Genomic DNA, 576,716 nt, shown 5'->3' with positions numbered 1-576,716 from the left:
ATTTTCTTTCTCTTGGCTTTCATATCTTTGAAAGGCATGGGAGGAGGTGTGTGTGTGTGTGTCTATGTGTGTGCGTGAGAGAGAGAGAGAGAGAGAGAGAGAGAGAGAGAATAGACTCTACACTAGTCTCCACCATTCATTATATCTCCTGGAATTAACCAGTTAAAACATCCCAATTCCTAATCTTACCCTGGGTCAGGGTCATGCGTTAGGAAGAACTTTGACTTTGGAGATGGAAAATATACATTCTGGGCAGCCCAGGTGGCTCAGCGGTTTAGTGCCGCCTTCAGCCTGGGGTGTGATCCTGGGGTCCCGGGATTGAGTCCCACGTTGGGCCCCCTGCATGGGGCCTGCTTTTCCCTCTGCCTATGTCTCTGCCTCTCTGTCTGTGTGTCTTTCATGAATGAATAAATAAAATCTTTAAAAAAAAAGAAGAAAATATACATTCTAATACTGACATCAATATACATTAACTTTGTGGCTTTGGGAAAATTATTTACCGTTTCTAAACCTCAGTTTCCCTAAAATTAGAATAACAATATGAGGTATATCATATACTTGTTACGAGTTGTAAACAAGAGTTTATATTTAAAAATCTTAACAACGTAATGAATACCCATAAGATCTGCATGAAAGTTTGTGCCTTTCTCCTTTATTTAGATTCTATTTTCCCTTTTTGTTATTTTATCCACAGTACATGTTAGGGTTGCTTATTGCTTAGGCATTGTTATATTTACTCAAGCAATAAATATTTCATTTTCACCCACCACTTTTTCATATCTCATAAACCAAGTTTGGGCTACTGGTATTAGGCATTATTTTAAGTTTTTCATTCCTTGATCCAGTCCTTCTGATAATCCACAAGGGTGGAAGTAGGAGCTGTCTGTGGTTGTGCTTTTTTTTTCTAGTTATAACTCTAACTGAATTTTAAAAAGAATTATAGAGTCTTAAAATTTGGAAGGAAAAAAAAACTTAGAGGTCATTGGTTGCAAAAGCCAACTGAATAAAACCTGCCTGGGAGCTTGGCAAAAATACAAATATTACAACCTACCAGTATACATTCCAATTTAGCAGATATGGAAAAATACCCAGAAATTAGTAATTTTATGATGCTCCCCCTGGATTCTGATGCACAGCCAAATTTGGGAAGCAATGAAATATAGACTAGCAGTTTTCAAATATTGTTAACTCTGTAAAAGACTTTTTTTTCATTTCTTCACTTGGAACCTTAAGATGTAAAATTAATCAAGAGCTGTCCTGATTGAAGGCAAGAGGATGGAAACCTTGGCTGCTCCCTTCCTCCATGGTTCCTGAGGCCCACTGAGGAACTCCAATGAGGACTATAGTTTGAAAATTACTAATCTAGACCAAGTCGTCAGAAATATCACTGGTCTATGGTCATTCAGCTCCAGTTTGGATGCTCTTAGTCATGTAAAACCTTCATTTTATAAATAGCTTCTACAATTGAGATATAAAGTTATTTCTTATTTGCTAGTCATATCTTGCTGCCCCAGACTTCTGCAGGTTTGTGCACTGACATAATTCAATAGCTCAACTAAGCATAAAACTAAAATTCTCCCTGGGGTGAAGATAATGCTTTCTTCTCATTCCTGCCTCCTGGTATTCTAACCATCCTCTTTTCTGTTTCCTTTTCTTTCTTTCTCTTTTCTTTCTTTCTTTCTTTCTTTTTTTCTTTCTTTCTTTCTTTCTTTCTTTTTCTTTCTTTCTTTCTCTTTCTTTTTTTTATTTCCTGTCTCCTTCTTAATTCTTCCCTAAATTTCTCTCCTTTTTCCCAGATAGCCATACTATAACAGAGAAATTACATACACAGGGCAAAATGTTCTTAAAAGTCCCTTTAAATTATAAATGGAAAAATCTATCATTGCTTTGACAAAGAAAAAAGTAAATTAGCTTATTTGTGTCACCTCTTGATATAGTTTGTACATATATAACGATTTCAAATTTTCTGCTTATTCTACAAGCACATAGTCACAAAAATATTTTTGAGCATTGACTCTGTATGCAGCCATGTGCTAACATTCGCAAAGTGGAAGAGGGGACAAATATATAAACAGTTATAATATAGATAATGAGATAAGTCCCAAAAAGACATCATAAGAGCAAAAAGAGGAAAGTGACAGCTACAGGAGGAGGAGCTACTTGAATTGGGTCAAGAAGAAGAGTTCATAAGAGAACGAGAAGAAGCAGAGAGGGAAAAGAAAGAAAGATTGGTAAAATTACAAGAAACATTTTTTCTCAAGATTAAACAATGAAAAAAATGAAATACTTGGAATTTCTACAAAACTGTCATGAGGAATGCAAAATCTCTAGGAACTCTCTGTGATTCCCAATTGTGAGTTTTAAATAAGTCTGAGTTCTGAAGGAAAAACAATATGATTTCATCTGCATCGTAACTCAAAAGAAATGTACTAAGTTAACATCAGTAGCATGAACTTTTTTTCATTAAAAAAAAATCTAGTGATCAGATGTGTTGTGATGGGGTAAAAAAGTACTATATTTCATTATTAACCTTACTGATCTATTTGACTTTTTAAACTATGTATATAAAGCAATTATAGAAAGAGAATTATATCAACATAACAGAAATTTAATTTTACTTTAGAGGGGATAGTGCTATGGCTCAGCATGCTTGTATGTTGTCAAATCAGCGCTAATGCCATCTCCTTCTGACATCCCTCTACTGTAGAAGAGAAGCTGCAGAACTATATTTCCCAGCATCCCTTCCCTGTATAGTTCTAGAACGCAGTTCGCTAATGCAGGGAGGGAAACGCTGAAGAAAAGAAACCATCCTTTCTCAAAGTTGTAGCCAAATGCCTGGGTAGAAAGCAGACTTGAAGTTTAAAGGAGCAGAGGATTTTAAGAATCATCTAGGACAGCGCTACAGGCAGAAAGCATTGATGGGAACTGCCCTGAGGTTCTTGGGGTGTGCAGCTATTTCCAGGTGAGCCCTTGAAAACCACAAGTGTCCATGCTTACAAGCAGAGACAAGTGTGTGATGGCCTCATTGACCTTTGCCTGAACTTGCAAATGGTTCCGTAAGCCTCCAATTTCCTATATTACAGCACTTTATACCCAGAATACATAGACCAGCTTCTTGCCTGGATCTAACTGGTACGATCAGAAGGAAATTCTTCTTTAACTTTCTTATTATATCTGTTTCATTATAAATAACATTGCAGTGATGACATGTGTTGTACTACTTATTAGAATTAGAGAGATTGAATAGAGGATGGTGGGTAAGAGTATACGCTGTAGAACCAGGTTCCTGGGGGTCACATCTCAGCTCAGTAGGTTTCAGGCTAGGTCATTTTGGGAAGATATTTAATCCTAGTGAGCTTCATTGTTCCTCACCTGTAAAATAGGGATAATAATAGTACCTTTCTTAGAGGATCACTTGGGAATTAAATATCAATACAGGGAAGTTTTATAAAAATCTTTGGCACAGAGTAAACATTCTATAAATTTTAACTGTCATTCTTGGTATTTATTATTTAAATTTTCTCTGCTCTCTCTTAAGAGCACCCATCCGGTAACTAGTGATGGAGAATCTCTCCTTGACTAAACTTTAGTTAGACTCCTTTGAGCCCTGTTCTCGCTAGGCCCTGTCATTAGGCTGCTGAACCCAGTTTTAGCAAAGAATCCCACAAGCCAGTTTAATCAAGAATCCCCCACTCTGAATATCTAATTGAGTTCCTCTGCCTCCATCTTTGATAGCTAGCCAAGTAGTGCTTTCCCTAAAACCTCAATGTCTAACCAAATTCCTCTTGTGATTTTCCATCTACTTTCTCACCCTGCCAGTTGACTATGAATCCTCTCTTATCCATATCATATTTAGTGTTCAGTCTCTCCCCTATTGTGATAGTCTTGAATAAAACCTTCCATACTATTTGGGACAAGTGTCCAGATTTTTTTTCTTTGATAGTGGCAGAGAGAAAAAGGTCTAATTTCAGTCAACTACTTACATACATAATTTGATAATTTAAATATTCTCTTTAAATTTGGCCTACTCTTTTCCCCCTTCTTTTCTATGTTTCTATTTAAAATATAATCTGGGTATGCAAGAGGGCTTTACTTAACCTGATGTTGGTCTTTATGTGTGTGTCATTCAAGTGCACTAGTGTTTAAGTGGCTTGATCTTACATTTGCTGGTTGGGATCCTCCCTTTGACTGAAGAAGTGTGGTCTTCTATTTTTCAACTAGATCAAGATATGGGGGCCCCTCTCTGCTGACTAAGCCATTGCTGGGCTCTCAGTGGTGCCGAAGACCACTCTGAGTCTCCATTATATTCCATCTGGCACCTGACTCAGCTGTTTCTCCCATTCCCATCTCTGTACCACCAAAGGCTTTGCTATGATGGCTCTTTTCCTTCCATGGCCCCATGGCATTCTTACTGGTGCTCAAATCCATGTCCATGCCACACAGGGTCCAAGGAAGCTCCTCAAGTACAAAATAGAGTCTCTGTGGTTGACCATGATTCCATGTTGTCCTGGGCTTGTTCTGCAAAGTGATCTCTTCAGCTCACAGGAATAGGACAAGAGTCCTCCCCATTTGGATTTCAGAGCTGACAAACAAGATCCTATGGACCCAAGATTTCATCCAATAGCTCTTCATTCTCATTTTCTTTCAGTTGTCTCTACCCATAATCTTGTCAGGATCAAAAAGAAGTAAAGTTCCCTTTTAATTTTTCTATGTCATATCTTGAGATAACTTTATCTCACCATGGAAAAAACTCTGTCATGTGACATTTAAGCCCAGGGCTTTGTATTTTATGTGGGAGGTAAAAAAACTTTAAAAATTTTTCTCTTGGGACGCCTGGGTGACTCAGCGGTTGACTGTCTGCTGTCAGCTCAGGTCATGATCCTGGAGTCCCAGGATCCAGTCCCACGTCGAGCTCCCTGCATGGAGCCTGCTTCTCCCTCTGCCTGTGTCTCTGCCTCTCTGTCTCTGTATCCCTCATGGATAAATAAATCAAATCTTTAAAAAAATTTTTTTCTCTTTTAAAAATATTCAATTAACTTGCTCTAATATTCTACTAAGTTTTTATTTCTCTGAGTTCCTTTTGTAACAATCCTAATTTCCATTCTAAGATCCTCAAACATACAAAAAAATAGTAAAAATAAATAACTAAAAAGAGATAAAATACTCTAGTAACAGAGCTACTGAGATAAAGCAGAAAATTGGTAAAGAAGATAAATGGACACCTGGGTGGCTCAGCGGTTGAGGGTCTGCCTTCAGCTCAGGGCATGATCCCGGGGTCCAGGATCGAGTCTCACATTGCGATCCCTGCGTGGAGCCTGCTTCTCCTTCTGCCTGTGTCTCTGCCTCTCTCTGGGTGTCTCTCATGAATAAATAAATAAAACCTTTTTGGGATCCCTGGGTGGCGCAGTGGTTTGGCGCTTGCCTTTGGCCCAGGGCGCGATCCTGGAGACCCGGGATCGAATCCCACGTCGGGCTCCCGGTGCATGGAGCCTGCTTCTCCCTCTGCCTGTGTCTCTGCCTCTCTCTCTCTCTCTCTGTGACTATCATAAATAAATAAAAATTAAAAAAAAAATTTAAAATAAATAAATAAATAAATAAATAAAACCTTTTTAAAAAGAGGATAAATACAAGATATAATATAAAAATCAATAACTTTCTATACTAGCAGTACTGCTTGAAATTGGAATGGTACAAAATAATTCATTTACAATAGCAAAAAAACTATTACATACCAAAGCATTAATTTAACAAGGAAGTTTATGATTTGTGTGAAGAACATTATAGGAAACTTTCTTTAAAAAAAAATTTATTTATTTATTTGTTTGTTTGTTTGAGAGAGACAGAGAGAGTCCATAACTCTCTCTGGGGGAGGAGCAGAGGGAGAATCTTTGAGCAGACTCCCCCCTGAGGAGGAAGTTCTATGCAGGGCTTGATTTTCAGGATCCATGAGATCATGACCTGAGCCAATACCAAGAGTCAGACACTTAGCCCGCTGAGCCACCCAGGCACCACCTCTAGGAAACTTTCTGATTAAAAGAACAAAAAATGAAAAAAAAAAAAAATAAAAAATAAAAAATAAAAAAAAAAAAAAAAAAAAAAAAAAAAAAAAAAGAACAAAAAATGAGGAGCACCTGAGGGGTTCAGTGGTTGACTGTCTGCCTTTGGCTCAGGTCGTGAACCCAGGGTCCCAGGATGGAGTCTCACATTGGCCTCCCCATGGGAAGCCTGCATCTTCTTCTACCTATGTCTCTGCCTCTCTCTCTCTCTCTGTGTCTTATGAATAAGTAAAAATCTTTTAAAAAATAAAGAACAAAAAATGAAAACATATAATTTTGGATGGGAAGATTCAATATCAGTAAAATGTGAATTTCCTCCATCTTAATACATACTTTTAATTCTAATACTAAAGCTTTTTTTTTTTTTAAGGGATCAGGGAAGTGGATAAAATTATCTTAAAGTTAATGTGGCAGCATTAGAGGAAACTGTAAAGAAATAGTGTAATGAAAAAGGATTTATCCTAGGTGGTATTAAGAATTATTATAAATTTTGTGTAGTTCAACAGTGTCATGATATAAAGAAAGAATGAACTTATGGAACAAAATAGTCTAGAAATAGTATATCAGACCCTATGCAAAGATCTGCTATTTGACAAAGATGGTATAAATTAATCAGAAGAAATGTAGTTTATTTAGTAAGTGTTTGTTGCAATTGGCTACCCATATAGCAGAAAATAAAGTTGAACTGGTACCTCACACTCAGGAGACACAAAAATAAATTCACATGGCGAGGGTGCCTGGGTGGCACAGTTGATTAAGCATCTGAGTCTTGGTTTCGGCTCAGGTCATAAGCCATGCTGGGCTCTGCACTCAGCATGGAGTCTGCTTAGGATTCTATCTCCCTCTGGCCCTACACACGCCTTCTAAAATAAATTAATACATCTTTAGAAAAAATCAGATTAAGAGCTTAAATATTTTTAAAAGTACTTAGAGAAAAATAGATGCATAAGTATAACTTTGGGCAGGAGAATCTTCTTAACCAAAATGGAAAATTCAGATTATCTAAGAAATAAAAAAGATATTTTGGACCAAGTAGAAATTAAATATTTAGGTGCAGATAGTAGTATCATAAATGAAGTAAAAAAAAAGTTAGGAAAAATATTTGCAACATATTGGACAGAAAAGAAAATGCTGCATATAGCATACAAAGTAATCATTTTCAAATGAGTAAGAAAAAGGTAAACTACCAAACAGGGAAATGGTCAAATGACACATTTAGGTAAGTAACTGAGAAACTAATTAAAATGTGATAGATAATATAATCACTGCACGTGCAACCTCATTAGTGGTTAAGGAAACATGAAATTATCCCTGAGATAGCTGTGATCATTATCAGATTGGCAAAATTAAAGTTTAAAAGAGAGATAATCTCCGGTGAGAATGAATATTGGAAAAAATATAAAAAATAGCATTTTAGCCTTTGGTAAGAACAATCTCTCAATACATAATAAAAATAAAAATACAAATACCTTTGTACCAGTTGGAATTCATGGCTAAAATAAGAGAAATATGCCCTAGCTCATTTAAATAGAAAAGAAATTACTTGCAAAGAGATTAATCACTGACAAAATTCACAGAAGGGTTAAAGAATGAGGTAAAGAAAATGGACAAGGATCACTGAAATCTGAACAACTGGACCCAAGGGCAAGCCCAGGAACATCCCAGGAACAGCCCATTTATGACATCCCTATTTCTTCTAGTGCACACTGGACACTGTTGTTGGTACACAACTCAATTTTCAAGAAAAAGAATTTAAACTCTCTATTTTAAAAATTGGATTTTCTTTTTCTAACTGAAAAGTTGCTTAAAAATAATGGCTCTTTAGGTGAAAGCCTACTTAAAAAATTTTGGAATTCCTTCAGTTTCAGTTCAATTTCTATTTTTCAGTAAACACAAGAAAAAAGTTAAATAGAACAATTTTAGTAAATACAAGTTTGTATATATATCAGCATAACATATATGAATGATGTTCATCAATTTTTAATAATCATTTTAGGGAACTGGTATATTTTGGTAAATTTTTATATATTTTAATGATTGCTAATTTTTTTTATAATTAGGAATGTCACTAGGGACTCCTGGGTGGCTCAGCAGTTGAGTGGTCTGCCTTTGGCTCAGGGTGTGATCCCAGAGTCCCATGTCGTGCTCCCTGCATGGAGCCTGCTTCTCCCTCTCCCTGTGTCTCTGTCTCTCTCTGTCTCTCTCTCTCTCTCCCTGTGTCTCTCATGAATAAATAAATAGAACCTTAAAAAAAAGGAATATCAGCTCTATCAAAACAATAATGTCATTATTTGATTAAAAGTAGGCTGAGTCATTGACTTATTTTGAAAAAAAGAACTGTATTGCTTTAAATACTTTACTACTATAAATAGTGAATTATTATTTTTTTCCATAACAAGGAGACTGGAAGAAGTCATTTCCAGATTTGGTTCCAAAGTTGAATACAGTCAGGGGCCTAGGTGAGATTTTCTGTAATTTTCAAGGTGCTGCCACCTTGGTTTCCAGAAGGCTGCAGCAGCTTCAAGCATCTTGGGCCACATGACTTTCTTCAAAGTTAGAAAGTGCAAGACATTGCCTTTCTCTTCTCAGGGATACTACTCACCAGTTTTCTCTTTTATATTTCATGTCTACTCTATTTTTTGCCTGGCTCTCCTGAGATTATGTGGAGATCTCTTCATGATAGAATAAAGTTGGGATCCTTTAGCCAGGAAAGGGGAAGAAAGAAGTGATAGCTTTTGAAGAAGCAATGTACCCTGACTGCTACACTCATTCTGTTACTTCCCTGTGCAGGGACCTGGGTGGGAGGGAGCACAAGAGGGAGAGAAGGGGAAGGAAAGGAAGAGAGAACTTCATAAACAGCTCCAAATTTATGTCTGTATTTATTTTTATATCACATATAATTAGAAATTCCAGATCTCAATTAGTCATCCAGGAAAGAAATTTGGCACTTTCACGAGATTGTTCCTTATTTTATTCTTCATTAATCCTTAAGTGCAGACTTTGTATGGTAACAACTGTTTCTCTTTCCAATATATTCCCTTGGATTTTGCTGCTAAGCAATGAAATTTGTGGCAGAAACTAGGTTTAAAAAGCTCAAACAACTGGTGAATTTATAATTCGATGTCTCTAAAATAATGAGAATAAGCAATATTGAAATTAGCATTTAATGTGTACTTTATATTTTCCATAATCTTTTTGAAATTCATTGTTAATACATCCAAAACTTGAAGGAACGTAAACTTTTTTTCCTCAAAAATGTGATTTTTTTCCATTATAGATTTTAGCTTTGTAGTTTTGTAATAGATTTCAAATTTGTAATAAATTTGAAAATAAATTTGTAGAGCAGTAAAGAACAAGTCCCATTCAACAGAAACTGGAAGGTAACAATTGAAGAACTTCATGTAGCAATGACTATAATTTTTTCCTTCTCTGCTTTTGAAGAAAGTGCTGGTTAAATGGCTGATTGAGAGTACTAGCAAAGCAAATAAAGGCCTTAGTGAAAGAGGAAAGTAAGTTATAAAATTCTCATCCTAGGACACAAAATCAAGCAAGTTGAGGGAAGCTAGTTTTAATTTCTGTGCACATTTCCATGATCCAGAAAGGCTTATTTTGCCCCTACATTAAAAGAAATTGGTGAGTTTCAAAGGAACATTCTCATTAGAGTCTAATAAGATTAGATTTGGACTAAGTAGGTAACAATTACAGATAATGAAAAAGGTATCTAATTGCACCTAGATGTTTGTTTTCTTCAAAATCTTCATCTCTTTGTATAATCTTTTAAAGATAGTGTTTAGGAATCTTCTTTAACATTTTGCTATTTTAATAAAGAGTTCTATTTTTGTATTAAATTACAAGTCTTAGAGTCTCTATTTGTTAACTCAATCTACTCTATGAAATCCAGTATGTGGAACACATGTTCAAAACCATTACTGAATCATTGGCAACTCAATGAGCTTCAAGCAAAATATCTGAATAGATTCCAGGACCTACAAATCAAAGGAAAATGTGGCAGGACTTTCTTTTCCTTCATGGAGAATTGGACCATATACCTAAGAGCACTAAAGAAAGAGAGAGGAGAAAAAGAAAGAATAATTGAGACTTCTGACAGTAAACACAGCACCAACAACTAAAAAATTAAGCCATATAATAGGACCAAAGTACATGGAGACTTGTATTTTGCTCAATGAACGTGCAATGAATTTCATTCTTCAACTTTCATCTCCTACCCTTGGTAAGTTGCTCAAGGCAAATATAACATTTGAGCAGGGATTTGGAACAAAGATATGGAATGCCACTTAAGGTCCAGTGTGAAAACAACTTCATCTGTCTCAAATATGGTTTGAATTTGAACCAGTTATTTAGATGTCTTATTATTTTTTGTAATTTGTTTATCCTTAATCAAATAATCTTGTTATTTTCTGTCATTTCTGGAATCCTTCCATTTTAAATTGTACAGGCTACAGCAGGGGTTTTATTTATTTTCAACTAGGCATTACAGAATTCTCTTGTTTATGTGGCTGGGAGAGTGGAAATTTGGGATGGAAGGTTTAATTAAGACAAGAGTCATTTTATAAAAAGATTTGGCAATGTTCTTTCCCTGAATGATGCTTCAGTAGAACTGCTTCACAAGCAATGAACATAGCAGACTGATTTGATTGTTGAAAAATGAACAAAATCTGCATCAAATCACTCCAAACCAATTCTGAGTTTGAGTCATTTTGCTTTCCTATAGAATTCTAATATTTAAAGATCAGTAAATTATAACTTGAGAGACTGAGATTTCTTTTTAAAGGAAACAAAAAAAAGGCAGCATATTTTTCAGGTGTTTAAGTGAAATTTTCATTTGTGGGGCATTAGAGAAAGAGCAAAAGTCCTATCTGAGATTCTTTCCTCCAATAGGTTTGCCACTTGAAACCCATTTTAGGACATGGAAATAAAGTTTACAAAGGAAAGTAGCAGGCAGCCTCAAGGGAATTTTGTTTAGCTTCTCTTTCCTGCATTGTATACATAAGAAGTCAGAAGGAAAAATGTTTCTGTCATTGCTTTTGTTATTCTCTCCCTCTCTCTCTTCTCTGTCTCCCTCTTAATCTCAAAAAGCCTCTGGAGTAATCGTGTCTTTAAGTGGTAACACAGCACTCAGAATTCAATTTCTAGACCACAGTTTTATGCAGAAGCTATAGGCAGAAGTAGGAAAACCAAATCTCAGTGAGGAAGTCTCCAGTCAAGGGTTAAAGTAGTCGCCTTAGCTCCTTTTTTGTTCTTTGTTCTGCATCTCATATGGACACAGAGGTCTGCCAATAGGAATTAATTACTTAATCATAGATAGTACATGAAAGTAGTCAATCACCACTTGTCAACAAATTTTCATTAAAGAAGTGCATTCGCCAGGGAGAATGGAACTTGGAAATCCTGGGGAACCAAAAGACAATCAACAAGGATGAATACAAATTGATTAATGAAAGCCGCCACAATCGGTAATAACCTCAGTTTTAGAAGAATTTTTAAAAAGCTTTAAAATCTGACTTTTTGAATTTTGTTTTCTTTTGTCTGACTTTAACTCAATTCACAAAATCCCTCATGTCTTACTAACCTGTTAGGGACTTTTATCCCCCCAACTGAAACACTTCTTAGACTGAAAAATGAAAGATGTCTTTTTAAAGAATAAAGCCTTTAAAAGTACCTACATATAACTTAAGTCCATGCTTGCAGATCAAAGCAAAATGTTAATACCCTAATCATGGTGTTATGGAGTGAATATTTGTGTCTCTCAAAATTCATAGGTTGAATCCTTAATCCTCCACGTGATTGTATTTGAAGATGTAGCCTTTGGTAGGTAATGAGAGTTAGATGAGGTCATGAGGTTGAGGCTTTCCTGATAGGATTAGTGCCCTTATAGGAATAGACCTCTTGCAGAGCCTGGTATGTCTCCACTATGTAAGGGCACAAAGAGAAGGTGGCTATCCACAAGCCAGGAAGAGAGCCCTCATCAAGAACTGAATCAGACAGAAACTTGATCTGGCACTTCCCAGCCTCCAAAACTGTAAGAAAATTAATTCATTAATTTCATTAATTAATTCATTAATTTCTGTAGCCACCCAATCTGTTGTATTTTGCTGTAGAGTCCAAGCAGACTTACACACATGGTCTATAGGAAACTGACATTATGTAAAGACTTACTTAATGCAAAGGTCAGCCTGACCTTAGCTCTGTGTGACCTTGAGCAAGTCATTAACCTGTCTTATTTATTCACTCAAAAGATGGGGGTAAAATAATACTTGCCTTATTCAGTTGGATGAAAATACAAACGTGGTGAGATAAGTGGCTTCACAGAGTGTCTGGCAGGTAGCATCCCCATCACTTCTGTAGGAAGTCATAGCTCCTTTCAGTTGAAAGCACAGAATGTGACCTGATGAATCTCCTGCTATTTTTATAAAACCCCTGCCGATTCCATTCCTTATATCCACCAGTACTTCACTGCACATTAATAAATATTTCGCATTTCTTTTTTATGATGCCAACAAGTATTTCACCAAACAGCTCTTCCAAAGTGTATTATCACTTTGTGGGAATATGATGTTACCCTCTAAAATCTGGTTGTTTTCCAAAAGCCTTAAAACAAAATTCTAAACCCATCTGAATAATGTACCAATAATTCAATATAGTAAATATTTTTGAACACTTGATATACACTGGAAAAAGCATTGTCTTGGGAGCTGTAGAGCAAGCACACAGAGTGGCTAAGACAGGGCCCTGTCCACAAAAAGCCCAGAATAGTGAAGGAAACAGATAAAGAAATAAATGTCCTACAGTGTGATAAGTGCTATCCTATGCACAACAATAAGACATGGTGAAGGCACCAAGGTTAGTTTTTCTTAGGGCAGACAGTAAAGCCTTCTTACAGATGGTAATGCAATCAAGCAGGTAGCTTTTTCAGTATTGCTTGAACTTCGTACCTTACTTCAAAGTCAAATGAATGAAGTGAACTTATGAGAAACCATTATTTGCAATGTGCATTCTTGATAAATCCACTTGTGTTTTTTTTTTTACCTATTCCAGGACCCAACACAAGATACCACATTTCCTTGAACAATACTGAACAATCACATTAGCAAATTATGACTATTATTACTACAACTGCTATTACGATTACCACCATCACCACCACCACCACCACTACAACTAACCTCTTCCATTTGTATAGTTCTCTTTCTTTGAGATTTTATTTGTTTATTCATGAGAGAGACAGAGAGAAAGGCAGAGATATCTGCAGAGAGAGAAGCAATCTCCCTGCAGGGACCCCGATGTGGGACTCGATCCTAAGACCCCGGGATCACAACCCAGGCCAAAGGTAGATGCTCAACCACTGAGCCACCCAAGTGCCCCATTTAAAGTACTCTTTACAAAATACTTAACACATTTAATTCCAGTCCTTCTCTTTAGGGCTTAATTTAGTCCCAAATAAGGAAACTGGGGTGCAGACAAACTCAACATTTTGCAAAGTTAGGTTTTTTAGGTTTTAGGTTTTTAGGTTTAGGTTTTTTAATGAAGAATCGAAATAAACCACCAATAGCACTGGCACATCTTTCCCCAAAGTGAGGAAGCTAGAAAACAGGAAGCGAGTCTATACCCTCCAGATGCTCTACCCAACTAACGTCCAAGCTTCCACTATACTGCTTCTTAGCTACTTGAAAAAATTAGTTAACATTCTCATTTGCATCAATTAACATTCCGAGAATGCTAACAAATGCTGTTCATAAGCTGTGTTTATACTACATTGCTTTTCCTTTTTTCACATTTTTAATTATGAAAGTAAAATATGCTCATTATAGGCAATTGAAAACTATAGACAAATATTAAGGGGAGAAAGAATTAATCCATAACCTCAAACCCGGAGATATCCACAGTTCGTATTTAACGATATATTTCCTTCCAGCCTGTTTTCCTTTGTTTTTGTGTTTGGGCGTGTATTCTTACTAGGGATTATACTATGTAGATAAATATGTTCTCCTATTTTATTATTTCCATAACATTTTTTGAATAATTTGGGATTTACAGAATAGTCACAAAAATAGTACAGAGAGTTCCAGTAAACCCCTCACCCAGATTTCCCATTTTTTAAAAATGAAGAAATTAACTTAATCATTAACTAACCTACATACTTTCTTCTCTTTTCACTGGTTTTTCTGCCAGCATCTCTTTTCTGTTCTAAGGTGCAGTTCAGAGTATCGCACTGCTTTTGGTTGTCATGTCACGCCTCCTTGGTGTCCTCTGGTCTGTGACAGGTTCTCAGGCTTTCCTTATTTTTCATGGCCTTGACACTTTGAAGACTGCTGTCAGGTAGTCCATCGAACATCCCTCAATTTGGATTTTTAAATATGTTTTCTCATGATCAGTGCCCTTCTCATCACCTCATATCAGGAAGTACATGACATCAACATTATTTATCATTGGCGAAGTGAAACTTGATCTCCTGGTTAATGTGATGTCTGTCGGGTGTCTTCACTGTAAGGTTATCATTTTTCCCTTTCCAAACTCTGTTCGTTGGAAGTGAGTCACTAAGTGCCGCTCACCCTAAAGCCATGGGAGATGAAGTTAAACCTCCTAGAGGAGTAGTTATATAGTTATATAGATTATTTTTTCTGAGAGCGATTTACCGGTTCTTCATTTATTTATCCCATTGTTTATTTATAGCAGGATGGACTCATGAATATTTATTTTATGCTTTGAGTTATACTATGTTATTTATTTTGTTGCTCAAATTGATCCCTATTTGGCCAGTAGGAGTTCTTTCAAGTTGGGTTTCATTCCTTTGAAATTCCTCAGTGGTACTTTGTGTTGCTTTTTGTTTTTCAGCATTTTCTTACCTTCTGGCACTACAAAATACTCCAGGCTTATCTTGTACATATCCTACCTCAGCCCTAGAGTCAGCTATTTCTCTAAGGAGTCCTGAATCCTTTTACTGAAGAATGGTGTTAAAAAACCAAGATCTGGATTCTAGGTGTTACCATTTAAGTGGAAACACATTATTCACCAAGTACATTATAATACAAGTGAATATGAAATAAAACAATCTATTATTTTATTTGACCTGCAGCTGATGCATCTCTAGTTTTCCTTCACCAAAATTATATTCTGCATAAGTAATATACTGGTTAAGAACCTGGCACCAAAATACCTAGGTTTATATGCTGGCTCTACCACCTACTTGCTGTGTGACCATGGGCAAATTACTTAACTTTTCTGTTTCTTAATTCTTGCAGCACAGTTCTAACATGCAACTAGCAATAATACCTACCTCACAGGTTAATTGTAAGGCTTTAATTATATAAATTGATATTTACAAAGCACATGGATGCCTGGCATCATTAATCCTATCCATAAAGTATATCCTACTTCTAAATAACATATTTTCTTATTATTAATTATTAACTTAAATTTGCTTCAATGGGTATATTCTAAATAACATATTTTCTTATTATTAATTATTAACTTAAATTTGCTTCAATGGATATATTTTAATCCATATTTTATTCTGTAAGTGTTTTTATTCAATTTCTCATAAAAACTTTACCTGATAGAGCATCCGTAAGATGGCCTCTATTAATTCCTTCCCTTATTGTAAATACATGCTACTGCTCACATCGTGAAGTAGAATCTAGCCCTCCTCACTTGAATTTAGGACTTTCTTGGTGACTCATTTAACCAATCAAATACAGCCAAAGTAATATTTTTGAACTTTTGAAACAAAGTCTTATAAATTTTGACACCTCATCTGGGTCTCTCGAAACTCTTATTTCAGGAATTGCCTATCTCAGAACAAAGCTGCCACAAGGGAAAAGCGTAAGCTGCATGGAGAGGCCAAATGTAAGCCCTCGGGTTGACAACTCCAGCAGAGTTAGAAGCTGACAGCGAGCATCCCCTGCCAGTTATCTTGGATACTCAGCTTAGTCAAATTGCAAATGACTATAGAGCCAGTTGACAATTGATGCCACTTTGTGTACGATGTACAGTCAGTACACAGAACTGTGAGCAGTAATAATAAATTATGGCTTTAAGCTTTATTAACAAATTAATAAAATTTTGGAGTGTTTTGCTATGTAGAAATAAGTAATGAAAACAGATGACCTCTTCATTTGTTTATGAACAACCATTGATGAGAAACTTTATTCACATAAGTAAAGGCAGCAAATGTTGGAAGATTGCTAATAGCTTTTTGACTCCTGGATGGAATTTTCCCCATTGCCAGAACTTAGATCGTTTACTTTCTCTAACTTTTATGTCATGACATTGAATAGCTCTTTTTTTTCCCATCCATTGACCAATGTAATTTTGAAAAACTTTGTGATAATATGCTTGGATTTCAAACCCAATATAACTTTTTCATATTAAGTATTCCAAATAATGATAAGGCTTTTCCTTACATACAGCCAAGTATTGATCTACTGGATATTAATAATTCTTCATTAAGATTAAAATTTAACATCCACTAAATAGCATTATTAAAGTGTTTTTTGCTCCGTGTTTTTAAGATTTCATTTTCATTTTGAATCTGTAAACTCTGTGCATGCTAATGTTTTTATGGAATCCTTAGAGTTTTCAGAAAGTTCCTCTAGTGGCTGAATAATGTAAAGTTTAGCAAGCCACTAACTATGCTTCAAAAATATTCAACAGGGAATCATTCAGGAAAAAATGTTTTTGATTCTTACAGCTTATTAATTTTTGACAGAAGTTTTTCTTTGGATGAGCAACACAATTCAGTATGAAACAGCAAAGACTGGCATCTGATCCCATTTCTTCACATAAAGCTGAAAATAGGATGGAGCTGCGTAGATTTTATTAGATTCACCATTTTGATAACATCATTTAATGTGGAATTCTGATCGATAGCAAATGTCTACATCTGAAAGCCTCGCTGTGAAGAAAATAATGTGTTTCTTAAATCTTAAGGTTTATAATATGAGCTGTACGTGAAAGCCTTTACAACTTTCTGCCATTGTTCCCGCACTATCAGGGCAAATTTATGTAGGGTTTCTATCTGGTGTGTATCAAAGCATTCACTTACCAATTTAAACATTTCATCTCCTGTAGGCTCTTTTGGTATTTTACAGAACAAATAAAGTTCTTCAAAGAGTTTCTCTTTAGAGCTTCTCACTAGCACTATTATTAAAGTACTATCCAATCTGTAATGAAACTTCTTTAATCTAAAAGTATTCTGGATTAGTGTGATCTCTGTTATCCAAAATGTCCTCAATGTGTCTACAAATTGCATTAATCAAGAAGTGGTACACTTCCTATTTCCTTTGCATCACTGATCCCATGTATTGCATTAGCAGTTTCAAGGCAGGCTATTAAAACAAAAACTCTACAGTTGATGGAGCCATTCTCTATTTGGGCATTAAAGAGCCTTGTAATTAGTTCTTAGAACATAAATTAATATTGTAAAAATGATCTCATGGAGCAAATTTGTTTCTTGGTCATTTATTTAGTAATCATTTATCTAAACCTTATTATATGACAAGCATGTATCTTTGTCAATGAACAAAATATGCAAAGATTCCTGCCCTTGAGATGATTACATTCCAACAAAGCAAGACACAGTAAACTATATAAAACTTAAATTCCCTAATATGTTAAAATATTTGTTTGCTGGGTCTCCATAACAAGGTACCATAAGTAAGGTGGCTTACACAACAAAAATTTATCGTCTGTTAAAGTCTGAATGCTAAAAATCTCTGATCAAGATGTAGGCCAGTGTTTTTCTCTCTTGAGGTCTGTGAGGAAAAATCTGTTTCATGCCTCTGTTCCAGCTTTTGCCAGAAATCTTTGGCATTCCTTGTTTGAAGACTCATCACCTTGATTTTTGACTCCATATTCACATGACATTCTTCTTGTCCATATCCTAATTTCTCCTCTTTATAAGGACACTAGTCATATTTGATTAGGGGTCCACTCTACTCAAATTTGACCTCATCTTAACTAATTATAACTGCAATGTCATATTCAGAGGTAGTAGGAGTTAGAACTTCAGCATGTGAATTTTCTTGGAGGGACACAATTCAATCCAAATGAATTGTGCTATATACCACTTTCGATAAAAGAAAGTGTAGATCAGAGTGAAGGAACGGAGGAGGGGGCCAGATTGGAATATGAAACAGGTTATACCTTTCCAAGACGGTTTAAGAGAGAATTGGAATAGTAGAGAAAGTTAGCCAAGCAGATATCTAGGGAAGACTCTTCTAGACAAATGAGAGAGCTATAGAAATGGCCCTTGGACCAGAAAGTCGGTGTGGTTGTAGTTGGAGCATGTGATGGAAGAGAGAGACAAAGAATAAAGAGCCAACTCATGTAGAGCTTCACAAGCCATTGTAAATTTTGGCTTCTACTCTGAGTGAAATGGAAAACCAAGGCAGATTTTGAACAGAGTAATGTGATTTGATTTCTATTTTATGGAGTCACTCTTGCTGCCATATAGAGAATAAAATTATGGTGAGTAAGAGTAAAAGTGGAATCACCTGTTAGGAAGCTCTTTCAGTAATCTAAACAAAGATGGTGGTATCTAGAGCTAAGATAATAGTAGTGGAGGTTTGTAGTTATTTTTGAAATAGAACTGACAAGCTTTCCTCACAGAATGGAGTGGCATTCAAGGATGACTCTGAGGTTTGGGATTGAACAACTAGAAAGAAGTGGTTGCTATCAACTGAGCAAAGGAAGAGTGTTGGTGAAGTGGGTTTTTGGCATACTCTGTTATAAAGTAGCCTCTAAACAGCAACTAATTACCCCTACTTCTTAGTATTCATGTTCTTGTATGACTCTTCCCTTCAGTGGATTTGTTTGAATAAATATATTACAGCAAAAGTATTGGAATGTCAATTTCTACATTAAGTTAAAGAAAAAAAGTGACTTCAGTCTTAGATACTTTCTTTCTCTTGTTCTCTCGCTCACTCACCCCTCTCAGGGCAGCCAGTTGTCATGATGTGAGCTGTCTTGTGGAGCATTCATTTGGTAAAGAATCGAGGGAGGCCTCTACCCAAGAGCCAGTGAGGAACTAACACCTTAGTCCAATAGCCTACAAGGAGTAGAACCTTCCAACAACCATAGGGATGGATTTAGTAGTGAATCTTTCTCCTGTCAAGCCTGCAGATGAGACCATAACCCTGTCCAAAAATTTGACTTCAAAGAAGCTCATGACTGACTTTAAGCCATAGCACCCAGCAAAGCCATGCCTGAATTTCTGACCCATAGAGATTTTGAGATAATAAATGTTAATTATTTTAAGCTATTAAGTACTGGGATAATTTCTTATATAGCAATAGATAAGTAAAACATTCTTTTAAGAAGTTCAGCACTTTTTGAGAAAAAGGTTCAAAATGTTTTGAGGTAAGATTTGTTTATAATGATTCATTGGTTCACTGGCTAATATTTTATGCAATATATATATTATATATATTTAAAGTGAAGAAGAAAAGAATTTTAAGGACTTTCAAATGTATACTTAGGAAATTCTCACTCAACTGCTTAATAAGGGCTTAGTATTTCACATCATTGGAATGGTCCTGGGAGTATGATAGCTTTCCAGCTTTAATCAAAAGTTTATCCATTAAGATGGGAAAACATGCCTGTAAAAACCATTTAAATAGAAAGTACTTTAAGGGATCATAGGCTATGAAACATTAAAAAAATGCATTTTGCAAAATATAAGTCTATATTCTCTGCATCCTTAAGAGAATTTAAAGACATATTTTCTTAAATATAAAGGATTAAATATGCATTATGCAAAGAATAAAATGTCAATTTACATTAATGTTTAAAATTCTGAAAATAATATATTACAAATGTTCTTTTTACAAATATTCAGTATTATTTGTTTTGAGGAAATAATTTTACTTTGAGAAAAAATAATTCATTACAAAACTTAAGCAGCATACTTTGATTCATTGTTCATATAAAAATAATAAAAGTAGTTATATAAGAAAAAACACATTTAGAAAAAATATTTAAATTAATTAGGTTTTTATGTATACCTGATAATAATCATAATTATCATCATAATCATGATCTCTCCTATTTCCTGAGAATAAGGAATGACATGAATGTGTGAATGTGTCATGTGTGAATGACATGAATGTGTGTGTGTCAAGCATTGCTTTATCCACTTACGTGGTTTATTTAATCCTCACAATAACCACCTGAAGTAGGTATCAGCATTATCTCCATTTTATAAATGAGAAATCTGAGTAATAATTTTTATAATTTTGCCCACAGTCAGACAACACGTAATTAGTAAAGCAAAAGTTTGAAGTGAATTGGTATGGTTTCTGGACCCTGCTCTTAAAAAAAACAACACACACACTGAAAAATTAAACCAAAGGGAAGTGATTCAACAAAAAGGTATGAAGAAGGTGATATGGTGAGTATCTCTAGAGTCCTAAGGACTAACACCACAATTACTCTATTCAGCAACCTACCAGAGTTAGTTTCTGAATAATACTCAAATGTTCATAATAATTTTAAATGTTTTTATAATCTTTAATATATATTTTTAATGGTTTCAATGTTCTTTATTATAAAAGCTTTACCTTCACTGCTAATTTGCAGGATTTATGACACACCCATTGGGAAATTCAGGATAGGAAATATCCATTTCATGAAGCTGTGTTTCATAACAAGAACCATTTTGGACTAGATTTTAAACATTATTTTTATTTTTGTTTAAAACACTAATAGGGATTATAGGGCAGGGGTGGGGAAGTTATAGCTAATTCCCAATTCCACTCCTTGGTGACACAGCCACTAACTAGTGCAAGGATAAAGAAGTGAGAAAAAGTGGGAAGAATATATATATATATATATATATGTATATATATATATATATATGTATATATATCTGTGTTGTGTTTTGTTTCGTTTCGTTTTGTTTTTTATGTTTTTTTTTATTCCGGTAAAGAGCTATCTCTCCAAACTATCAGCTCTTTAACTCTTTGCTTGTATTCTATTGAAGACATGATTCATGAGGCCTAGGAATCTGTCTTAGTTCAAGATGCTATGATGATATACCATATCCAGAGTGGCTTAGCAACAAACATTTATTTCTCATGATTCTGGAGGCTAGAAGATGAGGATCATGGTCAGATGCATGGTCAGGGTCTTGGTGAAGGCCCTACTCCTGGTTATGTACTTACATAGCCTTTACTTGGTCCATGCACAGAGACAGAGATCTCGTGTCTCTTCCTTTTTCTAGGGCATTAATCCCATCATGGGGATCTCACCTCATGGTCTTATCTAAACCTAATCACTCCCACCTTCAAATGTCACTCCACTGGAAACTAAGAACTTCAATTTGTGAATTTTGAGGAGATACATTTATTCCATAGTAGAATCCAAAAATAATCAACATGGAAGAAGGAGGTAGAAACCTTTCAGTCTGAAGAATTATAGGAGATTATATTGATTATATGGCAACTATTAGGCCTGGGAAATAAAGAATGTTACCATATAAGTCTGTACTCAGAGAAAGAAAACAACAAAAGTAAGCCCCATTTCACAGCCGCATAACTATTCTGTTTCCACCAAAATTTGCACTCCAGAGTGGCTGGATTTTTCTCAGACAGATGCATGAAAACTGGAATAATCAAAACAGTTGCCAGAAAGAAAAAGGGATGAAAAGTCAGGAAAAGAGGTAGAAGTGTCTGGATTTGGGAGGAAAGAGGGATTCCCCTGAGAGTGTGAGCAACATAGAAGATCCAAACATCTTTTTGTTCAGTTTTGAACATCCTAATTCCTATGAATGTTAATTTTGTGTGCTATTACTGTTAAATTTTCCCTGACCCCTTACCTTGCTGAACCTCTCCTCAAAAGAAAGTCCTGGAAAAAATAGTCCTAACTTAAATGTTGAGGACTTGAAAATAGAATGTTGTACAGATCAAGAACAATAACTACAATGAGTGCATAAAAGAGAAGGAAGTAAAGAATAGATAAAAGTAGAACAATTCTAGACTGAAAGGAACGACTACACTTAAAGGTTCTGAACATTTTATTTTTAAAGAAAAATAAAATTAGTACAACATAATACTGTGCTTAAGAGATCAGAAAGGATAAACTTGAGAAGGGGTCATTGGATTTGAGATTAGAAGGAATGGGGAAAGTGGTAGGATTTTGAGAGTTATGGTGAAAGATACCCAAATTCATCAACCCTTGCAGTCAGCGTATTTGACAACAAACATTTTTTAAGATTTTATTTATTTATTCATGAGAGACACACACACACAGAGAGAGAGAGAGAGAGAGAGAGAGAAAGAGGCAGAGACACAGGCAGAGGGAGAAGCAGGCTCCCTGCGGGGAGCTTGATGCAGGACTCCATCCCAGAACTCCAGGATCATGACCTGAACCAAAGGCAGATGTTCAACCACTGAGCCACCCACGTGTCCCCGACAGCAAACTTTGATCGGGCTTTTTAAAGAAGAGACGCAGATTGAGAGAGTTTTCACCCAAAAAAAAAAATAATAATAATAATAAAGAAAAAGAATTTAAAAAAGAAAGTCTTCACAATCAGGTAACCTTTGCTATTTATTATCTGGTTTCCATGGCACCAGCAGGATGGAGGAACAAAAGTCATGACATGGCTACTCAGTGCCACTTCCCAGCTTCTGCAGACAGTTTTTGGTTTTTAATTGTTCAACATGTTTTCATTCTAGGCCCAAGAAAAAAATCACTTACAAAGTACTCTCAGAAGGCTCATCACTTCAAGAGGGATGCGGCTCTATCTGGAAGGGAGAAAAGAAACGTATGGGAATGATTAAGAACTCTCAGGTGGTGTTTAGGATAGAGAGACAACAAGGAGGTGCAGTTCCCAGAATGTCAAGCACTCCCCACCCCTCCCCGGATGTGAGCTATTTGAAATAAATGATATGTCAGTAATTAGGGTTCCCAAAAACATCATTTGCATCTCCACCTCTAACACAATTCCTCTGCTCATAGCTGTAAGACTCCGACCCATGATTTTGGTATCACTTAGTACAGGTGATATAGAAAAAAATAACCACTATTCAGTCATCATTGAGGAGTTACTGTTAAAATATTTTAAACAATATTTTTCATATAATGAGTGGGTGGAATGGTAGAAGGAAATTGTGTATTGTGATGGGAAAAAGTCTTTTCATAAGGGACAGGAAATATTCTAATTCATTGTTGAAGTTAAAAGCAGTTCACATTGTATCACTGCAAGTAGCAAATTCATGCAGCCTTGGAGCTTTGTATACCCACTCCCTTCTACAATCATTAATAACTTTGCCTAAAGATAAAAACTGATAAAAACTAATACATTGACCATGAGCACTGTTGTAATATTTATTAAATAACAGTTCGTAGAGGGAAACTTATCACTCTTCAATTAGTAATTTTTAAGTACTATTTTTATGTTAATCCGTGATTTTATCAAGTCAACTGGCTAGATAGACCCTTATCAGTGAAGGTATCGATATCTTAGGTAATGAAGTAATGAAATTTGAAGTTTTCAAATTTAAAATTACCTTTTAGCAAAGGCTTTATTTGTGTAGTAGCACACCATATTGTATTTTTGAGGATATGGTGTCAGGGTGTACAGAGCATAAAAGGTGATTTATTTGTCCCAATACTTATTGTCACCTCAAAGTGCATTTAATGGAGACATGCAACATTAGCTGTTTCCCAGATTTCAATTCAAACAATTCAAACATTTCCTGAGTGACTTCAAAGGATAAGTCTTTATGCAAGGTACAGCACAATGCAAAAGTGAGTGAAATCCTTTCCCTAGCATTTCGGATTCCAGAGAGGAGCTAAGATGCATGCGCAAAGAACAATAATAAAAATAGAGTACAGGAATTGCTAAAAAGAAATATATGAACAGTTGTTATGGGATCATAGAAAGAATAGAGATTAATGGCTGCTAACCCCAGAGGAACATGATGGTGAGCCTAGTTGAGGAAGGAGAGGGCTCAGAACAGCTTTATTGAAAACAATGGATTTAAGTTGCAGGGGTGCATTTTCTAAGTCATACATCATTCTTCTTTAAATATAGTTGCATTGCGCCTGTATCTAATATTTATCTCACAGGTTTGGGATTCAAGGAGTTTTGCAAAGCCTAAATCATTACGAAGTCATAAAAGAGTAAAATTATTATTACATTATATTATTGCTATATCCACAGCGCTATGCCAGTCACTGTAAAGATTGCAAAAGCCCTGCAAATGCTGCTTTCAAGCATTCAGACAATGTAGGTAAAGACAATATACCCCATGACACACAAGGCAGACAATGTGAGACAACAGGTAATTGACTCCTCGTCATGATTTTCTGCACTGCCCAGAGACTGGCCAGCAACCAGGGCCCCAGCCAGACTTCTGCATCAGAAGGCCCAGAATGCCAGCCAGGGGCCTCCATTTGTACTCTGGCTCCAGGTAGAAACAACAGCTATTAAGAATGGACCTGTCACCTGTTATGATGACCACGGGGTGTTGTATATAAATGATGAACCAGTGACTTCTACCCCTGAAACCAATATTGCACTGTATGTTAGCTAACTAGAATTTTAACAAAATTTTGAAAAAAAAGAAATGGGCTTGTTATCAATCTAAGGCTCATAAAATACTTGGAAGATTTCTTGTGACCCATCTTAAGAAGCAGGATTCCCAATATGCTCTGCTGTGCGGGGTATTTTGAGGGAGGCTAGAAAAACACCAGCAAAATACCAGATTTTGATATCTGGTTCATTTGATGCTCTCTAACAACATCACCAGCTACTGCTTACCTGATAATTGTTAAATAAAGCATTTTACTTATATAAAACATCATCGACAGTAAGGAGTCACCTCCACCTTCTTCCACAGCGTATTTGAAAATTCAAAAGCCCGGGTTGGACACCTATCATGGGCCATGTTACATGCCACATTAAACCTTTCTGTTCTTTCTTCCTGGGGCTTAGGATATCCTGGGAGGGCAACTCTGCTCCTCACTGACTTCTTTAAAAATGAAAACAGGCACTGAGAAGATTATCACCTACTCCCTGAAGCTACCTGTGTTGCCTCAAGACTAGAGGAGTGCTGGGGGAACGTGATGGCCTGGGAGGGGAAGCAAATGGAGTGAATACACCCAAATCACAAGCCCTAGTCATTTCCATGGTCTGCTTCCCTTTGACTAGCTGGAATTACACACAGTCATGCTCCAAAGAAGCAGAGTTCCCATAGCCAAGTCTACGGGGGAGATCTGCAGGATTTGTCTAAAAAACAAAACAAAACAAAACTTTAACAAAACTTCGCCACTTCCTGAAAGGACTCCAGGGAGCTGTGTCAATTCAGGTGGCTGTGGTCACTCCCAGAGTATGAAAATAAGCAATCATAAAGTGGTAGCCGAAGGGCTAGAAAGGGTTAATGTAGCTTCCTCAAGTGCCAGACTCTTCCCAGAAAATATCCCAGGTACTCCCAACAGTGGGCCTCATGTGCAGGATTATATTCAGAAAACAAAGTGGGGGAAATTTTTTAAAAAGGAAAAAAAAGAATACCAGAAGATACACTTGAGTGAAATAATGTTTAACTTAATAAATAATGCACATCATAAAATATGTATTTATTTAGTAAACACCTCGTATACCACAGCATCAGTCATCACAACTGAATAATAAATATAGCACCTTAAAATATCTGGCTGCCAAGATGGATAAAAGAGGGAAGAAGCCAGCACATCCTGACCTCAGACTCCACAGCCTCCCCCTGCCTCTGGGGGAGAAGATACAGCGGCCACTGAGTGATTAGGCCATGGAGGTAGCAGCAGGCCCAGAGGCACTGAATAATGGATATCCTTGGAAGCCCTTGGTGGAGGCTGCAAGCTGCCATGGGAGGAGGGGAGAGTGTCGAAGAACCTCAAGGGTCTTGCAGAGACCAGAGGGAAACCAGGAGAGAAGAGCCTGGCAATAAATCTTTTAATACCCAAGCAAACAGGCCACCGGATAAAGGATTTTACCCATTTTAGTTGAAGAGCATTTGCTCCCTTGCTGTAATAGTCCCTCCTGTGAAATGAATGTATTAATGCCAGTAGGTCCAGGCTGAGACTGGCTGACCAAGATCACCCATTCGAAACCATTAGTTGTTTAACCCTGGCTTGCAGATTAGCACAGATTAATTGACAGGGCATACTTTGCCGGGAATTTTCAGAATGCTTTCCAAATGGTTAAACGGAGACACTTTCTTGACCATAAAGGGTTCCTAGTGCAAACGAAGGAGTGCTGAGGTGGCACAACTGTCCACGATGGGTTGCAGTTTCCAGGGATAAACCTGCCGTCTCCTATCAAGCCTTCAGGCTGCCGTTGGCTGTGCAGCCGTTATCTTCACATGCTGACACATGTAATCTAGCATCCTCACTTTGCCACAGTCGGAGCAATTGCTTGACAATTTGATTACAGTTTCCTGTCAGCTCATGCACGGAATATTTCTGTGAGCTTTCAGCAATCGCAAAATATTTTGATTTTGCAATGATAGTAATCCATGGAGGAAAATGTCTTCAAAATATTGATTTCTGATAACAAATCAAGATCTGCATAAAGGAAATTGCTTTAAGTGTCTATGAATAAGGACAAGTTGAAGTATGGAGCCCACGAGGGTGCAGGCTGTGATAACGCCACCAGACAGAGAAGGACTTGGATTGTGGGACTTGGATTGAAGGAGGCAGAGCTTGTGACAGAAGAGCCACTGTTGGTGTTCGGTGACCTGGTAGAGATAATTGAATCACCACTCTGCTGGACCAATATATAGTGGGGGTTTGTCAATGTCTTTTCAAAAACACCCTTTGTCCTTCAAACAACTAAAGGTTGTTGGGCACGTATATTGGTAGAAATTCCATAAGACAGGGAAATAAAGAAGGAAACGTTGTCATTTAGAAGGCAAAATACCGGTTTAATAAATAATTTGCAGGTGAACATGTATTTAAATGAACTAATATTGAATGTTAAAGGTCATAGCTGTCTGTAAGGATTTTTGTCCCTTGTCATAAAATGGAGAGAGGTCTTTTTCAATATATGAGTATGACTGGCTCTTTGTGACCCCTTACTAGAGGTATGAAATAGGATTTGTCTTGAATTACTTATCTTTCCCCTGCAAAGAGAATGTGCCAAGAAAGACCTCCATATTCTTTTTTGCTCCCTCAGAAATCAGTTATTCAAAACAGTTACTTCCAGCATTTTAGGCACTTCGACACAATGATAGTTGTCTACAGAGTAGGATAAAACTGAGCTTAGTTCCACAAATGAACAAGATAAAAATGGGCATATGATCAGATTGAAAAAAATCATGGAATTTTAAGTGGAGGAAAATGCTCTGAAATGAAAACCTATTACGGTAGCCCTGGAGCTAAAGGTAATTTATAGGTAGACCAGTAAAACATGTGTTCCTCGATAATGCAATCAATCATTTTACCTGGAATCCAGCCACTCAGCAATGTAAGGCTCTAGCATGAAGCTAGAGTTTTTTCAAGCTGCTATTAGTCAAATAGCTTTAATGACTTTTACTTTCAGACAACAGTTAAGGCTATTTAAATCTATAATTTGTCCTACATTTCTTCTTAAACAGGCATGCAACCGTACATGCCGACATTGCTTATATTCAGAACAGCGAAAGCAAATGGTGGTAACACATGGACTTTGAAAGCATAAATTACACAGAAAGTCTCTGTCACTGACATTTCATTTTTGTGATAAGGCATAATTTACATAGAATAAAATTCATCCTTGTAGTGTACCACTTTGTGAGTTTTGACAAACACATATAGCCATGTAGCCACTATCACAATCAGGATGTAGAACAGTAGAACAGTTTGATAACCCTCCCAAATTTCCTCCTGCCCTTTGCAATCCACCCCTCCTACACCCCAGGCCCCTGGCACCCATGGTTCTATTTTCCATTCCTATATTTTTATGTTTTTCATAATATTATATCAATGGAATCATGCAGTTTATGATTTTTGCTTTTAAGTCTGGCGCCTTTATCCAGAAAAATGCAATTGTGACCCATTCCTGTTATCGTGATACCAGCATTTCATTCTTTTTATTGCCAGGTACGGATGTACCTCAGTTTGGACTGATTCCAGTTTTTAGTGATTACTAATAAGGCCTCTATTAATATTAACATACATGCTTTTCTGTGAACGTAAAATTGTATTTAGCTTGGGTAAATACTTAGGAATACAGTTGTTAGGTCATTTGGTAAGTATGTTTAACTTTACAAAAACGGCCCAACTGTTTTAAAAAGTGACTGCACTATTTTGAATTGCCAGAAGCAATATATGGGAGCTTCCGTTGCTCCACATCCTTGCCAGCCCTTGGTATTTTCAGTTATTTTGTGTGCTTGTTTAAGCTATTTTAATAGATGTGCTATGCTGTCATATTGTAGTTTTTATTTGCATTTTCTTAATAACTAATGATGTTAAGCATCTTTTCATGTGCTTATTTGCCATTCCTATAATTTCAAGTGTCTTTGTAAATCTTGTGCTCATTTCTCTTTTCACTGGGCTGATGGTTTTCTCATTACTGCCTTTTGAGGATTCTTATGTAAACTGGATTCAAGTCATTTTTCAAATATGTGATTTCAAATATTTCTCCTAGTCTGTGTCTTTTTATTTTCTTAATAATTCCATACATAGGCAAAAGTCTTCATTTTAATGCAATCCAGTTTATCAATCTTTTTTCTTTTATGGGTTGTGCTTTTGGTAATGTATCTAAGAAACCTCTGCTTAATCCAGGATTGCAAAAATTTTCTTTTATGTTTTCTTCTAGTCTATAAATCATTCACAACATAGTTTAAAATAGACCCAATATTAATGGAAAAAATGGGATAATTTTTTCTAATTCAGAAGAATCCAAACAGCCTTCAGTATTTTGTAGATTTAGAAATTTTGAAATCACAGTCTGTTCCCTAAAACATAACAAATCACACCAGTAATTCATTCATTCATTCATTCATTCATTCACTAAGTATTCATTAATGCCCCTACTATTTTCAACTTATTTTGCTAGATAGTGTTTCAAACATGGTTGGTCTCTTCCCTCAAGAATTTCACATGCTAATATAAGACAGATAGTAGAGAGAAAATTGTAGCACAGTGTGATAAGAGGAAGGATTAAGGTGGTCGCCAGCCACAATAGGAGTGAAAAGCAGGATACAACACAAAATGATAGTACAGCAACCCTGTGTAAGATAGGAGATAAAACTTGTGGCCCTCAGGAGCACATGTTTTTATGGAGGAGATGAAAATATAAATACATAAATAAGTATTTAATTACCAACATCCTAAGTGCTATGAAAGAAAGTTATAGGAAGTGAAGAGAATATATAAGAAGATATAATTTAGCCTAGGAGCCCCAGTGGAAGACATCCTTAAGAAACCAACATGTAAATTGGAAGGTTAGCATAATTAAAAATTCATCTCAGAACAAGAGTGAAAAATCCAACATTCCAGCCTGAGAAAATTGCACATTTAAAGACTTCAAAATAGAAATTAAGTGAACATATTTGAGAAACAGAGAAAAGGCTAGGCTAATAGGGAGTTGTGTAGTGATTTTCTAATTTAAGTTTAATGAGAATCATCCATGAAGCTTGCTTAAAATTAAGATTACCAGGCCCCACATATAAAGTGTTTACTCAATAGTTCTAAAATAACAAGGTGATTATGATGTGATGTATCAACCACCATACTTTGATAAATTCTAGACTAGAAGGAGAGGGAGAGAGTGGTAGGTAAGGAGACAGGGAATAAAAACCAAGTTATTCAGAGTCAGGATTGTTGAGCCAAGCTTTATCCTAAAAACCTTGAAAAGCCTTTAAAGGATATAAAATGGGAATAAGTCATGATCCAGTTTGCATTTTAAAAACATTTTAAAATGACATAATAGAAATAGTGATGTGTATCATACTTAATTTCTGTCCATCTCACAAAAAGACCACCTAGGAATTATCCATAAACAAGACACCATTACGGAGGTCTCGGAAAAATGAAGTGAAGTTGAAGGCCTCCCTTGGGCAGCAGAGACTGAGAAGAGCCCACTAGAAGAAGAAGGGGGAGAGCTTCACTCTGACCACGTCAACCACTCTCAGACTGGTACTTTGCCACCCCAAGAAGGCCCCCCAGGGCCTCCAGTTTCTCTAGTGATAAAAAGAGAAGCCAAGTGGACATTCGGCTTCCCCAGAGTTGCAAGATGCTTCCCAGGAGGACTACTCAGCTCTCACCTCACAAGGATCACTGCAAGACTCTGACAAGCTCAACTGCTTTTAAACCCCTGGTTTCCCGCAACCAATGTTCAGTTCTTAGCAGCCTGCATCCCTGCTGACAGTGGCACCTGAGGCTCTGCCAACCATGGAAGCCCAACAGGTCACCTCATTGGGCCGGGGAGTCCAGTTGGCAGTTCTGCCTGGCTTGAATTATAAGCCACAGGGCCATACCAGCGGTGGAGCAGACCCCCCAGCACCCCCTGGCAGGGGAGCAGGTTTACTGCTCCAGCCTCCCCAGCTGCTGAACCTCATATCTGGTCCCACCACTCTGTAAAGCATAGCCACAACACCCAGCAGCCAGAGAACACATCCTACAACTTGCCCAGACAGGGAACCAAGCCAACAGTCCTTCCCATCTGCTGAGCATCACCTCTGGCCCTTCATGACCAGGAAGCTCAGATAGTGATCCTGAGGAGCTTTGGCATCCAGCCTATGGTATTGCCTAGAAGTGGAGCCGGCCTACAACCCCATTCAGTATGGAGTCCTTGTAAGATCCTGCCCCATAACTGAATAGCCTGTGGCCTCTCCTATACAGGGATCTCAGACCAATTGTGGAACAGGGCCTGCAGCCCCCCGCCACTCTCTGCCAACTAAGAATCAGAGTAGTGACCTTGCCCAACTGAGGAGCATGGTCATCAGTCCTGGTTTCAACAGTGGATAGGAGAGAGAAAGAAAGAAAGAAAGAAAGAAAGAAAGAAAGAAAGAGAAAAAAGAAAGAAGAAAGAAAAAGAAAGAAGAAGAAAGAAAGAAGAAGAAAGAAAGAAAGAAAGAAAGAAAGAAAGAAAGAAAGAAAGAAAGAGTAGAGCAGGCTTGAACAACTACATACAAACCAAATATAACATATATAAAACATTTCATTCAATATAGCAGCAAAATATGCATTCTTTTGAAATATACACTGAACATTTTCTAGAATAGATCATATGTTAGGCCACAAAATAATTCTCAATGAATTCAAGAAGACAGAAATATCAAGTATCTTTTCTGAAAACAATGGTATGAAACTAAAAATCAATAAAAGGAGGAAAGCTGGGAGGGAGGTTCACAAAAACGTGAAAATTAAATAACACACTCATGAACAACTAATGTATTAAAGAGGAAATCCTAAGTTAAATTAAAAAATATCTTGAGACAGTGGAAATACGACATATCCAAACTCATGAGACACAGCAAAAAGCAGTTCTAAGAGGAGTTTATAGCTACAAATGCATATATCAGAGAAAAAAAAAAAGAAAGATCTCAAATAAACAACCTAACATTCTACCTCAAGAATGAGAATAAAAAAGAACAAACTAAAACCAAAGTTACCAAGAGGGAAATAATAAACATTAGAACAGAAAAAAAGGAAACTGAGAACAGAAAACAATAGTAAAAATTAGCAAAACTAAGAATTGGTTCTTTGTAAAGATAAGCAAAGTACACAAACCATTAGATATGCCAACAGAAAAAAAAAGAGAGGACTCAAATAAATTCATAAGTGAAAGAGGAGACATTACAACTGATACTGCAGAAATACAAAGTGATTAAACAATTGTATGACAAGAAATTGGAAATTGCGATTTATCAATGCCTAGAAACATACAAACTACCAAGAAATCACGAAGAAATAAAAAAATCTGAACAGACCAATAACAAGAAGAAAATTAAATCACTAATGAAAAAAATCTCCCAACAAAGTAAATCCCAAGGACAGAAGCTTCACAGGTGGATTTTACCAAACATTTAAAGAAGAATTAGTACCAATCCTTCTCAAAGTGTTCCAAAAAAATTAGAGGAAGGAACACTTCCAAACTCATTTTATGTGGCCACATTACCTGATAGCAAAGCCAGGCAAGGACCTTACAAGTAAAGAAAACTACAGAACAATATCTCTGATGAATATCCTTACAAAAATTCTCAATAAATTCTAGCAAATTGAATTCAGAGGCACATTAAAAGAATTATACACCATGAGCATTTGGGTTTAATTGCTGGGATACAACGATGGATCAAGAAATGCAAATTAATTAATGTGATACATCACATTAACAGAAAGGTAAAAATTATATAATCATCTCAATAGATTCAGAAAAAACATCTTCAAAAAAAGAGTAAAATTCAATACCCTTTAAGGATAAAAACTCTCAACTATTTGGGTATAGAAAGAACTCACCTCAGAATAATAAAGACCATAGATGACAAGCCCATAGCTAACACCATACTCAGTGGTGAAATGTTGAAAGCTTTTCCTCTAAGGCCAGGAATAAAGTTAGGGTGATTGTTCTCACTATTCCGATTCAACATGGCACTGTAAGTCCTAGACAGAAGAATTAGACTAAATAAATAACATCCAAATTAAAAAGCAGAAAGCAAAATTTTCTCTGTTTACAGATAATATGATCTTATATATAAAAAACCCTAGAGAATCTACCAGAAAACTGTTAGAATTTTAAAAAAAAAGATTCAGTAAAGTTATAAGATACAAAATCAATAGGCAAAAATTGTGTTTCTACACACCACAGGGAATTACCTTGAAAATAAAGAAAACAGTCCCATTCAAAATAGAATAAAAAAATAAGTTTAGGAATAAATTTAACTGAGGTTGTAAAAGATCTAAATACAATAACACATTGATGAAAGAAATTGAAGAAAAAATTTCATATCCATGAATTAGAAGAATTAGTAGTATTTAAATGTCCATACTACCCCCAAGCCATCCATAGATTCAATGCAATCCCCGTCATCAGAATTCTAAAGGTATTTTTCACAGAAGTGAAAAACAATTCCAAAATTCGTATAGAACCACAAAAGACACTAAATAGCCAAAGCAATCTTGATAAAGAAGAACGAGGCTGGAGGCATCACACTTCCTGATTTCAAACTTTACTATAAAGCTATGATATATAGTCACCAGAACAGTATAGTAGTGGCATAAAGACAGACACATAGACCAATGAAAACAAAATCAGGAGCCCAGAAATAAACCCACACACATACAGTCAACTAATGTTGGTCAAGGGAGTCAAGAATCCCCAATGCAGAAAAGACTATCTCTTCGGTAAGTGGTATTGGGAAAACTGAATATCCTATTGAAAAGAATGGAAGAGACTCCTAGCTTACATCAGACACAACAATGAGCTCAAAATGGATTAAAGACTTACATTTAAGACCTGAAACAAAACTCCTAGAAGAAAACAAATAAAAAGTTCCTTGATATTGGTTTTGGCAATGGTTTTGGCATTGGTTTGGCAATTGGGTTTGATACCAAAAGCACAGACAACAAAAGCAAAAATAAACAAGTATGACTATATCAAACTAAAAATCTCTGCACAGCCAAAGAAATGATTACGAAATGAAAAGGCAACCTAAAGAATGGAGAAAATATTTGTAAATCATATGTATGATAAGGGGTTCATAACCATAATACATAGGTAACTATACATAATATCACTTAGTAGCAAAAACAAATTAATCCACTTTAAAAATGGGCAAAGGGACTTGAATAGATATTTATCCAAAACAGATACGTAAATGAGCAACAGGTCCATGAACAGGTGTTCAACATCACTAATCCTTAGGGAAATGCAAGTAAAACCACAAAGAAAAATCACATCACAAAAGTTAGGATGGCTTATATATATATATATATATATATATATAATATATATATAATATATATTATATATATATTATATATAATTTTATTTTTATATTATAATATAATTATTTTATAATTTTATTTTATATTATATATAATTTTATATTTATTTAATATATATATTAAAAAAAACAAGACAAGAATTAACACTTGTAAGGATGTGGAGTAAAAGGAACCCCTGTTTACTGTTGGTGGGTATGTAGACCGTTAGAGCCACTATGGAAAAATACTATGGAGGTTCCTCAAAAAATTAAAAATAAAACTACTATATGATACAGCAATCCTTCTTCTGGGTATATATCCAAGGGGAATGAAATCATTATCTCCAAGAGACATCTGCTCCCCCCATGACCACAACAAAGTTCTTTACAATAGCCAAGGCATGGAAACAACCTTAGTTTCCATCAATGGATAAATGGATAAAGAAAATGGGACATATCGGGGATCCATGGGTGGCTCAGCAGTTTGGTGCCTGCCTTTGGCCCGGGGCGTGATCCCGTGGTCCTGGGATCAAGTCCCATATTGGGCTCCCGGCATGGGGCCTGCTTTGCCTATGTCTCTACCTCTGTGTGTGTGTGTGTGTCTTTCATGAATAAATAAATAAAATCTTTTTAAAAATTAAAAAAAAAAAGAAAATGGGACATATATTTACAATGGAATAGTATTCAGATGTAAAAAATAAGGAAATCCTGCCATTTGACAACATGGATGAACCTTGAGGGCACTATACTAAGTGAAATAAATCAGATGGAGAAAGACAAACACCAAATGATCTTACTTACATGCGGAGTCAAAAGAAAAGAAAAAAGAACTCCTGGGAGCAGAAGAGAGTAGATTGGTGGTTGTCAGGGACCAGAAGTGGGATAAGTGGATGAAGGTGGTCGAAGGGTACAAACTTAACAATTATAACATGAATAAGTTCTGAAAATCTAGAGTACAACATGGTGACTATAGTTAACAATATTGTATAACATACTTGAAAGGGGCTAAGACAGTAAATCTTAAAAGTCCTCACCTCACACACACACACACAAAAATGGCAACTATTTCAGGTAATGGATGGTTAACCTTATTGTGAGTAATCATTTTGCCATATGTACATATATCAACCATCACACTGTACACCTTAAACTTACTCAATATATGTCAATAAATCTGGAAAAATACTTAAACAAAAATTACTTTGGGGGCCAGGCAGAGAGAAGATCAAAGGGCCACCAAGAGAAGATTGGAAAATCCATTAGGAGCTTGGACCTGACTCACCCAAGTGAGTTCTTGGACAACAGTGGCATGCAGAGATAAAAAGAAATTGACAAAATCCATGAGGCAACTAGTCACTAACTCATCCAGATACCGTGATCTGCTTCTCTTATCGTAGTGATACCAGCAGTCTAAGGAAAGGTAATGGCAAGCCCGAAACTTTTAGTCATTTATTAGCACGTTCCCGAGTCTCTGATCCTTGTCATTCCTGTCACACACGAGAGTGGTTAACCAAACATATTCAAAAGGCTTTTTCTCTGCTCTTCTCTATTTTCAAATTCAGAATTTCCTTTTAAAAAGAATACATCGGGCATGCTCAAAAACAATAGCCTTCTTAAGAAACTTGATTTTAGAAAAAGATCTCTCAAGTCCTCTGACCTTCTTCATAAAGTGATAATACTAAGGTTTACCTGAAGCTCTTTCTACTGATACATAAGTACTGACACTTAGAATCCAGCCCTGAGCTTCTTCTCTCCTACTACCACGTATTCTTTCCTCACATCGACCCCCTTGCCCCAAATATCTTTGTCTGGTGACATTGCCTGAGAGTCATCAAAAAACATAAGCCCAACCGATATCCATTTTCCCTAATTGTAGAATTGTCTATGTGAGCATAGCTATGAAACAAAGCCATGATAGTGAAGCAGTTTGGGTAGTAAATGCATTTTTGTTTGTTTCTCTGCAGGCTATTTTACCTGACTATTCCATGTCCATGACTCTAGGACCTCTAAACATGCAATGCATAATTACTAAGTTTTGAATTCACTTTATTCTTAGGTCTCTGCTATTTGGAGACAAAAAGAGGAGTTGAAGAGGAAGGACACAAACCCTCTGCTGGATCCTTTCTTCTAATATTTCAAACATTATTACACTTGTGATCTTATCATTGCTCTAGTCTTTCCTCCTTGCCCTGGTCACCTCTCCAAATTATCAATTTCTTTTTTTTAAGATTTTATTTATTTATTCATGAAAGACACACACACAGAGAGAGAGAGAGAGAGAGGCAGAGACCCAGGCAGAGGGAGATGCAGGTTCCATGCAGGGAGCCCAATGTGGGACTCGATCCCAGGACCTCAGGATCACGACCCGAGCCGAAGGCAGACACTCAACCACTAAGCCACCCAGGCTTCCCAATTTATTTCTTGAGGCCAGCTCAAATCTTACAACTTCTCTGAAGACTTCATAAATGAATCCATCCCAATTTCATCCATACATCCATTCGGTCAATCAGCAGATGTGTAGGAGGCAGGTGTTTATGTATTAATTGGAATGTCTAAATCCTTTCTTTAACCTCCAGTGCTTGGACATTTTCCTTTTGGCTTATAAAAACCTCATTTACCCTACTCATCTGACTCTTTCACTTGTTGAGGTCATTAACTTTTTAAAATGCACATACAGTATCTCTACATTTAAGTTGATGGCTCCTTGATGACCTTTCACAGGCAAAGATATGAGGCAGTACTGATCTTCATAATGCTATTTGATCAACCTAAAGGACCATACTTGATTATGAGATTACCTCCCTCTTGCATTTTTGTGTTCATATATATTTCTGTTTTAAATACACTCAATGGCTGAAATCAAACAGCAACTCTCTGGCACTGCCAAATTTTCTTAAACCTCTAAGTTGTAAAATGTATGAGACTTTAGAACACTTTTGGTAAAGATAGTCACATTGTACCACTCTTCATCCCAAACAGCTCCTGTCAGAGCACTTCACACACACAGGACACTTACCAAATATCTTAACTGGTATGGTCATTTTTCTATGAATTGTTCTCATCAGAAATCAAAACACTATTCTTCACTTCCTTTGTCCTATGTTCGTTGTTTTTTTGTTTTTTTTTTTGACCTGAAGTAATTAATTACATTTATTTATTTTGTATGTGTGGATATTTTCATATTTTTGTATATTTTTTTATTGGAGTTCGATTTGCCAACATATAGCATAACACCCAGTGCTCATCCCGTCAAGTGCCCCCCTCAGTGCTGTCTTATGTTCTAATAACTGAGTAAGTGATCAAGCATGTGCTAGGTGATCCTATAGGTGAATCAGTTTATTTCTACCACAGGCACAAACTCAAATTTAGTCAAATAAGTACATGTGCTCATAAAAGGATGAGAGAGAGAGAAGGAAGGAAAGAGAGAGCCCGAGAGACAAAAAATTACATAGCATATGAACATTTCAATTGCTATTCCACTCAGTGAGCATATGCCCCAGAGTGAGTGCGAGGTGCAAAATGGAAATCTGCCTTTTTCTTTGGTGAATTCACATCCCTCATGTCCCTCTCTCAGTGACTACCTTGCTGCAGTTCTGAGTACCCTAGTTTTCAAAGATATTTATTACATTTAATATAATTCCTGAATTCAATGCAATTACTTCATCTGGGGCTCAACCAAAAGAGAAAAAAAAAAAGTCTATCTGTTCCAAAGCTAGAGAGAAAATTTGGCTGTACTGGATTTACTGAGAGACAGTATATCTGTTTCCAACTTGGCACCGTCCGAAGGGATGTTCAAGGGCGTGCTTGCCTATACTTAACTTTTGCCTCACCTGTCGACTCTAGACGTCACCTTTACTCACGGTGCCACTCCAACGATATGGCACCCACTCTACCCTGGAAGGACTCTTTCTGACTTTGACATTTGATGTATTTTATGCAAGATGTTCTCTGTTCCTAACTGATTATTCAAAACATCGAAATCACCTGCATCAGTTTAAGCCTTTTAGAAGTACTATTCTAGATCACAAACAAATGTATGAAGAAAATCACACACACACACACACACACACACACACACACACACAAAAGAAGAAAGCTTTAATACAAAGGTCACATACACAGGTTCCCACAGGGGCCTGACAGGTAAGGAAGCAAGTGGAGAATCCTGGATTTTAGACACTGTAAGAGAAACAAGAGTCAGGAGAGCAGAACAGCAGGGGATACCCCGCCTGCTGTTTCAAGGCAGAAATGTGGGACCAGTGTTGCTGATTTTTCTTTTTTTCTTTTTTTTTAAGAGAAGTTGAAAATCCGGATTTATATGTGAAAGGCTACCAAGGAACTTTGAAAAGGAGAATCCTCTGGGTCAAGACCACGGGGCCTAACAAACAATATCAACAGGCCTGATGTAACACAGTGAGCATCCATTTCCAATCTCTGCACTACCATGTCTTTATCAAAATATAGGTGGCTTCTTTAAAGTAAAAATGCAACCATCTGAACCCGTCCAGTGCTTAATTAACATTCTGCAAATGGTGTGATGTGTAGGTTTTTTTCCTATGGAATTTTGCTGAGTCAGGGAAAAAACTGCACTTTTTAATTTGCTTGGAAAAAATGTTTAGTACCTCCCAACATATAAGGACATTATAGCATGTTGCCAAGTCTGTGCCTGGAGGTCTTTCTTTTGATTAATGAGAAGCCCTTGCAGTCACTGTTTACTGAGAAGTTAAGAAATAAAATAAATAGTTTCCTACCCCTGTAAGACAACTTGGTTTTATTCTTCATGGGATCACAGTACTAGATTATCAGCATACACAACCATAAACACAATTTGCTGGTTTCTCTGTCTTAAAAAAAAATCCTATAGCCCCCAAATCAAGCCTTCAATATGAATCAAGGAATTCTCATTATAGGATGCATTTCTGACAGGGCAAGTCAGTACTTTACAATATAGTTGTTGGCAGAGAATTGTCTGACTTTGTGATATACACAGCATCTGAAGTCATAGCTTGGAGGTTGAACCCTCACATCATTACTCCACACATACCAAACCTCTTTGCTCATTTCTGTAATCGCTCACAGAGCACAGAAACCATCAGAGGGGAATAAGTCCAGGAAGGCAAATTGTGCTTCTTATGGCTATAAGGGATGTAGTGCTCAGTAGAGTGGAATTACTTTTCTGGCAAAATAAATCAGAGGGCTTCCAAAAATTTTTAAACCTCAAATCATGAGTGATGTTTACATTCCTTGTTGGTTTCTAGTTTTACATCCAACATATGGTGAGCAAAATATATCCAAACCCATTCCAGAAATGAAAGGCAAAAACGTCTTACAATTCGATGTGCCCCAAGTAATCTGGTTTCAGAGATTGTAAATCTGCCTCTTATTGTATCAGTCTTTCTGATGAGCATTTTTTAAAAGGCATGTTAAATAGTTCAATCAAAACTATCACTTGGTAATTACTGTCGAGTACTGTAAACTACCTATTGTGGAATGAATGTGAAAACTAATATAGGTTTAAATATAGGAAACTTCTCTTATAGAACTGGAATGAACGCTCACCTTATAGATAAAGGGATACCTGACTTCACATTAATCAAGCTGGGGCAATTCAATGAGTGGCAGGAAATATCTACCTATCATGGTCCTCCCCAAAATAATGCAGCAGAAATGCCCTATTTTTGCTTACCTAAAATGCAAGGGGAATTGACTGCCAATTGACTGGCCATGAGTTTCAAGATGATTGTTAACTCTGTGTTAGTGTCAAGGTCATGGGAAGAGTGATGTACACATACATGCCCAGTAACTTTATAGGAAACACTCTCTATCCCCAATCTTTAGGAGCAGCCATCTCTAACAAAGAAATGCTTAATATCTGCTCTATATTATATCTATTTTATTTTTAAAAAGATTTTCAAATGATTATTTATAGCTCAATGCAAGAGCTATTTGAACAAATGCCTGCATTTTAATTACACAAGTTCAGAGTTCTATGTTGTATTTTTTTAATCTTCAGAGATATATGATGCTGGTGGGTTTCAAAGGTACAAACTAATCCGCACAGTTGGGTGCTATGTGGCATCCAAAGATCATGAAATTAATGAGGTCAACTTTAAAGGGGCCAAATTTTCTTGAACTGGTTTGATTCGAGCAAAAGGACTCATTTTCATGTAGTCTTAAAACGTTTTTATTAGAGCTATTTAATTTTATGACACTGGCCCAAAGAGTTTTCTGAAAGTCGGGGAAATCTCCTATATTTATCTATATTTCACACTCTCTCTCTCTCCTGTTCTCTTTATATTGAAATTTAGGATCTGACTTATTTATAATTTGCCGACAATCCCATTTCTATTAGAACATTCAGATTTGAACATTCAGATATTTAAAGATTTAGGGTACATTTTGAATCTTCATATCAGCATGAAAACCCATGCAAACTCTGTATACATCTCTACAGGTTCATCTGCTTCCAAAACCTATTTTAGAAGCTCTTACTAAGTACGTATAAAATTTTCACCTCTCAATATTAAAGAACAACAAAAACAAAAACAAACTATTATTCTGACTTAGATATCAAGATACAGGTTTTATTTTATTTTATTTATTTTATTTTATTTTATTTATTTTATGATTTTATTTGTTCATGAGAGATACACACACAGAGAGAGTCAGAGACACAGGCAGAGGGAGAAGCAGGCTCCACGCAGGGAGCCCGACATGGGACTCGATTCCAGCTCTCCAGGATCAGGCCCTGGGCTGAAGGCAGGCACTAAACCACTGAGCCACTCAGGGATCCCAAGATACAGGTTTTAAATTCATTTCCATGCACTGGGAGAGAAGATCGATTAAGTTCTCTTATTATTGATGTTGAGTTAGTCCTCCATGGAGGTTTAATGAAATTATTCATTAGAATACCATTTGAAACAGTACAAAAGACAGATACATTTGTTACAAATATTTTAATTGTTACTACAAATAGAGATAGTAGAAGGGCACACCATCATAATCATGGCCTTTCACTTGCCTCTGTCCCTTGCTGGTTAAGATTCTACTGTTAAAATCAATACTTTATTCTTAGGTCTCCGCTATTTGGAAACAAAAGGAAGAGCTGAAGAAGAAAGACACAAACACTCTGCTGGATCCTACTGTAATTGTGGGCACTGGGAAATAAAGTAGTTGACATTGTTCTTACCCTGAGGTAACTTAAAATCTAGTTGGCAAGCTGCAACAACACACACACACACACACACACACTTTTAAAAAATCCCATTTGTCCTGAGGTCACCCTGGACAGATATGTTTCAGACATTATAACTCACTACATTCAAGTCATGAAACAGACCCTTCCACTCTTGTCTACAGAAGCCATAGGTATATCTATCTATACATATAACACTCTGGAAGTACAGACTAGGGCAGGACAGATGTGGAGTGACATTAGGACCAGGTATGTCTACAGAGAGACACATACAATAGGCCTATGCAAATGGGTGCAGACAGAGGAGGAGGTACAGATATGTTTGTGTACATATCTAAGTGACAAATATCAGAATTTTTCATCACTTGCAAACTTTGAACACATGGGTGTTGAAAATATGGGCCTCAAACTGAAGAAATTTAAAATCTGTCATCTCCCAGGATACACCAGAAATATTTGGGGAGAGAATTAAAAAACCAAGGAAATAAGCCACTGGCACCCAAAAAACAAATAACATACATGTGATTAAAAATCATAACTGATATAATATCTTGTATTGTGTGGAACAAACACTGTGTCACATGAGGAAGAGAATATTTTTAGCCAAGGATTGACGAAAATTTCACAGCTTCATGGCATGGCCCTGATGTTTGGTAGAATGTTATTTTTTTTTTTTTGGTAGAATGTTATTAAGTGTGGAATAGTACCTGCATATATACTGTGGAGGTGGGAGAGGGGGACTTACATTTCAGAAAGAGGAACCATGGCATCAAAAATACTAGACCGTACAAACCATTTTAAAAGGACAATGAGCAGATAGCTTGGCTGTGTCAGAAAGTCTGGAGCTAGGCCAAAGCTAAGAGATGTGGATTTTTATTTAGTGATTAATTAGAAATGTTGAAGAGTTTTTGTATGAGAGAATAGAAGGTACAAAGCTTAATTCTTGTATGTTTAATCTCTCTGTGTTAGAGAGGATATATTGGAGGACAGGGACCAAATTTTCACTTGCAATAGATTAAATATAAGGTGATTAAGAACTGAACCAGAATGGTAGGAATAGAAACAGGAAGAAGAGGAGTAGGAAAGGTGCTTTTATTTCAAAGGCATTTAATAATGATTGGATAGATAGGGTGAGGCTAAAGGAAAACACAGTGATGTCATGACTTAAAGGCTAGATACCATAGAGAATGCTCTGCTACTTATTAATTTATTCAAAAAGTGTATTATTTTAACAAATATTTATTGAGGGCACACTATTTGCCAAATTTTGTACAAATCCATGGGGATTCAGTAGAGTTCATAATCTTTAGAAGATAGAGAGATGGCCAGATATCAAATAACCAATATTTAAGTACAGTAATTATATGCACTTATGGAACAAATATTCTAAATGTTTGAACACATATACATATACTATATATTATATATTTGTTATTTAATAAATATTAAATATATATGTATTACATTATATATATAATCTTATATATACATATACACCCATACTCTTCTTCATGAGGTGAAGATTCATGTTATTCAAATAACCAATATATTAATCATAACCAAATAACAAATACATAATTACAAACTCTGATAGGGCTTATAAAGGAAAACAGAGGCAGCTATGAGTTCATGCAACAAGAGCACCTGGGTGAGGTGAGGTGGTATAAGGATGCTGTTCTGAGACAGTGATGTTAACTAGGAAAATGATGGAAAGAAAAAAAAAGAAAATGATGGAAAGAGTATTCCTGGGGACAGGAACAGTGTAGACCCAGGTTTGGAAGGGGAAATCATGAGTTTATTCCTAGAAAAATTGAGTTTGATATGTCTTTGAGACATCCCATTGGAAATGTTGAGTCAGAAGATAGAAACATGTGTCTGACACTCAGCAGAGCAGTCTAGGCTGCAGATCTAAATGTAGAAGTCCCCAGCAAACAGATGAGTCATAGGTATGGATAATATCCACTGTAAAGAAAGTTTACAGTGAGAGACTTAACAGAGCTTAGAGCAACCCTTGGAAATCTGCTGTATCTAGAAGTCGAATAGGGAGGATGCGCTGGCACAAGAGACTAGAGAGTTGAGTGTTAGAGTTAAAAATGAGGAAGATGTGCTGTGAGAAAATTAAGAAGGGGACTGCTTCTTACTGGAAGTGCTTAACAGTATGGAAGGCTGTTTAATGGACACAAAGGTTGAAGCCTAAAACACACCTGCTATTGGATCTAGTTATGTGAAGGGTATTGGTGGCCTTGCTAAGAGTGGTTTAGACTGAGGGGAAGGGATAAAATCCAAATTATTGTCAGATAAGTATTGAGTGGGAGGTGAGGAACTAGAATGTTAACATAGACAGCTCCATCTGAAACATTTGGCAGTTAACAGACTTTAATAAACTTCCTTTTTGAAAGGAAGAATAAGGTTTTGTTGTTGTTCTCATTAGTTTGATGTGTGCGTGTCTGCGTGTGTTGTTTTTAAGAAAACTGATAAATCAGTTTTAACCAACTTGAGCTTGGGGAGATGGCAGTAACTTAAAATGAAAAGTTTCATGCACCTACACAGAAAAAACTATATAGAGCTCAGGAGAGAGGATGGATGGAGGAATGGATGAGATGACCATCTTCTTAGAGATAAAAGGATACTCTCTGTGGGCTTCAGTAGAAAGCGGGAACAGAGAAGAGCTAAAACCCAGGACTAACTAGTCTTGATGAAATTCTACTTGTAGGAAAAAGGAGCTAGAGAAGCAGATGGAATCTGGAAATGACAAAGAATAGCAGTCCATGAAGGAGACAGAATAATGAGGTTAAAACCCAAGGAGGGATGAATTTTAGGAAGTGAAACTTCTAAAGCAACATGTAGAAATTTTCAGATTGTGCTATTTGGCAGTCACCACAACTCAATAACTATTCATTCAAATCAAATAAAAGATTTTCTTATGTGAATGTTTGACAAATGAGAAAGACACCCTTTCAAAATCAGTGTGGGTTTTGAAAAACAAAAATCAGGATAAAAGTAAAAGGTCAATGTTGAAAAGATACAAAGTAAAATATTGTTCCAACTCTCCTCACCCAGAAATTAACTTTAGTTAAAATTTATTTCAGCCATCTCTTTATGTCTTTACATAGGCAGAAGGTAATAAGTAAGGATATATAAAATTAGAACTAGATGCCAGAGAATTTTTATCTAAAGAGACCTAGATGGCCAGATTCTTAGGCAACTAGGTATAGAAATATATAAGGCTTTTAGTAATAATTTTGGAGTAATGAAATCACATCATACAAACCGCTTGAATACAAATATGTAATTAAAATTTTTATTTGAGGGGTACCTGGGTGACTCAGTGGTTGGGCATCTGCCTTTGGCTCAGGTCATGACCCTGGCATCCTGGGATCAAGACCCCCATCAGGCTGCCTGTGTGGAGCCTGATTCTCCCCCTGCCTATGTCTCTGCCTCTCTCTGTGTGTCTCTTGTGAATAAATAATAAAATATTTTAATTTTTTTTATTTTATTTGAATTTAAGAGAGGAAAAAAATCAAGTGGAAATAAAATTCTAGAATTCACATAAATGTTTCTTCAGCAGAGAGATATTAGTTCCTTAACTAGCTTTCTTATTAAAATGTCTAAAAGGTTGTAATCCAGTATTTTTAACTATAAGCTTCAAATACAGACAAATTCATTGAATGTCCATGTGATAGATGAATAAATTAGTCTTGGACTTTTTCCCATTTCCTTTCCTATACTATACATCCAGGATTTCCCTTTATTTTTTTCCATTTTATACTTGATACCACTTAAATTCCATCCTTTAGCTAAGTCACACTCTAGTTACAATTTTATATCAACAGATTCAGAGCTTACTGTTTCTTTCTTTCTTTCTTTCTTTCTTTCTTTCTTTCTTTTTACATTATTTCTCTATTTTTCAGGTTCATTTTGATTTATCTTCTGGTTGGCAAGATGCAGCCAGTAGTTTTCCTAAACATTTTTTTGTTTCATTGTTGTTGAATTCCCTAAGTTCCTCCACATATGAGATGGTCGGTCTATTGCCTTTTACACCTAAAGGACAGCTGGACTGGGTATAAAATCTTGGGCCACAGTAGCTTTCTCTCAAAACTTTTATCATTCTATATATTGTCTTCTGGCCTTGAGTTCTCTTATAAAAGTTTAGGGCAGTCTGATTGTTAATCTATTTTCTTCCAGTTTGTTTATATGATTATTTATTTGATATTGAAATTTAGCAATTTTACTGAGTTTGGCATTGATAATTCTGTATCATCTTTTCCCATGACACAAATGTCTTTTAGAACTGTAAATAAAAGTCTTTTTTTTTTGCAGGGACTTTTTCTTAATATATATATTCAAAAGCTTTTATCATTATTCCATCTGGTTTCTTCAGGAGCACTAAATATGCATGAGTGAGATTTCTTTTGCATTTTCTGTCATCTTATTGATTACTATTTTTGTATCTTTGTTATTTTCCATTTAATTTTGTGTGTTTTTCCCCATTCCACTGACCATATCTTTGGCTTTCAATCACTTTCATTATATTTTAAATTGCCTTATTATATGGTTTTATTTCCAGCATATTTTATTTGTTCCTTACTTTTTTTTTCCTGAGGACCAAAAGCTTACTTTTAACTTTTCTTCTATTACATAGAGTCTCCTATTTGGGCCCTTAAATTTGTCTTTTGACTTCTTTGAGAATAGAAGAAGCTATTTATTTAAATTCTCCCTATGTGTTTTTAAGTAAGAATTCTTATGATAGATTTTACTACCACTTGCTTCTGTCTTCTTCCTCCATTAGGCCCACAGTTTATCTGTTGGTTTCTAAGTTTTACTCAAGTTTGGATGAAGTTAACTATCTGCCAAAAATAATGTAGAGGACTGAGAAGAATGAGTTCTAAGATAGGGAGATCCTGGGACACCTGGGTGGCTCAACGGTTGAGTGTCTGCCCTTGCTCAGGGCATGATCCCAGAGTCCCAGGATTGAGTCCCACATCAGGCTTCCTACATGGAGCCTGCTTCTCCCTCTGCCTATGTCTCTGCCTCTCTTTCTCTCTCTCTCTTTCTCTCTCTCTCTCTCTCTCTCTCTCTCTCTCTATATATATATATATATATATATATATATATATATATATATATATATAATGAGTAAATAAATAAAATTAAAAGAAAAAAAGATAGGGAGGTCCAGAGACTAGGCTGAAATTTAATGTCTCAAACATTTTCACACCGCACCAGTCTTTCCCATTGTCCTGAATGCATGACTCTTTTCAGTGTGCAAGTAGTAATTGTTGACTCATAGAAAATCCTTTTATGTCAGATGTTCCCTGTGCTGCTGCTTCCACACCCTGCTTCACCCCTGGCATTCTTACAAAGAGTGTGAGGCTTTCTCAAGAGTAATAGTGAGTGCCAGTTGGGTTTCTACTTTAGTGCCACCTCCCCTGCCATTCTATGCTATTAAATTTCTATTCCACAGGGAAGTCCTGTAGTTTTCTGCACCACTATACCCCCTGGATGTTGTCATCTTTAATCAAAGAACCATTGGCGATGCCTTTCTGGATTATAACATTTACTTTTGAAAAATAAATATTCATCCATGTTCAAAAAGGAGTGCATTGGCTCTTAGCATTCGGCCCTCCTCTGGCCCAGATTTTATATCATTTGATAGGCATAGCATTACTTTGTCATTTGAGATTTTTGCCATTTCTTTTTTCATTTTAGCTAGTATTTTTTTCTTCTTAACCTCAACTCATTATTTTCAATAGATTTGAGAAAGAAGGAACAAAATTGTTGCAACTCTGCCATCTGAAACCTGAAGTTAGTGTGCATTAATTTTGCTTTTAGCATGCATTAATTTAAAAGTCCTGGGACAATGCACTTTGATAGTCATGTGGAGAGACATGACTCTTTTTCTTTTTCACTTCTCCAATAGACTTATTTGGAAAGGAATGGATTTTGAGGAGAAAAAACATGGGGCAGAAGTATGGAATAGAAAATAAATACAAATGTAAGCTGTTTGCTAATTGTTTTATAACCACAACAAATTTGTACAGAGAATGCCCTGTACAAAACAGCACAATAAAGGTTCAAAGATTGAGGTGTTCCCCTAGGCAAGGCCGAAGATTTCAGTCTCTGATGTTTGGAATTTATTTTTATTTTTTAAATAACTTTTATTTTATTTTATTTTATTTTATTTATTCATGAGAGACACACACAGAGAGTGGCAGAGACACAGGCAGAGGGAGAAGCAGGCTCCATGCAGGGAGCCCGACGTGGGACTTGATCCCCGGTCTCCAGGATCATGCCCTGGGCTGAAGGTGGCGCCAAACCGCTGAGCCACCTGGGCTGCCCTGGTGTTTGGAATTTAGGCTGCAGTCCTTGGTTTGGATGGATCACTGGATGTGTGACACAGTTCATGCTTTTAACCAGATTTGAACAGCAGAATGGCCACTTGCTCCAGGTAGAAGTAAATGAAGTGTTTGGTTTCATGTGACATATAACTACCGAAGTTCCTCCCCACAATGCAGTGCCAGGGGGGGTTGTACTTCTTGTCAAACTCCTTCTTAATATGGGCCACAGTGTCCTTCTCTTCCTCAAAGAGCTTAATAGGTTCAAAAAAACTACAAACGCCAAAAAGGACACTCTTCCCTATGAAACCAGGACCTGTAAGGTACATGCAGAAAAACAAAGAGATTGACTTGGACATAGAAGGAAAAAGTTATTTATCCTGGCGTCATTAAAACTAGAAGAACTTCAGATGGGATTATTTCTAACATGATACCTGTGAACATAAAGTCTTGTACCCTTTGTCTACTTGATTTTAAGTGCTTATCCTAAGCCTATTTCTTATTATGGGAAGAAAGTTTCCACCTGGAAGATTTTATCCCTTACAACCCATTCTCTTCCCCCAACCTGGCCCTGCAGTGAAGTCAAAATGACAGATTTGTGACATCATAATAATTTTTTTCTTCTCCAGGAACAAACTATGAAGCCATTAACACAGGATGGTGACTTCACTGTAGGATCAAACGGAGCAGCTGGCTAGAAAGGAAAGACGGAGCATTCTTATTCAAACACACATATATCTTCAATAATAACCAGGGAAATTGAGAAAATTACTGTCAAAGTAAATTGCATTTTGTATAAATGCCATCTCCTTTCAAGTTTGTCCCAGCATGATCATCCTTCTTTATTTAGTGGTGTTGCCCTTTTCTCCTTAGAGACCTTTAACAAAATCTCCTTTTTTATTTCATGTATCATTAAAATGACTTAAATGAGTAGGAATGGGGCATGCCTGGCATTTATTTTTAATTATTTACATAAATAAAGATATGTTCTTATTTTACATCTACTGCAGTTCTGAAAATATATTTTTGCTAAGTGGATTTAATGCTCATGTTAGGATAAAGCACTGAACAGGTAATATCTATTCAGTAGTTAGTTCACCAGGCCAACAGTGTATATTTTGATCCAAAAGAAATCCCACAAGTTGATAATGACACTTCAGTAATTATTGTTCATATCTCTATTCAGATCTTTTCTCTGCATTTAAGAGACAAGGTTAATACATATGACAAATTAAACGATCATGCAAGGAAATATGACTAATGCTAAATGAGCAATGCAGACCCCATGCCAGGAGCTCAGAGGAGAATGTCATGACTGTGAAGGCTATGGGAACTGAGAATCCAGGCTCTGGAGTCAGACTATTTAAGGCTCAAATCTGAGCTCCATAATTTAACTGCTAGGTGACTTAATTTCTCCAAGCCATGATGGCCTCAGTTATTGAGGAGGAGAATTAAGCCTACTTCACAGGGTGATTGTGAAATGTAAATGCCTATCTATGGAAAGCACATAGCAAAGTGAAAGCTTGGGAAAAATGTAAACGAATACAAGCTGCCATTTTCAGATGGAAGTGATGAAGGAAGTCAGACTTTAGAATTTTAAGTAAAGACAAGATTAGAAGACAAATATAGGAAGAGAAAACCATTTAGACAGTTCTTGAAATGGAATTATTGAAGGGATGTACACAATATATTTGGGGACTAACTATAACTTATGATTCACAGAAAGGAATAAAGAAAGATAGGTTTAAAGAAGTAAATTGGGGTCAAATTGTGGAAAACATTAAATTCAAACTGCATTTAAAAAAAGATTCTACATTATTCATTCAACAGTTTTATTGAAATCTACTATTTACTAGTTACCTAATAACTGAGAATATAATAATAAGATGGATAAAGTCTCTATCTTTGTGGAGCTTACACTGAGCAAAGGAAAGATACTGCAGAAGGATAACAAATGAGGGCATGATGTGATATACTTTATATTTTGGAATATTAATTAGATGGACATAACCAGAGAAATGAAAGAATGCAGGGATCACAGTTTTCTTGTGGAATGTTATTACAATGACTCAAAAATGATAGGAAGAGATTCAGGATTAGATTAGAAGTAGTGAGGCTAGAAAGAAACACTTGGCAAAGACTGCAAAAGAAAAAAAAATCCTAAGACTCTGAGATTAACTGAACATGAAAATGCTGAAGTTCAGAGATGAGCCTGTTATTCTAAATGCAGTCAAACATTCAAGTGAAAATTCACCAGATAAATTTCATGGGAGGTTAATGATTTTCTTTGTTTCTTTCTTTCTTTTTTGGAAGCTATTTTCTTAGCAATGATCGTTGGAGATGTGAGTCAATAAAATACTGAAAGGAGATGTTAAAAGATAAGAAGGAAAGGTGGAGAAAGCTATCACATCCTTAGATCTTCTAGAGAAGGAAGAAAATAAAGCCCAACAGGAAAGAGAAAAGACGTAAGAATATATACTTCAAAACATAGTATTGTCATAGACATCAGGGGCAAATGACAGAAGTGGTCAAATGCGTTAAATGTACCAAAACATCAATAAAATAAGGACAAAGAAAAGACTGTTGAAATTGACAAATGAAGACGTTGTCAGAAACCATTTCAGTGAGCAGACTCACCAGGTGGTGAAAGAAATCTTTAGGTTGCAGGAAATAGAGGCAATAAATACACCCCACTCATTTGGTAAGTTTGGCATTAAAAGATAAAAAGAAGTGTCTCAAGTGTCAGGCAGATGTTATTCACTCCTCTTTCCTATTCCAGATGTTAACCATAATCCCAAACAACCATTTCAGAAGTGCCTGTTTTGGATTCCTGGGAAAACTGAGTAAACAAGTGTAAATGGCTTGATGCAGATTCACCAACGTTGCAGAAGAATGCATTCTGCTGATGTCCAGTGATTGCATTATCTTCACAATTGCAGCATGTGGCTGATTTTTAAAATACTACACAAAATTCTGAAGCCCTTAGAAGACAGGAACTATTTTTAAGAGAAAGTCAAAAGGAGAACTGCTGCTTCCTATGTCCCAAAATGCTCCCATCCGTACTGAATTCTAACAGAACGTCTCCTCTATCATAGACAGATTTATGGATGAGTTCCTTTATTACCACACATCTTTCCTTCTTGAAGATGACAGAAACCTACAGCTGTCAATCGCTAATAAGCGTAGTTTTCTTGCATTACAATCCACTCTACAATGTGTTTTCCTTGTAAAATCCCAAGGGTAAAAAAAAAAAAAAAAAAAAGATATATCTGCAGTCTTCAGCTGACTGCAGTCAAGCTGTCAAATATTTAAACTGATTTGTCTATCTCATGTCTGAATTAGCACATACGGTTCTGGGGTATTTATGTCTGCTAAGGTGAAACCAAAAAAGCACACCACTCTATCATTTCTTTCAACCCATATTATGACAAAAGTTACATCATAATGAAAAACGTAGGGATGTTTCAGATGTGGGAGAAGGCAAATTCTCAAAAAATATTGCATTATGGTAGTGTGATAAATGCCACATAGAATTGGTCCATTATGGCCATGGGTACACAAAAAGAACATTGTTAGGGAGACAGTCTGGGTAGAAAGGCAATCTGCTGTATAAAGAGTCTGAAGATGATTTAGAGTTCACTTGATAAAAATGCTTAATGTTTTTTAGAGAATTATCCAATTTACCACTTCTGAAGACTTTTTTTTTTTTATGATTTCCTTCAATAATATCACTATTCCTCAATCTCGTTGCACATTAGAATCACTTGGGGAGATTTAAATACTATCAGTATCTTGGGTACAGAAATCGATACTTTTTAGACTTTTTTGTGGTATTCATTGTGTGCAGCCAAACTTGATTGCACTGTACCTACTGATGAACAAGAGAGGTGGGTATAGCGGGTACTATCTACTAACCATATCTATTTACATAAGAAAAATAAAGTCAAAAAGTTAATAATTTTATGGTTGAAATAAATTTGCTTAGCTATATCATGGCAGAGCCTGACAGGGAATCTCTGTGGTTGTAGAAGGGATTTATACTGCTTTCTAACATTACAAACATCTTGAGTGTCAGGCCAACTTGTGAAAATAGTCTTTGATGAATCTAGTCCATGTGGGTAGTGCTAAGCAAGAAACACCTGTGAGCAGGAGTATCAGGTGGGAATCTACTAGATTATTCTGGGCACATAGGGGATGCTGTAGATCTACACAGGATGATTAACTCATAAGTAAGGACATAGACTGACTAGACAGCAATGTGAATTCATGGTAACATCTCCAAATTTCTAAGAAAAAAAATCTTAGAAAACAAAAAAAAAAAAACCCTACTATATTACTAGACTATTTAGCAATCTTTAGATATGTAATTCTTTTAATTAGTGGCCAGCTTCAATTTGCTGGTGATGACTACAGAAATCAATCCTGAAAGCATTACTGTAGGTCAATGAGTTGTAATTAAATTTGAAATATCTCTGCCTTGTGATGAAAACACAATATCTCTGGTTGATTAGATACCTGAAAATGTCTGTTAGATAAAAATTCTGTCTCATAAATCACTAAGAAAAGAATGAGTCACACTTGCATGCATAAATATTGTTTAATCTCAGCACTTAACTGCATGTGCATTATTAATTAATAACATGTGTTGCTCATAAACTACTTTTAGTGCTTGTTACCAAGTATAATAGTTGACCTTGAACAGATCCCTCTTTTATAAAGTTTCAAATGGCATCATGCTTCTGAATGTAAATGAATTTGACAGATAAAAGGGTTGTATGTGTGTGTGTGTGTGTACATACTCTTAAAATTCTGAAAAACACAAAGATTTATATTAAGATTTTATCAAAAAATTCTTTATTCTGGTGGAAACTGAATTTGTATAATATTAAAATGCCATCCTTGGTCAGAGATTTAATCCTTTCATCTCAGAATTTAGTCCCTGATAGAAATAACAAAGAATGTCTTATGAAAGAGAACTGGTTGACCTTCTTGTCATTCACTTGAAATCATCCATAGCTTCTTTTAGAAAATTGTCATGAATCTCTGAGCTATGATTTAAAATCTGAGGATCTGAAATATATAATTGTATTTGCCAGTGTGCAGCTATTTTTTATTATTATTTTGAATCTGTGTAAGTCTTCAGGGTAATGAGTTTTATTATTTCACCTAAGCTTGCTGCCTGCTGTGTCAAGCAGTGCTCCTATTTATTTAAAATGTTTGAAATGCTCTCAGTAATAATAGTTAATCATTTGATACATAAGGACAGATATCCAACTGAAACACCCAAAGTAAAGCAAGCTTAGAAAGCGATGTTGAACAAAACATGCAAGGGACAAAAAGAGCTGAACATCTTCACTCTCTGGAATCTTGAAGGAATTAGTTATTATGAGCAGCTGAGTTTTCCAGGGAGCTAACATGTACTCCTTTAAGCAATAAAATAGTCTTAAGAGTTACAAGCCTAATACCCACAGGAGCCATGCAGATGGAGTATGGTATGGCTAAAGAAGATGGCAGCTATTCAGCTCCAGTTATTTGAGTTTGTTTTGCTCATTTTTATGCTGATAGTATGTGTTGGCACAAAAGGGATATACAGTAAAATACATGGCAGATGAGTATATGGTGTAATGTCAGCAAATGTATATAACCATCACCAAGATCAAAATAAATAATATTTCCCTTTCCAGTCAATTCCAGTTGCAATTCCTCTGCAATTCCCCCAAAGACAATCACTATTCTGATTCCTAGCATTGTAAGATCATTTTTCTTACTCTTAAACTTCATTATATATGAAGTCACACAGGGTGTACTTTTTTATGCCTGGCTATTTTTCTCCATATAATGGTTTTGAGATTCATCCATGTTGCTGTGTATCACTTACATGTTTTTGTTTTTAGGTTCCTTTTGGGTAGCATTCCAGTCAATGGCTGTACCACAACTTTTTAACACATTCTCCTATTGACAGCATTTGGGTTGTTTCCAGTTTGAAGCTATTATGACTAAAGTTGTTATGATCATTCTTATATTAAGTCTTTTTTGTGGATATATGCACTCATTTATCTAGGTTAAATGAGGAGTAGAATTTCTGGACCTACATGGTTAACTTTATGATAAATTTTCAAAATTTTCCAAAGTGGTGACTATGTTTTAATCTCATTGGCAATATATGAGTATTCCCATACTGTTGATTGTTGAGAAGTAAGTACATGGGTTCATTATCACCATATCTTCTAATTTTTCCAAGAATTTGGGAGATGCCAATGTTTAGGTGAAAGTTTCTGATTTTTAAACATTGGCCAGTAAGTAATTCAATTGTTTTAAAGAAACTAACCTATTATATTCACCAAACCAGATTCTTCTTGTAGGCCACCAATTTGACAATTCTGGTATATTACTTACTTTTCTAACTTCTTAAGCAGAGTAATGTAAACAGCTCCAAATATTTTTGATGACTTAGATTATATATAAATATCAATTATTAATCTGTATTATTACAATCTTGGATAATATCAGAATCTACTGAGGTACAAAAGAAGATCTGTCTCAGTACAAAATAGCCCCTGAAGGTTCTAGGATTTATTCTTTTAATTCTTTTACATCACTTCTGCCTTTTGAAATTTTCTTCTTTGTTGTCATCAGCCATTTGCTAAACTCTCAATGATATAGATATGATCACTCTTCCCATTTCTAATTTATTGCTTCCTAATCTCCTTCTCAGGAATCCAGATAATCACTTTTTCATAAAGAACTATGTGTAAAATGAGGACAGATAAAATTTGAGTGAATGTCTGAAAACTACCCCCTGTAAGGGAGTGTATAAAGAGTAAGAATATGCGGCATAGATTTCATGACATCTATTTTTTTTTTTTTTTGGCCTAGAATGGCCTGTTTATTTCCTAGTGCTGAGCCATCTTCTAGAGAGGGTTTTCCAGAGAGCTGAATTTTTAGATAGCTAAAGTATTAGTCTTATGTTAATAAGGGTTTTCACCCAAGGAAGGACAAAGACCTGAATAAGGAACTAGTAGGCAAAAATATAAGATGTTCTCATTAACAAATTTCTTCAGGAAAAGAAAGTGCATCTCCAAATGCATTGGCCTTCCTTTAGACAACAGAGTAAGGTTTTATGGTATTTACTGTGAATATTTTTATAAAGGCTGGTATCAACAATCGGTTCTCAAGTAATGAGTTAATTACTACATATTTTTTGGCAATGCAGAAAGTATTCCCAATTTCTAGTTTAAGTTTGAAACAATAATAGCTAACAATAATTTATTGTTTATGTGGTTAGTACCATCTAAGCCATTTACATACATTGTTGTGTCTGATTCTCACACCATGCAATGAGAGCAGTTATTATCAGACCCTTATGCCAGCAGAGGAACCTGTAACCCAGACACATTAGTAAGAAGACTAAATTGACTCAGCTAATAGATGGTGGGAGCAGAAATTGAATCCAGAAAGTTTTCTTACAGAGCCCATGATGTTATCCACAATTTCTGTGTATCCACACATTTCTGTGTCTACATCTTTTTTTTCTTCTAGGTTGAAATTTGAAGAAAATAATTTAATTAATGTCACATTTGCAATTACTTTAATAACTTGCAATAAATCATTGTCACAGTTCCCTACATTCTAACTGAAACTATCAGAAATCACTACTGAATGAGCAACATATTCTGAATAGCTACTTTTAACAAGCCTCTGTATTAAAGGAGAAATTGTTCAGCCGCAGTGCTTGCCTACATGATAGATGCCTTTGAGGTATTATAAAGAAGGCTATAAATGGTCTATTCCATTTACTTTCACAGCCGCATTTTCAATATATTCACAAGTAGGCACTGCCTATGTAAGTTAGTTTGACATACCACTTAGAAAATCAAGTGATTTGTATCCTAGGTGCTTAAAAAGAACAATTAGCATTCTATTAGAAAGAAAAGAATCTGTGCAATTGTACATAGACACAGTACAAGCTGCAGAGTGTTTCCTTGTGCTAAATAATTAATTACATATCTCTAAAAATGTTTCACTTTATTGATTTACTAGGAAGGCTTTTCCATGTTTGCTACTTAGTTCACAAAGGCCTGCCATTCTGACAGCTATAATTAGGAATGAGTAGGATTTCTAAATTTGAAATATTATTTGCTTGGCAATTAACATAACTTTTAATATAAATGTGTGAGTGGGTTTGAATAGGTTCTTAAAAGAAAAAACTCCTACAAGAATACAAAGCATGAGATCCTTGAATGTAGACATTCCCCACAATCTCACTGATCCTCACCCTTCTCCCACTTCTACTGGTATTGAAAAGGTCAGCCTGAGGGATGATCCTGGTTTGGAAAGGCAGCCTCTGCTCTTGGGCTTTCCACACTTATCTCAGGTCTACCAGGCCTTGACAGGAATGAGCTCATGGAGCAGCTGGGATCCCATTACTCATTCAGCTCTTCAGTAGGTCACTGCAAAGTGCCGAGGCATTGTTCTGGCTTCTTCAAATGCAAATATAAATAAAGAAAACATTTACTTTTTCCTAATGACTTAGCAACCTCTTCTCCCAACAGGAACTATTGTTTCTTCCAGATTGCTAAAAATACTAAACATTCTCTCGCTCTCTTTTTTTTAACTTAAAAAATGAAACTACGAATAATAATGCAAGTGGAAGACTTTGAGTTTAGATATCAATTTTAAGCACGTTGTTTAAAACTTGCCCTGATAGTTCGGAGTAATAATCATTTTTATTTGGTTTTCCGTATAAGCTTTCAAGTTATTGTTACACGGTGGAAGATTGAGTAGGGCTAAAAGATTCTAATAATAGCATCAGATGTTTCACAAAGAAGTAAATTTTACAAACGGATAAAATATTTAATGCAGGAGGACATCAGGCTCGAGTCCCGACCAACTTAGAAAAACCCCAATTCAGCTTCTGAATACTTCTCTTTCCGCCAAGATGGACGTATATAGGAACACAGAAGCCTTGACAGGTTCAGCTCATTCATTATCCAAAGCAACTGCCATTATTAGGAACAGCCTTTGAGGTTGTTCACTATATGACATTATGTTTTGACTAAGCGTTCAGTTTTAGGGATAATTAAGCAAATTTAAGCATATCAAAAGCTTTCAGAGCCACCAGGAGTTCCTTTAGTGTTTTAAAGACATCCCACTGAGAAAAGACAAGGCCCTCTTTTACTGTCTCAAACAGGTGCCATCAAATCCCCTTAGCAAAAATCCTGAGAAAATTGTATGTGAGCGATATTATAAGAACATGTTGGTACCATTTCGCTGGGAGATTAATAAGTTCTCTGTGGGGCGGCTCAAGTTTTTAAATGCATTGCATTTTTATGCAGATCATGGATGGCAGTCATCATTCTTCTCCTTAAGGACAAAACAAAAAGAAAATAGGAAAAGAATTAACACATAATGGTTGTATAACATATATAAAGAATAACTTCCTCAGAGAAGCAACTGATAATTATTGGAATATATTGCAGGAATCTGTTTCTCAAGAGGCAGCCAACTAGCAATCTGTGGACTGAATCTGGCCGTCAGACACATTCCTCTACCGGCACTGTATTTTTTAAAACATTAAGAGATGCCATGTGAAAATTCAGGTTTCGTGCTTCTATCAAATGATCAGGGAACACTGTGTTCCTATAACCTTCTGACTGTAATCAGGTGGAGCTGAGCAGGGGCTGTCTTTTACACACTGGACATGCTCTCTCCCATTTATCTTGGTCCTCTCGACTCCCCATTGCCTGCTTCTCTACCTACTTCATACAATGATTTTGCAAGTGTGACTCCCATAGGTAGGCAGCTGTTTTCAACCCCTGTTTCATTCAAGCACACTAGTCACCATGTACTATATTTATGCTCCTAATTTTCAAAAATATACTAGTTCCCTTTCCTCCTCAATCTTGACTAAAGTCAGAGAATGAAGTAGCAATGCATTCAAAAGTTTCAGTCTCCAAAGAGATTAGAAGAGAGGCAACCCAAAGCAAACAGCTCCATATAGTCCAAAATCTCTGGGAACCCATAAGGGTTAAAATATTCAGGTTAAGAGCATTCAGTAAGCATCTCCTAAGAACAGCATATGGATAAGAAAATGCTTTCTCTATTTTCACCCTTATGTTAAGTGCTGGATGCAAATCAACACAGGGTGAAATCTCAGCATCTCTCAAGGTCAGATCTTCCTAAGTTCATGTCACTCTTGGGATGTAGTTAGAAAATGTCTTGTTTGAAAAAGGCAAGACATGAAATACTTCCGATAAATAATCCTTTCCAGGAACAATCGTAGGTCTACACATGGTAAATTCTAGACCTTTCTAGCAGTCAAGTTCAGTTGGCCAAACTACCATCAGGAATAGAAAAGTGAATCACTATATTACACACCTGAAACTAATATATCACTGATATGTTAACTATGCTGGAATTTAAAATAAAATAATAAAATAAAATAAAATAAAATAAAATAAAATAATAAAGTATCTGGTACCAACTCAGCTTCTGAAGTATTCAAGGCATCTCTTAGAACTCTACTTTTCAAGCTTTATTTTGCAAATGAATTGTCTAGCGATTCTTATTCAATAGGTTCAGGACAGGGCCTAGGATTTGCATTTCTAACAAATTGTCAGATGATGCTGATATTTCTCACCCCAGAACGCATAGTGAATATCCTTGGTCTAGAGCAATCTCATCTAATTTACATTTTCCTTGATTCTTTCAGTACATCCAAAGGGCCTTGGATAATGTCACTGAATCATGATGGATTTGACCTGTTATCCCCTTCATCCGTTTGGACAGCTATAACAAAATACCATAAACTGGGTGGCTTATAAACAACAGAAACTTATTTCTCACAGTTCTGGAGGCAAGACATCCAAGATAAGGGAGGCAGCATGGGCAGGTTCCAGCTGCAAACTGTCACCTTCTTGTTGTGTCTTCACATGGTGGGAGTGGGTAGAGAGCTCTGGGGCTCTCTTTTATAATATCAAAAATCTCGTTTATGAGGACCTCACTCTTGTAACTTAAGCACATCCCAAAGGCCCCATCCCCTAATAATCATCATTTTAGGCTTTAGGATTTCAACATACAAACTTTGAGGAGTCGTAAACATTTAGACATTTAGACCAAAGCAGCAGGTAAAGTGCCAGAGAGAAAGAAAGTGAAAAAGTGGGTGGTGGGATAAGCATAAGTCTGAGAAACCATTCATGCAATGGTTTAGGTTGTTTAGGTTGAACTTTCAAACATCACAATAGTTTATCACTAAGTATGGTTACCAATACCTGATAATAATATTTCAGTTTCAAATTTATCTTTTTGATTAAAGGTCATTTGTTTTAATTCCTAGTGATTGTCATAAATAAAAATCAGGTGATGCTAATAATTTCACAAGACTAGTCTGTGTTATTCTGATTGTGAATTAATTTTAATGATCATTGTAAGTGATTGTTAGTAAATCGCTTTTAGGTAATTGCTAATTTTAGATCATCCCAATGCTTTAAAAGTTCAAATTAATTTGCAGTTTATCAATATTTATATTTTAATAAAAATGCTAATTTTTCATACAATTGACATAGCACTTAAATAGATTCTTGACACTCCTCCAAGTTTTATAGGTTAAAACAACTGATCGGTTCTAGATTTTTTGTGTGTGATAAATTCCATCTGGCTAATGCAATGGAGAGATTTCAAAGTCATTTTTTTGGTCCAGATTTAAGAATCAATCCTTTAGTATTCTTATGTCTTCCTTCCCTGCGAGGTAACCAATTTAAGTGAAATAAAGCGATTTTTAATGGAATAGACTGTTCAAATGACCCTATTTCCTGAAGAGGGCATTTTCATGAATATTTATTTAATCTCTTTTACTTTTCTCAGGTTTTATTTTAAATTATGTTCACCAGTATAACCTCGGGAGTTGAAAAATCTATTTTTTCATGAAGGCATTGAATAATAAACATATACCTGTTGCATAAGTTTCTAAGAGATTTCTATAACTTGCTTTTAAAATATTCATGTAATGCCATCCAGCTACAAATAACAGATATACCTCCTATTTCCTTTAGATTTTTAAAAAGTAGGCTGAAAAAAGGGCACGTAGTACTGATATAACTGAAAGGTAAAACAAAATAATTATATTAGTTAGAAAGCTATTACAAATATGAAATATTGATATATTTGCAATGAAATGGAGAGATGTGCATATATACTGAATGCAAAATTTTATTTCTCTGAAATATATAAACAACACAAATAACTTACATTAAAAGTTTGCAGACTGATCGTCCCACAGAAGTTTGTGAAATTTTTTACACTAGTTTCTGCAAGAATACCTCATTATAAGTCTTCCTTACGTCTGCTTTAATCAGAGTCATTAAAATCTTTATTTAAATTCTAATTTGGAAGTGTTTTGAGTAACAGAAAGTAATTAGTAAGTAAATTTGTTCCACAAAGATTCTTTACCCAAAAAGATCACCATCATTTGAGTTAGTGGGAGAGAAAACATATATATATTCTTTCCAAAAGATATTCTATTACAATTCCGGCAAGTCCCAACAAAGAAAATAAAACACATGTAGCACTGGACTTGAGGAGACAGATTTTTTTAGTTACCTTTAGGTACACATGACTCTGGCCAAAGCCACTTTATCGTGCCCCTACAATTGCTGCCAGGGAAATAGCTTTCTATGCATCCTGGGTTTAAAATCATTACCGCTCACCTTTCACAGAACCAGTGTTAAAAATGCTATTTAATCAGAGAACTTGGCCTGACAATTTTGAACCTCTTTGAGCTGCTCTTAATCATCACTGCATGCTTTTAACACTGGAAGTGCTCTGAGCTTTAAACAAGCTTAAAAAATTAGCACATAGGCTGTACACAGTTTGGAGACTCCTAAGTTAGTTAGCTTCTCCTCTTCTCAGTTTCTGTACTTTCTATGTTTTGGACAATGTGAAATGATGAATGAACAGTGTATAGCATCATGCCTAATATATAGCAATTGGCCCATAAAGTAAATGTTTAATAAAACCGCCTTTTTGCATGTCTCAGGTATTCCTAGAATAGGTTGTTGGGGAGAACAATGAGAAAGGAAGAAAAGAAATGTTTACTTTAAAGCATGAGGACAGGACCTTAGGCAGAAATAGCTGCCCTGGGGTCATGAGGAGGGGCCCATTATATACTTCCAAGTTTGGAGGGTTTAGGGAGAGCTTAAGCCTCCCAGGGATTTTTGGAAGCAGGATTTCCAGGACCTGGAGAAGACTAGCTATTGTTTGGAAAAGGTCATTTATTACTGTCTAATAAAATCTGAGTCATGAGACCCTTCAGATGTCTCTCGGTGGGTTATATGCTTGGGGGATGACTGCTAACACATATTTTGGGGTGTGGAGATAAAGGAAGTTTCTAAAGGAATTTTTATATGTTAAAGTAGACTTACAGGATACTGGGGGTCAGGCCTTTTGCCTTTTGCCCTTAGCAAAGTGTTAACCTTGAGGCAGCTGTGTTCCTAAAGGAATGTTACCCTACCTGTTTCAAGGACTTGTCAGTGGGCCAAAGGTAGTAAAGAAATATGATTTTTCTTGTTGCCGTTGTTTCCCATATCAGTATATCTTTATATTAAATAGTTCACCTTTTAAATACAGATTTTAGAGCCAGAAAACCCAAATGTGAATCTTAAGGCTGACACTATCTGTGTGACTCACAAATGTGCTGAGTGTAAAATAAGTAAAATAATAATCTCTACTCCGTGAAGCTGTTGTAAAAAATCAAATGAGGTAATGTATGCGAATGCGCTTTGAGCCAGTTCAGTTAACAATTATCATGAAAGCAAGCAAAAAGTTCATTCTAAATTGAAAAGTGGATAGCAACTTAAGCCCTCCTAGAATATCCAGTAATGTCAAAATAATAATAAAATAAAATTAAAATAAAATAAAAATAAAATAAAATAAAATACAAAAGTAGCTCCTAAGCAAATTTCTGTCTTCATACATTTCTTTCTCCAGAAAACCAAATGCTGAGTGGAAAGGCAGCTCCAGCGCTATATAAAAAGCAGCACAGTGCCAGATCCATTTCAATGCAAAACCAAGAGTCAAATTGCTATTTCTCACCTTGATATTCCTTTCTCAGGGCTGTGGATAAAGGCCACAGGCATTAAGTCTGTTCACCTTGGAATTTCCCATCAACCTTCAAAAGGAACCAAAGCACAGCAAGGTCTGAGCTTATTTTGATTGTAGGTATGAGATCGCAAAGGAAGTGCCTTAACAGCTCTTCATGTGAAAACATCCTGGGGCTTTTAGTTGACTGTAAATTCAATATAATCTTACGCTGTGAGACATCTGAAAATAATACTAATAAAAGAATAACAATAATAATGATAATAGTTAATATTTGTTGAGAACTTAGAGTATACCTATTGTTCCAAGAGTTTCCCATCCACTAAGTTAGTCCTCCTTAGTATACTATGAGGTAGGTATGTATTATCTTTAGCACCATTTTCCAGATAAGCAATTGACAATAACAGCTACCACTGACTGCAAGCTAGCCTAGATACTTTATACACCTAATTTCATCAAATTCTCAGTACAATTATGTGGCCAGTATATAAGAAATGAAAGTCAATATTTCCTATTCTTCCTATCATACAATAAAACTCAAATGTCATAAGTGTTTTTCAACAGACAGGGACATTCAGAGTACTTCAGGATATTTACTATCCCTGGTCCTAACTGTTAAACGTCAGTAATGACCCTTCCCTAGACATTTGGACAACCTAAACATTTCTACCCACATGTCAGTCCTTTGTAGGGGACTATCATAGCCTTTTTTGAGAATGAAATTATAAGAAGAATGGCAAAATAGTTCCTTGGTTTTAACCAGGAATAGATTTTAAGTATTTGTTCATTCATCCAATAAATGTTTATCAGGCCTATTGTGTTTGGAAGGCAACTGACTAGATATCACCATGTCAGGAAGAAGGAACACGTATAATCCATGTCCTGGCTACAGCATAAAAGGGAAATAAAATAGGAATAGGAATAACTATTTAAAAGAAATAAAGTGACATGAAATATGAGCAAATGAAAATGTTGTTGCATCTTAGGAAAGAACAGTCATTGTTAGCAGGGAAGATACATAGAAGGTTCCATGGAGAAGATATGCCTGGGACCTTGGCTTTTAAGGAAGGCAGGCTCAAGTAGAGCATGAAATGAAGAGCATTCTGAGCAAAAGAGCACACTGATCAAGGTATAGATGTGACACAGTGTAGGACATTTGAGAGACTGTGATGATACCATCATGACTTAAGTAGCCTGAGAAGGGAAAGACAGGTAGGGGGAGGATAATAGGAGAAAAGGATGAGAAGATCAGAAGGAATATCACGAGGGTCAGACTAGAATGGTGAGGGAGAGTCACTGAGTAGAGAACCTTAACAACTGTCTTTTGGAAATATTTATCTGGAAGTTGAATTAAATGTGTTGAAGAGGGCACTGCATGGAGATATGAGTAGAATATGTCCACAAAAAAAAAATCCAATCCGAACCAACAAGCAAACAAGGAACTAGCAATAGAGGAAAAAAGAAGTGGATTCAGGAAATGTTGCAAAGGTAAGCTCAACTCCTTGGCCACTAATTTGATGTAAGTAGGGCAGCTTCATTTACAGTGAGGTTTGAGCTTACGTGAATTCATGGAGCTATTTATTCAACCCAAAATTATGGAATACTTATGCACAGCTGGGTGAAGTACTGTGCTAGGTACCGGATATACAGAGGTAAATGTTTCCCAGACTTCAATAGATGGAAGATTTTATCAGGTCCAGAAGAAAAAAACAAAGTCAGGAAGTGAAGTAGATTTTAATGACAAAGATAGATACAGTTATGGAAATACTGAGTTTGAAAACCTGGCAAAATTTCCAGGTAGATGTAGCTAATAAGTAGATAAAACCTGTCACAATCCAGCTTTACCATCTCTTTTATAAAGTACTTTCCTGACTCATTTAACAAAATTTTTTTTTGAGTGCAGTCTATGTGCATATCACTGCACAAGGCTCTGAGGATACAAAAATCTAAGTACTATGGACTCTACTGGATTCATCTCTCTCTGATCTGCCCAACTTTCTTTATCACGCCGGTTACCTTAATTCAGGCCTCCATGTCGTCTCAACTCAGTTATTCTAATCAGCCCTCTTGCCTGCAGTTTTAGCCATCTACAAATCTATTCTCTGTACTGGAGCTTGAGTGGTTTTCAAAAACATAAATCTGATCATGACCCTCCCTTGCAAAACACCTTCCAAAACACATATTCCAGCTTGAAAAATAAAGTTCAAATTGGTCAACATGACCCACAACTCCTGACTCTTGCTCACCTCTCCAGAATTTTCTCTCATGATTCTCCCCTTTTGCTTGACTTTAGTCACACATTCAGATTTTCGACTATGCTGTTCTCTCTCTCACTGCCAAGTCTCCGAGAGTGCAGGTCCTTCTGTAGGCACTACCCTAGTTCCCTCTTCATCTGCCTGACCACATTTTATCTTTCAGTTCTCAGCTGAGACACCTCTCCCTATACCCTAGGTATAGATCAGATGTTCACATAAAGCACTTCCATAACAGTATATTTCTCCAATCATAGCTCCTATCACACCACATTTTAATTCCCTGTTAATTCTTAAGTGCCTGTCACCTACTAGTTAATATATCATGAACTCTTCAAAGATTATATTTTATAATTTCTGTAGATTCCAAGCTGACTTTAACATGGTAGGAGTTCAGTACGTTTTTGCCAAGCGAAAGAGTGAATAAAAGCCAGTGCTTTACATATGCTGTCACATCTAATTTTCCCAGCAACCTTGTTATATTAATAGATGATGTGTGTGATACTTTCTGCAGCTTATTAGAAAAGCCAAGTTTCTAAAATTCTACATAGATATAACAAATTCACGATAGCTTATATCATATACCTCCCCAAGATATTCACTTCCACCAATTCTTTCCCATGTTATTCTGATAGCTTAAAACAATTCCCCTTGGGCAGGACATAGGCCACCTTCCTGAGGGTGCTAGTTAAACATACAGATTTCTGAGCTCTACCCAGAACCCTTTAACCAAAATCTCTTAACTACCAAAGTCTGAGAAGTACTAGAATAAAAGAACTCTCATTTGAGCTGACCTGAAAGATTCATTTCCTGTAATGTAACAAAAATCCAAACTGTTGGCCTTGACAAAATTATAATCACATCTGTTCTCAGGAACCTCTATTTTAGGATTGAGGCATATTTCAATTACCAGTTAAAGAACAGAAAATTTAAAAACAACAACAACAACAACAACTGTATTTCTTGAGCACTTCTTACATAAACATTGTTCTGCCTTTATTCTCTAAGGCAATCAGGTTTTTGACATTATTTAGTAATGCATTGCCCCCTTGAAGGAGCATAATTGATCCTTTGATAGGACACAAAGCTTGTGCTGGGAAGAGGATGTATTTACTGTGTAAGTACATCCATATTTAGAAAGACGCAGCTGATGAAGCAAGTGCTGCCCAGATTAATAGTCACCAAAAAACAAGAAAACTTAGCTTATTCAGAGTTCTCTTAAGAAAGACCTTTGGATTTTTATTTTAAGCCCATCATTAAAAATGTAGTTAGTGCTACTGAATGATCAAATTCTCATGTTTTTATTAGTGTATATGTTTATAACAAAATATGACTATGGAACTGAGAAATTCTTTCATCATTAACAGGAGCTTCCCTATGTGAGAATATATCGTTTTGTTCTCTGAACAGCTTCTGAAGGAAACATATCATGGTGGTTGGAAATTCACAGATCACAAAGGCTTGCTGGACTACATTACAAACTTTAGTTCTGGTGACGCCATTTTGTCATTCCAGTTGTCTCACCTTTGGTATTAGTGAAGGTTCTTTTAACTACAAGCAATAAAAAGTAATTTATTGCTTGTAGTTATCTCAACAAAAAAAGAGTTTATTGAAAAGATATTAAGGTATCTCACAGATTTCAAGGAAGAGTTCAAAATTTTAAAAAGGCCTCTAAAGTTAAAGGATGGGAACAATTCATGGAATTTCAATAGCAGCTCATGCTGTCATCAATGTATCTCAAAAATCAACTTAGTCTTTTTGTCCCTATGTTCAACATTTTAAAATCTAGAGAAGCAGAGTAGTTTATTGGCACATTCCTCTTCCAGCATGATTGCTCTGAAGTGAATGATTTCTGGTCAACAAGAATACTCTATACAAAGTCAAGAAAGAAATGATAGAATGGGAAAAGATATTTTCAATGCCCAAAACTGATGAGATATTTATGATCAGAATACACAAGAAACTCTTAAAAACTAGTCAAGAAAAAAAAATAGAGAAAAAGATACAGGAAATGCAAAACAGAAAATCCAAAAGTTTATGAAGCACATGAAGAGATGCTAAAAGATTCTAGTAATCAAACTTGCAAATCAAAGTCAATCTAAACCTATTAGTTCAGCACAAATTAGAAAGGTGGTAATGCCAAGTGTTGGCAGTAACATGGGGCTGTAGGGACCTTCAGCATTATTGTTGGGAGTGTGAACCAGAACAGCTATTCTGGAGAACAATCTGGCTCTGCACAGTCAAAATAGTATGTGTACAACTTACCATTTCCAATTCTATTTTGGATGTATATCCCCAAGAAGCTTGTACAGAAGTCCAAAAGGGGACATGTACAAAGATATTCCCTGGAGTGTTATCAGTGGAAGCAAACTTGAGTGTCCATTACTGGAAGAGCCATAGGTAAAATGTTTTAAATAAATATCATGGGGTTTAATGCACAGTTAAAAGCAACAACTTTGATGTAATCATACCAACATGGATAGATTTAAAGACAGCCTCAGGGTGAAAAGCAGAGGCCGAATAAAGTATGTCATACAGTGCTATGTATGCTAATTAAAATTGCATACTAACAAAACAAAAATACGCATTTTGCAAGAATACATACAAACCAAAAGATACAGGTTGTGTACACTTGAAAATTTCCCTAATGCTGGAGAAAAGGAGGAAGGCAGGCGTTGGAACTGGAGATACACTGAAACCATTAAATAAATGAAACAAGGGAGGGATGTGTATAGACCAAAGATGATAATAAACCTTGAGATATGTTATTAACCAGACTACTCATCACTGGCCTATGTATTTACATATGTTTCATTACTGAAAATCTGGTTAAAGAAATACAAGCAGAAGTCCTTTTAAACATATTATCCTGTTATCTAAAGAAAAATCTAGGTTGAGGGGTAAAGAAGCTAGATATGAACAGAGATTAAAAGTGCCTTCTGTCAGCTTTTGGAAGATCCACAGTTCCTTTTACTATTCCAGCACATTTTACACTATTCTTACCTTATTACCACAATTTCCTAAAACCCCACAGAACCTAATTTAAATTGTACAAACTGTATAAGCATTTTCTTTTCGGCCTGATCTTTCCTTACATTTGTATTGACTTTTACGTCCCCATCATGGCACATTCAACTTTCAATGTCACTTTGTGGCACCTCCATGACTCAGCCAACAGCCTTCTCTACCCTGTAGCATTCACCCACAGGCTTTGCCATTTCTTAGACCTCATTGTCTCATGATTTTCTTCTTCATAGGTCTCTAATAACTTCTTTACAATGTATCCTGCCACCTCCCATTCATCAATCCAGCTACTTTCCACTGCCACTGGTACTTCAAAATCACAGGCATAAATTATTAAGAAAACTGATTACTATTGACACTTTTTATATCATAATCACCAAATTCTTTAATGTCTAAAATCTCACCACTTCTCTCTTAGCAGGTGGCCTCATTTCAGACTCTAGTAAGCATACTGAGCCCACTAGCCACTCTGCCGCTCAGTTTCCCAAATACTGATCATAATTTCTATTTACTCTTCCTATCTTTTTATCTACCTTCTCCACTTCAGTAATAAATTTCAAACCTTTCAATTCCTGAGAAGCTTTGCTCTGATTTTATCTCCTCTCCTGGTAGCTTCAGTTTCTCTGTCTTCATTGGGCCCTCTGTTTTTCTTGAAGTCTTCTCTCACCTTGAAAAAAATCTTTGTGCCGAAATTACCCTTCTATCCTAAACCTTTCCTTCCCTGATCCTATAGGATTGGCTATATTTCTTAAATGAGGCACTTAGACACATAGCATCTTGCATTGTAGCTTAATATCTTTTTTATTTTGGTATTTGTTTCACTGTACCCACCTCTCCCACCCACACATGAAGCCCAAGCATCCACATACAGGGGGACACATACAATTGATTTCTTAGACAGGATGTGAACTCTTCGTTGCAATGTTAAGAACATTGCTCACTCTGTAGACACATTTTTCAATAGCAAAGACCTGGAAATATAAATTATTTACAACTCTTGCCTGGATAATTTTCACTGTTTCCCAACTGACTTCTTTGTTTCTGCTTCTCCCCACTCCAACTTTCTCTCTTTTTACAGTGCAAATATCTGTATTCCTCTATTGCCTGGAAAAAGATTGCCTTTATGCAATCCTCTAGCATAGCATATAATCGGTTTCAAAAGTGTACCCCAACTCTTCTCTCCACTTTCATCTTCTATCAGAACCCTATTTTTCTATGTGTTTCATGTAGTTCCTATATCAAACTAAGCATTTAGTAAAAACCAATCCTGCTACCTTTTTTTATTATTATTTTCAAGCTTTCTAGATTCTGGTCTACTGACCTGCAATATCTGTTCTCATCTCTACCTAGTAAACTTGTATTCAGTCTTTAAGATCCCTCTCTAATATCATCTTCCTTGTGATTTGCACAAGCATTAGATGAAGAGTCACATTGTTTCTGCCCCCATGGTCTTCTGTAGCACCCTGCAGTTCTGCTATCACAACACGCATCATATGTTATAATAATGACCTAAAGAATATCTGACTTAACTACCAGAGTGCAAGCAGAGACAACCTATCTTATTAATCACTGTATCATAGCATGTAAGTGATTGTCTATTATATAATAGATAATGTGTAAAAAGTCGTTGGATGATTAGGAGAAGGAATGAATAAATTAGTCATATTTACCTTTGCATGTCTTCCACTCCACCCACTGCCCACAGAATTATTCCAAGAGTAAGAGTTAGTGCTCAATTAAAAAGTTGTTAGGTGGATAAATAGATAAATGAATGAGTTTATTCCATTTTTATTTGCATAGACTTTATGAAACCACTCCCCTTCCCATCTGAAATTGTTATTAACCATTAAAATTCATAAGAAACTGATCTGTCTTAGTTTTATGGGTCCCTGATACATTAAAAATCTGTTAAATATTATATAAAATATATTTATGAATCTATTTTTGGAAGAGTTTACTTTTCATTGTTATTATATCAGGGGCAGAGGAATGGATTAATCATAATCCTTGGACATTATCATTATTGGTTATTAATGCCCTTTTGGATTTTGTTTATCTGTTTGCTTATTTACTGAATCAGTTCTAATAAACTCATCAAACCATCTAAGAATACAATATTGCCAGTGACTTATATCTATCTCTGTATTACTTCTTATTCCACACCTCCCCTTCCTGACTGCGCCAGAGTAACCTCCATATTGAATTTTCTTTTATAGTTCCCTTGTTGTTGTTTTTTTCTTTTCTCCTTTCTCACATATAGATGTACACTTAGCTATGGAACTGTATAAAAAGCATATCACATTGCATATATTCTTCAGGGAATTTCTTTATTTCCTGAGCATTACACTATGAAGAATGAGTCAATTTCTGTTTTTCCTACAGCAATATTTTTTCTTTGGAATGATTAAAATCTATTGCATTATAATTACATTATTAGTTACAGGAGAGCAATGTCTCCTTTCTGAGAAGTCTGAGTCCTCTCAGACATGTGATTTCCAAGCACTTATACAGTGATAAAATTAGTATATTTTTAGATTGAGATTTAAAGGTTATATCTAAACTCTAAGCACATTGCTCATTGATTTATTTTTTAAATAAGACATAAAGTTTTAAGCATATGAGTCTGAAGCTAACTACCCAAATACATCTGGGATTACTCTAGGCTCACTAACAAGAACACAATCTCTTCTTGTCTAATTTGTACATTCAAGAAGTGTATTTTTAGCCTGCCTACTGTGCACCTGGCACTGATTATAATGCCAGGTATTCTTTTGTTTGGTCATTTTCCTGACTTATCTTTTACCAACCTCCCACATAAAGGATGAACTCTACTTATCAGTAACCCCATGTGCAGTGGTTGATATATAATTCTTACCAGCCAGTAGAAAATGATTTTAGCATGAGACAAAAGCAATAAAAGCAACAGAAAATTCTAATGTAGTACCATGAGATTGACTCTAAAGAAATAGAAGGAAGCAGCACTTGGCTCTACCATTTTTTTACTGAATATTCTTGAGTGAATTACTTAACTTCTCTGTACCTCAGTTTGTTCATCTGAGACTAATGACAGGGTTGTCACAAATATGAGATGATTTAATATTTATGAAGTTCTTAGAAAAATGTCTGTTACATAATACAACCCAATAAGTATGTGATAGGTAAATAAATGATTTTACTGATATTTAATACTTGCTTGCTTCTAACTATCTGCATTTGGATTCCTTATAAAAGAATAATAATAGCAGTCTGTTGGCATTGTATGAGGATCTTTTCTTTTGGAAACAATGATTCTTATCCAACATAACAACTCTGATAGAAGATCTTGTCCTTGATAATTATGGGTTGGAATTTAATTTTGCATATATGCAAATTTCAGGTAAGGCCACTGTGTTGACCTAACTCATTCATGCAGTTATGCAATGAATATTTATTGAGTTCTTAGTTTATGCAGAGAACTGTGCAAGTGCTTCAGTGAATATAAAGATAAATCATATATGGGACTTGACTTTGAGCTGCTTACAATCTAGTAGCACAGATGACATGTAGAGTCATATAAGAAGTAAAGATCAATTGTTATGGGACTCAGGAAAGGGAGATCTTTTACCCAGATAGAAGCACTAAGGATTTCTAAGGAGAATGCAATTCAGGAAGACCCTGAAGGGTGAGCAGAACATGCATAGGGAAAGTGTTTCCAGTGTGAGAGAATACAGGATTGTGTAGTTGGGCAGCAAGTCAGCCAAGTTTGGCTATAGAGGTAGTAAGAATAAACTAGGTTAAAAAGGTAAACTAAGGTTAGATTTTAATAGCTAACAATTATTAAGCATATATCATATCCCAGGCACTGTGCTAACTACTCTGAATATATTCTTGCATATAATTCTCGCAGTAACCTTGTGAGTAGGTACTAATATCATCCCATTTTATAAATGAGGATGCTTCAGGTCAAAGAGGTCAAGAAGATCTCTAATGTCTCAGACTAGCAAGTAGGAAATTTGGGTCTTGATTTAAGTGACTCAGAGACTGGTCTCAGCTGAAACAAATAAACATACTGCCTGAAATTAATTTTGAATTAATTTGTTTTTCATTTTTCATTTATGTTGTATTTCAACCCTTAAAAAAGGAAATATTTCTGTTCTAAATAAGTATTAAAATCTTTGCAGTACAAAGATGTACTATTTAGTAAAAGATGCCAAACCCATATAAAAGAATGTGTATCTGGGATGTTTTTATAGCCTTTAATTCCTTGCACTCCTGATGGAGATTGCCATGCAGGACATTCCTATAAAGGGAATATTCTGGGTATCAATACTTGTGGAAGGAAGAGGGAAAAAGCAGGATTGGGTGGAAGAAATTGTTCTATACAGATTCTCAACAAAGTCCTCAGCCCACCCTATAGAGTGCTTTGCTGTCAAAAATAGCTTTCAGTTTTATCCCTAGTTGAGTTTAGGGCACCATGAGTCTTTGCATCCACTGTTCACCAGTCATTGGATGGAATCCAGTCCTAGAAAAGAGTATGCCTTTGAACACACAAAACTCTTCAGTTCAGGTATTCTCAAGAGTGGCTGACAACTGGGGACTGTGTGCCAGTAGCACTCCCTAGAAATAAGTCCTTCATTACTAAAGAAGAATCTTCTTGAAGAAGACTCATCAGAGATTCCACCACTGGTAACAGATTAACCCCCAAATCTCAAAGACTTAATCCAAAAGTTAATTTCTTGCTCATATAAAGTCCTATTGGCATTAGGAGTTGGGGGTTGCTCTGGTCATGCCATCATTCAAGAACCTAGGGTCATTCTATCTGCTGTTTCTCTCACCTTTAAGCCTTCAGACCTTTTATATTCTTCCAGAAGAAGGGGAAGAAAAGAAAAGAGAATCACTAGGAGATTTCCATAAGCCAAGCCTGGAAGTGACATACTTCACTCTTGCCCATATTCCAAAGGGTGGAATGGAATTCAGTCACATGACCATACTTACTGAAAGTAAACTAGGAAATGTAGTTAATCTGTACACTCAGAAAGAAAGAGAAATATGTCCCGACACAACTAGCCAGTCTTTGCCAAAAGGACTTTCTCAATAATACTAATTTTTCTGTCCTTTTATTGTTCTAAGCAACATGCTTTCCAGGTCATACATCATGGAAGTTGGTGTCAATGGAATACCTTAGTAGTGAACGGCATCTTTGAGGTTAGGCAGACCTAGCAGCTGACCTAGACTTGGACAGAACTTAGAAAACCTGCAGGTGTATGAAATAAGGGTCAAAATGATTGGTCAGAAGTTCACCTTTGTTGTGCTTGTTTATCTCAAGTCTGGTTACCTTCCTCAATGTTCTCCCACCAAAAAATTATAATACAAAACACCTGGTTTATTTACACTGGTATTTTCTTGCAAAAATAATCATGTTTTTCTTCTTTTGGTTAGATTCTTTGTTTTTCTTTATTTCATTTTTTTTAGAATATTTTATTTATTTATTCATGAGAGACACACAGAGACAGGCAGAGGCACAGGCAGAGGGAGAAGCAGACTCGCTGAGCCTGATTAGGGATGCAGTCTCAGGACCCCAGGATCACATTCTGAGCCAAAGGCGGACGCTCAACCACTGAGCCACCCAGGCGTCCCATGGTTAGACTCTTTAGAGTTCGGGTCCAGGAGTCAAGAGGAAATCACCAGTAGTGCTTACTGTTGGAAGCACTAAAATATACACTAGTGAAATTCTTCAGTAAGTAAAGGGCAAGTGGCAAGAACATAGTAAATACCACAATTCTGCATTCATAAAATTCCAAGTTTTTAATAAACATTTAGCCTAAACCTAGCAGGAAAAGGAACACATTCCTTACTTTTTGGACTTATCTCAAGCTCAGATGGGCTGGCATACAATAATATACCATGCTGGCATGCTTATTTCCTTGAGCTGTACTATACAGCCACTTCTCTCATTCACTTACATTGCTATATTTCTAAAATAACATCCTGTCACTTTTTATCCTCCATTTGTATCATTCCAGCACTTTCCTCTTCCAACTGTAGCATGAAATGTGTATTAACAAGTATAAGACATCCAGGGATTTTTTCATTCATGGGCACCAGCACTGCATTAAAAGCAACTTGAAAGACTCAGACTTGTTATCCTCCTCTTCCTGCCTGAAAAAGCTCGAGGGTCAGACTCTTTAGGTCCATCTGCTGCTACCTTCTAAATCGTATATGTAGTGGTAAGTCTTTTACCTTTACACTCTACAGTCTTCTCATCTTTAGGATGGGGGGGGGGGTAATGATAACATGATATCATGATTTATAATAAGAAATATATATTTGGCCCTTGTCTGTATTTCTGGCACAGAGCTCATAAAACAATTGGAATTTCTAAAGTGCTAGGAGTTATAAGGGTGTCTTTTTTTTAATATTTTATTTATTTATTCATGAGAGATACACAGAGAGAGGCAGAGAAAGGAGAAGCAGGCTCCATGCAAGGGGCCTGATGTGGGACTCGATCCTAGGACTCCAGGATCATGCCCTGAGCTGAAGACAGATGCTCAACCACTGAGCCACCCAGGCATCTCGGCAAGAGTGTCTTTTGGTTGGTTAATGAAGTGACTTTTGGAAAGCACCTAAGGATGGAGGCTAGTTACCAGGGGAGGGACCCAGCCTGTGATGAAAGGGTTGAGACTTTCAGTCACTCCCGCTGAACTCCTGAAAGGATACAGGGCCACAAGGTTGAATCAATTGCCAATGGCCAATGGTTTAATCATGCTTATGTGATGAAGCCTCCTAAAAATTCAAGAGTTCAGAGAACCTCCAGGTTGGTGGAACATGTGGAGATGCAGGGAGATGCTCTTGGTGCATGGAAATATACCCTTTCCCTATACCTTGCCCTCTACGTCTCTTCCATCTTGGTTGTTCCTGAGTTATATCTTTTTATAATAAACCAGTGATTTCCCAAGTAAAATTTTTCTGAGTTCTCTGATGTACTCTAACAAATTAATCAAGCCCAAAGAGGGAGTTTTTGGAACTTTGGATCAGAAGCACAGGTGGCAACGTGGGGTGGGGTGGAGGACTGACCCTTCAACCTGTGGAATCTGATGCTATCTCTGGGTAGATAGTGTCAGAATTGAGTTGAATTGTAGGACATCTGTTGGCTCCAAGAATGCTAGTTGGTGTGGGGAAAAAAATTCTCCCATATATTGGATCGGGTGACCAGAACCTTTTAGTCCACCATCATACAGAGCTATTGGGGATCATTGGGAATTAACACTCATTTTGTGCCTTCTACTGTTCCTAGTGGTTTGCTTGTTTAATTCTTACATACTGCGAAAGCAGTTATCCTCCTGTCTCTTGTTTTATAGATAAGAAGAATGAGGCATAGAAAATTTAAGAAACTTCCAAAGGTCTTACTGATTCTGGCAGGGCCACAATCCAAGTCCAGCCAGTCTGACTCCAGAAATTATACTTTCAACCAACACACTATATACTGAGAATTGAAGCTAATTGATTCGGGGTCACTTAAAATATCCTTGTTGGGCAAAAAAGCACTCTGTATTACAGAACGGGGACCTAAGTAACATCTATGACTTACTGGCTTCAGACCTCCGCTGTTGCTTGCTTCTCCAAGTTAATTCAGAAGTGGAGAATGTAAGTGTTCAAAATCCTTTGAATTCTCCAATGATAATAATGATAATAATCCATACAATTAGAAGTTTACCAGAAGACTCCGTTTACCCTCCTAGCAATTATTCTGTATGAATTCAACAGTTTTAAGATCGCTTTCTTTAAAATAGAAATAACTACAGTGGAAACTATATAGATATTAACATTATAGGGATAACAAGTGAAATCAATCATGGGTCTTGACATGAGAAAATCTTCCAAGAACTAAAGTTTTGAGTGAGGGAATTATATTTTTCCAAGTACAATTTCATTTTCAATGTGTTCTTTCTTTGTGGCTCCTAGGAAGTGAAAGTCCAATTCTCCATTTAAAATTGTCACTTTTTAAAACAAGAAACTGGAAGTGTCTTCTATTTTTGTTACTAAGTAAATCTTTCTTAAAAATAACTTCTCATATTTACATAGTTCACTTCTCTGAGAAACTCAAACTAAAGCACTCATTGTAACAAATTACCCATGAAATAAAACTTGAAAATGTAACATGACAAAGCATTTAAATTTAGAATTGCATTGGTAAAATACCTCAAAGACTCTAAAGGACTCCTGATTTGATGCTGGTTCTGAGAAAAACTGAAATGGAGTATTATACAATAGTGATGTGGAGGAAAGAAGCTATGGTTCTACTTGTTTTGAAGTCCTATATGCTACTTGGAACCCACTGCTCCGACCCCTAGGATTGGGACCAGGAATTTTAAGGGAGAATATCTAATCCTTTTGGGTGAGGTATAGTGACTCACCACAAACCGTAACTACTGCTGTAAATGTTGGCCACAACGAAGTTATTTTCCTGTCTTTAGATATCCTATAGCGTTTTCATTCTTCATATGAAAATTCTTAATGCATTCTACACTCTATCATTGTTCGTGAGCCTGTATCTTCCCTACTGGATTAGACATTCCTGAAGAATCACGCCTTATTTTGTTTTGTCTACACAATACTATGTAGATACCAAGTATTGGATAAATGAATGAATGTGAATAAGTGAATATGGATGGAAGGTCTGTGCATTCCTGTAGAATAATAGTTCCTAGAATTCTACACCCGTCATGTTACACATTCCTATATGTATGGAGATAACATATGCAGGAGCTGGGGACTGTGAGCCTATACCTGATAACCTATCACTAGCTATCATTTACTGAGTAGCCACATGTGTCAGGCAATGTTTGGATAATCATCACATTTTTTAATCCTCACAAAAATCTTTCAAAATAAGAATATTATCCTCATTTTCCTAATGGAAAACAGATACAGAGAGGTTATGTACCTTGCTCAGTACAACTAGTAAACAACAAACCCTGGCCTAAATTCAAAGCCTGTGGTCTTAAAAAGGCACTTGAAAGGAAGTTTTTTTTCCTCAGAGTACATTATTAGTATTATCCTAATTTATAATGTAATAGACATAATGTGTGAAGGTTAATGCAGTGTCAGTGAACTACTTGCAGACAATAGGAAGATAAGTGTTGTATCTTCAAACCGTTCTTTCCTTGTTGGCAATTTTTTGTTCTTTGTTTCTTTAAAACCTTTATTTCTCAGAATTCAGGGTATCACTCACCACTCCTCCTTTCCAGAAATATAGGCAGAATTTTTACTAGTCACAGGGGAAATAAAGTTCTAGCTTATCAAACTGTGTTGTATAAAGTCTTCTACAACTTGATAAGCTACGATGCATAAGAAGGCATGTAGGCCTGAGCCTGAAGTGGGATTTCCTGTTCCTCCCCCTTAATGGAAAGTGGCAGGACTTAGCAGATAGGCCCAACCTGACTTACCTGCCACCTCCAACAGAGGCTGACACGCAGAGGGAATTGGAGGGAGGACTCTGGTGAGATGTACTCTTTCCAACCAACCTAGAAAGGCTGCCATCCTCAGGCTCAGGTGGTGAGAGGGGTCTTGTGGAATCAATTTCCTGCCTTTAGGGACCACTCGCGATTGCTCCTACAAGTAAATTTTAGTCCAGTGAAATCCTTAATTCTTAGATCATGAGGAATCCAATAAATCACTCCTCTCCACTGCAGAGAGAAGAAAGTAGGGAACAGAGAGGGAGGTTGTAGGTTCTAGTTTCGGTTCTCTCCCTATGCATAAAGCAATGAGGGAAAGAGAGAGAGAGAGAGAGAGAGAGAGAGAGAGAGAGATTTCCTTCCCATCCACCCCTCATTGCTGTAATACTAACATATAGTGTCTGTTTTACAAAGCTGATCTCATTTATTTAGATGTCACCTGTTCTGTGTGGCCTTTCCTGAATACAAACTCTAAACCAGTTCTCCCTCCAGATCACTATCACATTGACCCATTTTATTTCCTTCATAGCGTTTTTTACTGACCAGAATTATTTTATTTTTTGCCCTGCCTACTATCTGATTTTTGCCATTAAAACATAACTTACAAAAGGAAGAATTTTTCTTCAGGGACTTAAACAGTGTCTGGCACCTAATGAGTATTCAGTAATTAATTTTTAAATGAAAAAAATGCAGCCTTAGTCGTATGCAAATACATTTGAGCTTATGACTGAGATTGCTTGTTGTTTTATGGGTAAGAGCCACGTCTTGTACTTCTGTTAACATACCCATAGAATTTGCCACTTGGTGAGAAGTTAATAAACATTTGCTCTTGTTGATATATTTGTTCAAGATTTTCTGACAATTTCTTTGATGGGCTCACAGTCTTTTTCCATTAACTACTAACCACTTTTCTCAATAAGAGAAATGTCTGATAATTTTCACTCAAACTGACAAGTGTGCAGTTAAATAATAAATTACTGGTAATAAATGGCTTTCACCAGGCCACACAAGTCTTCTGGGAAGAGGGACACTAATGAGCTTCTCTTAAGAGAATAAATAATACTTCATGACTCATCCTCACCTGTTATTATGAGACCATAGCCCTATGAGTTATCTCCCCCAACAAATGCAAATGATTCTAGAATGATAGAATCTAGGTGAATTTTTTTAATTAATAAACTTTATTTTTTAGAGCAGTTTTAGATTTATAGAAGAATTGGGAATGGAGAGTACAGAGTTTCCATATATTCCCTAGCCCCATCTTCCTGTACAGTTTGTCCTATTTGTCCTATTATGACACCTTGCATTGGTGTGCTGCATTTGTCACAATCGATGAACCAATGTTGACACCGTTATTATTAACAAGACCCACAGTTTACATTAAGGTGCATTCTCTATGCTGTATTGTTCGATGGGTTTCAGAAAATGCATACTATCATCTGTCCACTCTTACAGTGTCATACAGAATAGTTTCACTGCCCTAAAAATCCCCTGTGTTCCACTTATTCATCGCTCTCTCCTGGATAGAAGCAAGTTTTAAGGAATATTTGTTCATAAAAATCTATTGTAGGCTGCCATGTGACGGCTTCTTTTTTATTCTCCTGTTTCATCTTCTCTCAGGCAGGTCTGCGGTCACAAGCTGCCTCGTTTCAGAAAGATCTAGTGCCAACATGTGGCATCACCCTGCACCACAGAAGCTCCGCAGCCTGCCGCCTGCTGCATGCTGGAACTCAACAAAGTCCCAGTAATCTTTAGGAGAGAAAAGCCACCGCATTTCAGGCCTCTGTCCTTTTCTTGTGCTATATTTGGTCGCATGTGGACAAAAGTGGTAGTCTTATCCTGCAGTATCTCAAGGAATCTTCAGTGAGATCACTTTTTTCAAGTATTATTCGCCACAGTTTCCCTCCCTACTACTGAAAGGCCAATTCCATGGGGCAGCTGATCCAGCGATGGTCCTTCAGGCCTTGGCCTGCTGAGTGGCCATGGGCTTGGTGCTGTGAGCCAGCTCAGCAGAAGTTTTCTATAAAGGGCCAGGTAGTAAATGCATCGGGCTTTGCACACCTCACGTGGCTGCTGTCACATAGTCTTTGTTTTCCTTTTGGTTTCTCTACAAAACCAAAAATGTATAAACATCCAAAATTTGAGGGTTATGTAAAAACAGACCACAGGCCAGATTTGGCCTGTAAGTGACCAAACCCTGCTCTAGAGTCAGAACATCCCAGGTGTGGTTCCATCTCTGCCACTCACTAAATATGTGACAGACATGCTTGATCTCCCTCAGTTCCCCTATTTCTAAAAGATGGATAAGGGTTACCACCTTAATAGGGCAAAATGGAGATTAAGCAAGATAATGCTTACAAAGAAGCTCTTAGTACCATGCCTGACATTTGGTAAGCACTCAATAAATGTTACCTCTCGATATTATCATTTGTCAGAAGGACATCTCCCTGACCGCTGGGTCTTTTTACTGAGCAACCTTGACTGACTTCATCTGCCTTTAGGATAAATTCTCTTCCAGGACTTGCCTTGTTCCCCTATGCAAATTGAATCTTTACGGACCTTCCCATCCATCTGCCAGATATGTCCAGATGTGTTTCCTTCCACTATGGAGTGTGCTTGGACCTCGGCGAAGACTCCTCCTCCAAGACTGAAAGTAGATAGTAATAGATAAGATGGATATCGCCAATTAATACTTGTGTGGCAAATTACCCAATAACGAGCGGGCCGGGTCAGTTCCAAATGCCCCCTATGACACCTGAATGAACCAATTAGCATAAAAATCAGGATGAGTTAGAGCTAAATCTCATTATGTAATTTCTTGCAGAATTTAGCTACTACCCTGATCAGTTTCCAGTGATAAAAAGGCACATTTTTCTCATTGGCACAAACTGCAGTTTTTCAATTCAACGAACATTTACTGGCCATCTATTTTGTGAGAAGCATTGATCTGGGCCTTGTAGGGGAAACAAAGATGAACAAGATACAGCTCTACCTTTCGGGAAGAAGGAAAAAGAAGGTGGGTGCACAGTCATGACAAAAAAAAATGTTTAAAGGGGGGACATCCCGGGTGGCCCAGCGGTTTAGCGCTGCCTTAGGCCGGGGACGTGATCCTAGAGACCCGGGATCGAGGCCCACGTCGGGCTCCCTGCACGGAGCCTGCTTCTCCCTCTGCCTGTGTGTGTGTGTGTGTGTGTGTGTGTCTGTGTGTCTGTGTCTGTGTCTGTGTCTCTCATGAATAAATAAATGCAATCTTTAAAAAAAAAAAGATGTTGAAGGAGAAAATGAGGTGCACAGTGAGGCGTTTGCCTAGCGACTGTGAGCAGCGAGAAGGGCTCCGAGCAGCCTGTGGCCGTGTCTTAAACGACGGGTAGGATTTCAACAGGATAAATTCAGGGCGCAGGGACGGTGCAGGGTGGACGCCAGCGAGAGGTGCGGTTGGCCAAGCGCGGCCATCAGGCGCAGGTCGCTGATGCCGAGGCTGGGACGAGAACGACCTGAGAGCATGTGTGTGTTCTTTGAGTCCTAAATTCTTCGCTTGCACACGAGGAAACCGGATGGCAGAGGGATTAAGGGCCTTTGCGGTGCGGCACAGCTGGTGGCTGAGCCCCGGGGCCCCGCGGCCACGCAGCTTCCCAGGCCGCTTCAGGGCCCATGACTGACGGTGGGGGACAGACAGCAGCCGGCATGGACTGGCGGACGCTGCTTCCCGGCCTCCCCTCGGTTGGAGGGATTGACCCTGGAAGCCTTGGAGCCGCGGGGTGGGTGGGCGGCAGGGTGCGCCCGGGTCCAGCAGGGCGGCCAAGGGGAGCCCGAGCGGGAGAGTGTGGCGGCAGGGACGCGGGCAAAACGTGGGGCGCTCCCCGGAGGCCTGGCCGGTGCTGGCCCGGGTGCTGGCGGGTGCTGGCCCGGGTGCTGGCCCGGGTGCTGGTCCGGGTGCTGGCCCGGGTGCTGGTCCGGGTGCTGGCCCGGGTGCTGGCGAGTGCTGATCCGGGTGCTGGTCCGGGTGCTGGCCCGGGTGCTGGCCCGGGTGCTGGCGGGTGCTGGTCCGGGTGCTGGCCCGGGTGCTGGCGGGTGCTGGTCCGGGTGCTGGCCCGGGTGCTGGCGGGTGCTGGTCCGGGTGCTGGCCCGGGTGCTGGCCCGGGTGCTGGTCCGGGTGCTGGTGCGGGTGCTGGCCCGGGTGCTGGCCCGGGTGCTGGCGGGTGCTGGCCCGGGTGCTGGCGGGTGCTGGTCCGGGTGCTGGCCCGGGTGCTGGCCCAGGTGCTGGTCCGGGTGCTGGTCCGGGTGCTGGCCCGGGTGCTGGCGGGTGCTGGTCCGGGTGCTGGCCCGGGTGCTGGCCGGTGCTGGTCCGGGTGCTGGCCCGGGTGCTGGCTGGTGCTGGTCCGGGTGTTGGCCCGGGTGCTGGCCCGGGTGCTGGTCCGGGTGCTGGTCCGGGTGCTGGCCCGGGTGCTGGCGGGTGCTGGTCCGGGTGCTGGCCCGGGTGCTGGCCGGTGCTGGTCCGGGTGCTGACCCGGGTGCTGGCCCGGGTGCTGGCCCGGGTGCTGGTCCGGGTGCTGGCCCAGGTGCTGGCCCAGGGAAAGCGGGTGGAAGAGGCGCGCGCCGGGAGCCGGAGCACCTGGGAGGAGAGTGGCGCCGTCAGACGGGCCGTACCTGGCCGCAGACTGCACCTGTGGGGCCTCCGGTGCGTGAGCTCGGCCTCCCTCCGCGCCGATGGTGGGGCCTCACCCATCGCCCTTTTTTTATTTTTAAGATTTAATTTATTTATTCATGAGAAAGAGAGACACAGAGAGAGAGAGAGAGAGAGAGAGAGAGGCGGGGGCCCAGGCAGAGGAGAAGCGGGCCCCACGCACGGAGCCCGACGCGGGACTCGATCCGGGCCCAGGGTCACCCCGGGCCGACGGCAGCGCCCAGCCCGAGCCCCGGGGCCTAGTCGCCCCTCCCCCAGGGGACACAGGCGCAGTGGGCGGGACTCCGGGCGCCGCTGGCCCTGCTGGCGGCCCCGCACCGCTCGGGGAAAGCCCCTGCTCCGCCCTTTGCACGTGGACCCCGTCGGGCGCCCCTCCGGCGGGCGGGAGGCTCCGAGCGCGGGAAGGAAGGAGCGCGGGAAGGAGCTGCCAGCAGTGCCCCCAGGGCCCCCCACGCTGAGGCCAGCAGCCAAGCCCGGAGGCGGCGGCCCGGCGGGCAGGGGGCCCGGCTCGGCTGCCCAGGGGTCACCTGGCGCGGCCGCCCGGCTGGGGAGCCCGCCCCGACAGGAGGCTCTCGGGCCACCGCAGGGAAGAGCTCGGGGTCAGGGACCCGCGGCCTCAGCGCTGCCCCCCCCCCCCCCCGCACCTGCAGGCACCTGCACGCACCTGCACGCACCTGCACACACCTGCACGCACCTGCACACACCTGCACGCACCTGCACGCACCTGCACGCACCTGCACCTGGGGAGCGAGCTCGCCTCGGGCCGGAGGGGATCCGGGAGCCAGGCCACTCGGCTTACAAGAACCCCCGGGGTCAACAGGGGGGCGTGGAAGCGGGGCTCCTTCGCGCTTGAAGTCCTGACCACCCCCCCCCCCCCACTGCCCTTGTCAAGAGATATCCAGGAACAGATTCATCAGGAATAATGGCCAGATGTTTGCTTGTTAATGATAGTTCCATAATCAGAAATGCGATGACCATGGGACACTTAATCTTGTCAATTTTTGTGACAGAAAACACGCTTAATTTATCATCAGCTCTGAAGAAAACAGAGCTTTTGTTCATCTAAACCCAACCGGGAAACAAAACGACCGGACTTCAGCCTCATTTGCACGAGAAGCCGACCACAACCTCGCGTAGGCTGCTCAAACTGCTCGTCCTCCTCGCAAACCCCATAAAGTTCGTGTCCGCGCCCTGGCCAGGCGGCTCTGGGACGGCTCCCAGGTGGTGAGCGCCGCGGAGCTGAGCTGCCAACGCCGCACTCTCAGTCTGGCCTGGGGACTGCATCGGCGCCTGTCTCACACCCGCACAGGAGGGCAGCCCCTCACCAGCTTCTGTCCTCTCCCCTCTCCTCTGGCACCCCCCTAAATGTGTGTGCGCATGGGGGCGGGGGTGTGCTCCTGCACAGCCATTGCCACCATAGTGCACTTCTCTTCTCCAACTATGAACGTGCCCATAGTCTACACTCGACCTGGTCGTGCATGCAGGGTGGTCTGGCTATTTGATGTCCTGGGAAGCCAGCGGAACCAGGCAGGCCCTGAGTGAAAAGCTTTCTCATAAATCCCACACTTGATGAATTGGGTGGAAATGCAAAAATCCTCACAGAGGCCATAAGAGAAATATAAACAAGGACTTGGAATCAGAACTTGGAAATTAGAATTCAGTCTTCCACCAGTTGATACCATCCACCAGTTGTATATCTGTGGGCAAATTATTTAACCTCTCTGAGCCCCAGGTTCATCACATATAAAACAAAGTTCTTGCAAGGCCCAAGGAAAACATGTAAAAAGCCTGGCAGAGTAAAGACTCAATAAATGTCTATTCCCATTTCCTTTTTGAAAGATCCAGTGAAAAGACCAGAACCTAGAATCTCAGTGTCTCTCGCTTGGCCTCTGTCTAATTGGCCCACACAACCATGGTCACACGTGCTCCCGTGCTCAGTCTCCCACAAACACAATGCTCAGCAGTCAGGGCCTGTAGAAGAATAATCTGAAGGATAAAGAAACAACAGTGTTGAAACCAACAGCAAGGTAAAAAGGTCATGTTGGGTTTTTTTAATTGTATTTTTTGCTTGTTTGTTTGTTTTTAATTTGAGAGAGAGCAAGAGCACAAGCAGAGGGGGAGGGAGAAGCAGGCTCCCCACTGGGCAGGGAGCCGGACGCGAGGCTTGGTCCCAGGACCCAGGGATCATGACCTGAGCCCATGGCAGACGCCTAACTGGCTGAGCCACCCAGGCGCCCCTAAAAGGTCTTGTTTTAATAACCCTTCAATCCTCTCAGTTTAAAAGTAAGCAAATACACAAAAGTACTAGAGCCATGCTGACTTAGACTATTCAGGCTGCTGTAACAAAACACCACGGACTGGGAAACTTAGACAGCAAACGTTTATTTCTCCAAAGTTCTGGAGGCTGGAAGTTCGCAATCAGAGTGCCAGCATGTTGGGTTCTGCCTAGAGCCCACTTTCTGGCTTGTAGATAGCCACCTTGCAGTATCCTCACGTGGCCGAGAGAAAGATTCATGTCTCCTCCTCTTTTTATAAAGGCATTAATCCCATCGTGAGGGCCCCAATCAAATGACCTAATCCTACTCCAATTATCTCCCAAAGGACCTGTCTCCAAATACTGTCATATTGGGAATTAGTTCTTCAACATGTGGATTCTGGGGGGACACATTCAATCCATTGCAAATGCCATGGAAGTATTGCTCATAAAACTGCAAAATGTAGCCACCTCCTCAGGTTTCATGACCCTGAAAGTGTTACATGATTATTTTTAACAGTAAAATGTGGCTTCATTGGATTATTATTTATTAACATTATTAATAATATTTTATCATCAATAATTTAAAACAGAAATTATCTCTCCAACTCTTCATTTATAAACTAATATCGAGAGCTTTCTTTGTAGAGTCAAACAAGAGGTTGCCCTAATTTAGTTTTTAACTGAATTTGTGTTCCAAAAATAATAGATACACAACAGATAGAACAAAACAGCTTGAAATAGTAATGCAGCTCCATATCCCCCATTACCTTGGGTAATGATGTCAAAATACTTCAAAATGCTATAGTCACCACCAGGACAGCTCGAGTGAAGCAGCAGAAAAATACCATTTTACTCGATATTTGTTACTCTTGAGTATGAGATTATAGCAATGTCAGATGTCCTAGGGCTCTCTGACTTCTGGAACTGAGAGTCTCCTTTACTGTTCCCATTCAACTAACCCAGCAAGCTGTTGAGAAAGTCTCTTCTTCTCTTACCCACATTTAAGTGGCTGCTGTCTACACTTAACGGTAGACACCCTTTCTTATAGCATGGGTTTTATCCATCTTATTATTGTCTCACTTCAGACAGCTTTCCTGAAGATAAGCACCCATGATAAAGGACTACCTGCTGTGAGAGAGAAAGCGGGCAGAGAAGGAGGATAAGAAGAGGAATACAGAGGAATCCCTAAAAACCAAAAAATATTTGTATGTGTAAAATCCAGCAAAAACACCAGAAGTGCAGCAGGGCATACAAAAAAAAAAAAAAAAAAGGAAAGGGCTTTTGCACTGGAAATCTATATATTGGCAACTTATTACAAAATGTCATTAGGGAATATTTGATTATGCCTTCCCAAATTTAAGATGACAATGCTTGCACCAAATGACACTAATGTACTTATGTAATAAAACAGCCAATCCTTAATGGCAATCTCTGAACCTTATCAACAGCAACGTTATTAAGTGAATGAACTAGTCCATCAGGAATTGACATGTACATCTAACCACTTGCTTGAACCACGGCATCAGTGAGTCGTCCTTGAGCCTGCTCTCTTTCACCCCCATCACTCCAATGCACCACTGACTCCTCTCACTCTAACTCTCCAAACACGTCTCTAATCCAATCAATGTCCCTGTGTCTACACTCTTACCACCCTCTTCATTGCCCTTTACTGGGACATCTCCAGTGAAGGACTACCTTCTTTCTGTACATCCATTCTTTCCTTGCCCTATCCATTCTCAAACAGTAGCCAGAATGATCTCTATAAAACACAAGTCTAATTTTGTCACTTTCTATGCTCCAATCCCTTTAACTGCCTCATGACATTTTATTAGGAAAAAAAAAAAGTCAGAATGCCAATAAGAGCCTAGAAGTTTCTGCATGACCCGGCCGCTACTTGCCTCGGCAGCTTTCTCTCTTCACTCTCCCATCCCCTCTCTCACTCTCCTTCTTCTCATCGGCCTACTCTCTTTTCCTCAAATAGGCCAAGTTCATTACTGCATCAGCCCTTTGGTACACACTGTTCCCTCTATTTGAAGCACACACTACCAGCTCCAATCTCTTTTATCTGGCTAACTCCTACTGATCCTTCAAGTTTTGCTTTGAATGTTACCTTCTCAGGACGATCTTTCCTGACACCGGAGTCTGGTTTAGGGTCCCTATTATATTCTCTGTGGCATTAGTTATATTTTCTTTGAGTCACTTAGTATAATTGTACAGAACTGTTTGTGTGATTATTGATTGAATGACTGTCTCTCCCACTCTACCCGAAGCACCATGATAGCAGAGACTGGTTCTTTTGTTTGCCGTTACATCTCCAAGCCTAAACAGCATCTACATAGAGCAGCAGTACTTTGTTGAATTAATCCATTAATAAATTCCATTTACTTCTCCAAAACCCAGCAGCTGCATTTCCACATTTCTGTGCTGATCAATGGCTGACGCAGTTTGAGTGCTTGTGTGTGAGGCACTGGGCTAAGCAGGTCACATGCCTTACCTTTTTTTTTTTTAATTGAAGTATAGTTGAAAGTATAGTTGATACACAACGTTACGTGAGTTCTGCGGTCACCACATCGTGATTTGACAACTCTATGCATTTTGCTGTATGCACCACGCATGCCTCATCTTTATGGCAACTGTATAATGTGATGCGGTTATCATCCCTGTTCTATATATAGGAACCTGAATCATTTAAGGTCACAGATTAATAAAGCTGAGATTCAAAGAAAAGCCTTTGAAGGCCTAAAGGCCTGAAGGCTCCTCTGGCCCATATTCTTAAACGACTCTCTATACTGTTTGTTCCCTTGCAAGAGGAGGTCAGTCACACTTTGGGGGGTGGAAGAGCATCGGGAAGAGTGTGATTTGTTAGAGGTGGGTCTATCCATTGCTACTGTTTCACGCTGACCCAAGTACATTGTTTTTCTCTGTATTTGTAATTTCCGTTGACAATTCCCCCCACCATGCCATCCTGAAAGGGGAAAATGTGTTTCTAGTTTCTGCAGGACCCTGGGCGACAGACAGAAATAAATTGCAGCGTGTCTCTTTCATCTCTTCCAGCTGTTTCAGCTTGTTTGTTTGTTTTAAATAGGAATACGTAGGATTGCTCCTATACTGCCCTCTGCACTGGTTTCCCTGCTTGACATTCCCGCTGGTCAAAATTGTGGAGGACAGAAAGAGCAGCGTGCATGCAGCAGAATCCACACCAGAGTGAAGGAGGTAGGGGATATTTCCAAGGGAAATTTAATACACCCTGGTTTGGCTTTAATTAGAATGATGTTGTTTAATTACTTTTTTTAAGGGCTAACCAACACTCTTATCATCGGATTATTGCAACCAGAAAACGTATCCATTAAAAAATCCTGGAAATAGCCAAATCCTCTGTCTTATAAATACCCCTTCAGCCTTTGCTCCTCCAAAACTGTTCCCTTGGTGACAAGTGTGTTCCCTGGGTGATAACTGATGGATTCCTTCCTCATGTCACTCAGACAATGACTTTAATCTGAAGAAAGACCTCAGCTCCTTCCGAGGCATTACAAACAGGACGTAATCATGGCTCTCCGGAGGATGAAAAATGGAACTTTCCTGTAAGCAAGGAAAAGGCCCAATCTGCTAAAACTTCAGGAAAATGCCAATAGAGATGCTTGAGAGAAACCCTTTCACGCTCTTGTCCATGTCGGCTGGTTCTGCCCTGTGTCTGGACTCTGAGCAAGAAGGAGTGAGATGTCTGCATTGCCCAGAAATGTCACTAGTGAGTACACTTTACTTAGCCTCCTCTCATCACTGAAGTGACAGACTTTTGCAATCCTGGAGGATCCTTAAGATAGCACATCCTGTTAAGCCAATTTATGGAAGAGGGTCTTATTTTTTCCATTAATCTATTTTGGTGGGAGGCTTCAACTGCAGTCAATAATACTCCTTGGCGCTTATTGTTTATTTATAAAAATGTTTATTCTCCATGTACTTTTTTCTGCCTATTAAATATCAGGTGTTTCAAAGGGAAAAATAAAGCAATTAAAAACTCTGAAGCCAGCCAAAATCATTTTTATAATACAATTATTTTTCTCTGATTTCCTGCAGATGATAAAATAGCCTAGTCCACAGGGGCGGGAAAGCAAAATTGATGTCCATCTAAGACTGCTTTATGTTTTTTTTTTTTTACAGAAATTATTAGGAGACAAACAAAATATGCTAGTGCTAAATGTCCCTTTTGGTCCTCGTTCTGAGAATCCTGTATTATTTTTAGAGTGTTTTAGGTAGGACCGCACCTGGTACATATGTTAGCTTTCTAAATTAATTCCTTCAGATCACAGTTGAAGTTTTATTTTAACAGCCTCCTTTAGCTGCCTTGATATAACTTCACTTCGGTCATTGCTGCCATTAAAAACAGGATTTTGAGAGCTGACGTGTGACATGTTAAAATGCTAAATTTTGGTCATTACAAAACGGATAATGTTAAAGTCACAGATGGATATACCAATAGGCTACCAGATAGAGGTTTGAATATTCCTGTCCCATTACATTTTAACACCCTTGACTCTCCCAGTTCCTTTTCAAAACTTTACTATTAGTAATCACCTGCCAACTTTCTCTTACTATCTTCTAAATGAATAGTCCAGGGGGACAAGAAAATACAGAGACTGCCACATTAGTGGCAAGGGAAGTAGAACTGTAAATCCAGAGATGAAAAAGAGAAAAATCTAAATTCCAACCCAAATTCTGTTTCTCATTTCTTTGGTTGTTTTACTCTGAGCTCTCAGGTTGACTTTTCTCAGATTATGCTCTGATGTCCATAGCACTTTTTATTTTTAACCTTCTTAGTACTCGGAATATCCATGATGATAGAGTACTATGACTCTCTAATTGTGAAGACAGGGAATTAGAAGCAGCATTTTGCTAATCCCACATTATGAAGGGAGAATGTTTTCTCTCAGTTTTCATTCTTATTGCTATTTCCCCAAGACACAACAGTTATTAAGAGACAAAAATGGTAAAGATGACCCAAGTAAGCCCTTCAGAGGCAGACGTTCTTTATCAGTTTTGCTTACCATTACTAGGCATATAATAGGTATTTAATAAAAACTTTATGAATGAGCATACAGTGGGTGACAGGAGGGAGAATGTGACATGAAACTCTAACCATACTACAGGAGTTTCTGCCTCCCAAGAGAGTGGCATAAATTCTGGAACACAGCAAAACACATTGATGAGCCATTTGGTTGTGGGAGAAAAATAAAGCTAGAAGGTAGAGGAGAGAAATGAGACTCAGAACTAAATTATTTCTCTGCATAATTAGCTGCAAATTTGGGTGTTTCCAGGAGGATTGGGAGAGTAGAGAGAGGTCTGCAGAGAGGAAGAGAAGTAAAGTACAGAGTGAAAATCAAGCCCTCTCTAGATGAGCCACGAAGAATGGCTGAAGGACTTTTTAGAATATGGTAAAATCTCAATTTTAAATGGTATATGGGTTGCAATGGAATCTGCTGCCCACAGGCTTCAGTGGATTACTGTTAATTACATAGCCTCGGGTCACTGATGCCTGGCATGAGAAGGATCAGACTGTCATCCAGTTGTGGGGAGCCATTAGAAATCAGTCGCACAACATATTTGCGGAATGAATCCAATGGTAACAGAAACCCAAAGCCAAGAGATGACCCACAGACGTAGAGAAAGACATCTCAAAAGTCAGGATACCCTCGCATATACCTCTGTTACCATGAGTGCAAATATTATTAACTTTTCACTGAAATAAGTTTCCAGACTTCCAGATATTGATAACACGAGTGATACGTAAACAAAAAACATGAGAAGTAAGCCTATCCTACACAACATTTTGTCGGCTCTATCTATCTAATTCTGAGGGTTTGGGTGGTTGTTCAAAGTTTTTTTGTTTTCTTTTTTTTGGGGGGTAGATCTCATATATATCTTGAATTACATAAAAATAGCATTACGATCACATTTAATGCTCACATGAAGTATATATAGTAGATATCTATATCTCCATTTCACCAAAGAGAAAATTTAGGCTCAAAAGTTAAGTAAATTGTTCAAAGAGTCAGGGATTTAACTCATGCCTGGCTCAATGAGCCTGAACTCATCTAGCTGCAAGGCCTATGGGTATCCTATTTTTTTTTTAAAATAAGCTCAAAAGAGAGGAGATGTGTAATTCTGAAAAGAAAAACAAGGAAATCACCCACCCCCAAATCAACCCCCCTCCCAAATCAATCTCTGGTTCTGAGAAGAAGTTGGTCAATGAGAGGCCTTTGATTAGACCTGTCTTATGGGGAAAACTGTGAGTCCCAATAGGCTCAGAGATAAAGAAGAGAACTGAGTCTTTCTTGTAACACACAGGATACCCCAAACAAGTTGGGGTAGCCTTAATAGTGCAGGATAAGAAGGAATTTAGCAATGTCATTAAGATCACCTTGAGGTGCACAGTGAAGGCCTAGGTTCAGATCTCTCTGCAATATATACTTCTCTGTGCTTCTATTTCCTCATCTGAAAAATGGGTATTGTAATAATGTCTACACCCCCACAGTGGTTGTGTGGATTAAATGAGATAAAGCAGCTAGGTACTTGGCATATTCACATAATATAAGGCTATTGATAAAGATGATGATGTACAGCATCACCACTCCAGCTAAGATAAATAAAAGTATCTGAGTATTTGGGTTTTTTCTTTCTTTTAATTAAAATTCCTCCTGCTATACTGGATCAGGATTTTTTTTAAGTTTTTTTATTTATTTATGATGGACACAGAGAGAGAGAGAGAATGGCAGAGACACAGGCAGAGGCAGAAGCAGGCTCCATGCAGGGAGCCCAACATGGGACTCGATTGCAGGTCTCCAGGATTAGGCCCTGGGCTGAAGGAGGCGCCAAACCACTGAGCCACCCAGGCTGCCCTCTTTTTTTTTTTTTTATCTTTTTTTTTTTATTTAATTTTATTTTATTCATGAGAGACACAGAGAGGCAGAGACACAGGCAGAGGGAGAAGCAGGCTCCATGCAGGAAGCCCGACATGGGACTCAATCCCCGGTCTCCAGGACCACACCCCGGACTGAAGGCGGTGCTAAACCACTAGGCCACTGGGGCTGCCCTGGATCAGGAGTTTTTATAAGGGGATCAAAGTCTTTCAAGTCAGACCTTTGTCTCAGTATTTTTGATGAGGGCTGGAGGCAAGAAAACTTAATATATAGATAAACTGAGTCCCTCATCTTATGTAGGTGTTGATGGCAAAAGAAGCAGGTTACTATAGCAGGCTATTTTCATTACATGGTAATTGGTTTGAATTGTAAAACAATTTGAACCATAATGCATTCTAAATATGGTAGACCCCGGAGGACCAAGGATATAGGAAGACATGTTTCCTGGGTGAGTAGCTTTGCTTTTGAGAGTTCTCCTTTGCTAACAGGAAAACCATAGCAAAATCCAAGCTAGTTAATATAAAATAAATAAATGAAAATCCTTATATAGGTCAGAAAGAAGATGAGAAAAATGACACCTATTCCCAATCTCACTGACAAAAACACTTTAAAAAAGAAACAAGCAGACACACTGCTGGCTTCTAGGTGTGTTTAACTAATTGGAAAAACACTGAATTTTGAACAGATCCCTCCGTCTGCCAAAGGCCACGTTTTGCCACCCAGTAAAATAGCTGCTAATGTGAATTCAAGCAGTGTGCTCAGAACCAGCTCAGTACCTTACAGAAAAGACACAGAACCATAGAAAGATGATGTGGCCTGTCTCTGACCAACGGATTCTCAGTTAGCCATCACATCGCCAAAGGGTTGACCACAGTGACATGTGGAAGGGGAAAACAAGCACTTGGGAAATAATCAATTTTCACTGCTGTATGGTACTTCTAAAAGGTTGCTACAGTAATAAAATTAGGATGCCACTTTATTATTGCAGTTAAAGTAATTTTATTTACTTTTTCAGTCAAAACATACACACACGGTGGTGAGAGCAATCAGCTGCTGCAGTTGTTAGCTTACTGATTAAATATGTTGTCACTGAACTCTGAACTAATTAAGGAAATTGAAGCTGCTTGTGCATTAGCCAACATGGTATTAACATTGTTAACTGAGGTTTCTGAGCTTGCTTACTCTTTGCTACGGTGTTTTAAATCACTTTTCTTTGTCACTAGCAATTTCACCTAGTTCCCAAAACTCATTAGAGCTCTCTTTGAATCTTTAAGGTATATTATTGATAATGGCTATTCACATCTCTTGCCATTTGATTATGAAAGAAGCTCCAGATAAGAAGCACTAGAGAACTATAGAAGCCAAAAATGTCAAATTAATTTTTATAAGTTGTAACTATTTTTTTCCCTTACAGAATGACTCTTATTTGTGGGCGGATCTACAAATTTCATTAGAAGTAAGCCAATGAATGGGCTCAAGGAAGAGCATCAAGCAGCTGATCCTATGAAACCAACCTGAATCTTGAGAACTCTGGGACTCCACTCCCCAGGGCTTCTTTTAGCTGTCTGAAAGTATCCTGGCCAGTTGTATTGCCCCTGTCTAGGCCTTTATTTTTGATAACCCCCTAACCCAGCCATCCCAATACCCTAAAGTTGATTTGTCTATTTCCAAAAGCAGAAAGATGTCAGTAGGTTGTTTTTTCCTGAAATGCTAGCTGTGAAATATTTATTCATTGCTTTGCTTATTCCTTATGCTAGCAGAAAAGCAACTTCAAGGCTTCAGGGATCCGAAAGGGAAAACTCTTGAAGTGCTTCAAAGGAAATGAAGGAAAGAAAGAAAGATCTAGAACAAAAGTTGAACTCTGTACTGTACCAAACCTGCTTCACCAAGGTTACTTTCCCAAATAAGAAAATACCAGTACTTTGTATTTGTATGATGCTTTTAACTTTTTCAAAGCACTTTTACCTACATTATCCTGTGGAAACCAGAAGCTGACTTTTATAAATGGAAAGGACACACATAAGTGATCCTAGGGTGCTTCTAGAAGTTCCAAGCCAAAATAGCTATCGGGTTTAATGAAAAGAAAAGTGCCCGGAAGCGAATCAAACCAGTGCTAATCAAGCAGCATGCAGGTTATCAGCAGAAGACAAAGGCTGTCCGTTTAAATGGTTGAGAATTCAACAGTTTAAACAATGTAATAGCAAGTCTAAGCAGGACTAAATGTACAAGGATCAGCTGGAACCACTTTTAGCCAAGATTGATTGATTTGGTTTTTACAACACCAGTCAGCCAAACAAGTAAACAAAGGTTTTTCAACTCCAACTGATTATATTGACTTTAAACTCATTGTCTGTATTTTACTAGATTTTGAAAATTATGAACCCAGGAGATAGAAGATCTGGGACCACACTGGGGGATGGTGGTGGTAGATGCTTGTGGATTTTAAAACACACACACAAAAATAGGCTTCATACACAGCATGAAACAGCAGAAAATAAAATGAGTACAGACAGTGAGCAACACACACACCCAATATATTAGATTCATTATTTTAAGAATTGCAAGTCTATGATTTAGAAGAAAGAGCTTGGGCAAGTCAGTGGACAGAGTTTTCCTCTAAGATCCCTTGCAGCATGAATAGATTATCACTTGGTGAAGAACACCTTGAAAACATGGTTCATCAGCATGTCTATCTCCATCCAGAGTAGCACGGAGTTGTTTACTTTCTCAGTTAATGGAATGATCATTTATGAAAGAAAGGAAGGAAGAAAAGAAGGAAAAAAGGGAGGGAGAAGGGAGGGAGGGAGAAAAAGAAAAGAAAGGAGGGAAGGGAAACTTCCTAGAGGCCATCAAATCTATTTCTATACTTTGTTTGGATATAAACTCTCTCAGAATGTTCTATGAGCTTCCAGACACAGTCCCAATACACTCTGGTGGCTGGCCCTTGTTAGCTGCCAACTTAATCCATCAACTGCTTTAACGGAAAGCCCTGGAGAGCTGAGGCAGCCAAAAGTATTGGCCTCTCCCAGCACAGCTGAGGAGACATCCCCTCAATAGCTACGGAGACATGGCCCAGGATTGCTTTTTCACTAAAAGGATGTAATTGCTAATGTAGTTATTGACTTGATGGATCTGTCCCAGCTTAGCTTATTTCATTAGGACTGTTTCCTCAGCCATTTTAGGATGAAATTTCCTAGGTATCTTACTACAAATAAGATGTCTGTCTTCCTTTCCTCCGTTTTTTCCAACATGTCATAATTGATTCATGTTTTCTAAGGCCTCACAATGTACTCAACACAATATAATACATGGTTGTGATCCCTTAGCAGTTTATATTCTAAATGTGAATACAAAAAAAAAAAAAAAAAAAACCCACAACAAAAAAACAGCCTCCATATTTGAAATCCCTGAGATGCCTGCGAAAAGCTTTGCTGCTTTCATGAGTCAGTTATTTTAGGGCCACTTATGGTTCATTGATCTTCTTAAACAGTTGCTTGATCATTTCCTTGTTCATCAAAATATGGGCAACGTTGCCAAAGAAACAGTTGTAGTCAAAGCCTTGGATTTTTCTTTTGTAGGGCATGAGTTTTTGAAGTCATTTCTCAGTTGCAAGTTAGAAGACCAAATACCTTATTCTTCATCTGTTAGCCAAAGAAAGATCCCAGTGATAATAATCCAAAAACAGCTCATAAATCCCAGTCTGATGTTCGCTACAACAGCCTAGGAAGGTTGGTTAATTCAGAGATGGCAGATTGCTTTGATCCAAATCTGAGGAATGAAACCATTCATTATAACTCTAAAGATAGTATTTCTTGGAAGGGGCAAAGAAACCAAAATAAAATGGACCCCACGACTTCAAAATACACATTTTCATGATCGAATCACAAAGTCCACCTGTGTCTGAAGGAGAGTGTAATGTAAGTGAAGGAGTTAATGCAAGGCTTCTCACCCAGGCCCTTGCCACACTGTAATTAAAGTGGTGTCAGCCTTCCACTATAAACTAGCGGTATGATTTTCAGAGGTTTATGACTCAACCATAAAAATTCACTCTGGGCTGAAAACTGACACAAGGCAATGAAACTTGAGAACACAATTTTTGTAGAGAAAATTATTTCCACTCTTTTAAGGTTATAGAAACTTTTTTTAGTCTCCATTCTCACCTAATGAAAATAAATCTGCTTTATATATACAAATTTTCTATGGGTTTATTGAATTTCAATAATCTATGATGTTGGAAGCTCTAAAATATTTATTTTCATGCTCTTCATGGCCCTGAATAAAAGTTTCTGATGCAAGCAAGTATTGGGACTTTGCAGAATTTAAGTCAGGAGAAAGCATAGGAGGGCATCAGATCCAAACCCTCTTATCCATGCGGGCAATTTCCCTGACGGTGCTTCTTTTCTTCCCCTTATTTTCTTCTGCGCATTATTGATATGTTAAGACCAATTTCTTCCTTGGGTTTCTCAAAAATTCCTTTTTTAAAAATATGTAACACTTCTAGGGAGATGGCAGTAGGCATCCTAGTTGGAAATAAAAAGGAATTCTACTATTTTTATAAACTGTCACTGGAAGAATCTATGGTTAGGAGGGTAATGTGATTGGTGCTTCAAAGGTCATTAATTAAAATAGCTGTTTGGGTTGTTCTGGATGGTAAAAGAAATATTCTCCCTTTGGGAGGAAAGGATCCACCCTAAAGCAATGGAATCAGAGGATTGATGTATTTTTCAGGTATAGGATATATACAAACCTATTGTTACAGAAGTTTTGTAAGATAAAACCCTTATAGTCACCAATCATTAGTGCATTTGCATTATACAAGTTTTCACTTTAAGAAGATCTTAAAATCTATGAAGGTCCATTTATAAATTCAAGATTTTTCCCTTGAAAACAGCAAACAAGGATGATTAACCACAAAAAGAGAAATTCATTATTTAAGCATGTTGGTTTCTCTATTCCCGTAAAAACTGTAAACAAAGAAATTCAGATCTAAATCTGTTCTCTGATGAACTGTACATCTTTCTATATTAAACATGCTACTTTAATTCCACTGATATAAAACATTTTGAAAGGTGAAGGATATATTACAGAGATCCTTTGGAGAAAAAAAATTATTATTTTGATTATTTTAAAATATGGGCAAATTAGAAGAAATGAAATAAAGTTACTAGTTAATCAGCATCCATTATGTGTCAGGCAGTTTGCTAGGCATTTTACATTTACATATTACATCTGTTTACACAATGAAGGCAAAAAAAAAAAAAATCCAGTTGAAGCTGATGCTTTCTCAAAGGGATTAAAAGAGTCTAAATCTAGACAACAGGGGGAAAGCACCAGATCAAAGTAAATTTCAACATTGCCATTGAAGAATGTTTTTACATTCTTGTGCATACCCTAACATAGGCACCAAGTCCAAGGCATAGATTGTCCTCAGAAAGCACATGGAAAAAATTAACCCCTACTCCAAATCCATCAAGCTGTAGATTTGCAGAGACTTAAACTCTCCAGATATTGTGAGGGCAATGAAGAAAAGTGATCTCACAATCTGGGTCCCTTTGCAAAAGCCCTGTCTCCAAATGGCGGAGTTCCACCCTGACTCATTTTTTAAAAGTTGAGCTTCTGCTCCCAAGAAAAGAATGGAATACTCCAAGGGATCGGGAGAATAACTAGAGGGAACTGAAGGAGATTTGGCTTGTGTGCAGCAGGCAAGAGAAATGTTTCCAATGACCCAATTTAAAGGACTATAACCTTGTAGGGCACAGAGAAGACACAGGAGCCTGCAGGACAAGTAGGAGTTCCTTGATCAGAGGTGAAACAATTCAGTTTGACATCACTCTCACTTTGAGGCCAAGACCACCAACAGAGCGCTCTTGGCAAGCTGCACTTAGAATCCTTGCTCAAAGGACAGGCTGGACTGGAAACTGGAGTGTGCAAAAATTGCTGATTGGCCGCTGGGATTTTCAGCCACATCAGCACACATAGGAAGGAAGGAACACTGTCAACTTGGCCCTCTCTAAATGCAACGGGCAGGGATGGAAAATGAACATTGCTTTAAAAAATAGGGAAAAATCCTTCTGAGCAGATGGTTTTTGAATACCAAAATATTTTTCTCCTAAGTAGGACTTGGGCTTTTCTCTGTTGTTGTTGTTTAGGGTGCTCACATTAATTTGCCAAATGTGAATACAGACTTTACATTTTCCCTCTAATATTTTCTTTTCTAAAACAAAAAGGTACTTGATCAAAGGTTGTATTATGAGCACTTTTCAGCATTCCTTCCAATCTGAAAGTTTGGACAAAGAAGGATTGAGGTTACAGATATGACCTCCTTACATTCTGAACTTTCTCATCATGCCTGAACTTATAGTTTCAAGTAAATTATTTGTGAGATGATTATGCACAAATGGATCAAAAACACTTTGATATCTCTTAAGGCCTTTTTTTAAAAAGATTTTATTTATTTATTCATGAGAAATACAGAGAGGGAGAGAGAAGCAGAGACACAGGCAGAGGGAGAAGCTGGCTCCATGCAGGGAGCCTGACGTGGGACTCGATCCGGGACTCCAGGATCACGCTCTGGGCCAAAGGCAGGCGCTAAACTGCTGAGCCACCCAGGGATCCCTCTTAAGGCCTTTTCATTCATTAATCAATTTAGCTTTTGGACCATGCTTTATATTTTGATGTTTGAGTATTAGGACAGTTGTAGATTTGTGGATGAGCTCTGAACAGATTTTTTATAGATACAAGCAAAAAGAAATTATCATTTAATTATTTGTCCCTGAAACTGTTCAGTTCTCCTCAGCTGAAAAAGCTGCCCAAACTCTTAAACTATCAACTAACCCAATTTTCCCGAGGCTAATTCCTCCTCACCATTAATACTCACAATGTCTTGGAAGCTGGAAAGGAAAAGTGTGAAGTTATGAGCATGATACTTCCCTCTGCTCTCAGTGATATATACAGCGTCCAACCATTGGCTATGCTGAGCATCAGACTTGTGTACTTCCCCTTTCCCATCATGGATAACATACCCCCACAAGTCATTGCTCTGAATCCCTGGCATCAGATGGCTCATCTCAGTTTCCTTTTCTTGATTTTTCCTTCTAATCCTAATAAAAATTATTTTTTCTGGAAGCTGTGACCTTGGCAAAGACCAGATCAAGTAAATCATCATCTATCTAACATTCGCCCTTCAGGTCTCTAATGAGATTCCATTCCAGAAGCCTTCCCTAAAATTTCAGATTGGATGAGCTCTTACTATTATATGCTTTAAAAACCTTGTCCTTTGCAGGACTCACCTCAACCATGATCCTATAAATATTTGTGTAATGTCTATCTTTCCTACTGTCCTATAAGCTGCCTAAGACAGGGAACGTGGCCTCCCTTGTTTTCTGCTTTGCCCTCAGCACCAGGCACACTGCCCAGAATAGTAGGCCCATGTGAAATACTCATTACTGCTGTTAATAGTCACTGGTAATTTCATATATTATTCTTCACATGGAATATTTGTCCTTTAAAAGGAGAGAGGGGAGGCATGTTTATTGGGTTCTTCAAGTGCCAGCACTATGATAGAATTGAGAGTCTTACCTCATTGGTCCACTCAATAACCCTGTGAGGAATGGATTTTTCCTTATTCAGAGTCACATAGTTAAGCTACTGTTTAAACCCAAGTCTGCCTGACTCCTAAATATTTTCACTACATCTTACTTCTTTTGTTCCCAAAGGAAATAATCACTATGATAGAATGCAAGAGGTTCCTTTTTGACTCTTCATTCACATTACAGAGGTGATCATTTATATTATTTATGGGCTTTTAACTGGTGTCTCATTGTACACCCTTCTGCCTTCTAAAATCCTTTGTCTATACAACAGCCGGAGTAATCTTCTTAAAACATAAATCAAGCATGTCACTCTCCTGCCTTAAATCTTCCAGGTTTTTCAATGTACCTAAAATAAAGTTCAAATTTCTTGCAATAGCCAATAAAGCCCTCTGTGATCTGGCCTCTGCCTACTTCTCAGATCTCAACTCCTACCACAAACCTTTTTAGTCACTATACCTCGGTCATGCTCATATCCTTAATTCTCTTAGGCTCCACCAAGCTGTCTTTTGCACTCTTCTCTCCTTCTGAAATTCTGCTGTCCTTGCTTCATATATCTGGCTCCATCCTTTTTGCCAGTCAGGTCTCAACTCAAGTTTTACCCCATCAGGGAAACTCTTCTGACCCCCAATCTAAAACAGCACACCTACCTTGATCCCTGTCACTCACACCATTCTACCCTGAGATGTTTTCTCACCTAGACAGATCAAATCCTCCCTTGGCTAATTCTTACTACCCAGGCTTCAGACTAATTATTACTTCCTTAGAGAAGTCATCCCTAAAACTCCAGAGAGGAGAGGTCTTCCAGGTGTAGGTTTTGTAGAATGGACCTTTTCCATGAAATTTTGAATGTAAGAAATAGATTTTAAGTAGTTACTTAAAGTAATTATAATTTTAAGTAATTATTTAAGTATTATTATTATTATATAAATGTATAATTTTTGTTTATTATGACTATAATTATTTCAAGTATTTAAAATTTAAAGCAATACTTTTTAAAATAATTATTAAAATGTTCCAAATAAGTAATTTAAAGTGTGATGAGTATTACAAAAGGAAAGTCACAAAATTGAGAAATTACAAAAGAGACCTCTGGAGCATTAGAATATAAAGGCACCTATTCTAGTTTGGATAAAGGAGAGCTCAAGGAAAGCCTTCTAATCAAGGTTTTCTAATTAACCTGAGACCTGAAATATGAGTAGGACTTAGTCAGGCATAGGGTAGAAAGTGTGATGGGACAGTGAGGGAAAAATGTAAGAATATTCCAGAAACACATATATATGTTCCAGGCATCCAGAAACACATATATATGCTACCCTCCACCCCAGACATCCACTCACTTTCTGTCCCATTGCCCTGCTCTCATAGAACTCACAACTACCTGAAAATACATCGCTTTCTTTGATTATGGTCTGTCCCTCTAAACTATTAAAAGAAAAATTTCCTGAGAGCAGGAACTTAGTCTGGCTTACCACCCTACTTGAGTGCCTAGAACGGTGGCTATCATTTAGGAAGTAAATGTTTAGAACGCAGTGTTCTAAACAAATGCGTGAAGGGCCTGAAGCAGTAAAGGCAAAAGCGAAGCACTACAAGAAAGGCACTATGGCTGTGCCATAAGATGGGAAGAGATGATGTCATAAGGTAATTTGGGGTTGGGGCAAATGGCTAAACATGGAGCAGAACTGGTTAAGGAAGTTGGACTTTACTGAAAAGTAATGAAAAGATGTAAATTTTAAGTAGCTGTGTTATATGACCAAATATGTGATTTTAAAGCATTGCTCTAGCTAAAGTATAGAGATTGGAAAGAAGAGGAGCAAACCTCAAAGAAGAGCAGCCAGTACTGGAAAAAGTTACAGCTGTCCACATGAGAAATGATAGCCTCTTGGACTAGGGCAATAGAGAAGAGCAGTAGGATTTAAAAAGTATTTGAGTGATAGGATTGAATTGACGTAATAGATAAGTGGATGTAGCAAGTAAAGGCAGAGAGGACTACGTTGATACCTAGCTCTGAGCCATAGATGAATGATGGAACCATTGCCTAAGGAGGAAAATCCCTGGAGATTGAGCACATTTGGTGCACAGGGTAAAGGTTCAGTGATTCTGTGGTTGGGGGGTGGAGGGGTGGACTCGGACTTTCTAGCGGATAAGTCTAGTGGGAAAGTGTACATCCATGCTTAGATTCAGGCTAACGATAAACACATTTAGGAATGATCTGTATTATTGTTGGTTAGTTGGTTGGACTTGTTGTCGCTGTATATTGATAAGGGTCTGGAATCAAACTATCTGAATTGGAATCCTAGGTCCACACCACTTTGTTGAGTGGTCTCGGCTGAGCTATTTGTTACCTGCAAGCCTCAGGTTTCTCATCTGCAAAATAAAGTTAGTAGAAGGATTCACCTCACAGGATTGTTTTGAAGGTGAAATGACATAAAGAGGTAATGTGCAAAAAACATAGCCTGGTATAATAGAGTGAGCTCTTAATAAACGTTAACGACTCTTAGCCATTATTAGTCATCTGGCATTATAAAGGCTACCAGATTCGTGGTTTTTTGTTAGATGTTACAGAGACAATGTAAAAGCAACAGAATCTCAAGGGTTAAATTTGTGTAGACCTCATCCAAATACAAAATCACATAGTTCAAATCTTCAACAATAGTGATACTTAAATTCCTACTTACAAGCTGATGCCTTTAGCTGATGCTTTTAATTCTCATGGCATGTACCGACACCATTTTTGACACAATCTATTCCATATTTATTCTGTTCTTCAGACTGTAATTTTGTCAGTTTTAGTAATCGCTTACTGGAATATGAATGTATATTTCTTTATTAAAGAAGCATCCATAGGAATTAAAGTTATATATCCTAAATTCTGGTTATATAATTATTTTTCCTGACCAATCAATAAAAACACATTCAAAATGTAATATTATGCTTCCCAGAGGTGCACAGTGAAATCTGCCACTGAATAAGTGGTTCCCTTTTTATCTATTATAGAGAATATATGTCTAAAAGTATAAGTAGCTTTATCAGCTTCCATGAGCTTGCTCCTTTCCTTCATCAAAAGATACTATGGATTGGAACAAAACACTAAGAGTAAATATAGGGATGGAGGTGTGAGTATGGATGTGTATACACACACACACACACACACACGTATTGTCATACACATACCTATACACATATGTATGAAGTAGATTAAAATGGACTGTGAATCATAAAAACTGAGTAGTTTTTCAAAGGTAATGAATCTTCACCCTGGAAGGGTCCCTAAAAGTCACATAGTCCAGTGGCCTTGTAACACACATACAGTATCTGAAGTCCACAGGACGGGGTACATTGCTTGAGTTCATGCAATAATCCATGGCAGGGTCACAATTGAGGGCTGGTCTCTTAGCTCCCAAGCTCAGGGCTTCTCCACTATACTGTGATTAACAGATTTACTGTTACATCTTACTTAACAATGATTCTGATGGAACCATAAATATATTTGTTGTGTTCAACATTCCATAGCTCTACTCTAGTAGCTAACCAGATTTAAAAGTTAACCAAAGGTAAATTGATTATCTATATCTCCTTTATTTAACCACGTATTACAATGTTAAAAATAAATAACCCAAGATACACAATTAAAAGATTCACACAGCAAGTCATTGTCTACAAAAGATTTGAAAATAAGGTTGACATCTGTTACAAAAAAGGATTAATTAGGTACTACTTTAAATGATGAATTCTGGCTCCATTTCCCATGAGAACAGTTGGTAAATGTACTATTCTAATTAGGGATTTGGATCAAAATATCATTTTATTCTAATCATGAAGCCTATTAAGATTTTTATTAATACTATCAGTTTTACTAACTATGTACATCACACATGTTTATATGACAAGCACAAATACTTTTTGTCTGGTGAAAAAAACAATCTTATAAATGGTGTAACATTTACAGTTGAGGGTTATTATTTTAGGGCTAAATTGCTAAATTATAATGGCCTTTCATCATAGCATGTTTTCTTCATGATTATGTTATTAAAGATATTATGCCCTTAAAATCTCATAAGATCCTATAAAATGAGTGATAGACAAAGCAAAGCTATACCAAGAGATTTAAATCATGGGTTTGTTTTCTGGGGGAAGGACTAGTTAGTTCCTCCAAAAAGTATTTTTAGAAGACACACGCCAGAGACTCTCATCTACTGTCTTCCCATTGCATCCAAATCCAGTCACGTGACTCACCCCAGCTCCTACCATGCAGCATTTGGAAGCACAGTGCAGATACTAAAAAGAACATAAAAATTTGAATGTGGAGTCCTGGGCTTAATTTGGGCCCTTTCACTTACTAGCTCTGTCACTGTAGGCTGGTTACTCAAGCCCCTCACCTCTTCCTATCTTTATTTGATGATAATATACCCATTTCTCAGGGGTTACTGTGAGAATTACATGAGATAATATATGGGTACAGCATACGGTGTTACTCATTTATTCAATATTTATCAAGTACCTCTCCTAGAATTTGTGAATAGCTGTTATACATTTTCCAAAAGTGAACTAAGCTACCAATAGGTTGGGAGCTTGGGAAGAATGGAGGAAGTTAAAATATAAATATGTGTATGTGTATAAATAAATATTAAACTGCTTGCTGATTTCTACTGATAACATGCTTATTTTTTAATGAATGTTTGATTATTTATTTATGGAGAAGAATTATCCTAATCTTACTTAGAACAATCACAGAAAATTACCTCTCTTTTTACATTTTTCATTATACTGGGCAGGTGGGTAAAACACCAAATCACACCATTAAATAATAGGCATTTGGAAATACTAGTTGCATGAGGAGGCCTGCTCTGTTGTAAATGCATCCTACTGCCACCACTGCATGCTGTCACTTCAAAGGACAAGGAGGTAATGGTGGCCAAGACAGAGGTCACAGTCAGGGCTTAGCTGGGAGAGAGGGTATCTGCTGGATGGATTTTCATAGACAGAAAGGAAGGAGCCTCAAAGAAGGAACATGTGTGTAGGAGGATAATTAGGTAGTGCATCTTTTAAAAAAATCTATCGAAAGTAATTGTTAAGGGAGAGTAGATTGTAAACAGGGAAATCTTATCCAAAAATGTTAAAAATTAGTTCCTTTACATGTGCACTCTAATCTAACTTACATTCATATTTAGACTCATATTTTTAAATTTCTTAAAGCTAATTTCACCCAGTAGGTCAAGTAATCATTTGTGATACCCAGTGATTAGGAAGTTTCCAGAAGCAACACTTTTAGAAATGTGTTCTAAGTGAAAGTGGCTGCCCCAAAGTCATTGCCCACTCACTCATCCCCTGAGCCTGTGGTTGTTCTTCACAGCCACCATGCCCTCAGTCTTAGTAATGAGCTAAGTCTTTGCGTGAAGACCAACTTGGAATAAAATTTTGAAAAGGTGTTTACAAGACCCATTTTTAGAATTCAAAATGAAAATAATGTTTATAGAGATCCATAAAAATGCTTATTCTTACTTACTTACTTACTTGGCCGAAGAATGCCGAATGAGAAAAATTGGCACTACATTTTAGCTACTAAAATGTTCATGCCTAGATGTATTTCAGAAGTAGCAATAAAGAAACAGGTATTAGCCTTCAAATTGAATATACATCGCAGGACACATCTTGAAAGTAGTTAGGCCACATGCTGCTTACTGCTACAAATACCAAGTCTGCATCAGTCTATTATCAAAAGTCCCATGCCCAACCTGCTATAAGCACCCCCTTGTAAATTGCCATTGTTGATCTCTCAATCTCATGAACTGCTCTGGCAAAACTCCACAGGGGATCAACCCAATTACCTGCCTCTAGGCTGCATCTTTGAAGCTGGGCATCAATGAAGAGATTCATGCAGCTGAGTAAATTTGTATCACCACATCTTTAGGATCAGTAACCACTTCTCCTAACAAAGAGGCCCTCTGCTTCTTTTCTGAATCCTGGGCTCTCTCACCTTCTCAAGGAATTTACTTCTTCAGTTGTTCTTTCTCTCCCCTTCATCTTAAACCTCTGCTCCAATTGGATTGTTTCATTAACATATAAGCGTTTTCTACTACTTCTGGTCTTTAAAAAAGTTGTGTGTTTGTTTATTTGTTTGTTTTAAGCATCTCATCTTCCCACACTTACTGCTCTGTATTTCTTTCTGTTCGTATTTAAATCCTTTTTAAAAACTTTCCTCTGGCCTTGGCTCTATTTCTGAACCTTCTGTTTGCCTTTCCACTCGCTTGAATCTGGCATCTGCCTCCAACACTCCATCTAACTCATTGTTGCTAAAGTTGACACTGACCTCTATAACGGACTTTGAAGATTTGACCCAAGTGGCCACTATTTGTCAAAACCATGGGCTTCATTGATGCCTTGACACCACAGTTCCTCTTATATTTTTGGCAATTCTTTCTTAGTCTCCTTTGCTCGTTACTCTTTTTTTTTTCTTTTTAAAGATTTTATTTATTTATTCATGAGAATACACAGAGAGGAGAGAGAGAGGCAAAGACACAGGCAGAGGGAGAAGCAGGCTCCCTGCAGGGAGCCTGACGTGGGACTGGATCCTGGAACTCCAGGATCACGCCCTGGGCTGAAGGCAGCACTAACCTACTGAGCCACCTGGGCTGCCCTCGTTACTCTTTTTATCAACATCTCAATGTTGAAGTTCTTTGGGTTCTTTTCTTAGACTCTCAACCTAGTGGTCTCATTCATTCTCATGATTTTAAAAATACTGTCTGTGCTAATGATGTCCAAATTAATATTGCCAATCCTAACCCCCAGAATGACAGACTAATATCCAGTTAACTACTTGACTCAGCCACTTAAATGCCTCAGGGTCATTGCAAATAAATTTGTCCAATATGAAAAGGTTCCCTCTCCTATCCCTTTCAATGGCTTTGCTTTCTATTTCAGATAAAACCCAATCTCTTTAGCATGGCCCCAAACGATCTGCAGGATTTGGCTTCTGTCTAGATCTTAAAACTCCGTCTCATGTTTGCACATGACAACATCACTGAACGAGTTTCAAAAAGGTTCCTAGAGAACACGAACCTTGTGCCTGCCTCAGGTTTTACATGTTATTTTCTCCACTGATACAGCTCCTTCACATCTTCTCACCCATCCGTTAACAGTCTTCACTTAGCTAAAAGCAACTCATCTATTAAGATTCAGTTCAAATATTATACCCACCAATTCTCCAGTCCAACTTAGCTCCCACTCCCCAGCTGTTATTCTGTCTCTTAGGAGCCAGTTAATTTACTTCATAGAAGTTATCACAACATTTAATTATATAATTAAGTGAGTGTTTATGTCCAACTTTTCTAGTAGATGGTAAATGCCATGAAGCAGAGACATTTTCTGTTTTATTTACCATTGCAACATACTGTCTGGCTCAATATCCGTGAGTTCCTGAACGAAACAAATAAAAGTTCATTATTAGCTACTTGAGCAGATTAAGCCATCTAATCTTTGTAACAATTATACATATAATGTTCTTGTGTATTAAAAATATAAAACATTTAGTATTTTTGTCTCATATAATATCCAAACAAGGTGTGTGACATGGCGTAACTACCTCCAAAGTTCTCCAGTTTACAGCATCTCTATTTTGTATTATTGCATTTGAAGTCCCAAACATCATTTCTGTTAGCAGATAATGCACCTGAGGTGTAGAAACCTAAGAGATTAGTAAAATTCATATTTCTAGTAAGATGGCAGATCTTTAGATTGTCATGCCAAATGTTCCTTACCTTGCATTACGTTGCTTCAAGAATGTAATTGTATAACATTGCTTCTGGAATAAATTTTAGGGGCACCTGGGTGCTTGGTCGGTTAAGCATCTGACTCTTGATTTTGGCTCAGGTTGTGGTCTTATGGTTGTGAGATAGAGCCCCATGTCAGGCTCTGTGCTCAGAGGGGAGTCTGCTTGAGATTCTCTCCATCTCTCTTTGCCCCTGGCCCTGCTCACCCACACTATTTCTCTCTCACGTAAATAAATAAATCTTTAAAAAATGTACTTTTTAAGCCCTTAGAGAAGTGGGGCAGAAAAACAACTTTGACATTTTTTACCTTGAAAGACAATCACAAGAAACATAAACTTTGATGCCAATAATAAAATCGTATTACCAAATTCACTGCCTATACCCCTCCCACCAAGGATAATGCTAAATAATCTTGGCAGCAGAATAAAAGTGTTTAAAATGATTCTATCTAGGGACAAGCTATATCATTTTGATTTCCTGGTTCCATTCACTCATTAAGATAGGATAATGTGCTATGGGAGGAATCCCCCTAATTTTTAGGAGAGGAATATGATAAAAATTATAACTGGTTTGGCCTATTAAAACATTGTCATTGGAGGTGCCTGGATGGCTCAGTTAGTTAAGCAGCTGACTATTGATTTTGGTTCAGGTCAAGAACTTAGAGTCCTGGGATCGAGCCTCATGTCTGGCTCCACTTTTAGCCGGGAATCTGCTCCTTCTCCCTCTGCCCTCTCTTCTTCTCTCAAATAAATAAACAAATAAACAAATCTTTAAAAAATATGCTATCTCCCACATCCTATCCACTCATCAGGTAACCCACATATTTATTTGATAGTTATTTTCCAAGGTAAACATATAGGCAACGAAGTACAATTCGTAAGGTGACGCAGGCAGTTTCTGTGGCATTAGCAAGCAGACTCACATGAGCCATTTCTCAAAGAAGGATTGCTTTACATTGTTGTTAATATGAACAATAATAACAATAGATAACATTTGTTCAATACTAGTAATGGTCGAAGCACTATTCTAAGTTTGTTTTTAAGTGCTCCTTCACTTTATTCTCTAAACCCTACTTTACTTTATTCTCAACCCACTCTATAAGATAGACATTTTTTTTTTTTTTGCCATTTTGTTTATAGACTGAAGCTCATGGATCATGAAACTAGGCTTCATGATTGCTCAGCTGGTAGGTTATAGAGTTGGAATGTTAACTTAGGCTTATTTACTTAAAATTCATTTTCTTTACATGCTGGGAATAGTAGTCTTCCCGCATCCATGCGGGATAGTTTCCGAGACCCTCAGTGGATGCCTGAAACTGCAGATAATATCAAACCCAATGTACTCTGTTTTTTCCTCTACAGACACACCTATGATAAAGTTTATTTTATTTTTTTTTTAATTTTTTTTTTATGATAGTCACAGAGAGAGAGAGAGGCAGAGACATAGGCAGAGGGAGAAGCAGGCTCCATGCACCGGGAGCCCGATGTGGGATTCGATCCCGGGTCTCCAAGATCGCGCCCTGGGCCAAAGGCAGGCGCCAAACCGCTGCGCCACCCAGGGATCCCTATGATAAAGTTTAATGTATTAAACTTACTGGGTCTAATTAGCAGAGCAAGAGATCAATGATAATGATAATAAAATAGAACAAGTAGCTCAATATACTGTAAATAAAAGTTATGTGAAGATGGTCTCGCTCTCAAAATAATTTTGTACTATTCTCACCCTTGTTCTTGTGATGATGTGAGATGATTAAATGCCTAGAAGATGCGATGAAGAGAAGTGAGTGGCACAGGCATTGTGACATAGCATTAGGCTATACTACTGACCTGCTAACCATGCATCTCGAAGATCGCGTGCTTCTGGACCCCATTGACTGTGAGTGACTGCAACCACAGAAAGTGAAGCCACAGGTAATGGGAGACAGTCAACCATGTTGACCATTCTTTGTCCTTTTTGATTAGCTAACCTTGGAACCTGGGAATCTTTACTTAATTAGGTACCTTGGTCCCTTTACTTTCAAAGTAATGATTATGGTTCCTTTTCTGTGTATCTCATGTTTTCCCAGGAATTGTTTAAAACTTCCATTAAGAATGGGTCTGAATAACAATAACAAGCTGGCAATTATGTGAGGTACAGGATGCGCTAACTTTATTTTGGTAAATGTTATGCATTACATATATATATCAAATCATCACATTGTACGACTTAAAATTCCACAATATTATATGTCAATTATATCTCAATAAATCTGCAGAAGGAAAAGAAAAAGAAATGGGTAAGAGATATGAGCTTGTGGTCAGACAGAAGGAAATCCAGTTTTTTCACTTACCAGCTGTAGATCTTGGCCACATTATCTTACTTCAGTAAGCCTCAATTTCCTTGACTATAAAAATAAGAATAAAAAATAATTATAATCTGCTTTACAGCTTCTCTTGAGAAATAAAGAGTATATGTCATGCACCAAATATGCTCTTCAGTCCATAGGAGATGCCCAATAGGTAACAGTTTATTATTACATTAAAAATTTTTTTCTTTCAATATCACTTTAGCACTTGTTAGCTGTGTAACTTTGAGAAGGTTACTTTACCTCCCTGGGCTCCATTTCTGTTTATCTAAAGTAGCAATTATATTATTATTACCTGCCCAATCATTCTGTCCAAAATCAATTTTTGTTCAAATGTATACTTTTGAGAATGAAAAAAGACATCAAAATAATTTAAGTAATATGACTTATGAAATAGTCACTAACATTGATTTTGTTTATACTGGTAGGCCTAGAAACTAGTTTTGTACAGAAATAGTTATAAAATGAAATTATTTCTAAAAAGCTAAATAATGTATATGTGCGTTCTTAAAGCAAAGTAAAATGGTTTTATCATAATATTACCTAGATGCATCCTCACAATGGCATCTTTTGGTCAATAGATTTGAAATTCTTGATACCCCTAATTGCTCTATGTAGAACATAATATTTGAGAAAATATTCTGTTTATAGCACTGAGGGCCATAGTCTGTTCAGAGCAAATTCTGCTAAGTGCAAGATAGCCTGAACTTTATTTTTTCATATTTAAATGGAAATATTTCATCTCAAATATCCTTTTGCTCCAAAGTAACAATGTTCAACAGTTTTACAGTTGGATCTTGTCAATGAGTTGACACTTTTTATTATTCTTTCGAATGTTTTGCCAAATTTGAATCCTCGAAAATCACTGATCCTCTCAATTTCATTTTACTGTGATACAGAAAATAAATGTATACAAATAAAAACCAGAGGCTCCATCAAAAGATTTTCTACCAGATGAGATGTTCCAAAATACAATTATAGGATTTTAAAACTAAATCATGTACAACATTTACATTCTTATTTAATTTGCTCAATTGCTTCCTTTGTAGGAATAAATTTTGATGACTACTTGTTTTCATGCTTTGTCTTCAGTAATTGTAGTTCCTTTCAAAGCTTCAAAAATTGAAATTCCACTCTAACACAGTTATTAAATACTTCTAATTGTTTTTTAACAACATGAAATATTAAGGAACTTGGCTACAAAAGAAATCAATATAACTGTAGGACAATTAGAATGACTTACCAAATTGGTCAGTTTAAGCTCAAACATATCTAAAATCGATGTTGTGATGTGTCATAAGAAGAGAAAATATATATTGCCATGATAATGTGTGTGTGTTCGGTACTAGCTCTTTCAAAGAAATTTTGTAGCTGAGTTCTCTGTGTATGTACAGAATATTTGTAAATTTGGATAATGATAGCTTATATTTCAAAGGATAGAATACTATAGCTGGTTTGAATTTAAATTATGAGTGTACCTTAACAAATTTCCTGTACATGGCTCCTCCATAAATTTCTTAATTTATTAGGAAACCATTATTTTTAACCATAAATTATGCTACACAAAACTTGTAATCATATTATCTCCATGAAAACAGATACATCTTTAGTGTTCACTTTTACAAATAAGTTAACAAAGATGTTCCAAATAATGATATATCACTTTCAATAAAATGAACTCCCAGGGCAGCCCAGGTGGCTCACTGGTTTAGCGCCGCCTTTGGCCTTGAACCTGGAGACCTGGGATCAAGTCCCACATTGGGCCCCCTGCATGGAGCCTGCTTCTCCCTCTCCCTGTGTCTCTGCCTCTCTCTCTCTGTGTCTCTCATGAATAAATAAATAAATAAAATCTTTAAAGATTAAAAAAAAAAAACTCCCAAAAGTTTTACTTAAATTCTGTCAATTGGATTTAAAAGAAATCAAATCATTGCAAGAACATAACAATTTTTCAATTTGAAATTTGATAACTGATATAAATGCATATGAGCTTCTTCTACTATAGAAGTGACATATGTGTATGTTTAATGTGAATGAAATTCTTCTGTTATGAAAGCAACATGTGAATAGCTACCACTGCACACTTTATATATATATACAGGAAATCTTAGAATATCCACAGCAAAAATAATTTACAAAAATCATGGGATCTAGATGAAAACTCATGCTTCATAAAGTGATACATAAGTGCATCTTTTGTAGCTAAATATATTAAATCATATTTTGGTCCAGAGTTTGTAAATGAATATTAATTTGGGAGGTTATTTTTGTTGTCACATAATGTGTGTAACACAGGATTTACCATTTTAACTATTTCTAGGTATATGGTTTAGTGACATTAAGTACATTCATAATGTTCTGCAAACGTAGCTGCTATCCAATACTTTTTGATCATCCTAAACAGAAATTCTGTGCCCATTGAACAATAACTCCCATTTTCCCTCCTCTGGGCCCCTGATACCTTCTATTCTACTCTTTGTTACTATGAATTTGCTTATTCTAGGTACCTCACATAAGTGGAATCACACAATATTTGTCTTTTGTATCTGGTTTATATCACTTAGATAATAAACTTAGAGTTTGTCCATGTTGTTGAATGTATCCAAATTCCATTTCATTTTAAGGCAGAATAATAATTACTAATACTAATTTTTGAAGTAACTACTGTTATTTCTGGTTTGTACATTTTTCTTATTGTCAATGACATCATCCACAGTGGCTGAAAAGTGACAGCAAATACTTGTGCAAGTTACATTTTCATCACCAACTTGAGAAATGGGAATTCAGGACTCAGTTTTTCACAATACGTGTTCGTTCATCTTCCAGGAAGTAAGTGTGTATATGTATATATGTGTTGATGCCAGAATATTCTATCGTCAAAAAGTTACCAAAAATAAAATATGTAAAAATTTGTGAATTCCAACTATTCTGTGAATAAAAAATACATTATGATAGGCAGACCAGGCCACTCTCTAATAATGTTTCCAAGTACCCAAATGATATTAACCTTTGGGATTAAGGAACTAGAAATAGGAATTCACAGTAATTTTCACAAAAATCTTAAATTTTCTGTATTTTTCATGAGATGTTATTTTTGTTTTCATTTATTTATTTATTTATTTATTTAAATTCAACAGTTTTCTATTTTATTCTCAGAAATATGCAACCATTATCACAGAGAGTTTAAGAGTTTCACCACCCCCCATCCTTTAGTTATCACTCTTTTATCCCTCTATTTCCCCTATCCCTGTCCCCAGACCTAAGCAACCAGGAACCTGCTCTTTATTTCTATAGAGTTGTCCATTATGGATATGCCAAATAAATGAAATAATATAATATGTGACTGGCTTCTTTCACATTGCATAATCTTTCCAATATTCATTCATGTTGTAGCATGATCAGTAGTTTATTTTTCATGGCCAAATATTTTCTTGTATGAATAAGCCACATTTTGTTTATCCATTTGTCAGTTTTTGGGCATTGGGATGTTTTCAATTATTTGAGTGTACACTTAGGAGTAGAATTTCTGAGTTACATGGTAATTCTATCTCTAACCATATGAGGAACTGCCAGATACTACTTTATAAAGTAGCTGTATCATCTTGCATTCCCAATAGTGGGGTGTGAGATTCTAATTTCTCTACATCTTTGCTAGCACTAAGATTTTCCTTAAAAAAAAAAAAAACAAAAGAAAACACAATAAAAAACCTAGTAGATGTAAAGTGTTATCCTATGGTTTTGATTTGCATTTCCTTAATGATTAGTAACATTGAAAATCTTTTTATTTGCTTTTTGGTCATTTGAATATCTTCTTTCAAAGAATGTCTTTGGGTTTTTTAAAAAGATATATATTTTTATTATTGAAGTTTGATTTGCCAACATATGGTATAATATCCAGTGCCCATCCGTCAAGTCCCCTCCTCATAACCCATCACCCAGTCATCCCAACCTCCTACCCACCTCCCCTTCCACTACCCCTTGTTCGTTTCCCAGGGTTAGGAGTCTTTCATGGTTTGTCTCCCTCTCTAATTTTTCTCATTCAGTTCCCCTCCTTCCCTTATAATTCCTTTCACTATTTCTTATATTCCCCATATGAATGAAAACATATGACGATTGTCCTACTCCTATTGACTTACTTCACTCAGCATAATACCCTCCAGTTCCATCCATGTCAAAGCAAATGGTGGGTATTCGCCATTTCTAGTGGCTGAGTAATATTCCATTGTATACATAGACCACATCTTCTTTATCCATCATCTGTCGATGGACACGGAGGCCCCTTCCACAGTATGGCTATTGTGGACATTGCTGCTATAAACATTGGGGCGCAGGTGTCCCGGCATTTCCCTGCATCTGTATCTTTGGGGTAAATCCCCAGCAGTGCAATTGCTGGGTCATAGGGCAGATCTATTTTTAACTCTTTGAGGAGCCTCCACACAGTTTTCCAGAGTGGCTGAACCAGTTCACATTTCCATCAACAGTGCAGGAGGTTTCCCCTTTCTCCACCTCCTCTCCAACATTTGTTGTTTCCTGTCTTGTTAATTTTCACCATTCTCACTGGTATGAGGTGGTATCTCATTGTGGTTTTGATTTGTATTTCCCTGATGGCCAGTGATGCGGAGCATTTTATCATGTGCTTATTGGCCATGTCTATGTCTTCCTCTGTGAGATTTCTGTTCTGTCTGTGCCCATTTCATGATTGGATTATTTGTTTCTTTGCTGTTGAGTTTGATAAGTTCTTTATAGATCTTGGATACTAGCCCTTTATCTGATATGCCATTTGCAAATATCTTCTCCCATTCTGTACATTGTCTTTTAGTTTTGTTGAGTGTTTCTTTTGCTGTGTAGAAATTTCTATTTGATGAAGTCCCAATAATTCATTTTTGCTTTTGTTTCTCTTGCCTCCATGGATGTATCTTGCAAGAAGTGGCTGTGGTCAAGTTCAGGAAGGGTGTTGCCTGTGTTCTCCTCTAGGATTTTGATGGATTCTTGTCTCACATTTAGATCTTTCAGCCATTTTGAATTTATCTTTGTGTCTGGTGTAAGACAATGGTCTAACTTCATTCTTCTGCACGTGCGCCATTTTCCCAGCACCATTTATTGAAGAGACTCCTTTTCCCAGTGGATATTCTTTCTTGCTTTGTCGAATATTAGTTGATCATAGAGTTGAGGGCCCATTTCTAGGTTCTCCATTCTGTTCCATTGATTTATGTGTCTCTTTTTGTGCCAGTACCACACTGTCTTGATGATCATAGCTTTGTAGTACTTGAATTCAGCATTGTGATGCCCCCAGTTTTGGTTTTCTTTTTCAATATTCCCCTGGCTTTTCGGGGTCTTTTCCAACTCCACACACATCTTAAGATGATTTGTTCCAACTCTCTGAAGAAAGTCCATGGTATTTTGATAGGGATTGCATTGAACATGTACATTGCCCTGGGTAGCATAGACATTTTCACAATATTAATTCTTCCAATCCATGAGCATGGAATATTTTTCCATCTCTTTGTGTTTTCCTCAATTTCTTTCAGAAGTGTTCTGTAGTTTTTAGGGTATAAATCATTTACCTCTTTGGTTAGGTTTATTCCTAGGTATCTTATGCTTTTGGGTGCAATTGTAAATGGGATTGACTCCTTACTTTCTCTTTCTTCCATCTCGTTGTTAGTGTATAGAAACGCCACTGATTTCTGTGCATTGATTTTGTATCCTGCCACACTGCCGAATTGCTGTATGAGTTCTAGCAATCTTGAGGTAGAGTCTTTGGGTTTTCTATGTACAGTATCATGTCATCTGTAAAGATGGAGAGTTTGACTTCTTCTTTGCCAATTTGAATGCTTTTTATTTCCTTTTGTTACCTGATTGCTGAGGCCAGGACTTCTAGTACTATATGTTGAATAGCAGTGGTGAGAGTGGGCATCCCTTTCATGTTCCTGATCTTAGGGGAAGGGCTCTCAGTTTTTCCCCATTGAGAATTATATTTACTGTAGGATTTTCATAGATGGCTTTTAAAATACTGAGGAATGTTCCCTATATCCCTACACTCTGAAGAGTTTTGATCAGGAATGGATGCTGTATTTTGTCAAATGCTTTCTCTGCATCTAAATAGAGAGGATCATATGGTTCTTGTTTTTTCTCTTGTTGATGTGATCTATCACACTGATTGCTTTATATGAGTGTTGAACCAACCTTGCATCCTGGAGATAAATCCCACTTGGTCATGGTGAATAATCTTCTTAATGTATTGTTGGATCCTATTGGCTAGTATCTTGTTGAGAATTTTTGTATCTGTGTTCATCAGGGATATTGGTCTCTAATTCTCCTTTTTGGTGGGGTCTTTGTCTGGTTTTGGAATTAAGGTAATACTGGCCTCATAGAACAAGTTTGTAAGTATTCCATCTCTTTCTATCTTTTGGAACAGCTTTAGTAAAATAGGTATTATTTCTTCTTTAAACGTTTGATAGAATTCCCCTGGGAAGCCATCTGGCCCTGGACTTTTGTGTCTTGGGAGGTTTTGATGTCTGCATCAATTTACTCACTGGTTATTGACGTGTTCAGGTTTTCTATTTCTTCCTGTTCCAGTTTTGGTAGTTTGTGGTTTTCCAGAAATGCATCCATTTCTTCCAGCTGCTCATAATATGTTTTTAAAAATCATTTGTATTTCCTTGGTATTGATTGTGATCTCTCCTCTTTCATTCATGACTTTATCAATTTGAGTCTTTTTTCTTTTTAATAAGACTGGCTAATGGTTTATCTATCTTATTCTTTCAAAGAACCAACTCCTGGTTTTGTTGATCTGTTCTACAGTTCTTCTGGTCTCTATTTCATTGAGTTCTGTTCGAATCTTTATTATCTCTCTTCTTCTGTTTGGTGTATGTTTTACTTGCTGTTCTTTCTCCAGTTCCTTTAGGCGCAAGGTTAGCTTGTGTATTTGAGTTTTTTCCAATTTTTTGAGGGAGGCTTGTATTATGATGTATTTCGCTCTTAGAACCACTTTTGCTGTATCCCAAAGATTTTGAACAGTTGTATCTTCATCTTCATTAGTTTCCATTACTCTTTTTAATTCTTCTCTAGTTTCCTGGTTGACCCTTCCATCTTTTAGCAGGATGGTCTTTCACCTCCACATGTTTGAGTTTCTTCCAAATTTCTTCTTGTTATTATGTTCTAGTTTCAAAGCATTGTGGTCTGAAAATATGCAGGGGACAATTCCAATCATTTGGTATCAGTTGAGACCTGATTTGTGACCCAGTATGTGGTTTATTCTGGAGAAAGTTCCATGTGCACTTGAAAAGAATGTGTATTCAGTTGCATTTGGATGGAAAGCTCTATATATGTCTGTGAAATCCATCTGGTCCAGTGCATCATTTAAAGCTCTTGTTTCTTTGGAGATGTTCTGCTTAGAAGATCTGTCATTTGCAGAAAGTACCGTGTTGAAGTCTCCTACTATTAATGTATTATTATCTAATATGTCTTTACTTTGGTTATTAATTGATTGATATACTTGGCAGCTCCCACATTCGGGACATAAATATTGATGATTGTTAGGTCCTCTTGTAGGATAGATCCTTTAAGTATGATTTAGTGTCCCTCTTCATCTCTTACTACAGTCTTTGGGATAAACTTTAATTTATCTGATATGAGGATTGCTACCCAAGCTTTCTTTTGAGGACCATTTGAATGGTAAATGGTTCTCCACCCTTTCGTTTTCAGGCTGGAGGTGTCCTTAGGTCTAAAATGAGTCTCTTGTAGACAGCAAATAGATGGGTCTTGTTTTTATTATCCAGTCTGAAATCCTGCATCTCTTGATGGGATCATTTAGCCCATTCATGTTCAGAGTACCTATTGAAAGATATGAATTTCGTGTCATTGTAATACCTATTCTTTCCCTATTTTTGTGGATTATTTCTTTGGGCTTCCTCTTTCTTTTACAGAGTCCCCCTTAATATTTATTGTAGAGCCAGGTTGGTGGTCACATATTCTTTCCAGTTTCTGTCTATCTTGGAAGCTCTTTATCTCTCCTTCTATTCTGAATGACAGCCTTGCTGGATAAAGTATTCTTGGCTGCATGTTCTTCTCATTTAGGACCCTAAATATATCCTGCCAGCCCTTTCTGGTCTTCCAGGTCTCTGTGGAGAGGTCTGCTGTTAATATGATATTTCTCCCCATATAAGTTAGGGATCTCTTATCTCTCACTGCTTTAAAGGTTTTCTCTTTATCTTTGGAATTTGCAAGTTTCCCTATTAAATGTAGAGATGTTGAATGGCTTTTATTGATTTGGGGGGCACCTTTCTATCTCCTGGGTCTGAATGCCTGTTTCCCTCTCCAAATTAAGGAAGTTATCATCTATGGTTTGTTCAGATATACTTTGTGGCCCTCTCTCCTTCTTGGCATCTTCTGGAATCCCAATTATACATAGATTCTTCCTTCTTTTTTTAAAAAAATATTTTATTTATTTATTTATTTATTTATTTATTTATTTATTTATTTATGAGATACACAGAGGGAGAGAGAGGCAGAGACACAGGCAGAGGGAGAAGCAGACTCCCTGCAAGGAGCCCGATATAGGACACAATCCTGGATCCCAGGATCACGCCCTGAGCCCAAGGCAGATGCTCAACCACTGAGCCACCCAGGTGTTCCTAGATTCTTCCTTCTGAGGCTGTCATTTATTTCCCTTAACTTTTCCTTGTGGTCTCTTGTTTTTCTCTTTTTTCCTAAGCTTCCTTCCTTACCATCAACTTGTCTTCTATGTTGCTCACTCTTTCTTCCACCTCATTAACCCTAGCTGTTATGACATCTACTTTGGATTGCATCTCACTAGTTTATTTTTAATTTCGGCCTGATTAGACCTCCATTTTGCAGTAACAAAGTCTCTAGAGTCCTTTATGCTTTTTTCCAGAGTCACCAATAGCTTTATAATTGTGCTTCTAAATTGGCTTTCTGATATCGAAATGAAAGCTCCAATACTGACCACCAAAACATATACAAGATAAAAGAAGGGGGCAGAATGGGAAGGAAGAGAGAATATAATCTCACAGAATGAACCAGCATGGTATTTCACTTGGTTCTGAGTGTATGTTAGTTATGTTTTAGACTGTGGGTCTAAACTGGGTATTAACTTCCACCATTGTAGAACAAAGAGAAATCAAAAAACACAAAACAAAAACACATACCTTGTATATTTCCCCAAATTAATTTGAATATGTTGAAGGGAATACAGAAGTGAAAAATATATCTAAGACATGTAATTGTAGAAATTTGAAAGTCAAAAAGGAAGAAACTTAAAAATGAAGAGTTGGTAAAATATTGTAGTTAAGGTGGGTAAAGGCAAAAAATATTGGAGATTTTTAGTCTGATATAAAAATGAGTTGTACAGAAAAAGGGGAAAAATTTTTAAAAAGAAAAGAAAGGAGGGGTACCCTCTAGTTCTATATACTATGTTCTCTCGATTTTCCCCTTGGTCCTGGAGCTTTCCAGCACTGCTGGGTCTAGAACTTGCTCTTCCCCTGTCCTTCCAGCGGGTCTTCTGGGGGAGGGGCTGCTGTGCTGATTCTCAGGGGTGTGCATCTGAGGGACCTGCCCCCCCACCCCTCCCCCGCCGGGTGCTGGGCTCAGTGGGAGCTGTTGACCCCATGAGCCCCATGTTCTCTGGCGCCCCCCCCCTCCCAGGCACAGGGTGACACCAGGAGAAACAACACCACTGGGGGCGGCCAGCTCTCCAGACCTGGAGTCAGCTCCTCCAGTAACTACCACGGTCTCCCTGTCCGCACTGGCCTAGGCGCAGGGCGGGGGAGGGTGCTTACCTGCACAGCTCAGGGGTGCGGGGGGTGGGCAGGAGCCTCCGCCGTCCTGTGCTCTCCCCTCCTCCACCCGGCCTGGGGGGCAGCGCAGGATCCTGGGCCGTGTCCCCCCTCCCTGCCCTGGGATCCGGGCCTGCGGCTAGAATCGCGCTCCTGGACGCAGATCCTGGAGGCCGCAGGCAGAGCGCCCCCTCCCGGAGCCCCCCGACCCCCGGCTGCTCCCCAGGCCCCGCCCGCTCCAGCCCGTTACCGAGCTCGCCGGTGTGGGTGCGCTCTCCCAGTGGCCCCGGGAGGCTGGAGGCGCCCCTGCCCCCTGCGATCCTGCCCGGTTTCCCTGCTGAGTGCCTTTCCGTCGGGGAAGAATCGCGGATTTTGAAGGTTCCTGCTTCTCCGGCGGGGCTCTCCGGTCCCCGAGCCTCTGCCCCCTTAGCCCGGCTCCTCACGGCCCCTCCCACACTGGATTAGTTTTTATTTATTTTTTTCCTCCTTCCTACCTTGTTAGAAGCGAAAACCCTTCTCTCTGTAGCATCCGGCTATCCTCTCTTTACATCTCAGGTCGGATTCATAGGTTTTCAGGGTGGTTTGAAAGTTATCCAGGTGAGTTGGGGGGACCAGGTGAGGTGAGGACCCTGCTCCTCCGCCTTCTTGCCCCGCTTCTGGATTTTTGTTTTAAAATAATAATGAGTGTCCATAATAGAAAATTATTTTTCTGTGATAGGATTACACTAAAATTTTCAAAGATTTTCCGTGTTAAGAAACAATAAAAAATACATGGTTTTTATTATTACTATAATGCAATATATTATGATAAGACTATATAATTCAATACCATGTAAAAATGACCTCTACCATATAGACATTTGTGAACAGAAACCTTAAATTAATATTAATTTTAACTATTATTTAGAAATTGAAAGATATGTGCTAGAAATATTTAAAATTTAAATTTATTATTTTTCCAACTCTTCTTAGATATAACTGATACATAACATTGAGTAAGTTTAAGATGTACAAGCTGATTTGGTATGCACAAATGTTGTGAAATGATTACTACAATAAGGTTACATCTCAGTTATATTTTTGTGTGCAGTGAGAACTTTAAAAACTTTAAAAATGTTTAAATTTCTTAGCAATTACAGGTATATAATACATGATTATTAAATATAGTCACCATGCTGTATATCAAATTCCCAGAATTTATTCATCTGATAATAGGAGTTTCATACTTTGACCACATTCACTCATCTCCCACACGCCCTTGCTCCAGTGACCACCGATCTACAATCTGTCTTTATGAGTTTCATTTTTTTAATATCCATATACAAGAGTATATAATATTTACCTCTCTCTATTTGACTTATTTCAGTTAGCACAATAACCTGGAAGTTTTGTCCATATTGTTACAAATGACAAAGTTCCTTCTTTTTTATGGTCTAGTAACACACACACACACACACACACACACACACACATATCACATATTTATCCATTCATTGACAGACACTTTGGTTGTTCCGTGTCTTGGCTATTGTAAATAATGCCACAGTGAACATGAGGGTGCAGTCATTTCATTTCCTCCATATTGTTTTCATAGTAGCTACATCATTTTACAAGCCCACCAGCAATGCACAAGGATCCTAATTTCTGTATCTCCTGGTCAACAGTGGTTCTTTTCTCTTTTATTTGTTTACCTTGTAAGAAAACAAGTCATCCTAATGAGTGTGAAATATTAGCTCATTATGGTTTTCATTTGCATTTCTGAATAATGACTGATGAGTTAGTTATCTTTTCTTTACATCTTTCTACATATAAGATCATATCAGCTGCAAACAGAGCCAATTTTACTTCTTCCTTTTCAATTTGGATGTTGTTTATTTCTCTTTCTTGCCTCACTGCTCTGGCTAGGGCTTCCAGTAATAGGCTGGATGAGAGAGTGGTGATAGTAGGGCCCCTTTGTCTTAGCCTGGATCTTAGAAGGAAAGCTTTCAACTATTCACCACTGAATATGATGTTAGCTGTGGGTTTGTAACACAGGGCCCTCACTATGTTGAAGTGCACTCCATCTATACTCAATTTGTTGAGAATTTTTATCATCAAAGGATGTTGAATTTTGTCAAATGCTTTTCTGTATTTATTGAGATGATCATATGAGTTTTACCTTTTTTTCCATTAATGTGATCTATCACATTTGTTGATCTGTTGTTGATATGTTGAACCATCATTGTATCCTAGTGATGAAGTTCACTTGATCATGATGTATGATTCTTTTAATGTGCTGCTGAATTCAGTTTGCTGGTATTTTCTTGAGAATTTTTGCAAGGGTATTCATCAGAGATATTGCTCTGTAGTTTTCCTGTGTCTTCATCTGGCTTTAGTATCTGGGTAATTTCACCACAGAAAATGAGTTTGGAAGAGTTTCCTCCTCTTCAATTTCAATGTTTTGGAGGAGTTTGGGAAGAATTGACATTAATTCTTCTTTAAATGTTTGGTAAAATCTACCTGTGAAGCCATCTGGTCCTGGGATTTTCTTTGTTGGGAGGTTTTTGATTAGTGACTTGATCTCCTTACTCGCTATTAGTCTGTTCAGATTTTCTATTTCTTCATGATGTACTCTAGATACATTGTGTGCTTTTAGAAGTTTATCCATTTATTCTAGGCTGTCCAATTTGTGGTGTCAAATTTCTCATATTAGCTGCTTATGATCCTTTCTATTTATGTGGTATCAGTTGTATTGTCTCCTCTTTCATTCATAATAGCTAAAGAATTGTTAATTTTGTTTATCTTTTCAAGGAGCCAAACTTGGGGGTTTTTTTTCTACATTTTCTATTGCTTTCATATTCTCCATTTCATTTATTTCTGCTCTGATTTTTATTTTCTTCCTTCTGTTAACATTGTGCTTAAGTTACTTTTCTTTTAGTTCCCTGAGGTGTAATGCTAGACTGTTTGCTTGAAACTTTTCTTTTTTCTTCATATATACATTTATAGCTATACTTTCTTCTAAGAACTGCTTTTGCTTTATCTCTGAAGTTTTGGTATGTTGTGTTTCCATGTTCATTTCCCTTAAGTTAATCTTTGTTCCTCTTTTCTTTTTTGATCTGTTGGTTGTTCAAGGGTGTGATGCTTATTTTCCATCTATTCAAGAATTGTCCGACTTTCTCCCCGTGATTGTTTTCCATTTTCATACCACGATGATCAGAAAAGATACCTAATATAATTTCAATCTTATTAAATGAACTGAGTCATTTTTGTGGCCTAACACACAATCTATCTTAGAAAATGTTCCAACTCTCCTTGGAAGCATGTGTAATCTGCTGCTCTTGGATGGAATGTTCTGTAAATATCTGTTAAATTTTATTTGGTCCATAGCATTGTTCAAATCCACTATTTTCTTATTGATTCTCTGTCTGAATGATCTATCCTTGTTGACAGTGTGTTATTAAAGTCACCAACTATTATTGTATTGATGTTTATTTCTCCTTTTAACTATGTTAGCATTTGTTTTATATATTTAGGTGCTTCTATATTAGGAGCATAAATACTTATAATCATTATATCTTCTTGAAGCATTGACCACCTTTGCATTATATAATGGTCTTCTTTATCACTTGTGATCATTTCAAGCTTAAAATCTATTTTGTCTGATATAAGTATTTATTACCCCTGCCTTCTTTTGGTTATCATTGGCTTAAAAGACTTTTCTCCACCTTTTTACTCTAAGCTTGTCTGCATCCTTAAAGCTAAACTGAGTTGCTTGTAGGCAGCATATTGATGGATCTTTTTTTTTTCCTCCATTCTTCCATTCATTGTCTTTTAACTGGAGATTTAATCTGTTTATATTTAAGGTAATTATTGGTGGGTAACAACTTACTATTGCCATTGTGATCATTGTTTTCTGACTGCTTTGTAGATCCTTTATTACTTTCTTCCTTTCTTGTTCTCTTCCTTTATGAAATGATGACTTTTTGTGTTGTTATGCTTTAACTTGACTCTCTTGTCCTGATTTTTGTGTATCCTTTTTTTTAAGATTTTATTTATTTGTTCATTAGAGACACAGAGAGAGGCAGAGACATAGAGGAGAAAGCAGGCTCCTCGCAGGGAGCCGGATACAGGATTCGATCCCCCAAACCGGGATCATGTGCTGAGCCTAAGGCAGATGCTTAACTGCTGAGCCATCCAGGTGTCCCTGACTTTTGTGTATCTATTACAGGTTTTTCTTTTATGATTACCATGAGGTTTCATTAAAAATCTTACTGTTATAACATCCCACTTTAACCTGATAACAACTTAATTTCTATAGCATACAGAAAACATATACTTTTACTTCTTTCTTTCCCATCACATTGTAGGCTACTGATGTTACAATTTACATCCTTTGTATATTGTGTATGCAATAATAAATTATTGCAGTTACAACTGTAACTGCATTTTTAGTATGTTTATTCTTTTAACTTTCAAACTATAATTGTAAATGATTTACATACTATTACCAGTTAGAGAATCTGATTTAACGACATATTTACCTTTACTGATAACTTTTATATGTTTGTTTTTCCAATGCTAATTAGCATCAATTCAATTTAACTAGTAGAACACTGTTCAATATTTCTTATTTGGCAGACCTAATGATGATAAACTCCCTCAGTTTTATTTGTCTGGAAAAGAATTTTTCTCTCATTTCTGAAGGACAAGTTGGCTGGGTATACCATTCTTGGTTGATAGGACTTTTTTTCTTTTAATATTTTGAATAAATCATGTCACCTTCCCTGGCCTACAAAGTTTCTGTTGTTAAATTATCTGAAGGTGTATCTGTGTATGTTATCAGTTGTTTTTCTATTGTTTTTCTATTGCTTTCAATTTTTCTCTTTTTATTTGACTTTTGACAATTGACTTACAATATGTCTCAGTTTAGGCCTTTTAGGATTGAAACTTTTGGGAGTGTTTGTGCCTCATAAATCTGGATGTGAAATTCTTTTCCAAAGTTTCAGAGTTTTTCCATTGAAAACTTAGTTTTCAATAGTTGAAATAGGTTCATTTCTCCTTTCCCCTTCTCTTCTCCCTCCAGGATTCCTATAATGCATAAATTTATTTTATTTTGCTGATGTCCCATAAGTTCTTTAGGCTCTCTTCACAGTGTTTCATTCTTTTTTTTTCCCTTTGCTCTCCTGACTGGATAATTTCCAATAGGAATTGGAAATTGAATTTTCTTCTGCTTTTTGAAATCTGCTATTGAAGCTTTCTATTGAATTTTTCAGTTCAGTCATTGTGTTCCTAAGCTTTGGTATTTCCACTTAGCTTGTCTGATGATTTCTATTTCTTTGTTAAAGTTCTCATTTTGTTCATGAATCTTTTTCCTAATTTCATTTAGTTGTCTGTATATTCTTGTAGTTCACTGAATTTCCTTGAGACAATTTTCCTAAAGTTTTTTTTTAAGAGTTGCTTTATTTTTTTTTAAAGACTTTATTTATTTATTCATGAGAGACACAGAGAGAGAGTCAGGCAAAGACATAGGCAGAGGGAGAAGCAGATTCCCTCTGGGGAACCCAATGCAGGACTCGTCCCAGGACCTCGGGACCATGACCTGAGCCAACGGCAGACACTCAACTATTGAGCTACCCAGGTGCCCCTCTAAAATTTTTGTTAGACAGTTCAGTGGTTACATTTTAGGCTAAGTTATGGGAGCTTTATTTGATTCCATTGTAGTGTCATATGTACTTGATGCTTTGTGATCCTTCTATTCTTGGGTTGGCATCTGCCTTTGAGTAAACAGTCTCCTTGTTCAGATTCTGCAGTTTTTGTTTCAGCACAGAAAGACCTTCACCAGCCAGCTCAGCTTAGGGTACTCAGTCAGCTGGTAGCATCTGTGAGCAGATGGAGCTTGCCACTGGAGTCTCTAATTAGATTGGGCCACTGTCCCTGCTCTTGGGGAGGGGGTGGAGTTTGTCACTGGTTGAGTTGGCCTTCTGGCTGGACTCTGTGTTCAAGTAGTGCTGCTATGTGCACTACCTAGTTGGGCAAGTTTTCCATGTTTAGATGGTGCCATTCTCTGGGCTCTGCAGTCACCTCTGGTTGGGTAGGATTGCAGGCTATACTCCCCACAGGGCAATGCCACTGATGAAATATTGCAATAGGATAGGGTTTGGGGCTATACTCTGCAATCCTTCCTCTTCAGGTTTGGCCTCAGGTTGTCCCCACCAACTTGGGTGTTATCCCTGGCTTGACTCTCCATTTGGGCTGTGGGCTGGAATTCATGGTCAGATGGGACCTTAGTCTGTGCTCTGCAATTAGGGCAGCAGACCATGCCTCAAATTTGGGCAGGGCTACAGGCTGGCTTCACAATTCAGTAAGCTACTGGCCATGCTCCTCTGTTGGGAGAGGTTGCTGGCTGGGCTCTCTGATCAAGTGGGGCCTCTAACTATACCCCATGGCTAAGTGAGGCTGGTGACCATGCTCTGAAGCTGAGTAGGCTCACTGTCCTTGCTTCTCAGTCAGGTAGGGCTGCAGGATATGCTCTGTGATTGAGCAAGGTCACTGGATAAGCTCCGTGCTTGGGTCAGGACACAAGCTGTTTAGCCATCCGTTAAGGCCATATCATCTGCTTTACTACTGAGTAAGGTTATAGGCTGGGCTTGGCAGCTGGGTCATTACCAGAGGTTGGGCTCCAAAGCTCCTCAGGAAGCTTGAGCCTCCCTGGCTATGTGGAGTAAGAGACTATGCTCAACAGATGGGCAAGGCTGCTGGCTTGGCTCCCTGCCAGGCAGAACCATGAGATATCTTCCACAGCTTCAGGGTTTTGTGGCCACTATTCCTGAAGAGTGGGTCTGGATGCTGTGCTTAGTAGTTGGGCAGAACTGTGAATTTCCTCTCCTGCTCAGGCAAGGCCAGAATATGTGCTTTACAGCTAATGTGGCCCTCTTGCTAGAGAACTAAATAAGGCTGAAATGCCAACCAAGCTTTCTGGCCTGACAGAGTCACTGGCTTCAGTCTGCTGATCTACAGAGATGCTGGCTGGGATCTCTGCTCAGGTGCCACTGCAAGCAGGAATAGGATCTGCCAAGATGTAAATACTAGTTCCTTTAAGCCCTGTCCCCCTTATCCGTCTCTATCTTAACCCCAGTAGTTGAACTCCACAGATTCTCCCCATGATCCCTGTGAGGGATGACCCAAGTAAGTCTCCTGGGAAGTATCCTACAATGCTGGGGAAATTGGATGTCGACCAGGAGGTGTGTGTGTGTGTGTGTGTGTGTGTGTGTGTCCTCTTTTTCTCATGGGAAAAAATCCTAGAGCCAGGAAGGCTCTCCTAGTAAGGTACAGTGCCCTCTCAGAAAGGGGGGATATGATTAAAGTGAAAGCACTTCTCTTACCTTTCAAATGCAGTCCTGCTCAGTCTCTGTTGTCCAGGGGAGGCCTACAGCCTCCTCCCTGGACTCTGCAGTTTCATAATGGTGTCCTGTCTGCATAGTGGCTAGTTGGTCTTCATATTAGGAAGATTGAAGTTAGGAACCAGGAACAATCTATGTCACCATCTTGATGATGTCATCTGGTCCTTTAGGCTATTATGCTTAAAATCAACTTTTTAAAATACATAAGGTAGTAATTCCTTGATAACTGTGACCTTTGTTTTGTAAAAAATATTCCAGATATAGAACACCTTTATTTTGCATTTTTCATGACTGGATTTTTAAGAGTGGTTCCAAAAGTATCTTTAAGTTAGGCATTAGAATATATGCTGTTTCATATAAGTTCATTTCCTTTTTTAGAGGTGAAAATATCTTTTCTCCTTGCTCTGATTTTGGTTTTGCCATTGAAGTTAATATCGCTTTTGCTAATTTAGAGTTGTTGTTTTTTTTTTAATTCAGAGTTTAAATCAATTTCTGATTTCATTTAGAGTATTCCACACAACGTTCATATCTTTCTCTCTTCACATCCCCTCCTTTAAAGTATTTGCAAGAACTGTGGCCTACCACAAACAGTCAAACATTGGGAAATGACAGTGAAAATTATTGAGTTGTATTCGAGTACTGGATTATTCAAATAACCTAGCAAAGCAACAGCACACATAGAAACACACGTCACAATTGCTGATTTAATAACTTACTTTGTTTTCAGAATTTGTTGTTTCTTAGAATGCCATTTACCTGTCTGGGAACACCACTCATAAGTTTTTGTATACTGTATTTTTTAAGTATAGATTTATGCTTTGGGATGTGCCTGGGTGGCTCAGGGGTTGAGCGTCTGCCTTTGAGTCAGGGCATGATCCCGGGGTCCGGGATCGAGTCCCACATCAGGCTTCTGCGGAGAGCCTGCTTCTCCCTCTGCCTATGTCTGCCTCTCTCTCTCTCTCTCTCTCTCTCTCTCTCTCTCTGTTTCTCATGAATAAATAAATAAAATCTTTAAAAATAAATAAATAAACTTATGCCTTTTTTTTTTCAAGAATGACTCACCATTAACAGCAGACAAGGTCAAGACCATACACTTATAAAATGGCAGTAACTACAAGCATGACTGCCTGATGAGATCATGACTACTTCTTTCCATCATGTTCCTGTCCCTCTTCCCTTGGGCTGGGTGGCTGCCTTTCAAGTGTCCAGAATAGCTGATCTCTAACTTCCCTGGTTCTCAGGCTCTATGCTTGTCCATGACCCATGCCAGTTATCACATTACACAAATGCAAAAAAAAAAAAAAAAAAAGTAGGCATGTGCTAACTTACCATCCTTCCTGAAACAGAGGATAAAATTATACATTTAATTATATATTTATTCCACTTTCAGAGTAGTTGAACCCTAGAAAAAAATTGTCTAGAGAGAATATTAGTCTATCTTGGAGGTTTGAAATATTGGATTAGGCCACCATTTGAATGTTTAAATATCACGTCAGGAAAAGTAAATCAGATGACCTTGAAGACACTTAGAGCTTTAAAATACTGCTAAGGTTTTGATGCCAGGGATTAGCCCATTAAGCCATTGCCACCGGCTATAAGCATTATGATATTCTGAGGCTGGTGTGAGCCTCTGTACTGCTCAGGGCTTAGTTACTATGGAAAAAAGAAAAATCAGATTAAGCTGTCAGATCCCCAAATTAACATGTGCACCTAATTGGCTTAGTTTGTTATTATTATTATTCATACAATTACAATTTGTGTCTATAGAAAATGTGATCATTATTTTTAAATTGCTATTTCAGAAAGGCAAGTTATCAATATTAACATTGTGACAGAATTAAAGAAAATTCATAAAATGTACAGAAATACAGCTAAATCCAAAATGGGCATATCAGTACATAAGTAGGAACACATTTTCAAGTTCTTGATATGCTTGGCCTCTATCCCATACCACTAATTACTTCTCAGCTCAAATGGGCAAAATCGTTAGCAATTTGCTTGGCAATAGGTGAAAAGATATGTTTCTTTTTTTCTTTCCCTGTGGAAAATTGTCTGCATTGTACTGCAATGCTGAGCAAGTTATTCTTAGCAGCACGTCTCCTCAGACATTTTATGGCAGCTTGGGGAATATTAAATGTATGATGTATGATTAATAAATAATTTCAACTGTGTGTCCAATCTTTAACTCCATATTCAAAAGGAGTTTTGACTGTGTGAAACATTTGCAAGGAGTTCTGAAAACAATATATTTATACATTTTAATTTAGATTTATTCCTGTGTTAAAGTACAAATATTTACATATTCCGTGCATATTTTACATATAGAATTATTTTAACCATTATCAGTATACAACTACCTCCAGGGAGAAATGCAGCAAGGAATTTAGCAGCAGGAAAACATAGTAAACAACAATTTAGGACAGAAGGTAAAGAGCATCGTAAACATGGAGAATCTGAAATTAGAGAAAGAATTTTTAATTAGGTGGAATGTAATCACTCAGCTGGAATTTGTCTACGTTACCAGAACAGGAGCGTTTTGTTATTGTTGTGGAAAGTGCTTTCAAGATATTTCATTAACAAACCAAGCAGAAAATCCCATTTCAGTCTTATTCACTGTTTCACTCTCTCTCTCTCTCTCTCTCTCTCTTTAAGAATACAGTGCAATATGAGCTTAGCTTATCTGTTATTGTGCAGTGATATGATATTGGAATGATTACGTCATTTGCAGCATGGTATAATCTTGGTGGGCTTAGGTCCTGAATTTTCTAGTAAAATCCCAAATTCCTACTTGATCAATTCTATGTGTCATCTTTAGATTCCAAAGTTATGGGCATTTGACTATGAAATAAAAAGCTGTAGCTGGTCAAAAGAACACTTCTAATTCCCACTAGACCACACAGTTTGTGCTCAAAAATGTTTCTTAAGCAATTTGTGTTGCAGTCCCTTCCCTTCCCCCCTCTTATGCAAAGGCATGAATGCTAGAATATCAAACAGCCTCATTCCACAGCTGAACTAGCTATTAGGCAGCATGGCTTAGCAGGTAAAAACAGTTCGGTATTTGTGTGCTTGAATTTGAATCCCAGCTTTGCTAATCCTAGCTCTGTGTGATGCTGGGCAAATGATTTAACCACTCTGTGCTTCAGCTTCCTCTCTTAAATAGACTTCACGATAATGACAATTTCTCATGGAGTTGTTATAGGAGGCTTTGACCAGTTGGCATGCATGATCATTTGGTATACATGACCAGTTGGTATATACAAAACACCCAATAAAGTACAGAATAGTAAATGTGATGTATGTATTGATGAAATAAACACAGGTGAGAAAGGGGAGCATATGAGTTCAAATTCTCTATTAACTCGTTATTCAGCTTCAGTGCTCTCTTTGTAGTCCAGCTCATAAACCCTAAAAAATGGATTTTGTTCTGTATAAATATGAGAAAGCAAAGTATTGAAGTTGAGAAACTCGCCCATCGTCTCAGCTAGTGACTCCCAATCTTTAAATCTGGATTTCACATCTGTGCTATCTTAACTCTGCTTCCCTAAGGTACCCAGAGATTTTGCAAGCTGATTATTGTCCTATTATATCATGCCTTGACCCTAATTTCATTGTTTGCGAAACTATGTAGCAGGCATAATTTTTAGACATAGGTTGATTGAAAAGCAATGTTTGCCTTCTCACAATAAAGACTAGTGGCTACAGAACCAGATTCTAGAGCAGAAGAGCCTATGTTCATAATATCAGCTCCACCATTGCCTGAGTGACTGTGGGCTAAATCTCTGTGCCTCAGGGTCCTCTTTTGCTATGTGGGCATAATAGTACTTAATTCAGGTTATTTAAATTTTAAATTAATTAATAAAAATAAAGCACTAGAATAATGGCTGGCACATAGGAAGCACTACAGAAATGTTTCTTGTTAATACATTTATCATAACTACTACTGCTCAGGAGGCCTGGGAAGGGTTAGAGAAGAGACATTTAATGGTACTTCATTGATGTAACCATGGTCCCACAGAAATAAGTAAATGTATTCCCAGCTTTCATTCAAATAGAAAGTCATTTTTCTTGTCAAAAGGGATTTAATCCTCCTTCCTCACAAACCCTTGCTTTAGTGTTAAGAAGGACATTGATCCACAAAGAAGAGACATTTAGAGATACAGCTCAGCTTAGAGATACAGACAGCTGGGGATTATACAGGCCCAACTAATAATAAACAAAAATGTTGAAAGGAGGCAAAGCTCTCCATAAAAACTGCTAAAGAGCCAGTGTCTAATAACTAGTCTTTGGTCAAGCACATAAACAAGAAAGTAAAAGGGAGTGGAAGGGGTCCAACTGACCTGGATGAATGAGAACAATGTCACGTGCAGGAGGTGGAGACTGGAAAAGAGGCATCCCCTTGGTCAAAGCCTATGGAAAGCAATGAGTGAAGAAGAAAAGAAAATTGATTTCAGAAATCTTGTATAGCCTTGAAAGTTGGTCATAGGTATGTACACAGTACATAGCTCTTAGTACAGAATGTAGTTTTAGTTGTTTTCTGTATTTGCAGAATTCTAAGTATAAAAGTCCTTTCAGGTCCTTTCAGTCCTTTTACAAAGAAAAGTTGCCTGAAGAGGCTGAACCCCACTCAGCTGTTTACTTGAGATTCTAGGGTTCATAGTGTACAAAATAAATAGCACTTACAATATTCTCTCTTAATAAGGCTTATTTCTGAGTGGGCTTTTCTTAGGCTTGCCTTGGTAGAGTTTTAGTTTCCCATTTGCTTTGTCTTTTGTTTTCGGGAGAGGAGAAAACTTGAACAGATTTGTTGAGAGACTCAGTGAATGGGTCACTAAGAGGATTGTAGATTTTAATAGACTCTTCTCTTGCCTTCCCACGCAGCTAGCTATTTCCTAAAATCCTAAGTTTGAAGGATTTGAAATAGAACTTTAAATATTATACAGCTGAATCATCAAAGGGTTTTAAACCTGCCACTGGATGAAGGGCAGAAAAAGGACCACCTGATCTAATGCTGTGAATTCTTAGCACTGAGGATGGTTCCCTGGAGCAGAACAGAGAAAAACAGGAAAGGAAATGCTTAATTGAACCAAAATAGGCTACTATGATATACATGGAAAGCAAAGCTTTAAAATGATAAATTAAAATAAAAGGTAAAGACAGTAAAGATGATGTTAACTTTCTTTCCTGGAAGCTGCTAACTTATCTAGGGCAATGGCTCTCAGAGGCTAGAAAAAGCACTGGTCCATAGTGATGTTTTCAATGACCCCCGACAAAGTGAGGACAAAATGGTAAGTTTTTTCATTCTGTGTTTTTTTAAATTATTATTTAAAGGATTATTCCTTATTCTGGGAGTGTGTTTATTAGCATTTTTGTATTAAATATCCTTTAATTGGAAGAGATGGTGATAACATAAGGTAGTTTATTTTTTCATTTCAAAGCCTTTACTAATCAAAATTAAAGGTCAACACTATAAACCCCTCAATCAAAAAAAATCTGATTTGTGAAAAACAAAATCTGAGACCCAGTAATCTAAGTCAGTTCTTTTCCAGAGAATGAATTAGAATTACCTTAGAAGCAGTTTCAAAATAGACACATCCACTCCCCTCTGCTGTGAGCTCTCAGAAGGAAAGTGGAAAGAGGAGGAAGAGAGATATGTATTTTTATTTAAGATTCTGATACAGACCCTAATTGACATCCACAGTTCTCAAGAGACAATGATCAACTATCATCCCTGGAAGATTCATATCTTCTTTACATTTGTATTTTTTTTTTGAATTTATTCACCTCTGTGGACAGGAGACAAATAGTTTTCAATGAAGTTTCCTAAATGAGAAGAATAATATTTCGGGAAACAAGTTTCTCTGCTCCACATAAAAAAGATCTTTGAAGGGGAAGCTTCAAGCAAACGACAATTCTTTTCATAAAGAAATCATAATACAAAAACTCTAGGGATATAACAAATATATTCTTGACTGTGGTGGCAGGCTAAATAAAGTCCTTGAGCTAATTTTAATGGAAAAAGTTTCCACATACAAACTGAGTAAGTAGATATACTCTATAAATATATATTTCTTGTGCTCTAAAAAGCTACATGGGGGAATGCTAGAACAAATATTCAAATTGTGTAAGATGGGTGGAAGTGGAAAAGTAAACCCAGGTTCTTTAACACTGTGAAGCAAAATAAGATGTTTAAGATACTGAGTTCTTCTCTGTCCTTGAATAGATTAGTATCATTTTTTGGCTCCAATTTGGTTGATTTCTTCACTGGCCAAATATATCTATATATATTTATTTATATGTGTCCTTATTTATTAATTGATTTCCATGATGGGCTATGCTTCCTTTCACGTAATATTGCAACTGAAGCTGTATACCCTATTCCCTTCCCCCATCCCACCCTAACACTAGCATAAACTGTTTAAACTCCTATGCAAATCCTACTAATTCTCTGGTGCCTCTTCTGTTTACACAAACAGTGAACACTTAGTATGTGACCAGGCACTTGCAAGGCCCTAAATGGCAATAAAGGGCAATAATAACTTTTAAGCAAATTATGGTTTAGGTGTGAAATATGGCTTAGAAGTCTTGAATAGAAACAGGGAGTTTCATTAGGAGGCTAAGGCAATAGTCTAGGACAATGATTGTCAAAGTGTGGTCTTCAAATTGGCAAAAACAAAATCACCCAGCAACTTGTTAGACATGTAACAAGTTATAAATTTTTATCCCTCATTCCAGACCTACCACATCACAACTTATAGGCTGTGCCCCAGCAGTCTGCACTGTGGCAAGCCTTCCAGGAGATGTTGATGTACACCAAAGTTTGTGAACCACTGACTTAGCAGAAGAGTGTTAGCAGACAAGATTACTGGCTGTGGATTGGAAAATAGAAAATACCTTCTACAGATGTTACTGAACTGAAAACATGATGACTGATAGGTGACAAGGAAGAAATGGAATAGCATTTGAAGTTTATGATTTGTGTGATTGGTGCCTAGTGGAGCCTTTCAGAGATAGAGAAATATAGGAAAATATCAGGTTTGAGGTGGTCAGTGTATAAAATAAATGCTTATATCATGTTGGGATGTGTCAAATATGAAATATTGGACATTCAAGTGCAGATATCCAGAATGGTAGGATAATAGAGAGATCTAAACAAAGGTAAAGGGATTAAGGGTTTAAGGTGAAGGGATTAAGATAAAGGTGATATTAGGAGTGATTAAAGTTAAATAGCTAATAAAAAAAAACAGGAGGAAGATATGATTTTACTTATACATAGAATATTAAAAAGCTAAACAAATGGACAAATAAAAACTACAAATGAGATATCATCTCCCACCTACAGAATAGCTAAAATCAAAAGCACAAGAAATAACAAGTATTTCAAGGATGTGGACAAAAAGATACATTTGTGTTGGTGAAAATGTAAATTGGTGCAGCCACTGCGGAAAAGAGTAGGAGGTTCCTCAAAAAATTAAAAACAGAAATTCCATATGATGCAATAATTCCACTACTGAGTACTTACCTAAGAAAAACCAAAAACAGTATTTCAAAAAGATATGTGCATCCCTGTGCTTATTGCAGCATTTACAATTGCCAGATATGGAAACCACTTATGTACCCATTGATAGATAAAGATAAAAATGGATAAAGAAGTAGGGTATAGATATACGATGGAATATTATACATCCATAAAAAGGATGAGATCTTGCCATTTGTGACAATATGGATGGACCTAGAGGGTATGATTCAAAGCGAAATAAGTCAGACTTAGAAAGAAAAATATCATATGATTTCACTCATATGTGAAATCTGAAAAACTAAATGAATGAATAAACAAGTAAAAGGAAGACTCAAACCCATAAACAGAGAACAAACCCATTGTTGTCAAAGGGAAGGAGGATGGACAGAATGGATGAAGGGTAATGGGAGATATAGGCTTCCAATTATGGAATGAACATGTCATGGGAATAAAAGGTACAGCATTGAGAACATAGTCAATGGTATTGTAATAGTGATAAACAGTAACATATGGTAGCTACCCTTGTGGTGAGCATAGCATAACACATGGAGATCTTGAAATGCTAATAAAATAACATTGTATGTCAACTAAACTAAAATAAACATTTGTTTTATAAAACCAGACTCAAAAATGTAGAGAACAAACTGGTGGTTGCCAGAGAAAAGGTGGATAGGGGGAATGGGAAAAATAGATAAAGGGGATTAAGAGCCACAAACTTCCAGTTATGAATTAAATAAGTAACAGGGATGAAAAGTGAATCATAGGGAATGTAGTTAATAATATTATAATGATGTTGTATGATGACAAATGGTAACTACATTTATTGTAGTGAGCTTTCTGTAATGTATGGAACTGCCAAATCACTATGTTGTACACTCATAACTAATATAACATTCTATATTAATACTTCAATTTTTAAAAAGGTGGAAGTAACTCAAGGAGAATATGAGAAGTGACAGAAACTGAAGATGGAGCCTGGAAAACACGACATTTAAAGACTAGATAATAGCAGAACCTAGGAGAGGAAAAATATGGAATTTTAGAAATTCAATAGTTTCAAGAAGGAAGAATTAGTCCACAGTTATAAATGTCACAAAAAGAGGCACCTGGCTGGCTCAGTTGGAAGAATACATAACTCCATACTGAGTATAGAGAATACTTAAGTAAATAAAAACTTTAAAAAATAATAAATGTCACAAGAAGATTAGAATAAGGAGAGAAGGATACCTGGGTGGCTCAGCGGTTGAGCGTCTGCCTTTGGCTCAGAAAGTGATCCCGGGATCCGGGATCAAGTCCCGCATCGGGGTCTCTGCGGAGAGCCTGCTTCTCCCTCTGCCTGTGTGTGTGTCTCTCTCTCTCTTTCTCTGTGTCTCTCATGGATAAATGAATAAATCTTTAAAAAAAAAAAAAGAATAAGGAGATATCCATCACATTTAGAAATGAAGATAGTTGTGACTTTGCTAAGAGAAATTTCAGTAATAAAGAAATGAGAATATAGTAGGAGAAAAAAGGAATGAATCAGGACTTTTGGTTTCAACCCCAACATGTAAAAAGCTTAGAATTCATAACTTTTATCCTTACAACAAAAAAAGTTGGACAAACTAAAAATAAATGACTTTTGTTGGATTCATCAGAGAACTGAGGTTTCAGGGAAAATCATTACCTCAAAATTGGACAGAAGGGGAATCATTCAGGAAGAAAGGGATCAGATATATTTATCTGAAGTAGAAGCCATTGTTAGTCATAAACTGATAGGAACACTTAAAAAGTAATTTTGGAAAATTGCTGGAGGATGACAATGGACTAGAATAAGTGTGAGAAACCCCTGGGAACCTTCATAATATCATAGACACTTCTTCCAGGTGATGGTCTCAATAAAGTTTCTCCCAGAATGAAAAGACAAAGCAACCATCAGAACCAGGCTTGCTACAACACAGATGTTAGAATTGTCACATGGGGAATTTAAAAAAATGAGTAATATGTTAAGGGTTCTAGTGGTAAAGTAAACAAACATCTGATAATATGAGAAATGAAAACTCTTAAGAAAGAACCAAAAGAAAATGTTAGAAATCAACAACATTGTAACAAAAAAGAAAGATTATTTTGATTGGCTCCTCAATAGATGCAACACAGGTGAGAAAATAACCAGCAACTGTGATGATAATTCATCAGAAACTTCCCAAACTGAAATACAAAGAAAATAAAAGAATTTAAAAAAATAAAACAGGCATCTAAGAAATACCAGAAAATTTCTAAAAGCGTAATGTGTGTAATTGGTATATCAGAAGAAGAAGAAAATAAAACAGTAATGGATTGCAACCCAGAGTATAAAATAAATACTCATGGGTCTATCATGATATAAATAGATGATTAAATAAATTACTAATGGGGGAAATGGATAAGATGTCCAGGCAGAAAAATTCCAAATAATTATATAGGTGCTTTACCCTAAAAAAAAAAAAGCATAATTTCTCCTTAAGAATTGGCTGTGCATTGGAACTTCCTTCCATTGCACAGGTGTCAGGAGGAAAATACAGACTTTTCTATGAATTATTTCAAATTGGATAATCATATGCATTAAAATAAATTTTGGTCCATGCCTTACACCATATAAAAATAATTCAAAATGGGTCATATACTTGAATGCAAAGTCTAAAACTAGAAAACTTTTAGAAGAAAACAAAGAAGAAAATCTTTGTGACATTCGACCAGGTAAGTTTTCTTAAATGTGACACCAATATCATAATCTTTAAAGTAAAAATTTAATAATTTTACATAAATCCAAATTAAGAACTAGTTTTTATAAAAATAGTGTTGAAAAATGGAAAAATAAGTCATTGATGGGGAGAAAGTACGTGCAAATCACAGAAATGTTAAGTTACTTGTGTTCATAATATATAAAAACTTACAACTCAAGGTAAGAAAACAAACCAGTAGTGAAAACTGACAAAAGATCTGAATAATTTCTTTACCAAATTGGATATACAAATGACATGAAATAATGCTCAACATTATTAGTAATTAGGAAAATGCATCAAAACCACAAAAATACCCAAACACTCACTAGAATGAATATAATCAAAAAGGCATTCTAAATGTTAGAAAGAATGTAGAGACACTGGAATTCTCATACACTACAGGTAGGAATGTAAAAATGTATAAGCCTTTGGAAAAAGTTTGTTAGTTTCTTTAAAAAGTTAAGCATACACTTAGCATACAACACAAAAAATTTCACTCCCAGGTATCTCCCGAAGTAAATGAAAATATATGATCAGATAAAGACTTCTACATGAATTATTATAGAAGTATTATTTGTGATAGCCAAAACTTGGAAACCATCCAATTGTCTAAAAATAAATGAACCAACTCTGGTATATTTGCGTAATAAAATTCCACTCAGCAATAAAAAGAAACACACACACACATATAAATGTAAAACACAAAGAACCTCACACTATGCCATATGAGAAAACTTATATACAAAAACTACATATTGTACAAATCCAAATGTTTGAAATTTCTAGAAAAAATAAAACTATGAAGACAGAATCAAATCAGTGGTTGTCTGGTGCTGGGAGTGAGAATGGGGTTAATTCTAAAGGGCATGAAGGAAATTTTGGGGGTGATGGAAGTGTTCTAAAACCAGAATGTGATGACGGCTGCATACCTCAATATATTTACTAAGACTCATACAACTATATACTTAAAATAGGTAAAATTTCTGGCCTGTAAACTATATCTCAATAAAGATATTCTAAAACACAGTGAGTATTTGCTATAGGATACAGAGATTTTACTTACTTGAAAACTTGATTTTACTTACTTTTTTTTTATCTTAAGTAATTTTACTAAAAGTTATGATTCCTTTTGAACTGGCTGAAAGGTCATAAAGGAATTAACCACAAAAACAATTGTGAACATTTTAGAAAAAAATATATTAAGCCCTTCTACTTCCAAATAACCTGAATTCTTGAAATCTAAATAGGCTTCCTAAGATAAACCTAAAGGCTCAGATAGACAATAAATATTTAATGAGCAAATATTTGGACTCCTTTGAACTTGGTGTCAGCCATTGTTCAGTCTCTTTGGTGGGTTTTCTAAAAGTTCTTATTCTTACTCTCCAAATTTTAAGGAACTATATCTCTAGAGTACTTTAACCTCAGTCCATGCAAGGATCATATACTCAACTTCTTTTGCAGTCATGCTTCAATATCAAAGTCAGTACAGGGTGGTCTTTCAAAGTGTCCTGGGTGGGAGTTCGAGGAGAAAAAGGCAAAGCTCTCTAAGGAAGCAGCTGGGTGGCATCCTCAGGGTCAGTTTTCCTTGAAAGGAAAGACATAAGCTCAGATAGAAAGTAAATAGACTTGATGGAGATTTATTTTCCCCTATAAAACTGAGAAACCATTGAGCAAATGTAGTACAAAGAAACCAGTAAAGAATAAGAGGTTAAAAACATGGCAAAGAGAGAAAATCATTAATAGATCTGGATCCTTGAAGAAACTTTCAAAAGCAAGTAGATTCACTTTAGGCAAAAAGGATTACTTCATCCTCTGCAATGGAGAGGAGTAGAAAAGACAGATGAAATTAAAGAAAACAAATGGTGGTGATGGGGCAAAAAGGCAGCAAGAGCTCTATCCTGGTGGTGTCACTTACTTAGAATTAAACGGAAAGAAAAATATATTTCTTAGTCATTCAGATTCTTCCTAATGGTTACAGACTCTTCAATTAGCTAGTGTGAATGCAGAGTGGTGTTCTTTCTAGCTGAAGTGAATTTATACCTGTAGTTATAACAATCCAACCTGGCAAAAATAATCTTCAGCATCAATCAAGGAGGAGAGGTGTGTACAGTTGGGGGTCTGAGTGCAGAAGAGTTTAGAAAAGCACCTGATTGCAACTGAAGAAAAAGCTGATTGGAATCTATAGGATTCCTGAGAACTTGACCTACAGCTGAGCTTGGAGGTAAGGAGTAAATAATTACCTCATTTCTCCTGTTGGGCATTTTCCTTCAGCTCTTCTCCATAGCACAGGGTGGATGAAAAAAAAGGCTGGTGGTTAGATGAATCCATTAATGCTCCAAGTATTTCCCAGAGGTTTCTCTAGCAACTGCTTTAACTCAACTTGATTGCTCTAGCATCCTATCTTTCTCTGCAACTAGTCCCTACATCAACCTACCACCTTCTAGTTCCATCTGCCACCATATTTTACCTCAAAGTCCTCTATAATTATTTCACTTGTGCATATCTCTTCTCTGTTAAGAGCATTATGTGCAGGGAAAACATTTCTTAGGATTTCTTGGAGTCCCACTTTAGTTCTGAGCAATTAGTAGCACTCAAGATTTGTTAAATTGAAAATAATTTAAAATTATCATGAAATAGCTACAAATAAGCTATTTGGAAACAAAATCTTTTCTAAAATATTAGTGATAATTATGTGTGTCCAATCTAATTTCTAATTTATGTTCTGCCACCAAAGAGCTTGATGGCATTGGGCAAGTAATATAACTTCTGTGAACCTCCTTTTCTTAATCTTGGGTTGGCTTAGATAACTTAATGGGTTGGATTAGATAACTTAAAAAATTAGCAATGATTTGTTTTTCCAACTCTAAGTGAGCAAGGGGACTGATGCTAATTGTTTAAAAACCAAAAATAGGTAGATGACTGTAAGAAAGAAGAGAATCAGATTTGTTTATCCCTAGATTTACTATTATAATTTCATGGCACAGAGTATAAGACATATAACATTATTCTGTATTTAAATATTTGTCAAGAAATTAATTTGTTTGCAAATATTCACAGAAAATTTATTTATAATAGTCAAGAACTGGAAGCAATCCAAATGTCTAGTTACTTGTTAGTGGATAAACAAATTGTGGTGTATACGATGGAATACCTTTCAGCACTAACAAGGAATTAGTCACTGCTGCATACAATAATATGAATGAATCTCAAAATTTGTGCTGAGTAAATGAAGCTATGCACAAAGGCTATATTCCATGTATATGAAATTGTAAAGAATTTTAAATAGAAAAAGGAATATATGATATTTTACAGAACAGAAAGCAGATTCTTAGGTGTCAGTTATGGATGACAGAGATTGTCCAGAAAGGAGCCTAAAGGAATATTGTAAGTAATGGTATTTTCTTGTGTTGCATTGTAGTGGTAGATTTGTGCACGTAAATAATGTCAAATGAATGACTGGCAACTGACAGTTTTCAATGTCATATCCCACTCCTCCTGGGTAGGAAATAAAGCATATGAAGGAATGAAGGAATGATACGTCCTTCATCTCAGTGGTGAGATTGAAGGTAACAACATGAGTTCATATTGCCCTCAAAAAAACCCCAAAACCCTAATTTGTCTGACTATATGAGATTGGGCGTAAAGAAAATGAATGTGGGGTTTATCTTCCATAGGAAAGCTCTGAAGTAGATAGTTGAGGGGATTAGAATACATCTACTATGGCTGATCATGGAATTCAGATAGTACAGACCAAAATAAAAACAGAGTATATTAGATGCAATGAAAATGAAAGGTCCAATGGAAAAGAAGGACTAGGTGAGCTATAGGTGCAGTAGAAAGGTACAGAAATACTGCCAAGTGATGACAGGGTTCCAAGTTTGTAGAAATGAAATTGAGATGTTCAGAGTAAGGACATTGACTACAGAATTTTGGAAGATACAAAAAGTGGAAGTTGAAGCTGCTAACATGTATTATAAAGAATGTGTGGGAAATGAACCTTTAAGTCAAATAATTACATATTTGAAAAAAGATTAAAGAATAGGTTGGTGAGTCTCCTCCACCCAACCTATAGCTCCATCTTGCTTTTTTATCCATTCAGTCACTCTATGTCTTGGGATTAGAGCATTTAGTTCATTTACATTTAAAGTAATTATTGATAGGTATGTACTTATTGCCATTTTGTTACTTGTTTTATGGTTGTTTTTGTGGCTTTTCTGTGTTCATTTCTCCTTCTCTTGCTCTCTTGTCTGTGGTTAGATGGCTTTCTTTAGTGTTATGCTTGGATTCCTTTCCTTTTACTTTTTCTGTATCTATTATAAGTTTTTGATTTGTGGTTACCATTAGGTTCCTATATAACATCTTATGTGTATAGTAAGAATTGATTTTTAATGAAAATTTTTGTTTTACTATTTAATGTTATCAAAAGAGAAAATAATTTCTAAGAAATGAAAGTTGGTTTTAAAAATAGATGTAGTGATAAAATATAGCACTGTGGAATTGAAAATGACTATTCAAAAATACAAATACATCAATATTAAGTAATTATGCCCATGATAAATATCTATTTCACATACATGAAGAAAACATAATTTTAATATAATGTCTTTTTATTGCTCAATTTTGAGTCTTTTGGAGCTAGATTTAAGTTTGCTGTAATTTTCACTTGATGATGAAGCTAAAACCTATCTATGAAGTTAGGTTTTTTCTCTGAGAAAAGTTGACCCAGGATGGTAGTAAAAAAAAGGAAATCTTATCCATATTAAAAAAGGATTAAGTAAATCTAATGAATTGCTTGAAGAATGGATACTAAGCTATAGTGTAGATAAAAGTTGAGGTTATTGATTTGTTCAAAGTGGAATCTAAAGGCTGAAGTAGAAATCATGGATACATAGCATGAGCAATATTGCTTTCTAATCTGCCCTGCCCCACAATGAAGCACACCATTTCAAGAAGGCATTCAGCTTTGGTTCTCAGATGAGCTTGGGGAAAACAGCTGCAAGAGATACTTAAAAGGGATTCTCACTATAGAAAAGGAGTTCCAATTTCCCTTATAGAAGTCTTTGATTCATGATAAAGTCTATGACTAGGAGGTTAAGTAAAATCTAAGCATTTCATAAGGTTGTAATATATACTTTCCTTTTTGTAGCACTAAAAGCTAATCAACTGCTTCATCAAATAAATATTTAGTAATTATTTCCCAAAGAAAAGTGAATTCTTTATAAAGGTGTTACAAAGGGCAGACAATAACAGTATCTATTAAATCTTAACTCTTCACTGCTTGCCAAATAGTGTTCCAAGTGCTATGCATTTAGAACATCTAATTGACAAAAAACAAAAATTAAAATCTAAAAACCATTTAAGCTATTATGCTATTCCCATTTTATAGAAATAAAAATTGAGACACAAAGATATATAAGAAGTTGACATGACTAATAAATGAAAAGGCCAGAATTTGAATACCAATGGTGTGATCATAGATCATAACTCCATTCATTATAGATACACTAGCCTTTTCATATGTATTTTTTACTGAAGTCATCTTTTTTCCACTGATGTATTTATTCTAACATGGTGAAAGTAGAAAAGGGAGCAGGACAAATTATCTCAGCATCTGGATCACTGTCTGCTTGCTCCTTTGACAACCTTCATCAATCTTTCAAAATCTTCCTCCTGGTTATAGGATTTTTCAATTAACTAGCATGAATACAGAGAACTGTCTTGACTAAATGAAGTTTATTTATACCTATAGTGTTACCATGCAGTATGGCAAAATGATCTTTAGCATCAATCAACTCCAATCCCACAAGATAAAATATTCCACCTACTAGGAGAGGCAGAAATAACTTTTACAAACAAAAGTTATCAGTTTCCTTTGTTTCTAACAAAGACTGAACTGGTAATTATCTACCTAAAAATCTGTTTTAAAGAAATAATCAGAATTGTGGACAAAAAATTTATGTAAAAATGTTATTTATAGTAGCGAAATTTCAAAACTATCTAAATGCCCCTACAGAAAAATAATGGTTAAATAAAGAATTGTGGATCTATAAATAGATTTTCATCCACCCACTGAAAATTATGCTTTGAAAAATAGTTAATGTCACCAAAAAATTATCATTATATAGTTATGAAGGGAAAGGATCTAAATACATACAAAAAATAAATTAGAAACATACATTCCAAAATATTACCAGTGATTATATCTTGGTGGTGTGATTATAGGTGCTTTTAATATTCTTTTTTTGTGCTTCTATTTCCCAAATAACCTACAATATTCATTTTGTGGCTTTTATAATAAAAAAAATCTATATTAAAATAGAATTTCATAATTGATTTTTGAACAATATGATATCTATACTTCATACATTGTCCTATAAATAATGCAGAGAGCTCTACATGCAAACATTTTAACATGCTATTTCATTTAATTATTAAAAGAAATCTATGACACTTCTGCTTCCAGTGAAGTTCACACAACATATTGGATTTAGCATCCTGCCTGAAGCAATAAAACAACTGGATAAAATACATGAAACAATGGTTTTAAAGATGCCAGACAACAGACATTGAAGGATATAATTCCTGAGAAATAGAACTTAAATGAGATGATCCTTAAGATTGTCCCAGCTTACTGATTTGAGAAATTTCTAAGACATGACACAGAGGGGTGAGGAGGAGCCCACACAGAAGATAATGATTCCCTGAGGCAAAAACAAGGATTTATGAGTCCAGGGCATCAAAAAAGCCACAATTCACAGGACAGAACACAAAGAAGAGCTACACAGATCAGGAACTCTGAAGATCCACAATATGCAAGGAAACTGAGGACCTAAAATCTAAGAAAGAGCCAGCCTAGACGGAATAATACCAAAGCTTGCACAAGACTGGGAATAGTGCCTGTTCCCACAGTCAAACTGGAAAACATTACACTTAACAGGGCATTGGATGGAATCCTGGACTAAATGCTGGTCTGTTTCCATATGACAAATCTTAAAAACAAGATGAAATAGAAAGAAAAAAAAAAGAAAGAAGAAAGAAAGAAAGAGAGAGAGAGAGAGAAAGAAAAAGAAAGAAAGAAAGAAGAAAGAAAGAAAGAAAGAAAGAAAGAAAGAAAGAAAGAAAGAAAGAAAGAAAGAAACTGTTTCAAGCAATTTTATTGCATTCCAGAACACACCTCAAAAATATTTATAGCAATACAAAAATACCCAGCACACAGTGAGATAAGATCTACAATGTCGGGAATCAAATTAAAAAAAAAAAAATAATAGGCTTGCAAAGAAGCCAGAGAAAATAGCTTACATTGAGGAGAAAATCGAAACTGATCTAGAACTGACACAAATGTTAGAATTAGGGGACAAGGGCATTAAAACAGTTATAATAATGGTAGTCCATTTGTTCAAAAAATTAAGTAGGGAATTAGGAAACATTTAAATGAATCAAAATAAACTTTTGGAGATGAAAACTACTCTACTGAGAAGAAAAATACCAGAAGTGTTAATTAGCAGATTAGAACATGGAGAAATAGCAATAAGGTACCCAAAATGAAACACACAGAGGAACAAAAGAACTAAAACGAATAAGCATGTGTTAACTAAATTGTGAAGATAGTTCACATAATGTAATATACCTATAACAGGAGTCCAAAAGCATAGGACAGAGAGGGAAAGTTATAAAAAAAAATCACCCCCAAAAGCCCAAATTTTATAAATATTGTGAAACTGTAAACCCGCACATGTATATCAAGCACCAGAAATACGGACAAAACTACACAAGGCACCAACTCTAAACACAGCTTGAGAAAATAAAACATAATAATATATAAAAAGAAATACATCATGATGAAGTAGAGTAATCCCAGGAATGTAAGGTTAATTTCACTTTGAAAGCAGTCAGTGTAATTAATCAGCAATTGATTTAAAAAAAAAACATCCATATGACCATTGTGATGAGCAGACTCTAGGATGGTCCCCATGATCCTGACCAGAAGATACTTCACACCTGTGTGTAATTCCCTACCTTTGAGTGTGAGAAGAATCTGGAGACTCGATTCTAATGGATAGAATACCACAAAAATGAAAGATATGTGACAATGTGTATGTGATTAAATCACATAAAATCAGTATTGTTAAAAACACCCTCCTGGCTGGCTTTAAAGAAGCAAAGTGCCACGTTGTTTGTTGCCATATGGAGAGGGTCACTCAGAGAGGTGTTTATGGTAGCTTTTAGCTAACAGCCAACAAGAACGTGAGGGCCTCAGTCTCCAATCTACAGGCAAATGAATACTTCCAGCAAACATTTGAATTTGGATCTGAGTTTGAATGCAATCCTTTCTGATTAAAGCCTCACATCAGACTGCAGCCCAGGCCAATACCTTGACTGTAGTCTTTTGAGATCCTGAAGTAGGAGACTAAGCTAAGTAAGCACCGTCCATACTCCTGATTCTCCAAAAGTGTGAGATAATAAATATGTATTGTTCTAAGCTGCTAAGTTTGTGAAGTTATTGTTAGATAGCAATAGATAAATAAAATGTCATCTCAACAGATGCAGAAAAAGCATTTGACAAAAATCCAAAATCTATTTCTGATTTTTAAAATCTCAGAAAATTGAGAATAGAAGAGAACTTCCTCAGCATCTACAAAACACCTACAAACAACATCAGAGTTAATGGTGAAACACTGAAAGGCAAGAATGTCCACTCTAATTACTTCTATTCAAGATTGTACTGAGGTTCTATCCACTGCTATAAGACAAGAAAAAAAATAATAAATGGCATTATGTAAGAAAAAAAAAGTAAAACTATCTTTGTTAACAATCAACATGATCATCAACATAGAGACAATATTCTTTACATTAGCAATGCCAAATAAAATAGATTTCATTATAAACCTAACAAAATATGTACAAAATCCATATGAGGAAAACTATAAAACTCTGATTAAAAAAATCAATGAAAAACTAAGTAAATGAAGAGATAATTCACATTACAGATAAGAAGCCACAATACTGGGGGATCCCTGGGTGGCTCGGTGGTTTAGCGCCTGCCTTTGGCCCAGGGCACGATCCTGGAGTCCTGGGATCGAGTCCCGCGTCAGGCTCCCTGCATGGAGCGTGCTTCTCCCTCCTCCTGTGTCTCTGCCTCTCTCTCTCTCTCTCTCTCTCTCTCTCTCTCCCTCTCTCTATGTCTATCTAAATAAGTAAATAAATAAATCTTTAAAAAATAGAAGACACAATACTGTCAAGATGTCAGTTATTCCTACATACTCTATAAATTAAATGTAATCCCAGTCAGAATCATGGCAAGTTATTTTGTAGAGATCAACAACAGGTTTCCATTCAAAGTTTATATGGAGAGGCAAAAGAGCCAGAATAGCCAACACAATTTTGAAAGAAAAGAACAAAGCTGGAAGACTGACACTACTCAGCTTCAATATTTACTATAAAACCCAGTGATCAATATATAAGATTGTATTGACAAAAGAATTGACAAAATAGTTCCATGGAACAGATTAGAGGGCCTAGAAATAGACCCACACAAATACTGTCTTAATATCTGTCAGCTTTGACGAAGGAACAAAGGCAATATATTAGAGAAAAGACAGTTTTTTCAGTAAATGGTGCTTGAACAACTGGATACCCATATGCAAAAAAGAAAGAAAGAAAGAAAGAAAGAAAGAAAGAAAGAAAGAAAGAAAGAAAGAAAAAAGAAAGAAAGAAAAAGAAAGAAAAAAGAAAAAAACAATGAGTTTAGACACAGAACTTACACTCTGTAAAAATTAAGTCAAAATGGATCTTATGCTCAAATGTGAAATACAAAACTATGAAACTTCAAAAAGATAAGAAATGACTTATAGGATGTCAGTAAGTTCAAAACAACAATATTGAATGTCAATAAGTTCAACAATATTGTATGTTAAAAGTATGATAATGATGTTTTAGAAACTGAAAGAAAAAATTTTAGATGCATGAAAGAAAAAAATTAATAAGCTGAACGCCATTAACATTAAAAACTTCTGCTATGCAAAACATATTGTCAGAAGAATGAGAAGACAAGCTACATATTGGGAGAAAATATTTGTTCAAGATACATCTGATAAAGGACTCCTCTCCAAAATAGAGAAAGAACTCTTAAAACTTAACAATAAAAAAATAGGGTAACTGGGATGATTCAGTCAGTTGAGCATCTGACTCTTGATTTCAGCTCAGGTCAAGATTTCAAAGTCCTGGGATCAAGCCCTGCATCAGACTCTGTACTTAGCAGGGAGTCTGCTTGGGACTGTCTCCCTTTCCCTTCCAGAGACCTCTCTCTGTCTTTCAAATAAATAAGTCTTTTTTTAAAAAAGGCAAATAAACAACCCAACTAAAAAATGGGCAAATGTTTTAAACAGACATCTCACCAATGAAGAAGGCATATAGTATATGAAAACATATTCAACATAATAGATTCTTAGGGAATTAGAAATTACAATAACAGTAACATACCCCTGTACACCTATTAGAATAGCCCAAATCAAAAACACTGACAGCACCAATACTGTTGAGGATGTGCAGGAATAGGAGTTCTCATTCACTGCTGTTGGTAATGCCAAAAGGTCCAGCCACTTTGAAAGGCAGCTTGACAATTTCTTACAAAACTAAACATACTCTTACTATCCAACAAGTGTGCTTCTTGGCATTTATCTAGAGGAGTTAAAAACTTATCCATAAAAACTTGCAGTGGATGTTTATATCAGCTTTATTCATAATCGCCAAAACTTGGAAGCAACCAAGATGTGCATTAATAGGTGAGAAGATAATTGTGGTACATCCAAACAATGAAATATTATTTAGTGATAAGAATGAAATGAACTATTATTATTCTTTTATTCTATGTGAAGACCTAGAGGAATCTTAAGGGTATATTACTAAGTGAAATAAGCCAATCTGAGAAGTCTATATATGATTGTATGATTCCAACTACATGACATCCTGGAAAAGGCAAAAATATGGAAAGAGTTTAGAGGTTAGTGGTTGCCAGGAGGCGGGTGGTGAGTAGGAAAGAATAGGCATCATGGCAGAACACAGATGATGTTTAGGGTGGGAAAATTAGTGTAAACAGTACTATAATAGCATACATGTGTCATTAGACATTTGCCAAAGCCCATAGAACATACACTATGAAGAGTGAACTGTAAATGTAAACTAGGGGCTTTGGGTGATAAAGACATTTCAATATAGATCTGTCACTTAAAAAATACACCACTCTGGTGGGGGATGTTGATAATGGGGGAGGCTGTGCATTTGTCTGGGGAGGGAGTATACGGGAAATCTCTGTACCTTATGTTCAATTGTGCTGTGAACCTAAATTACTCTAAAAAATAAAATAAAAAATCCTCTTGCCCCAAATATAAAAGCATACTGATTGGCTTTTGTGTCTTTATAACATAGGTTCTGAGTTAATTTTAACATATGATGAATGTACAAATTGGAAAACCTTCATCCCTTAATTTATACTAGGATACACTTATACTTGGGATCCCACTAAATTTCAATAATGTATACCCTCTACAATCAGAGTAGTCACCATGGACAAACAGGTAAGATTCACCAGAACTACTGCCATGCCTAAATTCTCTATAGCCACAGCATCCATTGCTCTAAAATATTCCACGATGGGCATAAGCACTCTGATCCAACAAGTAATAAATTTAAATAAAATTAATCTTTAGCACTAATGATTAGCTCAATAAAATGGGATTCCATGTACCCCCTGGTCAAAAATAATTAATATGGACCAACATAAATTAAAGCAGGGCCTTTAAGGATTAAAATTTGTTATGCAAGACCTATTTAGAAAAGAGGGAAAAGCACTCCTTTCACTTCTCATAATATACAATATTGAATAAGGCATTCAATAAAAATTTCACCTCTCTTACCAGCCTCAGGTTTCAGGCCTCATAAATGCCATACTGGCTTAAATAAGCTCATAATTAAATAAAATATTGCATATTTCAAATTTCAGTCAAATATCAAAGGTGGTTATATTAAGAGTTTGACTCTATTCTTTTATTTCTGGTTATTGAGAGCTTTCAAGTCCTACTCCACTCCCCCACCCACCCACCCACATACCTTCTCCTATTGTCCCATTTCTGGGCAAGCCCAGGTGCTCCCTCCTACAGTGCTTATTAAACCAGTCAAGCCTCAGTCTTTTGCAGGAGCCCTCACTCCAGCCCCACTCCCTAACCATAATAGAACTCAAAGCCCATTACCCCCTCCTTGCTCTCTAAAGCTATTTTCAGACTTGCTTGAGAGCTTGCTCTGCTTTCCTCAGAAAGAGCATGTAAATAACAAATCTCTTCATACCCTCTTGACACAATTGTGGCATTATTAGTCTCGACATTAAATCAAATTATGAGTAAGGAGTTGAGCCCATTTCCTATGGGAGGACCATAACATGCATCAAGCCAATATTCTTAAAATCAGTAAAAAGAAAGAATCAAACATTCATGCTGTCTTTTCTGTATCAACTGCATTCCAGAATAACAAAATGCAGAAGAAATAAAAGGATGAGAAATATCATACTGCAACTCTAATGGAATACAGGGTTTAGACAACAATCAACAATCATCTGTGAAAACCATTAGATAAAAGGTTGATGGGGAAGTTTGTAATAGATTAGGCTGGAACCATCTGAACTGAACTGATAACCTTAAGCTCTGAGATTCAACCAGTTATTATATGTATCCTGATGAATGCAATAGGAAGTATGCAGCACAATCTGTTCAGTATTCTTACTAAAATTATAAGAATATAATTAAGCTTTTAGATTTGATTATTAGCTAATAGAAAATGTAGTGAGTAGAAAAACTTGTTTAAATTTCACAAGACTGAAATTAGTGAAATATATGAAAATTCCATCAGAAAAATCAGCGTGTTTCTTACCAAAAAATGGCATTAAAAATAAGAAAGGGAACTATTATAGATGAGATAAACTAACCTATTGCAATGTGTGGACCTTGTTTGGCTCTGATTCAAGCAAGTCAACTTTACACTGTTTTGAGTTAATCAAAGAAATTTGTATACAGACCAGACATTAGATGATATTGAGAAATAATTATTAACTATGGTAGATATGATAATGGTATGATGATTATTTTTAAAGGGCTTATCTATTATACTCCAGACTATAGAGAAGGGAAAGTGATGTGAGGAAGACTGTTAGGGATACATGTTACTGGAAATTATTAATGTCTTACTTGAGACCTAATAAGTGGGTAGGAAGGGAAAGGAAAGGTACTCCACATGAAACAAATAGCACATGAGGAGCTGTGAATATCAGAAAAACCATAGTGTATCCAAGAAACTAAAAGGCACAGTATGGTTGTATTGTAGAGCTTGAAAGCAAAGAGGTAAGTGGAAACACTGAAAGGCAATTGGAATCTATGTCATAAAGGGCCTTGAATATTATGATTAGAAGCAATAAGAAACCATGGAGGATTTTAAGCAGGAGGATGACATAATGATTCTTTTTCTTTAGAAATATCACTTTAACTGTGTTATGAGGAGTGGATAGGTAGTGTGAAATTTAAGTCAAGGGGACAAAGAAGGCTTTTCAGTAGTACATATGTGGGAAAATGACTCTAGAGTTGATGAGAAATTTTTTAACAATATGAAGTAGAAAAAATTGGCGAGACTTAGTGATTGCATGTGAGGGATCTGAGGTTAAGGAAACAATATAGGGACGGATGATCTCAGATTTCTAGTTTGTGGAAATAAAAAGTGGCATTTTCTTTAAATAGAGATAGGGAACACAGAATAAAGAGCTGATTTTTGGAAGAAAGATCATTTGCAGCCTCATGGAATTTGAAATGTCTTCAACACACATAAGTAGAGAGCTATCCAGTAGTTGGTGGGACATATGAGTTGGAAACTCAGAGATAGATCTTTGACAATCATCAACACAATGTACTTAAAACCATAGGAGTTCATGAGAAGGCCTGGAATAGTGTACTTGGGAAGAAGAAAGCTGGTAAGCTAACCTCAAGAATATTATATAACTAAGAACTAAGGAGGAGGGAGCTTATTTTTAATCACCTGGTTCCAAGGTCTTGCACTTAAAAATGGCCACTGTTTTGTTAAGGTAACCAAGGGCAGATATTATGTTTTGTGTATTTGTGTTTGGTTGTTATTTTTAATTTATTATAAAATATGCAAAAAATTGCAAGATTATACTACTTTTTTATCTATTTTCTTGTCAGGTACCATTTGATATTATAAACCATGCCACTATAAACATTCTTCCTCATGTCTCCTTGGGCACATACGCAATCGTTTCCTTATCTAGAAGTTGAGTACATGCACAAGTTTCCTTAGGGTATGTATATAGATATGGAATTCATAGGTTGGAAGTGTTTTGGTCAGTGTTCAATCGTAGAAACAGAACAATTCAAATTATTTTAAGGAGAGAAGTATGTGATATAGAGTATTAAATGATTGCAAAAGGAATAACTCAGAACCATGCCACCAAATGAGTCTAGCCAAAGAATTTTACCATGGCTACAACCAGGAAAATAGGAAGTCAGTAGGCCACTACTGGAACCATTAAACTGAAAAACAAACAACTACCACTGGGATCCCAGGAACAGGAAACCATAGCCTCAGAACTACAGTTATCTTTTAACTCTAATGAAACTAGTCACTTGCCATTCACTGCTGCAACAAAACAAAAAAAACAAAAACAGAACCAATGTCTGCATGACTTTGCCTGCCAACCAAAACAATACTTCAAAATTTGCCCCGTATCACCTCTACTCTCTAAATATTGCTCAACTATATCAGTTTACAAAACCTAGTGTGTTTCCAGAGCTCCAACTTGATAAGAGTCTGAGAAATGTTGATTTTAGCTCTCAAGCTTTACAGAACAGAATAGCACAGTCACCAACATGGAAATGAAATGTTATGGTATCTTCACTATATCCACCACATAGTATCTGTGCACCTTAAACAGGACCATACATTGTGAAATAGATCTCTGTCTAATAGTCAGTGTGAACTATCATAACAAAATACAATAGATTGGGCAATTTTACAGCAGGAATTTATTTCTCACCATTCTGGAGGCTAGCAAGTCAAAGATGAAGGTGCCAACCTATTTGGCTCTTGGTGAGAGTTCTCTTCCTGTCTTGCAGATGTCCACCTTCTTGTTGTGACCTCATATGAGCAGAGCCCTTATATCTCTTACTCTTCTTTTTTTTCTCTTCCTCCTCTTACAAGAACTTTAATCCTATAGGGTGGGGAGGGGAGGGCATTTGCAGCATCTCATCTAGACCTAATTATTTCCCAAAAGGCCCCACTTCCAAATGCCACAGCTCTGGGGATTAGAGCTGCAACATATGAATTTGGAGGAAAACATTCAGTCCATAACAATCTCCTAAGTGGTTTATCAATAGGTATTCCTACTACTAGAACTGCTCCTGTTGTACAACATCCTCTCCAACACTTGGTATCTTCAAGGGTTTTTGTTTGTTTTTACCCATCTAATAAGTGCAAAATTGTATCTTATTCTGGTTTTAATTTGCATTTTTTGATTACTGGTTAGGCTGAACATATTTTCACGTTTGTTGGACATTTTAATTTCTTCTTAAGTTTAGATAACTTGTCATGTTTTTGTATTGAGTTGTTAATCTTTATTTTAATGATTTATAGACAGCCTTTGTAAATTCTGCTTCCTAATTCTCTTCTGATCATATGCATTGAAATTATCTTCTAGTGTATGGCTTACGTTTTTACTTCTGTTGTTATTATGGCATCTTTTCATGATGTACTTTTTAAAATTTTAATTTGTAATACTTGTTTTCTTTATAGCGTATTCTTTTGGGGTCCTATTTATTATATTCCACTCCTAGATTTATTAGACTATATTTTCTACTAGAGAAGTTCTTCATACCTTCTAAAAGATCTAAAGATTTAATTTGTACAGTAGGTTTTACTAATCTTCTCATATTAACCCTTGGTATGATGGGAGGTATGAATTCTATATATATTTTATTTCTTATGGGTGAATCATTCTTTGAGCACCTTTTTTTCTAACTAGGTCAACCTTTCCCTATTGTTAGGAAATGCCACCTCTGTCATATGCCAGGTTTCTGAGTCTGATTCTGAAATCTCTATTCCATCTGTCTCTTCCAGTACCACACATAAATGTCTTAATAGCTTGATAACGTTTTACCTTAAAATCAGTTTTGTCTGAGTTTAACATACCATCCTCATTTTGCTTAATATTTGTCTGTTGTACCCTTTTTATTGTTTCAGTTGCAATTTTTCTGTTTAAGTATATTTTTTTAAAAAAACATAACTAGATTTTTTTCAAATTTGGCCATTTCTTCTTTAACTGGCAAGTTAATCTAGTCACATTTATTGTGCTTACAGATATCTTTCTAGATATATGTCTCATTTTGTTCTTATTTCTATACTTTGGTATTTGTCATTTTCTGCCTTCTTTTGGATTCATCAATTTTATTTTTTCATTATAACTTAGTTATTATTATTCCATTTCCCTCTGCCTCTCGTTTAAGAGTTACTCCCTTGGGGCAGCCCTGGTGGTGCAGCGGTTTAGCGCCGCCTGCAGCCCAGGGTGTGACCCTGGAGACCCAGGACCGAGTCCCATGTTGGGCTCCCTGCATGGAGCCTGAGCCTGCTTCTCCCTCTGCCTGTGTCACTGCCTCTCTCTCTCTCTCTCTCTCTCTCTCTCTCTCTCTCTCTCTGTCGTTCATGAATAAATAAATAAAATCTTCAAAAAAAAAAAAAAGAGTTATTCCCTCCACTTCTATCATTCAGTGTTTAAAATCTCTTTTAAGCAGTTTCCCATGTGTAACCAATGGTTAAAATGAGACTTTCTCTCTTTAGTTTCAGCTTAAAAAATCTCAAGACCACAGCCAATAAATATGTTTTTCCATAATAAATTCTGTACATTTCTCAGTGCTCATCAAGATCCCCTTTTAATCCCCTTTTATCTATTTCACCTATACTCTCAACCACTTTCCCACTGGCAACCATCAATTCATCTTTATAGTCTGGGTTGTTTTTTGGTCTCTTTTTTTGCTTTGTTTCTTAAAGCCCACATATAAGTGTAACTATGTGGTATTTGTCTTTCTTCAACTATTTCATTTAGTTTTGTATCCCCTAGGCCCATCCATGTTGTTGCAAATAACAAGATTTCATTCTTTTTCATTGGTAATATACCATGTATACCACATCTTCTTTAGCCATCTATTATGGACCCTTGGGTTGCATCCATATCTTGATTACTGTAACTAATGCTGCAATAAACATAGGGATGCATACATCTCTTTCAATTAGTGTTTTCATTTTTCTTGGGTAAATACCCAGTAGTGGAGTTACTAGACCATATGATAATTCTATTTTTAATTTTTTGAGGCATCTCCATACTGTTTTCCACAGTGGCTGTACCATTTTGTATTCCCACCAACAGTGCACAAATGCAATAGATGCTAGTACCTCAATATTTAAAAACAAGTATGTTAGAAAATTTATGAAGAATTTGCAAACCTTTTCTGCTATATCTATAGGCTACCAACAAGCCATATGAGAGAAGGCTGGGGATTCATTAGCAGTAGATTAGAATTGGAAAGTTCATTGGAAGATGTTGTCTTTGCTGTGCTGTTCACTTTCCTTTTGCTCCATCTCCACCAAGCCAAGTGAGATGGAACTAGGGGCCACTTACAGAAATACTTGGAAAACTAACTTGTACTACTTGGAGTTTGTGGATCACAAAGCTGCTATAACCTGACTCTCCCTCTTGGAGAAGTCTGAAGTTGAGTGCTGCATGGAGCCACCCTGATAGCAGGGCATGTAGACTGGGCTATGGTGCAACAGGCTGCCATTTGGACTAACAGATCTGTGGAGAGCCAGACTTCCATGGCTTTTACATGAACTCTTCTTACCCACAAGGCCCAAGAGAGGTAAAGCAACCCAACAGAGAAAAATCCTTGTGTAGGATGAACTACCAGAAGACAGAGCCTGAAGAGAGATACAACACCTCTCTTGTGGTGGAAGGCACATTTCCCACATTAAGGCATGAGGAAGAGGAGTTCTGCTCTGAGGAAAAGTCTCTGAAAAACCACAAAACAGCCGCATGAAAGAAAGGGCCAATATTTGTGTGTCTGCTAAACACATGACTAAACATTGGAACCTAAAAAATACTGGAACTAAAACTTAACTGTAATATTAAATGTTTATTACACTGAAGAGCAGCAATTCAATCTAGTCAACATAAACAATGTGGAACATCCATTGGAGTCTAATACTCCAACTATTTCTTACATTTTTCCCCTGTCCTCATAACCTTCCTCGGGATGTACCTTATAAGCTACAAACATCAAATGTTTGACAGATGATAAACAGGAAGTTGTCTGTTTGCCAGTGTATTTTTTTAAAGGCTCTGCCAAGACATGTTAAATCTGAAAGTTTGCACCCTCTTAAAAACTTTGTTCCCTTTCTCAGCAGAGGATCTGCTTGCCAGCCTGCCCTTGGACATTTCCTTGCTACTCCTACTTTTCAATTCCCAAGTTCTTGGATTTAACACCTGTGCCTATTGCCCAGAAATAAGTCCTTAAATGGTCAAGTTACCCTATTACGATAAGGCTATTATAGTGAAAGATTGTTATAGCTGATGATCAAGAGTTGACTGAATCTTTAGTTATTTATGTGATTGTGGATTGCAAGATATTTGAATAAAATAAATGGATAACTAAAGAGATGCTCTTTAAAAAAAATTTTTTTAAGTAGATGCTTTTTAAGAAGCCCTCAATTTCCTCTATATTTCTTAAATCATTAATGAAGTCTTTGATATTCAACATGAAGACCAACCAAAGAGCTCAGAACACATGATGTTCTCTAGCACTACAAATTTTCACAAATTAAACATGTACGCTTGCATGATTAGACTGACACAGTGATGAAGGATAATGCAATTTGTGTAGCCATCACTTAGCAGCTGGCATTACCAGCCAGTCACCATCATTGCCAATGCTCTGTTTCTTCTTTTAAGCTCTTTTCTGAAATCTGAAACTCAATTGACATTTGCTAAAGTGTGAAGCTTCCAATAAGCCTTGGCTCATTTTGGTGTGAAATTAAACTCTTCAAATTGTGTGTGGATCTAGGCTAGATTCCAGCTTCTTATATTCCCTATCTCTATCCATCCTCAAGAATCCTCTTCACTACCACTGTCTCCTTTTGGGGAAATCCCTTTGGCTTGACTTACTCCTTCTTGCCTAATGTACAAAAGCCAGGTGGCCTTCTTCCCAGACTTAATTCATTTGCCAATTCTTTCCATCAACTTCTGAGGAGGACAAAATAGGGGAATCCTTTCCTCTTGTAACTTTGGAAATGTAAGATTTTGTTTTAAAGAACATTAAAGTGAAAATATCTGGGATCTCTAAATTTTCTGTCAATCTTCTGATTGTCTCTATAATTAGTTGAAATCAACTGCTAAAATAGAAGTAAATCCTCTTACAAAACTTTTTAAAAACTAACAATGTAGCTTGTCTTTGATGTTTCACATATGTATAAGATAAAACAATAAACTTAAAAAGAAAGAGCCCCAATTAAGTATAAACTAAAAAAGTTTTAAACAAAATTTTCCTAACGTGTGATTTGCAATAAGAGTGAAGATTGATTTGAATTTTAAAAGAGTAAGAAAATCATTGCTTTAAGTTCCTAGCACACAGGAACAGGATTATAACAAAATAGACACAAAAGGTCATCATTGATTATGAGACTGTGATTGTTTGGGGACTCTTTCACACAGATATGTTAAACAAAAAAAATTAATTAAAGAAATTTAAACAGAAGCATTAAATACCAACACAGTGAAGCTCTTCTCTGAGAAATTTGCTGGGAAAATTGATTTCCATCTACAAACCAAAGGTTCAGACAAAATCTATCTTGCTTCCAAGGAAAACAATTTTTGCCTATAATGTTTCTGTAATACTCTGGGCACCTGGGTGGCTCAGTCCATTGAGCTTCTGACTCTTGGTTTTAGCTCAGGTCATGATCTTATGGGATTGAGCCCCCCTGTAGGGTTCCACACTTGGTGGGAATCTGCTTGAAGATTCTTTCCCTCTGCCCTCCTCCCCACACTCTGTTTCTCTCTCTCTCTCTCTCTCTCTCTCTCAAATAAATAAAGTCCTTAAATGATCTATCTCTATTTAAAAAATAAAATAAAATATTTCTGTAATTCTCAAACTGAGCTCATTTCTACTCCATTCTACATCATTTATTTGGATGTGTCTGAATCAACACTTCTTCATTTTCATTTTCCAAACCCTTTAATGTTGACTGACATCTTATGCTAGGAGAGGCCATGCTGCAGTTACAAATAACTTCTTATTCTGGTATAAGATCAAGATTGGCACAGTTCTCTTCCAAGCGATAACTCCGAGATCTAGGTTGCTCCCATTTTATAACCACGTAATTCAGAACATGCAACCTCTGAGGTCACCATAATAGGAAAACATAAGACTGAAGTGGCTCATTGGCTCTTCTTCATCCTGCAAGGGGTACACTCACCTTTCATTGGCGAGAATCATATGTGCAAGAGAGGCTGGGAAGGAGAGAGGAGCACACGGTTAGCATGAGAGCTAATCATTTCTGATATAAGACTGAACTTCTGGAGATATGTTCTTGCTTTCTCTCTTTACCTGAGATTTCCTAATTGTACACCTTTCCTCACCATGAAGAACACTGTGTGTGTATGTGTGTGTGTGTGTACATGTGTGTGGTTTTATTCCAGTCTTAGCATCTCTTGCTCTTAGAGTACATTGAATTTCTCAGTAACAATTTCTCTGTTCTCGGTAACAGAGTTTTTAGTAGAGTTTACTCTTTCCAAATAATTTGAGTTAGGCTGAAGATAGGGTGGGGGTGAGTGAGTAGCTTGTCAATAGAAACCTGGCTGCCAGACAGCCCAGGTGGCTCAGTAGTTTAGTGCCACCTTCAGCCCAGGGCATGATCCTAGAGACCCAGGAAAGAGTCCCACATCAGGCTCCCTGCATGGAGCCTGCTTCTCCCTGTGCCTGTGTCTCTGCCTCTCTCTCTGTCTCTCATGAATAAATAAATAAAATCTTAAAAAAAAAAAAAAAGAAAAGAAAAGAAAGAAAGAAACCTGGCTGCCTCTCTTTACATGGACAAAGGAAATGAAATGTAGAGCTCAGGCATGGAGTGGTTCTTTTAATTTATCTAAAGAATTTATCAAGTAAGTCTAGTTCTATGGATACCAGAGAGTTAAAAAAGACAAAGTCCTGATGTATCCATTTAGAATGCACCACTGTAAATCTACTGCATGTTATTACTTGCCAACATATATTTTTCATGTTTTAATAAATCACAAGACAGCATTCACAGTCTGACTCACTTGGAAAAAGTAGAAAATAGTTATCATGTTCTTTCAGAGAATGAATTCTCATCAACTAGCCTAGAGACCAGCTTAAGCAAAAATGAATATGAAATTGCCAATACCGTAGAGGAGGAAATGTGTGCTGCTATATTAAAAACATCTTCATTTCATATGGTCAGCACACAGAACCACCAATGGATGATATTCAGCCTGAGTTAAAATGGATGCTAGCCCAGAATGGAGAGAATATGGTAAGAAAAAGAAAAACAATACCAGGAGTACCTGGGTGGCTCAGTCAATTAAGTATCCGACTCTAAATCTCGGCTCAGGTCTTGATCTCAGGGTCATGTTTTCAAGCCTCAGGTTGGGCTCCAGACTAGGCAAAGACCTACTTAAAAAAAAAAAAAACCCATAAGCTTTGGAGTGCCTGGGTGGCTCAGTCAGTTAAGTGTCTACCTCTTGATTTTAGTTCAGGTCATGATCTCAGGGTCAGGGATCGAGCCAGCATCAGGTTCCTCACTCAGCACAGAATCTGCTTGTTTCTTCCCTCATCTGAAAAGAAAGAAAAGAAAAGAAAGAAGAAAGAAGAAAAGAAAAGAAAAGAAAAGAAAAGAAAAGAAAAGAAAAGAAAAGAAAAGAAAAGAAAAGAAAAGCAATAGCAATACAACAACTAAATGACTATAGTATGAAACTATAATGTTCCCCCAGCAGATTAGGACAGATATTTTAACTATGCAGATCATCATCCTTGCAGACTTTGGTTCACATCTTAAAGATGAGCAAATTGATAAAGAATAAACCATAGTGGGATGTCTGGGTGGCTCAGTGGTTGAGCTTCTGCCTTCGGCTCAGGTCGTGATCCCGGGGTCTTGGGATCAAGTCCAGCATCAGGCTTCCATCAGGGAGCCTGCTTCTCTCTCTGCCTCTCTCTCTGTGCCTCTCATGAATAAATAAATAAAATCTGAATGAAAGAAAGAGAAAGAAGAAAGAAAAAGAAAGAAAGAAGAAAGAAAGAAAGAAAGAAAGAAAGAAAGAAAGAAAGAAAGAAAGAAAGAAAGAAAGAAAGAAATAGTAAGGCCCTCCTGCTACATATGTAAAAGAATGAATGTAATTTGCTGAGCCCCAGGGGTCATATTAAATCACAACCCTGAACAATGTTTCAAAATATACTATGGCATCTAGATAGTCTAGTTTGGTTAAACACTGGAATTCTTGATGCCAGCCACATATACACACGTACACATACACACAGCAACACACAAATCCTGGGTCTCCAGGATCACGCCCTGGGCCGAAGGCAGGCATTAAACCACTGAGCCACCCAGGGATCCCCCAATTTTTTTCAATGCTGAATTTCCTATTTATCATTCTACAGTGAGCCCACAGTGTGGAAAGAATTCAAACATCAGGTGATAACTTGCTTGATCAGAAACTGGGAAAGACAATTCCTCGTTATCCTGAGCTATCCTAAATATTGTAGGATTCCTATCATCTCTGTTCCCTGCTTGCTTAATCCCAGTAGGGCCCCTTCCATTCAGTCAAATTAACAATGAAAAATGCCCCAATACATTTTTAAATAACCCTGGCAGAGAACCACTTGACCAGGTGGTTTCTGGTAGTTTATTCTTATCTTTTGAGAGATCTCCCACATACCAAATTAAAAACAACAACAACAAAACAAGCAAACAAACAACTTTTCCTGATTCTTCCATTTCAATAAGACAGGTTTTCTTAAAATAGAATCATCAATATTCCCAGACTTTTCTGTTGAAAAGATGTCATTTTATAGATATACTTGGGTTTTGATCAATTACACCAAAGTAAATTGAAGAGACAAAACAATAGACCATAACTAAAGTTCTAAGTGCAGTCAGTGGAACTGAATGTTTGTTAATAAATGTTGACATAGTGTGATTGGTAAGAGCATTTTCATAAATTTGACGTTTCTCTCTACTGTTATTATCTTGACTTTCTGCCTGATTGCCTCTAATTTCCAAGTCCTAAAGTAATTGCTATAAATAGCCAAAATTTCCTAATCTCCATGACATATTTTCTTACATTTGGTCAGGTGCATTATTGCCTAAAAAGTTACTTTTAGCAATACTGCTACAAGATATCATAACTACATTTTTTCACTATTCTGAGTAAAATACTGCATCAAAAAAATTTCATATTTTAAGGATTCAAATTTTATAGAATAGTAAAATAAAATTTTATTCCATGAAGAAGACATATTTTTCTTAGACAAATTGTAACCACATAGATTATTAGTGACCTTTAATTTATTTGATTAAGGTACAGTAAAATCCTTTCTAAGCTCATCATGTTGGTTACCATGGAAGGGAAGCCATTAATGGCAAAAAAATTCAAGCACCTAAATTGGGGTAATAGAATTATATTGGGCTGAGATGAAGAAGAGACTACCTTAAGTTAGCTACTAGCAAAAGAGAAAGAAATGGTTTTTACAAAAATGAACTGTAACCAACTAAGTATCTACTTAAGCCTATAACAGTAGCACATGACTAACAGAAAGTTAATTTGATTTTAAGTCCAAAAAGACTTGGGATATTTTGAAGTCCACAGCTTTCCAGAGAAACAAGTTTGAATTCTTTTGAATATATAACACATCTAGCAGGTAAAATTAAAGGAAAAAACTACTTGATTCTTAGATTTAGAAACAATTTTACTGAGGACGGAACCATAGCTTTCTTTTAAAACCTTTTCTTATGGGAAATTTTAAATAGATAAAATAGTAAAGAGTATGTACATTGAACCCACAAGTATGTATTATCCAATTTCAACCATGGTTATCACAAACCCAATCTTGCTCTTTAAGTATGTTTTAATTTTGAGTAATGTCTATCTGAGTGGATGGATTTACAAAGAGCTTCCCAAGAAAGCCTGAACATAGCCTGGATAATCTCTGGATTTCCAGCTTCAGTCTCTAAAGAATAACTGCATAAAGATTAAGATCCCCAATAAAACATCAAGTTGCACACACCCAACTACTTTTTATTCCTTCAAAAACTCCACCCAAACAGCAATAACTAGATTTTTTTCCCTGACATTTTCCCATAGTAACTAGGAATACGAATAAAATCCTAGAAGTTTCCATAGAGGGGGCAGAAAAAGAAAGAGTTCTTATACAAAGGAACAGGCACCTGAGTAGCCTTGGATTCTCAACAGCAGTGTTCCTTAGCAGGTTGGGAGTGAAGGTGGGGGTGGGGGAGAGAGAGAGACAGAGAGTTATGTGTGTTTGTGTGATGGGAGCAAGAGAAGACACAACTAAATCTTTGCTTTGAATAGCTGGGAGTCCATATATAATGTCTAAAATTTAAAAATCAAAAAGTAACAATATAAGCATTTAGAAACAGCAGGTAAATACCTCATCTATTCACATACACACTCTCCAAGATAGACAGGATAGTTGGTAGATATAGATGATAGATAGATAGATAGATAGATAGATAGATAGATAGATAGATAGATAGACAGACTTTTGCAAGTAATGGGAGTGATTTCTCTGTAAAGGGGGAAATGGACAAGAGAAAGAAGAGAAAGACTAATGCTTTCTATGTCAAATCTTATTCACTGAATTAGTTTATTTGACTCTTAGAATGATTCAATTAGATTAACACAAGGCTTATAATTTTGCTTACAATTTTAAAACTGCAACATTGACTTAAAAAAGAAAGCCTTGTTCAATGTCTTTGTGTTACTCGTATATTGATATGTGTTAATTTTATTTGGAGAGACTCCTCATATTATCCAATCCCCCATTTTCTAACACTGCTGAGTAGCCAGCAGTTTTCTGTGTACATGAGAAAGCTGCTACAGACTGACTTCAGAATGAGCTTTGACGAAAGTTATGAAAGTGAAACAAAAAACAACTGACCCACATAGTGTTTAATATGTCCACTGGGCACACGACATTTAATTAGCTGAAATGTGTTGACAAAGGAAGACCTTCTTGTTGGCTCGACAATTTTACATCAAAAGAAGATCCTACAAAACACTGACTGAGATAGTAAATTGCTGGATTGCTTACAAGCAGGTTCTGTCTACATGTGCTCTATGTTGGGAGGAGCTTAAAGAGCAATACGGAGCTCTAAAAACCACTCGCAGGCATTCAGGAGATGATGATTTTCAGCCACTGGAGACTTAACATGAAAGGACAGGACTGAGTTGGCTGCAGCCCTACTCTGAGTTATGTGCTGATAAGAAGCAGATCTCTGAACCCTTGGTGGCTAAATTAATTTCCTCTATCTCATTTTTTAAATTACTGACAATTACCAATGGCTCTAACCAGCTCCATCTGCACCAGTACCCATGCTCTCATTCTTCCACCACTACCAGAAGATACTAAAAATACAGACATTTAAAATACAATAAGGGATGCCTAGGTGGCTCAGCCGTTGAGCACCTGCCTTCGGCTCAGGGCGTGATCCTGGAGTCTCGGGATCGAGTCCCACTTCAGGGTCCCTGCATGGAGCCTGCTTTTCCCTCTGCATATGTCTCTGCCTCTGTGTGTGTGTGTGTGTGTGTGTGTGTGATGAATAAATAAAATCTTAAAAAAAAAAGCTTAAAATGAAATAAAAATACAGACATTTAGAGATGAGTAAACTGTGATATAAGTCATAGGGAAATAATGTAGCAATGTGAAGCATAGCTGTTTGTACTCCTTGCATCCCCTATTTTGGAATATGTCTGACAAGATGTGAGAACAGTATGTTCTTTTAAGTAGATTAATATTTAATATGTATAGAGGGCTCATAATAAATCATAAATATGCACGCAGAAACTTCCTTGCAAATAGTTCAAAAGAAATGCAAAGATGTCTAAACTAAATGAATTAAAAACCAGGGCACAGAAGTAACAGAAGGATACCATTACTTATGATTTCTGTCACCAGTCATTCCAATCCTTAATATTACACTGGAATTAATCATCATCCTAAATTGTATCTTTATACTAATACTTACTGAAGTTAATACAATGAGAATCACTTCAAACAGTTTTATAATTATTGTAGTTCTCTTACTGCTGGTTGATTTCCTTTGGTCTTTTAGGGTATAGCAAGTTCTGAGCCATCAGCAGGAGGAAAAATGAAATAAAGTTCCAAAATGCACTCCTTTCAATTCTTTCGAGGCTTGTTTTTTTTTAAAAGGTAAGTTACTTATGTCCATCTAGTAATACTCCGGTATTACTAAAAGTAATACTCTTTTAACCACCATCTTTCTGTGAGGTCAGCGGCATGTCTGTGGTTTGATACATGTTTCTAATTCTCTCATCACTTAAAAACTGTAACAGAGTGATAATTAGTATTACCAAATTGTCTGACACTGGGTGGGTAGAGTGCTGGGCCCTTATACTCCTTATAGATCCAGGTAAAATAGGAATTGTCAAATAATCCACATAGGCTCCAAATGATTACAAGCTTATTTGACATATGCTCACAAAGTATTCTTTTCATAATTCATTTTAGAATCCTGTCCAGAGGCAGTAGGGGTAATAGAGTTGATCAATAAAATATCTTTACACTTACTTAAAATATAGATTATTTTTACATAGTTTTCATGATTCTTCTAAGATTTCTGACAGAGGGTCAGCAATATCATCTTCAAGTTTCCTGTTTCATGCAGAATAATTTGTCTGGATTTAGACTGCTGAAGCCCTCAGAGGCTGTACACAGGACATTTCAGAGATGCAGGGAAGCACGGCCATCATGCACAAACTCTTCCATCATTAGGCGAAGGCTTTCCCCGTGGAGATCAACTCAAACATGTCTGGAATGCCCCTTCCAGACTGAAAAGTCTCTAACTCTCCAAGGAATTTGGGTTTCAATCCCTGTCATTGATATTTGTTCTACACTTTTTATTAAAAATAAAGGTAGAGCAGCCCGGGTGGCTCAGCGGTTTAGTGCCGCCTTCAGCCCAGGGTGTGATCCTGGAGTCCTGAGATCGAGTCCCACGGGGGGCTCCCTGCATGGAGCCTGCCTCTCCCTCTGCCTGCATCTCTGCCTCTCTCTCTCTCTCTGTGTCTGTCATGAATAAATAAATAAAATCTTAAAAAATAAAATAAAGGTAATTTTTCTTAGACAATAGAAGCAATATTAGCTGTTTCTTTGACATTGGAACTAATATTTCTCAGTTCTTTAATCATTCTGCCTTTAGGTTATAAGACAGTCATTTCAGTCATCTATAGCAATTTTCCTAAGCCTTAGTTCATTCTAGATTTTACAGTTCTTTGGTTTTTTCATATCCATTCTTACCTGGCTGTCCCTTATTTCTTATCTTACCATGATTTTTTCCAAATCCCACCCAACCTGAGAAACACCCATCTTAGGTTGGGTCAGAATGCCAAGGAAGCTGACATGCTATACACACTCTTGTCAACTACCAGTGAAGCCTTCTACCAAAGAAATCAATTCTAAAAACATGTCTAGGCTGCCTCTTGTAGGCTGAGAACTCTCCATATTCCTAAGAAAAGTCTCAAGCAAAGAGTTGCAGGGGTTTATGATAGAAAGCTCTTGGGTCAGGTCTGTAAGCACAGGAACTGTATGTGTTCAGTGGATATGAACCAGGATACTGACAGCATTTGCTACAACATGCTAAAATGGATTAATATGTCTTAGAAAGCAGCCATTATTTTTTTAAGATTTATTTTATTTATTTTAGAGAGAGAGCAGAGGGGAGGAGCAGAATGAGAGGAAGAGAGAATCTTAAGCAGATTCCACACTCTGCACAGAGCCCACCAGGGCTCCATTTCACCCCCTGAGCTGAAACCAACAGTCAGCCTGCTTACCTAACTGGGCCACCCAACCTTGAAAACAGCCACTCTTTAGTTCAATGAGATCATTTTCTTTTTTTTTTTTTTTTTTAATTTTTTTTTTTAATTTTATTTATTTATGATAGTCATACAGAGAGAAAGAGAGAGGCAGAGACACAGGCGGAGGGAGAAGCAGGCTCCATGCACCGGGAGCCCGATGTGGGATTCGATCCCGGTTCTCCAGGATCGCGCCCTGGGCCAAAGGCAGGCGCTAAACCGCTGCGCCACCCAGGGATCCCATGAGATCATTTTCTAAATCATTGTTAGAATGTGTTTTTTGAGACTCCGAATGCTATAAGACATCCCCTGTTACAGCATCAGATCATAGAATCCACCACCTTTTCTTCCATTTTCTGAAAGTCATATCTCTAGTGTCTAGGGTAAACATTTGGGTGATTCAATTCTTCTTTTCCCATTACTCTAGCATAGTAAAGCCACCCCCTCCTAGTTTCAGGTAGCAGGTAAGAGTTTCAGTGTTCTCAACCATAACATGAGCATAATAGGAATATTTATTTACTAGGTTGCAAAGATTAAAGAGATTAATATAAGATATATATCATAGTTCCTATAAAATAGTAAACACACTAGCATTAGCTATTATATTATTACTATTATTAATTACTGCTTTCTCTAAAGATTTTTAAACTTCTACTTCTTTTCTGGGGCACCTCAGGAGATTGAGCATCAGGCTCTTGATTTCTGTCCAGGTCATGATCTAAGGGTCCTGGGATTGGGGCTACCTTGGGCTCTGAATTCAGCGGGGAGCCTGTTTGGGATTCTCTCTCTGCCTCTGCCCCTCAACCCCATGCATACACTCTCTCTCTCTCAAATAAATATTTAAAAATAAATTGTAAAAAAAATAAAATAAACTTCTACTTTTCTCCTTCTTAGTCAAAATTATGCCTGAAAAGTAGTTCCCTTTATCTCTAAAACATTCTAGGACAGGTCTTCTCAGCTTGAGCACTATTGACACTTGGGGTTGGATCAATTTTTTGTCGTGGGGAACCATCCTGTACATTACAGGTCACTTAGCAAGACACTTGCCTTCTACCTACTATATTCCAATAGCACCCTTGCCCCAAGTTCTGACAACTAAAAAATGTCTTCAGATGTCATCAAATGTCCACTGGGGGTGGGGCTCAAAAATGTGAGGACAAAAATAATACATGACACACAAATAAGCAGTCAATAAGTATTTGTTGAAAGAAAGGAAATAAAGAGAAGTAATAAAAAGAGTGAAAAAGGAGGGAAAAGAGGGAAGAGTTAAAATAAGAGAAAAGATGGAAAGAGAGAGGCAGAGACAGAGAGATTCCTTGTGTATGGCAAGAGTTTATCTTATGTTTGCACTTAGCTAGTGAGAGTATCAGAAGATGATCTGATGGCTAAAGTCCCTAGTGCTGCTGCCATATACCGCCTCTGTGCCAGTCTCATGATCAGATTCAGGGATATACAATCTACATACTTGACCTGGGAATTCAGTCTTCTGTTACTTACACTCAATTTCCCCTTTACTCTGTACCCAGATACCCTCCAATCCACCTCAACTTTCAGGTTTATGAGCTCTAGGTAATGTTGTCCTAACAAATGACAATACTTGATCTCTTTTGCTTAGAGCTCTATTATTTTTGATCAATCATCTATAACTGCCTGGTCCAACATGGTAGCTCATAGTCAATATACTTAGTATTGTATATATGCTGGTTAGTATTTTTTGTTTGATTACCTATTGAAATGATAATATTTTGGGCATATGGACTTTTTTTTTTACATTTTACTTCATTAATACGTACCCAGAATTAGCAAACTGTAAAGCTGAAGGCACAATCCTCCAGACTGACAAATGTGCCCAAGACTTCTGACACCAATTGCAAGGAGTTACAGTCAAACTAAACGTTAGGGAGAAAAGAGCCTTCACTTCAGGCATCAACTGCAAGTTTGTAGGGATTTCCTAAACCACTCTCAGTTTTGGTGGTTCACTACAAGAGTTTGCAGAACTCCCTGAAAGCTATCATACTCATAGTTATGGTTTATTATATGGAAAAGATACAAAGTAAAATCAGTGAAGGAAAGAGGCTCATAGGGCAAAATCTAGGAAGTTTCACTGGTGTCAACATGCGCCACCATCTCTTGGCATCAGCGTATAAACAATCACACAGGGTACTGCCAACCAGGAGAGCTCACCCAAACTTTCGTATCCAGTTTTTATTGTGCCTTTTTTACAAAGACAAGATTGATTGATTGACTTCCTACATGGTTGAACTAAGCCTCCAGGTAAACTGATACCCTATGACCCAAAGACTTCACCATAAATCACCTAGTTGATTTCTTCTGGCCTGGCCTGCCCCCACTCTCAGACTACTGGGTATGGCTGGTCCCACCTTATATCTGCTGTGGCTGGCTCCCACTCTAAACAAAGACACTCCTCTCAGGTATGACATAAATTGACCCAAGAAGCAAGGACAAAAGCATCTCTTGGATAGAGGCCAAATTCTTTACTACACAATTTGGCTACTAGAAAATGTTAAATTTGATTGTGATTCACATTATAGTTCTATTAAATACTTATCTATACCTTTCTATAGCTAAAATTCTTGTAGTCAATCCTATCATACTAAATCTCAGTAATATCGTTAGATTCATATCACCAAATTGTGTCATTTTCTGTCACCCTAAATATTTATCTTTTTTTTTTTTTCCATTTCCAGTATGACCTATTCAGAAGTTTCTCCATGTTATTCCCTTCGAGATCAGTTTAGGGTAACAATATATTCACATATTTTAGAATCCCTTGTCTATTTTCAGCTGGTCCAGCTGGCAGATCTCTTAGCAAATGAATTTTCTCCATCCTTAGAGCTCCACTTTTCCAGTATGAGCTCATCATTTTGATAATCTTAAACCATTCCCTAGAAATGACATCATCTAGCAACCAAGTTCTTAATTGGACATATCCTTCTTTTCTGTAGTCCATAGCTTTCTAGGTCTTCTCAAGTTTTATTAATCCTTTAAAAGTTATAAAATTAGAATAATCTACAACTTTCACCATGTCCCTTGTGTGAATACTCCAAAGCCACAGCCCTCTTCCCAGTTAGCTGTTTCAGGATGACAGAGGACACTCTCTTGTTCAATACATTGACTATTCATCAGTCTGACATAAAGTTGTTTGATTCATGCACCATGAATACCTTCTTCAATACCTGTGGTATGATATTAAGCAAGAGTGCTAAAACGATGAAATAGAAGGTTTCTGCTTTCAGTGCCTTCTCTTCTTAGTCTGCAGTGGAAACTTAGCAAAAAAGCCTTACCTTACTTACCTGGTCAGTGCATTTTCAGGTTATGAACTCTATGGGATAGGCAATTTGAAGACAGACCAAAGCTGAACTGAGACTACAGACTCCCTGAGGAATTTATTTTATACTATTAATAATCTGCACTTTGTCATAAGAATTTTTTTCAAAAAAGTTGTTAGGTTTAATAAGACCTCAGTTAAGAAATATCCACGCTTGAGGAATGTGTGCTGCAGCAACTGGGTAAAAGCAACTCCATTAGCTGTGTCTTTGCAATTGGGATTCCTAAGTTCTGGGTCTTATGAAGCCAAAACAGTCCATTAATTGTGGGTAGTCCAGGTTTGTCTTCCTCTATCACTTTATTCTGTCGTGGGGCATACCAATTAAAATGTACACACATAGTTTTTATGAACACATTAAATATTCCACATTAAATGGAAATAACAATCACTAATGCAAAACTAAAACCACTAAGTTGTTCTGCTGTGATTAGCTGTGGAGGTGAGCATTGTCTGAGCCTCTGCAGCCTCGAGCAGATCTGTTGATGGCTTCCATTCCCTGGCAAAACCATGGAGGAGGACTCTAATAGATATTACATCAGCACATATGCTGCTGGTTGTCCTTCCTTCACGCTTATTCTGCCCTAAGTGACTTTGAACATCTGCTGTCATTTGGTGAATAATAATAATTATCCTTCTGCTATGTGTGATGCTTCAAGGCACAAACAAATAAAAAATCATTTAGGCAACTGAGATTGCAGAAATAATCACATGGTATCAAGGACCATCTCACCGTAACCATCTTGTGCCCGACCAGGAGTTTGGAAACCCAAGCCTTGATCTAATATTTCTCCTCCCGGGGCACCTGGGTGGCTCAGTGGTTGAGCCACTGCCTTTGGCTCAGGGCGTGATCCTGGGGTTCCAGGATGGAGTCCCACCTCGGGCTCCCTGTGGGAAGCCTGCTTCTCCCTCTGCCTGTGTCTCTGTCTCTCTCTCTGTGTTTCTCATGAATAAATAAATAAAATCTTTAAAAATAATAATATTTCTCTTCCCTTACTGAAAGCTCTTAGGGAAAGATATCTCTTAACTTTTCTGCCTCAAGCATTCATCTAAAGAGTGGGGATAGTTATATCCCCTGTCTTATTGCTTGAGAGTGGCTATAAACATTAACTGAGATTCTCTCTTTTTTTTAAGTACTTAAAAAGTCTCTCACAAGCCTTTAGGGACAGCATTTTCTAAGGTTTTGTTGACCACTGCCTCATTTTTTATATTCCTTAAATGACATGGTTTTCCAGAGCCCCACACAATTATTAGTGCCTTTCAAAGAACAGGTTTAAAATTCCTATTACTAGTTCATAAGCTTGAAGCTGTCTTCTGAAACAGAGATCATAATGTTTTGATCACTCATCAAAAGCTATTAAGGCAGCAGTTAGGAATCTTCTGAATGTGCACGCTAGTCGGAGAAACCTCAGAGCTTTGGCTGCAACTAAAGACCAGTTTCCGGAAACTCTTTATATTTCTTCTTCCTTGTTAACAGGTGGTTGTAGTTGTCTCTTCATTACTAAAGCATTGCCTGACAAAGCTGTATTGTCACTGAGTGGTAAAATAACTACCTTCTACCATTATTCTATGCCCATAGAAATGTCTTCTGCTGTTGACTCATTGCAAATCAACACAGTGGTGCTGAAATTGATCACTCACACTCTATTTAGAAAAAATAGGAACGTCATGGCTTTTTGGCATAGGTACCATGAGGAGCGCAACATAACTTTTGCATCACTAATAGTGCTCTATAATTGCCTTAATAGGTCTAATTAGTATATGGATTTTGTTTTCCAAGAGCTTGCATATTTTTAATGGGTTTCCTCTCTTGTTAAATGGTCTAAATGACTTTCTCTGAAGACCAACTTCCAACAGAGGCAGACTGCCTGTCAATAAAAAGACAACAAATCTTAGAATGTTTTTCCCAATGAATCTAAGTTCAAATACTTAGAATATATCACCAATAACAAGCAAATAAACTACAATAGTGAAATTTCAAATCTTTTAAGAACACTTTTCACGATTTTAAGGTTAAATATTTAGAAGTGAGCTTTCAGCAATATAAGTAAAAGTGCTCTGTTAAAAATAGAGCTAAAATGCTAATATAGGTTCAAGATATTTTATAAATTACTATCATCAAAATGTTAAACAATATCTTATAACTGAAAAGAACTTGACTGCTTTCATAAGCATTATTCATACTAATGAATCTCAAATGTTTCAATAAATGGTGGAATACCGATGCTTTAAAGATTTTTTTGATGCTTTAAAGATTCTTATGCAGAGATAAATATTCTCTTTGTTTCTTTTCAATGAACATTTTTACAATTCTTTACACATTGAGTAGAGTACAAAGATTGGTAGAAATTCTGACAATTTATTTCAGGAAATTATTGATTCCATATGTTGCTGCAGAAGAACCACCTAAGGAAAATACAATCAATGTATGAGTACTCTATTTCAAAGAAAGAAAGAAAAAATCAAGAGCTGCTTCTCTCATAGATCATGGATATTCTCTCACAGATATTTGGAACATGGCAAAGTGAAGGAAGAGAACTCACAAGCATTCGAACATTAAAAACTCAACACAATTAACAAATGTTTTTGGAGTGTCCATTAGGTGCCAGACTGCCTTAGGTTCTATCAATGCATTAGTAAACAAAAATAATCTGTAATAAAATGTAATTTATATTCAAATGGAAGGGCATCAATAAACAAATACACAATGTACTGTATGAGATGGTCCTACATTCACAAAGAAGAGCAAGATCTAGGGTTACAGAGTGAAGGAGACACTCTTGTAGAAAGTCCTGTGAAAAAGACTCCAGATAGTAAGAGATGAAAGAAATCCTGACCAAGGGGAGGAGAGTTGTGGCTATCTGAGCTCCTTGGGTTCCTGGACAAGGAAACTAATGTAGATGCCCTAAAGCAGGAGAGTCATTAGCATATTCAAGGCAAGGAATTGAGGTAATTATAGCTGGAACACAATGGGAAATCCGTCTTTTATTAGAATTCTTGTTACTGTGACTTTTAGTTTGCACCACAGAGTTAAAACCCCATACCCCCCAACACTGTGCAAAAAGAAAAAATAAAAAAAACTTGAACAAAAATGCATTAGCATACTGAGTAAAAATCAATAATCTGAACAATATGTAGAACACATTCATGTCAATGAAAAAAACACTATTGTATGAGGGACGTGTGGGTGGTTCAGTGGTTGGGTGCCTGCCTTCTGTGCAGGGTGTGATGCCAGAGTTCTGGGATCAAGTCCGCATCAGGCTCCTTGTGTGGAGCCTGCTTCTCCCTCTGCCTATGTCTCTGTTTCTCTCTCTCTCTCTCTCATAAATAAATAAATAAATAAATAAATAAATAAATAAATAAATAAAATATTTCATGGGCACCCCGGGGGGCTCAGCAGTTTAGCGCCTTCTGCCCAGGGCCTGATCCTGGAGACCTCCATGGAGTCCCACGTCCGGCTCCCTGCATGGGGCCTGCTTCTCCCTCTGCCTGCCTCTCTGACTCTCTCTCTGTGTCTCTCATGAATAAATAAATGAAATATTTAAAAATAATAAAAATAGAAATAAAAAATATATAAGTATTTTTTAAAAATAAAAAATAAAAATCTTAAAAAAACTTAAAAAATAAAACAAAAATGAAGGCACTGGTTTTTCTTTTTCTGATGCCTTAGACTACTATTTAATTACATTTTCTCTGAAAAATTAAAATCCAAGTTATGTTTTATGTGAAAATGAAAACGAAATGCTTAAAAATTCACTCATTACTTGTGGGAAATCAGAATACAGACCTCACAATCTGATAAAACTGAACTTTTATCCTTAAATTCCCTTAAGCATTACTAATAAAGATGCTGTCTCTTGAGGTGTGTGTTTTATAAAAACCAGGTAAAAGGCACTCGATTATAGATTTTGTCATTGGGGCTTCCATAGTCCTGGATTTTATAAGGTTAAAGCATATACCTTTAAAAATAATTTTTAATATATATATTTTTTATAATATTTTATTTATTTATTCATGAGAGATAGAGAGAGAAAGAGAGGCAGAGACACAGGCAGAGGGAGAAGCAGGCTCCATGCAGAGAGCGGGAGGTGGGACTTGATCCGGTGTCTCCAGGATCACACTCTGGGCTGAAGGTGGCGCTAAAGCGCTGAGCCACCCGGGCTGCCCAATATATTTTACTTTATGTCTTTGCTATCTTTATAATAATGTATGTGAATTGATTCTACCATAGATGATAGATGGATGGAGGGAGGGAGGGATGGTTGGATAGATGATAGATAAATGGATTACAGATGGATTAAAGTATGTGTGCATTAAACACATTGAATGATAATGATAATTACTTATGCAAAATTAAAATAAGGTGTTATGTTATTTGCTTGGAAAGTTAGTCTTTTAGTGAGATTTTCTCTATCAATTATCTAAACTGGACATTATTTAGTAGTAAAGTGAGAAGAGAGAAAACAATTCTACTTCAGAGTAGACTTGTAGACACTATGTAGCCCTGGCTCTCCCATTTACCAGTGATGTGATTTCAGCAAGTGATTTCCATGAGCCTTACTATACTCTTCTGTAAAACCAAAATAATAATTTCTTACTGTTTTCAACATACACTATCAACATCTATGGCACAGTAACAAGCATCTAATAAGGCACTCGAAAACTGACACCTATTTAATTAGTAGTAGTAGTAGTGGTGGTATTTTGTTTTTACTATCACTGTCACTACTACTAATCAACTGTAGTCTCACTCTGTTGATGGCAGCACAAAAAGACAATGGCCCAGGTAAAATTATAATACTGGACCCTGCCAGGATCTACTGGTTACTTCAGAGAAAGACTTGCTCACCTTGCATTATTCACTTACTTTATAGCAGATGGCAATTTGTGATAAGATTATTCCTGGGAGTTACTGGGAGTTACACTGTGTTGATATATCATTGTTTGTTGGTGAAGGCCATGCTAGCACAAAAGCAAACAGTGACCAACATCTGCAGGATTACAAGCTCAGTGAAGGAAAATAATGAAGAAGGTTGTTCTCATAACATTTTGGTAAACAATTTCTTTTAGAAAAAAAGAAATTTTAATGACTTAGCATTCCTCTCCAGCAAATAATAGTTGCATATTTTTAACACATCCCTTTTGAGAAAATCACATTAAGAAAAGGGTTCTATAACTTAAATAATACTTCTTGAAGGACACTTATTTCATTAATCACAACTGTGAATCCAACAATACACATATACACAAAATCCAGGATATATATGGGAACTTATGTCAGAGTGCCTCTCACATCTGTGGGGGAAGATAGATAAAACTATCCAAGAAATGGTTTTGAACCAAGTTGGTAACTGTCTAGAACAAAATTTAAGTTGGTTCAACATTTCACACATTAAAATAGGATAAAATTTCCAAATAATCAAAAGTGAAGCAGCCAATTTATTTATTTATTTATTTATTTATTTATTTATTTATTTATTTATGATAGTCACAGAGAGAGAGAGAGAGAGAGAGAGAGAGGCAGAGACACAGGCAGAAGGAGAAGCAGGCTCCATGCACCGGGAGCCCGACGTGGGATTCGATCTCGGGTCTCCAGGATCGCGCCCTGGGCCAAAGGCAGGCTCTAAACCACTGCGCCATCCAGGGATCCCTGAAGCAGCCAATATATTTAGTGTGACATTCTACTTCCCTAGTAGCCCCCAAGGCTATCAACATGGAGTCAAGATATAGCACATTCTGAATATAAGACCACCTTCACTCCATTTGAAGTCAAGAGCCTAACATCATACCTCTCAGGGCATCTATCCCTTTGATCAGAAACCCATCCACCCTATTCTCCAATCTAAACTCTTAAGTCCTGAGGGGGCCCCCTGCCTTAAATACTCTCAACTTACTCCATGATGTCCTGCATCTATATTTATGACTCTGACCACACCCAGAACCCCTCACTCTAGTCACAATAAGAATCCCCACATCCTCTTCTCAGTCTCATTCTCCCAGGCTATCTAATGGTGAAAACTCTTCTATTCAATCCTTTGAAATTCCTTGCTCCATTAGCAGCAAAATCCTCTTCCCTTCATCTTCTTCACTCAACTGAAACCTAGCTCTACCCAGTGAACCTGCTTTCCCTGCAGCTCTCTCAAGTGGTGGCTGTTTCTTAACCATAACTCCAGCACCCCTGGGCTGTAAGTAACCCAGTGATAGATGTCATCCTCAGTCCTTATTGCTGCTTTCAGACCATTCCTTCCCTAAAATACCCAGCTTTGAATCTATTGCCATCACACTAAATCACTAATTCCTCCCTATTTTTGCTGACATATATCATATGAACTGGGTCATTTTCCCCAATTTCTCAACAATTATTTTCCCTGATGTGATCCTTTTAAAATATGTCCTATATGTCATTCTGCTCAAAACTCTGCACTGATTCCTCATTTCACTCAAAGTAAAATTTTAAGTCTTTAGAAGAGTCTAGAAAGCTGTGGTTTCCTCTCCAACTATTTCTCCCTATTCATCATACTCTAGTCCCACTTGTTGGTTCGCAGGCATACTCTTGACTTAGGGCCTCAATCTGGCACTTTTTTCACCCAGAGATTTGCATGGAAGTTATTCACTTCCCTTCCTCACTTTGCTCAGATGATACCTTCTCAATGAGGTCTGCACCAATTACTTTATTATTTATTTATTTATTTATTTAGGACTGTAGGGTTTTTATCTGATTTTATCTATCCATTTGATAGAGAGAGAGCAAGCATGAGGACGGGGCAGGGAGGGAGGCAAAAAGAAGGAGAAGCAGTATCCCAGCTGAGGAGGGAGCCCAACATGGGCCTTGATCCGGGATGCAAGACCTGGGATCATGACCTGAGCCGAAGGCAGATGCTTAACCAATTGAGCCACCCAGGCGCCCCTCAATTACTTTATTTTAAATTGCAACTTATATCCGGCACTTGATATTCCAGTTCCTCTTAACAGATTATATCTATTTTAATTTTAATAGCATTCATCACTTTCTGACATACTATATAATTTACTTCTTTTGTTGTAATCAACCTCCTTCCACTGGAATGCAAACTCTGCAAAGGCAAGGATATTTGTCTGTTTTGATCACTGATACATCCCAAGTACTTAAAGTAGATCCTAGTACATGAGAGACACTCGGTAAATATTTGATCAATGAATGGAGAACCAATGAAATAAAAATTTAAATGTTAAAAAACTGAAATTATAAAATACTAGAAGAAAATTTTGCATTAGGCTGAGGATGGAAGGACAAGGGTTGCGTATGAAAGGACTACTTTCTATTGTATCTCAAAACCCTAAATCCACAAAAGGTAAATACATTTGAATGAATTAAAATGTAAAAAATAAGCAAACAAAACAAAACAACCTTTTGCACGCAAAAGGCCATAAGCCAAGAAAAATCTCAAACCACCAAAAAAACTACTTTACTTTTATATTACAGATAAATGTTAATCCTTGTCTAACAAATATGACAACCCAACAGAAAATACATAAAGGTTATGAACATACAGGTCACACATAAATGGAAATAATCATGGTTTTAACCATAGGAAAAGTCCAACTACTCTCCTAATGCAAATTAAATCAGTCCTGGGATACTACACTTACCCAACAAACTGATAAAATCCAAAAGCTTGATAAAGCTTTCTATAGGTGAGCGTTATAATAGCATTCTCTCACACTGTTGCTGAAAGCATAAATTGGTACAGCTCTGGAGGCAACTGCCCAGTATCTGACAAAATCACAAATGCACAGACCTTTGGACCTAGTTATTACCACTTCGGGGAATTTATCCTATAGAAATCTATTTGCATACGTGTGACATGAGGTGTGTAAGAGGGTTTTTTTTTTTTTTGTAATATGATGTGTCCTAGTAAAATCCTAGAAACAAAACAAATGTTTATCAGTAAGACTTTACTTAAGTAAATGACTTAAGTTATTTGCATCAAGTGGAGATGCATCACTTGCATCTCCATCAAATGAAATACTATTCAACCGTATAAAACAATATGGTAGGTTTACATTTCAATATGACAAAAGCTCCAAGATGTAATGTTAGGTGAAATGTGAAAGAAGTAGAACAATGGTATCCTATGTTTAAAAAACAGAGAAAGGAGACTATTAGTATTTGTATTTACTTTCATGTATATAAACAAAAACTGGAAGAATACATCAAAAATTAATAAAAGTTTTACCTATGGAGTTGGAAGGTAGGGATTGGGCAAAGGAAAGGAAAAGGTAGCAGTAAAACTTTTCCTGTGTATCTTTTTGCATTTTTTATGTTATTTTTGAGCCACAAAAACATATTACCTAAAAATCAAGTGATGAAACATAGTTGCAGCTCATAGAAATAGCTCATAAGAAAATCATACCAGTACTACATCATTGAAATGCCAACTAACTTCATTTTGTAAACACCTTGATTGAACACTTTGTAGATATCAAATATGAAACCAGAGAGAAAAAACATTTCTCCATTTTGACTCCAGGAAGATTGTGGTGAGGGAGGAACAAGAACCTGTAAAGAATTCATTATTGTTATTTACTAGCTATTGTAGGCCAGCAAACATGTCAGGACTCTAAATAAAACAAGGCAAGAAGCAGTATTAGCATCAAAAACAACCACTGACAATGAGCAATACCACTTGCAGAATGAATAAACAGGTGTATAGCCACTTAAAGCTTAATTTCTCCATAATAGGAACAAATAGATAAATAAAAGAGAAGCCTTCCCACTGAGAGCAAGAGAAATTGGACCACAGAGCAGTAACACAGCACTACTGTTGAAATATCAATCAAGATAGTAGGTGATGAAAATAGAAGGAAAATGTAGAATTGGGGGAAAAAAAACATCCTTATATTTAGCATCTCTTGATTCCTTTCTATATACAATTTAAGGCCCTCATGTGAAAATAAGTCTCAATGCCAATGCTCCCACCTTTGGGTCCAAAAGTTGATCGTCAAAAAGTGGTCCATTATGGCTCCACTAAAATCAATTTTACCAAAATCTGAGAAATCAAAGGATAATCAAATTAATTTCTTAAAAAAGTTATTTAAAAAGAATGGAGGAATGAATGTAATTGGGAATGTTTTGCCTAAAGAGGAGAGGGATCAGGGATCCCTGGGTGGCGCAGCAGTCTGGCGCCTGCCTTTGGCCCAGGGCGCGATCCTGGAGACCCGGGATCGAATCCCACGTCGGGCTCCCAGTGCATGGAGCCTGCTTCTCCCTCTGCCTGTGTCTCTGCCTCTCTCTCTCTCTCTCTGTGTGTGTGACTATCATAAATAAATAAAAATTAAAAAAGAAAAAAGAGGAGAGGGATCAGAGAAAGAGCAAGTAGATTCAGCATCAACAAGAACATTTGATTACCAATCATTTTCAACCCTAGGAATCAGAGAATAAAAATAAGACATCATACCCTTCAAGGAGTTTAGGACATAAGATATATATATATATATATAAACAAAATTTATAAATTTGCTGTTTGTGAGTAGACTGGCTTAGAAATATATTATAGAATGCTATATCAATATTAGAAGTATTAGGCAATTAAAAAAAAAGTCCTATGCAATTTCATATAAAAATCTGGATTTCCAACCTTTCTTTCAAATTTGGGACATAGAGGGTTACCAGGTGTTGAGAGGAGCAAGTTTTTCAGGTTCCATGGGGTATATTTTACACTGAGAACATAGGAATCTTAGAACAAGACAGAAAGCAAAGTTGAGGGGTCTATTGGCCAGTTCGGGCTGTCATAATAGAGTACCATGGACTGGATGACTTAAATACAGTAATTTTTCTTCATAGTTCTGGCAGCTGAGAGGCTGAGATCAGGGTAACCAGCATGGTCAGATTCTGGTTAGAGTTCTTGTCTTCACTTGCAAATCACCACATTCTGGCTGTAACCTCACATGAGGGAGAGATAGCCATCTGTCTGTCTCTGTCTCTCTTTCTTCTTGCAAGGCCACTAAGCCCATCATGAGATCTTCCCCAACCTAATTAATTAATGTAACCCTAATACTTCCAGAAGGCCCCATCTCCAAATACCTTTGCATCAGGGGTTAGGGCTTCAACAGGTAAACTTTGGAGGAGGACAAAAATCTTCTTTTCACATAAGCCAAGGTGAACTGCTTGCTGGATAAGAAGTTTGCATGGAAATTATGGAAGCCCTGTAGGAAGAGATATGATTTTTCAATTATCTCTTTTTATTCTTTGTATTTTTTAAAATGTTTTTAGAGAGAGAGAAAGAAAGAGCACAAAAGGGGGAGAGGCAGATGGATAGGGAAGGCAGGCTCCCCACTGACCAGAGGGCCTGACATGGGCTCAATCCCAGGACCCTGAGGATCGAGCTGAAGGAAGATGCCCAAACATCTGAGCCAGCCAGGCACCCCTAGTCTTTCATATTTTAAATTTGGTGTACAGAGCTTCCTCAACTTACAATGGGGTTGCATTCTGATAAGTTCTTCATAAGTCAAAAAAATCATATGTCAAAAGTGCATTTAATACACCTAACCTACCAAACATCACAGCTTAACCTAGCCTACCTTAAATGTGCTTGGAATATTTTTACATTGACCTACAGTTAAGCAAAATCACTTTACACAAAGCCTATTTGATAATAAAGTGATGAATATGTAATGTAATTTATTGAATGCTGTACTGAAAGTGAGAAATAGAATAACCATTCTGTGTGTGGCAACATGATCTTGTTTACCCTTATGATCACGTGGCTGGCTGGAAGCTGTGGCTGCTGCTGCCCACCATCACAAGAGTATTATAGAGCATATTGCTAGCCTGGGAAAAGATCAAAATTCAAAATTTGAAGTGTGATTTCTACTGAATGCCTACCACTTTTGCACCATTGTAAAGTGAAAACTCATAAGTTCAACCATCATAAGTTGAGGACCATCTATACATAAAAATGTTTTCTATTCCAAACTTCAACCTCCAATGTACAAATATTATATCCCCCAAAATCTCATTTTATAACTCTTCTTATTCCTGATCATCACTTACAGAAAAAGTAATGTATAATCCCTTCCATACCAGTTATATATATAAAACTATAAGATCGCTTCACAAACTACCTAAGAAAATTCGGCTTCTTGGGGTGCCTGGGTATATTAGTCAATTAAGCATCCGACTCTTGATTTTAGCTCAGGTCATAATGTCAGGGTCATGGGACTGAGCCCTGCATGGGGCCCCCCACTCAGTGGGGAGTCTGCTTGAGTTTCTCTCCTCCTACTACCTCCCTCCCCAACAAGCACAGATGTACTTGCTCTCTTTCAAATCAATCAATCAATCTCTTAAAAAAAAAAAAAAAAAGAAAGAAAGAAAACTGGTCTTGTAAATTTATATTCACTTTCATTTAAAAATTTGGTTTTAGTGAGCAGGGGTTTAGAATCTAGACAATAATTTGACAGATGAGATTAGTTTTTAATTTAGTGATGCTAATACAGTCAAATGAGGCCACAAGTATTACTTTAAAATTAATTACCTGTGCATATTCTTCAGCAGTACGGAAGCATTTCACTTATTTTCCAAAACAGCTGTTAAATTTCTAATTTTTTAAAACATGCTGCTAAAAAATCTGCTTTTGCCCATAAAAGGCACCATATTTACATCTCTATTATTCTCCATTCCAGCGCCTTCTTTTGAAAGCAGGTGGCCTGCATTTCATAATTAGCAAAATACTAAAATAGACCATCAAAATGCAAACTTTGTCAAACTCCTAAAAGAATTTATGTCAGAAAACAGTCCGATCCATAGTGATGAAAGAGCTGATAAAAGCTCTCTACAGAACAGGGCCTCTCTAATGGCATTCCATGTTCAACCTTCCCTTCAGGGGTCCTGACTGTCATAATCCCCAGAGTGGGTTTGGGATCAGGGTTAACCCTGATAAGTGGCAGAAGGACCTTGTCCGTGATAGCAGTGCCTCAAAGCTATCCTATAATCCCATGTGAACCACTCCACAGATCTGAGAGCCACTTGGCCGACAGAGCTCTACTATTTGTTAGGTCTTTGGCCACTTAATCGCTCAGAAATTTAGTTCCCTCATCTGTGAAAGTAATACAATAATAATACTTGTTTCCTAGAATTGTTATTAGCTAAATTCTTAGCATAGGATCCTACAAAAGCAAGGCATTTAGGTGCAGGTCAAAGGGCAGACAGACCACAGGAATTTACTTTCTCCCCAGTCTGAAACCACATCATAATGGTGCTGTTTTGGGTTTTTTTTTTTTAAGATTTTATTTATTTATTCACGAGAAACAGAGAGAGAGGCAGACACACAGGCAGAAGCAGGTTCCCTGCAAAGAGCCCAATGCGGGACTCGACCCCAGGTCTCCAGGATCACACTCTGAGCCAAAGGCAGACACTGCTGAGCCACCCAGGCGTCCCATAATGGTGCTGTTTTATTCGTTTTAAGACACAAGGTTACAAAGACAAAGAGAACAGAAGAGTTAGAGAAAAGTAACAAACATTTTGAAGCCAGAAAGTAACTACCTGACTGATGGTAACTGAAGCCGACCAAGGAAGGCAAATTGCAAAGTAGGTAATGGGGCAAGTGGGAAGTGACCCTATGTATACCCTGCAACTTCACCCCTGCCCTCCCACCCCACCGCTGCCCCTGCCTGAGGTATAGGAGAAAATAAAGCCAAAATATGAACATTGATGAACCAGTTATCCCACCATTATCGAACCAGGTTAGCTGGGAGACCATTTCTCTCCAGTAAATGTTGACATGGTGACTCCTGAGACACCAGTGTTCTTACCCCTGCACTTCACAGAAGTTGAAAGTCGCATCTCTGTATCTCCATCCAGAAGGAGATTGCAAGAGCTTTCTTAGAACGATCTGATCTCTACCTTGAAAGAGAGGGACCAAAACAAACAACAATAAAAATGCTTCTCTGAAGAAACAGAAACTACACAGGGAAAAGAAATATTCAAAATATTGCTAAGAGCCTGGAAATACAGTAAAAGATAATGCATCTATGAGAAAGAAAGCAAAATACTACCAAAAAAGAAAAAAAAAAAGAACATCAGAGATCAAAGAGCTTCATGGTCTCCTCTCCAGGCAATAGAGTTAAGTAAAGACATCCATACCCCTTGATAAAGATTTCCAAAGTCAGCAAATGGCCATAGATGAGTGTCTTCTTGCTCTGATGCCCTGTTTTCATATCCCTTCTTTATACTCATCCTGACTCTCCATTCTGATTTAGATATCCCTTATCCCATATCCCTTATCCCTAAACATAACCTATACTCACATCTTTCATAGCAAATAAACAATATACCATAATATTTGTCTGTTTGTGTCTATATCCCATACTAGAGTGTGAAGTTTCTCCAGGGAAGGGACTGAACATCACTAACACATAGCTGAGTGTCAGGGATATGAGTAGGTGCTCGATAAATGTTTGTTAAATGGATAAATTAATGGATGAATAAACCACCATCACCTGTGTTGCTATGTCCCCAGAACTGGTAATTCTAAAAGTCCATTATTAGCTTTGGCTAAACTCATATATGCAAATTCCTTGAGGGGGGGAACAGAAAAATATTTGGGTAGAAGAAGAAAGGATGTAAGAGATCCTTCCTTCAGTAGAAAACACTGATTTGAACAAATAATACCTAATACACAAGAGAAACAACTCTGTGGAGCACCCTTGGATTTTTGCTTCAATTGCAAAGTCAAATACTCTAGTACTAGAATTAAACTTTCAATGTCCATTTGATGCTTTAGAATATTAAAAGTGGTCATATTTGAAGTTATTTTATTCCTTTTGCTTTTGCATTTTCTTATGTTTACACAGTGTACAGGTAGACTTGGATAATAAAAATTAATCATACGATAAAATATATAAAATAATATAAAGTCAAATGAATGTTCAAGCATATTTAACTTTTTAAATTCTCACTTCTTTACAAAATGTACTTTGAACCAAAAATGGTGAGGATTCTCAATTCTGTTCATGTATCATAAACCATTTTGTCGTGGCTCCTCCCAGATTTATAGACTCAAAATCTATGGGAGACCCAGGCATGTGTATTTCTCACAAGTTGTGAGAACCAGGTGATCCTGGTTCTCAGGCAGGTCTGAGAATCACCATTCATAGTACATGAAGCCTCATTAGAGATCCATGATCTTAATCCAAGGACTCCACCCAATAATTGCTTTCAGTGACTTCATTCATAATTTGTAACTGAGAAGATAATTATTAGTTCTGTAAGAAGACAGGAGAAGGAAAATATATAAAGAATAGGATTTCTCAGAGTGACTACTGAGAGCACAGTTTAATCCAGATCGAAAGTACCTATTAAATGAAGACAATGAGTAAGATAGGATTTATCAGGCTTATTTTAAGTTTATCTTGCTTTTCTGTATTTCTAATTGCTAAGGAGTAATTTCTTAGAGGATTACCTCCATTAAAACCCACCCTCTTATCCTTTTTTGCTAGTAATTCTTTCCAAAGTATATAAAAGCTTATTTCAGTTTTTAAGAAGCTAGAAATCAAATGGATATTCAAGTTCATTTGCCTGGTGTCCTCTGTTAAGAGTTGATATTGAAATAAGAGCTTATAGCCTGTGCATTTGAGCTATTAACCAGGTCTGCTAGCCATTTATCTTTTTTTTTTTTTTCTAAACGCAAAAACTGAAATTCTGTTAGTCTGCCACTTTATTATTCTGCACCATATTACATTCAAATAGCATCACTATTATATTAATGTAACAGATCATCTCGGTAATTGAGTATGAATACTATCACTTTGCACCCTTCTAGAGCTATTAATTTCAGTGTATTCATTGTATTTTTGAATGTAGCTGCACAGTAAATAATGCAACACAAAGAGGCTTTAACCTATTCCCAAAGCCTGCAACAAGGATATAAAGCCAGTGGTGTATTAGCTTAAAAAATAGATCAATCTTATCTTGTAAAAAGAAGATAAAAGGTAGTTCTGTCAGAAAGGACAACCATGCTTGAGGCTGTAAACCATACTTGATAATATAAAGAGAAGCCTAGAAGCCTGTGTTAAATTTTGCTTCCTGTCCTTGGAAAAAGTCTTCAAGTCAATGGGCATTTTAAAAACAAGCAATGGATTCAATTATCCAAGTATTTCCTCATGTTGACTATGCTGAGAAAGCATAAGCTCAACAGTAACAACAGTAACAATTATATTGTCATTTCATAGCACTTTACAAAGGGCTTTAATATACATGAAAGTGAAAATTAAATGAATTCTTAAGTATGGTCATTACACTATCCAATGATAACCTGAGGCATGTAACACTAAGCAGGGAACATAACAGTTAATCATCAGAAGAGTAACAATAGTTCCTCAAAACATCAGCAAAGTACAGTGAAAATTAAATATCTGCAGAGCCAGGTAGGAAAGATATTGGGATAATGCAAGAATTATCCTCATGTTTTTGAGAAAGGCACTCAGCATCATTTGCAAACCGTAGATAAGCCTGGGTTAAAGGACTGCAAAGTGGATTATGAGCTCTTTGTATTGTTGTTGGTTTGCACCCTTGGGAGCTTTTCAGGTGAAATCTGAAATCGGCCCAAATCTGAAATCGGCCCTCGTTCGTGGAGGGCTAAGAGACCGAAGAAATAGGCTGGCCACTCCAGATGGGTGGCAGGTGTAACAAGCAAGGGAACTTACAAAGCTTGTCTTGCACTCCCGGAAAATGAGTACATCTCCTCACCTGCTAGCCAAAATGTTGAAAGTTTCTATAGAGGCCTTAACCTAGTTACCCTCCAGATGCTCTCAACAACATATTGCTCAAGGATCTATCCTTTCAAAATGGCTCCAACTATGGGATCGGGTGGGTGAAATGGAGCATTCCAAAGACAGGAAGAGGTAGGAGACTCCCATTGTCAAGGTCCAGCTCCCTGGTCAATCAGCAGTCATCTCCTCTCAATGACCTTCTCCCATACTCCACTCCTCTAGAATGGCTCTTAGAATCTCATATGCCTCCATCTTCCATCTTCTGCAGTGTCCGGAGCAGGGAGGAAGGGGTTTCATTAGCATGGAGGTGGCTCCTTCGGTACCCATCTGGCTGCACAGAGGCAGATCCCACAGCAGCAGTACAGTCACACACAAGAGAAAACACAGATTAAGAGGACAATGATCTCCCAAATCAGGGACAACTTTTTCCATCAAGAGCCCCATGATCTGAACCATTGATTTACTAAGTCTCCTAGACTGGGGATAGGATCACTCAGGGTGTTCACTGTATCCACATATGTTTTAACAAAGATGACACATTAGCAGACTCATCAGATATGAACCCACAACCTTCTTCTTAGATAATGGTATTTATCCATGCACCTGTGGTGCTTCTTTGCAAGGCAGTAGTAACGTCCAAAACCATCCTATTTTGGAAGACAGCTTTTCTCACTAAAGACATTTCAGCGTTCAGGGCACCTGAGTGGCTCAGTTGGTTAAGCATTTGCCTTCAGCTCAGGTCATGATCTCTTGAGTCATGGGATTGATCCCCACATTGGGCTCCTTACTCAGTAGGGAACCTGCTTCTCCCTCTTCCTCTGGCCTCCTACTCATGATCTCTCTCTGTCCCAGTCTCTGTCTCTGTCTCTCTCTCTCTCAAATAAGTAAAATCTTAAAAAAAAAAAAAAAAAGACATTTCAGTGTTCAGGAAATACAGGCTTTGTTGGGTGAATGTGATAACGGCTTCTGTGTATTGGTCTTCCGGGTCATTAGAGGGGACAAAGATGGCAGCCAAATGATTATACCAGAATATGGTATAATCTGGAAAACAGAACATGCTCTTCTGGCCTTGAGAGGAAAGTTGGCAATTTTCACTACCATGGGGCAGATTCTCCTCTGTGCTCAGGGAAAACCTAGGTTGCAGTGACCAACCAGCCAGGTGGAAACCATGGCCAAAGATTTGTGTCACACATCCATGGGGTCACAGTCAAGGCTACCCAATAAATACCCAGACAGTGTGACCAATCAGTGCCAAACTCATCACTACTCTTTAATGTAACAGAATGACTACAAAGTTCCAGTGATATCCATCCCCATATTCCTGGTACAATTAGGTTAGTTATATTTAGAATGATTCTTCTGTTTCCAACATAGTGGGGTCCAGGTGCTCCAAGGCCCATAATCAAGGTAAGCCATGCTAACTCATTCCAAATATGACTAGCTACCCATGGCTCCACTGGTGGTATTTTTAGGACTCTCCTTAGCAATTTGATGGGCTGCCTGTAAAGTAGGAGTGACAGAAAAAAGAATGCCTACACCGTGTTACTGATAGCCACAGGCCAGGATTCTGCATCAGTATTGGTGGTATCAGCTGGATTAAGAGTACTAGATCTAGTTTATTCTTCCTTAATGTACTGATTCAGGATTCTCTAATCCCTTCCATCGAGTGGTGATACCCACCATGGCAATCCCAAAAAACTAGAGAGGAGCGTCTTTTCCACATATCCAACAGTTGTATGGATTCCTTTGCCAGGCATGAGTGGGCCCACTGCAGAAAAGTATTTCCATTGGTACCCAGCTCATGCCCAGATACCACAAGGGCAAAAGAAGTCAAAAGTCAAAAAGACAGATATTTAGTAGGAAATAGTATGGGAAGGTCTTCATCTTCCCTAAGAATTATACTTGTGGCCTGATATTTTTAGATTTTCATACGGCTGCAGCTTTAGGAGTTTGATCTAGTTGTACATACCATACACATGGTGGCTGGAGAAGGCAGCACTGGCAGTCATGAGAAGACAGAGTGGGGGTGGGATTTGCCAGACCAGGACCCCCACTTTCTCCCCTCTTTCAATGGTGCATGTCCCATCTAGCTTGCAGCCAGACAGCAGGATTGGAAATTGAATAGTTCCGCCTCACCCAAGGATACAAAGTATCTCATCCATCCTGGTGGGATATACCACTGAAAATTCCAGTAGACAATGCCTTTCCTAGGCATCATAGGGTGTGTTGTTCCCAGCAGCATAGCATGTTGATCGATGGTGAGGGTCTGGGCAATGGATGTTTCTTGAGACTTCCATACCTTTACATTGTTGGATGCCTTGGCAGGGGTCCACATTCTGGCACATGAGGCAACAGGCCCTTTTGGTTAAGCATTCAAATGTATTGTAGCTTGGAGCAGTACTTTAATCCACCCAGCTAATGTGGTTTTACCTGTTAGTAATTTACTCTGCTGCTCTAATATTCCATTTGTCCTTTCTACCATTCCTACTGTTTACAGGTTAGAGGGGAGATGGAACCTCCATTCAATGTCTTTTGCCCAGTATTACATACTATGACCTTTGAAATGTGACCCTCAGTCATGGTCTATTTGATGAGGATATCCACAAATGGTACTTGGGCTGTATAATCCCTTAATGGGAACAGCCTGGTTTGCATGGGGAGAGGAGAAGCTTGGGTTCGGCCAAACAGTGTCCACACAAACCAAAGCGTGTTTGGAAGCCTCACTCAGAGTAAGGGCACCAATATATTCCATTTGCCAATCCCTCACCAGCTGAAAACTTCAGTAGGTAACCCCAGACTCATTGGCAGTTGTCTTGGGCACTGTTTAGAACACACGGGATGTGCTGTTACTGCGTTTACCAAGTCACTGTATTTTAAGGGCAATCCAGCATCCCTAGCAATATGTCATTTCACCCAGGCACTACAGTAGCCACTCTTTCTCTGCACCCAACCTGCTGTCTATTGAAAGATCAGTTGCTAGAACTTGTACTGAGCTGGGGCATCAGCATCCTGATTGCTAGGGGAAGTCAGCACTTTATGAGTCAGGATATAAGAAAATTTTGAGGACTGCTTCAGGTTCTAAGAACCTGGGTCAGGCAGACCCAAATCTTTCCATACAAGCTGATGCCCCAAGGGCTTATTCATGGTCATCTATCCTTTAGCTTCCCACTATCTAAGCCATAGAGTTAGAATAGCCTGTCTGTGCAAAGGGTTAATGGCGAGGGCTTATGAGTGATCAACAGCCAAATGGCTCTGACTTGAGCCCAAAGGCTGCTGTGGTCTGCTCCTGTTTCTATCCAGATGCCTGACTAGATCCATCTGTATCAATCAGTCAGAATTTCCCCTCCTCCTTTCTATGGCTACACAGGCCCACCAGAGGTAATTCGTGGGACATGTGGAGGATCTACACACTCTATGGAGCCCAGTATCACCCGAGTGTCTAGTCACAGTGGTGCACAAAGTGCTCCTCTTCTGTAAATGGGCTTGTCATTTAGTCTACATGGAAGTTTGAGCCATGACAGAGATGGGTTGACAGAATATATTTTTAATCCACCCCTTGATAGGAAGGAAGTTCTCACCATGATATGCTGTTACTTTGTGAGAGGATCTACCTGGAGGAATGCTGTGTACACCACCAGGAGCTGCTGCTCTATGGGAGTGTATCAGTTTTCTGCCCCTTTTCAGAGCTGGGACTAAAATCCTAGGAGTACTCTCTCCTTCGATTGCCTCTGTCATGGTGCCAAGCCCATGTCTTCCAGAGTCACAGACATAACTAACTCAAATGGTAGCCCTACTTGGGAGATGCTCAGAGCTTTAATCTGTTTTATCAGTATTTTTGTCTTCCCAAAGCCTGCTTGCTGCTCTGACCACCAGTCCCACATATACTTCTTCTTTACCAAGTGGTATGAGGGATGGCGACACTATACCAGGTGGAAAATAAAAGTCCCCCCAAACCTCCAAATCCCTTCAAAGGCTTGGATATCTTTTGTGCTCACAGGGGTTAGGTAGGTGTGCATGTCATCAATCACAGTTTCCAGACGATGCATATCTTACCTGATCATATGATTCCTAAAAACTTTATGGTGGTGCCTTAGCCTTGAACTTTTTGGATTTCATGGCCTATCTTCTCCCTCCCAGATGTTCCAGCAGAGTCTGCACAATGTCCTATGGCAAAGCTAAGTCTTCATGTGTTAACACTATATCATCAGTGCAATGGTCCTATTTTATTGATGTGGAGAAAGAGAACAGGGATATTTCTCATGACATTATGAGGCTCTATAGGTTGACCTGGGAAAGCATCTGAAAGGTCCACTGTTAGGGCGCTTGGGTGGTGCAGTGGGTTAGGTGTCTGACTCTTGGTTTCAGCTCAGGTCCTGATCTTGGTGTCGTGAATTCAAGCCTCGCATGTGGCTCTGCACTCAGCCAGTGCATACAGGGCTGCTTGACATTCTCTCTCCTTCTCCCTCTACTCCTCCTCCTTGTGAACACATTCTCTCTCTCTCAAATAAATAAATAAATCTTAAACAAAAAAAAAAAGGAAAAGGAAAAAGAAAAGTCCATTGTTGTCCTTCCCATGTGAAGGCAAACTGATCTTGTGATTCATCAGCCAGGGGTATCATGAACATAGTATTTAAGTCCAGTACAACATGGTGTACTCCTAGGACCACAGCCGAGTACCTCTGATGGTGGCAATGTTGGGCGCAACTTCATGGATGGGAGGCACTAGCTTGTTCAGTTCTCAGTAGTCCATAGTCCGACTTTTCATTGGCCATACGGGGCTATTGAAAGTCCTATAGGCAGAGTGCAGAGTACCCACTTGGGGTACAGTTTTTTGATAGTTTCTCCTATTTCCTTAGGCCCTGGGGCAATGTATATCATTTGATAGTTACCATTCTTCCCAGGGGCAGTAGACTGATGAGTCCCTAGTTGGTTTTTCTCTTCAGCACTGGCTTAATGACTCTAACCCAGAGGTAGATTTCACTGATAGAGGTTTGCAGATCTTGTGGAATACTATTGCCCAACATGTTCTCTAGTATTTGAGACATTATAGCCTCATATTTGGTCGGGGAGGGAATGCCTAATTTTGCTTTGTTAAAGGGAACTTCCTGACATAACCATTTATCTCTGTAACCACAGGAAGGGGCCAGAAAACTTCAAAGAATTACCATGTATTAGAGTACATTTGGTTGCAGTGTCAACCAGAGCCCTCACCTTTTGTTTATTTCTGGGGGATCAGTGAATGGTGAACCCAATATGAGGCCTCTGATCACCACCGCCCCGCCCCGCAATGGCCCTCACCTAGAGGCAATATTGGACTGCATCTTATATTTGGGGTGAGAGGCACCCATCCCAAAGAGGACTATAGCCCTAAGGCCTCTTCTGGAGCAGATGGGGGCATTGAGGATGGTAGGGGAGGAACAGGTTTGAACTGTTCAGGTTTTAAGGTTTTTTACAGGCTGACCAACACAGCATTGGGTTGTCAGTCTACCTTTTCAGGTGGAGTCCCAGCAGCCAGGAGGTCAAACCACATTTGCTTCCAGTTTACTTTTATAGGATCTTTACAGCTGACTGGGATACCTTTGGTTTTTCAAGTTCCATCTCTGTCTCAAGTCTTTCCCCTAGCTGGTACTTTCCTGAGATTTGTCGGCACCCTCCAGATCAGCAGTGGATTGCCTAACATCATAAATATTCTATCCCATGACAGGATAGCATGGATATCAGCATCCCATCCCAGGTCCTGGGTTCAGACTGGACTATATCGGCTTCCATTCCTGCAGCAAATGTGGTCCGATCAGATACTTCAAAGGCAGATGGCCTGTCTCATTCCTGACTTCCTAAAACTTTGTTGCACCTCCTCTAAAGATGTCTAGCATTCCATTTGCCCAGAGACATCCCCCTTAATGGGTCAGGTCTCTTGCAGACTAGAACAACCCAATCTATAACAGACTGAGGACCTTGAACACCTGAGCACCATGCAAGTGCTGCCAGAAGGCAGCTGTGTGGTGATGTTGCTCATTTTCTGTGCCTCCTACCTGGTCAGAGAACTGTCATCACCCCCGCACACACACATCCCATAGCCACACTAACTACGCTGGAACACTTGCCCTGGCCTTTTGCTGGGACTTGGCAGCTAAATCAATAAACTCAGTGGGAGTATATTCTTTCATCATGATTGTATCCTAAATTGGGGGCTGCCCTGCTGGCTGGGGTTGTTTTGGCTGTGCTGTGCTATTGTGTTTGTATTAGGGGTCAGATGGCATGGAACATTCTGTCTGTTTTACTGTCAATCACATCCTCTTCTTCCCTCTCCTTAGTTTCTCAGGGATTCCACCTCTTAGTGTCCCAATCAGGCTTTGTCACAAGAGCTTAGACCTTAATTCACAGCAGCCCACACCCTCCTTGCTTTGGTAAATAGCACACTAAGTTCTCCAACTTATTATCCTGCTCTCCCACCTTGTCTGCCAGCCCTGAAGCTGAGTAACGGACACTCACATGTCCTTTTTTAATCTCAGCTCTTTGTTCAGATTTCTAACTTGGCTTCTGTCTCGAGTTTGTCATTGCTAGCCAGCCAAACTGCCCACAGGAGAGGCCAGTCCACTGCAGCAACCACTCTCTTCCCGTCTTGGCACAGTGCACTATCTGTAGTTCCTCAGACAGGCGCATCAAACCAGCAGGCATTTTGAAGGCATCCCTGTGCTCATATGGAGGTCCAGAAGCATCTAACATACACACCACCACGTGATGGTGTGTATGAGATTGAGATTTCTCTTGCCCAAGATTCACTTCTCTGGTTTCTTGGCTGGCTTGCATTTGTTGGTTCAAAAATTTGGAAGCTTCTTGGGTAAAATCTGAAACTGGCCCCCATTCACAGAGGCTTTAAGGAGAGATTGAAGAAAGAAGCAGACTGCTCCAGGCTGGTTGTTGACAGGTTTGATAAGCAAGGGAACCTCTGAGCAAGGCTAGTGGACAATCACAAGACTAGTACACCTCTGTACTCACCCGCCAGGATCTTCTGAGTTTATAGAGGTCTTAACTGAGTTCAGTTGCATGTAGTCCAGATGGTCTCAGCCACTCATTATTCTCTCAAGACTGCATTCAGAAGTAGCTCCAGCTTTGGGGATTGTGGGCTGAATACACATTCTAAGGACAAGAAGGGGTAAGAAGCCTCTGATTACCCTAATGCAGCTCAAGTGTCACCTGAGCTTCATAAATAATGTGAAATGTCTGCAAATAAGTGAATACTCTGAGAATGAAGCCAAGCAGAGCTGAGCCTAAGCGAACCCAGGAGAACCTACTAGATTGCAAGTCCCATCTCGTGGAAACAAGGAACAAAAAACTTTTGTTTGTGACAAAAAACTTTTTTGTGGTGAGCTACTGAGATATTGGGGTTGTTGCTACAGCAAAACCGAACTGACATATACAGATATACTTCCAGAATGAATTGTCATTATAGGACCACTACCCACGTCAAGACTAAAACACAACCAGTGCCAGAGGTGTCCCTGTGTCCCTCCCATCCTATACTTTTCCTCTTTCCTGAAGGTGTGTACCCTGATAATGCCATAAGAAGATTCAGTGACCTGGTTTGTGAGCTTCAGAAACATGTGATCATGCGGTAAGTGTTCCCTCATGTCTATTTCTTTTGCTCACCATCATGGTTGTGAGATTCATCCAAGTGACTATATGTAGTAGTATTTTCCTCATTTTCATTGTTTTATAGTATTTCATCGTAGGAATATACCATAATTTGTTTAACCAGGTTTCTGCTGCTGTACAGATCCTCTGAGATGGAGATAATCATTCCTACTGGGAATTTTGTAGTGTTATTTTTTCCTGTAAAGCTCTTTTGACTCTTACTATTTTCTACTTTATATAAATTATTTTATTTTCATGTTATGTATTAAGTACCTAATAATAGCTAAAACATATTGTGTTTAGCATGTGGTAGGCATTGCCAAAATGTTTTATATGTATTATTAATTAATTAATACAACAAATATTTACTGAACACCTGATAGTCTGTATCATAAATGTAGGGGTAAACAAAACAGATAAAAATTTCTGTTTTGATGGCGTTTAGATTTTAGAGAATAATTTCTAATTCTCAAAATCTATAGGATGTGTATTATTACCTGTATTTTCACAATTTGGGAAACCAAGGCACATAGCTGCTATATTCATTTCTTATTTCTTTTCTACTGGATTATAAACTACTTATAGTCAGGAACCAGTTCCCCGTATACCCCCAAAGTGTCTAGTTGAGCAACATACATGTAATCATATTAATTATTTGATGATGATTAACATTTATTTCGTGCTTTCTATATGCCAGAGACAATTCAGTTTTCACAAAACCTATGCGGTTGGCCTTATCATTAACCCCATTTAGAAATCAGAAAATAAAAAAAAAAAAAAAAATCAGAAAATAGGCAAAAAAAAAAAAAAAAAAGCTATATAGCCTTGTTTTGGGTCTAGATTCTTTTGCTCTACATTATGTGTGTTGAAATGGATCCATGTGTTGCATGTAACTGTCACTCCTTCATTTCGATTGCTGTATAGGATTCGATTCTGTTACCTCTAAAGCCACTACGGTATATGATATGCTCTTCCTATGAATGACTTCACATAGCGAAGGTAACTGAGCTCATTTCTTCCATCTGGGTTCTGCAGCTACTCTATTTCTATACACCAAAGGAAGAAAGCATGATACATTTTACCTAATCTCTACATGTGTTTTATTGAGAAGACTTGTGATGTGGGGATTGTTATGCTATAGATTGACTATATTTAAGAATCTTGGGGATCCCTGGGTGGCGCAGTGGTTTGGCGCCTGCCATTGGCCCAGGGCGCGATCCTGGAGACCCGGGATCGAATCCCACATCGGGCTCCTGGTGCATGGAGCCTGCTTCTCCCTCTGCCTGTGTCTCTGTCTCTCTCTCTCTCTGTGACGATCATAAAAAAAAAAAAAAAAAAAAAAAAAAAAAAAATCTTGGTTTACTCACTTAACATTACTGTGCTTCTTCCACATACTTTGCACTGTGCTGGGCTCTAGGAAAGGAAAGAGAAAACAGTCTGTTTCCACCCTCAGGAGCTCCCAATTGTTGGAGGGGGGGGTCATAGAACGTGAACCCTGGTTGACTGGAACTCCTGGGTTCACTTAGGCTCAGCTCTGCATGGCTTCATTCTCAGAGTATTCACTTCTTGGACCCAGACTAGCAAAGTAGCCACTATTTGGAGTGTGTTGCTTCACATAGCAGGGTTCAGAAACTCAAACTTGACAGGTAACCTGTGCAGCTAGCTGCGTTAAAATTTTCTGCTCAGATAGGGTCACAGCTTGTTCAGAACTCTGTTTCTGATCTATTTGGGGCAGTCATCTCCACATGCCAGGAGCCACACCCCTAGTTCTCTGAGACATAGGCTTATTTGCAGACATTTCACAATATTCATGAAGCTTCAGTAGGAACACACCCACTGTCTCTTTATGCTGACTCATTTTCTCCAGCTGAAAGTATTTGTTTCCCTGATTGAAGTCCCCAATCGGTTGATTTTTGGTCAAAGGAAGATGGGGGGTGGGAATAAGAGAATGATTTGGACTAGGGCCCTCCCCAAGGTCAGAAAGCTTCCTCCGCTGGCCTCGAAGAAGTAAGCTGTCAGGTTGTGAGAGAGCCGGGGCCAGAAGCCTCCCCAAGCTGAAAGTAGTCCCTACATGAGAATCAGGAAGAGGAGGAAAACCTCAGTCCTACCTCAGCAAGAACTGCCTTCTGCCAACCATGTGAGCTTGGTAGAAAACCCCAGGCTCCAAAAAAGGAATGCGGCCAGGCTGAATATTGTGATTACAGCCTTGCAGAGGACCCAGGGAAGCCATCCCTCAACTCCTGACCTATGGACATTAAGAGATTAAAAAAAAAAAAAAAAGAAAGAAAGAAAGAAAGAAAAGAAAGTAAGTTTGGCGCTTTAAGCTGCTAAATTTGTAGTCATTTGTTACACAGCAATAGGAAAAAATGAACAAAAAAATAATAGGCCTTCCAGCCCATAAACTCCACCTGGCCTCACCCTGGTTCTGATACACTTCAAATTGTCTGATGTGATCCTTCACAAATTTCAGCATGCACCAGAATTACCTGAAGGGCCGTTGGAACAAGGAAGACAGACCCCCTAGCCCAGGAGTTTCTAAATCGTTACATAGAGAGTGAGGTTCATGCTTGTTTGATTCTAACAATTTCCCAGGTGATGCTAACACTGTGGATCTAGAAACCACACTTTGGGAATCACAGGTCTATGGTGACTACATTTACGTCTCTGCACTTGAAATGTCCTCAGTAGCAAAATGCTATGAGATCATAAGCATCTGGTTGAAGCAACTGGCTGACTTTCTTTCATATTAAAGGTTTTCTTTAAAGAAAAAAGAGAGAGAGGAAGATCTTATTAAATGTTCATTAAGCTTAATACCTAATTTTCATTAAGCTATTCTCATTATTCCTGTGGCACTTGAGCAAATGCTAATCTCACAGATGTACTAATATGTTACTTCTCCCATATTATAATTTACATTCCCAGGATTTTAGTACTGTTTCCATTATAGTGGCATGATTTATAGTAGAAGTTGTTAAAATGTCATAACCAATATTTGTACTGGAATCTGTTAAGGTACCGCATTCTGTATTTTAAGAGGGCTCAATAAGTTTAAACCAAATTAATAATTATGGATTAAGTTCATAGTATCTTTGTTGTGACTACCTAAACAATTCAATACAAACGTTTTTAAAAAGAATTAGACTTCTCACAATAACATCATCAGGGAGCTGTAAATTTGCTATTTGTCTGTTTTAGTAGTAGGTTGAATAGCTGGGCCAATACACCATGGAAAGACACTATACATCAAGAGAATAACATATATGTAGGCTTTTTATGTTTGATGTTCCAATTTGTTTAAATATAAAAACCACCACCTTTTGCCTTCATTTTCTACAAAGGATTTCTTTTTCTTTCTTTCTTTTTTTTTTTTTTTTTAGGTAGAAGTGCTCCTTTCTACGCTGACAGCTTCCAAGTAACTACAGAATGGTAAGAACTACATCACTTAATGAATATTCATATCAAAGAGATATTTATAACGTTTTTCATGTCATTGCTCCCTTACCCTTCCCCAACACACACTTTGAGAATTACAATGACTTCTTGAAATCCTGAAGGAACTACCTTCAACTTTAATACAAAGCTTTAAAATACATTTTTAAACAGGCCTTCACATTAAAGAAGAAAGGAATTTGAAACAAGCATTTGTGGGAGGCAATTGCATCAGCAAACTCAAGATAAAATAATACAGGGGAGAGAGCTGAGAATTAAAAGTGATCTAATAATTCGCTTAAATAAGGCAACATAGAAATGATAAATAATATCATAATAACAAAAACTAAAGCTCTGTGAAGGTAGAGATTTTTTTGTTTGTTTATATCCTCTGTTTCTACAGTGTTTAGTGCAGAGTAGAAGCCCAGAATATTTATTGAATAAATACATAAATGTGTGTGATGTAGAAAATCATGGTTCTCCCAGTCATACAAAACGCATCTATGATCCCTTGTGCACTCAGGACCAACAATCAGGAATGTGGGAATGGTGCTGATTCCACCACAATGCAGTAGATTCTCAATATAAAAGTGAAAAATCCAAGATCTTGGTTTTCAAATATCCACCACCTGGCATGGAAAGGCCAGATGTGTAAGTGGCTGTGGTACAAAGGGGATAAGTGAAAAAAAGAATTACATGTAAGTGTTGTCAGTCACAGACTGGTTGAAAAAGCTACAAATAAATAGTAACATTTGAGCATTATCCAAAAATACAAGCCAGCGAGAGGACAAACCCCGAACAAAGTTACAGAAACGTACAAATTCACAGCAAGCTGTGGATGTCAAACTTTGGAACCATAACCTAGAGTAAGCAAGAAAAACATATGCAGTATACTTGACTGAAACCAGTGAGTATGGAAATAATACTCACCTTTTACTCATTTTATATATTTGATATTTTCTATTTCCTTTTGCTTAATGCTGGTGAAGATGTATTAAGTCAATTTCAAGATACAGTTGTTTGAAAAACATGGAGTTTGAGCATCAAATGGATGTGGTGAGTAGACTACTGAAATGGAAACACAAAGAATACCCTGACAGCTGAGCTCCAATTCTTCTCCCATCCACGTGGTTTGCTGGAGCTACACTCCTTAGAGGACTATGATTTAAAGTCCTTTCCTACTTAAAGCAACTCAGTGCGGCAGAAAAGATGAGTAAAGAAATCTCTCTATATACCAAGCCAAGGCGCAGGAAGGGAAAGTGCCACAGGGCATTTCTTCTTTACTTTGGGCATAATGTCTAGTACTTACCATTATTCTGTCTAGAAAGGTTAAGAGTGTTTGAAAATAAAACAACTCTCACATCTAGGAGCATCCTAAAATCAATCTGTATCTGGATTTCTCTCAGAGTTTACGAGAGTCAAATTGTTATACTGAACTGCAAAAAAACAAGACTCTTCTTCTTCCCCTGTGAATAGCTATTTCAGTGTTTCCACAACAGTCTTCCTTGAAGACTATTTACCGATCACTCTGTGTGTCAGGATCTGTTCTAGGCTAGGAAACTACAATAGTAGGGAAACAAAAGTCCAAGCTTCTTGGAGTTTATATTTTACAAAACAATAGATACACAAGTAAACACAGAAATTGTAAAAGCTATGAAAGAAATAAACAGTATCAGAAAACAATATATTTAAAGTAGCGAAGGAGAGCCCTTCTCAGAAGGTAATATTTATGCTGAGACCTAATGGATGAAAGAAAGCCCCTAAAGTCAAGTACTAAGGAAAAAAAAAAAAAAAAAAACAATGTTCCAGGCCCTGAGCCAGAAAGGCCAGTATATCTTGAGCCTGAGGAGCTGGGAAGAGTAGCATGAGATGAGATGGGAAGCTACTTGACGCTACGAGATTGTTTCAGTACCTAGAATGGGAAGTTAGTGGGGAATGGCTTGGTCTAACTTGGGTTTTTTAAAGCTCATTCTTATAGCTATGTGGACAACAGAATAGATAGAGGTAGGATTAGAAGCTAAGCCATGTCTTAGGGACTGATTTCCAGGCAAGCAAAGATGGAAGGTCAGACTAGGGTGCTGGCAGTGGAGGAGAAAAGGAGATGGACTCAAGATACATCTTGGAAGTAGAACCAACAAAACATATTCAGAATTCTCTTAAAAGAGACCATAAGTAAAGTGAGGTGAAAACTGGTTGGAGGAGTGAGTGCATTTAAAAGGGGAAGGAAAAGATTTTGAGGAAGGAAAGAATGGGAGAGGAGTGCACTGAGTAGCAGCTTAGAGGTGATGTATTAAAGCGATCGCATTTACTTGCGACTCCAATCTCATAGCCTGCTCTGCACCTCTGTTTTCTTAAAACAAGGAATCAAACTGGGCAGAAAGACAAACTGTTTTGAAAACTTTTAGCCTTAAATGGTTGAGCCCAGGCCCCTGGGGGGGGGGGGGGGAGAGATAATTTACCCGATGAAAATAATGAAGCAAGATTTAACTAAGATCATTTTAGGGGGAAACAGTGGTTCTTACTCTGGCCGCACATTCAAATTCCCCAGGGAGCTTTTATTTTTTATTTTTTTTTTTTTCCCCAGGGAGCTTTTAAAACTTTATGCGCGGGCTCCCCGTGAAGTGGTTCTGACTTAATTAGTTTGAGGGGAGACCGAGGCATAGGTAATTTTTAAGAGCTACACAGCTGACTGTGCTGAGGAGCAAGAAGAGAGCCCTCGAAGTACAGCTGAGGGTGACGGGTCAATAAACGAGAGATTAATAGGGGGAAGAAAGGGGTGAAGGAACTTTAGTCCCCAGATACAGAACAGGCCCGTCGGTTAAATGGACATAATCCGAGACTACGAGAAAATAAAGTCAGTTTTTTTCAATGTCTTTTTTTTTTTTTTTTTTTAAGCTGGGAGAGAATTTTATTCGCACAGTGCTGGGAACAGACACTCCCACGGACACAGCACATACTTCAAAGTGTATTTTATTTGTATCGTGAACAACAGGGAGGGAAGAAATGAACCCCTGACAGTTGATGAAAGGGAAACAGAAGAGGAAAAATACCTCGTCCACGCAAGCGATCACGCGGGGAACAGGGCTGCCGTGGGGAAGCAACCGCGAGGGGCTCCGCGGCCCAGCGCCGCCTTCGGCCCGGGCGCGACCCCGAGTCCCGGGTCGAGCCCCGCGTGGGGCTCCCGCTGGGGCCTGCCGCTCCCTCTGCCGGGTCTCTCGCGAGTGGATAAACAGGGTCTTTAAAAAAGAAAAACCAAACGAGGCAGGAAGGGCTGAGCCGTGGAGTTCCAGCGGCGCCCGCCCCGTCACCTCGCGTCCCCGTCACCTCGCGTCCCCGCGCTGCGGCCTCAGGGAGCGGCGGCGTCGCCCGGCTGGGCGCGACCCGACTGCAGGGGGCTGCCGCCGCCTGGGGCTGGTCGCGGGGCCGCGCTCCTCGGCCGGCCCCGCCGCCCTTCCGTGGCCCGGGGTCTCCTCGCGGCCCAGGGCCGGTTCCCACCCGCAGGGCTTTCTCCGTGGCGCTCACACCGTGCGCACCGCCCCTCACCTCGGGGCGCGGCGGGAGCGGGCGGCGGGCAGCAGAGCGGGCGGAGGCAGAGGGCAACGGAGGGGCAGAGGGAGAGGCTCGCGGAACTCGGGCGCGCGGCGCCGACGCGACCCCCCGGGCTCCGCGGCGCGGCGGGGGCCGCGAGGCTGCCGGCGCGGGGCCGCGCTCCGGGCTTCTCCCCCGGAAGTGGGCGGTGCCAGCCGGCACTACAAGTCCCAGAAGCCCCCGCTGCCCGGAGCCCGCGCGGAGCCACGCAAGGGCCGCCGGGAGTCAGCCGGGGCCGCCAAGATGTCGCAGCCCAAGAAAAGAAAGCTTGAGTCGGGGGGCGGCGGCGGAGGAGGGGAGGGAAGTGAGGAGGAAGATGGCGGAGCGCCGGAGGCGGCCCCGCCGCGACCCCGGAGGGCGCGGCGGGAGCGGGACCAGCTGTACTACGAGTGCTACGCGGACATCTCGGTGCACGAGGAGATGATCGCGGACCGCGTCCGCACCGACGCCTACCGCCTGGGCATCCTGCGGAACTGGGCCGGGCTGCGGGGCAAGACGGTGCTGGACGTGGGCGCGGGCACCGGCATCCTCAGCCTCTTCTGCGTGCAGGCGGGCGCCCGGCGCGTGTACGCCGTGGAGGCCAGCGCCATCTGGCAGCAGGCCCGCGACGTGGTGCGGCTCAACGGGCTGGAGGACCGCGTGCACGTGCTGCCGGGGCCGGTGGAGACGGTGGAGCTGCCCGAGCAGGTGGACGCCATCGTGAGCGAGTGGATGGGCTACGGGCTCCTGCACGAGTCCATGCTGCGCTCCGTGCTGCACGCGCGGGCCCGCTGGCTCAAGGAGGGCGGCCTGCTGCTGCCGGCGTCCGCCGAGCTCTTCGTGGCGCCCGTCAGCGACCAGATGCTGGAGCTGCGCCTGGGCTTCTGGAGCCAGGTGAAGCAGCTCTACGGCGTGGACATGAGCTGCCTGGAGAGCTTCGCCACGCGCTGCCTCATGGGCCACTCGGAGATCGTGGTGCAGGGCCTGTCCGGGGAGGACGTGCTGGCGCGGCCGCACTGCTTCGCGCGGCTGGAGCTGGCCCGCAGCGGCCTGGAGCAGGAGCTGGAGGCCGGCGTGGGCGGCCGCTTCCGCTTCAGCTGCTACGGCTCGGCGCCCATGCACGGCTTCGCCGTCTGGTTCCAGGTGACCTTCCCCGGCGGGGACGCGGAGAAGCCCCTGGTGCTGTCCACCTCGCCCTTCCACCCGGTCACGCACTGGAAGCAAGCGCTGCTCTACCTGAACGAGCCGGTGCCGGTGGAGCAGGACACGGACATTTCCGGAGAGATCACGCTGCTGCCCTCCCGGGACAACCACCGCCTCCTGCGCGTGCTGCTGCGCTACAAAGTGGGCGACCAGGAGGAAAAGACCAAAGACTTTGCCATGGAGGACTGAGCGCGGCCTCCTACTCCTCCGCCCCCCGCCCCCCCCGGCGGCCCGGCCCGCGGGGCGGGGGCGCAGGGGGCCGGGGCAGCGGCGGAGCCCGGCGCGCAGGTGGGCGCAGCGCCTCCCCGCGCCCTCCCCGCGCCCGGTTCCCGGGAGGCAGGCCGACTGGAGTCTCCTCTTCCCAGGAGGTTCTCCCGGCGATATTTATTTAAAAAGTGAACCCCGAGGCCCCCAACGATGGAAACAGCTTGTTTATTACTGGGCCTCAAAAAGCATGTGGTACCAAGCACTTGTATTTCTGTTTCTTTTGTTTCGCGGGAAGGAAGCCAAACACAGAGGAAGGCTCCGTGCACATCCCTGAGGTCTCCCACCCAAACCTGAAGCCAGGGAGAAGGCTAACGGGGTTTACCTAGACTCCATAAATTTCCACTATGACTTAAATATTATCTCTCCAGAGCCATATTCTTTCATTCTCGAAATTCCCTCCTTTCCTAGGTGCCTCTAGGCTTCAGTGCTTCTTCCTCCTTGTTTTTTTAAATAAACTTTTGCTTCTGGTAATGAGAGGGAGGAGAGTGAGGAAGCAGTTTGAATTATCCTGTTCTTACACTTAACTACTTCCATAGGGTGCTAAAGTCGAACACATTTCTCCTTTTTGAGTAAAATAGGCCATATATAATTGTGCAGCATACCCCCCCAACATCAACAAGGTACATTTAGGAGAGAAACATCTGAAAGACAGTGAAGTAGTATGGGTTTTTTTTATTCTTGATTTTACTATTAAAATTTAACCAAGGCAGTGTTTCGTGTATGTTACATAATAAAGTTTTGTGTGACTTTTATTAAACCAGTTGGCAGAAGGCTTTCTGAACCTGACCCAAGGGGTTTGTTCATCATATTGGGTAAATTCTTTAGGCTCTTTAAATTAAGGAAAATCTTTTCCCAGCTAGAGAAATGCACTCACTTAAACTCTCATCACTTGGGGAGATCATGTGATCCGGCCTACTTACATCAATTGAAATTTCCTTTTTTAGTGTTGTTGAGTTGTTTTTTTTTTCTTTTTAGCTCAGCCAAATGTGAAAGTTGTGAATTTCGGAAAATCATTTGTAATGAAGTGTGAGTCATGTTATCAAATTTATTTCACGGATGTTTCCCTCCTTATCCCTGTGGCAAATAAAACATTGGCATTCTATTTTTATAGATGAAGTAAAAAGTCTTGTGTACTGCGACTTAATAATGCTTTTGCCTTCTTAATATCGTCAGTTCTTAAGTGTTACAACCCTTTCGGAATATAGCTTCAGGGTAGTTTATGCTTAATGTATGTTTTTTCTTCATACTGGTGGCTTTTGTATGCTGATAGAAAACAGGTGTGAAAAGTGGTCTTTGAAGTAATTCAGCATAGTTTTGTTTATTGTAAATGAGTTTTCTCCTTTATTCATCGCATATTAAAGTACTGAAGTATTATAACCAATTTGCTAAAATGTGGTGTTAACACATGAGATCTTCCATTAGGAGGGGAAACATACAAAATCAATGACTTGACGAGATCCAAGCAATGACAGTGATAGTTGTCACCATTTTGATAGTTAACAGTCTGTGTAAATGGTGCATAGTAAAGTAGGCCTGATTTAAGCTGGAGGTATGAAATAAGTCCTTTTTATTTTTTAGAGTCAACTATATAAGATGAACGTTTATTTAGAATACTAATGTATGATTTTGGGTAGATTTCTGATACTTTTTTTGACTTCCTATAACAATCCATTTGCTATGTGGGCAAACAAAAACATTCTGAATTCCAGTTTTTGAAATCCCTTTTATAAATGTGCAGATACTATGGAGTTCTCATCACCAGTATAAGCATGTAAAGAGAACGCCAGTTAAAACCCAGTAATTATAGAAGCAAAAAGTTGTTATTTCATAATGAGGCAAGTAAGCTTTAATATCCTTGTTAGTGTTTCCCAAAAGAAAAATGAATTCTCATAAAAATATAGCTATAAGAGCAATTAGTCAAGAGGCACCATAGCATATCGTTAAAAGCCAGACAGATCCTGGTGGAGCCTAGGCTTCACCACTGGAACCGTGTGACCTTGGGCAAAATACTTAACCTCTGTTTGTCTCCAGTGCTCTCGTGCAAAGGGTTTAACGATCACACCTGCTCCATAGAAATGTGATACGTGTGATACAGGGAATAGAGTAAATACATGTAGTTGATACACACAAGCACATAGTGCCTGGTACACAGTAAGATCTCAGTGATTCCTAGCTGTTGTAATTACAGAAAACTATGCAAACCTGAAGCATTTGGGCATGTGTAAAATGTGCTACAGAATAAATATTCAACATGTTGATTTTCTTACAGGTCTTGCTTGGCAGTATCAGCATGGCTGTGTACGATGAGCAGTGTATAACGATACCAGGTGATCCAAAGGAACCCCAAGCCCTTTGGAGTGACAACACCTCCAGAAGGACGGGAGTGTGACATGCTCCAATATCCAGGCACTGTCCCTTCTCTGTGAACTGGCTCTGCCTAGGGTCATTGGACCACGGGAAGAGCTGTCACCCCAAGGAGGGAAAAACATGGTGAAGTTCTGCTTGCTTTCTTCAGACAGCTTACATTTGTTTAGCACTGTGAAACTTTCCAAATACTTGCAATTCACTGGACCAATGGACATTTTATTGAGTATGCCAGGAAATAGTCATTGTGATAAGCACTTAGGATACAAACCAGTAAAACAGTTTTTGCTTCCAAGTGGGTATGTTCATAGGATAAACCAAAAAGGAAAATACATAAATAATAATGGGCTCCTGGGGATGCTGTAGGTGTTAGGAACGGCAGGTAATTTAATTACCCTTGCTTTACACACTTGGAAAAAAACACAGATATTGAAAGATTTGCCTAAGGTTACATAGCTAATTCTTAACAGTTGAACACAAGTATATCAGTTCCTACTCCCAAACAACCTCTTCGTTTCAGCAAGTTCCATTGGAGATATAGGCCTCAAACAACCACCTTCAGTATATAGGATCTCAAGTTTGGCATTACTAGGCACTCATGAAATAGACCCTGAACCCATTTCCCTAACAGGGCTAGCCAAGCATGGCATTCTTTCTGAGGCCCCCTGGAAACAATGCTCAGTGTAGTAGCAATGAAATAGATGAACTTTTGCCATTCTGGCTATAGGTCCTAGCATCCAATAAAGTGTTCACTCTAATGATTTAATAAACAACTATCTAACAAGTAAGTTCTATGATAAATAATGAAATGTAACCCGCAACTGAGATATAGTAGGAGAATAAAATTACCTACATCAGTAGTTTGCATACATTCTTTAGCCTGGAAAGTAGATGTCAGTCCAACTAAATCTCACCTCTGCTAGAGCAAGGACAAGAAGCCAGCCCTTTAGTCAATTCTAACCTTAAAATTCCTCTCAAGCACAAAAGTGTTACTTATCACATAGATTATGAGATCCCCGGAGAGAAATGTGATGGTAAGGTGGAAGAAGATATAATGAGACTATTTCTCGAGATACTATATTTGCTTCTAGGATAAGACATTTGAAAACAAAACAAAAATCTGGATCTAACTAAACACAATTTTTTTTTTTTTTTTAAAGTAAGACATGACCAGTAACATTGGAATTGTGCTCCTTTGGGAGCTTTGATGATCACAGTCATTATTTCTGATAATACCTTGAAATGAAGACTGAAGATTTCAGTTGATTGGCTAGCCACCTTTTTAACTCTAAAAGCAATCACTTATAACACACATTTAGAATACAGAGAGCTGTGAGAAAGGAAAATAGTCCTCCTTTCTCCAGTCTGTCCCCTGCACAAAAAGGAAGATGGGATGGAATTAAGTCCTTAAAGTGCTTTACAGGCATCCTTGCAATCACATGATGTACGTATTTGTGAAAATTCTATCACATTCTGCAATATGGTGCACTAAAAGTAAATGGGGGAACATTGGCTGGGTGGACAATCAAAACTTTGTAGCCAGGAATACTAAGAATACCAGTAAAAGTAGCAATTAAAGAAAGATGTTAATCCTAATAAACACTGTGGTAAATAAGGTAGTTTGATGGAAGAGCAAAAGGAAGAGTTACTGAGATAAAGCAAAATGCACCAAAATGGAGAGGAGGTGTAATAAACATTTCAAGATCCAGAGCCTAAAAAAAAAAAAAAATAAAATAAAAAAGATCCAGAGCCTATGGCCAAATAGTGCCAGGAAGAAAAATGTAGGGTGTGAAACATTTCTTTTTGACGATTGCATTCAACTGTGTCAGTATACTTTCTGTTCAGTAGTCGTTGCCTGGTAGTATGGATAAACCAACCAACAAATAACCAATGTCAGACCTGTTCTGACATTGTCCCTCTACTTATCAATATCATTTGAGTTTATTCATTTACAGAAACATGCATGGCAGGAGAGCATTCTGTCCTTTGTTCCATAAATTAAAGGAATTCAAAAATTCCAATGGGTTTACAGATCTTTTCTTTTTTTTCAGATATTTTCTTTCTAATGCAGGTTTTCTTAAAAGGAAAGTGAGACGAAGGTGGGGCGGGTTACAGGTGGGCCAAAACCATCCTTCAGTATGATTCTATTTATCATATTCTTTTGATCACTGGAAAAGATCGACAGGAAAAGGGAATAGAAATCCTGACATGGGGAGTGAAAGGAAAATAGCTGAGTGTTCAGAAGACTTTCGGACAATGGGATTGAGGACAATAGATATTTCTCCAGAGTCCAAGGTACAGCAGAAAAAATATCTTGAGGTCAAAGAAAACTGAAGTTAGAGAAGAACATGAAGATTAAGATCCCTATGCATGCATTTTGCCCACATCACCATATCTTTGGGCACATTTTTTTCTGAGGTACTGGGCTCAGAACATAACTAAGAGTATTTTGATTGATTACAAATTACTGCTTATTTTGGTATTTATCCTTAACCTCTCATTTCAGCTTAATTTCTAGATTCATTCAAGGACTGTTCTATTTAAGAACTCTTTAATCCTTTCAAATTTGTGAACAAAACCTCCAACCTCCATTATCTCAAGCTATGTGCAGTTTAGTAATGGGTGGTATGGAATGGGATGACATTAGGCCTTTAAAAACAAGCCCTGCAGCCCCAGTGGCGCAGCGGTTTAGCACCGCCTGCAGCCCAGGGCATGATCCTGGAGACCCTGGATCGAGTCCCACGTTGGGCTCCCTGCATGGAGCCTGCTTCTCCCTCTGCCTGTGTCTCTGCCTCTCTCTCTCTGTCTCTATGAATAAATAAATAAAATCTTTAAAAAAAATAAAAATAAAAAAATAAAAACAAGCCCTGGGATGCCTAGGTGGCTCAGCAGTTTGGCGCCTGCCTTTGGCCCAGGACGTGATCCTGGAGTGCCGGGATCGAGTCCCGCGTGGGGCTCCCAGCATGGAGCCTGCTTCTCCCTCCTCCTGTGTCTCTGCCTCTCTCTCTCTCTATGTTTATCATAAACAAATAAATAAATCTTTTTAAAAAATAAAAACAAGCCCCAAAACAAACAAAAAACCTTGCAGCTTTGTTCTTGATAAAATTATCATATTTAAGAACAAAACATAGAATTCTAACTATCAATGATGGTGGAGAATAGATTAAGATCCACAAATGGTTAAAACTTTCATTTTATGCATTCATTGGAATCAATCTTTTACTAGGAATTTCTATAAAAATAACAAACTGCTTATTTTAATGTGAGCTTCTCACTCTATCACTTATCATCTGGTGAATTATAAAAATAGGAAATATTTAAATGGTTACGAGTGTACAGTAAAAGACAATTAAAAAGAGAGGATTTGGAAAATCTACAGATTACACAGTCCTTGAATAATTGAGAATTTACTCTAGTTAGAATAATTAGAGGAAAACATAAAGAGAATGACAGCAATTACAAGGAGATTTTAACACAAAATGAAATTTAAAACTACCAGGAAATGTGCTCTTTGTAATAAATACAATTTAATATCAGCCAGCTTTGCTTGAACCCCAATCAGGGGGATTTTATAGAGCCCAGACATTATTATAAAATTGGTTTGCATATAAAGTAATTCCATGGTATTGGGCCCAAGAAAAATTGGCTTTAGGATAGTAAGTTCTTAAATCGATAAGAGAACAGTTGAGTTACTCTAAGCAATCACTTAAGGTTCTTTAAAGGAAAACCAGACCAATAAAGGATGTGGTCATTGCACCATCCCCATAGTGGTATTAATGAAGACACCAAGGTGATATATTGTTCAGTACAAAAATATGAGATATAGTTGTAGGAAGATATCATTTTTCTTTTTTTGATTCATTATCTGATATATTTTATACCAGATGATAATGCATGCATAGAGACATATAGTGAAAATAGCATATGCTGAAACTTTATACCAAATGATATTCAAATGCAGCAGCTACTACTCCTCAGCACGTAGAATGTTTCTATGCAATAATGGCATATTAATCAAACTGTGCAAAGTCCCATTAAAATCAATGATGTATTAACTTTGTTTACTTCACATCAGTTATACATAATAAAATACTGTTCTTTCTCCTAAGGAAATCTCCATATCCATTATAAATTTTCGTTTAAAGGAAACTCCTCCTTTTGTTAGACATGCCACAGCATATATATAAAGCACCCTCATTAATTTTTGAATCATTATTGAGTGCCTTATGTGCTAGATGCATTTTAAGTACATTATCTTATTTATTGTTTGAAATAGCTCTATGAAGTAGTTCTATTATCAATCCCATCTTGCAGATGAGAAGACAAAGGCATGGACTTCGATGAATTTCCCAAGACCATATGGAAAGTAAGTGATAGAGTCTAGGACTCATCTCCTAAAATCTGAGCATCTAACCTACTACACTATCCTATCTATGATGCCTGAGTTCTCAGGAGTTAAGGCTTATCTACAGTCACTTAAAATACGCAGGTCATTGTCTTAGGCCAGGATCCCCATAAGCAGATCTTGAGACAAGGATACATATAGAAGTGTTCATCAAGAAGTGTTCCCAGAAAATGCTAGAATGGTAGTTGGAAAGCAGAACCAGAAGGGAAAGAGATGAGACTAGAGTATGATATTAAACCAAATCCTAAGAAAGGGAATTTTGGCTCAGTCCTGCAGAGATGCTCTGAAGACAGCACAAATCACATCTCAGAACCCAGTTAGGCAGTAAGGCAGCTAGAGCATTCATACCTTCTCACCCATCAGACATTGGTTAATGTCTACCCCTGGGGAGACACTTCTAGGCACTTCCTACCTCTCCTGGGTGGACACAGCAGTTTTCATGAACTAAGGACAGTCCCCCAGCTAAGGATTACCAGCGAAGGAATTTAAAAGTACAAGGGGAGGAGGGCACGTAGGTGGCTCAGTGTGTTAAGCATCTGCTTTCACCTCGGTCATGATCCTGGGAGTCCTGGGATGGAGCCCCACATCGGGCTCCCTGCTCAGCAGGGAGTCTGCTTCTCCCTCTCCCTCTGTGTGTCTCACCGTCTCAAATAAATAAATGAAATCTTGAAATGAAAAAAAAAAATAAGGGGATCCCTGGGTGGCGCAGCGGTTTGGCGCCTGCCTTTGGCCCGGGGCGCGATCCTGGAGACCCCGGATCGAATCCCACGTCGGGCTCCCGGTGCACGGAGCCTGCTTCTCCCTCTGCCTGTGTCTCTGCCTCTCTCTCTCTCTCTCTTTCTCTCTCTCTGTGACTATCGTAAATAAATAATAAAAAAAAAAAATTAAAAAAAAAAAATAAGTACAGCCGTGAACAGATAAACAAGAAAAAAAAAAAAAAGGTGAGGGATACCCAGTGACACATGAGGAATAAATGGAGCACTGGTAGGATATGGCTACTATCATAAATATACTTTCTGAGACTCCTTTACATCTTAAATAGTTAAATAGTTACAGACACTTTGTTTCATTTACATCCCTCTTTCACTAGTCTTTTAAAAGCTGCATGAATAAAGTATAAATATAATAAATGCGTAGAAGGAAAAAGTTAATCTTCCATTTCTCACAGTTTAGAATGTATCTTTCTACTACATCTACTTATATACACGTTTATGTAGGGTTTTTTTTTAATAACTATGTGAACATATTATCCATGTTACTCTGAAAACTATTTTGGGGGTGTTAAATACATATACTAAATGTCCCATGAAGTCAATATCTGTATCCATAATTTATTCTTGTTAATAGCAATATGAAAATGTATGGTATGCATAATCCATAATTTATCTAACCAATTTTCTATTAATAGTTGTTTGCAATTCTTTGCTACTACAAATTTTATTTACTTTTCTCTTTTTCAATTCTCCCCCCAACTAAGCTCAGCTTATCCAGTCCCATAACTTTAAGTAGTATACCAGCCATATGCCAATGACTCCCAAATTTATATTGTTAGCCTGGACATCTTTCCTGCATTTCAGATTCATATATATAACTGCTTAATTGTCATCTACACTTGAACCAAATAGCCATCTCAAACCTAACATAACCAAACTGGTTTATATAAATAATGTTATGCATATAATTATATACATAATTTTACCTTATATGTATATATCTCTAAACAGCATATTTTAAAGTTTTACTTGTTTTTTTCAAAACTAATATATATTTATTAAATATATTTTTAAATAGCCAGAATCTCAACCTTATACCCAACTCTATCTTTAGTCAAGAGTTAATACGCTTCTTGAAAATTTGACATCAGATTATGATCATGGGTGTTTATTGATTGTTTGTTGCATGAGACTACTGTTTGGTATTGGCATATCAAGAAGTATAGGACAAAGTCCTGGGCTGACTGAGTCTTAAGCAGAGAGCAAGCATCTCAACTTTTCAAAGGTAACTAGTGTTATAACACAACATATGTTCACTTCCAAATGAATCACAGACAAGTATGATTTTAAGGGTTTGGTCATTGCAAGGTGGGAAAATCAGAGCTGCTCATTGAAAATGGAGGAATGGAACTGAATCTTTCTGGTTCTCAATCATGACAATGTTCTCCACTGGGAACATCCTTTTCTTAGACTATTTCATTCTTTCTCTCTTTTCTTAAAGTTCTCTGTTTAAATGCCACCTCAGAGTGACATTTCCTTGACTACCATAATGAAAATAGTCCTCTTTCCCACAAGATACCATTTTCTCCTTGTTATCTGAAATTTAATTGTTTACTTGTTTAGTATCTTTCTCATAATATAAACCTTGTGAGAATAGGAATCTTGTCTCTGTTGTTCAACACTATCCATTGCCTAGAACATTACCTGGCACAAATTAGGTATTCTGTAGATATTTATTAAGTAGTTGGGCCTTGTAAACCAAATGGAACCTATGTAAGAGGGCAGGGTAGGTATTCTAGGCAAGGACAATGTTTTGAAAAACAAGTGCTTAGCTTTTTTCAACCACACTCTATGAATGGAAATTTCAGCAATACCTGGCATACCAAAAATATCACAGACGGACAGTGCAAATGATTGGGCTTCCCAGCACTAAAATAATCCCTAGTGAGTTTATAGCCTCACTATAAGTGAGTCTTCTCCTAGGTCTACCAATATTCCCTGAGCATACTGAATAAGTAGTCTTGTCAAAAAGGACTTGGTTGGATCTTTAGAAATAAAATTTTGGAAGGCATAAGAAAAATAAAGGTGTTGATAAGACTTTCAAAATGATTGCTTTGTTTTGGGGGATTTCCATGAACAAAAGAGAAAGATCAAAAACTATGACAAAGGTAAAAATTAAATCAAGGTATAATTTATTAAGGTCGATGAAATCTTTTTTCCGAATTATATTTTAACAACTGGTTTACTCAGATTTGTCCCCAGTTACTCTTTGGAAGTAGGTGTCTCCAGTCTTCTCGACAAGGCCTGACTGGATGATAATCCACAAAATTTCCCAAAAGCCACTGAAGGAATTACAGATCTGTGTGTTCTTCATTCGTTGTCAGCCTCAGTGCTTAATTTATCCCTAAATGCTATGGACAAACACATTCTATGGACTTTTTCTGCACAGATACAGGTTTCCTTCAATGAGATTATAACCATGCATGAAATTCTCCAAACAAAAAGAGACAAATATCTTATATATACCGAGACATTTGGCTTGTGTTTGCAATGCCAATTTAAAAAATATATTGACATGGGGCACCTGGGTGGCTCAGTTGGTTCAGTGTCCAACTTCTGATTTCAGCTCAGGTCATGATGTCAGGGTCCTGAGATTAAGCCCCATGTCAGGCTTCATGCTGAGCATAGATCCTGCTTAAGATTCTCTATCTTCTTCCCTCTCTCTTTGCCTCTACTCCCTCACCTGTTGCTCTCTCTCTAAATAAATAAATAAAAATAACTAAATATATATATTTAGACTATATAAACACATTTTAAATACAGGCAATTTGTTGTGTGTTAAACAATAAACTATTTTAAGAATCTTGAGAGATGCCTGGGTATTCAGTGTTTGAGCATCTGTCTTTGGCTCAGGTCATGATCCTGGGGTCCCAGGATGGAGTCCCACATTGGGCTCCCTGCATGGAGCCTGCTTCTCCCTCTGTCTATGTCTCTGCCTCTCTCTCTCTCTCTCTCTCTCTCTCATGAATAAATAAATAAAATCTTTAAGAAAAACAAGAATCTTAAAAAAAAAAAACAAGAATCTTGAAAAATTGTGTTTTTATGGTATCAGTGTTCTCTATATTAGACTGAAATAATTCTGCCCCAACAAGAAATAATCCATGAGCAAACTTCCCCCAAAATGATCATTGCTTTCTAGGATTCAATTTGGTCATCAAGGAATTTACCTTGTGGAGTCCATTTTGCATTTTTCTAATTTACCCTGTTAGTCAAATATGCACATGAGCGCACACATGTGCGTGCACACATGCATGCATGCACACACACTTTTTAGAAATTCTTGAAATAGACCAAGAGGCACAATCTGTTGTGCAAATGTGATTCAATCCCTGAGAAACGTGGTGGTATCATCCCAGTAAACATCATGCAATTCTCTAGCTCCCTTCCTCCATTCATGCTGCCACCCTTGCCTGTGTAGAATGCACATCTCTCTTTTCCTTCCTTGTCCAGCTTTTAAGATCTGCTTAAATTCCACCCTCATACTAAGTATTTCCTCATCTCCCCTGGTGGAAGGAATTTCTTCACAACCTCACGTTATATTTTTCGTGCTTTACTCTTCGGGGCCTTATGGGATCTACTTGAGATCACTTGTACTGTCCTGTGAGGGCCGGGCACATCCCTTACTCATCTTCACATGCTCTATCTTACCCAACATATAGTATTTGATTGCTTTTATTCTGTAATACTCAGTGTGTATCTTCCTGTTCCTCATAAGGAAAGAGAGTGTTTTTGTAGTTTAAGGCAGAATTAATTCCTGGCTTAACTGATTTTACAAAAGGCCTTAGATGAACTTGGCATCCATATGTTAGAAAATTCTATTACTAAAAAAAAATCAAAATGCTGCATCCCAAACAAAAGATGGCATATTTTTAATTGAACAATAACTTTCAGGCTAAGTTTTGTCTAATAAAATACCTATTTATAAAATAAAATTGAACATGTTATTATTCCTAAAAAAAACTTAACCAATCTACAATTTCTGGTGGGAAGAAATTCATCTAAAACAATGCATATGCCAGTTTCTGCTATAATTAAAATAAATTATAATTAAAATTGCTTCAGTATAATGTTTACAGTCCATCCATATCTAATCAATACATATGAAACGTGACATTACTATATAGTGTCATTATTTCCAGAAACCTTAAAATAAAAGTGTCTTTAATTGAACATTTGTCTCACAATATATTAACTGTAATTCACTTTATCTCAGAAAAAAATAAGCAATATTTTAACTGAATCTTGACAAAAATGCATTAAATCTATTTTTTAAAATATTTTATTACTTGCAAGTTTCAGCCTGATGTGATTTTAAAATAGCCATGTTATAAACCGCTGAAAATTGGAGTTTCTAATGGAAATACTGACAGACCCTTAACTTTCAGAAGGACGAATGCCTTGCTGTAATAACATATGCTGATGCCGCCTCAGTCAGTGCAGCAACATGACCAGCTGCTAGATATGGGATTTCAAATAAAAAACTGGGTGAATACTTGCCGAACGATTTTCCTGTCTCTAAGATTTTAGAAAAGTAATTTCTTGTCTTGGGAACTCCTTTTCTCTAAAAAACTGTTGTAACAAACAAGTACAAAGGGCCCCCCTTTTGCTTTTCTCAACAATGTCTCCTTACTTATCATGTCCTCTCCCATTGCTGGTTTCTGCAAAGCGTTCCCATTTCAGTACACTGCATCGCCATCCACCAGTTGGTTATTTAAGCCAAAAAATTAAAGGTCAGTTGTAACTCATGTTACTTCTTCACCACATCTGATTAGTTGCAACTACTGAAGGTTTTACTGCCAAAATATATTTTGAAACCAGTTATTCTTTATCATCACTGCCATCACCTTAGTCCATGCCAATGAAAACTCAGGCCAAGCCCATCACAGTCGTCCCAGCCTCCTAACTTGCATCTCAGGATAACCAACAGTCAATGACGGGAAGTTCTTACTTATAGAATCCCAGCAAATGAAGTGGTAGGAATAATAGCATGAGAAAATCACCATTTCACAACCCATAATTAAATAATCTTTGCAATGATCGATCATTCATAGTTGCTAAAATCAGGAGGGGAGTGGTTAATGGAGAATTTTTCCTTTTAAAAAAAAAAAAAAAGCTGGGTGGTGCAGCGGTTTAGCGCCTGCCTTTGGCCCAGGGCGTGATCCTGGAGACTCAGGATCGAATCCCACGTCGGGCTCCCGGTGCATGGAGCCTGCTTCTCCCTCTGCCTGTGTCTCTGCCTCTCTCTCACTGTGTGCCTATCATAAAAAATTAAAAAAAAAAAAAAGCTTTATTTATTTATTTTAGAGAGAAAGAAAGAGAGAGAATAAGAGGAGGGGCAGAGGGAAAGGAAGAGAGAGAGAAGCAAACTCCCTGCTGAGGGAGGAGTCTGACAGGGCTCCATCTCAAGACCCTGAAATCCTGGCCTGAGCCAAAACCAAGAGCTGGTCTCTTAACCAAATGAGCCACCCAGGTGCCCCAATGGAGAATTTTCTAATGAAGAATCAAACTTCCATGCTCAGAACCCAACTGTGCTAATCACCGAAGTGGGAAAACCTGTTATTATGTCTTAAAACATGATGAATGCAACAGGAAGCATACTTGCCTAAAATATTGAACCTGAATCTAGTCAGGCCTCGAGATTTATGGGAAATATAGGGAATGAAGGAAAAAGTTAAACAATACCATGATGAAGCAATCAGCCAAATCCAGAATGTGAGAATTCTAAAGAAAAACAATAGCCTGATTCCTCCAACAAATCGGTGTTGTATAAAAGGTGGAGATGATGGGGGTGGTTTGTTATAACAATGAAATGCAACATGAGTACCTAATTGAGTCTAATATAAACAAACCATTTGTAAAACTCACACCTGAGGCAGTGAAGGAAATTCAAATATGGACTATATCAAAAATAAAGAAATTATTGTTAATTCTTTAGGTTTGAAAATGGCAATGAAATTGTTTTTAAAAATGTTTGTATCAGAGATACCTAATAAAATACTTGTGTATGAAATTACATGATAAAAAAAAAAGAAATTACATGATATTTGGGATTTTCTTTTTAAAAAAAAGTCCAGGAAAAAGAAGGAGAAGTGAAGAAGGAAGAAGAGCAACATATGTCAATAACTGTTATTAGAGCAGTTCATTGAACTATTTTATTTTTTGTGTATATGAGAAGTTTTCTCAGAGAAATCATTATTAGAAGATCATTTAAGTTCTTTAGAAAAGAAATGAAAATGACCTTCCAAGGGTGTTCACAGTGGAGAGGGAGAGAAATATACACAATTGAGATATATTTTAAGTTAATAGGAATTGTTAATGATTGAAGGAGAAGGTGAAGGAAAAAGGAGGATTCAATGATGGTTCCTTGGTTGCTGATTTGAGCAACTGCCTAGATAATGGTGCAGTTTACTGAGTGCATTTAGACTGCAGAGGAATAGGTTGGGGATGGATTAAAAACCCAGTTTCAGATGTTGAGACCTGTTTTCCATTGATGCTGCAGGTAATTGCGACATCCTCAGTGGCATAAAGCAACACACATTTATTATTTTATAGTTCTGGAGTACAGAAGTCCAAAATCAGTCTCACTGAGCTAATGTCAAAATGTCGGCATGGCTGGTTCCTTCTGGAGCCTCCAAGGGACAATCTGTTTCCTTTCCTTCTCCAGTTTCAAGAGGCTGTTCTCATTCCTTGGCTTCTGACCTCACATCCCATACCTTCTTTTCTGCCTGTGTTTCCTTGGTCACATCACCTTCTCTGGCTTTGACCTTCCTGACTATCTCTTATCCTTTTGATTATATTGGGCATATCAGGATAATAATCCAGGGTAAACTTCTTAAGTTAATCACACCTGCAAAGTCTCTTTTGCCATGTAAGGTCACATATTCACAGTTCTGAGGACTAGGACATAAACATCTTTGGTGGATTATTATTTACCTTGTCTCAAAGTCTAATATGTTTGAAGTGTTATCAGGTATCATAGTGAAGATGTCAGACAGTTAGAATGTCGAGGTTAGAAGAGAGAACTGAGTGACTAAGTTTGAGATCATTGGCATGCAGATAGGACCTAAAATCAAGTAATTGTTCAATCTGAGGACTTCCAAATTTAGAGGATGGGGCATCCCAGGTGACTTGAGAATGACAAGTCCAGAAAGCTAAGCAAGTGCTGCACCTGGAAAGCCAGGAAGACACAAAGGATGAACTGTGTTGAATGTGACTAAGGGATCAAACAAGAGAAAAAATATGCATTGTTTTTGGTCTCAAAAAAAAGTCAGTGGGGCACCTGGGCAGCTCAGTTGGTTAAGCATCCAACTCATGATTTTGGCTCGGGTCATGATCTCATGGTCCTGAGATCAAGCGCCCTTGGGGTTCCAGGCTCAGCAGGGAGTCTGTTTGAAATTCATTCCCTCTCCCTCTGCTCCTCTCCCCACTCATGCTCACTCTCTCTGTCTCTAATAAGTAAATAAATCTTTAAAAAATAAAAATAAAGTTAGTAATATTTATTTAGTTTTTATTTTATGCATCTGTTCAAGAAAGGGAGTGAACATAGAAGGGAAAGGCAGAGGGAGAGAGAATCCCAAGCTGACTCTGCACTGAACCCAGAGCCTACGCTGGGCTTAATTTCATGACCCTGAGATCAGACCTCAGCAGAAACCAAGAGTTGTCGCTCAACGAACTGTGCCACCCCGGCACCCCAAAGCTAGTAATTTTTATAAAAGCAGTTCTAACCTAACTGCCATGTCCTGAGGAATGAAATGGATCCAGCGAATGAAGGCAACGCATTTACAGAGCTTCACCGTGAAGAGCAGGGAATTCATGCAAAAGCAAGAGGACAATGTGGGTCAAGGTAGAGGTTATTTTCCTTTTCTCAGGACAGGAGATAATATATGTCTGCTTGGTGACAGAAATGATCTAGTGGAAAGAGAAGGATTAATAATGAAAGAGAAAGAAGGGGTAAACAAAGGAAGGACATCCTGGGCAGGATAACAGAGAGGTTCCACAGCAAAAGAGGAGGACTTTCATGGCAGCACAGCACTTCTCTGGACATGGAGAAGGGAAAACAGAAAAGATGGGCACCAGCGGAGGCTGGCAGGTCAGCTTGCAGAGCTATCATGAAGCATACCTGCTTTAAAAGCTCTATTTCCTTAGTTCTAAGAGCTGCAAGTAGACTTAGGGACTCAGCTGGTGAGGGAAGGTTTGAGAATTGTTCCACCAAGGGAAATACTGGGAAATTCCTTTCATTTTTTACTTTTACTTATTTTTTTAGCTGGGGGGCAGGGGGCAGAGGGAGAGAGAGAGCATACAGCCTGACAGGGGCTCGATCTCACAACCCTGAAATCATGCCCTGAGCCTACACCAAGAGTCAGACACTTAACTGACTGAACCACCCAGGCGCCCCAATATGAAATTCCTTTTAAAGGGCCAATCTGCCTGCTACCAAAAAGCAGGCGGGGCAGGGTGCAAAAAAGCCTTCCCCTTGTGATGAGAGGGATTGGGAGGCCAGTGTCATACATCTGATATTCATAGACACATTATTTTGGAGTGATAATTCAATTAGAGTCAAATATAACAAGTGAATTGATTGGAAGAAAATGTTTCCTTTGCGGTGATGCAATGGGAGTTATGCTGGCTGCTTGACATTCATTGCGCAGTAAGGATTTAAATGTTCAACATCTTTTAATAAGTTGTGAAGGAGTAGACTTCAAAGTATGTAAAAACGATAGACTCTTTCTATTGCCCTAGATGAGCATTTGTCCCTAAGCAGTGACATCAGTTAACACCCCAGAGCCTCATAAAAGTAGCTGCTTTATTCCAATTAAAACAGAACAGTCATTTCAACAGTCTTGCTTTACAGACAGAATAATATTTCGCCCATCATCTCCCAGGCCATAAGCACATGATATAGTGGCTGAAAGCTCAAGACTGCTTAGATTCACATTCTCACACAAACAGCAGAAGAGCAAAAATGTATTATCCCTTGACTAAAATCCTCCACCCCTCCCTTGAGGTTTAGGACTTAGGGTTGTAAGTAGCAGCAATGAAGAGTTGGTGTGCTTGAATTCTGTTTTGAGAGGAATGAGCCTTTAGGAGTATCTTTCAATGCAGAACCACAGTTTTATCGTAGACGTGGATATGTCTCAGTCTATTCCTTTCAGAAGGAAGGGGAGGTATGAAATAGTTATCTGGAGGGAAAATGACTTTACTGGGAAAGCATGATAGCACTGTTTATTAAAATACTATCAGTTAAAAAAAAATACTATCAGTTAGGTTGCATTTTTCAAGAAATATTTTGGGGACTTTGATTAGATTCACAGAAGTAATCTGGGTTTTTTTTATTTGATCCAGAAAATAATTTGATTCAAGATTATCCCTTAAGGGGGAGGGAAGACTATTTCTAAAGGTAGTTAATATCAACTACATGTTGATTATTTTTTTTTACTAATTGTGTTTTGATAAGATAACACCTGATTATATCTCTAAATTGTGGGTGTGGTCTACTATGGTTGCCTGTGTACTGCAAATAATAACATTATTTTGCCTCTGAATAATGCAAAGCTCATGGATTTTTAAAAATTTATTCTTACAACCTTTCCTTTAGAAGAGACAAAGTTTACTATCCCCATTTTTCTGAAAAAGAGAATAAAGACAGATATTAAAAAGCATTATCCTCAGATCTATCAGGTTTCTTTGTCTTGCAGTTTAATTCTTATGCCACAAAATTTGTATGGGTAAGCATAAAAATGCAAGCTAAATGGAGCATTTAGGAGATCATTGAAAGGAGGTTCCAACAGCACCTACTGTCTTCTGAATTCATTTCCAGCAAGATTCACTTCAATTCAACAAGCATGGACTGAAGACCTACCATGTTTAAGGTATCCAGCACTTTATTAAAAGGCAAAAATGTCAATTAATGATCATGTGAAATAGAAACTTGGGCCCCAACCATACTAACTTTATTTAGTAGGTCTTATTTTTTAAAATTAAAAATGACAGATTGCTACCTATGTTGGTACCATTGGACTTGATAGTTTTATTCCTGCTGTTGTTTTGTTAATGAAAATTATAAATTTCTAACTCACTGATTTTTCAGTGCAACAGATAAGATTGTTCAAAATTCTTGTCCCATTCAAAGAAAACAAAACAAAACTGTAACTATGTGTTTCATACTTGACTCTAAATTGAGTAATCAGCTGTCATTCCCTTCCCAGTAGGAGGCCTCCGTCCTATACTTCTTGATATAGCTGGTTCTCCACTGATCCATGCAACTACATGGTTGCTAATTGAAATTTGATGCTTGTTCTGATTTTATTTTAGTACATCCCTAATTAGTTACTCCAGTTTCTCAGATATACTAGGGACTCAATAAATACTGATTACTTTTTGATTATCTAATTCTAACATTTCTGAATTATAGGAATGTTATATAAGAGCCTACACAATGTCTTATAATGTTATAATATTATGTTATATATAAGAGTTTGAATGTTTGAGTAGGCAATTAAGCCAGTTAAGGACCCAAGAGAGATTGGAAGGGATTTTTTGAACAAGATAGTTGAAGAGTTAAAAAAAATGAAAGAAAAGAATACCTGGTCACTTTAAGAAAAATAACTGGATTACAATTCCTCTTGTATTATCAGAGAGGGTTATGCCTTTGGCGGAAAATAGGCTTACAGTACTTTTTAGAAATCCAAAACATCGAGGTCATTGGCTGAGTAAACAGAAAGGTAAGGCTAGTGACATTGGAGAGGAAACATATTTGTATCTCTATCTCTGTCTATCTATCTACTTACCTATCTTTCTGTTTGTCTATCTATCTCTGGAGAGAGGGAGAGGTAAGGGAACTTATTTTAAGGAGTTGGCTCATGCAATTATGGAGGCTTGGAGAGTCCAAAATCTGAAGGAGTAAGCTGGCAGGTTGGAGACTCAGGGAAGAGGTGCAGTTCAAGTCCAAAGTCAGTTTGCTGGCAGAAATCCTTCTTGCTGGGGGTCAGTCAGTCTTGTTCTATTAAGGGCTTAACTGATTGGATGAGGCCCACTTACATTATAGAAGGTAATCTCATCCAAACAACACCTTCATGGGAAACATCCAAAATAATATTCAACCAAATATCAGGCCACTGTGGCCCAGCCAGGTTGACACACAAAAATAACCATCACAGGAAATAATTTTTATAGGTGTTCATATTTATAAAAGTAGGCTAAGTGGCAAATTTGGGTTATTGAAAGAGAAGATCCATCTTTTGGTGAGCCGTCTGTTTGTTTACTGTTAATGTGAACTGACTGGAATCATAGCTATTTTAAACCAGCATTATTACAACAAATTACAGGAACTGCATATGCTGAAAAAAAAAAACTGGCCAGTAAAACATATTGATGAATAGCTATTGACAGCTTTTATACAGACGTGCATTTGCAGAAGCAAGTCTATATTTTTGCAACAGGCATCCTTTTCACAAAATTGCGCAGGCCATAGTATGCATTTAGGCCAATCTTAGGGAAAACATGAACCAAATATGCAAGAATTGCTCCAATGTTCACAGAGAGCATCTGGAAAATTGGATCCATATTTTGATACAAGTATATAGTACAGAAAGAGGGATGCACACTTTTGTGGAAAGCATTTGCTTGGGGTGCTATAATGTTATTTGTTGAAATGCTTAATTAATATAATGGTTTTTTCCCTAAAAGGAATTTAAAAATCATTTTTTCTTCTAGAAATATTTACTTCACATCCCTGCTTTTATTATTAATTTTTTTCTGTTTTATTTTCAGTTTGGGGAGTAACTCCACAGATACAGAATATTGGCTAACTGCATAACGTTCTGCATTTAGCAATGTCTTGAAACATCCTAAAGTTATTTCATCACTTTCCACTCAGGGGCCTCCAATGCCAAAACTTGGCATTACAGAAGTTATTAATTTCCTCTCTATGTAAGAGAAGTATCCCTTAATTGACTGAAATAACTTTCTAGTTACTGCCAATAGGATCACTACTGGTTCTGATTTATTCACCTCTTTTATTTATTTATTTATTTATTTATTTATTTATTTATTTAGCAAAATAACCACCATTAAAAAAAAAATCTATATTTGTTCTCATGCCACTTTTTGTCCCAGAAAAGTTTTTGCTTCTCAAGCCCTGCTTAAAAACATCCCTTAAAAAAAAAAAATCTGGAAATGACTTTGCCTCCAATGGTTCCAGCTCAGGACCTCTGTCTTTGGGCCCACAGGCGTTCTCTGACGTTGTGTGTGTGTGCACAGAGGGTAGCAGGACCAAATAGATATTTGTGTCATGAATGACCATTGCCTTTGCTGGGCACTCAAAGGGAAAATGGATGTGCCATAAAAGATTTTCTTTAGGGCTTCAGGAGTAGGGTTTCAGAACTATATTCAGTCCATATAGTCCCTGGGCTCTAGCTCCAAGATGCTCTTCTTGATTGACAGATGACTGTCATGATGAACTGAAACCAAGCCCCAGGGAGGTTCTTCAACATCTGGTTCAGTGGTTCTCTGCTATGTCCACCCATCAAGTTCTTCCTTCTCTTGTCACCTTTTGAAAATTTTACTGGACTTCCTTTCTAAGCTTTAAGCACCTCATCTGTCAACTACTCCATTTCTGAAAACACAAACTTGTTTCTCTTCTCCAAAGTATGGTTCATGCCCCAGGTATTCTGTTCCTATCATCAGAATGGCTGTTCAAATAATCTTCTTCTTTACTAAAAGACATTGATGGTCCATTAAAATAAGACCTACAGTATGATAAAATAAGACCTGAAATCATTAGGAAGATGAATACAAGCTTATCTGAAACAGTCCCAGGATAGCAAAAAAAAAAAAAAAAAAAAGAGGAAAAATGAAAGTGTTAACTTCCCACATTAACAGATTGAATGTTCTTATTCTGCTCTATCTATGCAGGAAAATCAAGAGACTCAATAAATGACATTTTCTTTGGAACTTTTGTAAATAAACATTTCTTTTCAAGTGGTTTCTCAGAATGCACCCTGCAGTACTTTTCTGTTAGCAGCTTCCTCTGTGTCCTCTCTAGCAGAAGCAATTTATCTTCCCATCTCCATCGATTGCTATGTGGCCAGGTTATGACACTCTGGCAGCACTGCCTGAGCTCTGGATGGGACTCTTGGGTTCTGAGAAGGCTAGAGCAAGGCAAAAGGATGGCATATTTCCCTACCTTTCAAGGGTTGAAAGAGAGAGAGTGAGATGCTGTTGGCTCTCAAATCCTACTGGACTTATTATGGAAGAAAGAGGTAAATGAGAGAAGAAGAGGGTAGGGAAGATGAACAATAAGAAAGAAAGGAAAAAAGAAAGAGAAAAAAGAAAAGATGGAGAGAGGGAAGGAAAGAAAGAAAGAAAGAAAGAAAGAAAGAAAGAAAGAAAGAAAGAAAAGAAAGAGAAAGAAAGAAGAAAGAAAGAAGAAAGAAAGAAAGAAAGAAAGAAAGAAAGAAAGAAAGAAAGAAGGAAGGAAGGAAGGAAGGAAGGAAGGAAGGAAGGAAGGAAGGAAGAAGGAAAGAAGGAAAGAGGGAAGGAAGAAGGAAGGAGGGAGGGAAGAAGGAAGGAGGGAGGGAAGGGAGGTTTCTCAGTCTTGGCACTATTCATATACCCTTGGCTGGACAATTCTTTGTTGTGGGGGCTGTCCTACATATTGTAGGGTATTTAGCACCATTTCTGGTTTGTACCCTATAGGTTCCAGAGGTATAATACCCTCAATCAAATTCTGACACCCCAAATTGTCTCTACACATTGCCAATGTCCCCTAGGGGCAAAAATGCCTCCAGTTTGAGACCCACTGACTTAGAGAAAACATATTTGACATATTCTCTAAAAGGAATTCAGAGTGAAGGTCATATACACATTTCTCTAAAACTGATAATTAAGAATTTTAAGAATACATTCCATACAAAAAAAAAATCATGCATTGTATTACAAATAGAATAAGATGTTTTGTAGAATATACATATTAATAAATGAGATACTTACTACATGGAACAAAACCAGTGAAGAGTATGATGCTCCAAAAACTGTGCAGTGGTAAACCACATGTGCCATATTAACCATATGACTGTCTTTCTCGAGCTTATAGAAGAGATTTATACCTCCTTCCTTTTTATAGAATAATCTAGCTGTATATCCAGAGTGTTGAAGGCTTTTTATTTAGAAGATTGTTTTTATTAGCTATTAAAATTCTTGTGGCATTTTTATTACCATAGTCAATGTTTGTTTATTGTAAGGCTAGTGAATGTTTTTGAGTTTGGTTGAGCTTTTCCAGTAGGATGGTTCAAGGATGATTTTGACAATTGAAGTTTACAAAGGGATTGTCATCATGTTGTCCAATTTTTCTGGGTATTTTGAATAACCGTCTTTAAAATTGCTGAGATATTATGCTCTAGAAAATGGGCTTGAGTGGTCTGCAATAACAGCTTTTTATTTGCGTTATGAGTCTTAATACTCACAGCATCAACTCTAGTAGCTTCAGAAATGCGATTATGAGCCATTTGGAATTTTAAAAGCATTCATAAATAAATGCATTCTAAAATAGTTCCAATTGGCTAGATAAGTAATGTACATTTAAAAAATTAAAATAAAATAATATCAAAATGCATACACACTTTGGTTAAATAGAGTAAGTGTCCTTTGAGTCATTCAAATACATTCTTTATCATATTGAGTGAGCCGTTCAGATATGTTGCTTTTGCATTTTATAGCAAATAGCAAATAGTACACTAGAACCAGGAAATGCCAGGAATAGGAGTAAAGATTTCAAATAAAAAGAGATAATTACTTGACTATTTTCATGAAGAGTAAAAATCTCACACCGGTTGCTAGTTGGTTTTTAAGAAGCCTAATTTATGAAGGACTTTGAGGCAAAAAATACACAAAGCAAACAGAAACTTTTTTTATTATTTGTGTTCAGCATGGTGGTATTTGGAAAGAACTGAATTAGATGACATAGACTGAAAATTGAGTAATCGTTATTTCTTTTCGTTTCTTATATATTCAGAAACTTTATAACAGAAGAAGTAGCAAATGCCCTTATTTTCTGAAATCAAAAAATTTTAATTCCCATCCCCTCCTCCCACAATTCAAGAATCCTGAAGTTTGTGCGAACCATTCTGCCACTGCTTGCCCAGGTCTTTGTGGTCCTTTCCACGGCATGCACATGCTTTACTTCTGTGCCAGAGGGGATCATAGGAATAATCCACGTTGAGAATTCTAATTTCTGTTGGTACACAGGCAGCCTTCACTATCTGAGGTCCTACCTGGCCCTAGTGTGTTGGTCCAAATGGAAAACAAAACTCCTTTACTGATCTAGCAATACTTGTGTCCTCTTAGGCTCAGAGTCTGGCCAACCTCTGTTATCCTCTCAGATGCTCACTTCCATTCCTCCCCATCCTGAGCAGTCCCATCTTCTTCTCCAATAAACATCTTAAGATGGATCTTAAAGTAGCTGTCAATCGCAGTGGGGCAAGCTGAGGCAAGAACCAAGAGGTTTAGCTTCTCTTTCATTCTTTCTATTCTCTCCTAACAGTGAGAATAAATCAATATTTTAATATATAAATCTTATATATTGCCTCTACCCATATTTCCTTATTCCTCACAAAACTCTCACAATGCACATTGCCAGTCTACAGACACAGAATGATGCCAAGAAGTCTTGTCTTGCTCAAGGTCACCACACTGGAAGAGCTGGGACGGAAACCCAACTCTGTGACTCAAGCTTCTCTGATTCAGTATAAGTGTTAGACTGAGTGAAAGAGCCAATGAAGGACAAGGTGCTATTGAATTTAACCATTGATGTCCACAGAACAAGAATTTCATTCTCAGTATTTAGTGTTTATACTAGGTAGAATAATGACACCACAAAGATGCCCACATCCTAATTCCCTGACCTGTCAATATGTTAGATGACAAGGTAAAAAGGAATTAAGGTTTCAGATGGAATTAAGGTTGCTAATCAGCTGACCCTGAGATGCGGAGATTATCCCAAATTACGCTGGCACATCCACATAATCACAAGAGTCCTTAACTGTGGATTGAGAAAGCAGAAAAGTGAGTGTTAGTATGATGTGATATGAGAAGGACTCACTCAGCCATTGCCGGCTGTGAAGATGGAAGGGGCAACAAACCAAAGGTGTACTCAGCTTTTAGAAAAGGCAAGAAAGGGGATTCCTGGGTGGCTCAGCAGTTGAGTGCCTGCCTTTGGCCCAAGGTATGATCCTGGAGTCCCAGGGTTGAGTCCCACATTAGGCTCCCTGCATGGAGCCTGCTAGCCTGCTTCTCCCTCTGCCTGTGTCTTTGCCCCTCTCTCTTAAAAAAAAAAAAAAAAAAGAAAGAAAGAAAGAAAGAAAGAAAGAAAGAAAGAAAGAAAGAAAGAAAAGATAAAGGAAAGGCAAGAAAATGGAGGCTTCCCTAGAGTTTCTAGAACAGCATGACACTGCTGATACCTCAGTTTGGAGGTGAAATCTACTCTACACTTTGCAACTCCAGAACTATCAGATGATAACTTTGTGTTGTCTTTAACCACTAAGTTTATAATAATTTGTTATAGCAGCCATAGAAAACTGTTACAGAGTCCATATCAATTTTGTTTTTAAGTATTATAACCCAAATTAGCAAATAATAAGAAAATACTCAAAGAGGTTAGTATTCTGTTATCATTAAGAAATTTTCAGCCCAAAGGCTATGCTAAAAATATACAAAGTTTCCAAAGTTTTCTTTTTTATATTTATTTAGGCATATAATTATTTATGGAACACCTGTTATTAACATGGTGTTGAGGAGACGGTGGGGGGCAAAATAGACAAAGTTTCCATTCTTCATAGATTTATGATCAGAAAAGCCTCAAAATTTAGTTCATTGAGTGTTATTTGATTAAAAAAATTGGTCAAGTAGGATGAGAGTTCCAAAAGAAATTCACAGTAAAGTGAACTATGGATCAAAAGATGAGGGGGCACCTGGGTGGCTCAGTGGCTGAGCTTCTGCTTTCGGCTCAGGTCATGACTCGGGATCGAAGTCCCACGTCGGGCTCCCTGGGGGGAGCCTGCTTCTCCCTCTGCCTATGTCTCTGCCTTTCTCTCATGAATAAATAAAATAAATAAAAAAAAATTTTTAAATGAGGTGCTGGGGGGACGCCTGGGTGGCTCAGCGGTTAAGCATCTGCCTTTGGCTCAGGGCTTGATCCTGGGGTCCCGGGATTGAGTCCCACGTCAGGATCCCTGCATAGAACCTGCTTTTCCCTCTGCCTGTGTCTCTGCTTCTCTCTCTCTCTCTCTCCATGAATAAATAAATAAAATATTTTTTAAAAAATGAGGTGCTGGAGAGGTGGGATCCACCCCAGAGCCTCTCTTCAGGTTCACCCTTCCAGCAGCAGAGCACAGCAATTCTTCTGTTTTCTCTTTTCCAGACTCATCATGCAATCTCTTCCTCATTCCTCAAGGTGAGTCATACAGTGGATTTGGTCTTGACAGGCTTTCTTCTTCCTTGCTGCTTCAATGATCTTTTAATATTTTCACTGCTAACCACTGAATTACAATAGCATCAACAACAAAGCCAAGAGGTAAAATTTAAAAGCCTACAATGTTCTTACAACATAGGCTTTGACTCATTTTCTAGAACTAAAGGCATTCCCCTGCTACTCTGAGAGGGGTTCAGATAGTAACTGTCGATATAATTAAGACCTAAATGTGGATTCAAGGTAGAACAAAAGCTACCCTTTTGACCTCAAATGGGCAATTGTGTTTCTGTGGCTCTCCCAAGAGAGGACACTCCGATTCACTAGGGGGCTCAATAATTATGCCCTTTGGGCATTTTCTTTGTAGGACATCAATTAAAGGGCAATTCTAGGAGACTTAAGTCAAGAAGGTGTTTTCAAACTTATTTTGACCAGAACCCAGAGGAAAAAGTAGATTTTAATTTGTGATCTATCATGCACTCATAAATTGAAACAAAAGTTTCAAAAACAATACTTATCCCTTATACCAAACGATGTACTTTAATTTTCTAAATTCTATTTTATTTTAATAATGCTGGCTGATCACAACTTATAATTTTCAAAACACTGCAGCGAGCTAGTGTAGGGGCTGGTTACACAACGTAACAAACACAATCATCACCATCAGTAACTCTAGGTATGAGTCCTGGCCTCAACACCTTCTTAGGTGTGCAAGTTTGTTCAAGCTATTTAACATCTCTGATTGTCTTTCCTGTGATCCAATTTGTGAAGATTAATATTTCAGAGGGGAGTGGCAGGGTCCCCAGGTTAAACAGCGTAATGTACAATGTTAGCTTCATGAGGTCATGATTTTCGTGTATTTCGTTCACTGGTGTATTGAGGGGTGTGCTGTAGTCAGGTCGCACAAGTTCACAAGAGATGATTCTGTACGTCTTCTCCCAACTCTTCACTCATGGACATTCTGTTGATAACTTGAAATCAGCCATCATGAGAGTATTCTCATGGTGTAAACCAGAGAAAACAGCAATTGCTACCAGTCAAGCCCCGCCACCCCAACCCCGGCCATTATTAAGCATTTGTTTGGACACACTTGCCTGTATCCAAGCACCTGTGACAGTGCTTGACCTAGTAGCTCTTAATAAGTAGTCACCAAATGGATAAATGGAAAAATGAATATAAAACACTTAAAACAACAAGTGATATCACCATCAGGAAATACACGTTAATAGAAATGGCCTTGGGGACTGCTTTGTTGAAAAAAGAACCACGTAAGAAATTGCCTTAAGGAAGTCTTTCCAATAAAATAAATGGTGTCAAATGACCTCATTTCCTGTCCTGTCACTGTAGAACTAGTGAGTTAAATGGTGATTTTAAAAAAAAAAAGCCATTATGAGTTTCTTCAGTAGCTTCCCCCTCCATTCCCACCTTTGTCTCAGCTGCAAGTCACTGACTTCTAAAATGTCAAAAATCAATCATGTTGCACAGCAGATAAACCCCATATATAATTTGTTCACATTTTCTTCCAATGGTGATGAGGAAATGGGAAGTTTGCAGACTAGGACTAACTCTTTAGGTGAGAAAAATGGAGAGATAAACACCATTACCATTCAGCAATACATATTAAAGGATTAAAAATAAAGTAGAAAATAACATCAAAACATTTTCTGATCCTTCCTTGTATCCCCTAAGACTTCCTTCTCACATATTATCACCTTCTCCAAGAAGATTTCTTTTTTTCCAGAGAAAGAATGAGTGTCCCTCTCCTGTGGGCTTCCATGGTATAATATATGGACTTGGGTGTATATACTATATATTTATTACCTAAAGCACAATATAGTTGCCTGTAATTAGCTGCTTGCCCCACACAACCAACTGAAGTTTAATGACTTTATAAAAAATTATAAACAAAAGAGTTTATAATTTGACACTCAGAGTAATGATTCTACCTTCTAAAGTGCCTGGCACATAATAGAAGTTCAGTAATGTTCACTGAATTTGTGATCAAATTATACATTCATCAGTTAGAATAGTGCTTTACACATTAAAGATAAACTTAAGACTTTGGGAAAACTAGACAACTAAAAAAGAAAGAAAGAAGGAAAGAAAAGAAAGAAGGAAAGAGAAAGGGAGAGAGGGAGGGAGGGAGAGAAGGTGGGAGGAAGGATAAGGAAAGGAGATTATCTTTTTGAGCCCAAACCAATGCCCATTTCTCTTCAGACTTAATGAGGAGATGTATGATAGCCACAAGCTGTTGGGTGCTTGTTCCAAGGCAAGAGGAAGGACAAAGATTCTTTGCATAAACTAACCCTGGGGGAAAGTTCAATGGCAAAGGAGCAGAAATAGGTATGTCTTCCAATATCCACTGCATAGTCAAAGAGTTCTACTGAACAGATACCTGGTTGAGTTTCTTTAGAATCTCTACTGAAAAGTTATGTCCACCTGCTTAAATCTGGAGGACTCAGTAATGCTTGACTAAATCTCACTCGGAATCTGGTTACATCCATTTGCAATGTTTGAATACATTCACTCAGGATTGTTTAGACTCATTTATATTTAAACACAATTAGATACAATGAACAAGAAGGTCAAACAAATATGTTTTCACCAATATTTAGTTTAAATGATACATGCCGAGATTAAATGGCAAAACAAGGAGTTAAGCAAAACACATCATTAAATTTCACACAGCAGAGCTGATTTGCTTTCCTTTGCACTTGCTTGAGTTTATGTTAAAGAAGTATAATTTTCTGTGCCCCTTGGATTCTGTTAAACCATAGCAGCCAATAGTCACATTAAATCAATGCATATTCTTCGTCTAAGTCCCTTAGGTGCTGTTGAATTGTAATAAATGCAACTCTCTACTTCAGTGAGCTGGGCTGCGGTCCAGGAGAAAGGAAAATCTTGAATTTAGAGTCTTGGCTTATCCACTGCTTGGGAAGACATTCCAAGTTTTAAAGAAGATGCAACTAACCAGTGCATGTAAATAACGAGACTGGAGTTTGTTTTCACGGGGCACGAGACACCATACTCAATTTGGGAAATAATTCTTTTTTTGTCTTGTTACATTTCAGGTTGTTGTGCCATTACTTGGTTGTGCCTTTTATCATGTATCTTTGGACCAGTATTTTCTATTGAAGCTGCTGTGATTTTTACAAAAACTTACTTTCAAAGCCAATAATCTTTTGTATAATAACTATGAGCTTAGAAAATAAAATATACTCTCTGGTAGTAAAATTATTAGCTGAATGTTCATCACAAAGTGGAGCCTGAAAAAACTCACTTGGGCACATGGGCAGGGGGATTCCGTGAATGGACACAGGATTTTTTTGTTCTAAGGGTTTTTGTTTAGCACCAACAATTTGATCAGAGACTTTTAGATCAATGAGTCCTAGTTTTCATTCATTTAAAAATATAATTTTGGACTTCTGAAACATTTTATGATACAAGTTTAATTAGTTATTATCTTAAAATTATAGTTCACATTCATAGAGATAATTAAATAGTAAATGCTTTATCATAAAACTTCCTATAATTTTCCCTGTTACAGAAAAAGACTACCTCTTTGTGTTAACTAGTAAGACAACTGATACAAAACTTCATTAAATTTGAAAACACAATGGACACAGGAGAGGACAGTGAACATTTGAGGTCAGCCCATGAAAAAAAGCTGTTTCATTTCCAATTTCAAAACATTATACACTGAGATTTATTTTAGAAGTGAAAAAGAAGAATGGAGCCCATATCTTTAGCTTCACACAGACCAAGACTGTGATTGTCTCTTCTCAGCAGCTAGTGAGGACAGAGTTAAAATATCCTAAAGAGCAAGGATTGAATTCTACTTTTTTTTTTCCTCCCCCTAGCATCTCTTATTTATCCATTCTTCAAATATTGATTGGGTGTCTGGCTCTCTGCTAACCACTGATAATACTGGGGTGGACTGTATCTTCCAAAAATGGCAGCAGCACTATCTCCCTCCCCTGTGCTCTTCTGCAGTTTGACCTGGCTTCTACTCTGCCTGAAGGTGGAGTCTGATTCCTCAATTGGGAATCAATTGGGCTCTTCAATTGGTCTAGCCTAGAACTTGCTCATAACTAATAGAAGGTAATAGAAATGAAGGTGAATGAACTTTGAGACCAGTCAAAGATGACAATGTATTTTCTCCCTTGTTCTCTGGAAACATTTGCTCCTTGGGAAACCAGCCAACATGTTAAGAAATCCAACTACCCTGAGGCTACCTGATGTAGAAACGCCCTGTAGGCAGGCATTCCAGTCAACTGTTTTTGCTGAGCACCGTCTTCCTGCCATGCTCACGAAAACATCAGATGTTCACTGAAACTGTCTGGGCCCCTCCAGACCAACTGGTTTTAGTCAGTGCTACAAGGAGTATGAAATTGTCCAGATCCTGCTTAGAATTCTGACCTACATAATTATGACACAATGAAATGGTGTAAACTTGGTGTAAACTACTAGGGTTTGGGATGGCTATGCTCCAAGAGGTAACTCTAACAACTGCTATTAATAATAGCTAGCATCTATTCAGCTCTTCTTATTTCTTAAGCAATTTTCAGATAAGCACTAACATTATCCCCATTTTCTAGAGAGGCCAAAGTAAACTTGCACAAGATCACAGAGCCTGGAAGAGAGGAAGCTAGAACTAAATTGCAAGACCTGCATTCTGAACTTCTATGCTTTGCAAAATCCCTGCCCTCAAGGAGCTCCTAATCTAGTAGAGAAATGGGTCCATAAATAATTATAATAAAATGTGATAAGTATCATAATTTGGGCTTCATAAGATGTCATGAGAATTTGGAAGAGAGAGAATATAATTCTCTGTTGAGTGGGAAGGAGATGGGGTAGAGGAGAAAAGACTCAGACTTGGAAAAGGAAGGAGAATTTGATCATGTAGAGATCAGGTGCTTGAGTGAAAGAACATTGGGTTTCTTCTCTCTCTCTCTCTCTCTCTCTTTCTTGCTCCCTTCCTCTCTCCCTCCATCCCTTTAATGGCAGATAAATATGGCTGAAGCAAGAGAGACTGACAAGATAGAAAAAAAATTGTTGAAGAGGCAAATGAGGAAAGGTTAGCATGGACCATTTCATTCCAAGCTGAAACTTTTGTATTTGTTTTATAAGTGCTAAGGAATCGCAGGACAAATTTTGATAAAGGAAGCAGCAAAAGAAACCTTGCATTTTTACAATATAATTCTGGTTGCAGTGTAGAAGATGAATTGGACTGAATTTAGAAATAGGTACTCAAATACATATTTTATATGAAAGAATAAATGGATTAATTTAAATTGTAATTTGGTTTCTCTCTCTCTTTTCACTGCCTTAAGCAATTTGCCTTATCACTCACAGCAAAACAATGCAGAACACACAAAGTAATACACAGCATTAGTAATAATGGAACTTTTATTGAACACTTATTATGTGTGCTGTCATTTAATCCTAACAACAAACTACAATGTAAGAATTATCACTATCTCCCTTTTTTTGTGGAGGGCGAAACTGAGGAAGACTGTAGCCAAGATTGTATAGCTATTTGGTAGCAGAACTGGCATTCAAGCCAAGGCAGTTGGGTTCTAACTGATGTTACAGATTCTGGGACAGAGTTTAGTAATTGCAGACACCAAAGCAGATATTTTCACCCTAATTTAGTAATGGTTAACATAGTCTCACAGATAGGCTGATGCTACTGTAATGGGCAGGGGCCCAGCTAAAATAGAAAGTTAAAGAAAGGCTGTCTTGGGGAGACTGTACATGAGTGAATTTCAAAGGATGAGTTTGTCCTTCAAACATTCATTCATTAACTCATCAAATATTTTTGAGCAGCTTGGTACCAGGCACTGTACCAAGAGACTAAGAGAATTAGTTTATTTACTTGCAGCATGTAGAGTCAACAGGCAAATAATTACATGTTAAAGCATGTTGTGAAGAAGTGTGATGTTCTGTATAAGCCCCTCAAAAAGGAATCCTTGCCTAATCTGAAAAGGCAAAGTCTAAACCAAGTGCTAAGGGATGAGTAAGAGTTATTCAGGTAAAGTGGGAGAATGTGATATAGCAAGGCTATTCCGGGCAGAGAGGTGGAAGAGCCTGAGGAACTGCATTATGTCAAGTCTGACGACAGCAAAGAGAGTGCTGAGCTGAATTCTGAGCGACAGCCAGGACTTAATACATGAAGAGTTTCATGATATCATATGGTCTATGCAACCATCTGAAGGTATTTTTTTTTTAGATTGTATTTATTTGAGAGAGAGAGAAAATGAGCATGAGAGAGAGAGAGAGAGAGAGATCACAAGCAGGGAGGAGGGGTAGAGGGAGAAGCAGACTCCCCACTTAGCAGAGAGAGCCCAATATGGGGCTCCATCCCAAGACCCTGGGATCATGACTGAGGCTAAGGCAGACTCTTAACTGACTGAACCACCCAGGCACTCTGAAAGTATTTTAAAATCTGGTTAAATTCACTCTGGCCACTGTGTAGGGAGGACACAAGAATGGCAGGGGGGCAACAGTGGGAAAACATTAATATATTTTAAATGTATTTTGGAAATATCATTGATGAGATTTGGTCATTGATTACATTTCAAGATTTTTAAAAGAAAGGGCATTTTAAAGGGCAACTCACCCAGTTACAGATTGTATGACTGGAGAGATGGTTGTACCGAATAGAGCACATGTCAGAAAACTGGACAAGGAACAGGGAGGATGCTGGGAGGACTGGAGGACATGAGTGGGGGATAGGAGAGATCCTGAGTTCAGTTTGGGCAAGCTTAGCTGGAATTACCGAAGGTGAGAATTAATATAGACATTTGGATTTAGGAATGATGTCTGGATTAAACATACAGATTTGAAAATTCTATATTGAAAAATAGACATATGGTAAATGAGGTTATGAAATTGCCCAGGAAAGGAGAGTAGAGTGACTAGAGGAGCTCCTCGGACAGAGAGCTAAAGAACGTTTCTGAGCTGAAGGTGTTAGGAGACAAAGGAAACAGGATTTCCTAGAGAGTTGGCAATTAAAACTGAACAAGAGAGTGTTTCAGAGAGAGCTTTGAGGTAGAAGTGGTTCATAATGTCAGTTAGCTGACATGGAAAAATGTAGAGAAAAGAATCAAGTGTTAAATTCAACCCCTAGGGTGACATTTGTTTTTAGTGGAATGTCAAGGATAGGCCACAGGGAGAAGGGAAGACAGCTCTGAAGAAATTTGGCTGTGAAGAAAATACGACAGTAACTAGGGTGAGATATGTGACCAAGCAAGATATTTTATTGTTTATTGTTTGGTTTTCTTTTCCTTTTTCCTTCTTTCTTTCTTTCTTTTTTTCTAGTGGAGGACTGACTCTAGGCAGTGTTGGAACGTTCTAGTCAGAGTTCACCAAGCAGAGAAAGATGAGCGCTTGTACGTCACTTCTGTTCCTTCCACCAAGAAAAAGGAGTTGTTTCAAAGTATGAGATCAAAGACATAAAAGAGATCACAAAGATCAAAATTTGCTTGGAAGGTGAGAACATGACCAGAAAGTATATTGCTGCAATAATTTTGAGAAATCTTTCCCAGAGTCATTTTTTTTCTCATTACTTCAAATAAATCTGTGGTCATTTCTACAGCCACTCATTCTTCCCCATGAGGATTGTGGTTCTTACTGTGGTTAATAGTGCTAATGTTTATTCAGAGTAGATATACATGTTAAATGTGCCCAATGAAAGTATATTTATTTTCAAGTCTGTATCTCCCAAATATCTAAACCCATTCCTACATTATAAACAAGAATTTGTCTTCTCAAAGTATTGATGAATTTCTAAGAAACACTAAGAACAGGCTGCTAGCTCCCTGTATTGAAATCCCACACTTGATGTGCCACAGAAGTAAGATGAAATTTCTCACTGAAAAACTAACAGCAAAAAAGAATCCCTAGGTACATCGTTGTTGGCCCCTTCCCCACTGTGAAACAGGGAAAAGCATCTCTGGCCAGCACCTTAATAGAGGCAAAACAGAGTGGCATTCAAAGCCATGTAGGTTTAGCGGACCTGAGAAAGAGTACAGGCAGATTGTCCAGGTCCTGGACATTTCCTCCACCACAATTATTTCCTATCTCCTCCTGTCAACCCCCAGAGGGCCATGGTGAGGTTGGTACAAACATAAGCAACCTGGTTGTCCATTGCTGGGAGAATGGATAATTAATTATGATGGACACACACTATGAAATACCACACCACAGTTAGAAGCAATGGATTAAATGTACATTCACAGACATGGACAGATGGTAACAGGCACCTGAGTTTTCATAAGTGTAAGAAACAGGAAGAGAACTATAATCTATAGTACAATACCATCTACCTATTAAAAAAAAGATTCAAGACAACATCAATTTGTATTTCCCACAAAGATAGGATATACAAATGAACAATATCTTAAACAGAGCAGCATCTTTAGTGCATAGAGGGGGCAGGAGAGGAAAGACTAGTGGCTGTAGAAGGAAGGGATCATTAATTACAATTTCAAAAAATAAGTACTGATGATGCTAGTGTGCCATGAACCCAGACCGGTGATTAAAAGAAGTCTCTGTACAGCCATCCAGAAAAGCTAAAAGCCATATAAGCCAGAAACAAATCTGAAACACTGTATAATGAACAGGCAAGGAGGTTTATTACTAACAGGCAAGTTAGTATGATTTGCAGAAGATTGAAACCGGCCCAAATGTAAACAGAGAGGGGCGTAGGCTTTCTGTTCCTGAGCCATTTCAGATGAAGAAGAAATTCAGTTCCTCCAGGCTACTATTGATTCGTCAGACTCTCCCTAGTTCCAAAAGGCACACAGTGAAAAGGGTCATAGAGGTACAAAATAAGATTTTGAATGAAGTGACCATCTGGTGAAAGAATAGGAAATGTGGGAGAAGGGTTAAAAAAATCTCAGTAGGCTACTAAAAAACCTCAAGAGATTGATCAATTTTGTTAAGCTAGTTTTGAGATTGCCTTCGTATATTATAAAATATTTTTGAGAGACAGGCCTAAAGGCATTCACAATTAGTAAATACAGAAAATCTATATGCTGGAAAATTTTATTAAATTAATATTTTATACTTGTGTTGAATGTCAATCTTGACCCAAATGATGCCATGACTTTGAGTAGAACAAAAGAGGTTAAAAATGCCCTTCACATGAAAGTTTTATGTTCTGACAGCACAAAGGAATGAAATACTTTCTCATCTGAAATAGCAGTTGTCTGGGAGGTTCTTTTATTCTTTCATTGGCACATAGTAAATTGAGTCTTTTCAACAGTAATGCAATTGGGAACTTTAAAGATAATTAAGAAACATAAAATATGTCAGTCTTCTCAAACAGTTGGAATATGAGTTTTAATCTCTCTCCTTCAAGAGCATTAGTATAAATTGAAGCCTATACTCTCATAATTTTTTAAAAAACTGTATCATTTTAAAGATATACCAAGAAAAATGTCTAATAACTGTGTACAGAAAAATAAAATGTGTTTTTTATAAATATCTAATGAGAGCTGTACTCGAAATATATTGCTTATACATGATCAGAAATATTTCTTAAATTTGTTGATATAATGTAGCAAAAAATACAAAAGAAGAGAAAGGAGATCTTCTAATACAAATTAGGTTTGATGACTGGCTCTGATACAAATGTAGGGATTCAGCTCTCTCCTTAATGTCTTGGAGGTCACAGGCAACATGAAAGGATAAGCATGGCTATCTGTCTCCTTCTTACAATCTCAGCAGCTACACTGATGGCAGTAGAGTGTGACTGTGACACGTAGTCCTTGTAGTATTTGAGTCCCCATAAGACTTCCAAGAGTCATACCTGGTTTATGCAATTTAATAAAAAAAAAAAAACTCTGTGCTTCACAAACAACTTGGGAATAGATGATGCATGTCTCAACTCCACTTCAAAAGAATAAATTTTTTGGAAGTTCATAGAGGTAAATCTGTATGTGTTGCAATCTCATTTATAAACCACTCTCAGAGTAGCCTTTACTTATTTTCTCTATAATCAGTAACCACATATTACAATATTTGGTCTGTAATCATGGAAACTATTACTCTCAATTCAGAGGTATAGATCCTCATAAGTATATTTATTTCTCCCTTAAAGGATCTTGATACATTAGGGATATAGACCTTCAAGCAATCAACAGTTGACAATCTCCACTTGGACCAGTGTGCTATCAACCTTTTATTGTCAGAGTTCCTGTTCGGTTGCCATAGTGTTCTCCTCCTCAGTATCCATCATCAGTACAAAAGTTGAACACCAAGATTACATGGGTCCTACATAGGACACATGGAAATTAAGAGTTCACTTATTGCGAAGCGTCTGGCTGGCTCAGTAGGTTGTGTCTGACTCTTGGTTTTGGCTCTGGTACTGATTGCAGGGTCTTGAGATCGAGCACTGCATCAGGCTCTGCAATCAGTGGGGAGTCGGCTTGAGATTTTTTCCTTCTCCCTCTGCCCCTTCCCACCTCTGCTTGCACACTCTATTTCTCTCTCAAATAAATAAATAAATCTTTTTTTTAAAAGAGCATACTTATTATGATAAATATCTTATTTTTAAACGTTTCCAACACAGGAATTTTTTGGTATGCCAATTTAAATATTTCAAGCATGAAATAGAGAGCATGTCACTAGATGTCACATACTCAGAATACTATTCACCCTTCAGACTTACAAAGCCAAGGCAGTTCTCACCATTGACACATTAAGAGAAAGAATGAGTTTTCATTTTGTAGAACTCTATGGAGGATGAGGAGGGCCCCCCTTCTTGGGCATTTGAGCTCTCTTTTCTCTCAAACCAGAAATGTATCATACAGGGTCTCATTTGAGAAAACACCTCCTTGGAGCCATAGCCCGGCATAGCTGAATGGAGAGCTGTATTTTAATTCTACCTTTGCCAATAATTGGTTATGTGAAGTCAGAAGAAAATCTTTAACTCTGTAGTCCTCAGTTTGCAAATTTATAAACTAAGAAGTTTATATTAGATTATTTCTTCATATCTCTCATTTTTACCTATTTCCTTATCCTAAATTAAATTTAATGATTTTTTTCATTTATGTAATAAATGTATCTTAAATATCTAGAGAATGCTAAGTATATGCTAAATATTAAAATACAAAGCCAAAAATTGATAACATACATTTTATAAACCTATCAAAATACCTATATAATATGAGAGACACTATGTTGGCAGCATAGAAAAAATATTTTAAAGATAAGAGCAAGAATGAACTCAATCTTTGTGGGATGTAAAGAAAAAAATCTCAGTGAAAGTATCGAGTTAGACCTTTTTACAGATTTGGGTGGTCAAGGATGCCCTCTCCAAGCCCCTTCACATACTATGATTTAAAAAAAAAAAATCACCAAGATCTTGACCATCAAATATACTGAACAAAGCAATATTACCTTTACTAAAAATAATGAAAATCTTAATGTGCAGCTATTTTGTAGTTACAAACTTGCAACTCTGAAGTTACTAGATTACCACAAATAGTCAAAGGTGAGGCATTTAACGTTTAAGCTCCTTTTTTTTTCATGTGCATTTGTTCAGAACTTTTGGTGGCAAGTGACAGAAACCCAATTTGAAATACGTTATGTAATAGCAGGAATGCAGCTACACTCCAGGGGCAGTGGAAGCCTAGCCTTAGACAATAGAGTCTCCCTACACTCCCTAAATCACTGATCATGGTTTCATTCTCGTAGTCTGGCTTCCTTCATTTGATGGAAAACATGGCCACCAGTAGCACCTAAGACTCTCGAGTATCCTCTACGTCCTCCTTCTGTTCCTCCACTCCTCCCCACCTCCTCATTCCTGTAATTCTTCCTTAGTTCCAGTTTGGAAAAGACATTCCTGGCTTGGGTCATGTGGATCCCTTGAGGACAGTCAGTTGAGGTTTGGGGTATGATAATATCATTGGGCCAGTCTGTGCTGGTAACCACCACAGAAGAAGCCCTGGCACCAGGAGGAGATGGTGATATAACAACATGTTGGGGCCCCACTGTTTACTGACTGTGCATGTTGGAAGACTAACTTAACCTCTCTACGTCTCCATTTCCTCATCTGAAATGCGGAGGAAATACTAGTAATTAATGTACCCAAAGCAATTAGCACAGTATCTGGTACATATTAAAGGCTCAATAAAATAGTAAATACTTACCTTAAAATTCTCATCACCACCACCACCATCATTGTCATCATCATAGAGGTTCCCATTAGAATTACATCATCGGAAAGAAAAAAGGTACATTCCTCAGAAGAACAGAAAGTATTGAATGAGCCAAATAATATTTGTTATTTGCACTGCTACTAGAACATCTTATTCTGAAAATCATTTTGGAACAAGAACATAAAAATAGTTAAATGGAAAAATAAAAGGACTAAACATATGTTTAAAGGAGGAAAGAAGAACAGGGCAATTAGAACAAACTTACAGATAACTAAGAAGAAAACACTTAAGTCTTTTTCATACCATAGCAGTTGAAGAAACCTCTATCCTGTATTTTTCCTTTGGTAATTTAAATGCATTGGAGCTGTAGATTTGCTCACAGTACACTTCAAATGCCTTCCTCTGGGGCCACAGCCACAGATGTGGAATAGGTGAAGGATGGAGGAAAATAAACCAAATGAACCAAATGTGCATATCCGTTTAAAGTTTTGCCCAATTATAGAATCCATATATAATTTATATAAATTACATAATCTAGTATATGGAATGTTTGGCTAGGGTCCAGCTTCTCTTGGGTAAAAATAATCAGGGATTCAGAACCCTCTCCTTGTTTCTCTCCCTTAAATATTGTGGGGACGTGGTTGGAGTTGGAAGAGGGAATGTCCTTGTGGAATTGGCAGGGAAAGTAAGGTGTCTGCATGCAAGTCTAGCTCTGGACCTGCCAACAAGGGATATGCCGGCCCCATTGACATTTGGGGATTCAGTTTCTGCCTGTATTGTCCATGATTTAGTCTCTCTGGTTTGGTCATACCCTGGTAGCCCTGCCTGATTTCTCAATTTCACTGTGATTTCCCAACAACTGAAGACACTTTGGTGTCCCCCAGACCCTTCATCCAGCCCGGGCTAGTGGTTGTCCTGCAGCCCCTGACTTAGTGGGTCTCGGAGCAAGCCGGTGGGCTCTCAGATCAGCTCTCACATCCCTCGGGAACGCCACCTTTCAGAAATCCATGTGTTGTGTTCCCTCATCTCCTTTGGGTTATTACTCAAGCGTCGCTTTTTAGTGAGGCCCATATAAAATTGCATCCCCCACAACACTTCTTATTCCTCTTTCTGTCTAGCACTCACGTCATCTCACATGTAATATATTTTATTTTTGTTAAGTATCTGTCTTTCTCCCATTAGAATATAATTTCCACGGGGGTAGAGATTTTCGTCTTTGGTTAATACCATATAATCAGTGTCTAGAACATAGCCTAGCACAAAATAAGTGATCAGCACACATTTGTGGAGTGAATAAATGAATAAATAGAAACTGAGAAATGCTTCCGAGTTCCAACTCTCACGTTCTCTGTGCATGTACTGTTTTATTCTCCTAATTCGTCGGGATCCTGCACACAGCAGGCGAGTGAATAGCATAGGCTTGCCATTAGTCTGCCCCTCACTCTTTGCTGTGGCTCAGCTGCTGTGGTTATCAGCTCGCCCTTTGGTCCATTTCTAGGGTTTGCTTTTATTCCTCAACTATTACTTGATATTTTTTCTTCCATGCTTTTGATTCCAATTTACTTGTCTGCGATCTGATGCAGCATCCTCCTTATAATGTGTCCTTGAAGATTCTGTATCTTTCATCCCTGCTCCATCCCAATCTGTCTAACCTTGTGCCTGCTCATAAGAAAAATTCCTGCCTTGATAGCTCTTCACTCTCCCTACCTGGCTTCAGGCTGTTAGATTATCAGCTTATTAGCTTTATGCTTAACTCTGGATGTCCCTGTTCATCTCATTTGGACCTTCAGGCAACCATGAACTCATTTGACCCAATCTGAAGTTTCTTTACGTCATCATACTGTATCTAAAAATTGTGGGTCCTTGCTCCATTAAAAGACCAAACTATTATGGATCTACATTCTATAAGCATACTTTGAATATTGCAAGGTTATATAAGCTTGCAACTTTAAAAATAGCAGACATTTATTGAGCTTTTATTATGTGCCAGACACTATGCTAAGCATTTTCTAGATCTTACTGCGTCTTGTTTTCACATAACTTCAAGAATAGAGACTATTGTTTTAGCCCCATTTTATAGACAAAGAAACTAAGATCCAGACAGCCTAAGAAATTTGCCCACGATCACACATTTAGTAGGTAGCAGAGTTGAAGTTCACAGCCAGTTGCGTTTGTCATCAAGGCTTCTATTCTGCAGGACCACACCAAATAGCCTTTATTATTCGTGGCTACCAAAGAGGAATTTTACCACAATTCATTTATCAAATAAGTGAACTGTGTAAATTCAGAAGCAAGCATTCTTTTAATTTATAACAGAGACCAGAAAAGAGCATTTTTTTTTTTTGTCATCAGAAATATCTTATGATTTGGTAAATTCCCAGATGAGTACTAAGATCGGAAACAAATAAATGGATTTCAATGAGGCAGAAATATCTCCCCCCCCCCCCTTTTTTTTTTACCAATATCATCTTTCCTTTACTCATTTTTCATGCTGTATTGCATTCATTCATATCTCACTGATTAGAAAAGACAGCACAGAACTATTTCTCTAACACTCTCTCATAGCCCTTTACATAATGACTTTGGCTTTTAAGCCACCAGGCTGTATGTGTTTTATTTGGCAATGGTTACAGTCCTAATTAGTAGCTTAAATAAATGCAATGGCAACTGACAATAAAGTGCTAGACTACATTAGAGCTTGCAACTCACATGTTGTTTACTAGGCTTATAATGTTCTAATTACCAATATGGTCAGGGACAAAATGCCATTTTCTCCCCCTTTTTACATGGCTCAGCATGGGTAAGCTGAGAAATGTATTAGAAAACAATGTTTCTAATGATTTTATTTCAAAATATGTTTCAGATTTTTCATGCTGAGAAAGTTGCCCTCTGCATTCTTAAACTGCTGAGATGAGCTGAAAACTTAGAATTCTCCTGTGATAATTTCTGAAACCTCTACAATGAGGGAAAGCTTCAAAACACAAATTGCTTAATGACCCAAGCCCCTCCCACTTTGTGTTTCCATGGGGTTGCATTTCTTTCTATGGCTTCATACATGAATGTTTTATTCCTAAAATAGGAGTAGTCAGAAAAGATAGTCAGGCTTTAAGATAAAAGTTAGAGGAATAGATTGTGGCTGCCCCGGGGACTACAGCCACTGCAGTTTACAGCTAAATTTCCTCCGTATCAAATCACTCAAGCATTGTTACAAAGTCTATACACACTCTTGCTTTCTCTTTCAGCAAATAGGGTCTTTCATGCCTCTTTCAGAGCAGCGACTACTTTTGTCAACAACCAAAGCAGCTCACCGCTGTGAAAATAACTTGGAGTAAAAACCAACCAACCAAATAAAAAAATATATTTGTTCCTCAAAATTGAAGTGGGACGGAAAATACCTGGGGATATATATTCGAAGAAATATGGTAAGGAGGCTTGCAACACAAAGCCAGGAGCCTTGTTGGAAATACAGTTCTGGAGTTAGAAATTCCTGCTGGATGGAGGCTATTCAGGCACCCCCCGACAATGAATCTGGGATGAATCTTCCAGATGCTGTTGTGCTTTGATAGTTTGGTTGATTCAAGAACAGAGTTCACAGGGAGCAGAGAAGGGGCCCACATGTTTTACTCTGCAATCCCCAGCATAAATGCTTCTCAAGCTCCCTGTTTCCTGGAGTCCAGCATACAACCAGGAATTTATTACACAATTTTAATCATAGTTAGACTGACTGATTGAAGCGATGAAAAGAGGCTGTTATGAAAGGAGAGGTGAAATGTGGAATACATCTGCTTCTGGTTTGAGGACAGAAAGCCCTAGAAGCCCATTAAAGCAGATGTCTGAAGTTTGAACACGTAAGTATTAAGTGACAAAAATAAGTTGTTTACATAAATCCTGAGATAAAATTAGGATATTTGTAAAGAGGTGGTGAAGCTGAGATTACACTAGCCTGCCTCATTTATTCACCATAATCACAGATAAAGTCCTGAAACAAGGGCCCCAGGGCAGGTTCAGAGCCTCTTTCATCCTGGGTGCTTGGTGCATTCACATGGCCTTTGCTGGATTACCTCGAGATGTTTCAGATTTACTGACACTGAAAAATGCTGCTGCATATTCATTATATTAGTGAGATTTTGATCTCACTATCTCATTACAGTAATTACATGATATCACAAAAAGTCACATTTATTATTGTTTACAGATCTAAATATTCAGTCTTCAGCAGACTTGAAGAAAGTCCCTTTCTTTCAGGCCAAGGGATAGCACAAAATGTGTTCTTATCAGAAAGAAACATTCTCAAAGAAATTCCATTTTGATTTTTTTCCCTTTCTATTGAATGATCAGTTTTTCTAGTTTCTTCCATAGAATGCCTCACATAGAAAATCCCCAATATAAAACAGATTTTCCTAGAGGTCCTATTGCAGCCGTTTGTTTGAAATATAGAAAACATCTTCCTAACACTTGGTATTATTGAACTAATTAGATTCACCCAAGCTACAGTGCCAATTTAGCAAACAAATAGCAGCCTATTTAAATTAACACACATTGTTCTGGTGAAAAAACGCTTACTAGATCCTACTGGGAAAGTATCTTTTTTGACCTTAGTGGTAATCTGACCTTCGTGGCAATTAGTCCAAAAGCCTTTTTCCAAAAGTAAGTCTCTTCTCCAGTGGTTTAAGGATATGATTCTTTTTAGAAAGTAACACTTTAATTTCCTTGTAACCACTTATATTTACACCTTCATTAGGATCCAATAAAAAAGCAGAATTATCAGGATACTAGAGATGATAGAGATAGATATATGTGCAGAGAAATAGTTAGATACAGAGCTTTGTTGTAAGGATTTGACCTTATATAATTTGAAAACTTGAGTTGGTCAGGTAGTCTCTGGAGGGCTGTTGCCTTGCATCTGATACTAAAACATTGAATAGTAGCGACCTATGTCCCCTTAAGTGGAGTTCTCAAACCCACCAGCCAGCAGAATAACCCTCTTCTTTGCCTGTTAATTCAAAGCCCTAAAGAAACCAGTGTCCAAGCAGCAGTTGGAATGGAATCATTTTTGTGCGGCCAGCAGATCATGGGCATGGGAAACAAAACCTTTTTGCTAGTAGATCACTTAGGGTACAGTGAAAGGATCACATCTACCTCTGCCCTTAGATTCCTGCATACACGGGTCCTGGTTACAGGAAAACAGCATTATCGGACGCCGACTAGGAGCACATACCAATCTGAGAAGACATTACACTAGTCCCCCCAGGTGTTGTTGTTACCCTACTAGCACAAGTTTTCAAATCCTGACCAATCACGCCAGCTGCTTTGAGATAATGGGGAGCAAGTTCAGACCCACGGATTCCATGAACACGAACCCATTGCCACATGTCATCTTCTGTAAAATGATTCCCTTGGTCAGAAGTGATGTTGTGTGGACTACCACTAAGGTAGATACGGCATCCTGAAGTCTAGGGCCGAGTGTTTGGGCAGAAGCATTAGGGAAGGCAAATCTACACCCAGTGTAAGTATCTATTTTAGTAAGAAATAAATACTGCCTTCTTCATAATGGAAGTTTCCTAATGTAAACAACCTGCCATAGTTTGCTGACCCCGCAGGGGAATAGGGTCCCATCAGGAGCTTATGTTGGTTTCTGCAGCAGTTCTCCGCTAAGACCACGCATTCATCAGTGGGGGCAGCCAAGTCAGCTTTGGTGAGACAAAGTCCACAATGCTGAGCCCTATGTGACCTCCATTTCTGCTGTCATGGCCATTTATCCCCGAGCCCAAAAGGCAAGGACAAGAGCGGCTGGAGAGGTAAGCTAACTTTATCCACAGAGTGAGTCATCCTATCCACCTGATTATAAAAATCATTTTCTACTATCGTCACTATTTGATGAGCATTCACATAGGACAAATCTTCAACCTCCCTGCTTATTTGGAATGGTCTGCCGCACAACTTTTTCTCAGAACTCCTAATAATCAACTTTTCAATCAGTTCCTTTGAAGTCCCTGACCATCCAGTCAAACCATTTGCTATACTTCACAAATCTGTATAGATTTATACATCATGTCATCCTTTCATCCACAAAAAAATGAAATGTTCAGAGGCACTTCTTGAAGTTCTACCCACTGGGAGGATTTCTTACATTATAATCCTTCAGGGTCATCACAGAGTAGGGCTGTAGTGCTCTAACTATTTTCCTATGGGTTTTGCCTGCAAATCATGAAGAACTACCTATAAAACAAACCCAGGATGTCTCTTCCTCGGTCAACTGGTTGCGTGGACCTCGCTATGAGACCACAAGTGCTTGTCAAAAAAGAGACAAAGGGCACCTGAGTTCATATAACTTACTTGGCTTCAGGACCAGCTTGGACAAGACCTTGTATGTATTTTTTCTGTTTAATAATGGAGTGTAGCTGTGCACACTCAGCTCCATGGTTTGGTGAACAAGGCATCACATGCAGTTCTTGATGGGTCACAGGTAAGTTGGTGGTCCATGGTCAAGTGATCAGTCTCTCTACTAAAAGACTGTAGCAATGTAAAAGCTGTTTCTTAAAAGAGAAATTATCATCAAAGAACAGAATGGCTTTGTTCCAAAATCTAAAGGGTATTCACTGTGATAAAGCTCTGCCAAAAGCTTTACATAGTATCCCTATTAGCCACTGGCACTTCAAGTACCATAGGATCTGCTGGCCCATATGGCCTAAGGGCCACAGCAGCTGGCATGTCAGTCTTGACTTGTCCCAGAGCCTTCTCTTGTGAGGTGTTTCACTCAGTACTGGGAGCTTTGTGGACCACTCAATACTGGGGTCAGAGTAGCATGCCCAAATGGGGCTAGGTGTTGCTTCAAAATCCAAAGTGGTTTCTAGGTGATATGCTACTTTCTTAGTGGCCAGATACAGTAACTTTTTCTTCACTTGCAAGGGATAGCTTAATATATACTCCAAGCCATCATACCTTTAGAAATTTCACCAAGGTTACAGTTTCCTGAATTTTCATAGGTTTCATTCCCTATCCTCTCACATGCAAGTATCTTAGCAACTTGCCTGGGTGGTTGCTACTTTCTGCCTACCAGGCCCAACAAACATAACTTTATCAATGTAATGGATCAGTTCGATGTCCTGTGAAGAGAATGATGATCATATTCTGCAGATATTAAATTGTGACATAGGGCTGGTACACCACTCAGATAGAATAACTAAGGTATATAGCTGGCCTTGTTAGTTGCAATAATACTGCTTCTTTACTGGTCTTTGCTATCAAGTATAAAGAAAAAAAGAATATTCACCAGATCAATAGCTGCATGCCAGGGGGTATGTTGGTTTGGTCCAGAAAAAAGAAAAAAAAATTGCAATAGCAGGTGCAATTGGAGTCACTCTCTGATTAAGTTTATAATAATCCACTGTTATTCTCCAAAATCCATCTGTCTTCTTCATCGCAAGTGGAATGGGAAGTCCTTGATTGTGCCGCTAATCTCCACAATTATCTCCAGCAATGCAGTATTACTTCTGGTTTTCCATTTTCATAAGTAGAGACAGTTATAATGGCTTCTCTTTGGACTTTCCTATCATAATAGTTTTAACTCCATAGGTCAGGGAAACACTGTGGGGATGCTTCCTATCACTAACTATGCATATTCCAATTATGCATTCTACAACAAAGATAATAAACACAGAGTTTGTTTGGAGATCCCCATGTTTCATTGTGAGAGGGTCCTAAACCAAAGGACCCACTTTATTGATTATTTGATCTCCATAAGACCAAACTCTAGGGACGCCTGGATGGCTCAGAGGTTGAGCATCTACCTTTGGCTCAGGTCGTGATCCTGGATCCTGGGATTGAGTCCCGCATCAGGCTCCTTGTGAAGAGCCTGCTTCTCCCTCTGCCTGTGTCTCTGCCTCTCTCTCTGTGTCTCTCACGAATAAATAAATAAAATCCTTAAAAAAAAAGAAAAAAAGACCAAACTCCAACGGATGGACCACAGTAATGTTTTAAGTATATAGAAGTTGGTATTAGTTCTAAGCCAGTCTCTATTAATATCCATAAAATCCAATTATTTTTCCCTCACATTTTATAGCCATATTGCAAAAATGGTCCCAGATACCCCTGGGGGAATTCTGGGGAAAAAAGTAATGGTATAAATTATTGCCAGTGTACCAGGGTCTTTCCTCAAAGGATTCTTGTCATGTGAACTGGCTCAAGTCTGAGAATCAATGGAGGAGTTATGACTCTGTTTTGGTAATTCAACTCAGATTTCTGTTGGCTAGAACTTTTCCAGTTATAAAGATTAAGTAAGACTCTATGAGGCTACACATCATTTTCAGTTCTAGGGACACCATGAAAACCTGGCCAACCTGTGAGTTAGTCCACGCGAATGGCTGCATTGGCTCCAGTGTTCATTATAGTAACCTGCCACCTGCTTGTTTTGGGAGTTTAATGCTGCTACTTAGTCCCAGTGATGCCATCAAACCCATTGCACACAGCATCCCAGTTTTATGGGAGTAGTTCTGTCATTTCTGACCCAAGAAGAAGAGCTACCACAAAACTCTTCAAAGGTCCTATTGTCGGGCAGCCCTGGTGGCTCAGCGGTTTAGCGCCTGCCTTTCAGCCAAGGGTATGATCCTGGAGACCCCGGATCGAGTCCCATGTCAGGCTCCCTGCATGGAGCCTGCTTCTCCCTCTGCCTGTGTCTTTGCCTCTCTCTGTGTGTGTGTCTCTCATGAATAAAAAAAAAAAAAAAAAAAAAAAAAAAAACAGATGCTATGGTCTCCTTACAAATTTATTTCTCAGAACTTCATGAAAAATATGTTCTCTGAACCCTCCAGAGGTGAAAGAGTGGGTCTTAGATAAGAAAAGCACTTTAATATTCTAATCACCCTGTGCTTTTGGATACCTTCCTCTGCAGTATTCCAAGAAACAAACTTATAGCATTTTAACTTATTTGGCATAGGATATTTTGGACCAATATTTCAACCAATCTCCAAAAAAAAAAAAAAAAAAGAAAGAAAAGTTAGGGCCATTTCCAGCTCCTCTGCTTAAAGCATTAAATCTAGAATCTCTCTTAGTAGACTTATAGCAATATTATAGGTCTGAACAACTTTATATGCCTTCTACCTTGATTCCATACCTGTAATGTCTATCCTTACATATATCCTTCAGGTTTCTGACAAAATAAATTAGCAAATCATACAATTCTCTTGATGAATATTGCGCTTTTTCACAGGTCATGATTTGTACCTTACCCTTTGGGCCCGCTGGAACTTGAGTCTGGCTATATATCTGGAAGGGTGGCAAGGCTAGGTCGAGAGGGTAATCAGCAGTGCATCGCAAGGCAACTGTATCAGGGGTAGTGGGGCATTACAGGTTCCTTGGGAAAGACTAACTTCCATAGGAAGGGACAGAAGGGCTACTTCCACCAGCAAGGAGGACTCAAAAGATTTTAGGATATCGGGTCATCAGAATCTGCGCATATGTCCCATCCTCATTTTTAGGATCTCATTCCTTCCCAATCAATGGTATTACTTTCAGAAAACAGACTCTTCAAGGTTGATAACTCAATTTGCATTATAGTTTAGGCACCTACAGGATTAGACTTCAGGTTTGGTTTTCAGAAATCTTAGTCCCACTGTTACAGCAAACAGAAGTTTTCCTTGAAATAGTCACACAATGTCCTCTATGCAGACCTTGAGATGAGAATTTAAAGCATTGTGAGTTCATTATTTTCTTGCTTCAAGTTCTCCAGCACAGTTAGAAGCAACCAACCAACTCCTTTATACTCTATATTTTTACTATATTATTTTAATATATATTTTTACTATTTTAAAAATATTTTTATTATAATATTTTTGCTGTATTTTTACTATAATATTTTAAAGCTACAATATTTGATGACCCAGAACATTGCCTTCTAAAGGCACTTGATTACAGGTATCTACAGATGATAAATGGAGTCACTGTGATGCCTATGTTATCTGTGATTACCAGTGCCCCCTATATCATGACATACAAGAGCATCACTGTATCTAAATGTAATCACATCAGACAATCAATTCCAGAAAGCCTAGAACCAATATAAAGAACTCATCTTTAAGATTTTGTTTATTTGGAGCCACTTCGCTTCCAGTACCAAATTCTGAATCAAGTCAGGATATCATCAGAGGAATAGAACTGCTAGAAGATGATAGATGATAGATAGATGATAGATAAAGATTTGTCACAGGGAATTGATCTCATGCAGATGTGGAAACTGGAGTTGTTTAAGCAATTTCTGTGAAGCTTTATTCCTCACATTTGATGCTAGAACCTTAAGTCCACAGGACAAGTAGAGTCAGGAAGGAAAGATGGATGAGAAGTGGGGAAGGACAAGAGTAAGATGGAACCCATACGCATGAGCTAAACTCATGAGGATAAGTTTTATCTCCAGGTCACCCACTTGTCCCAGGAGTCAGAGAAGCAGAAGGGAGACCCAGGAACAGTTGGACCCGTTGCACACCAAGCTATTGCCTTAGGCCAGAGTGGTGCGTCAGCAGATCCAGGACGTGTGTCAACTACAAGATGGCTGCCGTCTCATTTATGGCCTCTAGGTCTTGCAAAGGAATCTCTCTTGGGTGCGTTGTAACTGGAACCTTGTAGCAAAGAGAATTCTGGGAAATGTAGTTCAGCCTAACCAATCTGACCCATTATAAAGCCTCCATACACTCTGGGGAGAAGTGTTCCATCAAACATTTTCTGAAGAGGTTTTTGACAGTTGATAGGAAGTAAAGGATGTAAAGCAGTGCTGAGTGACTAAGAGGATATAATGGTAAATAGCAAAAACCTTAATGGAGAAAGTAAACAGCAAAAGAATCTCCTGTGTACCGTGATGGAAATTGAAATTCATCCACCTTATGCTACTATACAGGCTTCTGATTTCCTCTATTGATACTTTACCCACAAGGATGCTGTTTGTTTATTTCTCATGGATTGTGGTAAAGGTTTCTCTTTCTCATGGGAAGTAGATGTGGGTGGGATATGAGATTCCTGTGGTTAAAAATTCAGACTTTGGCTTCTGCCTCTTTCACTCCTTTGAGCTAATCCTATGTAACTATGTTTCTTCACTTGCAAAAACAATAACAAGCTTATCTATATATCATAAAATTGCTGAGTTTATTAAGCATATAATGGTTGCAAAGTGTTATATCAATACTTAAAAGTTGAATTAATCATTAATATAACTAGATAATAATTGAAAAGTAAATTAACAATAATTATGGCCAGATTATTATGTTCTTGCAGCATTATTTATGGCTTTCATTTCCATGGTAGATTATAAAATTGCAATGTTTTTATGGTACTAATATCTTTACTAATGACATCAGGATAAAAAAAAAATTGTTTAAAAAGATTAAACTTTCTAAGTCATTTGCATTTTTGGTAGAGAAAGTAGCCATGATATCTACTGCCCCAATTTCGAACTTCCCACTTAGAAAAGTAAGTTCTGGCATCGAAAGGATGACACACCTCACCTCTGAGTCTGCGCTGATTCCAGGTGCTGTGATGTGTTTTTCAAATGCCCTCTCCGGCTTGTAGGACCTATTCTCCCAGATGTTGGGGGTGTTCCAGCCCAGAAGCCCCTCCAAGAAATGAATTACATCAGTGATTCTCAATGTACGAGCCCTTGAGCGGCAGTATCTGCATCCCTTGGATCACTGGCACCACTTGAGAGAGATGCAAGTTCTCAGGCCACATTCCAGACCTAACCAGAAACTCAAGAATCTATTTTATAAGCTTTTTGGTTTCTGATTCTAATATATGCTAAAGTTTGAGAGCCATTGACCTACACTAGTAAGAATTGCCTTGACCTAAGTGCCATTCCTCCCCACCCCTCTATCCCAACTCAGAACAACCCTAAAGGGCTACCCCTAGTTCAGATCTTTACTGAGACTGCCCTGCATTGTGGTCCAAATTCTCCCTTTTCCCAGTTATGCTTGTTTTCTTTCTGGCACGGTGTTTATCCTGCATGCTAATCTTCTATTCACATTCTGTTCCTTGGGAAATCAACTGGCCATAGCTGATTCCAGGAGCAGCCAGAAAGTGCAGACACTGAGATGGGACATTGGAGCTTGATCACCTATCAGTCCCCTGCATTGTGGACCCTATTACTGATGGTAGATGGAGCACCTGGCACAGGGTTGCTGTGAAACTGTTAAATTGCTTCCTGGTGGTGAATGGGGTTGGTATAACAGAAGTAAAGACACTAGTGGGTGCAATGTATCAGGTGTTTGGAAAGTATTAATTATTGTAGTTATAAGGATAATGGAATTATCTGGTTATTGATGAGAACAACTGCTGTTTTGAAAAAGGTTATAAAATTCTGAGTAATTAAGGGATAGCTATGAAAACCTGATGTCCTTTTTGACAGCATATAAAGAGATTCTCATCTCTTGGTGTTGGCTGGTTAAAACAAACAAACAAACAAATTAACAAATAAACAGCTAGGAACTAAAAGAAGACTGAATTCTCAACCTAAGCAAGTCTACTACATCAAGGTTAGCACCTTAACTGGAGAAGAATGAGATCCTGACATAAAAGGTTGCACTTGAAATTCTTAAATCTCTAGTTTCCTGTGAACCCTCTGGATTTGCAGAAGTTGCCCACATTTCCCTCTCTGAGGACAGCATGGCACAGAAGCTGGGGTATTAGGAGACAACATATGCATGCTCCCTTGATCTAACCTGGCTTCCAGAACAATAATTAAGGTTGAAATCACATAAATTGAAACATAACCTGGCCAGGGAAATACTAGATCTCAGCACTAATGGAGGGAAAGCAATATCAAAGAAGATGCAGGACCTGGTCAACATGTACTGGAGGGAACAGGAAGCGTATGCCTGGATACTGATGTTAAGGACCTGGATCAGGGAAAGCAGACTATAAAGTGAAATAAGGACGAATGTATTGTTGTGAGATCATTCCCCTGCAATATGGGACTTGGCATCCTGGCAAGGACCTTCAGGAAAAAGGCTAACATGCTTGGGGAATGCAATGGCCCATGAAAGGCGCATTGCCATGGCAGTTGGTAAAAGAAGGAAATGAGGGCTCTGAGAAGCGAGCGTGTAAAAGTGGATATAGTGGATATATTACATAAAGTCTAGAAACCCACCCACCACCTATATTCTGAGATACCCTATTTACCAAAGTAATAAGGAATGCACTGATCAGCAGCAGCAGGAGATGTTCAGTGCGGGCTCCTCTTTATAAGACAGGCTGGAGGTGTGGTTCTAGAAGCAGGCTCTCATATAGCAATACAAAGACAAGATCTTAAAATGGTCAATGCAAAGTGCTGGTTTCACTAGGCTGCATATTACTAGCTGATCTCACCTTGAGATCTGAGCCAGGGCCTCGAAGAAAAACGCAGGTCACTCTAGGTTGGTAGGTGGCAGTTTGGTAAACAAGGGAACTTACGTATCGGTTTGTCTCAGGTGGCTGCAAGATGAGTGGATCTCTCTCTCTCTACACTCACACTCCCAATCTTAAGTTTATATAGAGGCCTTAAAAGAGTTCAGTCATGTGTACTGTCTGATGATGGGCACCAACCAGATGGTGTCAACACTACATCACTATCTCAAGTCCGTGTCGTTGGGGCAGCTTCTGTGCACTGGGAAGGTGAGCAGTGTGCAAGTTCCAAGGACACGGGAGGGGATGGGAAGCCTCTGATTTTTGGGGGTCCAGCTCACAGGTCACTGAAGGTCATGTCCTCTAGATGACCTCCCTCAACAAATAATGCACCATTATAGACATTCAGTTAGTTAAAATATTGAAATGTTTTTGCAACTGGTTGGTAAACAGCCATTGTAGTGAGCACTCTGAAGCTCCCAACTCCCAATATCCCATTTCTCTACACCTAAAGTTTTCATTGTTGGCATAGCACTAAGCAGGAGCTCACGTTGGTTCTGTTTGGTAAGGACCTGAGCTATACAGATTGTTTAGCACTCTGATAGTTTGGAGGGTCTCAGTTTATTAAGCCCATGATGAATATTTGGAAAAAAATGCTCAAATATTCCTTTTATCATGTATATTATGCATGTTCATATTACCAACTCTTAAAAATCACATTGCATCTTTTTTATATTATGATATATTTACAATATTTATTTAAGAAACGTGCACCAGAATGGTGTGGGGGCTATGGTGTTGTGGGAAAAGTGGGGCAGAGGATGGAAGGAAAAAAATAAATCACATGTTCCCTGGTTACAGCCTATGCTGAGAATATCAAATACACAAGCAGTATGTAATTATCCACCTTATTTACATTAATTCACGACTAAGAAACAGTTCTGCTTTTGCAGAACATTTCAGTGTTATATTAGAGCATCCCTTTAAATCCAAAATATTTTTAAACTTTCAATAAAACATGTATTTAAATCCCTTCATTTGCTGACCTATTATTGAAAATCATTGTAGGCAATGAAAATGCTTTTTAATAATCCTCCCAAATCAAACAGACCCCAGCCAAATATTCCCCAAAGTGTAAAACAACAAAGTCAATAGATGAAAATGAATCAGTGATGTTGTCTGGAATTTTAGCTTAATTTTTTGCAGTTGCTCAAATATTAATAACTTGGAGATCTGATCTTTTTAAACCCGCAAAACCTACTTAAGCTTTTAAAAAATAAAAATCTAAACAGAGACTTAGCCCCATGCAGTAGGGAGCTGTCCCAATTTGGCAGAAGAACAAACTAGACAATTGCAAGACGTGGAGGATTGTTATATGGGTGCATTCCTAGAGGGTATGTCCTATATGGGGTCGCTGTAAAGAAACTGATTCTGCATGCTACAGATTCTGGACTGTGCATGCACCCTCTTATTACCCAGTCAGACACTAACATAAATCATTGAGTGAGTGGATCACAATGGTGGGTATCTTGCCACAGGTCTCAGTAGACAGAAGCAAAATGTAAATCAACGAAAAGCAGGAACTGTTTTATTGTCATAGTTAGGAGAGCATTTTCAAAGGCCGAGAAACAAGCATTGAATTCTTAATTAGGAAATGATTGTAATTTTGTTTTTTTGCTTTTCAAAGTGTGCAGTAGGGAGCAAAAAATCCTCAGAACTCTGCTTGTGATCGAAACTTAAACTGCTATCCTACTAATGTTAGAAGTACAAATGGAGGCATATGAATATCATTTTTCTTATTAAAACTATGGTGTAGGGGATCCCCGGGTGGCTCAGCGGTTTAGCGCCACCTTCAGCCCAGGGCTTCATTCTGGAGTCCCGGGATTGAGTCCCACATCGGGCTCCCAGCATGGAGCCTGCTTCTCCCTCTGCCTGTGTCTCTGCCTCTCTCTCTCTCTCTGTGTCTCTCATGAATAAATAAATAAAATCTTAAAAAAAAAAAAACACTATGGTGTAGGGATCCCTGGGTGGCACAGCGGTTTAGCGCCTGCCTTTGGCCCAGGGCGCGATCCTGGAGACTCGGGATCGAATCCCACGTCGGGCTCCCGGTGCATGGAGCCTGCTTCTCCCTCTGCCTATGTCTCTGCCCCCCCCTCCATGACTATCATAAATAAATAAAAATTTTTTTAAAAAGCTTAGCTTCTTCTTCTATTTAAAAAAAAAAAAACAAAAAACAAAAAAACTATGGTGTAGCTCACCACCTCCTGAATTTCTTTTCTTGGTTGGAATTTGCTCTATGGCTAATTTTCTTTATCTGTGCAATGGGAATTATAATGGTAACTACCTTATAAATTTGGGAGGAGTTAATATATACCAAAATATGGAAAATACCGCCTGGTAGGTTCTAAAGTACTAAATAAATGTTGGCTGTCATTATTTTGTCAAATATTGTTATTTTGTCAAATGAAAAGTGTAGTACTTTCTGTACAATAGTTTTGCTACCTTGTAGGAAAAATAGGGTTTTGGGGCCCTGGAACTTAACCAATTTTTATAATGCTGACTCTATGGGAACACGCATTCTCCATCCAGAATTGAGGCATAGGTGTGCACAGTAGCTGGAGACAGTATGAATCAGGCAGTTGGTGATGAGTGCCCAAGGACAGGTGATTACGGCTAGCATTTTCTATATTGGGTCTTATCCTTGGGAAGCAGTTCAGATGACAAGATGCTCACCTTCCCTACCTTCCTTAATTTAATAAGGAGAGCAAGAGGCAAAGTGTTGTGAGATCAATCTGGCTAGGTAGTCACCTGTAGGTAAATTCCTTACAGGTCATGTTAAGGCTCTAGTTTTCATCTCAGGAATAACAGAAAGCTACCGAGGGTATAAAGCAGAGCACGGCACATGATTAGATATGTTTATCACATATTAGATTAGATGCTGGATGAGGTATGTTTATAACATACATAATTAGACATGTTTCTAACACGTTGGCTGGTTGCAGAGAAGCAACTGGTGGGAGCTTAGGAATTGCGCAAACGTGAATGCCAGGCTAGGTAGTTACTGTGGAGGTGGGGCGAAAAAGGCTGTTTGAACCAATTGTGCTTATAGTAGACAGGGAGAGCAGACAAAAGTACATGAGATTTTCTTCCTGAGAATTGTATTCAAATGTAGAGTGTTGTACTAACATTTTGGAGCCGATTTCTACATGTGTAAGGCAGGGAAATGGTAGTTAGAGCCCACATAGTGGTTGTGAAGATTACGGGAAACGTGGAAACAGAGAGGCAACAAGGCGACACAGCTAGAGCTAAGATGAAATTCGAGCCATGTGACCCTCACAGGTTCTCCCTGCATGGGGCTGCCATAAGAATTAAATGAGAAGATGCTCATAAAATGCTGAGAATCACACTTGGCTTGGTGTAAGTTCCCACTAAGTGTGACCTACTGTTGTGATTGTTAAATAAAAATCCTTTGTAAATTTCCAAACATCATGCCGACCAAGTTATAATGTGATCCTTCCAACAAATCATATGCCTGGGTGTCCATCACACTTATTACAGGGTCGTTTTAAAGTCCAGTGGCAATTATTTGACCGTGGTTTTTAAAGAGAAAGGGCACAGAGGCAGCAGCCCGCATGGGAATGATTTTCCTGAACTCTCTGTGTGTGTGTCCCCCTCGTTGGTTGCCATGGTGGTTTTGAGAGGGGGCATTGAGAAGGGTGAAATTGGGCCTCAAAGCCCTAATCTGAACAAACAGGATGTGGACATCGGCAGCTCCCTTCCTGACCAGATCCATCCCCAGATGAGAGTCCTCCATCCTCACTCATCCACTGAGAAGGAAACAGCCCCCAGAATGTTGACCCACTACTTTGCAATATTCTTCTTAAGGGCCTAGACTAAAGGAAATAGCTCTTACACCATGGAGGACCAAGCCCTAGGCCAGATTGGGGCCATTGGAGGGCACATTTACCTGGCTCAGATCGTGCTCAGAGATCCTCTATCATCGAAAAATAAACAAAGCAAAGGAAGTTGGGAGCCCAGCACCAATGTTACATCCCAGGGAGATCCCTGATGTCACAGGTTGTGGTCTCCACAGCTCCTGGTGACATCCACCTGCCTGGGTGGTGAGAGCCACTTCAGTGGAAGCAGGAGTGGCTGGCTAGGGGAAGAGAAGCCGTGTCTTTTCTAGCCTTCCCTTCTTGTTCCCATGCTCCTTAATGCAACTTTGTTTTTTGTTTTGTCTTTGTTTTTGTTTTTTTTTTGTTTGTTTGTTTTGTTTTTTTAAGCACCAGGTGTTAAAGACTGTTTAATTAGGCCAAAACTTGGGAGTAGGCTAGAGAGAATTGAAGTGGGCTGCGGCTAAATCAATCCTAGAAGCCATCCTACAGTATTTATACCCTTGCACACAGTACACATCCAAAACATATTTGTGGGGCTGATGAATTGCCACATTTGGAAGGGGGGGTAAGGGGCCCTGCAATTCCATTTCCAGGGGAGAGTTGAGTCATTTGTCCTTGCCCGAAGTTCACATCGCACTTGACACCAGTGGAAACCTCATGTGCATGAAAATCGCACATTGTGCCACAGAGGTTCAGGTGGCAATAAAATCTGGAATGCGGAATCAAAGCGGTGAATTTTAAATTGGCAAAAACAAAAAACCAAAAAAACGGTCCATAAAGGGAGTCAGCTAGAGTGTCTCGTTAATAATACAGTTAAAGAAACTGCAGTGAAATGGGCCAGGTTACATTTCCACAGAGCATCTGCCTCTGAGGCCGTGACCTCCACACCTCTGTCACTTTGCCTAAATGCTCATTCCATCATGAATCTGCCTCTATAGCTTATTGAATAATTGAGAAAATGTGCTCTGCCTCTTTTTTAAAATACCTTTAATTCCTAGCCGCTTGCGATATTACTGTATTATGAACTCAAGCAAAATGCAAATTTGAATGTTTCATAAAAGCGCAGACTTGATGATGATAAAGGAAAGAAAAGAGTATCCTCCCACTATTGTTCAAAGAAGTACACAAAGAACAATGAATAGAAATAATAAATCCCAACCAAATGCAACATTTCTTGGTGACCCAGAAGGAGGCTTACCGATTATGACTGAGGCAGATATATCCATTAAATATAAAACTGAATTTGCCACTCGAAGGGTATTATAATGGAGCTTTAGCACAGCCCTGCAAAATCTCCCCAGAACTGGCCTTGCTATTTGACAGAAAAGAAATAAAGCATTATGATACCAAAGAAGGCAAGGATTTTTTTTTTTCTAAGTCAGTGTGAGACTGACATCTTCAAATTTAAAATGTGTGTGACAAATGAAGGGAGCTAAGTGTTAGATACTGTTGTGATGACCTCCCAGCCAACCTAGGAAGACTAAAATGGAGTTAAGCTAATAATGTAGGGGCTTTTCGACATAATCTTTTGTATCCTGGTTCCTTCAGCCGTAACATGTCTATAACTGCATCTCCTGTTGGGCTCAATTGTACCTATGGAAACCCCTTCTTCTTTGAACACAGCATGGATTCTGAATTGTTTCGTTTGTGTTCTGTTGTATAATCAGAATTTTAAAAAATAAGAGTATTTAGATTTTAAATAGCAATCTCCTGAAAAATGATGTCTCCAACAAGTGATAAGTACCTAATTCTTTACTCCTTACCTCCAATTATATATATTTACTCATTCTTACATCTCCTGCATTAAAAAATGACTACCATACTGAGGCAAATATAGTGTGAACATTTATTGCAGATGACATTAAGTCTTTAAAAAGCTTAGTAAGTTTTATATTCCTGCATTCAAAGTAAAGAGCATGGAGATATAGGATTTGAGCATATAAGGAACTTTAGAGAACATCCACCCCCCAGCATTTTGCAGAGGAAAGAAAGAATCTCAGTTAGGTCTAAGAAGTAGAATTCTATAGCAAAAGAGGCAGGGCTTCAAGTCCAGAGAGTGCTGGGTTCAGTTCACGACTTCATAATTATGAATAGGTTACTTAGGGCTTGGTATCTTCACCTGGAACGGATAGAAGAGTGCCTACATCACAGGGCCCTTTTAAGGATGAAATCAAGTAATGACACCAAGTGCCTAGCAAATGACAAGGTGCGTGCTAAGCATTCAATACATATTCTTTGCCCCTCTTCCCTGGCCTTGGGACACACCCCTAGCCGGTGGCCGAATGGGAATGAAAATATACGTCTGTGGACTCCCACTTATACAACATCCCATCTTTGATGAGCTGGACCGAGCTGTGGCTGAGCAACTCATAGACACCCTTTGTCACAGAAGCTCAAGCAGCTGGAGACATTTGTCTCAAATCCACCAAAAGGTAACAAGATAAAGTGGGGAAGGGGGAGAGCAGCAGAGCACAACTGCAGCACATCCGAAAGTGCAGAGTTGCTTTTTCTCCATTCCCAGTGGACTTCATTCTAATTCAGCTCCAACCAACTTTCAAAGGAAGTTCCAACTATAGAAGAGGCTGCTGAGCAAAGCCAGAAATATCCCCCAGCACCAGCAATAGGCAAATACACTAAGTCCTAAGAAACAAGGGTCACATATGGTCATGGTCACATATGGTCATTATGTCAGAACACTCTAGTAGGGGGAAGGGGTTAACATTTATTGAACACCTACCAGGAATGAAGCACTGCTTTCAGTCAGACAGTGAAATAGGTGTTATTACCCCTGTTTACAAACATAGGCTCAGGGAAGTCAAGGAAATAACCCAGGAGAAATAGGGTAATAAGTGTCCATGTCAGAATTTACAGCAGGCATATCTGACTTCAAAGCTTGAGCTGGTTTCACTGCACTCACAGCCTTCTAGAATTGTTCACTTTAACACACATTGGCTAAGCCTGTTCAAATGAAGCCTTAAGTATGAGTAGTTGGGATTATCATAATCTGATCATAAATCAGTGAGACAGGCCACTGTGTTTGAAGATAGGCTGTTTGGACATCATGCAGATACAGTACTAACCAGAAGTTACCCTTAACTAGAAAAAGACAAAATAGCAAGTCAATGAGTAGGAAGCATTTAGTTAATTAACTAAGTTTTATAGGAAAACATGTTCTTTAACCAATTTTTAAAACTCACTTGTCAGGGGCACCTGTGAGGCTCAGGGGCTGAGCATCTGCCTTCAGTCCAGGTCGTGATCCAGGGGTCCTGGGATCAAGTCCTGCATCGGGCTCCCTGCATGGAGTCTGCTTCTCCTTCTGCCTGTATCTCTGCCTCTTTCTGTGTCTCTCATGGATAAATAAATAAAATCTTTTTAAAAAGTAAAAATAAAACTCACTGGTCAAAGAGTCTAGAGTATGTTCACTAGGAAAAGATGTAACAGTTTCCCCTTAATTCTTTATCATATGAAACTAAATATGTAAGTATTTAAAAAGTGAGACACTCAGGATGGAAAAAAAATTGAGTATTTGGAAAGAAAAAGAACAAATCGAATAACCATGTAGGTTCGAAGATCCAAATAGTGGAATAAATATAAGATATTTAAATGAATTGTTATTTATTTAAAAAGTAATTTTGCTGGAATACTTGAAATGTATTTGGTGTCGTTCAGATGAGTGGTGATTGTTCTGTTGTGAATCATACATGTTCTGTGCTGATGTCAAAGAAGCTCTATTCATTAAGGTACAGTTTGGCCATTGGAAGGAGACCCAGAATAATCCCATATAATCATCAGAGCATAACAGTCCAGAGCTCATACGGTGGTGAGTTTTGTCAGGAAGCCAGGACCATTTATCCTTTGCTCTGCAGCCCTCGACACCTGGTGTCTATGTCATGGTTCAAGATGTTATTCCGGCTCTGACCTTCACACTGCCTTCAAAAAAGAAGGGAGGAAAGGGGAAAGTAGGATAGCTACTTCCCAGTAAGGGTATTTCCTGGAAGTTTTACGTACCATTTGAGTAAGCCTGGGAATGTCCTCAGCTACAATTTTATTACAAGGACAAAAAGAAATACTAGGTAATGGGGACAACCACTATAGTGGCTCAATCTCTTATCCACAGTGTGGATCTTCACGGGGGCAATTTGAAAATTACTCTGTCAGAGACTATTTCAAGTTGTGAAAATTTCGCAAATTTTATAGGACATACTCATTTACTACTGGGCGAGACGTACTCTGGATGTGCACATAGAAAGAAAAATGTGATAAGGTGAGGCAGACCTAGAGCAAATAGATGACCCTGGTGGGTCCTTGCAAGTGAGCAATGACAGTAGCTCTGGCTTAGTTTCTTTGGAACCCGTTATAACCAATAATTTATAAAGATCAGAGACTTCCCAATAAGCAAGGTTGTTTTTAAGGATTATTACATGATGCTTTTTAAGAAGAAAACCAATACTGCAAATGACATGATGATTTATAAGCACATGCAATAATTATTTTGTGATAGTAAATATTTAAGGCTTACATAGTGTTTTATTACACTGAATAAACATTCCAATATAAGTGTGACTATTACACTTACAAATGTCCCATGTCTTTTAACAATCTAAAGTGATGAAAGCTAAATAATATATTGTCTATTTGATTTGCCTCTATATATATGTTAAAAAACATTATAACCCGCATGGATCATTTCATTGAATCCTCTTTGTATCTGTTACGAGTTATGTATTATCCCCTTTTTCTCCATAAAAAAATAGTGTCAGAGAGGATGAGGCCACTTGTGAGGATCACACCGGTAGGTCTTAAGTAGAAGAGCCGGAGATCACAATGGAGTACTCTGCCTCCAGAGACGAAGATCATCCCCTATAAGAAAGTCCAAACTCAAGGCATAGTCCGTAATGACAGCCCTGGGAGTTTTAAAGCCAGTAGGGACCCTCATGTCACACTTTTAACCAGTGAAAGAAAATTAAAGTGAGATGTGGCTCCAAGTAGGAGACTGTCGCCTCTTCCTCTTTCCCCTCTCCTGATTCCTTTTAATCACTTAGGATAAACACCTTCCCTCCCTCCACCTTCTAACATATCGTGGTGACAAATTAATGCCATCACAAGGCCCTGGCAAAGTGCAAAATTTGTTGCAAGATTGTTTTCCCTTTTCTTGTACCCTTTATTAATCTATGGCCAAAGAATGGGAGTTCAAGTCGTGATCTGAGCTGATAACTGAAAATGATCTTATTGAAGTTAGAATGATATGAGCTGGTATTTCATTGAATGTGATTACTCTTATTTTCAATTTCAGATCAATACAGCTTTTGGATGCTCATGCTATTTGATAATATGTTTTTGAAGGGCAGACTAAAGGGTGAGAAAATATTTTCTTAGGTGCTCCCAGACTAGCTGCAGAAAAATCTTTAATTTCTACTTCTTTCTCTCTAAGTTCTGTAAGGACGAACTGATTCTGAGATGATGAATGGTCAAATTAATTATGAATGCTGTTTGGGGTCAAGTTATATTGTTTAAACTAGCCTATCAGAACTATGAGTATAATATGATTAATTTACAGGAAATACCTTTATATATAACAAAAGCAGTCTTTTATTTACAACTTGAAATCACAATTAAGCCTTATTGTTTAGTGTTACAAAACTGTTGGCTGTTGCTGCCCTTTACTGGTTTGTAGTGGTACCACAAATCACAGCTCATGGTTAGTTGTCAAAGGCGCGAAGATCTCCACATCTCATGCATTATTTCAGATAACTCGTATTTGTGAAGATCCGCCAGGGAGCCATCTGAGATGACTCTCTTTCCTTCCCCCGGGTCTCACAGAAACTGTGCACTGCTTCCTCTGTGTGGTCATCCCCCCCCCTTGAAATCGGGTTCATCAGATTTTCCCACTTGTTCTTTCTGTATTACCTCACCTACTCAAGCGGTCATCTGTGTCCTCATTATGGTCAGTGAGCAGAGATTTGCACAAACGTCTAACACATGAATTATAAGTAAGAGATGAGGGTGAGGTAAACATGACAAAGCATGACAAATATGTAAGGGCCATCACATCAAATGCATCCTCTGATACCACTGACACTATTTTCTACTACCTCAAAATGACATTTGAGAGCTTATCAGTGGGTAGGGTGTCTTAATTTGTGATTTTTATTTTAATGCTGCCCTGCAGCAGCTCTAGAGCTACTGATACCATTTTCTGATTATTCTGAAGCATTAACATGTACTCCTTCCTGGTCATACACATGAATGGCACTTAGTATTTTCCCACAATCCCAAATTTAACAGATTTGGGAAAATTGGACCATGAGACAAGGAAGTGTTCCAATTTACCCTTGGTTGTAACGTTGTGGCTTCTAGCCTCTGGGGGTACTGAACTGAGGTTCAGGAGCTTGTCAGCATCAGACAAAATCTTCCAGCCTCTTGTTCCTTGGCATTTCTATAAAGATGTGCAACAAAACTAGAAATCCCATCCCAGTTTCCCTCCTTTTATTTCAGGATCTTAATATGGAACAAGGGACAGAGATGTAATTTGTAGCATCTGTAAACATGTAGTTATGTGACATCCTAAGTGAGAAAATGAGATTCTTTTTTTGATAAAACAAATATTATTTCATGTGCATCCCCCACCTTTCCTAGAGGTGCTCAAGATAATCAACTGAAGCCTTGAATTAAATTGCCTTTTCTGTGAAACATTTTCTTCCTCTCTATTAGTATCTTTGGGAAAATGTTGTAAAAACTGTTGTTTCATCACACATACTCTCTGTCTCCATATATTTTTCTCTTTCAGAGATAGTAGATAATTTACTTACAGCGCTCGGGCCTATTTCCCCTACCCCCAAACTAGAATATAAGGCTCATGAGTCTAATCTCTATTTGGTTCACCGCGGAATCACAAACTTCTAGGGAAGATGCATGACTGGTCTTATTAAAAAGAACAGTTATATTTCTCTATGGTATATTTAGGTTTTTTAAAAATCTCATAGATAGGATAAATTAAATTATAAGATTTTTCTGTTTTTGTTGTTGTTGTTTAAGTAAGGGCCCAAACTCACAACAATCCTGAAGTCAAGACCCAAGCTGAGATCAAGAGTCGGACACTTAACTGACTGTGCCCCTAAGATTTTCCTGTTTTTATTGTCTTCTAGTCAGCTTAAGGAAAACCTCGGGTGACACAGACATCCGGCTGCACATTTTAGGCCTTATTCCTTAGTCATCTCTTTCTGCTCCTATTAGGGGGTCATACTTCGTGTCTTCTTATAGGCTGCCTAAAATCCTTTCTGAAATATGGTGGTAGCACAAACTTAGAAATGGGCAAAGGAGTTTAAAAACGACTTCCCAGAAAGCTACAGAAATGAAATCTCCATATAGAAATCAATGATATTAGTAAAAAATAATAATGGTCCCTGACATCAAGTATGAAAAGCATTGTTCTCCATGCTCTAAATATATATAATTTTCCACAAAGGCTCCAAATTGCTGTATGGAGGGCTGTGTGACACATTAAAAACAGTAAAATTTGGTTATGTCTCAAAGAGTCACAAAAACATGCATTAATGTGATTCGCTGCAAATTGGTCAAACTTTAGAAAAACAAAATCCTAGATCTCTCGTCATGCTGGCCTCTTCCAACAAGCCAGGGTGGCGGTGAAGGTCTTTTGCAAGGGTTGCTTCCTCCTCCTGAAGCATTATCCCTCCAACTATCTGCAGCACTAGTTCTCTTTCCTCCTTAAACCCTTTGCTCTGTGAGGTCTACACTGACCACTCGATTCCACTGCAATCCATGCTCAACATTATCACTCTCATGTTCTGTTCTACTTTTTCTGTCTCCATATATTTTTTTCTTTCAAAGATAGTAGATGCTTTACTTATTGTGCTCGGTCCTATTTCCCCTGTCCCCCAAACTAGAATATAAGGCTTATGAGTCTAATCTTTATTTGGTTCACCGCTGAATCCCAAACTTCTCAAACGATGTCCATGTTATACGTTCAATACATATCTGATTAAATAAAAGAAAGGCATATGCCTTTTGAAGGTTTGAAGAAAAAAGAAAATTTAAGAGCTCTGTTGGATTATTTTCATCACCTAATTCAAAATAAGCAGATCAAAGTTATTTTTATGAATAAATTCTGTTGATAATCTCACCATTGTCTCACGTATCTACTTTTTCCTTTTCTATTTCAACAACTACCAAATTATTGTCTGCCTGACTTCAGCCAATAGCCGCTCAGTTGTTCTCCCTGTTTCTAGTACCTCCTTTCTCTGATTCATTGAACGTTATTTACAGATAAATATATATATAAATATATATCCCCACTACATTATCCTCCCCTGCTCAGAACTTTTGATTGCTGTATAACATCTCTTGGATACGTTTCAAACTCTTCACTGGGGATTCAGGGAACATTGACCTTTGGCCCACCCACCTAAATTCTAAACATATATCCATAATTCCCTCAAATGATACCTTATTTCCAGATAATTTGTTTCCCCACCATTTCCTGATAATGGCTTGGGTCTCCTGGCTCAGCTGCCTTTGCTCTGCTCAGTCCCCTGCCGAAATTTCCTCCATCATTTGCCCATCCAAACCCTAAAAGTTCTTTTTAAAAGAATCCTTAAAGGTCATTTTACCCTAAAAGGGTACAAGGTCTTCCTCTGTTCTACCTCCTTCCATCAAACACTCCTTGATCTTTGAAGACCAATTATATTCATTTTTAGTCAGTTTTTAAAATTTGTATTTCGGTTTTTAACCTTCACTCTGTGATAATGCTATAAAATCCTCAGCTAAAATCTCAGTGCTGTAGGCACAGAAATTGCAGCTTATGTTTCTTCTGTATTATTTTCCCAAGAATCTGCTACAGGGTTAGAAGCATGAAAGATGGCATCCAAAAAAATCTTGTTTAATAAATAAATAGGTAAATTTATGCTGACATGAATAATGGAGGGGTTCAATACCATAATACGGGAAGTAAATAATAGTTACTATTTACAAAACATGTTTTTTTTTTTAACCAAATATTTTATCTATTCTTCACAATAATCTACTCAGCATTATTCCCATTTTCCAGCTGAGAAAAGAGAGGCCTGGAAAGATTAAGCCAGTACCTAAGGCCATGCATTCGTTAAGCACGTATTAAGGACTTGAACTCGGGTCTTCAGGGATTCACCAATACATCTTATGTCATTTCAGAATGACTTTGACTCAAATACATAGAATATATATATATATATATATATATATATATATATATGTTATATATATATATGCATGTATTTATATAATGGTTGATAAGTTTTTAATCTAAGATGTTTTAGAAGTTCTGACATTTATGGAAGTCTGTAATAACTCGCTAAGGCATTTTGCATACATATATTAGTAAAGAAATTCCAATAGTCACTGACTGATTTTGAAGAAACTTGGCCATAATAAAATGTTTAAAAAAAGCTTTTAACACCTTATGACTGGATCTTATGGTAAGTGTCAAAGAACTGGTGTTTACAAGTTGAGTAAAATACTTCTAGGAGAGATTTATGGCAGCTTATAGCTAATACATATGTTCCAGAAATTGGGCCTCAGTAAGCATGGTTACAAATGAACTGTATTATGTAGCAAATGCTTGATTTTTTTTCCTTTCTTAAAAATATGGTTTCAATGTCCTTGGCTTTCATTCCATCTAATCTTTCAGGGAATCAAACATATATCCCACTTAATTCTAATACATAGAAATTTATATAGAAGCATAAAAAATATATTTTAGATATCAAAGTTCCTATTCTATTATCCAAGAACATGAAGGATGCATTTATTTTTGTCTCAGCTTTCATTTAAATTAATCCCAACCTCAAAGCAAGACTCAAAATGCAAAACCTGGAAGAAACCTTAGGCTAATGATCTTCGAAATTTAATATGCTTAAATAAAAATCACCTGTGGAGGTGCTGATTCAGGAACCTGCTTTATAGCAGCAAGCCCCAAGGCTATTGTAAGGCAGGAAGTCCATGAACCCCGCTTTTATAACTACTCCCTTAGATTTATCTAAATCAACCCCCTTGTTTTACAGGTTAGGTAGTTAAGGCCCAGAGAAGTGAAGTGACTTATGCCAATTCACACAGCAAGAAAGTATCTTAACAAGGTTTTGGTCTCTTGGCTCCTAGTGCAACGCTATACTATAGCTTAATGGATTTTCTGAAAAAATTCATTTGGAGGATCCATACATATAATAATTTCAAGCTAAATTTACATTTAGGTCAGTCTCAGATTTTCTATGGCTAAAGTCTGGGGTTCTGCTTCTCAATGCTTAAATGAACTATGGGCAGTCAACTCTCCTTGTCTGTCAATTAATTCTTAATATGAGGATAATTGCAATATCTTAACAGTGATACATATACCATGATATACAGTAACTGATAGTCTAGCTCTTTTCCTTCACTGCACACTCAGCCTTCAGACTACTGGTGGGGACAGATATCATTTCAGGGAAGTGGCTGAAGAGAGGGATAGTTATTCCTAAGTCTCATTTTATATGGATATCAAGAAAATGAAGACTGATAAATGTAGACAGCGGCTGGGTATATGTGGGGAGGATAAGTAAAAATACAAAAATAGTTTATTCATTTTTTCCTCCTCATCAATAACAGCTCCTGACTGTCTAGTCATAAATAGTGAAAAGCTTGATTAACTGTCCTATCTTCACCAAAAAGAGAAAAAAAAAAAATCTGAATTCCACTTTGATTTAGAGAAGTACTAGTTCATGTAAACAACAATTTGTTGCTCTTTCCTTCCATTATGCATGATTCCTGAATTTCTTGAATTTTAGCACCTTTTTCTAGCTTGTTTTATTTTCTTCCCTTTGCTTTTTGAAAATAGTTATTCTCCAACAGGAGTTTGAAACACATTGGTTTAGGATTGCAAAAATGTAAGTCATGGTGCAATGATTGGGGGCTGGTTCTTTCATCTAAGGCTTAATTGGTATCTATAATTACTAATTACTCAACTCTCCATTATTCATGTGTGGCTTATTCCTGGTTAAATGGTTGAACTTTGGATTTCCTGGTGACCAGTCTGCTCTGTAGCTCTGTTCTCCTGCTGTCAGTGCTTACTCAGGGAAATCCGACTAATTTTAATACCAATCTAAGCACAAAACCTCATTAGGAAAGTGTATCTCTTGCCAAAGGAAGGCATATAATACATTCCAAAAGCAAATATAGAAATTTTAAAAGTTATTTTCTGTTTTAAATTACTCTCTTCTCTTCACAGGGATTACTGAGAACTGAATGGGCGGTTCTTGATCCTATCAGGTTGAGACATAAAATTGCCATTTCTGTGGTCAGTAATGGTAAATTATTGGCATGTTCATATGCCTCAACCTAAATAGCATAGGAAACTTCCATTCATTTGATTTTCTCTATTGCTCTCAATTCTTGTTACAGATTTGCAGTGTCAAAAGCTTGGAAGCATTCACCTCAAAGGCTATCTGTATGGAACTATGGGCTTCAATCATACCAAACTACTGCCAAAATATGCCCTATTGGATTAGGGCTCCTGACTTTGCCTCCTGCCCTGCGTTTCCTGATCAGAAGGCTCTTTGTTCCTTTGCCTACTGGGTGAACACTACTCATCTTTTGGGGTGTATTGTAGATCATTTACCACTTCATCTAGCCAACTTTTCCCAGGATTCTCCAAGGAGAATCATACATCGTTTCCTTTGGGGTTCACCCAATCCCTGTGGTTTCTGTCTTGGCTCCTACAACAACATCACATTGGATGTTTACAAATTTGCTTCCTCTTATCAATTGTAAACTCTATGACAGAGACTGCCTTACTCATTTTATTATTTTTTTTAAAAAATATTTTATTTACTTATGGGGGGGGCAGAGAGGGAGAGCGTGGGCACGGGAGTGGGGGCACAGGGGCAAGCAGACTCTCCACTGAGCAGGGAGCCTGACAGGAGCTTGATTCCAGGACCCTGAGATCATGACCTGAACATAAGGTAGACACTTAACCGACTGAGCCACCTAGGTGCCCTCCATTTTATTATTTCTGATGTAGTCCCTAGCACATAGGGGGTGTTTGAGAATAAGGGAAAAGGAGGGGAGAGGGGAACAAGAAATAGTTTTTATGATATCACAGCAATCTTACAATTGCATTATTTCCTATGGGATTTCACAGTATGGAAAACTGATACTTGAGTTTTTTCCTGGCTCATTGGAGTAAGAAGAGAATTCACAACGCCTCTGATTTCATTCTTCTCCATTACAAATTGAGGTAGAATTGAAGAGAATTAGTCATTTTCTGTAGGAGAGGGAGCCTTCTTGCCAAAGGAGATGGCAGCCCACTGGGAAGTAAAGGCCACTTGGCACAAACTCATCTTACTCACTAGAAGCCAACACCAACTTAAATCCACTGCCTCCATTCAGCATAGAAGCTAAAGGATGGGAGCCATAGATAGAGCTGATAAAAACAGCAGCCACAGTAATAATTTCAGAACAGTAAACCTCAAACTGAACCCAGAAGCAGAGTTAAGAAAAGCAGGGAGAAACGTCTGGATAGAGTATGATTCAAACCAATGGTACTCTGGGATCTTAGATTTCTCTTCTGTCTCTACTATTTTTTGATTCTTGGAATTTCTTTCATCATGGATATTTTCGCTGCAGTGGCTCACAGAATTTTAGTGTAGCCCTTGTTGCATTCTATCCCACTTTTATAGGATAGTACAAGAACCTCTTGCAGTGGCCGCTAAAGCACAGAGTTGACGCTCTATTATAGTTTGGGCCAATGGCCTGATGGTGATTGCTAAAGCCATCGACTGAGTTGTACGCATTTTTGTCCCATCTTGGGTACAAAAGGAGTCTCTAGACTTGACCATTACAACTACATTTTCCTTAAGCCATCTCCAGGATGACATTAAAAATGTACATTACAGTTAGTACAGCTCTCTTTTCCCAACATGATAGTGTACACTCTGACTTGAGAGCTTTGCATTGCCTCCAGCACCTAATACAGTTCCTGGCAGGCGGTGTGGGTTCCATCAATATTTATTGAATTGGAGAGAAGAACCATTGGGATGGAATTGATGGAAAGATCTCTAAATTAGACGAAGGGCGTTACTCAATCTTCCTCCATATATTTTCCTTCTCCATTGGGAAAGGATGCTGATTTTGTTGTTGAAGAAGAAGAATTGAAAATATGAAAATTACATTTGAAGAAATCTACACAGCTGTTAATTTTGAAGATGAATTCTTTTCACCCAACACACTAGATTAACCGCAAGATCTCCTTTTTTCAAGAAATAAGTTTATGATCTTAGGCAAACTAAGTGCAACAGAATACAAGCTGGTGGACAATGAGTTTGTTCAGACTACAGCATTATCCGAACCTGCTAGTGGGATGCCTCTTTTTGTAGCCTCAGAAAAAAGACAAAATGTTAAACAGATACTCTCAGTGTTCTGAGTCTCAAAAACACTGAAATAGTTTTTTTTTTAACAAAAGCTCAGGGTGTCATGATTTTGACAGATTTTACTGGTTGGATAAAAACATCTAATGTCACATGCTCTGAAAGCATAACAATTAAGAAGTGATTTCTGTTTATCTCTTATGGTTGAGATAAGGTAAACAGAAATAAGAAAAGTATTCTCCCTCAAATACTTCTAGGGCTGTAAAGTTAGAATAGAAAAAAAGACATAAAATATTTGACTAAAAACGTTCATCATTTTTAGAATGCTTTCTCCTAAGAAATGATCAGACTCTACATTTTGTTAAATTGTTTATGTTATTTTAACCAAGCAGCTTGTTTTATTATTTCCAAACTGTTTTGCACAGCGCCATATATTAGAAAGCACATGGATGCCAAAGGTCATGTTCCCTGCACCAGTCATTAACTATCAATAGCTTATACCATCTGCTATTCTTCACATTCGAGAATCAGTAGCACCGTAAATGCATGCATTTTCTTATATTAAAGAAGACATCCTTTGATCTACTATCAGTCCTCAGAGACATGAAATGAGATTGCTGATATACCTATGTTGGGTGTGCTCGACACTGGATACTTTGGGCTAGTAAATTTAAAGTTCGAAGATAAGTGGACTTGGAACACCTACAGCAGAAGGAAAATGCCAATACAGTCTAGTGATAGAGCCCAGGCCAGATGGTTAGGGCTTGTGAGAGGTTTAAATGTCAAAATATTTAAGCATTAAAAAATCCTGTTAGGTAAGGAACTTCAAAACCTGTCAAAACTACGCTGCTAATGGCTCTGTAATAAAACATGTCCCCCAGCACAGAGTGGAGGCAAGAAAGAGCTAAAGGTTTTACAACTGCGAGGAAGGATGTTTCTACTGGGACACAAGCAGCGGCTATAAAAAGCATCTATCACATAGTATACAACTGGCCAAACAGAACTTGTCCCTGATTTGGATATTTCAGACATGGAAGTCTTAATTTAACATAGTGGGAGTTCTTGTTACCAAGGAGGCTGTAACTGGAATCCTGGAAATGGGCAAAGATTATCCACACCTACAATGAACATTGATCTTATACCTACTTTGTTAAGTACTTTACAGTATTTCTAAGAAGACACATATCTTTTTGGACCAGATTTGTTGCAAATACACCACTTCTACCAGTTCAGCGGATTGACATTACGAGTATTTGAACAGCCTTGCCAAATCTCTAAAAAGAAGGTTTTTAAGCAATTAATAACCTAGGAAAATGAACAATAGTTAGAGACATAACAGGATTACAAACAAATGAAAATCTAAGTTGAAGAAGAATGAGGAATGCATGGAAACCTGCCAGAGATCTGAAGCTGGAGAACTGAAAGATCAAACAATTCTTTTCTAAAAGGAGAGAGAGAAAAAGAAGTAGAGTCGAAAGGTTAAATAAAAACAGAAAAATCGTTCTTTCCAAAGAAGTTAAATATATATATTTGGAGAAGGCAAAAGATGATAGGAAAAGTAAGTATGCCCTAACTTACTTTCTCTGATGCCAAGAAAATATCTAAAGTAAATTTCTGATTGCTGTGTATTATATAAACAACTGTGCAAAGATACATTCAGGAAAGCTAGTCTAATATATAAATTGACGGCTTCTCTGTCCGAGGGAGTATAGCGGATCCACCCAAAGTGGTTTTTTTGGAGATAAGGTTCTTCCCACCCCAGCCCCACTGGAGGAGGGATCATAATCTGGAGAGAAAGGGATTTTAATGCTGAAAAGTCTCCTCTGGGTGATTCTGATATCCTGGCCAAAGTTTAGATCCACATGTTTATTGGTGATTTACCAAGTCTGTGAAAAGATCAGAGCAGCTGTTTGGGGGGGAAAAAAATCACCTCTGGAAGACTCTCTCACTCCAGGAGCGTGAGAAGCTACCTAACTGCAAAGGATCCCCTTTCCCATAGCAGACTTGTTTGGGACTGGTGTCTGCCTCATGGTCAAAGGAGCCCAGGCAGTGAGGGAGGGTCTTAGTAAAGGAAGAGGGGAAGGAGGTTAGTTCTAAGACTTGGGCAGCTGGAAGGGAACATTCCTCCAGGGTGGGAGCCAATATCCCAAAGATCTTGGTATATTCCGGGAAGGAATTTCTCAGTCTCTGCATAGATATCTTTTCTTTACTTTTTCCCGGAAAAGGACCTGCAACACTCAAAGCTGAGAATAGAAACTCAGAAGGGTTTCCTTGGCTTGAGCCAAAATGGAGAGAAAGCTCCCTGTGACAGGGAGAGGTTAAGGCTGAGAGCCCTTCATATTCAGCATTGGGGCGTGGGGGGGGGGGCGGCAATGAGAAGTGAGAGGACCAATGTGGGTGTTGTTTCTTAAGCCCTGTTGGCTCCCCTGGGGGTTCTAGGCTGTGGAGCCCGGGAGGGAAGTTTAGGTGGTGAGTGACATCTCCCTACAATCAGTAGATTTCAACCTGGTGGAGCATAACCGGCGCTGAATGAACACAGTCTAAGCATGCCCTCAGAGAGTTTCACCCTTTAGGTAGGTCTTTTTTTTTTTTTTTTTTTTTTTTGCAATGTCAGTGCTTAAGCAAAGAGACGGGGAGGTGGAAAGCAAGGAGATCACAGCTTGCAGCACTGGAGAAAGTCAAGGTAAGGATTTGCTGTGGCTTCTCCGTGTTGAAGGGTCTAGGGACTGGATGCCTCCTTCCTGGCTCCTTGGGGGCCAAAGAGGGTCTGGCTGTAGGCTCAGTGCAACAACCTTCTCCCCCAAACACCCTTCTGACAGCACCCCCACCTCCAGTCATTGCAGAAGTGACCCCTCTGCGCTTCCTCTGCGCCTCTCCGGTGGGGTGCGTAGGCAGGGAGTGTGGACGGCTGCCCCTGTGTGCCTTCCGCGTTGCCTGGACCAACCTGGAGTCGGGCTTCTCTCCTCCCTCCTCAACCCTGGATGCCGGCTTGCCGGAAAGTCTGAGCAAGCGCTAAAATGCAGAACGGGGCTCCTTGTCAGCTTATTCCCCAGATCCGCGCACCACAGAGACGCGTCCCTTGTCGAACCCCGCAGGGCAGTCGTGCCCTCCTCCGTCTACTCCTCGCATCTGTCCAACTTTCCCTTCCTGCGCATTCCCCTTACACAGACAAGCTTTTTTTTTTTTTTTTTTTTTTTGGTTTGGTTTTGAGATGCTTACAGATTTCTGAGATCAGAGCTCTCCCTCTCCCTATTGCAATAGTCTTTCTAATTAAAGTCTCTCCCTATCTAAGGCTGGATTTTTTTTAATTTTTATTTTTTTTTATTTTTTTGACGTTAGCGTGTAGCTAAGAGTGATTCCAGGTAAGTCTGAGCCCCCGCCGGTGGGGAATGCAGCCTCGGGGCCGGGGCATTTGTGTGCTTCTTTGGGAAGAGCAAGGAGCCATGGCGTGCCCAGCTCTCCTGAACTTCAACTTTGCGCAGGAGAACGGGTGTCTGGAGCGGGAGGCTCAGGCCGGCGCGGGGGGCGGCTCGCGGGGCGGGAGTTGCGGGCGGAGGAGCCGCGTGAGGCTCGCGGCTGGGGGCGGGGCGCGGGGGGCGCGGGGCGCGGGGGGGCGCGGGGGGCAGGCGCCTGGGCTCGGAGGCGCGGCGCCCTGCTGGTGGGGCGGCGGCACCTGCGTCGGGAGCGGCGGCCGCCGGCGCGAGCCGGACGGAGTTAGGACCGCTCGGAGCGCGCGGGTCTCGGGGTGGCGCGGGGTCTGCGATCCTTCCCCTCGCAGTTGCCGCGGAGGAGCCGCTTTTAAGTGAGACGCTGGTGCCGCCCCGCGAGCCGCGCCTGGGCGGGCTGCTGGGGCTCCGCCGCGGCCGGGCCCCGCTCACTCCGCGCCGCGCGCGTCCCTAAGTTTGCCGCGAGCTCGGCGGCCGCGGGCGCGGGTCGGGCGGGCGCCGCGGGCGGGGGCGGGGGCGCGGGCGCGGGCGGGGGCGGGGGCCGGGAGCCGCCGTCCGGAAGCGGCGCGGGCCATGCATATTTCATCAAACGGACTTGGGGCGCGTCGCGGCTCGCAGCCTTCAGCGCTCCGTGCGGTGACAGCTCTGACTTGAGCGGAGGAATGCGCGCAGGAAGCCCGGGCGAGAGTGTCACCAGAGGATCTTCTTGGCGCCAACGCTAATTGTCCTGATTTATGTCCCTCCTGACCAAGCACCGCGTCTTCGTCTGAAATAAAATGCGAGCCGTGCCCAGCGAGGTGGAGCCGCCCGGCCGCCGGTTCTGAGCCCCGGGACGCAGGAAATCGTCCTGCAGCTTAAAAATAAACACATATAGGGGAGGAAAAAAAAGAAAAACAGGAGGGGGAGGAAAAAATAGAAACAGAGGGAAGAAAAAATCCCCCAGCAAAAGTTTAAGGCGAGAAGTGGCAGAGGCAGCGGCGCGAGGAGCGCGGAGGACCGGCCGCGGGCGCCGGGCGGGCGACCTCCGAGGGCGGCGGCATCACCGTCCGGCCCGCGGGCCCCGGAGGAGACGCACCTTCCCGGCGCCGCTTCCTCCCCGCCCGCCCGCCCGCCCCGCCCCCGCCCCCGCCCCCGCGGCTACCTGTCAAAGTCACTGATCTTTTGCATTTCGGAAGAGGACGTCAACGGGAAGGAATCCCCCCTCCCGGCGAGGGCTCCGAGAGGGGGCGACGCGCTGGAGGCTCCCCCTCCGGGCCCGCGACCTAGGTAACGCGGCGGCGGCGGCGGCGGGCGGGCGGGCGCGGGGCTGCGGGGCGCGGAGCGCGGGGCCTCTCCCACCGCGGGCCGGGCGGGCGGGACCCGGGGCGGAGGGACCGGGCGGCGGGACCCGGGCGGCGGCGGCGGCTGCAGCGGCGGCCCGCGTCCGCACCCGGCCCCGCGCCCCCGCGCCCCCGCGCCCCGCCGACGCTCGGCCGAGGCCCCCGGGCTGGGCAGGGCCCCCCCGCGCCGTCGGGCGGCTCCCGGGGGCGCAGGGGCCAGCGGGCCCCGCGGGGAGTGCGGCCCCCCGCGCCGGCCGTCCGGGCCCGGCCCCCCGGCTCCCTGCCCCCGCGAGCCACAGGCGGGAGGGAGCCTGGGGGGGGGGGGGTGAGGAACTTTGTGAAGCGCCCGGAGGAGGCAGCGCGGAGCCGCGGCGCGCACCCCCCGCACGCGCTCACACCCACCCGCGCGCCTTCCTGGGTGTGCGCCCGAGCGCGGGGCGCGGGGTGCGGTGGGCGCCCGGGGGGTGCGCGGTGCGGGGTGCGCGGTGCGGGGTGCACGGGGTGCGGTGGGTGCACGGGGTGCGGGGTGTGGGGTGCTCAGGGTGCGGTGGGCGCGGTGGGCGCGCGGTGCCCCCCCGGGAGCCCGGCCGCCGCCCCCGCAGCCCCGGGCGCCCCCCGCCCCCGCCCCCCGCCCGCCCAGCGCGGGGGGCTCTTCGCGCCTCTTGCCGGTGGCCTTGGCCCTGGAGAAAACCCGCCGAGCCCGTGCCCCCGGCGGCCCCGCGGAGCCGGCGGGCGCCCAGAGCGGGGTCCCCTGGGTCTAAGGCCGGTGCCCCGCGCCGCGCGGGAGCAGGACGGCGAGGGCTGCGCGGGGCCTCGGGGCGCTGCCTGGACCGGGTGACGGGCTCGGCTGGGACGTCGGGTTCCGGTCCTCGTGGGTCCGAGCATATCTATATGTAATACAAATAATCCCGAATATTAGTGGGCCCAAAATAACCAATTAAGTGATTCATACCCGGGAAAAGTTAGATAAAAAAAGAAAGTGCGCCCTCTGCCGTTTCTTCCAGCGACGGACCGGGACCGCCCCCCGGCGCCCCCCGCCCGCCGCCCGCCGCCCGCCGCCCCCCGCCCGCCGCTCCGGCGTGGTCCTTCCGCGGGCCTCGCCTCGCGGGGAGATTCCCAGCGGGGATCCTAAAGCAACTTGATTGGGAAAAGTCGGTAGACGCGTTCCCACCGTCGCATCAGGTATAGATTTGCAGAGGGCGGAGGCCTTGGTCACCCAGCAGCTTCTCCGTGCTTCTCCCCTCCGAATGCAGAGCTGCCGCTCCTTATCCGAACAGTTTGTCAGTCTTCCGAATGGAAAATTCTAAGATTCAGAATTCCACTAAACATATGGCGTGACTGGCAGTAGATTTGCTCTAGAAATAAGGCCCTGTTTTATGACTGAACATACTAAAAGCTATCTATCAGAAACGGGGGGGAATTAACCAGAAAGATCCTCCAACAAAATCATTTATTCCAATTTACTTAATGGTTAAGCTTGTTAGAAGAAAAGTTTCCCGGAAATTCTCTTTTTCAGAGAAGGGGTAAGGTGTTTTTTTTTCCCCCTGATTTGTCTAGCCCTTGAGAGCCTCTCTAACCTGTGGAGAATGAACAGCCCCAGATTTCATTAGGTATTTTGCGTCACTTTGAAAGTCTTGCCCACCCATCCCCCCTTCTCTTTTGCAAAGGAAAGGCAGCTCAGTAACTGTCCAAGATTCTTTTGGAAGATATGCAGCTTTCAGTTTTTCATTAAGACAAAATTTGGGTATTTGCACGTGGATGAGGATGCAAAGAAAAAAAAATGCATCAAGTGTTTTGCACCTCATGTTGTCCCAGCTTACATATGTAAGGGATATATTTCCTTTTCTCTTCTGGATGCCGTGAAATGACATGTATTTCACCACTAAAGATCAATATGAAGGCATTCGGAATTCCATATATGGCTATTAATGTGGTTAAACTCCTTACTGTGAAATTTAAGAGAGATCATCTTAAAATTTTGTATGAAAACAGTTTATATTATTTGCACACAAAGCTTTTTCTTCTATTGAGATTTTTGTTTTGTCAGCTTTCACGGGGCATGTGTGTTAAAGTGAATCGGGTTAGTTTTTTTAGGACGAGCTTAAAGTATTTTGCAGTTTCCTTTTGTATATTTGCAATTGGCACAACTACTTGTCTGCCTCCATTATTATATTCCAAAACAAAAACAAAAACAAAAACCCCAGGTAATATGTCAAAAAAATTTAAGCCATTACACATTTAGTTGTTATGCTTTTCTAAGAGTTGTTAAGATGTGAAGAGTTTTAGAGTTACCAGGCATCAAGTCGCTTGGAAAGAAATAAAATTTCATGCAACTCAGAAAGTCAAATATTACATTTAAAAAAAAAATGTGTGTGTGTGTGTGTGTGTGTGTGTGTTGTAGGTCAGTAAGAGATATAGCATACTTTAAGAATGATTTTATCTTCACAATCCAGAGCTTTGTTTCAAAACTTCAGGTGGGTGTATATTTTCTTAAATGTGTGTTTGGAACCTTGGCTGTCTGAACTTTCCTACACAAGAAGGAGAGATTTGTTGTTCTATGGTAATGAAATGCCAGATTTCTTCCAGGCTTACTGATTCTGAACTAATTTTATATATTATCCCATCCCCAAACATCCTGCTAAGTATATGCTGTCTGACTCCTCTAATCATTCTTCTCTCAGTGAAAACCGAGGTCTGTCAAATGCTAAGGTGTGCTATTTGGTTTTATTAAGAATCTCATGATAGGCAGTTGCTCATAATACCCAATCAAGCACGAGTAAAATATGCCAATGATGTTGCAGCACATGTTAAATTCCTTATATTCCAGAAGACAGTTAACAAAAGGGTAGAAGCAAATGTTTCCCGTTAAGGTGGCTAGAAAATGCTTTCCTCACAATAATAAATAAATGCAAAAAGCATTCAGTATATCTTAATTATATCAATCTCATTATGACAGTGTTGGAATCTGCTAATTTTGGTGGGTTATAGAATTTGGGTATGTCTTTATCTCTTTATACTTTTCATTCAATGAGATATGATTATAGTCAGTGTTCTTTTTGTTCCTTCCCATTCAGAAACATGCATATTTATAAAATTCTTAATGTCTGTGAGGAATGAGTCAATAGCTGTCTATTTCAGGTGCTCCTGAAGAGCTGAGTATTTATGGAATAAATAGCCTACTACTACCACTCCCACCTCCTAGTGAGATTATATAATAAAACAAATGAGCTAGAGTTAATGGTTTTACTGTCAATATTTTCCTCTCAGTTGATGAAATTGGCAGTTGTTTTTAGAATATGATTGTCTATCATTTTGACCATTATTACTCCTGTGTACTACTTTGGGAGGCTTCCTTTCTGATGAGAGAAAGGGCCTGTGAAATACTTTCCCCCAAGTTATTCGCAGGTGGAAGGGAATTAGCTTCAGAATCCTGGAAAAAGATGTCCTGTGGATGCAGAGCCATGTTATAGCCCCTTTTAGTCCAGATCAATAGCATCTATCAACCTGAGGACATAATTTTATATTTTCACATAGGCTCTGCAAATTGATATACCAGGGAGAGTCTGTGGAGTTCTCATAGCATATTAATGGGTATTTTCATCAAAGAGGACTTCTCAGCACTTTAGTGCATAGGTAGAGATGATGGCATTATTTGAAAACAATCAGTTCCCAAGGCTGGCAAAGCAAAGAACTAGAACCGTGACTGCCCAGAGCCCTTCTGAAGCTGCTCACATTAGGTGATACGGACACCTGGGACAAATTGAGAGCCCCCATTACTTGGCAATTAGTTCAGTTATGGGCCAGAAGGGGTTGGTTTTGTATATTAAATCCCCAAATATGTCGTTGACTGTCCTTCCCACCATCCGTTTGCCTAGCTATTTGCTGTGATGACGTAGCTTTTAAGAAGCTGTTGATGATTTTAACCTGGTTGAAAGCATAGCCAGATGGGAACCGGTGCCAGTAGGCAATAGAGGTTAGGGGGTAAATACTATTCTACTTTCATATTGTTTTATTTTCTTTGAAAACTCCATAATGATACTTTAAAAGCAAATTCCCGAGTTTTGACAGAGGCTTCCTTTCCACTGTGTGCCATGGAAATTCAGATTTAATTTCTTATTAATTTTAAAACAAGAGGATTTTCTTTGAACTGTATGTGGCGCTGAATAAAGTAAGGAGTGAAGAATACATAGCAGCATACATGCTACAAATATAAAAATTAGGATGAAATTAAGCAATTATGTTAAAGAACAGCTTAGTGACCCTCTGCTCCTGATCTGTAATATGCCGTGGTCAATATCTTTTTCTATGTCAATGGGAGCTCATTAAATGTAAATTCTGCAGACTAACCGAGCCATGCCATATTAGTGCTTGCCAAAGCTTGACATTTTTAATACATTAATAATATGTCTGTAATGTAATGGAAAACTATTAATCACAACTGGTTATGTGCCAGAAATTTAAGCTATAATTGGCTGCTTCTTGTCAAGAATGTCTGTCGCACAGTCCTGCAACTGCCTAATATTCAAATATCCTGCACTCCTCTGCATTTTTCCTTGTCAGTTCTCTAAATTCGATCAATGGTGTAGTCCATAATTCTGTGTAATGACCATCATTATAATTCTGCTATACTTTAATGAGAATTCGTTATATTGGGATTGCTGTCGCGTCAAGTAACAGGTTCACATACATTTCCTTGGTGTCCAAATTTTTCACATATGTCTACTGGTCATCCTTTATTTTGTCGTTGCCATAAGGCAGAAGGTGGATAAAGACAGAGTTACAAATAAATAAATGTTAGGTTTATTTAAAAAAAAGTGAAGGTTAATGTCAGGGAGCATTCGAATACACACTTAAGGTCACATTGTAAAAACAGTATTAAAAATTAACTCATAATTTTCACTCACTTCAAACAGAGCAGTCCATTCCCAGTCTTCCAGATTATATTATTTTTGAAAAATAAGTTGCTATGTATTTGAAACTAAGAGTTGAAGTTAATAATTTCTAGTCTCGTAGATTTTACACCACTTCTGCTATAATGCCCAGCTCCCCCACACCCCATGAAAGTGTGTGTTCTTGTTAGAATGAAGTAGTAACCAGTTGAAAACTGCATCTAGAAAATGTACATTTGTGTTATTTTGACACCTTTTCAGATTTTTAATTCTCAAATTGTCGGCTGTTTCTGAAAATATCGGCTTAAAATTGCCATTGAATCTGAAAAAGCAGAGGGCTGTAGTAGCCACAACACATGCTTCTCTGTGATTTCTTTGTTTTTAGCTTCAGAAATCAAAATGTGCCCAACACATCTATATGTTGCTAGGAGGAGGCAGATTCAAATCTGCAGTTTATACATGTTTAGACAAACTGCTAATTATTGCTTCGTAGGAACTTAAATATTCAACACTTTTCCTAATAGAAAATATCACAAATTGCAGCTGTATGATAACATTTTATGAATTGAATATAATGAAAATTGCACTTGCATCCATAAAGCAATTATTATAAATTACTTTGCTATGGAAACACTATTCAGCCATCCGTTGGCATTTCATAGTCTCTGTGGCTTAGTTCATTTTAAGATGGTGCATTATTTAAGTATATTGAATTCCTTTTCTAAGATTGTTTGAAGATAGTGAACTTCCCTATTTAAACCGCCTATGTGAATTAAAGGCTCTATAATGGCATTTTTTGTCCTGTAGGCTTTTTTGTCCTTTTTCAGTGTTTAAAAAAATAATTACTGGGACTTTGACTGTATGAACCAACCAATCACACAAATGCCTGTTTTTTACACCTTGGATTCCAAATATTAATGTTTGGTTAGACTTGGACAGCAGTCTCTAAAGATAAAAGTTGCCATTTCAACTCACCAGTGACTAGTACGCGTAGTCAGGGAGGCTGCATTATCAGTTAACCCAAAGTACTTTTAAACAGTAATTTTTATTTTCTCTTAGAATTAGTGCCATATTATTCTGCTTCATGGCCTGTTAACTCACCCTCAGCTATTTTTATGTGTGCATTTTAAATTGTGCGTTTTACTACAGAGCTTTTAGTTTTTAAAGCAGCATATAATATTCGCCTTTGGGACAAATTCTCTTCTTCTGTTACAGAAAGTAAGTGCAAATGCAGATGTAATGGCTATAAAAAGATGTAAGAAAATAGAAGATTCTTGTGAAAAGAAAATTTGCTCCTTTGGTTTTATTTTTGAGTATTTTTTTCAGAGAGCCAAGTTATCTTTATCACTAAATGCAACTAAACAAAAGAGGCTAAGTTCTTCCAATATAATGAGCAAATCCAAAGGGACAGCCTTGTGTGAACAATGCCGGTTTTCACTCCAGCTAACAAAAGCTAAGAAATGTACAAGGAATTTAGAGATTTTTAGGGTCTCTTTGCCAACAGACAAAAGGCATACAAGTAGTTGTCACTTTTTTGTCATTGTTATAAAAGCATTCATTTCCCCCATTGTTCTCCTGGTGGAAGATTTTCTAGCACTGCAATCCATGAGAAATGTTTAAATCTAGCTGCTTGCTCTCAGTTTTGTCAAGATGGAAATACAATTTTTGAAGTGAAAACCTGTAACTCACCTGAAACATGCACATCTGTCTTTGTTATGGAAGAGTTAAATCCTTCATATCAAAATTCTCCCCAATGTGAATGATTTCTGTGGTTTGCTCATTCTAGCAAAACAGCGGAGTAAAGGTTATCCATATTACACCAATTTGCTTTATATTGCATCAAACCTCCCAAATGTCAACATATCATACGGTTTGTAATGCATTGATTCTGGGGCAATAACTCTTACTCTTATTGTTTCTTAAAGGGTGTTGGTGCCAGAAGGAAAGAATGATTGATGAGAAACAGACACCTGGCTATAGACACTCATCCTTTTGCTTCAGATACTGAAATCCTACTGAGTCTGAGCATCTTGTGTGAGCCGTGAGCACCAAGGATCACCCAGGGTTATTGGATGTACAACAGGAGAGCCATCACTTTGCAAAGTCATTCTCTGCTACTGGACATCGTTTACAAAACCAAACTACGCCCCAGTCTAAAAGATATGTTCTAGGACCACGAGGAAGCTGCAAGTTGTTGTCAACGCCTAACGCACAAGTATGTTAGGCTCCCACCAAAGTCCTCAATATACCTGAACACGCACAGTATCAGCCCTTCACTTTTAGATTTGGGATCTACGTTGAGGTTTCATCCTCTTTTTTAAAAAAAAAAAATACAGACCTGCCTACATATAGACCTATATGTATATGTAAAATAGAGATCACCGATAACCACACTCTGCTTTATTTCCACGAAGACTGCCAAGAATTTAGAGATGTATTTGTCAAGATTCCTGTCAATTCACGCCCTTTGGGTTACAGTGTCCTCAGTGATGCAGCCCTACCCTTTGGTATGGGGACATTATGATGTGTGTAAGACTCAGATTTATACAGAAGAAGGGAAAGTTTGGGATTACATGGCCTGTCAGCCGGAATCCACGGACATGACCAAATATCTGAAAGTAAAACTGGATCCTCCGGACATTACCTGTGGAGACCCTCCTGAGACATTCTGTGCAATGGTGAGGCAACCCTTTTGAATAGAGTATTTCATATTACGTGGGGGCATGTCATCTATGTGTACAAATGCTGGGAGTGTAAAGACTCATGCGCTGAATCTGTGGGTGGCAGATTTGTGCTAACAGGCTAGCTTCCTTCTCAATGAAGGCTTGCTTGCAGGCCCTGGAATTACAAGTTGCAGTGTGATCGATGCACTGGAATGTACCTTCTGCCTTCCTGCAAACCAAAGATTCCACCGAGACACGTGTATTGTGTATAGATTATAAAAGACAAAGTTCAGCTGAAGGTTAATTTCACGTTGGAGACTGGGAATAGGATTAGGTCATATGCATTATGGTAAAGGATGAAAATCCATTGGTAAACCACTTTAACAACACAAAGGTTTCTTCACATACCTGTGTGAGGCCATCCCCGAATTTCATTGTTTAAGGCTAGATTAGAGTTCATGGTTTTCCTCATCTGGAAACTGCTGTAACTTGGAAGTCCTTGGTTAGATCAGTGAGAAGAGAAGCAAAGGAGAGAGGAGCTAATGCCTCAAGAATAGGCTCGTTTGTCAACTTATGCAGGCCCTTATTTTCAAGGGTCATGGTTTTCTATGAGTATTTTAAATATGACCTTTGGAATATTGAAAACATATTTGCTGGAGAGTAATGGCCTGGGCATACAAATTCAGATGCCGTCCTTTTGATAAGCAGAATTACAGAATTTGTTGTTGTTTTTTTTTTTGTTTTGTTTTTTGTTTTTTGTTTTTTTTAGAATTTGTTGTTTTTACTTGTGGTATCCATAAGTCTTTTTCTGGGCGGAAAGTTAAATCCTGTGTGAAAAGATAACGTTGGGGTGATGCGTTGAATTTTCACCAAGGACGTGGCTGAAAGTTTACCTATAAGGTATTAGTAAAGAGTTCAGTGATTAACATGATGTAAATCAATGTGCTAAAGAATTCAGACAGTGTGTTCATTTGGTTTATGTCATTTTTTTTTTATCATAGGTGGTCTTTATTTGATCCTGGAATTGTGATCTCGTTTTTCTTCCCATAACAGATATAATCACATGGCAGATTTTAATAGTATTCTTACCTGACTTTATTATCTTGAACCTGGCCTGGCATTTTCAGGATAGTGAAACTATTAATCAAAGTAGCATCTGTTCACAGTCCCCAGTGAGTTAAATTAGCATAAGATCATCTTAGACCTAGCACTGTGGAAAAGGTTTTGTAACAGGAAACAATTTTGAGCAATAAAGAGTGTTTTTACCTAAAACCTAACGGCTTGCCTTTTTTCAGAAGTGCCTTTGGGGACTGGTTTGAATTATAGTCTAAACCTGATTTTGTGGAGAGTCAGAAAAAGAGCTTGGCTATTAGGTGTCACTATGACTAAAGTGCCCTGAAAGACTAAATATTTCAAAGAGAGGACCCGTCTTTCTGGGGAACAGGTATGTGCTTTGCCAAAAAAAAAAAAAAAAAAAAAAAAAAGCAAGCTACATTTTAGAAACCAGAGACTTCCAGAAGAGCTTTATTCAAACACGTTAGCAAAACTATAATAAGTCTGTAAAAGAGCAGGGACATTTGTTGGCTATATACCAGGTGTTTGATAATCTCTCATAAAAGGTCAAATTTAAGGGGCGCTTGAGAGGCTCAGTGGTTGAGCGTCTGCTTTGGCTCAAGGTGTGATCCTGGGATCCTGGGATCCCAAGATCAAGTCCCATGTTGGGCTCCCCGCATGAAGCCTGCTTCTCCCTCTGCCTGTGTCTCTGTCCCTCTCTCTGTGTCTCTCGTGAATAAATAAATAAATAAAAGTCTTTTTTTAAAAAAAAGATCAAATTTAAGATCTCATTGCAAATCTGGGGTGCACTTGTGGTGCAGGTGATAGGTCATGTAGTCTTCCACCCCTCGTAACAGAGAACGAGTTCTGGGCCAACTCTTCATATTATGGAGAACACTCTAGCTCTGTCTTCTGGTTTGCATGACACTGGTAGCAATATGCCTCTTCTGGAATTGTTTCATAATTTACAGATCTAAGTAAAATAGCAGGTCTCCTTCAGAGTGCCGTTTCCATTCGCATCAGCCCTGGATGGTGTGTACAGCTTTCCTGACCTCAGCCCCTGGCAAGAGAATGCTAACTGAGCCCTGATCCTGTCCTCCTATGGAAGGGCTTCCTTGCTGTCTTCAGCGTGCCTCTCTTTCTGCTCATGAGTGGGAAAGGGCACTTTACAAAACTTCTCATGACCGCCTTTCATGGGGACATGGTCTCAAGCCTTTAAACAAGTCAGTTCCCTCCCAGTTCACTACCTATGTGATGTTAGAAACCAAAAGAGGAAAAAAGAATTAGTGTTATCCCTTAGCTTTCTCAAGTGCAGTGATGCATACACTTTATATATTTACCCCCAAATCCACAGGACAGTCTTTTTAAAAGGCTACATCTTAGTATGATGTAGATATTTGGAAGCCTTGGTTGCATTTAAGCTCGTCACTGGGCCGAATGGTTTTCCAAGGGACAGAGTCAGATTTGTGGGATGTTCCCTATTGATGCTCAGTTTGGAGTCCTTAATATGCATATGATTGGCATAACAGATTTAATAATGTATCCTTTAAACGCATACTTTGGGACCATTTGTGTACATATTCTCTGCCAAGTCAATGATAATGGCCTCGTACAGCAACATGTCTTCTCTGTAGTTTGGGTTTTCCATAAAACTCTTTAGTGGAAGGGTTCTTGACACACGGCTGTACAGCTGTGTAGGATGCTGTCCTTTCAGACCTGTTTAGGTGCTCCTGAGTCCAAGGTCTAATGGGAATCCATCAAGTCATTTGTGTTCTGACTTTCTCGTTCTTTCCTCCTTGACACCAGCACCCATACCTGCTTCCACAGGGTCGTTATGGCCCATTACATCAGGGCAGCTGCCACACAAGCACAATCACCACTTAACCCTTATATGTAAATGTTTGCTGCAAAATGGTTTCAGAAATCACCTACTCGGTTGGTTAGCGAGTACACCCTTATTAGCTGCGAGTATAACAATTCTGAGCACTAAGGGGACATTTGGTGAGAGAAATAACCTGAAATCAGCTGTGGGCAGCTGATTTATTTTATATAAAGTTGAAGTTCACTGGCAATGCATTAGGAGTTCCCTTTGCTGCCTTTTGCGCTTGCTCCATCATTTCATGGCAGTGGCCATCCAGGAATGCAGCATATAGTTTATTGTGAAGTTTTAGGAAAAAGGGCTACATGATTCCATTTGCCAGTAGATCTCTGCTTACTAACCTGGATGGCCTATTTAATAATTCTTTAATGTATAGTGATTTTAAATTGTTGTATATTAATCCTACCAGCATGTATGAATGTTAGTTTTATGGGAGCACGCTGACGTTTTTATTTATGAGCATAGAATAGAGGAAACAGAACACATACATACACATATTTGAGTTGTGTATATTGAGACCATACATTTTCTTTTTAATTAAATATATTCCTTGTAAGTTATTGATGGCTCAAGAAGTATCTCTGTTAAGGAGGAAGAATCTGAGGGGTACAAGAAGACTAAACATTTTTTTTTAAGGCTGGGTTAATATTTTAGTATAGATCATGTCCTTCTTCCAGCCATATAAAAGCTTCACGTAGCACAGCTTTGTCAGAAAACACAGATCATCTAGTGACTACAATTTGTTTCAATTTGCATAAAGAGCAAATAGGATGATCTGAACCTGTGTGTAAAGCTGAAGTGACAACACAAAGCTATGACTTGTTCTTGTGTTTAGACAAACTTAGCTGTCATATCTCCACGCAACACCCCAGTGGCTTAAAAATGGCAAAATTATCTGCAATTATCTCCAGCCTGCAGCTAATTTTCTGGATAAGTTAAACAGAAGCTTTGAAAAGAAGCCTGCAGACGGAAGAAGTCATGTGCGTTTGTACAATTGATGGTGCAGAAGTGCTGATGACTGTGGAAATGTGAACCCTTGAGAGCTGCTGTGGATTTCAGAGCCAATCAAAACTAAATTAGGAAACAAAGATTATTAAAAAGTCTTCTGTGCATGTAATTTTGGCATAATATTATGAGGTGGACATTAAGTGTTTCCCTTGGAGACCCTTGGCATCATTAATGCAGTGTGCCTTTAATTACAAGTAGACTCATAATACAAAAAAAAAAAAAAAAAGGAGAAAATAAAGTACTCTGAGGTGTAGTTAGCAATACCCTCATTATGTTTACTGAAATAATTAAAATAAAGGGTGCAATTTTTCTAAATAAAATGTCAGAATTTGAAATGAAAATGGATTTTCTTTAGGAAATTTACTACTGTGTACCCGTGCTCTTGATGGGCATTTATTCAAGTACCATAACAGGGCTATTAACGATCATTCCATATTGTGCTATTTCTAGATAGACTCCTATTAAGAAAAAAATAACTTTAATTATTGCAAGCATTTTGGATAGAACATATTTCATTTCGTTCAAATGGAATTTAGGGAAATAGTAGAAAGCCTTTGTGTTTTATGATTTTAAAGGAACCCAGTGGAACGAGTGAGTGGTAATGCAGTCATAGGGCCATCAATAACTTAAATTTTGAATTTGACGTCAGTGCAGGTTGCCATCTGGTGGCTATCAGGTGGCCTTTGAGAAATTAATTTGATAAACTCAGTTACATTTTCAGTGACAAGGCATTAATATCAATTTTCCAAAAACTGGAAATGACATTGACTTATATGATAATCAAATGATCTTAAAATACACTGTTCACATGAAACATAATTCAATAAATGAAGTTTTAATAACAGTGACATCTTTCATTTGAACTGATTTATCCCTTAATTATCCCAGAATGGAATTTTTTAGCAAAATATTCAGTTCCTTCATTATTAACGCTTCATTGTTATTTAGTTCATTATTTGGACTTATTTCTTAGAAAAGTTTAATTCGTGTTTGTAATGAATTAAGTTTCATGGAGATCAGTCTTTTTGATATACCCTTGTACCAAGTATTTCCTTATTGAGGAGCCTATAAGAGCTCCTTATTATCTGTTGCATCAAGTCTAAAGTACTCTATTTGAGTACTCTAAAACTCTACTTGGTTTTTAAATCTGGTTACACTCAACCTTATTTCCCATTACATCCCATTAGGACTCTGTGGCACCTCCAGGGGACTAGCGATCTGATTGGCAGGGGACTACCGCATTTGGGTTGAAGCTCATTGACATAGCATGCACAGTATATGGGGGTGGGGTGCTTGGGAGGGAGCTGGGAAAGATTATTGTGGGGCTGATAAAACTTAAAACCACATTGTGTCACTAAATGTTCAGATAGTGTTCTCTATGTGTACAAGTGTCTCAGTCTCTCATGGGCCGATGCTTCACCAATTATCCAGGCTACTGAATGCAGGGGGAAGTAGACAGAACATATATAGCACATGCAAAACCAAGAGGTGGTAGTGAGGATCAAAGTCAAATAACACGTGTTTCCTGCCTCCATTGGAAGTGAGGAAGAGTCCTAAGCCAAATGAATACAAAGTAGTGTGTACTCAGAGGGTGGGGAAGCAGAGAAGCAAAGCCAGCACTCAGAATTTAAAGATGAAACAATATTTTGCTGCATATCAAAGGGCCACTTGGAGAATAATATGTGGTAGCCAAGTGCCTAATGCTACACAGTGTCTGAAAAAGACAGAAAAAGGCTGGGTGGGGCAGATTCAAGCACAGGGTTTAGATGACAGCCTCGCGGCCTGGTTAATGGTAGAATGACCTTATATCTGGCAGGGTGGAAGAGGAGCAAAAAACCATAGAACCTGATGAGTTCGACCTATATATGTGTGCATGTATATTATATATAATGTCTTATGGTATATCTTATATATAATAAATATATCTGTATGTATATTTTTTTTGAACTTAATCGATGGTGGAATATGCTGAGTAAGATAAGCATGGCTCATCTACTTGGAGCTCCAATTTTGCACAAAGATTAGGGGAAGCATTTAACTGAATGCACACATGCAAGATTTTTAAACATGAGAAAATAATAAATGCCTTGCAGTGGATCACTTTGAATTACCTTCTCTTGTTGCCCAAGGAGTAATCTTGTTTGTTCTCAATCAGGAGAATATCACTTGAAGGGTATAAGAAGCAATCTCCTGAAAATACTATAGCCCTCAGGCATATTGTCCAGACTTTGGTTGGGGGAGGGGCTTGCTCTTCCAGCTTTGGGACTGTACATGGGTCTTAGGCTGACATCTTGATCCTCTGACTTTGAGGACTAGTGTCATCACACAGGAAGTCCCTCATCTCATGTGTTTTTTTCCGCAAGGACAAGCAGAGGACGTTCCTCTTGGTTGGAATAGTTTGTGCTTCTCTCCACTTATCTTGATTCCACCCATCCTTCAAGGTCTATTTGAAGTTGGTTTCTCTACATATGCTTTCTGCCAATTTCAGCTCATACCATTTTCTTGACTGTCTGTATGTTAGCCCTGCTTATGTACTGCACTATATGGCATCATTTAGCACTTACTACATCCAATTGATTAATAACCCACATGCACATTTGTTTCATGTGTTTATTTATCCCAACTCTTTATCTGCATCACTACTCTTTTCTTAAATGATTTTATTTATTTATTTATTCATTCATTCATTCATTCATTCATTCATTCATTCATTTAGAGAGGAAAAGAACAAGAGCGCACGCAGGGGAAGGAGCAGAGAGGGAGGGAGATGAAGAGGAAAAGAATCCCAAGCAAACTCATGCTGAGCAGAGAGGTCTCCTCTCGGCTGGATTTATTGCTTTTCTACCTCCATAGCATTTACCAGATTCCTAGGCAATAAATAAATAATAACATGTTTTTAATTGATTAATTGATCAGTTGATTGAATACAGTATTTTTCTAGAATGTTTTCTATTTCTTGAGAACTTTTTAAATGAATGTGTTTTTTTCCTCTTCAAATTAAGAGACAACTAGAAAAATTTAGCTACTGCACTTGGGCAACTAATGATGTTCTCAAGAGAGATGGGAGAGGCAAAATCTACTCAGTGTTCTAACACTGGAAGTGTACATGAGGGATTTTCAAATTCCATTTCTAATTGAATCTTTTAAATGTATTTTCCCAAATAGAAAATTTGGAAAAAATAGAAGAGCTTAACACACAACATTGAAATAATTTTGCCATATTTCTTACAAATTTTTCTCTCTAAATGTATATATTTTATTTTACAAAATTAGAATCATATGACATGCATTTTTTCTTTTTTTCATTTACTACTCCAGTTTTAGCATTTACTTATATCATGTATTCTTAGAACATACGATTTTTATAGCTATAAAAATCCTATTATGTGGATATACAATATTTTTATTTAATTATCCTCTCACCTTGACAGCTTGTTTATTCTTCGCTTTTTGTTTCTATTGGTTATATGCGTGATGAATAGATATCAGCATGTAGTCTTTTTTTATCAAACATATCCTCCTTCTCTCACATTTGAAACCTCCCATATTAAACACACATGTTTTTAGATTGTTGAGCTCATTGTAATGTACTTAGCTGAGGCTAAAGAGTAGGGCTATATTCTTGTGTTCTCAAGGATGGAATCATTACTGAATGAAATGGATGTTCTATATGTAAGTCATGGGGATTGAAATGAGCATGTGTGACTTAGGTAGGTCCCTCTCTCTGGGCCTTGCTTGCTTTTGTGTGTACTTGAAGAGCTTCTAGATACAGAAGGAAGACAGCTTCAGCCACAGAGTAGAGAGCAAAGTCAGGGGACCTCTTTAGGAGTAACAAGCTAAAGATGAGCAAATCACACCTTGTAAACTGTGTTTGTGGCTTTAAAACTTGCTTTAAATTGATCCACAGCAAGAAAAATATTTTATATTGCAACTCATTAAACACACACTATCCACATACACAACCAATACAAAAAGCTTCACAAAAAAGTACTTACCCTTCCTATGTGCTATGCTCTGTGATACTTTTTTCCTCCTTTATTTTTCATCTTTAACAAATAATTGAAAATTATATATTGGTGGTGATGTATAGATTTTAAGTAGGATTGTTTTTGAAATTTTGAATACAAGAATAATGATAAAATTATCCTTATTGCCGCCACCTTTTCTGCTAAGGTGATAACTTCTAACATTTTGCGTTGAGAAACCAAGATATTGGAAGGTGAAATGACACTGAATTTTTCAAAGATGTATTTTTTGGTTTTTTACTAAATAGATTTTTAATATGCTTCTTGGCCATTTACATTTTCTTATTCCTGAGACACCTGGGTGGCTCAGTGGTTGAATCGCTGCCTTTAGCTCAGGTCATGATCCCAGGACACCCCACCCCCGCCACCCACTCCCCCCGCCCTCCTGCAGAGAGCCTGCTTCTCCCTCTGCCTGTGACTCTGCCTCTCTCTCTGTCTCTCATGAATTTTAAAAATAATTAATAAACAAACAAATAACTTTTATTATTCCTAATTGTAGTTGTTTTTGCAATTTTTGCCTTTTTTTCTAATTTTTCTGTTGAAACATTTACATAAAGTATGTTAATTTGAGCCTTTTAAAGAGACACTATTTTTTGACAGTTGATTAAGTTAAAATATGAGTATCTTTTTTTTCCAGAAGACAGTCTTGTTTCAGAGATTTTTGTACGCCCTTCATTTTGTGGAAACTTTATGTATTCTTGCATAGAATTTTGGTGGCAGGGAGCCATCATCTAAGGGCTGAGAAAAATTCATCAAAGTGCCCCCTCACATCTTTTGTTCCTAATGTAAGAACTTGGAAAAGTTATCATTTGCCCTAAGTGAAACACCCATTTTCACTTTAAAATAAGCTCTTTAGAAACAGTTGCATACTGAAACGTTCGTTGTATAAAGTGGCTGGTATGAAATCTGCTTTGGTTTTAATTCACCAAACCAATGGGCAGACCAATTTTTCATGTGCCATTTTTAGGTTTCAGAATTTCTTTTCTTACAAAAGGGGAAAGTGATGAAAGTTGTTTCACACGCATAATATTGGAAAAGAACTTACTGAGATTGGCAGGTTGTAAGTTTCTTCTCATCTTTCTGGGAATAGATAGATTCACATAGTATCAGTTCCATGAAAATTAAAGATGTGAGCTAAGGAAGAAGCCAGAATTGGTTTTCATTCTTTGACCTACTTTGAAACTGACTTCTAAAATATTAAATGAAGAATTGAGCTGGATATTGCTTCAGTACAAAGAAATAGCCCCTTTCCTTCCAGAAGGTTGACGTCCATTGAGAGGTCTAGCAGCTCACATTATAATCAGGTCATGTCTGAATGGTGATTTTTCACCATTCCATGTAACTTTTTGTTTCTTTCCTGTTATTTTCTTTTCTTCTCGGAAATGATAAGATGAAGAAATCAAATATGTTCCTGATCAGCTGTGTCTCAGGGGAGAGGAGAATTCAATGTTCATGGTCAGGTCAACGTAAGTTACATAAGAAGCTGTGTGCGTGATAGAGAAAGTGAGCTAGTGGGCAATCTGAGGTTGGCTTTGATGCCTGGACCACTCCATATGGATTTTGATTTCAAAAATTTGAAGACTAAACATATCCACGAGGTTGGGGAGCATCATCAATGTGTCTACTGTCTGACTCGGGATAGCATTCTGTTTAGCTATCACTGGAGTCAGTGCTTTACTAGTGCCTAGCACAGTGTGAAGCATATAGGAGTACTTACTACATGCTTATTGAACTCAACCTGTGCTATATTTTTACAAATAATGTTTGTAGTTGATATTTACCAAGAACTTACATGGTGCTGTGCACCTTACTAAACACTTAGTCTTTGTTCGTTCATGTCTTCAGTCATATCATTATCCTTATTTAACAGGTGGAGTAATAGAGGCAAGAAGTTAAATAACTTTTCCAACTAAGTAGTGAGAACAGGATATAAACCCAGGCAGTCTGACATGCATGTCCTACTCTTAAACCATTCCATAAATTCCACCCTAATTTCATTTGCAGTATGTGGGATAAAACCATCACAAAAACCTTTTTAAAAATCACATTTATGATTTGGACTATGAGCACAATACTATGATTTTGTTATTTAAAAAGGCTTTTATCTGAAATAACCTCAGAAAATTGGATTCTGTAAACAGTGTGTGGAATGTTGGAAATACACATTATGTGATGAGTGTCTTCATTCAGGGATAAGAGAACCAATCAACAGTGTTTGTTTCCATTCCTGCTTTCTTTTCCATTAACGTGTTCATATAAATGGAAATAAGCTGTTAGAAATCATACAGAGCGGAGTACATATTGTGTTCACCATCTAAAACCAGAATAATAAGTCAGCAACTGTTGGCTAGTTAACAAAACCATATTCTTGTGGGGGAGGTGTTGAGAAAAGTAGTTAGCATGATGCTTCTGATTTTTTTTAACAGTATCAATAACAACTGTTATATAGCCAACTGCCTCTATGCTGTCTCCACTCGGTTGTCTAGTAGGCATTTTAAACCTAACACATTTATTATAGAACTCTTGATTTCTTCTCCCCAAATGGATTTTGCCTGTAGTCTTTCCCATATCTATAAACAGCAGCTTATATTTATCTAGTTGCTCATGACAAAAAAGTCTAGGAATCCTCTTTAACTCCTTTATGTCCCTCACAACATATTTCAACAAGTCCTGCTAGCCACACCTTCAAAAATCTATCCCAAATCAGATTACTTTCACCTTCTCTACTGCTGACAGCCAGGTCCCAACCAGCTTTATATCTAGGCTAGACCCCTGCAGTATTTCCTCACTGATCTCCTTGCTTCCAAACTCTTGCCCTGTTACTAAGTTCACGTATATTTTATAATATTTTAACATAGCTCATAATATGCATATAATATAGAAATACACATATAAATATGTTATACAAATATAAAATTAAATATTATCTAATTATACAATATGATTATATAATATATGTATAAAATTTTTAGTGTCTGAACCAGTCAAGTCCCTTCCTGTTCAACTTCTTCTCCGATTGTTGCATCCCATTGAGAATTAAATCTGAACTCTTACTACTGCCTGAAAGGTCCTATATAATCTGGCCCTTGAAAGCCTCTTTGATGTCCACTCTGATCACTCCCACCTTGCTCAGACCAGTCTGCCTGCAACATCTTGGTGTTCCACATAAAACTGAGTTTATTTTTGCCTTGTTTGGATCCACATTCTCAAAATCTTCCCACAGCTCCTTCCCACCTTTTATTCAAGTCTCTGCTTAAAAAAAACCTTTGTAAAGAAGCCTGTCTGACCACCTTATTTAAATAGCATCTCTTTCACACTCTTTATTCCTTTAGCCTGCTTAATTTTTCTTCATTGAACTTATGGTAGAAGGTGATATTCAAACTATTGAACTACTGGGATAGCCTCAACACAACACAGTCAGAAAAAACATCAATGGGTATGCCTTACTGGGTACCATCTGACTAACCTCAGTTCTAATGATTAGCTATTTATTGTATTATATACCGCTCATTTATTTATGTCTCTTTTGTCCTCTGCAATATAAAATCCAGAGGGCAGGAGCTTTGCCTTGTGTCTTTGCATCCTAAGGCTTAACAAATATTTATTGAATGAATGAATGAGGTGCTAAAACAGAGATATGTTAATTTTATGACAGCATTCATATCAAAGATTATTGCTTTAATACACACATGGTCTTTACGCTATTTAGGCTATACTGGAGAACCTTAATCTTGAAAGTATCATAAGCATTTTTTTTTTACTTTTTTAAACTAAAAGTATATAAAAAATATAACAAATATATATACAATCACCACTTAAAATTAACAATGATGATGTTATATTGTTTTCATTAGGATTTTAAAAAATAAATAAACATTACTGACTGAGTGGAAACATCTTGTGTCCATCACCTGGTCCTTTTCTTGTCTCCCTTTTCAGAGGGAACCAGTATCATAAATGTGGCATATTTCCTTATAGTCTATATTTTTATATTTTTTATATGAAGCTTATATATTCATAAACAACTTATAGTTTTGACTTTGGATTTTTTAATGTTGCCATCTTGAAAAAAACTGTAACTTTTTCATTCAGCTTTATTTTTGTAAATTATCTGTTTGATCTCTATGATCTAGTTCCTTCATATTAAAATGCTATCTATCCCATTGGATAAATATATTCTTCAATTGCGGGAATTCAGCAAGTTTTGTTTGTTTTTAGTTTTTTGTAATTATAAGCCACTCCATAAGAAACATCTTTGTACCGAGATCTTGGTGCCTGTAAGCAAGAGGTTTTTTTTTTTTTTTTTTTGTATATCTGGGTGCCAAGTGTGCACCCAGAAGCCAATCCATGGGCTATAGAGTATGGGCATTTTCATCAAATGTAGTTGCACCACTTTGCATTCCTACCAACAGATTATAAGAGTTCTTTAGAGTCTTGTGTTGTGTTGTTTATACTCATGTGTTTCCTCTTGTTATGTAATGAAATATATTTAAGAAATTGTAGTGTTTTTTTTGAAATTTATTTATCTATATGAGAGAAAGCGCGAGTGGGTTGGGGGTGGGATGGGGTAGGGGGAGGGGAAGAGGGAGAGGAGGAGAGAGAATCTCAAGCAGACTACATGCCCAGCATGGAGCCTGATGCAGGGCTCAATTTCTTGACACTGAGATCATGACCTCACTGAAACCAAGAGTCTGTTGCTCAATTGCCTGAGCCACCCAGGTGCCCCTAGAAATCGGTTCTTTTATTGCCTTAGTTGTCAGGACACTCATAGTTGTATTTTATGATATATCATAGCAACCATAGTTAACTCAGGATTTTTGATAAAATTATACATTTCATGGCTCTTAATCTCTCATCTTTGTTTTAATTATTTAATAATTTAATAATAGTTTAATTATTTAATAGATAAAAAGTCACTTGGAAGTTGTATGAACATCACTAATGAATATTTATAACGGCGAATTGACAGGAGGAAGCGTGAAATTTGCAGTGGTAAATATTGAGTTAAACTATAAACAAACTTCTTTGACTAGATCTTTTTTACAGAAACTTAAACAAATTTTAAGAGTAATATCTTGCATCTCGCCACCTAAATTGAAAGGTATAGTTTGACCTGTACAACTTATACAAAAAAAGTCACAGCTTAAAAATTATTTGTAATATTTGTATGTATGTGATCTTTTCTCCAAAATCACTGTTTTCATTACTGGAGTATAACAATAGCTGATGGTGCTTTTAAACTGGAAGTCTCCTTGCTTACTTTGCAAGATGATATATAAATATTGCCTCATCCATCACCAGAATGACTTGTCTCCTAGATGAAAACCTGAGGGTGATGTGTAACTGTAATAAATTTGGGCAGCAAGAGAAGGGTTCCATTTCCAATTAAAACCACAGCCAGGAAGTTTCCATTTATACTGACAATATAGTACACTTTGGGTACATATTTTATACATTTGCTTGTTTGTTTGGGACAAATTGGCATGGTTTTAGGAGTAGTAACTGTACTGTAAAGGAGTAGCTTTACACTTCTTTATGTCCTCCCAAGCAAGAGTCAATTGCCCCTTCTAGACAGGACGTTTCTGGGAACCGTGGGTCTTAGACATTTAGAACCAAGTACTCAGAAAACCAGTTATCTAACTTGGGAAAGTGCATGCCTTTAGAGATATTTTATTGGATTCAAACAGTCTGTACAAGTTCTAACTTAATCAAGTTATTTCACTTTTTTGTTTTGAGGGACAGTAAAATAATGATGTACTTAGCAAAGTGCCTGGCACATAGGATATCTCAAGATATTAATCATCTTTATCATTGTGATTATCATTTCTGTTGATAAAAAAGTTAAAGACATTATGATTCTCATTTTCTACTTTGAAGGGATCTTCTGAATGTTTTCCTTTTAGTTCCCATTTCTGTGAACTGTCTGGTCTTTCCTGATGTTACTAATGGTATCTAATAACTAACTGTTTATGAGGTTCTGGCTCTAAGCCAGGTATTTAAAATCAAAATAATTTCACAACTATGGTTTTAAAATAAATGATATGTATTCTAAATAACACAGTATTAAAATAATCATTCATGGATGCCGTGGCATTTGCATTGAGATTATAATGGATCAGTGTTTTAACAAATGCACTAAACAAGTCTAATGACAACATGACTGTCTAAAAACAAAAAGAAAATGTCAATAAAATAAATAACTATATGAAAATAAAATTTTATTTTATTTTATTTATTTTTTTAGAGAGAAAGATAGCATGCGTGAACAGGAGGAAGGGCAGAGGGAGAGGAAGAGAAAGAATCTTGAGCAGGCTCCAAGCCCAGCGCAGAACCTGACACGGGGCTTGATCTCACAACCCTTAGATCATGACCTGAGCCAAAACCAAGAGTCAGATGCCCAACTTATTGAGCATCCCAGGTCCCTTTGAAAGCTCATTTTATTAATCAGCTACTAGAATGGGCACAATGTGTTGTCTCTTATGGATGTTTTGAAACAAAAGAGAGAAATGAAGTATGGGAAATGAAAATGCTGGATCCCAAATCAATTTTGTGGTTGCTGTATTATCCGCATTATCCCCTTCCTCAAAAGCCACCAGCAGATCTCTACCTCCAACCCAGTCCTGATCAACAAAATGAAACATTATTAATTGCAGCCTTATTTACAGTAGCCAAGATATGGAAGCAACGTAAATATCTAACACTGGGTAGATAAATGTGAGATATATAATGGAATGTTTTCCAGCCATAAAGAAGAATGAATCTTGTGATTTGTGACAACATAGATAAACCTTAGCGATCTTATACTAATAAAATGAGTGAAGCAGAGAAAGACAAATATCGTATGATCTTTCTCACATGGAGAATCTAAAAGAGAAAGAAAATGGAAAAAAAAAGTCTGTAGAAATAGAGAATAGATTGCCAGAGACTAGGAATGGGGGAAGGGTAAAATGGATGAAGGGGGTCAACGGTACATAAAACTATATACATAAATATACATTATAATGTATATTTATATTATAAATATAGTTAGTTGCATGGCAACTATAATGAATAATACTGTATCACATGCATGAAATTTGCTAAGAGAGTAGATCTTAAAAGTTCTCACCACAAGAAAAAAAGTTCTGTAACTATGTACAGTGACAGATGTTAACTAGACTTATTGTGGTGATCCTTTTGCAGGATATATAAATATCGATTTATTATGTTGCACACCTGAAATTAATATAAGGTTATATGTCAATTATACGTCTATTAAAAATAACATTATTAAGTGAAAGCTAGATCTGTAATTTGTACTTGCTCCCATCATATTTTAGTACACATGGTCCTTGGATACAGTGTGTTAAATTAGGGCAACCAGCAAGTTGTGTTACCAAAGCTATGGACTGCGAATTAGGAAGAGGTCCTGTTTCCAAGGAATTCATCCTTGCACCATGGCTTAAAAGGGAGAAAATAGGTTAGATGTTAGCCGCTGTCTACTACTTGGCATGGCTTCTCTGTGACGGGCACAACCTGTCCAGCTGTGTTTGCTAGTTTTGGGCGTTATGCTCATTTCACAGTTATAATCTGATCTTGTTTGTTTGTTTGATCTCACACTGCATTTTGGAATGAACACCACACATTGCGGAATAAGCTGTTGCAAGCCATAGGGAAACTTTATTTTATGGTATTGGGTGACAGAAGTAACAAGTGTTAGTAATTTACCCAATTTATCAAATACTTATTGAGCATCAGTTATGCACAAGGTACTGAGCTAGGGTTGTAAAGATGAGCAAGACAGACACCTTTTCCCAACCCTGTGAAGCTCATGAACAAAGGGAGGAAGAGACGCATGAGCCCAGGTTACCAATAATTACTACTGTGATGAATTAAAGTCCCTGTGAGGGCATGTAATCATAATGCTGGGGGTGATAGGAAACTAAAACTGATTCTTCTTCAAGAAAGTCTGGATGTTGTCAAGTGTTGGATTTGCTCAATGATGTTATACGTTTAGCTTATATATTCTTAGGCCTAATAAGCATAGAACTTTATCATTGAAACTCCTACAGTAAAATGACATCATCATCGCAAGACTAGAAATTTAACCTCGGCCTCATTTCCTCGTATTTTTAGTACAGTTTAAACACAAGATTTTTTAGACTTGGAACTGCCACGTGGTAGTAGGCAGTTTTCTTTAATGATGCATTTAGCACTTTATTTTGTAATTATTGGTCACTTGACTGTCTTCCACAGTGGATCAGAAACTTCTTGAAGAACAGGGACAGAGCCTTGTTTTCTTTTATATCCCCAGCAATCAGTTTAGTGCCTGATACGTAGGGTGCCCTTAATACATAACCATGGAGTGAAGCCTCTTTCTAACAGCGTGCTTTCCTAAATCTCTGCTCTGTCCATTGTTTTTTTGTCCCTCAATCATCTTTTCTACCATGTTGACTCGTCTTTCTACTGTCCTTGCTATTATATTTATGATATCAAAGTAGCCTCATGCAGAATCTGGCAGGAGATGACCCTTGGGGGATATTTTGTAGGAATATTTAGTATTTTAAATAGTGGCATTCCCTCCAGTTCATTCAGTACTGCCCTGTGGTGGGCAAAAATGGGAGCTAATGACGACAAGCTAGCCTCTGCCTTCAAGAAGCAAATAACTGTTTATAAAATAAACAGTTATTTCCAAAGAAGAGGAAAATAAGTGCTGTACAAGAGCTACATATAAAGAGCTGTGGGAACACAGAGGGAAGCAATTCATTCCAAACTCAGAGGGCTCAGTGGTAACTTCCTAGAGGAGATGGCCTTTGAGCGGAGCTATGAAGGAAGAGTAAACTGCTCTGAGAAGGAAGAAGAGAAGAGCATCACAGCCTAAGGAGACAAGCAAAGCCTTGTCTTTAGCTTTCCTTTTCAGTAATTTCCTTTGTGGATCTGTCTCAACAGTAACAAATGTTATGACTGTATCACCCATGAATTAATCTAAATCCTGCTCAGCTGTCCTTACATTTCTCAGGACATAATACTGTAACATCATTTCTTACACTTGGCTTATTCTCCCACTCTCTAAGATATCAATCATTAAGCACAATTATGTAGGTGAAGGCACTTTATAACATGCAAAGTACTATATAAAATAGGGGAAAGTGCTATACAAGGCACTATAACTCTTATTATGTTATTTGCAAGCTCAGTGATCACAAATCATAGGTACTTAACAGATGATGCAGAGATTCAATTCAATAAATATTTATTGAAGCCTAACCAAGTAATTTTGGACAGGTTACCTATTTAAGCCTTCAGAGATCCAGGTTATTTAGCCTGTTTTTTTAGCATGAAGATTGACATAATTAATTTTGAAACCCGTAAAATACAATATAAGAAAAAGTCACTATTAATACGTACCAGACCGTTGGTTGGACTCAAGCCTTTGTCTACCAAAACCTTTGCTGGAGAGATGAGACTTACATATTTGAGATCTATAATAATACACAGTACGGCAGCCTGGGTGGCTCAGCGGTTTAGCGCCTCCTTCAGCCCAGGGCCTGATCCTGGAGACCTGGGATCGAGTCCCACATCGGGCTCTCTGCATGGAGCCTGCTTCTCCCCCTGCCTGTGTCTCTGCCTCTCTCTCTCTCTCTCTCTCTCTCTCCCCCCCCCATGTTTCTCACAAATAAATAAATAAATAAAATCTTTAAAAAATACATAACAATAGATGATTACATATCAAAGGCATGGATACTGTCATTAAGTATCCTGGGTTTGTGTCCTTATTCAGATGTAGGAAGAGTCAGAAAGATCACAGTGAACATAGAATTCAAATACAAGCAACTTAACCTTGCTTATGTCCATCAGCTCTGAGATAGAGAGGGTCTTCTGTAATCCTAGCCCAAACCTCAGTGTTCCTTCTTCTCCTCAAGTACTCATTTAAGACTCTATGACGTGTTCACTGGCACACTGGGCTATTGGTTTTACCATTGTTTTCCAGTTAGAGACATTCATAAAACTGCTTAAATGCCTTTTTAAAATTTGCTTCAGAATGTTCCAGAACAAATCTTCATAACTTCATGAGTCTGCCTACAGCCATCCTTAAAGTGACATGAATTTATGCATGATCGCCGAGAAGAACTTTATTCTGAAGGAATCTATCTGTAAATGGATAGATCAGTGTTACATTTTTCCCAGTTTATCTAACATTTGCAAAATACAGTATTATTACATATAATTGATTATAATCAGTGTTAAATTCCTAAAGTGTCTGAAGTTCAAGTCCCAGGTTAATCATACTCAAAATTTATATTTGTATGAAAAATAACTTAAAAATGGTCTCATGCCTCTTGAGTAATGTTAATGCTCATATCCAGGTGGGAAAGCCCCATTTTGTAAATGCGAAAGCTGAGATTTGAAGAGGTGAATGACTTGCTCTAAGTCACAATAACTAATAAATAATCACTGTTGAGTTATCACAGATTTGTAAAGTTAATAGTAATTTTTATTGAGCTTTCTTTACCAGGCGTTGTATAAGTATGTAACGTGTAAATTTAATCTTTGATTGAAAGCTTGAGTAGATTTAGGAAGGATGTAAATATTTTGCCCTTCAGTTTTCATCAGAGTTTTTCAAAGCCATACTTTTTCTTTTAATGGAAATATCTTTTGTTAGTTAAGTAAGCACTTGGCGATAGAACTTTGCAGTCATTATTGATGCTCCTTAGCTTGGGTTGTCATAAAGCCTATGAAAGGCTTTCACAGAAATAATGCTGGAACAGATTCCTCTGGGCTCCGTAGGATCAGAGGCATTGGGCTATTGACAAATTGATACCAGAAAAGAACTTTGAGATCTCTGGAGAAAGGGTAGCCTGCAATTTCACAGTATAACTAATGGGAGCTTTACTGTGAAAATAGAAGATTATGCATATAGTTGTAGTCTGAAATGAGGAAAGCAGTTCTCGAACATTGCTTCTGCTGAATTTTCTTTCCTTCTTTTCTTGAATGGAAGTCCACAGTTATCATCGGAAATTATGGGTAAAGTTCTCACTTCCCTTTTAGAATAATGTCAAAAGGCCTCAATACTAGATTCTAATATAAATAATTTTAGGAAGCTCTAAATTCATGTTTATAGTTTAGTAGTTACTAATCTAGAAAATAGATGTTCGGGAGATACATCCAATCTCTATGTTTGGGAGATAAATGCAAATCATATTCCTCGTTAATATTCTGGACAGCATTAAATGTTTCTCTCTCTATAGAAACGTGCAGTATCTTTACTTTAACTTGACCACCTGCTTCCGCCTTCACCTGCTCATGAGCAGCTTTGCTCCCTTGAGGAAAATAGAAGTGGAACGACATTGAGGTGACATCTGCCAGGGTCAAAAAATAAACTCAGTAGTAAACCTATTTTAAAATCATTCTCTTTTGAATTTCAGCCTGGATGAATATAAGAATAAGCACATTATATAATCCTCCCCCCCCCCCATATTTATAGCAATATCTTTGCTCTCTGTACTGTCTCCCTGAATCCTCCAATCTTGGTACAGGTCTGTCAGTCTCTCAACCATAGGAGGGCTGATTGTAGAAACGACCAGCAACAAAATCGTTAGAAATATCTTAAATACAAAATTAACCAAATGAACTAATTTTAAAGATGCATCATGTTTTTGCTAGCTCAAACTTGCCAAAACCATCATGAGGTCCTCCATATATTCAGGCAGACCTTTCTTCCTTCCAAACCCATACCCACATTTATTGGTATAGCAAAAATAAAATTAACCATTTCAAAGAATTTGATATAGACGTGTATTCTTTGACCCCGTAGTTTATGTATCAACTCTGTTTTCTTGAGTTGGGTAGATTTCATAGAGTATTTTAGAGCTTTTAATTAAAGTATAATTCATGTACATTGTCATATTAGTTTCAGGTGTACAATATTATTCAACAAGTCTATATATTTCTCAATATATATCAAGATAAGTGTACTTTTAATCCCTTATATCTATTTTACCCATCTCCCACCCACCTGCCCTCTAGCAACCACAGTTTGTCTTCTGTGTTTGAGTCTGGCTTTTGTTTATTTTTTTTCCTTTTGTGGTTTTTTAATTTCCACAGTGTGTGAAATCATATGGTATTTATCTTTGTCTAACATGTCTCAGCATTATACCCTATAAGTCCATCCATGTTTTGTAAATGGAAGATTTCATTCTTTATTATGGCTGAATAATATTCCATAATATATATATATATAATATTCCATATACACACACACACACACACACACACACATATATACCACTTTTTTATACACACCACATCTTTATTCATCTATCAGTAGATGCCCTGGTTACTTTCATATTGTAAATTTTTTATTGTAAATTAAAAAAGCTATTGTAAATAATGCTGCAATAAACATAGGAGACCATATATCTTTTTGAATTAGTGTCCTCATTGTTTTTTGGGCTGTTTTTTGGGGGGTTGGCTAAATACCCAGTAGTAGAATTATTGGATTATATAATAGTTCTATTTTTAATTTTTTGAGGAACTTCCAAACTGGTTTTCACATTGGCTATGCTAATTTGCATTCCCACCAATAATGCTTGAGGGTTCCTTTTTCTACACATCCTCACCAATACTTGTTTCTTGTGCTGTTTTTTTATTTTAGCCATTCTGACAGACGTAAAGTGATTTGTCATTGTGGTTTTAATTTGCATTTTCCTGATGATTAGTGATGTTGAACATCTTTTCATGTGGCTATTGGCCATCTGTATGTCTTTGGAAAAATGTCTATTCAAGTCTCTGCCCATTTTAAATTGGAATTTGTGTATGTCTGTGTTGAATTGTGTAGGTTCTTTATGCATTTTGGATATTAACCCCTTATCAGATGTATCATTTGCAAATATATTTCCCAATTCAGTAGGTTGTCTTTTTGTTTTGTTGATAGTTTCCTTTGCTGTGCAAAAGCTTTTATTTTAGTGTAGTCCCAGTAGTTTAAATTTGCTTTTGTTTCCCTTGCCTAAGGAGACATACCTAGAAAATGTTTCTATGGACAATGTCAAAGAAACACTACCCAATTTTTCCTAAGTTTTATGGTCTCAGGTCTCACATTTACATCTTTAATCTGTTGTGAGTTTATTTTTGCATATGGTATGAGAAAATATGTCTAATTTCATTCCTTTGCATGCAACTGTCCAGTATTCCCAGTAACATTTGACGCTGTCTTTTCTCCATTGTATACTTTTGCTTCCTTTCTTATAGATTAACTTACCGTAAGACAGGTTTTTTTCTGGACTCTCTATTCTGTTCCATTGATCTATGTGTCAAAAATGTGTGATTTTTGTACCATTACCATACTGTTGTGTTTACTACAGATTTGTAGTGTCTGTTGAAATCTTGAACTGTGATAATTCCAGCTTTGTTCTTTCCCAAAATTGCTTTGGCTATTCATGGTTCTTTGTGGTTCCATATAAATTTTAGGATTATTTGTTCTGGTTCTATGAAAAATGTTGAATTTTGATCGAGATTACATTAAATCTGTAGATTGCTTTGTGTAGTATGGATGTTTTAATAATATTTATTCTCCCAATCCATGAGCATGAAATATATTTGCATTTGTTTGTGTCATCTATAGTTTATTTCATCAGTGTTTCATAGTTTTCAGAATATAGTTCTTTTTCACATTTTTGGTTAAGTTTCTTCCTAGGATTCTTTGGTGTTACTGTAAGTGGGATGTTTTCTTAATTTCTCTTTCTGCTTCTTCGGTATTGGTGTATGAAAATGCAACAGATTTCTCTACATTAATTTTGCATCTTGCAACTTTACTGATTTCACTTATCAGTTCTTTTCAGTGGAGTCTTTTGGGTTTTTTATATAGAGTATCATGTCATCTGCAAATAGTGAAAATTTTATTCCTTTTTTTTTTTTTTTTTTTTGCCAATTTGGATGTCTTTAACTTTTTTTTTCCTATCTGATTGCTGTGGTTAGGACTTCCAGTACAGTGTTGAATAAAAGTGGCCAAAGTAGACTTGTCTTGTTCCTAATTTTAGAGGAAAATCTCTCAGTCTTTCACCATTCAATATATTAGCTGTGGGCTTTATATATATGGCCTTTATTATGTTGAGATATGTTCCCTGTAAACCTACTCTATTGCAAATGTTTATCGTGAATAGATGTTGTGTTTTATCAAATGCTTTTTCTGCATCTGTTAAAATGATCATATGGTTTTTCTCCTTTCTCTTATTAATGTCATGTAACGCATTGATTTGAAAGTATTGAACCATGCTATATCCCTGGAATGAATCCCACTCGATTGTGGTGAATGATTTTTTTAATGTATTGTTGGATTTGGCTTGCTAATATTTTGTTCAGGATATTTGCCCCTGTGTTCATCAGCAATATTGTTCTCTATTTTTCTTTTATTGCAGTGTCTTTATTTGGTTTTAGTATCAAAGTAATGCTGGCTTCATAGAACAAATTCTGAGGTTTTCCTTCCTCTTCTATTTTTTCAATAGTTTGAGAAAAGTAGGTATTAAGTCTTTAAATGCTAGGACAGTGCACCTATGAAGCCACCTGGTCTTACACTTTTATTTGTTGGGAGTTTTATTATTATTATTATTATAGACTCAGTCTCATTGCAGTGATCAGTCTGTTCTATTTCCTCCTGTTCAGTTTTGGAAGATTATATATTTCTAGGCATTTATCCATTTCCTCTAAATTGTCCAATTTGTTGACATACAATTTTTCATAATATTTTATTATCCTTTGTATTTCTGTGATATCAGCTATTTTTTCCTCTTCCGTTTCTGATTTTATTTGATTTCTTTCTCTCTCTCCCTCCCTCCTTCCCTCCTTCTCCTTTTGATGAGTGTGGCTAAAAGTTTATCAATTTTGTTTATCTTTTCAAAGAACCAGATTCTGTTTTCATTGTTTTTATAGTTTCTATTTCATTTGTTTCTGCTATAATCTTTATTATTTCCCTCCTTCTACTAGTTCTGGATTTTGTTTGTTCTTTTTCTAGCTCCTTTAGGTGTAAGGTTATGTTGTTTGAAATTTTTCTTGCTTCTTGAGAAAGGCCTGTAATGCTGTAATATTACCTCTTAGAACAGCCTTTGCTGTGTCCCAAAGATTTTGGACCATTGTGTTTTCATTTTAATTTGTCTCCATGTATTTTTTTTTTTTTCGGTGGGGAGACAGTTCTGTTTATTGTCAATGAGGAAACAAAGTGTGGAGGTGCTCTATATAAGTGGTGATGAGATACAAAAGAGGGGTAGGTTGGAGAGAAAGTATAATACACAGCATTATTCTGAGTGAGCCCCAGCTCTTCATTCTAACACTTGAACCAGGAAAAGAGAGCCATCATTTTTCACTAAGGCTGCAGAAACATAGAAACCTGACTCAATTTATCAGCTCCTACAGGGTAGGCAGAGAAAGAGGCTATTCTAATACATCTTGAGTACATCTTACATCACACAATGGTGATGTAAGAGGCCAGTTGTGGTTTGTTGGGAGTCCTCAAGTCCAGAGCATAATGAGTGCTGAGGATGGTCCACAGTTGCAGTGGTGGCTGGTCCCAGCTCCTTAGGTGCTGGGCTTCTCTTGATTCTCAATGATAAATTGGTCAGTCAAATACAGTTGCCAATGTGGACCTGTCAATGAACTATTCCAAGGTCTCTTTTGGCTTTTTTCACTAAGGTTTGAATTTCTGCAGTATCCTTTACTTTTTATTTTCTCTGAAGCCATGTCTTATCCCCCTGACAACATAAATTCTGCAACTGTAGGTGATGAAATGCTTGTTCTCTCTCAGCATTGCCTAGTACAGATCTAATACTTGTGTGCCAATGGAGGCTGCCATTTTGGAAGAAAAGTAAATAAAGAAATGGATCCTCTTTGAGGTGGTCCGAGTTTAACCTAACTCACAAAACTTCAGTCTATGCAACCCCATAAATGAAATAAAATAAAAAGAAACGGGGCTCAGTTTTTATAGGAGGCAGGGCCTCAGCCTTGGTGAGGACTGATCCTCCATGAATTGTTTTATTTCTTTTTTGATTTCTTGGTTGATACATTCATTGTTTAGTAGCATGTTATTTAGTCTCCATGTATTTGTATTTTTTCCAGATTTTTTTCCAGAGTTTCTTGAAATGTGGTGAGATTGTCTTTATAATAATGGAATCTTAAGGGGTGTACATTTCTGTAAGGTCTTTCCTTCCTGGAAGAAGGCAAGTTTATAACTGAGCAGGAATCTATGATAATTTGAATGGAACAATACTAGTTCTGACAGGATTGGCCCTTGGGCAAACTAACTGGGGGTAGGAACAGTTCCAATTGCTGCTTATTCTTTTGCCTGGTCCTTACGACCATCCTTCATAAGATTCACCCTCTTAGTGCCTAAAGTGAGAATTGGGAACCTCTAAGGGATAAGGTCTTAATAGAAATAGTTTATGCTGCTACCTCTTCTATAAATATCTACATTTTTATAGGATCACATAAAGAAGTGAATTACTATCTAATAAAATTTTAAATGGTGAGCTGTCCATTTTAGGTCAAGGAGTACTTTTTACTCTCTCTTCTTTCTGATACAACACCCAAGCCACTTTATAATAGCCTGTTGTATCAAAGTCCAACCGGAGAAGCAGAACTAGTAGTAGATATATATTAAGAAAAGTATTACAAAGAATTGGTCTATGTGATTATAGAGGCTGGCTAAGCAAGTCGGAATTATAAGGCAGACTGTCAGAAAGGGCAGACTTGAACTCTCAGGCATGTTCTGAAGTTACTTTCCATAGACACAACTTCTTCAAGAAAGCTTTGCCTCTGGTCTTATAGCCTTTCTGCTGACTGAATTAGGCCCATCCAGACTATCTAGAATAATTCCCTTACTTAAAAGTCAACTGATGGTGGACTTTGATCACATCTATAAAATACCTCCATTAGCAACATCTAAATTAATGTTTGAATAACTGGTGACTGTAGCTTAGTGAGTTGACACTTCAAAAAGACTATTACATTTGCTTTTTAAGAAAACTGTTTCCAAAGCATTTAGCTATTTAGATTTCTTAGGTTAAAATATACTCTAAAATATAAAAAAAAGTATGTTAAAGGGATATTGGAGCCTAGAGAATATAAATAAATCATTTCTCTTTTTTGGGCACTCTCTCTTTTGGGGGCCATGTCTATGTCATAATTCAAAAATTCATGTTAATGACAAATTTCAGTACCCATGCAACATTATATTTATCTTTATGATCATCTTCTATGATAATTTAATAGGATAATTTAGCAGCCTTAATGAATGACAAATCAACTAATTACAAGCAAAAATTATTGTTACTGATGATGTTGGTAAAAAAGTAATTACTTAAATGGCAGATAGAGTATCATTAAGGTTAATAACCAGATACAAACTGAACATAATTATTGATGCTGAAAATCAAAACCAGTTGGAAATGAATTAATTGGATGTACCATTTGCTATTATTTATGTTTTGTTTTAAAAACAGCAATTATATGTCAGGTTTAGAAAACAAATTATAATTTATCAAGTAACCTTTGCTGACCCCAAAATAAAATAATAAGCAACTGTTTTTCACATTATGAAATATACCTAGGCTCTTAATTCCTATTTCTTTTTTCTTGGAACTTTTTAATAAGAATAGATAATTAATAATGGGACCATTATTACTTGTTGCATCATACAAATATTGAGTGTCTTCACCCACATTTTAATAAGACAAAATTTCATTATGTTGAAATGTAGCCTTTAGTATGTGAATAAAGTCAGATTGACTGGTCTTATTTTGTCAGTTTAAAACCAGATACATTTTTTAGCATGACATTTCTGTATTTTCAAATCAATACCATACTCTGTGCCCTTTTTAATATTTAAAAATATAAATGGCTGAGTTATTGATGTTTGAAAATGCTCAGCAAATATTTAAATTTTTTTTCTCATTATGTACATGTTTAACTACACCACTTCCTAATTTTCTCTATCCGTTCTGTACCAGCTCAGAGTTTTGGACTTAGATTCCTTCTATCTTGTGGCAAACACCTCTTTCTCTTCCCTTCTGGGCTTTCACAGTCTTCTCAAAATCATTGGCAGAAGGCCTTAAAAGGAGGTTTAAGATTTGGGATTAAGTTTTTTCTTCCCTCAAGGTATCTGGCTGCCTCAAAGACGCTGGGTTGGTTTTGAGTCTCTGTACCTTGCTTTGGTCTGCCATTGTGTGCCCTAGCAGGGCTGTTCTCTGGCTGTTCTTTGCCAAGCTTCTGTGGGACTCTGCGACTGCCGTAGTGCTCAGCGTTAGTCACTACACACCTGCTGCATCTATCACTTTAAACTCCATTACCCTGCCCCTGATAGACAAAAGTGACCACCCGCCCTCTGAAGACTACAGTATTTCCAGAGACTCTAACGTGACAGTGATTAACCTTGTCCAAGTCAGTATGGTTGCCCAAGGCTGACTATACTCATCACTGATTTTCTAGTCTCACATTCACATAGGGACATAGAAATACTTTTATTAACAGCCTGGATTTTTCTGGGGAAGTGGATAAGGGAGGGGAAATGGTGAATGAGAGACCCAGGACTCTTTAGAACCAGATTTTAACTTATTCTTCAGTCTCTTGCTTTCCTTCCTTTACCAACTTGACAATCTAGTATACATGCTGTTTATTTGCTTTAGTGGTTATATGTTCTTTAGATAGCCATGTGACTGCTCAGCAAGAATTTTGCTTGTTTAATTCTCAGACAATTATGTGGTAGGTATTATTTTCCTTATTTGCATCTTGAGAACACTGAGACTCCAAGAAGTCAAATAGCTTTGTGTGTCATCACAAAGCTAGTACAGACTGAGGTGGGATTCATCCCTAATTCCAAAACCTATATTCTTCCAAGAGAATTCTTGGAGACTTTGCAGTAATATATTAAAAGCTAACTTATAATGAATGATGACTGTTTTTGAGGCACTATTGTAAGAACTTTTAATGTGCTAACTCATAACAGCTCCAATAATTAGGTAATATGTTAGCTCCATTTTTCAAATGAGGAGGGTGAAGCAGAGAGAAGTTATGTTATTGCCGAAAGCCACACAATTAGCAAAAATCTTGGCAGTCTGGTTTAAACTTTTATGTTTAAGTTGTATGCTCTGGCATAATTAATGAAGTCAAAATTCCAGAATCCAAGACTTAAAATTGTTTTGACTATACTGTCACTAGGAAAGAAAAGTGACCAGGCATTTGGTTCAGCCATTCTTGGAATGTGACAACCATTGGCTTTGCTTTTAACACTTGTCTTAAGAGGAAATGGAATTTTTGTAAAATCAATTTGATTAAGGGTTTGCCTTAAATTATAGACTGCTTTTTCCATATCCTCTCACTGGGGATCTCATAAACATAAATTCACTAGTTGATGCTTAAAAACAAACCAAAAACCCCAAAAAACAAAACAAAAGAACCCACAAACAAACAAAAAAACTAGCATTTTAAAAAGCAATAGGTCCTTGATAGAATATTTATGGTATGTGAAAGTAATTTTTCTTGAAAACTCTTAAGCCAGAGAACTTGGTATTATCTTTCTTCAATCTTTATGCTATGAACTTGACTTTTGAGAACAGCTGACTTTCTAGAGAAATCACTCATTCAGTAGAGAAGACTTTCCTGTTTCCAGATTGGTATGAAATTGGTATAGGAGAGCTCAGTAATAAATTAACTGGTCCACAAGAACATCATAATGGCTCTGTAGTAGGAATTGAAATTATACTTCACTTCTAAGCCACTATATGATATTTATCAAAGAATAAAAGTAGCAATGCTTCAAAGATTTACTGAGATATATCCAGCCAGGATGCTTTTTTTCCAGTGCACCTTAAAAAATCTCCTCAAATTCACTATACTAAGAGTCTTTTTCATTTTCTATTTTGTTCCTTTACCCCCCTATGCTCTTTTATTTTATTTTTCTAGAATTGGATACAGTATAGTCTAGAATACAGAAAGACTTGGGATTCTTTAGAAATACTAATTTCCAAGCCCTGGTTGAAAGGGATTGGTGTTTCTCTTTTTCAGTAATAGGTAAATTAAATATCCTATACTTCTGTTTATTTGTTTTTCTTTGCTTGTTTGTTTGTTTGAGTCAATGTTTCTTTGACAACAAAATATGACCTGCAACACTGCTTTTCCTGAAACCCACATCTTTCAATAATACTTCTGCACACCTGCTACCTTGGGAGTAAAGGTTTTATAGCTCTCTGGATGTTAAGGAAGACCATACCTACCTAGTGAAAGTAGTATGAGGTGTTTAAGTTTATTTAGAGCAATGAGATAAAATGGAAAACAATCATAGCCTTTATTCTTGCCCACCATTCTAAGATAGATAAGCAAATCTTAAGCATCAAAAGACTTCATTTTCAGATTGTTTATTCTTAGTCCTGGAAGAGAGATTTGAGTTTTAGAATTCCATTTCTGTAGAAATTAAATCCCATTTTAATTCCTTCAGAATTTTCTGATCTTGATGAATCAGTGTATTACATTAGTCAATACTACTGTTAGGGGAGGAAAATTGAGTCCTGTTCAGGATTAATGTGACATAAAAAGTAGTATGTACCATATCTCACTGCAGAAGGATGTAGGATTGTTTTTGTTTGATCTTGAGATTTCAGTCTTCTAAACAAACAGTAATTTTAATGCAATCACTACAATAATATATAGATCTATATTTGAATCATCTCTATCTATTTAATGATGGCATTTATTGAGTGTTTCATGCTACATTTTCTGTTCTTTATAATAACTCTGTAAGGTGCCTATCACTTTCCTCAACTTATAAATGAATAAAAGGATCAAAGAAGTTCAGTAACTTGTCCAGGGACACACTGCTGCTGTTTGAGCTGAATTCCCTGAATTTCTACTGTGGAATCCAGCAATTTCGTTGGATGTTTGCCTTTAGTTTTTTGTACTAAAATATATGTCTTCTTGCTTATTTTCTTAATTCTTTGCTTTTTCATCTCTCTCCTTCTTTTTCTGACCTTTCTTAGAAGGATTTTTGTTTTGCTGTAGATGCCATAGTGAGCTATAGTCTATTTTTATTGCTAAAGCTTTCCTTGACCACCCCCTTGCTCCTGTCCTTGGCTGATTTTTATGGCCTTCCAAAGTGTTCCCAAAACATCCTATCTATGCTGTGATAGCACTTACTACACTATACTGTGATCTCCTATTTGTTTATGTAGTCACCTATTAGAGCAAGGACCTCACTCTCTGCAGGGGTGTTTTTAAGAAATGCCAATGTTTGAATCCTACAGAAGTTATTAAACTAGCTTGGATTTTCACTGCCAAAAATTAATGGCTAACTGTGACTCAAAGCCAAATATATGATTCCAAACACTGTTTTCTTAACCATTATATTCTGCTGCTTTGCAGATATTTTTGAAAAATGTAAATACTAAAAATCAATCATTTAAATGAATTTGGATATTCTGTTTTGCAACAAGCTTCTTTTATTTTTAATTTTGTATTTAATATTTCTATTTTTTTTTTATTTATGATAGTCACAGAGAGAGAAGAGAGAGAGGCAGAGACACAGGCGGAGGGAGAAGCAGGCTCCATGCACCGGGAGCCTGATGTGGGATTCGATCCCGGGTCTCCAGGATCGCGCCCTGGGCCAAAGGCAGGCGCCAAACCGCTGCGCCACCCAGGGATCCCCTAATATTTTTGTTAATTAGAAACTTGTACAGTATAGGTGAAATGGAAGTAAATTTAAGCCTATTTCCCTTGAAGTGACTAAGTTTCATAGATGATACTTTCACAAAATAAAAAGCAGATGATACTTTCACAAAATAAAAAGCACTTGAAAAAATATATATATTGAAAAATATATTAAACATATTAAAACAATATTTTAAAGAAAGAAATGCCAGTGTTTGGGACCTGCCTTTGGAGGTGAAGTTCACGGATTGTTTGATTGCTCAAGTAGTTTTAATACAAATTCAGTCGAGAATGAAATATTAGCCTATACATTTTTCAAGGGCAAGGATAATTCAGCCATATTTATGGAATTTAGTACCATCCCTGATACATAACAGATAATAAATAGCGGTTGCTTGAATGAGTGAATGAATGAACTTCAAAATGATGACCTATGTTGTTGCAATATAAATAGTTTATTTATTTCCTTGATTAATGTATGGTTGATGAATGCATGAATGCTGGAATACCATTAAGTAATCAAGAGCATTTATAATACTAACTTTCAATTCAGCTAGTGCTTTCTGAATTTTGTAACTAAACTGTTACTTGTCCGGCAGTAGTTCTAGGATGCTTCATTAAAAACTCTAAACTCAAGAAGAAGCAGTTTATTGGGATGAATGAAGTATAGCAATACTGTAAGCAGAATATAAGGTTTCTTTTTGAGTCCATCCTGGGTTTTTTGAAGGATCTTTACATACTGATATGTTATATCCTGCTCAGTTTGTGTTGGAAAGCAAAAGGCATTATAGAATTCAGCAATCTGCCAAGGGATCCTGGCACTAGCACATACCCAGCTACTGCCTTGGGCAACTTAATAGGAGAAATTGATTGTTACCCTAGGTAGCCATCAGGATATTACTAGATTTCTTAGAGCCCTAAGAACATTAAGTGGGGTTTTCAGAACTATAATATATCCTTTAGGTCTCATTTCAATGGCAATCAATGCTCAGAGTCCCCCTTTCAAAGCACTAGAAAACATACTGGTATAATTAATGTCACTGATGTATTGTTTTTCCTTTTCCTTTCTGTTTGTTGTGTTTTTTTGTCCTAAGAGAGTTAGCCAAGTTACAAGACAGATGTCTTCTATGAAAAACTATTACGTAATTTGAAACAAAACACCAGTCTCTAATTATAGTGAGGTACTGGGGGACATTGAGTAAATTTGCTTGAATGAGATCAATCATAGAAATTCTCTAGGGCACCATATTTCAACTTGGCATGCAAATTCCAAACTCATTTACAATAGGCATGGTGAGAACCACAAGAAGTTCTAAGGCCAGTTGGGAAAGATTCATAACTTTGTCAGTTGGTTATGTTCTGCATAGGATCATAAGTAATTTTAGTGTTGACAAGTACAGATTCTTGCTGGGGGCAGTTTGAAATTAAATTCAGCAATTCAGGACAAATCAATAGCTACTTATTGAGGACCCTCTATTTTTAAGGCCAGGCATTGAGAGAGAAAGGAAGTTGAGGAAGACAAGGTTCCTACCCTCAAAGAACTTTCTGTGGCATTAGAAAGCTGCAGCTTTTGATTCTAAAATAAAGCCTTGATGCAAAGAAACTAATGGCTTATAGAGTAGCATGATGGTAGGGGAGATTGATTTAGGGGAAGTCAAATGGTTGCCCATTCCCTGTGGATACTCTCTTTCCCCATTAACTGGAGTCAGCAACTTATTTGATACGGGAGATACTGGAGTCCCTCCTTATCTGTGGGGGGATATGTTCCAAGACCTCCAGTGGATACCTAAAACCATAGATAGCACTGAACCCAATGGTTTTTCCTAAACATATGTAGCTATGATAAAGTTAAATTTATAAATTAGTAACAGTAAGAGATTAACAATAATTCAAATAAAATAGAACAATTACAACAATATACCATAATAAAAGTTATGTGAATGTGTTTTTTCTCTCTCAAAATATCTTATTTTACTGTACTTACCTTCATTCTTGTGATCATGAGAGATGATAAAATGCCTATGTGATGAGATGAAGTGAGGGGAATGTCGTAGACATCGTGACATAGCATTAGGCTACTGTTGACCTTCTGATGATATGTCAGAAGGGAGACGGCATCTGCTTCCAAACTGCAGTTGGCCGAGGGTAACCAAAACCTCAGAAAGCAAAACCATCCCCCCACCAACCCCCCTTCTGGTAACCGTCAGTTCTCTATTCTTAAGAGTCTGTTTATTTCTTGTGATAAGAACTTTGAGATCCATTTTATTAGCAACTTCTGAATATACAACACAGTATTACTAACTATAGTTACACACTGTACATTAGATCTTGTGAGTTTTTGCTTTGTTTCTTGCATTATATATATATTTCACCATATCCTCACATTTATCATGCTGCTCTCTTACATGCCCGACTCATGCTTAGCACTTCTTTTCGTTGTTTTCCTAGATTGACCCACAGTATCCTAAATTCCATATCTTTGTAATTTTTGTTTTATCTTCATTTTGCTAGAGTATAGGTTCAAATAACTAGCAAATAAAAAGTGTATTGTGTGTTTAAAACTTTCCCTCTTCTACCTTCACTGTGATTGATAGGTTGACCATAAAACTCTAAGTTAAAAATATTTTTGTTTATAATTCTAAGGGCATAGTTAGACCCAGGGCTGCTGAAAGGGATACTTTTTTTTCTTTTCTTCACATATTTTTTCTCTCTTGTATTTGGTGGCACTAAGTTAGGCCATGATAACATACAATACCCAAATCTCAGTAGGTTGTCACATGTTAGCTGTGATATCTCTGTCTTGGCCTCATTTGTCTTCTAAGTATGGGATTTACATTAAAGAAGAAGTCACTTCCAGAGAAAGCTCAACTCTTGACAAGAGAAAGGAATTATGATAGAACTAAATGTTGACACTTAAAGTTCCTTCTTATGTTATTTCCACTCACATTCAAGCCAGTCACATGTCCAAGCCTGACACCAATGGAGCAGGAATCACTCCCTCCAACAGTCTTCCTTTAGCATCCCACTCCCCATCCCATAGGAAGGAGCTTGAGGAAAGGGCCCTGAAGGATGGGCCACATGGAGAGGGAGAGTGAGTAGGAACAATAATATACTGCATTTTAAAGTTTTAGAACTTTCTTTTTATGCTTAGAGTTCTGAAATATTACAATTATGTATTGAGATGGTTATTTTATCCATCCATTATGCTGGGAACTTGGTGGATACAAAGACTCATATCCTTCTGTGGGAAAGATTCCTCGATTATTTCTTTAATAAATTCTTCCTGTTTTTCACTCATTCTTCCTAGAAGTTGAACCACCTGACTTGCTTTTATATGTGTCTTTTAATCTTTTTTTAGTTTTTAGACATATGTTCCATTATTTTATCTTTTTGCCTTAAGACATTTTTCTTTCTTTTTTTAAAGATTTTTATTTATTTATTCATGAGAGACCAAGAGAGAGAGTCAGAGACACAGGCAGAGGGAGGAACAGGCTTCTTGCCCAGATTCTGATGCGGATTCAATCCCAGGACCCCGGGGGTCATGACCTGAGCCAAAGACAGACACTCAACCACTGAGCCACTCAGGTGCCCCTGCCTTATACATTTTTTGAGGCATTTATTTTCAATTGATCTTTAAAAAATTTGACAATAATAAATCATTGTTCTGATTTTTATTTTCTCAAAATATTCTGTTATTGTTTTACAAATATAAAATTTTCTTGAATCTCTGAGTGGATGAATTTGATTATTTTAATATCCTTTTATATTTCCTGAATTATCTCCATTTCTCTATATGTACTTCTTGCTTGTTTATCTTGATTCTCTTTAACAGAATTTCTGACTAGAACCACTGTGAGGGAATAGGCCTAGTTTGGCTTTAGGAAATAGCATGTCTGGTGATGACTGTCTGATACACAAGAATACCAAGGCTCCACCTTGAGACTGCAGTATCCACACAGAAGCCTTACCTTTGCCCGGACAGTTACCTCAAGTTTTTCTAACTCTTACCAGCTACAATACAGACAGTGTCATATATTTTCCTTTCCAAAGACATAAACATGGATTAATACCCATGCTTGGGAGCAAGATAGGAAATGCAATGAAGTGCCTGCTTCTTTTTGAAGATCCCATTAAGAAATGAAAATGTATTTGCATTTCTATAAGGTTGGGAATTTTACAAAGCTTGTATTTTATACTGGTGTGGGAGACTCAATCAACCCTTTGACTTAGAAAGCATAATAATTAGGCTGGTCTGCTTCTCTATGCTCTTTCTCAATGTCAGTATGAATGTTAGATGATTTGATGAAGGGCCCTAAAGCACAGCTTTCACATTTTTTTAAATCTAAAATTAACGGTAATGCATTTTACATTAAGACTCAGTAAACACATATAAACATAAATATGCATTTAACAGAAATAAAAATTCACAAAATGCCATAGTATATACAAACCAATTTTATATTTTCTTTTCTATTTCAGATATTAAAATTCTGATCAAGACTTACTAAATGAGTTTTATGTCTCACAAATAATTTTATAGTATATAAACAGTACCATAGAAATCCTGTGAAGTAAATAAAAATGTTCTCTGGCTTTTCAAATAAATGTCACAAATTCCCTACTCTAAAGATACTTTATAAACATTATTTTAAAACTTGGAGTCTTGTTAAGTGTGTTTAACATAAGAATTCTTAGCAAGCTTTGTTATCTGGGTATTTTCACCAAAATTCAAACTTAGAAGAAAACCTATAAAACTAAAGTTCAGAACTGACTCAATGATTGTTTAGTATAATGATGGATATATGGGGTCATCGTCTCAACCTAAGGTATTGTGTGGTCAGTATTGCTTGTTTTGGGAGTCATGGGATTCACAACATCTGTCAAACAATTTTCATCAAAAAGATTCAAGCATAGTTGCTCGATTTTGGTCCACTTCTCTATGTGGAGGTAACCCTAAGGATAGGTAGAACTAGCCCAAGGACTGTGCTGCAGGTTTCCCCTGCCAAGTGGCTGTTTGTGCCTAAAGCTCTCCTAAATATTTTGATTAAGAAAAAAAAGTGTATTGCATTTGAGCAAGATTAGTCAAACACTCTTTAAGACTGATTAAAATCTAGGACTAGCAGAACAAACGATTCAGCAGAAAACATGAGGCTGTGTAGTTATGTTATACAAGGAAAGTAACTCTGTATTCAGGACAGCTTTCTTAGAAAACCAGAGACAATGGCAGTGAATTCTAAATCAAAAATATGTTGAAGTGAAATAACCCATGACTGAAAAGGAACTGTGAGCACACCCATGGTTAACACCGATTGATTATATGTTGAGTAAATGAGGGTCTGTTTTCAATTGTTATTTTCGGAATTGAGTACCTTTCAAGTAGCAAGAAAGTTGCGTAAAGTGCACAGTTTTAAGTGGATTTTGTCATGCTCCTGAAAAATCTTAAGTGTTGGTGAACTTTAATATAAAAGTATAAAAGAGAAGGTAAAATACTTTTAGGGTTTTTTTTTTCCCACTACTGGAGGTTAGGAAGATAATGGCTTTTTAAAGTTTTCCAGAACCCTCCCAAAGAAGTGTTGTCGCAGATTCTTTTAAGTAACAGCCACACAAATAATCACAGATTACGGTGTCATACAACCCCATTAACTAGGTGAAGGGGGAATTTTAATGAGATGTCAGCTCCCTCCCTTGCTGTACCATGCATCTTAATGTCCTTGCTGTCTACACTGACTTGGGGCTCCAAGGCTCTGTCATTACTTGGCAATTCCTTTCTCTAATTTCTTGTGACACACGGTGCTTAAATCCACAAGAAATGTGAGGTGAGGCAGAGAGAATTCCTGCAGACTGACTTGCTATATGCAGAACGCTCATTTGCATTATTCATTAGATAAGAGCACTGATTTGCATCTCATTCTGGTTGTCTCCTTTAGGTAAAAAAATACTGGAGAACTCTCCATATTCCCCCAATTTTTATATTAATAATAATTATTAGGGGAATTATGCTTGATTGCTGTCCTAGATTTTGTCCTGCACCACTTGCAATTCCTCTTAAAAAAATCCTGAACACCCCCAAATCCCCAAACCAATGTGATTTTCCCCTTTGTGTTTAAAATATTTAAAGCTTTAACATTTGATGAAAGATCTGAATACATAAATACATTTTATTGAAATGCAAAATGAGACATTTATTTATGATCTATATCTAACATTAGGAATGAGAAGGAGGAGGGAGTGGGAAAAAAAAAATACAGGCAGAAGTACAGCATTTGAGACTCCCTAAATCTCATTTTAGAGAAATTTCCTAGCAACAGAACATGCCACAGATTAGAAGACACCACTGGTAATAAATTCTTCCCCTCTTGATGGTCAAATCCAAGTGATGAAATTTTGCTTCGCATTTTCTCTTCAGAAGCAAAGAGCAATTAAGATTATATTTTCTTAAAAGCTTTAGCCCCATCATTATCAAAAAATATATATCTATATGTGTTGAAATATATATATATATATATATATATATATATATATATGTCCTACTGTGGGTAGTCTGTGCTGGCCTCTTGAGTTCTTGGGATAGGTACGAGAAAAGCAATAAAATATCCTCTCCTTGGCCTATAGTCTCAGCATCGCATAGTCATAGCAGTCTTCTAAGTGTTCACCATTTCCTTGGCACAGGGGCTGTAGGGATTTATTTGTGCACTTGAGCAATTCTCTGGTATTCTGAGGAACAAGCTGCACGGGAGACTCCGATCCGCAATCTCACCTTCAGCTGGAACCACTGGTGCAGTGATAGAGAGAAGCAGGACGTGTTGTGATGGCAGCCTTTGGCCTTCTCGGGAGAGAAAGGAGCAGAGGAGTCGGAGACTTATTCTCCCTCCTGCTGATTTGTTCCTGTTCAGTTGCCCCCTGAATAAATGATGGCATTCTGTTGAAGGTTACAGTGAATCTAGTGTCATGGATCAATCACAACATCCAAAATGAAGTGGGATTTCTGCAGTATCAAGGTGACTTGTAACCAGAAGCATGGTGTCTGGCAGGCTGGGATGGTTTGTTTCTGAGTAGAGGTCTCATACAAATTGCACATTGTTTCATCAACACAGGTAACAGAAGATTGAATCGATTCTTTTGCTCTACTTTTTCGTATCTTTTAAGGCCTTTAATTCACTGGTGGAAGAGGTTATCACAGCCATTTATTATCCTTGTTCATGGGGCACCCCCTCACCCAACCGCTGTTTATTCTTGTCTGGTTCCTGTGATTAATGCTGTGAAGCCAAGCAGCTACTCCTGTTCTTGGTGGCTGTGTCTGGCATACCGCAGAGTTTAAGGTGTTTGGGCGTCCCCTCAAGGAATACCATTTTTGAATAGCCCTCATTTACATCCGACTGAAACTGGAATCCTGTCCAAGATTTGACTTTTGGCCAGTGACCAGTTAGGTCAACTTCAAATTGTGTTTTTCTTGAAAGTGTGATTGCTTAAAGATATTTTACCACTTCAAACACGCAAACATTTTCAAGTAATAAAGTCCTTTTCACTTATGTAATTAGGCCCAAATGGTGACCTTTCAAGTAACAAACATTAATATTAAAAATTTGAGGCAGCTTCTGCTTAGTTGTGTTGTCAGTTTTGGAAGATTATGTCATTTGGACGACATCAATCTTTTATTTTTGTTAATGTCATAATAGGCTAGTAGTGCCATGCTTCATAAAAATGTCACTGGCGAGCTATTTCTACTATAGAAACATTACTGTGGTTTCAGAATCCCGAATGAACTAAAGAGACTACATTTGAATGTCTCATACGCATTTCAAAAATAGCATACCCAAAAGACAACTGTGATTTACCATTCTGCTCACTTCCCTTCCCCTCACTCAAAAACCATTACAGACCATCTCAGCAAGTGGTATTGCCATTCTCCCGTTTGCATAAGCCAGAGATCTAGTGGGCATCCTTGATCCCCTCTTTCTCTCATTCTTATGATCTGGGTCCTCTTGCTGTATGAGAAATCACCTCTAAGTCAGTAGCACAAGGTAAAGAGGAGATGAAAGATGCTGGTTTTGGTAAATACTATCAGCCACTGTCTACCCTCTGTCCACAACTATTCGCATCCTTTCCACATGCGGAAGACATCTGATCCCTCCCTCAAAATTCCCAAAGTCTCATCTGAATGTTTGAAGTCCAGGATGCAGTCATCCAAATCCATTCCAGGTGCCAATGAGGCGCTTTGCATGCAGTTTTTCTAGCATGGTTCTTTTCAGTCTCGAAGAGCTCTGAGTAAAAGACTCCAATGATCTTCCTCCCATATACCCAGCATGTGGTGGGGGCCAGGCATAACACAACCACTATAAATATTCTTATTTTAAAAGGGAAGGAGGAACAGGAGGCGCACAGAGTCACTGTCCAACAGAAATTCTGAAATTCAGTTGAGCATATCTTGCCAGTTCTTGATATGACCTCAGATCTCCTTCTTAGCGGCTGTTTTCCGCAGCTGCTGGATCCATCTCGGACAGCTTTTGGTTGCACTCCCTGAGTTATTCTGCTTTCCATTGCAAATGGCCCACATTTGCAGCTGAGTAGTTTTTTCATCCTTTTTCCTGCTCAAAGTAGTTCCTGGGTCAAAAGACCAAACACCTTTCATTTTATGGTGTATCTACTCCCTTCAGTTCCAAGCTGATACAGTTCCTTTAAAATTTGGGGGCTTCCGATGTATCAATACAGAAATCCACTGGGTAGACAGAAGACATGCCCAGAGATCTCTTCAGTTAATGCCTTTTTCTGCCATAGACTCCCTGTGAAACTGCTGTAAAACAAACCTTTAAGAGCCTAGGTGCCTAAGCTTAAAAAGGCAGACCCTTAAATCCAGAAGGCTCTGTATATATTTGAAAGGTTTATGAGGTACCATCTTATATCCTTCTGAAGTTTTAATGAAAAATTTTACAGTCACGCTCTTGTCTTTATCTTCGTGATGAGACATTTTCCTAACAGGTCTTGATTTGGTCTTTGTACTGAAGCCCCTTCTCACCTGGACAATCTTCTGTGGGGAGACCCTGAGTGAACAAGCTTTTGGGTCTTGGTTTTGTTTTTTTTTTCAAACCCAGCAAGGCTTTTTATATTTTCTTCAAAGTTTGCTTAAAAGTTGGCTAGTACCTTTTTTCCTTATAGCTTTGTATCTGTGCCTTGCATATGGCTAAAAGAAACAGATTGGCACTTGCAGCATCCTGCCTGAGAAATATCCTTGGACAAATTCACCAGTTTATTAGGCTCATTTCTTATTTTTCATGTCACTATGGGCAATGGGGTCGCCAAACTTCTGCCGCTAGACAGGAGAGGTCAGTTTTTCCCTGGCCTCCAGTAACAGTTTCCTCCCCTGTCATCCCAGCTGTCACTAAACTCTCCTTAAGGTCTTTCTAACTTCTACTGGCTTCTCTAGCTTTCATTTACTCCAACTAACTGTCTTCTTAAGGTCCTTCCAGCTTCTGCTCACTGCCCAATCCCAAATGCCTTAAGCTTTTGTTACAGCGGAGCTCAATTCTGGTGTGAAAATTCTGTGTCATTCGCTGTCCCTGCATTAGAAACCACCACATACCGTAGGGGCACTAATTATTCTTAAACAGCTTGTGGATCAGGAATCTGGACAGGATACAATAAAGGTGGCTTGTCGATTTCATAATATCTAGGATCTCAGCTGGGAGACCTCAGTAGCTGGGGGCAACTTGAGAGCTGGGGCTGGAATCGTTTTGAGGTGTCTCGACTCCCATGCCTGGCATTGGATGCGGGCGATCAGTAGGGACCTCAGCTTGGGCCGTTGGCTGAAGCACCTTCAGGCGATCTCTCCGTGTGGCCTGGACTTTCTTGCTGCACGGCGGACGTGGAGTAGTTGAACTTACTACATCAAAGCTCAGAGCTTCAGATGTGAGTGTCATAGCCAACGAAGTGTGTACTAGTTTCCTAAGGCTGGTGTAACAAAAAGCCACAAAATGGTTGGTTTAAGACCGAAGTTTATGCTTGCACTTCTGAAGGCTGGATGTCAGAAACCAAAACGTTGGCAAGGCTGGCTGTACTCCTCCTGACGTCTCTAGGAAAGACTGCTGTGCCTCTTCCTGGTTTCTGGTAATCGCTGGCAGGCCTTGGTGTTCCTTGGCTTGCAGCTGCACCACGTCAGTCTCTGCTTCCCTTGCCACATGGCCGTCTTCCCTCTGCGTGTTTCTGTGTCTTCTTCTCATTCTCGAAGGAGGCCACCATATTGAAATTAAGGCCCACCGTAATCCATGATATCCTCATCTTGACTAATTATATCTGCAAAGACTATTTCTGAATAAGATCACATCCTGAAGTTCCAGTTGGACGTGAATTTTTGTGTGACACTATTCAATCCAGGACGAGTTGGAATTATTCTGTTTCCGTAACCTAGTCTTGAAAGTCACACAGCATCATTTGTGCTGTTCTCCAGTTGATTGGCACAGTCACAATCGTGCTTGCTTAGGCCGAAAGGGAAAAGACTTAGACTTTAGTTATTAATGAGAGACTTCCAGGACCACATTGTAGAAGAATGCAGGGCACGAGGTGTCATTCTGCTCATCTTTGAAAGATGCAATCTGCTTCATCCTCATCTAGTGCATGACCAAAGTCCATTGATTCTTCCCACAAAATGTACCCCAAATCTGTCTGCTTTCCTCCCTTGCCCCTCACTCCTGTGAAGCAGCATAGTCTCCCATCTGAATTATTGTAGTAGATTCCTATCTGATCTTTCTGCTCCTACTTGTGCTCTTCTAACCCACTCACCACCACGATGCAAGAGGAGAGATATTAAAACTATAAATTGGTTCATGTCATTCTCTTTTTAAATCTCCTTGGAGGCTTCCTGTTGCATGCACAATAAAATCCTAGGGTCCTATGAGGCTCTGCATGATCTTTCCCTAACCTGTCTTTCCAAGTGCTTTAGTGAAAAGGAACGCCACCTTCTTCTTCCCTAAGTACTGTCTCCAGCAACCCAGGCCTTTTAACCGTCCTTGGACCAAACCACCTACATTTGCACCTCAAAGTCTCTGCACAGGTACTTTCGTCTGCCTGAAAATCTCTTTCTTTGGTTCTTCATTAGGCTGACATTTTGCACCCTCTGAGTTTCATATTAAATGTAACCTCTTCAGACAATAAGGATAATAATAACTATAGCTGACATTCTTTTGAGTTATCGCAAAACATTTGCCAGAACTTGGCACTACTCATTCTATCTGAATTCTCTGTTTCAATCTTTATAGCACCCTATGAATGATGATGTCCTATTATCATTCTTATTTTGCAGATAAGGAAACCAACATTTAGTTTAAAACTTTAAGCAATGTTCCCAGAGTCATGCTGGCATATGCTGTGTAACATATACCAGGTATTATAGAGTTTAGAATTATACCCAGGACTGTCTGACTCCAGAGGCTGCTCTCCACCACTAGACCCTGCTGCCTTTCCAGAAAGAGGCATCCCTTATTTTATTCTCAGACATAGCACCTATTTATTTTCTTCATTTCGTCGATCGCTCTGTGTAGTTTTTTAAGTATGCAGTTATTTATTTATTTCCTATCTTTCTCACTGATATTGAAGAATTTTTGTTGTTCATAATTCATCCCAGCACCCAACACAGTGCATGGCACATAGTGCATACTCACTAAGTATTTGATAAATAAGTGTGGCATTGTGTTGCCAAATATTTAACCAGCAGTTCTGGTTAATAACTCAGTTCTGGCTGTAACTCAGTCCCCGACCCCCCCCCCCCCCCCCCCCCAGTAGTAGTAGTTTCATACTCAAAGTACGAAACTTTGAGTTTTCATATTGCCACCACAGGGTCGATTTCAGGGAACAGTTTAACAACTGACTCACAAGATCCCTGAAAATTAAGCACTGAATGAATGAATCAATGTTGAAAAGAACATGGTAGCGCACCTATTGTAACTGGTTTTGGGGGAGGTGGGGTGGGCGGGAGTCCTTCTCTCCTTCTCTCCACAAGCCCCTGTGGCTATAGCTCCAAACACATCAGGCGCGTTGGTGAGGTTTCAGAACACAGCTGTGATCAAAACTGCACGAGGACAATGAAGGGTTAATGCTGTATCTGAGATACTAAATATCTCTGCAACAACGTAGTGAGAAACACTGAGACCAGATACTGTCATTTCTTCATCTTTTTTCATTGCCTCAGGTGTTGGCGAGGACACATATGATTCAGAACCAAGGGCAGGATGACTTTGTTTTATCCTTTATAGAGAAAGGATAGCAGGGGTTGGAGCAAGAAGGAATGGAAAAAAAAGGAGAAGGGGAAAAAAGCCATTAATATTTCACATTAGACGTAAAAATGCTCAGTTATAGCTTTGGCTAGGAAGAAAAATCTCCTTGAGAATATTTGTTAGATTTCTATGCTGGATGATCACACAAAAGACTGATTTATGATTGGTCCAATTATTTATCTGTACATATAATATGGAATGACATAGGCATTGTTTTTTAAATCACTATATGCTATTCAGCATTGCTGACAATATTTTTTTTTTTTTGCTGACAATTTTTTTTTGACAGTTCTTAATTTAAAAAGCAATAGTTGACTTTTTTTTTTTTCTTGGTTGTTGTTGTTGTTGTTTGATCAGCAGCCCCACACTGGTGAGAATCTGGCAATAGATCCAAATGAATTCATAGGACTTGGTAGGATTTCATTTATCACATTGGGTATGAAAGTCCTGACATACCACATTAGCTGATTGCAAGGGTGGTAAGACAAAGGGTGGTCCTTAGATGTCTTGTCTCAGTCGTGGGCAGAGTGTAATGTGTCTTTTATGTAACTGACAGGTCTATCCCTTGGCACTGTATGCTGCAGTCCATTCACACCCTGCAGGGGTAATACCTCCTAATTATGCACATTCATTCTGGGGTTTTGAATGAATATATCCTAAAATGCTTTCCTTGCCAGCTCTAGGATCCAGTTTTAAAAGTGCATGAGTAATTAATTTTGTTTTAGAATTTTGAATTAATATCAAGAGAAATGCTTTGCTCTTTATTAATTTCCAGGTGTGAGTCTAAAGAAAACAGCAACCACTTTTCTTGAAATCACATGAATAATATTGGAGCAAGACTGTCTCAGTTGGAGACAAAAACATTATATTTATGTCTCATGGTAATCTATCCGTTGGTTAATGGACCCAGAACCCTCTAGACAGTTCACAAATCCACATAACAGAGCAGATTTTTGCATTAGGATTCCTGACTTAGCTGAAAAATGTGAAAAATCAGATGCAGCCACAGAGTTCCCTATTGATTACAAATGTGAGGATCAAGGGTAAGTTATTCCATCTAAGGCAGCATCCATTTAAATTTAAAATGGTCCTTTCTGGTAATCTCATTTTGGTTAGTGGCATACGAATCAATGAGATTTTTAAGAGTATTAATTCCATCCCATGTGCAGGGCTTCCTATGACAGAATGGACATTGACACCCAGTCCCTAACAGTGTGAATGAATTTAGAAATGTAAATGGAGTTTAAAGACAAAATTGTAAGTAATTCTTTGTTTTTATACAAGAACATAAACTAGTAGTCTCTGACGATAGAAATGGGAGTCAAATTTCCCACCCCTGTCAAATTACTCTTTGTTGCTCAGATATCATTTTTTTTGCCTCTACCATTTGAGCATAGTACTCTAATTGTATAGGTAGCTTCATAAAATGTTTTAATATTGTACACTTTGTAAAAGAACCTTGTAGGTATATAATTCATCAATTGTCCAGCTTCATATCTGGTATAAAAATTTCCTGTATACTACCCTGGGCAGATAGACAGTTCCAGCTTGAACACATCCAAAAATGGAAAGTTCTTAATGTCCTAAGACAGTTGGAATGAACACCTATGACCTAGCAGGTACATGCGAGTCAAAACTTAGAAAACAAAGTGCCTTAGTCGAACGGGTTTTGGGGACCAATATTCACAATAGGTAAAAGTGGAAACACCCCAAATGACCACTGACAGAAATGAATAAACAAAAGGTGTTCTATACATACAATGGACTATTACTCAGAAAGGAATGAAATTCTGATACGTGCTACTACATTGATGAACTTTGAAGATATTTTGCTGAGTAAAGTCAGCCGGACACAAAAGGACAAACATCATAGAATTCCACTTATGTGAGGCATCTAGAATAGTTAAATTCATAGGGACTGAAAAGTAGAATGGTAGTTGGCAGGAGCTGGGAGCAGGGGGGAATGGGGAGCTACTGTTTAATGGAGATAGAGCTTCAGCTTGGGAAGATAAGAGTTTTGGAGGTGGGTAGTGGTGATGGTTGCACAAACAGCAGATGTGTACTTAATTTCATTGAATTGTACACTCAGAAATGGTTAAAATGGTAAATTTTGTATTATGCATATTTCACTACATTGAAAACAACAACAACAGGTGCCTTGGAAGAAGTCAGGATCCACAAGCACCCTTCTGTACTTTCTCACTCTACCTTGTCTGTGCCCCTCTTGTCCAAATCCTACTTTGTGTCACTAGCCTCCTTTTCACACATCGATCCTGGATTGATAAGCTCACTTGCTGTTTTCTAAGAGGAAAGTGAATGGACTTTGTTCAAAAGCCTTATCCTAAGGGATGACTTCAGGTCCCGTGTGTCTCACTGTATTTTTCCCAGAAGTCCTCATAACCCCTGAGCCCCAGATTCCAACTGTTAGCCCAAAATGTCAGTGTCTGGAGGTTAGCCCTGCCTTCTTTCTTCCAATTTGGGGGCCCTAGAGACATACTAGCCTGTAATCTCCCTCTCTTTTCTTGTATTTACTGTTTTCCTGGAACATCTTCCCCTGTCTTGTTTTCCTTTTATTTCCAAAGTGTGCATTTAGTTTTAAAGTTTAGGATACAATTGCTATTTCTGGATGGATGAAATGGTCTTTGTTACAATTGCTATTCCATATGTGTGAGTACATTTTGCGTGCTCCGAAATTACCGTGATGCCATGGGATTTGGTTCTAATGTTTGCTTTAATTCTGTGGCTCACATTATACAATAAAATCTGACTAATTCTGAATAATGGGAGTTAGACTATTAGTGGGTTCCTGAAAAATGAGAACCGCTGACTATTTTTTAAAAGAATTACATTTTCTTCCTTTTAAGTTCCATGTGTCTCATAAATAAACAGATTAATAGGTAAAATAAGACCTGGTGTAGGAGACTTATAGTTTAGAATATACTGGATTTAGAATGGAAAGCAAATGCCCTCAAACATATATTGTTTTGTTGTTATAATCAGAAATTAAAAGTACTTTGATGGGTGGCCAAATTGTTTCTTTCCTTTGTTGGTAGGATAACTTTCCTGAATGGTGGGATGATTTTCTCTCCTGCTATTCTTCTTATCTCTCTGAGAACTTCTTGCACAGCATCTTCAGTGTGGTTGACTCTCAGTATTAAATTCCCTACTCTGTTCTACTCCCTTCTCAGTCTTTCTGATATTTCAGGTTTTGCCGAGTTGCTGTCATTCCTTCAACCTCAACCTTTTTGTGCTCTCCAAGCACATAGTATCTAGTATGATTGAGCACTTACTATATGTCAGGTACGTTTATACCAAATAGCTGTTGGAAGTGTATTTAATTATAACCTCAGTTTACAGCTGAAGAAATATCCTCTGAGTGCGATGAAGCACCTTGCCTAAGAGCTCCAAGCGAAGACTCTGGCATTAAGATGACATGGCTCACATCTCCAGTGCTGCGTTTTGCCAATAGTCACTAAGTCCTATGACACTGTAATGTCTCTTGAATATATCTCTCTTTTATATTTCCTCTCTACTACCTTAGTTCAAGTTATCAAAATTTCACCTGGAATATTCCAGCTCTTAATATGCCTTCAGTTTCACCTCTTAGATTCATTGTCTTTACTGCTACTAGACCTTCCTTCCTTCCTTCCTTCCTTCCTTCCTTCCTTCCTTCCTTCCTTCCTTCCTTCTTTCCTTCCTTCTTCCCTCCCTCCCTTCCTTTCTTCCTTTGTCTTTATTGACAGATTTAAAAAAAAAAAGAGTAATCGTATCTCTCTCTTGCTTAAATTTAAACTTTTCAGAGGCTACACCTTGACTCTTCAATCAAGTTCAGACTCCTTAGCCCTTTATGGTCAGGTCCCCACAGTCCTGCCCACGATTGTGTCTTACTGTTTATTTTCTTATGCATCACTTCCGGGATACTGAACTGCTTGAGGTTGTCAGTGAATCACACATTCTGGTCTTTGCGCCTTTGCACACACTTCTTCCTTTGCCCAGAAATCCTCTCTTCCTGGCTAACTACTATCATTCTTCAACTCAGGCTGAATGTCACTCCTCTGGGATGGCTAGTCCCCTCACCTTGTCATGCACCCCCACCCCACCCTCTGTTTCTGTGATACTCTGAGCTTCTCTAAGCCTGCTTGGGACAATAACTGATTGTTCCTGGATGATGATGTCAGGTGGCAACCAGTGCAAGAAATGCTCTGATTTGAATTCTCTCCCCCTGTGGCATTCACAGCAATGATAAAAAAAAAAAAAAGCCCATTCCTTAGTTAATTGCATCTTAAATCAAAGCCTGCTTACAGAAACACAAATATGTATCAGTCCTCTTTTCTTCTAAAACTCTTTCCAGTTAACTTGGGCACATGAGGGAATACTTGTCAGCTTTCTTGTTCTTTCTTTCTCTCTTCCCTTCGTGTCTTTTCATCTGAATCAAGACACAGCCCCAGTTCCAGTCCATATATGCAAGTCAACATCTGCATCCAAGAAAAGAAAATCTAAAGTGTTGAAAAGTGACATTGGCACAGCATACCAGCAGCATCTATCTGCAATGTGTTTAAAAATTTCTAGTAGACCATTTCAAGTCTCCACAGTATTTCCATTACCTTCTCCTCTGTCTCAGCCCGACTTTCTTTACCTCCTACATCGCTATTAAAAATAAATAAGAATATATTTCCTATTAATTTACATTTATTAATTATTAATATGGCAACATACTGAGCTTCTAGCATATTTTTAATTAAGAATATCTACGGTGATTTAGCTGGAATATGGGTTACACAGACTTTTATAGGTTGACCTGGAAACTAATAAACATTTGTCAGAGTTTCTGTGGGAAAGATGCTTTCCAAATTCTAAATAGCTGCCTTATAGACTTTGAGACTTAGCTCTTATGCAAGCTGTGGTCTTCTTGCATTTGAATTTGTTGAAGTTTCTTTTGCATATTTACAGAAAATTTAAATTGTTTTCCATAGGTGCTTAGGGAACAATGAAAATGTACTGAAAAAGGCATGTGTTTTAGAATTAGGCAGATCTGAATTTGAATTCCATTGCCATCATTTATTTTTCTGTATTAATGGATAGTTTTCTTAAGCCTCTATCTTCTCATCTGTAAAATGCAGATAAATCCTCCCAAGTGCATGGGTCAGAGGCTTAGGGTTGCCAGGTAAAATACAGAACGTATAGTTAAATTTGAATTCCATGCAAACAATGGATATTTTTAGTGTAAAGTTTTTTAGTAAATAAAATTTTAGTATGAAATTATTCATTACCTATCTGAAACTTAAATTTACCCGAGCGTGCTGAATTTTCATTGCTAAATCCGGCAAACCTGTAGGGGGCACAAGTATATTTGTGTGATAAAGGAAATATGATGAGATTCCTTCTGCAGCTCTTAGCTACAGTGGTCAACTATGCTGAAACTAAGTAGGTCTCTGCTTGCTTAGTGCTACTCCCAAATGCTCCCCTCTGCCTCAGCAAGCTACGTAGTCATAGACTCCCCACCATTAAACCGTCTAATGAGAAATCATAATAGTCATCGCTTTGGGGTTTTGTTATTCACAAACAGTTTGATAAATGAAGTGACTTTTCAACATTCTATTTAATAATGTGATGGTATCTTTGAAGTTCAGCACAACATATAGGAATAAGTCAATGATACTGAAAATCATCAGCTATTATACATGGAAGAGACTTTAGAGGTCACCTTCACTACTGCTATTTCTTTCTAGTCATAGGAAGCCTGACCTCCAGGGAGTTCAACTCAGATTTGCACACAACTACATCCTGGCTGAGCTCAGGCTGGACTTTCAGCCCCCTGATTCCAACTTCAGCCGGTTTTTCTCCTGCAGAGTTTCTCCTGCAGTGTACCCTAACTAATCCCTGCCATGACTTGTTAGAATACATTTGCATGCAGTGACAGGGTAGGATCTGTTTCATTTTCTCTGCATGGCACTTTGCCCGGGATCATTTGGATTTGTGGACATAATTGATAATTTGGTGCACCATAGTGCGTAAACATTGCCATCAGTTTGGCCACTGCATTTTTAATCATATACTCATCTCTATTAAAATCCTCTTCTATGCATTAAATTGGATCACTGAAAGTGATTAATACAAAAATGATGACCTTATTCCCAGACCTGTATAATACATGTTTTCCCTATTCTTCAGGATGCAGTGATGCACTATGGCTACCAAAGGTAGATTCTATTGTGATTTTTGTGACTACAACTTATTTGGTGATTCTTTGTTTTCAGTAATTTAGTAAAATTTAAATTATTCTTGGTTCAAAGCAAATTCTAAAAATGATATCTATGACAAGTGGAGATTTGAACATTAGCTTTAAAGAGATATTAAAATTATTAGAAATTCTGTAGTTACATTTAGAGACACGTGCTGATATACTTATGAATGTGCTCTTGGATTTGCTTCAAAATTATACTGCGGGAAGAAGCAGGATTTGGTGGGAAATAGCTAAAACCTGATTGGTCATGAGATCATTTCTGAAGGTGGATGATGGGTACATGGAGCTTTCATTATACTATCCTGTCTGTTTTTATCTATATTTGAAATTTTCCATAATAAAAATTAAAAACTAGATTCCTGATTCCCAACTCTAGTCTGATTATACAGAAATTAAATAAAATTATATCATGAAATAAAAGCTTTTTAATGCCTATGTTTAGAGGACAGAAATAACATTTGCCTTAATGTCCAAAACTTGTTTACTTTTCCCCCCCTTGGTATTCATTTGGGAGAGTCACATGTAACAGAACTTAGAACTGGGAACTCAAGAGAGTTAAAATCTGACAGGTCTCTCTGCCTTTTGTCAGTTGTGTGACCTCAAGCAAGATACTTAATCTCTTAGGGCCTCAGTTTTTTCCTTATGTAAAATGAGAACATTATACTCTGGTCTCATAGGGCGTTCAGCTCTAAAATTGTTTGGCTTGATGATATCACACACAGGCTTTCCAAGGCTACCATTAAGTTGGCTCATGGTGTGTTTGACCTCTATTCTGTTCTCATTAATGGAGCAATCGGCTCTATTCTGGGAACAACCGTTTTTAACTTAAAGATACTAGGAATATGGTACCAAAATGTTATATGCTACCTATGGATCTCTTGTACATGAATTTATTTTTTAAGTCCTGCTGAAATTGGTTGATATTTTTTTTATCACTGTTATCTAGTCAACAAGTTACAGAAATTGTTTTCCACTTTGAAAAGTTGAACAATACCCTTGGTGTGGTGCTAAAATACGCTCTTTCAAAATTCAAAGGGTGTACCCTCATTTTAGGATTCCAGGATTTTCTTAATAATTCCATATTTACTCTGTCTGTATCATTTTATTACATTCAGTTATATTCCTGGCCTTTTTGATAAAATCTTTGATATATTCTTATGTAGCAGGACATTGTCCTCTTCACCAATATTATTCTCTTTTGTGAACTGCTCCTAGGTCCAGAGTTTGGCATACATTATGCATGTCGTGTTTATGTCATTTTTTTTTCAAACAAAGGTGAGATTTTTGAATATGTGAAGTGCAACCCTAACTCACTGCAAACCTGTGTGTTTGTAACTTCTACCCAAGGATTCAATTTCATTGCAGTCCTATAATCATTGCAAAACATCTGCGTATGAAAAATGTGCACTGGGTACTACTTTGTAGTAGTGCTAAAAGTATTATCTCAATGTCACATCAAAATTCATCCATTCCACAAATGTTTAATGAATGTCTTCTAGGTGTGTTAATTTTGAAAAGGGATCTCACAGGAAAGAAGGCTTAGAACAAATTACCAGAGGACACTGATTTCCAATTTTAAACTGATTTATTCATCAGAAAATGTTACTAAGAGACACTTACTTATTCATACACACAGTCTTCCTCTTGCACAGATACTTCAGAATTACCATAATTAATTCAGAGTCCCAACTCTGGCCCTCATAAAGTGAAGTGACTATTTCAGTGAAGCCGTAATGGAATATCTTTATGAAATCCATTTTTGGTTTTCAAAACAAATGCTCTCTGCTTACTCAGTATCTTTGTGATAATACATTTTTATCAATCAATAACCTTATGGACCAGGATTTGTGTGTTTGGTCTCTGTTAAATGATGGTACTTTTATCCAGAGTCTTTCAGGCCAGCTTCTCTTTGATCTTGCTGGAATCATGGGCTCTTCCATCAACCTGTTAAAAGTACCTGACATGACAAGTCATATGATCCTTTCCTTTTTTAGTCAAGTATGTACTCCAGTACCCTATTGGGTTCTCAGACACCATTTTGTAACCATTTCTTTCTTTCACTCCTGTCTCTGACACATTAGTGTGGCTCCTTTGTCAGCTAACTCATTCATGTATGCACACATTCATTCGTCCAATAGACATTTTTTTGACAAATTTTTCTTTAATTTGCTGTGTGCTAAGTAAGTTCAGAAGTGACTCAGATAAGCTCAGCAATCTCCGCTTCCAAAATAACATATTTTGAAATCATAATCCTTGATAGCGTTTCTACAAATCATATGCTGTGTGGTTGAGTTCGAACAGTCTGCACGGGGGTACTGTGTCTTCGGGTTTTTTTTTTTTTTTTTCTGAGGGTACTTACATGAGGATTATTCTCAGGAAGATTCCCATCAGTACATTAGGGGAAGGTGTGTCCAGGGGAGAATTTTGGCCAAATCATTCTCCATTCTTTCTGACCCAACCCTTTGAAGACTCTTTTGTTTCATGGTCTTTTTAATACTCTTCCATGAGGAAAGTTTCCAAAGTTTTTTTAAGTTAAAATAATTGAGGGCCACTGGTTGTCCCTTGTTCTAGTAGTTCTCTGCTTCTTCAGATAACTTGTGGATATGAAGGAGGGCTTGATTTCTCATTTCAAAAATCAGCTGTCCTTCCCCCATGAGCCCTTCCAATTACCATCTAAGGTGACAAATCTGTTTTCTGTCTCAAATGTTTTCTTTTTTGTGTATAAATGGAATAATACAAAATATAATACTTTGAGACTGACTTCTTTCACTTAGAATAATGACTTTTGTGGAGATATGTGAAGATACATCAAATGTGTCTTAATTGCAAAAATTTCAATCCAAATTTAAAATGTCTACACTAGTTTTAAATGAAAAAGATCTTAGATTCCTACATTCTGACCCTCCATTTCCTTTTTTTTTTTTTTTTTTGCTACCCTTGTCTAGAAGTTTTATTCTATGGTTTAAAACATAGTAATGTTTCTTTGATTTGTAGGTAATTATATTTAGCAAGAGTTTGCCAATTCCTTTGATTAGTCATATTCATTTTTGCATCATTCTATTCCTCCATGTTTACTATTTTTTAAGACTAAAATGCATTCCTTAATCATTCTTTCAACAAGGATCTATGAGTACTAATTTTCCTCAGCCTTTGTATGAATACGTCTTTTCTCCCCGTTTCTTTAGAATAGCCATATATCCAAAGAGAGAATTCCAGTTTGACACTTACTTTCCATCCATCTTAAAGAATATTTTCTATTGTTTCCTGATACCTATTGCTACTAATACAATTTTATTGCAAATTTTATCAGTCTTGAGGGAGTTTTTTAGATAGATAATAATTTTTTTCCTACGGAGTGTGTGTGTGTATAGCCCTATAGTTATATATAGCTATATGTTCTATAGTTTTATTTTTAGTTTTTCAGGTTAGCCTTTGCTATATACTTTCAATATGAGAGTGTTTGCTTTTGTTCAGTTTTGGACATTTTTATCCATTCTTTTTATTCTGTGCTTTGAATTCTTTTTTGTAATAGACTTGAGAGTCTCGACTGATCTATATCTCTTAATTGTTTTTTCATATATTTTTAAAGTATTTTTGTCTTTCTGCATTGCATTTTGGGTGAATTTCTTAATACCATATTGCAGTTCACTAATTCTTATCATTGACTATCTAAAGTTTATTCTACTAAACAAGCCTTTGGGGTGCCTGGCTGGCTCAGTTGGTAGAGCATGCGACTCAGTCTTGGGTTGTGACTTTGAGTGCCACGTTGGGTAGAGATTACTTAAAAATTTTTTTTAATTAAAAAATTAAACAAGCTTTATATCTACAAAGTTTAATATCTCTATTGTTGATATTCAAGAGTTCTAATCTACATACTCTTCTTAGCTATTGTGGTTGTGTTTTGTGATATAATTTTCATTTTATTGATGCTATCATCCTGTATCTTTTTGAAAATACTAAACATTTGTATGTTGAAGTTATCGTATGTTCTTATTGTTTTCATTTCATCTGGAACACACTTTATACCCTCACTTGTTGACTTCTTTGGTTGGAGTTTTAATCATTAATTGCATTAATTGTTTTAGAGTTTTGGATTGAGGATGATGGTGAATTAAAGATGGTCACAATGTACCTGACATTCCTTTCACCAAGTGGTGTATCCATAGCTCTCCTTTAATTGAGTGGGATCTGCCTGTAACTATTTTGACAAAGATGAAATGGGGGTGATGTTGAGCCAGTTTCTGGGTAACTTCCCACCTCTTAGAACAGTCCCTTTTCAGCCCTGAGCCTTTATGTAAAAAGTCCAACTACCATACTAATGACCATGTGGAAGGGCGCTGAGACTATATGGGAAGGGAGAAGACTCAGAGATATCCTAGTCTTCTCTTTGTCTCTCCTAATGAACAAAGCAAGTGAACAAAGCTGTCTCTGACCCTCTTATTACCTTAGCCACCATCTGAATATTATCAAGTGACCATAATTGACACCAGGTAGAGCAGAAGAATTGCCCAGCTGAGGTCTGCTCAAATTCCTGACCCTCCAAATTATGAGATATAATAAAATAGCAGTTGGTTTAAGCCAGGGTTTTAGAGTACTTTGTTGCACAGCAATTGACGATGGAAACATGACCTTATCTGTTTTCCTGCCTAATACCCACTGTCCCATAATCTCTGTACACACTCATCCTGGTTTTCGAGTATTCCACGACATTTCCCCACACCACCATCTGAATCTGATTCTGATGTTTCCTTTTTCTGTCCAGACTGTGTTTTGCCTTGCCTGTTGGTATGCTTTGTGTTTTGTTGTTGTTATTGAAAGCCAGATTTGATGCATTGCATAAGAACTGAGATAAAAAGGCCTTCAGTGTGAGTATTAACTCACTCAGTATTTGTATTAACCTGGCTAGGACTTGAGCTGTGTTTAATGTTTTCTATAGCAGTAGGTACTAGAGGCTTCAGATTTCTTTAGTATTCTTATTTTTGTTTCTCTCTTGATTTTGGGCTTCCCTAACTACTCCTTCTCAGAAAGAAACTGAATCTCGGAGCTCTTTCAACCACGATTCAACTGTTTTTATACAGCAGCACTGTTCTGATTGCAAGGTCTCCTTCAGGAAGAAGGAGTTTATGATCTTCCCTTCTCCTACCAGAGTCAGAGGAATCTTTAGAATGAGAACCTGGTAGGATTCCTGGAGTAAAGCTTATGGAATAGTGGGGACCTCACTAAGGCCCTGGTCCCCAGAAATGTCTCACTCAGGCTAGTCCACACTCAGCCTCCAGCCATCCATCAGTAATCCCTTTTATGTGTTCCTATCTGGTTTCTGCCCCAGGTATGTGAATCTAAGCAGTGTCTCTCGGGATGTGACTGTCTCCTGAAATTTCAGTATGGTGGTTTCTAATGCAACAACAGTTCTCTGACAGACCCAAGAAAAGTCAAAGGTTTTTATTTATTCAGTTTTTCCTTTTGTAAAGATGGGAGTGATAACTTCTAAGCTCTTTACATGTGAGAGCTAAAACCACAGGTTGGTCATTCCTTTTTTATTTAAAAATTTTATAATAATTTGCATAATGTATCTGTTATTGTTAAGTATTTGGACTGGGATACTGAGCCTCAAAATGTGAAATTATAATGTCCCCTTGACTACAGATCCTGAATACTTTCTTTAAAATTCTCTTTCAGTATATAAAGCAGGCTTTTTGCTAAACTGTTTTCATCAGTCTAATATATACAGAAATACATACAAATCATATACAGAACAATGAATTTTCACAAACAGAAAGTCATCTGTACAACTACCACCCAGATGAAGAAACAGAATGTTATCTCTATGCCCAGAATACCTTTCACGCCCCATTCAGTTGCCTTTTACACTTTTCTAATTGCTCTCAGTCCCTGAAGTAACTACAGTCCTGAATTCGTACAGGATAAACTACTTTGGTTTCTTTGGTACTTCATATAAGTGGACTCCTTCAATATGTGTACTTTTATATCTGACTTATTTGGTTTAAAATTATGTGTTTTTAGATTTAACTGCCTTATTGTATGTAGATTATTCATTCTTATTGCTCATTTGGTGATTATATGACAATTTATTTGTGCATTCTACAGTTAATATGGAGTTGGATGATTTTTCCAGGGATGTTGGAACTTTCTAATACATATATATATGTATAATATGTAATACATATATACATGTAATACATATACATATAATACATATATATGTTTTTCATATATATATATATGTATATGGGTTTTTTTGGTGGACATCTATACATGTTTCTCTTAGGTATATGTGGTATATACCTAGGAGTGTAATTGCTTGGTCATAACTTACTCTTATTTCTGGCTTTCCTAGACACTGACAGGTAGTTTTCTAGAGTGGCCACACCTGTCCTCCTTCATCACCCATGCCACCACACCACCCAGCAATGCACGAAAATTCTGGGTGCTCCATATCCATACCAACATTCAATATCTCACATCTTTTTTCACTTTTGCTATTCTATAGTGTATCTAGATTATATTCTACTGTATATCTAGATAGTTTGCTGTAGTTTTAACTTTCCTCTCTCTGATGGGTAATAAAATTGAGCATTTCATGTTTTCTGGCTATTTGAAGGTGCCATTTATTATGGCAAACTTTAATCAAGTCTGTGTTCCTGGTTAAACTCTGAATTCTGTTGAGGTAGGGCTCATATCATTCACTTTTGCCTCAAATCTGCCACGAGGTTTTTCTCCTAATGTGCTTTTAACGAGATGTTATATGAATGTCTGCTTAAAGGAATGAATGTGGGGCTTTTGGCTTCTAGACCGGAAGTTGTACCTGGTAACCATCTCAGATGTTGTTCATGGAGAATTAAGTATATAAGTTTTGGGTTTTAGGCATTTGTAAAAATCTTAATAACCATTTGTTCAGCACCTACTCTGTACTGGGTCCCATGTAAGGCTGGGTTGCAGGAGATCGTACTAGTGAATCAGAGATAATCTCTTTACTTAGGGAGCTTTTAGTTTGTGTACCAGTCTATCTTAAGTACTGACTTCAGATGAGCTTTCCTTAAATAGAAGCCCTTGGCTCTGTTCTCCCACCTTTCGAGTGCAGCTGGATGAGCAGAAGCTGATATTTAGGACTTTAAGCATATGAATATGGAGGCCATTTTGAAATTTGGTCTTGAGAGATTTCTGCCTTGTAATTTTTCTAGAAAGAATTTTTTTCATTGACTTTTTTTTTCAAAAGTGGTGTGGAACGTGTTTTGGAGATGAAAACATCCAATTACTTGGTTCCCAATTTCTCAGGTGTCCTGACCAGTCATAAGTGTCAATGTGAAAAAAATCCTCTTTTCTGTCCGACACAGCTTTATTATTCTCTATAATAGTAGTTTTGTGGCCTCCATCTGAAGAGACACTCTTCCTAGCAGTAGCTATGATACCTAGAGATTTCATTTTGCTTCAGACACTTTCCCATTTTCCTCCTGTATCTGTGAAAAATTCCTCTATGGAATCACGTACTTTGTGCATTAGGTATGCATGCTGAAGAAATGACTTCACATTGTGAATAACCACCAGAAGAATACTGTAACTATGAAGGAGGAGATGGTGTGAAGCCAATTTTTTATGAGACTTAGTGAGAGATCTCTTTATGTAGTTCTTTACTTATTTTTAAGACTCGATTCTGTTTTTTTCTTTTTCATCAGCTTCTGCTTCAGAAATTAAGCACAAAAGTGAACTCTTCCATGGAGAAGCTATACGTATGTTTAGTGTCGGGGTTATAAATGTTAGCCGTTTTAATTTTTTTAAATATTCAAGATGGCTCAAAACTCGTTGCCCACTGAAGATGAGGTGATAAGAGTATTGGCAGTTATGATACTGGTCCCAGTGACTCTGCTGCCATTGCCTCCGGGGTCCACAGGAGAATGGTTTCTGCAGGGCACCGCACTGCCCACATCCTCACCTTGACAGTGGGGCCACAGAGCTGATGCTGACGTCCTGAAGATGCCATGGGACTGTGTGTTCTCTAGAGACCTCAAAGCATTAAAGTTACACTCTGACTCATGCGGAAGTGGCAGTAGTGCTTCTTCCCTCACCTCAGTGGTAACCTTTAGTATATATGTTCCCAAGCAACACAGTGAGGGGACTCTTCCATTTTCCACCTGCTTCCCAGAGAGCTGGCCCCGAGGCCTGTGAGTGACCAGCAGGACGCGGCACGCAGATCCTTCTCCCTCTTCCACTCACCCAGGCTTTCTTTCCTGGATTAGGCTTGTCGGCTTTACTTCGCCTTCCCTTGGGCTGTCTCCCTCCTAGAAGGTGCTTTAGCCTCTCAGCCAGATGGTCTTTGGTGGGTTACCCTCCAGTTCATCTGACAGACTGGCCGCTCCTGCAGGCTGTTTCCAGAACTCCACCACCACCACTGCCCCCACACCCCTGCCCACATGCCACAGCACTTATTTGTGAGATTCTTATTCTAGCCAGTAAAAACAACTAGTTAAGGAAAAATAGAAAACACTCCCAGTTATTCAGGATCCAAACAAATAAAGCTAAAATTTTACATTTTGTGTTTGTAAGCTTCTTTTTGTGATATCACAAACTCTTCTGTTACTTTTTATCTTACAACCTTCTGCTTGCCTGTTAGTCTTTGCAGCATTCCATTTCTCCTCACTGTGTTCAACTGCAGATGCCCTTATGGCATTAGGCCCATGTCCTTGAGTCCCTACTCAGGCCTGGCCCTTTTGAAACTTCACCTACTGCCTTGATTACCACTACATGCTAATTAACTCATTCTTTTTTGATTGGTCACAAAATTTGACATTTTGGTCCATTATGCCAACTTGCAGTCATGTGGGTATACCCACATGAAGGGGACAGAAAAGGAACCCCATTGTGATGTAATGGTGATTTATGGGAGGATGTAAAAGATGTGAATGGAGCGTCTGTGGGAGTGACTTGTCCCGGACAGGTAAAAAAGTCTTCTTGTGCTGGCCATTGTTTCTCTTTTGCTCAGCACTCATTCTTTCATCATCTTCTCCTGGCAGCAGCCTGTGACACATAACCTTGCCAATTAGTGCACACCATCTCACTTCCCACATAGTAATAGGTCAAGGAATAGACACATGACCTACGTTGGGCCAACTGGAGACATTTCCCTGGAAGTCTCCTTAGAATTCTCTTTTCTCCCTGATCAAAAAGTGCTTGCTTTCAGCCATGTCACTGCTGCCTGAAGAAAGCCTGCCTGTAGGGGCAAGAAATGAAGCCATTACATTGGGAGACAGGGCAGGAGTCCAGGGTCCAGAGAGAGATCTGAGAAGAGGTGCGTCATCAGATCGGACAGTTCCTGAGCTCTACTCCCTGGTTGTCCTTTTTCTCAATACACCCCTCTTTCTTGTGTAAGTTGGTTAAGCTTTTAAGTTGGATATGTTAGGATTTTAGTCAATTGCAACTAAAAAATGTGTGATTTAAATATTTTCTAAAGGAGGTGATGCCAGAGTTTCATGTTGAAGGAGGAGGAGAAGAACATTCCAGGAAGGAGAAACACTTTGAGCAAAGGCTGCAATAATATATAAACATGAACAGTGGGGACGTTCCTGATTTGGGGGTGGTGTCGGGGGAATCGGTTGAGAGGCTGTGAGAGAAGCAGTCAAGCACAGGAGTTTGGAGTTTTACTCTGAAGACAATAAGATAATGCATTTTAGAAAGACGATTTGATGAGCATACTTAATAATACCATACTAAACTCCAGAAATGTGCTAAGAGTGGGTTATTTCAGGTACACTCATGACAAAAATATAGTAACTGTGTGAGCAGAGGACCTGTTCATTAGCTTGACTGTTCATTTTGCTACGTGTACAGATTCTCAAATCATCATTTTGTACACATTCAATATATATAGTTTTTACTGAAAAATATATTTTTTAAAAAAGAAATATGGCTCGGGCATCCTAATCTTGTTTCACTCATGGTCACCTGGAGAATGATCTGGTGGGAAAAAAACAAAGACAAGGAGAGAAGGTAAACCTCTCCTGGGGCACTTCAGTCAGAAATGATGAAGCCTTGAATTAAGGTAGTGGCCCTGGGGACAGAGGAAATGGGGGATATCCCTAGAAGGGGGAATAATGAGATAAAATTTCCAGGATGAGGTTATTGTGTAGATGTGAGCAAGTAGCAGGGAGGGAGGCCCGGGGCCACCCAAGGGTGGAGGTGCCCCTCGGCTGAGTCGGGGAATGCAGGAGGCAGACAAGGTCTGGAGGGAGATGAGGCACTCACTTGGAGTGCCCAGGAACTGAAGCTGCCCTGTGTCACTGCCAGATGAATCTTAATAAAATACTATTTTCAGTATAGTTCTTCATCTGTGAAAAGGTTGTGTGGGGAGGATAGGTTTAGATTAGTTGATCTTTAAGATTTCTTCAAGTGATTTTTTTTAAAAAAGAATTGATTATATGTCACTGCCAAGGAATCCACACAAAAGGTTCAAATTTTAACCTCTCTTCCTGACTCTTAAGCTTTCCATTTTAATTTGGCCCCCTGTGCCTCCCTAATCTTGTGTGTAGTTGCTTCCCATGCCACACTGTGTTCTAGAGAGAGCCGTACCTTCCATGCCCCGGAATTCCATGCCCCTGAAGATACTAAGTTCACAATGCTGTCTGTTCTCGAATGCTCTCTCCCATTTCTCTGCTTATCTAGTGGCTTAGCTCAGCTCACCCTCCTTCCTTTGGACTATACTCTGTTCTGTAGCCCTTTGTATCTTTTCTAAACATCCACTTGTACTCAACTGTCAACTATGTAATGCAATCACACATATTCTCTATTTTTCAGAGCCTTAATTATTTCATATATGTTAGTTTGCTTTGTCAACTGAGCCTAGAGCTCCTACTTAAAGATTTCTGGGGTCTGGAACAGGGCTGGGTGAGTTGTAGAAGGATCATATAAACCAGTTATATGTGGTTTTCACCTCTGCTGGAATCCTGTCCCACTCCCACTTTGTCCAAAATCCACGAGTACATTCTCTAAGTTGCAGTTTAAATTTTGTCTCCTCTAAGGACCAGACTGAATTAGTAGTCACCTTCTTTTCATATATACATAGAGAAAATATGCAATACATATAACAGATAAGACCTATTTGAGCACTTATATGAATACATATTTGAGTATATGAGCATATTTCAGTGACATTATTTCTCAAATAATTTGAATCAGCATCTCGAATAATACACAAAAGAGACACACCAGTTCATTTTAATATCTTCAAATCACCACACCCAGTGCCATTACTACCTGACCCTTGAAAAGATTTTCATGGACAAGAGGATCTCATATCCAAATCCATGGAGTCCCATTGGCACATTGCAGCATGACAAGACTGCTGAGCTTGTCCAGGGAATAAGCCCATCAGGTGACAGAAGGCAGGTGATGAGATCTCTCACCAGATTAAAAAGGGAAGGGCAGCAACTCATTAGGAAACACAGAGATGTCTGCTTAATTACTTGAAAAATGTCTGAGCCAGTACATTTTATGACACCTGGAGGGTATAAACATGCCCATAAATTTAATTAATTTTCTTTCTTCTTTCATTGCACCTGTATGGCCTAAAGGAAAAGAAGTCTAATGAAAGTACAATCAAGCACTTCTGCTGGACTTCCACAATTCATTTGGGCAATATTCAGAAAATGAAATACTGAATTTCCCATCAGTTTATGGGGAGAAATGTATTTGGAAAAATGCAGCCCAGCAGTGAAATTATGCCCATGTCAAATTCTGATCAATGGCTCCCTCAGCTTTATTTCCAAAAAGAGCTTAAATCTCTTTATAGATATATTAAAATATATTTAATACTCATAAATCTCTAAGGAGAAAATCAGCACAAGATATTATTGTTTTCCTGGAGGAAAGCATTATGTGAGAACTAGAGGTTTAAGGGTTGGTCAACCCCTGAGACCAAGTGATCCCATTTCTTCTCTATTGCAGTGACATAACCCACACCTTTTTTTGTTAAGAAATTTAAACTCTGTGATATTGCTGTTTTATCAATTATGAAGTCAGTAGTAAGAATATTTTTAAATACCCATTGTGATAATATGAGCATTTCATGAGTGCTATTTGCCAGACTATACTAGTACTTTACATTAATTTTATCTTGAATCCTCATAACACTGCAAGGAAAGGATTATCCCTTTCATAATGACTCCCAGGCAGATTAAGGGTCTTACTCAAGGTCACATAACTAGTAAATTGTTGAAATCCAGATTCAAACCCAGTTCCTTTTGTGTCTAAAATCTGTGCTCATTTACTTTTGCTCTGTGAACCGTAATGTCAGGCCACTTTTCTCTTTGCTAATTCAATGTCACTGAACGTATGAAAAGTCCATAGACATATCTTGTTTTCTTAAAAGAAAATCTTGACATTATTGAGCTGTGGGTAGTGAATTATTCATGGAAGCTTCTGGATTTAGCCCGAACAATCTCCTACCCAAGAATTTACAGAAGAAAACTCCACCTGTGTATGATTCCATTTAACCTGACATATACTTGTTTGTGTCCAGTAGTTTCTACTGAAAGCAGAGAAGGGCTTCTTAGCTTCCATGGTATAGGGCAAAGAAGAAAGAAAACATTGCATATTGAGCACTGGCTCTGTGCCCCTTACATGCTTGGCATTTCACACGTATTAACTCACTTGAGAATCACGTGAGTGATGAAGGTGACCATTCAGAGGCAGTGCCCACTGGGACCACTCCAGGATAATGTTCCCTCTTACCCTCTTGGATGCTTTTTTTTTTTTTTTAAGATTTTTAATTTATTTCTTCATGAGAGACAGAGACAGAGAGAGAGAGAGAAAGAGAGAGAGAGAGAGGCAGAGACACAGGCAGAGGGAGAAGCAGGCTCCGCAGGGAGCCCGACGCGGGACTCGATCCTAGGACCCCAGGATCATGCCATGGGCCTAAGGCAGATACTAAACCGCTGGGCCACCTGGAGATCCCCAACCTTGGATGCTTTTAAAAGACATGGTGGTGAATGCCAAGCTTCGTAGTGGAACATATTCCAGAATGATTTGAAAATTGCTGCTAGATAAAGTGAAATAAAATGTTTTCAGTTTAGCTGTTAAATTCCTTATTCTGTCATGAAATACTGTAGTTAGTGCTGTTTTTAGTTTTAATCTCTTGTAAACTCATTGGCTGTTAATGTTTAGTGGGCTCATTAATTTGAATCGATCTGATTTTGCACAATCAAGCCCATTACACTTGTTTCAATTTTTTGCATCATGGCTCTAACATCTGGAAGCTATGAAAAGCACAACAGCTTGTCTAAAGAGACTGCCACAAGAAATCATGTTTAAGGACATATATTAAGACTTGGCTAACCATAGGCAATAAAACTTCAGCCACGATTTCTCTGTTTTCATACTCCACATCTCAGACAGAAATACAGACCGAAAGCTGGAGCTCCTAAAGCCCCACTTCAGCATTGCTTTTTCCCCCAAACAGGTTCTTTTCAAGATACCTACTAAGGCCTCCCATCCCTTCACCCTGCCTGATTTATCCTCCTGGGCCATTTACTAAATTAGCTATGACTAGTTTCTCAATGACATTTTTGGACCTAATTAGGTCTAGCTGATAACTTCCGTATTCAAGATTCCCAATCATCATGCGTGCCTCAGTATGACTCTTATCCTTTATGTCTTTTCTAATCATTTTTCTTTGAAGACGCTAGTAAACAAGTAATTTTGCCTTTGAAACTGGAATATCTTAAAAAGAGGCAGCCTGTGATTTTATGCCAGCCATAGCAAGGGAGAATTAAAGTACCAAATTCATTCACATTTTTGCATGCATTTTAAACCTTGATTTAGATTAACAGATGTTTGTGTTTCTTGCCATTTAAAATATATCCTTTATATATGGTGTGGGCTCTTGTGCATATGCATGGCCTAAAGGTGGAGAGAATGGTATTTGTGGTCAGACTCCCCCTTAGTCCTGGCCCCCCCAACTGTATGCCCTTGGGCAAAGTTCTCTACCCTCTTGGCTTCAAGTCTCCTCACTTGTCCAACGGGTCTCATAGCACTGTTGTGAACATTAAATGGTTTAAAGGATTTAGAGCAGTGCTTGGCACAAGGCAAGCACTGAATAAAATAAAATCATTATTATAACCATGCATTCTTTTAAGTTATTTTAATAGAATTCTTATTCACAATCAGGCACTATATTTCTCCTCTGGAAAACAGAAAAATATGGAGAATGAGTGAAAACAGCATATATTTCCCTTACTCCCACCAGTAAGAGACAATTTATGTTACCATTTTGATCTGCTTCATTCTCATCAGTTTTTAACTTAGTTAAATGCTTCCACTTATTATCAACGTAATCTTGAGCAAATCAGTTACCTTCTCTAAGCTTTAGTAACCTTGTCTGTTAAAATGAAGATGGTTGTAGCATCTACTTCATAGGGCTGTTGTGAGGATTAATTGAGATATCACATGCCAACTGCTTAACTCATTACTTGGTCTGTATTTAGATTTAACCACATGAAGTTGCCAATATTCACCATATTTGACCTATGAAAAAGGCAGTTTTTCATACAGTCAGAGCAATGAGAAGAGCTCAATACATATTAGCTTTGATGATAAGGCTGTGCAGGGCTCTGATGGTTCATCGATGAATTCCGGATTACCCTGGGGTCTTAGCCCCCAGGGAAAGCCACAATCTTATAAGCAAGAGAAAACATTCTTTTAAAAAGAAACAGGAAAACAAAAACCTATCAAACAAAACTGATACACGCCCTAACAAAGACACAGGTTAAGTGGTGGGTGATTCCAGCAGAGGAGGATCACCACTGTCTGGAAGGATCCAGGGTGTCCATGTGCTGGGCTCCGGGGTATGCCTAATGTCTACTTATCAAAATGCAAGGAAAGGGCTTTTTAGGTAGAGAGAACATTTGGAGCAAAGAAAGAGTGGGAGGAATGTACAGAGTGTGTAATTTGTTTGGTTAAAACATAGGATGCATGGGAAGTGGAGGTGGAAGGTAAAATGCAAAGCCTGTGTCTGACACTCAGCACAGTACCTGGCCCGTGGCTGGCACCTGGAACTCTCTTGAACTCATGTGCACTTGAGCTTGTGCATACTGTCAGTCAGGTTCCCACTAAGCTCTCTAGCCTCATCGCTCACCTTTTCTTCTCCCCTTCCCCTGCCTCCACCCACTTCCCCCCACTAAGGTCTAACTGTGCTAAACTTACTTCAGTTCCTGCAACTTACTAAGCTTTTCCTTGTGTCTCAAGCCTTTATACCAGTAGTTGCTGAAGTCCCGATTATCCTTCTTCTCACCACTAGCTAACTGCTGCTCATTGTTCATCTTGGTTGATGCATCACCTCTTGCAAGAAGCCTTCTCTGACTGCTTATCATCCACCAAGTCTGCATCATGTCTCTCCAGAGTACTCCCATATTTCCCACATTCTAACACTTCCTACACTTCATTTTACATGCCTGATTCTCTGTGTTTGCCTCTTAACCACTCCAAAATGAAAGCTCTGGCAGAGGGAGGACTATATAACCTATTGGTCTGTATAACCTAGTGTAATCTATATAGTCCCTCAAAGTAGAGATTGAGAGGTACATGTAAATCTTCTGAATCCTAGTATTTGCCATTTAGTACTTTAGTGACATTGGACAGGTTACCTTAGCTACCTGGGTCTCAGCATCTTTATCTATATAATGGGGATAATAAAAAAAAGCCTAATTTAAAGTCCTTAGCACAGGGCTTGTAACATAATAAAAACATCATAAGCACTCATCAAAACTTTGCTTGGTAGTGACAGTCGTACCCCAGGTCCCTACACCATACACGACCATGCACATAATAAGTGCACCATGTATTTTCAGATGACTGAAACAATGCCTGTGGAAATGAAGATGTTGTGGGTGTAACTGAAGACTGAAAAACAAATTCTCAATTTTATCTTGACACATGTGAGAACTTCCTTGGGATAGAAAGATTTTATCTGCCTGGATAAACACCAATGTCACGTTCCCATATATAGAAAAATAGAACTAACATATTGATTGCTCACTGCCTGCCATGCTCTCTGCTAATTTGCTTTCAGCATCTAAATTAATTCCCACAGAAGGAGGAAGATCTCGTTTACATACCGTTACATATCTTGCTCAAGGGCTATCAGCTGGTAAAGTGATTTAGCTGGGATTCAAACCCAGATCTATTTACTTCCAAAGTCATGTTTGAACCCTTAATCCATGTTGTCTTAACTTCCCCCCGACAAAGCTTGCTCTGGTGTATTTATGTGTTTTCACACAGAATATATCACTAAACACAGGCAAGATTTGTTTGTTTCCTAATTTGCACTCCATTTTCCTTTGTCACGTATATGGGATCTTCTCACCTCCTTTGACCAGATTAGATGAGTACCTGCTGATCCGAGAAATGCCCCTGAGGACCCATTTCCAAAGTCCAGCGGTTATCCAGAATCTTGGGCAACTAAAGGAAATTGCTAATTCTTCCTCCTCATCCCATCTGAATCTTATATTTTGGTTAAATGGCAGATTAGTATTTCCCTTGTGACAATCTTATCTTCTTAAAGGGATTCTTCGGGTATACGGACTAAGAGTAATCGTAACAGTAATCACTAACATTTATAAAACATTTACAATTTGCTAGGTACTAGTAACTGGTAAATATGCATTATTTCATTTACTACTCAGTATAGCCTTGTAAGGGAAGGGACTGTTATACAGCAGATGAGAAACTGAGCCATAGTCTCAGAGCTAATGATTTGCAGAAGTGGGTCTCAAGCTGGATTCTGTTTGACATAAACATCCATACTTTTAAGTGCTATAGATTTCTCCTCAGTTGTAAAATGGGAACTAAGATGCGATTTAATTTCTCATTATTCCTGCATAATTAAATGAACACACTGCAGTCCTGCAGCTTCTGTTAAATACCACGCCGTACCTCAGAAGAAAAAAGCAGACAGTAATCCAGTAGGGAGCACTTAAATCTGCAGCATTCCAGGCAGGAAAACTGAATCAAATCTCATTTAGTAAAATCTTTTGGGACCAACAAATGTCTGACCAGAAAAGCTTCCCAAATAGCTGCTTCTCTGGGGACTTTTCTCCACGATCCTCTTGATGAGTTCTCTGTTTGGGGATGCTTTGTAGAGAGGATGAAAAACTCTAAATATTCAGGAAACTGAGATTCATAACAATGGAAATGATATCCTAAATCACCAGCCTTCGGAATCAGTGACCAGTATACCTAAGAGTCTACATAAGCATCAGTTTTCTGGAAGATACGTTCCTTAGATCTGGGCAAACATTTGATGGCAATCTTTTTTCAGGGAGAGCAACCCCCCAAAATGTGAGCCTTGGTGTGTGGCTTTATATCCTTAAACCCAGACTCATCAGATCTTTAGGTAAGATTTGTTGCCTTGTCAGACTGAAGCACATTAACAGTGGATACTGGGCATCTTTCCACATAACAGGTGGGTGATATTAGGGGAAATTATTTAGTCTATAGAAACAGGGAGAAGTGGGCACCTGGGTGGCTCAGCGGTTGAGCATCTGCCTTCAGCCCAGGGTGTGATCCTGGGGTCCTGGGATCCAGTGCCACATCGGGCTCCCTGCATGGAGCCTGCTTCTCCCTCTGCCTGTGTCTCTGCCTCTCTCTCTCTCTGGGTCTCTCATGAATAAATAAATAAAATCTTAAAAAAAAAAAAAAAGAAAAAAGAAACAGGAGAAGTTAATTGGCCCATCACAGGATCAAATCCATAACTTTGTTCTCTAAAAAGAGTGTCTTAAAACAACCAAACCAACCTTTTTAAAATGCGGATATAAATAATGCCTTTCTTCTGCAAGCTATCATTCATATTTCCCTCCCCAGTCCTTCAGAAGATGACTCTCTTCTCTGTTCCAAGGGTCACTCCTTAATCTGACACAATTCCAAATTGATTGTTCCAGGATGTTATCTCTAGCTCACTCAGCCTCTGCCTTGCCTAAAAGCTACAGAAATGTTCTCTGATCTTAGGGAAAAAAAAAAAAAAAGCCCTTCTTTTAGTCCCCTTACCTCAGAGATACCAAACTTTCTCACTCAGTACACTATTCAATAGAAATGTTCATTATTTTACTTTTGTTATGAAACCAATATGTTAAAGCAAAAGGGTGGAATTATCGCCATACTGCAACTAGTTAGATGTAATCTACTTATTATCTTAGAATATATTCCTCTATCTTTTATCTGTGTGTACAGAAATGTTTTTAAACAAAAAAGAGGGTCATGGTGATTTATACTATATTTTACTTAAAAGCATTTAATAATCTTTCTCCATGTCATTAAATATTCTTATATTCTTGAAATAGTAAGGGACACTCATTCCCTCACTCTCAAACCCCTCCCTGTGGACCCAGTACCATTCCAAGCCCCTGGCAACTAATGTCTGGGACAAACTTCCCATTAATGCTATGGGGAAGACAAATATCATATGTACCTATGGGCAAGTAAACTGAAACTCAGATACATAAAGCATCTTGCCCAAAGTGACCCAGCTTGCGAGAGAAAACAGAATTTGAACTGGAGTCTGTTGTCTTTAAAAACCACTTTTTACCAAGTGTTAATGCTGTGGGATACATAAGTGTCATATATTATGACTATATTGTAGAACAACAGCAGAACCCCCATGATGTCCCGGTGAACTCTGAGAGTCTCAATTTGACTGAATTGGTCCCAGATGTTAAATGCTGAATGCGATGCACTGTTTTAGGTCCTTTCCCCCCCTGCTAGTCAAATACAATCATTAACACAGTCAGGAAGTAAAATGTTGCATCTGAGATAAATGCCATGTTCATGTTCTCTTTTTTGTAGTCTCTCCTTGTGTAAGAGACAAATTTTGTCATTAATGTGACAAAGGTTTTATTTCTCAGGAATAAAACACGGGTAGACCCTCATGCCTCCGGGGCACTTGTGTGCTGATGTGGAGCTCAGCACCCAGCAGGCACACAAATGGCAATTTCTTCCCCAGCTCTATTTCTAGTGACCTCACTTGCCTTTTCACCTAAAGTGGTTTCTCCGGGATTCTGCAGCCGAAAGGGGAGGTTAAGTGTTGGGACACTAGTAACAAACAGTATTCCTTGGTGTATCTGCCCATTCGCTGTTGTGAGTCCTCCGTCCGGACGTGAAGATCCCCTCAGCCACCCCAAGGGCTCGGCCCCCTCTGGTGCTAGAGCCTGCCAGCTGGCTTCCCCCTCACATGTTCCGACTTCCCCAAGCCACAGCTCGGTGGAGGCCCGGGATTCTCTGAGGCTGCCTCCCTTCTTGGGGCCTCCACGCTAATGTCTCGAGTCCTAAGAGCACTACGGGGCCCAGCCGCTGAGAAGCACCAGTGGTGTCCTGCGTTCTCTGGAATTACTGGACATCTCAACACCACTTCTGTATGTTTTGGGTGATGGAGGAAACCCAGTTCTCCACTTGAAGACTTTGTTCCCTAAATGGTAGATCGGAGTAGAGGTGTGGGCTCAGACTCCTCCCTCCCACGGTCTGAGTTTCAGCCCTTCTGTCAAGTTGTTATGACTGTGGACAAGTACTTAATCTCTCTCTGCCTGGGTTTCTCCATCTGGGTTTTGTTCTCCTTCACTTCATAAAGCAGGGCTGACAGTGGTCCTTACCTCCTGGGGCTGCGCTAGTCCAAAGTGAGGCTCAGTACGTGTTGCCCACTGGTACATATCTAGACAGGCTCGGGCTTCCAGAACAGTGCAGAGATTTTAATTTGCTGCTTCACTTCGTGCTGGTAACTCCTCTCCCCGGACTCAGCAATGAGCTGGAAGATGCTATGAGTAGTAAGCCCTTGGCTTTATTAAGAAATGGCCTGCTCAGGGGCACTGGGGGGCTCAGAGGTTGAGCGTCTGCCTTCGGCTCAGATCGTGATCCTGGGGTCCTGGGATCGAGTCCTGCATCAGGTTCCAAAAGGGAAGCCTGCTTCTCCCTCTGCCTATGCCTCCGCCTCTATCTGTGTCTCTCTCATGAGTAAATAAAAATCTTTTTTTAAAAAATGCCCTACTTTCCAACTCTGTGGCACTGACCTTAAATTATGTTTCTCCATCTTGCTACTCCTTCCTCAGGATTCTCCCTTGCTCGCTAGCTCCCCAGTCCTTTGAGCACATCAGTCCTATTGAGACTATCCCAGCAAGCATCCAGATAAACCAAGAAAAGTCTTCATTTTTTACGTCTTGGCTAAAGTTACTTTTGGTTCACACGGGTAACAAGCTTTCTCTCCCCCCACCAGTCTCATATACAAACAAGGACTTACATTGATTCAGCATCAGAAACCTTCCATTATCATTTGCTTCTAAAACCAGCTTTGTTTAGCTGACTTCTTTTTTTGAAAGATTGATTGATTGATTGATTGAATTGAGAAAGTGGGGAGGACAAGAGCAGAGGCAGAGGGAGAGAGAATGTCAAGCAGACTCCTTGCTCAGCACAGAGCCCAAAGCAGGGCTCAGTATCATCACCCCAAGAGATCAGGAACCCAGCCCAAACCAAGAGTCAAAAGCTCAACTGACAGAAACACCCAGATACCCCTTAGCTTCTTCTTAAATCTCTCTCTCTTTTTTCTTTTAAAGATTGTATTCATTTATTTGACAGAGAAACAGTGAGCATAGGCAAGGGGAGAGGCAGAGGGAGAGGGAGAAGGAGAAGCTGGCTCCCCACTGAGCAGGGAGCACGATGCGGGGCTCCATCTCAAGACCCTGGGATCGTGACCTGAGCTGAAGGCAGACAGACGCTTAACCCACTGAGCCACCCAGGCGTCCCTCAAGCCTCTTTCAAAGCTATTTATTATTGAAGTTTCAACAGAACGTCACTGTGAGATGGTAGTCTCTTACAGGAAACCTCCCAAATAATATTTCAGTGTTGTCAGTTGGTTCTCCTTGAATTACTTAAGGCCAGAGTTCAAGACTAATGAAAACATTTACTTCATTTGTTTATTAAGAAACACTTATTTACATGACCTCTAGATAGTAGATCATCTATGCTTCTTCTGTTCTTATTCAAGTATCAGGTAATCCACATTACCTAAACTTGTATCAACTTTAAAAGATTTAATTAGGGATCCCTGGGTGGCTCAGCGGGAGTGAGATCCTGGCCCAGGGTGTGATCCTGGAGTTCCGGGATCAAATCCCGCATCAGGCTCCCTGCATGGAGCCTGCTTCTCCCTCTGCCTGTGTCTCTGCCTCTCTCTCTCTCTGTGTGTCTATCATGAATAAATAAATAAAATCTTTAAAATAAATAAATAAAGATTTAATTATTATTATTACTATTATTTTGCTAGGTAAAACCTAGCACAAGGATTCTGTTCTAGGGGTTAAGTTGAAGCCATGCCTCCAAGACAAAAACAACATTAACCTCTTCACCAATAATTCATTTGAACCTAGGTATTAATCTCTTTCCCTTCTCTCTTTCTTACTTTCTTGATCTTGCTTACTATTGAGAAAGCACTATTTCAGTGCTTGCTTTATACATACTAGGAAATTTTAAATCTGTGAGATCAGACTCCATTGTTATCTTGTGAACTATAAAATCTCTTTATACAATCTCTTTTGACTAACACATCAGTGAAAATTCCCATCTCAGTCATAGTAAGCTTCTTGCATGTTTGTAAAAAATCAAATACTCTTGTGAAAATATGGCTATAGTTTCCATGTGAAGTTATCCCAGACACTTGGAAGCAGCATAATCTCTTAGAAACTGAGACACAACAATAATAATAATTACTGAGTGACTACTCCATTTGCAACCCAGTGGGCCAAGTAGTTTACAATAACCTCACAATAAACTAATGAAGCCTGAGTGGCTCAGTGGTTGAGCGTCTGCCTTCCACTCAGGTTGTGATCTCGGGGTCCTGGGATCGAGTCCCACATTGGGCTCCCCACAGGAAAGCCTGATTCTCCCTCTGCCTACGTCTCTGCCTCTCCCTCTGTGTCTGTCATGAATAAATAAAATTAAATGAAAAAATAAGCTAGTGAGGCAGGTAGTATTATTTCAATTTTATAGATAAGGAAACAGGTTTAAGGAAGTTAAATATGGCACTGGCGGGGCTTCACATCTAGATAGTAATAGTGTTTTCTGATTCTGATGAAGCTGTGAGGCCTAGAGCAACTGCAAACATCACTGTTGTGAGGAGTCTCATTCGGTGTCACGGATACATAACCATAGTGGCCAGACTACGTTGTAATGCACGTGGCCTTGTGCCCTGGTCAGCACATCAGGCACAGAAGCATTGCTGCCCCAATGCACCTTTTGTGGGCTGATCAAGTCTCATGATCTGCAATGACCACTCTGAGTGGAGCAAGGACCTCCTGTGAAGCAGGAAATTGGTAAAAATGCTAAAAATGCAGTGAAACCAAACCTTCGACTGGCTGTACCCTAGATGAAAGGAAGGAGAGCTGCACAACAGCTTTGCAAGGGACCAGACAGATTGGAACTGCTCCTATTGAGCAGACTTTGGTGTGGCAGCAAGTCTAGGAAGTGGAAATGTTACAAACCAAGACGGGATCTTTGGATGGCAGCCTCATTTGAGATGAGCAGTCTCCCACTAATTGATTGAAGGGCAATCAATTCTGTGCTCAATGGGAGCATGTCCTCAGTTGATCCCGGGTCGGCCTTTTCAGCCACATCTGTAGACACTTGATGTCATTTTCTCATCAAGTATGCCTTCTTGGAAAATAGAAGATAGCGAGCAATACAAAAGCTGGAATGAAAGGATTCCTTTGCTGGCTCTGCAGGCTCTTAATCCTGCCTGTCCGGAGCGACTTATTTATACTGCAGGAACTTATGATGTGTTTAGTACATTGCAAAGTTGTTTTCATTTATTTTTAAATGAGAATTTCTGAAAAGGATTCTGCTCTGAAGGAAGAAACAATTGGAAAAAGGCTTAGAGGTGGAGATACTGGTGTGTTAGTCGGCTCTGTGGGGAGTGGGGGAAGCTGAGCCCTGTAATATCTTACACCCTCCCTTCCATTTCTAAAAAGTTTGCTCTGCAATGACAGTTTGCAGGAACTTTTCAAGATTTTTTTTTTTGGCTTAAAAATATTCTTTTTAAAATCCCAAGTGATTCTTTCACTTAAATCATATTGTTGTGTATTTCTGCATTTACTGTGAATTCTATTGGAAATGACGACAATCCTCTGAGAGGGGGCTGGGGAAAAATGTGGTTTCTCTCTTAGAAGAAGGAAATGCATTTTCCCTTAGAGCTACTCTGCTCTGCAGACCCAGGGGAATATGTTAATGACCCTGAAAAGTGAATTTGTTTCTGAAGAAACACAGTTCAGTGGTCTCTGGGAATTTGGTTTATTTGTGAAAATGGCAAGACTGGTCCTAGAATTCATCACGAAGGCCAAATATGGAATATAAATTAAGGAAACTGAGTATGAAATATATGTGATAATGTGTACTAATCCCATTATGTATAGTTTCTTCTTTTTCTCTTTCTTCTTTGTTGGTTTATTATACCTGTTTATTGTACTAGTTTTATAAGCCCTAATAAACTGATTTATGAAAACTCAAATCCTTAAGAAATAGTGACATCATAAAACATTTCTATATCTGGACATTCCTAGGCATCACAATGCTATAAGGCGCCAGTGTTACTACAGGAAGAAAAGAGAACTGTGGTGCCCTTAATTTCAGGTTCTTATTAGTCACTGAGGGAGAGTCCTAGAAAGTCTCCAGTCCTTGAACAGTTCGCTTCATGTGGAGGACTAGAGAGGGCTCTAGGAGAATGAGCAGACTGAAGAATGGGTACAGGGTAGCTGGAGGTTGGACATTCTTAAGACTCAGGAATGATTGGGTCAGTAAAGTTGAACTGAGTATTGACTCTGTATGTATAAGCTAAGCAAAGGCTCTAAAATCCTATGTCCTCACTTTTTCCCCCTTTTTATTTTTGCCTTGAGAATGTTTCTTTATATTTAAAATGGGGATATCAGTAATGATATCGTGTGATTATACTATGTAATTATGTAATAACATTATTAATAAAAATTGATGAACTTTTGTGATCTTCAAGCCATACATTTTACAAGAATGTGGTTTTTAAACTATATCAGAAAAATGCATTGTTATTCCTAGGTCTGCCAAAAACTGAACACATACTAGCTTATGTTCAGAATCTGGAAATGTAGAGTAGTTAACATTTAACTCACTAGCTGGCCTTGGTAGATAACGTAGCATCATGGTACAATTACTAATCAACTTTCAGGATCAGTGAGTTTAACTTTCCTTGTACCATATAGGATGCTTCTAGTGTGGATAGCTTTTAATGTGTTATCCATATTTTGACTTTTAATGGATGAAAGGTGTATTTAGAGTCACTAGACTCTAGGTGTATTAGAGTATTTAGGATGAAATAACTAGAGTTACTCACTAGAGTTTGGACTTTGGAGTCAAATAAAAATGGGTGTAAAGCCAGGTTTTTGTAATTATTGAATGTATGTCAAACTACTTGACCCTCAGGACCTCAGTTTCCTCACTTGTAGAATAAAGGTAGCTATCCCTATCTTCCAGATTGCTTAAAGAGAGAATGCACATAAACTACCTGTAAAATAAAAGATAAATACAATGACCATGATGGTCATGATGGTGACCATAAAAGTTCATCCTCTTTACTTAAGCTCAGATGCTGGCATAAATAACCAGAGGTGCCCACCACTGCACCCCACTGGCAGGCTCTTTGTCTACACAAGACATCTCAGGACATCTTCCAGGACATCTCAGAATGCAAACGTTAAGTGAATAGGCTTTTGGCTGATGCATTTTGACTCCTCATTTCCACTTATTTATTACTGGTAAATGGTGGTTAATTCAGGTAAATTATTTATGTTGAATACATTTACAACAGATTTCATACTTTTTTCTAGGACTATTCATTGTATCTTGAGGCTAATTCATCTCAAATGGCTAAACATTAATTCCTTGTGATATTAGTTCACTAAGTTATCATTTATTTCCAAATTAATTATAATTCTGAGAACTTCATCTCTTGTTAAATTACAGTGCCTTACGCAGAAGGACAGGTGAATAAACAGAATAACCCCTGGGTAGTACCTCCAGTTCAAGTTCAGGCCAGTGAGCTGTGCAGATTAAAGCAGGTCAAATTCCTAATATCTCTTAGTTGATCTCAATGACATCTGTTCCTTCTTTACCATTTTGGACCATAGACTGCTAGAACCTGGAAGGCATACTGCTGCCAAAGAGGATGAGATAAAATTAATATAAGTCTATAGTAGAAGAAACACATTTGGTCCATAGATTGACCCTTCCCTTAGGGAGCCTTAATGGAACTCAATCTAAAGATTCACCAGGCATTTCACATATATTTGTGGGTAATTTGAACTTTGGCCAGTTTTCATATAGAAGGAAAGAATAAAGGCCTCTTGATTCAGAAATTATGGATAACAGCCTGATATTGAACATTCAAGAGACTGAATTTCAGGGTTAGTCTCATCTAGTCTTCATTGCCAGTCAAGGTGAATGGAATAAAGGGCTACCAGATGTAACCTTCTTCATTTCTTAGCTACTAAAACATTTTAAGATCATATTCCTTTTACTATAAGAATATATTTTTAAGTGAAGCCAAGTACAAATCTAGAAAAACAACACATAAAGGATACTTAATGTAGAACGAGTTCTTTATAAGTGAAAAAAAAAAAGTCAAAAAAATGTTGGTTGTACCCCATTCTTAGAGAAAACCCTGAATGATCTACTGAAACCAGTTCTTCTCTGAAGATCTTCTCCTACTTCTGTAGAAACCAGAAGACTTGGGTCTGGTGCTTTTTCTTGGTTTCTCCCTTTTCTTTTAATAAATACTCCTTGTTTTTCCTCACCCACTAATTAGTGTCACCATGTGCCTATATTTCTAACAGTTTAAAGAGAGCAGTTCTTTTGAAAATATAATCTCCTTTTAAATGCATCATCATTTTGAAGTGGTCTCATAAATTTTGTTGCTGATTTGGGATCTTAAACGGTATATTTATTTATATTAAAGTCTGCCTGCTGTTCATCTTGACGATATTATATTTGTATAGTTAACAGAAGTGATGAGCCAAATTTAATTTTCTTTCTACTCTAGAATGCTTTGCATCTTGTAATCACCATTGATTGCCTACTTACTAGTCAGAATCAATAAAAGGAGTAGATGTAAAATTGCCCAATCTCATGTTTTATAATATAATAGTCTAGTCAAAATGGAGGGTACTAATAGCATTCAGCTGCATAGACATTATCTGATAATGACAGTGTGTATAGCTCAGATTACAGAGGAGCAAATTAAGGTTGGAAGCTCAAATATTGGACTTTATTTTATTTAGGATAAAGTTTATGCACAACTCATCAGAATATGTGTTTTTACTGTTTTATAGATAATAATAATATAATTTTTATTATCTTTTTATCATTTTAATTTCATTTCCCTTCAGGGACCACTAATACTGTTTTACCTTTGTCTCAAAATTTTCTTTGATATGACTGATGTATTTGCCTAAAATTAATCAGTATGAGGTTATGAAAACATTAAAGCATAGACCTGTGTTGAGAACAACAGCTTTTAATTTCAGGTTTGTATAAATCAGCAAAACCTTGGAGATAAAAGATAAGAAATATTACCAGGCAGTTGGGGATGTAGTCAACTACTTTGTAAGCATTTGCACTTCCTATTTATTGTGCTTTATGGGTCCCTGAAAAAATATTTCATTGGGCTTAAATATTTCTAAAATGATTATTGTTTTATATGAAGTCTATTAAACTCTGGTATCCCACTGAAAGTAGCCTTTGGATCATTTAATGGCATTCAAAACTTTAGGTCCTTAAGCAAGCATCCTTGATTACGGGTTTGAAAAAGAAATGCAAATGGGTATAATTTCAAAGCCCATCCAAAAAGGAGTCGTACTGAGAAAATCAATCTTAACAATGGATAAAATACATCCTCTATTGGAAAAGAAATGTGCTTATGGCATTTTGGGAAATGTTAAGCATGGTAGTCAAATTCTTTTAGGTGCTCCCTGACAATCATAGTCTTTTACTATTTCCTACATCTAGAAACAAGAATTCCTCCCTAGACAGCTTTCAAATACACTGGTTAGGGAGTGTACTTATTTGTAGATTGTGATTATGGATTAATTACCTAATAGTCTCTTGCCTATTCAGCTCAGACAATGGATATGAGCAGCAGGTTGTTGACATTTTTCCCATTCTTTTGCTCCCTTTTATATTAAGTTCTAACTGCTGGATGCCATCAAATGAGAACCACTTTTCCATCTCACATACTCATCTTCACTGGTGCATATTCCAAAGAAGTACAAGATTTTTGTTTCAGAGTGAGAGGTGCATTAGATCAAAGGGCAAAGGACTACCTGTGCTAACTTTGGCCTGTGCTGTTCTGTCACCCTATGCTCTGGAGATGGGCCTTTTAGGTAATTGATTTTTACCTTTATGTGGGATGAAAGTTTGTAATAGAGAAGGAATAGCTTGTAAATTTAATAACATAATGAAATAATAGTCCAGGGATGTTAAGAGATGCTCAAGAAAGCTTTTTTGCTTTTTTTCTGACATACATGGTCAATGAAAATCATATTTAATTCTTATTGAGTTCTTACTCCGTTCTAAATGCTGTATGGGTTACATCTTTTGATCCGCAGTGCTATTCCATAAAGTAGGCTCTATTTCCACCCTGTTGTACAGACAAGAAAACTGGTACACAGAAGGGTTAAGTAACATGCCTAAGGTGATATAACTGAAAATGACAGAGGAAACGTTTGGATCTCTTCTCTACCTACCTACCTACTCTCCTACCTACACTAATTCCCAGGGAAGCCCAAGGTCAGCTGGGTTCCATAGACAAAACACTGATGGTCAGGAATTACTATCTTCCATTGGATAAAAGCCAATGATTGAAATGAGGACACTACTACTGAACTCACAGCTTCCAAATTTGTCAGTACTGAAATTGCTCATGCAGTATCAAGCCTCATGTGTGGGACAAAGAGGCAGGATGCAGGGAGGTGGGGTAAGGACTCCAGCAAAGGATCGTGGGTAAGCACAAATGAAAGCTGCCCTTGGGAAATAACACCAGCTAACTTTTATTGAGCAATTCTGTGTGCTAGACCCAATGCAATGCAATTCCTTATTTAATGTTAGCTTCTTATAATTATTCCAATTTTATCAATGCAGCAACTGGGGTTTAAAATGGTTAGGCAGTTTTCCCAAGGTTGTATAGCTGCTGAAAGACAATAGCAGAACTCAAACTCAATTTGTCTTAATTCAAAGGGCTTTGCTCTAGGACTTCTGGTTTAACCCTGACACATAAAGAGTTTGGAATCATCACCTCTGTCCTTACAAGAAAAATTTGGACAAAGTGAAAATCAATTGGTTTCCTTAGACCCATAAGAGATGAAGTTACAAGGCAAATTGTTACCCCAAAATAGAGGAATACAGACTTATTCAGAGAGAAAGATCTGCATACCTGCAGCAAAAGCCAGTGGAGCCATAAGCTGGTAGGAACACTTAAATGATAATTTTGATGAATTACTGGATGCTGACTATGGACTGGCATGAGTGTGAGAAATTCTGGGGAAGGTCAGTCTCAAAAAGTCCCCCAGAGATCCAATAGATTTTACCTCCAGAAATCCCATGGGACTCTCATAGTGAACATTCCAACATTGCTTTGGCAGGGAGTAATTATTATGAAATATGCCCAGAGCTTTCTCCATAACAGTGGCTCTTATCTGTGGCTCAGCTAAGGAAAGGGCATTCCAGATCCATCTAGGCTTCCAACATTGTCTAAGGGGTAGCAGGTGGTTGTTTACCAGGGTCAAGTCTTCAAGGAACTATGTTGAGAGCACTGCAACCAAGATAAGATGTAGGGAAAGGGGGAGAAAATAAGCTATGCCACTAGAATGCCACAGCCCAAGTGGGAAGGGCCCACTAAAAAAAAGGAGATGTAACTGAATGTTACAGAACGTTCCTCCTCCCCCATACCTTGTCACCACACCAACCAGTTTTATGATCATGGATTGTAAGTGAAAAATCTGCAAGACATAGACTCACAAAGTCAAGAAGAGGGAGCACCAAAACAAGGACACTTACATATTTTACTCCCATGCACACACCTATAGAAAACATTAAACAAAGACCAACTTCCAGCCAAATTAACATAAATCCTCTCACTAAAGGTTGATTTACATCAGTTCCCATTTTTGATACAACATATCCCAACTTTCAGCAAAAAAATTACAAGGTATACCAAAAAGCAAGAACAAATAGTCTGAAGAGACAATGTAGTCATCAGAACCAGACTCAGATATGACACAGGTATTAGAATTATTAAACAAGGAATTTAAAATAACCGTGATTAATATGTGAAGTGCTGTGATTAATATGTGAAGTGCTCTAATGGAAAAGGTATATAACATGCAAGAACAGATGGTTAGAAGAAGCAGAATAATGCCCTCCTTTCATGCCAGTGTGTCAACAGCCTAATTCCCAGAAGGTATGGACATATTATCTTAAATGTCAGAATGAATTTTGAAGATGTCATTAAGTCAAGAGCCTTGAAATAGATTATCCCAGATTATCCAGGCAGGTCCAGTATGCTCAGGAGGGTCCTTAAAAGTGAAAGAGGGAGGCAAAAGAGGAAATCAGCATGATGCAGGGTGAGGACTCAACCTCCACTACTAATTTTAAAAATGGAGGAAAGAGATGGTGAGCCAAGGAATGCAGACAGCTTCTCGAAGCTGGAAAAGGCAAGAAAAGGGGGTTATTCTCTTGAACCTCCAGAAGATACTACAGCATTTCCTGCATCTTGATTGTAGCCCTGTGAGACCTGTCTTGTACTCCTCACTTACAGAAGTGCCCAATAATAAATTTGTGTTGTCTTTAGTAACTAAGTTTAATATACTTTGTTAAAGCAACCATGGAATACTAATGCAGATGGGTAATGTAAGCAGAGGGATGGAAACTTTAAGAAAGAACCAAAGGAAAGACTGGAAATAAAAACACTACAACCTAAGTGAAGAACGCTTCTGATGGGCTTGTATGTAGACTTGAGGAATCAGTGAACTTGAAGATAGATCAATAAAACCTTCCCAAACTGAAATGCAAAGAACTAAAATGGAATGACAGAAAAAGAAGGAAAAAAAAATCAAAAGAAATATTTGAAGTAGTAATGGCTGTGCATGTTCCAAAAGTATCAACACACAATTGACCCAGGAATCTGAGAACACCAAGTAGAATAAATACCAAACACACACATATCTAGGCATATTTTGTTCAAACTACAATGATTCAAAGACAAAAAAATCATGGAAAAAGACAGAAAGGAGAAGTACTTTATTTCTACTTATAAAGGAATAAGTACAAGAATTGCAGTGGTCTTCTGATCAGAAATCATGTAAGCCAGGAGAGTACAAAGTGAAAGAAAAAAAAAATCCACCAAACTAGAATTCTATATCCTCCAAAAATATCCTTCAAAAGTGTAGGAGAAATACACACTTTCTCAGACAAACAAAAACCGAGAGAACTTATCACCAACTGATTTGCCCTGCAGGATATATAAAAGAAGTTCTTCAGGCAGAAGGAAAATGATACAGGTCAGAAGCTTCATTCTACATAAAGAAGGCTAGAGCATTGAAGAATGAATATTTAAAGGTGAAATAAAGATTTTTGGTTCTTATTCTTAATATAAAAGATAACTTTAAGGTAATAATAGTAAGAATGTTTTAAGTGTATTAAGTGCTTATAGTGTATGGATCAGTGAAATGAAAACAGCAATGTTACCAGAGATAAGAGGGAAGAATTTGGAAAACTTAATAAGATAGGTACCACACTATCTACGAAACTAGGTATACGCAGTGTTATTTGAAGATGTACAACACTAGAAGAAAATTTTAAAACAAGTATAACTGATAAGCTAGGAGAATAGAAAATAGAAAAAGATGGGATGAAGAAGTATGAGGCAGGGTTAAAGGTATGTTCTCATCATTTAAGTGAGGTCTCTGCTTTGTTTTCCCTAAAAATTCAAAATTAAGGTAGAGCTAAGATTCTGAGCTCAATAAAATATAGACGTATTCAAAGAGGACTAGGCAAATACACTTATATCTTTTAACCATGATTAGTTACCCAAAGTCCAAGAAGTAGTTGCTTGATAAATACTTATGAATGAGGCCTGAGTGGGTTCGCAAGCAGATAGGCAAACAGACCAAGACATTCAAACTATTAAATATTTGGGCAGAGAATCAGAAACCAGGGCATGGAAAGCACAGAAAACAGAGTAAAGCATGCAGATGATAGTCCAGACAGTTAGGGCTTGAAAAACCTAGTTAGATTGTAATTGGAACAGGGAAGAGTGTTGGAAGCCCTACAATGTCCTTTAGGTTCAAAAGACGATTTCTAATGCTATGTTCCAGGCACTGTTTATATTGTGTATAAAAAGGTGAATCCGTATGGTCCAAACATTTCGGAAGCTAGAGTCAAGCAATGAATAACTACCACCTAAGTTCATTTATTTGTTCAGCATATGTTTTCAGAATACCTACTCTATACCAAGCAATGTAATAATTGCCAGAATGAAGTATAGAAAGTTTTTATATGTGAGAGAGCAAATAGTCATGTCTAGGATTGTGAAGGAAGGCTCCATGAGATTTAGGATTGGGAAGAGGAATCAAACATGTCAGGTAAGAACCTGAACAGGCAACATGAATGGCAGACATGGAGCATTTGCAATTTCTGCCTTAGCAAATTTTATGAATGTTTCATATTCTGTCTCAAGTCAGTCCCAAGGATTATGTAGCTTGGGGCCCACCGGCCAGAGCAGACAATAAGAAACACTAGATCAGAATAGAAATTAAAGAGTAGGACAGGTCCTGACATCTCATTTTGAGTTTAAATAACATGACCTACCTATGTTGATACTACCATTTAAAAAAAAACATTAACACCTGAGATGGAAACAATTTAATATTCTTGATCCTGGAATCAGAAGTCTATTTTGTGGAGGAACATTAATTCTTGGCCAGGCAGTGAGCCCTATTCTTCTGAAAACCATAGTCAGGATAAATAATCCCTCAGTTGTTTGAATGAAGTTCAACCAAATGAGAGTTTATCTGTTATTAGGTCCATTAGACCAGAGACTAAAAAACTAAAAACTAAAAAACTAAAAGCAGTAGAGAATTACCTGAATGGGTAATTCAGGTAATGGGTGTGTGACCTTCCGAGCTTGTTGTTTTGTGGGACAAGAGAGAGAAAGAGAGAGAGAGAGAGAGTCAGAGTCAGTCCACCAATGACATGGTGTTCAAGTTGGGTTAGAGTTGAGATGGGATGGGCACTCTAGATTCAGATCTGTTTATTTAAACCTACTTAAGGGATAGATGGTTAAAGGGCAAAAATTATATTTGATTTTGTGGAGGAGGACCTCAATATGAGGGGAATCATGAGGGAAATTGAGTCCAGCCCATGCAGCACTAGGCTTTCTAGAACTGTGCTGTCCAAAACCATGGTCACTAGCTATTTCAATTTAAATTTGAGTTAATTGAAATCACATAGAATTACTGAATCACTATATTGTACACCTGAAACTAATATAATACTGTATGTTAGCTATACTGGAATTAAAATTAAAAACTTAATAAATTTTTTAAATGTTACATAAAATTAAATACTCAGATCCTCAGTTGCACTAGTCACATTTCAAGTGCTCAATAGTTTCATGTGTCCAGTGGCCATGATGTTGAACAGCACAGAAAACTCAAGTATTTCCTTTAACGCAGGAAGTTCTTCAGATAGCAGTGTTCTGAAGTGTATGAGTTGTAATGATACAACAGAGAAATGCAATTTATTATCTTCCCAAAACAACTACAAAACAACTTTTAAAAAAACTTTTTATGTTGGCAGTGAGGGGTAAAGCTTTAGCAAAGCTCTTATAGCATAATTATCAACTTTGCAGACAAATGTCTGTAAGGGTATTTGCCCCTTTCAAGTGGAATGAAATACCCTAATTTTTACAGATGAGGAAATTTAGTTTTAGTGAAGTCAAGGCACTTGACACTAGTAGCAAATGGCAGAATCAGGAGTCAAAGTCAGGATGTTGAACTCCAAAGTTTGTTCACTTGACCTTTAGACTCGACAGAGCCCTAGGGCCATTTCCAGGACTGAGAGGCTCCCCCTGAGCGGGGGTGGAGTTGGGGGGGCGGGCCCCTCTGGCTGTTTACAGCCTGCCTTGGAGCTTCGTAGGGCAGGTGGCCATTCTGCTGCGGCACCAGCCGTTGTTAGGTATTTTGTAATATCACTTTTGCCAAAAATATGTGGATATTTCTCCCCCAAAAATGTGGCCATTCATGTCACTTTTGGATCTTTGCAAAATGTTACGTGCATTTAATGCTTTTCATTCATACAGAGCGAAACATTTGGTTCTCACGAGTCTGATTTGCTTTTCATTGTTCAGTTAGTGAAAAAAGATGAGAAAACTCTCTATGTACAGTATAAAAACACTGGTTTTCTCCTCAATAACTGAAACTGATGTATGTTTGACCAATTAAAATATGTTTTTTTTAAAATAAATTTACTATCATACACTGGGGAAATTCCTCTGTTTCTCACTTATTTAGAAGTTACATGAAGTGCCTTTATTTTCACCTACCTCTGTGTTTTAATTTCTTTTCTGGGGAGATAAGCAGTTCAAAATAAATATCCTTAAAGTCACCTTGGTTTGTTTGTTTTTTTAAAGAACAAATTATACTGCATTGTTTTTCTCCTAGCAGTCTCCTACTTTGCTTTTAATTTGCTTCAAAGATTTTGGGAACTACTATTGAGAGCTCTTTTTAAAAAAAAAAATTATTTATCTCATCAAAAAAATAAAAGCAACTCTTTACTAAATCTTTTGGGACTGGGGAATTTCAGTTAAAGTTTGATAGCTTTCAGGCTATGAGATGGACCTTCGACTCTCATATGCTCAAATATTTTGGAAAGCTTTGGATCATTTGTGACTGACAGTTCAAAAATACAGTGATCTGTTGTGTCTGGCCCATGTCATGCTGGAGAATACTAAATCAATAATAATGCTATCAGAACCAGAAATCAAATGCAAAGTAGTTCCCTTGGCTTCCTGCATAATGACATTTGCTCTTTTGGTAAATTAATGGGGTTCTTGGATAGGAGACCTTCTGGAACAGCCGAACCTGGGTATAAATGGAAAGGGTGAAGCAGTGATGTTTATTATGCAGAAAAAAATTGCCTTCAGTGAATGTTCTACACAAAGAATGTCCAAATATAATTGACTCTCACATTGTGATAGGATATCGGTAAGGAGGCAGGAACAAGAAAACCGTAAACCACGGTCTCTGAGCTGTACTAAAAGTCATCTGGAGAGCCTCACAATAAACCCTGCATTCTGTAACTAGAACAGCTCAAGCAGGGCAGAGCACTGCAGTGAGCAAAGCAACAACATATCAATAATATACCACATTTCTCCTGGGAAGACCCAGGGAAATTCAGTGATTGACTCAAGAGCATCATTACCACACCTTCAGTAGATTTGACTGATTACTCAGCTGGGGGAATCATTTGATGCCTTGAACATGTTTTAGGGCCAAAAGGGGAAGGGGTTCCTCTAATTGGCTTCAGAAGTCTGAACTGGCTTAAAGAACTTTTGACCACCTGTACCATAGTAGTTGTGGATTTGTATATGCATAAAGGTGTAAAGAAAAAAATACTATGAAAAATATCCAAATAACACCCAACTCAAAGGCTTTAGAAATCTGTGGCAAGAGACAGTCTGACTATCACATGATTGTATTAAATCTATGGCAAATGCCGATCAGCCTCTGGGTTTTACAGAATGCCGAAGAGCATTGTGTAGGATACGTTAACTAAATCTATGAACTGGCCTGTGCTTCCTCTGTATGTGGTCTGCAAAGTGAACACATCTTGGCCTTCGGATTCTCTCTGACCCTAACCTTGCTCTGGACTCACAAGGTGGTTGCTGTATTTTTATGTTGAAAATGAATAAAAGTAGGACTTGCTTGCTCTAGCAAACAAAACATCTTTACCTTTTGCCACTTGACCACCTCATCATCTACTTAATGTTGTGACTGAATCTTACTGAGCTACTTACGTGAACATTTGTGCTTCAAAACTACTTTTGTTTTGTTGGATTTCCAAATTAAAGGGGAAAAAATGTTCTAGTGAGGGATTAAATGCAACCAGGGAACAAAATAATGAAAAGCCTTATTTGAGAAGAAATAACTCTTTGGAATAAGAGGTTACCATATGTCAATATGTCATATAGAGGGAAAGTGAGCTTTTGATTACTTAGAACTGAGGTTGCCAGAGGGTTTCTGATTTAAATTTCTAAGGCTTGATCAGAGCATCAAGGGGTTTGTTGAAAATCCTCATAACTTGTGAACTTGACTTTTATTCCTTTGAAAAATTATACAAAATATTTTTTGCTCACATTTATATTCCATGTGGTATGTTTCTCCTTGTAGCTTTGCAGCTATTCTTGGGCAGGCTTTATACTTGTTGTAACATCAGAATTGAATCTGAGCATTTCTAGAAAAAGCAGTAAGTTTTGGAAATGGAAAAGTGACCCCAAAACTTGGCTCTAAAAATGCTGAAGCTCAAAAAAGACTGAGAATAACCTAAATGAACATGAATTGGGACTACTTAAATAAATTATGGTGCATTCTTAAAAATGGAATTCTATTTACCAGTTTAAAAGAGCAGAACAATCTCCAAGACATAATGAATGAAGGAAAAAAAAGCCGTCCTTCACTGTTAAGTACCTTGATTTTTTCACTCAATATTTTCATGTACATATGTGTAAAATCTATTTAGAATAATTACATAATAACTTGGTAGCACTGCTTTTGAGCAAGAGAAAGGTGCTTGGGCTCAAGTGATTGAGAGATTTTTTTTTCTCGCTGTATGACCCTTTGTATTGAATGATTTTAATATAAAGATGGATAGATAGATAGGTAAAAGAAAGAATTATTCAATTCCTTACACTTCCTTCACTCTTTTTTTTAAGAAGATGTATTTATTTTAGAGAGACAGAGAGCAGAAACATGAGGGGCAGAGGGAGAAAGAATCTCAAGCAGACTCTGCATTGAACGTGGAGCCCAACTCAGAGCTCGATCTCATGACCCTGAGATCATGATGTGAGCCAAAACCAAGAGTTGTACACTCAACCGACTGCACCACCCAGATGCCCCACTCTTCATGTTTGAGTATATTATTTATGTTCCAAATTTCATGAAAACTTGGCATTTTGTTCAGTAAAGTTAAAGTATGGCTGTGTAACAACTTAGGAAGGTTTTGTTTTATTTTGAAAAGGAAAAATAAATTGCTAACTTCCACTTTGGAAACATCTTGGAGGTAGCTTAACTATTCAACATTTTTCAATACATGGCAATAATTACTGAAAGATAAAAATAGGTTGATACAATAAATAAACTAGAAAGATATAGCTATTACTGCAGCTAGGGTGTAGGTTAATAACTTCATAGATGAAGTTGTCTATTTTTAAATATATGCTTTATGTAAGTACAAATCTGTAAAAAAGAGCCTTAGTGTTATCTACATTTAGTTAACCTGTGGAGACAAAAGTACTAGTTAAAGAAATAAAACTTTAAGAAATCTGAACTATCTTTTCTTTTGTGTTGCTTGTCATTGTCATTGTAATTTTCACGATTCTGAAAAATTAAAGTGTTGACTATGTGGTTTTCCCTCCACACCCCCATCATTTTAACTTGTTCTGAAATGTGCCACGTGAGGTATCTTGTATTATGTCCCCACATCTGCTGTTCCATATAAGCCAATACTGCTGCCTTAGAAATAATAGGCCCCCTTTTATTCTCTAATACAGACAATGCCATTATGTGTGATTGTTAGAGCTTTACATTTTTCCACTCTGTGTTTTTGTTTTCCGCTTCCCTTATGGAATAAGTGATCCTTTATTTCAGTAATTTTGTACATAGCTATATATTGGGGTTCTGTTCTCTTTTACCCCTCTCCCCTTTCCTTCTTCCCTCTCCTGCCTGCTGGTTCATTCTCTTTGTCTCTGTCTCTGTCAGTCTCTGTCATGCGCGCGTGCACTGACACATGCTGTTCATAGATCTTCTGAATAAGGTGAAGGGTGTGCAGCAGGCAGCAGGACTTTTAAGCATGGCACATGCCAGGCTGTGCATCCCATGCTGGAAAATTTAGCTGTCACTTTGGAATCTGCTGGAACTAGTATGCAATTCACATACCCCAAGTACTGAAAGGGAAACTGCATCTGGTGTCAGCGAAGTTTCCTGATAAGATTTTATCTTTTCTCCTGCTGATACTGATAGAGCCATAGCCAGGTGGGCAGTAAATAAAGAAGATTTATTATGAGCTGGATTTGTTAGCTGACAGTACTTTCTCAGAACTATATCAAAAAAGACCCAGAAGTGTTCATCATTCACATCCATGGAGCTCAAGAATGAATTGTGGGGTGGGGGAGGGGCAGCTGCAGGAATTTATTCATCCAATTTGTTTTAAACAGTGAACATTTCTTACACAATCAGCCTAATCTGAATAGATGACTAAAAATCCAGAGGTTGATAAATTATCATCATGGCACCTGCATCTTATGCCTCAAGAACCTTAAGCAAACCCAGGGCTGTACTTGCGGATTAATTGAGCATGCATAATTTACCACTGCAGTTTACATAAGTGTAAGTATTTTTCTCATTCTGGTAAATAGGCATTTCCAGCTTCAGGAGAAAAATCAGAATATTGCTGCACAATGAAATGAGCCATCAGCCTATTCGGCTATTCTAAGGGAAAAAAAAAAATCTCTGCTCATAACACCACTGCTTAGTTTTTTAAATTGAAATGATTTTTCAAGTTTAATTTGCTTTTCACCATTTATGTATATTTCTTTTTGCTCACATTTATTGTGTTGATTTTTACCCATGCTTGTAATCAATACTATTTTCTTGTTCTGGTTTGATGCTGTTGTGTATCAAATGATTTGAATGATTCAGAGAATGCTAATCTAGGAAAACATTTTCACTGCGTTTAGGTAGACATGGGCCAGGAACAAATGAGTAGGGAATGATGGTGACGGAAACCCCCCATCAGGGTTTGAATGGCTTGTCACAGGTGATTATTTCTCATGGGCTTTTGGGTAAATTAGTCATTAATACTAAATTACTATTTTCTCGTCTAAGAATGGGAATAATACCTATCCCACAAGTGGTTGTGTTAAATTTTATAATGAATGTAGTGAGCCTAACTTAGAGCTGGGCATATGCTAGGTATTCAATAAATGATATGTATTTTTCATATTATCTTATTAAAACAAAATTTATTTTATAGACCTAATGGTAAATTCTAAATCTCTTAAATTGGTAATTTAAAACATTTGTTTCTAAATGGGAGTTTATTGAACTCTCAGTAGTAGGCCCAAAGTATTTAGAAATACTGGTTATGTAATGATTATTTGTTTAATTATGGTTTTATAGCAAAGTTATGCAAATCTGTGTGTAGGTAGATAAGCCAGGGGCATGTTAGGTGTGTTCAACATGTTTATGTCTTAATGTCTACATTAGAGTTGTTTTATTTTGTTTGGCTTTATTTAAGCCAAAAAAGGCCCATTTGAGAAATGAAAGCCTAAATAAATGCAATTGTTCATAAAGAAATACTATTACAAATGTATTAATCCCTGTTTTACAGTAGGGGAGGATATCTAAACCTCAGTTCACAGAGTAGGCATGATCTTGAGAGGCTGAGTTCAAATTTGACTTTTCTCATCTACTCCCATTTCCAATTATAGTGTACATTATGATTTTTTTTAATTTTTTTTTTAATTTTTTTTATTTATTTATGATAGGCACACAGTGAGAGAGAGAGAGAGGCAGAGACATAGTCAGAGGGAGAAGCAGGCTCCATGCACCGGGAGCCTGACGTGGGATTCGATCCCGGGTCTCCAGGATCACGCCCTGGGCCAAAGGCAGGCGCTAAACCGCTGCGCCACCCAGGGATCCCTACATTATGATTTTTAAAGTATTCTTTTTATTTATGCTAAAAGTTTTACTGCAGTAGCAGCTAGTGCTAAAATCTTAAATTTTACTATCTATAGCACATTGAACTATAATAGAGAAAGTGGCTACTTAAAGGAGCTTTGGAGCAGATCTTATAAAATCCAAGATCCCAAATGTATTTGCACAGTAAGTTTAATTTTTCATAATACAGAACACCAACACATCAGTTGTAAAATCCATTGTGTGCTTCTTTCTTGGTGAGAATTACAGCTTTCAGCCAGGCAGTGGGCTATTCCTAGAAAGGCATGTCACATTCTCTGCCACTTCTCCATGGCTTTACTGATGCAGCTGTCACCCTAGAAGCCCAGTGAATTCGGAGATGAGGCTGCCTCTCTGCTTGATTTTTCACCGAGGTGCGTTTCAGGAGACCACTGTGAGACTCTGGTGGAAGAAGCTGAACACGGTGATTGTGCCTAAGGAGAGTCTTGTACCTCTGAGGCTCGTGGGCACAAACCCACCGGTTGTTTCCTGAATACGAAATGGGAAGTGTCGTGCCATCACTCACAATGCAATAGCACCCTCGGTCCTACCAGAAATCATCATTACTTAATCAGCCAGTCTTTTCTTTGTCTTTCTCTCTTTCTCTCTCAGTCATAGATTTCAGATGAGGTTGCAGAGCCATGAATGGGAGAGGAATGAGTTAAAGAGATCATTAATTGCCAGGGCAGGGCTTGGAGTCAAGACAGGCAAGGCCATTGACTTCAAGTACCTAAGACTCAGTTTTTTCTGAAATATGGGTGTAATAGTAACAGCCACCTAATCTGACTGTTGGGAGGATGAAATCAGATGATATTTACAGTTGTAAGCATGGTGCCTTTCAGTGTGTTTGATGATTTCTAGACAGATCTATACTTTGAAGCATGGACCTGCTCTTCTAATTTCTACCTGGACACCATGGGATTAGGTCCCAGTGTTAGAACTTTATCTTTACCCTTCCCTTCAGATCACGTGGTCAGCTTTTCTCTCTTGGCTTCCTGAATGTCAAAGTTGCAATGCCAACCATCTGCTACTGAAGGGGATCTTAATTACTTCTATCAAACGACATCTTGTGAGAAAACCAGTATTAGTGTCAAGTGAAGTGAGGGTCTCGGCGATGGGCTCCATCAACCAGCCAGGCCTTGAGGAGCGTTGCGGTTCTCTGCTCAGTTAATAAGTATCTGGCACCCACCTTTTCAAGTGGAGCCAAACAAGGAAGTCAGCAGCTAGAGCTCCAGAGGTGAGGTTGAGACACAACCTCAACTACCAGATGTTACTTTATTTAGGTCATAGTATAGGTTTCTGTAGAGCTTGGGGTTGTCTCTCAAAATGGTCTCTGAGCACCTTGGTGAATTTTTGTTAATTTTTTGCCTTTTACTGCCAATGTGCCTTTCTATTTAAAGGGAATATACTGCTTTGTACAGTACTCTGAGTACAGAAGTCAAGAAAGGAAAAGGAAACTTTTCAGGACCTCTTGGTGACTAGGGCTCAGTCATATGGCCATGACTTGGCCAATCAGATGCTTCTGTTTGAGGCCTTGCCTCCAGAAGACGAATGGTGGGGATTCATTCATGATTACTTGAGTGACAATCCATAGCAGCATCACGTACTTACTGAGGTGTTCAAGTATGTAATATGGTGACGTCTTCAGTTGCTAGGAGGAGAGTAACAAGTGGTGAAGCTAGCTTTTGGTTTGGGAAACTTGGGGATTTTTAGCTGACATTACAAATTTGGTGCTACAGCAGACATGAGAGGTAGCAAGGAGTTAATCTTACCAAGGAACTAAGATTATATATGCATACTCACTATCCACTTGTCCTCAAGTCTTCTGTGATTTAAAACAAGCATTTTTCATTGCTTGTGGCTATCAAATTGAGTTCACTGAATCTATAATGACGATCACAATATAAGCGATTTTATTAACCTGTCAATTATTATTCAGTTTTCTTATTCTGGTCACATCCCAAGTCCAGGAGTGTGTTAAAAATGGAAGACAGTGTGTCTTCATATTCAAAGTGCTGAATTTCATATTTTCCTTTCATGAATGAGAATTGGGGGTGGTTGTGCATATATCTCATAAAATTTTAAGAATGTTCCCAGTTTACTTCATCCAAGGTTTAGATATTATATTGATTGAAATTAAAAAGTTAGTTTGGGGAGCTATGTATATATTTGTACTTTATCTCATAAGACATTACTGCTTTAATTTTTCTATGAGATTTAAGTTCTCAAAATGTGTTATTTCGATGAGACTACCCTAAAAAAAGAGGTCTGTGGTCAGGTAAATTTAATTTTTTTCACTACATAAAATATATCCCTCTTGAAAATCCACACTACCTGTAAGCTCATATATATTATTAGTTCATATATATAATAAATATATTTTACATCATCTGACCTGTGGTTTTCCAAATATGTCCGACTGCCACGATCTTTCCTATAAAATAATTGTTAAGAGCATCTCCTAGAACTAATAGACTATGTAAGTGTAACATATTAAGAGATACACTTTGGGAAACGTTGCTATCATTTATGTTTCTAAATTGTGTTTCTTTGCATTACCTGCTTTTAACAACAGATGCATTGGGCTTATCTGCCTCTGTGTCTCATTTCTGCCTATTTAATGAGGATTCGTTGCCGGTAAAATGGGGATAATAGCATCTGTGTCAGAGGATATTAGGAGGATGAAATGATTCATATTATGTAAATGCTTAGAAGTGTACCTGACTTGTAGTAACCATTCTATGGATATTGGCTATTATTACTGTGTTTTTTTTTTTTTTTTCGTTCTTCCCTGAAATCCCTTTTTGTGTGAATCATTTACTGAAGCTCCATAACACACTGTTCTTTTTGAACCGAGCAACTGATTTGCTACTTGCTAATTGTATGTCTGGTCCCAGATTTTTCTATTTGGTGATTCGTTTCTGTTCTAATTCAAGAAATGTTATATTGAAAGTCACAGAAACCAATGCATGTAAACATGGTATTCACTGAATAGATCCAACAGGCAATCACACCAACATCTAAAAACAGGAAATTACAGACAGCTAGACCATATGGGGTTAGACTGAAATGAGACTTCTTCTAGTTCTGGAGCATTTCATGCTGTTTTGGTCTACTCCTGGGCCCTTTGTTTTCTTAGCAGACCGATTTTCTCTGTTTGTTCGATTTTGCTGTTTCCCAATATTCTTGCACATGGGTGGGCTCAGTTTGCTAAGGCACTGATTTATATCTAGACACCACTTGGCTTCACGTCAGGGATCCGAACAGCTAACAAGCTCAATCTCCCAGTGTCAGAATTTAAAATTCTTACAAAAAGAATTAATGGCTCCGATCAGACTGTGGTCTGGTTCCCTTTCTCAAGTGTCCACTTTTGTTTTAGTTAGCTATAGTCAAAGCTGAGAGGTACAAACATGGCCACTTAGGACATCCTCCTGTAGGGGTAGTGGTGGAGGGCAAGATATCCTCAATACCGGAGATGGGCATAGGTGCTATGGACACCACAAAATAGCCATATATCCTGTTACCATCTTTGCTGTAGGAAGATAAGTCTTAGTGTTTTCTTCTAAAACACCTCCTTTCTTCACGCCCTTTCTCACCAAGAAGAACTAAAAGATGCCAGGGAAAATGTTTTATAACCAAACATTTGAAATCCCAAATCCCAGTTTAATGGAAATTTCCTTAAAAAGGCCTACAAATCTGAAGGTGGTTTCACTCAGCTTTCATAGGTTAAAAACAGTCTTGAGAAAGCCCCTGTTACTCAATAGGGTCTGACCTAAAATGAGACTGAATACCATTATCTATTACAGTCCCAGGCCAGGGACCCCCCGGGTTGCTCAGGGGTTGAGTGCCTGCCTTCAGCCCAGGGCATGATCCTGGAGACCTGGGATCGAGTCCTACGTTGGGCTCCCTGCGTGGGGCCTGGTGCTCCCTCTGCCTGTGTCTCTGCCTCTCTGTGTGTGTGTCTCTCATGAATAAATAAACAAAATCTTTAAAAAAAAAAAAAAAACAACAACAGTGCCTAGCCAACTGTCATAAATACCATCTGGTGGCTCCTTTTAATTCTTGCAACAGCCACCCTGCAACAAAGGTTTCATCTTCATGACATAAAGTGAAGTTCAATGATAAGAGGTAGCTGAGAGCATTTGATTTGATTAAATTCAGGATCCGAAAAAGGAAGCAACGAATAAGGGATTCTAAATGATCAGAATTAGTTTGCATGCAACCCATTTTTTCCTAGAAAAATCAACCAACTCTTCTTCCCAATTTATGTGTCACAGATCTTAGAGAAAGGGATTCTTTGGGCTCTCCGTATTTTTTATTCCATTTCATTTCAGTTTCATTCATCAAGAGATTATCATAATTAAATTTACCTGTCCTTACCCAGGAGGCAATTATTGGTGTAGATCATATTATAATTTTCTCAGCTCTTTAATGGCTTGCCTGATGTTTGGTGGTGTCGCTCCTGTTTCCTTATTTTATTTTAAAGCATTCGTCCCTTTTGTTTTAGTCTGACAGTGATCTGTGTTGTTCCTCTCTGCAAACAAAGGAATGAACATCCCACACTGCATAAACATTTGTGTCACACTTTCCTTCTGAAATTAGTATTCTTTTAAACTGGTTAACACATTTGTACTGTCTCTGACACCTTTAACTATGACAACTATGAAACAAAATAGTGTACAGTGAACAAACACATCATTTGGAGCCGATTAGATTAATTACTATTCAGGACAGTGCCTAGATTAATTATTTTGTTTGTGTAGTATGTTCGTTAAGTGGTTGCCTGATTGCCGCTCAGAAGATTGATTACTTGTTGCATTTACCTTGTGGTTTCTGTGGGGAAAACATCTTTTAGGATTCATCACTTCTAAAAGCCCAGGAGGCTTGGTTGACATGAGAATGCTCCAGTAAAGCTGTAAAATGGAGAATAGGTTGTGGGGGGAAAAAAGTGTTCTTTAAATAAACACCTACAGTGGTGGCTAGGGTAGCCATCAGATTTGTTTAACATCAGGAGAAACAATCAATGATAAAATAGAGTTAATACAGATTATACAATCTGAAAACTCAGCACACTACTTGGACAGTCAAATTGAGGGGAATAAGCACTTCCCAGGATTTTCTTGGTCTCCCGGTAAGCTAAAACAAACAAACTCTGATTTTGTTTTCATTTTACCTCATGTACCTCATACACCTCACTTCCCAGTGGCAGCCCCATGGTGACTGCCACTGCTCTGCTGCTTGAGCCTGCCCTCGCGGTGGGGCCTAAGGGCCACCAAGTTCCTTCTGAAGGACCCACACTGCAGCCCTTTCGAGGGCCTGTCTCGCTGTAGGAAGCTACATGGGGTTATGTGATGCATAAGAACACACATTATCTGCTGTGTTCAAGGGGCGACTGCAAGCACTAGGGAAGGATTTACGATAATAGGATTTTGTTGCAATGGGGGATCGTAACAAATTTAAATAGAAAAGTACTTTTGAAAGAAGCAAATGAGTTAAGGATTAAAAATAGAGCAGCCTTTTGTTTAGTGAAAGGCTGGACTAATCTCTCTATTTGGGGACCAAAAAATACATTGCTTCAACATAATTGTATATTATACCTATCTGTGACTTGGAATGCCGATGGCTGTATTAGAAAAACAATTTTAGGACTCAAAGAGGCTTCGTATATTTCTGCTGAATATACCATACCTTTCCCCAGAAGAGAAAGCCTCAAAATCTTACTCTCTTTCCTACTCTTTGACTTTATTATTTAGGCCTATTGATTAGAGTCATAAGTGACTACAACAGTAACACAGAATACTTAGAAATAAGTCTCTGCAAGTACTTATGACCTCTGATATTATGGATTAAAACTAAGCAGGCATTTTAACTAACATACGTCCCAGTAAATTAGAAGAAAATAGTAAAATAATGAAAATGAAATAAAACTTGCCTCACAATTTAATCAGTTTTCCCATTACGGCTTGAGATTTCAGAAGGTAAGCCATTTGCAAAGGCAATGTGTTTTAGCGTTTAAGACCACTTTGAATTTAAGATGATTAAACATCACAATCATTATGTCATTATGGCAAAGATGGTTTTCCTGCATAAGGTAGAGGAATTACCAAAGGAGAAATGGCCAGGAGTGTAGGTATGGAGACACTGAAAAATGAGGAGATGATGAGAGATGGGCAGTTGTTTTGGGGTTGGTTGGCTTTCTACAGTGGTGCAGAGACTAGAAATAAGAGGAAATGCATTAGCCCAGCTGAAAATATATTTAGGGCCTTTTTGATTAAATTCTTCTTTTCCTCTGTGACTTGAAAACTGGAACTAGACGGGAATTAATTTTTTAAAACATTTTCCTTTCTCGTTGACTGCCCTCTTGTTTCTTTATGGGTACGTTCTTGAGTCCAGTAGGAAATTCTAGTAATTCAAGTTTTCAGCCCCTAAATCCCTCAGTTCTGACAGACTGCCATCTTGGGAAATGGGGCTGAGACTATTATGGGACTAAAGTTGCTTTAAAACAAATTATCATGGTTTGAAAACTCTAAGTTCAGCATGTTTAGAAATAGCCTGGGATCCTAAAAAATGAACCCTGTTTTTCAAAGCATCCCCAATACCTTCCTCTGTTGTCTTTTTCATACATCATTGTAGCTTTTACAACTCAGACCTATTCTAACAAATAAGTTGCTTATATTATTGAACTATTAAACTCTTTGATAAAATGGGAAATGTGTACTTGGAACTTCACTGGAGTGTTTTAGCTTTTGTCTTAATTGTAAAAGCAGCATGTTAAATCTATCTGTAAGAGTGTGAGTATATGTTAATGAAGCTAGTTTCCATGTATTGTTTACTAAAATAACTTCATTACTTTATGGTCTCACCTCAAATATTTAAAGGCCCTTGTAATTATTTGATGGTTAAATGTGGTTGTCCTTTTAAAACAAAAAATGGCCTTATCGATCCATTCTTACTCTTGACCCACAATTTGGTTTAATTGCCTTTTCTCCTTTATGGACAATGACCTCTCATCAATTTCATCCTGTAACCAAAGCTATCTCTTGGGAGACACTGAGGAGTACTGGGTCATTCTCTGGGGCGACATTTACTTATTCACTCAGTCACTCAGTCAATGAATAAATGTATTAAAAACTTACTAGATTCCAATACCCACGCTTTTATTTTCTGTATGAATGAAAGTCATAATCCCTACCTTCAAAGAACTCAGGGTTTTGTGAGCGCACCTGCAAAGGAACAAGCAATTACAATAAAGGGTGTTTGAAATGAGGCTCACAGCGCCCACAGCTGTGACCCAGAGGTTACGGAGAGCATCCTTGGGGAGAACCCGTAAGAGCTCTGGGAGGGGAAGGGCCGAAGGAAGGGTGGCCAGGCAGAGGGGGCTGCACTTGCTGGGAATGAAGACAGAACCTGTTTCTGACGCCCCTCAAGCCTGGAGGGTCAGGAAAACGGACTGGAGATGGGAGAGGAAGGTAGGGCAACACTGGGAAGGTCTTAGAAGCCATGCATTTGGTTTTGATCCTGCAGAAACTGGAGAGCAAATGAAGGATTTAATCAAGGGAATGACTTCTGTCCAATTAGTATCATATTCTAACTGAATTAATCAGCCATACTTTATGCCTTTTCTTCACCTGTCAAAATGTCCAAATCGGTTTTGTTTTTTATTTTTTATTGTCCAAACTGAGCTGGCTTCCATTTCTGACAGATTTGACTTTGAAATGTTTTTGCTTATCTGAAGGATAGAAAGGTTTTTCTTTCTGGCTTGAATTTCTAAATTCTGTCTTCCTTCCTCGGCTACCTGTTTGAGATCTTTCACCGGGCAAAATTAGGAAGGTAAATCTACTTCAAGATATAATTATATAGGATTTTTTAAAAGAGGATATGCTGTTCCTATGATATTAAGTTCCTGCTTTTATAATTATTTGGATTGAATAAGCCAGTTTAGAAACTAATGTAGGTCATAATTTATAAAATTGAAAACAGAAGATATTTTAGCTGCTACCTGAGAATATTGCTGAAATCCACTTTTGTTGAAATTTCCCTAAGACTAGAGAACAGCTAGGTCTACAGAAATATTTGAGAAAATTCTGCATTTTGATATGTGTCCATTTCAGATACTTATTTTGTAGTTTAGCTGTAGATGGGGAAATACAAATCTGCATTTAAGGAATGCATCCCATCTAACAGTTGTCCCTGTCAACTCTTCAGAGAGTTGATAAGAGAATTTTGCCCCCTTTTTACCTAAAACAATAAAAGGACCAAAACCCATCAATACAGTAATTTTGGACCTCTTCATGATGAAATGGAGTTGCTACACAGCTATAGTAGTCACTTGATTTAGAAATGATTGTGAATATATTCAAACAGACTAGCTCAACTGTACACAGCCAGTCAGCGTGCCCTGCACATTGACATGCTCTAGGGACAGTGGTAGATTTCAGATCAGGGAGGATTAGAGCCCTCTTTGTGGGGCTCTGCCGAAAGAACCCTTCCCACGCATTAGTTATGGAGACATATAGCAAGGAGGGAAACAAGCTCTATGACAAATGTCCTGTGGAGCAGAGCGGCAAGCAAAGATGTAGATGCAGCTTGCTGGATTTTTCATGAATCAAATATCTTATTCCCTCAATGACCTTAGCAGAGAGAAAGTATCTTACATTTCCACCTTAATAATCTAGCATCCTTCCCCTGCTTCATCTGTTTCAGTAGCCTCAGGCCTATGATAACCCAAAGAGCCTTTTACCCCAAGATATTTCATTATTTAGGATGTTGTCAGTGATAATAGGACCTCCATTGCCATTTTCCAATTTTGGACAAGTGGGATTAAAGCATTATATGAAAGACATTGTCAGACTAATCCCTGACTCCACTGTGACATTGTCCCTGTTGCCCTATATAGATAGGATCATACACATTTGGGTTTATAGGATGACTCTCATTAAATTGAATGCTCTTACTGGGATTGTATGCTCCTTTATTTAATGCTTTGCTCAGGGCTACTCATATTAAGTGTTTTAATGGCTCTATGAGGCATTTTTGTTTTTGTTTTTTACTTTAATAGTAGGCTGAGAGAAAAAAATCCACATGATACTGCTGGGAAAATTGTCACTACTGGAATATAATACAGGTTCATCTCTCTGAATTAAAACCTGTTACTTTGGGGTGCCTGGATGGCTCAGAGAGTTGGGCATCTACATTTGGCTCAGGTCATGATCCTGGAGTCCTGGGTCGAGCCCTGCATCAGGATTTCTGCTCAGTGGGGAGTCTTCTCCCTCTGCCCCTCACCCCATTCCTGCTCTCTCTCACTTTCTCTCAAATAAATAAAATCTTAAAAAATAAATAAAACATGTTACTTCATCTACTCCCTAGACAAAATAATTTTTAAAAAGTGAATGAAATTAAAAACAAAAAAACCCTCCATAGTGGACTTTCTTTTTATTTAGAAAAGAAAAACAATTGGAGTGTCAACTTAGATTTTTTTTTTTAGGGTATGCATAAACAGATACAGTTTATAACAGCAAAGACTCACATGGCACTGTAATGTGCCAAACACTCTTCCAAGCATTTCTTTCTTGACAAAAACTTTCTTTAAAGTGGCTATTGGGACAACCGGGTGGTCAGTGGTTGAGTGTCATGCCTTACATAGCATGCTCCCATATTTTTCTGGTAAATTACTGTTTTTGCCAATGGCATTTTGAGTTTCTGTCCTTGAATCTAAAAGAGCCCTGACTTCTGTCTTCAGTTCAGGGCCTGATCCTGGAGACCTGGGATCGAGTCCCATGTCGGGCTCCCTACATGGAGCCTGCTTCTCCCTCTGCCTGTGTCTCTGCCTCTCTCTCTGTGTCTCTCATGAATAAATAAATAAAATCTTAAAAAAAAAAAAAAGTGGCTATTATTCTATCCTTATTTTCCAATGAGGAAACAGGCACAGAAACTGCCAAGTAGCAGAGTAGGATTATAGCTCTGGGGTTCACCTCCACAGGGTACAAAAGGCCACTTCACTGAGTGCCTGTTGCCTGGAGGGAAAGTTTGTGTTCCTCATAGTGGGCACACTTTGACAATCCAAGTCTACAGAGGAGAAGGCTATGATTTGATAGTGTGACCACTTCAGACAAAGAAAGTAAGCCATTTTGCTGTTGCTGCTGCTACTTTTATTGTTGTTATTGTTTATTTTAATCCTTGGAATGGAGGAAGGAAAAAAATAGGAATCAGGGAACAAAAATGTGTCATTTGAAGAACCCAATGGGAAAATGGGAAGTATACTATATAAAGGAATACTTCAAAGGGGTCCTAAAAACTAATCAGCACTGCAACAGAGGTGGCCAAAATTTGATTGGAATTAGGGACAGCAAATAGAAATCATTTAGGAAGCTCTGGTCTTAAAAAATGCACTATTAAAATGGTTGGGTTTTCAAAACCAGAAAACCATTAATATTGCAAGCATTTGTTCCTGAGGAAACCAATAATTTTTATCCTCGCCTTATTGCCATTTTCTTTCTGTTTTTTTTTTTTCTTTTTCCCCATTTCCTGGTATATTTCAATTGCACCAAAACTCCAAAGCTGACTGCAATTTAAAAGCCTCTGATTGGGGGCACCTGGGTGGCTCAGTGGTTGAGCATCTGCCTTCTGCTCAGGTCGTGATCCTGGATCCTGGGATTGAGTCCTACATCGGGCTCCCTGTGAGGAGCCTGCTTCTCCCTCTGCCTGTGTCTCTGCCTCTCTCTTTCTCTGTGTGTCTCTCATGAATAAATAAAATCTTAAAAAAAAAAAAAAACCTTCTGTTTGCCTATGCAACACTGGCCCTTGTCACACTAAAGTTCTCATTGGGTCAAGGTTGCAAATATGCTCACCTATAAACCTCCAGTGTTATTCCACAACAGGAATCCATTGACGAGGGTCCTTGAAAGGATCATCAATATTAGGAATCATATTGCATAAGGCATACAATGTATGACAGCTTTGATTTACTAACCCATACACATTAAAATTAGACACAGAAAGCACTTTTAAAGTCATTTTGCCTAACTTTGATCTTGTTGTGCTAATAAATAGGACATGGGTGATTTTCATAGATATAAATCCAGAACCTGTTAGAACTCATTTCTAGGTCTTTTCCCTCAAGCTCTACTTTTTATTTTCCCTCTCTAAAATATTATTCTGCTGATAATGAATAATTTATATCTGCTGCTTCTGTGTTACCCTCATTATATGTTCCTCCCCCACAAGATAAAAACCTCAATCTTGCTGTTTGCTTCATTCAAGTATCAATCAACGGTCTCTCTCTAGTGTGTGTGCCATAGATGCCACAGGGTTTTTTTGCAGACTGATTTCTTTTTATTATATCTGTATTTTTTTAATGATGATTAAAATTTTTGAAATTCTTTTAATATCTTGAGTCAGAAATAAATGTGAAATTCTGTTATTTTAATTATGATCCTGTTAATTCAAGCTCCAAAATAATGACAATTTGTTCTTAAACTATGCTAGGTGAGAGGGACACCACAGAACTATGATTGTGTGAATGTTTCATTCTCTCCTTTGGGGTACAAATTATAGGTCATTGAAACGTAACACTGGAATGCAGAAGAAGACATACATTGCAAATTAAAATTTTGGCCATGCCTCCATGATAGTAAACAATAGTCAAAAAGTGAAAATGCTCATTTGTTCACCTCACAATAGTTGTTTTCTGTGAAAACATCATGTAAAAATGAGTGAGTTTATTGACCTTCCCAGCTCTCAAGATAGCCTACTTGAGTTGGCCCATGACAAGAGCAATTTCTTGTTTCTTTATACAAACAACAAAGAGGCTTTGTGGGATGGGGACAATATGATCCAATTCTTGTTGGATAGTTTTGGGAGGCTGCTTTGAGATCTCTTTTCAGAGTCACTTCAGAAGCTAAATGCGGGAACAAGAAGATCCCCATTTCACCCTGACATTCTTCAGTGGGTAGAGGGTCTATCCTGCCTCCAGTAGCTGTAGTAGCAACAAGAGCCTTCACAGTAGGAAGCTCAGTTGGAGCATCAGAATAAGACTAAAGTAAACTACAGCTAGTGATAGACCCACAGAAGCATCTTACTTTTGAACAGAACTTTCTGCAATGATCACTACCATCATTTCTGGAACCCATTACTTCTGAGAATACCAGAGCTGACGTAACCCCTGTTTTGACACCCTCCTGTCTAGCTTTTCTAGGCCCCAAACTAAGAACAGATCCACCATTTGTCACCAGGCAATACTGTTGTCAAGATGCTGACGATTAGGGATCCCCAGAAATCAGGTGAAATTTCTCCTTCCCACCCACATACACATTGCTCTGTTTTCTTCTGTTGGCATTTCTGCTGCGTCTGCTGCCTGACACCTGGGAATTCAAAGTCACTGATTAAAAGCCATTATTTTACATAGAGAAAGGAGGTCCCTGCTGGTACTTCTTAGTTCACTGGGAGGGTAAAAGAGAGGCAAGTGGTCTAGAGAACCTGATGAATTATAACTTCAGCCCAGATAAGTACATCTGAAGAGCTGTAGTTATGATGGATCAGAGTCTAAAGAAATAGGTGTGCTGATGATACTAGTTGTTCTTTAATTCATTCCATGTTTTTAAAGTTATTTATTCCTAATTCATTGACCCCACACATATTTACCAAGATCCTGCATGTACCAAGCACTGTTCTAAGTACTGGAGATGCAGAAACAAATAAGGTACACGTAGCCCCTGGCTTCATAGAGTGGGAAAATAAAGACATTAGACAAATAAATACACAAAGGGTTAATTAATCACATATGTGATAAATGCCACATAAACATCAAAGATTTTCTCAAAGCACCAGACAATTTGCAGAAGCCAGTTTGACAATAATAAATTGATTCATTAACACCATGTAAGAACTGCTGGAAATTTAAAATTTTTTCTTCCATTTGCACATTTTGCAGTATTAAAAAAAGCCTCATAAAAATTCCAACAAATACTATAATTAATATTTTATTTTCACATCTGTTATTGTAGATAGACAGAAAATTTATTATGTAAAAAGATAAACTTATTATAATGTATCATTTGTTGGTGCAACATTTATTATATAAGGGGAACACAAGATTTGTGTAAAGTACTCTGGCTAAGCACTGTGAACTATAGAAAAGCTACATTCTAGGGGTTTGCTCTCATGAAAGAGCAATAAGATACACAGTAAAATAACAGCACAATAAAGAATATGAGATAAGGCCCATAAGAGTTAATGTACATAGTAAGTGCTATTTATATGTTTTGAAGTGAAAAACTATAATGCATGGACTAATACTTTTGCCCCAACTGATAAATTTACATAAAAGTTTTATTAAGGTTTTTTGTTTCTTTATTTGTTTTTAGAAAGGGAGGATTAAGGAGGCACAGAGAGAGGGAGAGAGAGAAAATCTTAAGCAGACTCCACGCCCAGGGCAGAGTCCGACATGGGGCTCCATCTCACAGCCCTGAGATCATACCTGAGCTGAAACTGAGTTGGATGCTTAACTGACTGAGCCACTCAGGTGCCCCTAATTAAGGTATTTCTTAAAAGCAACTACACATAAAGTAATATAAACAGTAAATCAGATAAAAATCTCAAAGACTCCAGGAAGTGAGGAATATGTAAGTGAAGATGGGGAGGGGGACTAGATTCGTTAGCAAAAGCCAAATGGGCAAACCAATTTATAAGGAGATGAGGTAATGAGTGTAGTTCAGGGGAGAGATACAATAGAAAGTTTTTTTTTTTTTTTTTTTAAGATTTTACTTATTTATTCATGAGAGAGAGAGACGCACAGGCAGAGGGAGAAGCAGGCTCCATGCAGAGAGCCTGATGCGAGACTTGATCCCGGGACTCCAGGGTCATGCCCTGGGCCGAAGGCAGGTGCTAAACCATTAAACCACCTAGGGATCCCCTAGAATGTATTTTATAATAAAAATTCGAGGTATGCCTGGAGACAAGCAGGAGGCCAGTCGGCTAAAATAGAGATTTACTTTATTGTTTTTTTCCTTTGTTTTTTTGTTTTATTGTTATAGAAAAGACCATAGAGTTATATTGGACCCTAACTGCAGTGAACTTTGAATGCCCAATAAAAGAGTTTAGATTTTATCTGATAGTTTATGCCATTAAACAATGGTTTGGAGGCAGGAAAGTGTTATGATCAAAGTAGAAAAATCAGTCTGGATGCAACACACATAACAGGGGTGACATTGTATATTTTAATTACTCAAGGTTAGTAGCTGAGAATTGAGGAATAAATACATGAATTAGAAGATCTGAAAAATCATTTATGTTGACTTGAGTATATGGTATGCACATTTCTCAGAAGCATATTGACCTTATTTTTTTAAAAAAATGAAGAATTTCTTCCTTCACTTCTAAAAGGAGGGAGGTAAAAAAAATAAAGGGCTATTTGTAAGTCCACTTGTTGGTAGTAAACAGAGTTGAAACTGCTTGGGTGCACAACTTTAATCATGGCTGTGAATGTTCCTAATTAGAAGTGCTGTAGAAATGACTGGATTGAGAGTCAGCCCATGTAGAGGATATGGTGGCAAAGGACTGGAAACTGTTACATCGCACAAATAATGCAAAGGTGGCCATTCACAGTATGTGTGAGTTACTGTTGCAAACACTTTTGATCAAGGAAGGGGAAAAGCCATGGAATTGATGTCTTTATTGCAAAGGAGAATGGGAATACACATAATTTAAAGCTTGGGCAAATCCCAATGTGTTTTTAGCCCAAGTATGTGGCTGCATGGCCACGGCTCCTAGGAGAATGGGTGTATGGAGATGAGAGGGAGGGTGGCTGTGGGGAAAGTGAATAACACCTCTAGGTTAGCTTTCTTTTCTTTTTTTTCTTTTTTTTTTTAAATTTTCCTAAAAACTTTAAGATAGACAGCCTTAGACCTTTGAGGCCTGTACTAATTTTTGAGGTGCATTTTTACTCTTTCCATTTAGGCATTAATCAGGAAGTCGGTCTTTTCGAAGTGTGAATCATGAATAGTGACTATGAAACCTTTTAAGAATGTAGTAGGAAAGATATTAGCACTTTGGGGATGGCTGCTTAGTGGAGTGAGAGAGCTAATGAATGCTCTAAGTTATCTAGCTCTTTTTATCTATGGTAATTAGCTTTAACAAGGCAAGTTAAAAAAAATTCTTCCCAAGTCTTGTACAGTGTAACTTCCCACTTAGCATTTCTTGTCTCCTTACAAGCCTTATAACCTGAGGCAGTCTCAGATATTCCCTATGGGAAAGATGTATTTGAGAGTTATGCTTACGGCACTTGCCTTTATTAATTTTTTGGAAAAAAAACCATTTTAACATTCATTTTAATGTTTGAGAATTCAAGACTTTGAGGGTTGGATTTAAGGCTTATTTTTGTAATTTTATAAAAAAAAATAGAAATAAGGTATAATGACAATAAATCATGAACCAAACACATCTCAATTAAATATTGTGAATCTCCATACCTTTTTAAAAAAAATATATGATTTCTCATAGGAGTCTTATCATAATTTGTCAAAACATTCCAAGGCATTATAGATACTAAAAACTATCTTGTTTGATAGCTTCTCAATAGATAATAGGAGATTAGTCTAGAATCCCAGTTCTCTCTTTGTTGTTTGAATAGATCCAAAGCACCTTCCTTCCCTCTGCATGGAGAATACACACACACCCTTCTGCTTTTCAGAATTCTTAACCACACCCCTCACCTCCAAAATCATTTTTCCACCCAGTTACACAGTTCTGTAGCCAGTGTCTCCTTAAGGTGACATTGAGAGAGACTATTTATTGATTATCTTACCTCCCACACAATTTATTGGAGGTTGACACCCTCCTTCCCATTTTTTTTCTTTGTGATGGTTGAACGAGCCATTCATTACAGAGATGGCTTCATTTAAAAAGTAACCCTAAAGTTCTAGTGGATTGAGCCATTTACCTACAGAGTAAAACCCTTTGCAATCCTATGGTAATTGATGCTCCCCTCATCCTTTCCATTTAAAGTTTAAAAAAAAAAAACTGTATGTCGATTTTCCTTTCATTTCTTTGTAACTGTTCTTTGGACTCTTCTATCACTCTGTATTTTTTGAGCAGAATTCCTGGCTATAGTTCTTTGTTCTTCTTTATATATTGGCAGACTTAAAAATAGAAATCATTTTGCATCTATTTGGCTGATCTCGAAATTTTCTCTATTTACATTAGTTTAAGGCATCTCTGGGTCACTTCCTTCTCATTTTTTTTGGCTTGATCGCTGTGTTTGGCCACATTTGTGATAAGGGAGGGCTGAGGCAGAAGCTGAGTCCAGACTTCGGTCCCTTTGTGCACCTGTGAAATTCCCTGGAGAAGTTCTGCACGTTACCCATGGCTGCCTCCACTGAAATAAAGGCTTTGATGAAATATTCAGGCAGGACGTTTTGTATGTCTTGGGTGCAGTGAGGATTTTGCCTCTTTGTCTCCTTCACAAGATGACGAACACCTTGACTGTGTCTGAACTCACCTTGACTGTGTCTGCACTCACCTCTCCAGTGTCCTGCACAGGAGCATCAACAAATATTTGCTGAATGAATGAATGTGCAAATGAATGAGTTCCCATGAAGGACTAATCCTGGGGTGGTGATTATAGCTTGTTTTCCCATTATTCCAATATTCTACTTCACTGTCCTGTCTCAGGGGACTACCTCCTTGAGTTCCCTGAGGAATTACAGAAGAGTAGGACTGATAAAAACATATAACAAATCAATGTGGAGCAAGGAAAGGAACCCTGTACACTGGTACACTGTTATAAATTCATCCCTCTCGGCTCTATAAATTACTTTTGAAGAAATTAGAGGATTTTCCTTAATAAAAATTCAAATACAGCACTTCTCCATCATTGATTTTATTAAATTTGGCAGTGGATTGGAATGGTGAGAGTCTGGAAGTGGGAGGATTTCCTGAAAGGGAGTCAACCAAATAGTCAAATAACTATAACAGAATTTTCATAGGCAATGAAAATCCTATGTCATGAGGTAAGATTTTTCAGGGCTGCAAGCCTAGACAGTGAGATGAATGTCACATGGAGACTTCTGAAGAGCAGTGAGCTCTTTCCACTAGGTGATTTGGTTGGTCAGTACCCATAGTTATTTTGAATCACTTGTTTATAACTCACTCTAAATCAGATGGTTTTCAGTTAAATTTTCAATATTAGGAGTAAGAAATATAAGCCCCAAAGGTGTCTTATTTTAAGATTTTCAATCATTCCCTTCTATTGCTAGAAGTAGAAGAAATTATTCTTTAAGAAATATATAAGAAAATAAAAGAGCTATGAAAACATAGCAAAAAAAAAAATTGAGCATTATCGTTTGTGTTCTGATTGGTCCACTACCAGTGGGTTCTTTAATTCAGTATCTGGTAACGATCAATATATTTGAGAATGCATCTTGGAATGAATGAACAAATTGAAAAATCCTCCGTTTCTCTTCCTCTTACCCCAAGCAAAATTAATCTTTCCAATCTCTGTGCTTCTGTGATATTTTGTACATAGTTCTAATTGTGTATGTCACATTTCAGAATGATATTTTAACCACTTCTCTTTTCCCTTGGCTGGAATGTGATGTTCTGCATCTCATTCATCTTTCCTCCCTCCGCCCCCCATAAATGTACAGTATGTGTTAGCTGGAATGGGGACCACTGAGAAGTATCAGTTGATGGTGATTTGGAGAAAAAATGGTATATCAAAAAAGTGTACTGGATGTGCAGTTATTCCAAGTTAATTTTTTGTCACATGATCAAAGTTTAACCTTCTGAACTCCAGTTTCCTCCTTTGTAAGATGATAAAAGTTACAAAGAAGAATCAAAAGAAAGATGATGTGTGAACTGCTTTCAGATCTTTAACTGTCTATTCAATTGACATGATAATCATGTTAGCCAATGGGAACGCACTTTAGGTCTTCCTAACCCTCCCTGAACACGTTTCATTGAAAATTACTGATTTTACCTAAAGTTTTGAGATTAGGGTCTCATCCACAAATACCCTTCACTTGATGTTGACATTTATTGACTTCCTAGTATATTCAAAGTGCTATGAAGAGTTAAAGGGACATTGTTGGCACCTTCATAAACTACAGTCTGATTATAGTCATGACATGTTGTAGTACAATGTACCACAAATAGAATAGAAGTTCACTACTTTTTTTTACCAAGTCAGCATGGATTTGGGAGACATGTAGACCTTTGTTAAAATGTCCACACTCAGCCTTCATTTTTTTTTCCCTCTGTAAAAACGATAACAAGACCTGCCTCATTAGGCTGTAATAGGGATGGGTGGGAAATGCATATTAAACACCAAGGGTGCCAATAGGAGCAATTTTGGTCATTATTCAAGGAAGAGAAAAGTCACTGTGGGCTTGAAGAATAAGAGGTGGGATTTGTCAGGGACTTTGAGCATACTGAGATGCAAAAGCAGAAGCCAAGTTGGCATGAATGAGGCTCAGAGATAACTGAATTAATATCATCAACATAAACCCAGTACTCAAGCTAGAAACCTGGCTGTCAACTATAGTTCCTTTCTTCCCTGCATACTTATCCCTAATATTCAAGTCACTGCCAAGTCCTATCAATTCTGACTTGCAAATGTTTCTCAAACTTACATAATTCTCACAATTCTTACTATACCTCTCCATTCCTAGCACCTCTCTCCAACCACGATCCCCTTGCTATGCTCAGTCCCAAGTGTGCCCCACTGCCTTGCCTCAGGCAAGGCATTGAACATGGTATTTGTTTAACATAGAACATTTAGTCCCCAGCTACCCTTCCTTCCCCACACTGAGTACACACTAAGCACACACATACTTCATAACATTGGTTGCCTGTTTATCTCTCTCTGTCCTTTACTACAATGTAAGCAAAAAAGGCATCTGCTAGGGGTGTCTGGGTGGTTCAGTCGGTTAAGCATGTGACTCTTGATTTCAGCTCAGGTCATGATCTCAGGGTTGTGAGATTGAGCCCCATGACAGGCTACGAACTCAGTGCAGAGACTTCTTGAGATTCTCCCTTTCCCTCTACCCCTCCTTTCCTCACCCCTGCCTATGCTTGTAGGCCTTTTTTCTTTCTCTTTAAAATAAATAAATACATCTTAAAAAAAAAAAAAAAGAGGCACTCTGCCAACCATCACAGAAGCCCAATTTCCACAAGTTCCCAGTGCCATGTCTAAAAATATCCCTGTATCCACCCCCCAAACTTTGCGTTTCTTTCCATTTCTGTGGGTGAGTTGACTCCCATTCTATCTGTCATGAACTTCTCTCTGCATGTATAGATCCCATCCCTTCTCACCAAAGGAAGGACATTGTGTCAAATGTTCTATATTTTCTCCCACATCATCACTTTTCCTCTCTTAACATTATGTATGCAAATACGCTAAAATAGATCCCATCTTAAAAAAATATTGCCTTAGCTTAATGTCTCACCCTTCTAGCATCGCCCTATTTGAACAAGTTGTCTGTACTGGCTTTCTTGACTATGTCTTACTCCATTCTGTCTCTGATCACACTGACGAGGCTTTTGTCCCCACCATTTTGACAAATCAGTTCTTACCCATATCACCACTGATCTCCACATTCCCAAATTCAATGATGAGATCTCAGACTTCATCTTTCTTGACTTTTTGACACAGTGGATTCAGTTGATTACTTCCCCCTTCTTGAAACTCTTTCTTCACTTGGTTATTGGGTCCCCTACCTCAGTTCTGTTATCACTCTTTCTCATGCTCCTTTGCTGATTTTTCCCCATCCTGACCTCTCAAGGTACAATCTGTTCTCCTCTATCTCTACTTGTATCTCTGAGGAAACAAGTCTCTGAGCTTGAAATGTCAACTGAATGCTGATAAGCCCCAACAGCTCAAATCTTGACCTCACCACTGAACTCCAGACCTACTGCCTGTTTCTTGTTGCTCAGTTTCTAGCAAGCATTTTGAACTTAGACAAAACTCTGATTCCCACTTCCTGCACCAAAACACTCCAGTCACAGACATCTCCAGTTCAACGCAGTTCCATTCTGCCAGTTTCTTAGCCCTCACATTTCAGAGTTCTTCTTTATCACCTCTCCTCATCACTTCCAAAACCTTGGTGTCTTCTCATCCAGTTTATTAGCAAATACATCTAGAATCCAACCATCCCAGCCACTGTTTTCTCCCACGTGGATAATCACACTAACCTCCCATCTGGTCTCACAGTGTCCACTCTCAGTCCATATAGTCTTTTATTAAGGAGGCATCCAGAGCAATTCTTTTAAAATATAAGACATAATGTGGTGCCATTCCTCTATTAAAATATTTTCCAGTTTTTCTGCTAACAAGTAAGAGTCAAAGTTAAACTCTTTATGGTGGCCCTAAAACTCTCCTACTAGTCTCTCCCTTAGTTTGCAACCCCATCAGCCTCTTTTTGGCCTTTATTACACACTCAAACATACCTCTACCTCAGGGTCTTTGTGCTTGCTACTCTATCTGGAATTTTTTTACCCTCCTAAATCTACGTGAGTCGCTCTTATTTACCTCAATTTTCTGCTCACTTGTCACCTTTTCAGTGAAATTTTATTTCGTCACTCCTATCCTTACCCTTGGCATATCCAATTCTGTTTGCCATACTTTATTATTACTATTTTTATAGCATTTACTGCTTCATGATATATTTATTTGCTTGTTTATTGTCGGCCTGTATCCACATGAAGGCAACGCTATGATGACAGGACCTTTATAGTGCCCATCCCCACCCCCATTTATCATTATCCCCAACACCTAGAAAAACACCTGATATGTGGAATGTACTCAAAGAAATATCTGCTGAATGAACAAAATATTTGTTAAATGAGGCCCTTAATTGACCGTAGACTAGCATGTCAGCCACTCCTTCTAGCTCTGCTGCACAGATGTGCTAGCATGGACATCCTCTTGTGCACATTACATTTAATGTCTTTAAAATACTTAATAGTTTCTCTGAGTTCTTTTTACACATTTTTTTTCTTTTCTTTTCTTGTTCAGACTTCTGTCTTGAAATACCATCAATTTAACTAAGCATGTAGACATCAGCAGCCTTACAGCTGAATTATATTAATGCCTTCACAATGGTGATCTAAGCAATTGTTTTGCTTTTAGGATGGCTGGCTCTGTCCTTTCTATTCATGTTCCAAATGCCATTGAAAAGCCCCTGAATATTACACAAAGTATGCCAATATGAAAAAATATCAACTGCCATTTTATTTCAAGCTGGGCTTCTGCACAGTAAACTGTTCCAAATGTGGTGAAAACCAAATCCAAGTCACCTTAAACAGGAAGACAAATGTAAAACAGCAGATAACCTTCTAAAACAGAAAAGAAACCCTGTATTCAGCCAGTTAGAACCACATATTATTGTATTATTTTTTAACATTTTGACCTGCCATTTGTATTGATTTTTTCATGCTTTAATCAGAACCATTTTATCATTTTTTGCAAATAATTTTGTAAGATATGAAAATCCCATGGTAGATTGCTATAGTTGGCTTATTTGCTCATTTACTATTGTGATTTCAAAGCTCAGGCTTTGTAATCAAGCAGAACTCAGCTCGAAACTAAGCTCTTTGAATTCTCATCTCAGCAAAGTCCTGAGATTATTTAACGTTTTAAAGATTCAGTTTCCTCATTTATGATATGGGAAGAATAAGTCTGTCATGATTATGGAAATAAACAAATTATATATGGCATTTACTAGTATTCAACATGCATTTCCTAGTATTTCTGTTGTTGACTATACTGTCAGAAAGATTATCTATTAAAAGCTCATAATTTGAAGCTGGATTCATCTCCAAAATATAAACTTTTGCTCCTTTCCTAAATGAAGCTTATTAGTCTGAATGCATTGACTTGACCCCCTAAAATGCAGTGTCTACTCCTCTCTTCTTGTCAAAGCCTGACATATTTTTTTGAAATTAAGAATTAAGTTTCTCAGTGATAGTGTATTCTCTGAAAAGAAGACAAGTTAGCATGCTTCTGGGTTTTCCTCGCTTGCCTAAATATGATTTATTTTAAGAGAAGACTTTCATAGAGCTAATGTGCCCTTTATCCATAAAAAAAATACAATGTATAGAATGAATCTAATAATGAGGAAGTGGACTACATGACAAGTGATGAAGAACTTACTATTTTTTTAAATTTTATTTATTTATCATAAGAGACACACAAAGAGAGGCAGAGATCTAGGTAGAGGAAGAAGCAGGCTCTCCGCAGGGAGCTCGGGTATGGGACTTGATCCCAGGACCTGGGATCATGCCCTGAGCCAAAGGCAGATGCTCAACCACTGAGCCACCCAGGAAACCCAGTGCTGAAGAACTTATCAAGCAGCAGACGTTCTGCAGATTCAACCAAAAGGATTAGGAAGACAAATCACTTACCATAAAAAGTAGGCCACAATATTTGAATATAAGTCTAAAACTAAGAAAATTTAAATAGTTACAACAACTTTGTTTATAAAAACACAGATTATGAGCTTAGTCTCTAGGTAACACAAATCAATTCAAAATATATTTTAGTTGAGACTGTAAGCATGATTATCAGATAAAACCAGTTAGAAATCAACAAGTTGGATCTAAACACATTTTTCCTCTTCAAGCGTTTATTACTTTTGTTTAAACCTCCAAATTTCCCTTTTCCATTTTATTACAGATTGAGCTTATGAATAATGAACACCAGATACTCTGCAGTTGTGTTTAAAACAACAAAAACATATTTTGGTAACTGGCAGACACCAAATACCTCAAGAAATCCAACTTGCACATGAATAAGAATCCTAAATAATTATAATATCAAACTGATATATTCCACTGACACAGTTATTTTGGTACAGATGGATATTTAATGAAAAATAGGTAATAGAGATCAAGTTAACATGTACAAGGACATGACACAGAGAAGCATTCTTAACCTTCCTGAGTCTGGTTAAATAGACATTTCCCCTAAGGACACCTGGGTGTCTCAATGGTTGAGCATCCGAGTTTGGCTAAACTGGTAATCCCGAGGTCCTGGGATTGAGTCCCCCATCGGGCTCCCCACGGGGAGCCTGCTTCTCTCTCTGCCTGTGTCCCTGCCTCTCTCTGTGTGTCTCTCATGAATAAATAAAGAAAATCTTTAAAAATAAATAAATAAATAAATAAATAAATAAATAAATAAATAGACATTTCCCCATCTTTGGGTCAAAAAAGTGCTACTAATCTGAGACCAGAACGTGATAAGGTATTGAGCTTTGCAGGATAACACTCCAATCATGTTGGCTCATGAATATATATTAGTGACTTCAGAATCTAGGGCATGCACTGTCTCTTAAATGCATTGAAAAAAAATGACATTAATGAAAAGAAGGAATTATGGGGAAGTAAGACCTTGTTCTGTCAAGTTTAGTACCTGTTCTAAAAACAATGATTCAGAGTTTTAAGCTCAAATCGTCTCTTCTAGTTAAAATTCCCTCCTGACCAAATAGTGATGCGGAGAACTTTTCAAAGTCACATTGAAATCAGTTTCAGTAAAATACCCTTGGTATTTTTAAGTGACTCTCCAACAAATATTTATTGAGCGCCTCCTCGTGTCAATACTGTGCCTTTACAAATGACCTACTTACTACCGTCAACAATAGTCTTGTCCAGCTTTTTGAATAATACCACTAATAATACTAATATCACTAATATACTAATAATGCTAACTGTTTAAAAACAGTTTTTAAAACAGAAGGAAACAAAGTGTAGCTCCTTTCAGAACACAGTATAATGGGCATTGTTTCTTCCCTGAGGAGTTTATATTATACACGAATGACTCTCTGCATTTGCTTCACAACTTTTTAGCTCTCTGCTGGGCTGATCTAAGCATCAGAGTCCTCAGTAGCTAATAAATGAGCATTTTACAAAAAAAAAAAAAAAAATCCACTGGGAAATGGTATTCAAATCAGCCCTCCAGGGCATTTTGTTACGGTGAATTCCCATAGGTACATGGAGCAAAATGACGAAGTTCACCCCTGGGAAGGTATTTATGTGCTCCAGTTTGGCTCCGTGGAATACCTGCAAACGCTCAGAGGCAGCCATAAACCCCCAGAAAGCCAACATTCTCCACATAGGTACATGTTTGAGCAAGTTAAAGTTAATATGCATTTAAGGAAAAGTTGTGGAGGCGTGATGTTGAGGTTCAATAGTGTTCACAAAGCACTTGGAAAACTAATCTTTAAAAGTGATGCGTAATGTATAAATTTGACTTTCAGTCCATTGTATTAAGAGAGCAGGCATTACCATCATACCACTATTAAGTATAAATGCTTAAGCAGTTTAAAACACTAAAGTCGGAAGCACTTAAAAGATCTAGTAAAATTGTCTATAGTACACAACTAATCTACAGCATCATAAATATTTAAATATTACTTAGTATATTCCTTACTATGATAGTATTTCAAGCAGCTTGCTTTTTGTATGATGATAAGAAGTAAAGATCAATAATTCCCTATTTCTTAGTAAAGGAATGAAGTGCTTATCTATTTTCCCCTCCTATAAAGGTCATTGCTTTTTATTCTCTCTCTCTCTCTCCTCTTCTTCTTCCTCCTCCTCCTCCCCCTCCTCCTCCCCTTCCTCCTTCCCTTCCTCCTCCTCCTCCTCCTCCCCTTCCTCCTCCTCCTCCTCCTCCTCCTCCTCCTCCTCCTCCTTCTTCTTCTTCTTCTTCTTCTTCTTCTTCTTCTTCTTCTTCTTCTCTTCTTCTTCTTCTTCTTCTTCTTCTTCTTCTTCTTCTCTTCTTCTTCTTCTTCTTCTTCTTCTTCTTCTTCTTCTTCTTTTTCCCTTCTTTTCTTCTTCTTCTTCTTCTTCTTCTTCTTCTTCTTCTTCTCTTCTTCTTCTTCTTCTTCTTCTTTTCTTCTTCTTCTTCTTCTTCTTCTTCTTCTTCTTTTTCCCTTCTTCTTTTCTTCTTCTTCTTCTTCTTCTTCTTCTTCTTCTTCTTCTTCTTCTGCTTCTGCTTCTGCTTCTGCTTCTGCTTCTTCTTCTTCCCCTCCACCTCCCCTTTCTTCTCTTTCTTTCTCTTCTTCTGAACAGTATCCAGCCTTGGTAAATGTTGGGGGTTAACCAGAGCTGACAGATTTCAAGACAAGCAAATCCTGAAAAGGTTGGGAAGGTGTGAGATCCCCAAGGAAATAGAGCAGCTGAGGGATGTAGAAGAAAATGTGTAGAATGGGAGGGAGAACTTGAACTCAGACATCAGGAGGTTTGAATCCTGGTGAAAGAATGTATTGGTTTAGGGAAAGTTTTAAGCTCTTTAAAGTTATCATGAGCTCACACTCTCCTCTTAAGAATTTTTCAGGACTTACATGAGAGATGCCTTTGGAAATGGAAAATATAAAGCTACATAGTTATTTTTTATTGGTGGTTTTTGACTTTTGTTATTGTTTTAATTTGGTTTGGTTTTTTTTGGTGGCAGGGGGGATGGGTTTGCTCTGATTTGTGTTTTGAAATACAAAAACCAAGAAACTGGAATAGCAGCCGTTCTCACCGTCTTCCCCTTGCATCTTCCATGAAGGCTCCATGGGAGTGCCTCCCACCAGTGACTAACAGGTGTTAAATCAGTATTTGAGAAATGAGTAAAGTTTTCTTTTTCTCACAATTCTGAATTTTTTTCAATTTGGAATGTGAATTACATACCTCCTTGTAATAGTTTTCTGTTCACTTGTGCCATCTCATCTGTCCGTTTGAGGGGCTCTTAGTGATGGCATGTCATCACTGTCACGTCATCCAGAGTGCCTGTTTGTCCTCACTGTACATGTTCACTGAACTGAATACATGAAGTATAAAGCCACCAAGCTTTGGCATTTTACATCTCAGTGACTTCTTTTTTTTTTTCTAATGCTTTCTCCTTCTCCCAAATGTTATCATTACAACAATTTATTGTTATCGTCCAGTAATTAGACCAGGTGGTGGGAATCTGAGAATTCAGGCACACTCTGGTACTCGAGACTTACAGTTTATCAATATCAAACATTTAGTGAGCTCTTATGTGCCAGCCAACCTGTTAGACTTCAGATATACTTTTCCACTTGGGTTGTGCAAGAACCCATGGAGGCAGGTATTATTATTATCATTCACAATTTACAAACAAGGGAAATGAGGCTTGAGGAGTAACTTTACCAAAGACACAGGAGATGGTGCTGGGATTCTAACCCCAGCAGGCTACCTTCAGGCCCATTCAGGGAAAACAAGTAACACTACAAGGTATTATATGCTAAGTGTCCACAGGGATTTTTAAAGTGCCATCAGATTTCAGAAAACTGAAATGCCTCTATGGGCATGCTATTTGGATAGACTTGGTGGCGTGGGTAGCACTTGGGTTTGAACCCTAAGTAAGCGCAATAGTAACAATTTGAAACACTTACATGGCACTTACCAGAGACCATTTATTCATAATTAACTTATTTATGCCTCACAATAGCTCTATGAGATAGGCACCTAATATTCCCATTTTGCAAGTAAGGAAACTAAAGCACAGTTACATAACTTGCCCAGGTCTCCCAGCCCGTGAACAAAGGGTTTAGAGAAACAGCAAAGAGTAGGGACAGATTGTCCCAATGAAAGCCATATCTAAGAAGTTTAGAAATAATGGCATACAGTCTGCCATATGAGGGCTTTCACTGGGTAATGAGTAGGAAAGCACTTAAGACAAGTTCTCTTACCACTGACAAATTGTGGAGGGCATTAGATACATCGGATAAGAAACTTACACTAGATTTTATGCAAGTATCAGAGTACCGTTAAAACTATTCTGAACATTTATTATTTAGCATTTCATTATATGTAGAAGTTACTGCGCTAAGGCTCAACTTAGACACTTTCTCTGGAAAGCTTCCTGACCACCTTCCATCAACCACTCCTACCATCGCCCACGCCTAACCACTCCTACAGAGGGGACAGATGCCCTTCTGTTCCTTGAGGACCCAGTAGTCCTCATTCTCATAGTCTTTTACTGTGTCTTTGTATTTCCTTTCATCATTCTGCCCACAAAGGATGAGCTCTAATGACGGAAGAGGAGAGCTTCTCTTTAATTTTTCTATGAATAAATTCCCCAAGCACTTAGTATAGAGCTTAGAATATTGAAAGTGTTAACTATAATCATGTTAGTCACATGAAATATTTTCTGGACAAAAGAAGATATAGATATTAACTATAATATCTATAATTAATATAGGTATTATAATTTTGTTTCGCTCTCCGGTTATCTTGAGTGTATATATTTAATACATCCCTATAAAGTCTCATGCACATCGAGGGTGGGAATCAGACCTTTTTCTTTGTGCCTCTCACAGTTTCTACTATAAATATTCCATATTAAGGAGACTCTATACACATTGATGACATCCTCTCTTGTGTGAGGAGGAAAACAGTACATCAGGGCGTTTATTTACTAGGCTTCAGCATCATGATCAGTCATTGTGTCATCATAGCATCAGTTTCTCCTTTCTCAGTTCTAGTGCCCTCTCAAACACTCCTCTAAGTTCTGGCCACACCTGCTCTTCACCACTTCTTGCATATCCCATGAATGAGCTTAGCTTCCTGCCTTTGCTTATGCCATACCTTCTGATTGGGAACTTCTCCTCTTGCCTTCTCCACTTGGTGAATGCCTACTCAAAACCAAGGCTCAGATTTTTGAACCTTCACCCTCAACCTTTCTCTTGTTGGAAGAATCCAATTGTGTCCTCGTATAAGTTCCCATAACACTGTATATCCACTTCCATTAGGATTTATCCAGGGTGTATTGCCTTCTTTGCCAGTCAGTGCAATTGTAGGGGGTAAAGACTAGGTCCTAGTTGTCTCTGCATTCCAAGCACCTAGTACTGTACCTGACACAGTAAGTAATCAATAATTGTTGGATGAATAAATTAATGCATATAATATAGTTTTTGACAATGATAATCATTACCTAATATTCCCTGACCTTCCCTAGGACACTTAAATTTCTTTTTCTGTCTTGTTGAAAAGATAGGATATTCTTAAGATGTGATTTTTAATTTTGTATTAGTTCAGTCTTCCAAGTAGCAGATATTATGACAGGATTAGATATGCAAAAGATTTATCGGGGAGAACTTGCATGAGGGAAAAAGGAGAGAAAACTAAGGAAAACTGGGAAAGTTGTCACATCACCACATTAGGTGCACTATGGAGGAAAGAGAGAAGAAAGGAAGGTTGGGAAGGAAAAGTTTTAGAGAATGGTGCAGCTCTTTTTTTTTTTTAGAATGGTGCAGTTCTAAGAAAGTTTTAACAAAGCCAGTGGGGAATCTCTGAGCCAATAGTCATCCATCAGAAGAGCCCTTACATCTCCTAGGAACGAAATGCCTTATTGTCCCTCTTTGTTCAGTTGTTGTCTGAGAGCACATCTTGGGAAGTGTAGACTCTCTGGTCAAACCCAAAGATGGTTTTTAGAGTCTAGCAGCTGAAGCCCAGCAATCACACCCCGTCCAGTTGGAGATAAGAGGGGCCACGTTTTCATAGTGACCACAACAGCTTGGAACTCATGATGCAGTAGGGTTGGTTCTTTATCTCTTCTACAGATTTGCAGCGAAACATATTTTAAATACATGAAACACGTTTGAAATAATGGAACAATAGACAATGCGCTGGGAATCTTAAATACATTTCAAGTTACTTAGTCTTGGGTAAGCTTTGTTTATTAGGTAATTCTGACATTTTAGAGGAAAATAAAATTCTTAATAAACTTAAAATACTACAGGAAATTGTTTCAGAGAAAAATCAAAAGAATTATTTTACATGCAGTTTCTAGTGAACAGACGTTTGACTAAGGTCATAGTTTGCTGGATTGTAGAGGTTAAATTCAAAAGACTTCCTCAGAAGAATCACATTTAACAAATTGTTGATGCTGCATATCTTGTGAGAAAGAACATGTAAAAGTTTGTTGTGTAGAATAGAGCATATCTAATTTATAGAGGTTTTAAATGACAAGCCTTTTCTAAATTCCAGAAAGCTTTTTAAATTTGCATTCTTATAAATAAACCAGTCTCTCTTAGAAGCAACCTCAAGTCTAATAAATAAATAAAACCCAACTGTTATTTCATATAACATTTTTTTCACACCAGAAAGAAGTGACTCAAGATAATATATAGTAGAACTTCTAGAAAGCAGTGCTATTAAAACTACACGATGCAGTTTCTCTGCTCAGTATCTATTCTACTTATCATCCCTTGCACTCAACCACATGTTCACTACTTTTTTTAATCTCGATTTTTTTCTCATGGGTTTCATCTTGCTGAAAAGTGCCTTCTTATTCCTTCCCCAACCATATGCATCCATTACTTCCTTGAAGATACCTTGAGCTGATAGACTACCTTCTTTCATAAAGTCTTTCTTAAAGAACTGTTCTCTCAATGGTCTCTTAGAAGCTACAAAAATAAGAGGAAATGATGTCACTAGGTACTTGTATCCCTTTAATTCCTTGTATAGGAATTAAAGGTAGATTTTACTCCATACTAGACACTTGCTCACACGTTTCCTTTTCCTAAGGTTGTTTTATGTCTTATCTCATGTAGTAGATTGGAAACTCTTCAGGGAAACAGATTACTCTTTTGTTCCCTCAGTATTTCCATTCATGCAGCAGAGCCTCAACAAATGCTTTTATTGTGTTTGTTCCATTACCTTTTTAAAATCCAAATAAGTGTTTATGACAAGAAAACCCCAGTTTGAGGGTTGTTTTTTTTTTTTTAATTGGAGTTCCATTTGCCAACATATAGCATAACACCCAGTGCTCATCCCATCAAGTAGTTTGAGGGTTTTTAAAATTCACTTAATCTCATAACCTACCTAGTGACAACTTCTTTTAATTATTTCTATTTTTATTTTTTTGGTGGGCTTACCTCCATAACTAAAATGCATGTACCTCTTTTCCTAGATTAGAAGTTTTAGACAATATTTACTGATTCCCCATTATGAAATATGAAGATCTAATAGTAACATGTCATTATTCTACTAATTGCTCCCCCTTTTCCATTATTTGATACTGATTTTATTAATTTAAGTCTTTTGTTGATTATCTTTGTAACTTTATTTTTTAATTTTTGTAACTTTAAAAGAAGTATGTAAAAAAATACAAGGAGTATGTAAATAAAATAAAAATAAAAATAAAAATAAGTATGTATATCTTGGTTATATATTCTTATTCCATCTTGGTTTCTTATTCCATCAACTTTAGTAAGCACCTTGGTTAACCCTATGTGAGACTTTTAATGCTCTGAAACTTTACTCTACTTTTCCTTCTCTTATTCCATTGATCACCTTCCAATCATTATTTTTTTATATTGTCAGGATTCTAAAAATTTACATTTTGCACTGTAACCATAACCAAGGCTTTCATGCTTGACCCCTAGTTGATTCTAAAAGTTAGAATTCAAGTAGATTGGGGTTACTGTGGCTGAGTTGATTTTAGTCATGGATTAACTGAGTGCTGTGATTACATTTCCTTCTCTAAAGCACTGATGCTATGACCCTTCAGTCACTCAAAAAAGAGGATTTCTACTAAAAAGTCAAATAGATTATTTTAAAATTATTTCTAATTGTTTAAAACTATACCACATTATCTTTTTGGCTTATATCTGCTTTATATCAAATTTCCACCCTTTCTTTTATAGCTTTTCCTTTACCTCTTTGTTTTCTTATTGATAGTGGAATATATGTTTATTGTAGTCTGAAGATTTTCATCTACTCCATTATAAAATCTGTTGCATATTATCATCTTTTTTCCTGTTGACCTCCCTCTTAGATGCACCTTGGAGTCAAATTATTTTAACAACTAACATGATATCATTATTGACCAATCAAGGAAGAGGTTATTCATAAACCACCAACTGGGGCATTCTTGTGTGCATGGGTTAATGGCCCTCCTCACCAACCTTAGTGTGAACGATTGGTTTTCCAGGCAGCAGCACATCCATCACAGTAGAATTCCTCTTCTCTGTTCTCCTTTTGTACTTCTCTGACTTCTGTTTCTCTTTCACTTTTCTAGATTACATCTTTAGCTTCTTCAGGCGAGAAATTTGGGAATTAACTTTATATGAATGAAAAGTCTTTATTTTATCTTTATTCTGGATTGATCATTTGGCTGAGAATGTAATTCTGGGTTCTAAATAATATTTCCTTAGAATTTTGAAAGCATTACTTCATTGGCTTTTGACCTCTCCTGTTGCTGATGAAAGAAGTCTGGTGCTTTCTGAATTCTTGTTCCTTTGTAGAAATGTGTGTGTGTGTGTGTGTGTGTGTGTGTGTGTGTGTTTCTTTTTTAACCTGAAAACTTTGTAGATGATCTTTTTAGCCTTGATTCTCCTAGATTTCTTAAATATGTGCAGATATATTATGGTGTTGGACTTTTTACTCATTGTTTGGGTTTTTTTGGGAGGGCAGTCTTTGAGATCTCTCAATATGAAGACTAATTTATTTCTTTTGTTATGGGAATTTTCCTTTTTTATTTCTAATAATTTCTTACGTTTTGATGATTTCTAAATGTTTTCTGTTCTCTCCTTTTGCAACTCTACTAGATATACTTTGGATATTCTGGGTTGAATCTCTGTATCATTTACCTCTTCTCTCTCTCTCATATGTATGTGTCTTTCCTTTTACTCAATGTTCTGAGAAATTTTCTCAGCTTTATATCCAGTCCTTCTGTTGACTTTATTTTTATTATATATCTTTAAAACACAGGGGCTCTTTATTATATCCCACTTATTCCTTTTTCTTTGTAGTCTGTTCTTGTGGCATGGATGTAGAAAAGATATAGAATCAGTTTGGGCATATTAATTAGGTTTTGTGGCTAATCTCCCTAATGAAAAGAAAAATGCATTTGTTTGCTGTTTTTTAACCTCTGTGAAACATAGTGGTTATGTCCGCATTTTCAAAATAATTGAGAAACTTGGACCACTTAACAAATGTTTTAAGAGTTGTGGAATTTTCACATTGTTGGCATAGGACTGAGGAAATGGAAATAAAAATTTGTATTGCCATGCATTTTTTTTTCAATTCAATTTGACTAATTTACTTGGCTAAATGGGATAATCTATACAAATCAAGCCTACCTAAAATGTTGTTTATGGATTACTATATGTCTATGAGTTATTTGTTACCTGCTCATAACAAGATAAGAAACTTGTTCCAGAATGTAGATCGGTTAAGGTACTAACATAGTCATAGTTAGCTGACATTATTTCCTAGCAAAGTTTTCCAGTGAAAGAAGTGGTACATTGATTAACATTTCAGCAAAAGCTGCTTATCCTATCACAGGCAGGTAATAGCCTATAGATCAGCACCAGTCTTTGGATCACACTTTGAGAGACTGGTAGAAATCACTTAGAGCAGTGCCTGGCAGATAAGGCATTAAAGAAATGTTGAATCTGACACATATTTTCCTGGCATGAAGTTTGAAAACTATCATGGTCATTCACAGATAGAATAATTGGTTATTTATCTCATTAATAAAACAATAAGGGAACTCTGCTAATTTCTCACAGTCCAAGTTTTGTTATTTTTCAGTTTGGCAAAATCCCATAAACTTATTTGGTTTATTCAATAGAAAACAACCCATTGAAGTTGCCAATGAGACAATAGCCAAAACCGTTGTAGACTCTTACTTGTTGCCAACCCCTGCCTGTCCTAGCTGTCTTCCTGAGAGCCCCCATCCTGATGCTTCATGCCAGTCAATGCTAACTAATACTCTGAAATCTACAAACCATTTTGTATTTTGATATTGATAGTGAGATGGGTAATGAGTTATATATAAATATATGTCTTCCATTGTAAGTCTCCCCAAACTTTGGAAATAATCTCTCCATCTCTGCTCACTGATGAAAGGCAACACTTTTTTGCAATGTTGTTGAGTAGGTACTAGATCCTGAAAACACACTGTAGCATAACCAGGCGCTGGTCAGCCCCTTTCTGTAGGCACTCAGAGTTCCATAGTTCTCTTTCTGAACACTTTTTTTCTCCTGAGAACAAAGCCCACTCAAACCCTAGCTGGCTGTCTATTCACCACTGGTTCCAGCTAGCTCTAGGTTCCAGAGATCATGTTATCACCCTGTCCCTCGGTTTCATTCCAGACCATCTCAGAATGACCTAGTTTCTAAATGGAGCTCTTACCATCTTAACACTCTACTCCTAGAATACCATGTAATCCTTCCCTGTGGAGGTCATCATCCCTCAGACTTCTACCACTCAGTTCAAATAAGACTAGTTAGGCTACGCTCTAGTTTAACTTGGTTAGAGTCTCTGTGACCTCAGTCATCACAGCTCTGCCCCTTCTTGCGACCTACCTGCTCTTCTTTACCAGGATGTCATGTTGGTGTAGGGCACTGCTTGGGACAGCTTCATAGAGCCTGTTTCAGTCCTGAAAATCTTCAATCTGTAAGCTCTGCCTTGCCTAATTGCTGTGATAAGGAGTGCCAAACACACATGAATTATGTGAATAACTCCTTTAGTTTGTCATTTATTCACTTTTAATATTCCAAATTCTTATGGTAATATTATTCCTTTGCATTTAACAATTGTGTTGGAATGAGTAGGTCAGATCATTTGCTTTCTTGCCATTTCCAATGAGTTCACTTTGTCAGACTTGGGTTATTTCAATAGATCTGACCTAAAGATCTTGTTACTTTTACTCTGATCAATCCAATTTACACACTACTACTGTATTAACTTTCTTAATTTGCTGTATGAATCCTCATATGTGCTGAAGAACCTATAGTGGCTCCCTATGGCATAACAGATGGAGTCCAAGAACCATTGCCTGATGATTAAGCTATATCATTAACTCAGCCACTGATTCCTACAGTCTAGGCTCATTCAGTTACTTAGTCACATGCCCTTAATTATTGTGTTTAATTTTGCTCATATTGTTATATGTCTTCTCCTTTTCTATTTTGTTTTGTTTTGTTTTTCTTTTTTTTTCTCTCTCTCTCTTTTTCTATTGATTCAGTTTTTATGCACCCTCCAAAGCTCAGTTCAGATGTTCTCTCTTGAGGACAACCCTACTTGATTATATCTGCCCAATGTGATCTTTCCCTCTTTTGAACTCCTACTTTATTTACTGTCATTTTCTTTTATTTATTAGTGTGCTTATCTCCTCTCTTGTTGGTATTAGCTCTTTGAGGGCAGGGGTTGCCTCTTCATGCATCAATATTCACTCATGGTGGCTAACATAGTATCTTTCATATGGAAGATAGTCAGTAGATAGTAAGTGAATTAATTATTGATTATTATATTCTAAGAAAGAACCAAGGAAGTAACTGTTAAGATGGTCACTTAATGAAGTAGGTTTGTAAGTGTTTGAACTAAGGCAAGGAGTGAAATGGACCACTCTTGATGAATAGAATCTAATTATTATGAAACTGAACAACAGGCTTGAACATCTCCCCTTTCAAAAATTTATCTTAAAGTATGTATTTACAGATATCTTTCAGATGCCTTTAATATATGCATGAAAATGAGGGTATTTGGACTGAAGAAAATTAGAAATACTTGTTTTATCTCTGAATCTTTAGCAAATCTATGCTTAATACAGGTGACCTAATAATTGATTCACATTGTGGTCAATTTTATCACCATTAAAAATTATACTTCATAGTTTGCAAAAACATGAAGAATATTCACATAATGCAAGTGAAAAAAAGTAGAATAAAAATTATATACATAGTTTAATTGTGATTTTTTTAAATATGCAAAGAAAAGATTTGAGAGAAAGATAGGAACACTAATAAGATGTTAATGGTTAGTGTGGTGGCATAATGATGGGTACTTTTTCCTCTTTTATAGTACTTTGCATATTCTAAGTTTTCTTCAGTGGATATACAAGACTTTACTGTATTTGAAAAATGGACCAGGGATGCCTGGGTGGCTCAACAGTTGAGCGTCTGCCTTTGGCTCAGGGCATGATCCTGGAGTTCCAGGATCGAGTCCCATATCAGGCTCCTTGCATGGAGCCTGCTTCTCCTGTCTCTGCCTCTCTCTCTGCCTCTGTCTCTCATGAATAAGTAAATAAATTTTTAAAAATAAATATATAAATAAAAATTAAAAATGGATCAAAAAGGAAAGAAAAATACCTAATAGAAATCTAATTCATTGATAACTATTATGACCCTGATTAGTCTGCTGACTTGGCAGAGAATGGTATCCCTCAGAGAGGAGTATAATATTTTCCCTTAAATCTAGTTTTCCTTATATTAGTCACAGAGACATCTCAATAAGCAATTTGTATCTTATTGACTGTCACTCATATGTATAAAAAACATTTTGACATATGTAAGGTTTTTGCGATATAGTTAGGAAATACTGAGTTCTCCCAAAAATTGAGGTAATAACTACTGGATGCTATAGAAAAATATGAATTAAATTCAGAAACAATTTTGCATGACTATCTAGAATAATTTGAAGTAGAGTGAATAAGTGAATCACTCCTGTATAGAGAGTTATGCTGTATGATTTGAGAATATAAGAAAGCCTAAATCCAACCCATGCTAGGGAAATGTACTTTACTTTGTTGAGGTCCAGCTTTCAAATGTGCTCTCTTATAGGTTTTAGATTACATAGTTGATTCATCATAGGAAAAATGTACAGCTAAAGAGTCAATGCACCTTTCTAGAAAAGGGAAAGGAAATTAAGTCCCACTTATGATTGTCATTTTTATTTATGCTAACTTTCTCCTTCCCTTTCAAAGACTTGTATTCACACAAGGGTTATTGAGAGCTAAAAAGTACATGTAAGAATGATCAAATACAGCAGAAGTGAGTGCTGAATTTTATGGCAAGAATAAGGCAGCTTTTTAATATATGAAAATAGTGTTTCTGCATACGATCAGCAATTCTAATTGTGGTGCTTGACATTCAGTGTTAATCCACCAGCTCTAAAGCTTATTAAAAATGGCAGCAGACATATTGGCAGCATAGAAACAGGTCAGAAATTGTCGAAAACAATGAGAGCTTTATGATCAGCCACAAAATTGTGGTTGTTTTAGAAATCTGACTTGTGCATGGAATCCACAGGTATGGAATCAATAGTCCACAAATAGTGCTCACAATTGCAGACAATCCCAGCAGTACGTTTCAAAGATCCCAAGTGAACCTTCATTTGTTGTTTTTGCCTTTGTTCTCTTTTTCATCTGGATCTGAGGAGCATCTCCCTACTATCCAGTGAAATTAGCAATGGGATTCACAATAAAGAATAAGTGTCAGCTTTTCCTCCTAAAAGAAGGAAACACATTGAAGAAACTAGGCAATCACTTTGTCATTGGTGAAGGTGTTTGCTGTAAATTCCCTTATGGAAGGGTATAAGGCCATAGGAGTTATTTATGTTTTCACTTCTGTATCTAGATTCATCTAGGAGCCGCCCCCAAACTAATTCCTTAATTATCCAAAGGCCTATGGGAAAATGAGAAATACTCAATGGTGTAGAAGTGGCTCAAGGTGTAAGAAGGATTATCTAATTTGATATGGCAATTTTCTTCTCCTACTCACTAAGTAAATGGGACCTGAGGACCTCATTCATGTTTCTCAGTTATAACCCTAAGCTTCTTAACATGTCCTTTCTGACAAGAGAGTCATTTCACTCCTGCCACCATTGGTGAGGTAACTTAGTAATACCTATGCCTTCTGCTGAAGAAATAGGAACTATCCAAGAGAAAATTAGTAAACTAAAGCTGACAGTACCTTGTCACAAGGACCCATTAGTGAACACCATGGAGGATTGCCTGCTTCTCATTCATTGTCTTTCTGTAATTTATATCTGATTTCCCACAGATTATGCAGCAGTGTTGTATGAATATTTGTTGTAGCTACATATTTTGAGAAGCAAATAGGATTTTATAATAAATAGGTGGAAGTAAGAAGAGAGAAATGAATTGTAAATTCACTTCCTTAGGGTGAATATTTCAACAGAGTAAGTGCCTTTGTAAATATGCTATCTTTTGTCTGCTAATAGCGGTTTTCTTTGTATAGAAAGGCCTACAGATTAATATTAATTCCTGGTTATTGATGTGATTCATTGTGACATCCATAATCTCTCTTATTCCAATTTCAGAGATTTTGCCAAGAAAGTGTAAATCTCAGCATCCAAACGAAAATTTTAATAGACTTTTCAGGCCAAAAAAGATTTGGGGTATTCGAACATCACTAAACAGTGTACCCTCCACACATATGTACCGTGATGCTTATCCATTTATAAAAACTTTTATAAAAAGTTATAACATCTGTACAGTTACTTTTAACATCTGTACAGTTACTTACAGCTGCATTTGTTTTTCTATAGTGTGTAGGAGGCTCATTCCTCTTGTGCATGTAGAATTTTTATTGATACAAAGGAGCAATAGGTGTATTCATTTATAAAGGAAGAATAAGTTCTCCCAGCTGTGGGAGCTGAAGCCCAACAAAACGTGCACCATGTGTGTATTGCTTTACTGAAAGGATTATAATAATTATTTACCATCTTTTAAAATATCCCCTCAAATAAAAAAAGGTAAAGGTAATATACTATTCAAAATATTTGGCTTAAAGTATGACCAGTTCACCTCTACTTCCTCCATCAGATGCAGCGTAGAATACTTAAGTTTCATAGTCCTTGGTTAATTACTACATGTTCTTCGGGTAATTAGCACCTCAAAGGTTTTCCACTGTTTGATATCCCTGCCAGAAATGTAGTTCAACTCATTGAAGTTGGGAAGAGTGATGGTAGAACAAAAGGATGAAGATGTATATTTGAGACATATCTTGAAGACCTTGAATGTGAACCAGGGAATTGACGTTTACTTTACTCTCCAGATAACAGGGTAAGGGCTAGGAGCAGAGAATTAAAGTTAACCAGAGGCTTTGTCTGAATTCTGGCCTGACTATTAATTAGGCTCTATGATCTGCAGTACTCTCACCTATAAAATGGGGGCAATACTCTTTTTAGGTTGTGATGAGGAGGATAAATAATATAAGGTAATATAAAGGAAGCTTTGAAAACCGGCACTCAGGAAGAGCTTGATAAGTGACAGCTATCACTAATGAAAAGCCATAGGAGAATTCTGAGCATTGAAGTAAGATGATTACACCTGTAATTTAGGAAATCATTCTGGTGATGTCTGGTTAAAAAAAAAATATATATATATATATAATTTTTACATATACAGAATTATATATTTTTATATATAAGAATTATATATATAATTTATATATATAAGAAATATATGTATATACACACACACACACACACACATATTTCTGTTGAGTGATGTTGATAGTAGAAGAGGCTATAAATGTAGGGGACGGGGTTTATGGGTTGTCTCTATATCTCCTTCTCAATTTTGTTATAAACTTAAAACTTGTCCAAAAATAAATAAATAAAATCTTAAAAGTCAATTAGGGCAATTCAAGATAGCAGAAAAGAAGAGAGTTTCGAGGATATAAAATTCTGAGGAAAGATGGTATAGGATGATGCCAAAGAATTGTCATCTCAATCAGCTATATCCTTGAAAACTTCAATTGTCTTGCAAGGGGTTGAGGAATGAGTTGGGAGTGAACAAAAGAAACAAATATGAAATATTGTTTCAAGAGGTTTGGTAGTGAATGGAAGTCCAGAAATGTTTATATTCTGAGGAGGCTTGGTTTATTTATTTTATGGGAAGTTTATACATTCAGTCTCATTGGATTTGTTGTTTTGATGTGTCTTTTGAATCAGTCAGTGATTTTCCCTGTATTATTTTTTTTCTCCCTTATTTCTCAGATAACTTTTATAGATGAAAGTCAAGGTAAGTTTTGTTTAATACAGGTAGGCACACAAGAGGCCTCATGTCATCTCTCCCATTGACCCCAATGATTATTTCAAAGTCTCTGCATTCCTCCAGCTTCCTCTTCCTTCTCTTCACTCCCATCAGGCAATCTACTTAGGTGAGAAAACACAACCAATCCTAGATACTGAATCTTTCCCTTTCCGCCATCAAATCAAAAATCTTTTGTGCCTTTGAGTCTCCTGGTTATTCTATTCCCCTTTCACAAGGAAGCAGACTGACCCATGTACCTGCTGTGCTGGATTTCTCTCCTGCCTCCTTCTCAAGAACCTGTGCTAGGAGTCATCTGCTCACCTCTCAACTTTGACCCCTTTATATCAGTCATCAGGCAAACTCAGGTATCAACCAAAATTTTTTTAAAGCCCCCTCCCTTTACTCCTTATATCCCTCTAGTTCCTTTTATAGAGAAGTTTATTTTAATTCTATAATTTCATAAAGTTTGGCCGACTTTTCACACATAACACAACTCCTTGCCTTCTGTCTTTGTTTAAAATGTCCATGCTTAGAATGTTCATTCCTGCCCCCAATTTGTCAACCCCCTCAAGCTTCTTTATACTCATCTTTTCAGCCTTAAATATCACTTCTTCAGAAGAGTCTTCTTAACCATAGCTTCAGAGCTTTGCTTTATTATACCTACTACACTTTTAATTACTTCTTCTGTCCTAAGGGATTGTAAATTTCACAAAGGAGGGGCACTATGTCCTGTAATGAACGCTGCATAGAGCCTGACTTAGAGCAAGCATTCAGAAAAATTTTGTTGAGTATTCCTTGTAGATTCTCATTAACAGATTCCTCGGTACATATATTATAATGTAATTTATCAAAAGAATAGATTTAGGACGTCTGGGTGGCTCAGCGGTTGAGTGCCTGCCTTCCTGGAGTCCCTGGATTGAGTCCCACATTGGGCTCCTGCATGGAGCTTGCTTCTCCCTCAGCCTGTGTCTCTGCCTCTCTCTCTCTCTGGGTCTCTCATGAATAAATAAATAAATAAATAAAATCTTTAAAAAAAAAAAAAGAATAGATTTAGATCCATTTGATTTTTACATTAATTGATTTTTATACATTCGTTTTAGGAGTAAAGCAAGGAATATTTTCATATGAAGTTATTTTTCTTGCTAAGCACAATTATAATTTCAAATATGTTTCCACTGAAAAAGTGTTGACCTAAACATGTGATATAATAATCATCCTTAATATTTCTATATTTACTTTAACAAGCATTATCTCTGCCATATGTATTTAATTTTTCAGTTTGTGTATTTAATTCTCCTATGCCACTAATAACTTAGTCAACCAGACACATAATGCCTACATAAACACATATTAAGATATAGAACAGAATCATTTCACAATCCACAAGAGTTTCCTCATTATTTGACACTCACTCACAGCTTTTGAGAGCCACTGACTGTCTTCATGCCAAGATTTATAGGAGAGCAGCTCATCTAGAAAAAGCAAGCAAAATGCCAGGAAAAAAACCAAGAGTGTAGTGACAGAAGGGGCCCTTAAGGTGACAACAAAAGACCAGGATCCTGATCCTAACATGGTCATTGGTTAGCTGTATGATCCTGGATAAGTCTTTTGACTACTTTGAATCTGCTTCACTTGCAATATTAGTGTAAGTTATTTCCACTTAATCGAGAGTAAATTTATCTCAAAAGTTTACTGTGCATATAAACCTACATTTCTTAAGCATTGTAAGGAGTACTTAGAAGATAAGCACACTCTTGCCAAAAACAGTTTATCTTCTTCATATGGACCCAAACCAAAACAGTCTAAGATTAAATAAGACATGCTGTTGTACTTGAGATGATTAAGTGCCTAATGAACAGAAGAGACCATCAGTGCTAAAGAGTTTAGAGAAAAGTAGAACTTCTCATTAAATGGTAAGATCTCTTCTCTGTCAATACAATAATAATGAGATTGAGTTTAAAGCATCTAATTATGTGCTTACATGTAAAATATATTCATGAATATGTGTTGAATAAATAAATGAAAGACTAGATGGGCGAATCAATGAATCAGAGTGCTTAAAATATTGATTACACTTGCAGAAATATTTCCAGGTGTTTTATATGTATATGTATGTATTTATGTATGTGGTTATGTATACATATACTTACACAAATGTTTGTGTATGCGTGTGTATGGGCCTTAAATACAAAACTAGAATTTCACATGGGGAGAAAATAAATTTTTTGTGAAATATTGCTGACTTAATTTAACTACTTGAAATATATTAGAGTTTTTATATTATATCCTGCACCAAAATATGTTCCAAATGATTTAAAGATTAAATGATGCCATAAATAAAAGAAAATATAGGTGGATATTTATATTTAGTGCAGTGAGAATATATTTTCTAAATTGTATCCAAAACCAAAGATAAACACCTTAAAGGAAAATCGTGATAGACATGACCATATTAAAATTTAAAATGCACTATATAAAAAACTTTCACAAGAAGTATGCAAAAGTATGCAAATGAAAAACTGGGGACATTTTGCAATAGATTTGACAGAGCTAATAGTTTTAATATAAAAAAAACTCTTTCAGGTAAATAATTAAAAAGAGACTTGCAAGCTAAAGATGTTTTTTAAAGTAAAGGTAAAGATATCAATTAAAAAATTTACAAGAAAAAAGGAAAGAGGAAAGCATTAGGTCAATAAATATGTGCAAAGCTGTTCTACTTCATCAGCTCTTAAAAATGCAGATAGAAACAAAATATTTTGTGTTGGAAAGGGTGTGAAAAAATGGTCACTTACACTCCTTGCTAGTGGGAGTATTATTGTGATCTTTTTGGCAGATAATTTAGCAACAGTGTAAATACTAACAGATTTTAAAATGTGTGTCCCATTGACCCAGCAATCCCACCATTAGAAATGTAACTTAAAGAAATAATCAGGATTGTAGGGGAAGGTAAATGTACAAAGATAGTCACCTAGGATTTATTTATAATTAGGAAAAATCAGAAATGGCTACCGTAGCATTTTGGCCAGAGCAGATGAAAAAAGCATGCAGAAATTTTTATAATCTTTTGTTAAAAGTAAGTTGGTAATGTGCATCAAGAATTATATTTTTAAATATTTATACTTTGACATATTGATTAATTTTCTAGGAATTCCTCCTAGAGAAATCATTGGAAACATAGATAAAGCTAAATTGATGAAGATATTGCAACACTAGAGCAATTTATAACCCATTGTTGGATTATAAGCATTGGGTAAGCAAATGGTAGAATTCTAAAGTAAAAGACTATGTGGCCGTTATACATGTTATTTACAAAACGTTTCCAACATCTTGGAAATACACATATATCAAATGTTAAAGTGAGACAAGAGATTGTGTTTCAGGGTTCAAACCAGCACTTCCCCACTGTCTACTATGACTTCTCTAAGCTTCAATTTTTTAATTTATAAAAAGGGACATACTTGTGCCTTCCTTACAGGAATGCTGTGAGGATTAAAGGAAATAATGAGTATAAAGTACTTAGCGCAATGCACATACCACTCAATGAAAACTATTATTTTTTTTTAATGGGGCATACAATTCCATAAAAGGACAGTTGTAACTGTCTGAATATACAGTGAAAGTAATTTACTGCGGCATTAATAGTAGTTATCTTGGAATGTTGCAATTATGTGATTTTTTTTCTTCTTTCAAAATTTTTTCTACTTTCATAATTTTTAAAGTATATTGATTTTGTGTTTTGTTTTGGTTTTGTTTCCAAATGGTAGAAAGCAGACAAAGGATTCTGAAAAGAAAATGTAAATCAGACAGGCAGCAGCAGCAGCAGCAGCAGCAGCAACAGCAACCAGGACGTGGGCCACCAGGACAGAGCTACATCAGCCAGCACCATCTGTCACGCAGCGAGTAGTCAGAGTCCTGGCTGTTGCGGTGTAGCCTGGTGGCCAGAGCAGTGGTTCTGCAGTTGTGATGTGTGTCTGAGGACAGCAGAAATGCCAGAGCCCCACCTCCAGAGATTTTAATTTGCCAGGACGGAGGTGGGATCCAAGTGCTTGAATTTTTAATAACTATTCCACCTGTGATTCTAACTCCCACCAAAATTTGAGAACCCTTGGACTAGAGCATGGTGTTAATAAGGCCGCAGTTCCAGACAGCATCCCCAGGGGGCTTCTGTAGTTAGCGTTCGTGTGCCTGCAGGCTGCACGCCCATTTGTTGCCATATGTCTAACCAAGGCTGGGCCAGTTGGGAACATGAATGGAAAGGAGCAGATTATCCCCTCTCTTCTCTCTTCACTCCACTCCACTCCTCCACTCCACTCCACTCCACTCCACACTCTCTTAAAGAAATAACCCTGAACGTACGCCCTATTACTGGTGAGTCAATAATAGCACCTTTGCTAGGTGGTCAGAGGGCTTACTTGAAGGAGGAATAAGACCTTGACTGCTGCATATGGGGGTCGATGAAAATTAGATGAAGCAGGTGATCTGAAAAAGTCCTCAGTTTGATGGGGTCATGTTTAAGAGGGCGGGATACTTTTGCTTTCCCAACAGGCTTCTAGAGATTAGTTGAGAGTTCGTGGTTGTTTAGTGTTTATTTGGAATTCCTCCACGTTTTCCTTATGTTTTCACTGTATCATTTCTTTATCCACTCTGTTGTAACATTACCTTAAAACATAATGTGCTATGGGTCTGAGTTCATCTGAAGTTCAGGGTGTTCCAACGTATAAGATGAAGCTGACCCCATGGGAGTCCGAGTTCTTTCATCCAAAATAGTATCAACCTAAGTGCACCCAATAAGTGAAATCTTTGCAACACTCAGGTATCTGATTTTTACTTGCCCTTTTGCAAAATCCGTTTGTGTTTGCTTTTGAAAATAACTTTTAATTAAAATCATCCTGTGGATTTTACACTGTGTTCGGTTTTCAGTTCAGGAAGCAGTTGTGCAATTTACATTACAGTTCTTTGGGATGCAGGAGGAATCATTTGTGCCCTTGCCTTTTTAAAATGGAGCCCAGTGGAGTGAGCTGTGTCACTTTGATTTTCCTGCAGCTCTCACTCAACCTTGTTTCTTTTCCTCTGGTTCCTTTTAGATGTGATTATTTTAAGCTTCGTTGCCTGTACCTTTGTTCCATTCTTTCTGTTCGTTCATTGAGGATGTGGATATCCCCATCTTTACTTTGCTTCATATTAGCAGATCCTCTTCTTCTGTAATGGATTAAATAATCCAGGTTCTTCCATGGGGTGGAAACATCGAATAACCTGGCTGTTTGTCACTAGTTTTCCTGTGCCAAAATGAAGATGCATCTGATGGCACTGGGCTTATGCAGTTGAAACCTTAAGGGAGCAGTGGGTTTGCGGTGTTAAGTACAAAGAGAACAGGCCTCAATATCTGCCCAACTTAGCTTTTTTTCCCCCTGTTCTTTGAATTACTGTATGGGAGCACTCTGTTTCTTCATCCTTAAAATGGAGATGAGAATATGGATTTTGCAGGTTTGTTTGTAAATTAAAGAATAATTTTTATAAAAGGATAAACCTTTATAAAAGGTTTATAACCAAGGATATAGTGAGCACTTAATGAATTATATTTATTAGTGTGGATGTATTTAAAGTAGCTGCGGGGGGATCCCTGGGTGGCGCAGCGGTTTAGCACCTGCCTTTGGCCCAGGGCGCAATCCTGGAGACCCGGGATCGAATCCCACGTCGTGCTCCCGGTGCATGGAGCTTGCTTCTTTCTCCTTCTGCCTGTGTCTCTGCCTCTCTCTCTCTCTCTCTCTCTCTCTCTCTCTGTGTGTGTGTGTGTGTGTGTGACTATCATAAATAAATAAAAATTAAAAAAATAAAAATAAAGTAGCTGCGAATGTACAAAGTGTGTAGAAGAGACAAAGCAGAAAAAACTAGCTAATATGAGTAATGACAGAACCGAGATTCACCCTTTTTCAGCAAGTATTGCATTTAGTAAGTACACGAGATACAGTATTCAATTTCAGTCTCCAAAGTGGGCTACAAGTTGCCTAATTCAGAAGATACTTTAACATCTTTGTTCTGCTGTACTTTACTGCAGAATCTGTCCCTATCAAGCACTTTTGCCCTCTCAGAACTTCCTACTCTCTTGACTCATTTTCTCCTTACCCATTTGGCTCATCCATCTCTCTCATTTATGTTCTTACCTGTTTTACTTCATCCTCTCAATGGTCCTATTACCTAGGTTTTATCTTCAACCTTCTGATCTTCCCACCATGTAGAATATGCTTCCATGGATTTGACTATTAATTCATTGGTGAGCACCAGATTCACAATCCATTTGCTAAGCATCACCCAGTAATCCTATAACAACATTCTAAAAGAAAAACTGTTGACTTTTCATAAAACTTCTGCCATTAGTGAACCATCTTGCCTCCCACCACCAAGTGCCATCTTGGTGAACGGTATCACTATTTACTCAGACATACAAACCAGAAATCTAGACTCTTCAAATCTACTTACTGCCCATAATCCTTTGATTTCTTGATCCTTCTTGATCCTTGATCCTTCCCTTGCCTCATCCATAGTGAGTGCCTGTCATGATTTCTACCTGGATTTCAGTGAACACTTCGCTGGACTCCCCTGGCTCCTAACCACACTGCTCTCAAACCTGCTGTCAAAGTTGACTGTAGATTAGATTTTGAGGTAGAGACTCCTCTATACAGGTTAGATACACCTGTATTTGCCAGTTCCATCTCTGACAGGCAAATTATTCAACCCATTGTAGATGACTATGAAATAGGGATAACAATGTGCATATCATCAGCTTGTTGACACATTACATTTGGAAATATATGTGATAGGCAGGAACGTTAGTAAAATTTATCTACTGTTACTATCTTTCCATGCAAATTTGACTGTGCCACTTTCCCTCTCATGATGCCCAATAATAGTTTCTTCTGCTTAGTTGACCTGTTCTCTGATGGCCTGGCCCAGCTTCAGACTCTTCTTTTTATCATTGTCCATCTCACACCCTACATAGTACACTAAGCTATGTGTACATTTCTAAGCTATGTTCTGGACTCATAACCATCTTAGGTTTCTCACATGTCTCTGTCCTTATATAGGTTCTTTCTGCACTTGGAAGACACTCTTTCCCGGTGACTGTGTTCTCTCCCATCAGAACTCATAGTTCACCTGACTTATAAAGATTTCTTTGGCCTAATCTAGGTGGCCATCCATTCTGGTTTATCAAGGATAGTCTTTGTTTATAGCTGTTGTTTCCCTATGATTAATATTAGGACTGCCTTTCAATCTTGAGGCATGAGGGTCACCCTACCTAAAATCTTCTTGTTCCCAGGCCAAGCTAAGCGTGCCCTGTTTTCTGTTTCTGCACTCCCTTCTGTGTTAGATTTATCACAGTATCTCACAAAGTCTCATTATTTTATAAATTTTCACTCATCTCTCTGCCACCGGGCCATGAGGTCCTTGAAAACATGGATTTCATCTCATTTGTTTTCACATCATTTACTCCTAGCACAATGCCTGGAAAACACAAAGTATTGTATATTAAGTATGGCACTCTACCTTCCTCACTCCACTTAAACTAACTGTGAAGCACTAAATAAGGAAAAATGCTTTGGCAGCATGTGTAAAAATTAATGAGAATTAAGTTGGGTCTCTGTTGTGCTTGAAACACTAATGGGACAGGTATGAAAACCATGGAGAATTATATTCATTGACCGTGTTGCCCTTCCTGGCCCTGTTTTGTTTCGTGCTATAGAACCAATCACCCACTTCTCCATTCAGCTCTCTCTCCTGCACTTACACTCTCCCACCTACCATTAAACTCTGCATTAAATCACAAAAGGACATATAAATGCTAATTAGTTTTTCTTTTTGTTTTCAGTCACTGACCTGGCATCCAAACTTTAATAATAGTTAAAATTAAATTAATAAAAAAATAAATTAAATTAATAGTGTCCCACTGAATAATTATAACAATAGGTAGCATTTATTGAAAGTTTATCCATATGCTAGGTCAATTTAAGCACATTTTATATACTATATCACTTAATAGCACGAGGGGTAAATTGAGTATCGTTTGTGCTATAGGCCATTCTAAACTGATGGTTCCTTCTCCGAGCATCCCTGGACTTTGTTCTTTGACTCAGATCCTTAATTGACCTTTCTCTATCCATCTCCGTCAGGGGTAGAAGAGGAACATTGTTTAACTGATCTTCTTGTGTTGCAAACCAGACCATTTCACTTTTGGAAGGGATCTTATGCCAACATCTCATCCAGGCTCTAAAGGATAGGTATCAAAAATAACTGCTCCAACATGAGTGATATAACCAAATGCGATCTACACACATTTTTGAGATCTGATGCCACAAACTAACTGTGAAAGACATCTTTTTAATCATAAGAGGAAATCTGAATACAATCATGCGATGTGAGATATTAGAGAATTACTGTTAATTTCATTAAATGAGTTAATGTCATTGTAGTTATGTGTTTAAAAAAAGTTCTGCATTTGCAGATATAAAAGTGAAATAACCTGGGATCCCTGGGTGGCGCAACGGTTTGGCGCCTGCCTTTGGCCCAGGGCACAATCCTGGAGACCCGGGATTGAGTCCCACATCGGGCTCCCGGTGCATGGAGCCTGCTTCTCCCTCTGCCTATGTCTCTGCCTCTCTCTCTCTCTCTCTCTCTGTGTGACTATCATAAAAAAAAAAAAAAAACTCTAAAAGACTTTAAAAAAAAAAGTGAAATAACCTGATATATGTTAAATGTAAACTAGTGTAGGAAAAATCATAAAAATCAAAACAAAAACAAAAAAGATGAGGATGCCTGTGGTAGAAGACACAAGATGAGCAAACTACTGATGTTTGCTGTGGTTGGATGATGTAAACAGGGTTGTTTACTATACTACTCTTCTATTTTAGTGTATGTTTGAAAATGGCATGTTAAGCATTTAACAAAGGACAGTTCTTGGCACCCCACTTCAGTCATGTCAAATCAAGATCACTGGGAGTAAAAGCCTTGGGATCTGCATTCTTAGAAAGCTCTCCAGGTAAATCTTGTGTCACTGGTTGATATTTAAGATGGCAGGATCCTATCTATCTCTTCCCCAAACAATAATTGCTACCTCAAGACATCTGAAGAAAACCTTAACTTCCATGATGGAAATATCAACACATCAATCTCAAAGATGAATAACCATACCAGCAATTCTGCCTACAGACAGAGCCACATTACAGAGGTTTAAAAATAAATCTGATCTCTTTCATGAAATAGAAGACATGGTTTTAGAAATTACCTACTTTTTATTCCTAATGAAATAAAAGAGGACATTGTCTCTATTGAGGAAAAGCAGGCCTGGGTAAGAAGAGCACACTACATGATGAAAATGACAATAACTGAAATAAAAATCTTATTTGAAAGTAGTAAAAAGCAGACCTGACATTGCAGATAATCAAATCAGCCATACCCAGAATACTGAGAAAATGAAATCATGGGTTTAAAAGATGAGACAGACTATAATGGGCATAGAGGTCAGTCATGAAGATAAAACTTATAGACTCAAAAAATGGATCAAAATTGATCATTAAAGATATAATAACGTGTATTTTAAAATTCGGGGTGGGGGGAGGAGAGCGGAAGAGACCCAAAATAGCAGCTGAAAAGAGTTTATCATGGCTCAGGTATCCTAGTAAGCAGGATAATGGCACAAACTGTTTCTTGTTATAATCTTTAAATTGTAGAAGATGGTAATGATGCATTCCCTAAGGTTCAGAGCAGAAAAGTTAGATTTCATCAATAGGAGTTATTGGTATCTTTCGTCATGGGCCTCACCTACATTTTCATGGGTGTGAAGATGATGGAAGAACTCTAATATTCCTGCAGAGAAATCATGAATTGTTCATATTAAAAGGCATCCTCAGATATGCAATATAACAGAGAGCATGTCTCCCAAAAACACGTTTTGCCAAAGTTGCTAACAAAGAGTTAAAGTCACCAAAGAGAAATCAAGAAAAGGCTCTTCTATCCTGTGGGTCACATTTTATGAGAACATTCTACTGCATCAAACTGAAGTTGCACTTTTCCTCCCTCATTTCAACATCTCTGAAGTCAGGATGGATCTTCTAATCAATGATATCCTACAATTGCTGCATGACAGGTGGCAGTGGTGACATATCTGTCATTTCCTGCCCTTGCACAACCCTGGCTGAGATTCCTATTGACATGTTTGAATGAGGGTAGCCCATTGATGTCTCAAAAAATGAACCCTTTCAGAGCAATAGGAGGAAAGAATTCGAGTTCCAATTCTTGCCTGAAAAGCTTCTATTTGCATCTTCTAGAAAGATCAAGGAAATATAAGCTTCAAAAGTTGCAAAATAGATGTTAGTGACTTGGGAGAAAAATCTGCAGATGGTAAAAGCATTCTGTGAAGAGTGTTGCCTTAAGTTATGGGTATACCGGGGTTCATTGTTCTCTCTACTAATATGCATCTTGGAATTTTTTTGAAATTGGAAGTCATCACAAATCAGAAGAAGGAGAAAGAGCAGGAAGGCGAGGGATAGGAGATAATGGATTCCCAGTGTTCCTCATTGCTCAGAAGATGATAGTGGGTAGAAAAGGTCTGCTATGGATAGCTCAGAGTTTCAAAGTGATTCAGCAAAGTCAGTCTAACCAATTACATGTATATTTCTCTTTCTATATATGCACAAGTGTAGCAGGTGATGCAAAAAAAAGTCCTAAAGACCTTTTTTTAATTAAGTTTTAATTAATGAAAACTCTAATAAGAAAGCATTATGTCACAATTTTATTTGAAGTGACTTTTTAATTCTTTAATGGTGCATGCAATGGCATTTCTTAGATTCCATGAACAATAGAAATAACTATTATTTATTAAGCATTTGCTATGTTCGGGACACTATTTTAGTGGCATTACATATCTTATTCCTTCAAAGTAAGATTTTCTTATCCTCATTTTTCAGAGGAGGAAACTGAAACACAGGGAAGGTAAATAACATGATACATATCTCATTGCTAGTAAATGGCAGAGCCAAGATTCAAATCCAGGCAGTCTGACTCCAGTGGCCAAGGCCACAATTACTGTCACTGCCTCTGAATGACTTAAGGATGAAGAGTGTCCTGTACTCACTTTACATTTGTTCAGAAAAGAAACAGACCTAGAGGTCTTACTTATCTTAGCAAGAAGCATGTAATACCCTAGTGATAGATTATAGTCCAATCTTAGTCTATATTCTTTTTACCTTGTATGGCCTCAGTAATCACAAAAAACAGCATTGTGCATATTCTGATCCTTCACACACACAACCCCACAAAATTCCCTTTACCGCCAACATTGGCAGGAATTAAAACAAAAGGAAGATAGTTGATATTAAAGGACAGTCAGGCCAGTGGCCTGTTAACGTCATTTAATCACCACCACAGGGCTTCATTAGCAATTTCTTGTGTAACAGCTAAAGAAATAATGTCTTGGAGACAATAGGTAACTTGTACCAAGTACCAGAACTATTATATGGCAAAATAAGAATGCAGACTTAAATATAGCTGAGTCCAAAGCTGATGGTCTTTGAGTTTTCCAAAGATAATTCAATACAGTTACTAATTGCCGAAAGGAAGCAAGTTATCACAGCAGAGGTTACACCCTGGCAGCTTGCATTTCAGTTTTGACTATACGTGTGGTTGCTTTGTCATGTGCAATGTTTCTTTTAAAAACTGTGTCAAATTGAAATACTGAGAGATCGCCTAAAATCTGGTCCCGGGGCAGAACCAGATCTGAATTCTTAAATGGAAGCCATCAGCTGGACCTGAATAGCAATTACTCCCATTCTCCAGTTCACTGAGACCCCAACACTCAATTCCTTTTGCACATAGTGCACTTCATGGGTTGACTCTGCCTGCCTGGACCCCATGGGCTTTGGATCTGTGACCTTGAATCTAAATGATTGTGATAATTCAGATGGCTATTTACTCAGAAAAGTAACCTGTGACAGATTATAAGCTCTAAATTTTAAGTTAAAAGCAGTGGTTACATCTGTTTTGTGATGTTCAGAATTATATTGGTAATTTTTTCTAAAGATCTATTTTTATTTCAGAGAGAGAGAGAGAGAGCATGAGTGGGGTGGAGGGACAGAGGGAGAGAGAGATTCTCAAGCAGGCTCCGTGCTGAGCACTGAGCCCAGTGCAAGGCTCCATCTCAGGACCCTGAGATTGGGACCGGAGCTGAAACCAAGCATTGCCATTTAACCACCTGGGCCACCCAGGAATCCCAGTTGTTGTTGTTGTTGTTGTTGTTGTTGTTGTTTTAATGGATCCAGATCAAGCAAGTGCACCATCTCTTCTTTTTAAATTAGAAGTTATATTTGTGTCTCAGAAATTAACAGATTTTTATATTCTACTTTCACATTTTGTTGGTACCCTGAAGGCGGTACATTAAAATGTTAAGATTTAGTAACTAGTTACAGTTGGATATTTAAAGGTTAATAATATTCTTGCAAATCCAGATTGTATTTTTAAAATATACATCAGCAAACTTACTGAGGGAATTTTAAAGGCTTTGGGGGAAGGCGCTTTTTGTTAGTCCAAATAACTATAGTAGCTGAATGGATTTCTTTTCTTTTTCATCTTTTCTACCTAAAAGCTGGGGGCTTTTGAAATAGGTATTTTAAAAAAAAGTTTTCTTAGCTTATTAAAATCCCATATTAGACCCTCAGTAGTTATCAATATTAGAAAGAGAAGAAGTAATTCTACTGATTCCTACTCAGAAGACCTATCATTCTTTCTTTTGAAAAGTGAAATAACAATAAAATGCCATGTCACGTTCAGATTTGCTTGCATATTTACTCTAAGGGGGCAAAAATTCTTATCTTTGAAAGTATCATTTAAGTTGATATAGCCACTCATTACTAACAGCTTTCAGTGGCTGACAGTGGTACTCGAGGCTGGAATTCATCCTGGATAAACAGTAAAAGAGATAGAAGCAGAGGAAGAATGAAGATTGGCTTCCCCGTCTGTATAGACGATGGTTGCATTCTGGGTAGGGAACATCCATCTGAAAAGTGGTCTCATTCCTCTCCTGCTTGTCTCCAAGTCCATTTGGTGTGCACTTCATCAGTAAGAAGTAGGGAACATGTGCCCTTAATAGATATACACCTATATGCTTAAAAATGAAGTTCATGTGCTACTGCACTAATACATTTTGTACATTATGAAACATATCAAAATAAGAAATTCAAAGGATGAGATAACACCAGTAGAAATAGATGTTCCAGTATTTTCTTCAGCTCCCCTAATGGGCCACTTTCTGCCCTCTTCTTAATTGTGTCCATTTCAGCATTTCCCAAAGTCTCTTCTTTGCGACATCGGCTCAATGTCGTTTTAATAAGAATAAGAAATGATTTTATTTTCAAGTAAGTTTGGGAAATACTAGGTTAAAATGAGATGTTTCCTTGCCATGTGACTTCACGTCTTTAATATGAATGACTCCTTGTGAACCTTTACAAAGGAGAGCAGCTGTAAGGCTGATATTCCAACAGGATTCCTTTGGGAAACCCCCTTCTATTCAAGTTTCCTGAAGATCGTTCCCGAAGATTGTCATTGCCTGCTGTTTGCCAATTATTTCCATAGGATTTCCATATAAACCTAAAAAGATCCTGGTCGCCAATCCTCAACTTCTTTTTTTCTTTTTATTTTTTTTTATTGGAGTTCAATTTGTCAACGTATAGCATAACACCCAGTGCTCATTCCAACCTTTTTATATTACAAACCTTTGACCTCCCTGATTCTCTCCTTCTTTCCTAGGACGATGCTTTCCCCTGAGCACCGGAAGTTAATATCCTTTTGAATAAGCCTGCTTGATTTTAACCTCACTCCTCCCCACTCCCTGCTTCACTTCCAGTTTCTAGGATGAATCTTGGTGTTAGTTAAAGGAATTTAAAATAGATCTACTCCACAATTTGGGACTCAACACAAATTTACTTTTCCTGCTTCATCTTGATCATGTACAGGAACACCTATTTTGATGATCTTCTTATTCCTAGGACCCAGTCCCTACTCCATTGATCATAACCAGGAGACTGCTAACCTGCCTGGCACCCGAAAATTTCAAGAAAAATATTTTAAACTCTTACTATACTGGGCATATGAGTATCAGGAACTCCAACAAGATAAAATATAAGTTAGGTTCTGTTCAGGAACTACTGTACCAGTATTTTGGTTATTAAAAAAGAAAAAACTGAGGATTGCTGGAGGGGAAGAGGATGGGCTTGATGGGCAATGGGCATTAAGGAGGACACCTGTCATGATGAGCACTGAGTGTCATATGTCAGTGATGAATCACTAAATTCTACCCCTGAAACTAATACACACTCTATGTTAACTAACTAGAATTTAAATAAAAACAAAAACAAAAACATTAGATTTGGTGTATCCACATTCTGCACTAGTAGCCCTCGAATCTTGGCAGGCCACCTGTGTCCCAGTTCCATCATCAGCAAAATTAGAATACCTTGTATATTCCTCAAAGGTTTGGTTTATTTGTTTTGAGAATTGAATGGCTTTTAATGCACATAGAGTATTTAGAATGATCCTGGCACTTAGCAGCTCCACAAAAATATTAACTTTTATTGTTGTTTTAAACAATTGCTCTAGGTATTTTTCTAAAGAAACTTGGACTTTTTTTTGCAGTTCAATGAAAATTGGATATTTGTGTTCCATTTGAGTGTCTAAAATTGCATGTTTTCTTTCTGCTTTCAGTGTTTTTAAGTATTTCTTAATACTGATTATTTTTAATATATGTCATAATAGTACAGTTGAAAAGTAGCATTGACCCATTTTGGTTTTAAAGTTTGACTCCTCATAATATCTTACCTACTTGCTTGTGTTTACCACCCTTTTTTTATGGTGCCAACATACCAGACTATTCTGTATCTCTTGGCAAAATGCTTCTTTTGAAGGCAACACTACAAATGACTCACAAACATATTCATTACTTCTTTAGGTTAGCCTGCTGTTTGTTTCATTTTGTTTGATATTTCTTTTGCAACAATAGTAAAATATGATTTGGCCATCAGATATTAATAACAGTGCATTTAAAGTTTGGCAACATCTATTTTAATGCTTAGGCTGTCCACCATTTAGTAAGTAGTATAAATATTTTCCCTCACCCTGTAGGCTCATGAGCCATCAAATACCGTACTAAAACAATACTGATCCTGCAGCAAGATAAAAAAGAAGGCTAGCAATAAGGACAATGTGATTTTACACTTTAATATCTAATATTAGATCCAAAGTCCAATATAAAATAATCTAATATTTAAAATTCAATATCTTCTGACTTCCCAGTTCTGAAATCACTTGAGTAGACCAGTGCAATCCATCCAGGACAAGTAAATTTTCTGCTGATAACGGTTCTGAACTAATATTGAGGAAGATCTGAAATTGCTTAAAATCAATGCTTATATTGGTTCCTGTTAGCAAGAGTTAACCACAGCAGATTAATGAAATTAGAAGGTGGGGAACAAAGGAGACATTCATCCAATAATTTTAGTTGTAGAGCATCCTGGCTACTAACTGAAAAGATTTAGTCAATAAATAAGTTTTTTGCATTGAGAATACATTCTTTGTTTCAAAAATTACAATGTAGATACTAGCAACTTGGTTTTACACTTAGTCTTTCTTCCCTTTTCCACTACATTTCTTTGCCCTTTGTCAACAAACACTGATCATTCTTTTTTTCTTTAACACTGATAATTCTTAAAAGTGAGTTACTTAATTCTCTCCCACATATAAGCTGTCTCATTTTGCTTGCTTTCATTTTCAGACTTCTCCAATGAGTGTTTTAAACTCTCTTCCTCCCTTTTTGTTTTTAGCTTTCACACTCTCTAGTAGAATGGATCTGCCTCAACACTGTATCATAACAAGTACTTCCAAGGTCACGGACAACCATTTTCAAGACAAATAAAAAGACTTTTCTTGATCCGTATCTTCTCTTGAGTATCTGGCACTATTGACCACACTTTTTTTTTTTTCTTTCTGACATTTTAAAGATTTTTTTTTTTTTTTTTGTATTCTCTAGGATATCAAATTGCCTTTTCATTTTCTGGGAGGTCAAATTAAATTTTTATTTCTCTCCTACACACATTCAAATATCTAGAGAGCCCTGACTTATACTTATTAACTCAAATATAGATTATAAGCTGCCAATAAAACCGTCTTAACTAAATGATATTTTCACATTTATGGACAAACGCATGGACTCTTCCTTCTTCTAGCAGAGTTGATCAATAGCCTACGTGGTGGGTCCAGAAGAGGTTCCTCCAGAAAGAATAATTCCATCCTTTACTTCTAAATTCTGGAATAACTTATTGATATTGGACTTGAAGAATTTCTGGTTACCTTTCTGGAGGCACATAAATGCATTTTTGTTGCAGTTTGATTTTTAGCATCCAGGTCATATTCTTTTCATGTAACTTTTAAAGATGTTTTTGGTCCTTTTGGCTGATCTCTCTTTGGTCTTCCCAATCATGAAAAACACAAGGCTCAGACAATTTTTCAAAGGCTCATTATTATCCTGTTTCTCATCTGAAGCTTTGTTTCCACCAGGCTTGTGCTTTCCATTCCCTTTCATACTCATGTTGCTTTATTATTATTATTATCAATATTTTAAAGATTTTATTTATTTATTCATGAGAGACACACAGAGAGAGAGAGACAGAGACATAGGCAGAGGGAGAAGCAGGCTCCCTGCAGGGAGCCTGATGCAGGACCCCATCCCAGGACCCTGGGATCACGACCTGAGCCAAAGGCAGACATTCAACCATTGAGCCACCCAGGTGCCACTAATTATCAATATTATTTTGGAGAGGTGCTTATTCCCATTCCTGGATGTCTGCCCAAAAGAGACCTCAAGTGCTTACTGGCATCAATGACAAAAGTCATTTCAAACTAGGCTATGAGCAGTAGAAAGGACCAATATGAGCATTCACTTGATTTGTTTCCTCACCACATCTGGTTGGTTATTCAAACCAGTATTGCCTGATAGAAATATAATGTATCCATATAGGTGATTTTTAATTTAGCAAAGGTAAAAAGAAATAGGTAAAAATGATCTTAATATATTTTTTCTAACCTTATATATCCAAAATAATTGTCATTTTAACATGTATCAGTGTGAAATTATTAATAAGGTATGATACATTCTTTTCTTGTTGTACTATGTCTTTGAAATCCAGTGTGTAATTTATACTTATATCACGTCTCATTTTGGACTTTCTACTGGCTACATTTCAAATGCTTAATAAGCACACGGGGTTCCTGGCTATCATATTGAAAAACATAGGTGCGAACCATTAAAAAGAAGAGTGGATGGAAGTGGAAGAAAATGAATCTCTATTGCCAGCTTCATTTCAGTTTCTATGTTGTGTGTGTGTGTTTAATGCTTTGGATACTTTAATCTTTACCTAGGAGTAAGAGGTAGTCTCTAATGTATACCTGAGCAAACAGAGGCTCAAAAAAGTTAGGTAATTTCCCCGAGTTGAGTCTGCTAATAAATTCAAGAGTGTGGATTCCGTCTCAGGCTTGTTCTCTTCCAACCTAGGTTTGAATTATACTGAATTCTGAGTTGGCTGTCAGGATGGGAGGATTCTGGATTTGCTTTACATTGACCATAGCTACTACAACTAGTTTGATTCTGAGAGGTCGTGTTCAGTAAAAGCCATCTGGGGATGTTTTTATATTTGTCACAAAGGGCACTATGAGACCTTGTACAGTTACACCATAAATAACTCTCACACCTCCATTTTATTAGCCCACTTCGAAGAACTGAGTGCTGAATTATCTGGTGGCACAATAGACCCTGAAAAAGAGGTTTTTATGAGAGGACAAGGTGTAAGGGTCACAAAGGATAATAGAAATGATAATGATGGCAATGAAGATGATAATAATAATTACAGACATGTACTGAGGTCTTACTAGGGCCAAATGCCATCTTAAGCTCTTTCTACATATTAGCTCATTAAGTCCTCACAAAAATGCTATGAAAGTATACCCTTCTTTCTTTTTTCTTTCTTTCTTTTTTCTTTCTTTCTTTCTTTCTTTCTTTCTTTCTTTCTTTCTTTCTTTCTTCTTTCTCTTTCTTCTTTCTTTCTTTCTTCCTTTTCTTTCTTTCTTTCTTTCTTTCTTTCTTTCTTTCTTTCTTTCTTTCTTTCTTTCTTCTTTCTTTTAATATTCTATTTATTTACTTGAGAAAGAGAGAGACCATGAGCAGGGAGAGAAGCAGAGAAAGAAGGAAAAGTGGACTCCCCGCTGAGCACAGAAGGGCTGGATCCCAGGACCCCTGAGATCAGGGGTCCAGACTTGAGCCATAGTCAGCTGCTTAACCAACAGAGCCACCCAGGTGCCTCACCCTTATTATTCTTATTACACATGCATATCTTCACTACAGGAAGGAGGCACTGATAATCCTTGACAAGAGTAACTACTTGTTCCAATTATCCAGGTTTGCAAATGATGATTCTTTTTCCAGTGCTAATAACCCCATGCCTTAATACTTTGCAGCTAACAAGGTTCATCTTTAAGTTATTACTCCTATTTGTACTGGTTTCTATCAACTTTCTTACACTTAGCCCTGTTTGCTCTTCCACTCAAGTTCCTTCCACTTGGCACTTGCACTTTTCCTTCTACTCTTTTGTAGACTACTTTGGGGAGGATAACATACCTTGTTCATTCCTCAGCTTGTAATTTCCAGCTCTAGCTTCTTGTCGAAAATATAGCTGGGTCCACTTAGCTCCTGAATAATATTCACGACTTCTTACACTGGCTCCTGAGGGCTCTATTTTGCCCTAGGCTCTTGGGCTTTTGTTTTCTAAACTAGAGTAATATGTAGGAGCCTAGCTGGATGTGAAATAAAATAGGCAGCAACTAAAAGAGGATAAAGAGAGGAAGGATTCGAAAACAAGAGGGATGATGAAGTCTGTGCAGACCAAGTTTGGGACCAAGTTGATAGGAGTTTGAAGTTAGGTAGGAAAAATTTGGAGCTCAGTAAGTACACATGTGGGCTATTTTTTAGAGAAAGATGAGGATGGAGAATATTTTGTTGTACACTATGAATGGCATTTCTGTGCCATTTTCTTGTCAGTAGCATTGGATGTCACACTAACATTTTGCAAATGGAACTTTGCTGGGACAAGGCAATAAGAGTCTGAACCTTATACTAGTTTCAGTCGAAAACTTGATCACCACTATTTTTATTGTCTGCAGGCATTAAACTTGGTGTCACCACTGATTCTTTCTTTTCCTTTGTTCTCCACTTCCAATCAATCTAATTTCTGCTGACTCTTCAATTACCTTTCTGCTCAGTTCAATTCAGCTCCTTGTTCTCACACCTACATTATCAAAGCTACCTCCTAGCTTCCTCCCTTATCTCCAATCTATCCCCCTTTCATTATATCCTGCACTGCAGTTATTGTGACATTCCACTCTTTCTGAAGATGCCTCAGTCCCTATCCTAGACTTAAGCAGAAATAGCCACCAGGCCCCAAGTCAGCTCTGGACCCTTTCTGGCTCAGCAATGAACCTCTTGATTTATAAGTGAAATATGAACTGGCTTTTGAGATTTGGGCAGTATCTCTTTAAATAGAGAGAAAAATGAAAGATCATGCTGCTTCTTACCTGATGTCCCAGAAGTGATTCATGCAGCAGGTAGTTGAATTAGAAGACATATAATTACTTCTTCAGTTTTGAGATTTTCTTATTTTGTTACACAGAAAAGCTAGTTACAGAAACATCTTGTTTTACATTCATTTGTATAGACCTCTTATATTGACTATCTACTGTGTGCCAGGAATTGTGCTGGATACAAAGATAATAAGGTATGTCCAGAGTTGTGTGCCCACTCTGAGAATTCTAACTATTGCTTTTTGATTCTTCTTCATGATTCAATTGAGATAACTCTTAATATTGGACTCAACTTGAACATTTGGTTACTCTAGAAAGCAACCTAGCAAACTAATGAAGACAGCTGTGTATGGGTCACTAGCTCTAAAGACTAAAGACCACCAATGACTTTTTCTTCTCCAACTGGTCAAACACTAAAATTTTCTACCCAAATTTTAGTGCCCTCTAAAATCAACATTATATTGGATATTTAAAATTATTTCCTACCACCTCCCAACCTCCCAAACAGTAGATTCATCTTCATCTTTACAGACAGACTTATACCATTTATCTTGAATAGACTCCATGACATTTCTAGACCTCACTTTCTTCATCTGCCTCATAGGTAATGGTGAGGATTAAATAAGAGGACAAATATAAAGCCCCTCTTACATCTTAACCATAAAAGCTGTTCAATGATCATTGATCCTTTCTCCATTCCAAAAACAGAATGTCTTCCTCACATATGCAAATCTGAGACATCTTTGAAAACCAAGACTCTAACTCTTTCATCGTGACTTCCTGGCTTTTACACTTCTTTTAAAAATACATTTTTGCATGTATTATCTGAATATTAGAGTATTATTAGCTACTACTTCATTCCTATATGACCTACCCAAAATAGCTCTCTATAATATATTTTCTGATTTTCAAACTGACATGTCTTTCTCAATTTTATCTTGCTACTACGTTATTGCTGGTAAGGAAGAAATCAACCTTATTATAAACTAATCTATAAGATCTAACATAATGCTTGGCACATGATAGCTGCTTGATATTGTTTGTCTTTTAATTTACTTTGGTTCATGATGGTGGCTCTGGTAGGCTAAAAGTCACTTCAGCCTTACAAATAAATGAAGATTATATTTATTGTTGATAAAACACTAAGAGTGTTGTCAATAGAGTAAATATTAGTGTGTTTTATACACACACACACGTACACACATACACACTCCTCAGGTATGAACTTGGGTAAGGAAATTTAGAGAAAAATTTATTTCAAGATTGGAAATGCTGAGAAAAGAACATCTTAGAGGAGAAAAGAGAAGGAAATCAATTGAAAAGCAGAAATAGGAAGGAAGGGAGAAGAGTCGTTTTAGTTCAATGAGCCCCCAAATATATGCCTATTTCCCATACCATGGGAAGACCAAGTTTCATGAACCTGGAGCCTATACAGTTCTGGGGATTCCCTTTTAAAAAGAGGAATGCAAAACATCAGATACAAAATTAGGTACAAGCCTAAGAAGCACCAGGTATAATTGAGTGGCTCTGAGGTATAAGCTTCATTAGCTTCTTAATGAATCAGCCTCTGGAGCCAGGTAGGATTTTCAGGACCTCTGTGATTAGGGGAGCCATTTAGCTGTTCTGCTTCCTTGTTCTTCACCCATTTCCACTCAGCACATCTTACATTTTCCAGGGATTTGTACCACTAAGGCACTTCTATGTGTAGGTGTTGTAAAAGTCATGGCCTCCTCAATCACTGCTTCTTCCCTCCACTTTTATTTTATTCTCCATAACTGTCTGAGAACAACACTTGATAGTCAGCCACAACTGCAAACTCAGAAGGATGCTGTGGGTTGGAGAAGTGAGGTAAGATGGGATGGGGAAAAGAGATCTTCAGCCTAAAGCCACTAGAAGAAAGCACTGCTGTGACTGATGGAGAAAAATGAGGATGAAATGAACACCAGGAAAAGACTGGGACATAATTGTAGTCATGCCATTTGTCTTAGTCCTCCAACTTCCCCAGAAGTCCTAGTAACTATATCAATAACACACATGGCACTCTGCACTCTGAGTTGAACTTCTTGGGTTTTGTTTGGTTTTGTTTTACCCAGTATGTGACATCCTACCAATCACCTACAACTTAGGATGTGAGATAGTTCTTTAAGCTTGGTGATCTGTTTGATCCCTAGTCACTAACCTATGGGCAAGTCCCTCCCTTCTTATTCCATACTGTCAAACCTACTTAATTTATCCTGCTTTTATCCTGTCTTCCTGTCTTTCTGCTTTCTTTATTTTTCTTATACTCATAAATTTTGGTTGTGTACTTATTATGTGCTAGTTCTTCTCATAGAACTCTGGCTGGGGAGACATAAAAATAAACAATTAGAATTTAATGTGATGAATTGTATGATAATGCATATGGTACACTGTATGGTGCATATTATGTATAAACACTCAGGTTGCTGTGATTGAATCATAAGGTGTAAGCACAAGTGAGTAAAAAAGAATAAAAGTACAGAGGCCAAATCTTGAAGGACTCTACAAGCTAGGCTAAGGAATTTGAATTATATTCCTGAAGGTAATGTGAAACCCATTAAAGAGCTTTAAGAATGAGGCGTGACACGATTAGATTTGGATTTCAGAAAGGACACTGCAGAAGCTATGCCGAGAATAGATTGTAAGACGGTAGTAAAATATGGAGAGAGTTCATTTAAAATGCTGCTATAGTAATTCAGAAGAAAAATATTTAAAATATTAAAAAACTAAGGCAAACATTGACAATGTGAACAGAGCTGTGGTGACGAGTCGCATCTATTACTTGACTGGTAAACAGATTGAAGAAAAAGAAGGAAAAAAAGATTATTCCGTGTTTCCTTCTTAAGACATGGAGGAATTTGATATCATTCTCAGAGTCAAGAAATACAGAAAGAGGAGCATTTTTAATACTAACCACTAATTATTGAGCACTGACAGCATGCCAAGGAGATGCTACACACTTAATATGCATTATGTCATTTTTTTTCTCAAGATGATATCATGAAGTACATATTATTATATTGAATTTAAAGAAAAAGAAATCAAGGTTCAAAAAAGCCAATTTTCTTGTCCAAAATTACATAATAACTAAGTAGTAGAGCTGGAATTTAAACCTAAGCAGATCTAACTCAGAGCCATGGTTCTTAGAAACACTACACCAATGTTTCATAAAGTGTGGTCCAGCAGTGATCTGCAACAGATTTATCCAGGGTAATTGTCATATTAGGCTCTTGGGTCGAGCCCAGTCTATTGAGGTGGCATTCCTGGCTGGGGACTGGACACACCAGGTATTTCTTATGCACCTTGAAGTTTACACAACTACTGCAGTATAAACTGTATGTTACAACTTGGTGGAGGGAGAATGGCAGATTTTTTTATATGGTAGAGTATGGAAAAACGCCACCCAGATTGCCATAGGGGTGGAGCACAGCAGATATTTTCAGGATGGAATTTGATGCTGGGATGGTTTAAATCAGGATTCTCAGTGTTGGTAAAGCTACTTTTGCCGCAGTGTCTCCAAGGTGGTTTGGATGAATTATCATATGCAGGAAAGGTGATGGAATGGAATAAATTGTCACTGAGCTGAACCACCCTCCAGCTTCCCCCCTTTTCTTGTTTAGTGGTCTTGGCACATCCTTCCAAATTTGCCCCAAGCATGAAATGCTTTTATGTGTTTTCCTAAAAATACTTGCAAATACTTTTTGCATTTCATTCCATAAATTGTCTGTTTTTAATAGAAATATATGTTTAATTATGTGGCAAGGGGTGGAATGGACTCTCCAGGAAGTTGCACAGTATTGTTGGTGACTCTGTTTACCCTCAAGAACACCCAGTGCTCTCTCTAGGAGCAGGAGTAACCAACTGGAGGAATGTGTGATTGTTGCTTGTATAGATCTGGTCTCCATTAGTGAATTGCAAACATTTTCTTGTATGAGTTCTGTGTTCTTCACGATGTTTTTAACATAGTAGGCACCCACTAAACAGCTAATGAATTTGGGAGAGAGGAGTTTGAAAGAAATCAGGAGTGTGAGAAATCAGAATCGACTCACCAGAAACCAGTCATATTTAAGAAGTGCCACATTAGGAAGTTCTATTCGTGCCTCTCATGGTTAAGTGATCACTTCAACAGAAGATGCTTTGGTCTTCCTAAACTCTCTTACAGAAAAGCTGGGGGCTTTCAGAAAATGGACTTCAAGTGGGCCTTGGACTTGTTTTCTCCTATGAGAGAAGAAGGAACCATTTTTGAGAATTAAGTTAGAACTTTCCAGATTCAAAATGTTCAAACCAGCTCCCACAGCACATGATAGTATCAGGCTCAGAACATTCCCACCTTTGTGATATTTTAATTCCCCTCAAGTTACTGTAACTCAAAATTCCACTTCAGCTTTGTGTTATTAACATCTAAGTGTCTGTTTCAAGATTATCTATAAAGGCAAAACATTGTACCAAAGATTTTTAAGAATATTCTTTAAGACAAATTTTAAAAGGCAGTGTTGCAACCAATTATAAAAGTGTCACCTTTCTACAGTGTTTTTCTCTAGACGTTCACTTTCAAACTAGCCTGATTTCATTAATATTTATGTCTTCTTCAGCCCATGCAAAATAATGATTTGGACTGCTATATAAGAACCCATTTTTGTGGCTCCTTTGACTTGAGAATGTATTTGGCTCCTTCTTAGAAACTTGGTCATCTTGATCTGTGCAGCCTTCACCAGTTTGAGGATCCTGACCATAATCCTCTGTGGGGATTTAGACATGTGTCTATTATGGCCCATAATCTGTGATACGGCCTCTAGTATTCTTGTTGCAGAAAGGTTAAGCCCTCCCGTCTTTATTCCTGAGTAAAAACGTCCACATGGTATTAGTATCGTCAGGGAGCAGATTGAAACAAGCAACAACTTCAATCAGGTCTTAAGCCTGTGTCTATGCCAGGAAGAAATCTTTGTGATGAGCAAGGGGCTCCATTAGAAAACAGAGCAGTTGGTTTTTCACTCAGGAGTTACAAAAAGAAAACTCTTGATCCCCTATTATTCTTAGAGTGGCCATATTTCCCAAAGTAAAAATTTGGCCCTCATGGTCTGACAAATGTATAGGTACCTTTGTCACCGTACTTTCAAAATATCTAAAGTTAAGACAGTCCCATAATATTCAGGCTACATTGTTAACATGTGTATACTCCACTTTGGGACCCAACATGCCAATTAACAGGGCAGGTTACAAGTGAGATTGCACTCTGATTTGTAGAGATCGCTGCCCTTTATTTACAAAGGGATAATGAACAACTGGAAACATGTCGCCTTGTGGACCTACTGGAAGACATGAAGAGTTTATCCTTATAGCTGTAAGTCTAAGTCATCAAGGCCTGTCAGTACTGGTGGTGCTGACACTTATCTTTTGGATTTCTGGAGAAGGTATCCGCCATCTTGAATCATACACACCTCTGGTTCTGATTTCTCTCTGCTCTTTCTATCACCAGTAACAAAGCTATAAGACCTGGAGAGGACACCTCAGCCTGAGCAATGAGCATCAGCTCTCAGACTCAGAGTAGCCTGAGTATCTTCAGAAGAGTCTGAAGATGAGGAGCCTTCCTGTGTTATAGCCAGGCAAGAATCTGGACTTAGAGAAAGGAGTGAGCAAGAAGTTCCAAAAAGGGACTGGGCGCAGGGTTTCCTAACCACCAAAAATTACACCAATGAAAGAGAAGAAAAGGCATCCATCACCTCAAGATGATAGCCTACGCCAGCAGTTAAAACTTGTGCTCATAGGTCATCTCTCTGAGAGATGAGCAGTGGACTATGCTACCTGTTTCTTCACCCTTTTAAAGCCTTGCCTTGGCAGAGACCTAGCGATACCTATTTCAAAGTCACGTTGGAAACAGGTTGGGAGAGCTATCCCAGAATACTGTTTCTGCTCCCTTTACCTAAGTGTCTTTTTTTTTTTTTTTTTTAATGTCACCTAGTGAGCAAATAAGCAAGGATGTGCCAGATGCAGATGGGTGTGAGGCAGCCCTGTCTTACTGTTTTTCACAATTGGTGTGTTAACCCAAATGCTTCTCACCACCACTTGTAAGTACATGCCCGCTTCGCATTTAGCACCATACACTTGAGTAGTGTACATCTTATGATGATTCCAGACATTTCCAACTGTCGTTCCCAGTTGTTTGCCAATAAGGTAAAACTTGGAAGGGGAAGTTCAAAATGATAGGAACCACAAGTATTGCCTTAATATTGCTTACATGGGATTTTCTTTTTTAACTCTGAAAGGTCTAGCACATCCCAGTTGAAAGGAGAGTCTTGTCAAAGTATCTCTTGCCAGAAGGAAGGTAATTTTATCAATAGACACAATAAAAACATGTCTCAAATTTTATTTATCCTTTTAAGTTCTGAAAGCGCATTAAGTAACTTAATTTCAGTTCTCCCAGAGGTAAAATATTAACATTTTTTAAATGAAATTAAGCATCACAATCTTCATCTTCTAATTGTTACAAAGAACATTTAGCAGTAATATCTGTTTAATTATTTAGGCATCTCTTAATGGTGTAAATATTATCAGTGCAGTCATAAATATTTTCTGCTTTGTCCATAGACAATCAGTTAAGAATCTGTTGCTTGTAGGACTTAAATTAAGATCTATTTAAAGCTGCCTGCTGGCCACAAAATAATTACTTACACTTGCTAATGCTTGAATCTGTTAGATTTAGCAGCAAGAAGTGTTCTTTGCTTTCACAAGTAGGGGAAAGTTATATTTCTTATATAAATTTCATTGTTAATGGTATTAGGGAGGATTAGGGTGGGGTTGAAGTAGTTGAAAATTTAATTAATATAATCCTTTTAACAGCAATTGTTTTCATATTGATAATTCTCTGTAACAACAGTATTACAGATCACACCCATGTGAAATATTTACATGAAATATTTGTGTATAATCTCTCCTCTAGCTTTCTCTTTCTAGAATAGTAAGGTTTTCAGCTTCTTCGGCTGTCTCTCTCTCTCTCTCTCTTTTTTTTTTTCATTCTCTCTCACCACAAATGTAGGCTTTTTTTTCTTAGGGAACCAGAATGAAACCTTTCTCTTTTTCCTACTAATTTTCTCTCAATATCATCATCTCTTAGGAAGTTACATTAATGGTCATCAAATCATGAATCTTCTAAAAGAGCATGAGGGCTATGAAATAATTATGGTTCAAATTGATTTTTTTTTTGGATCTATAGCCATTGGTGTAGATTCTCATTAGAAATGATTTGTTTACTCATCCATTTCAATAAATTGCTATGCTGGTGAAATTATCAAGAAGAGTAGAGTCAGATGAAGGACGAAACTATCATTCTGGTCAAACTCTGATCATCTCCGGTGTAAATAGGGAATCGTTCTTAATCTGCTCAAATGTCATGTTATCTAGGAGAAGCTTTCTCTGACCTCCCTATAAATTTACAGTCAGTATCCGTCCTCCAACACCATGCTTTCCTTTAATTGGTTTTATTTTTCCCCATAGCAGTTATCACCAACTAACATTATAGAACATTATGTATTTGTTTAGTGCATCTCCCCCAACTAAAACGGAAGCTCTACTGAAAGTCAGGACTTGGATTTGTTTACTACTGCATCTTGAAAGCCAAGACAAGTACCTTAAATATAGGAGTATAGTAGGCAATCAATAAATAATTATTGCATGCATGAAACTTTTTCCCCATTTTTCAGGTACCTTAAAGCACCAGATCAGTGCCAAGCAATAAAATTGTCTTCTTGTCCTGGCATGCATTTTGATGGCTGACAATTTAATGTAAATGTAAGCATTTATCCTGAGCTGGCTGTCCTGCTGAGCCCCAGTGGAAGGGTGTCTTTGCAGAACAAAAGCAGAGACCGAGTGCTTTGTGTGGTCATGTCTTCATTAAAGGACTAAAACTGGGTTATACTGTGCTATCTGGCATCCACACGTTTACAATTTTAAGAGTAATATAAAGCAGAGAATCTCAAAGGATGTTCTCCAGGACACTACTTCTATGGCATATAAGTAGGGGTTACTAAAGCGAAAAGGTGCTCCATAGTGAAATAAAGTTTCTCAAAGTAGGTATTGTTACATGAAGCTAAGGAAGATTCATAACTTGAAGACATCTTAGATGTATGATAATGCTCATTAGGGCTCTCTAGGGCAAGATCTGAGGCTGTGTTTCCCAAATTAATTTGACCTTAGACTCTTCCTTTCTACTACCAACCCTGTTTCTAAGACTGGGTTGCATCATGGATAACACCATTGACTTGGAACTGACAAGGGGAGGGCAAGAGATGTGGTCTTGGCTTTGCCTCTTACTCACTTTGTTATATGACATTGGGCAAATTACGTAACACTTGCGTATGACTCAGTTTTCTCCTCTGTAAAGCAGTAGTGGACAGGATTGCCCAGGATAATGTATGTAAAGTGTCTGACTCATAAGTGCTACATAAATGGTGGTTATTGTCAACACATATCGAATGTAGGAATGAATGCTTTTTAGATAGATATCCTCAAGTGTATTTCCTAAGATGCATTTGCTAGGGTAGACTCAGACCCCAGAATCAGCCCGCTGTGCCTCGCTCTCTGTCTCTGCACCCTATCCCCATCTGAGAAGATGTGCACATCTATGCTGAAGTCGAAGAAATGCTGTCTTTCAACATGACTTAATCCGGATCTCTGATAACTCACTTTGGTGTATCCTGCAGAGTTGATTTCCTGTGTTTTGATACCCTTGACCTCAGATGAGGATGCTTTTGTCAGGAGGAAGGTGGTAGCATCCAAGTTAATGATTGTGCAGATGGCTACATGCTGGTAGATTTTGAAGTGACCATATTTTTTCAGTAAATTTCAAACGAAGGTGTGATTTGTGTAAATCTGACCCCTTCCAGTAAATTGTGCATTTACATATATTTAGAATTTATAAACCTTGACAGATTCCACAATATTTATAGCCCTCCAGAAAAAGCCTTTGCCAGTTTGCAGAGCTTTGCATTTGGCTCTCTGGTATGCTTAAGAGAGTTTAAATAATAATAAATTTGGTGATATATTCCACCTGGAACAGAAACTTATTTTCCCCCCTTGGCTCATTTTGAAGGGGATACTATAAATAGTGCCACAGACGCTGGGATCAGGAATAGGGAATTGAAATTCGAGAGAGAAGTACAGAAACATTTCCATTATCACTGATGCCTTGAATGTATTTTTAAAACAGATCTGTTCCTCAAATAATGTACCTTCTCTCCTTTCTCCTGCCCCATCTCAATTATACTTGAGTCCCCCAAACCTGTTGCCAGCTTTAGGATTCAGTTGCACTAATGGGAAAGAGAGAGTGAAAGTATTAGCTGACTAGGTAGGAGAAATTGCCTCTAGGGAGACCAAAGCAATTCTCCAGTGTTCATCTTACATTTCACGGGAGTCAGCTGGTAACTGAGCGTCGGGGTCTAAAATGTAAATTCATTATTTGAGACCCAGCTCATGCATCCTGCAGGTATGATGAAAAGCTCTCAGTCCATGAAAAAAGGGGGGGAAAAATCTAATTGTAATTACAAGAGAAAGCCTAAGGACAATGTGAGAGGGTCGATTCTTTCACCCATCCATGTTTATAATTACCCAGTAGAGGATTAGGGAGAAATGCCTGAATAGTTGACTCCAAATGATACCATTTATTTTCTTAAACACAAAATAAACAAAAATCAGGGAGCCAGCTGTTTGCCATGGAATCATCTGATGAAAACTGAAGGCAGTCATTAAGTGTAGCGTAAGTGGCATTATAACTTCTGATTGATACAAGATTTATTTCCAGCTTCTTGTTTGAGTGGACTGTGAAGGAAACAAGCCTTTGTCAGGAGGGAAAAAATAGTCGTGGCTAACATCCCCGGACAGCTGACTATGGGCCAGCACAGAGTACCACACCGGGTAGCTGTGGCTCACACTTCTCATTAGGTACCGGACGCTCCTACCTCAGAACTTGGAGCACGCCTCTGCCCCAAGTCTTTGCTGTGCGATCCCCTTGCCTCGAGCTAATAGGATGGCAGATGTTTGGATCAAGCCCCAGAGCCTGTAGTATACCACATTTTAATGATTTGTGGTGAACAAAGTAAATGCTTTAAGAGCAGGTTTTATGAAGCAGGGACCTAGTTAAGTGTGATGGATTTGAGGCAATGCAAGAAGAAGCTGAATGTTGGATGGGGGGTATTGTTTCCCAAACAGGACACAGGTATCTACAGTTCATTGCTAATTCTAAAGGTTTCCTTGAAAAATGACTTTTTCAAGAACTGTGCTCTTGAAGAACGTCCTTGAGGCCTGGAGGTATTTCCTTGCTTTTCTATACCATCTTTCTAAGAGGACGCAGAGGTATTGAGCTGTTAGACAGTTGCTCCGTATCTTTGTGCTTCTGGGACCGCATTATGGGTCTAACACATATGGGATAAATAAACTGTTTCATTTCTTAAAGCCCATGGAAGGAAACAAGACAAGAAAATTACCATATTGTTTCATTTAAAAAAAAAAACGATTAAAGAGGAGAATCCAGTTAGGGCAAATAAAAATGATTACTGCAAACAGGGTCCCCCCCCCCACTTTCTTTCTCTCCTAGTCTTTTACTCAGCAACGGCAATCTGGCAAGACTTGTGTCAAACCAGTGTTTTGATGCACCCTCTTTTGTTCTTCTTCCATAGGGCAACCCCTACATGTGCAATAATGAGTGTGATGCAAGTACCCCTGAACTGGCGCATCCGCCTGAGCTGATGTTTGATTTTGAAGGAAGACATCCCTCCACATTTTGGCAGTCTGCTACTTGGAAGGAATATCCCAAGCCTCTCCAGGTTAACATCACTCTGTCTTGGAGCAAAACCATTGAGCTCACAGACAACATAGTTATTACCTTTGAATCGGGGCGTCCAGACCAAATGATCCTGGAGAAATCTCTCGATTATGGACGAACATGGCAGCCCTATCAGTATTATGCCACAGACTGCTTAGATGCTTTTCACATGGATCCCAAATCTGTGAAGGATTTATCACAGCATACAGTCTTAGAAATCATTTGCACCGAAGAGTACTCTACAGGGTACATGACGAATAGCAAAATAATCCACTTTGAAATCAAAGACAGGTTTGCGTTTTTTGCTGGACCATGGCTACGCAATATGGCTTCTCTCTACGGACAGCTGGATACAACCAAGAAACTCAGAGATTTCTTTACAGTCACAGACCTGAGGATAAGGCTTTTGAGACCAGCGGTTGGGGAAATATTTGTAGATGAGCTACACTTGGCACGCTACTTTTACGCGATCTCAGACATAAAGGTGCACGGAAGGTAAGAAAACATCTGTCTGACTTGAATGAAAGTGGTTGTCCGAAGAAAATGCCAGTGTGGTGGTCCCACTGCTGTAGAGTCACATTTGTCACTTCCTACTACAGCATTTTCTCAGGAACACCGGTCTAGAGCTGGGTTCAGAGAAATTCGAGGCCCCTCTGACTCAGCAGTAATTTGTGATTCCAGACTCACTGTCAGTGAACCTGAACCTGGCAGGATTTCTTAGAATTTAAGCAGAAGAAAAAAAAAAGCAGCAACTTATTTGAATCCAAGGAACTCCCTAGATCAGGGGGTGGTTTAAGTCTTTAAGGCAATGAAGCCAGGGAGAACAAAGCCAGCTGCTCTAGAAAGGATACTGAAAAACAAGAAATACATCTTTCCATTGTTTTTAAATGCCAGACAGGGTTTCTACATGGTACAGCTCTCTGCTTATGTTTCATTGCATTGCACACACAAAAAAAGTTTCTAAACTGCAACTATATCCCTTTAAATTTATTAAATCAGAACCAAAAGCATTTAAGAAGCACGATGCATTTGTTAAAAAGGAGGGAGCCCTGCTTTTCAGAGTTTTTGTGGTTATTGACTTAAAAAGATAGGCTGCCATTTAAATATGGTCCTGAGAGGCAGGCTCCCTTCATTTTGGGGGCCAGTTACACATGGACCAGAGTTTAAACCCCTTAATGGTCAACAGGCTGACATATCTTTGATTTTGATACTACGTCAGAGACATACTTGAGCAAGTTTCCAAGAATTTTGAGGATGTTTTAATGAAAAACTCAAGTAATAAGAACCAGGGACTCTAAGGTAGAGCTGTTCAACCAGATTTCTAACTGTGGTATGGTTGGTATCCACATAACCAACTGATGGGAGTTGAAGCATGAGGTAATTAGTTGGGAAAACTAAAGATGAGTGAGGTATACTGCAAAATGGAAAAAAGAGATAGCAAAGCAACAACCATCCTAAAAATGCCAAGACAGATTTAAGTCAGAATATATGAGGTTAAGAATATAAACAGTCCATAAATCATGGAGCTTTCATTAAGCAATCATAAAATTTAAATAAATACAGCAGGCTGCATTAAGTTTACTGGCTTCCAGCATCCCTTAGGGCAGCCCAGGCCTCAGAAACTGGAGAAGTGTTGAGACTCCCTGGTCTTTCCAAGAGTTGACTCAGTCTATCTTTTGATGATAGTGTTGTTGTATATATACACTAGAAGGAAGGAGAGGTCACTGATGTTAAGGTAAAGGCCATAGAGGGCACACAGAGTGGAGTGGTGGGCATGACCTCAGTATGGTAGTAGAGGTTTCAGAATTTTAACTGTGGGAAGTGGTAGGAACAGGTGGCCACCTACTCTCAACTTTGTTCTAGTTTCAAGTTCCTTCTTGAAGAGTCAGGAGTCTTTAGCAATGGAGCCTCTTTAAAAACTTTTAACTAAGGTCTTGGTAACATATGATGAAGATATCTTTAAAGCAAAATAATATTCCTGAGAGCCATATGCACTGGTACAATATTGAGCTTGCGGGTTCCAGGGTGTAGAACAAAGTTCGTGCATTAGCAGGGCGCCACGAGAGGGCAATCTGGAACTGTTGCCTGAAATGTGAATATGCTATTTATAGTAAAATGTTGCCATTTGACTCATAAACATTTTAGCAAGAGATAATGAGCTTCCAGTTCTTATTCTTGGGGACTATAATATATAAAAATAATTGATGTTGATATGATTAACAATAGCATTCTACAACAAAGTAACAAGCGTTCTGTACCTCTACAAGAATAAATGTCAAAATTCATAAACTTCGATTTGAATTTGAATCCTAGTGTTATTTACACTGTTAGATAAAATCATCTCATTCCATTCTCTTGCAATTTGATCAATATTTAGTCCAAGCCCAAATCCATAAGACTCCAACTTCTGCAAACACTATCATATTCTACTTGTAAAGAAGACAATCTTGTGAAGCTTTTGGTTGGGAAGTAATCATTGATGGGGCTTATTTCTGTTAATGCACATTCATTTTTGTTTCCCCTTATTATTTAAGAAAGAGAGTTGTAAATACGCTTTAAAGCGACAGGCATTTTCATGCATTGTCTTTTGGGGTCAGACATACTATCCCCTAAAAGTGGCATGTTAGAAATGTAGATTCCCACCAGATTTACCACTTTTCTTTCATCCCTGATCCTACCAGTATCCTCCAACTGCATTTCAGTGGCTCTGGGGAGTTTGCAGGAACCATCCTCCCTTCTCTGGATCTCACCTCTGCAGTCTTTCCCTGTTCATCAGTCAACTGTAAGCTAGGGCGGAAGCAGCTGGGCAAGAGAGAAAGGTCCAGTAGAGGTGAGCTCCTTCCATAAGGTCCCTCTCTGTCACCTCTAAACCCTGTCCAAATTCCTCAGGGCAAAACTGATGCTGGCGTGTACTGTGCTAGGCACCAGATGGCTGGGGTATTTTTAGTCTTAGGGGAGGGACTAAGGAAACAAGGCCTGATGGCTCCGGCGTGTCTCCAGCTTTTAAGTTATATAAGGGAAATGGAGGTATTAAAGGGAGCTCCTGAGCTGCCACTGGTGCATGGGCCTTTCAGCACAGAAGCTGATACATACATTTTACCCTGGAAAACTTCAGTAGGGTTAACGGTCTAGGTCGTCTTTTTCTTAGATAGCAAAACATCTATAGAAGGATTGAATATTAATTGATGATGATGATGTCCAAAAGAAACTTCTGAGGGTTCGTTTTCAGAGACACCATCAGTATAAACTTTCCACAATACGACCAGGTCTTTGTTTCCCTCAACCCTCTCTTCACCATCCATGAAACAACTGCACCATTTAACATGCCATTACATGTCTATATCTGGTCATCATAATAATACTTTTTGAGTTGTCACTCTACTACCACCCACAACATAAGGTGGGAATTGGTATGAATTATCTGGGGAGAGTGGGCAGGTATCCATAAAATAGTGGACAGGCAATACAAGATTTTTCAGCTGTGAAACAAACACGGGTGGAGAGTCTTTGAATTGCCTCTGAATTCCGGTTCTCAACTTTCCATGCACATGTGCACATGGCCTTTATGTTTTATACTGGCTAGGACTGTTTGGTGTAAAAGTGATGTTTTGATTGTTATTAGACTAATGTAGCATTTGTGTTCCTTTTAGCATGCGACACATCTCATACCTATTTTACTGGTGACAAAAACTGTAATTCCATCTTAAAACTGTTATGCCTCTTTGGCTGCATACTTATTTTGCTTCCATTTACTCCCTCTCACTGTGTACTTATTAATGGAGGGAAAAGAGGAAACATGGCTGTTGGCAATCTCAGCGACTCCATAGTACTTACATTGTTCAATAAACCTAATAATCTTCATGGACTAATTCTGACTTATGGATGTCCTACTTCAGTAAATCAGGGTGATTTTCTCTAGTGAATAATAGACGAGTGCAGTGTGCCAGTACCTTAATTAAAGAGTGGCTCTCTTAGTCTTGATCTCATTTTAATTTACAGGGTAATACTACAATAATATCACTAATGGAAGGTACATTAAAGGGCATCAAGTAGTATTAACTGTATTAAATTATGGTACTTGTGTTAATTAACTGCTGAAGCAAGATGGTTCTAATGGCCAAAAAGGTCGTCTAATGCATAAATAAAATCTACCCAGATGAGGGGTGAGAGGAGGGGTGAAGAGTAGATATTTGTTCTAAACCCTTTTTTTATACAGATAGGAAGTTCAGTCATAGGCTATTAGATATAGATAATGTCCAAAGTGTTTTCTTACATATTTAGAAATTCTGATTTTGAATTTTTTTGGAAATTATAATTTTTGAATATTTTGTTTCCTTCTAAGTGTTCCACAATTAATTGAAAAGTTGAACATTATATTTGTCAGATGCATAGGTTTTATAGACTGTTAACTCAGTATTATTTATTGTTTCTTTGAGCTGAGCAGTTTCAAGGAAGTAATGTGATTGTAATAATTGTTAAATCTGAAAGACAAGTGAACATTTGATAATGTGCTCATCTATCTGTAAGATGTGCTACTAGCAATGTATCAGGGTACTGATTTGAGACATACGATAATAGAAAATCTTTTTCGACTTCAAAAACCTTAGAAGAGAATTGTCAGAACTTTTCTTGGTGGCCTAGAAAAATCTAACCCACATCTCCATTACTTGCCTTGCTACACAATATTTCTAAACATAATAATCAATCATTTTTTCTCCATGGTGTATATTCATTACTTACCCCTTGCAGTACCCAAGCACCTCACAGGTAGTCAGTTGGCTGTCCCTTACTCTACAGAATGGATTTTGCCTTCTGTGCCCTCATTGTTTACCTTTAAGAAAGAAGTCAGGGGGCCCTAGCTCAGAAGTTACACTTCTCCACTCTTGTGTCCTCTGCCTCACTACTGCCCCAGCTCAGAACCACACCCTCCCTGCCTGATACCAGGATCTGCAAAGCTAATGGGGACAGGGACAAAACCACTCTGCGTAGGTGTCTAGAGTGAGGAAGGCCCCCTACACTCTCGCCCTTGGGAGGAATCAGATATATTTGTAAATGCTCACTGTTTAAATGTCACTCCCCAGTATTTGCTGTAATTAGGACAAAATGAGGTTGAAATTTGCTTTCTTGAAGCTAGGCATTCAGATTGCTATGGAAAAATATGTGATGTTAGATAAGCAAGAACATTGGGGAAGTTTAAAAGTATCAAAACAGTAGGGTATTTCTTGAAATTTTCTCAAATAATTTGGAAAAAATCATGTAATGTGAAAGTGCTCTGTTACCAGACGCTTACCAGTTACCCTGCAAGTTCTCTAACCACAGGTTTTTCCTAGCCACAATGTGAATAAATTTACCAAAATATTTACTTTTCACCTACCCTGTGAGAGGCGTCCTGCAAGGCGCTTTTAAAGCACTGGACCTGGCATTCGTTCATTCTGCTCAATTAGTCCTAATTATTGAGGTTGGGCTGTACTACTGCTTAACAGATTCTGCTTTTATAACACCTTCCTCTTTCTGTCACCAAAAAAAAAAAAAAAAAAACTTATTTTCCACCCTGGGACAGATTCTGGGCTAGACAGTGAGTATATAGAGGTATACAAGGCATAGCCAATGCTCTCAAGGAGCCAAAAGCAGATGGGCACAGGCACGTAAACAAAAACCTATGACAATGTGGGGTAAGTGCTTTGACCATGGGAATGGGTGACGTGCGCTGATGACATGGAAGGGTACACTCATTTAATCTGAGAATCCCAGGAAGAACTTTGATGAGCAAGCGACATTTGCATGGTAACTTGAAATCTGTGCTTTAGAATGCCAAGCAGCCAGGGCAGAAGGGATATTCTCAGTGACAAATGATGCTTACGAACAGCATAGCATGTTAAGGAAATCCAAATAGCTGGGAAGCAGTGAAGTGGACAAATCCTGGGAGATGCTCTTCCATCTTCATCGTCTCTCCATGGACCTTCAGCACCTCCAAGAAGCATTGAAGGATTCCTGCATCTGGGCTTCTGAGCCCCCCATGTCCTAGGGAATCTAAAATGATATGGGTTCTCATCTATCAACAAAAGACAGGTAAGAAGCATTGTAAGGTAGTGTGTGAGAGGATATTTCAGTGCAGCTGTGATGGGCGAGGAACTGCAGGAGAGACAAGGAGAGCGGTAACACGGCTCAGTAGTGGAGCAGCTGTAACTCCAAGTCCTGATGCCCAAATGGGAAGTCCAGAAAAGCTCTCTAAATCCCACGGAAGCCATCATCACATAAGGGTTTGAGAGCTGCTTACAAAGTCAGTAGGACTTGGTGACCAATCAGATTTTGACAAAGGAAGGACTGGAGGCAAGACTTTGGTGGGATTCCAAGTGGAGAGTTCAATCAAGGATTTTAAAATACTGCTCTGGGGTTGCAGAGAGAGGTTGGAGCTGGAAACAAAGGTTTGAAGATTATCACCTTACATGTGATGGTTGAAGTTTAGGGAATGGATGACTATGGTAGGGTATTTTCCCTTACAATTATAAAAGACTATGGTCACTTACAGAACATTTTCAGAACATTTAAAGACAGTGGTAGACTACGTTTAAAATGTAGTTTCTGAAGGAAATTGAGAAATAATATGAAAAATAGGAGGAAATCAGAAAAGGAGGAATGAATTAAGGTCATTCTAATAGAGTCCATCAACATTTAAGTAATAATCTACATTTGTATGGCATTCAGGTTGCAAAGTTCTTGTCAGGTACCTTCTTTCTTTGAATCCTCCAAGAAACTTCTGAGGCAGGTATTATTTAACCCCATTTTTCAGACGAGGAAACTGAGGACCAGAGAAGTTCATGACTTTTGTTTTAAACACCTCACACATAATAAAGTGAGAAAATCATGTTGCTTATTACAAACCTCATGCTGTCTACTTTATGCTGTTCCAGCCACACTCTCCTGGAGTGAGTTCAATCCATATGGGAGATGTAGTATATTTTCAAAGTAGCCATCTCTCGACAGCAACAATGAACCAGTGAGTCTTGTGGCTCTGCCCTTCTTGGAATGTTCTGGGAGTCACCCTCTCTGTCTTGGCTCTGTATTTCACTATACCAGATCACTGTGTGTTTATCTGAACTCTAACTTCTTAACTCACTTTTATCAATTTTATAATGTGTGGTTCGGCTAACTCATCATATTGTGTTAGATTTAGGTGCTTCACTGCTAAAATAAAATTCTGACGTTTCTTGTTTTCTGAGGGGAGAAAAAGTAAAGAAATTAACTGAATTTTCTAAGTGTTAATCTTCCCCCTATATTTTCCCATAAACTTTCAACACCTGCAACCACTTCTGCTTAATGGGCATCACCAAACACAAAACAAACCGCAGATATTAATGGTTAACCTTGGAAATGACCAACCACCCTCGCTTATTTTAAGAGAGTTACCTTTCATTTGAGAATAATCTACTTTTCCTATTTACTCCCCTTTATTAGTCCACATTCTCTCTTCTGCGACTATAGTAAATAAGTGTACTACCTCTTTCATATAGTAACATTTCATAGATTTGCAGTCAAGGATCCTATCAAGTCCTTTTTTTCAAATTAAATGAATATTTAACCATTTTTCCATCCAAATTTTTAAAATTTAATTTCTTCTGCTTTTAAAATGAGAATGAAGTTCTGTAAATAAAAGCATTCAAATTAAAAGTTTAGTGACCATAATTAAAAATAAAAAAAAAAACACAAAGCATTGCTACTTAACTCCACTGGAAATGCTTAGAATAAAGATTTGTGGTATGAATCCATTCTAAGTGGACAACTGAGTGCCTTTCTGATTTGGAACATATTTCTTAAGTCCTTGAGGATTTTTTGAATTACAAGGAGAATATATGCATAAGCAGCTCATTTTCCTCTGAGGTTTACACCATTATAAGGAGAAAATATATCTAATAATTCCTCCAATTAAATTATAAACTTCATTAGTGTGCAGAAAAACAACCCAGTTTAAAAGCTTGTCTCCTTATCCTGAATTCCCCAGTGCCATAGATTTTTTTAAACTAGTGGGTCATTAAAGGAAAGATGTCTCCTTTTTAAGAAACAAAAGGATAGTTAGGCAAAATACCACATAATTAAAAAGTGAAATAATTTCCTCCCTCACTTAATTTAACATTTGTATAAGAAGCTACATTCTGGCTACATCTGTATGCCCAAACAATGGAAAACAGAGATGCCCTCAGCTCTTGTGTCCAACTTCTGAAGCCATGCTTCTAAATCTGATTCAGTGGCAGACATGTTTAGAAGATCTTGCTGTTTCTTTGTCTCTAGGACCAGTGGTATTCCTGACAAATTAGGAGGTCATGGCCATTGGTTTAAATTTATGTAAGAGTTTTTGTGGGTATATGGAATCAGTGGTTCAGTAGAGACGCCATTTCCATTCATTCTAAGAGCAAATGTATTCATGTCATATGCTTTTTCAAAGTAATGGGTTTATCGTAGTAATTTGATTGTGTGAATATGTTGATCTCATTGCAACATAGGTCTATATTTCAAGTAAGTAACTTTCAGAACTATATATTTTAGTTTAACAAGAATGAACTGCATTGCATATAAGATGGTTGCTACTTCTACCTCTGTTTTATAAATAAGAAAACTATCTGAATAAGGTCATTGAGTCAGTGGCAAAGGGGAAAGGAACATTTTAAAATACTTGTTTTGGGAAATGAATTTTCTCCTGAAATTCCACTTGAAAATCATTGGGTGAATGGATAGACTAGGTTTTAAATCTACATATAGGAGCCTCACAAATTCCATTGGTCCACAGAACCTCATACAGAATATTGTTCAGTTAGGATAGCTATTGTATCAGCTCTTTCTTACTTTGTGACTGGTACCTAAGACAACTGATATTGGGTTAGGAATGTATTGAGAAGACAGAGAGCAAAAAATTAGGACCTCAAATCATTGTCTTACTTTAGAAGGAAACATTGGCTAGGAGTCAAGAGAAATAGGTTCTAGCTCCAGCTCTGCTAATAATTCTGTGAGCTCAAAGCAAGTCCCAACCATTGTGAGTATAGTCTCCTCACCTACAAAGTGAGAATGTTACACTACATTAGTTTTTGAAAATTACTCTTCAAATAAAGGCCGTAATGGTCAAACACATTCAAACACATTTGGGAAATGTTTGCAGTATTTCTTTCTAGAAGAATCACAATATATATTAACAGATTAAAGTCCCTGAGATACCCTACAATAAAGAAACATTTCCATTTTATTTACCCAGAACCTCGCAAACTTAGCCAAAAAAAAAACATCTATTACTACCCCCATATAAATAGCATCAATAGAATTCATGTAGGGTAACAAAATCCCTTTACTTCAGTCTCTAATATTATTGGACTTTTCATATGATTTAAGAAAATAAATTAAAACAACCTGTGTGTATGTGCATGTGCATGTGTGTGTGTGTGTGTGTGTGTGTGTGTGTGTTTGAACTATTTGCAGTGCTAAGAACAGATTGATACTTCACAGTGGGGTCTAATTTTAGCTATCATCTTTTCTATATTGTTGCTACATTGGGTAAAAAAAAATGAGACTATCTTAAGGAAAGTATGGCCTTGATAGGGAGTACCTTTCTTTTTTTAACTGTTGCTCTTATTTTTTGAACCTTAGGGAGTACTGTGTATCTTTCTTTAAGAATTATAGGAAATTAAGTACAGTATTGGAATAGATAGGGATATTTTTGTTTTGTTTTTAAGCTTGAGAAATTGTGATGGAAGATGCAAAGATGTAAAAAATGAAATGCCAAGTGGTACAATCTGGTCTGTTTCAGAGATAAATAGAGATGTTGGAAGATTTCTATTTCTCTCGAATATAAGCTTTTCAAACTCTAATTACAGCAATAAACTAAAATCATGTATTTAAAGGAAAATAAGATTAACTCATATTTAATATATTCTTTTTTATTTTTTTTCATTTGCTTTGGAAGATATTCTTGAAACCACAGGCTGATTTTAGTTAAGTACGTGTTGCCTTTCTTTTGCTCCCTTAGGAGTGCTAATGAATAACAAATGAGAGCCCCACAAAACCAAAAATAGTATACAGCTAAGGGATATCACCTTGTCTAGGAACTGTGTTTTTGCCCTGGCTGCTTTTACTCATTTTGTCTTAGTGGAATATCAGGGAAGTAAAGCTATTACCATATATTGGTGATATCCATGAGTCATTATAAATCTTCCAGTGTTGCTAGGAACAGAAAACAGGGCGGAGAGGGAGTCAAGAGATGATGGGAGGGGTAAGTCTAATTTGTCAGGGTAGGAATAGACAGCATCATGAATTCCTGTACTGGAATTACATAGGCAGCTTATATGCCAAATAGAATTAGAGCATTGCAAAATCATTTCTTTTAGAACTGAAAGAAACTATGACATAATGTAATCTAACTCTCTCTTTTTCGGATGTGAAATAAGAGTGGTTAAACCAACTAGCCAAGGGTGATACTGTTACAGAAAATAGACTCAGATGGAACTTGTTGTATTTTACTCACTGACCTGTCTACTGCACCTAGAACTGGGCCCAGCCCATAGTAGGGAAAAACGTTTATTGATGGGGTGAGTGAATGTCTGTGGAATACCCTTTGGAGCATCATGTAAACCAACAATTCTAAGTATCTTATACTCTTTTCACTTCTTATTCTGTGAACACCTTTGTATATTACTTACATAAGACTGCAAGGGAACTGGAGCTAAAGCCAATATTTTTGGTAATGCCACTTCATCTGAAATACTAAAATTGCAAAGCTTCAGGCTTCAACCAATTGTCCAAAGATAGAGAATACAGCTTATCTACTTCAGATATCAGAGTCATGTATCTATTCATGTAAATGAGTATCACTCTATCCAGACAGACATTATTTATTTTATTATTGTTTGATTGGTGCTTTCAGATCAAAAATTGTAACTCATAATTTCTTTTCTGGGTGAGAACAAGTCCATGAAAAGAATCAGACTCTTCTTCCCACTCTCAAAATATATTTAGTAAAATCACAATAGCACTGTATGTCCCAAACCTGTCTTCAAGTGACATTTGTCTCTTGGGTTCAGCAACAAAGGAGTTAAAAAAATATATAACAGCCATCTTACAATTTGTAAATGAGGCCTTTAAATATTGATAGAGCCAGTTTTGGGTTTCAAAAAATTTGAGATGAGGAGACAAGGAAACAGGCAGTGACCTTTTATGAACATATGTCTTAACTAAAATAATTCAAGTTCATTATATACTCTTAAGTAGGAAAAGAGAACTAAAAATATTAATAGTTATGAGAAGAAGGTAGAAAGAAAATGAAAGAACATAATGCGTGGCTAGCTCAGAGTGGTGAAATTATGGATACTTTTATTTCTTTGTAATTGTATGTAGTTTTCATATTTTATTCATTGAACATATCATTGAATAAAATCAATTTTTTTGAATAAAATTAATTTTTAAAATAAAGTTAAAATTTAGTAAGGTTACAGGATACAAAATCAACACACAAAAGTCAGTTGTGTTTCTATACACAAACAATGATCCAAAAGGAAATTAAGAAAACAATTCCATTTACAACAGCATCAAAAAGAATAAATACTTAGGAATACACTTAACCAAAAAGGCAAAATATTTGTACACTAAAAACTATAAAACATTGCTGAGATATTGAAGGAGACTATAAATGAAGAGAAATCTCCTGTTCATGAGTTGGAAGACATTAAGATGTCAGTTCTACCCAAAATGATCTATAGAATCAATGCAATCTCTATCAAAACCCCAGTGACACTTTTTGCAGAAGTAAAAAAATCCATCATAAAATTCATATGGCATCTCAACTCCACATAGCCAAAGCAATCTTGAAAAAGGGGAATGAAGTTGACAGTTTTATGCTTTTATTATTTCAAAACTTACAACAAAGCTATAGTAATCAAAACAGTACGTATCTGTATATAGACTATAGAGCAATAAAATATAATAGAGTCCCAAAATAAACCCTTGCATATATCACTAAATGATTTTTGAGAAGGGTGCCAATACCACTCAAAGAGAAAAGAGAATCTTAAACAAATGGTATTAGGAAAACTAGATACACACATGCAAAAAAAAAAAAAGTAGAACCTTATCTTATACCATATCAAATATTAACTCAAAATGGATCAAAGACCTAAATATAAGAGCTATAACTATGAAAATTTTAGGAGAAAGCATGAGGGAAAACTTCATGATATTGGATTTGGCAATGTGATATTGGATTTCTGGAATGTGACACCAAAAGCACAGGCAACTAAAGAAAAAAATGGGTAGGGTGAACTTCATCAAAATTAGAACCTTTTTACACATTAAAGGATACTATCAAGAGTGGAAGGCAACCCACAAAATGGAAGAAAATATTGCCAACTCATATGTCTGATAAGGAATTGTTATCTAGAACATATAAAAAACTTACAAGTCAACAACAAATGTGGATGTTGCACAACAATGAAAATATACTTCATGTCTCAAAACCATGCACTTCAAAATAGTTAAAATGGTAAATTCTGTTTTGTGTATTTACCAAATAAAAAGTAAATAAAATTAAGTAGCAAAAAAAAGGAATACTTCTTGTCTCAACAAAGTAAAACACAGAAATTCTAAGATGTTTAACATTCCTAGTCTTTTCCTATTTTTCACTTTGAGATGAAGAAAGTTGTTGAGAAGGGCCTTGAGTTTGGAAGGGACTTCCATGCTAGTTGGGGGAAATCATAGTTTGTCAAGCAGATAGTTAATGCGCAGAGGGGATTGTCTGTGTGGAGAGGAGATGAGAAGTTTGAGAAGTGGGCTTCAACGACACCTATCATAATAGTAGAAGAGGATTTTTTCATATTAGACTGAATTTTGATTTCATACTAGAGGTAAGCAATGAGGAACAACTGTAGATCTGTGTGGAGTATTATATGTTGAGGAAGATGACAATTAAAAAAACCCACTAAGACAATTATACTACTGTCTGTGTATAAAAGGGATTGAAAGAAGGACCTTATTGATTGTTTCAGTAACCATCATGAAAGGTGATGGCTGTGAATATAGAAAGGAAGGAAAAAATCTGAAAAAGCAGGTTTTGATAATACAGAGAAGCATAGCACCTGGGTGGCTCAATTGGTTAAAAGTCTGACTTCAGGTCCAGGCATGATCTCAGGGTCCTGGGACCAACCCCCGTGTCAGGCTCCCCACTTAACATGCAGTCTTTTTGCCCCTCTCCCTCTCCTTCTCCCTCTGCCCTTCCCTTTGCTTATGATCTCTCTCTTCATAAATAAGTAAAAATAAAGTCTTAAAAAATAATAATACAGAGAAGCAAGACTGTCCCTAATATTTGCACAGTGGGAAAAGAATACAAATGAAAGCCCACATACTATATGCCTAAATAATTATAGGTTATACATTGAACTGCACCCCTGACTGGCCCACTTTCCCCACCCTGGACCCCATAGCCCACCCCCCAGGGTGTGGTTAAAAGAGCCATCATCTCAACTCAGCCAGGTCTGCTGTGTGAAAGACTGATAGCAATGTGGCACTCCTGGAGAAAGGGAGACACTGCTTCCTGGGCCTAATGCTCATAAGTAGTGACTGATCTGCCTGAACCTGTAATGGAAACCTACCCATGCAAGCATCTAAAGGGCAAGGCAAGATAGTTATTTTCTCAATACTTCACTTCTCCATTCTAAGATTTCCAGGGAATTCTAAGCATTTCCCCAAACTATACCAAGTGCTCTGCTAGTAATGGCCAAGCATTTCCTATTATGCAAACTCTCCTGCCAATAACATCTACAAACTCTGGACTAAAAGTAGAAGCATTTGAAGATTCTAGAGAGGGATGAAGAGTAGGGAGATACTGGAAAGGAGTCAATGCTTGCAAGAAAGAAGGGCATTGAGTGATTGCCCCCCTTTTTCAGTTTTTGCTGTAAGGACAGGCCTCAGTCTCTGCCACACATTATGGCAGAGTGGATGCAATTAAAACTCAGATGGAAAATCCTCTTCTTTTATTGACTTGAACAACCAGAGGACAAGAGGCCACCACAACAACCAGAATGTCAAGAGAGAAAGGAGAAAGCGAAAGAGGAAGAAACCTCAAATATTGTGTGTAAATTCTACCTACGTCTCTGGGAGCCCCTGTATCATTAATGTGTGGAACAGCCTTCAAGCAGCCTACCTAAAGCTAAAAGAACTGAACTGAGATTTTTGGCTGCTATGGAAGAGGAGACAGTTTACAGTGTGCAGTTTGAATTTAGTCACAGTCACAGCCCACTAAACAAACAAAGTCAATTCTTTTCAGAAGAACATAACAGAATCCAGAGTCTCTACAAAGTATCACTTGTAATATCCATATACAATTTAAAAATTACTCAATATATGAAGAAAACAGAAAAAGATAACCCATATTCTAAAGAAAAGACAACTGAGACCATACTCAACATGACAAAGGTATTAGGATTTTAAAGCAGTTGTAACAATACTGAAAGATGTAAGAAAATGTGATGTTAGGGATCCCTGGGTGGCGCAGCGGTTTGGCGCCTGCCTTTGGCCCAGGGCGCGATCCAGGAGACCCGGGATCGAATCCCACGTCGGGCTCCCGGTGCATGGAGCCTGCTTCTCCCTCTGCCTGTGTCTCTGCCTCTTTCTCTATCTCTCTGTGACTATCATAAATAAATAAAAAAAATAAAAAGAAAGAAAAAAAAAAAAGAAAATGTGATGTTAATAAATGATGCTATGACATATTATAGGAAAATGAAGACTATAAAAAGTAACCAGATAGAAACTATAGTACTAAAAAAGTATATTTTCCTATAAAATTTTACTAGATGTACTTAACAGTAGATTGGAACTGATAGAAGAAAGAGTCAGTGAACTTGATAATAGATTTGTAGAAATTATCCAACACAGAAAACAGCAAGAAAGAGGTAGGGGGAAACATGAAGGAAATTTCAGAGACCTTTAGACAATATCAAAAGGACTAATAGATGTGTAATGGGAAAAAAAAAGAAAAAAAAAAAAGATGTGTAATGGGAGTCTCAGAAAGATAAAAGAAAATGGGGCAGTAACAGTATTTGAGGAAGTTATATCCAAAATTTGCCCAGAGACATAAAGTTAGAGTGAACCCTGAGCAAGATGACAATCAGGAAAGCAGCCTGTAAGCAGATCATATGCAAACTACTGAAATCAAATGATAAGGAGAAAATCTTGAAAGGAGAAAGAGTTTAAAAAAGACGTATTACATATAAGCAAACAGCAATTCAAATGACCATCAAAATTCTCATCAGAAACAATCAAGACCAGAGGACAGTGGGATATTTTCTCAGAGCGCTGAGAGAAAAAAGAAGTAAGGGGGAAAAAAATCCCCTATCACCCCAGAATTCTATATCCAGTGAAAATATCTCTTACAAATGAAGGTTTATTAAAGGAATTTTCAGATAAAAGAAAACCAAGAGAATGCATTGCCAGCAGACCTGTACCAGAAGAAATGCTAGAAGAAGCTTCTCAGACCAAAAGGAAGTGAAAATAGATAAAAACTTAAAACTTCAAGAAGCAGAGAACATGGAAATTGAAAATACATACATATTTTCCCTCTTTATTTCTTTAAAATACATATAGTTGTTTAAAATATTTTATAGTATTTTATTATGAGATGTATAATGTATGTAGATCTAATACATATGATAACTAGAGCATAAACTACAGCATAAAGCATAGGAAGAGGGGATAAATGGATCTATATGATTGCAAGTTCTTACATTTGACATGAACTAGTATGATATTAGCTCGAAGTAGGTGGTAAAAAACTAAGAATATATATTATAATTAAAGATTATAATCTTTAGGGGACTTATAAATAATAATTATTCAATGATTCAATAATTAAATAATAGCTTTCCTAATTTCAATATCTCAAAAGCCAATAGGCAAATCGAAATGGAGATCTTATGGAATATATAATCAAGCCAAAACTATACCACCAAAGATCAGGAAAGGGAGGAAGCACAGTTATCTGGGAGCCTATTTGCCTAGACATCCACTTTGGGTAATTTGGGGTGCCCAAAATTTTTTAAAAGTAAAACACACACACAAGCAAATGCTTAAATTTTCATCCCACCCCGCCCCCCATTCCTCCTATCACCCATCATACTCACTTGAGTTCTCTCAGCCATGAATCTTCTGGTGAGATACTGGTGAGGTTCAGCCAAGTCTCCCTCCATAATTCCTAATTGCTTAGTCTGTTACCAAACTTTCAGAAACTTTTAAGAGAACAAAAAGAAAAAAATAATGTTTCTATTTTAGTGATATAAAGGTCCTTCTAAATCAGAGTGCAGAGCAGTGACCCTTTTTGTCAGGGCCTGAGGGTATCAGTGGGGGAGGGTAGAGAGAGATACAGGTATCTACAATGTATGACCAGATTTTTCATCCTAGGGAGCCAGAAGTGTCATGGTGCCATTGATAATGCTTTCTAAATTGAGAGGGACACCTATTAAAGACTACAGTGAGCTCATATTTTAACTTAACTTAAAAGTGGTAATGGCCTATAGGAAATAGGAATCATGAGGCTGCTAAGAGAATGAGACAGGAGACATAGATATGATAAGTATTTCATAGTTGATATATGAGCAAGTTGGCCTACTGATGACCTACAAATAAAATAAATTGCTTTTTTCCATTTTAAAATTTCCAACCACGTACAGAGATTTTTTTTTAGAAGCAAACAGATGGCAATAATTATTATCTTTGTTGATTGCAGCCTGGTAATTCTGAATGACACCAGAATACCTAGAAAATATTCTTTCCCTATATATAACCCTGAATCCATTCAGACCATTAATAACTGGTATTAGAGAACAATGGTTTGACTCTTCAATGAGTTTTCCAGCTCAGCTGAAAAATATACCAATAATATAAATATAAAGAATAGGATTTGGATGGAAAGTGTATTACAAAAATATCTTGGGAATGTTTTCTTTCCTTTGGGAAAAAAAATTAAGAAAAAAGATTATTGGGGTTTCTCAGGAAATCTGAAACTTGCAAGAGAAGTCTTTAACAGCATGTTGCATTTTTCTGCATTTCTACCTGGGATGAGCAGATCAGTTGGGAAATCCCATCCACATTCACTGCAGAGGCACTTTTTATAGCCCACCTTCATGGCTGATTACAGATCAAAGAGAATAAAGGGTAGGGCACATGCCCTTCTTGGTTCAGAAGTATGTCTCCAACTCACCAGAGCCATTCAAATGCTCTGTGTTTCTCCCAGCTCCGCCCACCTCTCTAGCCAGGGTGAGACTGGGAAGTCAGCAGATCACAATCTAGAAGTTGGAGCCTTTTCTGTGTTCCAGAGGAGGAGATAAAGCATGTTGAAAAGTATGTAGTGTTAATATCAAAGGAGAGCATGACAATCACCTGCTTAACCTCAGCACTACAGAGAATGCAAAATGTACAAAATCCCATAATGTATAATAAAAACTTTAAATAGCCCAGAGAATGTAAAAATGTACTATAATTTATTTTTTAAAAGATTTTATTTATTTATACATGAGAGACACAGGCAGAGGGAGAAGCAGGCTCCATGCAGGGAACCCGATGTGGGACTCGATCCTGGAACTCCAGGATCACGCCCTGGGCCAAAGGCAGGCGCCAAACCTCTGAGCCACCCAGGGATCCCCATATACTATAATTTAAAAAGGAAAGGAGTCCTTTTTGGAAATAGCGGCAACCATTTGATTCAACATGTTAATGCAATGCAGACATTTTGCAATTTCAATAATTTGTGTCTTTAAAATGAATAGTCATGTTTAGTTAAATAAAAATGAGGCTATAAATTTTTTTGAGAACATGGCAATATGTAAGAATAAAAAGGGGTAAAACGTCATTTATTTGAGACTCAAATCACCTAGACTCGAATTCCAGCACAATAACAGGAGAAATAATAATACCTACCATACCTCCCTTCCAAGAATTGGAAAAAAAATGCAAAATGCAATACAAATAAACAAAAGCACTTAGATGTTTAGTGCTTAGTAGTTGCCGGCAGTGTGCCAATTGCTAGAGATATAATAATAAAAAGCCATGGCCCCTGTCTTCAAGTTGATACCATCTGGATGAATTGATAGACATTTCACAAGGAAAATTCTAAGGCACTGAGATCTGTGCAGTGATAAGGATATAGATAAGATTGCTATAGTAACACCAGGGAGGAGGAGGAAGATGGGAAGGAGGAAGATGGGATGGGGGACGGTTTCTAGAGTACTGTCTGATAGTCTTTTTTTATCATGGTTATTTCCAAACAATTGCCTCTATATGTTAGGTTAGACCATAAGAAATTGTTGTTAATAATCAATTAAAAATGGTTGAATATGATCTAATGGTTGAAGATGTCCTATTTTAGAACCAGTACACACTTAGAAAGGCATGTTTTCCTTCTTCTTTCCCTAATATAGGCATATCCAGAAAATTTATTCACAGTAGAGTTACTTCTAGACACCCAGGAATATTGAGTAAAATGCGGATTTGCAACACTGCATGTTGTTTAATCAGACTGAATGACAGGCTCAATTTTCAATACAAAGTTAATCCTGTTTTCATTAAATATAAATGTTATTTATGGAAAACAAGAGTCCTGCAGAAGCAAAAAGATATCTCTCAGGGTTACACATCTTATATTTGCTTAGCATTGATGAGTTTAAACCAAGAGTCTTCTTTGCAATCTGATTATTTGCTCCTTTCCTTGATATTGATTATTCTATTAGATTTTGCTACTAACAACAGCATATGAAAAGATTCCAATATCATTTTACTGCCAAAATAAGATGCCAAAGGAAATTACATACTATAGTTGAGATTTTGATACAAACTAGAATAAGAAAATATTAAGTTGAGGCATATGCTTCTGGTTTACATGGAGAAGCAGCAGAGGTGACTTGAAGTAGGACAGACCTGGGATCAAATCCAAGCTCCACCACTTGCAACTGGATAGACTTCAGAAAAATTGCCTAACCTAAATATCTCAGAGTCTTAGTCCCCCTCATCTATAAAATGGAAAAAACGCTACCCACATAGATGAGTTACTTTAACGATCACTAAGGTATATAAAATGCAACTACATGTTAAATAATGGAGATTATTATCATGGGCCCAGGATGGTATCTACAATTGAGTGTTAGGACTCTGAGAACAGTTTTGCTTTGTTGTCAATTATTTTTTATTAGTCTCACTATAACATATTGGCCTTATCAACATTAACCATTAATATTTTTTGTCTACTAACTTTCCACTTTCTTATATTGCTGGACTGTTTATACTAATATATAATTCATACTCTATCATACCTTCATTAGTGCACTTACGTTATCTGTCTTTATTGCTTTGAATACGTAAACAGGTTAAATTTATCTTTACAGTGTTTCTAGGGTTCTCCATCAGTAGAGATCACCATGAAAATTAAAACTGGGAATTGTAAAAAGAGCAGAGCAAGTTCAGGTTTCCTAAGGTTGGCTCCTTGAGTTCTGGGTAGATGTGGTTATATTATACCCCCTTTCTTCTAGGTTGCAGACATGCATTTATCCTCCCTGATGATGGATGGCCTACTTTGACATTTTGCATGGATAACTCTTGGGAATGAACACTGCAGTTATAAAAGATTCATTGGTTCATCCAACAGTTCTAACCCGGTCACCTTGACACATAGTGACAGTGTTGTAATGTCCATTGACACAGTCGGTCAGCAAAAAGGAGAACAAAGTTATCTCAGGATCATCTAAGACAGCAAAAGAGTTTGGGGTTTCTTTTCCATGGAATGTAATGACTAATGCAATTTGTAGTTCTATTTTTCCTCTGGCTTCAGGGAATCTGCTTTTAAGAGGCAGCAAAATCCCTTATGTCCTGGGGAAGTTCAGGGATTGCCAATTTAAGAACCACATCCAGTTTAGAGGCAACTCCATGGATTGTGAGGGAATTGGAGCAGGGATTTAGCAGGTGGAGTTAAAAATTTATGTGAGCACACAATAGTGGACAATTTAGTGGAAAATAAATGACACTCAAATCCATTTAAAACTAGTCACTTTTTGTAAATCATCCTTTTTGATTAGGAGTCCTATTTCATCTCTAGTATATACTATCTATTTTAAAGGCAAAGTGGACTTCTTAAAATACACATTTTGGTGAATTTGGGAATAACTTACAAGCATTCTAACATTTAACAATAAAATGTGACTCACCAATCAGTCCCAAGGGAAATTCTGACGTAGAAATCTTAACCACTCCCCCCCAAAAGTATGACCAAAGCATTAATAGAACCACGATAACACTATTACCATAACTGAAAGATGAATGTCATAGTTCATATTTAAGTGCTTTACACAAATAAAACACTGAACTATGAAAAATGAAAAACATAGTCAGAGGAAGGCTCTGTACATTGAGATATGTGTCTTTACACTCAACTAATTAGTCGCTACTGAATGTTTTTGCTTTGCTCAGTGGCATGTGGTACATAAATCATTGCAATATGTTCAATGCAAATGGTTGTTAATAGAGGAACCATCTGCTCTGTGCTGGAGAGTTTGTTAAAAAGAATGTGGTGAACCTACTTTGGATGATGTTGAAAAACTCAAATACCAAATTTCTAAAATGAGCTGCCTCCGTTAACCCCAACATTACTAATGCTCTTCTGGCCTTTTGAATTCTACAAATTCATCACTAATCCACTAGTAACACAGTCTGTGCTGTTTTAAAGCAACCCCATTGTACACTTCTAAAGACCGAATATCCTACAGAGGCTTCACAGCGCATGGAGACCCACGGTGTCCTAAAATTGTGCTCAGGGATTTAGAACGACCAATAAATAATGAGACGATTCTCTCTAGAACATCTTTGCTCACATGAATAAGATAGACTCTCCATCCCTGTCCCTCCTGGAAGCTGTTCCTTTAGAGCTGTAGATCACTGGCAAGTTGCAGGCTGATGATGAATTGCCATGGGTATCATCAGTGTTTGCAACCTCCACCTCCCATAATCCACAATACTGTATTTCTCCAAAAGATCATCAGTGCAAAAGGGAGCCATGATTTCTCTCCCAACATACTTTATTAGATGCTGTCACACAGCTTCCTAATAATGTCTGCCGGACTCACCAGTGACAGTGTAAAACATGGGAAAATTAGTAATAGGACAGGAATCAGAGCCATCAAGTTTCCAATGTCGTGCTCCACTTTCTGGCAAAAAGGGAATACTCCTTAATCCTGCCCTTTCTAATCAGTTCCTGGTCAAGGTTGCTATCGGTATATTTAAGAGCCAGCTGCCATGATGATCTATTACATTAATATCCATTGGAGGTGTGCTCAAATGATACAATACTCAAAATAGAACTTTGGCCATGAAAGAACAAGCCTAGAAATTAACTATGTGGATGAAAATCTTCAAGTACACAACTTCACTAAAGCCAGATGCAAGGTATGATTATTGGCCTACTGCTAACTTGGCTTTCTCTACTCTACTTTTTTTTTTTTTCCTTCCTTCCCCCCACTCCTCTCTCTTTTGGCTTTTACAGTATCTGATTTAAGACTGTGCTTTTGGGGATTCGCCTGCGGGAGAAGAGGCTGCAGGAGAGCTCATTAGCCCAGCAGATGCTCTATCCCTGGATGAATTATACAATGAAAAGCTTGCTTCTGAGGGCCACCAAAAAGAGCCAGGGCTTTGTGGAGGTGGGCAGCCCTGCAGTGCAATACAAGCTTTTATTTGTTAAAAAGGGATTTTGTACTAAAAACATTTCCCTTTGTTTGTTCTCCTGAAAAGAGGAGCCTCCTGAAGGCTGCGTGCATTTGATGACTCCATTTCAAAATGAACACTTGTCAGTTTCCAAAGGGGGCTGCTGCACTTGAAAGTGACACAAAACCATTAGGAGATGGGGAGACTGGCAGGATAATCAGACAGGCAATGCCTTAAAGGCAAAGTGTGCTGGCTGGGAATTTGAGAAGCTCGAATATTGAAGTGGATTCTAACAATGATCCTGAGCCTTTACAAAGCCCATACTTTAGATTTGGAGCCTTGGAAAGAAAAAAAAATCTTAGGTTGTCTAATTACATTAGTTTATTGAGCTGTAGTACCACTTTGGTTCCCAGAACACCACTTTAATTTAATTTCGATTTTGTTACTTCTTCCCCTCCAAAAGGAAAACTTCACCATGGAGGCATATTTATTGTTTTTAATGTTTATGTTTGGAAACATTCACTAATTCATTTTCCCACTTAATTACAGGAAACAGGAAGATTGATTCTTTAAAACTACAGATGATATTTACCAAAAGTTTTTTTTCCTTTTTTTAATAGAAGTATAAATGGAAAGTTTCTTTGATCCAAAAGTACAGTCTGATTTTCTGTTTTATTTATTTATTTATTTATTTATTTATTTATTTATTTATTTATTTATTTTTTATTTTTTTAGAGGAAAGGGCACCCAGGGAAATATGAAGAGCCAACAAAAGCCAGCTGCAGAGACATGGCATTCATCAACCTTGAGTCTTTTGTGTGGGGAAGTGCATTTGGGTCATTGCTGCTTCCCTTCTTGGCAGGATCCTATGGGGCCTCCCCAGTATACTCTGTTGATATTCAGTGACACACGCACCAGCAGGGAGGGCATTCAGACACATCCCATCTGTTGGTGGTTTAATTTTTTTCAAGTCCACTTGATGAGGTGTTTGTCAGCAAACTTGTCAGTCTGTTGCATTTTTGAGGTTTGGCCCTCTTCGAGGACCCAGAGATATCTAAGCGACGTGAAGCAGAATTTCATAACCCTCTCTCAAATACTTTTTTATACTGACGATGTCCTCAATTCCGAAACACTTACCTCACTTCTCTTCTGAAAACTCCTCGGGGTTGTAAAGTTCAAGTTGTCTAGTTAGGTGAAGGCAGGCATTTATTCTCCATAATAAGGATAATTTTTAAAACCTTGCCGTGTCCTTCACAATGTGATAGTCTGCTTTAAAATAGTAGGAAATGTTGATTAGTGAATAAGATATCTAGTTAAAACAGATCGAAACAATATATTTTGTTTTACTATCAGGAAGAGCAGTCTCAAACCATTCAAACCTTGATATTCATAGAGTAGCTCCAAAATGTCGCTTCTGATATTTTTTTCCTAAGGATAAGACTCAGTAATTCCAGGAGAGAGTAGGGATCATGTTGTGTTGATTTGATCATGAAAATCTCTCCAAATGTTTGAGTTAGTCTCATTTATTTATCTGGGAATTAAAATCCAGTGTTCAAAAGCTGTATGGAAGACCTGGGTAGTATCAGGTACCTCTGTGCTGCTTGATGTCAGAATTAGTTATTAAAATAGAGGGGAGCTAACATTTTTAAAATAGGTTATTAGCAGGAAGTACTTCTTGTTATGTAATGTTCAGAATAACCAACACTTCTTGTTCTTTGTGTGAACCCAAAGAGCCCAGAGGGTGATCTTCAAAGTTCTGTATAGTTCCTGCTGGAAGGCAGCAGGCTCAGCAGGTCACCGGACAGGTGTGGGCTGCCGTGGCATTGGAGTCACGAACACAGCAGCAAGGGGAATCAAGTTACTTTGGCTTTATCCTTTGAAATGGCATTTTTTCTGGGATGAGAATGTCAGATGGCATTTCATATTATTCATGATGGCAACCCTTCAGCCCAGAACCATTGTTCTAGAAAACCCACCTGCAGACCGATAACTATCTTCGTAGCCAACAGTCTGAATGCAGCCTTTTAAGTACCTCGGAGACTCTTTTCCCCCAACCAGTCCCCACAGGGGAAGTGTGCCGCCTGCCCTAGATTTGTGCTATTCTTTCTTTTTCTTTTAAAAACTTTCTGAATTGAAAGCTTTTCATTTTAAGATTGGGTATCTGACATGGCAAGCAACACCCTATTCCCACTTCAGACTAAGGGTATGTAGAGTCTTCTTAAAATTGAGGATGCTCATTAGTTCATGTGGCATACATTGCACACTTTGCTCCTCTGTTTTCTGAGAAGGGGTTTCCTGCAGCTGCTCAGCCCCCAAAACATCAGGGAAATACAGTTGTAGCGACCAGGAACAAACAAAACAGGCACATTTGAGAAACCTGGATTTGGTCTGGGGTCTGGAGTCTCTCTGTCCATGTGGTTGAGATGTCACACTCTGACTTGCCCAGGCAGTGCAATTTCCATAGGCTTCGAAAAGAAGAAAAGTCTCAGGCTAAGAAATGCTGAACTACAGCCAACCTGAAGTGACTGAAGGTATTCTCCATCACTAATACAACTCCAGGAGAAGATTGCTCCCTGGACACACCAGCCCTGTGAAGAAACTGCATTTCTTGGCTCCAAGTATGAATTTAGTATAGTTGGCTGGCCAGGGGCAAAATGGGGCTTATGGAAGCCATTTTGGCACCCTTGGGGGTTGCAGGCTACGAAAATGACCACCCATTCAAGAGCAACCCAGCTGTCGAGTGAGTTTACCCTGAAAGTGTGTTTCAGACAGCAGCACAGGCACAGCCTGTGGCCCCTTCTTTGGAAAACAGCTTGACTACATGGGTTGGGGTGGCTGTTCTGGATACAGAATACATTTCTCTCAAGGTGCACTCACAAATACGTTATATATTTAGATTTTTTTTTGGCAAGTTTTAAAAAAAATCTTCAGAGATGTCAAAACAAGTGAAAAATTTATATCCAAGATAAAATGTTCAGTGCCTGGTTTAAAAAGATGCTTTGATCAGGCTTAGGAGACCAGAATAGCATTTGGAAGTTATTGCAAGGCAATCTTTATTTAACACATTCCTTCAAAATTGCTTAACTATGTCTTTAATCTTGCCCCATAATGGCCAGGACTTTCTTATCTTGTATTTTCGTATGTAAAGAACTGACACATAGTAGGAATTCAAAAACAGCAGTCCCATCTTAGTCCCCTATTCCTGCCATCATCTCTTTCCTGCCCTGGGGGGAAAAAAAGGTTCCTTTCTTTAGGGGTGCAGTGACTCTGGGAAGTGAGGTACAGGAAGCGGCTACAGCAAATGCTAGGGATAGAAGGCAAAAGAAAGTAAAAAAGAACCAGGCAGAGCAAGCAGGAAGAGCAGACTTCCAGAGTAAGAACGGAATGCTCACACTTAATGGTCATCTTTGTAGTTGGACAGACTGGGTTCACAGCCATTTCTCCCATCATTTACACTCTCTGTAATGTGGGCAAATGCCTTGCATCTCTAAGCTGTATTTTCCACAGCTTAAATGGAAATAGTAATAGTAAGCTCTATTTCCCACAGTAAAATGGGAATAATAACTGGCCTTGTGGAGTTCTTGGAAGAATTAGTGTATAACATCCATCCTTTCCTTTGGGTATGTAATGCTACTTCTGTCTTATATTGGATTTCTCTCTAGATAAAACTCTCATTAAATTTACTTCATGAGCATATCTTTTAATTCTAAAATTATGTTTAGTTTTTTATTTTTCCAACCTACCTGAACACTTTTTTGATAGTCTCTTGTTCTCAACTTCTGTTTTCAATTTTCTCTTTATTTCTTAAGGCTATTGAACATACTTATTTTGTATTTGATCTGATTATTCCAATCTCTTTTTTTTTCACTTACAAGGAGTTTTATTTAGAGAATCATCCCATATCAGCTCAAATATAATTATGTCAAAATAACCAATATAGTAAAAACTTACTCAGCAGTGCTGAATGCAGCAGGAAATGGAGTAATAGGAAAAGACAAACATTCCAAAGACTTCCAGACCATATTTATCGTGTTGCGCCTCTTCTCAGGGCCAATAGGAGGTGATTTGGTCACACCTAATAGAATTGATTTTCTGGCATGTCAGATCTATCAATATTAGAAAGTTAATAAATCCACTAATATAGTTTAGTAAATCATGTAGAAAATATACAGTATTGGGCACCTGCGTGGCTCAGTCGATTAAGCGTCTGCCTCCAGCTCAGCTCATGATCCCAGAATCCTGGGATTGACCCTTACATCAGGCTCTCTGCTCAGAGGGGAGTCTGCTTCTCCCTCTCCCTCTACCTGCCACTCTGCCTACTTGTGCTCTCTCAAATAAATAAATAAAATCTTAAAAAAATATATATACAGTATATCACATAGATATCAAATAACATTAATATTAATTTCATTTTTGATTAAATAATATAAAACAAGTTGATATCATCTGTTATTAAAAAATTAAAGTATGAATTAAAGAAATATTACATTATCAATATAATTGAAAATATTTATTCTTACATCAATAGGCAATATTACTTAAGCATCTCACAGACTGTGCCACAGAACACCAAAAACTAGTATACTAGAGTATCCTGAAATAGATAAATCAGCCTTGTTAGAACTGGACTCATTCCATTTCCCATCGATACTTGTAAGAATTCCTTTCAAAAGCTGACTGTTTCAGTTTGGCTCAGAATCAATCTCCAATTTCTTCTTTTTCTTTGATGGAGCTATTTTTAATTTTTAAAATGTATTTATTTATATATTTGTATTGAGGTATAATTGACATAAGTTACATTAGTTTTAGGTGTGCAACATTACGGTTTCATATTTGTATATATTTCAAAATAATCACCACAGTAAGTCTAGTTAACATCCATTTCCAAACATAGTTACAGATTTTTTTTCTTGAGGTAAGAATTTTTAAGATCTACTCTTTTAGCAACTTTCATATATACAGTATTATTAACTGTAGTCACTATTACTGTACATTATACCCCATGACTTATATATTTTATAACTGAAAATTTGTACCTTTTGACTTTCTTCACCCATTTCACCTATCTCCCACCCCCTGCCTCTGGCAACCATCATGTGTTCTCTGCATATGAGCTTGTTTTTTGTTTGTTTGTTTGTTTATTTGTGATTGGGTTTTTTTTTTTTCAGATTTCACATACAAGTGAGATCATTATTTATCTTTCTCTATCTGATTTATTTCACTTAGCATAATGCCCTGGAGGTCCATCCATATTGTTGCAAATGGCAAGATTTCCTACTTTTTTTGGCTGAATAAAATTCCATTACATATATCTGTGCATACATTAACTTACCTTTTCCTGCAAAACTCCAATCCTTCATGGATTCCATCTTTATTTAGGGTAGTCTTTGATCCACTGGGCTCAAAACCTTGTCCCAGTACTTCTAACTCCACCACCACTACCACCACCACCCTGAAACTCTAGGCCATAGAAATCTAATAATCCAGTGGCTTTAGTATTCACTTGATTTCCTCAGGGTCTTTTTGGTTTATTCCTGACTTCAGTGGATTTTCTATATTCTTACAGTTTTAAAAGTATATGTCAAAGTATTTTTAGATTTTGCATTATAAGAAGGTTTTAGTATGTTCTAGATTGCCATAATGGAACAAACAAAAGTCTATAAATATTTCAGGCTGTTTCTTTCACAAGTACAAGTACAATTCCATTGTGTGGAATATATATATTCCACATATATAGTTGTATATATGGTGTGTATATGTATATATATATGTGTATATATAGATGTGTATACACACAGTACATTTTCCTTATCTACTTATTTATTGGCAGACACTTAGGATTTTTCCATATCCTGGCTATTGTAAGTAGCACTTTAGTGAGCATAGATGTACATATATCTTTTTGAGTTAATGTTTCCATTTCCTTTGGATCATACTGGAAATACTGGACCATGTGGAGTAGCTCTATTTTTAGTTTTTGAGGAAACTCCATACTGTTTTTCACAGTGGTGGAAAACAATTCAAGATTATATAACATCTGTTTGGATACCTCAGTCCTAATATCTGTTTGTCAAAATCTTGGGCCCCACACAGATATAGAAGCTTAGCCAATTTTAAATTTTAACTACTTCATTTCTTTTACAGACATCTCACAGTTTCTTAACGGTCAAATAAAGACTGGTCTAATAGAAATAGTTGAGAAATGCCAGAAATTCTAGATCACAAAGTTAATGTTGAAAGAAAGAGGATGGGCTGGTTTTAAAAGCTAAAAGAAAGGAGAGAAACTGGGGGGAGGGGAGGATATGTGTTTTTTTTTTACATAAAAAGATAAACATAATGTTTTTGTCAGTGGTATTTGACAGTTTGTTTTTCACAGTGACAACTGTAAATTATTTACAACAGGCTATCTGGTCTTAAGCTTTTCAATTATATGTGCTTATAATGGTGAGTTAATATGAAATGAAGGAAAATATTGATCAGAAACATTTGAAATATAGATGAAGTCTTCGTTGGAGAGAATATTGAAGCTGTGCTTTATTTCATACATCTAAGGGACATTTAGAAACTAATAGAATCTATGGCGTTATATCTTACTCAACCGTGTAGGTCAAATTACTTCTTTTAAATTTCTGACTAGTCTTAAAGAATGGATTATTTCATTGAAATATAGCATTAAGATTTTGAGATATACTGACTTTTAAGTGAACTATTCTTACGAACTCCATTTTAATCACCGTGAGAAAATATGAATGCAGTCGAGATTTTAAGTACAACAATATGCAAAATCCAAAAGTAAATATCAAAATATGGCTTTTCTATCTTTATGGGAGGAAATTGGAAGAAAATATTGCTCTCTTGACTAAGGGAGCACCTCAATTCGACTTACTTTGAAAGTTTAGTTTATCAAGCCTTCTCAATAAAGATGATACTCCAGAGTTGAGCATTGTAAAATAGATGGGTGTGAGAAGAGTATGTAATTTGTTTTTCTTGATGTCTGTGATTTTCTCTTTGAAGAAGCTGGAATTAATCAATAGCAAGTGGCTGTTTGCACATAGGTTTGGTCACTAGTGGGGCTTTCTGTTCTTTTGTTCTGGATAAGTCTGTCAACAGTAACACTCTCCTTTATCTCCAGCTCATCTGCTATATTCCTAGGGTTGCTCTAGCCCACTGAAAATTTGGTCATCTTTTTCCAATGTAATATCTTATGATATTAGAATATCTGTTTTGAAAGTAATGAATTCTAGAGTACACCTTGAGATGGTAATCAAATCATTCCAGGAAAAAAGGGCAGAGAGTTTAACAATATCCACAAGCTGAGGTTGCTTGAAAATACACAATTTGAACTGAAATTTGAGCATATTTCTACCCTTTAGACATTATAAACTTGCCATAACTCCCTGCTGTGAGGACAGCTTTGGTGCCCCAGAAGTAAAAGGGTTTATCTGTGATTAAAGGATTGAGGTCTGTGCCTTGAACTGACAGATTCATTTTTGCTAGGCTTTCCCTGTTAATTCTAACAGCCCCACCATAAATTAAGCTAAATGATGGCAACCTACCACAAGGCTGATCATTGTCTTGCAAAAAATCATAAAGTACCATTGAAAATGCAGACATCTCTATCATAGAATACTTTCGCATTTGGTAGAAACCTGAACAAGGCAACTAAAACCACAGGAAATTGCAGCTCCCTCAATACTGGTGGGGAAATAGAGATGTGGACACGCAAACAGAGCTAATAGGAAGAATGTGCCTGGCTTCCGTGGTCTCTGCTGCGATCCTCCGTGTCTGTCTTCTAGAAGCTCATGACAACGCAATTACATCCTGCCTGCCCACTTTTTCTCATAACTCAGGTTGATAAATATAAACCACAGTTTATGATTGTGAATCACAGCCTGAAGCAATGTGGCATGGACATTGATTGCAGAGAAATATGAACAGCAGATGATAACAGATTGATTGACTCAATCTGAACCCTATCACAGTCCAGTTAAGACATCAGGAAATCCGAGCACCATCTGAAATCAATCTTAGATTCTACAAATACAGAGTGGACAGGTCCAATCGTCAAATAAAGGCTTTATAGCCTCATGAGCCTTACTCATACTTTTATAAGATGATCATTCCTTTGGGAATTCCTCTGCAGACCTGAGAGTAGGTACCAGAAGTTAGAGGTGGCATTTTCTATTTTCTGTCTTTGGCAAGCCCCCTCCCTTTTCATTTTTATAATTGACCCTGCGTTCTTGAGTTTGGAACTTCCCATTTTCTGTGATTAAAAAACCTAGAGATATTGTGGCACCTGGGTGGTTCAGTTGGTCAGGTGGTTGACTCTTGGTTTCAGTCATGATCTCAGAGTCAAATAAATCCTAAAAAAAAAAAAAACTAGAGATGTTTTCATTCATAGTCACTACTCATTAAGTCACTGAATAGTCAAGAATTAAACACATGAAGTCTGCTAATTTACCTTCAGATCTTAATGAAAAATGCGAAGGTAGAGAAGACTAAAAAAGGGAAGAAGAGAAATGGGAATACATTATTATTAGGAACAATATTTTTCTCCAAAACCAACTCCCTTTTCGTGACGATTGCTATTTATGAATTTGTATATTATGTAAAGTTAAAGAGGTCAGGTCCAACCTTGTCCTCAGATGTATTTTATTTGGTCAACACAGTGTTCTGGTTTTCTTTCTTTCTTTCTTTCTTTCTTTCTTTCTTTCTTTCTTTTTATACCCTTTTGTGGAGCCTATAACTTTCCAGGTAGTTGTATCTCTCACAACACCTTGTTATCTTGCACTGGGTGTGTTTACTTGCCTGATAGCTGAAGGCAATTGAATTGTGACCCCCTTGGTCTAACACCACCCAGGAGATTGCATTGAAGTTTTGAGGGAAATGTTAACTGGGTACTTACTACATGCCAGGTACTGAATTTGACATAAACAAAGCAAAAGATTTTGTCATTTCAGGCAGTAATACATACCGTGAAGAAAATTAAATTTGGTTAAGGGAAAGAGAATGAGAAGACAGCCATTTCAGAGTGATCTAAGAAGGCTTCTCTGAGAGCAGGATATCAAAACAAGAGTTAAGTGATGCGAAGGAGCCAGCCTTGTAAAGATCTGGGGGAAGAACTTTCTAGAAGGAGGAATAGCAAGTGTAAACATCCTGAAGAGAAACAGGAAGTAGACCACTGGAGGTCGAAAGTGATACACACTGGAGGTGAAGCACTAAGCAAGTGCCAGATTGCTTAGGTCTTATAAAGCTACTTCAAGACAAGGGAAAGCCACTGGAAGATTTTTAGCAAGGAAATCAAGTAATTTAATTTATATGGTAATGAATAGATAATTTGTATTCATAAGTAGCACACAAATATTTCAACTTATTTTAAATTCGTAAAATATTTGCAAAATTAAATAATGCTCCTGACGTTTTATCTGTATTCTTAATCCACTTAGCTAATTACGATATGTTAAGAAACATCTATTGAGCTCCTACTGTGTGCAAAGTCCTAGTCTAAGCTCTGTTTGCAGCATAAAGATCACTTAATACGTGGTCCCTGGCTCAAAAAGCTCAAACACCATTTTCTAACATCCATCCACCAGTTAACCGAGTATTTTCTGCTATGTCTCCAAAACAGATTTGTTACCATTTTTATTCCTATTATTATTAAAAAGCGAATTAAGAACCTTCGTTTTGTTATTGATCAGGGACTATGACACATAAGTCTCTTCTAATGGAACTCCTGTTACTCCTTTAACTCTTTTATTAATTACCTTGATTTTTAAAAAGCATACTGCAATATGAATGTTCACAGCTTCCAGAAAAAAGGCAAAAGATCTTTGAACTGAGTTTGAGAAAACAAATCTTTTAATCACTGCTAGCTCTCCTTATCCTGCTGAAAGCTGGTATCATTTTAGACACTGAGAAAATGATTTCTGTATGGAAGAAATGAGGAACCAGTCTGCATCCTACTGCAGTAACCCAATGAAAGACGGTGACTGCTATTTCAGTCCTGAGGATCACTTCATAATTGTAGAGTTGTATCAAATTAGCATCATGGTTTCTCTTATCCTATTTTGTAGAATCCTTAAGTGTGACTGGCAGGGTCTATGGAACACTGAGCAAGAACAGGCTGATTTAAATATGACAGAGATGAGGACAGGGACAGGGAAAACCCTTAACAAAGTTGTAGAGTCATCTCACACCCATGCCTTATGTATACAGTGCTCTTGTACAACCATAAGGAATTTCTTGAGCACTGCACGAAGCATCCACCCCCAAAACCCATCCATCAGAGTTACTCTGACCTCTATCCACTTTCCATAGAGTCTTCTCTCTCAGAAATCTCTCCAAGTCTGTGTGCCATGGTATTTCCATCCAATAACATAATTTTTTTTAAAAAGGTGTGCTCATATCTTACCTAATGGAATAACTTGAATGGTGGAAATTCTAGATGCAGTAGCAGACAGCACAAGTTACGGACAAGAGGTCTCTTGTTCCCCACCACCATTTGATGTCATCTGTGTGGTTTGGGGGTACATGTTACCACCTAACACCCTGGCTGGATATGGCAGGTGCTATGTAGTTCTACTACTTTCATTACCAAAGCCTGAATATTCATCCGTTAATCCTCATTTTAGCTACCTCGATAGTGCAGCAAGATTTAAGGAAAATAAATTTGTCTGCACATTATCCCAGCCAACATGAAGCCAAAGATCACAGGCACATGATGTGGCACCGTGGAAAGAATCTTTGGAGTTCAGGGACCTAGATGTGCCCTCCATCCCCACTGCTTGTGGAAGGAGAGGTGTGGAGCGAGTCACTGAGTCTCCGAGACTCTTATGTCATCTCTAAAATCCCAGAATTGTTGTGAAACTTAAACACAGAATATATGTTAAAACACTTTGTAAACTGTAAAGCGCTAGGCAAATGCTGCTATTTTCATTTTAAGCAAAAATAGAATAAGGGCAGATGAAGATTTCAGGATCTTCTTTGAGATTTTTCTTTTTTAAGTTTCTCCACCTTTTTAAACAATCTGTGTTTATTATGGCTGATTATTTGAAGAGGCGCTCAGGAGACCTTTCTGAATAAATGCATGAGTCTTGTCTGGTTGCCCTTCCACAACCCCCTACCCCCGCCCCTTCTATGTCTTGGCATTTCTTCTGGTCTTTCTCTGGTCAGACAGGAAGCTGGCCGCAAGTGTTCCTGAGTAGCCCTCTGTGTATCTTGTCAAGTTAACTGCCACTGTTCCATCACTTTGTTTCTTCTCTTAAAAAATTACTCAGACTTAAAGTTAATTTTTTTAAATTTTGTAACTATGAATTAGTTTGATTATGCTTTTTAAAATAAAGCCTATTCTTATATGAATTTCATCCATGTATAAAACAGTAAGGGCAGGGCTTATATTTTGGATTGTTTTCTGGAGGACACAAAGGAACAGAGCCCCATTTCAAGCGCAGATGTAGTAGAGCAGCATCCTGACATAATCCTATGAAGGGAGTGTAAGATTGCATAGTCTTTGCGTCAGAAACCTGCAGAGGGTTTATCAGCACAGAATTTCTTAATCATGAAAGACGTATGGAGGACCATCCAATCCAACTTGACCATCATTTGGAATACACAGGATGCATGATTTAATCTGCAACGTACCCTGCTTTCCATATCATGCCTAATTTGATGGCTCCTCATCTGAACCATAGTTTGCACTTAAATGTTAGCTAAGTAAAATGAAAACTATCCCACTCTCCTTTCCCTGTCAAAAAAAGAAACTTGCTAATATCATCAGTCTGTTTTCTCATTAACTCCATTCACATCATGCTTTTATTCACTTTCTCCCCTTTTAAAACATGGATCCTCTCTTTTCATTTATACAGTGACTGCCTGTCCTTTAAACTTCAGCTCCAAGGGACACCTGGGTGGCTCAGTGGTTGAGCGTCTGCCTTTGGCTCAGGGCGCGATCCTGGGGTCCTGGGATCGAATCCCATATCAGATTCCCTACATGGAGCCTGATTTTCCCTCTGCCTGTGTCTCTGCTTCTCTGTCTCTCTCCGTGTCTCTCATGAATAAATAAATAAAATTAATAAAAAAATAAACTTCAGCTCCAAGATAATCTCCACCAAGAGAAACCATCTTGCATTGATCATCTTCCTTCTTACTTGAACTCAATTCAATTTAGTACTTAATCATATTATATCTATATAGATATAGATACATAATTTCTGAGATACTGTACACAATGCTTTGATTATTAAATAAGACAAAATAAGACACAATGACATGTCTATCTTACATTTTTCGTTTTTGTTTTGACTATGTTATTCCGTAAAGAACTGTCCCTTTTTTTTTTTTTTTTTTTTTTTTTTGGATTGCTCCCCTGTGACCAGTGAAGGGAAGAACATAGAAGAGATGCTAAGCAATCTTTATGCTTGGCTGAACAATAAAAATGAATGAGTATTTATGTAATAAATTGTTTACACTTCTTTTATTGAAAATGTGATATAATGATATTAAATAGTAGCATAAGTCACTTCAGTCTAATACAATTATTTCTACTTTTGCAAATTACCTTTCAAGCCTTTCCCACATCTCTATGTATTTTATATAGTCATTATCAGAATGCTCTTACCATTTTGTATTCTGAATTTTCATTTGTATTTGGCATAATCACTTCAGCAATTTTACATAATCTTCATGATTATCATGTTAACTGCATAAAAATATACGGCATAATATTCCCTTGTAGGAGAGAACCATAGTTTTATTAAGCTATTCACTCATTATTAAACTTTTGACCTTTTCCCATTTATTTTTCATAAGTAACACTTCAGTGAAGACCTTTGTAATAAAGGTTTCTTATTGTTGTTGTTTCACTTGAATTATTTCATTCAAATATAGTCTAGGAATGAGTTGACTTGGTAAGAAGACACATTTAATATTCTTATTAAATGTTACATATTGCTTCACAAGGGGCTTCTACAACCATTTACAGTATGTCCAGGCAGTATAGAGTATTCTCAAGTGAAGCTCCTAGAGTAGTGGTCACAACTATACCCTTTGGTTCCCAATCAAGAAAGCATGATGGTCGTCTTATTCCTAGAATTTATTGAGCAACTGTTCTGTGCTGAGCCATGTTCTTTTCTTAAAGATTCATTTATTTATTTATTTTTTTTTTTATTTTTTATTTTTTTTTAAATTTTTATTCATGAGACACACAGAGAAAGGCAGAGACATAGTCAGAGGGAGAAGCAGGATCCATGCAGGGAGCCCGATGCAGGACTCGATCCCAGGACCCTGGGATCACATCCTGAGCCAAAGACAGATGCTCAACCACTGAGCCAGCCAGGCGTCCCTGGGCAATGTTCTAAGTACTTTGAATCCTTATTGTTTATCTAATCTGAATCAAGTATTATTATTCTCCGTTTACAGGTGAGAGTAGCCCAGAGCACTCAATTCCTGCCCAACATCAATTATATAGTCAAATATAGAACCTGGAACCCCAATTCAGATTTGTCCATTACACACCTAATAATCTCCCTACTTTTTGTCACCCACACCCCTCATTATTTAAAAACATATTTTCCAAAATATAACACCTACAGTAGTGATGCGAAGCAAAAAATTTTTACATGATGCACTTATACATACATTTTGATGAGTATTAGGAAAAAATATTGAAATAGTCATGTTTTGAATGTTATTGGTTAAATATACAATTAAAAATAATTTTACCTGTTGCTTTTTACTGTTTTTGAATGTGGCTAGTTAGAAATTTTAAGTTATATATGTGATTTGCTTATGTGACTCACATCACATTTTTATTACAAAGTGCTGACCTAGAAAATGGTTGAGATCTGGTATATCGGCTGGGACTAGGAAGCATAGTTCTTCTCCTGAAAGACTTCATTCAGAATGGCCAAAGTCAACCCTAGGATCTTATCTTCATTTGCACTATAACTGCTAACTGGAGCTTGTGATTGGAATTGTCCCTCCACCCATCCAAAAAAAAAAAAAAAACTGATGATCCCTACCAATATACCAATAAAAAACAGTGAAAGGGCCATCAGTGGGGTGAATGATTTACTGATGCTACACATTAATCCTTCTTGGCACTCCAGAGCCCATAAGAAACAAGTGGATTTTAGCCCCATTTTTGGGAAGTTAAACTATAAAAAAAAAAAAAATCACACACATGAAGGAATATATTTACTCATTTGCATATAGGTAAACCTATCAAATTTTATATATGTATATTTTACCACCACTTACCATATGTGATGTAATGATGTCTATAAATTAAAAAGTTCGAATTCAGCCATAATACAAAATAGAATCTTCAATGAAACATAATCATATTTTTGCATATTTTTTCTATATGCCACTTGGCATAAGATATGATTTGTAAGAACTACTTAACATAATCCCTCAGGATCTGAATTCATAAGAATTTAAAATGTATTTTAAAGGTCTAAAACTACATTGAGTTTGTTTTGCTTGGGGGAGGGCAGATTTTAAGCATACCACTGTTACGCTCAAGCATTATTTTATTTTACATTCTTTCAAGGCTATATTAAACAGTATGAAATTAACCTCTCTTATTTCTCCAGCAGCAGTAAACAATTCAACAGAAACTCAATTTGTTCTCAGTTCATAAATGTACTATATTCTCGACTGTCAAAGTACCTTCTCTACTTTGCCTCTTCAGTGAGCTGATGGCAGATAAAGATTCTGCTACCCGTGTCTGTTCCAGGCAACAATGGCAGTTGACATAGATCTGTAACAACTCACCTGGGTAGCTCTACTGGGGGGCGAGGTGGGGGAGGGAGTGGATAAAAACATAGCCGAGAGTTAAGTAAGATTTTTGAATGGTATCATAACCATGTCCACTCAGATGATAATTTAATCTCCACGATTTTAGATCTCCCACACAACAAATTATTCCCTTTCAGTGGCACAGTAGGGAGAAAAGTGCAGGATACCAGCTGGCAGTTTCTGCTATGGAATACTACCTACAAATATAGATCGGAAGCTGTGGGTCATCACTCACATCTCAGAAGGACTTTTATAGGATAGCTACTGAGCAGATGTAAGGGCACTTTTAATTAAATATAGACCCAAAAATCTGTCTCAAAGTAAAGTTTGTTGTGACACATTCTCTCCGGAGACCTGGAAATTCATAGCTAAAATTAACTTTAGAACAAGAAGGTTTAGAGTCAAGGATGGTATTCCAGTGGGTCACAAAATGCCAACCTAGATGTATAGATCTTAGGCAAAAGCTCCTATAAAGCTGTGTGTGTGTGTGTTTATATTTAAAGGCACTCAAAATGAAAGGATAAAGTCAGATTTCAAATCTTTTCCAAGTTATTAACATATAAGCTACTGGGATAATATAAGATCTTCCACACTTTATATCTAGATTGAAATGATGCAGAATTAATTCATCTTATCTACTGGGGATTTAAGATGTTTTCTAATTTTTAATTTTTTTTCTGGGAAATTAGGGTAAATTGTATGGAATAATTTTGACATATCCATTTCACGATGTTTTCTATTCATTTTGTCCACAAGAGGTGTAGACCTTTAAATTTTTAGTCACTGAGAATCCGGTTTTGTAATCCAAGAAGCCTAGGATTCTCTGTCAGTGTTACTGTACAACATCTTGATTAAATATTTATAAATTTCTTAAAATGTATGTTGCTTGCTTGATCTATTGAATAAGCATATACTCATTAGTCTTCTTTTACAAAGGGCCTCTAAACAGGAACAATGTCTTTTATCTGTTTTCTGTGTGTCTCGCACACTATGGGTGCTTAATAAATGTTTAATGACATTAAGCTATATGATGAATCACTGCTGTCCTACAGATATAATTGGAAAAGGGGCTGCATCTTGAATGGGTACTAGGGCATTTTAAACATGTTCCTGCCAAAAGCAGGAAGTGTAGATCTTAATAGTTGCCCCAAATTGATTTCTTTTTTAATACAGGACCCTAAGAAATGGAGATAGAAGTAGAAACATGCAGATTTGAAATTCTTTGGAGAAGGGCATTGAATCTTCTAGATATCGAACGCCAGTATGCCCAGTTCATATCAGATGCCTAGCAAATAGTTGTTGAGTGTTGTTGTTGTTGTTGTTATAGTCTAACAAACTTAATTTGCTACTGTGATCAGATTTACCCTCAGGAAAATGTTTTTCCTGTGTGATTCTTAAGCCATTTGATATCATTGTGCATATAGATTCCTGTTGACTCACAAGCCAGGAAAGTCAATGACATTTTTTTTTCTTGTAATACAAGCAAGTTTACAATTATAAATTATAAATATATTTTGTTATATATTTATATTCATTAACATATTAATGTAAGTGTATAAATTATAAAATAATAAACAAAATATATTACCAATATATGAGACATGTAAATATCCCCTAGTTCCTAGCCTACTAGCATTATTCTATCCTAAGATCTTTAAATGAAAATGGCTGAGACATCCATCCAACACAAAGTAGGAAACCCTTAATTCTATTTGGCTCAAACCCCATTGTTTTTAGGGCTCTTGGAGAATTTTTCTATCATTACTCTTTGTTACATTTTCCTACTTCAGTGGTCTTCGTGGTGTCTCTCCTCCCTTACCGGGTCACTGTGTCTCTCCTCTGTCTTCCTCTCCCTGCCCTCCCCACCACAGGAACATGGGGTGTGCGACGGGGGTGAATACACATGGGTGAATCTCAGTCCACAATCTCAGGTGTGCAAAATACCACATTTACTTCCTTTACCTAAAGAAAAAAATGGATGATGGAATTCTTTAGTACTTGTTGCTCATTTCAGCTGCGTTCATAACATTCCTGTGTGGCAAGTACCGATGCTACTACCCCCATTGCACACTTAGGGATACTGCGGCTGAGAGAAGGTAACTGACTTTTCTAAAGTTTAACAGCTGGGAAGGAAAAGTGCAGGGTTGTATTTAAAATTCCTATTCCTGGGTGACTCAGTCGGTTAGGCGTCTGCCTTTGGCTCAGGTCATGATCCCCGGGTCCTGGGATGAAGCCCCACTTCAGGTCCCCCGCTTAGCAGGGAGTCTGCTTCTCCCTCTCCCTCCGCACCCCCCACCCGCACTCATGTTCTCTTTCTCACTCTCTCCCAAATAAATACATAAAAACTTTTTTTAAAAAAAGACTCCTGTGTTTGACTTCTCAGTCTGCTCGGATTCGTCACCTCCTTCATTAGAGCTACTACATAAGTGATATGCTAACAGTGAGCACTCCCTGAGCACTGTGTAACAACATGCTTCTGAGTCCTTCCCGTGTATTATTTTGTCTGATATTAACATACCATTTCAGTTTCCTTTTGATTAGTATTAACAGGATATATCGTTTTCTTTCCTTTTGTAGGCAGCATATAGTTGCTCTTGCTTTTTGATCTGTATCTTAATTGGGTGTTTGTATTTAGATTTAATGTGATTATTGATATGGTTAGGTTGAAGTCTAACATCGTGGATATTTTCCATTTGTCCATTCATTTTGTTCCCTTTCTTCTTTTTCTGCATTTGTTTGGCCATTAATCAGTGGCTCCTAGTTCATCTCTGCCTAGAAAGTAATAATAGTAACAGCAATGGTGAACATGTGTTAAGTATAACACATGCATAAGCACTTACTCTTACTAACTCATTTAATGATCACAACATCCATATAATATTATTATTATGCCCATTTTATAAATGGGGAAACTGAGGCGAATTGTCCAAGATCACATCACTAGTTAAAAGGGCAAAGGCCAGCATTCCAACAGGAAACCCCACCCCAGTGCCCACGATCCAACCCACTCTGCTGTGCTACTTTTGTTCTGCCCAGACCCTCTGAACTCTGGATTTTACACCTGCCCTGAATTCTGGTTTTTTATTTTTCCCCTAAGTTTCTGGCATGCTTTGCTCTGAATTTCAGTTTGTATGATGAGGTGATTTCTAACCTGGTTGCTGATAAATTAATTTTATTAAATAATTTCTTGGCTTTCTTGGTCCCAAGCCCCAGTCTTCTCCTGCTGCTCCCCAGCTATCAATCCAGGCACGTGTAAGTGCCCATTCTTCACGTTCTTTCCCTGCACTTCATATTCATTCACAGCTCTGTTCACTCAGAGCTATTTGAGTAATACCCCTTCCTCAATTAAATAATACCTCTTCTTTTCTCACTTATTCACTAGTTTCACAGCAGAGCCTCATTTAGAATAACACTGAGGCAGACAGAGCAAGGAGATGCAGCTCTGCCAAGGGAAGATTGAAGTCCCCTGAGCAGATATATGTGGCTCTGGCGTCCCTCCGACCCGTCTCACCTGCTTATAAGGGGCTAGTCAGATGCTTGCTACCTACCTGTTTTCCCCAATTGTGGACACCGTCTTCCTTAAAACAAGGTTGCTAAATTTAACAACACTCCATGGAAGGTTTGGGGGACGCTGAAGAATTGCATGGAGAGTGGATGACTAGTTTTAGAGTCTCACATTCAATCTTAAGCAACTCCTAACACTCAAAATGTGTTACTCAATGGGATATTTCTTCAAGTCTAATCCTCCATAACATCATCTTTGTGGCACCAAAATCCAGTCCATGCTGGGTGTGCTAACCTTTGTCCCATTCCTCTTCATGGCGTTTTCCCCCAAGACAGGAAGAAATCAGACCACCACATTCCTCTTGTGTCATACGCTTACCTAATTTCCCACGAGCAAATGCTTGGGCAAAAGGATGTGTGCGTCTCCCAGGGGCAAGTGAGTCGTATCAAGGATGGGATAGCATGAGTCATGATTTAGTGAAGAATTTCCTCAGAGGCTTGGGTCTGCAAACAACACACCAAATTTACATCATTAACCAGAAACCTTACCATATCAAGCTGAAGCTTCTGCATTGGAGTTAATTTAACAGGATCAAGGCTTTCCCAAGAACAGTAGGTAGGTACATGCATTACTGTGCATGAATGAAAAGCTCACCCAAGTGTGTTTTCCAGATTTTGCCACATAGATGTAATCTACTGCAGATGTTTCTAGCAGAGGCCCCAAGTGACAGCTTTGAAGTTTCAATACATATTAAAATACATTTTGTACTAAATATCTTCATTTAATGTAAGTACTTATTTCTTTAAAGATGAAAAATGAGATATCGAATGTTTATAATGTGAAAAACTGAAGCTCAGAGAATTTAAACCTCTCTAAAGCCACACAACTTCTTAAATGGTTGCCAATAAACACAATGCTTCCCAAGGTAAAACACAGGTGCTTCCCATGCCAGGTCATGGGGAGCACCTGTGTCAACAACAGAAGCACACCCTCCTCCCATTCTCAGCACATTGCCTGTGACCCTTAAGAATATTTCTGATGAGGTGAAAAACTGAGGGCATAGCTAAGGGGAGAAGCTCAATCCAGAGACATACCCATGTGACTGCTTTAGGAGAAAGAGCACATCCTAAAGAACAAGGGTGTTGGAAGTGATCAGAATGAAAAAATCAGGGCCAGACACTCCAAATCAAATCATCAACAAATGCAGAAACCAGGATGCATGCATAGTAATCCTGGTTAAATGTGGAGATTAGAATCTCAGGTACATAAGGAGGGGGATGGAGTCACAGCCCCGGGAATTGGGAACCAGGCTGTTAACCCGAATGCACCAATGCAGGAATGCAGGGGTGTGTGCACAGCCAACGGCAGGAGCACCAGAGGAATACTGGGAAAGGAGAAAAGCAAAGGTACAGGGTCACAGATCAGGACAGACTAGAGACAGGGAGGCTAGCCTGGCACAGCTGAGTGTCTTGACAGCCTTAAATCCCTAGAGCCATCGCTGAGGCACCTGTTCCTCTTGGCTCTGTCTGGCGGGTTGTGGGGCCAGCCTGCTTGCTTCCCGGCAGGGTCCTGACACCAATCAATGGTGACCGCTCGGTCCCACACAGACACCTTCATCGAACAGAGGGCACTCTGTCGGGCAGATTCACTGTCAGCTCCGTATCTTACTCCCTGTCATAAAGCTTTTGTGTTTACCAGTGCATTAAATATACCCCTGCAATAGAAAACCCTCATTTTCATGCTTGAAATATATTATCTAATGGCATATCTATTTGACTTTTACTACATGCCTTTCATTCCTCTAAGTGAGGTAATTGACCTTTACTTTGCTACCCTGTGGATTAAAAGGCTGCACCACACTCTGCATTTGATATTTTCAGTCCTGCAGGAGAAGCAATTTTGATTTGCTTTTGTTGCAGAGCTGCTCTTTGGGCGGGCCCTCAAATGAAGAGAAACCTCAAGGCCTGAGACTGCATTGTGGCAGTTATTGTCACCATCATGTGGCTTTTATTAGAAAAAGCATAGGTCACTTCATTTCTATGGCCATCTCTACGGAATCGAAGGCCTGTGGGCCTGTAAGACTTCCAGAACCTTCCACCTCAGTTTCAGAGGACATATCGTCACTCCCTGCCTCCAATGATGTTGTTTAGGGATCAACAGCATTCTTCAGATTTGGTGCAAGCACCCGAAAGTTTAAAATCGTGTCCAAACTACACAATTTGTGTGAGAGAGGAGAAACTTCTCTTAGAGCTTCAGCTCTCTCTCAACCACTTACGCCCAGAAATCTTTTGTGTGATACTTTAGCATGAGTGTTATATAGACCTCTACATATCAAGAATTTGCATGCCTTGGCTTTCTCTGGTGCCCCTTTACCTTCCCTTCCCACAACCCAAATGATGACAAGAATGATGAAGACCATGATGATGATGACGGGGATGGCGGTAATGACAGCCAGCATTTACTATGTGCCAGATACTGTTTTTTAAATGCTTCAAAGATTATAGTTTGTTATTCTTAATAACAACCTTATGAGTCAGGGGCACCTGGGTGGCTCAGTGGTTGAGCATCTGCCTTTGGTTCAGGTCATGATCCCGGGATCCTGAGACCGAGTCCCACATCGGATCCCTGCATGGAGCCTACTTCTCCTTCTGCCTATGTCTCTGCCTCTGTGTGTGTGTGTGTGTGTGTGTGTGTGTGTGTGTCTCATGAATAAATAAATAAAATATTTTTTAAAAATCTTGAGTCAAGTACTATTATCATCCAGTTTTACAGATGAGGAAACAGAGGCATATATAAGTTTAGTAACCTGCCCAGGGTCACACTACAAGCAAGTAGTAGAGCCAGAATCCAAATTGAGGCATTTTGGACTTGAGAGATAGAAGATCCTACTATAAGTTTGGATCCTAATGCATTTGGACAAGTTGTATACGCAATGAGGGTATTTTTACTCATTAGCATCTTAGTTCTAAAGAGTTTGCAGGCTAGATCAGTTAACCTCTGGAGGTATAGGATTCCTTCCTGGATACCCCAGGAGGGATTTAGAACCCCAGGGAAAGGCAGGCAATCAGTGAAAACCTGTTACATAAGGAACAAAACTCGTTCCCGTGTGCTAACAAAGGATCAATAGACACGGTCAATGTGTACAGGGAGCTTCTTACTTGGAAGGCAGTGAGTGATGGTCGAGGTCTTTGACTTAATGATCTCATAGTGTTCCTTCCTATGGCTCCTCTGGCAGTCTACTAATGCTTCTCTGTCTTCCTAGTTCTGGGTCCCCCAAGACAAAGATCTGGATGCCAATGATATATCTGGGAAATAATTCCGGAAAGCACTGTGAGAGAATGGGAAACAAATGGAGCAGGGAGGAAAAGTCAATCAGGGTGCTGTTCCCAGAACTATCTTCCTAAGAGGCAAGGAAACTGGAGTATTTATCCTCAAACATCCATTTCTTCATTGGTAGGGGGTTGCTCCTGGAAGTTAATTCACCTCTACCTTGTTCAAGCCAAGCACCAAGTATGCCGAGGCAAGAAACCAGGATCACTCCAGGGGCCATGATGCTTCTGCTACGTATGTTTTTATCTTTTCATACACTAAGTCCTATTTCGCTCTCTGTACCTTCCTGTCAAGTGACTTTGATAACCTGTTAAAACCAGAGCCAAAATCTTTAGCAACAAAAGCAGGTTAGAAAGAACTTTGAAGAAAAAAGTATTGGCTTACTCTGTTTACAGTATCTGTAATGGGACTTAGAAGGGAAGGCAGGGAGGTGTGGGGGGAAAAAAAAAACTAAACCAGTATGTCTCCATATTAAAAAAACGTTTGGGGGGCAGCCTGGGTGGCTCAGTGGTTGAGCTCCTGCCTTTGGCCCAGGGCGTGATCCTGGAGACCCGGGATAGAGTCTCACGTCTGCTTCTCTCTCTGCCTGTGTCTCTGCCTGTGTCTCTGCCTCTCTCTCTGTCTCTCATGAATAAATAATTAAAATCTTAAAAAAAAAAAAAAAAACAAGTTTGGTTTTTTTATCTTACTACATGTAAACCCTCTAGGTTTGAGTTTTATCTTTATAAAATGAGGATAGTGATTACTGCTGACCTCTCTCTCACAAAGTTGCTATATAGATGAAATAACACATTGCTGGAAAATGATATTCTTATGAATGCACCTTTAAACACAGAACAAGTGGGGTGCGTGGGTGGCTCAGTCCGTTAAGTGATTGACTCTTGATTTTGGCTCAGGTCATGGTCTCAGGGTTGTGGGATCAAGCTCCAGCACAGGCTCCTCACTCAGCAGGTGTCTGCTGGAGGGTTCTCTCTTACCCTATCTCTCCCCCCCCCCACTTCTCTCTCTTTCTCTCTTTCTCTCTCTCTCTCTCAAACATGACCACAAAACAAGCTCAAAAAAGGCCAGCTAATTTATTACTTTATTGTTATTATTGCTGTTATTATTTCTTTGAACCTGTGTTTCCCACATTTCCACAGCGAAGACTTCTTTCAGTTAATATTTACAAAGAGCCTATTCTGTACCAAGCACCATGGAAGGTCCTGTTCAGGAACTAGGGGTTCACTCTGCCCACTGCCTGACCTCATGATGTCCACAGTCCTGATCCCATTCCTTCACACTTTGGTGCCTCACACACACTAAAGTTTCTTCTCATTCTTTTGTTAAATTTAAAACAAAAATTAGAAGATTTCATGACCCCAGAGTAGTTAACAGGTGCCTTCCTTCTGTGGATTATCGTTCTGAGATTGTTCAGAAATAGTAAAATCTTAACGACAGGATCTTCTGTATTGTGTTTAACAAATATTTCATAATGATCGATGATGGCAGATCAGGTGGGAACTAAAACTGATCAAGTGGACCTATTTATGAACTGTTCGTGGTGGCAGTTGACTGCTAGCTCATTCAAAAGTTAAAATAAAGCCTAATGAAATCATTGACTATCATCTCTATTTTATAGATGAGGAATAAGCCTGAGGTCAAACAAGTTAAAAGTGATTGTAGAGATATTCAAATTTAGGTCTTTAGTAACTCCAGAGCACAGCACTTTTCACCTTAACTTAAAAAGTCAGTTCATTTTACAAAAACAAAAATAAAACCCCAAAAAACTCACCACTTTTTATAAAAATCATGTTAAGGTTAGAACCAGCATACTTTGAAATCATGCAGCATATTCTAATGCCCACCTCTTAATGAAAACATATGTCTATTTCCAAGTCTAAATCTTTGGCAGAAAAATCTGGTTGACCCGATTTTTTGAGCCAGGCCGTACATTTTGGGTTGTTGAACCATTTATGTAATGACTGCTTTTGGGTGGTACATCCAGTCTAGTTCAGCCTGGGAGGTGGTAGAACCATAAAGAAGCAACACGGTGTATTGTTTTAGGATCTTTTGGTAGCTAGTGACCAAAAAAAAAAAATCACACACAATTCAAACTAGTTGAAACAAAATAGAGACTATTTTGGCTCACATATCTGGGAATCTGGGACGCAGTTAGATTCAGACTAGCTGGCAGCATGGGCTACACAAAGTTGTCAGGATGTGTCTCTATCTCTTGGCTTTGCTCCCCTCTGACTTGGCTTTATTCTAGGCCGAGATTCTCCATGTTGTGGACAAGATGGCCATGAGCAGTTCCAGGCCACCTGCGACCAGGTTAGCAGTACCATAAGGAATAGGACCTCTCATCCTCACAATCTCAGCAAAGGCCTCAGGGTCGATTTTCATAAGGATTAGGTCCTCTTCCCGTCCTCAAACAAGTCACTGTGTCCAAGAAAACAGAATGGATTGACAGGCTGAGCAAAGCCTCTCTGCTCATCCTGGACACTGCGGGTTGGAGTCCCCCACCCCAACCTCGCAGCTTGAGGATGGAGAGCGGCGATCCCACGAAGGTTGTTATGGAAGGAAGAAGAAGGAATCGAGGGGGTACTAACACTGCAACATGCACACTGCCAGAAGGTGAGGTCAGTCACCCAGCCAGTGTAGGACATTTTTCAAACACAGACCAAACCCTTTAACATGTCAAAGAAATTAGCCTTGAAAGGCGGTGTAATCCCCCCAAAGTGACTGAGCAGGTTAGTCATTAAGCCCAGGTCTCTTGATCATATATCACTTGACTCTAAAATATGAACATGGGCCATATTAAATTATGTGAAATTCCACTTAATGACACTTCACTTCTCACATATTTGGGGCAACCCCACCTCTAAATCTGTAATCATATAGATGGAGAGACTTTGATGACAACAGTATTGATAAACCTCATAACTAACTACCATCTAGTTATTTTTTCCCTGACCTTATTCTATCCGTTGGATCTTTTGAGAGCTCATTGCCGTTCTTCATTTCTATTCTCAGGGTTCTTTGTTTCTTTGCTTTAGAGTCTTTGTTTCCAATCTTAAGTGACACACAGTTCGGGTCATCGGTCACAGCAAGTGAGATCAGCCTCTTTTAACAGATGGGTCTTTTTCCTTCCCTTCTTTCTCTCTCTCTCTTCTTTCTTTTTTACTTTTTTTTTTTTTATCTTTACACTTCAACTTTCCAAGGCTTGCTAGCAAAAGTAGGCCACCAAATAAGGGGAAAAAAACAAAAGCTTTGCTAGGTGCTGTCTTCTCTATTGGATATTATTTTATTTCTCAGAAAAGGGAGAATTAGAAGAAAGCTATTTCCCCCAATTTTCCATACCACCCATGGGAATCTAATTCAATTTCCTCTCAAATTCTGTAGTGAAAAGTAAAAATATAGAATCAGGTTGCTCTATTGTCTTCTTTTGCACAGGTGTGGCTTTATTTTTTATTCCTAGTCATAAAACTGTTTTTTCAGGCTGAGTCATTTTTAATCAGACTCTAATATAACTATTTGAGGAAATAAGACCTTTTTTGAATGGATAAGTTTTACATATTTAAAAGATTCCAAAACATACCTGACAATCTAACCTGATGGAATCCTACAGTGTCAGATGGCTCTCAGCTCTGTAGCCAGAGCCTCACTGAACTCTGTAGCTTTGCAGAGCATGAAAGAACTTTAGGTTTATTCCTGCCCTATTTTTCTTTTGTTTTGTCCCAGTTTCTCCCAGAAAAAAAAAAAGAGGAATTATATTTTTTTATCCCAAGAAATATATCAGAAATTGTCATAGTATAGTTCACATCAATTGGAAGTAAAAAAAAATAGATGAAAAAAGTATTTCACTTATGTGGTTCTATGAGAGAAAAAAAGAAATCTAACTTGGCAGTTGTTTACTGTAAACCATAAAATGGACACGTATGTGTGAAAATGACTTGAATACATCAACAATCTTCATTGTTGCTTCTTATGTCAGTAATATATTCCATTTCTAAAAACAAGAAAGCCTTCTTAAACAGAGTGGAGCTTGTTTTCGTCAAGGAAGAGCACACAGGGAGGTCGGCAGGCCCTGGCTTGGTGTGTAAGAACACCACCAGGCCTAGCTTCCTTCTAGCTCCTAGCTTGCCCTACATTAAATGGAGCTTCTATTCTTACAGCTATAAAGCCTGAAGTCCCTCTAGCATTTCTGTCTGGATCCCAGATAAGAAAAAGGAAGAAACGGCAAAATGAGAAAGGTTAAACAAAAGCGGAGGAATGATTCCTTGTAAGCTGCCACTTTTAAAAAACTTTCCAGAACATCCCACCTAGTGACTTCTGGCCATATCTCATTGGCTAGACTATATGACATGCCAACCTTAGAGGCAGGGAAGCCTAGGAAATGAGTATTTTAGTTTTCCCATGTGTTTTATAGAGAGTCAAGTGAGAAAATGATGGTAAAAGACTTTTAGGTAGCCAAGCCATGGATTTGCCATCTCTCTCCCTAATTATAGCTAACACTTTTTGAGTACTTACTATCTAGCAGAATTTGTGATACATCCTTTACATGGATTATTTTATTTAATCTTCATAGCAAACCTATGTTATTGGTATGAGTAACAGTCCATACTATAGGTAAGGAAACTGAGACTTAAATGGAGCCACCCACCAGGTTCATGCTAGAGCTAGGACTTGACCCTTTGTCTCCAGGGTCCAAGCTTTTAACATCATGTTGTCCTATCTCTCTTATAGAATCTGTTTCCTTGAACAATGATTATCTCTATTTCTGGGACAGAAGACCCCTCGATTTTACATTTTCTCAAAAATAATTAAAATGTGAAGGTTCACCATGCATATCTGAAATATCTTGGGTCGTCTATTAGTTGCTAATTGGCCTTGGATTAGTTTAGTTTTAATTTAACAACCTCTTTACCTCCCAATCTCCAGATTGATTACTTGTGCAGAGAACAGTGGCAGTCTCAGTTGCTATAATTATCTTGCTATGTCTTTCATCTTTCAACACCTCTTATCTAACCAGATTCCTCGTGAGTGTAATAAACAGGTCACAGAGCACCATCGTATACCTACTCCAATCTTGGACAATGCATTATCTCAAATTTATAAGCTCCTATTTTTATTTTATTTTACAATCATGGTACTCTAGTCTCCCTGGCAAACTTTAGAAGTAGAAAAGGGCTATTTTCAATATTATCCAAAAGAATCAGTAGTTTCGTAAGTCATGTAATCTGAAGCTTCACAATGGGTAAGTTTAGGGTTTTCAATAAGATTTAAGTGGAACTTCTACAGGATTTCTTAAGTACCATAAGGTGTCTAAGTCATTCATTGCTTAAGTGTACAAGAAAGACTTCTAGTCACTGCCCCACCAATTTTTGGAGCAAATAAGTTATATATATATTTTAAAAGATGGTAAGATCTCAATGTCTGTGAAGAAGTGCTAAAGATCTCAAGCTTTATGTTATACTCCCAGAGGAAACTGCGTAACGATATATTTCTTTGCTCAAAAAAAAAAAATCTAGGCCCATCACTTTTCAAAAATAATTTTTCTAAGAAAGAGTTCAGGAGAGGAAAGCCCCCATCAACTAGGGGCCATATTAGGTATTCAGTATATTGTGAAAGAACACAAAAGTTATGTAGAAACCTGCCCTCTGGGTTTGCAAGGCAGATACCTGGAGTCCTAGCACCCCTCTTTCTTGTATGCTTCTGCTATAATACAGGAATGCAAAGACAAATTAAACCTCCAGACTCTTTGTTGGTCTGTTAAGTGTGCGGCTGCTTTCCCAAAATTGTTATAAGTATATATCTATTTCACACTGAACTTTGGCCATCACATAGTTTATAAAACTAAATCTTCTGAAAACATCTTTGCTTACCAGTGGTAACTACTGTCAGACTCCAGGTTTTATTAATGAAGGAAGGAGTAGGAGAATGCTGGAAAGATTTGAGCCCTTTGTTCCTCATGGGGTCAGGATTAGATCAGACCCATTTGATAGTTGAAGATCTGGTCTTTTGCTGTGAGACAGAAGTGATAATAGCGATAGCTTACTAAATTATTAAGTGCTTACTATATACCAGGTGCTGTGTTCAACTGTAAGTTCAGATGTGTAAGAGAGACTCGCATTAACGGTGCCTCAAACAAACTAGAAGTTTACTTCCGTCTCCTTTCTGTTGGGCGGTAGGTGCTCCGCAGCTGGAATAGTGACTCCATCTGGACCCGCCTTCCCCTGACTTGTAGTGAAGTGGCCCGATTCCACTATTTGTGGTGGAATCGTGCCATGTGCCGTGGCCCATGTAGTCCAGGGTGGCTTAACACCATGTTCATGTGTTCATGGTCCATGAGTAAATTAAAGACAGAGGACGGAGTGCAGCCCAACAGGAGTGTCACAGACCTCACTCTCACTAAGGTGTCAATGGTGGGACATAGTCACATGGCCACCCCTGGCTCAGGGAGGTGCCAGGAGATGTAGTCGTTACACATGTAGACTGTGCACCCAATTAAGACTGTGGTGGTGTGGGAAAAGGAAAAGTTCATGCATCAGCAGTCTCAGCTACCTTGTTCTGTATCATTTAAGGCTCCCCCAAACCCCTAAGGGTAGATATTTTATTATCCTCATTTTACAGAGGAGTAAGCTGAGCTTAAGGAACTTGCCTAACTTCCTGCTAAAGCCAGACTACTTGACCTCAGACCCCAAACTCTTATCCACTGTTTTTCTGCCATCTGTTTTAGATAAATACCATATTTCTTTTAGTTTATTTTTGCATTCATTGAATGTACAATTGAGTGGTTTTTAGTATATTCAAAAAGTGGCGCAGCCCTCACCATTATCAAATTCCTGAACACTGTTATCACTCTAAAAGAAAACCCCATCCTTCAGCAGTCACTCCCCGTTTGCCCCTCTCCCCAGCTCCTGGAAATCATTCATCTACTTTCCATCTGTACAGATTCACCAATTCTGAGTATTTTCTATAAAGGAAAGCATACATTATGTAGCCTTTTGTACCTGTCTTTTTTGATTTAGCCAAATGTCTTCAAGGTTTATCTATACTGTAGCATGTACCGGTACCTCACCACTTTTTCCCCCAAAATAATATTCCATTATATGAGTATACTACTGCCTTCTTTTTATCCATTCATTAGTTGATGGATGTTTGGGTTGTTTCCACTTTTTGACTGTTATGAATAATACCACTATCAACATTTGTGTGCAGGTTTTTGTGGGGTCATGTTTTCGATTCTCTTGAGTAAAGACCTAGAAATGGAATTGTTGAATCATATGATAACTTTATGCTTACCTTCTTGAAGAACTGCCACATTGTTTTCCAAAGTGGCTGCACAAGTTTACATTCCTACCGACAATATGTGAGAGTTCCAATTTCTCCACGTTATTGTCAACATTTCCTATTGTCCATCTTTTTAAATTATAACCATCCTAGTGGATGTGAAGTAGTATTTCGTTGAGGTTTTAATTTGCACTTCCCTAATGACTCATGATGCTGAGCATCTTTTCATGTGCATATTGGTCATTTGTATATATCTTCTTTGGAGAAATATTTTTTAAGATCCTTCACTCATTTTCTTACTGGTTTTTTTTTGTTCCACTTATTATTGTAGTTGTAACAGCTCCTTGTATATTTTGGTAACATATACCATTTTTACTACTAAGTGTAAACAGCTTTTAACATAGTTAAATTATTCAATTAATATATGAAATATGAATCTGCAGATCAGTGGACTTGACATAATTTACAAACAAGATGGTCGATTAGGTTTGTGAGTACAGCTAGCACCTTAGTGCTGGTCAGGTTTAGGACAAAGATCGCCAAACAGAATACAGGTGGAAGAGGAGTTTGCATGAGGATCACACCCGTGATTTTAGTTTTCCTGTTCGTCAGGATTTTGACACACTGGTGACTCAGCAGTGCTTCTCAACCCTTACTCTGCACATGAATCATCTGGTAATCTGGTTAAAATGCAGATTCTCCTTCAGCAAGTCTGGGGAAAGCCTGAGATTTTTATCAAGGCTTGCGGGGGGGGGGGGGGGGGGGGGGTCCTGAAACTGCTGGTCCAGGGACCACTATTTAGGTAGCAAGTGTTCGAGTATCAATATCACTATTTAGAACCACTAGTCTAATTCTCCCGAGAACCAGTTTGCTTTGTTCTGCCTCAACGAGTGTGATGTCCTAGAATGAACCTGGCCTTTGGAATTGACTCTTGATTACCACTCACCAGAAGTGTTTCTTTGAGCAAATCACTTTACTGCTCTTTGCCACACTTTCCACATCTGTAAATTATAGACACTTATACCGCCTGCTCCCAGGGGTAATGAGGATGGGGTGAAGCAGCACACATAAGGCACCCAGCACAGCTCCAGGCATACAGTGGCAGGGTATTAAGCGTTTTCCTCTTCCCCCCACCTTCAGAGGTAGGAGCTGTCCCTAGGACTGTTCAGTGCAAATACAGCATCAGTGGAGAGACAACTCAGTGTTACCACCCTACTTCCCTACATTGTCATAATTAGATAGAATATTGTTCCAGGAGTTGAGATCTTGGGTCCCACAATGGTAGAAACGAGGCCAGACCAAAGGTCAAAGGCACAGGCTTTTGGGGGGCCACAGCTCAAGCTGCACGGAGACACAGCAGCAACACCCAGCACTTGGCCGAGCCTCACCGCACAAACAGGAGGCCCTGCTTGTACAAAGGTCCCCTGGGAAGTTCCCACTCAGGTCCGTTATGCTGAAAAGGGCTAGAAAAGTACCTTGTCCTGATTGGCTGATTTTGGCAGGCAACTCACACAGCTTGTTGGTGCTTTTTGGAGCGGGAGTCTATCAGGTTGGTGGAGCCTGTTTGATTCTCTTCCTATAGGATGGAGCGGCGGCCGTTGTTTTTGAGTTAGGCTTCTTGGAGATTAGAACTCTATGTCATCTTCTGGTGTTGAATCCCATGGGCCTTCTCATGACACTATCCAGAGAATATGTTATTAATTAAGGCTTACAGAATGAATCAGTCCATTTCAGTCATCTATTATAGAAATAATAATACTTGAAAATAACACTTGTCAAGAACTTAGTGTCAGATGCTGTCCTAAGGGCATGCATACATTTTCTATTCAATACCCCAAACCGTTCTTTGAAACCCATCCATTTATTGTCTCTGTTTTACAGACGAGGCAGCTGAGGCCTAGCCATACTTAGAAAGACAGCATTCCACTTTTGGTGGTAAAAGCAGAGCTCTGGAGGCTGGCTGCCCACGGTCTAAATCCCGGTTCCATCTCATCCTAGCTGGGAGAGGTGGGTTCCTTAGCCCGTCAATATGCAAATGCTTCATCTATAATTAGTGCCAATCCCACAGTACTATTGTGAGGTTTGTACGAAATAACGTGTGAAATATGCAAAAGCACTTAGCACAATCTCAGGTACTTGGAAGTATTCAGTCAACATTAGTTCTGTTTGTGTGTTTGTGAGGTCACTTACCCAGTGCCCTCACAAGTAAGTGGTGAAGGTGGGATTTGAACCCGGGCTGTCTGATTTCATAATGAATAGCACATAATTTTTAAATGGTGTTGCCACAGGTCTCCTATTGCAAATAACATGTTGAGGTGGAAACCAGAAATTCATGTGTCGGAGTGAAAAGAGAAAGGTCAAGGGGCTGCGGAGGCAGAAAAAGTATGTGAGAGGCATTTTATAATTTATCACCTTTTGAAAAAGACAACTTTGAGGCTCCAGTGTTTGTGCTAACTCACTTTCTAAAAGCATTTGTGTAGCTGCCAGTCCAAGGCAGGGAGTGCAACCAGAGACTGATCTAGGTTTTGTGAGGCCTGAAACTTACCTTCACTAATTTTTAAAAATGAAAAAATATCTTATTTGTGAGAATTATGCAAAAGCACACGACCACATGAACATATTGGTAGGTCTTCCTCGAGGCCCTGAATGGGCCATGATGCTAAACTCCATTCGCTGGGTGGTGAATCCTCCCTTGGCACCAAAGTAGCCAAATCTCCGACTTGCAGGGCAGCAAGCCTGGCTTCCCTTCCTGTTTTGCTTCAGAAAGGGCCAGTTTCAAACTTCTCTGTCTTGGTACCTCTAGTTGAAACACTAGTAATAGATGATATATATAGACCTCTAACTCACAGGAAATTCGGGTGGATAACATGCTTCCCAGAATAAATATATTAAATTATGTTTAAGAAAAAAACAGGCAGACTGTATGGGTTTTTCATACCTACTGGCAGGTGGCACAGATCTAAACGTTGGAGCCTTTTTATAAGCCAGATTAAATTGACTCATGACAGCTGGTCACTAAACTACAGGAAGTGCAGACCTGGTTGAAAGCAAGAAGACGCTGGTTCTCATCACTTGCACCGCAGACTGGAGCTCACTTTTTTGGAAGTCCATCTTACCAGTGCCGTTATTTGACAACACGTACGGCTTGTCACTTAGACACAAGCAGATCTCCGAAGTACAAGCAAGTCCATTCTGTCTGCAGTGTCTTGGTGTGAGGTGTGTGTGTGTGAACAGGATCGGGGAATAGGCTGAGCTCTCCAGAACATCAGATAGCTCCCTCCTCGCAGAGCCTGGTAGCTCTCGGCTTGGGCAACGTGCTGGTAGACGTTGGAGCCAGATGCCCATGGAAGTGGATAATGAACCTGTCAGAGACAAGGGGATGCCACAGAAATGTGCCATCTACCCTATCACGAGGCGGGAGGTCATGGCCCTAGGGATTGAGAGCAGTCTCTCACCATTGTGACATCCCTTTCTTTTCTTTTTTCTTTTCTTTTTTTCTTTTCTTTCTTTTCTTTTCTTTTCTTTTCTTTTCTTTTCTTTTCTTTCTCTTTTCTCTTTTTTCTTCTTTTTCTTTTCTCTTTTCTATTTCTTTTCTTTTCTTTTTTCTTTTTCTTTTTTCTTTTTCTCTTTTCTTTTCTTTTCTTTCTTTTTTTTTTTTCTGGAGGAAAAGCCACTCTGGCAGGGGCTCTACATAAAGAATTTCAGCATCTGATTGGAATGGGGTGATGCAAACAGACTGAGCTGTGGATAACGAAAGGGAATCATTTTCCAAAACCGACCCGTGTTGGGATACCTCAGCATCCACTGTCACGGGCTCAGCCCAGGCACGAGAGTTGTCGCAAGGACAGAGAAAAGACAGCCCAGGAGCTGGGCTAGGTCAGCAGATTTACTGCTGGGCAAGTTCCGGTTCCTGCCAGTGCCCAAGCAACATTGCCCAAACACCTGAACCTGGGGGGGGTCATCCCTGCAAGAGAAATGGAAGCCAAAAGATGCATATTCCAGAATAACTATGTTATGCAAATGATTTGGGGTGTTTTTTCTTTTTTCTCCTCTAAACTGTGTTATTTTCCTAAGTCTTTCAGGCATTTTTTTTTTTCAGGCATTTTCTTCTTGTGTTAGGTTTTAGGCGTCTGGCAAATTCTCTGGAGTTTAAATTAAATAGTCTTACCAATTTTATAAAATTCCCTTTGCCCATTATAAAAGCCAATGATAAGGGCATGTGGCAGTTTTCAGCACATGTCATGGAGTGTTCGATCTAATATGATGCCTATTGATTCTCTATTTTCAGCCCATCACCAGGCTAGACATAGTAGGACAGACCCATGCACTTCCTGCGCTCAGAGAGTTTACTTGCTTATTAATCACTTATTTATCTTTCAAATATTTTTTAAGTACTTATTATATGCCAAGCACCTTAACACACACTGGGGATGTTGCAATAAATAAGGCAAGCGTGACTGTTGCCTCCGGGAGTTTGCACTCCAGTGCAAGGTGATAGAAGAAGCAATGACAACACAGTCTCTGTCTAAGACAGAGATAGTGTGGGCTTTATCAAGTGACTGGCCTTGCCAGTGTCACAGGAGCACATAGGAAAGGCATGCTGGTGGGTCAGAGAAGCCCTCAGATAGTTGGCCAGTGGATGTTTTTTGAATGTCATTTAGGAGCCAGGCACGGAAATTTACAAGTTGACACCTGAATGATGAGAATTTGGCAGGTAAATGAGGTAGAGGTAGTTGAGTAGAATGTTCTAGGCAAAATGAACAGTTTATAAGATTACCTAAAGGCAGGGACACCTGGGTGGCTCAGCGGTTGAGCATCTATCTTTGGCTCAGGTCTTGATTCCGGAGTCCCAGGATCAAGTCCCACATCGAGCTCCCTGCAGAGGGAGCCTGCTTCTCCCTCTGCCTGTGTCCCTGCCTCTCTCTCTGTCTCTCATGAATAAATACATAAAATCTTTAAAAAAAAAAAAAAAAAAAAATTACCTGAAGGCAAAGTTTGAAGAACTGAGTAGTATTACCAGTGGTGCAGATGAGACTGGAAAAGGGAAGAGACACAAGCTTTGAAGGGACTTGGAGGCCACGTTACAGAGTGTGAACTCTACTCTGAGAATTGTGACAAGTCTTACAATGATTCGAAGCCAAGATGACTCTGATATTTTTGTGTAAAGGATTATGTTGACTGTTGTGTTGAGACTGAGCTGGGAGAACCATGACTGGAGGCAATAAGGTCTGTTCAGAGGCCATTGTAATAGAGCAGATCGAAGGTGATGGCAATCTCAACTAGGGCAGTGGCAATGGCTAGAACTATACTACGTGTTTGAGAGTTATCAAGGAGAAGGGATCTTAGAACTTGATGAGAGACGGAACAATGACAAGTTAGTTATGATAGGAAAGAAAGAGGGAGGCATTCTCAACTAACTGCCTGAAAGGTGATGCAATTTACTGACACAGTAACCCCAGAAGGAGGAGTGGGTAGGAGAGGGAAACCCCAGAATTCAATATGGGACCTGTTGAGTTTAACATACCCAAGAAAGAGATCCATGAGGGAGATATCGATCGATCCAGGATTTATCAACATGTCGATCAGATAATCCTCACTGGGAATAATGGAAAGAGGGTTCTATGGATCCCTATGGGTAACAGAATCTCTGAATCTCCTAAAATGTTTTCAAATGTTTAAGCTTATTTTGTATATGCTTATTATTTCAGGGTAGAGGAAGATTATGCAAGTTTTCTTTAAAATGCAAGTTTGCTATAACTCAAAGCCATTAAGGACTGCAGAGGAAACTGAAGAGACAATCTGTGTTAAGAGTATTCAAAGAGGGTGTCTGGGTGGCGTAGTTGGTTCAGCATCTGCCTTCAGCTCAGGTCATGATCCCAGAGTCCTGGGATCAAACCACACATCTGGCTCCCTGCTTGGCGGGGAGTCTGCTTCTCCATCTCCCTCTTCCCCACCCCCAGCTTGTGTTTTCTCTCTCTCTCTCTCTCTCTCTCTCTGTCTCTCTCGAATAAATAAATAAAATCTGAAAAAAAAAAAAGAGTGTTCAAAGAGAGTCACTTAGGCTGACAGTGTTCACAGGCCAGAACCCCAAGAACAGCACATAAAGAGAACACAAATAAGAAGAGGGTTCTGAATATGAGCTTGAGAATCCAACAAGGACAAAGCATCAGAAGAAAGGGAGTAGCCCACAGATTCAAATACTACTGGGAGGTCAAATAAGGCAAAGAAAATTATCCATTGGATTTTCAACAAAGAGATTATGGATGACATTGGCAAGAGAGGCTGCGTTTGGTGAGAAAGAGAAAGTGAGTGGGGGATGAGAGAATGGAAAATGCAGATATAGGAAACTCAAGAAGAGAGGAGAGTGTTAAAGAGGTAACTGGAAAAGAAGACCAGGGGTACAAGGTGAGTATTTCTCCCCTTAAGATGGGAGAGATTTATGCAATGAGTCAACGTGTTCTAAAAGCTCAAAGAGCCTTAAGTAACAACCAACCCAACCAAATACACAGAAGCATTTAACGAAATCAGAAGATAGAGCTCAGGGTGTCTGCAGTGAGCAGGATAGATAACTGGGAAGAGTTTGAATTGAATTGAGCCTTGAATGATTGGGTTTTGGACAGGTGAGGATGCACCATGAATTGGAAGAAATCTGAGGGAAATGAGACTAAATAGTCATCTATTTTTCTTTCACCTTCTTTTGTTATTTAAAGAATATTTTCTCAGCAAATATAAAGTCTTGAGAATGGAAATTGTCTGTAACTCAGAAAGGGACTACAAGTATGAAAGTATTAGCAGCTAAAAGATATTTAATCCAGTTTACAGTTACTACTTGTGTTCTTGATCTTCCGTATGAAACACGCATATTCTTTGGGGTCATATTGTTCATTTCCTCCTTTGGATTTTTTAACACCAGATAGGGTGCTAAATTGGTATAAGTTGGTGCTTCTATCACTTAGGTTTCTAACATCTTCCATATTTAAAAAAAAACACACCCATAAATAAAGGTGCTAATGTTGGAAGGAGAAAGATCCTTTTATAAGCAATCTAACACAAGTGACTCCCTGCATAGAGGAGACTGTTACGAGACCTAACTCATGATTAAACACTGTCTATTTCACTTAACTGAATCATGTTTTTCTCATCTTTTTAGAACACTGTACATCTGTTAATTTTAAAGGTTCTTTTTATGTATCTAAGTTGAATAGGTATTGTTTAAGTAGTAAACTTCCAGCTTTTTACCATTTATAACTATACAGAGGGCAGAGTATAGCTGTAAGTATTGCAAATTATAGTAGACCCTTGATAAAGCAGACGTGTGGTCTTATCCAGGGAGGTTTGGGTGGCGAGGGGTGGGTATTATTTCAGGGGCTACACCTTTGAGTTAGAAGAGAGCCCAACAGTTCTCAGTAACAATCTTAGCCACTCCTTCACTTTCTTGCCATGAGGAAGGGTCGGTGTTCCAAACATCATCTGCACACAAGAAACTTGGATGTTGCTTACAGATGTCAGAGAAACCAACATCAGTTCTTTTTTTTCTTTAAAGATTGTTATTTATTTATTCATGAGAGACACAGAGGGAGAGGCAGAGACATAGGCAGATGCAGACTCTCTGCGGGAAGTCCGATGTGGGATCCCAGGACTCTGGGATCACGACCTGAGCTGAAGGCAAGCACTCAACCACTGAGCCACCCAGGCATCCCAACATCAGTTCTGAAATAATCTTCTTTTCCTACTAAGAAAGACTACTGTTAACTTTTTCCAATTCACGACATACCCCGCAAAGGAAAGCAAATGTAAAACACTATAATCTTTCTTTGTCTTCATGAAGTTCGGCTTTCTATATTTTTGTCCTACTTCCTAGAAGAGGCCAGACTAGTTTAAAAACACACACACATCTACACACAAACACACATACATAACATTTTCAGATGCTGGCCGTAACAGATCTTGATCCTTTATGCCCCGTCACGGATGTCCTAGTTCTCCCCTCTATGTGGACACATTGCTTCCTGCCTACTCTGTCCTGGCCCCTGGGTCATGGTCATCCTGGCAACCTTGGTTTTACTTTTCCAGAGGATGCAGAGTGCTTGGGATGTTACAATTTATAACCTGCTACATCAACAAATATCCAGTTGGCCTTTGAGATTTTATAGTGCAAGACTTTGGATAGGGGAAAGTGTTTTTGTGGAACCTGCATATTCCATTGTTGCCTCTCATATATCACAGCTCTCTTCACAGGCACCAAAGGCAAGGCATTTGCAAATGACCTCAGACCCCTGCCACATAGTTTTATTTTATTTTATTTTATTTTATTTTATTATTTTATTTTATTTTCTAGGCTTCTAAGCATCTTTTATCTGAGTCATCTGACCCATTTCTGAGAGACCTTTGTAATTACCTTATTTGCTGTGAGTGAGAAATCTAAGGACCACTCGGATTGATTAGAGGCCTTGGTGGGAAAAATTTCTGATCTGGGATAATGTCGTTTTAGACAATCAGGAATACCTAATTTTGATCTCCATAGGTCTATAAAACAAGTCTGAATAGCAAATTGTCTTAATGGTCATCGTTTCTTTTAAACAAGTAAGAATTGTCATTCTGGTTTAAGGAAAAAACAGAAGATAACATTGTTTTTCAAACCCAGATGAAATTGTCATAGATTTGATAATATTATAAGATCACTGCTCATTGGTGGCAATATTTTGAATACCTGTTGAGAAACCCTTGATTTTGTAGCACAGTTGTCTTACGAGACCTTCAGGCCCCCACTGAACAGACCGACTAGTATTAGGATTCCTCAAAGTGTGGTATGAGATAGACTGTATCCTAACCCTACCCTTTGTCCCTTGTTGAGAAGATTCTGAAGGTGGGGACTGCAGATCTACATTTTGCCCAGAGCCTCTATGTAGCTCAAGCACTGCAGGGTGTCAGAGCCACCACCCCAGGAGATAGATGGGTAAAGCCTCCATGATCACCTGACTTACAATGAACTCTTATCTCTCTTCTGTTTAGGTGCAAATGTAATCTCCACGCCACAGTGTGCGTGTATGACAACAGCAAACTGACCTGTGAATGTGAGCACAACACTACAGGTCCAGACTGTGGGAAATGCAAGAAGAATTATCAGGGCCGACCTTGGAGTCCAGGCTCATATCTCCCCATCCCCAAAGGCACTGCAAATACCTGTGAGTAACTTTGCTCTGTAACACTGGATTTTGTGCACACGATGAGCTGATAGTTCCCTCAGTTTCACTTGCAATTGTGCTTTTACTCTCACGGTTATCTTGTTCCTCTTCGAAATGCAGCTAAAGCTTTAGTCTCTATTTTACGACTTGTAAGCACATTTTCACACTCGGATCATCTGTTAAATTCAGTCTTCCAACATTCACATCAAATGTGTTGGGAGATGATGGAAATCAGGAGACATTTTTTCTAAGTGGATGAAACAGGAGATGTTTGTTTTCTTGCCCCAGATTACTTTCCTATTAAAATGACAATAGCCTATTGTGTTGTTTAATAGGTTGCTTAACCTATTAAAACTCCCAACTGTAACTTAATTTTAACCATAAACAACTCCAGAAATTCTCTACATGGTTATAATCCCATTTCCCTTACTGGGTGACTTGAGTGATGCTTTTTCTGGAAGATGCTTCCCTGTCCTATTTTAGCTGCAGCCTAATTTTGCCTAGTGAAATAATTGGCTTTTTCCAAATTTCAGCACTTGAGGTCATGCTTGGCATGGATCCTACAAGGAGAAGCCACCTTTTGCTACAGGGCGTGACTATAGGTACTGCATTAAGAAAAGGAATGTCTGAGCGCGTGTGTTTACAGGAACCATGAGAGATGCCTCATTACCACTCATGCGTATACCCCACTAAAATCCCTGAACATCTACAGGAAGACATGCCCTGACATGCTCAGGGAGAGAAATGATTACTTCCAGAATAAACTCCCCAATTCCATGGATGGACTGAATTAGCCACTTGCAAAAGCCCCAGGTTCCCCCTCTTTCAAAAATAGAGGAGGGGTGAGGTTGGGAAGACACTCACGAAGTGAGAAGTAACAGAAATAGCAGGACAGTGAGCAGTGGGGGAATGAGGGCTTGAAAAGCCACTGGCTCTCTGTGAGGCTAAGAATGTTATCAGGTACTTCAAAGCAGCAGCTGTGAGAAACCAAAACCTAAAAACTAATATCACAGGAACCAGGACCTTATCAAGTTAAATGTAAGACTAATGGAGCGAGTAACAAGCCATGAAGTATGGGGGCATGAAATTATGATAAAATTTCTATGAAGCAGAAAAAAATATTCTTCAAAAGATTTAAAAAAGCATCCCTATTTGTAAGGGTGTTCGGTTTCTTTCTGTGTTAAAGAAAAAAATGGACAGTCTAGCTCCTAAAATTAATACATAAAGCTCTGTTAAGCAGAAATGTTGGCTTTTCAAGGCAATTTTATTAGCAGAGACTCTGTTGGCTGTCCTCAATTGTTCAGGGCCATAGACTCACAAATTTGGAAGGCATCATGAGGGTATTTGTTTATGAGACCCTGTGGCTGGCAACCAAGAATCCCTATCACCACACTTGTCATATTTACTTTAAAGGTCTCCCAAAATGAAAGTGGCTCAGATTCCATTTTCAGTGTCTGCTGCTGCTTTAGTGGGACAGGATGGAGCAGAGGAAGGCTCACCAACACTTGCTAGCGTTCTGGCTCAACCTCAGGGCCGGCCAACTTGTCAGAACTATCCCAGAAAGGCAGGTGGCCTGAGCTGCTGCGTTGGCTTCTATGCTAGCATGACTGGTCTTTACTTCAAGACATTTTCACTGGGAACACCTTCTTGTGCCAGCCAAGCTTTTTCACTGAAATGGATTTTTTTGTACATTCTCCATGGAAATGATGTACATACCCCTCATCTTTTGCATATTGCAGGAGATCACCAATCACTCCCTGACCAAAGGAATGCGACCTCTTTTGATTTTCTTTGTGGACTCCATTGCCCATCTGTCCCTTAGTTTTTACTGGCCTTCTCTAGACTTTTAGACTTTTTCCCATCTTTCTTAAAATATGAAGGTGACAGGGGGACACAACCCCCAAGGAGGCTCCATTCAATGTTTCAGTCTTCCATATGGCAGAAATTAGGTGGAAGATTTTAGAGATTACTGCAGTGGTTCAGTCTTGGAATGGAAAAGCCTTACAATGGCAAGAACCCCTTAAGCTGAATTTCTGACACATCAGACTGTGCTTTAAAACATCTAAGGATGGAAATAAGCAATTCAGTGGGTTAGTACACAAGTCCCAGGATCAAATACAGTTCATATATTCACTAGCTGTGTGACCTTGGAAAAGTAAACTAACCTCTCCAACACTCAGTTTCCCATCTATGATGTGAAAGTAGTAACCAGTTCTTACATCATAGGAATTTTGAGAGACTTGAAAAGCTACTGCATGTAATGTGTTCAGCATAACACCGGACACAAAATAAGTGTTCAAAACTAATTTTAATTTTAGGATTTTTTTCATAAGGTATACTTGTTCATTATTGGACACCTTTGATTGTTATAAAACTTATTTCTCAATGCTATTTTTGAGTATGTCCTAATTTCCAATTATTTTTTTCTCTTTAAGTAGTAAAAGAGCTATATGGATGCCAGTTTCTCTTCTTCTCCAGATTAACATCATCAAATTCTATTTCATATAATAAGATTTTCATGTCTCCTGCTGGGTTGCTTGCCCTAGAGGCCCTCTAATTTTTTAGTGTTGAAATGTCAGCCAAACACAGGACTTTTGCCAGTCCTGTGATTCTTATTTTATATCGGCTTTTTCTTATATACATGCATACATGCTTGTGTGTGTGTGCACACATACACACATACACACACACGACTCTATGTGGTGCACCATGAGTCAGTTATTTAAGAGGAACACTTAGGATATGCCATATCCTAGTACAAGAATACAAAACCTAAGAAGTATAAAAAGAATAGCTACAGTCTCTGAACCCTCAACATCAACTCTTCAATGGCCTAGAAACACCATGCATCTTGGATAATCTCTTGATTTAGCAGAATCTCAGCAGCCAGGATCATTTTTTAATAGGAAGGTCAGTTCCTGCCTACTCTTAGCAAAAGAACTAAAAGAACTTTGTTAAACCATGAAATTATAAGATCTCCCTTCACAGACAGTTAACCCATCATTCAGAGGACCCTAAACCAGGACTTTGCTCGGAAGCATATGACTTTGGAAGTCCTGAATTCTGGAGCATCACCAAGTCCACGTTTATAAGGAGCACATAGAGCCAGGAGAGAAGAATACAGAGCCCCAGCATTCTAAAACAGAGCTGTCCCTATAATGTGCGAGACACATCACGTTTCCCTTTGCTCATCACTACAACAGACTCGGTGGAAGCAGAAGTAATGACTCTTGTGATTACACTTTATTCACCACGCTTTCTATTGGAGACTCAGTGTGTTTTCTTGGGAGATACATATATATATATATAATATATATATATAATTATATATATATAATCTCAAAATGTTTTCTTTATTTTTCTACAAAGCTTGTGTTTTCTCTGTAAGACATCTTTCTTCTTCTCCCTGTTGATCTGCATTCTATTTTTGATAGTATTCCCAGTATCCTTTGAAGTTCTTTTCCATCTTCCAAGTAGATAGCAACTCTGTCCAACTTTGTGCTTCCTTATGATTCACTTGATTGTTATTGTCCAGCTCGTGAATAAAAGTATTAAGTAAAACCTCTTTAAATTTCTGATCCGATCCCTATGGATTAACACACAATATTTTTTATAGCAAGATGCTGAAATCTCAACAGTCAACCTTTAGGAACTATAACTCTAAGAAAGATACAATATCGTCTATGCCTCTGCTTCCTGAGGTGGGTTCTGTGACCCTTTACAGAATTTCATGGCCAAATAAGTTTGGAAAATGCTGTAAGCTATAATGACTCTAAGATACTCATATTACCTTATTAAAAACATTTGAGAATCCTATAGTAAAGTATTATATTTTGCCCTGTGTTTCCCAAACTTAACTGTTCATGGAACACTTAATAACTTTCTATAAAACACTCTTTCGGGGACCGACTACTCGAAGCAATTTCTACAGCCTAGTGATAACAAATGTCATGAAGAAAGACTTAGAAAGCCCATCCAGTTTCTCTGTATACAATCTTTCACTTTCTTCTTACCTACACAGTCTAATATTCTTCAAAGAGAGAAAATTAAATTGTTCTGACATTGACATTATTTGTTTGCTCAGAAATCCAACTTCAATTGTTACACAATATCTAGGGCTCCTCTGAGTAATGGAAAGTAATTTGGTGATCATTCTATTATTTTCTCTAGGATTAAATTCACATTGACCAATTTATATTTTCCCAGGTGTGCACATGTGTGTATCATTATCCAGACAGTTTCCTAAGTGCTTTACATGCATTTAGTTCGTTCTTAACTCACAACACTCTTATAAAGTAGATGCTATTAGTTTCATTTTATAGATATGGAATCTGCTGACTGCTGAGGGAAGATATCTTGTTTAAGGTTTCCAAGACTAGTCAGGGTGAGAGGGAGGATTTAAACCCATGTATGTCTTGACTCCAGGGACTGCACATTGCACTATATTGCTTCTCAGGTTAAAGTTCAGTGACTTCCTCTATTCTCCACGGGGCTAGGAACATTTTGACACCTGTTCAAATAAGCCAGTCTTATCCAAAGACTCCACTTCTGCCCTTGCCTTAAATTTTTCGAGCTCTCCACCCCACCTCTTCTCAGTCTATGGTTTTCCCCTTGTCATTTCCATCTATTCCTGTGGTTTTAGTTCTCACTGATACTGGTTTAATAGTAATCAGTCAATTACAGCCTGGCATCCTTCTAATGAATCCAGACTGATTTTTCCAGCTGTCTACGAAGATCTCAAAGTCAACATGCTAGATACTAGATTTATTCCTTTCTCTAATTGCCCTTCTCTCATCTTTATTTTAATTCTCCTTTTTCAAGGCTGCCCCTTAAGGCCAACTTCTCTCTGCAGCTCACCTAGATCCTCCCAGGAAAAATCAATTGCTCTTTGCACTTTAGATTCTTGAGAGTGTATGTCCACTTACAATTGGTTGACTTTCTATAACCAAAATTGTAATAATAATAATGGCCACTTCTATCAAGTTTGCCATTGACTTTTATAGTTTGTGAAGGGCTTTAAGTGCATTCTTATGTTAAATCCTTATACTAGTCATCATGGGGTATGTACTATTTTTATCCACATTTGACAAATAAGGAACCACAACCACACAAAGATTAATAAGTAAGTTGTCCCAAGGTCCCACAGCGAATGCATTACAGAACAAGACTTAAACTCAGATCTATCTGACTTAGAAGCTAAAATGTTAGCAATTTAAGAATAAGACCATACTGTATTCCTGGCCTTTATAAATATTTGTAGAATCAACTATTTGGTGAATGAGTAGGTAAACCTAAATAATGCTGTAATGTGCACATGGGTACATTGACCTCCCATCCATCTTCCCACGTCTCCTGGAATGTGTGGTCTTCACAGCTCAGCAGCTTTAACACAATGGTCTTCAATCTCCTACAGGAAAAGTCAGCTATCTTGGAGGAAATAAAATGGGAAAATGACTCACATTTTTTTCATGAGTGTTCATGGCCCATCCAGCCATCTAGAGATGGCACATTGGCTGACTGATCTTCACAGACCTCCCCCATGGCATTCATGGCCTCAGTGACTTGAGCATTCTCAGGCTCTGTCCACCAGCCTTTCAGGCTCAGAACCCTGATTCTATCAGCACCTTAAGAGAGTACTTTCCTCTCAGAGCCTTATTGTGTGAACCAAGCTGCTGGCCCAATATCTAAAACCAGAATACCAAATTATTCTTGTATAAGCATTAATCCACAATCCTTATCAGAAGCTCACGGGACCAAATATGATTTGAAATTCAAAATTGTTAGGATCCTAAAGGTAGTACATATATTATAGACATGTATTATGTCCATACCCACAGCACAATGTAAGGTAGCACCATTTAATCAAACATTTTAATATTTCAGCAGCAAACCCATGATTATTCTCACCTCATACCCCTTCCAGTCAGGTTTGGCCACTAAATTAGCTCAGAGCACGTTATGTTGTGCTGCCGGTGATTTTTTTGGGGGGAAAAAAACTTTTAGTTTTTAGAACTGTTTTTTGTTTTTGTTTTTTGAAGATTGGAGAGAAATACAACAAATTAAGAGATTATAGTATGGAGTAGTTGTTAGAGGCACAAGCTCTGAAACCTGGACCTCTGGATTCAGATCTCAGTTTCCTTCCCAACGGGTAGAAACGATCTTGGGCAAGCTTTTTGTGTTTGGATTTACCCCCTCTGAAAAATAAACCTGAGTGCTGACCTCAGAGGATTGTCATAAAAATTAAATGGATTAATACACATAAGGTATTTAGAACAGAGGCAGGCACATAGTAAGCACACAACAAAGTGAGATGCTACTGTCATTATAATTTCACTGAGATCTAACACGTCGACTCATCCCAGCCTGATGAGTAAATTCTCCCTGTGGAGACAGCAACTATATAGGGAGATAAATTGTGTCCAAAACCCAATTTATGCATCCAGAATATGAGATAACTGTGATGGTATTCAGAATATTTAAGTCCTTATGACCAGTGTATTCTCTGCCTCGTAATTAAGACTCTTTGCAGAGCCAGATAATAATCAGAAGGTTGTTTGGTGAGCATGGGATCAGGAAATTTAAATGACTTTAATGCTAATAACATGAGGCTGAGACATCCTGACGCATCCATCTTGCCACAGAGTCAGCCTGCCTAATGCCAACAGAACGCTGAAGGTCTGAAAGCTTTCAGGTCACCCTTCCCTCTTCCTGAGACAATGCTGGGCCAGCAGTGCTACCATATGCCTCAAAATGCTCCTCATTCTAGGCTTCTCCCTTCTGATTGGCTGTTCTCCCATTCTTCAGATATGTCAAGAGGCTACATCAGGTTGAGGTCACCTCTGCCAAGTCTGTCACATACACTCAGGTCCTAGACCCTTCTGCTCTTGTAAGATGAGTGTACCTAACTTTGATTGGATCATTTATATGATGGTTTCATGGCACAATTCTGTGAAGGCAACTTTACTTCCTTCACCTTTGAGCTCCTAGTAGACAGCTCACTGTACCTCCTCTCAACACAGTGGGCTTCTGTGTTGACCAGGGCTAGAAGGACATTGGAAGCAATTCCTCCAGGATACAAGTGAGGCTGCAGAATGGTTTCTCCCTCATCACTCACTTCTTATTCAACTGGGTTTTTGGAGTTATAGCTTGTGATGGCTGCAGCCTGGCTTCTTCTGAAGATCCAGTCATCTGCTTGATAGGTTTTTTTCAAGCTATCTATCACAACAGTGGCAATATTTCCTCTCAATCTGAGGCATGCCAAATCTGTGTCCCTTCTGATTTCCTCGATGAAAAGCTGCTGACTTTGCATTGATTCTCAGAAGGAGTTACGACTTTTGGCACTGCATTAGTCTGCTTCAGAAGATTAGGGTGTTTGTTTTGTGGCCTAGCTATGCCCCCTTTAGCCCTTTACTTGGGAGGGTTAGAAAAATCACAGGAAGAAGGAGAAGGAGAAAATAATTAAATAATTCTACTAAGTGCTCACCCTTGCAGTAGATTCCCTTTAAAACGAACGTTAAAATAAATATAGGAGTGGGGAGGGCTAGTTAAGGAGTCAAGTGCCTACAAGCCGAGCACCTTTTAATTTTTTTAGCACATGAAGCTCTTCAGCTTATTCAACATGTATGTGTATCTCTGACTGAAGCAGCATTTCTCTTCTAGAAGAAGCAACAGTATTAACTCATAGACCATGTATTGAAGAACCTTCTGGTGAAGTTCATGCATACCTGTGCTTCATTTCCTCAGTGAAAGCTTAGCAGTGTTTCAGTAAACAAGAATTAGGAATTACCAGTTCCAATGTTGAATATAAAGGTGTCAGCTTGGACAAGGCTCTTGCTTCTCTTTGTGCCTTCAGTTTCTTCTTTTGTAAAGTGAAAGGCTCCGTGAGATTATTTCGTAACTCCCTTTCTGCTCTTCATTTTTAAGTTACTCTTTCTAAATCAGCTTACCTGGTCTCATGCTTCCTTTCTGTCTACCTATCATGTATTTATCTTTTGCAAGTATTTTTGAGGTTGTTTCATAGATGGATTTGCCCTAATGAAGCTTAAATTTCAGGATTCCTCACTAGAATCCTTCTAAGCTTTTAAAAAAAATGACTTTCATATATAATTTTGTATTTTAAAGTTAATATTCCTTTTCTCTCAGATTTGACTATGCTTTAGATCCACAACATCTGGATTTATTTGCCCCTGGGTGGCTTAGGGAAAAAGGCAGATACAAATAAGAGTATCCAAATAGGAGTATAAAAGGAGATGTAAGAGAAGGAATAGAAGGAAAAGAGCCAAATATGAAATGAGTTTACCCAGTTGAGCACCAGGTTGCATTTTGAGCCTCTGCTCCACTTTCTGGAAGGCAGAGTCGTGAGGGGCATCTGTATATTGTATAACTCTGGCTACCAGAATGGAGGAAATGTCCAGAAAGAACAAAAATTTCCATTAATACTGAACTCCGAGAAATGTTTCCATGGAACATTTTATATGGGCCAAGATCATACTATGACCAAAAAGTATTTTCACTGTGATAGAAACCTTCTTGGAAATAAGTGACAAAGTTTTGATCAAATATACATTGAACAGCTTTTCTGTATTAGACATTGTCCTGAGCAGATTCCAGAAATACAGACAGGAATGAGGTGTGATGATTGTCCCTCAGACCTCTCAGGCAAAGACACAAACAATTACAAATAGAAGTTGGTCAGTTTCTCAGGGAGGACTCTACAAGGGGTGTGCAATCACAGGGAGTGGCTAATCCACATCAGAGAGATGAAGAGGAAGGGGAGAAATAACTTCCAAGCTCAATTTTAAAGGTAAAAAAGATATATTCTTTACATAATGCTTGTCACTTCACAGGGAATGTTAACTTGTTAACTGCCAACATGTGTCTAGACAATCTTCCTGAGAGTAATGTGACTCTCCTTCCCATGGTTTACAGGCACTGTCTCTGTTTTAAGATGGAATTGTGTTCATTGATTCATCCCTTAGAGACCCCAAAGAAACCCAGCCTTTCACGAAATGAATTATAGCCTTGTCTTATTCCAGAGGCATTTGGAAGACTTCTCCTGGCTTGCCTGTAGCCTTTGTAATGGATGTAATAGGTTTATTAAAATCTTTAGTTGTCTGTAGGGAATCAAAAACAAGGTGTTTGGACATTATAATAAGGAACATTTGGAAAAACCATAACATTTGAAAATATGCTAATGGACATCCCCTGGTGTTCAGTTATTTGCCACTTCAAAAATCTTTATCCTGATGAAAAGTTTAAAAATCTTTTCAGCAATTGCCATTTTATAGCAATGGAATAGAAAGTGACTCACCTGGCAACACCTCAAAACACTGTGAACCACAAAAATGAGGAAGAGGCTGAATTTTAAGCATCCAAAATGTTAGGTAATAGAAAACATCTTCATGAGGAAAATAGGATCGTATAATGGCCCTGCTTGGCGAGCTTTGTATAGCTGCAGTGAACATTCCTCCCTGTACTGGCATCCCCAAAGGAATTGAGACATTTCTACATCTTTCTAAAGTATTCAGCTGCAGCAAGTACTGCATCAAATAGTCTTGCAGGTTTGCTCTCCATTGTGTCTGGCCAAACACCCTGAGAACTTCGCCTTGCATTATGCATGGCCCTCTAGCTCCGTGTAAGTTTGAAAATACCAAAAAAGTCTCTTCCTGCCACCCTAACTTCCATCCTCTTTGACGGATTACAAAAGGCAAGCGGTTCCAATAGAGCAGGATTTTTGATCATGGGGAAATTTGGAGCTTCTGCAATTGATACTAAAATTATGATGCTGCCATCATACCTCACTCAACAGGGGATTTACAAAGGGGGAAAAAAAAAGGAAAGATTCGGTACCAAGTCACTGTCACGCTGCAGCAAAGACAGTCTGCTGACGTGTTGGGTCAGGAATGCAGCAGTCCTTTGAAGAGATTGCATTCAGCTTGAAATGCAGTTCAGAGGGCAGAGCTAAAACACAGAAATGGAAATTCAGATTTCCAGTTTTGGTTGAAGAATGATCGTAATTAAGCTGAAGCACTATAAACTCTGTGCTTTAAAATCAAGAGATTTTTAAATGTATTTAATAACTAAAGATAAAATTTTATTCCTTCCAAGGTTTAAAAAAAATCATGGTAAGCTTTAATTCCTCTTTAAAGCCCTCCCTTTAAAGAAATAGGAAAGTAGCTCTTGGTTTTAAAGAACACACCTAGAAATCTCTGAGTAAGGTACAATGATTAAACAAGTTATGTTAAATGTTAAATGTTAAAACAAGCAGAGGGCAGTTGTTTGAAGATAAATACGAAAATAGAAGTTTAATGATTCCTACGTTTACCACCTGTTAGGAGTACACTCCAGTGATGTGGAGAACAGACCTGAACAGCTCATTAACAGCTATCACTTATTAGCTATGTACCATGTGTCAGACATTTTTATGGATTATTTCATTCAATCCCCCCAGCAGCCCTATGCAGTAGATATTATTAACCCCTTTCAGGTGAGGAAATAAGCATAGAGAGGCAAGGAACTTGCCCCAAATCACCTAGCTAGTCAGTAACCAAGCAGGACTCTCACCTGGTCCTGTCTGAGTCCCATCTCCTGCCCTCCTTGGCACCACTACCCAAATTTAGTGAAGAAGATGTAAATCTCAGACTATTAATCAGCGATATCTATCATAGTGTTGCTTGCTTGGTGAACCAACTATATCAATAATGGTAATCTGCAGCAAAGATGGGTATAGTACACACTACCTGCCAAGCAGCAGTTTGAGTGCTTTGCCTTCATCAATTTGTGTAGTCCTTGCAATAACCCTCAGAGGTAGAAAATCAAGCTACAGAGAGCATAAGCAACTTGCCCCAGGTCGCACAGTCAGTGAGTCTAGGAGCAAAGTTTCAAATCCAGACAGCCTGGCTTCTGTGCCCCTGCTCTTGGCTAGGAGTTTTCAGGGGACAGACTAAATTCCCGTCCACATTTGAACCAAGTCCACTGCATTCTAAAATGATCCCACCACCTTAGCACAACCTGTAAATTAAAGTGGAAGCTGGGAAAATGGATGAAGTCCATGATCGATATGAACAACCTAATGTATTCTTGAATTATTCTGCTCAATTAAGTTTCTATTACACAGTTTAATTCACATATCTGACAAGTAAAAGAGGACTAAAAATGATGGTTATGTGAAATTAATCAAATAAAGGGCCAAATGACTTTCAGCAGCCAACCTATGCATCTCATAACACATTTAAAGAGATCTAGTGCGTATGTGGGTATATTTGCACAGGTCCACTTAGTGTATATTTGGCACTCCGTGCCCAGAACATAAGCCTTGCTTAAAATCTGTTTTGCACCACACACAAACGTCCGTTAACTTTACAGGCGGGCACAAAATGTTTGATGTCATGAAGTTGTCTTGAACCAGCTGTTGAAGTGGAGCATTAGTTTTCCAGCCCTGATAAGTTCAGGAGTTCTAGAATAAAAGCAAAATGGTTTTGATGGATGAATACATATCTTGCTTTTTCTGTGCATATTTCCTAATGATTTGAATGCTATTAAGTGTTAAGTTTCTGAGATTTGTATTTTAAGTTAAAGATGGCATGTATTAATAACTGTCTAACGGTTTTTCTTTATTGTTTTCTTTCTCTCTGCAGGTATCCCCAGTATTTCCAGTATTGGTAGTAAGTAAAAAAAAAAAAAAGAAAAAAAGAAAAAAGAAAAGAAAAAAAGAAAAAGAAAAACCACCAAACCAAGTCTAGGCTAGCTTTGTTTTCTTGTTGAGCTCCTAAGATCTATTTTCCCAGTGTCCATTTCTGATGTAAGAGGGTATTTTCTTTGTGGATTGAACTGTTGTTCTCTGCACAGATATAGTCAAAGCACAGATAAAATAGTCATCGCTGTGTAACCTCGCTGAGGACATGCCCAGCACCACAGCTCCCCCGACTGCTTTTGACCAATGAAGCCACCTCTCCAGAGGTGCGATTGCTTAGGAAACCATTTCTCATTTAGCAGACATATAAGCCGTCCTATTTAGTAACCCATACTTAGTAACCCACAACAAATTGAACTTTCTCCTTAGGACTGGATGGATTTCTACCGTAATTTTTAAAAGCAGAGAATGAATACCAATGAATGCTTTAGGCATATTCATTAGAACCCAGTGAAAACGCCATGAAACCAGAGGGAGGGAATTTTAGTAATTTATTACATGCCAGTTTTTGTGAAGGCCTGAAAGAGGCAGGTTGGTGATCATTAGTCTTTCTGGGGGAACAAAGGGAAAAAAAAAAAAAAAAAACCTCGGTATGTACATTTCTCCCTATGAAAATACAGCGATTCATCTTTTCCTGACCACTTAGGCTTAAGTTTGATAGAGAATGGGGTATAGAAAATATATACAAAATTTAGGAATCCAACTAACCAGAAATTCCTGCAAGAAATCTTTTAGGAGAAATAGAAGCAGTTGAAAGAGAAGTCCCTCTTCAAGCTTCTATGGAACATTTCTCCAGTCTCATTGCAGTGTCCCTTCTTCACCCATAAAACAATGACACTCCAACACCAAGCCTGAGGTGCCCATTCAGAAAATGCCCCCCACAGCTTTGCAGAGCAGCATCTCACGTTTCTGTATTTCCCACCGTGTCTCTCTGATGGCTAAGTCCTTCGCAGGCTGCTGAATCACCCATTCAAACAAAGAGCTGAGGAGGCAGAGATTACACCCTGTAAGTGATCGCTGTGGTCACCCCTCGCAGCCCTCGTCATCGTGGGTGCTGTGGCACCCAGGGTGACTGCGTGCGAACAGCCGTTGAATACCCAACATCCATCCTCAAAGCAATACTTGATAATTTGGATAAAACAGCTTCCCACTTCCTATAAATGCACCGTCATGTCTTCCACTTTGTAAATCAAGCCAGTTTACTTAAGCTCGCCAACAGGCCTGGACGCAGATTTGTTAAGCACGAGCTGTGTGTTAAATGCCATGAAAATCAGCGGCTCTGTCAATAGACGTAGCGTTCACAACCCTTTAGATACCAGCCTAATGCTACCAGCCTGGCCTTTCTGGTCTTGTCGAAATGGCACCAGTTCTGCAAACTGGCAAGTGAACCTTCAGCTCTCATAGTGTCTATGTTCTGCTTTAGTATTTCCCTGGCATTTGCCTAAGTGTGTGTGTGTATACACACACACGCACGCACACGCACACACACACATGCACGCGGCCCACAGCGGGCTCCTTTCAGGCCTTGACAATCTCATTTATGTATATGCATTTTAGGACGAAAGGGAACCAAATGGTAGCCAGCAGAGACAGCTCATTGGAGGCCGCGATGGCCATCTGACCTGTCAGATTGTCAGAAATGGATGGATGGAAAGTAGTTCTTGGGCGCTGGGTGTGTTTCTGTTCGGAGTGTCAGTCATGTGTTGCATGGACCCTCTGACTGTACCGCTCACTCCCCATCTCATCCGGCCGCCTCCACCACATGCCCCATGTCTGAGCATCAGCAGATGTTGACCTTTTACACACTGATTCAGGAAATTCCAGTTTTGTTTTGCTTTGTTTTATTTTGAAATCAGTGGTGACCTGAAAGGATGCTGTGTTGTGCCTCTAGGAAAATTTAACTCCTTAATACCTCACCAAACCTTCTGACGAATAACGTCCTAGTTTGTGACCTGCCTTCCTTATGCCTCTGGCTGCTCTGCTAGGATGGCAGTGGGTGTCCCCTCAGATTTCTCCAGCAAATAGGACATAAAAGCTGCCAGGAGGTTCCCAACGTCCCACACAACTGGCTTGCCTATTGCTGGCTTTAAAGTCGAGAGATTTACGATCAAACCATCCAACACGAGAGTATCTTCTGGGCTGCTTAAACAGCATTCGCACGTTCCTTCTTTGTGGGCTCATAAGGCGCTTGTTGTATGCACTAGTGGATTCCTTTCCTCTCCAAAGGGCAAGAATTCATGCTAGATGACTCGCTGCCTATTCCAGAGGGCGCAGGAATGGGCTTCCAAGGTATGAGCCAAAGAAGAGGGAGTCGCTTGGATTTTTAACTAAGTTTGGGGGTTCACCAGGGCTTCTTCCTTTATCCCAAAGAAGGAATCAATGAGCATAACTTCACCAAGTATATAGACAATGCCATTTTAACAGTTGTAACACCCCCGAGGTTCCTATCATCAAAGCATACCGCAAGGAAAGTGAATGATACATACTTTTGATGTAAATTATTGATGTATGTAACAATAAGTTGACATACATATACTATATACACAATAACTGAGGACTTCGGAGCCCTAGGAGATTTCAGTATAGATCTCCAACTGTCAACACTGTAAATTAAGGTTCAAATGCATGGACAGAGTGGTCATCCTTTCCGATCATCTGCTAAAAATTTTTTTGAAACAGATTTCCCATTAAGGTCATTTGTACCTGCTGTTGTCTATTTATTAGGAAATGGGTTTCCCAATCATTTCTAAGGTACTTGATTTAAAACTTGGTCATTTTGATGTGCTTTGGCCGTGGCTGAAAAAATACTGGTGATATTGTCAGCAATTAATGAATCCCAAAATAGATCTATAGTCATTTGAGCCTTGTGATCTCTGTTTTTACCTAATGTGGCAGTAATTCATTCAGGCTTCATTTTTTTTATATATATAAAATGCATCACACACTTAGAAGTAAACATTCATGATTTTATCCAAGTGAACATTTGTTGATGTTGATGATGCAAATTAATAGTCGGTTTGGTGTGGATGTTTTTGCTAGAGTGATAAACTAATCATTACCTTCTAGCATATGTTATCTGATCCTTAGTCCCGAAAAGCAAGTGATTTCACTAATTATGTTAAACAGTATATTTTAAAGACCATAATAGGAAGACAAACTGGCCTAACGTGCAAATAGCTTTGTGTGGATGCTTATCACTTAAGAAAGCAGGTGACAGAGGAGTCAGAGATGAGGGGTAGGCCAGCCACTGAAACGAAAGATCACATCAGGAAACACCATTTCAAAAAACTTGGCATTTTTTTTAAGTAAATAAAAGTATGTCTTGGAATAGCAACAAAAGAAGAGAAATGTAAACATTCTGTGAACCCACATATGCATTATTTCTTTAAATTCCTTTGAAGTGATTGAGGTCATGATACATAAAGCATAGAATATTGATGGAGGTGTTTGGCTGTCCCCTCCTGTCTACCTCATTCCATGAGAAAGAATGGTTCACTTCAGGGAAATATTCCATTTTCCTGTTTTCCCTTATAATGAGCATTGCCTTCATCGTGGAGTTAAAACTTCATCTCTAATTTGATTTAATTGACAGGGCTGTTAAACAAGGGAAATGCTACCCACAGGGATCCATCAGCCTGTCGAGAAAGCCCAGAGATGTTTTCTTGAAAATATTTGATGCCAGTTGGAGACCTTGTAAAGGTTGTTTTCCATACAGCATCCAAATATTTTTGTTCAGTGCCCATTTACTGTAGGAACCTGGATCGTGAGGAAAATAACAAGGTTAATCATTTCCCCACCCAAGGGTTATTAATAATCATGTTGATGCTATCCAGAGAGCTTCTGAGTTTGTTTGTTTTTTTCCCTTTGCTTTAATACTTCTAAATCCCCCCAAATAAAAGTTTCATTTGAGTTGCCCTTTAACTAATTAGGTTTTATATAATGAGGGAAAAAATGATCAGGCTAGTGTAGCTATATGGCAAATTGCATGGTGTGCTACATTAATTTTGAACTGTTTGCTGATGTTCTGGAAGGAAATCTCAGGTCCCAGGTGAAATGCCTTTGGGACTTCTGTTATATCATGTGCCCAGTATCCTCATCACAGATCCATTTCATATTTGTGTAACTAGCATTTCACATTCACGAAACCTTTGTGGTTATCCTAAAACTGAATGAACATTAGGACATAGCTACTGCTTTAATCCTGAAGAATAAATAAAATATTACAGTGAAGGAGAGGTAAAGATCCTCTACCTAAAAAGGGAGAAAAAGATGTTTAGTAATGTTATCAACAATTGCTCACCTTGAGCAAATTGACTTTTTTCATATGTTAACCTCTTCCCAGGTGAATTTAGAATGCCAAGCCACTTTTTAAGTGTGAGCTGCTATCTGTACCTTTGCTGTTATCTCTGTGGGGGGCAACTGGAAATTCCTAGCCAAGGCCTTTGAAAGACCCCATGATGAACCTTCAAACATGTAACTGTGAACTCCCGCACTAAGTGTGTGGGTATCATTGACATCTTCTTGGAATATAAATAAGGAGCTGGCCAACTAAGTGCTTCACTTCCTGGGAAGAATTAGACAGAGCTTTTGCTCAGAACTGGAGGGAGATGTTCCCATATGTCTATAGAATTCCATTTTACAAATGGTGAATCTGAGGCTCGGAGTGGCCTAGTAACTTGACCAATATAATATGATGAGAAAGGCCCATTTGACTTCACAAGAGGTATAACGTTATACGAAATAGAAGAGGTTAGAAAGAAAAATTCTAGATTTTATTTACTCTTACTGCAGACTCTTTCCAATCCACCACGCTGCACCTTAGGCCTGTTGATCCTCGAATTGATCCATTTTTGTGCACAAAAATTTAGTGTCCTGGAGAAAAATGGTTTATTTTCTGGTATCTCACTGTGTTGTCAACAGAAGTTTCAAACATCTTGTGTGAAGAGAGGAAGTAGGGGACTGTGACCCTCCACCACACTAATATATGCCCTTCCTCTACCACTACACATCCTCAGTACTCAGAGGAAGAGGTAGAAATGGAGGGATATCAAGTATATTATAGAACATGAGACAGTTCATAAAATTTGCTATGCAAATTGTGAAACGTTTGTGCATATTGTATAACAGTAAAAATCTAATTTTTTTTCTTTATTGAAATAGCCACCTACAGCAAAAATAAAACACTGTGTGCCATCTCAAGGACAGGCCTATCGGTATCACATTAAACTATATCTTCCCCACCAGTTTAATGACACTGTATTTCTGAGGGTAGGCAGCTTGCTTGTAAAGATGGTAAGATTACCTCCAAGGTCCTAGGGACTTCTTCTGGAGAGCTTTAGGATTTTCTATAGATTCCTTTCTAGGTATCAATAATGTTTCTGGATTCCCTGAGTAACAGCAGCAGTAGCTATATAAACCCAGAGGGACTTTGTGACTTTGCTTCCATCTGATGTTTTCCTCACTCATTCCCAGAAGACGGATGTTTCAGGAAGGTTCACTAACATCCCCTCAGCAATGGCCTTTCATACCCATGGTGGCACCCAGTTTCCCACTATGTTTTAGAACCAAAAAATTATGTAAAAATTAGTATTTTGAGGAAATGTCAAGAGTACCCATTCCAACATCATCCTTTTACAGATAAGGCGACTGAAACTTAAATGAATTGTCTAAGTCATCTGGACAGTGGCCAAGGCAGGATTCCAGCTCAATGTCTGATATCCAAAATAGGACTTCACATTCTACCATGATAATAGAATTCACCTACCTTCTCATTTGATGAAACTTTACTACTTAATAGACACGTTCATTTTGACCAGGTCTGCAGCTTCCGTTAGCAATGTATTTCCTTTCCCTAAAACACAATACTTGCTTTATTTGCTCAATTTTGTGAGTCCTTTTCAATTTAGATGATTGTAAGACTCAAGAAGATCATTTTTTTATCTTGTTCAAGCTGTGCCTGCGAACTTGTCGTTTAATAAATACAGGCAACCCTCAGCCAAAAAAAAAAAAAAATCCCTTTCTAAAAAAAATTTTTTTTTGGAAGATCATGGTCACAATTTACTCTGTTTTTAAAGGGTGCCCACAAAGTGAGTTAAAAGCCTCTACAGTTCATGCGAAGGGGGTGCCATGGATGATAGAAGACAACTTAATATTCTAAAACAACCTTACCTCTAAAGCTTTCTTGATGTGAATAAAATTTTAGCCTTCCGCTTCAAACTTGCTTTCTAGTTGATCACTATGGCGTCAGCGATAGATAATTTCAGCAATTCCAACATAGTTCTCTCCAACATACAGCATTGTTTTCCCTGGGGCACAGAGGAGAAACATTTCCTTCCAAAGTTTCACTTTCATAACTGGAATCTCAGTGCTTCTGATACATGAAAATGAGTGAAGTGCCACAACCAAACTGTCATACAACAGTCTTCTGAATTCTCTCCCTCGTGAAAAGCAAAATTCAGATAAGACATATTTGATTCATAGTTGAAACGATGTGCTTCTAACGGAAAGAAACTTGCAAATTAACATGCTATCTTTAAATATTAAAAATAAAACCTCTTCCACAGTATCCCAAAATAACTTATCTTGCTTTCTGAGCAATAGTATTAATCAATGGAGGCCCTAAAACTGGATTATCCCCTAAAGTAAACTATTATCTTAAGTGAGCTTTTTTCCATATCAGAATCATTCAGGTTTGGGAATAATTAAGACTGCAACACATAGAGGGAGCACAGTAGTTTCTCTGCTCCAATTCAGCAAGAACTGTTAATACTACAGGGGCACCTGGGTAGCTCAGCCAGTTCAGAATCTGCCTTCAGCTCGGGACATGATCCTGGGTCCAGGAGGGAGCCCCGCCTTGGGTCCCAGCTCAGCAGAGAATCTGCTTCTCCCTCTCCCTCTGCCCCTCCCCACCACTCGTTCTCTCTCTCTTTCTCAAATAAATAAAAATCTTTTTTTTAAAAAAAAAAAAAAAGAACCGTTAATACTCTAGTAAGCTGATTTTTATTAGAACAGCAGCCACAAATGGGAAGAAAAGAGCTACACTTAACTGACTGCTCACTACAGTGTCAAGCAGATACTAACTCACTGAGTCTTGAGAGCAACCAGCAGCTAATGTCATCATCCCCATCTCACAGATGAGAAAGACCAAGAGAAGTTAAGGAATTTGTCCAAGTGATAGAATTCAGCTTGACTTCTACTTACATTCACCATATCTTTTAAAAATCTCCTCAAAATAGATATTTTCTAAACTTCCCATGGTTGTGCTTTGAAAATTCAACAGTGACAATAGTGTAATAGCATCTGATGGACATTCCAGATATTTTGTTTCTTTTTTTAGGGAGAGAGTTATGGAGAATGTGATTATGGTCCCTGTACTCCTCGAGCCAGTCAAGGAGGTCCTTGTGATGAGTCTAGTCCATTTTCCCAGATGTACTGTGCTAGCATCCTTAAGAAATAGGGATTTCCATAAAAGGCTATTCTTGAATGACTGACCATTTATAACCCCCACTGGACACAGTGGAGAGCCCTCCTCTGGAATAATAATTTCTCAACTCCAGTTTGGGTTTCACTATGACAGTCAAAATATCCATTCTCAAAACATGGAGCAATAATTTTCCCTTCCCTCTCAGTCCCATAGATTCTCCAAAGAACAATAGGCTCCATCCTTCCATGAACTTGAGTGGGACCCTGCTAGATCGTGGGAGAACCACTAGAGTGATGATGGAACTTAACAGCTGAGGGAAACCCTAGAGATCTTTTAGTCCAGTACCTTTATTTACAGATAAGAAACTGAAGTCCGGAGAAATTAACAGCCAGATGGGTCCTCAGTACTAAAACTGGGACCAAACCCTATTTTTCTGATATATATATATATATATATATATATATATATATATATATATATATCCTGATTAGTCCATGAGAAAATGAAATTAATAAATTCTTCCACAGTTTTCCCAAAGAGGAAATACAAATACCTTTAATGCAGTATAATTTTTGTCTTCTATTTGTAACTTCCACTTACTCGAAACAAGTGGCCCACTGGCTAAAAATTCTCAGAGGCTATACATTACACAAAGATTTTCATTAGAATTGGGTATGATAACATAGAATTTATCTCAATTGTACTATTGATATCACCTCCAATGTGCCTGGTTTACTCCTGGTAATTAAACATCTGTTAGTAATATTGATTAAATATTGATTTGAGCCAGGATCTTAGAGTAACAGGAGTAAACGGAGAATAACTGCCTAATTTTAAGTTGTTTTCTTACGTGGCCTTGCAATTATAAGAAAAATAAACTTTTTAAGAAGTAAGATGAGGGCCACCTGGGTGGTTCGGTCAGTTAAGCATCCATCTCTTGATCTCAGTTCAGGTCTTGATCTCAGAGTTGTGAGTTCAAGCCCTCCATTGGGCTCCACACTGAGTGTGTGGAGCCTACTTAAATATTAAAAAAAAAAAAAATGAGATACCATATTAAAGATCTCATGATGGCCAAATATTGAAACATGTATGCAACAGACAGTTACGTGCCATAGGAGTTTAGGGAGAGGCCACACATTTCAGTATCTTTTTTTTTTTCAGGACATTTTTTCCTCCTAAGGAATAAACAGCACATAAAATTTTGTTCCACCAGCGATATGTATAGATTAGATTAGGAGTTCCACATGGTATGACTGCTGGTGGTTCTGAGTTTTGATTGTTCAGAAAGTTAGGCAACCTACATAATGGAAATTATTTGGGGGAAAAATGTCTAATTATATTCCCAGATGAATACAAGGGCTACCTTCCTCTACTCCTGCAAGAAACCATCTTAAGTACACAATAATATTATAGGTAGGGATCAGACCATAACTGAGGTATCTATCTGGACTATTCCATACATTCAGGTAGTTAACAATTCAAAAGCAGAATGACCTATGTTAACTTTTTATACATATAAGAAGATTCTTAAAGTGGAACCTGAGCATCCTAGGGAAAAATTATAAAACATTAGGTAAACAATAGGCTAAAAATAGGCATAAACAAATATTTAACATTGGAATATGGACTATAGTTTAACCTATGAAGCTAATTTTCAGACTCACTTTAAATTGATTTGGTATAAATTTATGTCTTAAATTTCTTGGTAAAGCTTATTAACAAAATAATCATACTACTTAATCTCATTCAAGACAAACAAATCACTGAATATCTAACATTGAATTTATAAACAGTACCCCTACTTATGACTTGTATTTGTCCATCCTACAAGGATGGAGAGAACAACTTCAACAAACTAAAATATTCATAAATTGAAGCTAATAATATAAATAAATATATTTTCTATATACAACCAGAATTTTTCTAAATAATATCTAGAAATCATATTCTACATATGATTTTCTGGATGAAAATCATTTCTCAAAAGTGATCGCCACAGTTGGAGTAGGCTTGTCTGTTAGTTCAATACCTACCCAGCACCAAGATGCTCAAGTGAAAAGCAACTCAGTCAATAGCTTGAATATTTTGCCCACATGTTACTGAGTATCTTATTTAGTAACACTAGGATACAAAAATGGAAAGTATTATTACATTCTTTTTTCATTCTTTAATTTTAATAGATACAGTAATCCCAATATTCAGATTTTGTCTGCCTTTGTGTACACATGCACACACACACACACAGAGCAACAGTGGATCAGCTTTTCTAACAAATACTTAAAAACCAAAGTTATAGTGAAAATACCATGTCCTGCAAGAATGTTATTTGTTATAATCTAATTATGGCGGAAACAATCTGATAATACCTGTTTACAGTAGCCTAGCCACTTGATATCAATTACTCAATATTAGATATTTACTGAGGCCTCCTGCTAGGCTTTGCCCTTCCTCAAAGAGATCCAATCTAATTACAGAGACAAGAAATAGACCTATGAATTTTAAACTAACAACATTAAAACTCATGCCTTATCCACATATCAGTAAGAAATCAGGAGCACAGACACATGCTATAGGAGTTTAGAGGTGAGAGCTGTTTTTGTGGACTTGGATGGTCCCAAAGGATGACGCAAAGGTTGTAGTTTTGAGCTGATCTGAATGGGTGGTAGATTGGAGTCATGAAGTGACTGCTTGAATAGTTATGCACCTTGGCAAAAGTCATTTAAAGCATCCAATACTAAACCTGGCTGTTCTGTTTTTTCACAGTTATGTATACACTGGTGAATCTCAGAAAGAAAAAGAACATCAATTCTCAAATTAACAATGTTTATAATTACTTCCAAGTCGGAACCAAAAACTCTAGAAACATAGGTTGAGGTAAAAAAAAAAAAAATCACGAAGTCCTATATACATCCATACCCACAAACCCTAGCTATGATCAGAAGCACCTTGCATTATTTTCTTTAAGCCAGAACCACCAGTATTCCCTTTCTTTCTCTGAGAAATTGCATAAATAAAAATAGGAAATAAATCCACTTCTTTGCAGAGATAATGGCTCACACTTAAAACACACCCCAAAGAATCTCTCATGAAAGACTAATGCAACCAGTTCATATCTGTAAATATAAATTGCAGAGAATGGAATCCTCAAGTGAGAAATTATTTCTTTCGTGTTATCTTCTAGTTTCAGGCACCAGCTTTATATAACAGTTGGAAATGCTGAAGTCCCTATTTGGTTATTTGTAAGAACACTCTAGTTCATTGCAAAAGTAAGTGGATATGGCTTTGTTAGCGAAGGGGCTATATATTTAATGTCCATTCAATGTTTTGGGAATCATCAATTGCTTGCTCTTGTTTGGTGCGGGAGTCATGTTATGTTAAGTGCATCCACAACCAAGTTGAAGAGCAGATGTGTGGTTTGTGTCTTTGTCCATATAATTTTCTGTTTAGACCAAATGATATTATAGCTGAAAATAACATACCCTGATTTTTCCTGATGCGTGCAGCTCCTCCAAAGTTTAATAGGATATGGCCGAATATTTCTTCCCTTGAGGTTTCTAACCCCAAACAAGGTAGGAGCATGTAAAATTCCTACTGATATAAACTCCCACATGGTTAGGGGGAAAATCCCATGTACTGTTGCTCAGCACTAAACACAAGCATTATCATGAATGCCGTGTCTTTGAAAGAATCATGAATCAAGTATTATTTCTAATATGGAGAGTGTCCTGGAACTATTGTAGCGAAAGATACAGGAAGAAATTAAATGGCATAGAGGAAAAAAAATAAAATAAAAAAAAATAAGTGACATCGAGGTTATAAGCACTTTATCAAATTTAGGTCGAATGGCATTCAGTCCCAAGAGAAGCCTAGAGTTTTGTTGCCATCACAATTTGGAATATGAATAAAAAGCCTTAAAACCTTGTGAGTTGGTACAGGCATCTTCCCACCGCCTCCCCCCCGCCCTTTCCTCCTCTTAACTAAACTGACCAGTACATCAGTTGATTGAAGGTTGGGGATGAAAATTCATAAAGGCAGTATTGTAACCCCTAAGAGAGCCGTTTTCTTTTACTGTTGCTCCATATTGACTGGCAGAAATTCGAATCTCTCTCTGTCTCCCTCTCTCTGTCTCTGTCTCTCTGTCTCTCTCTCTCTTCCACATCACAGTATAGTTTCTCTGTTGGGGCTTCCCCTTTGAATCCTCTATGAATGAACAATTATTCCTATAGCATCAAGGGCAAACTGCTTTCCATCTGTCCTTAGAGCAGTAATTGTTTTCTGACTTCAAACATAAAAAAAAAAAAAAAAAAAAGTAAATAAATAAAGGAGACACCTACCGCAGTGTGATTACACTGGAAGGAATAGAACTTTTAAAAGCTGGACAGTGAAATCCATCAGATGCAGTGCAGTGTTAGATCCCCGTTAACATTAGCATCTAGCTGATAGATATACATAGACATGTATAAATAGGAGTTTATTTTAATAGAAAATTGTATTCTTTTGCCTTCTTTCTTCTCAAAAAAAAAGGCACATTTTTGGCTTCCACCTTTCTTCATTACATACAGGATGTTCCTTTTAAACTCTAATGAATACAGATGGAGGAGGAAATGAGCAAAAGGAGGAACCAGGAAATAGCTGCTAAGCAAAACAAAATATATTAGCAATTTGTTGGGGAGTCAAATTGGAAGGGCTGCATTTTCAGTCCTTGATCAGAGTGATGAAATCGAGACTGTCCTAGATACATATATTAGTAGCAAATAGAATTATCTTAATCATCTGCTCCAAATGAATTTTTTCAAGTTTCTGCATACATATGTGAAAGAAGAAATACAGATCAAGCTCACCCCTATTAGTATAATTCTGTGAGGATTCGGGGGAGGTTTAGTGGCTTTATTCCTTGGCAAGTTCAATGAGAGCATCCTCAGTGAAATGTCACTCAGTATTTCCCATTGAATTTCGTAGCTCGACAAATTATACAAGACAGGATCTAAGACTTAACACTTCTCCACAGTGAGTTTTGAGATGAACAAGATTATGCATTGTTCGAAACCTGAAACAGACCTAACTTAATTATTTTGCTATGTTTTCTGTCAGTGTCCCAGTACTGAAAAACTTTCAGAAATCTCCAGCTACTACCAGGTGCAGTTTTTTAGAATGTGGATAATGAGTTCAAATGAATTTGAGAGGCAGCACAGTTAAATAAAGTGCTTAAATTCGAAATTTTAGCTAAAGGTGCACTTTCTAACAGAGGCCAGTTCTCTGCAGCCGTAATTTATCTTGTCAACATCTGCAAAGAGCATCAGGCTCTCCCCGGCTTTTGCTATTTTCACAAACAACTCATCATGAATAATTGGAAAAGAAATGGCAGGCAACTTAGAGAGATATCTCTGCCATTTGCAAGCCGATATCATCACAAAGGTAATACATGTTGAGAAGATGATGACATTTTTTAAAGGTAGACAGATTCAAGGTGATTCTGAGCCTGAGTCCAGCTGGTTGATCATTGTGATTATGTTCTGTGATGTCTCATCAGTTCAACAAAAATAATCTGACTGGCTTATATGCCAATGAGCTTTTGGTTACCCAGAGAGAATGACATAGTGAATTGGGGCAATGATACCAGGAATTACCTCAACACAACTACTCTTTTAGGAAAGGGACAGTAGGGGATCCTAATATCCATATTGTTACTGGAATAATCCTTGCATAACTGGATTCTTAAATGGTGATTTTTTTTTTTTTTTGCCTCTGAAAATAAACCTCTAAACTTTATTACTGACAATGTTAAACAGTTTTCAGCCCAATACGAGACATCCTTTGTGGCTGAAAGCATCTCCCAGAAATGACCTATACAAATAGTCTCGTCATTCAGGGCTACTTTTCGAGTGGGTTAATGATAAGTTATTATAGTCTGAACGTTTCACTATTGTTTCTAATGTGCTGTTCATTCTTTTAAACCTATCCAGTTGCTCCCAAATTAGCTTTGTCAACAGTTTCTTCTGTTCAAGTTGCAAACCACAAGAGAGGTAGGAATTCTTGGATTCATACAGTGATTTCATGGTGTTATGTGTTGTGAAACATTGCACTGTATGAATCTGGAATATCTGTGAAGTGTACCCATCAGCTTATTGGTGAGGCATGTTGACTGATTCCAATCAATGCATCACACAGTACTAAGAATGTCATCTGTTAGAGAAAAGAAAGCTTCACTCAGAAGTTTGACTGCTGTAAGTTAAAAGTGCTGCAACATTTGTTTTCTGAAAGATTAATGTGTGAATAAGCATTAAAACAGTTTAGGATCCTGTTTCAAACATGAATGTTAGAGTATTAACATTGTTGCTCATTGGCATTGAAAATAAGGAAACCCACTTACAGTGAGTTTCAAGGATGCTTTTCATGAGAACAGAATGGCAGGTTCCATGTTTTGTGCCCATTTAACTTTGTGACAAATGAAAGACCTTGTAATTTCTATTTCGACTGTTTGGAATGAATTTGAACAAATACCAGTGAATCTGCACTGGGTTCAGCATTGATTATGACCTGAAAATAATAGTTATATTACTTTCTTTAAATGAAAGCAAACAATATCTCATCTGTGACTCATGAATAGCCCATTCCAGCTAGCATCTGTCATTCACAGAATGAAGATTTTTCAGGAAACATAAAGACTCTTGTTTTGATTTTACCATTTTCCTTTAAATGTCCTATGTGACAGGTGTGTCTTGTTTTCCATCCTTGACTGTTGGGCTTATGTCATGATTTTGGTTGGGTTTTTTGTTTTTTTGTTTGTTTGTTTTTTTCATGAAACACCTCTTACAAAGAAATATATTTATTAGCAAAATTGAATTTAGATTGACCCACTTGGTGAAAATGACCATAATAGTTTCTTTATTCCTTATTGAATAGAGTCAAATCATTTTCCAGATTTCAATTAATGTTGAGTTGATCCTTCTGTGGTGTATAGAACAAAAGATGAAACTGTTCCGAAGATGGGAAGGGGAAACTGACAGTATCCTGTCTTCAACTTTCCTTACAATGTACTTTCACATGTTAAACATTGAAGGAACCCTTTTGAGGGGAATGCAAATGGATTTGAAATTTGGGGACTGGAAGTTCTTTAGGAACAGAACAGCCACAGATTCATAGGGTCTCAAGCCTGCTTGGGTATGAATGCACATCATAAAGCAGTCCTTGAAGGCACAGGAGGGAGATCTCTCTTTATCTCCCAAATGCAAATCTACACAAAGAAACCAAGGAAGTGGAGGAGAAAAGGAAGAAATAGGGACTTCCACAGATTCCATCTCATTTATGTCATGTCAAGCACACTGGAAATACAAGAGGCCTCTTGACCTGGAATTGGACCCTGCATCGTTGAATCTCGAGTTTCTTGGGGTCACAACACTAATGAGGTTTGAATACATCTCCAGAGACAGGAAGAAGCCACCTAATGACTTATATAAAAAAATCCATATCATCATCAAATGATGTATGTGGAAGAACTTCAAAAGCTACATAAGGTTGCAAGATAGGGTAGGGGGTGGGGTAAGGACCAGCAAAATGCTACAGCCACTTTATTGCCACCCCTGGAGGAGGCCCCTCAGAGGCACACTGACTCTGTGAATATAGTAAGGGGGAAATATTTTTCAAGAGTTTTCATTCCTTCACTTTCTATCTAAACTCTTTTTCCCAAATCATCCTTCTTCTTCTTCTTTTTTTTTTTTTTTTTTTTTTTTTTGAGTGACTAAAATGAATTTTCATCAGCTTTCCTCATTTGGCCAAGAAAGAAAAAACAACCTGGGCCATTCAGAGTACTGATCTCATATTTCCATAGGCAATGTAACATGTGATTAGAGGCAACATGGGAAGAGTCAGGAAGAAGACACCAAAGGGAAATTTAACCCCTCCTCTTCTGACATTCCACTCTTTCTCTCTCCAACTTCTTGTTTCTGGAAACTCCTCCTTTCCTGGTCTTCCCTCCAGCAAGGGTCAATCAGAAAGAACCTTTACCTGAGAAGATGGGGTCTTTCCTGATCTAGAAAGCCAACTTTGAACTCTCCTTCTAAAACATCCCTAGCTTTTATTGGTCTTGACTAGCCAGTCACTAAGTACCATATTATCATAACTGCTTTATATGTTCTCATACAAGTCACATATAAAATCCCCCATAGAAGATTTCCCACCACCACCACCCCCAGGGGACTTTGGTTGTCACAGCTCGGAAGTTGCTACTGCATCTAGTAGGCAGAGGTGAAGGATGCTTCTGAATATCCACCAGTATATAGGAAAACAAAGAACTATTTGGCCCAAAATGTAAATAGTGCCAAGGTTGAGGAACGGCACTAGACTCTACATGGCTGGTTCATGTTGTCCCTTGGCACCAGGTGATTCTCAGGAAATATGTGTTGCCAGTGCTTGCATGCCACACCATGGAAATATGTTGTAGGGGACCCCAAGAGTTTGTCTACACAACAGCAATTAAAACTTGTCTACAATGTAATTTGAGTTTGAAAAACTATAAAAAGCCATAGCAATGTTTACAAATCTCTTTTTTTCTGCCAAAACAGATCTTCATAGACATATAGACAGCTCTCAGCTAAAATATTCACTAACTCAGTTATATCTTGTTGTGTGGCTGTTGTTTTTCTAAGCTCTTTAATATATGGATATAGCCACATATGGAATTCAAATGGGGAGAAATGAATTTAAACATCATTTTCTTCTTGTGTCTTCCTCTGTTTTGCAAAGGAAGGCACCCCAGAATCATCACTGGTTCATTGATATGTTCATTTGACAACATTTTTTGAGTGCTTAGTATGTGCTAGGAGATGTTTTGAGTTTCATGTTTCCATGGTGAACAAAACAGATACAGTCTACACTCATGCAATTATGCTCAGAGCATGGGGGAGAAAATTGTTTTAAATATACTTTTCAGATACTACAAATTCTACAAAAAAATTAAATAGGCTTAGAAAACTGGGGATTAGTATGTTTAGGCCAGGAGCTGTTATTGAGTGAGTGGTCACAGAATATTCTTTGAGCAGAAACCTAAAAAACAAAGTGAAGAAGGAAGTCATAGGGATGTCCAGGGGAAGAGAATTCTACATGGAAATAACAGCAATAACCCAGGTGCCTTTAACTAAAGATGAAATAGTAAGAGGTGGTGAGATTCAGAATGTATTTTAAAAGCATAGTCAAGAAGATCTGCTGATTGATTGATTGTCGAGGATGAGGGAAAAAAAGAGACACCAAGAACAACTCCAAGAATTTTAAGCTAAGCAACTGGAGGAATGGAATTGCCATTTACTGAGATAGGGTGAGCTGCCTGGGTGAGTAGCAGGTTTGGGAAGGTAACTTAAGAGCTCAGCTATGAAAATGTTGAAGTTGAGGTATCCGTTGAATGTCCAAGTGGAGACTAAGAATGCAGTTGAGAAGGTCAGGCTGGAGGAAGTCTCACGAGCTGATCTAGGCTGAAATAACTGTTTTGGAAAGGTCAGTATAGAGGTGGTATATAAAGTCACGAGGCTGGGTAAAGAGCCCTGGCTCTTGGGTGAGTCTAAAGAGCAAGAAGTTCCAAGAACTAAGCCCTGAGACATTTGAGGAGAAAGGACAAAAAGGAAAAGAGAGGGGAAAACAATGGTGAGTAGGGAAGAAGAAGCAAGAGTGAGTGGGTGGCTCCAAAGCTCCCTGTTTCAGGAAGGGTTGCCTGGCAGCCTTAAAGGTCCCTTTGAGGTTTATGGTCATGAACTTAAAGTGAGACTTGTTTCAAAATAGTTGGAGAAATGATCCAACTACATTTTAGCCGCTGGGGTGTAGGCATGGAGAGATGGGGAATTGGATTTAAGCAGGATCAGGTTTTCCCAGGAGACTATGATGGGATGGGCACTAGAAGGGCAAGGGAGATGAGAATGAATGAAAGGAAGTCGCTGTAAGGATGGACCACAGACTCCATACTCTGTAAGAAGGGAAAGGAGGACATGGTAGCTGAATGAATTAGAAGATCAAAGAATTATTGAACTATTAATATCATCACTGCAGGGTCTTAATATGTTAATGTAGCTCAGACCACATCATTAATGATCATTCAAGGATTCTGTGCCTATGTGGAAAGACCAGTTCCTAAAGAGTGGAAGATTAACAGAATACTAAAATATAATACAGCTGCCTGATAATTACATTTGAGGTGTCCTCTCATGTTTTTCAAAGATCTTTTTCTCATTTTACATTCTTAAATATGTCATGGCCAGAGAAGACAGCTTTATTGAAGTCTCAAAAGAGTCTTAGAAGTCTTAAAAGAATTAAATTGCTACCCCATTTCCTAGATTATAAGACATATAGATATCCACTTACCTTCTAAAATACATTTATTAATATTGGGTGTGTAACTGATAGGTTCTATATATAATTACTTATACAACTTATATTATTCGCCTTTTCCTATTGAAATTGATAAGTCGGTTCTCAAACAAGACGCAGAAACAAATCATCTTATCACGAAAATGTATACTATTCATTGAATTCAAACAATAGTAGATGTTAGTGTGACATTTGACATGTCCATGGAGACTCATGGGCTGGGTCCTGAAAGTGTCGAAGTTGGATATCTACAAATATGTTTTCTTTCTTGGATAAAACTGTCTGTCAGATGGAGCTTAGCATGTAGCTCTGGCCATTGGGCGATCTTACGGAACCCTTCAAACACCCACAAAGGAACTCTATTAAGAAACTTCTCCAGCCTTATTCTCTACAGTTACCCCAGCTTCATATGTGTGCATGCTCTGTTCCTTTCTCATCTGAAGTGCCCATCCCCCACCCCATCCTCCCTTTTTTTCCTAATATACCCTACCTGCCCTCACAGAAGATTCAGTGTTAAGTCCATTGTTAAGTTGGTTTTTCCTCTTTTTTTTTTAAGATTTTATTTATTTATTCATGAGTGACACAGAGAGAGAGGTAGAGACACAGGCAGAGGGAGAAGCAGGCTCTCCACAGGGACTGATGTGGGACTCGATCCTAGGACTCCAAGATCATGACCCAAGCCAAAAGCAGTCACTCAACCACTGAGCCACCCAGGCATCGCAAGTTAGTTTTTCCTAATTCTCCTCGAGTTATTTGAATTTCTCCTTAGATTGCTTTGTGTCACTGTTTAATTTTCTTAGCATATGCTCTTTTGTTTTCTATTCTAAGCATGTGTTTGTCTTACCCACAAAGCAAGCTTTTTGACAACAAGGACTTTTGTGTGGCTCCAAAAAGTTTCTGGGACAAATTTATGCACATAAAGGATACCTTTGGGAAAAAGCTGGTTAAATTATATTAGGTGAACCAAGGGCTGGCCTGGGGTCGTGAATGTGAAGAACAACCTCCACCAAGGAACCTGTTCCAGAGGAGGAGAGTCAGAGGACAGGGCTGTAGGTACCCACTCCTCAGCAATTCCAGACAGCTCTGAAGAAGTCCTGAGGAAGCAATTAGATTTGGCAGTTGGGTCTCCTTCCTGCAATCTCTACTCTTGGATGGCTCTAGCCCAGAAAGGTTCTCCGTATTTCAAATCCTCAACCAAGGAAGGTTCTAGAGGTCTTTTAGAGTTCCTAGGAAGTCAGAAATGCCAGCATAAACAAGGTGTAACTCGAAGTAGAGTGTATTGGAGCGAAATATTTGTTTTTTAAGAAAATTTAATTTGGTGATCTGTAATTGTACTACTTTTGTTGCTATTATTTTATTATTATTAATTTGGCATGCCTTAACAACTGAATTTATACAGATATGTTCTTACCCCATCTCCCACATCCGAGTCCCAAGGCCTCCTTCCCACTCTGTTCTCCTTCTCCCTCTGCTTCACCCCCAGTCCCAACACCCAGCACACTTACACACATGACAAAGTTAGCCTCCTCTAAAGAAAGTGGCTTGCCTTCAGGAGCCTCCCTCTTCTTGCTTCTCTTTTAAGCATCGAGAATCCCCAAGGTGTTCACCCTATTTCTGGTGTCTTCCACTCTTCACCATTCCCAGTGTCCTCCTCTACTTTTTCTATCCAAATTTGACTTTATTCTCTCAGGACCTTGACCTCAGCTGTCTGTAGAATAACTGGCTCTGCTCTAAATGAGTCCACACCATTCTGATGAGTAGCAGCATTTAAAAAAAAAAAAATCTAGTCGCTCTTTCTTATTCCTCCTTATTCATTTTGACAGTGATTATTCATTTTTACTCTGCTCATCAAATGCAATACTTCCAAAATTTATCTAGGCCAAAAAGAGTAATTCAGCCCCTTGCATAGTGCCTGGCAAATGGTAGATCAACCCAATATAATATTTATTGAATGAATGATTGAATGAATGGGCTCAAATAGTGGTTGTGTTTGGCTTCCTAGTGAGGTAAAATAAAAGCTAGACATTAATAAGAGGAGTATTTTTAGATTAGATAAACAAAGTTTACAGGATCACGGTTGACTTTCCTCATAAATGTCCAGCTAGGCCTATCTCCATATTTTGAGAAGGCAAATTAGCTTCCTTTCCTACTTATTTCTTCCACCTCTTTTTTCTGTCTGATTTGATCATTATTGCCACCAAAAAAGGCTTTGTCTTTACAACTTCTTTGAAAAACGTTGAATTAGATGAACAACTTCTTGCTTCACTGAGATGCAAAGAGAGAAAATCGAGTCACTCTCCACCCTTCCCCTGTGCTCTCCTCCTCTTCCCTCACCTCCTTGTCTAGTTCTTCCCACTATCATGCCTTAGCCTCAGAGGCTCCTTCTGGGGAAACAAATAAAAGGAAATCTGGGGTACTGCCCAATCATTAGCTACCTAATTCTTCTTTTGTAGTGGACTAGCTTGAAACTTGGGTGAAAAGGAAATCTTAAGAGCATGTTTCCCATATAAATCATCTCCCTGCTTTTTATATTTTCTCTCACACATAAACAAACTTCAGATTTGGCCTGACGAAAGGCTCACAAAAGCTGTCTTCCCTCTTAGCATTTGGAAAAAACAAAAATAGAGAATTGTTTAGTTGTCTCGACCCTTATTAAATTTGCCACCATTTCTGGGAAACCCTGACCAAGTTACCATCTTGACGCAAATGATAATGAGACTCAAAACAAAGGAGTCATGGGTGGATGGCAGGCTCAGGCTCCAGATGTTCACATACTTCCCTCCCTCTTTTTAAGAGTGCAAATATGAAGAATAAATGAGGGAAATGACAAAGACAGTAAAGCTCTCGATGTGCAAAAATTAGAACTTTGCATCAATGGCAACTGAGCCTTCCCAAATTTTAAAAGGTGTACACCTGCAAATGCTTCTGTTCATATTGTATGCCAATAATTAACACTCTCCAATCATGTTCTGAATGTCCAACCTTTCTATCCTGCTTGAAACAGATGCTACTTCCATGCCAGTCACAACCACCTGTGGTCGCCATGTGTCATGTTGCATCGCATAGATGTAATGCCATCCCGCCATCTTTTCTCCACTCTTCATTTTATCCAAGCATGTAGTGTGCTAGTACTCTGCTACTGTATACACTCTGTATACATTTCTGTTCTTCCTTGCAAGATTGTGAATGCTTCGGCCACTCCAATCGATGCAGTTATATCGATCTGCTAAATACAGTCATTTGCGTGAGCTGTAAACACAACACTAGAGGGCAGCACTGTGAGTTATGCAGGCTGGGCTACTTCAGAAATGCTTCTGCACAGCTGGACGATGAGAATGTGTGCATAGGTCAGTTCCATTATAATTTCAGCTATTGTTCTGTGCCTTTCGAGGTATGGGGAGCTATTTAAGGTGAAGAGGCTGTTGATTTGCATCATGGCTGAATCAGAATGAACTTTCTCAATAGAGAGAACATCCTTGTGGTAGACTTAAAATTCTCTTGTGCTGGTTGAATTGGGGGATATATTCTGAATCCTTATGTTATTGTTGCCTTAAAGATGATGAGCAGAAAATCATGTTTAGAAGATGAAGAATTTTCTATTATTCTTTCTCCCTTCCTTTTTTTTTTTTTTTTTTTTTTTTGCATGAAATCTTAAACTCTGGTAATATCGAACTGATCATAAAGTCTTAAGTTGTAAATTCAACTTTTAAAATGGAAGCTCACTATATGGAATTTAATTATAGATATGAGAAATTAGGACAAACTCTTGCATATAATTGGTAGCCAACAAATATTGATTAAATACTGCCATTTGGAATTGAAAGCCATTACCAGTTGGTAATATAGAAGTTTGCCAGACTCTTCCATCCATAGTAATGAAATTCCATTTATTTAATTTTCCTTTAGCCTCTAAAAGGAGAAGGAATTTCTCAAAGCTATTCTAGGCAACTAATTCTCTTAGTTTCCAAGGTAAATAAGCTCTGGAACACTGGGTCTACAGAGTTTTCTCCAGCACTCTCCCCCAACCACCATGACTACTGCTTGTAGTCAACTGGAGAGAACCTGCCCTTCCCACCCAAAAGAAGTTTCTCCTACCTTTTGCACAGTAGTATCTGTTGTTAAGAATGGGAGCTGATGGAAAAATAAGAAACAATAAATGGAATTTCACTCCACGATTTACTATGAAGAAATGGCATATATTTAAAATGGTCAAGTGTATGTGCATACCTGTTACCTCTCTGGCAGATAACTATGCAGGCAACTAATTTTAAAAGTAGAATTTCTCACATAGAGATTAATTTAAATAGAAAACACATGCTGAAAAATGACAGTCTTTTCATCAAAAAAAGAAATCTAATTAATCGACATTTCTGGGATCATTGTTTTCTGATCAGAGTATCAAGGTCGTATAGCTACTTGCCCAGGATCACCTAAAATAGCCGTGTGAGTTATTTTGAAGTCAGTTAGGCCGAGTTTACATAATACTATTTATGTCTACAGTATGTTCTATTTTTCAAAGTGCCTCCTTATTTATTATTATTTGTGAATTAGTGGAAAAATCACTGGACTTAGAGGCCGGAGAGCTGGGTTCAAATCCCAGTTTGCTATTTAATAGCTGTATGCTTTAGGTAAGTCATTTCAGAATTCCTGGTCAAACTGGGATCATATGGGATGCCCAGGAAACACTTGGTAAACTGTGGAGTGACTTGCAAATTTTTTTTTTTTTACTTAATCCTCATTAACAAAACTATGGGGGTAAGTATTCCACTGATAATTTCCTCTACTTTTTAGTTGAGAAAAGTAAGGCAAATTGACCCAAATCATACAGCTTCAGCAAAGAGTTAGTTTCCTGACTTCAAAGCTTGAACACCGTCTCCCAACTATCCTGACATAATTAGCAAAACTAAGCTTGTCAGACTTCTACTTATGGTACGTGTTTTGGATGACAGTAGCAATTCCACTGTGAGCTTGCGAACAGAAGTTCAATTGCCTTTATAACTAATGGGGTTACAAAGATTTGAGGTTATTAATAACCCAAAAGACATGTAGCTGTTGGAATTTTGAATGCAGAGTTACATTTCAATAATGTCATTTGTAAAAATATATAAATGTCATACTAAAAATATGAAAACAAGAGAAAAAGTAAAATAAATAAGGACATAGGAATAAAAATCATTTATATAAAATACCTGAGATTAAAATATTTTACAGTGTTAGTTTCATATTATTTTAAGTAAATCAAAGAAAAAGCCCAAATGAAAAGATTTTATTCCATATAATCTCTACTAGCAGGTAACTTAGCAATATACAAGTGTTTTACTCAGAATTTTCTATTCTTATGAACTTTGGCCTTTTTCCAGTCCTCAAGTAATCTTATACACTATAAAATCTGTGCTTCCTATTCAATTTTAAGAGGTATAGTTCTGCTGTAAATCTGTGTTTGATTACCTTCAGACAGGAAGACAGCCTGTTTAACTTTTGTCTTTTAAATTGTAACATAAACTAGAGACGAAATATACATTTTCCCTACTTAAAAAAAAATTTGAAAGTAGTGGTTTTCTCATTTCTAGAAGTTTGTTCATTAAAGTTATAAACCTTTGGGGAATTTTATTTTATTGAGGCAAACGTGTTTCTATTCAGTATTTTATACTCTTTAAACCAAGTAAATTAGCAAGCCGAAAGATGAGAATTTTTAGGTACCATTAAAATTAGCTATAATATTCACCCACATCCAAAATTCCTTAAATTGCTGCCCTTTTCCTAAGAGGTAAGATTATTTATAGAGAATGAGTTGAAAAATGTGGCTAGCTGGTACATGCTACAGTTTATCTTTTGTTTTTAGTCTATATATGCATACAATGAATCAGTAACAATTTTCTAAAAAAGCTGTGGATCCGCTTTTCCTGCTTGAGAGGCCAAGGGTCGAGGTATCAGCGCTGCCTCACTCACCAGGCTAAGGCTGGAGTTTGCTCTCCAAGGGCCACTGGTAGTCTATGGCTCCCTATTGCCAAGGTTTGCCATATGGAAAAGTATGAACCAACACCCTCTTTTCCACAGTTCAGCTCCCCAAAGGGCTTGAGGCAGAACTGAGAATTAAATTTAAGAACATACACTGCAAGTAATTGAGAGTTTAATACCTTTTTGTATAGAAAGCACAAATGAAAATGAGTGGATATGTACCCAATTCACTTTCACAGAATTAAGCACCAGTCTCGGAAATTTGAACTTCATCCAAGTCTTCTCTAATTTTGAGGACAAGAAAGGCCCCCTGCCATTTCTTTAACAAATGACAGTGAAACCCACCACACTGGTTATAAGGGAACAGACCCTATCTGTAGACTGCATTGAAATCGATGTCACAAACTATTTGCATCATTTTATATTATAGCAAATATAAAATGTAGGCTATTCCGTGTTGCCACAGTGATTGCTGCTTTGTGACTACTGAGGAACTTGCCCATTTTCATATAAATTCCAAGCACAGTCATATCTCCAAAGATGCATGTAATTACCCTGTATGACGCAGCAATTACATGAAGATGACACTCTTGCATGCTTCTGTCTCATATAAACTCAAGCATTTAGCAGGAAGCTAGAGGATATGTGGTTCATGACCTTGAGTAATCACTGCTAATAATCTCTGATAACAAGCTTGACATCAGAATGAAAAACAAGGCTCAGCAGTTACCACTAAACATATCTCAAATTATGCTGTATTATTTTTTAGACCCCTTGAAACCCAAGATGAGGTAACCAAAGATACCTTCTATAGACAAGACTCTTCTAACACCTATAAATCAATTGTAGTATAACTTTTTAATCAAACCTCCAAAAATATGTCATGTTGTTTTCAGCCTAACAGTCCTGCATAATTCTTCTTAATTTCATGAAATAAAATATAATACTCCAAGACCATCACCAGTATCTACCATTGACCATGGTCTCACAAGTGTTATTTTTTTTTAAACTAAGTTATTTGTACATAAAGTTGCGTGTAGACCACACCTCTCCTTGTCATTTCTTTTCATTACCGTTGGAATAACACTACACTTAATCACTTTTTCCTATGACAACCACTGGGATGTCTTATGGTTTAAATGCTCCACATTTTTTTAAAAATTGTGTTTACTTTTTTTGCATCTAGACCCTTATATTAATATAATTGCTATGAGCTAATTAACTAGAGAATCTATGAAATCAGCTTGGCCAGATATAATTCTACTCCCTGGTTTATGAAGTGTTGGTGATTCATTGTCAACCTATACACTTTAAATAGTAAGAAACATAGGTACATACTTACATATATGCACATACAACATTTTTAAAGCCACAACAAAATTACTATTTTAAAAACAACTCCCATATACATACACATTAAAATTTAAAAATGCCCACTTAAAATAAAACTCTAGCTATTAATTACAAAGTAAGTCAGGCAAGGAGGGAGCATCTTAGTTTATTTAGTTTTACTTTTACCTACATATGTCACTATTAGTCTTAGAAACACTTGTATCACAACAATGCTGAACTCAAAAATTGACTTAGTCAACATGAAATAAGTCATAATTCTAAGACCTTCTACATTCTTAGAAGAACCTGTCTAATTAATTCCAATGACAAAAACAGAGCCAAATCTCCGGACCTTTCATAAAGTTAAATCTTGAGTCTCTGTTGCCAATCTAAAATGCTAAACTTGATGCTAAGAAGGTGAAGTTATCAGGGCTTGTCCTGATTGGTTGGTGGTTGGTTGGTTGGTCAGTACAATTGTATCTGGTTTTTAAAAAGAAAACCTCTGAACAGGGCATTTTAATATAAAAGAAACAGAGAGGCTTGCCCAAGATCATACAATAAGATAACACAGAAAGGGACTTTGGCTCCCAAATTCCAAAAGCTGCAAACTAACTATTGTTGCCTTTCAAATGGAAATCTAAGGAATATTTCATTTTAGGTTCAGCCTTTCAGCAAAATAGAGCTTCAGAAGCAAAAATATCCTATATAAGAATATGTAAGGAATCAAGAAAATATTCCATTTCCTTTTTACTAGACAAAGTTGTATTGTCCTTCCAATAGACATTATAATGAAAAATGTATGTCTCAAATTATGCCTATGTTGAAATTTACTTGGGATGACAAACTCCTTTTCTTTCATGATTGTTCATCTAGGCTGCATAAAAACTGTACTAATGTGCCTAGTATCTAAACAACATGTGCAGGCTCCCCACAAAACAGTGTGTGTGTGTGTGTGTATATATATATATATATATATATATATATATATATATATTAAAGTGCTCTCCCAAATCATAAGTAAAAATGCCTTTGAATGAGCAAAGTGCATTTATATTACGCTTTAAAAATGTTCAGCAGTTCTCAAATATTGAATGTAACAGATAAGGCCATTTGAATAATTTAAAACAGATTTTACACTGATGGCATATTGATTTATACTTGATATACAAACTTCTCGTGGTGTTCATTAAACCATCTAAAAATGCCCTAACAAATGGAATCTCTATTATGATCTGTTAGCCATGAAGAGCGTGATGTCTTATTTCCTCGAAAGTTTTCAGTTAATTTCCTCCCATATCATAAAAATGGCACCATAGAAGGCTGAGCAAATAAATAAACGAGCCCGAAATAGCCATACTTGCCAAAGCATTTCATTAGTGGACATCTTTCTCTAAGTAAGTGATGCATTTAAGTGACGCTCCTGTGTTGATAACCTCTAAGCCATGCAGACTTGTTTCCAGCCTGTGTGTTGTCTTGTTTCTACAGAGTGTTATTGTAACCCTTTGGGCTCAGTCCATGATCGTTGTAATGGCTCAGGATTTTGTGAGTGTAAGACGGGAACGACAGGGCCTAAGTGTGATGAGTGTCTGCCGGGAAATTCCTGGCACTACGGCTGTCAACGTAAGTAACTCTGGGAGCTGCCCTCTGCCTGCTGCAGCATGGCTGGTTCTGCTTGTCCAGGCTGGTGCGTGCAGCTTCTCAGAGCAGAAAAAGACCCAAACCACTGACAAGCTTTGAAAGCTACTTAAGGCCCCAGCCTATGTGTAGGAGAGAGAGCAATCTATCAGCTGTCCAGCTGGCTTCTTTGAAGCCCATCTTCTTCCCCTCTGAATGCTGGAGCAACTTATATTGAAATATTGTGCTCAGATCCAGGTACCTGGCCAGACCATAAATTAAGTGGCACAATAGGGACCCCGCTTGGAAATTCTCACCACAAAATGAAGGGTGATGTGGATGTGGTTAATATATTTCTTGAACTGAAAGCTACCCTGGAGCTCCAGAGTTCATAAATTAAATGATATCTACATAACTTATTACCACCCGTGCTATCACACCCATCACTGAATCTTAACCAAAAACCTAAAGGTAATAAATCTAAGGGATATTTAAATGCCAGGGTAAAATAAATGACAAAAATCAATATTGATTTTAAGCCTCTGAGGTTAGGCACCATGCAGTGAGCCTTAGACAGATGCCATTTGGTTCAGCCTCATTTCTCTGAGGATTATCAGACCTTCTTAAAAGCTTGTCAGGCAGGTGGCATGTCGGTGTATTCAGGGAACAGAAATTTAAAAATCTGAGCAGAAGTGTCCTCCTGTCATTCATAACCTTTTCTGCTTTTTTCATTATGCACTAACTTTCCCGGCTTATCTGTACACATTTAGCTTACTAATATTAAAGAGCCACCAGGCAAATCCTCTAGAGCAGTGCGGTCCAATAGCAAATTGTGCAAGCCACATATGGAATTTTAAATGTTTTGTTATCCACATTTAAAAGTAAAGATAAATAGAAGAAATTGATTTTAACCGCATATTTAACCCAAATATCTCAAATAGTGTCGTTCAACATATAATCAACATCAAAACTATTAAAGATACATCTTACATTGTCTTCATACTATATTTGAAATCAAGTATGTGTTTTATACTTACTGAACATCTCAATTAGGACTGACCATATTGCAAGGCTTAGTAGCTACATGTGTCTACCGTATTGGACAGCACAGCTCTAGACCTTCTTTTGCTTACTTTTCACTCGAAAACAATGTCAGCATGCAGGAACTGTCTAAAGCCAATTCCAAGGCTACACAGAGTATGTCACCCACTACTTGTGGAATTAGAGTTATCTCTAAGCTACTCTTCTACATAATGTAAAGCCAAAGTGAGATTTACTGCCATACTATTGCCATAGGCAGCAAAGAACTGTGGTGATCGGTTGAGAAATCTGGCATTGAGTATGCTATGCCAAGGTTAAGATGGGATCCAGGAGCTGGAGGTGAGCGTCTCCAGCCACGCTGGAGAGGAACATTAAAAGACAAATAAGTAGCACACCTCCACATAAGTTCTGCATAAGGCCATAGTTTAAAAGTCCTGCTTGCCGTAGACTCCTAGAAAACACCTTAGGGGTACGGATGACTTGGTGGATCCCAAGCACCATATGAGAGGCCAGAATTCAAAAGCCAGTCATTGATCCTGGAACATCTGGATGTGGCCTCCAGCAGTCAAGAGGGTCTCTGTGGAGGCCCAGAGAAAGCCAGCAGTCAAAAGAAGAGAAGGAAGGACAGAGGAAGGACCCAAACCAGCCCAAGACTCAAGGCGTACGTTATAATGAAACTTTATGATTAAGATAGTCTTCTCAAAAAGAAAAGCTCATGTAAACTTCCTGATGCAGCAGACCTAATGAATAGGTATAATCAGGGAAAGATATTAAAGAGGAAAGCTAATCTAGCTTTAGCAGAGATATATCCCAAAAAGATCATAACTTGATTTTTTTGTATTAAATATTGGAGTATTATTTTTAAAAAGTGCAATGTCACCAGATTTTCCCTTCTGGAATTGGAAGGCTGGATTACACATGGCCCTACTACATAAGGGCTGTGCAATGTACAAAACCCTCTGTATCTCAGCCCCAGCACCTCACATCCTGGGTATGTCTAGATCGGTGAGATTAGACAAGTAGATGCTTTATCCTCTTGAGTATTTCTTGAGTATCTACTATGAATTAGGCATTGAGCTAACAGTAGAGGCTACAAGGATGAAATAAGACAGCTGCTGTGGACATACGGGTATGGAGTTTACAATCTGAGGTGAGAGGCTGACAAACAACCCAAAAGTTTTGAAAGAAGGTAATCAGAACTAAGAAAGAGCAATGTATGTACCTTTAGTGAAGCCCTGATGGAAGTAAGGCTTCCCAGAGAAGTGATGTTTGGTTCAGTTCTGAAGGATTAGTAGGAGCTCTCCAGGATGGAACTTCTTGAGCAAAAGTACATGAGCTAACACACTATGTTCCAGAAATATCAAGTGATTTTGATATGATGGAAGGATAAGGGGTGTGTGTGTGTGTGTGTGTGTGTGTGCACGTGGGGAGGGACGGAAGATGTTCAAAAGGCAACCAGCAACCAGATCACATGGTTTCCTGAACCAAGCTGAGGAGTTTCTTCTCATCAGGAAGGAGACAGACAAGGGATCCATCATACAGTTTTAGACAGAGGAATGAAATGGTCATAGTTTGTTTTCTAAAGATTACTCTGGCTGCTAAAGGAAGGACTGGAACAGGATGAGACTGAATGTGCTATATCAACTTAACATATTTCAGATACACCTTTGAGTATGCATGCAATAGCTTTATCTCACTCCGAAATCTTTTTTCCTTCCCTCAGATCCACCTATATTGGGCTGATATTCTGTGCAAAAATATAGAAATTCTGCTGTCAGTTGATAAATGGCTATAGCAAAAGGATCCCTAAGTGCCTTCCCCTGGGATCTCTCAGACTACCCCCAAGAGCCAACAACTAATGGGGTACACCTGTCATGGTAGGGTGCCTCCAGCACCAGTGTTATAACAGATATTCATTCTAATTAGTTGTTAATTACAGGTTGACAAGTATTTTTCATATTACTCCTGTCTGCACACACATGAATGCCCTCAAAAATGCCCTTCAAAAAATGCCCTTAAAGTCAATCTCTCTCTCTTCCCTCTACCCCTCCCCCAACACACACACACACACACACACACACACACACACACTTCTATTGAGTTGAACACATCCTTGGGTTAGCTGCATTATCAGTGGCAGTGATTAACCCCGACAACAACAACAACAACAAAAACAGTGGTCAGAAAGCAGTGGTCAATAGAGCTGGCAATGGTGCTGGCAGTGAGCCATGAGCTTCAGTAAGCAGACACTCTTAGGCCTTGGGTGTGAATTGCCTCTCCACTTCTTACTACCTGCAAGACATAGAGGAAAACCTGTGGCCTGAGTCCAATTTTTTATCTTTTAATGGGAGGTAATACTAGGACATGACACATCTGGTAATCATGAAGATTCAAGGAAAATAATGAATGTGGACCTCATGGTACATATTAAGCCCTCAATTGTTACTTATTCCAAGCACATGTTGATGTGTCAAAATGCTAGGAAAAAACTTGTGTTTGAAAGTTATTGTACAGTGATAGTGCAGAACATGCAGCAGGATCAGCCACTGTTGGAATTCCAAATTGTTGACCTAGGAACTTCTAAAAAGCCCTTCCTTGATTATAGGCAAGGCCGATTTAAGAGACTGAAGTGAAGCTGATCCGCAAATCAACAATGTGGCTTCAGCAAGGGAAGTGAAGAGCTCCAGGCTCATAAATGAGCCTTCTGCTTCAGGAGGCCATCAGTTGTGTGCTCCATAAGTGTAAGCTGGTCTCTCTGACATAAAAGGTGAAAACCATCAGAATGAATGGGCATTAGACAGCCTGGGGCGCACCCAATCCAGGAAACAAAGCAGAAATAAAAAGGTTTCAAGGAGACCAAGCTGAATTAAAATTAGTGTCGAGGTTACTAATAGAATAATCAAACAGCGAGGAGAAGACAGGTTTGTTTGGTTGATGTTTTTTTTCCATGTCTCTTCGAAATTAGTGAAGAGAGTTGAGCCATATCCCAAAGAATAAAGCTAAGTCTTCCCAAAGGGAAGGGTTCCATGCTTCACATAAAATATGGAGGGTTAATATGTATTGGGAAGTGATGAAAAACTTGTCACCAGCACCAAGGAGATTGGACAAGGGAAGGTTTGGAAATTTTGGTTTGGAAAATGGAATGGAAATAGCCACACATAGAACCAATGAGGCTGAAGAGGAGGTATGTGGTTTTCCTGGAGGATGTAGAAGATACATTAGAAATCATGCAATGTCTATTAAAGCTAATGATTATTCTCCATTTTTATCTAGTTTATATGAATACTACTGGTGCTCAACTTATGGTCTGAATATTTGAGTTAAAGTCAAAAGAGTTGGTGACATAGTTCAGTGTTATGATTTTGGAAGATAACAAAGCATATGGGAATTAAGAATTAAGTACACGTAGCAAAGGGAACATGGAGATTCAATTGTTGGACCGTGGCCTATATATCCTAATAATCCTAGAAAATGGGTTTTTGGAAAGGATCAGCACATATATTACTGAGAACAGAAGAACAAGTGTTTAGTACAAGGCTCAATGGCCTGATCAAGAAGATCCTTAATTCAGTTTGAGTCGAATATTGTGAAAATACCCTTATAAAACCGTAAAACCAGACAGTGTGGCAAACCACAGAGTTTGAAAGAAAAAAAAAAGACAACAGTTATTCTCAGGAGAAGAATAAGGAAAGGTTTGTGGAAAAAACTCTATGGTTTAGATGTTTTCCTTCCCAGAGAATGCACAATAACTATATTCATTTTCTACTGCTGCTCTAGTAAACTGCCACAAACTCAGTGGCTCAAAGCTATAAGAATGTATTTCTTACAGTCCTGTATTTAGGAGTCCAAAGAGGATCTCACTGGGCTAAGATCAAGCTGTTGGCAGAGCTGTGTGCCCTTCTGGAGGCTCTAGGGGAAAATCTGTTTCCTTGCCCTTTTTTAGCTTCTAGAAGCTACCTACATTCCTTTGCTTATGGCCCATGTCCTCTACCTTCAGAGCCAGAAACTTTCCATCTCACTGTGTCTTTCTTCCATCATTATATCTTTCTCTGACCACAGCTGGCATAAGATCTTCATTTTAAGAACTCATTTGATAGGCTTGGGCACATACAGATAATCCAGGATAATCTCTCTACCTCAAGGTCCTTGAAGTAATCTCTATAAACTCCCCTTTTATATGTAAAAGAACAGGTTGCAAGGATCAAGATGTAGACATCTTTGGAAAGAACGTTGCCACTGCCTACCACAATAATCATTGAGAATGGCAACTTTTAATGTCGACCATAAATATGCCAGTATCGTGGAGATAGAAAGTAACTCATGCTTGGAATAAAGATATGCAAAAGAAAAACTCACTTGAAAGAAATACATAATAGAACAGAAAAGAGGGCCATATGTAAAGAAGGTATAGACTTGCATTGTCAATTAGAAGGTAGAAACAGTGAAATACTTTTCAGTCAACAGCAAAGAACTTATCAAAAAGATATTGTGAGTGTGTATTGCAGACCACACAACCATTCAGAAGATAAATATAAGCCAAATTAGAAAATCTCAATACTCTGGAATCTCAAAAAGCCAAACTAGAAAATCTCAATACTCTGGAAATCTTCCAAAATGGAGGTATTCCATTTCAAAGCCAAATTAGAAAATCTCAATACTTTGGAATCTTCCAAATGGAGGTATTCAAATATCAAGACATTCACTGAGAGATGTGTTCTGCTAATTGCTGACTTGAACTGACAAGAATTTCCTTGCTCAAAAGAGTGGAAAAAGCAGTCAGGAAACTGGTATTACCACTCTGGGGTGGCACAGAGATGCTAGTATCACCTAAGAGAAGAAATGTTAATGAAAACCTTTAAGGGACATTGTCCCAAACCTTAAGAAAAATTCAAAATATCATTAGGGGGAAAAAGTAAGATCTTAGATACTTTTAAACACACATACACACATACACACACACACACACACACACACACACATTGATTTTTTTTTTTAAGAATTAAAGGAACAAATTCTTCCCAATAGGCTCCATAGAGAAAATAGGAGACTTTTAAAATAAACATAGCTATGCAAGGGCTCCCAATGGGGTTTTGACAAACATTTATTTAGTCCCTACTATGTGCTAGACACTGCTGCAAATTAAGGCTAAAAAATAAAAATTGCAAAAATGCAAGATGGCTTGAAGTTGTGTTCACAGTTGTCCAGGTGACAAAGATGTGGCAATCTCAGTCCACTTTCAAGCTCAATTCTAGAGAGCAGTGTGTCATGAGTAGCAAAGAAACTAACACAATTTCAGGCTGAACAAAGACCAAAAGTAGTTACAGTCCTCTGACATGTGCCCTGAGCAGCCCACATCAAGAGTCTAGAGCTTGGAGACCACATTCTAAGGCAGCAGACAGTGATGTAGGAGAGTTCTGTCTTTGATGAAGGGATTTTCATAAAGCCAGCTGAAGCAGGTCAGGAAGCATATGACTTGACACATTACAGGTGTCGACCAGGGTTCGGAGGGCTCTTGTGTACCAAGTGGACATGTTGGCTCAGAGAGAGAGAATGGACACCAGTGGGTAAAAGGGAGCTGGGTTTCAGCTCAGCATTTTCCAACAATGATTCCTTCCAGCTGTCTAAGAAAATACAGTAGAGTGCCTTGAATAACGATAAATCCTCAGACTCTGAAAAACTTCAAAGTGAAGCTGGACAGGCTCCTATGAGTGATGCTTTTTGGCGAGTTCCTGCTTAAATAAACAGTTGAGTGAAAGACCTCTAGGACCTCTCCAGCTTCTTGGCTCCTTCAGAGCAATCTCATGGGCCAACAGAAGGTGTAGTAAGATATTCAGTTCAAGTTGTATTAAGAACTAATTTGGCCACTTAGCTGTCCTCTGTGCTCACCTCTCTTTTCCAATGGGTAAACTCTCGTACCTCCCACCAGCGCTGTTCTCAGTCCTCACTTTTGGTTTCCAAGAGTCAGGCTTCGAACTTCCATAAATCCTTTTTTGGTTCTTATCAAAGCTTTTCTACTACTATAGATCAGAAGGCTTTCTTTTTTTCCTCTTCTTCTTCTTCTTCTTTTTTTTTTTTTTATTTTTTGGTATGAGATTAATGTCTACAGGCCTGACAACTTGTGATTATTAAGATGATGCTTCCAAATGCTTCTCTGAGATGAAGATTATACCTTCCTGGACAAATGCCTTGAATCAAACTTGTAGTTTTTCAATTACCTCCGGTTGTAGTCTCCTGCTATTTGCTGTGTTACATTAAAATGTCCAGTTTACATTTCACCAATTGACCTCACATTTTGAATCCATTGACAGGTGGCATGTCACTTAAACAAGGATGTCTGTAATGCTTCAGAGCATTTGCAGTCCCAGACACGATTTTACTCATTTGGCTTTTATATCTTTATCACTGAACATGAATGGCATCACTGAATCCAAGTTTTTAATTTCCTTGCTAGCAACTTGAACAACAGTCTCATTTCCCTTGCTGAGTACCACATACATAACAGTGATGAAAAATAAATAGTTGGAAGGGCCCTTGATGTTACTGTTGTTCAACTCCTAAGGGTGGGAAGGAAGTGCTCGTTAAACAGAACCAATAGGAGCCTCCCTAAGGTAATTTAAAAAGGAAAATATTAGGAAGACAGAAAATAGAAAGTGGCAATTTGTAGGCATTACAAATGTGTTGGGTAGTCCTCCTGGGGGGAAAGAAGGCTCATTTTGTCAGCTAGAAGAGCAAACCCCAGGGTTACTGCCAGTTGTGAAATTTCTCCTGATTCAGCAGGACGAGGCCGAAGCACTCAGTCATGCTAATAGCCATCACTTTCTAGTTCCAGTCCTTTTCCCTTCCATTCTTAACCTAACTCTAATTTGAGATTGGTAGAAAAAGCCTCCCAACCTCCTGTACATCAGGGACCTGATACCTCCTGTGAGCAGGAGAGTCCAGGGCTTAGAGTCACGCCATAGAAAGTGCTTTAACTCTTCACACCACTAATGGCTCCATTTGGAGCGACCCTAAGAGGCAAAGGCGGGAGCAGCTTGAGAGGAGTGAGTTGTTCGGAATGCCCTTCACAATTGGGTCATATCCTAAACACATTTAAAACCTGACATTCTTGAATTGTTGGAGTTTGGTATAAGACACACAGAGATAGTGGGTATACTGTCCACTGGATATAATAGCATTCTAGATCACTTCCTGACAGCCCGAGGTTTGCCTGCTACCCAGCTGCCCTGTGCCCAGTTCAGAGAGGGGTCTCAGTTCTGACCCCGGTGAGAAGCTTTCCATATTTACTTGGTTATCTGTACTGTTTCCCCATTTATTTGAAGACAATTGTGAAAATGACAAGGATGCCCAAACTTTACCATTTCCCACCACAGAACCATACAAGTTTAACAGTGAAAGGGGTGTGAGATGCCAAGATAGGGAGAGATGCAGGTACAACTTTATCTCCTAGTAGCTCAGAGTCAAAGCCACAGCCTGGTCCTGTCTGTTCATAGGATGATCAAGAGGCCGGGCAGAGATACATTACATGAAGTCCTTTCCTTACTTCAGTAATATGTACCTGGCGTGTCACCCTGAGCCACTCTTTACACACCAGTGAGTGTGGGTGTGGGTGTGTATGTGAGACAGAGAGACAATCTCCATCTTCTGAAGCTGCATACATGAAGATAATGCCTAAGCATGTCAGCCCAATTGGAAAAGGACTGCTCCATTTGAGATTTGTGGGAGATAAATATTTAAGTGAAGACTCAGTCCTCTGTCTCCATCAGAATGGAATTCTGGGGCAGAGGAGCCACAGATAAACCAGGGTGGCAGGTCTCCTGATGACTAGATTCTAGGAGTCAATGCAGTGAAATTGGGGATCCTGATTCTGGCTGGGATCGTTACCAGCTCTCCAAGAAATGTTCACGTAACACTACAGCCTCTTGTGTGCATCTCCTATGAAGTCCTAGACAGGGCTTGGGTGTTCTCAGGCTCCTTGTTGGTCTGAAATTCTTTGATCCCAAAAGCTCACAAACGGTTTGACCTCCTTGCATATGGACCAAGTGCTGAGGAATAATCATTATTTTAGAATAATAAAAATTGGGGATCCCTGGGTGGCTCAGCGGTTTAGCGCCTGCCTTTGGCCCAGGGCGTGATCCTGGAGACCCGGGATCGAATCCCACGTCGGGCTCCCGTTGCATGGAGCCTGCTTCTCCCTCTGCCTTTGTCTGTGCCCCTCTCTCTCTGTCTGTGACTATCATAAATAAATAAACAAACAAAACCTTCCTACTAGACAAGTCTTCTTGGATGTCTGAAACCTTGCTGATTTAAAAAAAAAAAAAAAGAAGAATAAAAATTGTTATTTATTGTGCACTTTCTGTGGTCAGGAATGTGTATGCATTAGCCCCATTCTACAAGGGAGGTAGCAACTATTTTCCATATTTTAGAAACAGAAAAATTGAAATTTAAAGAAGGTAATTCCCCCAACTCGAATGTCTGAAAATGGCAAACCAGTTATTAGGAAATATTTATTTATTGAGTTTGCTGCAGCATTTTATAGGATTTTATCATTTTTAATCGTAAGATGGAGGTTTTGGTGATTTATTCCAGGGATCAGCAAACTTTTTCCATGAAAGGTCAGATAGTAATTATTTCAGGCTTCCTGGGCTATACAGTTTCTGTTGCAGCTATTTCAGCTCTGCTATTGTAGCCACAAATCAGCCCATGATGACATTGAAATGAATGAACGTGTTTATGTTCCTTTAAGACTTTATTTTTGGGGATGCCTTTAAAAAAAAAGACTATTTATGGACAGTGAAATTTAAATTTCATGTATTTTTTAAAGATTTTATTTATTTATTCATGAGAAACAAGAGAGAGAGGCAGAGACACAGGCAGAGGGAGAAGCAGGCTCCTCGCAGGGAGCCCAATGCAGGACTAGATCCCAGGACCCGGGATCACGCCCTGAGCCCAAGGCAGATGCTCAGCTGCTGAGCCACCCAGGCGTCCCAAATTTCACATAATTTTCATATGCCATAAAATATTATTCTCCATTTGATTCTGTTTCAAGCACTTAAAAATATAAAAATCTTTCTTTGTTCAAAGGCCATCGTAAAGAGGAGGCAGGCTCCTGTTTATTTATGTCAAAGTCACACAGCAGTTAGAAAGGAAGAAACAGAGGACCTGGTTAATACAGTGGAGAGAACACGAAGCAGAAGACAGAAGAGAACATTAAGAAAACACACACACGTGCCACTTTTCATTAAAGTGTGTCTTCTATCCTGATGTAGGTATCACAAGGGGTTGGTCTAGCTGATTCATATTTACCAGGCCCTAATTGACCCTAAGAAAAATGTTAGGTTTTCCAGAAACATGAAGGCTGTGACCATATAATTTCCAGGACAAGATCACAGGCATAGTCAGTGCCAGGTATTTAAAGGCTTACGAGCTGGCCAAGTCAATTTAGCATCAATTTAGTACAATCAGCAACTAATGAAAGAGAAGTCAGGGTGGCCATAATCCAATCAGGGTTGCTCATGTTGGTGCGAGGAATCATTCTGTCGCACTCTGCAAGAACAACCCATCACCTTGAATATCAGCAAAAAGCTCTACTAAGAATTATAGTAATAATATCAGCTACAACACCAAGGGCACAAGAAAAAAAATACATACAGAACCTGTCGAGAATTTTTTTTTAACCTCAGCTTCGATATCAGAGGTAATTATTCTAAATAAAGTGTATGTCAGTGCCATGAACCTCTGCCTTTTCTGTCTAATACTCTTTTGAATGTAACTACATCTATTGAACCCAGGGCGTTCTGGATCATGTGGCTCTATCTGCAGGAATAGAATTATGTCATGACCATCTCTACTTAAGGGCTGTGTGCTCCTCATCCCATCTTTGTCAAATTTTTTGTTTTTAAAAATCATACTCAACCTTCAGTTTTCTATTGCTGCAAGGTGGGAAGGAGAGGTATGCATTAGTACAAAATGATTACCTTTTTTGTATATGAATGATTTTTTCCTTTTTTAAAATTTGAATTCAATTAACACATAATGTATTACTAGTTTCAGAGGTAGAAGTCAATGATTCATCAGTCTTACATAAGACCCAGTGCTCATTACATCATGTGCCCTCCTTAATGCCCATCACCCAGTTACTCGATTGACTCGGTTGATGTAAATTCCTATAAAGTTCGATTTCACCTAGAAGAGGCACATACACATAGAAATTCAGGCCCACACACGATTCATCTGTTCTGCATCCAACTTCAATCACAGACTCATCCTCCTAGTTAGCAGTCAAGATCATCCAGACATCGCTGGATGCTTTAAAACAGAAACAGTGGCTAAAATGTATTTTTTACAAAATCCCTCCCCATATTCTGCAAGAGTGTAGCATAGGTATTATGCATTGCAGTTCCCTCTTCTGAGCTACAACTCTCTGGGGAAAATGGGCGTATGTCTCAGAGACAAAAACTACAAAAATAATGAAATCTTGATGTAATTATTTTTAAGAATCACATTTAGACCTCATTTTAATTAGTATTTTGACCCTATGGACTTAGTCTTACTTAATCTGTATTCTTTATCATGAAGATCAATAATATGGACAAACTACATTGTTCACATAATTTTGAGTACAAAAAGACAAAGTTTGGGAGTTTGTAGGAGGGCTTGTTACCAGGATAATCTGGCAGTTTATTAGTGATGTAATGTCACAATCACTGCATTTTCAGTTTTAACAAATGCCCATGTGGAAGATATTTGGTTGTCTTATGAGGTCTTTACTGAGATATCACATCCCTCTTCTTTCTAATTAAAATAAAAATTAAAGTTGCTGATTTTGCACCAAGGATGCTAAACTACATATAGGCATTTGGATATGAGCTATGAACCATATCTGATCATATCAGGCCTTGAAATTTCTGAAGTCACATTTTTACTAAAGACTGTCTAGAGTCTTGAGATGGAGGAGTTTGTGTTTCACCTGTTGATAGGCCTAACAAAACATGATTAAATCAATCGTGGTCAGTATGTTCCTTCAAATACAACAAATGAGGTCAGATCATAGCATACTCTATGGGAAATCTGGACCTTCAAGTTCATCTTTGGTTACTAAATTCAATTTAACCAAGGTGATGGAAGAGCTTCTTAACAGAGTCTTGGAAAATCTTTTGAATTCTCCCCCCCTGGCAAACTGGGCTGCCTAGAGGTTTGTCTGATTCATGCACTTATTCATGCAATCATTCATTTATTCATTTCCTCATTCATTCACTCATACTGTCATCCTTTTTAAAATATGGAAGCCCAACTGTGTGCCAGGAATTGTGCTAAATTTTAGTACCAAAGACAACTAAAATGTGACCCCTGCCCTCAAAGGGCTAGCATTCAGAAAGGTCTCAAATCAGAGTCCTTCACTCTTGTTGGAATCTGAGAAGACCAATCTCCAGCACTACTTTTCGAGCTCATTTTTCTGTTCACAGAAATCTCTGCTCCAGCCTATAATCTTCGAATCTTATATATGAGTTCGAGTCTTAGGCATATTCTAGTTTGGCACTTATTTCACTTATTTTAAGCCATAGGTGAAAACTGTTTAGGGCTCTCCTTATGGCAATTAATAATGAAGATAATGGCGACAATTAAGAGCTTGCCATGCGCCAGGAACCATGCCAGGCCATTTACAGTGACTTGTCTAATCTGTATAAAACCCCATTAGCAGTTATTCCCACTTTATAGGTAAGTGAACTGAGGCTCAAAGAGGCCAACTAACCTGCACATGGTCATCTAGATTCTTGCAACCTTAAATGTGATCCTTTAACTAATTAGCATCAGCATCACTTGGGAATTTGTTAGAGATGAAAATGTCAGGCCCTACCCTGGTTTTCCTGATCTGCATTTTAACAAGATTTCCAGGTGAATCATGTGTATATTTGCATTAAAAATTGAGAATTTAGAGGGTGACATGGAAAGTGTAGATTTTAACCTTGAGGTAGGCTGATTCCAAAGCCCAGGTGTTTTGTTTATTTGTTTTTATTACTTAGTGTTCACAGAATGTTGGTGGCTGGGAAACCAAGGGCAAACCTATGCCTTGGTAAAAATTATGCAAGGGGCAGGAACTCGTAGAGTATCTCATGTCATCAGTTTCTACCAGCATGTATTCTACAAATCCAAATCCTATTAAAATAAGGAGAATCATGAAAACTTAAGCAAGTAGCCTATTTGTTTTCTTTCATCCATATAATTTAAAAGTGGTTAATATTTGATAGGTTAATAATAAATATTTTAATATAGTATATTGCATTTGGTTATGAATATATCAAAAGGAAATACAAAGTGAGTTCCAAAAGATAAACTTTTATTGAGCACATGAAATAGAACATAAAATTTGATGGCAATTACCATTTAATCTATTCATGTTTGGAAACGTATTGAAAGAGAAACTCATAACTCAGTTAATTGTTATGAATTATTAATTGCTCATTTGAAAAGCGATGAGCAGAACTGCTCTTGTTGAAAAACTTTCCTTCTCAGTGGCTTTAACCTTTGTGTCATTGGTTTTATGAGAACAAAAGGGAAAGAATGACAGCAAGATTCTAATCGTCCAAAACTAGGAACTGACAAGACTGTGAACATCTCAGTGACTATATAAAGGTTAATTGAGATTGAAATGAAATAGTTATCGCTGGCCCCACTCTAGCATACTTAAGTATGATTCTCTGGGGGGTGGGGGGAAACACATCTGTATTTTATAAAAATCCCCAGGCAATAACAAGACGCAGCCAGGATTGAGGACTACATTCTCAGTAACTGCACGTTGTCAGAGAGATTTCAGCCAGTCATGAATTTGCCTCGATATTCTGAACCCCAAGTGAATGCAAGGTGGGCTCCAATTTGCCACTCCTCGTTAGAGTCTGAGGTAAGAGGGCACTCAACCAAGGCCAGAAACACTGGAAACCATGGGCAACTTTATGAAGACATATTCCCTAGATGGCAAGTGATTTCTAATCCATACAGGCTAAGATCAAGAATATATCTGGATTCAAAGATAACCTCATATAAATAGCCCCTTCTTTCTCAAAAAAATCAATGTTATGAGTTTCTTCTGTTGGATTAAAAAAAAAAAAACCTTCAAAACGTTGAAGGCTTTTTTTATTAACTAAATCCAGGGATTTATTGTTTAGTGTCAGCAGCGTAACTGCTTTATAATTGATTTTTCTAAAGAGAACTGAAAACCTAAGCTACTTTAATTTCCTTTATCTTGACACACATGATTAGCATTACTCTGAAGTATATTTTATCAGGTTCCCAATTACCATTTTTAAAAATCAACTTCCTCATGCATACTTGTCTTGATAAAATATTTCTAAGACAGAGAGTAAGAAAGTGTATAAAGATAAAAATATGGCTGCTTTATTCCTATTGATAGCTTTATCCTTTTTCTTCAAAAATTATGTTAATATTCAGTTATGCTTTTTTTAAATGAGTGGGATTATTAAAATACATTATACCTGTTAATTTTTAAAGTCTTGGGATAAAGTAGTAAGAACATTTGGGCAATGGCAGAAATTTACAGATAATGAAAGAAAATGTAAATTTGCAACCTAGGCCAATACGCCTAGATTCTTGTAGAGGCAATCAAATATTTGGTATGAGATGGTTACAGTCCTGTACTACTAGTCAGCCTTACTCAGCCTCCATTTGCTCTTGTAAAATGACAATAAGAATCAGATCTGCCTCACTATCTGTGAGAATTAAATAACATGATGATATTTAACCCAGTTTCTGTCACACAGGAAGGACACATGGTGAGTTAATAAAACTGTAAGCGATGGTACCTGCCTTCAGAGTTTCATTAAAAATGGTAGGGATGGATCAACAAATTTAAGAAAGCAATCCAAACAAATGACATGATAAAAATGGAAGTGATCATAGTCCCGGCTGCTTCCTGGAAAAATTTTTAAAAAGACTAAAAAATGAATGGGATTTCATACTCATTGTGTCATCTTCTTCTGGATGTTTCAAGTCTTAATTGCCATCTGCAGTTGCAAAATTTTAGTTAACATTTTGTCTAAGAGTAGTACCTCTTAGTTCTGCAGTTTCCAAATAGAGAAATAAAGCCCTCACTATAAACTTTTATCCATTAAATTCACCTGACCCTTAGCAGCACTTCTTTGTCAATTTTAGGATCATCTTAAATCCTGGAAATTACCCTGTAATGCTAAAATGCCTGCCTGCTAGCCAGGTCTTGAAGTATGGCGACCTCCTAAACAAACCAAAGCAGACTGGGTTCTGTACTTGGACATAAACCAGTTTCTCAGGAGTGATGATGATTAGACACTTACAATCTGTTGTGCCATCACCAGACCCATCAGATACTTGACGATTTTCAGCTTGGTGACTGTTGACACCCTTAGGGATTTGTATGTCAGAAATGCATTCAGAGCCCCTTGGTTTTTTTTTTTTTTTCATTTTTGGGGTTTTTTTAGAACTCCTCAGGAGACTTTTTTTTTTTTTGCTATTCTTAGCAAATTCCTGTTATGTGCTATTTTTCAGCAAAGTTCAGATTTCTCTTCTTACAGTACAAAGATGCTCAAATTGAGATTCTTACTTTGAAGGGAATAAGGTTGTTTTTTCCTACAGAAGATTAAAAGAAATAATATGAGTAACAATTTAACCACATGTCATACCGCCCTTGAAGAAGGAAGGCTGAATTTTTAAGGTGAACCAAAGGCACCGAGGAGCAGAAGATGAGTTAATACTTCCTCAACCCTAGCAGTGTCACTACAAAATGTGAAAATGAGAAGGAAACAAAACCTCCAAAGAGTAAGGAGAGCATGAGGGAAATGTTAGTGTCGCTCACAGCAGGATCACAGGGGACTCACTGCCAGGGTCAGACAATCTGGGTTTAGTCTGTGCCTTTGAAATGTGTTGTCCCTCTGTACACTATATTGGCATATTAGTTTATGTTTTAAATTAATGTACTGGAGTAGTTGAGGAAGAATTTATCAGGGCAGGGAGAAAGGGTGTAAGAAGTACCAAGCTCTAAAGAAGCAGGGTAGGAGGAAAGACCCTCGGTTGAGGGATTCATCAGCACATAACCAAACATTTACTGACCTTTTGCTATGAAGCCTGCATCATGATAGGTGCTATATAAGATGTTAAGCAAGTTTTATACAGCCTGTGTCCTTCAAGAGGCTACTAAATTTGAGTTTGGGGTAAAGCACATAAAATCATGGGGTGAAGCCAAGTTTCCTGTCCCGAGTACTCAGCACCCTCCTAAAGAGTCTGGCTTTAAAGAAAACTGGAAACTACTCTAGGTCTACTTTAGCTGGGTGGCTCTGTCTTGAATAGTGATTGGAATCCTGGCCCCGCCTCATCCCGTGTTGAGCAAATTATATAACCTCTCTGACCGAAGATTGTGCTTCTCTGAAAAAGAGATGATTCCGTCTCATAGAGTTGTCAGGAAACCAAAGGCAATGCTTGTGAATTACTGAGCCCAGTTCCTGGGGTGCAGTAAGCTCTACAGCTGATCACTGTTATTGGTATTTCTCCACTATGAGCAAATTGCGGTAAGTAATTGCAATTGATAAAGAGCTTGGGAGGATTTGCAACCATCAATGAGCCATTAAACCTGTAAGTGGAGATTCCAATCATAAGTGTGATTTTTAAACAATATTTGACAAGACAATTAATTATGTGTGCTCAGAAGTCATCAGGAGAAAGTGGGAAGTGTCTGGGTGGTGGGCAGGGAACTTTACATGGATTCTCTGATGTTCTGAAATTCCCTGGGGGAGGGAGCTGTGGGAAAGATAAGTAGTTGAAAGTGTGTCCTAACATCACAGGTCTGCTCCTCTGGTCCCAGGGAAGTGACCAAGTTCTATGAAATGCCTGAATCTCCCCACCTTGCTCAGAATTCTTGAATAGTCTCCTTTGGCCCTTGAATGAGGGGATGGAGCTTCCATTCACTGTGGCTCACTTCTCCAGCATGAGGTTAGCCTCTCCAAACATTAGCATCTGTATGGTAGAAGAAAGAGTTCTCTTTTGTGTCCAATTTCAAATTAGAATTTTATTGTTTTGTGGGACAGCACAGTCAACTTCAAATTTGTTAATAAATCTGAAGGTAGAGGTAATCTTGTACTTTTTAAACAAGATGGCAAGGCACTCCCTTTTCTCACTCCAAATTTAACATTAGGACAGAAAATAATGTTCCTTTAGAGCACGGCTCTCTTTCTAAAAAATTTCATCAGGAAACTGACAGTCAAAAAGGACACTGAAAACACATTTCTTTTCAAGAGCAGACGGGAGTTCACGGGGGATTTTTTTCTTTCCCTCAGGAGGTGCCTAGTTTCCAGCTACAAGAGTATGCATTACTCACTGAAAAATGTGTTTGAAAACACAAGTAGATATCATGACTAACACCCTCAGGGGCTCTCCTCAGGCCAACAGAAGTCCAATTCTGCTCCTGCAATGTAGTTAAGCTTTCCTGCTGACTGTGTCCTTCTTTTCAAACTGCAATGACTTACAAATAAATACACCAGTATTAAGACCTCATGATTAAATTGCATTCAAAAATATTTCAGTAATAAACACACCATGTGCTGTAAGCATGCTTGAACACTTTGTGCATATTATTTCAATTCTTTTTCCCTATAGCATACCCATTTTAGAGATGAGAAAACTAAGGCTCAGAGAGTTTAAGTCATTCGAACAATTGGTAAGGCAGTGGAGCTATTATGAAATCAAGATAAAGATCTGACCCCTGGTCCCATATGCCATGCAGACTCATTGCTTTGCCTCCAAAATAGACACACTCGTCAGCCCAATCCTCCTTTGGAACTAGGAGGGTAATAGGAGCTTGTTGCAGTGTTCTAGTCTTGGACCATAGCCCAGCCCCAGGGTCAGTTTGCTTTTGGTGAGATGGAAAGAAGCCTCAGTATTCATTAATAGGAGTGTTTATGAACACAAACACCACCACACAACAGAGAAAGAGCCTTCTGGACAGAAACAAGCATCGACTGACAAAGGTTACTGACTGTCTTCCACTATCAGCTTATCATTTGCTAACAGAAGCAGTTGTTTATTTACTGCCCTCTATGTGCAGTGAATTTGTTTCTCAGAATCAGCAGCTGGTCCACGTTCACTTGGGACAAGCAAGCTATGCTGTTAGACTCCCAGCTCTTGAGGCTGGTGTCTAGAAGGACACAGAGAGGCCCTGCTGTGAAGAGGTTGCATCTCGCGTAGGGTAGGGTGTTAACAAATGAGATGGGCTCTCATTGTAAGGCTGCAAATCATTTAATTCAAGCCAAAAATCCTGTGTTGTTTCCCGCAGAAAAATCACCCAAGCTGGTCATGGAAAGACTCTCTGACCAATTCCTCAAGCCAGTCAGAAATTCAAATAAAGACATCAAACTGTAGCCCACTGTAGCCCACCCCATGTCACTTCACAGGTTAATACTTCAAAGAAGGAAACAGCATACATAAACAGCTGTCAGATACTTAGTGCCCGGATCAGATATGACAACAGAAATAATCTTATCCCAACATCATCATCATGACAAGCACTTTGCATCATCCTATTTAATCTTCACAGCATTCCTGTAACAGAATATATCACTTTCTGAGTTTTACAGACTTAGAGAGGTAAAACAAACTGTCTAGGTCACAAAATTAAAAGAGAAAAGGAGGAGGCCAAACCCAGTTCTCTTCTTTTCCAGGCCACCAACATGTATTCACTGTCAGGTGCTGCACACAGAGCACTGAGCTACAGCAGCTCAGGGGTGAGCCTCTCAGGGAAGGCGAGGGGAGAAATGAGATGTAACGAGGAAGACTGTTGAACATCAAACACTTGCAAGATGATTTTTAGAAGCAATAAAAAGTCATTATTCACAGTGTTGTCCATTAACCTAGGTTGGTGCTCCTCGGGATCAAATGAAACAGAGTGTTGGATGCTGGAGACAGCAAGGTGCCCATCTTCTCTAAAGCAGCAGGCTTATTCTTCACCAGCTGTGTTAGCACTTGTGAAAAGTAATAAATGCCTGATTCACTTTACGGGTCCAATATTCTCAGATGGGCAGGGCCAGTAACTGCTGTTGCATTGCAGCCGCTCCAGTGAAATAAGGTGACAGTATTAGGAAGCATGGCAGGAAGGATATGCAGACAAGCCTTGATTGTGGTAGCAACTGTTTCATGATGTCATGTCAGGACTACATGGTCAGGCTCTTTCTGTTGCCCTGGAGACAAGGAATGGCAAGAATTCTCTTCTTCATCAAATCATTAGCCCCTGGTGGCAGACACTGTCTCTGCTCTCGTGTCCTGTGCCTGTCATCTCTTTGGAAGGATGCATGAGAAAAATGCAGATGGCTTGATATAGTGGCTGCAAATGCTCTAAACAGGATTTTTTAAAACGTGAGTAGGTGTCATGGAATCACCTCCGATCAGGTTTGGAAAGATGCACCCATTTTTAGAAGAGATGAGAATGTTACCCAGACCTGAACACAGTGACCCATCATGATGGGAGACAGGTCATTTCACTTCAAAAACTGAAAACCATCTCATGAAAAGGGAGGTGAGCAAGGAAGGACAAAGAAAAGTAAGTAGTATAGTGGAAGGCATCCTAAAATCAGGGAGGTGAGCAAGGAAGGACAAAGAAAAGTAAGTAGTATAGTGGAAGGCATCCTAAAATCAGTTGATCTGTTTTCAAACTTTAGGCGAAGGGGTGGGATTTTTTTTTAAGATTTTATTTATTTATTCATGAGTGACACAGAGAGAGAGGCAGAGACATAGGGAAGTTGGAGGAGAAGCAGGCTCCCTGCAGGAAACCTGATTCAGGACTCCATCCCAGGACCCCTGGATCATGCTCTGAGCCAAAGGCAGACGCTCAACCAATTAGCCACCCAGGTGTCCCGAGGAAGAGTGGGATTTAGACACAGTGGACACAAGCAAGTCCTGTCTCACTCAGACTGGCTTTGGAATCTGTCCTAAGTCCATGCCTCCTCCCAAAGGCCCTGGTATCATAAAATCTCTCTTGAGCAAATGAATCAACAAAGCTTTTTTAAGAGCTCCCACCAGAAACAAGTAGACCCACCCAGGAGCCTAGCCTGTTTGCTTACTGGGACTCCTAGCTGGATTTTATTTTATTTTTTTAAAGATTTATTTATTTATTTATTTATTTATTTATTTATTTATTTATTCATGAGAGACACACACAGGGAGAGAGAGAGAGAGAGAGGCAGAGACACAGGCAGAGGGAGAAGCAGGCTCCATGCAGGGAGCCCCACGCGGGACTCGATCCTGGGACTCCAAGATCACGTCCTGGGCTGAAGGTGGCGCTAAACTGCTGGGCCACTGGGGCTGCCCTCCTGGCTGGATTTTAGACTAGCCTTCGATGTATCTACAGATACCACACTGCACTTCATCGACTCCTTGTGCCCAAAACAGATTACCAACCAAGAAATCCTATAGCCCAGGATTAGAAGTTCCATTTGGTTTCATATTGGTCTGCAAACACCTTTGTCTGCCTACACACTCAGCATGGAGTCTGCCCGAGGTTCTCTTCCTCTTCCTCTGCTCCTCCCCTCGCTCGCATGCACACTCGCACTCTCTATCTCTCAAAAAGAAAGAAGAAATAAACAAACAAAGAAGGAAAAGGAAGAAGAGCATTCTTGGAGGAAACTAAAGTCCAGTAGGCAGCATCCAGATTGAAAGGAAACACCATACATCCGTCACTCAGCTATTTTCCAGGATGCATTTCTGGTTCTTTTAGTACCAAATCCTCTATCCAACACTTTAACTATGAAGAACAGCACATATTTGGAAAAGTCTGGTAGCAATGCATTTGAATTCCATTTGCACGTTTCTCATTTCTCCATGTGCATGGCACTCTGCTCAGTGCTGTAGAAACACACAGACACGAGCACCCATTCAACATGGTTACTTTTAATGTGTTATGCTCAATTAGCAGGGAATTTGGGAATATTGTTGAATATTGTGCTTAGTTAATGACATACATGTGTCTATCAGATATTCATGTAACATTCTAAGAGGCAAATAGATTACTTTGTTTGGGGGTTTATCTAACAATAATTTATCTTTTATTGAGTTTTTTGTAACAAGAAAATTGCAACATTCTTTTATAAATATTGCGATTTGAGTCATACATAAGCTGCCAGAATAAATTATTTATATCAGTAGACTTATGAGTTTGTAGTGTAAGGATATTTTCGCCTCCTAAGGTATTAGGAAATTATGAATCTAATACTTTACCATAATATCTAAGGAAGCAGAACAGAACATTCATTTCTTGGATTTTTGTGTTATGAGTAGTGTAAGGAGATTTTTCTGAAGACTTTTTTTATTTATATATTCCAGACTCCTTAGTGATATTAGACATTGAGCCCATCCCCAGGATGGTATGTTTTTATCCATAATATTCAAGGAAAAGACTCAGTTTACTTTTAAAAATTGATCTCACTTGCTCCAATAGCCCAAAAACAGGTATATTCAATTCTAGTCTGTCCTCATATGAAAGTTTGGGAACGTTATTCACTATATGTCTAATGTCAAATATTAAAAAACACAGTATAATAAAAATCTAGTTCAAAATCCCCTTACTTTCAATCTATTAGATTAATGGGGATGGCACATTGGTTCCACTGTTATACCACTCCAGTGGCAATCTTCTAAAATTAGGAACTGCCAATCTGGGGGAAGCAAAAGAACCCTATATCATTTTAAATTTAACTTTAGCCTGCTCTGAAGCCATTAGAGACGATTAAAGGAGATCTCCAGCCATTATATTCAGCCCAGTAGTCTTCAAGTTCAAAAGGTAAAAAGCACTTTTCCCTATAAATAAACTGAGAGACAAAATTATTTTCAATGAAGTTTCAATTTCAGTGAAAATAAAGTAGGTAATTACATTGGCTATTACTGAGGTCACTGCCTTCATTGACCATCTGGCTCAAAACTAAAAAATAGGTATCATTTGTGACATGGACAGAAATGAGCAAAGTGTCCACAGCTTCCTCCTTTAAAGACCTGCAAATTCAGTTAATTCACATATTAACAGTCTTCATGAAACAGCTACCAAAAAAAATAACCTGATGGCCTTTTTGAACCTGAACAACTCACAGCATAAGAAAGAAAAGAAATGAAAGCTGTGATATCTTACCATGACCATTACTATAGTTATAGTTTCTATACGATGAGTTCTTGCATAACATTTTTGTTTGCCAAAAACCAGTGGGCCAGACTTACCACTCTGATTTCTGACTTTCCTACATCTATGGAATCCTATTTGTTGGATGTGAACTTTATTTTCAAGTTGGAAGTGTTATCCCCTATTAAGGAATATAATTTAATTTTTGCCTAATTTTTCTCTACTTTCTATAGTTTCAAAAGGCATCAAAACAGTTCAGGAAGTTGGACGGATGCTGTTTTAAAGTCATTCTCAATGCATATTGCTTATTTTTACTAATCTCTTTTACTTCTAAAAAAAAGGCATTATTGGATTTTTGTATAGCATTGGCTCACATACCTATTATTACCTGAAGTGTATTGAAGAGAAAAAAAAGTTTATTGCCTTTTTTTAGGCAGCTTTGCAAAGATATAAATATATTGTTCAAGAAGAGTGAGTTAGAAATTGGATTAATTTGCTCTGAGTCTTAAACTTAGGATTACTTTATTCCTATATCCTTTGTAAAACCCAAAACTTTGTTAAAAAAAAAAAAAAAAAAAAAAACAGGTTCTGTTGTGATGTGTTTTGTTTTCCTAACACAGAGGCCACTAGCTTCAGGTTATGCTATTCATTCAGCTTCAAAATAGAATATATACTTTCTGAAGATCCCATTCTCTGCATTCATTGCTGCTGGAGAGTCTTCGCAAATACCCTTGCCAGTAGACATAGCTGTCAGCCTGAGAAAAGGAAAGGAATGGTGAGGGCGGGAACAAGGCAGGAGTGGAAAATAAGTTGCCAAGAGAAAAAAGCTGTACTTTCAATTCTCAAATTGAAAGTTATTTCTATTCAGTCAAGTCTTGTGAAATTATTCATAGTAAAGATTAATGATTCCTTACAGATAGGGGTAGGCCTTAGCCTCCCCACTAGTTTCTCCTGACAAAATCCATTATGCAGAGATGCTAGTGGGAAGCCAGCAGGGGCGAGCTTGTTGAAACACCTTTGGGATGGAGAGCTTTAACCTAGAACCTGGCACAAAGGAGCTGTTCCAATACACAGCTTTGGAATGTTGGAGAAAAGGGTTCACAGCAGCATTTTCAGATGCAGCCAACCAGGTACCCAGAGCAAATTATTTGCTTGTGGATTTACCAGTGGGGAGATGGAAAACCACAAATAGGGATCCCTCCCTGCCCTCATCTAGCCAGATGTACAAATGCATTAATGGGTTCAAGTGCAGTGGTGGCTAATCCATTCTCATTTTGCTCTTTGTCCATCTCTGTTTCTTTAGAACACTGAGAGTAGAAAACAATTTGCTTTGCCAGGAGAGAAAAACCTCAAAACATAGTTCTCAGCACAATCAGTGTGCAGGCTGAGACCCATCTCGGTGTCACAGATGGCTAGTCCTGGTTCTCGTCATGATGCTCGTCTCTTTGCCCAGTGCCATGCCACTAAGCCATGCCCTTGCACAGTGCCAAGCTGGCAACTCACCAGGAGCTCACTCTTGGGTCATTAGCAGCCTCTTTTACTATGACATCGCTCCTCTGCTCTCTTACTTAGAGGTGAGCTGATTGATAATTTATTAGGCAGGACAGATTTTACAATTTGGAATAACTTTGGCAATTAAATCTCCCAAAGAAATCCAATAGTTCCTGTTTGGGATATGAAATTATTTCCTCTATGGCCCATGGTTCAATATTGACTTCTTACAAATATTTATATTCCTAGCATCTTAGCTTCACTGCCAGCAAGAACGGCAGTTCTATTGAAATAATAGCTGTAATTATTCGATAGTTTCTTTCTTTTTCTTTTTTTGAAAGCAGTACATTCTTCAGCTTTCACTTTTATACTACATTAGAAATTAGGAAGTAGCCTAGCTGTGGAAACCGATGCTAGAAATTGTCCATCCATGATGAGGAATGATCTTTTCTCTGAGGGGATTTTTCTACTGGATTGCCAAGTGCATAATATTCCCCTGGAGTGAGGCTGCATAAAACACCACCACTGTGACACAGCTCATGATATTTAACTCTCGAGGGCCTGGCGGCCTGATGCACAGGGGTGCTAATTGTGCTCTATAGTTATCATCGTGTCTTCAAGCCCAGAAGGTCGGAAGAGCTTATCTAATCCTGGGGTAGAGGAGCAATTAAAATCCATCCCAGCCAGGAGAGCTTCCACAAAATCCATTATTCCTGACATACTTTTAGGTCCTCCAAGGAAGGATGCTGGATGAAATAAGCCATAGAAGCCTGCACTGTATTCCAGAAATGTATTGAGCACGAATTCTGTGCCAGGTGCTCTTCTGGAAATTGAGGATATGGTAATAGGAAGAGAAACACAGACCCTGCTCTCAAGAACTCACTTGCTGGTGGGAGGCAGATGGGAATTAAGGGAGGGGGCAAAGAGTGGGTGGAAACCATTTTAGACTGGTAGTTAGCCAGGCCTTTCTGAGAAGGTAACACTTCGGTGAGACCTAAGTATCAAGGAAGAGCCACCTGTGGAAAGTTCTGAGGGAAGAGTATTCTAGGTAGAGGAAACACGTCTTGCAGAAGCCAGAAGGCAGGAAGGAATTTGGCCAGTCCAAAAAATGGGAAGAAGAACGTGTAGGTGGCACATTGAATCAGAGGGAGAGGGGCTGAGATAGGTAGGAGAGGGAGATGGGCAACAGATCACCTGTCCCTTCAGGCCAGGACAAGAGGTGTGGATTTTCTTCTAAGTGTAGTGGATATTAAGCAGTAGAGTGGCATGATATGGGGGTTTCAATTAAAAAATAATAATTCTGGAAAAGAAATATAATAATAATAATAACAATAATAATAATGATTCTGGCTACTGTGTGGACAATGAGTGGTAGGGGAGCAAGAAGGGGAAGGCAAGATTAGAACTAACAAGCGGACAGTTAAGTAGGCCAGGCTAAAGGTTGTCATGGCTTGGACTCGACAGCGAGCAGGTAATGAAAATGCATGGATTCGGGACCTGTTGTAGTCGGTGCTTGCCCTCGCTGAGAAACTCAGCATTAAATCTGGATGTTGAGGTCACCTGCAACCGAGATGTGCATACTCTGTTTTCTGTTGCCCTCACCACCTGGATGCCTTGTAATTGGTTTGTACTGGTTTTGTTTAGTAGAGGAGGAAACAGGGGCAGAAGTAGTAGCAGTGATAGCATTCCAGCATAGGAGTGTAAAGCAGAGCAGCCAAACAAAGTGGCCAAGTCCCCAGAACTGGGTGGGATCCCAGGCTCTACCACCCACTACCTATGTGACTTTAGACTCATTATTTACCTTCCCTGGGTGTTTGTTTCTTAATCTATAATAAGACTATTAGGATAAGAATACCTATCTTATAAGATTGTTAAAAGGATTAAATAAATTGATGCATAATGCCTGGCACAGATTAAGTGCTCAATAAATAAATGTTAGCTTTTGTCATTATTGTGGTTCAACTAAACCCCCTTCTCTACCCCACCCCATCCCTTCTGCACCAAGTGACACATAAAATGACATATCAACATGTGCTTTTCCTTTTAGTTACCAAACAGGAAAAGGGACTACATAGAGATTTTTTTTTTTAATTTCTTAAAAGGAGAAGAGGAACTAACATTTAGGAAACTCTTGCCACTGGACAGATGTTTCATAGACAATTGTATCTCATTTAGACCTCTCTGTAATCAAAATAGTTACCATTTATTGGTAAGCTTTTTATATGCAGTACCCAATTGCACCTTCAGAAGTACTCTGCTAGATGTGCCTGTTTTACAGATGTGGAAAGTTGAGGGGAGGAAATTGCCCTGCCAAGTTCTCACACCTAGTGAGTTCAAGAGCCAAGATTTGAGCCAGCTTTGTATGACATCACAGCCTTTCCTCTTTCTCCTAAAGAGTGGGTTAGAGACAAACTTTACCAGGTGACTTCTGGTTATCTTTCAGATCCATTAAAAAAAAAAAAAAAAAGGAAATCAAGTTTCACTCTCACTTTCCCTCATGCCAGCCAGCTCAGGTCTTCATTTATTCTTCAACTGGTCTCCAGTCCAGAAGGTCCTGAGCTAAATTCCCAACCCAGTTAGCTTGCATTGATCATTCATTTTGATGTCATCAGGCAAGGGCCCATCATCAATGTGAATTCATTATGTGCTTCTTAGAAAGTAAACTAATGAAGGTTGGAAATCACTGAATATCTTTTGCTTCTTCATGTGGTCAGTCTTTTCACATTATTCTCACAGTATTGCTCTTGGCAGTATAGCTAAGGATCCATTGATGGTAGCATTGTAAAATAAATCTATATCATCTAATTTATAACTTGATCATACAAACTCATTTATCTTGATATTTGGGCATAATTCTTCTTCATCATAAACTTTCATCTTATTAGTTATTCTTTTTCTAATACTAGAAAATAGACGATTTCAGTTCATGGTACCTTTGTTTCTTTTGGTAGTTTTCTTTTTTATATTTATTCCCACAAAATAGAATTGATGAATTAAAATAAAATAGTATTATAATAATCCTTAATATTAAGACATTTTTAGATATTTAAGCATTATATTAAAAGAAAATCTAAGAGATTTTCTCATTGAAAAATTATTAAATTGTCAGAAAACCTCTGTTGCCCACTTCTTACCCTTGTGAATCTTATCTTTCTTTGCAATCTGTGAATAAACTGCCCTGTTTTGTCTTGCTGAAGCCAAGCCAGCCATAGGCATACAAAGGTATTAGAGCATTTAAACACTGTAGGGGGATCTGACAAGCATAAAGATTTATAACCAACAACATCATTAGCACAAAGGAATTGCCTGATTGAACAGGTCGGAGACCTGCCTGAAACATCCTAATAGGCTGGAGTGATATTCAGAAGATGTGACTAGTTAAGGGCACCTAATATAGAAAGCAAGCAATCCATGGAAATGAGTGACTTGGACACAGATGAAAGGTCTAATGTAGCAATGACAGGTAGCAGGAATCCAGGGAAAGGGGGGGGTGGATGGGAGCAAAGGACTTTAGATTAACCAAGAGACCTACATGGATCAACTGGTACAACACAATTAAAACCCTGGAAGATAAAAAGAGATAGAGTGATCCATATAGGATCACACAGCATACCAAGCAACACAGCCGGTGACAAGAAACGAGTTTGTTTGAGTCAGAGTCTTAGCTTTGGCCTCAGGAGAAGTCAGAAAAGTTGAATTTGTAGAGTGCAAAACCCTGTTCACCCTTTTGCACACTCTTTTATAGGGAATACATGAGATTTATTCATCCTCTGGTCCTTGGAATAAAATAGCATGATAGAAGCTAAATCTAAGATATAGTTTTAATTTAAGATTTTGAAGGCTTTAAACTTCAAATGTGGTCTGTACTACCAAACAAGCAGAGCTGAAGACCTTCCAACCCCTCCCTGAGAAGGACCAGCGCAGCATCTCTGGAGAGCTCTATGTGTATAGTTCTCTCTAGATCAACCAAACCCCACAATTCCCTTGCCCCTCTCTCCTCGCTGTCCCCCTTTTCTCCAAAGAATTAAAAGAAACAGAAACAAAAGGTATTAAAAGCTACTAAGGTAAGGGACATGACTAAAACTACTACTTGGAGTCAGTAATGAAACTCAGATTATTTTCAATTATAGTCTCAGGAATGATTTAACTCTTGCATCATCTTAGGAATGCACAGATCGCTCGGAGAAAACCACCCCGAAGAATCTCCTGGTATGTGGCAGGCAATAGAATAGACGTTTACAACACAAAGATAAAAGAGATGTCAGAAGATACAAAGATAAGAGATGCCCACCACCCTCAAGAAGTAATGTTTAGAGACTGCCCACTCTGAACAAAGCACCATGCTACTTAGTGCAGATGATGAAAAGAGGCAAGCCACTGCCTTCCCCTCAAATTTCAAGTTTTCATGTTTTCATGGAGGAGACAAAAAAATGCATATGGAGAAGGGGTGTCTGTGGTAGGTTTTGAAGAGTCACATAAACTTTTACATTTACTGAAGGACTTTCTGTGTGTCAGGCACCGTTGTGGTTGCCTTGTATGTACTAATCTATTTAATCTACGTAACAGTCCTCTGAAGTGGATACCAGGTATTAAATGATTTGCATTTTATGAATGAAATGAAGATTGGTTGAGTGATTTCATGAGATCACCCAGCAAGTATTTGGTAGAATCAAGGTTTAAATCCACGCTGTTCAAATTGTGTCCACATTCATACCTATGCCTAGATTTATATCTGTCTTCAAAAACAGGACTGGTGTCTGAAGGCTGGAACAGTCAGAGAAATCTTCATGGTAGGGGTTTTCCATGAGCTGGATTTTTACGGCTAAGTGGGGAGTTTAGGGAAGGCCACACCAGGAACAGGGGCTCTGATTCAGGGAGCAGTATGTAGCAGCTAAAGGGCATGAAGGCAGAATGGACCAATGGTACTTGGGGTCAGAGAAGCCCAAGTTCTAGTCCTGCCTTTGCTGCTGGGTTGCTGGTAGGGCTTTGGTAAAATCCACGCATCTCCCACAAAAAGGAAATAATAATAATAATAATAATATCTGTCCTGCCAGGTTAGTGGAAATATTTGGCAAGATGACACATGCAAAGGTATCTTAATGATACTTTTATTTGTGTGCGTATGTGTGTGCGCACATGTTTAAGACCGTAAGTAGATTAGCCAAGATTGGAAAGTTTATGTTGTGCAGTAAAAGCAGACAATGAGGAGATTCTCAGCACGCCGTGGGGGATTCTGACTACAAAATTATCCAATGAGTGAGAGGTATTGTATAAGCTCTGTGAGAAACTCAATCTGACCATTCCTGTGCATTTGATTTGGGGAGAGAGAAAAGACACAGTGGGAAGGTATTTTAGAAGTAGAAAGGAAGCAATGAGTATGAAATATGTGATTCTTTTCTATAAAATTCATGTATTCATTCCCTCAAGAATGCTCAGATATTCATTGACTACAATCTGGTACCAGGCCCTGTTGTAGGCATTGCACTGCAGCAAGGAACGAAACAGCCCAGATCCTTATCTTTGTGGGGTTTATATCCTAGAATAACTCATTAATATAAAAACATGTGTATTCAAAAATAAGAAAAAGGAATGTTGAAGAAAGTGAAATGTGTTAGAACAAGATATTTCAAAGCCAGTTGTGCAATTTCTCTTTAACCAGCCCACCCAAATCTTGTTCATGCCTGCCTGGTCTAACCTTGGGTACACCTTAGTGAGCTTCAAAGAGGAGGGCTAACATCTTTTCACTGTGTTTTAAATAATGTTCACAGCCTCCCAGTTGCATCCGAACCAATTCCTACTTGTTTTTTCTTTCTGCCGCTGGATCTGAAAGCCCCGGGAGGCACAGCTTCTATACGTTGTTCACTAGCCTCTTGCTTTTGGGCTGACTAGCTCACCTCTCTCCCAAGACACAACAGCTGTGCTTTTCTTAGGAGAAGCCTTAAAACATCCTTCTCTATGCCTGCAGTGACTCTGTTCCCCCTCTTCAGGTCACCTACTCTGGATTTGTTCTCATTCCTACACCATTTTCTTAACCAATTAGAAAAAGTTCCTTTGGATATTAAAAAAGAACTAAGTACCTTTTCCTTCTGCTTCATGTTTGAAGTCTAGTTTTAGTAAAAGCTGTGTTGCATAAAATTATTTAAGTCACTCATGAGCTTGTCTAGCATCCCTGTCTTAGCTAAATGTTTTCCTCAATAAGCGGCTTTTATGTTTTTCCTCTTCATTAAAGAAAAATGAGTAAATAGATCTTCTTTCCGACAGGTAAGCAGTTGTTTTTCCTATGTAAGGAACCTTAAGTGTGAAAGAGGATTGTTTTTAAAATTGGCAAGTATTTATTAAGCCCCAAAGAAGCTAGAAATTATTAACAATGAAGGTGAACCAGAAGACACAAGAGCATACCCTGTGTGAAGTTATGTTCTCCAAGGAGACGTAAATTCATGAACATAAACACCATTTCTGTGGCTCTCCCAGTCTGGCTTTTTATCGCAGGACTCTGAGCAGTGCCCACACTTACAGCACTCTTAATAATAATCATTGAGCTGAATGATCCCTCATGCTCACGACATCTCTGAGATGGCCTCTGTTACAGATGAAAAAAGAGAGACTCAAATTCAGCCATGAGTGGTGATGTCAGTATTTGAACCCAGGCTCCTAGACACCACCACGGTAAGCAGTAAAACACCACATCTTGCAGTTCAAATATTGGATGTCTCAGGAATGTATCGATGAGAAAGGACAATGTGAGTTGCAATGGGTCACCATCGACTTTATTGAAAAGGTAGGCCTTATGACTTGTCCCTTCTGAACCTTGCTGATGTATTTTGGAGCACTTAATCAAGTGTTTGGTCCCTGGTGCAGTAGCGAATACATTTTTGAAAATTAGCAGTCATTTTTACTTGGAGTTTGGCATCCCTAAATGACTCGTCATCATTTTGCACATTCTCTTGATTCCATAATGTTGTTTTCCTCACCTTGAATTTATTGACACCGATTCATTTTGCCTTGACATTGGCATTAACAGGGAAATGGCTTTGCTTCATCCTATTATAAAATCACCTCCCAAGACTTGGTTCGACATTGTCAGGAGGTAGTTGTGGTGACAGCAAGGCCACAACAGACAAGAGTGAATTACAGTGATTCCCGGGGAAAAAAAAATCATTAAGAAAAGTTACTGCTGTGTGATTTCAGAAACTATTTGTCATAACCTAAATATCCCTGCTGTTTAAAAATCCTAAGAGGGCTTAGACCATATTTAGAACACTCCTGCCAAGTATATATAGGAAAAATTAAGTCTCTAAGGAGACATTTTAGCTATAGCTTGACAAACAGGAGCCTCAAATTATATTTTAGCTTTCCACGGTTCTCCAAGCCATTGAAATTCTGCCTCAAAAAAAAAAAAAAAAAAAAAAAGCATGTGAATTAATGACACAATTATCTCCTTTCAGTCACAGGTACTCAGATTCCTAAGGCCAAGTATCAAAGGCCCGTAGTATTGCTCTCCCTCCCTCCCCCTCAGAATGTGGCCTGTTTCACAGATTTGCCTTCGGCTACATGGACTGTCACTCATGAGTCCCACGTCATGTCAAAGAACACCAACTCTTTCTACCTGCATTCTTCTTTGGTGGTCTTTCACCTCCATCCTGATTCCATCTGGATTTTTCCTTTAGCCTATGTTCTGAATTTAACTGGTTATCTTCCAATTAAAAAAAAAAAGTCACTAGTCTTCTTCAGGGCCCGGTCTTTTCCACCTCCATGTGGCCGACATGCCAAGAGTATAAGAGCTAATACATTTTGCCTGATGAAAAATGGAGGGGGTGCTTCTGGTCCCCTGGCTCAGCTGGCCCCTTTTGCTTCTTCCCCTCCCTGCCCCCCTTCCCCAGGTACATAGTGTATTGTTGAAGGAAGAAACCCAGCCAAGTCCCCGTTCCCTTCCTGCTGGAGCTCCCCGTGGGGAGAGCAGGCATGGAAGGCCTGACAAGCCTTGGTGGAGGAGCTGGGCTGCTGCAGCCTGGTGGCCGCCACTCCTTCCCGTGTCCCCTCTTAGCTTCCTCTCCCTTTCCCTACCAGGCATTTCACCCCTGCCCTCAGGATCTCACCTTACCTCCGCCTCCTCGTGCTCAGGAGTGAGATGAGGCCATCGAGGGACTGCTCCCTCACTTCCCACTCTCCAGCCTGTCCATGTGTGTCCATTCCCACCTACCGACCTCCTGGACCATCTGCAAGTAATAGGCACATGCCCACTGTTCAGAAAAAGGCAGAGAACAAAAGACGTATTTTATCTGCATGTTGAGTGAATAATTTATTTGGGTATCAGTTTGGTCCTAGGGACAGTTCTCAGTAGGACTCTACAGCCACGATGAGCAGGTCGGATGCGGCACAGGCACGTAGGGTCTCCTGCAGACTCGAGCTGCTTGCAGTGGGTTCTCTCAGGGCAGTGAGGCCAGCCTCAGAGCCCCTACGGGAATGGTGGGCAGAAATTCCAGCCCAGTCCTCCTGGGACCTGCCGGTGTAAGACGTCCATCCTCCCCGCATCCTCTCTACCAGTTAAGACTAGGCAGGCCCTCAGACTACGAATCCCTTTAGCTCAGAGGCTCTGCTGCTTCCAGCCACACCTGATGCTGGGCAGTCTTCCGTAAGGCAAGGAGTCCCAGTGTCTGGGGCTTCCTCAGGATTACAGGATTGTGCAGGAACTCTTCTGTCTTTCCTGAGATTGTGAGTGTGTGTGTGTGGGGGGGGTGGGGGGGTGGGTGTGTGGTTTCAAGTTTTTCTTTAAATCCCAGTTAGGGAACATACTCGGGGATCATTTTTGTAGACATTTAAGATAACTGGGAGTTTGACTAGTAATATATATGAATGGCACAAATACTGAAAGATGGTAAAATTTGGTCACATGGATCATTTCTTACTTGCATCACCTTGACCATCTCGGTAAAACATGCCTTTTATTTTCTCAAGTAACAACAGTTCTTTTTACTGACATTTTTAATATCTTCAAAGGGCTACCTATTTATTCTTGGCCATTTGGAAAAAGTAAAAAGCATAAAGATGGAAATTAAAATTACTAAGACCACCTGCACTCCCACCAGCCAGAGCTCAACACTGGTGGCATTTGCGTGCGGTTGTTCCAGCACTTCCCAGGTCTGTATGGCATGAGGCATGCATGGAGGTGCGTGTCTGTACTTTGGGGGATCGTGCTGGATAAACACTTGGGCTGCTTTTCCTCCTGATATAGTATCATACACACTGAAACACTGACTGATACCTTGTGTGTGCTGCATCGTGTGTGACTAAGCCTTCCAACGAGCACCATCTTTCACCTCGGGCAAAAGAGTAAAGGCCGCACCTGTTTATTAAACTAGACAAGTGCATTTTCTGATACCAGATGAGAAACTCCGTGATTCCTCAGCACCGTTTTTATGAGCACCTTGCCTGTGCCTGTGTCGGAAGGTTTTGACCTTAATAGGATTTCAATACATCACTAATGATCGCTTTGGGAAAAGATGCCCAGCCTTTGGCTGTGTGGGATTCTCGGTGAATTCATCCTTTCTCAACATAAGCAAAGGCTTTGTTTTAAGGTTGCAAAAGCTGAAAACTTTGGAGTATTTGGGCACTGCTTTCCTGTCCCTTCATTTGAGCCACCTGTTATTTCTCTCAGGCTAGCTGGGTTTCTGCCTACTGCAAACATAGGCTCCTTCAAAATGAACGTGGCTTTGTTTTTAATGACGTTTCGAGTAGTGTTTCCTTTGACTGGACAAGAGCAAGTGTCACTCCCATAATCAGTGCTTTGAGAATAGAGGAATATGAATAGAATGGCTTCTCTCTTGTCAGAACTGCTGTACTTGATTACTCACACGTGTCTGACCACCCAGCTGACAGCTCCCACATTGTTCCCTACAGCCCCTTCAGCTCTGCTCCTTGGCCTCATTACACTGACACCAAGTCGGCTGGATGCTGTCACACGGGAATCATGCCACCAGCACCACTTTCCCCAGATGGATATAGACACAGACAGCAGCATAGCTTGAGAGCAGGAGGGCAAGGATGTTTCCAACTGATGGCTTCCAAGTTGCAGTCTAGATCCTGTTTGCCTCTGTACCTCTGCCCTGCCTCACCAAAGCAGGAGCTAAAGCAGGGCTGCGGGGTAGTGCTCCCCACCCCCACTACCCTGAGTGCACGCCTTCTGTCCCCTGATCGGTAAAGGAGAATGCACACTGAGTGAGAGGACACGAGTCACCTTTGAGAAGACAGGCGCTGCCTATCCAAGCCAACCTTGCAAAACCTTGTGGAGGACACGACAGCTGAATACAAATATTCAAGCACTGTGTGTTTGACCCCATGCCACCTCAAGATTCGTACCCGCAGAGGACATACACAGATGCTGTCTTTGAGGGAGGACATTGGCCTCCATTTTCACTTGAGCACCTTGAATTGGATAGATAGTGATGAATTCCTTGTCTGGCAGGGTTAGAAACAAGAACCTCACTCTTCCGCCCTGGGCTTCTAGCACTGGGGTCTGGGGGGAGGTGTTGAACATTAGCAAAGTACACTTAGGTTGTATTTTCTATTTTTTAAAACACCTCCACCTAATTCATCTTGAGGTGCCCAATAACTGCAGGACAGGCATTGCTATTCTTGCTTCAGAAGTAAGGAAAGAGAGGCACAAAGAGGTGGAAGGATTTCCCCAAGTTCATGGGGACCATGAACTACAGAGACCCGACTTGAGTCACAAGTTCTCTTCACCTCATTCCCTTGACATCACCTCATACTTTTAGTACAAGTCAGGCGAAAAACTATGTCTGCTCCATGGGGCACCAGGTAAGACTGCTGGGCAAAACCGGCCAAGGCAAAACGGCCACCTGAGTCATCACCAGGACTCATGATACTCATCACGTATTTGATGACAAAGAGGAGGAATGCCTCATTCTTTGCCTCTTAAGACAATAGGCTCTCCATGAAAAACATGCACAAGAATTGTAAAGTCCAAGAGAACTTTAGAAAATACCTACTTCCAACTCTTTCCCTGTCTAGCTGTCTTTAGAATGCGAGGTCCACAGAAGCGGCTGCACTGTCTGCCTGGCTCCCACTATGTGCCCATCGTCTAAGGACACTGCCTGCTTGCATGGCGGAGGGACAGATCAGCAGATGCTAACAAGTGGCTGCGTGACATGCCCAAGGCCTTACAGCAAAGCAACGGCTGGTCAGAACAAGAACCCAGGTTTCATGACTCGTAATCAGTGTTTTCTCCACTGTTCCATGTCATGAGTCACGGCCAGACATAAGTGAGAAAAGATGGGGGGAAATGCAGTTAGTGTACCCAGAATTCAAAAAAGGCAATTAGACACCGGTCCTCAGAGAGTCTTCCGTACCCCGGGAGCTAACCTGTAGGCTCGGTTTCATATCTCACGGCTCACAACCAGGGCTGAATAAATGGGTCATAATCATAGCTCTTTATCTCCCTGCCACAAAATCTCAAATGCCAAAATCAGAACTGAATGTTGCACACATGCCTTTGTTATTAGCCTGTTTGGTAGAGGTTATTCACTCTTTGACGTTTCTTTGAAAAGGACGGGAACAATTTGGAACATCTTTCTCCTGGCAATCCTGGGCTTGTTTCAGGTGGTGAAGGTAGAGGTCACTTTATTAATACAACCATCAAGGAAGGCTGTCATGGCAACGCATTGCATCGATCCCTTGAAGTGCCTGAGACAAAGCCAAAAAGAGAAACTTTCAAGTCTATAAATACAGACCCAGCATTGCTCAAGCATAGCAGCTCACTGACAGGGCGAACCCGAATGTATGGCTTTGAATGAGACCCAAACACAGAAAAGAAAACTTCCCTTTTGTAATGTCATGGATCATCGTGACCATAACGGAAATAAGTGACCCTTCAGGTCACCAAAGAAAAAAAGAAGAGAACAATCAGCAACACTAAGTTCTGGCTGGTGCCCATTTTGAGCACAGGGGTCCCCGCCTTTATCCACCTTTCCATACCTTACAGAAAGGACGAACAGAGGGAAAGGGGAATCAAGGCCCCATCATTCACATTTTGATAAGAGATTGCAGCTTGGGAAGAGGGAACTTGTATGACAATCAAGGAACCTACAAAAAAACCAGTTAGAGAATTGAATAATTTAGCTACATCCCTGTGGCTCATTATTGAAGCCAGAGGAAAGACAAGAAGTGAAACAGGGAGGAAGAAATGCTGCTCATTCCTATTTTTTTACTTTGAAAATTCTGAGTGTTTTTATAAATTCATAGCAACTACGGAAGCTTATTTATCTACTATTGTGGCTTGCTTACTGAAGCTGTGATCGGAGCTATTATAACACCTTGCCAAATACAGCCTTTCCACCAGGATTCCACACTTCATCTTTTAGCCGCATAACTGTTTGGGTCTAACATTAATACTCTAACCTTGTCTATCAGGGGCCACAGATCATTTCAGTCGCTCCATTTGAAAGCATTTCTAATATTGAAGCTTCGGGGGGCTATAGGTTATATGGTGTGATATTGGACACATCGTGAGTGAATTATTTTTATCAATGGTAAAAGTATCCGTTAGAATATGGTCAGGCTAGTACCAAAGTGGGATCAGCATTTCTGGTATCTAAGGATATTTTATCATAATAAAAATAATAGCGTCTAGCAAATAACAATTTGCATCTGATACAAGGTCAAGCATTGCAGAAGGGAGCTAAAGACAAACCTTCCCTGTTTGCTGAGATAGCACACTCTTAGGTTGTCAATAGCAATGAAGAAAGAATAAGGACATGTTTAATGTAAACACTTCCCCGAATAAGGTCAGAGCTTCCAGTTTGAGATGAATCCACACAGAAGGAAGTTAAGGAGGTGATAACGGCAAGGTGTGTGTTGGGTAGCAATCCCTGGTTGGATTTTTAACCTGCAGTGACCTGCCAGATGACATGGGGTTAGGGCCAGGATTGTAAGTGGTGTTTATCTCCGTGCTGGTTCTATCAGCTGGTGGAGGATGCCTGAAACCTTCCGCTGTGAGCAATCCTGAAGGCGATCCATGGCACCCCAATCCATGACTGCCGTGGTAGGTAGCTGTGCCTTCTGCCTTGGGGAGGGGGACGGACAGCTTATCCAACACATTCGCTATTCACAACCTGGGCCTTTGGCGTTTGGGGTCACATCTTCTGCATGAGCTGATGGGTATTTAGAGCTCCGCCCAAATGCAGTAGAAGTCTGGAAGATGGGAGACTTGATGCTACCGACACATACGGCTCCGTCACAGGGCGGTATGCAGGCCGACGAGCCAGCCAGGACACCCGGCAACCCGCCAAGGACTGCGGACGTGGCCTGTAGCGTCTTGAGGAGCCTGGGATGCACACTGCACCCCTCCGTTTCCTGGGTTTCTCTGAATGCGTCTCCTATGTAAAGAGCACTAATCTGTAAATCAGGAGCCCTGACTCTAGCCCACGTTCTTCCCTAAATTGTTTTCAGTTTCCTCATCTAGAACTCATCTAGTTTCTGGAGTTTCCCCAAGCCCTGATTTTACTGTTCCTCACAGAGCAAGGTAGAGCAAATTACGCGGCGAGGGTGGTTTTGGTGGTTTTGGTTCCTCCCTCCTATTCTTTGGTTCTTAGCAGTGCTAACAGGTGTGTCTTAAATCCCACCCTTCTGTAGTTCTTCCGCTCCAAGGATACTCACTCCACTCTTCTATTTCAACTTCAAGGACTTACAGTTGCCTCTGATTCCCATGGCTCTGCACCAAAAAACACTACCTCTCTGTGATCTGCAATCACCAAGACATCTTCAGTGCCCTTTGCCCAGTATACATAAGGACAATTGTTCCTCTTCATTGTTATGGCTGCTGACACCCTGATCCAGAACGTCATCATTTTGCCATCAACATTAATTGAAGAGGGATTATTCTTTGCTATAGGGGGCTGTCCTGTGCATTGCAGGATATTTAGCAGCATCCCTGGCTTCTGTCTACCAGAAGCCAATAGCATGCCCTCCCCTGAGGTGTGACAACCAAATGTCTGCAGACATGGTCAAATGTCCCCTGGGAGACAAAAACATCCACTGTCGAAAAGTGCTACCTTAGACTGACAACCAAAGACCTCTGTTAAATGTTTATTCCTTAAATTTCTCCAAACCTTGTTTTAACTATTCCAAAATCCCTTCTGTCAGATTCAGTCAAGAACATGTAATGCCTATTTTGTAATTTCCTTCACCCAACTCCATGTGCCACCCTTCCTCTCACACTCTCCCAGTCTGTTTATTTATCCCTAGATACAGTCACCCACTGCAGGAAGACTTCTAGGACTGATTTTATCCCCTCATATGATCACTGTATCTTGTTAATACCTTTTCTTCTCAGGACCCTTCATGAGGGCTTTTCATTCACTTCCAGTGGCCTAAATGCTGACATTCTTCAGTGTTCTATCTGGAGCCTTCATTTGTCCTTACTCTATATTCTACCAAGATTGGGTCTTCTGTACTCTTCACTTCACTTTTTGTAACAACGACCAACATCACTCCTGCTCCAAACCCACATCTCCACGATGACCTACCTCCTGAATGATTAACTAGTTTTTCTAACTAAGAAAAAGAGCCCAGAAGAAGAGCCTATGGACCCCTCAAAGTCATTAGGTCCAAAAAGGTGCATTTTCTTCCCTGATCAAAGTCTTCCTCCAACTACTTTTCTTAATAAATTATATTTTGATGGATCCAAATACTGAAAACAGGAACCTCAGAATCTCTTGTATCCACTTCAAACCACCTCCATCCAAATCTATCCCCTCTCTCTCCCCATTGCTCTAACCAGACCAAGCCCATTCTGTTGAAGCATCCAGGCTCCTCGCCTCCAGTCTGTCCTTCCTCTGGCCAAGCCTCACCTGTTTTTCTCCCCATTAAAACACCACCCCACACATAGGTCTCTGGCCACTTCCCGTTGCCTATTGTCTAAATAAACTCTGTGGTGTGTGTTATGTAGAACCTACATAACCAGACGGCAGTCTGCCTCTCTGGTCTCCATTTGCCCTGTTGCACATCCAATGCTCCAGCCACACCACTCCACTTGCTAGTGTGTTCCATGTGTCTCTCCCTCAGGCCCTTGTCAGAAAACCTGAGAGAGCAATTAAGCAGGTGTTTTGGAATTTAGAAATGATAAGAGGACACTGTAGTCCCTCTTGTAGAGTTAGTAACTGTGTAAGCAGGGAGCAGCACTACTCCTGGGCAGAGGGAAAACAGGAAAGAGGATGGGTGATTAGAAACTAACAGGACGGAGGGGAGACCCCACAGATATGGGACCTGCATCTCTGAGAAGACATAGTGCCAGGGTGCTGGCTGGTACCTCTGAAACTTGGGCAGGGCCCTTCAGAGCTGAGCTTGAACATCCAGGGAAGGAATGCTGCTGAGTTGGCGTAGGAAGGAACCTTCCAAGGGTGGGAATAAAGCTGGTTCTGAATAAAGCTATACATGGGGACCAAATGCTGCTATACTGCCATCATCGAGTGACACTGTTAGGAAGAGCCATCAAATGGGTAAAAGGAAATCCCTTCACCATCTCTTGTGCCTCTAGTGGCCCCTGTCAGTGGAAGCCAGGAGCCAGCTTGCAGAAGGAAGGGTGGATTGAGAGTTGAGAGACAGTGGCATAATAAGCAGCACTCTGCCCCTGCACGTCTCTTTGTCTGTGCTCATACAGTCTCCCCTACCATGACGCCCCTTCTACCAGTATCTGCCTGGAGTGCACCATTGTTCAAACACAATCTCCTTCCCATCGTCTTTTCTAATCTTCCCCCAAATGATTATTTACACCAGCATCTCAGTCCCCCTAGCATTTTGCAAATACGTCTTTTATTCTCTTTTTTTGCATCACAGTTATTTCTGCATGTTCGCTCTTTTTGTTTTCTGCCAAACTGTGAGCTCCTTCAGGGCAGGTAGAGTTACAGCCGTACAATCAAGCAGGGTGCCCGGCACACAACAGATGTTGGCTGAGGTGGATGGAATTGATAAAGGCATGCTAATGAAATTACTATTAGATCATTTCTTGCATATATTTTATCTTGCCAACCAGGCTTGAACTCCATAAGAGCAGAGATCATGCTTTACCATTTGTTATTTGTTCACGGTGTTTAGTACAAAGCTTCATATGCTGAAGAAGAGCTCAGTGATATTTGTTAGTCACCTAGTTTATTCAATAAGCACCACAAATCTGGTTCAAAAAGACATGAAGACGGAGGATGAATTCATGAATAGCAGGTAGGATCCGTAGCTAGGTTCAGATGTGCTTCTAGCACATAAGCCCAACAGAACGCTGTATATACAGGGAAGTTCTGTGTTTGTTGAATAGCACAATCAGGAGTCTAAATGTAGAAAGTCTTATAGTGAATTCTAAATAATGAAATATATTCTAGATTTGATTTTTCTGTTTATTTCTTGCAGAAAAAGTGTAGTTCTCCAATCCATGATATTATTAATCCTTTTGTTACATCTGTTCCTTGCATAGTTAATGAATTTCTCACAGTCACCAATATCAACCAGCAGATTATCTAAATGTAGGAAAGGTATTGGATTTTAACTTAATCACCAGTTTCTTGGGAAAAAAAAAGAAAGAAAGAAAGAAAGAAAGAAAGAGAAAGCTCTGTTCAACAACTGATTTACATTCAAGTCCAAGAAGAAAAATAGCTTTTTTTTAAAAAAGGGGAGCAATATTTAATTAACTATTGATTTCTTCTCAATTATTCAAGGCAAGCAATTATCGATATTGATAGAACAGATATTTTCCTACCTCTAGTGCCCAAATGAAAGGAAATATCCCATTCAGCAATGTGCTGCCTGGAACAAGAAATGCTGAGAATCTTTAACTGTAAATGGGAACAGTTATTTGGATCTAGTTATTCCATGTTACCCCAATTAAGCATATTTCCTGAAGTGTAAGCAAAACAAAATATGCTGAAAACCTATATATGTCTCTCAAATTAACAACAACCGGTTTTGACCAGGAGTTTAACCACTCTACACTTGGAGATTTTGCCTCACAGCTACAGCTCTTGACATTTTTAACCATGATGCATAAAATACTATAATTTGGGTCTAATATTCAAGATTTCTACCACCCACTGAGAGACAGCTTATATAATCATTAGAACCTCTGGAACACCACCTTGTATGTCAATATTTGGAGCCTGAAGGATGTAGTAGGCCTCAATAGTCACTTCTGACATTTACAGACAGCAAGTGTGGGTACTTTTGAAAATTGTACCAATACATTATGCAGCTGTCTTAGAGGTCGCCAAGGAATTACTGTGGAAGAAGGTAAAACAAGGCCCCGTTTAGGGCACTTTGTTATTAACTCTGGGATCGTCCACTACCATCTTTCCTCAGCTCATTTGCACGCAGGGCATTAGCACGTTTGTGTCTAGGAAGTGTCTTTTGAAGGTGACATGACTACTGAACATGATTAATGGACAAGTAACATTCTCTATTGAATTACTACTTGGGAGATTTTTTTAATACTTTGCACCTTGATAGTAATATTAAGTGTGTGTGTGTGCACGTGTGTGTGTGTGTGTGTGTGTTTAATTCATGTGGTACCCCTGGGGAAGTTTGACCATGACATCCTTTAAAAATGAAAAACGTTATAATTTATAAAAATCTACCTTTTCTGCTCTGCCCCTACCCCTCATTCCAGAGTATGGTTCTATATATTAAGTGCTTAAGCAACATATGTTGCTGGGAAGTGTTCTTGGCTCTTTTACTCTTTGTTGTTATTTTAATTTCCCTGGGTTCTATTTAACATTCTGCTAAATCAGTGAAACCTTGATTATCTAAAAGAATAGGAGACATGGACTTAATGAGGATAACCAGAACTTTGAAATAAGTAATTATTAGAGATGAAAATTAGATGACAGGGACCATGAATGAATTTTAGTATCTGGAATTGCTTGCTTGATTTATTCAAACCGATTCTATTAATTGACGGACATAGTGAAATTCTGGTAATCAGGGTCTCATCACCGCATTGTTTATTATTCTGGGAAATCAAGGTAACCTTGGACTCGACTTCCCACATTTACAAGGCAATGAATATCCTGATAGGCTTGTCAGGGGCAAATGTGACTGAGTGCTCGTCCTCACTCTCCTCCCATGGAACCACTTTCTCTCTTCTGATGTGGCTGCGCCTGCCTGGAGCATGCTGCCCGCCCCCCCCCGCCCCCCAGTCCCCATGCCCCCCCCCCCCGTCCTCCCTCTACCCCCTCCCGCCCCCCTGCCCCCCCCCCCGTCCTCCCAGCCCCCTTCCCGCCCTTCTGCCCCCCTACCACCGCCCCTCCCCCGCCCCTCATGCTTCCCCTTTGGCTCTGCCTTCCCGCATGCACCTGCAGGGAGAATGGCCCGCCCCTTCCGAGGTTCTTGGTCATTTTAGCAATACTGCTTTGCGTGGGAACTACCATCCATCTGGCTTTAAGACTCCGCATTCTTGGAGCGGGCCCTTGTCCTGTAAAGAAGCAGGAGGCCCCAGCGGGCCCCACTTCCACGGAGGAAGGACACCTGGCCGCTCAGGGCTTCCCATTCCCTTGTGCCCGGTGGCCCGAAACGGGCGACGACAGCGTCCAAGGTCGCAGCCAGAATGTCTACGAAAGGGACAAATGTGATCAAAGCAGCGTAAAAATAAGCCACAAAGGCAGCAAACTACATTGGCTTGGAAATTGGGAGTCACGGGCTTAGTTGGGGCGGGGGGGCGGGGGGGACACGGCCCCCCTGAGATCTTGTTTTTTAAGCTGGAACCGTGATGTACCGGGTGACCTGAAATTGCTTCTGCTTGTCCTCCCCGCGGCCCGGCCCTGCAGCCAACGTCTGCGACAACGAGCTCCTGCACTGCCAGAACGGGGGGACGTGCCACAACAACGTGCGCTGCCTGTGCCCCGCCGCCTACACCGGCGTCCTGTGCGAGAAGCCGCGCTGCCAGGACGCGGGGTGCGGCTCCCGCGCCGGCCTCGCCGCCCGCCCGCCCCGCGGCCCCGCGCCCCCGCTGCTGCTGCTGCTGCTGGCCGCGCTGCTCCGCGCCGCCGGGCCCCGGCTGCTGTGAGCCGCCCCCCGGACCACCCCCCCCCCCGGACCCGGATCCAGAGACCCGCCCCCCGGACCAGGACCACCCCCCGGATCTCCCCCACCCCGGACCCCATCCACCCCCGACCTGCCCCGGACCCCGCCCCGCCCCGGACCCCCCCACCCCCACCCAGGACCCGGACCCCATCCCACCCCGGACCCCCTCACTCCCACCCCGGACCCAGACCCGCACCCCCCACCTCGACCCCACCCCACCCCCGGACCCAGGCCCGGACCCACCACCCCCTCTGGACCCACCCCGGACCCCACCCCACCCCACCCCGGAGCCCCCCACCCCGGACCCGGACCCGCCCTGGACCCGTCCCGGAACACCCCCCGGACCCGGACCCAGACCCCGGACCCGGACCCGGACCCGGACTTGGACTCGGACCCCGCCCTCCGGACCCGGAGCCCCCGGACCCGGACCGCCGCGGCAGGGAGGCCAGCGCCCGCGGGCACCTGCCGGCGCCACGGGGACCCCGCCGCCCCGCCGGAGCACCGAGCACCGAGCACAGTCA

The 576,716-nt window shown here is 38.4% G+C and overlaps 2 protein-coding genes, 2 long non-coding RNA genes and 1 pseudogene across 17 annotated transcripts; 3 read left to right on the top strand and 2 right to left on the bottom strand.

The window, feature by feature from the left end:
* Positions 1 to 125,709: 125,709 nt before the first annotated feature.
* Positions 125,710 to 131,356, bottom strand: LOC112918231 (uncharacterized). Its single transcript, XR_012000736.1, has 3 exons — positions 130,584 to 131,356; positions 129,357 to 129,426; positions 125,710 to 127,472 (listed from the first exon to the last, which is right to left on the bottom strand). It is a non-coding gene; the product is annotated as an uncharacterized lncRNA (long non-coding RNA).
* Positions 129,642 to 203,065, top strand: LOC112918230 (uncharacterized). Of its 2 annotated transcripts, none has more exons than XR_003234644.2 (6): positions 129,642 to 130,304; positions 161,731 to 161,828; positions 190,122 to 190,194; positions 191,139 to 191,213; positions 193,592 to 193,640; positions 200,950 to 203,065. It is a non-coding gene; the product is annotated as an uncharacterized lncRNA (long non-coding RNA). The 2 variants fall into 2 exon arrangements; XR_003234645.2 differs by lacking the exon at positions 200,950 to 203,065 and adding an exon at positions 194,633 to 196,209.
* Positions 196,244 to 199,788, top strand: PRMT6 (protein arginine methyltransferase 6). Its single transcript, XM_025996322.2, has one exon. It carries the CDS (start codon positions 196,665 to 196,667, stop codon positions 198,600 to 198,602), a length of 1,938 nt encoding a protein of 645 aa, XP_025852107.2. The 5' UTR covers positions 196,244 to 196,664; the 3' UTR covers positions 198,603 to 199,788.
* A 65,841-nt stretch (positions 203,066 to 268,906) lies between the features above and the next one.
* NTNG1 (netrin G1) lies at positions 268,907 to 576,282 on the top strand. Of its 13 annotated transcripts, none has more exons than XM_072754469.1 (10): positions 268,907 to 269,179; positions 278,076 to 278,828; positions 435,149 to 435,789; positions 494,915 to 495,087; positions 506,724 to 506,750; positions 517,706 to 517,771; positions 520,166 to 520,225; positions 527,732 to 527,899; positions 533,328 to 533,462; positions 575,940 to 576,282. In XM_072754469.1, the coding sequence occupies exons 2-10, from the start codon at positions 278,583 to 278,585 to the stop codon at positions 576,176 to 576,178; spliced, it is 1,755 nt and encodes a 584-aa protein (XP_072610570.1). In that variant the 5' UTR covers positions 268,907 to 269,179; positions 278,076 to 278,582; the 3' UTR covers positions 576,179 to 576,282. The 13 variants fall into 13 exon arrangements, with proteins under 13 accessions (XP_072610570.1, XP_025852241.2, XP_072610569.1 ...); XM_025996456.2 differs by lacking the exon at positions 268,907 to 269,179 and adding an exon at positions 269,512 to 269,858; XM_072754468.1 differs by lacking the exon at positions 268,907 to 269,179 and adding an exon at positions 270,207 to 271,208.
* On the bottom strand, positions 302,325 to 302,598 carry LOC112918232 (LYR motif-containing protein 4 pseudogene; annotated as a pseudogene).
* Positions 576,283 to 576,716: the final 434 nt, after the last annotated feature.

This window comes from Vulpes vulpes, chromosome 3 (genome assembly GCF_048418805.1).
Source record: "Vulpes vulpes isolate BD-2025 chromosome 3, VulVul3, whole genome shotgun sequence".
Classification (NCBI taxonomy): Eukaryota; Metazoa; Chordata; class Mammalia; order Carnivora; family Canidae; genus Vulpes; species Vulpes vulpes.
Note: the sequence above shows the minus strand (reverse complement) of the source record. Positions and strands in the feature narration are given on the sequence as shown.

Bases quoted from the DNA above. Each gene is read 5' to 3' on its own strand.
- PRMT6 (XM_025996322.2), top strand. From the start codon at position 196,665: ATGAAAGGGAAACAGAAGAGGAAAAATACCTCGTCCACGCAAGCGATC.
- NTNG1 (XM_072754469.1), top strand. From the start codon at position 278,583: ATGTATTTGTCAAGATTCCTGTCAATTCACGCCCTTTGGGTTACAGTG. The intron at 506,751-517,705 runs GTAAGTAAAAAA...TGATGCGTGCAG, and splicing joins CAGTATTTCCAGTATTGGTA to CTCCTCCAAAGTTTAATAGG. The intron at 517,772-520,165 runs GTAGGAGCATGT...AAACCTATCCAG, and splicing joins GGTTTCTAACCCCAAACAAG to TTGCTCCCAAATTAGCTTTG.